Raw genomic sequence first — 569,800 nt, forward strand, 5'->3', positions numbered from 1 at the left:
CCCAGCCCAGACAGCCCGTGGGACACCCAGGCCCGGCCCAGACAGCGCAGGGACCGTGGGACACCCAGGCCCGGCCCAGACAGCCCGCGGGACACCCAGGCGCGGCCCCAGAGCACCAGGTGCAGAATGCCGCAGGTTCCCTCCAAACTGCACAGAGAGCAGCCGGTCCCAGCCCTGCTGGCACAGGGACCCACGAAAGGGGCAGGGAGTTCAGCCAGCTGCCAAGCTGAGCTGGGACAATCGGGTTTGCAAGCCCAGAGCCCTTGAGCAGAGCAGGCTATTGCTGCTCTCGCAGGGCCGGTGCCTGCCCTCGGGGCCTCTGCCCTGGGGAACCTGGGCAGGCAGGGTGGGCCATAGGGTGAGCTCAGAAGGATGGTCCGACCCTATAAACTGGAGTAAGGCTCCAAGCTTTCCTACCTGACTGCCGAGGCGCAGGGCCAGCCAGCCTCCAGCACTTCCGCAGGGCCGGGGAAATGGAGCAAACACTCACAGCTCAGCCTGACCTTTACCCCAGTGATTAATATCCCAGCTGCTGCAAACCCAGCAGGGATGGTGCTGCCTGGCTGGGGCTGCAGCGTCGCGCCTCCGCCAACCTGTCACCCTCACTGCAGTGAATGGTGGGGAGGCCAGGCCCGCTGCTGCATCGGCCCCCGCAGCTGCTCCCTCTGGCCTGTCCCTGGCAGGGCCCGCAGCCCCTAGTCCCTCCCTTTGGGAGCTCACCACTTGCTTTCTCCTGGCAGCATTGCCCTCCTCCCCATGTGGTTATATCGTCAGCATTTGGTGTTCTCTCAAGCCCCAGCTGCTGGAGTCAGGTGATCACGAGAGACACTTTCCTTGCAAAGAAAGAAAGTTTCTAGCTCTCCTGGTTGTGGAGCAAACCTGAACACATGCCCCCACCTCCGGTGCTCCTATACCACAAGCCAAATCTACCCTTCCCCCCACAAAACCTTTGTTTTGTTTTTTTTTAACTCATAATTTTTGGCCCCTTGTGAGTCCAAGTCAGTCAGCTCCTCCTCGCCAGCAGTCCCAGGCAGACCAATGCCCCGTTGCAGAAGCTGGTATCACCAGTAGCTTTCAGGCTGCACAGCTGGTTTTCACGCTCACCTGCTGTTTTCACTGATTTGGGTGAGAAATTCAGAACCCCCCAACAAATGAATCCAGAGCCTGTTTAGCAAAGCGCTCTGCATGGTCCCATGTTCAGGGACGTGTGCGGGGTGGCAAGTAGGGGCCTGCGCCACCCAATCCGCGGAGGCACAGAACCCCTCCAGGGTCGGGGTGGGGAAAACGAGCTCCTCCAGCCCTGGGCCGGGGCAGAAGATGACATTCCTCCTGCTGCCGGGGGAGAGCAAGCTCCACCAGCCCTGGGGCCACAGGGCAGGGTGGGAGAACCAGCTCCTCTGACCATGGGGGGCACAGAAAGTGCCCCTCCAAAAGCAGCCAAATTTGTATTCCTGTGCACACCCCTGCCCATGTTGGCAGCCAGGGCAGTAGTGGCAACGTGAAACCATTCAGGCCATCCTGAAATAGACAATGGAGAAAACTTTCTGCAGATTCTGAACTGAACCCCGGGCTCCTGCTGTGCTCACAAGCACCATGGGAAGATGCCGGGTTCCTTGTTTTTTTAAAGCTAGCTCAGTGTTAAAGGCATGAGAGTCAATAGGGCTATTCAGGACGGAAAGTTAAGACAGTGAGTTCACAGTACAAGGCTGCACTGTAATGTCTGCACATAAAGGCGCTGACCTACGCTTGAGGCAGTGCGGTCCAGTGGCTTTCCGAAATCCGAGTTTAATCTGGGCTCCTCAGGTCAGTCACTTCACCCTTCTATGCCTCAGTTTCCCCCTCCCATGCTTTGTCTATTTAGCTTGTAATATTGTCCTGTACTGTCTCTTGCTATGTGTTTGTTCAGCACCTAGCGCAGTGGGGCTCTGGGCCCAGCTGAGATTTCTGGGTGTAACATTTGGTGTCCCCCCTGCTTAAATATGTGACGGTCACTTTTGACTGTGTCATTTTCTGCTCGGAATTACATTGTGCTATTTGCCATATTCTGCTTGCCAGCACTGGGCCCTCATCTCATTTGCCATACAACAGTGTGGTAAAAGGGAGTCCAGTTAGGGTCCCCTGCCTGGGGCTGGACCTCGCCCCACCTCCCAGCTTTGGGGTGAATGAATCTCCCACTTACTGGTGCAAGTTTTTTGTGGTCTAGTTTCACTTTTGTAATATTCCCATTTAGATGGTGGAACCATGTTTCCTGTCTGGCAGCCCGGATAAATCGCTGCAGACAGTAATTCAGGCACATTTCGCACCATCCTGCAAACACAATGGGGCTACGCAGAATTCCAACAGAATTCTACCTCCAGACTGCAGATAAACCCCAGAGATCAGCCATCATGTTAGTGTTTTACTGTAGCCGATCTCCAAGCTCTAAATATGCTGGACCAGATCCTCAGCTGGTGGAAACTAATGCACATGCACAAGGCAACTGTGCTGATTTACACTGAGATCCACAAAACCTCTCTCTCAGTGTATTGAGAAAGGGATGTCTCACATATTAACTCCATCCTCTGCCTTCGGCTCATTTTAAGTTTATTTTAGAGCGCACCCTCCTCCCCCCAACAAAAATTGATTGTCACTATCATCAGCAAAAGCCTTCCTATAAAGTTGTGCTAGAAACCCAACAAGAAGGAAAGAACAGCCTGGCCTTTCGAGTGGATTTATAACTTATTGCAAAGGAATTTTGATTTCATGGCGGCTTCTCTAACAACTCCCAGGAAGGGAAAAGAGCAATCGACAAAGTGTAACCTCCCCCAGGAATGTTTGAATTCTTTAATAGGATTAATGCTACCGTTTGAATGTCTTTTCTGCTACCAAACTGCTCACAGAGTGAAAACAAAGCAGTGCTCAGGGTTAGCCATTTACTTGCTGAATAGTTTGTTTTAAAGGACTAAAGCCAAGTTGCATTAAAGTTCCTTAAAATGTGTTCTCATTAGCAAGCCCAGCTCAAACACAGCCCTGGAAAGAACAATGCAGATCACATACCAAACTGATCCTTCCCCTTTGGAAGCAAGGCTGCCGGCTGCCCTCAGTCCTGGATCACTGTGCAGTTACCTGGAAATATTCTGTGTCAGACAAAAGGGTCCAACTTGCCAGCGTTGGTTAAACAATTCGCTTTCCCTTCAACCAAGATGGACTCTCTCCCAGCTACTTAAATGTGGAGAAGTGCCCACTCCGTTATCCGCACCGTGTGCTCTGGCTTGGGTGCATTCCTGACTGGTGTGCTTATGTGCGCTAGGAGTAAAACTGAACAGACTCAGACCTGACAGGGGAGTGACTCGACTGGGGGCTGGGAGCTCTCTGCTGGTCAGCTGCTCGCACACTGCACAGGCATTCCGGGATCCCTCTCAGGAGACACAAAGAGCCACAATACTGAGCAGATGCTTCATGGTTAGCGTAGCAGGAAACTCCTAATCCAAACACTAAAAGTCACCTTCGAATCTCTGTATTGAATGACCGCCCTGTTTGCTCCATACACATCTGTCTGCCTGGCTGGCCCCCATTACCATGGGAGCTGAGAACCCCCTCCATGTTTTTCTCATCACACCCCGGTGAGGTAGGCAGGGCTGTGATCCCTATTGTCCGGTTGGGGAACGGAGACAGAGAGACCAAGGGCCCGCAGGCAGGCTGTAAGCTATGCATTGCACTCACCGGAACGTCAGACACTGCACGGGCACCAATTAACACCGATAGTGACAGTCACTCGATTACAGCAAGAGGCTCAGTGACAATTGAAATTAGGAGGGATATGAACCAGGATCCTTGGCGCTTGGCATCTTCAAGACACAGTCTCAAGGCTGCAAACCCAGCATTTGACCTGAGCCTCACCCTCTGCATCAGGTGACACAGATCGCGTGAAGGGCTGCAGCAGGGTCCCAGCTAAGAGGGCCAAGGTGCCAAGGAATCCAGGGCACTCTAGAGGCAGAGCTCTGAAAAGCAGAGAATGGTCGTAATTAACTGTAGACCCACAAGCCAGTTTGCAGGGAAAGGAGCTTATCCCATGCCTGGTTTTGGTGCTTGAAAAGATATGAAACCTGTGAAACTTGGCTAAAATAAGGGCATTTTTATGTCACTTTCCAGACAGCCATTGGTGACTCCCTGGGCCCGAGTCTCTTCTCCCTCCTCGCAGCATAAACCAGGAGTAAATACAACGGTGTCAGAGTTCTAGTGACGTAAAACCCCGTAAGCCAGAGAAGAATCTGACCTGCTGCTCCCAAACATCCCAGAACCACTGTGAGCTCGTTTTGGTGTCATCCCATCATCCTGCCTAAAGACTGTTCAGCAGCAAAGACTCCAGGCCTGAGTCTCCATTGCCTCGTAGGTCACCTACATGTAGAGAGAAGAGAACACAGAATCGCCATATGGTGATGCTACCCTCTTTCCATTCCACTAGTATCCCTGAAGCAGTGGTTCTCAATCCACAGCCCATGAGCTGGCTGCGGCCCAGTCAACACAGCTGCAGCCCATGTGACAGCCTCAGGGCCATACAGGTAGTATATATATATTGTGGATAGGGCCCTGTAACTGAGTGATGACTCACCCCTACGGCGCCTCCTGCTGGTTGTCCAGGGAATTAGCTTTTCCAGCTCCAGAGCACCCTCTGCTGGCTGATGTCCCGCTTGCCGCTGGCCCCCATGTCCCTCCCAGACCCCAGTGTCCCTTTACATTGGGTGCTGCCCCCTGGCAGTACCCCCACAGATCTGGATCTCCCCTCCCCAGGGAACCCCTAACCCCCTATCCCCACCTCACCTCAGTATATGGCTACTGCCAGTCACCATCTAGCCCCCGCTCACTGGCGCGGACTGCAGTGTACACACCATTCATCACTGCCAAAACGGGGGGTTGGACCTGCTGCCTTTGCCTACCCCAGGCTACCCCTCTGTAGCCCCAGTACCTGTCCTGGCCTTCACCAAGGCCACAGCCTGGGGGTTCTCCAGGCTGGAGCTCCCCAGCCCCTCTGGCCGCTCCCCAGCCCTGCTCCACTCTGGATACCTTTGTCAACTCCCAGGCCCTTCTCCCTCAAGAGCTAGAGGGAGAGTCCCCCCAGCTCCTGGCTCCCCTGGCCTTTGTAAGGCCTGACTGGGGCATGGCCCCAGCTGTGGCTGTTTCCCCAATCAGCCCAGGCTGGCTGCTCTCCCTAGCAGCCTCAGCCCTGTCCCAGGGCTCATTTCAAGCCCTTCAAGGCAGGAACGGGTGACCACCCCGCTACAGGCCCACATAACACATAGAGAGCTGCACGCACATTTCAGTAGGGTGGGCACCCAGGGGATTTTATTTATTTATTTTTTTAAAGACGAACATCATAAAGGTTGGGTTGCGGGAGGGAGTGTGGGGTGTGGGAGGGGGTGCAGTGTGCAGGAAGGGGCTCAGGGCAAGGGACTGGGGCAGAGGAGGGGTGTGGGGTGTATGAGGGGGCTCAGGGCAGGGGGTTGGGGTGCAAGGTGCAGGCAGGGGCCTTAGGGCAGGGGTTGGGGTACAGGAGGGGTGTGGGGTGCAGGCAGGAGGTTCAGGACAGGGAGTTGGGGTACAGGAGGGATGCGAGGTGCAGGCAGGAGGCTCAGGACAGGGAGTTGGGGTGCAGCAGGAGGTTCAGGACAGGGATTGGGGTATGGGGTGCAGGCAGAGAGCTCAAGGCAGGGAGTTGGGGTGCTGGAGGAGTGCAGCAGGAGGTTCAGGACAGGGAGTTGGGGTGCAGGAGGGGTGCGGGGTGCAGGCAGGGAGCTCAGGACAGGGAGTTGGGGTGCAGGAGGGGTGCAGGCAGGGAGCTCAGGACAGGGAGTTGGGGGGCTGGAGGAGTGCCGCTGGAGGTTCAGGACAGGGAGCTGGGATGCAGGAGGGATGCGGGGTGCAGGCAGGGGGCTCAGGACAGGGAGCTGGGATGCAGGAGGGGTGCGGGGTGCAGGCAGGGAGCTCAGGACAGGGAGTTGGGGTACAGGAGGGGTGCAGCAGGAGGTTCAGGACAGGGAGTTGGGGTGCAGGAGGGGTGCGGGGTGCAGGCAGGGAGCTCAGGACAGGGAGTTGGGGTGCAGGAGGGGTACGGGGTGCAGGCAGAGGGCTCAGGACAGGGAGTTGGGGTGCAGGAGGGGTGCAGGGTGTGGCAGGGAGCTCAGGACAGGGAGTTGGGGTGCAGGAGGGGTGCAGCAGGAGGTTCAGGACAGGGAGTTGGGATACAGGAGGGGTGCAGGCAGGGAGCTCAGGACAGGGAGTTGGGGTGCAGGAGGGGTGCGGGGTGCAGGCAGGGGGCTCAGGACAGGGAGTTGGGGTGCAGGAGGGGTGCAGCAGGAGGTTCAGGACAGGGAGCTGGGATGCAAGAGGGGTGCGGGGTGCAGGCAGGAGGCTCAGGACAGGGAGTTGGGGTGCAGGAGGGGTGCAGGGTGCAGGCAGGAGGCTCAGGACAGGGGGTTGGGGTGCAGGAGGGGTGCGGGGTGCAGGCAGGAGGCTCAGGGCAGGGAGCTGGGGTGCAGGAGGGGTGCAGGCAGGGGGCTCAGGGCAGGGAGTTGAGGTACAGGTGGGGTGCAGGAGGGGTGTGGGGTGCAGGAGAGGGCTCAGGGTAGGGGGTTGGGGTGCAGGAAGGTGGCTCAGGACAGGGGGTTGGGGTGCAGGAAGGGTGCGGGGAGCAGGCAGGGAGCTCAGGACAGGGAGTTGGGGTACAGGTGGGGTGCAGGCAGGAGGCTCAGGGCAGGGAGTTGGGGTACAGGTGGGGTGCAGGCAGGAGGCTCAGGGCAGGGAGTTGGGGTGCAGGAGGGGTGCGGGGTGCAGGCAGGAGGCTCAGGACAGGGAGTTGGGGTGCAGGTGGGGTGCAGCAGGAGGTTCAGGACAGGGAGCTGGGATGCAGGAGGGGTGCGGGGTGCAGGCAGGAGGCTCAGGGCAGGCAGTTGGGGGGCGGGATGCAGGAGGGGTTCGGGGTCTGGCCCGGCACCACTTACCTGCAGTGGCGCGCTGCCTGCCTGCCTGCCTGCCCTGGCCCCACCGCTCACCACGTCCCTGCGTGGCCCCTGGGAGTGGGCACAGGGCTCCATGCGCTGCCCTTGCCACACCTCCAGGTACCTCCCCCGAAGCTCCCATTGGCCGCGGTTCCCTGTTCCCAGCCAATGGGAGCTGCGGGGGGAGGTGCCTGGAGCAACGCACAAAGCCCTCTGCCCTCCCCAGGGACGTGGTGCTGTGCCGGACGCTTCTGAGAGCCGCATGGGGCCTGCGGCACCACCGGGGGCAAATCCCACAACCGGATCCAAAGCCCCGAGGAGCCGGATCTGGCCCGCGGGCATTAGGGTGTGCCTGGGCACACCCGGCACACCCCATGCGCACGCCTATGGAGCGCATATGTGGCCCATAACGGTAAATAGGTTAAGAACCACTGCTGTGGAGCATGTTAAACAGATGCTACTAAAATCAGACATTTTTAAGTCAGCAGGTCCAGGTACCTTACATCCAAGAGTTTTAAAAGAGCTGGCTGAGGAGCTCGCTGATGTTGATTTTCAATAAGTCTTGGAGCACCAGAGACGTTCCAGAAGACTGGAAGACAGCTAATGGTGTCCCAATTTTTAAAAAGGTAAACGGGATGACCTGGGTAATTATAGGCCTGTCAGCCTGACTTCAATCCTGGTCAAGATAATAGAATGGCTGATATTAATTAATAAAGAGCTTCAGAAGGGTAATGTAATTAATGCAAATCACCATGGGTTCATGACAAATACATCCTGTCAAACTAACTCAATATCTGTTTTTGATGAGATTACAAGTTTGGTTGATAAAGGTAATAGTGTTGATGTAATATACTTAGACTTGGTGCTGCATGATAGTTTGATTAAAAAACTAGAATGATATAAAATTAACATGGCACACATTAAATGGCTTAAAAACTGGCTAACTGATAGGTCCCAAAATGTAACTGTAAATAGGGAATGGTTATTGAGTGGGCGTGTTCTGCAGGGAGTAGGTATTGGCCCTACGCTATTTAATGTTTTTATCAATGACCTGGAAGAAAACAAAATCACTGATAAAGTTTGCAGATGACATTGAAATTGGGGGTGTGGTAATAATGACAAGGACGGGTCACTGATTCAGAGCGATGCTTGGGTAAAGTAGGTGCAAACAAACAGTATGTGTTTTAATATGGCTTTCTACTACAATGGTGACCAGATGCTGCCAATCTACCACTTCTGCACTCATAGGTGCCAACTTTTCCTGGCACCGGTGGGTGCTTGTCCCCCCCCACCCCTGGCCCCACCTTGACTCCGCTCCTGCCCCACCCAGTGGCGAAGCCAGGTTTTAGCAGCAGGGGGAGCGAACAAATAAAAACAGGTGCCACCCGCCTCAAAGAAAAAAGAAAAAGAAACCCCCCGATTGACTCGGAGCAGCTGAAGGACCCGCCGCCAAAGCGCCGCCAAAGACCCGGAGTGGACCCGGAGCGCCGCCGGGTGAGTAAAAGCGCCGCCGAGGACCCGGAGCGCCGCCGGGTGAGTAAAAGCGCCGCCGAGGACCCGGAGCGCCGCCGGGTGAGTAAAAGCGCCGCCGAGGACCCGGAGCGCCGCCGGGTGAGTAAAAGCGCCGCCGAGGACCCGGAGCGCCGCCGGGTGAGTAAAAGCGCCGCGCGCCGCCGAGACCCGGGCGCCGCGGGTGAGTAAAAGCGCCGCCGAGGACCCGGAGCGCCGCGGGTGAGTAAAAGCGCGCCGAGACCCGGGCGCCGCCGCGGGTGAGTAAAGCGCCGCCGAGGACCCGGAGCGCCGCGGGTGAGTAAAGCGCCGCCGAGACCCGGAGCGCCGGGTGAGTAAAAGCGCCGCCACAGACCCGGAGCGCCGCCGGGTGAGTAAAAGCGCCACCAAAGACACGGAGCGCCGCCGGGTGAGTAAAAGCGCCGCCGAGGACCCGGAGCGCCGCCGGGTGAGTAAAGATTAAAAAGGTGCCACTTTTCTGCTCAGTGGGAGCGGCCCCTCCCCCTGCTCCCCCCCAGCTGCGCTACTGGCCTTGCCCCCATTCTAGCCCCTTCCCCAAAGTCCCTGCCCCAACTCTGCCCCTTCCCTGCCCCTATTGGACTCCTTCCCCAAAAATCCCCACCCCGGCCCCACCTCTTCCGCGCCCCCTTCCCTGAGCGCGCTGCATTCCCGTTCCTCCCCCATCCCTCCCACAGCTTGTTTCGCAGCGGCAAGCGCTGGGAGGAGAAGCAGGGACAGCACGCTCAGGGGAGCAGGCGGAGGCGGAGGTGAGCTGGGACGGAGAGCTTGGCTGCCAGTGGGTGCACGCACCAATTTTTTTCCGTGGGTGCTCCAGCCCCGGAGCACCCACAGAGTTGGCACCTATGTCTGTACTGACATGTTACTAATTAGTTTGGATACTAATCTGAAAACCTCCACTCAATGGGCAGCAGCAGTCAAAAAAGTGAACAGAATGTTTGGAATCATTAAGAAAGGGATAGATAAGACAGAAAATATCATATTGCCTTTATATAAATCCATGGTATGGTCACATCTTGAATACTGCGTGTCACCCCATCTCAAAAAAGGTATATTGGTATTGGAAAAGATACAGAAAAGGGCAACAAAAATGATTAGAGGTATGGAACAGCTGCCATAGGAAGAGAGATTAAAAAGACTGGGACTTTTCAGCTAGGAAAAGAGATGACTAAGGAGGGATATGATAGAGGTCTATAAAATCATGACTGGTGTGGAGAAAGTAAATAAGGAAGTGTTATTTACTCCTTCTCATAACACAAGAACTAGGGGTCACCAAATGAAATGAATAGGCAGCAGGTTTAAAACAAACAAAAGGAAGTATTTCTTCACACAATGCACAGTTAACCTGTGGAACTTCTTGCCAGAGGATGTTGTGAAGGCCAAGACTATAACAGGGTTAAAAAAAGAACTAGATACATTCATGGAGGATGGGTCCATCAATGGGTATTAGCTAGGATGGGTAGGGACGGTGTCCGTAGCCTGTTTACCAGAAGCTGGGAATACAGGCAAGGGATGGATCACTTGTTCTGTTCATTCTCTCTGGGGTACCTGGCATTGGCCACTGTCGGCAGACAGGACAATGGGCTAGATGGACCTTTGGTCTGACCCAGTATGGCCATTCCTATGTTCCCATAAGGTGTGATTAGAGCTGCACACAGTATCCCTGGGTGGGAATCTTGTTGATTTACGTAATGGCATTATGAGACTGCCTGTAGTGACTAACCAAAATAATGATGCCTCATCTGCAAATTTTGCCACCCACAATCCACATCCTGTTCCAGCTCATTTGTTACACAGGTGCCTTTATATATATAGGTGGAGTAATGTTGAGGCCTGTTTTTCACTCCAAGCAGAGCTTACTCATAGACTCATAGACTTTAAGGTCAGAAGGGACCATTATGATCATCTAGTCTGACCTCCTGCACAACGCAGGCCACAGAATCTCACCCACCCACTCCTGTAACAAACCCCTAACCTATGTCTGAGTTATTGAAGTCCTCAAATTGTGGTTTGAAGACCTCAAGCTGCAGAGAATCCTCCAGCAAGTGACCCATGCCCCACGCTGCAGAGGAAGGCGAAAAACCTCCAGGACCTCTGCCAATCTGCCCCGGAGGAAAATTCCTTCCCGACCCCAAATATGGCGATCAGTTAAACCCTGAGCATGTGGGCAAGACTCACCAGCCAGAACCCAGGAAATAATTCTCTGTAGTAACTCAGATCCCATCCCATCTAACATCCCATCCCAGACCACTGGGCATACTTACCTGCTGATAATTAAAGATCAACTGCCAAATTAATTGCCAAAATTAGGCTATCCCATCATACCATCCCCTCCATAAACTTACCAAGCTTAGTCTTAAAGCCAGATATGTCTTTTGCCCCCACTACTCCCCTTGGAAGGCTGTTCCAGAACTTCACTCCTCTAATGGTTAGAAACCTTCATCTAATTTCAAGTCTAAACTTCCTAGTGTCCAGTTTATATCCATTTGTTCTTGTGTCCACATTGGTACTAAGCTTAAATAATTCCTCTCCCTCCCTAATATTAATCCCTCTGATATATTTATAAAGAGCAATCATATCCCCTCTCAACCTTCTTTTGGTTAGGCTAAACAAGCCAAGCTCTTTGAGTCTCCTTTCATAAGGCAGGTTTTCCATTCCTCAGATCATCCTAGTAGCCCTTCTCTGTACCTGTTCCAGTTTGAATTCATCCTTCTTAAACATGGGAGACCCGAACTGCACACAGTATTCCAGATGAGGTCTCACCAGTGCCTTGTATAACGGTGCTAACACCTCCTTATCTTTGCTGGAAATACCTCGCCTGATGCATCCTAAAACTGCATTAGCTTTTTTAACGGCCATATTACATTGGTGGCTCATAGTCATCCTGTGATCAACCAATACTCCAAGGTCCTTCTCCTCCTCCGTTACTTCCAACTGATGTGTCCCCAGTTTATAACTAAAATGCTTCTTGTTAATCCCTAAATGCATGACCTTGCACTTTTCACTATTCAATTTCATCCTATTACTATTACTCCAGTTTACAAGGTCATCCAGATCTTCCTGTATGATATCCCGGTCCTTCTCTGTGTTAGCAATAACTCCCAGCTTTGTGTCACCCGCAAACTTTATTAGCACATTCCCGCTTTTTGTGCCAAGGTCAGTAATAAAAAGATTAAATAAGATTGGTCCCAAAACTGATCCCTGAGGAACTCCACTAGTAACCTCCTTCCAGCCTGACAGTTCACCTTTCAGTATGACCCGTTGTAGTCTCCCCTTTAACCAGTTCCTTATCCACCTTTCAATTTTCATATTGATCCCCCTCTTTTCCAATTTAACTAATAATTCCCCATGTGGAACTGTATCAAATGCCTTACTGAAATCGAGGTAAATTAGATTTGTCTAAAAAATCTGTTACCTTCTCAAAGAAGGAGATCAGGTTGGTTTGGCACGATCTACCTTTTGTAAAACCATGTTGTATTTTGTCCCAATTAACATTGACCTCAATGTCCTTAACTACTTTCTCCTTCAAAATTTTTTCCAAGACCTTACATACTACAGATGTCAAACTAACAGGCCTATAGTTACTCGGATCACCTTTTTTCCCTTTCTTAAAAATAGGAACTATGTTAGCAATTCTCCAGTCGTACGGTACAACCCCTGAGTTTACTGATTCATTAAAAATTCTTGCTAACTGGCTTGCAATTTCATGTGCCAGTTCCTTTAATATTCTTGGATGAAGATTATCTGGGCCCTCCGATTTTGTCCCATTAAGCTGTTCGAGTTTGGCTTCTACCTCGGATGTGGTAATATCTACCTCCATATCCTCATTCCCATTTGTCATCCGTCCATTATTCCTAAACTCCTCATTAGCCTCATTAAAGACTGAGGCAAAGCATTTGTTTAGCTATTGGGCCATGCCTCGATTATCCTTAACCTCCACTCCATCCTCAGTGTTGAGCCGTCCCACTTCTTCTTTCTTTGTTTTCTTCTTATTTATATGGCTATAGAACCTTTTACTATTGGTTTTAATTCCCTTTGCAAGGTCCAACTCTACATGGCTTTTGGCCTTTCTCACATGATCTGTCCTCAATAAGGTAGCTTTCCTTGCTAATCCTTCCTGTCTTCCACTCCTTGTAAGCTTTTTGCTTTTTCTTAATCACCTCTCTGAGATGCTTGCTCATCCAGCTTGGTCTACAACTCCTGCCTATGATTGTTTCCCCCTTTCTGGGGATGCAGGCTTCTGATAGTTTCTGCAACTTTGACTTGAAGTAATTCCAGGCCTCCTCTGCCTTTAGATCCACAAGTTCTTCAATCCAATCCACTTCCCTAACTAATTTCCTTAATTCTTTAAGTTTAGCCCTTTTGAAATCAAAAACCCTAGTCCCAGATCTATTTTTGTTTATCCTTCCATCTAGTTTGAACTGAATTAGCTCATGATCACTCGAACCAAGGTTGTCCCCTACAACCATTTCTTCTATGAGGTCCTCACTACTCACCAAAACCAAATCTAAAATGGCATCCCCTCTTGTTGGTTCTTCAACTACTTGGTGAAGGAATCCATCAGCTATCACATCCAGAAAAATCTGAGCCCTATTATTATTACTAGCACTTGTCCTCCAGTCAATATCTGGGAAGTTAAAGTCTCCCATGATCACACAACCCCCATTAGTGTTTACTTCATTAAAAACATTAAAGAGGTCTGTATCCATATCCAAATCAGATCCCAGTGGTCTGTAGCACACCCCAAGCACTATCTCAGGGGAGGCTCTAGTAGCTTTCTTTCCCAATGTGATTTTTGCCCAGACAGACTCTGTCTTATCCATTCCATCACTTCTTATTTCTTTACAGTTAACCTCATCATTGATATACAATGCTACGCCACCACCTTTGCCTTTATTTCTATCTTTCCTAAACAGCACATAGCCTTCAATACCTGTACTCCAGTCATGGCTACTATTCCACCATGTTTCTGTTATCCCTATAATATCCGGTTTCACTTCCTGCACCAGTAGCTCTAGTTCCTCCATTTTGTTACCTAGGCTCCTCGCATTAGTGTACAGACATCTTAAGTTTTGCCGTTTGGTTTCACTGACATTCTTTACCTGGTTAGGCACAGACATTCTAGCACCAGTATCACCTATTAGACTGGTATCTACACTACCCTTCCTCCTTATGTCCATTCTCCTACCCATGGCTGTATCCTCTCTTACTTTGTTTTCTTCCCTCTCAATGTTAAATTCTAGCATGAAGATTACCTGGACATCTCCCAACCATCTCCCCCAAATTCCTAGTTTAAAGCTCTCTTAATCAGTTGTGCCAGCCTCCATTCTAGACGTCTATTTCCCTCCTTACTCAGGTGAAGTCCATCCTGAGAGAACAGTCCTCTGTCCACGAATGCTTCCCAGTGGCTGTACATCCCAAAGCCCTCCTTAGAGCACCACTGCCTGAGCCATCTGTTGATCGCCATAATCTTGTCACACCTTTATTACCCTTTGTGTGTAAGCAGAATACAATGTGCCCTCACATGGCCAGCGCACAATCTGTTTGATTTCTGGCCATTTTAAAACAAATGTTAGTTAGTTTACGAGTTAGAATGAATGAAAAACAGTTATTAAACACTGTCCCCACCCCATCTTTGCTATTCTATTCCCTAGTTCCCTTGACTGGAAATGGCTGCCGCATCCCACAACTTGCACTGGGCTTGATGCTGCCCATCAGTCACAAATTAGTACCATGGTTAAGCTGCTTTAAGGGAGGCTTTCTCACTGGGGCAATTACATCGTCCAGGTTTTTTAAAAAGAAAACTGCAAAACCAGAACTGCCACTAGATCCAGCCATAAGGACGGGCTCAGTGGCAGGCCTTGAACCTTGGCCACGCGGTACCACAGGACAGAGCACTCCCGTGTGAACACTGTAGTGTGGCCGGTAGAGGGAGACTGACACTCATTCACACAAGTCTTTGCTGTAAAGCTGTAGGACTCCTGGCTTCCATTCCTGGGGGGGACTAGTGTCTAGTGGTTAGAACAGTGGCTACAAATTACATACACATGCACATAGAGGTGGCCCTGTCTGTGGGACTGAGTGGCTGCGGGTATTAGCTCTCTTCATTAGCGGGCAGGGTTCTGGGCCCAGCTCTGCTGCAGAGATGCTACCCAACCGCTCTGGTTTAGTGTTTATAAAACAGGGCTGGGTTGACACTGTACTTGCCTGCATCTCAGTGAGGGACATGAGATGTCGCTCCGTAATCCAGGCCACGCAGCACTTCATGGACAAGCTGAAATTTGCCTGCCAGTGCTCCAAGCCCAACATCCCTTCCTCTGCACTCAGGGCAGCGGGCGGAAGAGGGCTTGCTCCACGCCAGCCTGCCGAGCTCCTGAGCCAGCCACCCGCCAGCACACCTGAGCATACCACGTGCGAGTGACGCTGCCCCTAGTAAAGATGGCTACTGCCATTGCCCATTGTCTTCAGGCTACAGTTCAATTCCTTTATTTAGTCTTTTTTTTTTTTAGCTGTTGCCAACATTTTTACAAGCTCCCCGCTCAGCCTGCACACTCCATTTCCACACTGGTGTCACCCTGCTGGTTTTTGGTACCTTGCTGCTCCCCAGGATGTTGATGTCTGGTCGTTATTACCATGTCTTGCGCTCACGTGACTGGTCCTGGGTCAGGCCAGCTGTGCTTTAGAGACCCTGGCTCTGACTTTGCACAGCGGCGAATGACACACATGCTGCAAGGCAGCGGACAATCAGTGCTCAGGCAGCTCATGTGTCAGGGGAAGTAACAGCAACGCTAGCAAAGCTAAGGAGCTTTGGGCTGTCACTGCATTTCTGCCACCAGCTGGCACGGTGTGACGCTGCGCACCCAGCCATGCTCCCAGCACAGCCCAGCCAGGGTTCAGCCTCCGGCACCGGGATGGCTGGTCACTTCAGCCCAGCCATGTGAGGTGCAGCCTAACCCCTAATTCCCACAGCCACTCGCTGCAGCTTGCCTTTTCCCTCTGCTGTAACTGAGCAACATTCACAGCGTCACGGCCCCGTGGTGAGCTGATTCCAGCATCCCGGATCACTCTCCAGGCGCCGGACGTGGTGCTGCACGACGCTACCAGCGCCTCACCGAGCTGCCTTGTAACCATGGCAACTGTGATAACTAAAGGGGGGGGGTAGCGCCCTTTGGTGGACACCCAGCCAGCCAGTTAGCGATAAAATCCCTCTTGGTCAGTTCTCGGCTTGCTTTACCTGTAAAGGGTTAAGAACCTTGTCTCCGTCTCAGGGCTCACACCACTTCACCAGTGCAGGGACCCGGGCCTGCCACTGCGCCGGGCTCCAGCCAGGGACCCTGCCCACAGCAGCCAAGCACTCACTGCAATCCTGGGCCTCTGCCCACCCAGCCCCTTTCTCATCATCCCATAGCTCAGGGCTAACGTTCTCAGCCTCTCCCCCAGCCTCAGCAAATACAGCCGGAGCCCCGCTCTGCTTAGCCCTCGAGCTGCGGCAGAGGGAGCAGAGAGGGGAGGCCCCGCCAGGACCTGACCTCCTAAGGCCCTGCAACGCCTTGTAGCTGAGCCTTCCCTGGAGCAAATTGCCCCACTTGCCCCCCGCTCTGGGCAGCCCTGATTTCCAGAGCCCTCAGAGGAGGCTGATGGAAAATGCTCTCTAGCACAACCTGACCATCTGGGCTTGCTGCAGCACGGCCTGGGAGAGGCTCTCCAGCCCCTGCTATGCCGGGGATCAGACTGACCAGCACAGTGAGCTCTTCTGGCCTTTAAATCTATGGATGACCCCACGTAATTTGGATCAGCATTCGCTGGCAGATCCCGTCCCTCAGCCCCATTCTCCCCGTGCACCAGCCCTTACGCCTGGGGGCAGTCAGCGAGCCGGCCTCGCTGTATCCGGATGTGTCAGAGCCATGCTTGAATTCAGCTAGTTAGCATTTAACACTGATGTTAAGGATGCAGCCCAGGCCACGTGCTTGCTTCATGTGGCTGTGCTCTGCCTGGGCGAATGCTCCCAGAGCACCACACTGAGGAAGAGTGGCTTAGCCGTGCTCATGCTAATAACATAGGATGAAGAGAGGCAGCTTTTGCAAAGTGTTCTGTACAGATTTCCCGCTCGGGTTGCTAATACTGGCAGATCCTGTGATGTGCACGGCCCCTCCGCCCGCCCAGACACAGCTTCGGAAAGTCTTACTTCCCCTTGGCAAATTGTATTTTGAAAACACCCACCTCACGGCGTTTGCTGGGCGCGGCTGGCAAAGGTGCTCCCATCACCAGCCTCTTTGTGCTACAGGGATGTTTTTCGTGAACATTTTTACTTTTTTAATCAACAATTTTCCTTTGCTTGTTTTCTGGTTTTGAAAGGAAAAATTTTCCAAAACGAATTTTTGCCAAACGCCGAAGTTTCCCTTTGTTTTGGGTGGTGAGGCCGAGGGGAGGGAAAGCCCACCCTGGGGCTGAACCGACCAAACGCTTCCTTATTTCAAAACTGGTCACCAGGCAATGAACCATTTCAATACAAATTGCCAATAAAAAAAAAAAATTTCACAAAACACATCAAATGCCCAAACTGAAAGTAAACGGATTTGACCTTTTCTCCAGGATTTTTTTCCCCTTTGCTTTTTGACCAGCTGCTGCAAGCCTCCCGCTCAGCCGGGCACTGAGAGCATTGCGCTCTCTCCCTTCTGCTGGGCTGCAGCTTTCAAAGCGCTTTGGACCAGGCTTTTAAAGGTATGTGGGGGCCTAAATGCCTTTAAAAATCTTGCCCTTTATTATTAGCCCAATTTGATAGATGGAGAAACGGAGGCACAAAGCAGTGCTGTGATTTGCCCAAGATGAGACAGCAGCCAATGGCAAAGCTGGGCTGGAACTACACCACCCTGTCCGCTGAGCCACACTGCCCCCCCCACAGAGAGCCCCCCCTGCCGTGGCTCCATCTACAGAAACAGAGGGCTGTGGGCCCATCCATGTGCATCACAGAAACTCCTTCTGTGTGTGTGTTGGTGGGGAGGCGGGTTGGGGGCATGCTGGTGTCATTTGGCAGTGCCATATTGCTTGACTGGGTCTTGGGGGTCACCCTGCCCTTGGCTGGTAGTCTCATGCTCTCTTCCTGCTCTCCAAAGAAACTCTCCTCCACGTCACACCGTGTACTTGGCCAGGTTTCAACCCCCGCTGGCTAATCAGTAAAACCAGGAGCCACGCTAAACACAGGAACAGCCAGACAAACTAATGGGCGATCCAGATTTCACTCCTATGCGAAACCAGACATTTGGAAGAGAACCAGCAGCTCCACGGTCAAAGAAAGGCCTTTGCCCTTGAGCCAGGGGGCAATTCCTGCAGAGAGAGTCAGGCATTGTCCAGCCCGAAGGGATCAATATCATCACCTAGTCTGACCTTGGGCAGAAGGTGGACAAGTGACTTTGCTATTGGCTGGGCATAGCACCCGTGGCTACTGACACTCACCTCAATGCCATTTTACTAGATCCTGTTTCATGTCCCTCATGCTGGGTAATAACAGGAGAGGACTCCCGGTTTCTAAAATCAAACGGGCTCTTTCTTAAGAGAACTAGTTGCTGAGTTGCTGCAACTGCAGCTGACATTCCAGCCATGTGCATGCAGACTGACTCTCGGGACCCTCGTCCAAACTCTTCCCTCCTGCACCCTGGGCTCCTCTCTCCGCCTTCCATGCAGGCTGCTACTCCGGAGACCTGGCTTCTCGTCCTGACCCTGCCAACGAACTTGGGCAAATCCCCTTTGTTTCTCTTCCTGGTCACACTGTGAGCGCTTTGGGGCAGGGCCCGGCTCAGAGAATTGCAGCTGGGTGGGAGATTATTGTGACAGTGTTTTCTCAATGAAAAGCAGCTTGTTGAACAATCCACACGTTTACAATCAAAAAACTGGTATCCTCTGATGCTGGCCAATGAAAACTCTTTAGTTCAAATAAAAAAAAATCTTTCATTCAGTTTAATTCAAACCAAAACACCACCTCGTCAGTGTTTGTTGGGTCGTCCCCCCCCCCTTTGTGTTTTTGGGGGGCAGAAGTGCAAAAAAGCCCCCAAGCATACAAATTATGTTTTGATTCCAATGGAAACAAAATTTTGACAAAAAAAATCCATCACATTGTGAACTTGTTTCACAGAAAATAACGGCCATTTCCCCACTAGCCCTGCCTGCACTGTGTTTGTGTAGGGCCTAGTAGAACAGGGCGCGACTGTAACTCAAATAATAGACACGGCATTGACGGGACTTGTGACTTGAGGACCTGCAGGGAGACCAGGGCAGGTCCAGGCAATGCCCTAAAACAGCCAGTGAGCCATTTAAATGCACGGCCCAGGGCCTCTGCAGACGCCCAGAGGCCTTTGGACTAAGCCCCTCACCCAGGCATGGGCAGGAGCCTGCAGAACTGGAGCGGTTTCCCGGGAGGAGAGTGAGCTGCGAGGGGAGGGGGGAGGGCTCCTTTTAATTACAAAAGGGGAGTTTTCAAGGGGGGGTGGTTGGTTGACTTCAGCCCCCTCCTTGGCATGCGCTGGCTCCAAGCTGTCTTAGCACCAGAGCCCACTCCCATCTCAGTAACACAGCCTAGGCTGGGGGTGACACGGCCCTGGAGTGGGACTGGGCTCAATGGGGGGGTCTACGCTGCTGCTCACTGTGCTGGGGAGGGGAGAGCAAGGCACTTAGGGGAGTGCTCGGCCACTCCCATGGGGCGGGGGGGGGAAGGCTGCTCCTGCTCTCCCTGGAAGCTGAGCTCCTTTGAAAACCTGTGTCTCGGCTTCTCAGCACTATAACAACCTCGGGGGCGTGAAGGGGTCACCCCCCACTGGCTGCAGGTGCTCAGGCATGCAGGGAGGCAGGCGGCGTGACACCTGGGCTGCAGCCCAGCGGAGGCGCGGCAGCGCGGTGAGCATAACATGCTGTGCTGCTCGGGGGTCCCTGGGGCTGCTTTGGCTGAGGGGCAGACGGGCACACAGGGCCCAGAGGGTGGTGGGAGCTGTGTGGGAGGGGGGCCCTGGCGCAGCTCTTTTGCTGGCAGTTCCAGTGGTGCAGGCATGGGGCAGGCAGCTCGTGCTGTCCCCACTTCACTATCTGGTAGGTTGTCCAGCCCCTCTCCAGTATCTGCCTGGGCTGCTTTCACTTGTAGCGAAGTGAAAGTGCACAGCCCCAGGGAGGACCCTCCCCTCTCAGCAGCTGGACAGCCGAAAGCCCAGGGGCCCTGGGGCCGTTCGTTCTCCTGGGGAACAGCCTGGTACCAACCCCGGCGAGCAGGAGTGTTTTGCAGGATGACCGATCTGGTGCCTGTTTTCTCGGACTCTGTTTTCCCATCTCTAAAGGAGGCGCACTGGTCACATGGCTCCAGTGGCCAATGGCACAAAGTCATCCCAGGCAGCTGCAGTCCAGCGTCAGCATTGCCAATTTATTAAGGACTGTCGCCACCATTGTCTGTAGTCCAGGCTGGGACAATTCAGCGTCACACACTAGCAGCCGCCACGGTCCAGCCCAGGGACTCTGCTCCTTGCTTTCACTGTTGGCTCTGGCTCGCCGCCAGGCTTAGCTGTCTGGGAAGATGTAGCTGTACTGATTTAAGATGTGCTCCACTATCTGGTTTTGGAAGACCATGTGCATTGCCATGTTTACTTCCTCGGTCTCTGGTCTCAGGAGAGTGGGCCCAAATACAATCGCCACGCTTTGCACTGACATCCGGTTCTGCTCCTTGTAGTCGATCACGCTGCAGGGAGAAGGACAGCCAGTCATTGGGAACTGCCAGGGGCATCTCACTCTGATGAATGCTGCACCTGACAGGAATGGGCTGAGACCAGAACCACGCCTGGCGTGAATCCAGCACAGCATGGCAGTGCCAGGGGATCAGGGCTCAACAAGCAAAGGAAGGAACCCAGTGATCCCAGGGCTCATCCACTGTTTTCTGATGGGAAGTTGGGTTTTTGACTAAATGAATTTTTTCACAGGACATGTCTGCTTTCCACAGAAAAGTGAATGCCCGAAAACCAAAATATTTCAATTAAAAAATTCTGCTGCAATGTCTATAGGAGTTGTAATTTGGTTGCCTCAAGATCCCATTCTCCTCCAGCGACAAGGCTCCTCAACCAGACTACAACTCCCATGATGCATCATAGCCAGGGACTCCCATGATGTACTGCCTCTTCTGTTCAAGAGGGCAGACCATAATGCATTGTGGGAGATGTAGTCCAACCAGGGAGCTGGGCCTATAGACAGGAGTCTACCAAATTTGCGGCCATGAAAATCGCATCACGGACTGTGAAATCTGGTCTTCCCTGTGAAATCTGGTCTTCTGTGTGCTTTTTACCCTACACTATAGGCAGTGCCACTGCCAGCAACAGGCAGAAGTAAGGGTGGCATGGTAGGCTATTGTCACCCTTAATTGTGTGCTGCCTTAAGAGCTGGGTGGCCAGAGAGCATCAGCTGCTGGCTGGGCTCCCATCTCTGAAGGCAGCGTCACCGCCAGCAGCAGCACAGAAGCAAGGGTGGAAATACCACAACCCCCCTAAAATGGGCTTGCAACCCCCTTTTGGTTTGGAACTCCCAGTTTGAGAAATGCTGCAGAGAAAATCACGTTTTTTGAGTTGGTCATGGCATAAGTAGCAAATTTTGCAGACGTGTAACACATCCGTAAAATTAGCTATTTATGCCATGACAAACGTGCGAAAAATGTGTGATTTCTCCATGATTTAAGTAGACCCCTACCTACAGAAGAGAAAGGGAACAGAAATTATAACTCAATGAGGCACAAAATATTTTGGGTTTTGAACATAATTTTTTGCCATTCAAATTTACACTGAAAAAGAAAAATATCAACATTTTCCACAGAACATTTCACTACAACAATTGTTTTTTTGTTTTCGCTTTAAGTAAAATCCCTCCCCCCCCCCTTTCCACCCAACTCCGGCTGAGCATCCTGCAGCGGGAGAGGCTGTTAAAACCCAGAAGGGTGGGAGCGGTTTGCAGAGTCCCACAGGATGCTCCAAGCACAACAATTGAGCTGAGGAAGAACCCTATAAGGGGCATGGCCAGGGGAGTTCTGAAGGGTCTTCCAGGAGCCAATGCTAAGACCAGGGGTGAAAATTCCCCCCCGAGGAGACTAGGAGGGAAAGGCACGTGGGTACAAAGGAAACCAGCAGTAGCTTAATTTCCTTCTCCCCTTCCAAGGCCCTGCCACTAGATTTGGCTTCCTCAGACTGCACCGTACCCTGGAAGATCTGCCCCAATATACCTGCCAAGGGTAGCACCAGGCCCCTACAGCCATCAGCACCATGCTGCCTTCTCTCCCCTACTCCAGTCCAGCACCATGGTACAGGGTGGCACGGGCTGGGACGAGCGCTTCATAACACTGCTAATGAGAGTCAAGGGAAAGGAAGCGGCACAGACCTGCAGGATTAGTGCTCAGGCAGGAGCAGTGATCTCTGGCCTCCCTTGCTCCTGATGGCCGTGTTCAGACGTGGAGGAGAATTACATGAATGGCTGGGGACTGTGCAGATCAAAGCACGAAGATCCGTGCACACAAAGAGACCTGGGTACCAGGGCAAGAACTCACCGGCAGAGGTGTTGGAAGAGAACCTTCATGGTGTCACGGTTGACCTCAGGTAGGAAACACACCAGGTCACGGATGCACCTGCTGCGCTTCGCCTGGTCATGTATTTCTAAAACCAGATGGAAAACCAGGTCATTCCACCTCATCAGGACTGGGCGTCAGAGTGCAGGGGCGGGAGACCCTGGACTGGGACTCAGGAGATCTTGGCTGTCGCCTGGCTCTGCCACCAACTGGCCATGTGACCTCCAGGAGAGATGTGGGGCTGGTGCAAGTTGTCACAGCTCCATTGACATCGCTGGAGCTATAGCGATTCCCACCGGGTGAGGATCTGCCCCTACGTGATTTGCCCAGGGACCCCACCACCTCTCAGAGTTCCAAGGATAAATCCACTCATGCCCTTGCTGTGCTCAGACATTACGGGGCGTGGGACCGTCTGACAAGTAGCTAGATACAGAAATCACATCTTCCCCCAGGGAACCCAGTTGGCTGGTGCTACATCCTGGTCCAGGACAGCCTGTGGGCCAGAAATCATTTCTCTCTGGTGTGGCTCTGGGTTTGCCATGCAGCCAATGAAAGGCTGTGACTGTACCAAGCTACTCCTATGATCAGCAGTTCAAACCTTGCCTGGACTCTCAGCCCACTGCTCTGGCACCAGGCCCGGAACCCAGGCTGGGTCTGTTGGCCCATGTCCTACCTCTCTGGCCTTGTACCTCAAACAGAGACTGCAGAGGGCTTTAACCTTCATGTGCTTCTCATGCATCTCCTCAACAAATCACAGCTCAGCTGTGAAAGCAGAGCTGGTTGGATGGCTCCACAATACGGAGCCATTTTCAGAATGGCAAGTGTCCAGAACGGCGGTCTGTGCTGAGTGGGCACCAGCATTCTCGGTCAAAACCCATGATGTCTTAGCATGCGTCTACACGGGGCAGGTGTAATTCCCCACCCAGCTCAGGTACACACACACGCACTAAAAAGAGCTGGTTCGCTGTGCTGGCACGGGCGGTGGCTCGGGCTAGCTGCCCATGTATGTACCTGGGGAGATCACAGAATCATAGACCTCAGGGTTGGAAGGGACCTCAGGAGGTTCTAGTCCAACCCCCTGCTCAAAGCAGGACCAAACCCAACTAAATCATCCCAGCCAGGGCTTTGTCAAGCCTGACCTTAAAAACCTCTAAGGAAGGAGATTCCACCACCTCCCTAGGTAACCCATTCCAGTGCTTCACCACCCTCCTCGTGAAAAAGCTTTTCCTAATAGCCAATCTATACCTCCCCCACTGCAACTTGAGACCATTGCTTCTTGTTCTGTCATCTGGTACCACTGAGAACAGTCTAGATCCGTCCTCTTTGGAACCCCCTTTCAGGTAGTTGAAAGCAGCTATCAAATCCCCCCTCATTCTTCTCTTCTGCAGACTAAACAATCTCAGTTCCCTCAGCCTCTCCTCATAAGTCATGTGCTCCAGCCCCCTAATCATTTTTGTTGCCCTCCGCTGGACTCTCTCCAATTTATCCACATCCTTCTTGTAGTGTGGGGCCCAAATCTGGACACTGTACTCCAGATGCTGAATAGAGGGAAATGATAATTTCCCTTCATCTGCTGGAAATGCCCCTACTTATACAGCCCAAAATGCCATTAGCCTTCTTGGCAACAAGGGCACACTGTTGACTCATATCCAGCTTTTCGTCCACTGTAACCCCTAGGTGATTTTCTGCAGAACTGCTGCCCAGCCATTCGGTCCCTAGGCTGTAGCAGTGCATGGGATTCTTCCGTCCTAAGTGCAGGACTCTGCACTTGTCGAACCTCATCAGATTTATTTTGACCCAATCCTCTATTTTGTCTGGGTCCCTCTGTATCCTATCCCTACCCTCCAGCGTATCTACCACTCCTCCCAGTTTAGTGTCATCTGCAAACTTGCTGAGGGTGCAGTCCACACCATCCTCCAGATCGTTAATGAAGATATTGAACAAAACTGGCCCAGGACTGACCCTTGGGGCACTCTGCTTGATACCGGCTGCCAACTAGACATGGAGCCATCGGGAGTGCTAGCCCGAGCTGCCACTCATGCCTCTGTGTCCATGCTGCTATTTTTAGGTGCTAGCTCGCAGAGAGCTAGTGTGTGTCTACCTACTCGCTCATGCTGCAAAACGTCTGTTAGTCTATAAGGTGCCACAGGATTCTTTGTTGCTTTTACAGATCCAGACTAACACGGCTACCCCTCTGATACTACTCACACTGGACATCACACCTCCCAGCCACAGCATAACTGTACCCTTAATGATAATAGGAGAGATCCCTTCAGAGTCTGCTCTTGTGTCTTGGCTGGGGAGATGGGGCCCGGCTTTGGGGCTCAGGAAATCCAAATGAGCACGGCCCTGCTGGGTAGAGGATTGGCCGCCACCCACACTGCAGGTGTCAGACAGGCCGTGGCTTCTCTTGTCCCTTACTTATCGCAGTGATGAATTTGTCAAAGTAGCTGAATGGGAAGAGCGGCTCTGGCAGCTCCCGAAAGAAGAGCTTCAAAGCCCCCGTGATGACGTGGACATCCTCCCACCGGCCATCATCCAGGTCCATCTGTTCATCTGCGGGAAGGAGGCAGGTAGGTTAGCCAATGTCTGATACTGGGGTGGGAGGGGCTTGCTCCATGCCATGTATGGACCTATGTCAAGTCAGGCAGTCCTGGGCCCTGATGTGCACACACGTGTGCAAGCTCAGGGCACAGAGGTGAGTGTGCTCTTCGGTAGCCCAAAGGGGGAAGGAAGTGTCAGATACACATTTCTACCAGCGAGGGGCTTAACCACTGGATCAAGCTACTGAAGGAAGGGGGAGAGTCGAAGTCCGCAGCTTCAGACTGGAAGATGCTTTAGCCACACACAAGTTACTGGGCTCAACATGGGGTGATGGGGCGAGGGTGTCTGGCCTGTGCTAGCAGGGGGTCAGCCTGGATGAATGGCCCCTTTTGGCCTTAATCTCTGTGAATCCAAACAGGAGTAGAATGCTGGCCCTCCCTGGTGGAGCCCATTTCCTGGAAGTTGTCTCTGCATCACTGGAGACCTCACAGAGTTTAACAACAGAGGAGGATTAAATGTACAATTTACTGCCTGCAACCTCGTCAGCTCTCAAACGAAGCCAGGCTGGGTACGCTCAGCACTCGGACAGGAGATCTCTAGAGAAACTCCAGGGATGTTGGTGATCCATTAGCAGGCTGACTTCCCTCGGAGGGTGCATCTACACTGCATCTGAGGTGCTATTGCTGCACGTGTAAACATACACACTCCAGCTTTACCTGCACTAGCATGGCTAAAAACATCAGTGTGTCCACGATGGCACAGGCTTCAGCAGAGACTAGCAATGCGAGTCCGTACGTAGGGTCCCCGGTCTGCTTAGACAGCCTGTGCCACCATATCTACATGGCTGTACTTAGCTGTGCGAGCACAGTTATGTCTACCAGTGTTGCACTCACACCTTGGATTGCAGTGTAGACACACACCCTGAGCCGGGACTGTCCTAGTGTGTGTTAAGGGTGCTGTGCTACGGAAGTGCTCCATTTTTCAAGTGAGATATAAAACCAATCTTCCCACCGTGTGTTAGCCCCACAGCTCTTTCGATAGGAGGAATAGGGTTACAGGGATTGCTAACTCCTGTAATCACACTAAAAAAAACAGGAGTACTTGTGGCACCTTAAAGACTAACAAATTAGTTAGACTAACTAACTAACTAACTAACTACAGCTCACAAGCTCAAATTAAAAAAAATTCACGTCTGCTACTCTGAAACCTGTAAACACTTTTTCAGTAGTAGCAGTTAGTGAGTCTATCATAAAAAAAAAACAGAAGTAAAATGCTCTGAGCTCTCAAAGCTCATGCAAAAAAAATTTGTTAGTCTGTAAACTTAAGGTAGTTTGTAATCACACTGTCTCTTTAAATTCCTCATGGAGTTTCAGTTGGATAATTTCTTCTCCACTTCCTGCCCCATAACTGTTGGGCAGTTGTACAACTAAGCAAGTGACCAAATTCTACCCCAGAGGTGGCTGCAATTCAATGATGGCTTAAGTGATCCCAGTAAGTGTTGTGGGCAAAGTATCTAAAAAGTGCCTCATTCTGTGTTTGTGCAGCACCTAGTGCAGTCGGGCCCTGATCTTCTCGGCGCTGTTGCAATCCACGGCTCACCTCTGGCTGAACAGAGCCAGGGAGATGCTACTGCTACCATCACTGCTGCAATACCTGACACTGATTTCTCCCCCAGTTCTTACAAACCCAACTGAAGGAGGGTCCCGCTGGTTCCACAGTGCTCATGAGGTGCGTCTGCGCTGCTAAGAGACAGCTAGGGGCCACCTCCCTCCCCCTCCAATGCCAACCCTTGGGCCGCTAAGAGGGAGGGAAGAGAAAAGGGGACAGAGCAGGAACAAGCTGCTTCTCCCGTATTAGTCTGGCAAAACCCTTTAGTATCCAGCTGGCAGGAGATCACCAAGAGCCCCCTGTGGAGACTGGCTCACTTTGTGTGTTCAGACAGAACACAGGCTCTGAGGTGTGGGGCCCAGATTCTATCCCACATTCTACTTGGCAGTTCTTACAACCAACAGAGACTCATAGGGCAAAATCCTGCCCTCACTGAAGTCAATGACAAAACTCCCATTGGCTTCAATGGGCACAGGATCTCAGCCACAGATGTTTAAGACTAGAAGAGACCATGAAGATCTAGTCTGATCTCCTGTGTAACACGATCAGAAAGCCTCAGAGATTCCTGCATTGAGCCTGTTAACCTCTCGTTGAGCAAGAGAGAGAGAGAAACGCCAGCCCTTAGCACTCCAAGCGAGGAGGAACCCATCGCATCCTTAGGGCAGTTGTTCCAATGCTTATTTACCTTTGCCGTTACCAATGGGCACCCAATTTCCAGTTGGGGTTTTCTATCTTCAGCTTCCACCCACTGAACCTTGCTGTACTTTTGTCTGCAGGATTAAAGAGCCTTTGGCTCTCAGAAACTTTCACTCCTTTTGGGAGAAGCTCAATGTGCAGAGCTCTTCTAAAATGGGACCATGTCTTGTGGTGTCTAACTGGGAGCCGGCCCTTGGAGGCTGGGAGTAAAAAATCCTCTCTTAGCCTTCTCTTTCATAAGCTAGTTAGAGAGGCTAAAGAAGCTCTCTCCATGAGGCAGGTTTCCAGATTTTGAATCTAGAGCTGTTAAAACTTCGAATCTCTGTTCGGTGGGAAATTCTGACACTTTTTTTTTTTTTAAAGTTAATTCCAACCTGGAATGAAAACTCGAATTTTCAATTTCCATGAAAGGGAAATGAATGTTTTCATTTTGGAAAAAGTGAACTGGAAGAGAGATCTCCAGGGACTCTCCCGTTTCATTGGAAAACTTCCAACCAGCTGTTCTCGAATGATCCTTGTAACTCTTCTCTGAACTCTCTCCAATTTTTCAACATCCTTTTTACCTTGGGGACACGCTATTCTGGTGACAAATGACCAACAGGCTCTCAAAGCATTACCAGTTTACCTGATTCTGTATCTTCTCACCTTTCTAAATTAGAAAAAGATTTTAAAAAGTCAAAGGCTTGTTTTATTTAAAGATATTAGATGGTAAAAAAGCTACAGCTAACCCGCTGAAAGCAGGCCTACCGTGGTCCACTTTGTAGCGCAGTTTCTGTATAGTTGCCAGATTTCCACTTACTCGATAAAGTCCATCAATGTCCAAACCTATTAGACCAGGGACCAAAACTACCAGTTAGTCACCCCGCAGCTGGACAACGGGAATATGCCAACAAGGAGCTGGAGAGACGCTGCGACAGAGATTCACACATACAGCAAGCCCAGTGTGAAGAGCGCGTCATGCCCATAGGCGCTAGGAGGGCCGCATTCTCAAAAGGATGTGACAGATTTGCACAAGTGCTCAGCGGCCTGGGTGCTGATGCCTACTGCTGCATTTCCAGGGGTGCTTAGCACCCAACCTGGCCCAGGCTGCAGGTGCTAAACACTGGGAAGTGTGACCCCAAGCTCTGTTGGGCCTGTTCCGTACAAAGCAGAATGCAGTGGGGTACTCGAGAAGCAGGGGCCCTCCGTGCCCCAGACACGGCTCCCACTTGCAGCCTGCCTTGGGGGAGGGAGCAATGCATTGGGATGCAGCAGGGCAGGTCCAGGTCTGCAGCGGCTGCGGCAGAAACCGAGAGGGGAGCAGGGCCACGCAGATTCGAAAGAGAGAGTCAAGAAAAGCAGTTTAGAAACTGCTGTGCTGCTTTCTGTTCTGCTTCTCCTAGGGCTACATGCAGACACACCCAGCAGCTTGCTTTACAAACCCAGACTGAACCAAGCCTCAGCAGCCAGATGCTAACAGCAATTAGCTGCTCCATTAGTCAGTTTGTGGGATGCTTCTTGGGAAACTAACCCCCCCCCCGAGCCTGCAGCCCCTTCTTGTAGCCTATCTAGGCCCGAGGCACCAGCTAACGCTGGGAGGGGCCGCAGTGCCAGAGATGGGGCAGGCAGGGCGGGTTACTCAGTGCAGAAGGGGCTGTGCTTCCCCGAGGGCTGGGAGCCTGGAAGGGGCTGGCTAGGGGCTCTCTCGGCCCCCTGTCTTTACTGGAGGATTTGGAGAGGATACCTCTGTGTTCCACCGTCTGGATGCACTGCTGCACAAACCACGGCACCGTGCGGTGCTCCCGCTCGCACAGCGCTTGCAAGGCGCAGCCAAACACTTGGTCTGAAAAACAAACCGACAAACCCAGACATTTAGGCAGGTGACTCGGGGCTCTGCCAGGGGATCAGGATGATTTGCCCCCCTGGATCGCCAGTTTGGGGACCCCAAACAGCTGTGCTGGGGGATGAGCTTTGCTTGTGGCTGCAAGGTTTGGGTTTGTTCTTCTCGTAAGCACCCGCCCCCGAAAGCGCCCGCCCAGCCTGTACCTTTAATGTACCCTCGCTCCCGCAGGAACTGCAGAGGGGGCCGTTTCTGGAGGAGCTTTCGCAGCCTGTTCCGAACTTTGCTGGTGTCGCTCTCAGAGCCCAGGCTACAGGCCGCCGGCCCGGAGGCTGCGGGAGACAAGGGAGAGCGTTTCACCGCGAGACCAGGAGAGGCCCCAGCAGGGAGGAGACAGGCATCGTTCTGGGCACAGACAAGGAATCTCCCCCCGCAGCCCCCAAATGGGATGTAGCACAGCTGACGGCAGGAGCACTTCCCCTCCACTCCCAGCCACCCCGGCAGGGAGAGCTGGGGATTGGCGGAGAGTTTCTGGGCAGCGGGTGCAGCAGCAGGGGAAGAAGAGGGTGTCCCCTATCTCCTGCTCTCCTCTGGGGGAAGCTGGATCCCTCGCCCCAAGGGCCGAGGAGCAGGGGATTTCACGCCCGCACAGTCCAGCTCTGTGGCGTCTGCACAGCATCTGCTGAAGTGCCCCCGGTTTCGAACGCAGGAGATTGCAGCGGGGATCTCAGAGCCCTTCAGGATGAACACCCAGGCCCTGCTACATGGGCTTGTTCCTGCCCTTGTCACTTGGGGATCTGAGACCCATGAACAGGGGTGGTGCCCCAAGGGCATGTCCCTGCCAGCTGCAGGTGCCACACGTGGGCTTCTCTCTCTCTGCCCACCTGCCTGCTGGGAGACACAAACTCCTGGCAAATGGACTTGTCCATCACCCCCCATTCACTGCCTCTTGCGGCCTCCCCCCACCCCTAACTAGCGCCATCCTACTGCATCGCCACCCCACGGCCATCACAGCTGACCAGCTCCCAGAGGCAGTGCTGGGGGGACTACAGCCACCCCAAAATGTGGCTTAGCCTTCCCCGTAGGTCCCCTCCCAGTGCGAAGGGTGGCACGGCATGGCATTGTCACCCTTACGTCTGCAGTGCTGCACAGCCTCCCTAATCTTCTGTCTAGTCCACCTCACCCCCCCCCCCCACTGGAACGAGGCTGGCGCTGTCCCTGCCAGCTCCCCACTCTGCTCTCAGTCTGCCTGGGTGACCAGCTGCACTGCCCCTCTTTGCTTCATACCAGAAAGAAAACTCCATGTTAGAGAGAGTCCTGCTGCGGGGACGTGACCACCCCAAGGCTGGTGCTGCCAGGTGCCAGCACCATCCCTGCCTACTGAACCCATCCTCGTCCCGCTCCCATGCCAGGACGTGCCCTTGAGCACACCAGCCAGAGGAGGTGGGGGACCCAGCTCGCATTCGTGTTGCCATCTGTGCCCTTCAGCCAGCTGGCCCTGCAATGCAGCACGGGGCCGATGCTGCAGCCTGCTCTGCCAGTACATATGGGCTGTATGCAAGTCTCCAAGGCAGGGGGAGAATTTTCCAAGTTACACCCACCCTACACTGCCCCACTGCAAGGCCTGGGCAAGCGGGGGTTGGGAACAGCCATAGAACGTGGGGTTCCAGAGATCAGGGGCTGCAGAGTCACCCCATGAAGGCTGCTCTATGTAGAGGCTGCTCTAACTTGCCCGAGGAGCCATTTGGCCCAGGCTCCAGGTGGTGAGCACTCCCACACCTGGGCTGTGTCCCAGCACAGAACCTGGCCCTCCGCCTTCGCTGCATGCTGCTAGCGCATCTACACTGCTGCTCAGCTGCACCCTACCAGGGACACTGGGTAGTTAATGCAGCACTGCCTGCACTGAGCTGAGCAGACAACGAGCTCAGCAGCAGCACAACCAGCAGCTCCCAGGCAGACTCGGCCTGGAGGCTGCGCCAGAGCAGGCCCCTGGGCTGTTCCCAAGCAGGCTGCCCTGCTCAGATCCAGGGCCGGCTCTGGCTTTTTTGCTGCCCCAAGCAAAAAAAAAAAACAACCTGCCGGCCAGCCGGAGCAGCAAAGGCGGGGGGGGGGGAGGAGAGAAACAACCTGCCGGCCGGCTGGAGCAGCAAAGGGGGGGGGGAGGGGGAGCGGGAAACCAACCTGCCCGGCCGGCTGGAGCAGCAAAGGGGGTGGGGGGCGGGAATTCCAGGAAACCTGCTGGTCAGCCGGAGCAGTGAAGGGGGTGGGGGGGCATGAAACAAACCTGCCTGCTGGCCAGCCGGAACAGCGAAGGGAAGAAAAAACAAAAAAACAAAAAGAAAAAATATACCCGCGGGGCGGCGGGAGCGCGGGTGCAGGGGGACTCCCAGCCCTGCAGACCCCGGGCAGCGGTGTGCACACCCCAGCTAGCGGGGGCGGAGGGGGGAGGGAGAGAGAAGGGGGCGGCCAGGGCTTCCTTAAGCGGGGCGCTCGCCATGCAGCCCCTCCCCGCACCGCCTGATGGGAGGGCTCCGGTGGGCGGGCAGGGAAGGATGCGGGCTGCTGTGCCGGGCTTGCTGCAGCCCTGGCACCGCTCCCAGCAGCTCCCCTCCTCCGCGCCGCCGCCCCCTACAGGGCGCAGGAGCAGCAAACCAAAAAGAAAAAAACCTGCAGGGGCAGCGGAAGCAGCGAAGCACAAAAGAAAAAAAAGGTTTGGGCGGAAGCCGCCCCTTGGAATCTGCCGCCCCAAGCACCAGCTTGCTCGGCTGGTGCCTGGAGCCGGCCCTGCTCAGATCTCACCCACTCACCTGGATTCTTTTTGTCTTCATCTTTGTTGTTTCCCAGTCTCTCCTTGGTTCCAAAGTCCCCAACATTTCCGTTCTCGTCGGGAGTAGGAAGGTCTGTGGACTGAGGGAGACATGGCATCAGATCGCTTCTGTCCCATCAAGGCCCCGAAGGAGCTCAGAGGCGTGGGAGGCGCGGTGCTTTCCCGGAGCCTGCTAGACACGGCTGAGGAGGTTGGGAGGGAGACAGCGGATAATGGAAAAATCCCCCCCCACCCCCACACACAAGTGATGGGCCACAAATCAGTCTGGACAGAACAGATCCTCGGACTGTCAGCTCTTTGGGGCAGGGACGGGCTTTTGTTCTGTGTTTGTGCAGCACCTGGCGCGCTGGGGTCCGGGGCCTAGGGGCTACTGCCGTGCAGAGGATGCAACCGCAACAGGAGCCAACCTGAAACTTTGCTCAAAATTCAAATTTCTTTGAGGTTGGGGTAAGAAAGAAACCAATCCCGCCGTGCTGCGTTCCCAGGGGGACAGCAGCTGGCAGGGTGTTTACAGCAGCCAAAGTGCTGGAAACCTCGTGAGAAAGCTGGTCCCAGGATGCCGACGCCAGACCCTAAAGACGAAACCTCCCGGAGGGGACAGAGCTGAGCAGAAGATGGGCATAGAAGGGAAAGTGGGCTGGAGAAGGTGGTCAGGGTAGGGCCAGCGGCAGTGCTGAGGATGGGGGCGTGGTGTGTAACCCACCTATCTGGGTCTCTGTCCCCATCTGGGGGCTGGACTGTGTAAAAGGTCTTCTGAACAAAGGGGCCTGATCCTGGAACTTTAGCCCAGAGCTCCTGCTGGTTGGCCCAGAGGTTCTGGGTTCAGGCTCCCGCCAGGGCCAGGGCCTGGGGAAAGCGCTACCAAAACGCCCAGGGAAGCCCCTCTCACCAGCCTGCTGATGTTGTCGGCGATTGTCTTCTGCCACGTGGCCACAATGGGCTCAGAGTCGTGCTGGATCAAGAACTCGGAACCGTCGCGGGTCTTCAGCTGAAAGCAGCAGGGCGGGAGTTATTGGGGTAAAGCAGGCGCCATGCAGCCCCCGATGGGACAGGCCTCCAGAGGGGCCAGAGGGGAGAAGGGCAGTTTCTTCCCATGGCACAACAGCGATCAGGCACCAGTGGGCTGGGCTGAGACATGCACATGTGTTGGCCTTGACTTCTGTGCAATTTTACAGCTCAGGTCTCTGCTCCTTGGGCCAGGGGCGGCTCCAGACCCCAGCAGGCCAAGCGCCGCCGGGAGGGCGGCAGGCAGGAGGGTCCGCTGGTACCGCAGCTTCGGTGGGCCTCCCACAGGCGCCACCGAATCCGCAGGACCGGGGGCCTCCCACAGGCGCCACCGAATCCGCGGGACCGGGGGCCTCCCGCAGGCGCCACCGAATCCGCGGGACCGGGGGCCTCCCACAGGCGCCACCGAATCCACGGGACCGGGGGCCTCCCGCAGGCGCCACCGAATCCGCGGGACCGGGGGCCTCCCGCAGGCTGCTGCCGAATCCGCGGGACCGGGGGCCTCCCTCAGGCGTGCCGCCGAATCCACGGGACCGGGGGCCTCCCTCAGGCGTGCCGCCGAATCCGCGGGACCGGGGGCCTCCCGCAGGCGCGCCGCCGAATCCGCGGGACCAGGGGCCTCCCGCAGGCGCCGCCGAATCCGCGGGACCAGGGGCCTCCCACAGGCGCCGCCGAATCCGCGGGACCGGGGGCCTCCCGCAGGCGCGTCGCCAAATCCGCGGGACCGGGGGCCTCCCGCAGGCGCGCCGCCAAAGGCAGCCTGCCTGCCGTGCTTGGGGCGGCAAAATACCTAGAGCTGCCCCTGCCTTGGGCACCCCAAATTCCCATTGACTCAGACCACATAGAATCATAGAATCTCAGGGCTGGAAGGGACCTTAGGCGGTATCTAGTCCAACCCCCTGCTCAGACAGATTTTTACCCCAGATCCCTAAGTGGCCCCTGCAAGGATTGAGCTCACTACCCTGGGTTTAGCAGGCCAATGCTCAAACCGCTGAGCGATCCCTCCCCCCAGGCTCAGCCCTTGTCTTCGGTGCTCACAGGTCCTGAGGGAAAGATGCCTGGCTTCTAGGGGCGGATCCTTTGCTCTGGACTCCCTCCGACTAAGCCCTGGCTCTGCACTGAGGTCTCCCCCTGTATTTAGTTGCATCTCTAAGCCGTCTCTGCAGCAGGAGTCTTCCAGCTCTGCCCGCAACCTGGCCAGGCAGGCGGGGTGTTGTGATCGCTGCTCCTGACTGGCTAGAATAGTGATCCCAGTGTGTGTCACCTCGCCCCGGTCTGTCTCATCCACCTGTTGTGAGCTCCTTGGGTGGGGACAGCCACGTGCTCCGGATACGCAGCCCCCAGTATGGTGGGATTTAGCTGGCCAACCCCTCTGTGCTACTGCAGTAGAAGTGTTCCCTAACAACCAACCCCCGGCTTGGTTTGCTCAAAGCTGCAGCCCAAACAAACATCCAGTCCCATCCACTGTCCCGTGCAGGCGTGAAGAGTTACTGGCTGGCAGTTTCCTTTCCAATGCAAAGCCCGAAAGAGCCGGGGTTCGGCTGACCTGGCCGTCCCAAAGTAGCCTGCTGTCTGCACTGGCAAAGGGGGCCGGCCCGTCCTGCCCTGCTGTGTGCAGAGGGGCCCTGCTGACGGAGCTCAGCAGGGGAAGCAGACACCACTTTTTAATTCTCCCTTTCCCCTGAAGTCTGGCTGCCCCTCGGCAATAGCACACGGCCCCTGGCCACTCACGTCTTATTTAACAGATACACTGGGCTTGCTGAAAAGCAGCCAGCGGAGGGTCATGCAATGGCCAGGGAGGCCTGGTGTGCTCGTACTGGTGTAACTGTGTCCGTTGTGGATATGATCCCCATGCGCCTTATAGTTATACTGGTACAACCCCTAGCGCGGCCGCAGTTCCGCTGGAATAACGGTGCCCAGCATCTGCATAGCTCATTCCCCATCCTGCCGGTCTGGCTATCCCAGGAGAAGTGCCTTTATCTCAGGATAACTGCGTCCTCACTGGGGTGGGAGGGGGCCTGTACATTTTAGTTCCACCAGGCCAACTTGGGTGCGTAGTCAAGGCCTGGAGTCACGATTCCCCACTGCCCCACCCCTCCCACCGCTACCTCGCTGCACAGGAAGGGGTCGCTTGCTTAAGGAGTGGGTGGATTGGCTTATGTGGCCTGCATCTTGCAGGAGGTCAGACTAGATGATCATAATGGTCCCTTCTGATCTCGAATTCTATGATTCTATGATAAACCCAAGTAAGCATCTACACATGGTCTGCGTGGGTTTAACTAACCCAGTTTGCACACGGACCAGGCCTTGGTGTTTCCAGTGGTTTTAGCCTCTTTACCAAGGCAACACATCTCTCCCCGAACCTGGCCCTGCAGCTCTGGGGACACCACCATTGAGCGGACTCACCTCCAGAACGTTCTTCTTGCTGGATTTCTCTTTGGGAGCCCAGGACACAGCAGCCCCCCGCAGATTCACAGTATGCTCGGGCGTGGTCAGCATGGAAGGGTGTTTCTGGGGGAAGGAAAGAGGATGGTCACGCCCAGGGAGACGCTGGGCTCTGTTCAGAGGAGCAGAGCAGCAAGGCTGTCGCAGGGTGGAGAACGTTTGCTCTATGTGAGCTATAAAACCAGCCATGTGGGCAGGGGTCCCATGTCTGTCCATGGCATTTCCATCAGGCTCAGAGCTGGGAGTGGGCGGACCGAGGCAGGTACAGCCAGCGCTGTCCTGCCCTCCTGCCATCAGCCTTCTGGTGTGGTTCCTGCCAGGGACACAGGTCTCTCTCTATAGGCAACGTGGCTGCAGGTACGAAGGGGAACCCAGCCCGGTGTCAGACCCAGCACAAGGTGGCTAGAACCCTGGATGAGGGGACCCGATCAGCTCCTCCTTCCATCTGAGCTGGCAGAGGGCAGCCCCTCCACACTCCAACGGCCACGGGCCATCAGGAGTGCTGGCCAATGGAGACAGGCCCAGCAGGAGTCAGGCCATGCCATGGGAACACAGAGTAGGGATTAGAATCTAGGCCTTTCGGCTCCCAGCCACCGAGTGCCTCACCCAGAGTCAGTTGTACCAAAACAAGCCGATCAGAGGTTAATACGGTTTCATTCCATTGGCATAGATCAAAGGATTCAAACCCTGGGGGCTCAGAGTGTTGATTGGGCCTGCAGCATATCTGCTGCATCACTGAGCCCAAGCAGGCAAAGATCATGAGTCAGGCTCCAAAAAATCATCCGAATTGGCTTAAAAACCATGAGTTTAAAATACTACTACTACTGTGGGGGGGTTTTCTTTGCCTCTGGGTGCTGGAGCCATTTGGGGTTGTGTTCCCAGCTTTTTCTCCACAACCACAAGAGTAGAAACTTCTTTTTTTAAAACTGAAAGCTGAAATTCTCACCTAATTAGGGTGACCAGACAACAACTGTGAAAAAACAGGACAGGGGGTGGGGGAATAGGTGCCTATATAAGAAAAAGTCCCAAAAAACTGGACTGTCCCTTTAAAAACAGGACATGTGATCACCCTACACCTAATCATGTTTGCAGGAGTTGGGGCTTTAAGAAAAACATCGAAGATCACAAGACCTGGGATGAAGCCACAAGAGGTGCCAGAACTCTCTCCCATTCTGCAGCATCTCAGCTTTTATTAAAAACAAAACAATCATATTTCTACTGCTCATGGTTGCAGAGTGAACCACCCCAGCATAAGCAGGGTGTGACTTTGCAGTGAGTCTGCAGAATGCTCAGAGAAGAATGAACTCTGCCGGCCCCTAGTAATCACATCAGGGAGAGGGGTTGGGGTAAAGCTCAGTGATGACAGCTGACTTGTCATTGGTAACTATTTCATTTGTGCCTTCTACTGAGGTCACCGGGAGATCTGTGTGCACTGAGGGGAGGTTGAAATTCTAAACTGATGCTCATGGGTCATAATTAAAAATGTAATTCAACCCTCCCCTGGACTGGACACCGAGATTGCCACGAGTATTTCTAAGACTAGGGCAATACTAGAAACTTTTGCCTGGATAGCAATAGCAGGTAGGGATGCAATATTTTGATGACATTTTAATCCTGGCAAGAGCCCTAGCGTGGACACAGTTATACTGGCCAAAAAGTCCTTTTGCTGGGAGAGCTTATTTTGAACTGGTATAAACTTGTGTTGATGGAAGGTGCATCTCCACTATAACTGTGCCCAGGGGCGGCTCCAGGCCCCAGCATGCCAAGTGCGTGCCTGGGGCGGCAAAATACCTAGAGCCGCCCCGACTGTGCCTGAAGGAGCCTAGACCTAAATACCAGAGGGAGCAGAACTCCCATCTGAAGCAATCTGGGTGAGGAGGGAGTGATGGGCTGGGGGCCAGCATGGAATGCTCCCATGAAGGCGAGGAACGTCCCTTCCTGGCTTCTCTCTCTGGGACGTCCGTAGTGCTGGCACTGGGCACGTGGTTATCGGTTTTGCGTCGGGGGCTCAGGGCTCTGGTGTGCATGTGGCTTGCTGGGTTTTTCTAATAGAACGCAGCTTTCCACTGGGAAATGTCAGTGAAATACCCAGGCTCTTTGCTATTCCACAGGGGATTAACGAGTCTGTCTGCTCCAACCTCGTGGGCTGGGATTTTCCACTGAGCGAGTATACGGCGGGAACTAAGCCGGAATAAGGGAGGGTTTGAATTGCAAGAGCAATATTTATTTCTGATTAGCTCCCTGTACGGACTCTCTTCTTCTGGAAGAAAAGTGCCTTTTTCTGGGTTAGCCATTTCTGTTCCACAATTGCTCTTCTGCTCAGTTTCCCCTAAGGCAGTTAGGGACCCAGATCAGTGGGGATTTGGCACCTTATTCCCTGAGGTTCCTTTGAAATCCCAGCCCCCATCGCCCACCAGTCAGGAAATTGCATCAGGCATTTCAGCGAGCTGAAGGGCTCCCGGATGCACCATTTTTATTAATCCCCCCACCCCCCATGAGCACAGCTCTCCCCCCTGGCTGAGCCTCAGCGACGGAGTTTGCAGGAATAGGAGTGTGGCCCTACAGAGCTCCCCGCACTGTGCGTGGATGTCACATTGCTGCATCTGGCTGGGGGTCTGCTTGGGGCATGGAGCTCCTTGCAGATACATTTCTTCTCTGGCCCCAGTCTCTTCCCCTTGCTGCAAAATGCCGCCAAAAGTGTTGCAAGCCCACAGCAGCCCTGAGCTGTGTGACAATGCGCACCAGTGCTGTGAGCAGCCTTCCCTATTTCGAGCGGCTCTGACCACAGCTCGAAGGCTGAGCGAGGGAGTTCTGGGTTTCCTTTGTCACTGGTGGTAACTTACTCGCGTCTCTTATTATAAACACTAATCCGGGAGGGGGAAAACAGCCTTGCACAGCAGCTCTGTCTCTTCCCCTGCTGAGTCACTCCACTCGCATCCAGCGCCTAGAAGGGGTCCAGACCACATGAACAGGGGGCTTTTCAATGCAAGCCACACACTCTAGGGAGCATCACCCAATTTCAGATTCCAGAGCGAGATTTGACTGGTTAATCGACTTTCAAAGCCCTGGCTGGGATGATTTAGTTGGGGTTGGTCCTGCTCTGAGCAGGGGGTTGGACTAGAACCTCCTGAGGTCCCTTCCAACCCTGAGATTCTAGGATTCTATGGTCCCACTATTTTCAGGGTCAATTAGGAGACAAGTCAGCCAGACCCAGAGTCACTTTGCTCCTTGCAGAAAGCTTGCTCGGCACCTGGGAAGCATCTCCTGCAGGGTGATGAAGGAGGGAGGGTACAAGCCAGAGGCTGCATAGGGAAGGGCCGGGAAATTGTTGTGCTGCCTGCAGCCTGTCAGCAGCTCCCAATCTGGGCCTAGCAAGGACAGTAGCCAAAGGCTGGCAACTCACCAAGCTGCTGGAGGACAAATGCTTTGACTCCTTAAAAAAGGTCAAGATGCCCCCCTCCAGGACAGTCCAGGATGAGCTCCAGTTCTTCCTGGGGGAGGAATGAGGAGGAAAGCATTAAACCCAGATGCCGGTTACGCGGGCAGGACCCTGTTCCCATGCTGCCAGCTGAGGAAGGGAAAGTGGGGGGAAGCCCTACGCACGGCACAGCCCCTTCCCTCAACGGCCTCCTCCCTTCCTAAGGAGACGCTGGTTCCTTCACTGCCGGTTGGTCCGGGAGTCCTACATAAAAATCCTCCTCCCCGTGCTCGGAGCTGTACACAGGGAGAAGTGCCAAGTCTGCGGCCAGATGCTGGCACAGCCCTTTGCCGTCCAGGAGGCTGGGCGGCCTGGAACACTTACCAACCGAGGAGGGGAGGTTAGACCCAAATGAACATTGTCTACCTAACCCTGCATCCCACCGCAGGCTGCTCAGGCTAGGGGCAGGGAGCGCCTGGCAAGTTCTGCTCAAAATGTGAATGTTTGCAACAGCAGGTGCATAGATTTCAAAGCCCGAAGGGACCATTATAATCTCGTTTGATCTCCTGCATAATAGCTGGGAACTGCTCTAGGTTCTGGCACCCCCAGGACTGCCCATGGGTCCCTCTTCAGCCAGCATTGAGTCCCCAGAGCAGTGAGCTGGGATACTGAAGCCCTCAGGGTGTCCCGGGTGTCTACACTGCAGAGCTAGTCTGGGGGATCGGCTCCAGGTGTGAGCAGCCAGGCTGCAAAGCCCTGCTGGCATCACTGGGACCTCAGTGGTGCTGCATTCCCCCGTGCGTGTCACTAGGATTTCAGGGGGGCAGCCCCTGGTTCTTTGTGCCACACTACGCTGAGACGCTCTGTGACCCTCTGCCCTTGTGGGCACACGGGAGGGAATTGTAGGAAGGTGCTGGAGGGCTGCCTCTGTCCTCGCTTCTGTGTGGGCAGATTACCAGCCCCAGGGATGGCAGACCCAGGGCTTTAACCAAGACCCCCAATGGGCCAGCTAGGCCGAGCTGAAAGCTGCACCCCACTTGGGTATGGGAGATGAGACGGGGGTAAGCGCCCAGGATAGCTCTGCACTGAAGACAAACCCCTGCACAGAGCTTGTACTGGGGGAATTGTCCTCTAGTCAGCTCCATGACTGGCCTGGCCCCTGGAGGATGGTGCAGTGATGTATAAGGGCCATAGCAGGAGAGCAAATCCCTCTTCAGTCTCGTCTTGGAATGGAGGCTGGATCTTGCCAAATTTGGAGAAATTTGCAGAATGTATCAAAAATTGTGGCACCACCCTCAAAGAGCGGGACTGGCTGAGACTTTCCTAGTTTATTCTCCCTAGCTCAGGTGCAGGGGCGGCTCTAGCCATTTTGCCGCCCCAAGCACGGCGGCATGCCGCGGGGGGCGCTCTGCCGGTCGCTGGTCCCACGGCTCTGGTGGACCTCCTGCAGGCGTGCCTGCGGATGCTCCACCGAAGCTGCGGGACCAGCGGACCCTCCGCAGGCACGCCTGCGGGAGGTCCACCGGAGCCGCCTGCCGCCCTCCCGGCGACCGGCAGAGTGCCCCCTGTGGCATGCCGCCCCAAGGACACGCTTGGTGTGCTGGGGCCTGGAGCCGCTCCTGCTCAGGTGCTTCCAGGACCCACCTCACTCTAGTATCTGAACAGGCCTGTGGGGTGTGGCTACCACCACATTGCACACATGGAGAACTGCGGAACTGAGAGACGCATGGAGCACGTCTATGCTGCAGGCGGGGGGTGACTGCAGCACGCATAGACAGACCCAAGCTACCTCTAATCTAGCTAGCACAGGCGCCCAGAGGCTTTTACTCCCATCTCCAACCATACCCCACAGCAGCACGTGCCCTGGATCCATTCAACTCTCCACTTTAACAGCCACCTCAGAAGCTCCTGTATCAACAGATCGGCACATCTGCCCGTCACGCAGCCCATGCGTTTGCAAAGCTGTTTTGCCTTAACACAGCTGAGGCTGCACTGGAGCAAGGCAATGAAGTCAGCTTCCCGTGGAGTTCAATTCAATCTCTCCTACCCTCGGATTGTCCAGGGAGCCGCCCTGCCCTGCCCTGCCCTGCAGAGCCCCGGGGAAGCTGTGCAGGGGAAAGCGAGCGCTGTTCCCTCAGCCCCACTGCAATGTCACCTGCTTGGCGAGAACGGGAGCAGACTGCCCCCTGAGTATGCTCAGCATCAGTCACTTACAGCTGAACCTTCCCTCCCTAACCCTTGGCTGCAAATGCAGCCTGGACTCAGGTGGGAGCAGCCAGGAACCAGCCGCACCTTCCCAGAACAGCTTTGGTCAGTTGCTCATGAGATACTTGGAGCCCAACGGCCTCCTGGTTAGTAAGACACCAGTGTGCACTTGGCCCCACAGCTCACCCCCTGGGTCACAGTGGAACTGCAGTGGGGTGAGCACCCGCTCCAGCCCCGCAGAGAGCTGGGGCTGGGGAAGGGGGAAGTGGCTGCAGCTGGGGCCACGCCCCAAACAGATTAACTGGGCCTTGTAAGAAGGCCAGGGCAGCCAGGAGCTCAGGAGTCTCTCTCTGCTTCTAGAGAGGAGGGCCTGGCTGCAGTACTGGGAGTGCAGCGGGGCTGGGGGAAGGCTAGAGGAGCTGGGGAGCTCCGGCCTGGAAACCCCCCAGGCTGCGGCCTAGCTGAGGGCCTAAGACCAGTACCGGGGCAGCCCAGCTATAGGGAGAGGCAGCCTTGCCTGTGATGAGCAGCTGCTACGCTGCAGTCTGCCCCAGGGCGTGGGGGCTAAGTGATGACTGGCAGTAGCCAAGACTGAGGCGAGGTGGGGATATGGGTGGGGGTTCCCTGGGGAGAGGAGACCCTAAGACTGAGAGGTTACTGCCAGGGGGCAGCACCCCAGATAACAGGGTCCAGGAGGGACATGGGGGGCCAATCTGTGGCAGATCACCGACCTGCAGAGGGTGCTGTGGGCTGGAAATCGAGCTAATTCCCTGAGAGACCAGCAGGAGGCGCCGCAGGGGTGAGCCTGCACACTCTTACAGGGATTGGATGGGGGGTCTGCAGTTGTACCATTCATGGGCAGCCGTGTCACGAGAGGGGGAGCTGCCCATCTGAGTCGCTGGGTGAAATCTCTGGCCTGAGTTATGCAAGAAGTCAGACTAGGTGATCACAATGGTTTCTTCTGGCTTTAGAAATCTCTGAATGAACAACATGACTCCCGGGAAAACGAGAGGTGGGGGCTTACTATCTGCCTGCAGCACTGGGGCTGTGTGCTGGGGATGCCCCAGCACCGGGGGACGAGAGCTCGGCGTTTAGCCTAGTTATAGACTCAAGGTGCTCGATCTATGTAGCTTAACAAGGGGAAGGTTCAGGGGTGACTTGATTAGTCTGTACGTACCTACCTGGGGAACAGATATAATTAATAATGGGCTTTCAGTCTAGCAGAGTAAGGTCCAGCCCAAGCCAGTGGCTGGAAGTTGAAGCTAGACCGGTTCAGACTGGAAATAAGGTGAAAATGTTTAACAGGGAAGGTCATTAGCCACCGAGGACTGTCGGTGATGAAGAATCACTGACACCATTTTTAAATCCAGGTCGGATGTTTCTCTAAAAGCTCTGGGAATTACTGTCTGCTGTGTGGAAAGCCAGCGAGTGGGAAGGTTGCCCTGGTGCTTCGTGCCCCGCTGAGACTCTCTTACCGTAATCGCTTTCCTTTATCAGCTGTTTTTGTCCGGTAAAGAACTCCGGCCTTGTCCAGGCTTTTGAACTGAAATCAAAGATAAGTCAGGGTGCACGTCTGCCCCGGGAGCCTTTCCCAAGGGAAACCGGCTTTCAAAGAGCCACTCATCAGTACCGCTGCTGGAGTGGCCACAACGCGCCGGTCTAGTGGGGACGGGGCCTGCCCTGCTGCCATCTCCCTCCCCGCCCGTAAGCACCCGGGAAATGCCCGCGGGTTTTCAGCCGGGCGTCTGGAGCACAAGCTATAACTCGCCCCAGGGCCCTATTTCAGGAAGTGTTAGGAGCAGACGCTTAGCTGGAAGCCCCCCAAGCACGTCCACTGAAATCCAGGTGGTGCCCCAGGTGCTTCAAGTCAGGCACGTGCTACAGCACCTCCCCGACCCGAGGCCCAGCGGCTGCCCGCAGACAGGGTGGGGTCAGGAGCTGGGGATCTCTGCAGCTGTCCTTTATGGTCACAATCGCCCCACAGCTACAGTACCCCTTGAGTTAGCCAGCTGGCCACTACACCAGCTGCCCAGCCCTGGCCATATGGGTGCCCCGCCCCTCCCCCGGGACCCAGGCAGGTGAACAGAACTTGTTGGGAAATGGCAAATGGCACCAAAGGACAAAGTTAAAGTCAGATTTGCTGACAGATCCAAAGAAGCCAGCATGACCCCATTAGCAAAATGGGCCCAGCCATCTCCCTCACCTTCTCCTCTTTCTGGATGAGGATCGCTGGCATGTAGTTGTGCCAGCTGGCAAAAGGGCTGCTGTCCTGGCTGGACCCACTGCTTGTTCTCCGGTGACCCCCTGGCACAGAGACCTGAAAGCAGATACCAGTTAGTCACAAACCATATTTATCACTAAGGCTGAGAGCCCCAGCCAGCAAACCCCATTGTGCTGGGAGCTGTACACGCATAGTAGAGAACTTCCTCTGAACACAGCAAGGTTGGGAGGTGAGGGGACAGAAGGAGCAAGGACTTACCCAAGGTCACCCAGCAGGGCAGAGCTGGGAACAGAACCCAGGTCTGCCACATGCCAGACCAGTGCCCTGCCCACAGGGCCATGCTGTCCTCCACTTTCCTGGCACCTCCTCTGTGCCCTCTGGCTGGCTGGAGTGAATCACCCCCTGACCAAAGGTGGCAGCGGGCAAAGCAAACCCACCATGCCTGGCCTTTGTCTTCATACCGTGGCCAGTACCTGATGGCTCAGTCAGAGGTCAGCGTAAGAATTTCTGCAAGGCTCAGGGCACAGCCTGTGGCGTGAGCTATGACTGCCCTGAGCTTAGCAGGCAGAAACCCTGATATCACTGGCCAGCCCGTTCTCCAGCCCAGCCCCATGCAGTGTCCCAGCCGCATGGCCCCACAAGCCGGGCTCCTGGCAGGGGAAGGAGGGTTTGCTTTAAAAGTATCTGCCACTAGCTCCGCTGAGCAGGCCCTGTGCAGACACGACGGAACAGTGCTGGGGTGGGCAGGCTCCCCTTAGCACAGCCCCTTCCTAGCCTGGAGAACGCGAGCGTTTGCAGGGAGCCCTGTATCCCCCCAGGAGCAGGGGCCGGCTCCACCTCAAAGCTTCCATGGAGCACAGCTGCTTTTTCTGCCTGGCCAGCCTATGTAAAGCCACCCTACCCTGGTGGGGCTCGGAGTTACTTTGCCTGCTAGCTCCGTCATAGGCCCTGTCCCTGCAGGGTGGCACAGCTGCACTCCCACAGCACGGACTGGCTGCCCTGGGGCAATATGGGGCTCGTGCTGGGGCAGTGGCCGCAGCTCAGAACTCCAGGCTAGGCAGAGCCCCAGACTAGGTGGCCTAAGGCCTCGGGGCACCACCACGGCTCTGGCTCCGTCAGGAGTTCTGGCCTTGCTGCAGGAAGGTGGGGGAGGGTCTCTGGGCTGGGCCATGCAGGATGGATGGGAGGGTCAACATGGCCCCTTCTGGCCTGGAAACCCATGAACACACGTGTGGCAGCAACAACACGCTCAGCGCTGGACAGCTGTGGGATCCTGCCCCCTCGAGCGCCAGCCTGTGCTATGGCTGCTTCCTTGGGATCGCGGCTTACGCCCTCCACCCCAGGATGTGTGGGGAATGTCTACCCTCCCACCTCCTCCACCCCCAACCCAGACAGTGCCCCCCAGCTGCCTGTAAGCCTGACCGTCCCCCTTCCCCTCTCACGCTGCTGCCTCCAGCTTGGCCCCACACCCTGGGGCTGGCGCTTTCATCACGTCACTTGTGGGTTTTCCAGTTGTGCCTAGAGGCCCCTCCTGAGATCAGGAGCCCAAGGCGCCAGCCCCTCCCCCCCACACCGAGCCCTCAGCCAGCCCTGCTGCCCCAGAGCTCCTGAGCATCAGCCCTTTAATGCTGGGAACTCCCCAGCCCCCACCCCCGCCGCTCTGCACGGACACCCCTTCACTCCACCAAGCCCGCTGAACTCTCTCACTCCCCGCCCTGCACTGGTGTCCCCCCAGCACCCGCTTCCTTCACTGCTGAGCACCTCTGGGGAAATCCAGCGCTTGGACAGACTGTGCCCGTTTCCCCATCTTCTGTGGGGAACAGCTCTGTGCCCCGCAGGGACGCTGGGCCTCTCCCCTCGGGTGCCCCTCCGCAGCCCAGGGGCTTGCCACATCATTAGAAGGGCACACGTCATCCTCCCCTTCCCTGTGCTGTCCCCACTCCCCTTCACCCTGCCCTCCGCTCCACTTCCACCCTGACTTCTTCCCCAAGAGCCACCAGGCTCCATTTCCTCCTCCTTTCAACCCCCATACCCCTGCCTGGCCCTCGTCCCCCCACCAGCTCCTCGCCAGGGCCGCGCTCCGTACCGTGTCCGAGGAGAAATGGTCAGGGTAGAAGGCTTGCCCCTCGGGGTTGTTCTGGCTGCACCAGCCCGGAGAGGGGCTCAGCTCTGCCGAGTGCCTGGGGGATCTCCCTGGCAGAAGGTAAGGCTCATAGGATCCCACCGGGGAATAGTCCTCCTCCGGGTAACCATCCAGCTCCTCGGGGGACAGGTCCGGATAGTCTGTTTCCGGAGTCGGTGGCTGAGAACATAAGAGAGGTCACCTTTGCGCACCCCTCCACTTCCCCCATGCTCCCTGTGCCCCACCAGGGTGCGCTCCCCAGACCCCCTTGCAGACAGGAGAGTACCCAGCAGGATTCTCCTGAGGTTTCCTGGATCCTGGAGATCCCCAACACCTCCCTGGGTTATTCCCCAGACCACCACCAAGAATCTACCCGCCCAGTCGGCCCTGTTCTATTCTGCACTTCATCAAACCCAGCCATCACTCCACGCTCCCCAGAGCTACTGGCTTGGGCTTCCCGTTGGACCAGCCAGCTTTTCTCTCACTCCTGCTCCTCCTGGTGGCTCACCCTCTGGTCCATGGGTCTGTACGGTGCAATTGCAGGCTGCATCTCCTGGGCGCTGGTCTCGTCCGCAGCCGGGGGCGGCTCCCACGATGTCTCACCCGTTACCGAATTATAGAAAAACACCTGGCCACTGGCGTCATCCACATACTGGCCCCATTCGGCCGCCGCGGGACTGGGGGCAAGAGATGGCAAGGGAGAGGGAGCAGGACTCACTCCATCTTCTGGGCACCCGAACGGGGAATCCCAGGTAGTCTCGCCCGTCACTGAGTTGTAGTAGAACAAGTGCCCACTGCCCGTGTCCGTATGGGTCTCCCAGTCCGCAAGGACACTGCTAGGGCAGTGCTGGGGTTGGGAGGGGTCAGTGGCTGCTGATTGCTGCCGGAGCTCCTGTATGTTCACATACACCGGGGTGGGGTTCTCCTCCTCCTGGCAGGCCTGGGGAGAGATCAGGACCACAGTCTGTCAGGCTGGATTTGGGATGGCAGCACTGGGCGGGAGATGATGTGGGTGGGGTCTGGGCAGGGATGGCGAGAGCATTCGGGTTGGACTGTCAGAAATGTGCTGGCCATGGTGGGGAGAACAGCTGATGGAGCCAGGGTTTCTGGGAACTCAAGGCGGAGCTCTGGCCGCCAGAGGGACATTGCTGCACTGTCAGGCCAGGCTCCCTCCCAGGGCTGCTAGGCCCATGTGTCCCAAACCCATGAGCCAGGCCCCAAAAGTCATGAGTTTAAAAGATAATAAATACTGTGGCCCAAAGATCTTCTGGGTTTCGAGCCCCTGGGGGTCACATTTTCCAGCTTTTCTCCGCCTAGGAACTCACTCTGATGTCAATGAGAACTCAGATCTCTCATGACTCCAGGAGCTGAGGCTTTAAAAACCAAACACATACCGTCCCGAGACTCCTGATGGAATTGTAACCACTGGCAACTCAGCCTCCCCAATCCTGAACTCCACCCGCGGGAAAGAGCCCTGTCCTCACCTCTGTAACACGTCCTCATGAGGGCGCACTAGGTTTCACTTCCCTCCCCCACTGCTGCACCAGGCTCTTCCCAGGCCCTATCAGGAAAGCCCCAACACCGCAGTTTTGGAGCCTTCGCTCACAGCGCCCCCACTGCCAAGCCATTCAGTCAGTCTCCCACGCCACAGCCACGCAGCCAGCCGGCCACCTGCCTGCCCCCCCAGGGCGCATCACAAGCTCTATGTCACTGTCTCCTGGCCCCCCAGGGTGGAGAGGGCATTGCCAGAGAGTGCTGCAGTCTGGCTATCCCTGCTCAGCACAACTGCCCTCAGGGGGGCATTGCAGCCAGTGGAGGGGCTCAGACTACCCCCTTCACGCTGAGCTGTTTTTGCTGGCAACATACTTTGTACATATCTGGGGAGAAAATAACGACACTACAAAACCCCTTCTACACAAGGAACGTCGATAAAGTCACTAGAGATCCATTATTGTGAGGACACAGGGCAAAAACTACACCGTGCTACGCTTGCACTTGAGGTCTAAAAATAGTGGCATGGTAGGCTGTGTAAAAGCAGCGTATTGCACCCAATAAAAACCCCGCACTGGCTCCTGTAATTGGGCTGTGTGCCTCTGCATGAAAGGGACGGCCCAGGGGTTAGAGCCCAGTTCTCTTCCCTGATCTTGGACAAGTCACGTCATTTCTCTCCGCTCCCACCTGCAGCAAGGGGAGAACAGCCTTGCCCTGCCTCGCCTCGTGGGGGGAGGGGAGCATTGGGAGGTGCTCAGAGAATCCAGCAATGGGTCCCAGGCAGCAGACTGAGGCGGGGCCAGCATCCTTTTCGTTTGTACAGGTTTCACCAAATTGATTTAAAAAAACCCAACCAACCAATCCGCACAATTGTAGTTAAAGCAGGGTCACTTTTTTGGTGCCAATAAGCCTAAAAACCAGACTGCTTCTTTAGATATCTAGATTTAATCATCCACATTTGAACATTTTGGCCCAATTTAATGGAACATGAAAAATGTCCAGTTCGCTCTGGAAAGTCAGGGAATGCACAACCTCAGAACAGGTATAAGTAGGGGCATTTCCAGCAGATCGAGGGATGTGATCATTCCCCTCTACTCAGCACTAGTGAGGCCTCATCTGGAGTACTGTGTCCAGTTTTGGGCCCCACACTACAAGAAGGATGTGGATAAATTGGAGAGAGTCCAGCGGAGGGCAACAAAAATGATTAGGGGGCTGGAGCACATGACTTATGAGGAGAGGCTGAGGGAACTGGGATTGTTTAGTCTGCAGAAGAGAAGAATGAGGGGGGATTTGATAGCTGCTTTCAACTACCTGAAAGGGGGTTCCAAAGAGGATGGATCTAGACTGTTCTCAGTGGTAGAAGATGACAGAACAAGGAGTAATGGTCTCAAGTTGCAGAGGGGGAGGTTTAGGTTGGACATTAGGAAAAACTTTTTCCCTAGTAGGGTGGTGAAGAACTGGAATGGGTTACCTAGGGAGGTGGTGGAATCTCCTTCCTTAGAGGTTTTTAAGGTCGGGCTTGACAAAGCCCTGGCTGGGATGATTTAGTTGGGTTTGGTCCTGCTTTGAGCAGGGGGTTGGACTAGATGACCTCCTGAGGTCCCTTCCAACCCTGAGATTCTATGATTCTATGAACAGTGTCAACTTTCTGATAAATCCCATTGCAGGAAATTTTAAATGTTCCTACTACAAACATATAAAGCATACAAACACACCACACCCCTGTGGCGTTTCTAAATGTCATCTGAGCAAGAGGGAGGACTGGCTTATTGACTGTACCGGGAAACTAACTGGCTTCAGGTAACCTTTTGTCACATGCCCAAAGGAAGTGAGCTGATAAGACGCAGAGAGTTGTTTTCTCCTTGTGATCTCTGCAGCTCTCTGATTGTATGTGTTACTGGAGCTATAATGGGTACAAAGTTTTCACACAGAAACACCGAGAGCTGATTGCCCCACAGCGTCTCACGCCCAGCTCCCATGGTACACACACAGAGCCAGCAGTCTCAGTTGAGAACCCAGCCAAAGGGCAGGCGCGGAAACTGAGGCACTGAGCAGGGAGGTGACTTGCCTGCACTTGCACAGGCAGAGCCAGGAACAGAAACCACCTCTCCCACCTGGCACCCTGTCCCCATCCGCTGGCTAGACCAAACTCGGAGGCTGCTCAAGCCAACCTGCCTCCCTAGGCAGATCTTCAGTGTGACGCCCCCTCCTTGGTGCCGGAATCTTTGCTCCCCACATACGAGAACCTGAACTCAGCAGAGGTGTGACGGGGGCGGGGGAGGCAGGGGGCTCAGGTGCCCCCCGTGACACCTGACTGAAGCTGGGAAGTATAACTTATCCACATGATGGAAGGGCAGCTGGGCCAGCTGGAGTGGTGCTGTGACCCCATGTACCACGTCACAACACCAGTCACTCAGAGTTGGCCTGGTCGCCCCCCCCTCCTCCCCACACTGTTGCAGTCCTTCAGGTGCCATTGCAAATTTCACCAGCCAAGCACTCAAAATAACCACCCCACCCCACCCCACCCACTCCTCCCAGAAATCTGCCACCTGCGGCAGCTGCCTAGAGACACAGCAGCCCCTGACCACAAGGTCCCCACCAAAGGTTCCCATAGCAATCACCGCTTTCCCAGCCTCTCCCCTCTCTGTATCTTGGGTTGATTCTGCCCACTTGGAACTCATTGCATTATTTTAGGCCCAGGCCCCATTTGCCACAGTCCCCGCATCGGTGTTGCTGGCTATATTTACCAACCTGCTACCTACTTCCTCTTCCTTTCCAAACCGGTGATGGAGACAAACTATGTACAGACGCAACATCAGTCTCTGGGTCGATTCACTGAACCTTCCACAACGTAACACAATTCCCATCTCCGTCACCCTTTGTCACAGACCTACAGCACAGCTCCCAGCCACGTCAAGACACGTTTACAATCTGAGTGCGATTCCCTGAGCCCCTGCCGACTGAAGCCAACTCCAGGGTATTGCGAGTGCTCCAGTCGCCTTGTCTGGCTAAGCGGTAGGATGCTTAGCCCATAAGCGACAGTTACTCTTCCCTGCTGGCTAAGATCTACCCTTCCGCACCTGGGATGAGCTGAACAAACGCAAGAGCCTGCTCCGAGATCTGGGCAGCGCTTTAGGGGCATGGGTGTCCATCTTCCAGCCCCCGGGACCACGAAGAGGAGCGAGCGCGGGCGCTTTGGCAGGCAGGAGCGTCACAGCAGCAAAGCAAAGGGAACTGGCCCCTAGCGAGAGGCCAATCGAGAGAGGAGAAAGACTTCCCCAAACCTGCCCTGATAAGGGCCTGAGCCTTTCACACGTTTCCTGTTGGGGTTTGTGGGGCGGAAGGGTTGCCGTGGTTACACAAGTTTCAAGTTATGCATAATTAGTTATTTGTTGACATTTTTCATATTCTTGCAACCTGGCGCCTGCGTTCACGCTTCTAAAAGTGGCTCGCTAGTGGCGAAAATCTGAGCAGTAACTTCTGAGACTAGGTTGGATCGAGGGGAAAGAGCCGTTAAATACCCACTTTCAAAGGTTTGCTGTTCTAAAGATTCCCTCCAGAGCCAGAAAAGTCTCTCATCTACATAGAGGACGGTTAAATTCCCACCTCCCGGGAGGAAAGTGAGACAAACACCATCCAGGGACTGGCAAAGAATATAGCACATATTAAGGACTGAAAAATACTGTAATGCACTTGGCTCAGCTGCAGGGAAAGGATGCAGCCAGTTGAGGGCGCCTTTATCCAGCTCAGCATCCAGCCTGCGAGGGCTCCATAACCCCTATAGGAAAAGGAGCTCCCATGGGGCGGTCAGGGGCACCAGCCGTGGCAGGGAGCTGGTGGCAGGCAAGGAAGCAGCCTGTGGCCGGCCAGGGGGCAGCTGCAGCAGGACAGCGTGGATGGATGGGCCGCAGCGAGAGCACAGACCAAAGAGCTGGCCATGGGTTAGATCTGCAGGCCAGGGTGTGTGCATTGGCATTGCTTCCGGAGGAGGTGTGAACCTAGACTAGTCTGGGGAGCTGCACGGAACGAGTTACCCTTGACCCCTTCAGGGGGCTGCCCTTAGGGGCTGGGTTAGGAACAGGGGTGGCATTCGTTGACTGTTGCAGTCCTGGTGGCCACGGAGTTGGCAGCTTATTCCTGGCAGCTCTCCTGAAGGAATCCTCCATCACCTGGAACATGCAAGTGGTCACGGGAATCCACCAACAAGCTCAGTACCCGGAGCACCTCTGTTCCCAGTGCGCCACCCAACCTCTCCAGGGGACTGGACCTGCCGCACTCCCTGCCGCGCCTGGCAGGAGGCTGGGTTACAACAGTCCAGCCGTGTGACAGAGTTAAGTTCCCATCGGAAACTCAGCGTGTGCGTTAGTCGATCTTGTGTCGCACTAATGTGGAGATTTGGTTAAAAAAAGAACAACAATTGTGCCTCTTTGAGAGGAGCTGCATGTGCAAGGGTCTGAGTTCACACCAGCGCTCTGATTTACCGGTCAGCAACAACGGGCTATAGACGCTGAACGTTCTCAAAAGCCACTGAAGAGCTCTCCCTTCGATTTTCAGAAACAGCCTCTCCTGGGGCATGGGGGTGGCTCAATACACCCGGAGACCTACTCCAGAGTAAAACATGGGCAGAGCAACAAACCATCCAGCAACATCTGCCTGAGTCTGCAGACAGAGCAAACAAATTCCCATTAGAATTTAGGCACAAATCTGTAGCTTCTCCACTCAGCAACCTGGAGGGTGCACCCAGGGAAATGAAGTGGGGGGAGGAAAAGTACCACGTGGCTGGAGGTTTTCACTTTTGCAGAACTTTCCTCAGCCCTGACTCAGCAAGGCACCTAAGCACACGCGTAATCTTAAGCATGGGAATAGCCCCACTAAATTCAATGACTCACATGTTTCAGGTTAAGCATGTGCTCCAGGGCCAGACTGAATCAGGACCACAATCTTCTTTGGATTAGTCCGTTCATCAAACCACTTGGCCTAGAACCACCAAGCAGCTTTTATCCTTTTGCCCTCAAAGAGGCTGACAGCCAAGATCTCTTTTTTTAAACGGTCTGGTGCAGTCTTGCAGTTGTTTTATAGAACAGAACTAATACAGCACGCAAGGTCCTTGGGGCCAGACCAGCTAACTACATAGGCCACTCCAGAGCTTCATACTGAACGTGCAGTGTTCATTTTGTCAGTAATGGTGAAAGCAGATTTCATAGCTGCTGTGTTGTTCGCTGACACACAGAATCACAGCACTGACAGCCAGGATGAGCGTAAAAGGCATCATCTAAGCAGCAAAGACAGGGAAACCAGATTTAATCCAAACAGAGGCCTCACTGCAGGAGAACCTTTGAACACAATATTCTGAGGAGAAATGCAGGCTGACTCCTGGACTAAACTCTCAAGACATTAACATGCTAAAGCTGATCTATGCTTGCAAACAAGCCAGCTTCAGACTCTGCAGTTTCTCCAGACTCCCTAAAAAGAGGCATCTAAAATCATTCCATTCCTGCATGACACATGGCATTGAAATGGCAAAGAAGTTAAATAAAGCATGGTTATAATGTATAATCAATAAGGCTAAGTTTTTGTCACGGATATTTTTAGTAAAAGTCATGAACAATAAACGTCATAATAAAAGTCATGGGCAATAAACAAAAATTCACAGAAGCCTGTGACTTGTCCCTGACTTTCACTAAAAATATCCCTGATAAGATGGAGAGGTGGGTTCAGCACCGCTGTGGTGAGTAGGAGCTCTGGGGTTCTCCTGCCTGCAGGGGCTGGGCTGCTGTGGGCTGCCCTTGCCCTCCTAGGCAGGTGGACACTCGGGGGGGGGGTCCTCCGCAACAGCTGGGCTGCTGTGGGGGGTTCCCCCGCCGCCGGGCAGATGCAGGGGCTTCCCACCAGGGCAGGGGCTGGAATCTGTTGGGGAGCTGACTGGGAGTTCCAGTCCCGGGGCAGAAAATGTCACAGAGGTCAATGGAAGTTACAGATTCTGTGACCTCCGTGACCACCATGACATAATCATAGCCTTAACTGTAAGCAAAAATCTACATTAACAAGAATATCAAAGTTGCACAGTCAGTTGCTCAAAAGACAGGAAATGCCAGAGTAAAGGTTGCCCATGCAACCTTAATTTGGGCCCACATGCATCAGGATGCAGTTTTTAATCACAGACTGTTGTTTTCGCCACAGGACCCTGGGCTCATTTGGTGCCCAGTGGATTAGATAGCAGTTCATTATTTCTTTTTAGGCTCCTCATTCAATATGCAGGTCTTGTTTACTGCACACCCTCCAAATGCTGCACTGAATTCAGAATTATTCATTTCCTCCTAGGCTTTTGTGTAGTGCTCATGGCCGCAGGAATGGAGTACTGCAAACCAGTCCTGAACTCACCGTAGCAACACAAGGTGAGATAGCATTACCCCCATTGTACAGATGGGTACACTGAGACACAAGGAGAGTAAGGCCAATGTTTGCAAAAGTATCCATGAATTGCAGGGGCCTCTGTTCCTGGCTGCTCAGCTATAGCCACCAAGGGCCTGTTTTTCCAGAGGCACTGAGCGCTCACAGCTCCCACTGCTTTCAGCTGCACATGAGGCCCCAGGTGTCTCCAGCGGGGCAGGAGGCACGTGCAACCAGGGCGGGTTCCCCAAGCAGCCAGGCAGACTGGGCACTGAGCACATAGGGCAACCCAGTACTGCCTAGTTCAGTGATTTGGGTCTGAGGGAAGCAGGAAAAGTGACCCAGGATAACCTCTGTTGTCTCCATGCCACCCCCTCAGTGACATGGCCCAGCTTTTCATTCCAGAGGGGCATGGCAGCCTGACCAATTAGTTGGTCCCCTTTGCTCTCCCCCCCCCAATGCCCCTCCTTTGCCCCCTAGCCCCCGGCTAACCCCCACCCTGCTCCCATATGTCCTGTGTTTGCTCCTATAAAACACAGCCACCACGAAGGGAGAGAGAACAAACCCCCCAAATAGCCCCTCACCTGTGGTAGGCCAACTGCCAGCTGGAGCCTAGCGCTGGCCATCAGGGGACATTTATCCCCAGCCTGCGCGGGCCTGGCGCAGCACTCTCACCAGGCTGGCTGGGAAAGGCAGGGCCAGGCCAGGCGGACATTTTAGAAGGCTGATCCTACTGGCTGCAGCAGGGTGGCTCCCGGGGCCCTTTATAAACAGGGCTCTCCCCACAGATGGAGAAGCAGAGCTAGGGAAGCCAGGGAGATAAGCGGCTCCCAGCAGGGTACAGGGGAGGTCGGGAGCTGGCATGTGCCCTTAGGGTATGCGAATGTTAGGCTGCCATGTGTGATAACTCGGCTCCCTGGTGCTGCTGTTTGCTCTGAGCGGCCCCGGGCTGCCCGGGAGAACAGCTGAGCCACTCAGGGTTTTAACCACAAGCCCTGCTCCTCTGGTCCAGGCTCAGGGACCCCCAAGGAATGAGCCCCCTGGGGTTTGTACCAAATGCCCAGCCAGCCGAGCTCTCCAGCCCACTCCTGCTGCCCTCCCTCCTGTGCATGCTGGCCCCACTGAGCCCAGCGGGGAGGCAGGAGGCAGGCTGGGAATAGGGGGAAGGAGGTCGGCAGGGGAGCAGAGAAGGGGCTGAGGAGAAGCGGTGGCAGGAGGCACTTGGGCAGGGGGCTGGCAGGGGATAGCGGTGGGTGGAATAGTGCTCTGATGGCGGCTGGGGCGGAGCCTGAGGGGCTGGCCCCAAAGTGAAGGCACTTGCAGCCTGATGGAGAGGTTCTTGGAGGTAGCAAGGAAACCTGTAGCTCCAGGGAAAGAGGGGAGCAAGAGCCCCATGTTGGGGAGCCAGGCAGCGGCTCCCCGAGCTGACGGGCAGAGCTCAGGGTATGCTCCGCTACAGGCGGAAGAGGTCGGTGGTGATGGCTGTTGCTGCTGCTCCCCCTGACAGAGAGCCAGCAGCTGCTCCTGGCTGCCCTTGTTGAGGAGTGAAGGCTGTGGAGAGCAGAGGTCTGAAAGGAGCAGCCGAGGAAAGGGCTGGAGGGTGAGCTGGCTAGGCCCCTGGGAGATGGGTGAGGAGAGACAGGGGAGCAATGGAGGAGGAAGGATGGCCTAGTGGTTGGGGCTTTGGCCTAGGACAGGGGAGACCAGGATTCAATGCCCTGCTCTGCCACATACTCCTTGGGCGAGTCACTTAGCGTGTCGGCGCCTCAGTGGGGCTACCAGCCCTGCCGCTGGGGGGGCGTGAGGAGACCGAGAGCTGCTCTGATCTTACAGTAATAGGGGCCAGGTAACGAGCCTGGAGGGAAAGGAACAAACTGGGTTGGGCGTGAGCAGCTGCAGTGAGAACTGTGCCCGACGGAGGGGTAGAGGCACCAGCCCTAGACATGCTGGACTGAGCACTAGCAGAGGGGGGCTTTGGCCCAGGGCTTCCCCTCAGCCCAGCAAAGTCCCTGGCCCCGGCCCACTTTGCAGGAGGGAGCCTGAGCGGTCTCGGGGTGAGACCACAGGCCTTAGGCAGCACCCCTGTGCCCCAGTTAGCATGAACCCTGCTCTGGAGCCACCGGCCCTTTCACAGCTGCCACTGCTGAGCGGGACCAAGGAGAAGGGGCCCCACTGTCACTGCTCCTCCAGACCAAAGGAGTCTGGGGATCTCTTCCCACCCAGGCTGTTGCTCCTCTGCCTGGCCCAGGAGAAATGGGGGTTCCAGGGTCCCCCTTCCCTGCAGTCCATGCTGCTTCTCCTGGCAGGGTGACTCCGGGGTTACCCCTCCATCTCAAGTGCCACATGCCCCTCCCCCGACCAGTTCCTGGGGCTGCTGCCAAGTCCCCGCTTTCCTCCTGGGGTTATGGGAGTGGGTCTTTCTCCAACCCCCCTTTTCGGGAAGCTGTGGGATGGGGGATTGTAATTACTGGGTCATTCAGTCCTGGCCTCACAGTAACGCTGGTGCCAGCTGCAGGGGGCAGGGTGCCATTTTGAAATCCCACGGCTATATTCCAAACAAGTGTGGTGTTCCCCTAGAGTTCAGGCTAGTGCAAAACCCATAAGGGGGCACCCATAATAAATAGGAGGGGGCCAATCCCACTGCTTGAACTTACTTGACACAAACAATGTACTCCAAAGTATCCATCTGCCTGGTGAGGGTCCCTGACATGCCCTTAACTCTGACCCACAGCAGCAGCCTGAGCTCCATTAGACACCCGAGATCCTTCTCCAGCCACCACACAGGATCCTCTTTTTAGTGAGCACAAAACCACATCTGGATACTTCTCCTCTTAACGCTACTGAGCCAGCACGAAGGCGGGAGAAGCCCATTTCCATGCCTAGGTACGGCTGGTGAAGTGACCCTCACCTTGGTATTTCGAATGTCTTTGGGTTTGGTTTTCTTTTTTTAAGGAAACAACAACATTCTCCCGAGGGTGTTTTGCTGCAACTGCATCCAAGTGTGGGGTGTGAGTGGAGAGAATCAGACTGATGCACACGTTAAAATCTGTGCAACGCATGGGAACTGGGGCACGTACAATGACAAGCGCAAGAGGGACATTCTTACACCTCAAACTATGTATTTAAGTGAATAGATTCCTGTGTCCCTGTATTCTTGAGAAGACCCCTTTGAATGCTGAATTCCTGCACGGGTCCTGCGAAGGGCCTGCTTCTTAGCTAGGGACTTTTCCAGAGGTTGTTCAGGCACTCAGCAGCAGAGTTACTATTCTGGCAATAAAAGCAGTCTCAAAATCACACCCTAGGTGAGTGAAGGGGATGTTTTGACCCTTGCTGTTCTGCAGCTGGCTCAAGCTTTCTGGGATTCCACCTTGGGATGAGCCGTGGTATGTGACATTCCCAGGTGATAGGTTTGATTTTGCAAGATCACAGGGACTGGATTATAAAATCAGGTTTAACTGGGGACTCTGGGACCACAATGAAGCACGCATGGATGTTAGGAATGCACCTCTCCTTTTCACATGCATGTTCCTGTGCGTGCTGTACTTAGGGTGACCAGATGTCCCGATTTTTGGGTCTTTTTCTTATATAAGCTCCTATTACACACACACCCCTGGTCCCAATTTTTCACACTTGCTGTCTGGTCACCCTAACTGTACTGTGCATGTCTGCATCTGCCCCTTCAGTGCAGGTGGGTGTAAATGTGCTTCCCAGCTCCTGTCTGTGTCAGCGGGGTAGGGATGGAGGAGATAGTCCCACAAAGAGACATTGACAGTCAGGGAAGACTGGGAACGGACTTGACGGTTGCCTTCCCAACCAATTCACCTCTAAGCATGCTGCATGACCTCTGAGCTGGGGGGGCCAGAGCCCATCCCTAGGCAAGGGGCTGGTACCTGGACACGTCTTGCTGACAGGAGAGGGCTGGGCAGGCATTTCATGTGGCCACACTTCCTCCTTCAGACTGCAGAAAAACTGTTAAAGGAGAACACTCTGCCCCAACAGCCCTGGCCTGTGACAAGCCAGCGGAACCGCCCTGCCTTGCCCATACAGCTGGGTGCCACCCCACTCACCTCTTGAGAGGCCCAGCTCAGAGCCAGCCATCCTGCACCCGTGCCCCACTCCTGTAAATCTCTGAACACCCCCATAGGGCAGCAGTAAGAAAAGGCTGGTTGCTACATACTCACAGTGAGGTGAGTGGGGCTGGCTGAGACTCCTGGCTGCTCGGGGCTCTGATCCCCACCTGCATGGCACTATGGTGAATGCGTTCAACAGCCTCCCCTCCGCCCTGCTCACAGTGTCTTCCCTTTGCTCACACATCCTGGTCTGGATCAGGTAAGACACAAACCCTGATTTGCATAGGGAGGGGCTAGTCCTCCTGGGGTTTAACCCCATCCCAGCTGGTGGGGAGTGCTCTGACTAATCACAAAGGACTGGCTCAAACAAACTCAACCTGTGCAGAGACCAAGCCCCTGGAGGGAGCCGGAGGGACCCTGCTCTGGAGTCTGTGGCCATCTGCTTGTAGGCCAGGGTGGGAGGCTGTTCTAGCCAGGGCAGTTCAGTAAAATCCAGAGAGGTGGGGCAATCGGCTCTGTCTCATGCCCTTGGTGTGCAGAGCCTGCTGCATTTCTGTGCCTGCAGGCAGGGGGTCTCTCAGCACGGCCCCACCTGCTAGTGGAGTTTGGGTCCAAAGCATTAGCAAGCAGAACCTCTCTCCTCAATTCAATTCCCCCATTCCCCACCCCCTTGAGGACACAGCCTGGCCTGCAGGGGCTCAGCAGGACGTTTGCAGAAGTGACTAGTGAATTGGGGCTCCCAATGTGAGACTTTCAAAGGCTGGGCCTGGCCCCTGTCTGTAAACAGGGCCCCTCTCGGGGGTGTCAGGTTGGAAACCCCAAACCTGAGGCCATGAGGATCTTGGCCCTGGGACTTTGAATCCTGTTTTCACATTTCCTAACACGATGCCTAATCACAGCTTGGAGCAGGCTTGTCTGCCCTGGAGAAAAAGGTGTTTCTGCCAGGCCCGTGCTAACACAAGTGATGTGATACCCCTACTGCACACACGGCAGTTGCAGTGGGGAACCCAAGTGGTCGGGGAGGGTTACCTGAACCGGCTAATGCGGGTTAAAGCTGCAGCTGGAGCTGCAGCAGGATGGGAACATGGGTCAGTGTGGTGTGAAAAGATATTTTTTGCTAGTGACGCCAAGACGTGCTGGTTGTTAACGTGTTAAGCCACGACTGGACCTCCTCTAGAGCACAGGGAGACCCCAGCGCCAGGGGGAGGGTTATGGTTGGTGGGTCCTGAAATCCCTTTAGCTGCCTGCAATGAGTGGCTACTTCCTGCCGCTCCCACGCCCCTTGTCAGCTATGAAAGTTCAAAACGCTGCTGCCTCCGATGGGTCACGCGGCCAGCGACACCCTCAGCGTCTGTGTCACATGCAGCACACGGCTCACCTGGGTGATAGGGCTGTTAAACGGGCCCAGCCTAAAGGGAGTTCATTCAGTAGGTGCTAAAATCTTTCCCAGTTGTTCACCTTTTGGGAAAAAGTCTCCAGTTCCGGCTTCTCCTGGGGGTGATTTTTTTTAAAGGAATGAGCCCATGTCACCTATACTGAAGCTGGGGGGAGGAGGGGGCAAGCAGGGCAGGGTTGGGGCAGGAATACGCTTCTTGCCACTGTGTAAGTGTGTGAGCTTCTGTGAGCAGTGTGAGCACACCAGGGCTTTGGGCTTAAATCAAGATCCAGCAGCAGGATGGTTCCTAAATCACAGATGTGCCCCACAGAGCGTCTATTTTAACTTGGCTGAATTACAGGGGCTTCTTGACTAATCATCTGCTGACACTGCGGGGAGGGGTGCAGGGGAGAGCGCTGACACTGGGGGGAGTGGTGCAAGGGGGAGCGCTGACACTTGGGGAGCAGCACACCGAGGAGTGCTGACACTGTGGGGAGCAGTGCAGGGGAGAGCACTGACACTGGGGGGAGTGGTGCAAGGGGGAGCGCTGACACTAGGGGAGCAGTGCGGGGCGCTGACACTGGGGGAGCAGTGCGGGAGCGCTGACACTGGGGGAGTGGTGACACTGGGGGAGTGCGGGGCGCTGACACTGGGGGAGCAGTGCGGGGGTGTGCTGACACTGGAGGGAGGGGTGACACTGGGGGAGCAGCACACCGGGAGTGCTGACACTGGGGGGAGCAGTGCAGGGGAGAGGGCTGACACTGGGGGGAGTGGTGCAAGGGGGAGCGCTGACACTGGGGGAGCAGTGCGGGGGGAGCGCTGACACTGGGGGAGCAGCACACCGGGGAGTGCTGCCACTGCGGGGGGCAGTGCAGGGGAGAGGGCTGACACTGGGGGGAGGGGTGACACTGGGGGGAGCGCTGACACGGGGACCGGTGCTGGTGGGGGAGCACTGACACTGGGGAAAGCAATGCGGATTCTAGTTCTGCTTTACACGGTTCCCAAAATTAAAACGAGTGTGGTGGGGTTTTGCCAGGCTCTTTTCCCCAGCTGTCCCAGAAAAGCAGTGCGCTCCCCGGCATGCTGGTGGGGACTGTCCCGGCTCTAGGGGCGCGCGGACTGGCTGAACGGGTCTCTGCCTAGCGCAGTGGGGGCCGAGGAGCACTTGGCTCCTGCAGATGCTGCTTTGTGCCGCGCGCTCAGTGTTGGAAGGAAGCCGGCGCGCTGGCTCTGGGTGGCAGGCAGGGCTGTGGCGGGGCGAGGCTCTGACAAGCCATCTCTGGCATGCGGCACACACCGCCTCCCGGTGCTATTTATAGCACTGCGCACAGAATGCCTGCAGCCTTGGCACCGGAGTGCAGTGAGGGGGGTGAGTTAATGGGATAACCAGCTGTGCCAGCTGTGGTCTAGGGGGTAGGGCACCAGCCGCAGGGGAGTCAAGAGATCTGGCTCCTGGTGCCAGCTCTGCCACTGCCCTTCTGGGTGACCTTGGGAAAATCACCCCCTCCCCACCTCCAATCCTCTTTCCCCTCCTGCTTTTTGTCTTGTCTGCTCTCAGGGTATGTCTACACTAGGAAGTTAGGTCGATTTTATAGACGTTGATTTTTAGAAATGGATTTTATACAGTTGATTGCGTACGCCCACAGTAAGCGCATTAAGCTGGAGGAGTGTGTCCTCACTACTGTGGCTAGCATCAACGTACAGAGCGGTGCATTGTGGGTAGCTATCCCACAGTTCCCGCAGTCTCTGCCGCCCATTGGAATTCTGGGTTAAGCGTCCAATGCCTGATGGGGCAAAAACATTGTCGCGGGTGGTTTTGGGTACGTCGTCAGTCGCCCCTCCCCCCGTGAAAGCAACGGCAGAGAATTGTTTCGTGCCAGACACCAGGGCGATTAGAAGAGCACAGCAAGGAGCGCTGCGCATCAGAGAGGCTTTGCAAACCAGTGTCATGACTGGCCAGGCTTCAGTGTGACAGTTGTGTGTGTTTCTCCTTGATGCAAACCCACCCCCTTTGTTGATTTTAATTCCCTATAAGCCAACCACCCTCCCCCCTTCGAAATAAGGTAACTATTGTTTTGAAACCAGGCATTCTTTCTTTATTAATTAAAAAAATGAGAGAATGGACAAGGTAGCCTGGATGGGGTGGGGTGGGGGAGGAGGGAAGGCCACATTGCTTATTGTAGCCATGCTAAAAATCAAACTGTTTGAATGACAGCCTCTGTTGCTTGGGCCATCCTCTGCAGTGGAGTGGCTGGGGGCCCAGAGCCGCTCCCCCACCCCCCCGTGTTCTTGGGCATCTGGATGAGGAGGCTATGGAACATGGGGAGGAGGGTAGGCAGTTATACAGTGGATGCACCGGGGGTCTGTGCTCTTGTTGGCTTTCCTGCAGCTCCACCAGATGCTTCACCATATCCATTTGCTCCCCCATTAGCCTCAGCATCGCGTCCTGCCTCCGCTCTTCACACTCACTTAATTCTTTCCTGGCCTCTGCCACTGAATGCCCCCATGCAGGGCCGGCTTTAAGCCGATTCACCCGATTCCCCGGAATAGGGCCCCGCGCCTGCGCCTAAGGGGGTCCCGCTCCGGGGGCCTTCGGCGGCATTTCGGCGGCAGGGTGTGGGTGTGTGTCCTTTGGTGCTGCAGAAAACCCGGAGTGGACACACCGCTGCCGAGTATTCTAATCTGGCCCCGCGGGTCATAAAGCCGGCCCTGCCTCCATGCATTAAGCTGTGCCCTATCAGTGCGGGAGGCCTGCATGAGCTTGGAAAACATGTCATCGCAAGTGCGTTTTTTTAGCCTTCTAATCTGCGATAACCTTAGGGATGGAGATGATAGGGGGAGCATAGAAACATTCTACGCTCTGTGATTCTGGGGGCACTGCATGGTCACCTGTGCTGCCGAGTTTGCCACGCTGACCAAACAGGAAATGGAGCACAATGGAGCACTCTGGGATAGCTCCCGGAGGCCAATACTGTCAATTTGCATCCGCATTACCCCAAATTCGACCTAGCAAAGTCAATTTTAGTGCTATTCCCCTCGCCGGGGAGGAGTACAGAAGTTGATTTTAAGAGCCCTTTAGGTCAACGGAACAGGGTTGGTTGTGTGGACAGAGTCATTTTTAAATTGACCTAGCGCAGCTAAATTCGACCTAACCCCATAGTGTAGACCAGGCCTCTTGAAGGCAGGGACAGTTGGTGTGTAGGTGTTTGTACATCACCCAGTGCCATGGAACACAGGACCGGCCAGACTGGATCAGAGCCAAGGGTCAGCTGGGCCAGTGTCCTGTCACTGACAGTGGCCAGCACCAGCTGGTGTAAGATCCCTTCAGTAGCAGCTGTGGGATAATCTGCCCACCTGACAGGTCTCATCTTGTTCTCTGCTAGGCAGAGATTGATGGAAGCCCTGCAGCTGGCAGTTTAATATCCCTCCCAGAACTTGTGGTTGTTAATTATGATAATGCTGGAAGGCTGGATAGCCTTATCTACAGAAATGTCCAAACACTTTCTGAATCTCGTTAAGTTCGTGGAGTCAGCAATCTCATGTGGCAGGGAGTTCCACAGTCTAATCACACTATGTATGGAAAAAGCATTTTCTTGTATCAGTTTTGAATTTCCCACTGTCTAATTTCATTGACCAGTCCTTTGTCCTTGTGCTGAGAGAGAGGAGAACAGCAGCTCCCGGGCTCCCTTCTCGAGCCCAGTCATTATTTTATCGTGTCCCCTCTCATTTCTCCTTTCTGAACAGTGGGGCCCTGATTTGGGGAGCCTGTGGTGCACTTAGCTGAAGCACTGGTGGGCTGACTGCTGCCACACATGTGCTAGCACTTGCTGGTATTTTCCAGGACCACTACTCTCAGCATGCTGGGGCCCAGGGGACCATGGCAGCATTGGCTGTGCACCCTGGGGACATTTTCAGTGTGATGAACTAAGTTCAGGACTGAGGCATTAGATACCCCTCCTGCAGGTAGGACAAATCTAGGGGACCCCATTCCGCTTGGAATCAGAGAAGTGTGGGGCTGGAAGGGACCTCGAGAGCTCACCAAGTCCAGCCTCCTATGCTGAGGCAGGACCAAGTAAACCTCGACCATCCCTGACAGGGGTTTGTCCAACCTGTTCTTAAAAACCACCAGTGACAGGGACTCCACAACTTCTAGAGCCTGTTCCAGAGCTTAACCACCCTGAGAGTCACAAAGATTTTCCTAATATCTTGCCTGAATCTCCCTTGCTGCAGATCAAGCCCATCACTCCTTGTCCTACCTTCAGTGAGATGGAAACAATTGGTCACTGTAGTAAGGGCCTGGCAGGGCTTGAGAGCTGCTCTCTCAAAAAAGAGGCTGTGAGCCAGGCACCCAAACAGTCTCCCTCTCTGTGTGGAGAGAGAGCCCTGGCTGCATGGAGGGGGCTAGACAAGGTACCTAGGGGCAGGCTGGGGCCCCCCGGCAGCAGGTCCAACCCCTTTGCTATGATGAGTGGTGGGATACACAGCCCCCCCCCAGAAACAGGGGGTGAGATGGAGGGGGCAGGCCAATATACTGAGACAAAGTGGGGGGTGGGGGGGGGGTTCCCTGGAGGGGGAGAGAGCCCAGGGGGGGGGGGTCTGGGGGGGGGGAGGAGGACACAGGCAGTAGCAGACAGACAGGTGGATCACCGGCCTGCATGGATACTGGACTGAGCTAATTCCCAGGGAGGAGGGCGACAGGGGGAGCGCGGGGGGGGTGTGAGCCAGCTCTAGTCACCATCCTCTTTATAACAGCCCGGAACATACTGGCAGACTGTCACCACATCCCCCCTCAGGTGTCTTTTGTCAGGACAAAACAAGCCCAGTTGTTTTAACCTTTCCTCAAAGGTTTTCTGAGCCTTCAGTCATTTTTGTCCACATCTTTCCTAGTGTGGCACCCAGAACTGAACACTGCTCCAGCTGAGGCCTCGCCAGTGCCAAGCAGAGCAGGACCATTCCCTCCCGTGTCTTACACACGACATTCCTGTTAATACAACCCAGCATATTTGTCTTTTTTGCAGCTGCATCACATTGCTGGCTCATGTTCAGTTTGTGAGCCACTGTCACCCCCAGATCGTTTTCAGCAGCACAAGCATCTAGCCAGATATTCAGGATTTTGAAATTGTGCCTGTGCTTTTTCCTTCCTAAGTGCAGTATTTTGCACTTGTCTTTACTGAATTTCATTTTGTTGATTTCAGACCAATTCTCCAATTTGTCAAGGTCATTTTGAATTCTAATCCTGCTCTCCAAAGTGCTTACGACCCCTGCCAGCTTGGTGTTATCTGCAGATTGTATAAGCACACACTCCAAGTCATTACTGAAAATACTGAATAGTCCTGGATCCAGGACTGAGCCCCACAGGGACCCCACTAGATGTATCCTCCCAGTTTGACAGCAAACCATTGATAACTGTTCTGAGTACAGTCTTTCAACCAGTTGTGCACCCACCTTATAGTGATTCCATCTAGACCACATCTCCCTGGTTTGTTTATGAAAGTCATGTGGGATGGTGTCAAAAGCCCTATCTCACATCCGCTGCTTCCCCCCATCCACTAGGCCAGTTACCCTGTTGGTCTGGCATGATGTGTCCTTGACAAATCCATGCTGGCTGTTCCTTAGCACCCTACTAGCCGTGAGGTGCTCACAATCTGATTGCTTAGTCGTTTGTTGCAGTATCTTTCCAGGCAGCAAAGTTAGGCTGACTGGTCTGTAATTCCTCTTTGTTCCCCCATGTAAAGCCAGGCATTATGTTTGCCCTTCTCCAGTCCTTGGGGACCCTTCCCCCTCCCGGGGCCCAGAGCCCCAGTTCCAGCCTGAGCCCAAACGTCGACACCGCTGTTAATTGACTAGCCAGTGTTCAACTGCAGTGTAGACCCCTCCTGTCTGTCCCAGGTGCCTCCAATCCTCTGTCATCACAGATGGCAGCCTCCCTGCGCTGCCTCCTCAGGAGCTGGTCTGGGACAGAGACCCACTGGTCTCCTTCCCCCAGTGAGAGAACATAAGAACATATAAGAACATAAGAAAGGCCGTACCGGGTCAGACCAAAGGTCCATCTAGCCCCCAGTTGTCCGACAGTGGCCAGCCAATGCCAGGTGCCCCTGAGAGGGAACAACAGGCAATGATCGAACAGAGGCTAGGGGACACATTTCCCCCTGTGCGCTGCGTGAAGAAGAACTTCCTTTTTTTTTTTTTAACCTGCTGCCTTTTTTTTTTTTTGGTGACCCCTAGTTCTTATTATATGAATATAAGTAAATAACTTTTATTTATTCACTTTCTCATCATCACTGATTTTTTTATATACCTCTGTCCCCCCCCTTTCTCTTCTTTTTTTTTCAAACTGTCCTAGTCTAGCCTCTTTTCTCTTTCAGGACCCTCTCCCTCTCCCTAACCCTAATTTTTCTTTCTTTTTTTCTTTTTCTTTTCTAGTTTTTTTTTTTTTTAGGAGAGACCCACATCAGTGTATTATTTATATAAGGGCAATAATATATTCTCAGTCTTATTCTCTATCCTTTTTTTATTTTTCCTAACATCCTTGCTTTTTTTTTGACCCTCTGCACACCTGCGTGGGCATCTTCAGAGAACTATATAACGATAACTTTTTTTTTTTTTTTTGTAGCTAAATTAGCCCCCATCATGTTGTGTGTGTATAGTTGGTTTTATTTTTTTATTTTTTGCATTACACTATACATACACTTACATTTATTAAATTTCATTTTTTGTTGCCCAATGTTTTAGTTTTGTTTTTTTTTTCTTCTTTTCAGTCTCTTTCTTTTAGTCTTTTTGGTCTTATTAGTAGTATCTATCATCACAAACTGCTGTGTTAACCTCACCCTTTCTCCAGATCATTTATGAATAAATTGAATAGGATTGTCTGAAAATCTAGTACACTATGTCCCGGATCCCCCCCTTGTCCATGTTTGTGTTGCCCTTCAAAGAACTCTAATAGATTAGTAAGACCCATTTCTCCTTTACAAACCATGTTGCTGACTATCTGAGTTGTTTTTTTTTTTGTCTGACAATTTTATTCTTTACTATTGTTCAACTAATTTGCCCCGCCCGGGCGTTAGACTTACGGGTCTGTAATTCTGGGGATCACCCCCCCCCCTTTTTTTTTTTAATTATTGTTACATTAGCTAACTATCCGATTTAAAGGACAGGTTACAAACCTTTAGTTAATAGTTCACAAACTTCACATTTGAGTTCTTTCACTCTTCTTGGGTGAAATACCATCTGGTCGGTGACTAATGTGTTGAGTTTATCAATTAATTCCAAAACCTCCTCTAGTGACACTTCACTAGATTCATTTCCCCAGCACCTCAGGGGGACGTTCCTCCTTCTCCCATCAGGGAGCGGCGTGATAGGGCACAGCCCTTCCGGTGTCCCACTGCCCCCCCTAGTCTGTGCTTTCTCACCCACTGCCAGCTTCACTCCATGCCTGGGAGCTCACAGCCAGCCAGAGGCTCTTCCCCGCCCCTGCAGTCCCTCCAGGCCCACCAGTGCTACTTGCTAACCCCACCCCCATGGTATGGGCTCAGATGGAACCGCACACGGGACCTGGATGGAGCCCACCATCAAAAGAACAGCCCGGCCCACAGGGAGAAACCGGAGCTGGTTGAGAAATGGAATCTTCGGCTGCAGTAAATTGTAACATTCCCACATTTTTTGTCCTGATACCAGATGAAAAGTTGAACTATCAAAACTTTTCAGCACTATTGGCTTGACTTCAGTTGGGAAAGGTCAGAAGAAAATGTCCTGCTAACCTGTATTTTGTTTGGAGTTTTGGAAACAAAACAAAACAAATCCATCCGTTTTCTGACTGGGTTTTGGGGACTTTCCAGGCTCTTCCCCCTTTTCCACTGGGAGCCCCCACCCCCCTACACCTTGGCTCTTTCTAGTTGGAAACAATAAAAAATGTGTGAAATGCGTTTGCCCATTTTATCACATCTATTTACCTCCCCTTACCCCTCCCCTGTTCTCATTCCAGTGGGAAAAGTAGGGCAAAAAGCCTTGAAAATCCCCAAACCAAACAAACACTGAAAATGTTCAATGTACTAAAAAATGAAACCCCAACACAAACTTGCCAAAGCGTTTCAGAAAGACGCCGTCCAAGCTGATGGGCTGCCATGGAGCCCCATTTCCAGGGACCATGTTTGGTTAAATGTTGACCTGCACTAGGCAAAACCTTGTCCTCTGCCAATGAGAACAGTGGGCTTGGCAGGGTGGGCAGGTCCGAGAGTAAATACAGAGCAATGCAAAGCCACCAGTGCCAGAGGGTGAGTGGAGAGCACTGCATGGCGCTGCCAGCTGGAGGGATGATGCCAACCAGGACATTTTACAACACTGGGTTTAGGCCAGATGTGGAGCCAGTATAACCACGGCTGCTACACCAGACCAGTAAAACCCGTCGTGCGGACAGTTATACTGGGAAAAGATGCCTTATCCCAGTACAGTTTATTGCCTTTCACATAACACAGGGATTAACATGACAATACAAATCATTATAATACGAAAACAATCCAACAGGAATTACAACCATTCCAGCTCAGTGGCGACATGCATGTATCTATTAGGGCCTAGCAGGTCTTTTAGAAAGAGGGACATGGCCCGAATAACAAGCCTGAACATGAATGGTGTGAGGCAAGAGGTAAAACTGGCATGAGCGGGTAACCTGCAGCACAAACAGGTGAACCACAGGCTGGCATGCCTTTGGCAGCCTCAGTACTTCAGTACCGGTGACATCCAGTAGTGAAAACTGAGACATGCGGAGGCAAAAAGTTCACAATGTTGCTGTCAATGTGTTTTGTGTGTGGTGTCAGTCCTCACCGTGTTGCTTCCTGCCAAGTTTTGGCCGCCAGCCATGTTTGCTGAATGCCTTGCAGACACCTTCCAGCCTGAAATGTCTCAGAAATAAAAAGTGCCCCATCTACTGCTGGCAATTCTGGCCTAAGAAGAGCAGTGCATGACAGTCCCATGCGTGTTATGCATCTTCCCCTGGGTTCAGGGAACGTCCAGGCTGCCCGAAGAAGGTCGCTAAAATCAAGAGGAATGGCGAAGAGAAGTCTAGTCGTGCCACATTAACTCTGGCCCGGTGCATATACAGAGACAGTCTAGTTACACAATCACCAACTATTTCCCAGTGCAATTCCACACCACACTTTCTTCTGCAGGCAGATAGACAAGTGCAGCCTCTTGTGCTCTATTTTTTACTTCTTTAGGTTTGTACACACAACTGACGACTCCTAGGGCACATCCACAATGTCTAGCTTTGGTAGACGTACGTGCATTAGCTCTGACTTAGCTAATGTGCTAAAAAGAGCCTCATGGCTGCCGCAGCATGGGCTGGCCAACTGAGTACGTCCCTGGGCTCTCAGATGATGCTGTCGTCGGGTGGCTAGCCCGAGGTGCCGCCCATGCATGCTGTCACGCCACGCTGCTGTTTTAAGTTCTGATTGAGCTAGTGCACGCACAACTACCTCCAGCTGCTGTGTGGACATAGCCTGTAATCCACACCTATGAAATAACAGTGCTCTCGAAACCTCGCTCGGCCATGAATCAACACATCTGCCACAAGCACCTATTTATATCCCAGAAGAAGCCAAGGCCCTCTTTCAGGTCCCCCCGGCCTTGCAGCATGGCAGCTATTTCTAACCAAGGGCTCTGCAAGTGAGTTCCAAAGCCCCCTGCTCTGATTGGAGCTGCGGAGAGAGGGGTCTTTCAGATGAGTCGGCGCCAGGCCACTTAGGGCTTTCTGGGTCAAACCTGGGCTGACCAGATGCCTGATCTTGTAGGGACAGTCCTGATTTTTGGGCTGCTATTACCCCCCCCACCCCCGTCCCAATTTTTCACATTTGCTGTCTGGTCACCCTAGTCAAACCCAACTTCTAAACTCTTGCAGGGCTTACGAGGGAGCCACAGCTCTGGTGTAACTGACTTCCTAAGCCTTTAGGGTGAGGTAGGGTCTCTGCCACACAATGGGCCTTCCACTGACTGCGCCCTTCTGGGGGCTCAGAGCCCCCCGACCCAAACGCTGGGGAACCAGGAAGAGCGCGGTGCTGAGGCAGCCTTGTGCAACGCACCCCTTAATTCCTAGGCCTGGGGAATATTTGTGCAGATGCTGCAGCCAACTGATTGCAGGAGATCCCTGGCATGGGGCTGGACTCTGTTACCGTGGGGGGGCTGGACAAGAGGCAGCAGGGCCCAGCAGTTGTGCTCTGGAGCGGTGGTGCCCATGGAGAAGCCGATGGGTTTTACTCTGACGTTTCTATTGACTGTAGCAGAAAAGCCCCAATCGCCGCCCTCAGCCACCTGCTCCCCTGGCCTCAGTTCAGACCCAGGCTGCTTCTCCCTGCTCCCAGCCCTTTCTGCTAAGGTAACCCTGGCCCTGGGCACAGGCCCCGTTGTCCCAGTGGCTAATCCGCCACTGCCCTGGCGGCCCACCAGTGAGAGCCTGTCCCCTGCCCTCGGCCTGGCAGCTGAGCCCTGGGGTAGTGGCAGCAGGGCTCCGGTGGTGATTTAAAGGGCCCGGGGCTCCGGCTGCTGCAGAGCACCCACTAATTTTTCCTCGTGGGTGCTCCAGCCCCAGAGCACCCACCTACGGTATGTCGCTGGTAGCCATTCCCTTCGTGGAGGTGGTTTTACCCAAGCCACGGCAGCGCTGTCACGTTGCCAGTGAAGATGTGCCCAAAGACGCTAAGAATCCAGCCATACCCCAGGCAAGCTCCTCCCATCGCTCTGGGGCTGCCCTCTAGCAGGAGCAGAGAAGCAGGGGCACAAGTGCCACCAGAGGCTGATGTGCTGTAGCTGGCAGCCCAGAGGGCCAGCATGCCCAGGGGGTGGAGTCCAACAACCCACCCACCCTGGCCCAGCCACTGCAGGGTGCCCCTTGGGAGCCTGGCTGGCTCCGTCAGGAGGCGATGGCTGGGAATTGGGCGTTTGGGCAGCAGATGGGACAGGCGAGCGCCAGACCGGGGGGCACTGTTATGCTGACAGTAGATAGGCCAGTCTATCCCCAGCAGACTCTGCAGCCTAAGCCACGCCTGGCTGAGTCCTTACCCTGTACAACCCACTGGAAATCAATCTGGATCCATCCGCGGGCTGGTGCTGGGACAAAGGGGAGTCCGCTGGCTGCTGCAAGGACTCTGAGGGTGCAGCTCCTTCCCTGCCCCTGGCATCCCTGAAATGCCCATTGCACCTGGGCCAGTTGTGGAAGGAGCCCAGCCCTGGTTCCATGCCTGGGCCTAGGGGGTGTCTGTGCTGGGAGGGGTACCCCCACCCCACAGCCCCTTCACGCCAGGCGAGCTGATGCAAAAGGGCTGCAGAGCAGCTCTGCACAGGGTTATAATGGGGGTCTATATAGGGTGACCATCTGTCCCTGAGTGGGTGGGACAGTCCCGAAATGCAGAGGTCAAGTTCTGGTCTCAGGCTGAATGATTCCAGGACAGCATTTGTCCCGGATTCCCTGGGGCGAGGCCCAGGGGTGGGACCAGCCTCTTCCAGGTTGGGGGCTGAAGTGGGCCTTAGCTCCCCTCGTCACGAGGTCCCACTGAGGCCCCTGCCCAGGCCTGCGCTGGAAGCTGCTGCCCATGGTGAGAGCCAGGGAGTCAGGGGGGGCTTGGTGGGGAGCCCGGACTCCGCACCCAGGTGCCGACTTCCATTTTTCTGGGGTGGTGCCCCCCCCCCTCCCTCTCCCCTCCCCCCCCCCCCACCATCACCCACCCCCCACCCCCAGTGCTCTGCCCCTGCCCCCCCCTCCCCAGTGCCCCCACCCGCCACCCACCACTTCACCCACCCACCACCAACCAACTGGTGGGTGGGGCTGGGGGGCTGAAGTGGGCCTTAGCTGGTGGTGCGCCCCAGGGGACAGGGAGACAGGCTGGGGCCTGCTTTCAGCACTCTGCTCAGGGCAGGTGGAGCGTCTAGGGTTCCCCCACTGGCTGGGGGCCTGGGCTCTACCAAGGCCGGCCCGCTCGGGTTTTTGCCTGGCCAGGGGGGGGGGGGCAGGGAGGAGGGAGGAGGGTGGGGCCACTGGGTGGGGGCCTGGCCTTTGCCTTTGAAAAGGTGTCAGCCAGTGTCCCCCCCCCAATTGTGATTTTTTTATCAGTTCCTACAATATTATTTTTTTTTTAAATCATCAGCTCGCAAATGGCCTGATGATCTGAGCAGATCTCAGCATTAGGCGGACAGTGGCTGGCTGGGCCTTCCCTCAGGGAGAAAAGTGGGACACAGCTGCCCAGGAGACAAAGGAACTGAACCCAACGTTCAGTCTTATTAAAAATCGGGCAGTTTTCACGGCTTGGGGCCTGGCTGTTGCGCTGAACGCGTCGCATGGGAGATGCCACAGAGGTAGTTTCTAAAGCTGACCTGGGAGCTGCTACTAGCCACTTCCTCAAGAACTAAGAGGAGAGGAAGAGTGTGCAGAAGAAAATACGGCAGCTTCAAACTGCCCCGCTGGCTGCAGCACTTTCTGGAATTGAACGTTTGCTGAATTGCTGAGCCACAAGCTGCAGCTGAGAAGGCAGCCAGGCTCCCGGGGCAGGACGGGGAGCCGTAGCCCAAGGGACCCCGCTGCAGGATGCTTAGAGTCACAGCGGCCTCTGCTGGTCCCTTGACGTTACGTGAGCACAGAGGGGAGGAGAGAATTTGATAACTACACAAGGCAGCATGAGGATTCTGGCTCTGATACGAGGCTTCCACCCAGAGATTGCCAAGCGCTTTGCAAAGGCGCCAGAGAGTATCATTAACCTCCCTCTACAGATGGGGAAACTGAGCCCCAGGGCAAGGAAGTGACGTGTCCAGAGGTCACACCCCATCAGGGCCGTCTCTAACCTCCCAAACAATAATCATGAGATGCAACATCCAGAGTATTAATGTCACAGCACAGCTGCGAATTCCAGCGCTGGAGAGGCAGGCAGGGCCTGAAATTCAGGTTTCCCCACAACGTTCACTCAGCGTTAGTGCCTGTGAGGCGCTGGCCGTAGAAATGCTGCTGTGAAAGGGGTAGGAAGACTCACAACTCAAGTTATTTTCTATCCAACTTTGCTTGGTTTTGGGACTGTGAGATCGGAGCAACCTCTGGGAATGTCCCAGGCTGTGGAATAAGGACCAGTCAGGGGGGCATGACTGGGGCCTGGGCCAGCCCCCTTGGGGGGCGGGGAGGGAGCACTACCTAGCTCCACTCCTGGCCCCACAGCTGGGGTCCCAGCTGCCAGCCCCATGCCCAGGGCTCTGTTGCTGGCGACACGCATGGGGCTTTGCTCCCAGCCCTGGCTGCTGCGGCACCAGCCTCGGACCCCTTACCCGTCTGTGTCCCCTCCTCCTGGAGCCGCAGCCCTGTCTCTGGGGGCGAGGGGGCGCAGACAGGTGTAGGGGGGGCACGATGGAGCTCTGCACCCGCCCTTCAGAAAGCTGTGCACCAGCCGCTCTGCCTTGCCATTTTCCGAGCCCAGCTCAGCAGGTGAAGCCCTGTGCCTGGGGGCGCCAGGGCTGGGAAGAGGGCGTGGGGGGAGAAGCTGAGCTAGCCCAGTCTGCCATTGCCCGTCCACCCGGCAGTCGGGGCCCACCCCAATTTCCACTCCTAGCTACACCGCTGTTGGGAGCTATCACTTGAAAAGGAAGAACTTGCTGGTCGGTAACACCAGGTGCAATGTGAGCAGCAACATTACATGCAAAGTTAGGACCACGCGATGAAATCAGGACTGAGGTGTGTTTAGCAGACGAGTCTGGGGAGGGGTGAACCTGTTTCTCAAAGACAAAGCACAAGCTGACGCCTCTGGCCAGGTGCCATCAGAGCTGATGGGCCATCACCTGCCAAGTGGCCGTTCTTTGGCAAGGAAGGGGGGCAGGGACAACAGCTCTGCCTGCCCCCCAGCTCCATGCTCTCAGCTGGAAAGAACTTTATCCGGGGTCACTCTGGAGAAAAGCCATATCCAAGGGAGACTGTAAAAGTGAGGGGCAGCTGCAGCCCGCCCCCCAGGCTCTCTCCCTCCCCATCTCTCTCTTTTCACATCAAGCAGCCGTGGCCTGTGGGAGCAGATCTCGGCCTGAGAGCTGGGTGACACGTGCGGCCAGGGACTGCACCTCGAACCAGGCCGAGTTTCTCTTTGTTTTTCTTGTGACCATTTCTGACCTGCACTCAATTCAAGTCTCTCCCTGGGTGAGACAAGCAACTTGTGTTAGTCTTTAATGAAAGCGAAGCCAGTGATGGGAATTGAGCGGGTAACTCCGGTGAAGGTGGCAGACCAGTACACTGATCTCCTTAGAGGAGCAACAGACCTAGTATATCTGGACTAGGGTTGGACTAGATGACCTCCTGAGGTCCCTTCCAACCCTGAGATTCTATGACTATCCAGGAGAGGTCTGGCCAGTGCAGAACATGTCTTTTTGTTGGGGGGGGGGGGGGAATTCAGGACAGGGAGTGTTGGGGTCACCCTGCGAGTAGTAACCAAGGCTGCTGGAAGCCAGACTGTGGCTGGTGTTTGCAGACAGCTGCTGAGGCCGGAGTGGCTGGGCCAGGCTGTGGCTACAGACAGACACTCGGGGTGTGACCTGCACACTGTTTGGCTGTTTGTGAGCGGCCCAGGTGGGAGCTACAGCAGCGAAGCACTGTGAGGTGCCCCAGGTTGCAGGGCAGGGCTGACACAGCCCCTCGCTGGCCTGGGTCGCACCCCGCAATGGCAGAGCACTCCCTGGAGATTTTGAAGGGAAATACTAGGATATTCTGTGCCCCCAGGTACCAGCTCTGCAGGCAGAACACGAGCTTGTGTCCTTCCACCTCAGCTATTCAGCCTCGCCAGCTGGGGCGCTGATTGCATAGACCGAGCTACAGGACTGGGCCTTAAACAGACCAGACCAGACAGACACAGGGCTAAAAAAAATAAATGCCAGAAAAGCCCCTTAGCGTCCCTAGCCCAGCCCTTCCAAGGGTTGATGGCCCTGCCGAAGCACACTCAGCAGGTGTGATCACGGCAGCACTTTGATCGTCAGCAGGGCCTTGTCTCTGAGGCGCTCCAGGTGCTTACGAGTCATGAGATGTAGGGGACACGGGGGGGGAGACTTGCCCAAGGTGGCTGAGTTAGCCTAGGAACCCACGAGTGCTGACTCCCAGTCTGCTCCGCTTAGGGTGTCCAGACAGCAAATGTGAAAAATCAGGACAGGGGGTGGGGGATAATAGGAGCCTATATAAGAAAAAGACCCCAAAATCAGGACTGTCCCTATAAAATTGGGGCATCTGGTCACCCCAGCTCCGCTAACTGCCCACCTGTGTTCCCTTTTGCGGCCCAGAAGGAAGCTGTGCTACTCACCTGAGCTGGCCGGCTGGACCCTGCCCGCGTACCTGCCTTCTCCTGTCTCTCCAGGTCCTTGATGGATTCATAAATGTTCTCAGATTGGCTCTTGCTGAGAGGCTGCGGGGAAAGCAAAGCGCCCGCTGCGGGCCCCGCCCTGCGTGACCCCGTGTGACTGACTCTAAGGCGGGGGTTGGGGGTGACCCTGGCCAGGTCATCCAGGGACTGCGTCGGGCGCATGTGCTCGATGCGGGGGATGTGCAGCGCCGGAGAGTGGCTGCTGCTCTTGGCGCAGTGAGGGTTGTGAAACGAGCTCAGCACTGGAGGGGAGTCTCTCCCCTCTCCTACGGCTCGAGTCAGGGTCTCGCCTTCGAAGCTGGCGTCTCTGCAAGTGGGCCTCAAAGTTCCAGATCCTGACCACACGGACCCAGCCCCCAAGTCAGCGTCGGGTTCATCGCTATCCATTTTGTGCTGCTCTTTCTGCTGAGCAGCGCTCAGGAATTTGTACTCATATGCCAAAGGCTGGTCCCTGGCTGGCTGTGGGACAATTGTCTCCGAGGCGTCCCTGGAGACCAGCTGTCCAGGGGTTTCTGGAGGAAGCTCGAACACACGGGTGGGCCGGGTGACTGGGGGCAGTTCCTTCACGTACTTTGCCGGGATGTAGAATGGACGCGCGTCCTTGCTTTTTTTAACATGCCACCAGTGATCGTTTGTTCTTCTCAACAGGACGTACCGCTCGTTGGGCTTTATGGAAATGAGCGTCCCATCCTTAGCCACATACTCAAATTCGTACTCCACTAGGACGTACACATCCTCCAGAGCGCCGCCCGGCTCCATGTCTGGCTGAGAAATCCCTGCACGGTGGAGCCGCTTCCTGTGAACAATTCCTGTTTCCTCCGCCTGAAAGACACGAAGCAGGGGAACAAGTTTACAACCCGCTAGCCCTGCCAGAGTCTGCTTCCCCCTGCTCATTGATGCAGTCTCTTTCCAGTCACCCTCTTTACTCCAAAAGACCTGATTTCAGTGGAACCCAACCATCACCTTTTAACAGGGAGGGAATTAACCAGCATAGGTGTAGTTTGACTTCTATATTTGGGGGGCTGGCTCCAGTCAGGCCAACGGGGCCGCACATAGGGAGGGCTCTGTAGTAACTCAGAGCCCTCTCCATCTAGTGTCCCATCTCGAGTCAGTGGGGATCTTTGCTACTGGCAGCCACCGATGGGCCCATGCCATTGTAGGCAGTCCTGGCACACCATCCCCTCCATAAACCTATCAAGCTCAGTCTTGAAGCCAGTAGGGTTTTTTGCCCCCACTGCTCCCCTTGGGAGGCTGCTCCAGAACTTCACTCCTCTGATGGGTAGAAACCTTCGCCTAGTTTCAAAGCTAAACTTGTTGATGGCCAGTTTATAGCCATTTGTTCTTGTGGCCACATTGGCACTTAACTTAAATAACTTCTCTCTCTCCCTGGTATTTATCCCTCTGATGTATTTAAAGAGAGCGATCAGATCTCCCCATAGCCTTCATTTGGCTAGGCTAACCAAGCCAAGCTCTTTGAGTCTCCTCTCAAAAGGCAGGTTTTCCATTCCTCGGATCATCCTAGTAGACCTTCTCTGCACCTGTTCCAGTGTGAATCCATCTTTCTTAAACATGGGAGACCAGAACTGCACACAGTATTCCAGATGAGGACTCATCAGTGCCTTGTATAATGGTACTAACACTTCCCTGTCTCTACTGGAAATACCTCGCCTGATGCACCCCAGAACTGCATTTGCCTCTTCATGGCCGCGTCACATTGATGACTCATAGTCATCCTGGGATCAACCAATACACCCAGGTCTTTCTCCTCCTTTGTCATTTCCAACTAATGAGTCCCCAGTTTATAGCAAAAATTCTTATTGTTAGTCCCTAAATGCATGACTTTGCACTGTTAAATATCATCCCATTTCTATTACTCCAGTTTACAAGATCATCCAGATTTTCTTGTATGATATTCCGGTCCTCCTCCATATTGGCAATACCTCCCAACGTTGTGTCGTCTGCAAATTTTATTAGAACACTCCCACTTTTTGTGCAAAGGTCAGTAATAAAAATGTTAAATAAGGTTGGTCCCAAGACTGACCCCGAGGAACTCCACTAGTAACCTCCCTTTAGCCTGACAGTTCACCTTTCAGTATGACCCATTGTAGTCTCCCCTTTAACCACTTCCTTATCCACCTTTCAGTTCTCATATTAATCCACATCTTCTCCAATTTAACTAATAATTTCTCATGTAAAATTTGTATCAAATACCTTACTGACATCCAGGTAGATTAGATCTACTGCATTTCCTTCATCTAAAAAATCAATTCTCTTCTCAAAGAAAGATAGTAACTTAGGGTATGTCTTCATTAGCAACATTAAAGCGCTGCCTCATGGCTGTGTAGTGCTGGGAGAGAGCTCTCCCCAAAAGAACCCACCCTCCACCAGGGGCACAGCTACCAGTGGTGGGAGCGCAGCGGTGGGAGCCTGAGCCTGAGCCCCAGCCTGGAAGATTTCAGCCAGAATTGTTGAACTTTGGCAAAGTTATAAGCAACCCAAACCAGGGTCTTAGAATGAGAAGTATCAGGCAACCTTAAGTAAAGGTGCTGTTACTAGCACCACCCAGGAGTGGTGGACCAGGAAGAGAGGGGGCAGAGGGCTAGCAGAAATATTGTGGGGACTGATCTATGTTTCTGCCTCTGTGTTTTGTTCCCTGTAAACTGTGTGTGTGGCTGCTGTGTCTCCCCCAGCTCCAGGTGCTTGGCAAGCTGTCCCCGCAGGCCCCTCCTCGTGATGCTCTGTATGTGCCAGATCTGGGCCCTCCCCTTGGCAACTGCCCCCCTCTGTACCCAGAGATGGTGTGAGACAGGGCAGCCAATGTAGTGAGCGAGCCCCGTCACAGTGTATTAGAAATGCTAGTTAATAAACACAACTACGATATAGTTGGTATTACAGACCTGGTGGGATAATCCGCATGACTGGAATATTAGTATAGAACGGCACAACTTGCTCAGGAAGGACATTCAGGGAAAAAGGGAGGAGGTGTTGCCTTATTTATCAAAGCTGTGTACACTTGGAAATAGGAGACACTTGTTGAAAGTCTCTGGGTAAGGATAAAAGCGGATAAAAAACAAGGGTGATGGCATGCTAGGGGGTCTACAACAGACCACCTGACCAGCGAGAAGAGGTGAATGAGGCTTTTTTTAAACAACTAACAAAATCACCCAAAGCACAGGACTTGGTGGTGATGAGGGATTTCAACTACCCAGACATCTGTTGGGAAAATAACACAGCAGGGCACAGATTGTACAAGTTATTGGAATGTTTTAGAGACAATTTTTTATTTCAGAAGGTGGAGACAGCTACTAGGGGAGAGGCTGGTCTAGATTTTATTTTTGATAAATAGGGAGGAACTGGTTGAGAATTTGAAAGTGGAAGGAAGCTTGGGTGACAGTGATCATGAAAGGACAGAGTTCATGATTCTAAGGAATGGTAGGAGGAAAACAGCACAATAAAGAAAATGGATTTCAAGAAGGCAAACTCAGGGAGTTGGTAGGTAGGATCCTATGGGAAGCAAGTCTACGGGAGAATACAGTTTAAGAGGTTTGGCAGTTTTTCAAAGGGACTTTTATGAAAGGTACAAGAGCAAACTATCCCACTGCATAGGAAAGATAGGAAGTATGGCCAGAACCCACCCTGGCTTCACCAGGAGATCTTCAATAATCTGAAACTCAAAAACAAACAAACAAAAGAGAGTTACAAAAAGTGGAAACTAGGTCAAATTACAAAGGATGAATATAAAAAACCAGCATAAGTCTGTAGGGACAAAACTAGAACGGCCAAGGCACAAAATGAGATTAAACGAGCTAGAGACATAAAGGGTAACAAGAAAACATTCTACAAATAGAGTATCTGGGTTGGAAGGGACCTCAGGGGGTCAATCTAGTCCAATCCCCAGACAGATTTTTGCTGAGATCCCTAAATGGCCCCTCAAGGACTGAACTCACAACCCTGGGTTCAGCAGGCCAATGCTCAAACCCACCTCCCTTTAGATGACATTAGAAGCAAGAGGAGGATGAAGGACAGGGTAGGTCCATTACTCAATGAGGGGGAAAAATAACAACAGAATATGTGGAAATGGCAGAAGTGCTAAATGTCTTTTTTGTTCTGGTTTTCAACAAAAAGATTAGTAGTGATTGGACGTCTAACACAGTGAATGCCAGTGAAAAGGAGGTAGGATCAGAGGCTAAAATAGGGAAAGAACAAGTTAAAAATTACTTAGATAAGTTAAATGTCTTCAAGTCACCAGGGCCTGATGAAATGCATCCCAGAATACTCAAGGAGCTGACTGAGGAGATCTCTGAGCCATTAGCAGTTATCTTTGCAAAATCATGGAAGATGGGGGAGATTCCAGAGGACTGGAAAAGGGCAATTCTAGTGACAAGCTATAAAAAGGGAAATAAGGACAATCCAGGGAATTACAGACCAGTCGGCTGAACTTCTGTACCTGGAAACATAATGGAGCAAATAACTAAGCAATCAGTTTGCAAACACCTAGAAGAAAATAAGGTGATAAATAAGAGCATGGATTTCTCAAGAACAAATTGTGTCAAACCAACCTAGCAGGTTTCTTTGACAGGGTAACAAACCTTGTGGATAAGGGGGAAGTGGTAGATGTGGTATATCTCGACTTTAGTAACGCTTTTGATACAGTCTCACGTGACCTTCTCATAAACAAACCAGGGAAATAAAACTTAGATGGAGCTACTATAAGGTGGGTGCAAAACTGGTTGTAAAACCGTTACCAGAGAATAGTTATCAGTGGTTCACAGTCATGCTGGAAGGGCATAACAATGGGGTCCTGCAGGGATCAGTTCTGGATCTGGTTCTGTTCAACATCTTCATTAATGATAATTAATGATAATGGCATGCAGAGTACAAAGTTTGCGGACGATACCAAGCTGGGAGGGTAGGATTAAAATTCAAAATGATCTGGACAAACTGGAGAAATGGTCTGAAGTAAATAGGATGAAATCCAATTCGGACAAATACAAAGTACTCCACTTCGGAAGGAACAATGTTACACACATACAAAATGGGAAATGACTGCCTAGGAAGGAGCACTGCAGAAAGGGATCTGGGGGTGATAGTGGATCACAAACTAAACATGAGTCCAGCTAGTGACCATTGGATCATCCTTCCTCTCTTAGAGCACCGAACTTCTCAACAAGCTGCCCAAACCCCCTTAACTCTACCCATAGGCACTGACTTCTAATAGCGCCGGTGGGTGTTCAACTTCCCTCTACCCCCAGCCCCGCCCCAACTCCACCCTGCCCGCCCCCCTCACCCCAACCCCTTTCCCGAAGTCTCCAGCCCCGCCCCATTCGACTCCTTCCCCAAATCCCTGCCCCAGCCCCGCGTCTTCCCCTGAGTGTGCCAAGTTCCCGCTCCTCCCCCATCCCTCCTGTAGCTTGTTACAGCTGCTTGGTGGCGATAAGTGCTGGGAGGGAGGAGCGGGGTTGCCGCTCGCTTAGGGAAGGAGACAGAGGAGGAGGTGAAGCAGGGGGGTGGGGCGGGGAGCGTGGCTGCCGGTGGGTGCAGAGCACCCACTAATTTTTCCCAGTCAGTGCCTATGACTCTACCCCTCACCAGTAACTACCTCCCCTCAAAAGCCAGAGGTTGCCAGCTCGGGTGACTTTTACCTTGAGTATCATGGTGATTGGTGTTAAAGCCCCAACTCCTGGGATTATGGGGGAAATCTCCGTTTTTAAAAAAAAAGGACTTTTTAGCCCTCATGATTGTGGAGAAAAGCTTGAAAACATGGCCCATGCAGGGCTGCCCGGGGGAGGGGCGGAAAGTGGGGCAATTTGCCCCAGGCCCTGAGCCCCGCAGGGGCCCCGACGAGAGTTTTCAGGGGCCCCTATGAGAGTTTTCGGCAGCAGGTCCTTCAGTGCTGCCAAACACACCCGGATCGAGTGAAGGACCCACTGCCGAAGACCCGGAGCTTCTTCCAGCGGCAATTCAGCGGCGAGGGCTCCTTCCGCTCCGGGTCTTGGGCGGCAATTCAGCGGCGAGGGCTCCTTCCGCTCCGAGTCTTCGGCGGCAATTCAGCGGCGAGGGCTCCTTCCGCTCCGGGTCTTCGGCGGCAATTCAGCGGCGAGGGCTCCTTCCGCTCCGGGTCTTGGGCGGCAATTCAGCGGTGAGGGCTCCTTCCGCTCCGGGTCTTCGGCGGCAATTCAGCGGCGAGGGCTCCTTCCGCTCCGGGTCTTCGGCGGCAATTCAGCGGCGAGGGCTCCTTCCGCTCCGAGTCTTGGGCGGCAATTCAGCGGCGAGGGCTCCTTCCGCTTACCTGGGCCCATGAGCTTTGGCTATGAAGGCCCCGTGTTAGGCCGTGTCTATGCTACAAACTTTGGTCAACACAAGTTACGTCGGCGTCCAGCTGCCAAAGTTTGTATATTGCTCGTGCACATGCCTACCTGGCTGCTTGCGTCGACACTCATGTACTGACCAGAAGTGCTTGTGTCAAGGCAAAGTGTGGTGCACCACAGGTAGGTATCCCAGTGTGCCAGGCACCACTATTCAGTGCAATGTCTTTGGGGAATTTTTTGCACTGTGGTGTAGGGTAGAAATGACTCACCCTGTATTTGCAGACCTGTGGGACTTACTGCAACAATGGGGAACATGACAGTTTCTTGGAGGACAGTTTGCTGAGGGACGCAGCGAAAAACAATTCCAGATTATGGGTGGCGTTCACAGAGCAGCTGCTGGCAGCAGAGTATCACTTCTGGGCTTGAGAAACGAGCACCAGCTAGTCCTGGACTGGTACGTTATGTTCTCCTGAGAACTCTCGATGAAACTTCCATGGAGGTTTCTAGGGATGACACTGGCAGCCGTATTTCTTCCAACACAGGAGGACTGGACTGGCTGCGTGGTTGAAGGAGGCTTTAGAAGAGCACTTCAATGGTCGGTCCCAGTAGCGTTCTGTGCTGGCATGTGCTCTGGGCTGGAAGCTATGGGTGCTGCTGGGAACTGCGTAGAACTTGCACTACATTGGTAAATAGACTGAGTTTTCTTGAAGCTATTAATTATGCAGTGCTTGCTGTCCAAGGGCTGAGTGCACTCAGTGCCACCCTGCACTCTGGAATGTGGGCTGTGAAGTTATACACAGCAGTTTATTCTCCACAAATATACATGTACTGAGTGGCAAACCCCAGGCAGAAGAGCAACAGGTGATGCAATACAAAGTTTTTACATAAATGAACAGAACGTGACTTTAAAATTGGAAAGGCAACAAACAGTTCTGTGTGGTTCAGCACGTGAATGTAGTCCATTGTGGCTACACACACACACACACACACACACACACACACACACACACACACGGTTCTCACAGGTCAGGTATATGAGGCTGTGGTTTTCTTTGCTGTCCCTCAGCGGGGTGTGGTAGGGTACTGCTGCAGCCTGTGACACCACATAACATGGTGGGGGATGTAGGGAGCTGCTACCATGAAGTTCTCCAAGGATGGCAAGGACCTGTAGGTCAACCAGGGTCTGCAGCACTTGGTTTGCTCCCTGAGAAGCCCCATTGTGTCATAGAATATTAGGGATGGAAGAGATCTCAGGAGGTCACCTAGTCCAATCCCCTGCTCAAAGCAGGACCAAACCCAACTAAATCATCCCAGCCAGGGCTTTGTCAAGCCAGGCCTTAAAAACCTCTAAGGAAGGAGATTCCACCACCTCCCTAGGGAACCCATTTCAGTGCTTCACCACCCTCCTAATGAAATAGTGTTTCCTAACATCCAACCTAGACCTCCCGCACTGCAACTTGAGACCATTGCTCCTTGTTCTGTCATCTGCCATCACTTGAGAACAGCTGAGCTCCATCCTCTTTGGAAGGATTTATTATTTTATTATTTATTACTCCCCTCCAGGTAGTTGAAGGTTGCTATCAAATCCCCCCTCACTCTTCTCTTCTGCAGACTAAATAACTCCAGTTCCTTCAGCCTCCCCTCATAAGTCATGTGCTCCAGCCCCCTAATAATTTTTGTTGCCCTCTGCTGGACTCTCTCCAATTTATCCACATCCCTGCTGTAGTGGGGGGACCAAAACTGGACACAGTACTCCAGGTGTGGCCTCACAAATAGAGGGGAATGCTGGCAATGCTCCTACTAATGCATCCCAATATGCTGGTGGCCTTCTTGGCAACAAGGGCACACTGCTGACTCATATCCAGCTTCTTGTCCACTGTAATCCCCAGGTCCTTTTCTGCAGAACTGCTGCTTAGCCAGTCGGTCCCCAGCCTGTACATGGGATTCTTCCTTCCTAAGTGCATTCATCCAATCCATACTTTTTTAACTTGCTTGCAAGGATACTGTGGGAGACCGTATCAAAAGCTTTGCTAAAATCAAGATATATCACATCCACCTTCCAGAAAACACCATCCTAGCCACCATGGATGTAGAAGCTCTCTACACAAACATCCCACACACTGATGGAATACAAGCTGCCAGGAACAGTATCCCTGATGATGCCACAGCACAACTAGTTGCTGAGCTCTGTGCCTTTATCCTCACACACAACTAATTCCAGATCAGTGGCACCACTATGGGCATCCACATGGCCCCACAATATGCCAACATTTTTATAGCTGACCTGGAACAACGCTTCCTCAGCTCTCGTCCACTCATGCCCCTTCTCTACCTACGCTACATTGATGACATCTTCATCATCTGGACCCATGGGAAGGAGACTCTGGAAAAATTCCACCACAATTTCAACAGCTTCCACCCCACCATCAACCTCAGCCTGGACCAATCTACCCAGCAGGTCCACTTCCTAGACACCACAGTGCAAATAAGTGATGGTCACATTAACACCACCCTATACTGAAAACCCACCGACTGCTATGCATACCTTCATGCCTCCAGCTTCCATCCCAGGCACACCACAAGATCCATTGTCTACAGCCAAGCGCTGAGGTACAACCGCATCTGCTCCAACCCCTCAGACAGAGACCAACACCTACAAAATCTTCACCAAGCATTCTCAAAACTACAATACCCACACAAGGAAATAAGGAAACAGATCAACAGAGCCAGATGTGTACCCAGAAGCCTCCTACTGCAAGACAAGCCCAAGAAAGAAACCAACAGGACTCCACTGGCCATCACATACAGTCCCCAGCTCAAACCCCTCCAACGCATCATCAGGGATCTACAACCCATCCTGGACAATGATCCCACACTTTCACAGGCCTTGGGTGGCAGGCCAGTCCTCGCCCACAGACAACCTGCCAACCTGAAGCATATTCTCACCAGTAACTGCACACTGCACCATAGTAACTCTAGCTCAGGAACCAATCCATGCAACAAACCTCGATGCCAACTCTGCCCACATATCTACACCAGCAACACCATCACAGGACCTAACCAGATCAGCCACACCATCACCGGTTCATTCACCTGCACGTCCACCAATGTAATATATGCCATCATATGCCAGCAATGCCCCTCTGCTATGTACATTGGCCAAACTGGACAGTCCCTACGTAAAAGGATAAATGAACACAAATCAGATATTAGGAATAGCAATATACAAAAACCTGTAGGAGAATATTTCAATCTCCCTGGACACACAATAGCAGATTTAAAGGTAGTCATCCTGCAGCAAAAAAACTTCAGGACCAGACTTCAAAGAGAAACTGCTGAGCTCCAGTTCATCTGCAAATTTGATACCATCAGCTCAGGATTAAACAAAGACTGTGAATGGCTTGCCAACTACAAAACCAGTTTCTCCTCCCTTGGTGTTCACACCTCAACTTCTAGAACAGGGCCTCATCCTCCCTGATTGAACTAACCTCGTTATCTTCAGCCTGATTCTTGCTTGCTTATATATACCTGCCTCTGGAAATTTCCACTACTTGCATCCGACGAAGTGGGTATTCACTCACGAAAGCTCATGCTCCCAAACGTCTGTTAGTCTATAAGGTGCCAGAGGATTCTTTGTTGCTTTTACAGATCCAGACTAACACGGCTCCCCTCTGATACCTGACACATCCACTGCTTTCCCCATATTCACAGAGCCAGTTATCTCATCATAGAAGGCAATCAGGTTGGTCAGGCATGACTTGCCCTTAGTGAATCCATGTTGAATGTTCCTGATCACCTTCCTCTCCTCCAAGTGCTTCAAAATGGATTCCTTGAGGACCTGCTCCATGATTTTGCTGGGGACTGAAGTGAAGCTGACCGGTCTGTAGTTTCCTGGGTTCTCTTTCTTCCCTTTTTAAAAGATAGGCAGTATATTTGCCTTTTCCCAAACATCCGGGACCTCCCCCAGTCGCCACGAATTTTCAAGGATAATGGCCAACGGCTCTGTAACCCACATCATGTCCTGCTGCATCTCCCTCCCCTTGTCCTGCTGGGCCTTCCTCCTCTCTGCTCCTCCCTTCTCCAGGCTGATGGACATATGGCCCTCTAGGCCCCGTGTCCTCCCCAGTCTTCTTCCTCCTCCTCCTCAGGGTCAGGCTTCTGCGGGCCTGGAGGGGGACCGCTCAAGCCACAATGGCAGCAGCCACAGAGAAAACACACAGACGCCTCACTGGATTTACAGGCACAACGGAAAGGGGCAGACGCATTTCAGAACTCCCTGCCTCTATTGCTTATTGACACTTCAGCTTTGGGGCGCATCTGCCCAGAACCACTCTCCAGCCCCAGCCCACTAAGAGAAGGGGGGGGGGAGGATTTTTGGTTGCATGAAACAATAAAGTGTCATTGGCTGTAGCACGGGCCTGAGTGCAGGGCAATGGCACTGAACGTTGGCGCTATTTTCCACAGGCGCTGGTGGCTTTAGCTGATCTCACTCCTGAGGGGAACAAAGGCACAGAGCCCAGAGTGTCCCGGGCACATGTGCCATTAGCCTGTGCACTGCAATGGTGCCAGCCGACTGGCTGCAGAGTGGCGTGGGAAAGTGTCCTGCTGTGGAGGAAGAAATAAGGCTGCCACCCCTAGAACCTCCGTGGAAATTTCACTGAGATCTCTCAGGAGAACATAACGTAAGAACAGCCACACTGGGTCAGACAAAGATCCATCTAGCCCAGTGTCCTGTCTGCCGACAGTGGCCAGTGCCAGGTGCCCCAGAGGAAATGAACAGAGCAGAGCGATTATCAAGTGAGGATACAAGGGACACCCCCGTGTCCCTAACCCTCCTGCTCCGCATCCCCCCCCCCCACCTGGCCATACAGGGGAAAAGCAGATGCCTCCGCTACCTCTGTTTGTTGTGCCTCCAGCTCGTCTCCTCCGAGTGAACAAGGACAAGTTGATACTGGTGTCTTGTTAGCGTGAGGATGGGCCAGGCACTCTCTTTACATGTACACATCACCAGGAGAAATGCACACACAATCTTACCCAAGTTCCCTTCCTTGGCATCAGGCTCCTTCGCGCTTGTCTGGAGGCACTGGCAAGACGGTGGCGGAGTCTCAGAGGGGTCCCTGGCTTGCGGCGGCTGGAGTGCGCTGCTGCATCTCCCCCTTCCTTCTCCTCGCTGTTCATGGTGGGGTCTCTGCCCGTATGGCATGGAGCTCGGTGTAAACGCGGAACTGGGGGAGCTCTGTCGTTGGTCTCCCTGCTGCTGGTCCCTGCTGTACCCTTTCTCCTGCACCCCCAGGCAAGCTGTTTCTACAGCTGTTCAGAGCTGGGCTCCCGACAGGCCCTGGAGATCCATTACCTCCTGCCTACTAGTGCCAGAGCGCATCTAGTGCCCAGGGCCGGCACGGTCGGCTGGGCAGTTGCACACAACAAGGGGGAGCTGCTAGGTGTGCACGCCCCAGCGGCCAGTCGGGACGAGGCGGCAGGGGTTTAGAGCAGGGGGCAGGTGCTCTCCAGGCTCTGTGACCCTGAGCAGTGGAGTTTACAGCTGTGCCTGAGGTGCTCATCGTCACAGGGAAAGGGGCGCTGTGGGAAGCGGATCACTGCAGCTCCCTGCCGCAGGACGAGGCTTGGTGCAGCCCAGATGGCACAGAGCTGCCAGACCCAGCCTTGCACCAACCTTTCCTGCTCCCCCGCGCCGGCAAAGGGAGGGTCTAGGGCATGCCTGGGGGGAGACAGCCACAATGGGGCAGTCCGTGGCTGGTGGCCCCAGGAATCGGAGGAGCACAGAGATCGTGACCTTTTCCCCAGAGCCTGGGCCAGGCCTGGGGACTGGCCTCAACTGCTACAGTGACTCAGCTGGGCATGTGGGCCCAATCCTGGCACAGGACCTGGGGAAGTGGCCAGAAGCTCCTCAGTTCCTGGGAGACCCCCCCCCCCATCATCCTGGAAGTGTCTGATGCTGGGTCCCCCAAAACTGAGGCATCTACAACTAGATGTCAGTGGTTAAAAGGTGGCATCCCTAAGTGCCCTTGCTTTAAGCCAGCACTCCCCCTGCACCTCGGAGGCAGGGACAGCTAACCCTGGGTTGTGAGTTCAATCCTTGAGGGCGTGTCGTAAACATACAGGATCAGAGGGGGAGCCGTGTTAGTCTGGATCTGTGAAAGCAGCAGAGTCCTGTGGCAGCTTATAGACTAACAGACGTTTTGGAGCATGAGCTTTCGTGGGTGAATACCCACTTCGTCGGGTGCATGTAGCCTAGGCATTGTCTACATGCATCCGACGAAGTGGGTATTCACCCACGAAAGCTCATGCTCCAAAACGTCTGTTAGTCTATAAGGTGCCACAAGACTCTTTGCTGCTTATACAGCTAAGGGTGGCATAAAATCCCTCTTTACCCTGTAAAGGGTTAATCCCTCCTTTACCTGTAAAGGGTTAAGAAGCTCAGATAACCTGGTTGGCACCTGACCAAAAGGACCAATAAGGGAACAAGATACTTTCAAATCTGTGGGGGAAGGTTTTTGTTTTGGGTTCCTTTGTTCTCTCTGGGTCAGCAAGGAACCAGGGCAGGGAAAATACATCTCCCTAAGCCATAGCTGAACTAAGCATCTAATATTACAAAAAGAGTAAGTAATAGCAAGAAAATGCGTTAGATTATCTTTTGTTGTAGCTTGTGAATTTTCCCTGTGCTAAGAGGGAAGTTTATTCCTGTTTTTGTAACTTTAAAGTTTGCCTAGAGGGGAAATCCTCTGTGTTTTAAATCTTTTTGTTACCCTGTAAAATTATCTTCCATCCTAATTTTACAGAGGTGATTCTTTTATCTTTTTTTTGTAAATAAACTTCTTTTAAGAACCTGATTGTTTTTCAGTGTCCTAAAGACCCAGGTTTAATCTGTGCTCACTTTGTAACCAATTGGTTAGAATATTATTCTCAAGCCTCCCCAGGAAAGGGGGTGTAGGGGTTTGGGGGGATATTTTGGGGGAGGTGGGGCTCCAAGTGGCCCTCCCTAAACATTTGTTTAAATCACTTGATGGTGGCAGCAATACCAAGGGCAAGGAAGGAATTTGTGCCTTGGGAAAGTTTTAAACCTAAGCTGGTAAAAAATAAGCTTAGGGGGTTTTTCATGCGGGTCCTGACATCTGTACCCCAAAGTTCAGAGTGAGGAGGGAACCCTGACATGGTGGGATAATTTTGAACCAGAAGCATAGACCTGAGGAGTTTAAAAACATTTTTTCTTTTGGCTGCTTAAAAGCCAGAGAGGTGGGTTTTTTTGGTAGCTGAAAGCAGCTGGAGTTTTTTTCTCTGCCTCACGGCAGAGTAGTTAAGTCCTGCAAGGGAATTCACAAGCTGTTTTTTTTTCTTTTCTTTCTAGATCTCAGGTTAAGCGAGGCTAAGTGTAGAAAGGCTAGGATGACAGAAAGTGAAGTCCAGAAAAAACCAGAATTAGCCAGATTGGAAGCTGAAGAGAGACAGAAAGAACATGAAAGACAGATGGCCTTAAAGTGTTTGGAGTTGGACGCAGAGGAGAGGAAACAGGCAAAACACTTGGAGGCAGAGGCGAAACACTTGGATATGGAGTTAGAGCTGAAGTGCTTCGATCTGGAAAGGGCTAAGCTGGGTCTACCAGATAACGCTAACAATCCTTCTCCCGGTGCCGCTCCCCATTCCAAAACATTCCCCACCTACAAGGCAGGCGATGATACAAAGGCCTTCTTACAAAAATTTCGAAAGAGCCTGCCTTGTGCACAGCATCTGTACAGACCAGTATATGGTGGAGCTGAGGCCGCAGCTCAGTGGACCCTTCACAGAGGTGGCAGCTGAAATGCCTAAGGAACACATGAACAGTTATGTATCAGAGGGGAGCCGTGTTAGTCTGGTTCTGTAGAAGCAGCAAAGAATCCTGTGGCACCTTATAGACTAACAGACGTTTTGCAGCATGAGCTTTCGTGGGTGAATACCCACTTCTTCGGATGCAAGTATTCACCCACGAAAGCTCATGCTGCAAAACGTCTGTTAGTCTATAAGGTGCCACAGGATTCTTTGCTGCATGAACAGTTATGAACTTTATAAAAACAAGGCCAGAATTAGAATGGGGCTAACACCTGAGCACGCCCGTCGGCGGTTCAGAGCCCTGAAGTGGAAACCAGACGTGGCATTTTCCCGACACGCCTACCACATTGTAAAAAATTGTGATGTCTGGATATCAGGAGCAAGTGCTGAATCTCTGGAAAATCTGTCCTTCCTAATGCAAATGGAGCAGTTCTTAAAGAGTGTTCCTGAGGAAACAGAAAGGTACATCCTAGATGGGAAGCCCAAAACTGTAATCAAGGCAGGGGAGATTGAAACCAAATGGATGAAGGTGGCAGAAAAGAAAAAAACACTAGTAGCAGTTGGAGGGAATATCAGAAGGGGAAACCCGAAACAAAACCCTACCACCAGGGGCAGCCCAAGGCCCCACCTACGTCCCAAGGAAAACCCCAAACCCTTTACCAGGGACCAGTCAGCTGGACGATGTTTTAAATGTAATGAGCTGGGGCATGGAAAGGCCAACTGCCCTAGAACCCCCACAGATTGCAGTTCATTAGACCAGAATCACACCAAAGGTCCCCGGGCCCAGATGCCTCTCAGATACCCTCAGAGCAAAGGGAAAACGTAAGTGTGGCCGGGAAGAAGGTTATCGCATGCAGAAACACTGGAGCACAGGTGTCAGCTATCCACCAATCCTTAGTGGACCCCAAATTCATCAACCCAGATGCCCAGGTCACGATTCAACCCTCCATGTAAAACTCTCTAAACTTGCCTACAACCAAGTTGCCTGTCCAGTACAAGGGCTGGTCAGGAATGTGGACTTTTGCGGTCTCTGATGATTATCTGATTCCCATGCTTCTGGGGAAGACTTGGCCAACCATGTGAGCTAGCCAAGAGGGTGGGAATGGTCACCCACAGCCAGGCTAAGCAAACCTTCACACCTAGCTCCGTTCCTGTGCTTTCTACAAGGGCCCAGTCTGTGTTACCCGAGACCCAGACTGAGGTGGTGGAACCAGACCCCATGCCAGTGTCTGTGACAGCAGTAGTGGATCCAGTCGCACAGAGTCAGTCTCAAAACCAGAACTGGCGGAGCAACCAGCACCAGAACTATTGCCAGCACTGAATCCAGCACTTGCAACCCCGTCTACAACTCCAATGCCAGAGGGCATCACGAGCCTGCACTGGCAGCAGCAGATAAACCTACGCAAGAGGCTCAGCCGGAGCTGAAACACAACCTAGTGCACCAGCGGAGAGCGGTTCACAGTCAACGGAAACAGCCCCATCACCTACATCACTTCCAGAGGGACCAAACCCAAGTCCACAATCCAATGAGGAGCTGATGTCTCCAGCACTAAGGGAACAGTTCCAGGCCGAGCAGGAAGCAGATGACAGCCTCCAGGGAGCTTGGACAGCGGCACAGAGCACCCCACCACCTCTCAGCTCTTCTAACCGATCCCGGTTTGTTGTAGAAAGAGGACTTTTATACAAGGAAACTCTTTCTGGTGGACACCAGGAGGACTGGCCTCCTCAGAGACAGTTGGTAGTTCCAACTAAGTACCGGGTAAAGCTCTTGAGCTTCGCCCACTATCGTCCTAGTGGCCAGGCTGGGGTGAAAAGGACCAAAAACCATTTGGGGAAGTCATTCCACTCAGAGGGGATGGGCAAGGATATTTCTACCTATGTCCAGTCTTGTGAGTGTGCCAAAGAGTGGGAAAACCCCAAGACCAGGTCAAAGCCCCTCTCCAGCCACTCCCCATAATTGAGGCTCCATTTCAGCGAGTAGCTGTGGATATTCTGTGTCCTTTTCCAAAGAAGACCCCCAGAGGAAAGCAGTACCTACTGACTTTCGTGGATTTTGCCACCCGATGGCCGGAAGCAGTAGCTCTAAGCAACACCAGGGCTAAAAGTGTGTGCCAGGAATTAACAGACATTTTTGCCAGGGTAGGTTGGTCGTCCGACATCCTTACAGATTCGGGAACTAATTTCCTGGGAGGGACCATGAAAAGCCTGTGGGAAGCTCATGGGGTGAATCACTTGGTGGCCACTCCTTACCACCATCAAACCAATGGCCTGGTGGAGAAGTTTAATGGAACTTTGGGGGCCATGATACGTAAATTCGTGAATGAACACTCCAGTGATTGGGACCTAGTGTTGCAGCAGTTGCTCTTTGCCTACAGGGCTGTACCACATCCCAGTTTAGGGTTTTCACCATTTGAACTTGTGAATGGCCACGAGGCTAAGGGGCCATTACAGTTGGTGAAGCAGCAATGGGAGGGGTTTACGCCTTCTCCAGGAACTAACATTCTGGACTTTGTAAGCAACCTACAAAGCACCCTCCGACACCCTTTAGCCCTTGCTAGAAAAAACTTAAAAGATGCTCAGGAAGAGCAAAAGGCCTGGTATGAGAAACATGTCAGAGAGCGTTCCTTCACAGTAGGGGACCAAGTCATGATCTTGAAGGTGCTCCAGGCCCATAAGATGGAAGCATTGTGAAAAGGGCCATTCATGGTCCAAGAGTGCCTGGAAGCTGTTAACTATCTCATAGCATCCCCCACCTCAAACCTAAAGCCTAAGGTGTACTATGTTAATTCTCTAAAGCCCTTTTATTCCAGAGAGTTAAAGGTTTGTCCGTTTACAGCACAGGGAGGAGATGACGCTGAGTGGCCTGAAGGTGTCTACTACAAAGGAAAAATGGTGGTGTGGAAGAGGTGAATCTCTCCATGACCCTTGGACATATGCAGCAACAGCAGATCAAAAAGCTGTGCACAAGCTTCGCGCCAATGTTCTCAGCCACCCCAGGATGGACTGAATGGGCATAGCACTCCATTGACACACGTAATGCTTGCCCAATTAGAGCCCGACCTTACCAGGTGTCTCCTCAAGCCAAAACTGCTATAAAACGGGAAATCCAGGACATGCTACAAATGGGTGTAATCTGCCCCTCTAACAGTGCATGGGCATCTCCAGTGGTTCTAGTTCCCAAGCCAGACGGGGAGATACACTTTTGCGTGGACTACCATAAGCTAAATGCTGTAACTCACCCAAAACAACTATCCAATGCCACGCACCGATGAGCTATTGGAGAAACTGGGATGTGCCCCGTTCATCTCCACCTTAGACTTAACCAAGGGGTACTGGCAATACCGCTGGATGAATCTGCCAAGGAAAGGTCAGCCTTCATCATCCATGTAGGTCTGTATACATTTAATGTGCTCCCTTTCAGGCTGCAAAATGCACCTGCCACTTTCCAAAAACTTGTAGATAGTCTCCTAGCAGAATTGGGAAAATCTGCAGTGGCCTACCTTGATGATGTGGCCATCTTTTCTAATTCATGGGCAAAACACCTGAAGCATCTGCAAAAAGTCTTCGAGCGCATAAGAAAGGCAGAACTAACTGTTAAGGCTAAAAAGTGTCAAATAGGCCTAAACAAAGTGATTTACCTTGGACACCAGGTGGGTCAAGGAACTATCAACCCCCTACAGGCCAAAGTGGAGGCTATCCAAAAGTGGCCTGTCCCAAGGTCAAAAAAAAAGGTCCAGTCCTTCTTAGGCTTGGCTGGATATTACAGGCGATTTAAACCACACCACAGCCAAATCGCTGCCCCACTAATAGACCTAACCAAAAAGAAACAGCCAAATGCAGTTCAGTAAACTGAAGAGTGTCAAAAGGCCTTTAACCAGCTCAAAGCAATCACTCATGTCTGACTCCGTGCTAAGGGCCCCAGACTTTGACAAACCGTTCCTAGTAACCACAAATGCATCCAAGCGTGGTGTGGGAGCAGTTTTAATGTAGGAAGGACCAGATCAAAAATTCCATCCTGTCGTGTTTCTCAGCAAAAAACTGTCTGAGAGAAAATGCCACTGGTCAATCAGCGAAAAAAAAAAAAAGTTACGCCATTGTATACTCTTTGAAGAAGCTACGCCCATACGTTTGGGGACAGCGTTTCCACCTGCAAACTGACCATGCTGCGCTAAAGTGGCTACACACCATCAAAAACAATAACAAAAAACTTCTTCGTGGAGTTTAGCTCTCCAAAGTTTTAATTTTGAAATACAACACATTTCAGAAGCTTCTAACAAAGTGGCTGATGCACTCTCCCATAAAAGTTTCCCAAAATCAACTGGTTAAAATCATCCTTAAAATGTAAAAAATATTGTTAGGTTTTATATAATCAGTAGTGTATCTAGAGGTGCATGTGTCTTATTAATTCTGTTTATTCCTAGAGCTCCAGGAAGAAATCACAGCCAGTGTGCAGCAGGCTGTCCAGCACTGTCTGTGATTTGGGAGGCGTGTCATAAACATACAGCTAAGGGTAGCATAAAATCCCTCTTTACCCTGTAAAGGGTTAATCCCTCCTTTACCTGTAAAGGGTTAATCCCTCCGTTACCTGTAAAGGGTTAAGAAACTCAGATAACCTGGTTGGCACCTGACCAAAAGGACCAATAAGGGGACAAGATACTTTCAAATCTGTGGGGGAAGGTTTTTGTTTTGGGTTCCTTTGTTCTCTCCAGGTCAGCAAGGAACCAGGGCAGGGAAAATACATCTCCCTAAGCCATAGCTGAACTAAGCATCTAATATTACAGAAATAGTAAGTAATAGCAAGAAAATGCGTTAGATTATCTTTTGTTGTAGCTTGTGAATTTTTCCCGTGCTAAGAGGGAGGTTTATTCCTGTTTTTGTAATTTTAAAGTTTTGCCTAGAGGGAAAATCCTCTGTGTTTTAAATCTTTTTGTTACCTTGTAAAAGTTATCTTCCATCCTAATTTTACAAAGGTTATTATTATTATTTTTTTTTAAATAAACTTCTTTTAAGAACCTAATTGTTTTTCAGTGTCCTAAAGACCCAGGGGGTTTAATCTGTGCTCATTTTGTAACCAATTGGTTAGGATATTATTCTCAAGCCTCCCCAGGAAAGGGGGTGTAGGGGCTTGGGGGGATATTCTGGGGGAGGTGGGGCTCCAAGTGGCCCTCCCTAAATGTTTGTTTAAATCACTTGATGGTGGCAGCGATACCAAGGGCAAGGAAGGAATTTGTGCCTTGGGGAAGTTTTAAACCTAAACTGGTAAAAATAACCTTAGGGTTTTTTTCATGCAGGTCCCCACATCTGTACCCCAAAGTTCAGAGTGGGGAGGAAACCCTGACAGGGGGCCATTTAAGGATCTGGGGCAAAAATCTGTCTGGGGATTGGTCCTGCTTTGAGCAGGGGGTTGGACTAGATACCTCCTGAGGTCCCTTCCAACCCTGAGATTCTGTGATTCTATAGCTACGTGTGGTGGGTACTCAGAGCCTACAGGTTCGGTCCCTGCTGAGCCCAGCTGTTTGGTGCAGCTGGAGCTGGGCATGGGGGAATGTGGCTTGATGACCTTTTCCTGCCCCCCTCCTGGGCTGGGTTGGTGCCAGAAGGTCCTGGTGTGCTCCAGAACTGTCGGCATGTGCCTTTGGCATCGCTAGGGAGGAGAGGGAGAAGCAGCAGCAGTGTAATTCAGGCAATGAATCAAACTGGGTACGAGAGCTGCAGAGCTGACACAACGATTAGTTCTTTGAATGTGGGTCAGAAAAGAGCCCAGCCTCCCGCCGCATTCGTCCAGCCCCGAGCACAGTGGGGCCCGGGCCCTGAGCGAGGTCTCCGAGTGCTGCGGCAATAATAGAACGACAGGAAAGCAGCATTTCATCCTCCCACAGGAGCCAAGTCACAATAATACGACGTGTTCTTCTCGACTGCTGCCAGGAAAGCCAGCGAGATGTGCAGCCGAATCAGCCGTGGAACAGCCGAATGGCTCGGTATGGCTCACTGGGGAGCCTGGGAGCTGGGAGCTGCACAGGTCAGCCCATCTCACAAGGGGAACTGCAGAACTGGAGCGGTCAGAGAATGATCAAGTACCTGGGAAAACTCCCTGTGCAGAGAGACTGAGACAGTTAGGGCTGCTAGAAAGGAGACAAATAAGAGGGGACATGATAAAAGTCTGTACATAATGACTGGTAGAGAAGGGAGATTGGAGCATCTGTTCTCCCTGTCTCATAAAAACGAGAGCAAGAGGACAATAAATGCCATTAAAATTCAAACCCTCTCAAAGGAAATATCTTTTATACTCAACATGTGATTAGACTGTGGAACTCTCTGCCACAGGAAGATGTTCAGGCCAAAGGATTAACAAGATTAAAAAAGAGATTGCATACAAGAATATGCAGAGTTAGAATAGTTAATGCTAACTAACATTTGGGGAGGTGTATTAAATCTCTTGGCTTAAATTCAGACGCAATCTCTGACTATCAGAGCCCAGGAGAACTCATGGATGATTTAGTTGGGGATGGGTCCTGATTGGACTAGATGACCGCCTGAGGTCTCTTCCAACCCTGATATTCTATGAGAGGGAAGATTATCCCCCCATCTGCTACTACAGGGTTTTTGCACCTTTCTCTGCAGTGTTTGGTGACACTGAGCGGGAGGCACCTCAGGTCTGACCCAGCCTGGCAGTGTTTGTGCTAGACACACACTGTCCGTGGGATGGTTTTCCAAGGTAATCTAGTTTCTAGTTGTCTCTCTGCCTTGGGGAGCTCGGGAATGGCAGACAGGCAAGCAGGGCCTAGGCTAGCATCTTCTTCCAACAAAGAGAACAATAAGACATGCACAAAAGACGTGATGCTTCAGGATGGGCTGCCTTTACTCCACTCCCCCCTGCATTCTCCCTTTCACCAGATACCGCAGGAGATGGTACCATGGCGTGCTCCAGGCATGGGGCTGCTTGGATCAAACAGAGCCCCGCTGAATGTGGATCCAGGAGTGGGACAGGAGGGAATCATAGAATCTCAGGGTTGGAAGGGACCTCAGGAGGTCATCTAGTCCAACCCCCTGCTCAAAGCAGGATCAAACCCAACTAAATCATCCCAGCCAGGGCTTTGTCAAGCCTGACCTTAAAAACCTCTAAGGAAGGAGATTCCACCACCTCCCTAGGTAACCCATTCCAGTGCTTCACCACCCTACTAGTGAAAAAGTTTTTCCTATTAGAAAAAGGGACCATTTTATGCTCAACATGTGATTAGACTGTGGAACTCTCTGCCACAAGAAGATGTTCAGGCCAAAGGATTAACAAGATTAAAAAAGAGATTGCATACAAGAATATGCAGAGTTAGAATAGTTAATGCTAACTAACATTTGGGGAGGTGTATTGGTGAAAAATGGTCCTATTAGGGACCATTAGATCATCTCATTGGAGCTCCACCACAAGCTAGGCTGGAGAACATCCCCCTGCTCCCCAGGCAGCGAGCCTATTTGTCCATCCACAGAAGCTCAGCTCCAGTGCACCTGCTGCTCAGAGGCACAATCCTGTACTGCTGCCGTCACTGGGAGGGAGTTTCTGTCTGCAGCTCAGCAGAAGCAGGTCTGGCTCCAAATTCGCGCCCCCCCAACCCCCGTGCCTTCCCCGCAGCCTGCTGGCTGCCCTGACACTGCACAGGACACCTGTGCAGTGAGCCCAGGGGGCTGGGGGAGAAAATCCTTCAAAAAGCCCTTCCCCAAAGCAGGGAACGTCTCCTGATGGGTCTGGGATTTTCAGAAATGGCTCAAGGGGGAGCCATGTCGGCCCCACAATTGGAGCCTTGGAAACCCCACTCCTGGTGCCTGACATGAAGCTCCCAGGCCAGCCCAACAGGGAGGCCTCTCATCAATTGCCTTGATGGTTGGGGAGCTGAGCACAAGCATCAACCCTTTAAAAATCCTAGGATCCAATCCAGAGCCCCCAGCAGCACAGCCTCCAAAGCAGTTTGCTCCAGCACTTGCCATTCACTCATGTCTCAGCTCCAGGCACAGCCCAAGATTAAATACGCCCGAACATGGTAACACTGAATAGACTCAAGCGCAGGCCCCATTGTAACGTCAGATGATTATCCGTGAAGCCATCTGAATTGCTAACCGCGGTGAAATGTTCAGCATTTGCTGCTCTGCAAGTCTGTAATTATGCAGCGGCTTATGACCACTGACCTGGAAAACCATCAGACTTCATTTGGCTCCTGTGTGTCAAACTCTTTCATGGGAGCTGCAGGGCGAAAGGAACTCCAGCTCAATTCCACCAACAGCTGTTGATGCCGGCCAGCTGCCTTGGAGATTGCACTCCCTTCCTGACTTTGCATTCTCTTTCAACAGCGTGAGGGAAATCAAGGCTCTGGCAAAGAGCTTCCCACCCCGAGAACTTTCTGAGAGTCATCCAGAAACCCCGCTGTTCATCACTCAGCCCCGCTCAGAAATGCCCGGTGCATTTACCTGCAGGCTCACATCTTGCTAGCTCCTCTCCCGCGTGGTCACTACGGTGGTGTTGCACCAGTTTCCATTTTCTGCATTTCCGTGGCACTCTGGTGCCAGCTTTGCCGACTGCTAGAGAGCAGCTTGCAACGGCCCCTACGCCTGCCGTGGCAGGAGCGGCGCAGGAAACCTGTTTCTGGCTGTGCGTGTTGGTGACTAAAGCTGGTCTCAACTTGCCTTCTGCTCGCTCCCTCGTTTCCTGTTGAACAATAAAGAGAGCGAATTCACAGAACCGAGATTCTCACCAACTTCCTCACATCAAGAGGATGTGCAGGTTAGAACGGGGGAGATGACAGCAGTGCAGAAAATTCTTCCTGTAACCACACTGCGTGCCTGTCCCGTCCCAGCGCTGGATCTTCCTTAGGAGACTGAAACCGGCCAGCCCCAAGAGAGCTGGTTTCCTTTGCATCCCATCAGACCCTTGTCTGCTAAGGAGCACGAGTTTTCTCCAGCTCCCGACACAACTGGAACTGATCACACCACATTAGAAATGAGGTCTGAGGACAGCACCAGACTACAGGGAAAATGGCTCTGATCCTCCTCTGCTGCGTGCAATACATTTACCGCTGGTAACTCGGAGAAAACAAAAGCCCTTTGCAGCAATGGACAGCCACTCCCAGAATTTCCCTTCCTGCTTCCCCTCCTGGCACGTGGTGGGCATCTTGCAGCTTCTCCCTTCTCCTGGGGCAGGGGCCGGGGTGAGAAGGTCGGGAAGGGAAGGAGTTCGCCCAGGGGAGCAAGTTGTGTCCCATATCTCCGGGATTTGTGCAGGGCTGAACTGTGAGGGGGGGAGTTGGTGCCATTTTCTCTCTTCCCACCTCCAGGAGCAGGGGCTGTAATGTGCAGGAAGCCCCACCCCACGGGATGGGGGCAGGGCCAGGGAAGGACAGCAGAATGCCTCATTGGCTTGTTTTGTGTCGTTTGATTTAGACAGCGAGGCTCAGCCCCCAACTTCCCAGGAAGGTGCTTGCCTGAATTCAGCAGGGCCGCCCGGGGGGGGGGGGGGGAGGTGGAAGTGGGGCAATTTGCCTCCCCCCACGAGAATATAGTAGTCTATGGTATTGCAACTTTTTCTTATGGAAGGGGCCCCCAAAATTGCTTTGCCCCAGGCCCCCTGAATCCTCTGGGTGGCCCTGGAATTCCGCCCAGCACCCCCTGGTTCCCACAGACACAAGCACTGGCTGACCTCAGATCCACCTGAAAGTCCAGTTCGCTCTGCGCCGTTCATGCTGTTTCTCCGCCTTTGCCCTCCGCTCCATGGAACCGGCCAGCTCTCACTCCAGGCAGGATGGATGCTGCAGGGTCTGGGCTGCACACACTGCACAGGGACGCTGGGCTGCTTCCAGTGGTGTTTGAAAACAAGGGGTTACGTTTGCTTTGCCTGAGCTGAGCCCCTTTACGGCCCAGTAGAGGAACCAAGAAACAGCCCTGGGGAGGAGCAGAGGAAGCACCTTCATTCCAGTGGGAAGAGAGGTTCCGGCTGCAGGAAGCCGTGGTGGGGAGGTGGGGGCTCGCTCCGGAGCAGCAGGCTCCAAGCAGGCCTATCTCTCCAGCCTCAGCATTCCCTTCCATTGCCCCGTCCCTGTCTTGGTGCCCAGCACTTAACATGGGACCCAGGGGCAGCGTCCCCAAAGCCACGTGCAGGTAGAGAAGAGCCAGGAACCATCCCTTCCCTGTTCCACGAGGCCTCTACGGCCACCCCCAACCCACGGCTGCTGCCCTGTTGCACTGAGGACCCAACCCCTGGGCACTCCCCGCCACCCACTCCAAAGCCACGGCAGTGGCTAAGCCGCTGCGAGCCACCAACCCAGCCAGATCGGCCTCAGCATGGGGATCTCAGACCCGGAACTCGGGGGAACATGAAGCCATTCGAACAAGGGGGGCCTGAGCCGGCAGGGATGGGGGTGCATGTGCAGAATCACCCAGCCAGGCACCAGTCCCACACCACCTCTGCTGTCCCACTCACCGACAGGATCGTTAGTAGGGGCTGGTTCCCCAAGCTCCCCCCTCCAGCCTATGGCTCTTAGGACTTCTAAGCTGACAGCCAACCCCCCGCCCCTCCCCCACACTCCCTGGCAGCTGGCTCCTGGGCCCCCACGTGCCCCACAGGGCAGCAGAGTGCAGAGTTCTAGCAGGGCCGCCCCAGGGGCAGCTGGGGAGACAGGACCAGAGCAATGATGAATTAATTCAGGGGGAGAAAGGGCTGAGGACAGGACATTCCTTCCCACAAGAAAGTTGTCCCGACTCAAGATTTTTTTCCCAAAACCAAATTTAAAAAAAAAAATGGTGGGACGTTATTTCCATTGTCCAGCCAACTCTAATCAGCCTTTATTTTCTCACCTGGATTTGTGAAGTTTCTCATTCCATCCCTGTGCGCTGATCCCTGAGTGAGTACGACCAGCGCGGCGCTCAGAGATATGCAGGAGCACAGAGAGCAGGAGACTTTTCCTGTGGTGATTTTTAAAGCTGACTGAACAGGTTCCCGGTCACCTCAGACTCTGCAGAAGAAAATAGCCCTCCGGCAGGAGACCAGCACAGGCAGGAGGGATCTGTTGTTATAGGGGAGGACGTGATGCTCTGTACCTCAAATAGCACCTTGGACACCCCAAGTCACCACTGTGATAGGATTATGATGTGTTTTGTACAAGTATGCCTTGTGAGGTACCATTTGAGAAGTCATGATCTGTTGAGTGTTACGATTCTGTTGGATTACATGTGTTACTGTCGTATCTGAAGTTAGGAAGTTTTCCTAGATGTGTATTACTAAGGTTGGGAGACACCCACAACTGGCCTTTCAGTGGCAACAAAGGAGCAACTAATATTGGCCAGACAGGTGTTGATGGCCCATCAAGAACAATCCACTCTCCCAGAGACTCCTCAGAGAGCACGTGGACGGCCTAACATGTCACAGCAAGGATCTTTCTAGCTGGAGAGAAAGTATTCGTGAGCATGGACACGATGGACATCACCACTTGGCCTCTCTCCTCCCCCTTCTCAACACCTGGAAGATTGACTGGAAGACAAAGAATGAACTGGGGAGATTGATCTCAGGCTGAACGGGAATCCAGCCTGTGCAGTAAGAACTGTGAGCTCCCTGTAACATCTATTAGGGTGAGAAATTTCTCGATTCAAACCTTAAGCCAGGTCTATATTGGCACATTTTGTTGTTAAAACTTTTGTTGCTCAGGGGTGTGAAAAAAGTTTTAATGACAAAAAGTGCTGGTATGGACAGCGCTTCGTTGGCGGGAGACCCTCATTGGGATGGTTTTATTTTGTCACCGGAAGAGCTCTCTCTCAGCAATAAAGAACACAGGATAGACCCAGCCTTCCTTCGTCTGTAGAATTTAGATTGCATTTTTTCTTATTAGATTAGATTGCATTATTTCTTATGAGACCAACTTTGGTCTCTGTGCCTGCTCCTTAGAATCATTTGACATCCATCTTTCTGCAGTTAACATTATATTTTATCTAAAACAGTGCGGTTTTGGTGGAAGTGCTTGAAGAATCTCAGCTGAGGTGAACAAGGGCTGCTGCACATCCACTACCCTTTAATGTAGTGGTGAACTAATTGATGAGCTTGCGCTAGCCAAGGGAGTCTTGGGCCGTGAAAGATGGTATAGTTCTGGGGTGCAAGGCTGGTTCCTCCCTGTACAATTTGTGAGTGGCTTGCAGCACCTTCATGCAATTTAGCTGGGTGTGGGTCTTCCCATGCTGATGGCTGAGTGATCACAGCGCCTGGAGGGGGCTACTGTTGTCCCCGGCAAAGCTTTGTGAAGACAGCTCAGGCTGGAGAGCTAAGGGGGACACGGTGGTCCCATAGTTCCAGGTTGTACCCTGGGGGTCCCATCACAGAGGGTCAAAAACAGCCTGGTAAGGGAAAGTGCAAACATGGAGTCACTCTACAATCTGGTCAGAGCCAGGAGCAGTTCTTGCTCCTCGCACCCACAGGACGGTCATGCTGGTCTCTTCTGTTCTGTGCATCTTGGGTCAGAAGAGAATTTGAATCTCATCACAGGTACAGGGAAGTGGTGGCAGGAGAGCAGAACCTGTCCGCTGCAGCTGGAAGCCGTCCTGCTATTTACAGATGGGAAGCAGCAGGATCACACTTGAAAAATGAAAGAGGAAGCTCTAGTTTGCTGAGCTACAGCTGGTGGGGGCTTGGGGCTCTGAAGAGACTTCCCATGCGGCAGAATGTTGAGAAGCCCAGAGGTTACAACAGCTCCTATAAGAACTCGGGCCACAGCTCATGACCCAGAAAACTCCAGTGTGTTGTGACTAAGCATCTAACCATCCTGGAAGGCATCTGCTCCCTCTGGCGTCCGGGCTTCCCACCGGCTCTGGGGAATGCCCAAGTGGCTGCAGCAGTTCGAGATGGAAGAGAGCCTGTAATGGAACCCCCACAAGCCAATGCAGCATGGTTCCAGACAACACCACATTCTAGAGCCGTGGGTTTACTGGTGACCCCTTTCACACAGCAAGCCTCTGAGTGTGACCACCCCCCCCAATAAATTAAACACACTTTTAAATATATTTCACACCATTCTAAATGGTGGCGGCAAGCGGGGTTTGGGGTGGAGGTTGACAGCGTGTGACCCCCCATGTAATAACCTCATGATCCCTGAGGGGTCCTGACTCCCCGTTTGAGAAACCCTGTTCTAGAGCGTCTGCTTGTGACCATTTCACAGGACAGGGCTCTGCTGCAGTCATGCAGATGTTTAGCACTTCGTGTCTCAGCAGGTGAGTGGGGAAATCACCCACATTAGCTGAAAACCCTAAAAGGTCCTGGGGGTAGGGCAGGCTCCCCCAAGGGAGGGGTCAGGGCTAGCTCACCAGGGAACAGTCATGGCTCAGCCCCCTAGGCCAGTGGATCCCCTTCCTCAATAGTTCTGCACAGCATCTGTCTGCATGGAGCCTACTGCTTGCACCACCTGCCCCATGTCTCAAGGGCTTCCCTTGAGGGCACTGACTAGCAGCCCCAGCACAGCAGGGGCTGTGCAAACCAGCTAAGCCAGATCTTGACACGTTGAAGGACGCTCTGCAGAGCATCATGACAAGGACCAGGGGGCTGCGTGACTGCAACAGCTCCACACACACAACTTGGGTGAGCAAGGAACATGCTGCAATCTCCAGTACCGAAGGTATAAACGCCCAGGAGACCTGCGCTGGAACAAGGGCTCGTAAGAGGAACAGCGCGATGCAGTTAGGCTGAATATCTGGAAATGCCCTGACAGTGAAAGCTCTCAGGGTGACGAATAACCTCCACTGGGGAGTGGCTCCAGCACCTGTGACACTGAACTGGATGCATTGAGGTAATAAGGAGGAGCTCTGTCTTGCCTCTACCCCCTGCCTGGCTCCCCTTCAGGTCTGGTTTATTATTTAGATTCACAGGAGTTTTAATAACATGCCCAGTCAACAAACAGCCCTGTGCATTCCTCTGAGTAACTCAAATACACAGTGATGACCACACCCGAACTGAGACCATTCGAACCCGCCCACCTGATCGGCAAGCCCCACGCCGCCACCACCCACCTCCAGTGAGACGTTACGGAGAGAGCCTCCTTACTGCTGGGCAGTGCCGCATGCCCCATGCCCATCTCTGCTGGCTGCCTGGCCTGTCTGCACACAGGTGCCTGGCTCCTTGCTAGAAACGCTGCTGCTGGGCACCCGTCCCTTGCTGCTTTGTAGCCCAGGAATGGAGAGGGTGAGGTCTGGCACCTGGTGGAAAGGGGGCATCGCCAACCCATCTGCCAGGCCTCCTCCCAGCCATCCAGCTCTGCCATTCTCATGGCACAGGTCCCCATACTGGCTTCCCCCCAACCCAGGAAATAAGCCAGGCCCCAGCTCCCTCCCCTTGGGACTTCACTAGTTTTTAAATGGTAACAATCACACTGGATGAGCCCCCAGTTAAGGTACCGTAGCGAACAATCCTGTCTGCCTAACAGAGGGACACCATTACCCAGCAGGGCTCAGGACAGGCAGTGCCAGAGAACGCTCTATCTAACCCAAAGCACCCAGACACCTTGCTAGGCAGAATACAAAGCACCCAGATGCTCTATCTAACCCAAAGCACCCAGACACCTTGCTAGGCAGAATACAAAGCACCCAGATGCTCTATCTAACCCAAAGCACCCAGACACCTTGCTAGGCAGAATACAAAGACCTTTGCTGGCATTTTGCCCAGGTACGATGGTTAACGAGTCAATTCTTACAGACAGTGTCATGGGATCCTTAATGAACGCAGGTAGCTGAGTGCTCCATTTCCCGTCTGCCCACATGCCATGCTGCACCACGGAGCAGAAGGAAAAGTTCTGCCTGCTGAATAACCAGAGCCCTTCCTGCCACACTCAGCCCCTCCAACCTGCTCAGCTGGCTCACAGCCCACGTGGCATGGCTGCAGCCCCTGAAAATGCTGCTGTCCCAGCAAGGACTGGGCAGAAAGGGCTGGCATTCAGGACAACTTATTTTACCAGCATGTATGAAACCTCACTACCACCAGAGGAATGTGCTGGGTGCCGCTCCTAGGGACATGACATTACCATGGGACAGGCGTAGATGTCTGCACAGCAGATGCTAGTTTGGGATTCTACAGCTCCAGTTTTCAGTGGGAACCCCGCACTGAATCCTAGTGAGTGACAAGCCAAATGGAAGACTACTGGCAGCAATGAAATCCCTGGGAGAACAACAGGAAGCCAGGGCTCTGCACATGTACCAGGCTGGTGTGCAATGGGGTTTTCACAAGCACTTCACAGATCTCTCAGTTGGATGGAGATTCTTGTCGGTTCAAACGGACACGACTTCCTCCATCAACCATGAATTTTGTGTCACTTAGTGTCACCCGCTGCGCTGGGGTGGGGGTGAGGTATAGGATTAAGGCTAGTTTGAGGCACTGACATTGCTGTGGAGTTCAGGGTGTGCTGCTGGGCAGCCTGGTCCCACTGGGGACTCTGCCCATTAGAGCGCAAGACGCACAGACTGGAAGGTACAGCAGGCATGAGAGCTATTATAAAACACTTGTGTGCACAGCGCAGTCAATTCACACACAGATAAGCCCAGGCCCCTGCCCCAGGGGGTCACAGTCTGACTTAGAAGAGACAGACAAGCCCCTGGCAAGGCATGGAAACGGAGGGCTGTGGGAGTTACCAATTCCAAGGGACTCAAGGAGGAGATCAAGGATGCTTCAGGGACGAGGCAGAGAGCAATGGGACACAGGGCCCAGCGCTACAGGGGAAGGAGACGAAGGGAGCTGTACGATGAGAGTGGGGGAGGACGGGGGTTTGACGAGGCCAAAGGCAGCTCTTGGAGAAGCAATTCCACGATTTAGCAAGAGGCCAGAGCAGGAGGGAGCTGGGGCAGCTGGAGAGCGGAGTGCCCGTGGAGAGGAGGAAAGCCCAGTGAGAGCGAACCGGAGTGGGGGCTGCTCTCTGAGTAACAGCGATGTCACATCTGCTCCCTCCCCACGTCTCCCAGGCCTGGGGGGGCTGCAGCAGTTCCCATCCCCCATCCCCAGGCCTGGTGTTCCAGAGGGTGGGGCTAGGAGCCATCCTGCTGCTCACTGGATGGGAGGGGGGAGCGGAGCTGACCCGAGCTGCTGGGCTCCTCGCTCCCCCCTCCCTTCACGTGAGAACGGCTTCAGTTCTTGAGAGAAGAGGGGGAGGGAACGCTGGCTGCTTCCTGCGGCAGTTCTGATTGGCTGCTCTACCACAGGAGGCGGGACAGCGGGAAAAGCAGCCAATCAGTCAGATCCTCCCCTCTCCCTCTCCCAGCAGGGCTATAAGAAACCCAGTGAGAGCTGTAAAACATGTGCTTCCAGGTCTGCACCCCCTTTGACCAGCCGCACTTAAAGTATTTTCTTAAGGGGGGAGGGATAGCTCAGTGGTTTGAGCATTGGCCTGCTAAACCCAGGGGTGTGAGTTCAGTCCTTGAGGGGCCACTTAGGGATCTGGGGCAAAAAATCTGTCTGGGGATTGGTCCTGCTTTGAGCAGGGGTTGGACTAGAACCTCCCGAGGTCCCTTCCAACCCTGAGATTCTGTGATTCCACAGGGGTGGGGGTGGGAAAGAGAGAAGCTGGATCCAGGATCACTGCTCAGTCATTAAGGGAAAAACGGGTGACAAATGCAAAGCTCGTCTGGAGCAAAATCCAACACACAATTTCATTTCCACTTGCCTGTCCCGACAAAGTCAGTTAAACACCAAGGAAGCCCTTAATAAAAGTGTGGCCTCTTTTGTAATTAAGACAAAGGTAAGGATCTACCCTGGTTAACAGAATGCCATGCTGTAGGCCAATTTATTTCTTCACTGTGCGGGTGTTTCCACTGAGAATGTAGAAACTGGATTCCAGACCAGTCTAAAGCTTTTTCCATAATCCACCAGCAAGAGGAGCAAAGGAAATATTCCCTGTTCGATAAACTTTAATAATCTCCATATCAGAGTGAAAGGAAAATAAAATCTAGTAGCAGCCTCATTATTGGCCAAGAAATAAAAAATAGCTGTCCAGGAGGATCTGGGTTTTCTGTTTTGCTATTTAAAAGGCCTCTTTCCTTGGTGGATGCTAGATGTGGAAGAGCCCACAGTTTCTCTGCAGAAGAGAAGATTGGTCTTTCCTCTCACAGGGGGACGTCTGGACATCTCATCTTACACAGTATACCCCAGCCATTTGGCACACGGCACGAAAACAGCAGGACCAAGCAGCTGCTGTGGACAAAGTGCTAAAGGCACAAGAGCTTCATGTCAGCTTCAGGTTTTGTTTTTGTTTTTCTTGAAAAGTTCCCCTGCAGTTTGGCGGCAGGTAGCTGCTATGCTTATTTCCCAAGCAGGTGAGATGCAGTTCCTGTGCAAAGTCATGTATGAAAAATTCTGGCTTTCAGTATTGCGAATATCCTAAAAAACTAGACCTTTAACATACTTCCGTTACAGGCACGCCACTGCAAACCTTGTGGTTTACACACAGGAGATCTATCCGATTTCCATCCCAAGTAGTAACTCCTCTAAGATGGGAACCCGTGGAGCTCAGTAAATGGAACACACTTCTTTCACAGGGAGGGACATTCAGCAAAAAATAAGCAGCACCAGATTAGTGTGAATAGAAGCACCATTCTTTGCGAGTCACTGATCTTTTCCACCAGGCTTTTACTTCACTGGCTCTCTTTTCAGCACTCACAGGAACAGTAGCCTCTGCTTGTACATGAGGAGCTGCACCTGTCCTAGGCATCCTCACAGCACTGTATGGTTTAGGCTACTCCTACCCTGGTGAACATCTGCACACAGGAGCTGCTCAACCAGTGGTAGGAATGTATTTTCTAGGACTGAATGGCACTTGGTGTATGCTCCCTTTTCCCTTCCTCTGCAGTGTCCAGGTCACAAGTTTGCAGATGAGCAAAGCCCTGTGTACAGTCCATCTGTGAGAAGCTGCTCACTACATATTTGGTTCCACGAGGATGTCTGCTTGCAATTGTTGCTGGTATTTCTGCCGGCGTTCGCAGCGGGGGCAAGATTTCATGCTGTCTTGGCAGCACTTGTGGAAGACAGTTTTGCAATCTCTGCATCTAGAAGAAAAGCAAAAGCAAAATCATCTCTTCAGCAACACATGGATCACTGGGCCTAGGGCGGAGAATACAGATTCCCCACATCGCGAGAATGTAACTCGAGAGTTTATTTCTATTTCTTCAGATTCAACATAACTCCCACCCCATACAAACGCTCTGACAATGATTAGACTTATCAAGCACCAGCCAGCAGCATAAATATTAACATACAAATAAACTAGCCAGCAGCAAAAATCAGTCAAAGAAATGGAGATAATTTACCTCCATCAACCACCAGTTAGAAAAGCCGGAGGAGAGCCTCGCGCCTCCATGTCAGTTCGGTGTCAGCTGACTGCAGTCAGCCATTGGAATGTTATTTACTGTGTCCACATAAAAGAACATTAGGGGAAACACTACGAAAGAAGAGGATTTTGCATGCACATAAATGTCAGAGCAGAAAAAAGCTCTTAAGAAGTGGAAAATAAAATGAAAATATTGAAGGTTGAATTGCTAAAATCTTGGGGGGGGGGTGCTGGGCGATTTTAACTAGCTAATGATGCTGCTGTGCGATGAGGAAAGGTTCATTTTTAAATGCAAGTAAGCACAGGCAAAGGGCACCCAGCAATTTCAGAATGACTGTAAGAACGAAGACTCTGCATCTATTCCCTGCATCAAGGGCCCAGCCATGACCTCCCCCAACATCCTCCCCGCTCCATCTTGGGGCCAGACTGTGCTCATATCTGACAGAACAGGAAGTGCTGCCAGACAGCTAGAGGCTTGGGAGGAGACACTAGAAGTGATTGCAGGCACCCTCGAGATGGGCAGAAGGGGACGCCTTGGGAAGGAAAAGCCTTCGGATTTCTGTGACTGAGCAGAAAACATGAACTAGGTTTTGATTTTGCTAAGCTGCGGGATGGCGGAAGCCAGATTAGCTAGCCGGTGATCATGGAAGACTCACTGCATAGGCATGAATATTCCTGGGAGGCATCCCCATTCTGAGGCAGAGCCTGCAATGAACATGGAAATTACACATTGCATCAAGCTATTCAAAACAGGCTCTGTAGTAAAGTCTGGTTAACTGGTTCTTTTGGGCAGAGTGAGGGAAAGTTCAGGGCCTGCCAGTGATACAGGAAGTGCTTTAGTTCTTGTTTTAGCTTTGCTCCCCCTATCTAATCCACTTACATGTCCACATCACGCTGGCTGAAAGGGCAAATTCAGGCACCCAAGCTAGATTTAAATGACACCAGTTATGGTGAAATGCAAATGTCTCACACACAACAGATATCACACTTGAGACAAGCACTTTGATGCTGTAAATCTGGGGCTGCTCTATATACAATAGACACATGACGCAAGTTCCACACACCAAAGAAACAACAGGCGGCCCAGGTGCTGAGAGCAGAGGGAAAATCCAAAGGAAGTGGAGAAAAACAGCGTTAGCATTGATCTCAAAGTGGGGAAGCCACAAAAACACAGCACTGTTCTTGTGTGAAAGAGCTAGGGCGAAACTCTGCTCTGCGTCGTGCTGGTGTACGTCCAGAGGAATTCCACTGGCTTCTCGGCATTCACACCTGTGCAACTCACAACAACTGCACCTTTAAGTATAATCCAGTGGATTGTGGAGGACGAAACCCCCCCGATACAGCAGGCACCTGCTGAGAAGCTGCAGGATGCAGTGCAGTTTTGTAGCCCCACAGCCCATTGCCCGCAGCACAGACTGAGACTGTTGGCGTGGCCAATGTGCCACTTTTCAACCCTCCCCTGCTCATGGGGTCCCAGAGCCTGGGCTCCAGACCGAGCCCGAACATCCACCCAGCCCTACAGCCCGAGCCCCACGAGCCCAAGTCATGGGCCAGCCGTGGGTGTTTCATTGCAGTGTAGAAATAACCAGTGGGGCTGGACTGTTTGTGAATGAGCTGTTGCCAAAAGGAAATGACTGCACCCTCCACCTGCCAGGAGAGCGGCTTCAGGAAATGGCTGCCGCTCATGTGAAAATGACAGTGTTGTTCACACATTGTTAGGAGGCATTTCAGACATATCCTGCGGTGAGTCATATACAACACGACCCCGGCAGCCAGCTGTTCCACATGGCAAAGAGCAACGGCAGCCTGCTTCAATGGGATGAGGTTAACAGCCCTAGATCAGTCAACAGGATGTGCCACTCTGACCCCAGGGCTGGCTGGGTGGCGCACCTCCTCTTGGACGCCGGGGACCAACATGTTCTGGTTGTGGGTCTGCCTTAGTCAGAAGATATGGGGGAAAAAGTCAGCTGGGGCTCTCATGTTAGATACTGAACGTGGAGCAGTCCCTGCCCCAGGCTGAGGGGGCAGAAATCACAAGCCATTCTGCTAGGCACATCCAGACTGGAAACGCTCCTTAGTCCTGATGTGTTAGGCCCACATGGTCCCACAAATCTCTTGCAGAACTTCCGGACTGGCTACTAGGCTGTTTAGCAATACAGGAACTGCCAGAGCGTATCAATGGCCGGGCTAGTGTCCCATCTCCAAATGCTGCCCCAGGTGCTTAGGAGGAAGGCACAAGAAATCTTGCATTGGACAATTACAGAATAACCTGCCAGTGGGGGAAGGCCTCTCCCCCTGGTCCTGGGCAGTTAGTGGTTGGACCAGGCCTCGAAGGAGGGTAGGTTTACTTTAAAAAGCATGAAATGCGAGCTACCAGAGCCGCAGCCATGCACTGTTCATGTAAGTGCATCCTTTTCCGAAACCTGCGCAGGCGTTGGGCCTTGATTATATCCAGTGGCACTGAGTCCCACAGGTTAATTACGCATAGTGTAAACAAATGCTTCCTTTTAACCATTTTACCTTTCGTTTTCACTGACAGTCCCTTATTCCTGGGCTGTAGGAAAGGGTAAACAGGAGTGTGCTGTCTCCCGTCTTGGCTCCAGTCAGGATTTTGTCCCCTTAGTCATCTCTGCTCTCAACAGCTTCGCTCTCTCTTCACAGGGAAGCATTTCAGACCACTCCATTTACTAGAGCACCCGTCTTTTCACGCTCACCATCTGGAAATCTCTCTGGGCCTCGAATCCCCTGCCTCTGAGCTCCTATTCCTGCTATAGCTGGTTCTAACAGGGTGATCGGAACAGAACACGGTGGCCCTGGCGAGGGCGGCCCACCATAAAGACATTCCAATCTTTGCAGTATTATTTTCGAGCCCATTTGTAACCTTCAGAAGTGCATCAATAGAATAACTCATGCTTAAAATTAAGCATGTGCTTAAGTGGGCACATTGCAGGACTGAACCCCCTGTCTGGGAAGTCAGGGCACTGACCCTTTATAGCTCCCTGTGCACCCTGGAGCCAATAGGAGCTGCTGGGTTGCTCAGCACTTTTGAGAGCCAGGCCACTTGTTTAGGAGCCTCGGTGTGGCCTCAGGAGCCCAATACTAGGCCTGTGTTCTCAGCACAGGAGAGGACAGGATGGCCCAGTACTTTGGGCACTAGCCTACGACTGAGGCGACCTGCGTTCATGTCCCTGCTCCGCCCAGCCTCCCAGTGTGACCTTGGGTGAGTCCCTTTGGGCTTGTCTACATCTGAAAGGGTCCAGGGGCAGCGCTGCAGTGTGAACGTGACCTGTGCTGACAGGAAGGGTTCTCCCATCGCCGTGGTTACTCCACGACCCCGAGAGGCAGTAGTAGGTCAATGAAAGAATTCTTCCGTTGGCCTAACGCTGTCTACACCTGGGGTTAGGTTGGCATAACTATGCTGCTGGGGGGTGGATTTTTCACACCCCTGAGTGAGGTAGCTCTGTTGACTTAATTTTTTAGCATAGCCCAGGGCTCAGACTCAGTTCTCCACCTGTAAAATACAGATAATAGCCCTGCCCTGCCTCCCAGGGGCACATACATTAAAGATTCTGAAGCACTCGAATACTACAGTTCTGGGGATCAGAAAAGTACCTAAGATAGACAGACAGGCTACATCAAAACCTGCTTCCCATCAAATCTCTGAACAGCTCGATTCTGCAGCCTTCCCTTGCACGAGGAAGAGTTGACAAAGCCAGTCAGGAGTTTCCTGAGCCTTCCACGCTAAACGTCCCATGACAGGAAGTTACAATGGAAAAGCATCACTCACCGGGTGGTTGTGTCGAACTCAAAGGGGAAAATGATGCTGCTGTGGTTACAAATCTGACAGATAAAGCCCCGCTGGGTACAGAGGTCACAGTTATAGACATGGTGGGAAGCAAACTGGATCAGAGATTGCAGGTACACTTCAAATACGCCATCGGCTATCTGCAGAACAGAGAAAACTTAAAATAACATTGGGGAAGTTTGTCTGTGTGGGTTCTTGCTGTGCAGCTTCTTTGTGCAACCTCGAGCTACTGTGTCGCACACACTGGTGGACAGTGCTGGTTCAAAATATGGCCGCACTCAGAAAGTGACTAATACTGTGACTGCGTCCAGCCATACCAGGTCTGGGGGACTCCAGAGCACTTCTGCTCAATTTGCAAGTGAAAAGGTGTTTTACTGACTGCTAGGCCTGCAAATTCTGCTAGGAGCAGAGTCAAGCTAAGGCTTTATCTACACTAGCACTTTTGTCCACAAAACTGGTGTTGGCCAGGGGTGTGAAAACAACCCCCTACCTGTAATAAGTTTCACTGACAAAAGTGCTGGTGTGGACAGCACTGTGTCGGCAGGAGATACAGCTAATGTTGCTTGTTTAATTATGCCGGCAGGAGAGTTCTCTCCTGCTGGCAAAGCAGCTACACGGGAGATCTTACAGTGGCACAACTGTAGCAATACAGGTATGCTGCTGTCAGGTCCATAGTGCAGACATAGCCTGAGTTTTCTCTGGTGTGCGACTCTCCTTTTCCCAAGACTGCTCTGGTCTGCGGATGTGCAGAGATCTGTTCTATCACCTCTCCTGTTCCATGCATATGTGAGGCTGCTGGGGAAGATTGTGATGCGGGCTGCATACAACTGATATGTGGGTTCCAAACCACCTTTTCATTGTACTCCGATGGTGCAGTGTCTTTACTCTCCCGTGGGAAATGCCAGCTATGTCCCACTTCAGCTGTGAGTCAAGGCAGAAGTGGGATTGAACTGCTGCAGAGCTGTGTGCTGGCTGAACTGTACCCCTAGCACCTTGCTGGGATAAGGATTTGGATGTGGGCAACCTCAGTGGAGAAAAGACAGAGGTGGCGCTGGTGGGCAGAGAGCCATCTGGAGGGTATGGGCAGTGATGGCATTTGGCCTAGTGAACACGGCACTTTCCCTCTGCCCAAGAAGTTACAGTTAAGGGTAGTTTTGGATCCCTGATTTCTTCTCTGGCATCCGGTGATGTCAGCAGCCAAGAATATTTGTGCCTGGGAAGGTGACTATCCATTTCCCTGATGATAGGCAGGTCACCAGAGGAGAGTCCGGCTGTGCTCTCCGAGGAGCTAGTCTTTTAGTACATGTAGCTGTGAGAGTCACAGGCATCACTATCCCAAAGGCTGTACTGGCTCTTTTTTGGCTCTGGATGCAATTCCAGCTGCTGATGCAGAACAATACAGATTTATCTAGTTTGGTTCCTGACTACCAAGCAGACCCCCTCGCTCGCAGTCGGTTCCATCACCTGGGTGCTTTTGCTACAGTCCCAAGATTTGACCATAGGAATAACGAAGGTTGAATCCCAGCATCTGTTGGGATTCAGTGCACAGCAAAGGGCCAGTTTTGAAATGAGAAAATCCGGCTGGTGACTTTGCCCCAGAGGCTGTAGCAGGGCCTCTCCATTCACACAGACACCCACCATCACTGAGTGCAGTTTTGGTGGAAGAAACGTGTTATGGTTTGAGTCCTGTGCACCTTAGAGACACCTCATCCCTCCTTCCGTTTTGCCCATGAACTCCCCAGATATGGTCAAGCTGGGGCTGCAGCCAGGGCATTCCAAATGAAGGGTCCCAAACTCTGGAACTTTCTCCTCATGCTTTGGGCGACAGACCCAGTGTCCGTTGCCCGTCAGGGCAGGCCCTGAAGCCTATCCAGCCTTTATTTGTACGGGAGGGGTGGGAGAAGTGCCGGGTTTGGACTGAAGTTGGGTGTATGTGGTGGGGTGTCTGCCCACACTGGCTTGGAAGGGGTTAAGGTGGCTAGGCAGGGTGCCCTGGGTGCACCTGGAGGAGGAGCCAGGGAGTTGGCCACTAATTAGGAGTAGGCTCAGCTGTGCGGAACAGGCAGCGCCAGCATATAGTCATGAAGCTGGCTGCAGGCAGGAGGCTGCAGGAAGGCAGGCCGCAGTCACTCTCTGAGTGGAGGGAGCCAAGAACCTGGTAAATCTAGAGAGGGGGAAGTCAGTAGAGTAGGAAGAAGCCCAGGGAAACAGCAGTGAGGACTAAGGAAATATAGGCCATGGCTCCTTGTTCTAGGGTCCCTTGGCTGGAACCTAGTGCAGAGGGCGGGCCTGGGTTGCCCTACCAGCCACTGGATAGTGGCCCAGGCGTTGGAGACGCCCCCCTGACAGCAGGGTCTGGAAGGCCTCTGGATTCCTTGGGGGGTTGTGACCAGGCTGGAGGGCCAAGCCATGACGAGGAAGCTGCAGGTCCAGCAGCGAGTGGGGCAGCAGGATGAGGGAAGACACCAGCGGAGGGAGCGCGCATGCTGGTGCCACTAATCCCCAGGATGGCCAGCAGGAGGCACCGCAAGCAGTGAGTGAACCCTGTGACTGTGTAATTTATATGTTAACCCTGGATCAATATTACATGCAACTAGAGCTCAGGTTAGCTGCATATTAATAAGGCTGGGGGCCTGTCACAGAAGTCACCGATTCTGTGACTTTCCGGGATCTCCCTGACTTCTGCAGCGGCCAGTGCGGCTGACCCCAGGGCTGTCTGAGCAGCTGAGGTGGACAGCCGCATTGGCCACTGCTTGGGCGGCCGGCCCCGGAGCAGCAGTAGCGAGGCCCCGAGCTGCACCCCCACCCCCCAGCAGCAGCAGCACCCCACAGAGCACCTAAGTTTTAGTCAGGGATATTTATATAGTACAAAATTGCCTGTGACTTGTCCATGACTTTTACTAAAAATTGGCATGACAAAATCGTAGCCTTACATATTATACACAGAACTGAACACCATATGCCTGTACCCTATATACAGGCACAGATTCACACAGTGAGAGAGATGCTCTGAGCAAAGGAATTAAAGGTACAAAGTGAGTTGTTTGATCCTTTATAAGTAGCAAAATGTGTCAGTTTCAGCTTCCTTTCCATGCAGAGAAACCAAAACATTTTCATCGGTGACACAGTAAAAGCTCTTACCTGTCTCAGATCAGTTACACTGTATTTATGGGGCGATTCCAATAGATAGTCCCGATGATCAAGTCTTCAAACAAACACAAAACAAAAAACGTCAGACACATTTCACCAGGGCTGTAACAGACTTCGAAGTGGACACGAAACAGATGACGTAGACTCTGAAGAAAACTACTGCAAATCTGACTTTGCGATTATTGATCACAGATTTTGTTCCCATTACCTCTACATTAAAAATGGTCTGAGAGATGGTCAGAGAGTATATTTATTATATCATTTTACCCAGCTGTTTCCTCTCAAGCTAGGAGACTGCCTTGGTTCATGATGGTATTTTCTTATCATGATTTCTTTCCCCACATTTCTTAACATGGGGGCCCAGAACTGATGTAGAACAACTCCTAACAGCAGATGGAAACAGGGAAAACCACAAAGCCCTTCCAGCACCACTCTACCACAGAGCAAGCTGGCTGAGAGAGCGCTGCTCAAAACTTGCTGAGTCACAAGAACAAAAGCTACAAGAACTTCCCATTAAATTCCAAAGGGGAAGTCAGAGGAAAACAGTCCCAAGCACCTCACTAGGTTAGTGGGAGTTGGAGAAAGCAAGTTAACCAGTGAGAAATGACCATTCTCTGCTATCGAACGGCCTGGGACCCCCCGACCTGCCATAGCTGTGATCAGGAGAGGCCTTGCTCTTGATGCCCCTTGGTAGAACTGGGAGGAGGGCTATTGGCAGAGTACTCAGTGAGGGTCCCTTTCCTCTGGAGTGGTCTGCTCCCCGTGGGTTAGCATGGCTCCTGTTTATTGTCCTTTGAGATAACTGGAAAGCCCATCTCTTTGGGCAGGCACTGGCAAAGGCTTGAGGATGCTGAGAGAGTGTTGCCAGTTACAAGCATCCAAAAGTCATGGTTCAAGCTGCTTAAAATCAGCAGCTTGGTTTAAAAATCAGAAGATTTAAAAAAAATAATTTGGGATCTTTTTAATTTGTCTCCTAGCTCGAGTGTTTCAGGGTCATGTTTTCCAGCTTTTTTCCTCTGCCAGGTGGGCTAGAAACTTTAAACAATAAAGCTGAGATACTCATGTAATCACAGGATTCCAAGAGCCAGAGCTTTAAGGACAATGCCAACTCTGAGGAGATGTGATCAGGTTACCAGAGGTGACAAACACCCAGGGTGGGCCTGCTGTCTAGTGTGGAAGTGCAGAGAGGGCTGCTAAATGCACTGGTCACAGGACTGGGGAACAGACGGGGTGTGTGGAGGGGAGGAGAGAGAAGGTGCCGCTCTGTTTCATTTTTACTTTGCATCTCCTGCCAAGTAGTTTCAGCTGTTCTCTGATTCTACAGATTCGACTCATCCTCGCCATGTAAGCATACGGGCGTTTGTTCACTGTAATGAGGCAGATGGGCCTCCCTCCCCCGAGGTGAGTGAGGGAGCCTTGCATGCCCCTGGGAGGGCGGAGCCTAAACCTCCCCGCCCCCGTAGCTGGAAGGAGAGGGGCGGGGCCGGAAGTATAAAAGACCAGACCCGCAGCCCATTCGGGGGGAAACCTGCAGAGGGGAAGGACGTCCCGCTGGTTCTGCAGCAGCTCGAGGCCAATCCCCCGCCTAGCCCGGTCCACACCCCAGACGCGGACGACGACTAGCCTGGAGTGCCCGCTGCTGTTTACCCAGGGGAGTTGGACGATGCCTGGACGCCGGAGGTACCCACCCCAGGGGAGGCAGGAAGTGACCAGGGGCAGCCGCCGTAGGGCTGGCTGCAAAGCCCGTAACCTCAGCATCGGCATGTTGTGGCTGGATCCCCGCCAACCCCGGGGCAGCTGACTCTGCCCCTGCCAGGGCCCTGGGCTGCGACACGGTGGCTGGCCCCCCGTTCCTCTGCAAGGGGCTCTCTGAACAAAAGTGGCCCCAGCCCTCTCTAAGACTGTTCGTTTGCTGGCTGCCGGAGCCCCGGCCAGCCCGGCACTCAGGGAACCAGAGACAGGCTATCACGGCCCTGCAGGGTGAGTGAGGGAGCCTTACATTCACCCATTTCAGACTGAGTAACGGTTGATTCAGGAATGTTTTTAATGTATGCACAAGGGTGCCATGAGCTTGGATGGGGGCTGAGTTTGCATATCACACATGCCCTATATGGCAAGCCCCAGTAGCACCTGCGCCAGCAGGGCCCATCTCCAGGACAGCCAGAGGGTGGGTACTAAGAAAGCAAAAGCTGGCAGAGAACAATGCACAGGACCCTATCTAATGAAGGCAGGAGCACAGGGTAAGCCAAGGTGTTAAAGGTATGTATGGACCTGCAGCTTTCTGTCTTATTCAGTTGGAGAAGGGAGGTGATTTCTGACCCATTGTTTTGATGAATTGGGCCTGGCAGGAAGGCAGAGTGTGGCCAGCAGGACAATGGCTAGCACTTATCCGGCACGTCATGCTTTCCAAGGACTATAAAGGCATTAGCAAATCCTCCCGAACTCCCATGATGTGGGTCAATACCATCTCCGTTTTATAAGGGAGTAAGGGAGAGGACGAGTTACTTGCTCAAATCACACAGTCAGGCAGGTGGTAGAGTCAGGATTAAAACCCAGCAGTTTCTAGCTCCCATGAGTTCATTTAATTCAGTCTCCTCCAGAACTAGACAGACTCTCTCCTTGGAGCCAGGGCTGGATCACTTGGTGCTATGGGCTAGCTAGTCCTTTGCAGATCCACCTGCAGAGCTGCACTGAAGGTGCTGCCGCTCTCAGTTTGGGGAAAAAGACAGAAGAGAGGGAGGCGAGAGAGCTGAATCAAGCAGAGGTTGGGAGGAAGGCAAACGGGGTCAGGATTGATCACTGCCTTGCTGTAAAGTTAGGATGCCTGGGAATTCTTAGAGAAGGGCCTCACCGTTTGCTAAGCTCCTTCAGGGCCCCACTGCGACACATTATAAGGTAATCGCCAAGTAGTTTCAGCTGTTCTCTGCTTCTACAGATTCGACTCATCCTCTCCACGTGAGCATACAGGCTTTCGTTCACCAATTGCAGATCGATTAAAGGTTGATTGCGGATTTGATTCAGAAATTTTAAAGCTTGTCGACAAACCTAAAATACAGAAAAAACAAGCACTGATAGGGCCCCAAGTCAAAGCACTCGGAAATCTAAGAAAGGGGTCCCAGTTACTCCAATGGGTGTTGGATCACTGCCTAGCTGCAAAGGAAGTTTAAAAGGAAAACACAGAGGAGGAAGAAACAGTCACTGACTGGGCACCAAAAGTGCTGATTCATAGATCTGAAGGCCAGAAGGGACCATAAGATGGTTGCACCTTCCACATAACACAGGCCAGAGAATTTCATCATGACTCAAGTACATCTTCCGGAAAGTCATCCAGTCTTGATCTGAAGACTCCAAAAGATGGAGAATCCACCACTCCTGTAGCAGCTTGTTCCAAAGGTTAATCACCCTCCCTGTTAAAAAATGTCTCTTATTTCTAATTTGAATTGGTCTGGCTTGATTTTCCTGCCACTGGTTCCTGTGCTGCCTTTCCCTACTACATTGAAGAGCCTTTCAGTGCTTGGCATTTTCTCCCTGTGAAGATACTTTACACAGTGTAATAAATTCACCTCCTGATCTTTTTGAAAATTAAAGTGACGGAACTCCCCCAGTGTTGTAGTGTCAGGCATTTTGTCCAGCCCTCAAATTATTTTTGCGGTTCTTTTCTGCCCCCTCTTCAATTTTTCAACATCCTTTTTCAAGCGTGGATGCCAGAACTGCACACAATATTTGAGTACTGGTGTCACCAATGCCACACACCAGGGTAAAAATCACCTTTTGCTTCTACTCACTGCTGCCCCATTTTTACCCCCCAGGATTATATCAGCCTTTCCGCTGAGCAGGGGGGAACGTTAAAGAATTAGGTATCCCCTGCCTGGACCATCCATAGACTTACTACTCTTCTAGTCAAGTCCCAGTTGTGGATAAGGCGCGATGGAATCACAGACTCGTCATCCTGATGGCAGCTGTCACAGTAATAGAGGCCAGAGAATGCACAAAGTTTGGGTTTCACAAAACTGAGTCCGATCTGTCTGGAGCAACCTTAAAAGAAGAGAGATTGAACAGTGAGAGAGTAACAAACACTCCAACTCCCCCCCTTCACTTCTGAAGATGGGTTCAAACAACACAGCCCTTGGGAAGTTTGGCTGTGAATGGAACCACATTGCAGAGCACATCTCTAATTATTACAGGGCAGCACAGTGGTTCAGGGCTAAAGAAAGGTCCGGAGAAAATGAGATGATGAAACCAGAAAAAGTAACAAAGGAAAATACCTCGGAGGGAGATTTAAAGAGGGAGCATCCAGAAATAGTGACAATTGATCTGCTAAAGGAAGAGGAGTGTACTTCCCAGTGGATTCGATTTTTTTTGGCTCGATAGTGGGGCAGTGCGAACAGTAGGTAATGTATATCCTCTCCAGATGATGGAGATAGGAAATCAAAGTTCTATGATGTTTTCCCCAAAGTTTTCCTGCTGACCAAAGCAGTTACAGAAAAAAAATGTGGAAAACTAAAATAAATAAAATCAAATAGTGAGCAGCAAGACAATAAGGAAAATGACTGACTGCAACTACTGAGGCATGCATACTATTGTAGTGAGACTACTTCTTGGAAAGAGAAAGATGGGGCAGAGTCTCAGGCTATGTCTACAGAGACCTCTCCTGCTGACAAAATAACACCACCCCCAACGCTTTGTCAGCGGGAGAGCATCTCCTGCCAGCAAAGCACTGTCCACAGCACTTTTTGTCGGTAAAACTTTTGTCGGTCAGGGGTGTGTTTTTTCACACCCTTGGCCAACAAAAGTTTTACTGATGAAAGTGCAGTGTACACATAGCCTTAGTCTGGCATGACCAGCTAGGGACAAAGAAAAATCTGCTTAGCAAGAAAGCTGTTCTCTGGGAATCCGTGGGGGAAAGCAGACAGGCCATGGGCTCCCAGGGACCTGTCTACTTGAGGTGTGGGCCCCCAATTCTTACTGGTTGCCTTTGCAGCCAGCTCCTCAGCAAGCAGGGGATGGTGTGGGAGAGAGCGGCCCAGCAGTCAGGTATCTCCAGTGTCATCTCTTCTCCCTCCTGCACCTTCTTGACACAGGCCTAAGAAGCAATCTAACAGGAGTGCCCAGGCATTGTCATCACTAGAATCAAAGGAGGCTGACATCTTAAACGGAATCCATTCAATTTGTAGCCAACCATGAAGCTGCCTGTCTTGGGCTTGAACATTCTGACGGAGAATGAACTAGATCAGGTGAGAGTGAAATAGTATTAAACTAAAAGTGGCAACATTTGTATTTGGTGTTTTACTGCCTCCCTGAACTGTGGTTCTACTCTGAAAAGTGACTATGCTGCTAACTCAGCAGATCTGTTCCTTGGCTGTATCCGAATACGATCTGACTATGTCTTACTCCTCTTAGCCCTGCAGAGCCAACGCAGCAACAGGGACCAGAATCTTTCCTTGCTGATGCAACGGCTGCGATGGCGAATCCACCATGACCTTTGATAAGTTGTTCCAATAGATAATTACTCTCACTGTTAAAAATGTAAAAGAATGAGCAGTACTTGTGGCACCTTAGAGACTAAGGAATGTATTTGAGCATAAGCTTTCGTGGGCTAAAACCCACTTCATCGGATGCATGCGGTGGAAAATACAGTAGGAAGATAGATATACACAGAGAACATGAAAAAATGATTATCATGATTATCACTACAAAAGTTTTTTTCTCCTGCTGATAATAGCCCACCTTAATTGATTACTCTCATTATAGTTAGCACGGCAACACCCACTTTTCATGTTCGCTGTGTATATCTATCTTCCTACTCTATTTTCCATGGCATGCATCTGATGAAGTGGGTTTTAGCCCACGAAAGCTTATGCTCAAATACATTTGTTAGTCGCTAAGGTGCCACAAGGACTCCTTGTTCTTTTTGCTGATACAGACTAACACGGCCACCACTCTGAAAGCTGTTAAAAATGTGTGACTTATTTCCATAGATGTGACCAGCTAGTAAAGCTGACACACAGTCTCCTCTGTGGCTAGATTAAAAAAAAAAAGTCCAGGCTCAGCCAGGGATGTAGAAACATTTAGAAGGAGCTGATGGAAACCAAATAAACTGGATTCTTAGACCTAGCTTTCCCCTGTGGGTTCATTTTGGTGAGACCTTGGGTAATGATTTCTTCTTGCTAGTCACATCCCACGTAAGTGGCTGTGTGTGTCCAAGGGGAACAACTCACCCTTGCTAGGGTCAGTGAACATGGGAGCAGAACCTGACTGAGCAGGCTGCTGTGTGCCGCTCTCAGCAGGTGGAGAGAAGAGCAAGCCTTGGAGTGTATGCGCAGAGTCTAATGCTACAGATGGCTGGGAGCCAGGGCGCCTCTCTAGACTCCCATCCTTCTCTTCCAACCTGTGGTAGTACAGATGGGCTACAAGCTGCTCCTGAGAGAGCACAAGTGGCGGACAGCAAAGTGAAGCCCGGATGGAAAAATCTAGATTCCCAATCAGGCCAGTTTCAAGGGTTGTAAAGACAGAGGAAAGCAAAGCTCAGACAGAGGCTGTTCCACCTGGCAGAAACAGGAAGTTGGGCTGGCACTGCAAAACACTCAGTCTGCGGCTTCCATCTAGCAAGAGCAGAATATCTGTTATTAGGACAGAAGGAACTGAAGTTTCAGAAATGAACAGACACACCTAAGACAGTAAGAGACTGAGTGGGAAAGATAAAAGGAGAAAAAAAAGTGTGAAAAACAAAAGGCACAGGAAACGACGTAGGATAGGAGAGAAGAAGAAAGGAAGATTTTTTTTCAAGTTTAATCAACTTACCATATTAAAGAAAGAGCAAATTAAGCTTTATGTAGAAATCAATTATTGTTATCCTATTAAATCAAAATGACCTTGTATATTAGGAGGTATTTGTTTGTGGTTAAATGAATGTTTTACATAAGACGATTGTCACACCTGTAATATAAAGCTGTTAAAGTTAAATTATTTGTCACTGGAACATTGATCCTTTAGAACATGCACTTATTCCTCATGATTTGCCCAAGTTTATCCCACAGGTCATAGCCATGACTTTCAGCTGTGATGCCCCATTAACACAGTCCTGGCCTCTCCAGCAGAGGCTGAAGTAAGTGAGCAAATCAAAGCCAACATGTACCTACCTGCACATATGAAGCTCTGGGAGTCCAGTCCTTTCTCCATGGGGATGGCCACCAGATATTGTAAGAAAAAGCCATTTTCCTTGACAGTGTTTTTCAAGATTGCCTGAGAATTCCCATCCAAATTGCCACCAAGTGTCAGCGCTTCCTCTGCAGTTTCGAGATATGAGGTTAATACTCTACGAACAAGCCCCCTCCATGCTGCGGCGGCATCAGCACTCTCAGCTTGCAGCTTCAGGATGGCTTTAGAGGTTATCACCTTGAAAAACGCAGGCCCACCAAGACTTGTGTCAGGAAGAATGTCTTGGATTGTCTCTATTCCATAGCTGTTGCTTAATATTTTTTCATGTTTTTTTACTTTAAAGCATTTTAAAGCTTCTAACGACAAGGAAAAAATAAAAGGAGCCCAAGCTTTATCTACATCCATATAAAGAACCGATTCTTTAATGGCATCTAATTCTGGTGCAAGAGAAGACGTCCAATCATAGGCATTTCCAGCTGTGTTGTTGTACTGGAGCAAAGCAGCTGAGTCACTGAGCAACACTCCAACTGTGTGTCCTTCAAGGTCCTCTTCTGGACAGTCAAGTGTCTCCCATTCCTCCTCTTGCTGAGGCCGACACTTGTGTAGAGCCTCATGTATCCTGTCTAGCCAGTCCTCAGCTTCATCTCGGGAAGGAGCTCGTAAGCACAGTTTCTTACCAGAAAACACCAGCTCAAACCGGCCATCACTGTGAACCAGCCCCAGCGACTCGCATCGCAGCAGAGAGTAATTCTCACTGTAAATCCGCTCTTCGTGGTCCAGGAAGAGGCGCAACTCCAGTGGGGATAACTCACAGAAGAACTCTTTCCAGAGGCCCATTGCTCCCCTCCTCTCCAGACTGCCCAGCTTCAGGAGGCCTCGGAACGGATTGGAAAGACCTTTGGGAAGACAAGGCATTTCCACGAAACCGGGAAGAATATGATAGACAAAGCAGAGAAAAGCCAATAAACAATTCACACTAGCATGCAAATAAACAGTATTAAAAATAGTCAATAGACACAGCTGAATCTGTTAGCTAATGGCCTGATTTTCCATTGCTGTGCACCTTGCATTGACACCAGTGCAAAATGAGTGTGTAAAAACTCCCCATTGAGAATTGTAACTGCCTGCACTTTGCACTGGTGTCAGTGATTACACATGAGAGCCATGGGGGAGTAAGGCATCCTTAGGGCTTGTCTACACTAGAGAAATTTTCTAAGTATTTCCAGTCACTGTTAATGTGGGCTCAGCAACACTGGGAGCCAAACATGGCTGCCACTACTGGCCCTGTTGTTATTAACAGTGTCATCTAAACCTGCTCCGAACTGGCCTGATCAGAATAATGTGGTATAAACCACTTCTTTCACAATGAGGGTTTGCCAGGTAGTTTCTCGGAAGAACAAACTGACTTCCAGCTCTCCCCAGTAGATAGGCACCATTTCCCAAGTGGCCCATTCTTGGCTGGAATGCACATACCGATCTGCCTGCGATGAACAACGTGGAAGCCCTTTTGTTCCTGGTCAGGGGAGGGCTTGGGCTTCTCAGTCGTTGAAGAGGATAAGAAGGGTGCCTCCAAATGAAGTGCACTGATCAGTTCTGTGGCCTGGCCTCCTCTGGCCCCCTCAAGAGAGGACCCATAAGAGTCAGTTAGGCCTTTACTGCTCCCTTCTGGAGACGGCCTGTAGAAATCGTCTTCCGATATCCAGCTCCTTCTTTTCTATTTAAAAAAAGAACTGAAATATTACTGACCTTAGGCCAGACTCCTGTAAACAATCCACGCTTAAACTGACACACGAGTGGAACCATTAACTGCAGTGGGACTGCTCACATGTATAAAACGAAGCAGGTACATAAATACATCAAGGGTCAGGGTTTAACTGCCTACAAAACCAAGACTATTTCCCTTTTAATGAGTTACAAATGTTTGTAAGCTGCACTAGCAGCTCTCTGTAGCTAATGACTGGTCAGTTAGTCAGTCCTACCCTAGTGCATGGCCATGAGAAGTTCTCTCCCCTTGGTCAATGCAGGTAACTGAACAAGATTCTTCACCAGGAGGTCAGGGTGGGAAGTTTTCAGCATCCTCCTAAACACCCCAAGGGATCCATCATTTACCTCCCCATGATCAAAGAGACCTAATTTTGTAGCTGCCATTAATGAGACACCACCTACATCTGGCCATTGCTGCTTCTAAATGTGCAACACTAGGCAACCTTTTCCCCTCACCCCATTCCCTTAGTGCTGCGCTGCAGAACTCTTAGAACAGGTGCTTGCATTAAGTTTGCATCCAAGCTGAGCTGCCTCTACATACTTGCTCCTCAGTTGAGCTACGTTTCTGCTCTTGTACTTTACCTTAATCATGTAAAACACTTCTAGTTAACTACAACTGCAAGATCAAAAACTGCCCTCAGTTAAACCCATGCAGCCCAAGTGGCTTTTTGAAGTCCAAAAAAATTACATAGATCCCTAGATTCCAACGCCAAAAGGGACCACTTGATCCTCTAATCTGACCTCCTGTATAACACAGGCTGTAGAATTCCCCAACATAATTCCTGCTCTTTTAAAAAAGAAATAAGAACATAATAAGAACAGAAGAATGGCCACACTGAGTCAGACCAATAGTCCATCTAGCCCAGTGTCCTGTCTTCCGACAGCGGCCAATGCCAGGTGCCCCAGAGGGAATGAACAGAACAGGTAAGCATCAAGTGATCCATCCCCTGTCGCCCATGTCCAGCTCCTGGCAAACAGAGGCTAGGGACACCATCCCTGCCCATCCTGGCTAATAGCCATTGATTGACCTATCCTCCATAAACTTATCTAGTTCTTTTTTGAGCTCTGTTATAGTCTTGGCCTTCACAATATCCTCTGACAAGGAGTTCCACAGGTTGACTGTGTGTTGTGTGAAAAAATAATTCCTACATGCAATCTTGATGTAAAAATTCCCAGTGAGGGAGAATCCACCATAACCTTTGGTAAATTCTTCCAATGATTAACCCACCCTTTTCAACATTTACAGCTTATTTCCAGTCTGAATTTGCCCAGTTCTCCTTTATCTTCTATTTTGTGGATGCCCTCAAACTGTAGTGGATTAGAGAAGAACCATTGCCATTAACAGACGCCATGTTTGTTTGTCCCTATCCTCTCATGTTAATCTAGGCATTTGAAAATTCTATTTTTAATCACTGTAATGCCCAGGATCACCGTTAGCATGTTTTTTTAAAGAGGAAGGTAGCATATTTGCTACCTTCCAGTATCATAGGTAAATTTGAGATGCACATTTTGGTCAGCAGCTCTGCTCTCAAGTTCCTTCAGAACTCAGGGCTCTACTATCTGGTCCTAGTAATGTGTTGCTCTTTAATTGACCAATTTGTTCCAGCACCTCCTATTTTAATGCATCTGGCAAAGAGGACTTTTGCTACTGTTAAAAGTGCATGAGAAGGAAAAGGACTCAGCCAAAAAGGGAACGAAAGAGCATGCACTGCTAGTCTGATGTCTGGTCTTCTGAATCTTTATATGAACTAAGACGACTATATTTGGGTGTGGGGGGGAAGATATATATGTTGTTTTCTCATTAACTCTGAACCCATCCTGAAGCAAATTTCCATCAGTATTGTGGAGTGGCGCCTACCTCTCTGGGAGTTCTGCAAGCAGGTATAGGCACCCTAGAACAATAATCCCAGACATCTGCTCCAGACTAGTTTAAGCCTATTCCCTTAGATTAGACACTTCTCCATTTCATACACAGACTCTTCAATTCATGATAAGAAACACTGATTAGCTCTGAGTTGTTCAGCTGGGTGATATCTTCCACCAATTCCTTAGTCACAATTTAACAGCTGCTCTAATATAATGATCACTGTTAATTTGTTCCATCTAATTTTCAAGCACTCTTATGATTTGACCATGAGCTAAATCTTATTCACTTATTTTTTGGGAAAAACCACCGTCCCTTCTGTTTGGTAAAGGGACAGTCCCCAAACACAAGGCCCTAAGATACACAATGAACAGGAAGATTATGTTTATTCTAGAATCAGGAATGACTCATGCAAGACAATAAAAGGTATTTAAGCAGGATGGAATTTCCTGTTGATATCCAGAGGTTACAAATAGAATAACCAAACTACAACCAAGTGGCAAAATAGGTAATATGGTCATTGAGCATTTTAAAGGAGTGGATATCCTCAAGAAAAATTGTTTAGGATGGTTTAAGGATATATGGTAATAGCATTAGGATATAATGATGAGTCATGAGATGGAATTAAGCAAAGCACAATTTGCCTGAATATCAGGAAACATAGCTAAGCAGTGAAATCTAGCTCATTATTCCAGTCAGCCAATAGAAGTAGTGGGACCACTTCACTCGAGACATTTAAACTAGACTGAGCCTTGGAGAGAATGATCTGTGACCAGATGTCTGACGTTGCATGTAGCAACACCTAGCAGAACTTTTCCATTGGCAAGCAGAGCTTTATTTCTGTGGCCAGTCGTTGCTTGGCTTTCCCCCTTAGGACCACAAATCAAGAGAAACTCTCTTGTCACTTACCATTGTGGAATGCTAGTTCTCAGACTGTTCTTTCAAATTGCAAAGAATCTAGGGCCAGATTTTCAGCAGGGCTCAGCAGCTTCCATTGAGAACAATAAGGAAGTCCATCCCCCTTCACCAAGAAGAATGGAAGCTACTGTGTGAGGAGCCCTTTGGAAAATCCAGCCACCCTTTCATGTAGGTGTTTAATGCGTGCAGGGCTCTTACCTGACTGCCTAGCTCTTACAGCTTTTGGTGATGCATTTGCCAGGTAATTTAATTAGCACTGATTTCTCCAAAGCCTAGTGCAGCAGTGTGACTTTCAGCTACAGCAAAGTACATATGGAGCAAGGAACATTTTTCAGTACAACTCTGTAGTGAACCTGTGCATATGTCCCACATATAGCAGTATTCTTGATTACTATCAGAGTGACAAGGAGACCAAAACCCACTGTATATGGGGCTTAACTTAAAATGAACAGCAACCTGGAAGCCCCCATTGCCTTCTACATAACATTCTTTTTACGCTTCCTAACCACTTCCCCCACTTGATTAGCTGCGAAGAACATGGAAAAATAATTGTAACACCTACTGGACAAGCTGTTGCTGGTGAAAGAAAGAATTCTGTCACTGGGCTGAGATCCTCTTGGCTTTCCTTATGACCATTTATCTTACTGGTTCCATCTTTATCTTCTGGGTTAATAATGTAAAGCTGTTGGGGTGAATCTTTGTCTGCCGCACCACTGTGTGTTATGATTGGCTGAGACAACAACTGGATTCCTGTAACATGTGAAGGAGGATCTGATATCTTGCTGGCTTTAGCTAGATCATCCACACAGATGGACTGTGGGTTATCTGTGTCAGGAAGTGGTGCAGAACAAAGAGTGCTCTCCGCTGTTACATGTAAATGCAGGTGAGAGGCTCTGGAGGCAGCAGGAGGAAGTGCGGGCTGCACTGGGGCAGGCACCAATAGATTAGGAAGGAGCGGTTCTTCTGTAGGTTCAGAGACTTGCTGTACTTTGCTGAATTCAGACAATACCCTTAAAACAAAGTTTAGGCAAATAAAAAAAAGTGAATAGACCGAACAAAATCTGCTACAAGACATCATTGGTTCCCAGAGGTCATGTGATTATAAAAATAAGTCCCCTCAGGGTTTCAGCCTCTGAAGTACTGTACAGCTTGAAATGATCTACCCCAGGCCATCTGTCTAGGTTCTAATAAACCCACTGTACTTGATTCATAGACTCTAAGGCCAGAAGGGACCATCGTGATCCTCAGCTCGGATCTCCTGCTCAGCACAGGCCCCAGGACTCCCTTTACTCTGTTTGAACTAGAGCATTGATTTCAGACGAGCACCCTACCCTGACTGAAACGTTGCCAGGGATGGACGGCCAGAGCTCCTGGAAGGGTGAAGCGGAGCTACCAAAGCACAAAGCTGGGGATAGACACCAGCTACCAAACCGCTGGGGTGGATGAAATGGTGGAGCCAGGACATCAATTCTTCAAGCTGTTCACCCTCCATGGCCTCAGAAACCTGGAGTCCCAAGCAGCAGCAGCAGCAGAAATGCTGCCATTGCACCAGTCACACTACATTTCCCCTAACAGTACGTGATCTTCCTCTTTAGAAGGTACTGTGTATCCAAACCCTGTGACATCACAGCATCCTGGTTGTCTATGGCTGCCAATTATGATAAACTGCTGTGTGTTAGCCCTGCACATACATGTTAGAATTTACTGGAGATGAGGCATGATGTACAGCTTCTGTGTCAAGCCTGAAGACTGGAAAAAGGGGTTTTCTGCACACATGGAATGGCCTCTCCAAGTCAAAATGCGAGAGCTCCTCATTCACTCATGGGAGTCACCACATTTATAAGAAAAATAAATGTTCGGGTAAAAATAATTTGCTTTCTATACCATAGTGTTCAAAGCCAGCTTAGCTAGAGAGTTGAGATGCTTCCTTCAAACTATTCATAGCCTGAATATACTTGGGAGTTTGCTTTTAAACCACTCCTGAGTCATTACTTTTAACTGCTATTTATTGTCAGTCCCCCAGATAGCAACTGTGAAAAAACGGGATGGGAGTGGGGAGTAATAGGCACCTATATAAGAAAAAGTCCCAAAGAACGGGACTGTCCCTATAAAAATGGGACATCTGGTCACCCTACCCAGACGAGAGCTTTGCACGTGTATTAGGATTACATACTGCAATTTTGCATGACTGCTTTGATCATGAAGCATGTGCCTAGCTATGGTTTGTGTGTCAAATTTCCAATAAAAATAAGTATTCAGAGCTGTAAAAAGCAATTAGCAGCAATGCTCTGGTCAGTCAAGAGACTGTTTCATGCTCCTTTGCTCTCAATTCTGATCTCAGCATAACCTCAAACCAAAAATCTTTCCATCATTAACCTAATCAAATCAAAATGGGTTCTCATAATCTCAAGAAATGAAAGGTTTTTTTGGAATCTAAAACCAGCTGACAATGTTGTTAATCAGGGCAATCACATGAGGTAGAATCGAATCAAACGCTGGTCTGCTGTAGTCATGCTGGCTCTGCAGGGCTGTTGCCTTTCGTCAGTAATCTAAACATAGCTGACAAGACAATAGTCACAGAGTGACTTTTCTGACCACAGCCCCACTTTAAAACCAAACTCAACAAGAGCGTGTTTGCCAAGACAAAAACAGCCTGTTTAGTTCTAGGTGAGACAACGCCCTTTTAATTTGTATGGTGATAGTGAAAACATTTGCGGTCCAGCTGTTTCTGGTTTCGTCTCTGTCCTGACATGCAAGGGGTTCTACACAGCTAAATCAAAAGAAGGATTCAAACAACAAACTGTTTACAGGCTGCAAACACTGCAGCTCCTCTAAGTTATTGGAGAAATTAGAAATCTGTTTTCCTCATAAAGCCTCAAAATAGCTGCATGAACGTTTGGGAGACGTTACATCTCTGGGCTCCTACAGGAGGAGACAAGGGTACCAGCCAGGAGTCAATCACCAGGCAGGCCTACATCCTCAAAGGTATTTAGGCACCTACCTTCCATAGATTTCAGTTGCTCTGGGCTGCAGTAACTTTACTTGGCAGGAAGACTCCAGCCAAGCCTTGTAACATGCTTTCCTTTTGCCTTTCCACACCCCATGAGGGAAATGATAGCGGTTTGGGGAGAGGCATGTGAAGGGGAGAATGGTAGGTTTTCTGCTTTTGAGAGAGAGGATGAAACGCAGGGTAAAGAGGAGGGTTAAGAAACCCTCAGCAAAATGCATTCTCAGATACTTACTCTTGCAGAGATCTGTCTAAATCCTCTGCGTTTGCTGCCCCTAAATCAGCGTCACACAACAGGGGTTCCTCACACCTATCAGGACTTCTAGTGCAGTTGGCCTGTAGGATGCCATCAGAGCCCAGGCTGGAGGACAGCTGGGATGAACTCGTAGTGTTAAGGCTTAGCGTGGAGCACGTAAGTTTACTTTGGTCCTCATTTTTACTGAGGGGCAATATGCTGCGCTGAACTTCAATATCATCAGATCCCGAAGAACGTGAGACCAAACCGAGGGACTCCTTTCTCTGGGATTCAGAACTAGAGGATGTTAGATGCTCCAGAAGCTCCGAAACAGGACACAGACCAGACAGGGACAAGGGAGTTACAGTCCATTCATTTAAAACTGCTGATTTATAGGACAGTTCGAAGGTCAGGGAAGTTAACCCCTGCAAGAAGCTAAGCAGAAATTCACATTCCTCTGCATCTAGCAGCAGGGCTGATGTCTGATAATACTCAGGCAGCCTGGACTTCTCTTGTAGCAGTAACTTCAAATAACACTCCATGAGGCCATCGTTCAAGGCAAGCCTTAACCAGGCACGGCAGCGCCCCACATCAGTGCTGATAAAACTTAACTGTTCCAGCTCTAAAATGATGTTTCTAGGGAAGGAAAGAACAGAACATGTTAACAACTGCCTTGTGAGAGCATTGCAATGTACAGACTGTGGAGATGCACTTCACGAAAGCACAGACTGCCAGAGGGAGGGTCAGGAGATGCAGCACACCAGGGAGGAGGGAGGCAGCCCCAGGATGGGCCAGAAGCTGAGATCGGCATGCACAGAAGGGAACCTTAACTCTTGCATTTCCCAGTATTCTGTCATTTGACCTGCGCAGTGAGACATCGCATTCCTAGCCACCGACTGCATCTCATGTCTCTTTCTAAAATGAAAAAAATAGGGCTTCTTGGAAGTTTTCAGTCAAAACTGTTTTTCTACGGAAAACGGGTTGGATGATTTCCGGTTTTGCGCAAAAAGCATCTGTTTTCTGTGGGAAATACTGATTTGCATCAAAAGCCCAAACTCTTGAAAACCAAACTATTTTGATTTGGAAATGCTGCCACAGTACCTCTATGGCAGTGGTTCTAAACCAGGGTCTGGGTAGGGCCGTCCTTAGGATTTATGGGGGCCTGTATAGTAATATTAAACTGGTGCCCCATGCTTGACGGCAGCCCAGGCTCACATGTGTATTTTAGATCGGGGGGGGGGGGTCTTTTGAAGGATTTATTTAAAAAACGGTATGTCTGAAGATCCAAGCATTTAAGGCTAAAGATGAATACTCAGATTGTGCTTCCAAAAATCTATGCAAGGATTTTTTAGAGATGTGATTTTATAATCTTCAGCAACATACTAATAACACTGGTCTACAATTTTTGAGAAGTCGTCTGCTTCAGAGATAAAATGTGCTATTTATTATGTTTGATGTGCTGAATTCAAATATGACAATTAAAACAACTGATTGGCTACTGTTTCTAAGATATTTAAGTGTTTACATTTTATGTCTATGTATATTGTGTAGATAGTAGAGTTTTAATCATAAATTGTAAACCTAGGTCTTTTCATGTGTTTATGGTTGCTTTACATGATAATATTTCACCTGTCCTGTTTATGTAACACTTTAAAAATCAGCAAAAGGGTTATCTAACTAAAATTTATTATGAAACAAAAGGCAAAAAACTATTATGTACATAGTTTAGTCCTATTCAGTGTCTACTCGGCGATTCTTGGCTTGTCTCTTGTATTCATTAAATGGAGCATCTCTTGTCACTGTCCAGCAATAGTCTGCAAGCATTGATGGGCTCCATTTGTCCTGATAGTGTTTCTCCATTGTTGCAATGTCCTGGTGAAATTGCTCGCCATGCTCGTCGCTCACTGCTCCGCAGTTCGGTGGAAAAAAATCTAGATGAGAGTGCAAAAAAGGTATCTTTAGTGACATGTTGCAACCAAGGCTTTTGTATGCTTTGAGGAGGTTTTCCACCAACAACCTGTAGTTGTCTGCCTTGTTGTTTCTGAGAAAATTTATTGCCACTAACTGGAAGGCTTTCCATGCCGTCTTTTCCTTGCCACGCAGTGCATGGTCAAATGCATCATCTCGAAGAAGTTCACGAATCTGAGGACCAACAAAGACACCTTCCTTTATCTTAGCTTCACTTAACCTTGGAAATTTTCCATGGAGGTACTTGAAAGCTGCTTGTGTTTTGTCAATGGCCTTGACAAAGTTCTTCATCAGACCCAGCTTGATGTGTAAGGGTGGTAACAAAATCTTCCTTGATTCAACAAGTGGTGGATGCTGAATACTTTTCCTCCCAGGCTCCAATGACTGTCGGAGTGGCCAATCTTTCTTGATGTAGTGGGAATCTGTTGCACGACTATCCCATTCGCAGAGAAAACAGCAGTACTTTGTGTATCCAGTCTGCAGACCAAGCAAGAGAGCAAGAACCTTCAAATCGCCACAAAGCTGCCACTGATGTTGGTCATAGTTTATGCACCTCAAAAGTTGTTTCATGTTGTCATAGGTTTCCTTCATATGGACTGCATGACCAACTGGAATTGATGGCAAATCATTGCCATTATGCAGTAAAACAGCTTTAAGGCTCGTCTTCGATGAATCAATGAACAGTCTCCACTCATCTGGATCGTGAACGATGTTGAGGGCTGCCATCACACCATCAATGTTGTTGCAGGCTACAAGATCACCTTCCATGAAGAAGAATGGGACAAGATCCTTTTGACGGTCACGGAACATGGAAACCCGAACATCACCTGCCAGGAGATTGCACTGCTGTAGTCTGGAGCCCAACAGCTCTGCCTTACTCTTGGGTAGTTCCAAATCCCTGACAAGGTCATTCAGTTCACCTTGTCTTATGAGGTGTGGTTCAGAGGAGGAGGATGGGAGAAAATGTGGGTCCTGTGATATTGATGGTTCAGGACCAGAAGTTTCATCCTCTTCCTCTTCCTCGTCTGACTCAAGTGAGAATGATTCTGGTGCATCAGGAACCGGCAGTCCTTCTCCGTGGGGTACTGGGCGTATAGCTGATGGAATGTTTGGATAATGCACAGTCCACTTTTTCTTCTTTGACACACCTTTCCCAACTGGAGGCACCCTGCAGAAGTAACAATTGCTGGGTATGATCTGTTGGCTCTCTCCAAATCATTGGCACTGCAAAAGGCAAAGATTTCCTTTTCCTGTTCAACCACTGGCGAAGATTTGTTGCACAAGTGTTGCAGCATATGTGTGGGGCACACCTCTTGTCCTGATCTCCAATTTTGCAGCCAAAATAAAGGTGATAGGCTTTCTTAACCATAGTGGTTATACTGCACTTTTGTGATGCAAAAGTCACTTCACCACAAACATAGCAGAAGTTATCTGCACTGTTCACACAAGTACGAGGCATCTCTGCTCACTTTGGCTAATCAGAAATGTGTCCCTTTGCAAAATCAAACACTGACAAATAAGAGAGCACGACACTGTATGATTTCTAGAGCTGATATAGGGCAATTTGTTCAGCAGAGTGATGTAAGCTTCGTTATGATTGCATCATCCATGACTTCTAGGAATAACATGATGCAAATCATATCATGTATGACGCAATACCAGCTTCAGATTGCATCATTCATTGTTTTGCCTAAAAAGCAAGTACTGTCCAAACCCAGTCATAGATTTATTCATAGATCCAGTCAAAGATGTATTTTAGTCATTTCTGGTTTAAATTGAGATCCCTTCCCTTTATAACTCACTTATCCTCCGCTATTCCCAAGTCAAGGGTCGTATATACTGACGCAATAGCATATCTTGAAAACTAGAGCCAATCAACAATTTTAAGCATCATTTTCATTCTCAGTGACCCAGAATTAGTAAAGTTTGACTACATTTATTTCAGAAGCATTTGGGCTGTAGAGCAATGTAACACACTTTTAAAGCACATTTTAAACTAAGGTCCCGTAGATTAACATGTTCTGAGTAAACTTTAGATAATGCTTTCACTACAGTAATTCACAACTGTTTTTGTCCGTAAATTCAGAAACTGACAGTATATACCTAGGGGTTAAATGCCAGTTAAATGGCTTCATTACCACTTGAATGGCTCTTTAGCAGTTTCAGTGTTGTGCTAATATGTCTGGCAGGCTGGAAGGCTATTTCACTTTTAAGTACTAGATCCCCTTCTGAGGAGATTCACCAGGCTGCAGCAGCCAGCCGTGGTGAGTGCTTGCAGGAAGGGTCAGAACATGGATAGGAAGAGGCGGATGGGTGGACACTAAGACCCAGGGATGCCTCAAATTTTCGGGTTCCCTATGGAGCCGTGTATGCTGCGTATGCCTAAGGATGGGTCCGGAGGCCCCCGGGGGCCACAAGCAGATTTCAGGGGGTCCACCAAGCATGGCTGGCATTAGACTCGCTTCGGCCCAGGCAGATAGCCAAAGTCCTGCCACGTGGGACTGCAGCCCGGGTCCCCAAGTCCTACCACCCTCCTGATCAACTTAGCTTTGCGGGGCCCCCTATGGTGTGGGACCCCAGGCAATTGCCCTCCTTGCTTCCCCCAACACCGGCCCTGGCTTTTATATGCAGAAAAACAGCTGTTGTGGGACAGCTGGGCCATGGAGTTTTTATGGCGCGTTGAGGGGGACGGCCTCATAAAGAAAAAGCTTGAGAACTCCTGCTCTATGGGACGGGCTCCCTGGCTGGGCCACATCTCCCATGAAGCACTGCCTCTCCTCTCCAAGAATGGGGGAGGAGCTCCCATCTTTGCTGCTCTGTTCTCTGGAGACCATTTTCTGCTGTCCCAACTGGATAGTCACAATGGCAACGCAAACTTAATTATCTGAAAACAATTAAAAAGTAAAATGCGCAGAATACTGTGAAATGCAGCAAAACTTGCTGAGACACAAAACCAGCTGGTTCTTTTCCAAAGGTGAAGGCATTTCTTGAACTAGGTACAAGGAGGGAGGTGGTATTTCAATGACAAGTTCCTTCATGCACATTGTTCCACCAGCAGCTCCTAGGCATGCCCAGCACCTTCTCTAGGCAGGGAAAGATGCAGGGGAGCCACAAAGTGGCAGAGCTTCTTTCTTCCCCTCACTGGTTAATCAAAACCAACAGATTTCAAATATTTTCCCCCAAAATCTAATGATGACACTAGTCCTTGGTCTCAGCTCACATTTCAGTTGGCGGTAAAAGTCATGGCAAAAGAGTGCGGGTCTTTTTGTTCATTTTTAAAAACAAAGGTGGAAATGTTCAAAGGCACAAAAATGTCTCCCAGAGTGTGTGAAAAGTGGATGTGTTTGACTCTTTCATAACTCAAACAGCTACGGGAATCTGGATGAAACTTTCCAGAAACATATGCTTTTGGGCTAAGACACAGGATTGAAAGATTCTATCCAGAAGGTAAATGTTTCAAAAACTCGTTAGCATACAAAAATAGCAAATAAGAACAGCTAGCTCTCATCTAGTGCTTTTCATCAGGAGCTCTCAAAGCGCTTTAATGGGGGGGGGAAATCAGTACCATTATACCCATTTTACAGATGGGAAAACTGAGGCACAGAAAGGGGGATGCAACCTGACCAAGGTCACCAAGCAGGGAATGGAATCCAGGCCTCCTGAGTCCCTGCCCAGGCCACAACAATTTTACAACCTTAACTACAGGGTTCACTACATTGCAATAAACTCCCTAGAAATACAATGGCCAACTTTCTCAGTGGGCTGTCTTATATGCTTCCCACATATGCTCGGAAACTGCAGGGAGCACACCATGGCGCTCTCCTTCTTTAGCCGTGCTTCTTGAATAGAGCAACAGAGGACAGTGGATCCTCATTTGGGTGCCATTTGAGATACTGATTCTGATCTATAAAGTCCCAATAAATGTGCTGGTTTCTGGTTATCTGCTGGCGCATCTACTCTGCAACAACAATGGAGTCAAGGAGCCTGCTTACCATAGGATGTCCCTTGACCTGGTTACAACACAGTTCCTGCTTGTAGTACCGTAGACAAAACCTTAACCAGGGCTGGCCTGAGGGAAAATGGCATCTTAGGCAAACTTGTATCTTGGTGCCCTGGCCCACATGGGTGTGGTGCCTCCCCATTGCCCCTGGCCCCCATGGGTGCCCCCTTTGCCCCTGCACCCCTATCCTGTGCCCATGTGGGGAAACTGACCTGGATGCACAGAGCAGCTGGCATTGCTGCTCATTCCCCCACCCCAAACACTGCTCCTCCGTGCACCCCTAAGGGGCTGTGAGCGGGGGAGTGAGGAGCGGTGTCAGGGCTCACTTTCCTCACCTGGACTGCGTAAGGGGAGGACAGGAGAGCAGAGCCCGGCTGGGGAAAGTGACCTGGATGCAGGGAGCGCTTGGCAGGGAGTGCCTGGATGCACCGCTCGCTGCCACAACCCCCGCCCCAAGTTCCTCTGCTTGTAGGCAGCAGGGAGAAATCTGGAACACCCTCACCCCCATGCAGTGCTCCCCTGCCAGCCGGGAGCAGTTTCTGACTCTACACCAGCAGCACACTCCTCTGTGCTGCTGCATGGCACCCCCTTGACCATGGCACTGTGAGTGAGGCCAGCCCTGACCTTAACCATGAGCAAAGTGGGCTAAAGCCGTGGGCATTTCCCCTGACTCAGAACTGCTTTTATTGCAGACTGAGCCTGAGAGGATGTCTACACTGAGAGATAAGACTCTCACGCACATACACAGCTGGCCCAAGCCAGCTGACTTGGCTTCGCTGGGCTCAGATTTTCAGGGCTATTCAATTGCAGTGTAGAAGTTTGGGCTCAGGCTGCAGCCAGGGCTTTGAGACCCCGCGTGGGTGAGTTTCTCAGAAACCAGGGCTCCTGCCCAAATGTCTACACTGCAGTTTTTAGCCCTGCAGCCCGAGTCAACTGACCTGGGTTTTGAGTCTCATGGTTTTTATCGCAGTGTAGACGTACCCTTAGGGGCCCCTTCCTTTCCTATGACCCATCCCAACAACTCAGTGATTAAGAGCTGAGAGCTGAGGAAAGGGTATGGTCCCAAGGGGTCCCTTTACTCTGGCACTTGCTTCCCCCACTGGTCCCACACAGCACAAATCTGCTGATCTTCCAGGCCCCTTCCATGGTCCGTGTTCCCTCAAGCTTCTGGCAGAGGGGGCGAAGTATTCTGAGAGAGGGTGGGATGAGGGACAGTGAGTCCTTCTGAGTTGGCCATGTGACTATTGACTGCTCCGTGAACTGAGTGGCTTTTAACATACGTAAATGTACCAAGGAATGCAACAGGCTGTAAGTGACAACAAGATGGAAGCTCCTTACCTGTGTGTGATGGTTTTCAGCAAGCCCCAGAAGACGGGCTGGGGAAGAGGTGCTCGGCCACATGGTTTTTTCCCTTTTCCTCCAGCCTCTGTTTTTATGTACTTTGCCTTCAGTCCATGCACAAACACAGCCTCTAGTGCGCAGCACAGGGCATTAGCATCTTCAGTGTCACTGGTTACAACAGCATCGGAGGTTACATACTGTTTCTGCAATCCCTTGATGGAACTCACCAACTGCTTCTTGATCAACTACAGGATAAAGCATGTGGATTTGTGTTATAAGAACAGCTCGCTTCAAGCAACCTAACTTTTTAGTGCAGACACTTGTTTGGATAAACAGAGGACAACAGGAGTGAGTATGAGAAACACTGCACAAACAGGCCAATGCTTAAAAACAGGATGTGAAATAACTACTGGACTTACACAGAAGAATCAACCACAACAGTTGATCAATTAGAACTTGTTCCGCTATCAGAAATCAAGCCTAGTTCATCATGTTGTGTGTGGTATTAACAAGGTTTGGCTGGTTAAACAGTTAAAGGGACACATCAGATAGTCACCCAAGAATGTGACCTAGCAGCTGTTTTTTGGAAGGTGGGTTGTGGTGCGTGCTATTCCCCTCAGAGCTTTTAAGCAGGCGTTACAGTGATTCCATAAGAATTCTGCAAACCAAATGTTCAATTTTCTTCTTACTTACACTGTGTAAATAAGGAGCAACTTCAGTGAGGCTAACGGATTTACATTGGGGTAAATCATCATCACATAGACCACAACTGAGCCCAGAGGCCTTAATCAGTTTTATATTTAAAGCTTAACTTCCCCACGGGAGCTTCAGCTAACTTTGATAAGGCCCCAACAGAGCTTGCAAACATTTCTAGCCTCAAAATTGATCACCTAACCGAAGATAAAAGGCTGAGAAACTGAAGACGAGGTGTGTTTTTAAGATGGATGTTAAAAAACAATTCTTACATAGAAAAAAGGGAATGTGCCCCTTCTCTCTCCTTATCCTATATTTCGGCACTGTCTTCCAAAAGAAATTCTTATCATAGAATCATAGAAGATTAGGTTGGAAGAGACCTCAGGAGGTCATCTAGTCCAACACTCTGCTCGAAGCAGGACCAACCCCAACTAAATCATCAGCCAGGGCTTTGTCAAGCCGGGTCTTAAAAACCTCTAAGGAAGGAGATTCCACCACCCCCCTTGGTAACCCATTCCAGTTCTTCACCACCCTACTAGTGAAAAAGATTTTCCTAATATCCACCTGAGACCTCCCCCACTGCAACTTGAGACAATTGCTCCTTGTTCTGTCATCTGCCACCACTGAGAACAGCTGAGCTCCATCCTGTTTGGAACCCCCTTTCAGGTAGTTGAAGGCTGCTATCAAATCCCCCCTCACTCTTCTCTTCTGCAGACTAAATAAGCCCAGTTCCCTCAGCCTCGCCTCATAAGTCATGTGCTCCAGCCCCCTAATCATTTTTGACACTCTCCGCTGGACTCTTTCCAATTTGTCCATATCCTCTCTGTAGTGGGGGGCCCAAAACTGGACGCAGTACTCCAGATCCACCGTGGCCTCACCAGTGCCAAATAGAGGAGAATAATCACCTCCCTCGATCTGCTGGCAATGCTCCTACTAATGCAGCACAATATGCCGTTAGCCTTCTTGGCAACAAGGGCACACTGCTGATTCATATCCAGCTTCTCGTCCACTATAACCCCTCGGTCCTTTTCTGCAGAACTGCTGCTTAGCTAGTCGGTCCCCAGCCTGTACCAGTGCATGGGATTCTTCCACCCTAAATGCAGGACTCTGCACTTGTCCTTGTTGATTCTCATCAGATTTATTTTAGCCTAATCCTCCGATTTGTCTAGGTCCCTCTGTCCACGATGGAGGAGGGATAGCTCAGTGGTTTGAGCATTGGGCTGCTAAACCCAGGGTTGTGAATTCAACCTTTGACGGGGCCACTTAGGGATATGGGGCAAAAATTGGTTGGATGATTTAATTGGGGATTGGCCCTGCTTTGAGCAGGGGGTTGGACTAGATGACCTCCTGAGGTCCCTTCCAACCATGATATTCTATTATGATTTCAGACCAAATTCAGGTGGAAGGTTTATTTTAGGAAGATACATGGAGTCCAAATAAGGCTTAAAATTGCTGTTTTAGGACTAATTCTGTTTTAGGACTAAATTAAGCACAAAACTGTAATCCTTATGATTGTAGCTAATTTGCTAAAATGTTGTCTCTAAACATGTACAGATTCCAAAGGTTGTGTAAAGAAAAATACACCAGCTACTAACATTTCCGTAATAATGTTCCTTGGCACCAATCTAACACTTTATATCTTCTCCGCACTGTATAGTGCCTTTCAATCTGAGAGCCTGACTACACTAGAGGTTTTGGTTGTGATATAGCTCAAGTTAACAGACTGCCAATTCACTGGTGTTAACTAGCATCCTTGGGCGTGCTAGTTTAGACACTCCACAGATACCTTTTTTCCATGACACAAATCTCTGCCATTGGGAACAATGTAGACTGAGAGCCTAGACTAGGGCAACTATACATAGCAATGCCAGCAACCCCTCCTAGTGGAGACCGTTCATATTGGCAAAACAAAAACAAAACCAAAAACGTTGCCAGTACAGTTGAACAACATAAGCTATCCCAGTAAAAGTACTTTTTTGTCTGTGTCTAGAGGGCTTTTGCCTGTACTGAAATGTCATTTTAAATAAATAAATAAAAAAAAGGCTCTCACCCTTAATCTGCATTTTTGTACTGGCAAAAATTTCTAGCGTAGAGCAGGCCTAGCACTTACAGTCATGTTAGTAATCTCCAGTTACCTGTCAGTCAGTGAACTTGAGTTACATCATGATCAAAAACTCATCAGACAGGCCCTGAGAAAATCAACTGGACTCACTCACCTGTATTACTACCTTGGGGTCAGGTCCATTTTCAGTGGTGTGACTGGAATGCATTTCAACTCCTGCTGCCACCTAACTCTGATTACATGACACCTGTAGGAAAACAAAGGGGGAAGATTTTAACTTATAAGTGAACAAGCTAAAGTATTACATTCACCTGCCATGCAACACGGATTCAACAGGATGTGCAGATCCCATTCATAGTCTGTTTGAAAGTCTTCACAGACAGATCACTGCTCCCAATCAGGTCAGGAATGATCTTGACATTGTTAGATTTACCAAATGCACTCTGCACACATTCACGCAATTTCAAACAAAATTCAGAACACGCTGACTGATGCCAGTCCCAATACGCTCCCCTGGGACGATGTAAATATTCTCCACGCATTTACCACCCAAGCACAAGCCTGAAGTAGTAGATGGGCTGACGGTCAGGCTCAGGTTCTATCAGAGCAGGGAAGCAGGCTGTAGAGATGAGGACCTGCCATGTCTCGAAGGGGCAAATTTAGGAATTTACTTTACAGTCTCCTGCTCCTTGAAGTAGGACTGCCTTTGTGTTCTCTTCTTGTAGTGCCTTGCACGAGAGCCCCAGCCATGGACAAGGACCCTAGGGATTAACACAACACAAATAATTAATAGCAATGTTAACAAAAGAGCCCCAACTAATCTATTCTGCTCTGTGGGTGAAGGCAGGAGAAGCTTTACATTCTGTGCAAAAGGAGCCCCAAGCACAGAAAGAGACCCTCGGGGAGACAGCCTTCTGCTCTGAGATCATCGGCCCTGCTGAGTCCAAAGCCTGAGCAGACCCTTGAATCCTGGTCAAAGCAGCTCCAGGGAGAAGCAGGCTCTCCAAGAGTGTGGAGTAGTCTGGGTTCACATCGAAGAACACTTCACACCCAGGTCTGCTACTGAAATTTCAACTTGCTGCACCCGAGTGCCACATGAACCAGGAGACTGGCCGTCCAACTTAGGCCCAACTTGTTGGAGAGTGCACAAGGCCTTGGGTACAAACAGAGCAATAGCTGGTGATCCTGCCAACATATAAAGATGACAATCTCAGCCACTGTGGAGGTGAGGACGCGACCGTGCCAACGTCAGTGCAGACTGCACAAGCACCCCTGTCCCCCTGCAGAAGTACTCGCTTGTGCAGCCCACACTGAAGATCATTGCCTCATTTCTATTTTCTAGGTTACAGCTAGCATGTGTCTGTCTGTACAAGCTGCAAATCACACTGCAGCTGCAAACTGACCAAAATTCAAACAGAGAATACAGACGCCTGCACCATGACAACCTGCCACTACAGTCTGGATGTGAACAAGCAAACAGAAAACTCTGCAGCAGGAAACTCTAGCCTGATTCCCAGCTGGTCGGAACTTCAGAGAGATTCTAGTAGAAAAGAAAACTCGTGGTCTCCATGGCAGCTTTGTCACAAGGTTTCTTAAACTCTTTGCCTTGCAATATAAAATGCTGAGTGTGGTGACCACAAGTGGTGCTTTAACCTCTGCCCCGTATGTTCAATCTGTTGATTATTTCTGACCTGTGAGGAGAAGCACATGGAGACAATGCCTAGAGGACATTTACAATAGTAGAGGCCTGGAGATACCTGTCACCGTTATACGCACTGCACTAGTGCTCAGAAGATTCAATCAGGATCTGCTCCCCACTGTGCTAGGCCCTGCACAAACTGACACTTTCCCTGTCCCAACACGTGAACGTGCTGCTGGGCCACCAGTCTCCTCCCTTGCAGGTACTAGTGCCACCAGCCACAAATTCAAAGTGAGACAGGTGATGTAACCCTACCCTACAATTGTCATCCCCAAAATCCAGTGTATGGCCACTTATGTGAGTGCAGATTGAAGGTAATCTGGAGTAATCCTATGGCTTTCATGGCAGCCATAAAATCCTAGGTTAACCTAGAAGACCCAACTGCATGGACCTTGAAAGCAGCAAAGAGTCCTGTGGCACCTTATAGACTAACAGACGTTTTGGAGCATGAGCTTTCGTGGGTGAATACCCACTTCTTCGGACGCATGTAGTCTAAGCATTGTCTACATGCAGCTGACGAAGTGGGTATTTACCCATGAAAGCTCATGCTCCAATATGTCTGTTAGTCTATAAGGTGCCACAGGACTCTTTGCTGCTTTTACAGATCCAGACTAACACGGCTACCCCTCTGATAATGGACCTTGAAGTCACTCATTACAATAAGCCTGGGCTACTTCCATACAAGCCAGATGGCACTTCCATCAACACTGAAGGAAATCAGAGATGCAGCCAAGTGGCTTATATAGCACAATTATTTCCAGTTTAACCCCATCTCAGGGTTGCTACTTCTCATGACAGTATCATTATTCACACTTAAGGTCTGGCTCCTGGAATCACATGAGAACCAACTTAAAAAACAAACAAACCTTTTTTCGTTTTTACAGTAGCAGAGAAAAGTTGGAGACATGTACGCTAAAGGCACAAAAACAGAAGGCAAGTAAAAAGAACTCAAAATGTATTATTTTTGAATCTCATTGATTGGAAGGGCCAGACTCACGATTTCTGAATGCTTGTGGTTGGCAATGCTTCTCCTGTCAAACAGAACCAACTTCTGGAATAGAGCACCTCCCCCTACATGCAAACAGCCTGACTCCCTCAGGTCATGCTAAACCTGGTATCCATCTTGAGAAAGCTATGCTAATACAGACCAAGCCAGCCAGGTCTGCATTACACAGGCAAATACCCATGATTAAACCACGGAGAGTGTATGGAAGTGAAGGCAGCTATAAAAAATGAAAAACAAACCAACCAACATTGATAACAAATGGAAGTTAGGGGAAGTTGATATTAATGAATGTGTTTCTGAAGAACGATTAGCAGGGTCCATCCCATGCAGGTCAGTGTCATCCAAGCAGGGAGGGAGAAAATTCACATAGTCCCATTTTTGAGGCTTTAAAAAAGCTTTAGAGCAACTCTACCCCGTGTGAAACACCAGAGGCCAGATTCTCAACCGAGCTTAGCACTGAGCAGCTCCCATTGCTCTCAGTGGGAGCTGCTGGATGCTGAGTACTGGGAAAATCTGGTCACAAAGGCCTTACAGCCTTCCAGAGCAGCCCCTGCTCCATTCCCCAGTATGGGACACTGATACCCATATCCTCAGAAGTATTCAGACACCTAATGCCCATTGACATCAATTCAGAGTTAGGTACCTACAGTAAATGTCTTTTATGGAGCTGAGCCTCAGGGCTTATCTCTCCCCTCCTCCCAACAGAGGAGCTTCTCCATCCCATTCAGATGAGAGTCACCTGGGGCCTCCCACCCAGTTTTAATAACTGTCATTTGAATGGACTTTTCGAAACACTCAGATTTGCAAAGGGCTGAAATATTTGACAGAGAGCAGCTCCGTCAGTCTCACGAGTGCCAGGCTAATGCTGTATGTCAGCTCTGGGTGAGAAACAGCAGGGCCCCCCTGCCCATTCAGAGGGCATCTGGTTACAAAACTGAGGAGTTCTTCAAAAATACAAACCCTCCCCTCACCATCTTCCCACACGGCGACACACTGAATAAGGGACACATCTCTGGAAATGCTGCCAGGTTCATTTGCTGTTCAAGATCAGTAGTTCAGAGGGATTCTACATTCTCATCATTAATTCAGGGAAATCCTATGGTCTGTGTTACTCAGACAGGCGGACAAGATGATCACTGTGGTCCCTTTTGGCCTTATCTATGAATAATGCTGGGCTCTGTAGACAAACCGGATCACCTCAACACTCCAAACCAAACTATGCTTCTGCTGCAGCTTTTTCCTCCCTACACAAACAACGGGACATGTGCCAGATCAGCGACTCAGACGCACAGGTTCATTTGTAGAACTCTTCAAACAAACACAGAGAAAACATTTAAAAAAACCTGTTGCCAACACAGGCAACAGCACTTTGCAAGGCAGTTTGGAAAACAATTAAAACCATACAGAAGTGATTCAGTTCGTTCCCTGGAAATCCACAACTATGACTTTGGAACTGATTTAAAAGAATAAGATTCAGAATGGACGAACTACAGGGGCACCCAAACTTAACAAATCTGTACAGGAAATTGGCACGTGGTTTCCTTGTTAACAATCAACACTCAAACACTGCTCAGGCAGAGCACAACTAGGAACACATAAGGAAAGTAGAATTAAGATCAACACTATGGAGTCCTCTTACCTTAGGATGTGGAGATTGCTATTAAGAGAGACAGACAAGCCACATATATATTGATTAATCAAGCCAAATGGGTTCCAAATTCTAAAGTATGGGCATATCTGACCACGTATATCCTTCAGAAATTAATTACATGTTAAAAACAATAGTATCAAAAAAGAGGCCAGACTCTTCCCAACAGATTTCCTTCCTGGAGACGGGATCTTGGATGAACTTACACAGACTGGCTTCTCTGTTTTAAACCTCATTGATGACAAGTAGCTGCTCACGTGGTTTGGATGGAAAACAATAACCGACGATGACAGCGTTACCCAGTGACTCAAAGCCTGGAAACAGAGCCAGTCATTTTCCAAGTATGAGCACCTTGGAAGTTATCCTCCACCCAGAGAAAATTAAGGAGCTTGCACACCAGCCAGACCAAACAGCTCTTTCCTGCTGTCAATGCAGCCCTCTTCTCCGCCCACAGTATGACAAGGAATAAGCAGTTGTCAGCATCATCACCAGGAAAAGCTTTCCCATCAAAACCAGAATGACATCCACCTCCAAATCCTACCTCCAGCAGAGATTTCTGTACCCCGAAAAGGTCAGAGATTCATGAAGCCCACTAGGTACTTGCTGTTGCCAACCTATTTTAGTGCTCAGGTACTGTATTACAAGGATGGGTGGCAGCACACAACAATCTGCTAAACAGCAGCACAGTGTTGGGAATCAACATTCTGGGCGAGGGAGCACTGACTAATGGTTACAGCAGTGATTACAGAGAGGACAGGCAAGCATGTAGATACAAGAGAGTGAATATCCTGGCCTACGCAGATGATCTGGTCCTGATTGCAGAAAACCCTGAGAGTCTCCAACAAATGCTTGGCATCACCAGCCAGACTGCCAACTGGATGGGACTCCGCTTCAATGCCAGGAAGTGTGCATCCCTGCATATCGATGGCAGTAGAAGGGATTCGGTCCAGGCTACGTCTTTTCATTCGAGAGCTTGGCAGCTGTGATACAACGCCATCCAAGATCGCCTGGCCAGAGCCATCCCACCACCTGTGGGGAAGGTTGCCATGAACGCCACCATTCCTGGAACCGACAGCCAACTGCGACCGAACATCATCATCACCAACAAAGACTGGAAGAAGATCGTCATGGTGGACATCACAGTGCCATTAGAGAACAGGACCGCAGCTTTCCATGATGCCCAAGCTTGAAAGGTAGAGAAATATGCCCCTCTGGCCGAAACCTTGAGAGCTAAGGGTTCCAGGTCCAGACACATGCACTGATCGCCGGAGCCTTAGGCACATGGGACCCCAGTAATGAGTGAGTGCTGAGAGAATGTGGAATCGGTCAGCGCTACGTTCAGCTGATGTGGCAACTCATGGTGTCAGACACAATCAGGTGGTCAAGGGACATCTACATAGAACACATCACCGGACATGGGCAATATCAGGAGGCCGATGAGAAGTGCAGTCAGGAAAGTAACTGAAATACTTTCCTCATGGATTGTATTTTCTAAATGGACGACCTACCTAATTCTCAATTACTGAGGGACAATCTCCACTCATTGATATATTTTGCTTTCCACAACCAAATCTCTGTACAACTTTTCATGAGGGATGTACCCGAGTACTCGGATTCTAATATCTAAACTGTATTGTTAAACCTATTTACCTAAATTTGGGTTATTGCTGATTATGTACTCTATGTATCATATGACTTTTAAAAACAAACTATACCCAGATGTGCAGACACTCTTTTCCCAACCTATGAATTATATAATATTTTTAACGTTAGCTTTAATAAAATGTTTAAAACTGTTCTTATCAGCATCCGTGGCTAAGCAGTTGAAACTTCTATTCCAAGCTCTGCCAGAAGTGCAAACCCACTTCTAACCAAGGCCCGGTCTACACGGGGGGTGGGGGGGTTTCGATGTAAGATATGCAACTTCAGCTACGAGAATAGTGTAGCTGAAGTCAACGTATCTTATTTCGACTTACCTCCCGTCCTCACGGCGTAGGATCGACGGCCGCGGCTCCCCCGTCGACTCCGCTACTGCCTCTCGCCCTGGTGGAGTTCTGGAGTCAATGGGGATCGATTTATCACGTTTAGATGAGACACAATAAATCGATCCCTGGTAGATCAATCGCTACCCGCCGATCCGGCGGGTAGTATGGACATACCCTTATTTATAGCATTTGCAAGTGACACTTGCCTGCCTCCTACAGCTGGGAGTACAAGACTTTCCTCAATAGCAAAGGTTGTGAAGTGCACAGAAATATCAACAGTGGTCAGTGGAAGAAGCAAAACTCTAACTCATGGCCCCCTGGATCCCAGCACAGCCGTGGCTAAAAGGTATTGTGAGGGAAGTCTCTCTCTCCCCGCCACCCCATCTCCCTGAGCAATCCTGAGGCACAACACTGAGGGCTACAGGACAGTCCTTTCGATTCATAGGCTGTCCCACCAAAAATGGAAGAGGGGGAAAAGCCATAGCATGAGAAAGCCCATCCTGGAACAGCTCCAAAGCTAGTGACTGAACATGAGCTGAGTGACTGATGCTTGCACCATACCTCTGAGGTCAATTTGGCCACCATAGGCCAGAAAACACAGACTGCACTTGACGGACAAGCATGGTGGTGAACAAAGAATCACGTCCAGCTGCTAACAAAACCAGCATTTTCAGCTTAAAATGCTGCAGCCACAGCTGCACCCCAAGTCAGGGAGCCCACCCACTTGCACAAATGCTCAATGCACTCCATACACTCCACATTCAGGACTGCACAGTGAAGCACACAAAAGACAGGACATGCAGAGTTGAGGATGAAGGCTCAACAGTGCCTTTAATTATGTGATCACATAACAATATCTCTCAAATGCAGCAAAAGGAGAGTTTTCACCTGCATACACGTGTAACATGTAATTCGCGAGTGCTGCAGATAAGGGGAAGTTCTGTGGCCTGTGTTATACAGGAGCTCAGACTAGACAATGACACTGGTTCCTTCTTACCTTGGAACCTATGAATCTATTGTGGCAGAGCTCTGACCTTGCCCCCAAGGGTCCTCCGCTTCTAGGCGGTTTATGTTAGCCTCAGTGGCTCACTGTGACCCTCCACGTAGCCCTTCTCTCTCTAGGGCCAGGGTTACAGTCTACTGAGCCCTTTTCATCACAGGCCTGCAAGGAGGTTGGGGAGAGAACTCCCACAGTCTCTGTTGTCCCTGGGGGTTTATTTCAGAACAGTTTAGCCTCCTGTCCTGACACGGGCCTGACTTCCCCTCCCAGAAGCTGTTCCTGTAGTGGTGGGTTGGGGGGAACCCGGGCCCACCCTCTACTCCAGGTTCCGGCCCAGGGACCCTAATGGCAGCAGCTGTTGGCAGCCAACCTTTCACTGCCAGAGTTGCTACATTTCCCTGGGCCACTTCCCCACAGTTCGCCTGCTTCTCCCTTCTTCACCCTTACCTTAGGGCTCCCTTAACGATGGTTTGAGGGTGTCTTCAGTAACCAGACCTTCAGCCGCACTTCCTCTCCTCTGGCTCCCTGGCTCTCCCCTGCCTGATTGGAGTGAGCCCTTTTATAGCATCAGAGGGGCCTTAACTAGAGTCAGGTGGTCACATTAGCTTACTGGCCTCACCTGACTCTTTGCAGGTTAATTAGAGTCAGGTGTTCTCATTAGCCTGGAGCAGCCCGTGCTCTGGTCAGTCAGGGAACAGAAAACTGTTAATCCAGTGGCCAGTATATCTGCCTTCTGCTATTCTGCTGTACCCAACTGGCCTGGGTCTATCACATATCCCTCCCCGCTGCTCAACACCAAGGGGTTGGGCAGCTTGGAACGCCAGACAGCGTACGCATGATAAGCCATTGGCATTGCCATTGCGACTCCCTGCTCCGTGCTCTATGCGGAACTGGAAAGGTTGGAGGGATAAGAACAACCTGGTTACCCTTGTGTTCTTTCGTTGTTCCGTTGCATCCATGCATGGTCAGTCACAAGGATAAATCTGCGCCCCAGCAGGTAATAACGCAACGTTTCCATGGCCCATTTTACAGCGAGGCACTCTCTCTCTACTACTGCATATTTTTGTTCCCTCGGAAGGAGTTTCCTACTGAGGTAGAGAATTGAGTGTTCCTCCTCCCCAACCATCTGCGACAGAACAGCCCCTAACCCTACCTCGGATGCATCTGTCTGTAGGATGAAGTCCTTGCTGAAATCTGGGGCTATCAATACAGGGTTACTGCAGAGGGCAGTCCATAGGTCCACGAATGCCCTCTCTGCTGCATCGGACCATCTGACTGGATCAGGACCACGGGCCTTCACTAAGTCTGTTAGGGGACTCGCCCTTGTAGCAAAATGGGGGATGAAACGCCGGTAATACCCCACCACCCCTAGGAATGCTCAGACCTGCTTCTTATGACTTGGCCGAGGCCAATTTTGGATGGCCTCTGACTTATTCAGTTGGGGTTATACCAGACCTTTTCCTACCACGTAGCCAAGATATTTGGCCTCCGTGAACCCTACAGCGCACTTAACAGGGTTCGCTGTAAGGCCAGCTCACCGGAAGGTATCAAGGATCGCCCCCACTTTTTCCAAGTGGGTCTCCCAGTCTGGGATATGAATCACCACGTCATCCAAGTAGGCCGCAGCATAACTGGTATGGGGGCATAACAACTTGTCCATGAGACGCTGAAAGGTAGCTGGAGCCCCATGTAGTCCAAAGGGAAGGACCGTATATTGGAAGAGACCCTCTGGTGTAGAAAACGCTGTCTTTTCCTTTGCCTTTTCGGCTAGGGGAATCTGCCAGAACCCCTTTGTCAAGTCTAAGGTTGTCAAGTACCGAGCATTCCTCAGACGGTCCACTAGTTCATCTATGCAGGGTATAGGGTAGGCATCAAACTGGGATATCTCGTTTAGTCGACGGAAGTCGTTGCAGAACCTTGTGGTGCCATCAGGTTTGGGCACCAACACTATTGGGCTGGACCACTGACTGTGGGATTCTTCTATGACCCCCATCTCCAGCATTTTCCTGACTTCTGCTTTTATTTCCTCCCTTTTGGCTGCTGGCACCCGGTAGGGCCTCATAGTTACTCTGGCCCCAGGGTTTGTGATGATGTGGTGATATGTCCCGGTTGTGCGACCCGGCTTTGTCGAGAATACATCTTGATATTGGGCAATCATCTCAGTTACCTCTTTCTTCTGGACTGTTGTTAGATCAGGAGACACCCTCACCTGTTCAGGATTTTTGTTCCCTGGGTGCAGCTCTTCTCGAATCACTGCTCTCACGCATGCCATGGTTTCAGAAGGTTGACGTGGCATATCTGCTCTACTTTTCGACATCCTGGTTGTTGCACCTTGTAATTTACTTTCCCTGTGGGTTCAACTATTTCGTAGGGCCCTTGCCACTGGGCCAACAGCTTACTTTCAGCCGTGGGTACCATTACTCGGTCACTGGGCTGAAACTGAAGAAGCTTGGCTTGACGGTCGTAGTAGGTTCTCTGGGCCTCTTGGGCCTTCTCTAGGTGCTCCCTCACTATGGGAGTGACCCAGGCTATCCGGTCCCTCATCCGTAGTACATGTTCTATTACGTTCTTCCCCTCACGGGGTTCCTCCTCCCAAATTTCCTTGGCTATGTCCAGGATGCCTCAGGGGTTGCGTCCATACAACAGCTCAAAGGCGGAGAATCCAGTGGAAGCTTGGGGGACCTCACGGATGGCGAACATGAGGTACGGTAGTAGGTTGTTCCAATCTTTCCCATCCTTGCTTACCACCTTTCTTATCATGGACTTGAGGGTTCGGTCAAATCTTTCCACGAGACCATCGGTTTGTGGATGGTAAACCAAGGTCCACAGGGTCTGGACATGGAGCAGGGAACACAAGTCCTTAATCAACTTGGACATGAATGGTGTTCCCTGGTCTGTGAGGATTTCTTTTGGTAGCCCTACCCGGGCAAAGATTGCCACTAATTCTTTGGCAATGCTCTTGGAAGCTGTGTTTCGTAAGGGGACAGCTTCTGGGTACCTGGTTGCATAGTCTAGGATGACAAGCACATACTGGTGGCCCCACAAGATCCATGGCGATCCTCTCGAACGGAACTTTGACGATCGGCAGGGGTACCAGAGGAGCTCTTAGATGTGGACGAGGGCTGTGCAGTTGACATTCGGGGCAAGAGGCACAGTACCGCCGGACGTCTTCATGTACCCCCAGCCAGAAGAACCTGCGTAAGATTCGCGCCTGGGTTTTCTCCATTCCCAAGTGTCCTCCAAAAAGGTGACTGTGAGCGAGGCTTAATATTGCCTTCTGGTGTTTCCGGGGGACTAGGAGCTGGTGTACCTCTTGCTCCTGCATTTGCACGACCTGGTATAGGAGATTCTTCTTGATCACAAAATAAGGCCCTGGCCCCCGGGCCTTTCCCTCTATGGGTACCCCATCTATCTCAGCCACCTCCTTCCTGGCGTTCTCATACGTTGGGTCTTCCACCTGGTCCCGTCCAAAAGTGTCTCTCTCTGGGCTTAACAGCCCAAACTCTGAGGGATCTGTCTCTGCCCTCTCAGCTGGCTCCGTGAGGTTGGGGTTGGAAGTGGTCTCTGACCCCTCCTCTGTCTCAGGGCCCTTCCCTTCAGTTGCCCGTGTACATCTGCCTACACAGGCGACCCTCTGTCCTTGTATCAAGATTCGGGTACCCAAGGCCTTGGCCGCCCTTCTTTCTCTTTTGGTCTTCCTGCCTTTCCCAAAGGACAGGGAATAGCTCCTGGGACATTTCTGCGAAAAATGGGAGGTGACATTCTGCCGCGGAAGCCTCCTGAAGTTCGGGGAGCTCCTCTCCCTCCAATTCCTCCGGTGGGAGCAAGTTTCCAAACCCAGGGAAATCTATGAGCATGGGGTATGGGAGGTTTGGAACTACCCCAGCTTTCACACTGGTGACATTTCCCTGAATTTCAATTTGTACTGGTATGATGGGGTAGTAGCTAACAGTCCCATGGACACAGGTTACCCCCGTACGCTTGGCCTGCATTAACTGGCTGCGCTTCACTAATTTACCCAAAATCAGGGTGATAGCACTCCCCGAGTCTACGAGTGCCATGGTTTCTACCCCATTCAACTTTACCTGCCTTGTATATTTATGTGGGGTGACTGCGACCCCTACAATATTGAGTAGGCTGCATGTGTCTGCCCCGTTCCCCAGGTTACACTGCATTGGCTCTATGACATTGGGGCACTGGGCAGCTATGTGCCCTCAACTCCCCGCACCCATAACACCTATAATTGCTTCTAGTCACTCCCCTATCACGTGGGTTAGGGGGTTTAGTCCCAGGGTTCCCCCGACTCAGGCCTTCCCCTTCCTTCTGGGTTCCCGACTGGTTTTCGATCTCCCACTTCTTCCACCTAGGACTTCCTGGGGGTTTAGCTGCCCGACCCTCCACAGTTGGGGTCGAGTGTTTGATTCATGAGGGGCCTTCCTTGGGTAGTTGGGTTAATTCCCTGGCTGTCATCCGTCTTTCCACCAATGTGATCATTTCGTCGTAGGTGGACAGATCGTTCTGGCAGACCCATTTGTGGAGATCTGGCAGCAGTCCCCGCATGTAATGGTCCATGACCAAAGTCTCTAATATCTCCTCCAGGCTGCATGCCTCAGGCCGTAACCACTTCCGAGCGAGGTGTATGAGGTCGAATAGTTGGGACCTTGGAGGTTTGTTCTCCCTGTATTTCCACTCCTGGGACCTCTGGGCCCGTACCGCTGCCATCACCCTGTATCGTGCTAGGATCTCTGCCCTCAGCCGGGAATAGTCAGCGGCATCCTGAGTGGGCAGATCAAAGTAGGCCTTCTGGGCCTCTCCGCACAAGAAAGGGGCGAGAATGCTGGTCCACTGCTCCAGGGGCCATGCCTCACGCTGTGCAGTCCTTTCAAAAGAGAGGAGATATGCCTCTATGTCATCGTCTGCCGTCATCTTTGGCAGACAACTGGTGGCCCTCAGGGTTCGTGTCCCATTGGACCCCCGGGCCTGGGTGGTGAGGCTCTTCAGCTGGTCCACAACCTCGTGCAGGAGGGCTCGATCTTGGGTCGCCTGGCTCATTAATAATTGGTTGGTTTCCTGCTGTAACCTCATGGACTCCTGTTGCGCCATCGCCTGTGCCCGGGTTGCCTCCTGCTGGGCCGCTGTGGCTTGCACCAGTGCTCTTACCACCTCCTCCATGGTGGTACAAACAAAAAACCCACAACCAAAAACCCTAGTGCACTTTTTTTTTTGTTGTTTAGTAAAACCTCTTTGTTCCACCACGCTGTGAACAATCATGATCCCACTTCTCACACCAGTTGTGGCAGAGCTCTGACCTTGCCCTGTGGGTCCTGTGCTTCTAGGCGGTTTATGTTAGCCTCAGTGGCTCACTGTGACCCTCCACATAGCCCTTCTCTCTCTAGGGCCAGGCTTACAGTCTACTGAGCCCTTTTCATCACAGGCCTGCAAGGAGGTTGGGGAGAGAACTCCCACGGTCTCTGTTGTCCCTGGGGGTTTATTTCAGAACAGTTTAGCCTCCTGTCCTGACACGGGCCTGACTTCCCCTCCCAGGAGCTGTTCCTGTAGTGGTGGGTTGGGGGGAACCCGGGCCCGCCCTCTACTCCGGGTTCCGGACCAGGGACCCTAATGGTAGCAGCTGTTGGCAGCCAACCTTTCACTGCCAGAGTTGCTACATTTCCCTGGGCCACTTCCCCACAGTTCGCCTGCTTCTCCCTTCTTCACCCTTACCTTAGGGCTCCCTTAACGATGGTTTGAGGGTGTCTTCAGTAACCAGACCTTCAGCCGCACTTCCTCTCCTCTGGCTCCCTGGCTCTCCCCTGCCTGATTGGAGTGAGCCCTTTTATAGCATCAGAGGGGCCTTAATTAGAGTCAGGTGGTCACATTAGCTTACTGGCCTCACCTGACTCTTTGCAGGTTAATTAGAGTCAGGTGTTCTCATTAGCCTGGAGCAGCCCATGCTCTGGTCAGTCAGGGAACAGAAAACTGTTAATCCAGTGGCCAGTATATCTGCCTTCTGCTATTCTGCTGTACCCAACTGGCCTGGGTCTATCACACTATGAACTCAGAGTTCCTGTGTTCTTAGGCCTTGTCTACACTGGCAAGTTTCTGCACAGTAAAGCAGCTTTCTGTGGTGTAACTCCCGAGGTGTACACACTGCCAAGCCACTTCGTGTGCAGAAACTCCTCAGTTGCAGCGTTGCAAAAAAACCCACCTGCGCTGCATTGCCAGTGTAAACACATCAATTGCTTTCAGCGCTGTAATTGGCCTCCGGAAGTGTCCCATAATCCCTCAAGTGGCCTGGAGACATGCACCTCTCTCCTTTCAAAGCTCCCTTTCTGACAGCCCTTGCGTGCTGTGCTGATCTGCTCTGGGACACAAAGCAAACCATTATTGTGGAATGCTCCTGCTGTTGAACACAGAGGCAGGCGTGTGTGGTACAAGACAGCATGCTGACACACTGTCTCCCCCCCATACACACACACACACTCCCTGTCACACACTCTTGCCCATCCACTTCAGTTGAAAAGCAGTTGGCAATGTAGTAGGATGCCCATGGAACAATGGGACTAAGAAACCTGCATAATGTGATGCTGTGCCTGCCCCTTGAGGCATTGCAAACCCTTCCCAAAGCACCCTGTGGCCAGTTGCTACCACAGTGCACTGCTCTCTTTGCCGTTGCAAGAGCTGCTAACGTGGATGCGCTCCACCGTCACAAGGAGGACAGCGTGCACACGCAACAGCAGTTTAATTCCAGCGCTTTAATAAAAATAAAACTTTGTAGTGTAGACATACCCTTACTGTGACATTGTGGAGCCAATAAAAGAATTTAATATGGAGAAATCAGATAAAATGGGGAAATTCCATAGCATTTCAATTCAGTTTTCCTCTATCTGGAGAGTGAGGTGGAGTTGTAGACAAAAATACATTGTGAACTCAGAGCTATTGGGAAAGGTTCCCCTCCAAGACTGTCCCCTGCTACTCCTCTATTTTTAGCGCACTAGCTCGATAAGAGCTAGCATGAGAGCTGGGAATCACACCCCTAGCTCCAAGTACTGACTCAGCCTTAGAGTGAACTCCACCTGTGCAGAAATGGAATGACTCGTCCAATCTGCTGGGATCCATTTCAGTGGTGCTGCATCCTGCTCCCGTCACCTCCAGGTACTAATCCCCCTGGAATGCAGGGTCACCTGCCCGGCAGGTGAGCATTCCTGCATTCCAAGGGGATGATCTCCTTCTCCTCTTCCTCTGTCCAGCCACAACAAAAGAATGGGAGCAAGGGCAGTGACTGAAATCTTCTTAGCCAGAGAGTGAAGAGTGCAGTCTGCTCCACCAGACCAGGGGCACTCATCTTCACTCCCTGGGGACTTTCAGAACAGCAGCAATCCCATCGTGATTCTCCTGCTGACCCAAGTTCCCTGGAGAATGAAGAGGCAGCCTCAGAGTCTCCCTGCAGCACTCGGTGGGTTGGGAGGGGGCAGGATTAAAGACCAGGACCACCAAAAAGGTAGGAGGCTCCAGTTACTGGCACACTCCGCTTAAAGGGCCCTCACATTCACGAGCACATATGCAGGCAACTATCCGCACTGAAGCGCTTATCCAGGTGAGCAGGGGTCTCAGTGAGGCCCACAATTCACTATAATCCAATTCTTCGGTAGGAAGAGAATTCCATGAACCCCACCTCTGTGCCCATTCAGGTCTGCCCTAGAAAGGTTCCCCTCCAAGACTGGCCCCTGCAAGTGGCAGCATCTCTGAGCTAGTGGGCTCCATGATCTGCAGTCAGAACAGAGCTGTGTAGGGGCCACGGAGAACTACAGGCTACTCAATCATGTGCTATGTGCTTTGGGGAGTATGCATCCTGCACCTTAAATTGTGACGCTGAAGCTCCAGCTGCAAGACAGGTGAAGCAGAAAACAGAGCACAAGGCGTGGTCACTTTTGAAACAATCTGTGATATCATGCCAAAGGAGCAGCAGGAAACCCCGTAAGGAGGTGGCAGGCCACGCTCCACTGAACGCACCAATAGCAAAGAAAAAGTCCAATTAGCTGTGCCAGACTCCTGCTCTTGGAAGGGGTGGGGAGGGGAGCTGCTGGGAGAGCACAGAGACAAACCTAATGCAGCTGCCAAGTGGGGTAGGAAGCAACTCCTGGCAGAGAACCTGACTCTTCCCCTGCTCCACCCACTCAGCACTGCAGGGTGCTGCATGGCCTATGGACATCCCCTAGCCAGCTCAGCTCCAACTGGCAACAGCACCCCACACAAAACACTACTGTGTAGATTTGCAGAATGGTGCTGCACCACTGACGCCCTAGGGAAATCTACCACCTCCCTGCAAAGGAAATTTACTCCTCTCTTGAGATACTGCCTGACCTGCTCAGCACTTCTCTTAGCATCACCTTTCAAACCCAAAGGGACAGCTGCAGCTGGGGATGGAAGACCCCCATTACTACTAGACAAATTAGAGGATTGGGCCAAAAGAAATCTGATGAGGTTCAACAAGGACAAGTGCAGAGTCCTGCACTTAGGATGGAAGAATCCCATTCACTGTTACAGACTAGGGACCGAATGGCTGGGCAGCAGTTCTGCAGAAAAAGACCTAGGGGTTACAGTGGATGAGACGCTTGATATGAGTTGACAGTGTGCTCTTGTTGCCAAGAAGGCTAATGGCATTTTGGGCTGTATAAGTAAGGGCATTGCCAGCAGATCAAGGGACATGATCATTCCCCTCTATTTAACATTGGTGAGGCCTCATAGAATCATAGATTATTAGGGTTAGAAGGGACCTCAGGAGATCACTTAGTCCAACCCCCTGCTCAAAGCAGGACCAATCCCCAAATGGCCCCCCTCCAGGATTGAACTCACAACCCTGGGTTTAGCAGGCCAATGCTCAAACCACTGAGCTATCCTCATCTCATCTGGAGAACTGTGTCTAGTTTTGGGCCCCACACTACAAGAAGGATGTGGAAAAATTGGAGAGTCCAGTGGAGGGCAACAAAAATGATTAGGGGGCTGGAGCACATGACTTATGAGGAGAGGCTGAGGGAACTGGGATTGTTTAGTCTGCAGAAGAAAAGAATGAGGAGGGATTTGAGAGCTGCTTTCAACTACCTGAAAGGGGGTTCCAACAGGGGAGGCTCTAGACATTTTGCTGCCCCAAGCACGGCATCATGCCACGGGGGGCGCTCTGCCGCTCGCCGGTCCCGCGGCTCCGGTGGACCTCCCGCAGGCATGCTGCCGAAGGCACCCTGCCTGCCGCCCTCCCGGCGACCGGCAGAGTGCCCCCCGCGGCATGCCGCCCCAAGCACGCGCTTGGCGTGCTGGGGCCTGGAGCCACCCCTGGGTTCCAAAGAGGATGGATCTAGACTGTTCTCAGTGGTACCAGATGGCAGAACAAGGAGCAATGGTCTCAAGTTGCAGTAGGGGAGGTTTAGGTTGGATATTAGGAAAAACTGTTTCACTAGGAGGGTGGTGAAGCACTGGAACGGGTTCCCTAGGGAGTTGGTGGAATCTCCTTCCTTAGAGGTTTTTAAGGTCAGGCTTGACAAAGCCCTGGCTGGGATGATTTAGTTGGGTGGGAGCCTGCCTTAGCCCTGCTGTGCACCACTGTCACCCCGGAGCTGCTCAAGGTAAGTGACACCGGGCCAGAGGCCAAACCCCTCCTGTACCCCAACCCCCTGCCCTGAGTCCCTTCCTGTACTCTGCACCCCAACCCCCTGCCCTTAGCCCCCTCCTACACTCTGCACCCCCTCCCGCACCCCAACCCTCTGCCTGAGCCCTACATTCATGGCCCTGCATGCAATTTCCCCACTCAGATGTGGCCCTGGGGCAAAAAAGTTTGCCCACCCCGTCATAGACTCTTGGTACTGGAATCGCATCTCCACCTCTTTTATGGAGTACTTTGCAGCATCTCCCAATGGCTGAATGAGAATGCAGTGTTTTCTTTTTACAAGTAGCATCTTATTAACAAACTGGAGTTATAAAGTTACAAACCCTGTGCTAACTGTGAATTTTTCCCTCAGGACAAAGCCATGAGATGAAAGTCTGAGTGACAGGGTCAATTTGTCTTGGTGTTGACTTCTCCTTAAGGTTGCTGATTCCTCTCTCCTTCCCCTGCTCCCTCTGCACCTCCCCAAGCCATAGTAAGTCCTCTCTTGTAGCTATAACAGGGCTTTGAAATGCCGTTTGACTGAAGATCATAGAATCATAGAATCTCAGGGTTGGAAGGGACCTCAGGAGGTCATCTAGTCCAACCCCCTGCTCAAAGCAGGACCAACCCCAACTAAATCATCCCAGCCAGGGCTTTGTCAAGCCTGACCTTAAAAACCTCTAAGGAAGGAGATTCCACCACCTCCTAGGGAACCCATTCCAGTGCTTCACCACTCTCATTTGGAGTACTGTGTCCAGTTTTGGGCCCCACACTACAAGAAGGATGTGGAAAAATTGGAAAAAGAGTCCAGTGGAGGGCAACAAAAATGATTAGGGGGCTGGAGCACATGACTTATGAGGAGCGGCTGAGGGAACTGGGATTGTTTAGTCTGCAGAAGAGAATAATGACGGGAAATTTGATAGCTGCTTTCAACTACCTGAAAGGAAGTTCCAAAGAGGATGGATCTAGACTGTTCTCAATGGTAGCAGATGACAGAACAAGGAGTAGTGGTCTCAAGTTGCAGTGGGAGAGGTTTAGGTTGGATATTAGGAAAAACTTTTTCACTAGGAGGGTGGTGAAACATTGGAATGGGTTACCTAGGGAGGTGGTTTTTAAGGTCAGGCTTGACAAAGCCCTGGCTGGGATGATTTAGTTGGCGTTGGTCCTGCTTTGAGCAGGGGGTTGGACTAGATACCTCCTGAGGTCCCTTCCAACCCTAATCTTCTATGATTCTAAGGCAGCTTACGTTGATCTAACACTGTAAGCATTTACACTAAAATGAGGCTCCCACCGATGTAACTTGCCCACGACATCAATTTAACTCCACCTCCGCGAGAGGCGTAGTGCTCAAGTCGATGTAGTTAGGTCACCGCACTGCATGGCTTACACTGACTGCCTTTCAGAAGTGCCCCCACACCGACAGTTAAAGCGGTGCAAGCGCTCCTGGTGAGGACATGTACCGCCACCACAGGGAGCATAGTGTGAGCATGCAAAAGCAGTTTGATTACTTAGGTCAACTACATTTTGTAGTGTAGCCTTGCCTTACAGTGCTGCAGCTTAGCACAAGGGACGGTAGCTCTGTCTGTGGGAGAGCGTCTTCCTGCCAACAAAGCGCTGTCCACACCGGTGCTTTTCATCAGCAAAACTTTTGATGGTCGGGGTATGTTTTTTCAAAAGTTTTACCAACGAAAGTGCAGTGCAGACAAAGCCTGAGTGAAGATGCTGCCTGCGCCGACAGGAGAGCTTCTCCTGTCAGTGTAGGTACGCCCCCTGAGGTGGTAGCTATGTCGACACAGCGCTGTCTATGCCAGGGTTAAATGGGTATAACTTGGTCACTCCTGAGTGCAGCTATGCCGACATAAGTTTGTAGTGTAGACAAGGGCTAAGTCTATTTAGCTTATTGAAGAGAAGATGAAGAGGGGACTCGATCGCAGTCTATAAGTACCACACAGGGAGCTTTCTGATGCTAGTAGGTTCTTTAACAAAGTCACAAGCTCTAGTGGTCAGTAGTTAAGAATTAGAAAAACAATTTTTAACAGTGAGGGTAACTAACTATTTGAACAGACTATTGAGATATGTGGTAGATTCTCCATCACTTGGAGTCATTAAATCAAGGCTGGATGCTTTTCTAAAAGATATGCTCTAGTTATCAGGTTTGATGCAGTGGATGAATTTCTAAGACCCGAATTATGCATCTGCAAACCATACAGGGAGAGAAGAGACATGGAGCTGAATTCAGTGACAACAGAGGAGAGGAGCTAGGAGAGACCGGAGAGCCAACAGTGGTTGGAGGAGAGGAGCTAGGGGAGGTTTGGAAGCTGTCAGTGGCACCCAGAGGACAAACCTGGGTATCAGTGGCATTCAGGACAGTTAGTCTAATCAAGACGGTCAACAAAATTAACTTGCTAATTTTAAGCTCTTTAGAGCAGGGACCACGTCTGTCTCTGTGTTCGTGCAGCACCTATCTCAATGGGACCCTGATCCTGAACTGGACCGTGAGGCATTACTGCAATATAAGTAATGAACAACAACAGATGGACCCAACTGACTAAAAGTTTACACAAGGGAGATACCAGCTCCACGCAAACCAAACACAACAGACATGGGCGCCAACTTATATGGGCTTGTGGGGCTAAAGCCCCAGGAATATTGACAATCAGGGGCTCTGCTCCACCAATATTTGGAGCTAGGTTTCTCCCCTGCTTGGAGCGCAGGGGAGTCAGAGGGCTCTGGGCTGCCTGCAACCGCGGGGAGCCCAGAGCCCTTTAAATCCCAGCCGCGGCCGGGAGTCAGAGGGCTCTGCGCTGCCGGCAGCCGGGGAGCCCAGAGCCCTTTGAATCCCTGCCGCGGCCGGGAATCAGAGGGCTCTGGGCTGCCTGCAACCGCGGGGAGCCCAGAGCCCTTTAAATGCCAGCCGCGGCCGGGAGTCAGAGGGCTCTGGGCTGCTGGGATTTAAAGGGCTCAGGGCTCCCCGTGGCTGCCAGTAGCCCAGAGCTCTTTGAATCCCAGCCCCTGGCCGCTGATTGCCCCCTCCCCAGACCCCTGTCCCAACTGCCCCCCAGGACCCCCACCCCCTATCTAAGCACCATTGGTCCTTGTCCCCCGATTACCCTCTCCCGAGACCCCTGCCCCTAACTGCCCCTTGGGACCCCAGCCCCTATCTTAGCCTCCCTTCTCCTTGTCCCCAACTGCCCCCTCCTGAGACCCCACCCCACTTCCCCCCAGGACCCCACCCCTACCTGTCCCCTGATAAACCTCCTGGACTCCCATGCCTATCCAATTGCTGCCTATCCCTGACTGCCCCTCCGAACCTCTGCCCCATCCAACCCCTGCTCCTTGTCCCTTGACTGCCCCCCGGAACCCCCTACCCCTTCTCCAACCCCCAAACCACTTACTGTGCCACTCAGACCAGCGTGTCTGGCTCCCTGCAGCTCCAGACAGTTGCTGCCATGCTCCCCCATGGAGCCCACAGCCCTCTCCCACCCCCAGCACCTGCCTTCCAGATTTGAACACCTCAAAATTCAGGACTGCTCAAGCTCGGTTTGGGCAGCTTTTACTTCATTTCTCCCAAATCAGTTTCCCCTGCAAGGTGCCAACTGAAGGTGTTGGAGAACAGAGAGATAGGGTGGCCTCCTAATGCCTGGAAAAGAGACACAGGCCAGAGGAGGGAGTGTCAGTGCCTGTGCGGACTTCTGGGAAGTGCATGGTGTGGAAGGGGATGCTGTGATGCTTTGGAACAACTCCATACAAAGCCAGTCAGGACTCTGGGGGAGCCTCCTCTCTCTGAGCAGACTGTTTCCAGGGCAAGAAGCTTACACCTTCCTGGGTCTGACCTCGGAGCATTCAGCATGCCCTTCCACACCCTGCGCTTTCTGCAGCGAGTCTGCCCAGGCAGATCCTGGGGCAACCAGAGGTCCCTGCACCCCAACTCTGCAGTCAGATGTGACTCTCAGCCAGACAGTAAAACAGAAGGTTTATTAGATGACGGGAACACAGTTTAAACAGAGCTTGTTGGTACAGAAAACAGAACCTCTCTCTCAGGTCCATCTTGGGGGGTGGGGAGCCCAGAACCAAGTTCTGGGTCTCTCCCCATTTCCCCAGCCAGCTCCAAACTGACACTTCCTCCTCTGGCCTCTGTGTCTCTTCCGGACAAGGAGGCCACCTGATCTCTTTGTCCCCAACACCTTCAGTTGGCATCTTGCAGGGGAAACTGAGGCACCCACACAGTATTCAGAGAAAATATTAAGAACATTCCCACTTCATCACAACAGGTGCAACAAAATATAATACTGTATATTGAAGTAGGCAAGTGCTGCTTCTGACTTTCCACTTTTAATTGACCCTTGTAATCTTGTGGCGCTGACGCGTTGTAGCTTCATTTTATATCGGCTTACAGGGCGGGAGCGGGGGGGGCCCACCATTTTGGGCCCCACCAAAAATTATACAAACCTGCCGCCTATGACAACAGAAGAATCTGCCCGGGGCTCTTTGCCAGCTGTACCAGGAAAGCCCTGAGACTGGATTCAAGTCCGCAAGGTGGTTGGTGGGGTAAGAAGGAGTGGCTTGGATTCAGAGTGATTAGCAGGTGCACTCTTCAGCAGTGATTCTCCTTTTCCACAGCTGGATCCCCACAACAGCCAACACCTAACTGAGAGCCAGGCAGCACCACCTCTCCTTGGACAAGCTGGGAAAGGCGGGAGGGCCACGAGTTCTTAAGGTTTGTTGACAGGGCCAATGACCTGCAGAAATGCCACTCGGGCAACTCAAAGTGTGGTTCCAAAACTAAACAGCTGAGACTTAATGAGGAAGCAAAGGCGGCCCTGGGGTGCCCAGGCAGCCCCGAGCCCAGCTCCCTGCAGCATGGGGGGGTGGGGTGTCCAGGGCACCCCCGAGCCCAGCTCCTTGCAGCATGGGGGGGGGGTCCGGGGCAGCCCCGAGCCCAGCTCCCCGCAGCACGGGGGGTCCGGGGCAACCCCGAGCCCAGCTCCCTGCAGCATGGGGGGGTGGGGTGGGGGCAGGGCACCCGAGCCCAGCTCCCGCAGCACGGGGCAGGGCACCCCGAGCCCAGCTCCCGCAGCATGGGGTGGGGTCCGGGCACCCGAGCCCAGCTCCCCGCAGCACGGGGTCCGGGCACCCCGAGCCCAGCTCCCGCAGCACGGGGTCCGGGCACCCGAGCCCAGCTCCCGCAGCACGGGGGTCCGGGCACCCGAGCCCAGCTCCCGCAGCACGGGGGTCCGGGGCACCCCCGAGCCCAGCTCCCCGCAGCACGGGGGGGGGGTCCGGGGCAGCCCAGCGCCCCGCAGCGCCGGGGCGGGGGGGGGGTCCGGGGCCGCCCCGAGCCCAGCTCCCCGCGGCACGGGGGGGAGGGGGGATCTGGGGCAGCCCCAGCCCAGCTCCCGCAGCAAGGGGTCCGGGCAGCCCGAGCCCAGCTCCCGCAGCACGGGGTGTCCGGGCAGCCCCGAGCCCAGCTCCCGCAGCACGGGGTGTCCGGGCAGCCCGAGCCCAGCTCCCCGCAGCACGGGGGTGTCCGGGCAGCCCGAGCCCAGCTCCCGCAGCACGGGGTGTCCGGGGCAGCCCGAGCCCAGCTCCCGCAGCACGGGGTCCGGGGCAGCCCTGAGCCCAGCTCCCGCAGCACGGGGTCCGGGCAGCCCGAGCCCAGCTCCCGCAGCACGGGGTGTCCGGGCAGCCCCGAGCCCAGCTCCCGCAGCACGGGTGGGAGGGGATCCAGGGCAGCCCCGAGCCCAGCTCCCGCAGCACGGGGTCCGGGCAGCCCCGAGCCCAGCTCCCCGCAGCACGGGGTGTCCGGGGCAGCCCTGAGCCCAGCTCCCGCAGCACGGGGTGTCCGGGCAGCCCTGAGCCCAGCTCCCGCAGCACGGGGTCCGGGCAGCCCTGAGCCCAGCTCCCGCAGCACGGGGTCCGGGGCAGCCCTGAGCCCAGCTCCCGCAGCACGGGGGTCCGGGGCAGCCCCGCGCCCAGCTCCCCGCAGCACGGGGGGGGGGGTGTCCGGGGCAGCCCCGAGCCCAGCGCCCCGCAGCACGGGGGGGGGTCCGGGGCAGCCCCGAGCCCAGCTCCCCGCAGCCCGGGGGTGTCAGGGCAGCCCTGAGCCCAGCTCCCGCAGCACGGGGTGTCAGGGCAGCCCTGAGCCCAGCTCCCGCAGCACGGGGTCAGGGCAGCCCTGAGCCCAGCTCCCTGCAGCACGGGGGTCCAGGGCAGCCCTGAGCCCAGCTCCCCGCAGCACGGGGGTCCAGGGCACCCCCGAGCCCAGCTCCCCGCAGCACGGGGGGGGGGTCCGGGGCAGCCCAGCGCCCCGCAGCGCCGGGGCGGGGGTCCGGCTCTGCCTCCCATGGGGCCCAGGAGACCCAGCGGGGCAGCCCCGGTGCCCGCTGCCAGGGGACCGGCCCCAGCTCCTCACACAGACCCCGGGCCACCTCCTGAGCGGGGGGGGGGTCTATGGGGCGGGGGACTGCGAGGGGCGGGGCGGGCGCGCGCTCACCTGCTCCGCGGCCCCAAGGCTCCGGCCGGGAACCCGGAAGCGCAGGCGCTGCCGAGCGCGCGCCCGCCCGCCCGCGTGACCCGAGTGGGCCGAGGGGCGGGGCGGTGGCTCCGGCTGGGGCTGCGCTGGGTTGCGCAGGGGACGGCGCGGGGCGGGAGCTCGGTCCGGGCGGCCATGGAGACTCTGCCCAGCGGGCTGGTACGTCAACACCTCCCTTCTGCAACCCGGACATGGGCGGGGCGAGTGTCGCTAGACAGGGCGGGGAGCTGGCTGGGGGGCGGGCCGGGCCGGCTTTAGGCCAGTTCAGCCAATTCCCCTGGATCGGGCCCCGCGCCCAAGCCCCACGATGGCGTATGGGCAAGGGCTGGTGCACGGTACCGGCGTGGCCTGACTTCCCCAGGGGGCCATTTAAAGGGTCTGGGGCTCCCAGCCGGGGCTGGAGCCCCAGGCCCTTTAAATTGCCACCAGAGCCCCCCTGCGGGAGCCCTGGGGTAGCAGGGGGCTCTGGGGACTATTTAAAAAGTCCGGGGCTCCCGTTGCCTCTACCGCCCCGGCCCTTTAAATAGCCGCTGGAGCCCTGCCGCTTCCCTAGGGCTCTGGGGTGCTTCTACCACCCCAGCCCTTTAAATAGCCACAGGAGCCTTGGGGAAGCAGCTATTTACAGGGCCCTGCTGCACGCTCTGCCCTGACTCCAGCCCTGCTCCCCCGCCCCTCCCTCACCAGCCCTGCACCCCCTACCCTGCCTGCACCAGCCCTGCACCCTGCCCTGTCTCCAGCCAACCCCTGCCGCACTCCCTGCCTGAAGCCAGCCAGCCCCGCACCCCTTGCCCCGCCTGCAGCCAGCCCCTGCCTCCAGCCAGCCCCATGTCCACTGGTGCCCTGCAGTTCCCAGGGCAGTGACCCTCCACATCTGCTTCAATGAGGGGGGGAGGGAGTAGCTGGGACCCACACATGTGCACACCCTAGGGTGACCAGATTGCAAGTGTGAAAAATTGGGATGGGGGTGGGGGGTAATAGGATCCTATATAAGAAAAAGACCCAAAAATCAGGACTGTCCCTATAAAATTGAGACATCTGGTCACCCTAGCACACCCCCAGGGAGTGGCGGACCCACACGTGTGAAACGGAGCTAATTAATAACCGATCAACAGCATATGTGATACAATGTACATAATATATAATTTTATTATTTATATAGTTATGGAAAGTAAATAATACATGGAAGAAAGGAAAGGCTTTTTTTTACGTTTTTTTTTTTTGTCAGTCATCCCTGCCAGGGCCCCGCTGAAAATGTTTGAAATGGGCCCCGCACTTCCTAAAGCCAGCCCTGGGGGCAGGTTTGTATAATTTTTGGTGTTGCCCAGAACGGGTCCAAGTCCTGCAACCCCCCCCCCCCCGCCTGCAGGGTTTGGGAGGGAGTTTGGGTGCAGGAGGGGGCTTGGCTGGGGCAGAGTGTTGGGGTGTAGGAGGGGTGCGGGGTGGGCTCTGGGCTGAGGCAGGGGGTATAGGAGGAGATGTGGGCTCTGGGAGGGAGTTTGGGTGTGGGGTGCAGGCTCTGGGCTTGGGCCAGGGGTTGGGGTGCAGGAGGGGCTGAGGGGTGTGGCCTGCACACCCCTCTGACAGTGTCTCCTAGGCGGGAGTTGCAGAGGGTCTCCGTGCGCCGCTGCCTGCAGGCACTGCCCCCACTGCTCCCATTGGCCACAGTTCCAATGGCAGAGTTGGCGCTTGGGGCGGGGGCAGCACGTAGAGACACCGCAGGGTGTGCCAGCTGCTTCCGGGAGTGGCATGCCACGTAGAGCGAGGGCGGGGAGGAAGCTGCTTTAGCCCTGCTGCGCTGCCGGTGGTGGTGGCAGGGTTGGGGACGCTCCGGAGGAGGCGCGTGGGGGCAGAAGTTGAGGCTGGGGGAGAGACTCAGCCCTGAACATTGTGCTTTGCCATAGAAAATGTTAAATTCCTTTGAAAAATCAGAGGAGGTGACTTAAGTTGGAAATCCAGTCCTGGAGGCACCCAAAAGTAGCGGCACTAACAATGGTGTGGTGATCAAATGGGGCTTTTCCATCCAAATTTTTATTTAGTAAATTGCCATTTCGCATTCTCCTTTGTTGTGGTTGTTCAGCCAGTTGTCAGACCCAATGTCACTGCTTGTCCCTGAAGCTATAGGTATGTGTGACGCAGACGTGCCCAGGCAGGTATGGTCCTGTGTGTGACCAACCATCTGCTCAGTATTTCACCAAAGGAGGCCATGGTAGCTCGGTCAAAAACAAAGAACGAGCTGATTGTCGTGGTTATTGGGAGAGGTTTTGATGGGAAATAATTTAAGAAATATGTAAAATATAGAATATTAGGTTTCAAAACTATTAAAGTGAGACTTGTCACCAAAGGCAAGGTGCGGTCTCAGGACTAATTCAATCAACGCTGAGAAGAATGGACGTCCATGGAGCCAGCCACGTTTGCTATCTGAACCAGGTGTAGGCTTGGGGATTTACAAAGACAAAAGAACCCCAAGGAAAGTCTCTGAAATAGGGGCCTCTGGCTGGGTAAGAGACAGTGGTCTGTAATTGTATAAGAGATGAAGAAAGAACACAGATTATTATCCGTTACTGAGGAGAAACTCTGCCAGTGGCAGTGTCTCATGAAAGGTAGATGCCAGCATTCTAGACTGAACTGGGACTGACCATTGGGTGAGGACGAGACCTTATTAGACCGGAAAGTAACTTTTTAATAAGCATAGGCTATAGATTGCATGTTATGTTTTGCTTTCACCTGTAACTACACCTTCCAAACCCTTACATTTGCTTTTATTTGAATCTCAGCCCCACACTGTAAAATAAACTTCAGTTTGTTTTTCTCTGTAGATGTGTCTACGGGCCTTGTGCTAAAGAGTGTTAAAGTGAAGTGAAACCAGTGAGCTGGGGTGGACTGCTTCCATGGAGCCAGCGGATCGGTGTACATTGCAGGTGTCCAGTAGCTAAGGGACCAGGCACTCAACTGTAGCAAAGTGGTATGTGTGGCCGGCATTGGGAGAGGGTGGGGCTTGTGTTTCCAGCAAGCAGTGGTTGGGGAGGGTCTCCCTTGGGGGATAGAGGCCAGGCTCATTCCTGCTGTGAGCAGGTGGTGGTGACACACCCTAGACACCTAGGGTAATCCCCAAAAGTGTCACCAGATGGTTGCAGTAAAACCTAGAGATGGCACCTATCAGTCACTCACCTTATTTAACCCTCCCCAGCTGCTTGCTCCATTAGCCTTGAATGTTACAGGGTTGGGACTCCATTCAGCCCTGGTCACGGTGCTTCCCAGAACATCTGCCTGGAACATCTCCATGCAGTGACACATGGTGGCATAACCGCTGCTTCATGGGCAGGCCTCGGAGTTAGCCAACGTGGTGCTCAAAGGGCATGAGCCTGGCCAGGGAGCAGGCGTGACCAGGATGTGGTGATTTAGCATATCCCCTGCGAGGGCTCCTACTTTAAAGCTGAGCCCTTGCAAACTGCCTGCTTGTCCCAGGGGCTGAGTGGGTTCACTCCCTCCGCTCTCAAATGGAGGCGCTATTTGCAAGCCCTGTGCTAGGAGAGAATCGAGCCCTGTTCTCTCATGGCTAGTAAGCCCCTGTGTATAGGGGGTGGGCCTGTAAGAAGGGGCAGCGCAGCGGCAGGTCCTCCAGAGGAATGCCATGGGCTGGGGGGATCGCATGCTGGGGTAGGAGCTCTGCTTCCCTTTCACAGAGCACAGCATGTGCTCAGGTTAGTGGCCTAGTACAGAGGTGGGGAGTGCAGAGGCATTTCTCTGCCCCCATCAGGAGAGGCTAGAGCTCCTGGCAGCATAGTTTAACAGAGCTCCTGTGCCCCCAACCACAAGCACACTGAGCTCCCTTCCCCGTTCACTGGGGCAGGGCTGGGCACTGTACAGTTCCTCTGTCTCATTCCTAGGGATTGAATTCTCCATGGCTTTTCCAAAGCAATCAGGATTGGGTCGGTCAGGTTCATTAGCTAACTCCCCCCTTAACAGCAGGGAGGAAAGTGTCGCCTTGTGGTGACGGACACAGGAGATCTGGGTCCAGTTCCCAGCTTTATCACAGGCTCCTTGATTGGGGAAATCATTTCGTGTCTCGAGCCCTAGCTCCCCCTCTGTACCAAGGATGAGAACGTTACCTTCCCGCCCTTGAGAGGAGCAATCCACTAATGCTTGTGAGGCACTCTGGCACTACAGTGCTACTATGCAGCCAGGCGCAGGGAGTTTTATAGGATCATAGTTTCTAAATTGCCCTTTGTGTTTCCTCAAAACACCTATTTTGACCGGGCCTCCAAGAATCTCAGCTTAGCCAGACCTCTCTTCTTCTTGGCCAGACCTTTCTTCTTGTGAATGACCAATTTCAAGCCAGTGCAGCCTCCCAGACATTTCAGTCGTCACTCATGGATTAATGAACCTGCTGTCTCTCTAGCTGGCTGACGTAGAGCAAGGCTGTGCTCAACTTGATGGCATTTCTCTGTCTGTTTGGACGTAATACAATCACGTTTGAACGCAGCATAGGCTCAACTCCAATATTTCAGGGTATCTATGGGCAGAACTCTATTCATTTTGGTGACAATTAGAAAACAGCGGAGTGAAAGGGGGGACCCTGGGGGCCCCTGGCAGCGGATTAGCAGACCCATTGCCTTTAGCCAGGGCTGTAATTCAGTACAGATCAAAGAACTGGATGATGGCAGCCATTAACACCTTCCAGCATACCCGAGCGCCCCCATCTCAGCTCTGCCCATTGTCCCAGTATGGTTAAAAGTGATGACATCTTAAATAATTTATCTCCCAGGCAGGAAGAAAAGAAATAATAATGGTGAGGGAGAACTGGGGAATGGAAAGGCCTGGCAGGGAAGGGGGATACAGAGAGCCTCTGGCATGGGGGGGAAGAAAGACCCTGGGAGGGAGGGAGGGAGAATGGGGGAGCACACAGAGTCTTTGGCATGGGGGGAGAGAAGGGGTGACCCTGGTAGGGGGGCACACAGAGCCACTGGCATGGGGGAATGGGGCAGTACACAAGAGTTCTGGCATGGAGGAAGAGAATGCAGGACCCTGGTATGAGGGGAATGGGGCACACATAGGGTATGTCTACACAGGGAAGAAGAATCCGCGGCTGACCCACATCAGCTGACTCGGGCTCACGGGGCTGTTTCATTGCTGTGTCGACTTTGTTCAGGCTGGAGCCCAAGCTCTGGGACCCTCCCAGCTCGCAGGGTTAGCACTAAGCCCACACTAGTTCTGGGAACAAGGATGCATTTTAATCATCAGTTCTGAAGGTGACAGAAGGGATGGCTTCCCGTTTTATCTATGTAACATAGAGCAACATTATAACTTTATACAGTACTCTTGATAGACAGTAGTATTCACAAAAATACAAGTTAGTAGCTTTCTTTGCTGGACGACCACTCATATTGTCTTCTAAATAGAAAAAACATGGAAAGATTTAAAAAGTTTCTGTCTAGCTACAAGAAAAGCTGGATTTTAATTTAATGCACAGCAATATTTTCTTCCTTCTATTACCTAAATATCAGAGTATGACATGGTGCTGCCACTACGGGAGACTAGAAACTGTTCAGCTCCCTTCTTCAAGTGTTGCCACTTCATCTGTACATGTATTTTATAATGATACTGATGTAAAATACAGCACTGCTCCTGGAGCTGAGTTCAGCTTTAGGAGCTCTCTCTACACAGGATCAAAGCTATGGAAGGGTCTGATTCAAAGACCAATGAGCTTTGGACCAGGACCTAAGGCCTTGATCCAGCAAAGTTGTGAGCTAAGGCCCAGATCCTCAAGGTATTTAGGACCTGGCTCTCCTGGGAGTTAGGCTCCTAAATATCTTTGAGGGCTTGGGCCTTCTAGTCTCACTGACTTCAGCAGTGCTACATAAGGGCTTTGCTGGTTGTATACACCACTGAGAGTAAAAAAGATCTCACAGGCCTCCGCCCTAGCCAGCCGAAAGCTCATATACATCTAGCAGCTCAGTGGCTTGTTCTCATCCTTGTAGAAGAGAAAGTCCCATGAAAACCCTTATTTGTTTACTGAGAAGCGGAGATGGAAGCTGAGCGCCATGGCAACAAGCCAGTTGTAATGACAATGGGTTATCCTCTGAAAAGGCCTAAAGCCCCTGTGCTCTGTCCCCACTCACAGGAGCAGCGGGGAGGAGCAGCAGCAGCAGCTCGGCATTATGCTCTTCCCTTCTCTCTAATCTCAGGGATGCCCCTGGTCCCACCACATGGGGCTGATGAGGAGCATGAGGGGTCGGCCTGAAGAGATGGCAGTTCTGTGTCGTGTTCTCTTGTCAAGCCCATGGGGACTCTGGATCACATGTGGAGAGAAGCACTGCGATATGGCTTTGAGGATGGGCAAAAGCAACTGCCCTTGCCCTATGGAGCTGTCCCAAAATGGGCATTCTCCCAGTGCATCATGGGACATCTCCAGGGATGATCTGATAGCAAGATAGCAAAGGGGAAGTCCCAGAGCCTCCTAGTCCCTGCATGGGTGGGGGGTGATGTGGCCCCAAAGCAGGAGCTCAAGAGGAAACGCAGTGATAACTCTAGGCAGTGCTAATATTCCCTGATTTACCTTACATCAGCCCTGTTGAAAATTTCTTCCTCATCCGAGGACTCTCTGTCATATAACTTCTGGGCCATGGATTTTTTACGTATAGAATCCAGTGGGAGATACATGTCTCTAAGCCAAAGCGGTTTCTCCATACTTGAAGACTCTGATACACCAGGGAGCTGGAAGACAGCACAGAGACGTTTATACGCTGCTGTAGTGTCAGCTACTGGCACAGTTGGTAAGTACAGTTATCTGGGCGCATTGAAGCTTCTGTGTGTGCTTACCGGATGAATCGCTTCAGAAGAGATTTTGCTATTTCTCTCTTGGGAGAGTTTCTGAAAGGCCCTTTTTAAAAAAGAAAATCAAGTAAAGCAAGTTAGTGATTCCTCCGAAATCTCGCTCCCCAGGCACTGTACTACGCTGCTCCAGCTGACACAGCACAGTGAGCCGTGGGTTTGGAAGGCAGCCAATTGTCGCTTAAACTGTTGTGACACTTTTGGACTTAATGGATCGGAAATAAAGGGGCTGCAAGGGAGATGGAAAGCTTCCGAGCATTTTTGTCCCTGAATAATTCCCTCTTTTTAGTGCTTTTACAAACAAGGTTCACCGTGGTGCAGCTTCACGTGGCCCTGTCCTGCCAATACGAAAACATCCACTCTTACTGGTAATCTTTCATCCTGAATCGAAAAGACGAACAGCCAAAGCACAGTACAAAGACAGGGCACAACAGCAACACACCTCCTGTGCCCACGCAGGGGAGCACCGTAGTGCAGGAGGAGATACAGCCTTGTCAGGCAGTGCTTTCCCCCTGTGTAAGTGGGACTAATGTCACTGGCACTACACTGGGGGAATGCAGCAGAGAAGCAAGGCCCAGTTGGTGCGAGAACGCCCTTGCGCAGTGACCTGCCAACATGGGGCTCCCAGGCCATCAGCTTTGGATGTGACCCAGAGTGTCTGTTCCCATGGCAGTGTGTAGCTGCCTCGTTTGTTATCAATAATTGTGAGTATTACCGCAGTGCCTGGGACCCCAGCTGCGATCAGGGCCTGTGATAAATAAAGGGGGTGAGTAGCTCCCTTTTATGGACACCCAGCCTGCCAGTTAGCTATAAAATCCCTGTTAGTAGCTGTTCTCTACTTGCTTTATCTGTAAAGGGTTAAAAAAGCCCATAGGTAAAAGGAAGGGAGGGAGCACCTGACCAAAAGAGCCAATGGGAAGGCTAGAACTTTTTAAAATTGGGAAAAACCTTCCCCTTTGTCTGTCTGTTGCTCTCCCGAGAGAGGAGATACAGCAGCAATACTGTAAGAAGCTGTAAACCAGGTATGAAAAATCATCAAATCAGACCTAGGATTTACTTATCTGAACCTCAGATATGTAAGTAAATCAGGGAATGTCTGGGAAGACACAAATAGGTTTATCTCTTTTATTTCTTTATGGTTTGTGGACTCCTCTGTGCTAACCCCAGGTGCTTTTGTTTTGCTTGTAACCATTAAGCTGGACCTCAAGAAAACCATTCTTGATGCTTCATTATTATATTTGCTCTTTTAAAATCTAGCAATAGCCAAAGTTCCAAATGTATTTTCTTTCTTTTTGTTTTTAATAAAATTTACCTTTTTTAAGAACAGGATTGGGTTTTTGTGTCCTAAGAGGGTTGTGCATATGTTGTTTAATTAATCAGAGAATATCAGGGTTGGAAGGGACCTCAGGAGGTATCTAGTCCAACCCCCTGCTCAAAGCAGGGCCAATCCCCAACTAAATCATCCCAGCCAAGGCTTTATCAAGCCTGACCTTAAAAACCTCGAAGGAAGGAGATTCCACCACCTCCCTAGGGAACCCATTCCAGTGCTTTACCACTCTCCTAGTGAAAAAGTTTTTCCTAATATCCAACCTAAACCTTCCCTACTGCAACTTGAGACCATTATTCCTTGTTCTGAGAACAGTCTAGATCCATCCTCTTTGGAACCCCCTTTCAGGTAGTTGAAAGCAGCTATCAAATCCCTCCTCATTCTTCTCTTCTGCAGACTAAACAATCCCAGTTCCCTCAGCCTCTTCTCATATATTGTGTTCCAGCCCCCTAATCATTTTTGTTGCCCTCCACTGGACTCTTTCCAATTTTTCCACATCCTTCTTGTAGTGTGGGGCCCAAATCTGGACACAGTACTCCAGATGCTGAATAGAGGGGAATGATAATTTCCCTTGATCTGCTGGCAATGCTCCTATTTATACAGCCCAAAATGCCGTTAGCCTTCTTGGCAACAAGGGCACACTGTTGACTCATATCCAGCTTCTGTAACCCCTAGGTCTTTTTCTGCAGAACTGCTGCCCAGCCATTCGGTCCCTAGTCTGTAGCAGTGCATGGGATTCTTCTGTCCTAAGTGCAGGACTCTGCACTTGTCCTTGTTGAACCTCATCAGATTTCTTTTGGCTCAACCGTCTATTTTGTCTAGGTCCCTCTATATCCTATCCCTACCCTCCAGCGTATCTACCACTCCTCCCAGTTTAGTGTCATCTGCAAACTTGCTGAGGGTGCAGTCCACGCCATCCTCCAGATCCTTAATGAAGATATTGAACAAAACCCAGCCCCAGGATCGACCATTGGGGCACTCTGCTTGATACCGGCTGCCAACTAGACATGGAGCCATTGGTCACAAGCTGGTGGCAACAGCTGATTTCCTTTGTTTTCTTTCTCAGCTCTTCCTTGGGGGCGTGGGGGGGGGTGTATGAAAGGGCTTGATGGTACCCCACAGGGAGGAATTCCCAGGTGCACCTTCCTGGGTTCCAAAGGTGGTTGGTTTTGTTTTGGTTTTTTTTTTTGCACTTGGGTGGTGGCAGCATCCACCCTCTAAGGTCAGAGAGAAACTGTAACCTTGGCAGTTTAATACACGCCTGGAGTGGCCAGTATTAATTTTTAGAATCCTTGCAAGCCCCACTTCTGCACTCGACGTGCCAGAGTGGGGAATCAGCCCTGATAGGCCCCACTGCACTGGGCTCTGCACACACACACAGCATAAGGGACTGCCCAGCACCGAAAGTGCTAGCCATCGGAACAGGCACATGCCATGAGCTGGGGAGAAGGCCAGATGCCAAGCAGTGCGACCAGTGGCATGACTGGCAAATGGCAAGGTAGGGCCACCAATAACTTTAAATAAAGGTTTGGGTGGGTTGTGCTGGAAGGGGATGAGCTCACAGAGAGACAAAGGACAGGGAGAAGGCAGTGAGGATGAAGGTGATGTGAGGGAGGGGGGTAGCAGGAGGACTTCTTGCACTTCCCCGCAGAGAGCAATTTGCCATGGGGAAGATCAGCAGCCCTGAGCCCCTTCTCCCGCCTTATAGAGAAATGGTTACCCCCTTGTTGGGGCTGGGAGGCAGGTGAAAAGAAGGGCAGAGAAATGGAGGGAAACTGAGGTGGGGCAAAAAGTGGGAGTAAGAAGGTGGGGGCAGATAGAAAGGGGAAGTAGAAATGGCAGGGCCAAGAATGGGTGGTGGAGGGCGGAAATGGGAAGAACAGAGTTGGAGGGGCAGATGGGGAAACTTGAAGATGGTTCAGCTCTTGGGCTGAGAGACAGAGGTTGGTGCCTTGGTGTCGGGAGTTGGGCATGTAGGAGGAAGAGAGCAAGAGGATGGGTCGGGGAAACAGGCCTGCCATCTAGCCCGCAGTCCAGGGAATGGAAGATGCAATGGTCCCGCCCCCTGGGCAGAGCAAAGCAGCAGATGAGTCCACACCCGTGTGCTTTCCGAAGGGCTCGGGTAGGCAGCTCTGTCTTGTGAACATGGAACACGAGGCTCAGAGTCCCGTGCTTGCCAGCAGTGCCCCAGGCAGAAGCATTGCTAGGATTAAGTGGATGCAATGGCAAGACTAGGATCCTCCACAGATGCCTGAGGAAGAGAGTCATAGGTGCTATAGGCCTGCTGTGCCCATGTGACCCCAGTTATGTCCAACAGGGCACAAGCAGACAGGCTCAGAGAATCCCTTCTTCCAAGCCCCCTAGATTTCAGTGCTGCACAGCAGAGAGGAGCAACATCTCCTACAGCCCCTGCAATGAATGATGCTAAAACAATCAAGTCAACGAACCTGACCTTCCTTTCATGCTGCTCTGGAGGAGGAGTGCAAGTGGATGACTTCAGCTGTGTCCTCTCATGCACTTAAAGCAGAGAGGGACACTGCGGCAGGGGAAGCCTGGGTCTCTGAGCACTGATGAGCTGATAAGGGACACCCACAAAAATCCTGTCCTCTACCCGGTGGCAAACCCTGGGCCCTAGGAGAGTGTGTGCAATGGGAGGGGCACGGGAATCTGCTCATTCATTTAAATTAAAATGCTTCCATGACCTGATATGGAGGTGGTACCACTGAGCATCATGTCATGAGGGCATTTGCAGGAAAGACTTATTTTTTCCTGAATAAATATGGTAAATAACTGCACAGAGCTAATGAATCACAATAGGCATGTGAGCTACACTGGAGCCCCGGACAAACTGCTGCATTAGTATTGGCTAGCGGGGCCTGGGAAGAGACAGAGGCGATAAATTGTTACAGCAAATGGCATAGCTGTCACATGTGATTAATTAATCAATTACTGTGGAGAAGAGCAGCTTGCAAGCTGCTGCTGAGAGGTTTGCAGAGGTCTAAGCTTATTAGTCAGCAGTTGGGATCGCTCACTCTTTGGAGTGTCTTCTCTGTGTTTGCTAAAAGTGAAGCATTTTTTTTTAAATATCCGAGTGGGTGCCTTGTGATTCTCCAACATGCAATATTTGAAAGGTTTGGAACAGTCTAAGATTAGGCATTGTCTAAATGAGAGAAAACAGCTGTCTGTGTTACACAACACTGGCAGGGGAAAAGAGAACAATTACCATTTTGACTGTGGTTTGTTATCATGTGTTGATTGAGAAGATGCTGCAGATCTTTGGGAACAAATCTGCTTAAGAAGAAAAAAATGACATAAACAACAGCTGCCAGGCATTTTCTTTCTGTATGCTGTACAAAAGAGACACCAAAATACTGGTTAGTAAATAGGAGCTAAACAAAAATTTTCTGTCCAAACAATTTTTCACTGGAAAAATTGTTCTTTGACTAAACAAAATGTTTCACAAAAAGTGTTTGCTGCAGAAAAGTTAGATTTTTCTTTGAAAAACCTAAAAGTGAAATATTTTGATTTGAAAATGCTGCCACACTGCCAGGGGCGGCTCCAGGCCCCAGCACACCAAGTGCGTGCTTGTGGCGGCAAGCCGCGGGGGGTGCTCTGCTGGCGCCGCGAGGGCAGCAGGCAGGCTGCCCTCGGCGGCTTGCCTGTGGAGGGTCCGCTGGTCCCGCGGCTTCGGAGGACCTCCCGCGGGACCAGCAGACCCTCCACAGGCAAGCCGCAGAAGGCAGCCTGCCTGCCGTGCCTGGGGCGGCAAAATTCCTAGAGCCGCCCCTTCACACTGCCTTGTGATAGTTTTAGTTAGGTTGCCTCATGTCGCTAGTCTTCTCAATGGGCTGGTCTCACTAGCTGAACTACATGTCCCATGATGCACTGTGGCCAGAAACTCACATGATGCATCACTTCCTCATTCCAAGAGGAGAGATCAGAGTGCATCATGGGAAATATAGTCCAACCAGGAGTCGAGTCTATAGAAGAGAATGAAAACAAGAGGGAGGAGCCACTACCATCTAGAGCTGGCCACTTTGGTGAAATATCCTTTCATTAAAGCTGAATCCTATCATTTTCATGAAATGTCTGCCTGAAAAGTTTTTGGGTTGAGCAAGACAGACAAGTCCTTGCTCAACCTGATTTGAAGAAAGAACAGAATTGAACCCCTGCCTAGACCAGTAATCTAGCCACCAGGAATGAGAGAGAGAGACAGACACTCTTGGTTTTGTTCTAGCACAGGACACTTTACTGATATAACTAAGCAACAATGTGATGACATCAGAACACTGCTTGTGACGCAGCCCTGATCCTGCAGTCTTCACTCAGGCAAAACTGCCATTGACTTCAATGGACAGTTATTCCTGTCATTTTCTTGGAGGTACCCATCTGTCCCAATGATGGGTGCAATGTTACTATTGCTGTTATTTGCACTGCGGTAGTGCCTAGTGGCTCCACGGTCCTGTTGTGCTGGGTGCTGTCCAAACATCTACCGACAAGACAGTCTCTGCCCCAAATCAAAGTGTCCGAGAGGCACTGGCTGGACACAACACATGGAAGGGCGGATGTGAGATAATGAATGGTAACTGAGTGGGAGTTCTGCCTGAGTAAGGACTGCAGGGTTGAGTCCCCTTTGCACTGTGGTAATGTGCCTTCTTTCAGCTCCTCCCTTAGCACTTCTGAACTCAGGACCCCCGTGTGGGTGAAGTGGAAGAAGTGGGTGGGGTTATTAAATATTTCCTTCCCAAGGGAGGATTAGGCTATAGATGTGCTCTTTATGCGACAACACACTGGGGTGGCAGTCTAGTCCCAAATAACCACATTTGCCAACGACACAAAGGGCATGTCTACGCTGCAGCTGGGAGGTGTGTTTGCAGCACATGTAGATATACCTGAGCTAGCAATGGTTTAGCTGGATCAAAGCTAATTTGAGTAACAAAAGCAGTGCAGCCATGGCAGCATGGCCCCCCAATACATCCTAGCTAGAGCTAAGCTAGCTTGGGCATGTCTGTCAGTGCTGCAGCCATAGGCGCCAACTCCATGAGTGCTTCGCGGCTCAAGCACCCCTGGAAAAAAAATAGGGGGTGCTCAGCACCCATCAGCCACAGCTGTTCAGCGGGGCTGTGGATCAGCTGTTCGGTGGGATCATCGATCAGCTGTTCAGCCCCACCAATCAGCTGTTAGGCAGCGGGTGGGAGGTGTTTGGGGGAGGGTGGGCAGGGGGCAGAAAGGGACGGAGTGAGGGTAGGGCCTTGGGGAGGGGTCAGAGCAGGGGCAGGAAGAGGCAGAGTGAGGGCAGGGCCTCAGGGGAAGGGGTGGAGTGGGGGTGGAACACTGGAAAAATAAGTCAGTGCCTGAGGCTGCAGCCACATCCCCTGAGTGCTGCACAGACAGACCCCAGCAGGCAAGGCATAACTACTGACATATGGCTGCTCTGGCTGGTTTCTGGCAGTTTCTAAAACACTGTTCGAAGGGATCCTCCTACACAGTGCTGCGAGGATGACTGGAACAGTGGCCATGCAACAAATGGATTTTTTTGGCTTACCTCGATGAGACAAATCACTGCAATAATAATCATTATTACCACCGTCACCGATATCGCCAGCAGCAGCTTGTTGCCGTAGCTGTATTGGGGAGGCTCTGGGGATAACTACGAAACAAAAGACATTCAAACAATGGGAATGATAGTTGCTTCTGAGTTTTCTATTGTTCATTTCCAATGTATCATGTGGTGTTTACCTCCTCTGAATCTTTCTTGCTGGCTTTCCTCTGGTGGGTGCTCTCGTTGGGCGCGTTCCCGTTTTCCCAGAGGTACGTTCGCCACAAAGAGGAGGTTTCTTTGATATCTTCTCTCTCGCTGAACAGTTTCATGAGCAGGCCTGTCTTGGAGATGAGCTTTGCACAGGCCAGCTGCACCCTGGGCTCAGTGCAGTCCATTTTCAGGGTTCGGATCACATGGGAGATAAGGTTTCTCACAGCTTGGTTTGGGATGAGGGAGCGCAATCGATTATTCAGCTCAGCTTCAAACAGGTCTCCTTGAACAGAGTAATTATCCGGGGATGATGAACCACTAAGTGCATATGGAAAACCAGAGCTCTCTTTTTGATGCTTCCAGTGTGTTTCATTGGCTTGGTGTATGCTGGGTAAGATATCATCCAGCGAAGAGTCATTGTTTTCAGATGGGTTCTCCAAGACAGCATCAGTCAAAGCAGAACTCTTTCTATGTGATAACCTATTGATTACACCTTCTTTACTATTCATCCTGTGCTTTTGTTTTCTTTCCACTAGCATGTGGCTTACATCTGAATTCACTCGATGAAATGCCTTCTGGAAAAGATGATTATTTCTACTGAAATGTGGGCTCCCTTTCTGGCCATGTTTTCTGAAAATAAGAACTTTTTTAGGTTCTCTAAGGGGTGCATGCTTTGCCTTTAGAGTGTCCAGATCTTTCTTCCTACCAGTTTTATTGGCATGTTCCAAGAAAATAATGATTTTACCTGTTAAGTCATCAGAATTGTTTTCAACCTTAAATGAGACAGTCAAGTGAGAGGCCTGTGTGGGCAAGTGTGGAAGGGAACGTCTCCGGGAGGAGGGAATGGATATTTTGTGATGTCTGAAGACAGAAACTGTGCTAGAGGGATTTAAACTCCTAGCCACTTTCTTCCTGCTTTGTGCCACATGGTGCAAATTTAAGTCACTTTGCTTTTGCATCTGACTCTTAAATGCCTTCTTAGTTTCTCTTCTTTTTCTGCCAGAACAGCAAATTGTTCCTTTGCTTCTCTCTTCTTTAGCTTGCAGGGTCTCTCTTTTCATCTTTTTTGATTGTTTTTCCTTCCCTTCCCTTGTACATTTCATCATATAATCCACACATTCCTTTGTTCTCTCTGGAGTTTTCTTCCTTCCATGCGTGTTTCTGGATAAAACCTTGTCGCACTGCTCTGCAAGTTCCCTACAAATCCCTCCAGCTTTCAAATGTTCTCTCAGATGTCCAGGCATTGCTGGAATTTGCCACTCAGTTCTGTGTGCTTGGCTTTTGTGCGTGGCAGGAGTTGTCAGGAATGACTTGAGCACAGATTTGATCTTGTTTGAACCATTGCCATTTTCAGCATTGTATAATTTTTCTTGGAGCTCTGTTGCTAGCAAGTTTGCCAAAATATAGAGTTTCCTCAATTCACTTTCATTGGCCCAGTCCACATGCTGAAAGTCAGTCAATGTCAGCATATTGGACTGAGCAGCAGGAAGTTTGAAAAGGCCTGGGATAACTTTTCCTTTGTGTAAATTAAAATTAAACAGTTTAAAAAATGGCAAGACTGTCAGTCCTACATTGTTTATTTCTCCCTTCTTGGTCAGGTGTTTGAAGAAAAGGTAATTTACTCCAGGAAGAAGATCTACTGACTTATTAAGATCCATATCACTCTTAGGGTGATACTGGCTATCTGCAAGCATCATGATTTCAGTATCACTGTTGGTGAGTAAAGGTTCCTCAGGCTCAAGATTTAACACGATGCTGGCATTCAGTTTCCGGGACTGTAACACTTTCATTAATTCCTCTTGCATCTTTTCTAAAGGTTCTTCAGGAACTGTTCAAAAAACAAGAGCGCAAATTTGTATCTCTCTATGTCAAGAAGAGATTGCTTCAAAAATATGGGGTCACAGGGTTACCTTAACCCACAGACACAGTGTAACAACCCAGTGGAAATGTGTGCTAAAGAGAAACCCCTTTTGAAATGTATAGTAGAGAAGATAGAGAGGGAAAAAGACTTGTTAGAACAACCAGTCCCGCCTTTGGAGCCATTAGTTTTGGCTCTGCCCCCATTAGTTTTAAATGTCCAATTGTCCAAGCTTTCCTTGGGAGAGTTTTCCACAGCCTAAGACATCTCACTCTCTGGTTGGTTCTCTTCCATGGCTACATCTCATTGCCCTTTGTGACACCCTTAGCTAAGTGTAAATATATTTTTTCACTCTTGCCAAACTCAGAATCAGCTGAATAAAATGAACTCAAATTAAAAACCAGCCAAAAAAACGCAAATCCTGTAAAGCAAGACGAAGCATGGAATCAGACCAGCCGAATGAGGATGAAATATTGGTCACCACTCTATTATCCTAACTTGAGCAGTCACTACTAATAGAACAGTCCATATGGAAAACGACAGACTAGATTATCACACTGCTGAGAACTCCCCAATGCAGGCTGGCTCTCTGATGGTGTGCAGCTAGCAGAGGCAGGTCTGTGGCCCCCACTCCCAGCAGATGTGGAAGGAGTGGGCATTCGGGGTGCAAGGAGGGGAGAGGGTGTGGCAGAGGAGACTTCACCATGACCAGTCCTCCCCAGGCATTACTTAGAGCTGCGCCTGTGCAGTTCTCACTTGTGATGGGCTCAGGGACCCCTGAGTCAGGGCATTGCAACCAGCATCCGGCAGCTCACCACACTTGAAGGCCAATGTGAAGAAAATGCTGAGACTGTAGAGTTAAGGGAAGCACTCGGGAGTCAAGAGATTCTTAAATCAGCGCTGCCCACACAGCCATAGCTCTCCCCTCCGTTGCATATACAGTCTAATTACAGATACAAGGTAACAGCTTCAAAAGTGCCTAAGTGACTTAGGAGCCTAAGAGTTCCATTGACTTTCAATGAGATTTACACCCCTCAGTGTCTGTCACTTAGGAAAATGGGATTTAGACTCCTAATGACTTGGAAATGTTACCCCACCTCTTAATCCATGATAATGGGCTCCTGCCTGTGCTCCTTTTCCCAGTGCTCCTGCCTCGTGTAGGATGCAGGGAGTCATCGGGGGGCTATGGACCTTGTAAGCTCTCAGAACAGAGTTTATTAATAAGGCTATAAATCTGTCACGGAGGTCACAGAAAGTCATGGATTCCATGGATTAAACACAAAAAAACAGCTTACAAGAAGTGGAAGATTGGACAAATGACCAGGGAGGAGTATAAAAGTATTGCTCAGGCATGCAGGTGTGAAATCAGGAAGGCCAAATCACACTTGGAGTTGCAGCTAGCCGGAGATGTTAGGAGTAACAAGAAGGGTTTCTTTAGGTATGTTAGCAACAGGAAGAAAGTCAAGGAAAGTGTGGGCCCCTTGCTGAATGAGGGAGGGAACCTAGTGACGGAGGATGTGGAGAAAGCTAGTGTACTCAATGCTTTTTTTGCCTCTGTCTTCACAGACAAGGTCAGCTCCCAGACAGCTGCACTCTGCAGCACGGTATGGGGAGGAGGTGACCAGCTCTCTGTGGAGAAAGAAGTAGTTCGGGACTATTTAGAAAAGCTGGACGAGCACAAGCCCATGGGGCCGGATGCGCTGCATCCAAGGGTGCTAAAGGAGTTGGCCGATGAGATTGCAGAGCCATTGGCCATTATCTTTGAAAAATCATGGCGATCGGGGGAGGTCCCGGATGACTGGAAAAAAGCTAATGTAGTGCCCATCTTTAAAAAAGGGAAGAAGGAAGATCCAGGGAACTACAGGCCAGTCAGTCTCACCTCAGTCCCTGGAAAAATCATGGAACAGGTGCTCAAGGAATCAATTCTGAATCACTTAAAGGAGGGGAAAGTGATCAGGAACAGTCAGCATGGATTCACCAAGGGCAAGTCATGCCTGACTAACCTAATTGCCTTCTATGATGAGATAACCAGCTCTGTGGATGAGGGGAAAGCAGTGGATGTGCTATTTCTGGACTTTAGCAAAGCTTTTGATACAGTCTCCCACAGTATTCTTGCCAGCAAGTTAAAGAAGTCTGGGCTGGATGAATGGACGGTAAGGTGGATAGAAAACTGGATAGATGGTTGGGCTCAACGGGTAGTGATCAATGGCTCCATGTCTAGTTGGCAGCCGGTATCAAGAGAGGTGCCCCAAGGGTTGGTGCTGGGTCCAGTTTTATTCAATATCTTCATTAATGATCTGGAGGATGGTGTGGACTGCACCCTTAGCAAGTTTGCAGATGACACTAATCTGGGAGGAGTGGTTGATACGCTGGAGGGTAGGGATAGGATACAGAGGGACCTAGACAAATTAGAGGATTGGGCCAAAAGAAATATGATGAGGTTCAACAAGGACAAGTGCAGAGTCCTGCATTTAGGACGGAAGAATCCCATGCACTGCTACAGCCTAGGGACCGAATGGCTGGGCAGCAGTTCTGCAGAAAGGGACCTAGGGGTTACGGTGGACGAAAAGCTGAATATGAGTCAACAGTGTGCCCTTGTTGCCAAGAAGGCTAATGGCATTTTGGGTTGTATAAGTAGGGGCATTTGCAGCAGATTGAGGGATGTGATCATTCCCCTCTATTCAGCACTGGTGAGGCCTCATTTGGAGTACTAAAGAATCCTGTGGCACCTTGTAGACTAACAGACGTTTTGCAGCATGAGCTTTCGTGGCAAGCTAGAGTAGCTTGCTTCTTGCTTGCATATATAAACCTGCCCCTGGAAATTTCCACCACTTGCATCCGAAGAAGTGGGTATTCACCCACGCTCATGCTGCGCTGCGCTGTTAGTCTATAAGGTGCCACAGGATTCTTTGTTGCTTTTACAGATCCAGACTAACACGGCTACCCCTCTGATATTTGGAGTACTGTGTCCAGTTTTGGGCCCCACACTACAAGAAGGATGTGGATAAATTGGAGAGAGTCCAGCGGAGGGCAACAAAAATGATTAGGGGGCTGGAGCACATGACTTACGAGGAGAGGTTGAGGGAACTGAGATTGCTTAGCCTGCAGAAGAGAAGAATGAGGGGGGATTTGATAGCTGCTTTCCTGAAAGGGGGTTCCAAAGAGGATGGATCTAGACTGTTCTCAGTGGTAGAAGATGACAGAACAAGGAGTAATGGTCTCAAGTTGCAGAAGGGGAGGTTTAGAGGTTGGACATTAGGAAAAACTTTTTCACTAGGAGGGTGGTGAAGAACTGGAATGGGTTACCTAGGGAGGTGATGGAATCTCCTTCCTTAGAGGTTTTTAAGGTCAGGCTTGACAAAGCCCTGGCTGGGATGATTTAGTTGGGTTTGATCCTGCTTTGAGCAGGGGGTTGGACTAGATGACCTCCTGAGGTCCCTTCCAACCCTGAGATTCTATGATTCTATGACTTTCTGTGACCTCCGTGACTTCTGCAGTGGCTGGTGCGGCTGGCTCCAGTGCTGCCTGAGCAGATCAGGCAGCCCCTAGGCCAGCTGCACCAGCTGCTGCTGGGGCAGTTTGGGTGTGAAAGGGGGCTCAGGGCCAGGGCAGTGGGTTGAGGTGTGGGGTGGTGCTTACCCTGGGGAGGGGGGCGGCTCCCTGGAAGTGGCTGGCGTGTCCCTTCAGCTCCTAGGTGGCAGGGCCAAGGAGCTCTGTGCACTGCCCCCACCCACAGGCACCACCCCTGCAGCTCTCATTGGCTGCAGTTCCCAGCCAATGGGAGCATGCGGAGCCCCCTGGCCTTCCCTCCCCCTAGGAGCTACAGGGACACGCGGAGCAGGATAGGGAGCCTGCCAGCCCCACCAATCCTCCCCCACAGCAGCAGTGGGGGTCCCAGGCCACCCCCCCAGAGCACCCGTGGCCCCCCTGGACCAAGTTTTTGTTAGGGGTATAGTACAAGTCATGTACAGGTCATGGGCCGTGATTTTTTGTTTACTGCCCGTGACCTGTCCATGACTTTTACTAAAAATACCCGAAACTAAAACATAGCCTTACTTATTAATAATCCTTAGCTCTTTGTAGCACTTTTCATCAGCAGATTTCAATGTACTTTACAAAGGTCAACATCTTTATCCCCATTTTACAGGTAGGGAAACTGAGGCACACAGCAGGGAAGTGACTTTTCCAAGGTCATCCACCAGGTCAGTGGCAGAGCTGAGAATATGACCCAGGTTGCCTAAGTCCCATTCCAGTGCTCTAGCTAGTGGGCAACACTGTTCATGCCATACATCAAACCAAAGTGGTGCATGCAGTGGGCCTGGTGCTGCATTTCACCCTGTGCGAGACAGGGGCACGCTGAGAACAGCCTGTGATCAGAGACCAGTCAGGCTATGGCTTCCTCTATTTGTTCAGGACATTTAAAACTGTAGACTAGATGCAACTGTAGAACTAGTACAATATAGAGCGGTAGAGAAAAGGCCTCGATGGCACAACTGATATTTCCTTGTTCACCTCTGAGATTTCTGGCCCTAGGTAATGGTGGGAGGGTGAACAGCCTGACTAAGAGTACAAGAATTCATGGAATCTCTTGTCAGTTCTGAGGCTCATATTTTACAAGGGAGGTGCATGACTGAGGCTGTGATATGCAACTCAGCACATGCAATTGCATTGCATCAGCATGCAGATACTAGTGCTAAAGGAAACACCATGCTGGATGGAACCAGCCATAGATAATTAACCAAACAAGCCAGTTTCCCCAAGATGATATTTGACACCAACTAAAGTTTTAATTCCAAAACACTTCTCAGCCTTCATTTCCTCAAACCCACTCTCCAGCAGGAAAAGCTCCACATTTCTCCATGCTTGGGGGGGTGGGGTGTTAGTTCAAAATCTTCTTGGGTGCCAGCTGCTGGTGTCTGTTGGGGCTGTTTGCTCAGCTGACTTTCAGGGAGTTTAAATGGCTCACACTGATAGGGCACTAAACCAGCCAATCCTGAGGCTGCCTTGGTCTCACCCCAGCAGGGATGCCCCTGGAATTGGCACAGAGGTAGAACAGTGTCTATGTGTGGAGTTAATCGGGAATAGCTCTTGAATAATTCCATGTGTAGACAAGCCCCTAACCCAGGAGTCGGCAACCTTTCGGAAGTGGTGTGCTGAGTCTTCATTTATTCACTCTAATTTAAGGTTTCGCTTGCCAGTAATACATTTTAACATTTTTAGAAGGTCTCTTTCTATGTCTATAATATATAACTAAACTATTATTGTATGTAAAGTAAATAAGGTTTTTAAAATGTTTAAGATGCTTCATTTAAAACTAAATTAAAATGCAGAGCCCCCCAGACCAGTGGCCAGGCCCCGGGCAGTGTGAGTGCCACTGAAAATCAGCTCCCGTGCCACCTTCGGCACCCATGCCATAGGTTGCCTACCCCTGCCCTAACCTAATAGAGAGTGGCTTAAGCTCCTGTCATGAGGTTTAATATCCCTTCCCAAATGTTTATCAGTAAGTATTCTAACTCTGAATATTCTGGTATCCATAGAAATGTCCAGTTCCTTTTTTAATCTTGCTACGCTCTTGGCCTCAACTTCATGAGGCAGTGAGTTCCATAGCCTAACCATGTATTGTGTGAAAAAGTATTTCCTTTTTCCCATTTTGTATTTGCCAATTTTTACCTCATTGAATGCCCCTTGTTCTTGTGTTATGACACAGGGAAAACAGAAGCTCCTGATCTCTGGGGGGGACATGATAGAGGTATAAAAAATCATGAGTGATGTGGAGAAAGTGGATAAGGAAAAGTTATTTACTTATTCCCATAATACAAGAACTAGGGGTCACCAAATGAAATTAATAGGCAGCAGGTTTAAAAGAAAAAAAAAGAAGTTCTTCTTCTTCACGCAGTCAACTTGTCAACTTCCTAACTGAGAGGAGAGGAGGTTGTGGGAGATAACAATGTTTAAAAAAAAGGGACTGGATAAATTGGGGGTGGGGCTAAATATGGTGGCTATTAAGCCAGGATGGTGTGGGTCTAGTGGTGTCCCTAGCCTGGATGGATGGATGGATGGAGAGAGAGAGAGAGAGAGATGATCATTGTCTGTGTAGGGTTCACTCCTCCCTGGCAGCTGGCGGCATTGGGGACAGATACTGGATGATGGGGGGCTGGGATGGACCTTTGGTCTGACCAGTCTTTTCCCTTCTCTAGACCAGTTATTATGTTATACAGTCTTATCATGTCCCCTCTTATCATCTCCTTTCTAAGATAAGAAATCGTCATCTTTTCAGTCTTCATGCAAGAGTTTTCACAGGCCATTGATCATTCTCATCACACTTTTCTGACCCCCCTCGAATTCTGCAATATCATTTGTGAGATGGAGTGACCAGCGCTGTGCACAGTCCTATGAGCTCAGTCCTGTGAAGTGCTGAGTGCTGGGGAGGATGACCAGATAGCGAGTGTGAAAAATCGGGACAGTGGGGGGGGGGGGAATAGGAGCCCATATAAAAAACCCCCCCAAATATCGGGACTGTACCTATAAAGTCGGGACATCTGGTCACCCTAGTGCTGGGAGTGGAGGACCAACTGAACCTGTCCTATACAGAATCTTTCACAGCTAATGGAAAAATGGTCAGATTTAAGGTGGCTATGTTCAAACTGATATATGTTAAACTGCAAACCTACCGCACAGGGAGGAGTTGGTGGCACACAAATGTTCACAGTGTAACTTGATTGTCTTACACAGAATTTCAATATTCTCTTTCATCTGGCAGAGGCAGCAAGCCATGCTGCTGGGCAGTATTCTACAAACAAAAACAAGATTGAACAAAATCCCAGTATTCCTTCCTTCCATTGTATTACATATTGTGCAATGCACAACTGTCCTCGGCAACACATTTTTGTGTGTGTGTTTATTCTAGAGTTGCATGGGAAGCTATATTTTCCCCCAACTAAAATTTCAGTTGAAATTTTTTTGTTCAAAATTTTCCATTTGAAATTTTTTTTTAAATTGTGTGAAATTCTGAAGTGAAGCATTAATTTTCAGTTCAAATCAAAGCTTTAATTTTGATTTTTCAGAAACTGAACTGAAAAATGCAATTGGAAACAAAACAAATGTTTTTATTTCCTTTAGAAATTTCTCATTGAAAAATGTCATTGGAAACAACCTTTTTGACAAAACTCCACACATTCAGCAGGTAGCTTTTCTTACTATTATTTGATTACAATATTTCTATTATTTATTAGTTGCATTGCAGCAGTACAGAGAAGCCATAGTGATGAACAAACAGAACAAAAAGAAGAACCTAACTGATCTAACTGTATGTTGTCTTTAACAAGGACTTGCAAAAGGGAAATATTGGGCTGGTTGGTGTATAATGAAGGTCCAAAAGAATGTTGTAAACACAGTACAGGAAAGTTACTAACTGAAGTAACTTTTCTTCTCTGAATGCATTGCCATGAGCCCATAGAGCTCTCAATTACTGCTGAGTTTAGATACAAAGCTAATGGTCTCAAGCACAGATTATGAAATTGGAGCATTTACAGAAAAACAGCTGAAGTTAGTGCAGGGCCACCCAGAGGATTCAGGGGGCCTGGGGCAAAGTATTTTTGGAGGCCCCTTCCATAAAAAAAAGTTGCAGTACTATAGAATGCTCTATTCTCATGGGGGCCCCTGCGGAGCCTGGGGCAAACTGCTCCACTTGTCCCCCGCCCCTCTGGGCGGCCCTGAGTTAGTGTAAGGGCAAACCAGCATGTTTAGCATCAGAGGACTAGGGTACAGGAAACAAACTGAAAAATCAGAATTCTGTGGAGTACATTTCTGTGCACATCCCCGGGCTTCGACTTTCCTAGCTTAGCTGAACAAGTGAGCATGTGCTTTTCACTTGTTTTCTCAGACTAAATACCTGCTTACTGTGCTTGGTACCATGCCAGTGGGAAAGGACCTGTGAAAAAGCTGACACATACCAGCAGCTCTGATGTAGTATAGCCGGGTCTTTGGAAGGGGCAGGCCAGACGGGGCGTAGCCGGGTCTTTGGGAAGGGGCACGCCCGCAGGCCAGACGGGGCGTAGCCGGGTCTTTGGGAAGGGGCACGCCCGCAGGCCAGACGGGGCGTAGCCGGGTCTTTGGGAAGGGGCACGCCCGCAGGCCAGACGGGGCGTAGCCGGGTCTTTGGGAAGGGGCACGCCCGCAGGCCAGATGGGGCGTAGCCGGGTCTTTGGAAGGGGCACGCCCGCAGGCCAGATGGGGCGTAGCCGGGTCTTTGGAAGGGGCACGCCCGCAGGCCAGACGGGGCGTAGCCAGGTCTTTGGGAAGGGGCACGCCCGCAGGCCAGACGGGGCGTAGCCGGGTCTTTGGGAAGGGGCACGCCCGCAGGGCAGACGGGGCGTAGCCGGGTCTTGGGGAAGGGGCACGCCCGCAGGCCAGACCGGGCGTAGCCAGGTCTTTGGGAAGGGGCACGCCCGCAGGCCAGGCGGGGCGTAGCCGGGTCTTTGGGAAGGGGCACGCCCGCAGGCCAGGACGGGGCGTAGCCGGGTCTTTGGGAAGGGGCACGCCCGCAGGCCAGACGGGGCGTAGCCGGGTCTTTGGAAGGGGCACGCCCGCAGGCCAGACGGGGCGTAGCCGGGTCTTTGGGAAGGGGCACGCCCGCAGGCCAGACGGGGCGTAGCCGGGTCTTTGGGAAGGGGCACGCCCGCAGGCCAGACGGGGCGTAGCCGGGTCTTTGGGAAGGGGCACGCCCGCAGGCCAGACGGGGCATAGCCGGGTCTTTGGAAGGGGCACGCCCACAGGCCAGACGGGGCGTAGCTGGGTCTTTGGGAAGGGGCACGCCCGCAGGCCAGACGGGGCGTAGCCGGGTCTTTGGAAGGGGCACGCCCGCAGGCCAGACGGGGTGTAGCCGGGTCTTTGGGAAGGGGCACGCCCGCAGGCCAGCTCTGATGTAGTATACATGTGACATGTATCCGATGAAGTGGGGATTCACCCACGAAAGCTCATGCTCCAAAACATCTGTTAGTCTATAAGGTGCCACAGGACTCTTTGCTGCTTGTTTACGTCTGTTTCTGAAGTTTTTTTATTGAAGAATTGCCACTTTTAAGTCTGTTATTGAGTGTCTAGGGAGACTGAAGTGCTCTCCTACTGGTTTTTGAATGTTACAATTCTTGATGTCTGCTTTGTGTCCATTTATTCTTTTGCGCAGAGACTGTCTGATTTGGCCAATGGCAGAGGGTCATTGCTGGCACATGATGGCATATATCACATTGGTAGATGTGCAGGTGAAGGAGTCCCTGATGGTGTTTTAGTTGGGGGCTGAAGGTGACGGCTAGTGGCATTCTGTTACTTTCTTTGTTGGGCCTGTCCTGTAGTAGGTGACTACGGGGTACCCTTCTGGCTCCGTCAATCTGTTTCTTCACTTCCCCAGGTGGGTATTGTAGTTTTAAGAATGCTTGATAGAGATCCTGTAGGTGTTTGCCTCTGTCTGAGGGATTGGAGCAAATACAGTTGTATCTTAGGGGTTGGCTGTAGACAACGGATCATGTAACGTGGTCTGGATGAAAGTTGAAGATATGTAGGTAAGTATAGTGGTTAGTAGGTTTCTGGTATAGGGTGGTGTTTATGTGACCATCACTTATTAGCACTGTAGTGTCCAGGAAGTAGATCTCTTGTGTGGACTGGTCCAGGCTGAGGTTGATGGTGGGGAGGAAATTGTTGAAATCCTGGTGGAATTCCTCAAGGGCCTCCTTCCCATGGGTCCAGATGATGAAGATGTCATCAATGTAGCGCACTACAGCCCCCAACTAAAACCTCTCCAGCGCATCATCAAGGATCTACAACCTATCCTGGAGCAGGATCCCTCACTGTCACAGACCTTGGGAGATAGGCCAGTCCTCGATTACAGACAGCCCCCCAAACTGAAGCAAATACCAGCAGCTACACACCGCACAACAGAAACACTAACCCAGGAACCAATCCCTGCAACAAACCCCATTGCCAACTCTGTCTGCATATTTATTCAAGGGACACCATCGTAGGACCTAACCACATCAGCCACACAATCAGGGGCTTGTTTACCAGCGCAACTACCAATGTGATATATGCCATCATGCGCCAGCAATGCCCCTCTGCCATGAACATTGGCCAAATCAGACAGCCTCTATGCAAAAGAATAAATGGACATAAATCAGACATCAAGAATTGTAACATTCAAAAACTGGTAGGAGCACTTCAATCTCCCTGGACACAGGCTTAAAATAACAGACAACAAAAATCTTCAAAAACAGACTTAAATGAGAAACTGCAAAACTGGAATTAATTTGCAAATTTGACACAATCAACTTAGGCCTGAATAAAGACTGGGAGTGGCTGGGTCACTACAAAAAGTAATTTTCCCTCTACTAATTCTTCCTCTGTTGATATTCACACCTTCTTGTCAACTGTTGGGAATGGGCCACATCCACCCTGATTGAATTGGCCTCGTTAGGACTGACCCCCGCCCCACACTGCTTTTACTTGCATCTTTTCATGTGCTGTATATTTATACCTGCCTGCTGTATTTTTCACTCTATGCATCTGATGCATCTGAAATCTTATGCCCAAATAAATTTGTTAGTCTCTAAGGCACCACAAGGACTCCTCATTGTTTTTCCTGATACAGACTAACACAGCCACTCCTCTGAAAATAACAACAATGGAATCCTTACAGTTTTTCCAGGCTCCAGATGAATGGCATCTGAGTCTGACATTGGCTTTTTAATAGAATAATATCATCAGGCATTCTAATGATTCCTAGCTCTCAGAGTGCTTTTCCCCAGTAGATCTCAAAGCACTTCTCAGCGTTTATTTATCTTCATAGCACCCCTGTGAGGCAGAGCACAGCCGTTATCCCCACTGTGCAGATGGGGAGCTGAGGCTGCACGAAGTGGCCAAGTGACTTATCTAAGGCATATAGGTTTCAGAGTGGTGGCCGTGTTAGTCTGTATCAGTAAAAACAACGAGGAGTCCTTGTGGCACCTTAGAGACTAACAAATTTATTTGGGCATAAGCTTTCGTGGGCTAAAACCCACTTCATCAGATGCATGGAGTGGAAAATACAGTAGGCAGGTAGAAATATACAGCACATGAAAAGATGGGCTGTATTTTCCACTCAATGCATTTGTTAGTCTCTAAGGTGCCACAAAGACTCCTCGTTGTTTTTGCCAAGGCACATAGGTAGTCTGTGGCAGATCACAGCCTTGCACCCAGGCCTAGGGTAGTGCCCTGCTCACTTTCTTAACCTACAAATGGCTTTTTAAAATAGTTAAACAAATTCTCCTGCAGAGACAATGCATTACTTCTGATGGCAGCTTGGTTTTCAGTTTGCCTCTGTAATTAAAAGGTGACCAACCAAAAAGTAATGTTCGCACATGGCTGTTCTTTAAGACACCTGTTTAATTGTACTCTTAGGAGACGGCTTTGGTTGAGGTTATGTCCACACTACAGGTGCTACAGGGGCACAGCTGAAGGGGTGCACCCACACCACTGTAGCATAGATGCATCTACCTTGAGAGAAGGGATTTTTCCATCAGTGTAGTTAATTCACCTCTCAGAGGGGTTAGCAAGTTCGACAGAAGAATTCTGATGACTTAGCTGCATTTACACTGGGGGTTAGGTCCTCTTAACTATGGCACTCATGGCGCAACATTTTTCACAGCCCTGAGTGATGTAGCTAGGTTGATCTAACTTTTAAGTGCAAACCAGGCCCTAGTTTACGAGCAGGCAATAGTGGTGAAAGCACACTTCATATGTGCAGATGCAGTATGTTGGAACAAACTCTCCCCAAGGCCCTGCGGGAATGTTTTAGTTATGATATACTGGAGCTAGTGTCAATATTTCTCCAGGGGAACTGACATCTGTAAGCCTCTGATTACGGCAGAAAAATCAGCAACTCTAACACTTAGAAGTTGGGGTTTAAAGGCACTGTTTTTACTTTGCACTTTTGTTTGTTTTTGTTTTTTTTGCTTTTCAGGCAAGTAATTTTTCTAGCAACTGTAATCTGCATTGAATAGAAACAAAATCCACAGAGTACTTACAGTGTTTCTAACCGGAGTGATGTCATGAGAAGAGTCTGAAATGTCTTTTGAGTCACTTGTGTGGCACCTAGGTCCCTGAAAAAGATTTATAAAAAACAAACTAAAAGTGCAGGCCTGGTTATTTGAATTCTGGCCCGAGGACAATTACAAACATCTTAACATCATTTACATTTAGACCTCCCTCTGTATAGTCAACTGCACCAATATATTTCAAAACCTTTAGGATCCAGCCTATTAGATCTGTTTAAAATCATCAGGTCTGGAAGAGGAGGAGAGAATCCTGCTGATTTAGGGGAGGTAGGTGAGACAGGGATAGACTCATGGGCTCCACACGCTTTTTCATCTTCATCCCTGAATCCAAGAGGTCATCATCCAAGTGGACTGAAGGAGGACACTTCTCGTGGAGGAGATGAAGCTACTCTCTCCTTGGGGCAGCCAGAAGAAGGGGAATAGGACTAAGAGTGAAACCTTTGTCTCATTGAAGTCAATGGAAGTTTCGCCAGGATTTCATCCTCCATGTTTAAATACTCTTCCTGAAGGACCACACCCCAGCTGAGGTCTTGTCCACACACAGACATACGCTGATTTAACCAGAGCTGTATTCTTAACTGAAGTGGTTAAAGCAGCACTGGGTCAGGAGCAGATGCTCTTAGTTTGGTTTGAGTGCCTTATTGTGGTTTAGTATAATCCATTTTTAGAGGCATAATCTCTACTTAACTGCTCTTAAACCACAATCAGAGCAACAAATTTGCTCTGGTTTAATGGGTTTAGAAACACACCTTCAGTTAAACCAGTGCCCCTATGTGTATAGACAAGGCATGATTCAAGGAAACAGTTTGTTTCCTCATAGACCACTCCAGCCAAGGAGCAAAAGACCCACAAGGTGTCTGAGAAGGCCTCAAATTCAATCCCCAGAAGGAGGGGAAGTCTGAGGAGGAGGAGGAAGAGTAGCTATTTTATCTACGTGGAGGCTAACAGCCACCATAGCACCTGAGTGCTTCCTCTATGCCACTGAATAAACCCACCCAACTCCCTGGAGAGGTATCAGATCTATTAGCAGGTGGGGAACTGAGGCACAGAGAGAGGAAGTGACTTGTGTAGCCTTCCACAGGAAGTCTGTGGCAGAGCTGAGAACAGAAGCGATGTCTCCTACATCTCCTACATCCCACCCAGTGCAGGGCCTTACTGCCAGGATCCCCCTTCCTCTCTCAGAGGGCTCTCTCACAGCTAAGCAAAGGAGAAGGAAATGATTTTCCCAAATCCACTCTCACAAGATGAATGGCCAACCCCAACTGCTAAAATCCATAAGAAATGTAAAGAACAGCCTGTATTTTATCCAAGAAAGAGTTGAAAAGATCACTAAGAATTGTCTCCTAATTCAGACTCTGGTCAAAAGAATGTTCATGGAAGTAAAAGAAACAGTCACAGGGTTGGAGAGAAAATGGTGCCAGAGATGCTGAAGATAGTGTGTGGCAAGCATGACTCTGTTACTGTTACTAGAAGCAACAGGACAGATCCACGGCTGGAGTAACAGGCATAGTTCCATAGATATCACAGACTCCAAGGCCAGAAGGGACCATTGTGATCATCAAGTCTGACCTCCTGCACAACCCAGGCCATTGAACTTCCCCAAAATAATCCCTAGACCTGGTCTGTTAGAAAAGCATCCAATCTGGATTTAAAAATTGCCAGGTTGTAGAATCCCCCACCACCCTTGGTAAATTGTTCCAACCGTTAACTGTTCTCACTGTCAAAAATGTACACCTTATTTCCAATCTGAATTTGTCTATCTTCAAGTTCCAGCCATTGGCACGTGTTATGCCTTTCTTTGCTTCATTGGAGCTAGAGCAGCTGAGAATCTGTCACACTAATGTTACTAGACCAGTGGTTTCCAAACTTTAACAGCCCACAAACCCCTTTCACTAAATTATGAAATCTCATGAACCCTCTCCTAAAAATGAATATTTCCCCGGATTTAAGTTTAAATTTCCTCAGTGTGATGGATGCACTTGCTTTGCTCTGCATAGCTCTTGGAAGTCCAGAACCACTGGAGAAAGATAAAGTCTCAGGTCTGGTTCTGTATTTGGTTTTCAGATGTGCATACGAGGAAGACGCTTTCTCGCATAAGTATGTTGTTGAAAATGGTAACAAAACTGCAGCAGCTTTTTCTGCCAGAAGGGGGTACTCGTTTCTTAAACTCAGCCAAAAGTTGATCAATGACAGATTTCTGAAACTCCTTTTCAGTTCGTAATCACAGGAGATCTCAATCAATTTATCTTTTTCCTCAGTGTTCAATATCTGTGTTGAGAAAGTATTATCAAAAGGGTTGCAAATCCAGTCATTATCGCCTGGCATAGCTAGAGAGTATTCCCTGAAAGTTGTGCAAAGTCCTTTTAGGTGTGCAATTATATTGGTTTTAGTGCACTGATTCAACTGAAGTTTATGTTCTGCCAGGAAGTCATGAAGATTACTGAAACACTCAGTTTGATTGTTTTCCAAACAACTTTCCCAGAACGGCAACTTCTTTATCATGGATTCAACTTGTCTTGCACATTGAAAACTGTTATATTGAGACCTTGAAGAGATAAATTTAGGTAATTAATTCTTGAGAAAATATCTGCTAAATGAGCTAGGCTCTGGAGCCAGACATTATTTTCCATACAGCTGGCAAGGTGGAAAGGGTGGCTGTTGAAAAAAACTAGGATTTCCATTTTAAGCTCAAACAAGCGCACAAGGATTTTGCCCTGTGAGAGCCATCTAACATCATTATGGGTCAACAGAAAATTGTGTTAACTACCCATTTCTTCACAAAGTATGTGAAATATTCTGGAATTTGTTGGCCGTTATTTTATTAAATTCACCATTTTCACTGCATTGTCCAGCACTTCTCTCAGTCCCTCAGGCATGCGTTTTGTTGCGAGGGCTTGTCTATGGATGCTGCAATGAGTCCAAGAGACTTTAGATGCAACCTTTTTTGTTTGAGCTACAAATCCAGTATACTTCCCCGTCATTGATGTGGCCCCATCAGTGCAAATGCCTAGGCAACGAGACCAATCTATTTCCTTTTCTTGAAAATATGCATTAGTCAGATTGAAGATATCTTCTCCAGTTGTACGTTCTTCCAATGGTTGGCAAAACAACAAGTCTTCAACCAGACCTTTGTTCACATAACGTACAAACAGTAGCAAAATAGCTAGATTAGCTACATCAGTTGATTCATCCAACTGTATAGCATAATATGGACTCAAGTATCAGAGGGGAGCCGTGTTAGTTTGGATCTGTAAAAGCAGCAAAGAGTCCTGTGGCACCTTATAGACTAACAGATGTATTGGAGCATGAGCTTTCGTGGGTGAATACCCACTTCATCGGATGCATGACGAAAGCTCATGCTCCAATACGTCTGTTAGTCTATAAGGTGCCACAGGACTCTTTGCTGATAATCTGGACTATTTTTCACTCTCCGAACAATTGTGGTCTCTACATTATTTGACATGTCATTAATTCTTTGTGACTATGTATTATTGGACAAAGGTACCATGTCAATCCTTTCTGCAGCCTTTTCTCCAAGCATGCAATGAACGACTTCTTTTATACATGGACCAATCGAGCTCCCTGCTACGGTATGGGCTTCTGATGCTTTTGCTGCTTGGTAGCTCACGCGGTATGACGCTTCAAGTGCATTTTCACTATCAGTACTTGCTTTGGATATAAAACGGGTAATGTCACTTTTCCTCTCAGCTAATTTTTGCTTGAAAAAATCAACAGGCTTGTTGAGGTGTGCAGGATGCCTAGTTTCTAAATGGCGCCGAAGAAGAGAAGGTTTGAGGCTGCTGTTTGCTAGAAAGTCATCACAAATCACACACACTGGTTTTGGACATTCTTGATCACCAATGCATGTAAGCCATATTTTATATAATCATCATCATATTTTCTTTTCTTTGTAAGTGACTTTCCAGGACCATCATGCTCATTATTGGGGGGGAGAAGGATAGCTCAGTGATTTCAGTACTGACCTGCTAAACCCAGGGTTGTGTGTTCAATCCTTGAGGGGACCATTTAGGGATCTGGGGCAAAAATCTGTCTGGGGATGGGTCCTGCTCTGAGCAGGGGGTTAGACTAGATGACCTCCTGAGGTCCCTTCCAACCCTGATATTTTGTGGAGGAGGTTTAGGTTGGATATTAGGAAAAACTTTTTCACTCAGAGAGTGGTGAAGCACTGGAATGGGTTACCTAGGGAGGTGGTGGAATCTCCTTCCTTAGAGGTTTTTAAGGTCAGGCTTGACAAAGCCCTGGCTGGGATGATTTAGTTGGGTTTGGTCCTGCTTTGAGCAGGGGGTTGGACTAGACACCTCCTGAGGGTCCTTCCAGCCCTGAGATTCTGATTCATTAGACTTAGATTTTCCACAGTGTGGACTTGAGGAAACACTAGCTGATTCTTGCATCTTTACACTTTCCTTTTTCAGCCACTTGTCCATTGAACTTGTGTACAAAAGTTCTAATAAAAACAACACCGAGAGAGACTGCTAACAACCAACACACTAGAAAATGAGAAGATTCACTCAAGTCTCACTGAAGCAAAACAGCCCTCCAGAGAGAATGACAATTACTGAGGCACCTTAACACTGCTACACAGGCTACAACATGCTTCCTGCTGGTTTGGCTCGCAAACAGCTTTCCTTCCGCCACGAGCTCTGTCCCTAGGAGGGTGTCCTGCGAAGGACAAATTAGCTTGGACCCCTCCCATGTACAGCATGGCCCCTGCTCACTCTGCCCTCCATAGCAACGTCCCCTGTCTGACAAGGACAGGGGTCCAAGCTGCCACATGCGTGCCTGGGGTCTCAGCTGCCGCCCTGACCATCACAGGGCTCAGGCTGCTGGCCCCGCGCCGGGGTCTGGGCTGCTGGCTCCGCACTCCGTGGGGATCCTGCTGCTGGACACTGTTGACCGCCCAGGTCAACTGAGCTCCACTGATCTCGTGCTGCAGGTCCCGCTGACCGCCGGGGCTCAGGCTGCCAGCCCTGTGCAGAGCGCCAGGGTTCAGGCTACCGGCTCCCCCGCTGACGGGGGCAGGGCTCGGGCTGCCAGCCCCAACTGCCCGGCCCCGCTCTCCCTGGGGCTCGGGCTGCCAGCCCCGTGCGGAGCGCCGGGGTTCAGGCTACCGGCTCCCCCGCTGATGGGGGCAGGGCTCAGGCTGCCAGCCCCAACTGCCCGGCCCCGCTCTCCCTGGGGCTCGGGCTGCCAGCCCTGTGCGGAGCGCTGGGGTTCAGGCTACCAGCTCCCCCGCTGACGGGGGCAGGGCTCGGGCTGCCAGCCCCAACTGCCCGGCCCCGCTCTCCCTGGGGCTCGGGCTGCCAGCCCCGTGCGGAGCGCCGGGGTTCAGGCTACCGGCTCCCCCGCTGACGGGGGCAGGGCTCAGGCTGCCAGCCCCAACTGGCCGGCCCCGCTCTCCCTGGGGCTCGGGCTGCCAGCCCCGTGCGGAGCGCCGGGGTTCAGGCTACCGGCTCCCCCGCTGACGGGGGCAGGGCTCAGGCTGCCAGCCCCAACTGCCCGGCCCCGCTCTCCCTGGGGCTCGGGCTGCCAGCCCTGTGCGGAGTGCCAGGGTTCAGGCTACCGGCTCCCCCGCCGATGGGGGCAGGGCTCAGGCTGCCAGCCCTGTGCGGAGCGCTGGGGTTCAGGCTACCAGCTCCCCCGCTGACGGGGGCAGGGCTCGGGCTGCCAGCCCCAGCTGCCCAGCTCCGATCTCCCTGGGGCTCAGGCTGCCAGCCCTGCGAGGAATGCTGGGGTTCAGGCTGCCGGCTCCCCCGCTGATGGGGGCAGGGCTCGGGCTGCCAGCCCCAACTGCCCAGCTCTGATCTCCCTGGGGCTCGGGCTGCCAGCCCTGCGAGGAATGCCGGGGTTCAGGCTACCGGCTCCCCCGCTGATGGGGGCAGGGCTCAGGCTGCCAGCCCCGTGCGGAGTGCCGGGGTTCAGGCTACCAGCTCCCCCACTGGTGGGGGCAGGGCTCAGGCTGCCAGCCCCAACTGCCCGGCCCCGCTCTCCCTGGGGCTCGGGCTGTCTGCCCTGCAACTGGGCCTCCAATGCCCGGGGTTCTCTGGCCGCCATCAGAGAAATTTTTCTGGCAATCGCCCTGTAACGTTGTGCGAATGCCCAGGGGTTTGTGAACCCCAGTTTGGGAACCACTGTACTAGACCTATGATGCACAGCCTGTATTTACACCTCTCTACTGTATTTTCTACTGCATGCATCTGATGAAGTGGGTTTTAGCCCACGAAAGCTTATGCTCAAATAAATGTTTTAGTCTCTAAGGTCAAGGACTCCTCGTTGTTTTTGCTGATACAGACGAACACGGCCACCACTCTGAAACCAGCCAAAAGACTGACTTTGACTCAGCAGAATGGAGTGAGAAATGAAGGCCATGTGACTTGTATTGCATGTGACACTGTGTTCCGTCTGAACGCAGAAACTCCCCCCAAACACAAAGTACAAATCTTTTCCACTCAACCCTCGTGGATATGAAGATCCCTCTCCCCTGGCTGTAAGTGTGGAGTCCATAGGTAAGGGGCTGGGTGCATTACACATGGGAATGAAAAAAGAAATATGCAATAAAATGACACTGACTCACATGCATGGAGCAATACAAAAAAATATGGGCCAAAGTGAAGGAAAACCCATTGCTTCAAGTTTCCTACACATCCTAGATGAATGAACAAAGTTCTGAAAATAGGAAAGGAAGATGATGAATCTGTTTCTATTCCAGGATACTGTGTGCTGCCGAGTGAGAAAGGAATAAGAAATGCCACTGTGACAGAGCCTTGCCTATGGGAAAAAGGATGGTTCATTGATTAGACTGCCAGCAGAGGAGACCTCGATTCAGTTCCTTGCTTTGCCACTGACTCTCTACATGACCGTGGCAGTCATTTATTCTCTCTCTGCCTCCTCTGTACAATGAGGAGAACAGTGCTGTTCACTGAGGGATAGCTCAGTGGTTTGAACATTAGCTTGCTAAACTCAGGGTTATGAGCTCAATCCTTAAGAGGGGCCATTTGGGGATTTAGCTGGGATTTGGTCCTGCTTTGAGCAGGGGGTTGGACTTGATGACTTCCTGAGGTCCCTTCCAACCCTACTAATCTATGAGTCTATCTCAGGGTGTGCAGATAAATGTGTGAGGGGAGCAGACATCATAGTAGTGGGAGCCATTTAAGTATCTTAGATAGACAGAGGCTGCCAAGAAATTCAGAGCTGTACATGTGAGTTTTTACTAACCCGTGTATAAATTATAAACAATAACCTTTTCCCAATAGCTCCCTGTACTGTCTGAATCAAGTTCCATGCAGTGAGAGCAAACAATTGGTATGATGCCATCTCTCAACAGCCACAGCAAAATGATATCAGTTAACAGGAGAAATGCACGGAATGGAAACCCATGATCTGTTTGTGCAGTGGAAGTAGATAACCCAGAGATAAAAGAACCGCTGCAAATAGGATGCCTGAATCCCTGGCCTGTGGGATTGTGGGAGCTGAAAATAGGGTGACTAGACAGCAAATGTGGAAAAATCGGGACGAGGGTGGCGGGTAATAGGAGCCTATATAAGAAAAAGACCCAAAAATCGGGACTGTCCCTATAAAATTGGGACATCTGGTCACCCTAGCTGAAAATGTTCAGGGTAATCATCAGCCAAGGACAACAGAAAGGTAGTTGTCGTCTTATACCCCCTCAGTGCTTTGGGACTGCGATGTGGGGAGACTATGGTCACCAGAGCTCCTAGCATAAAATGCACTGACACAAGGAGGCGTCAATACAAAAACAGTAGCCAGCCAAGAGCCCTGGTATGAAAACAAAACTAAAGGCAAAACTAATCAGCCACCCACCACACAGAGCAGCTTGTACTTCCCCTCATATTAACCCTCTGGAATCGTCAATAGCACCCAGACACCTATCTTTCAATCAGCCCAAGTAGAAAAAGCAGCATTCCCTTCTGCAGAGCCCTCCTGTCAGTACAGAACTGACCTAGTCTCCAAGACCTGCTATGAAGTACCATCTTCAGCTGCAAGATCTCTGATCTCTTTGGGCCAGCCTGTTCATTTATAGCATGGCCTGTGTAGGGATGGAGTGGAATGACTCTGCCTCTACCTTTCTCTGCTCCCTTCAGTGTTATTTGTGCCAGTCCCTGTGCTCTGAGGACTGTAGGGGCTACTAGGGGGCCCATCCCATGCATGGGAGTAGAGAAACAGAGCCAAAGATCTGCTTTATAAATGAGGGTAACATTGAGTCAAGTCAATACTTACAGATATTTCAGTGAGGGCAATTCAAATAATGACGTGTCAGCAATGATTGACAATGGATTATGGCTTAGGACCCTGAAAAATCAATGAAACAGCACCAGAGCCGAGTGAGCTAAGAAAGTAAGTGTGTTGGCTAACAATGTTCATACACTTCACTTAGGCTTTTTCCTCTTTTACTTATTTGTTTCTTCTGTACATTTGCCTGAAAATGAAAATATCACTGGGTTCAGGGGCAGCAGGGGGCACTCAGCACTTGGGGAAATCAGCCCACTTGTTTAGGTGCCTAATTATGGACCCTGGAACTTAACGCTAGCCACCTACTTCTAAACCTCTTGGCCTTTTTTGGCTGCCTGTGGGGGTGGGGGTGGGGTCAGGACGCTTTGACTTTTGCTGCGATTGCTTTTATGGCTGAGTTCCTTGAGGGGTAGTAAGAAACAACCTTGAATCCAGCCAGAGCAAAGATCGGTGTCTTTGCTGGACTTCTTCTGTGCTCAGGGGTGGAGAGGCAATACCCTGATCCAGGAGAAGGCAGGATAGCCTTGGTCTCCTTTGTCTTGTGCAGCTGGCTTCTCCCTGCTCCCCAAACAAGTTTTGTCTAGAATAAAAGCAGGGGTGAGGCAAGAGCTTCTTCCAAACCTTAGAGCAAAGGTCAGCGGCCTGTGCCCATGTGCACCTGCAGCATTCTACTCAGAGGCAGCAGCTCTCTGCACCAAAGCCCCTACAGCCAAGGCCAGATGGATGCCCTCCTGTGTGATGTTCTGTATCACCTGCAAGCACCTTGGGGAGAACATTCTGCCAGAGTCTCAGCCTTCCTCCATAGTACCACCTGCCTGAGAGCTCAGCGCCCTCAGCATGTCCACTCTGCACAGATAAACCCCAGGGCTGAAGCTGAGACCGTGGGGGAGCCTGGTGCGCATGGTTAGTGTGTGTGGTGCATGTGTACACGTGCTTTGTGCTTGCCTAGCTTATATATGGGTGCCTACAAATGGCATGTGTTTGTCAAAGGGAGTCGCCTGCATGGGGGCGGGGTGTGTGTGTGTGTGAGAAGACTGCATATATGGGCACTTCTTCTCCCCCGGATACACAAATCCACGTACCTGGCAACCAAAAATCCATTCAGGTCCCATGAGATGTGCAGTGACCACTGTAGCAGTAGGAGTTGGCTAAAGCTCAACGTAGGACAAAGGCAATGATGCTTTTCAAACCCCATAACTCACCCAAATCACAGTGAATTTCTACTGGACCCCCTGAGAGGCACATCTGGGACCTGGGACTTCCTTCCTGCTAGAGGGCAAGTTTCTAACCATTGAACATTAGAACTGTCCAAAAATCGTTGTACACGTTGGACCTGATTCTGATGTAGATTAAGGAGGCCCTATGTAAATGCTACTTTATGCTGCCAGTGCAATGTAAAGGAGTCGATGAGAACAAGGCCCATATGTATGAATGGCAGAAGTGGGGTTTTTTCATGGTTTTTATATTAAAAAATGGCTGCATGGTTTTTGCTCAGATTTCCCCAAAGAATTCACTGTCAAGCTGAGAACCAGTCTGGAACATTTCAGCCTGAAAGATAAAAGCTTGTCTAAGTTCTAAGCATACGAGGAAGGCTTTTGGATGAACATTTAAAAGCTGGAACCCAGTTCTGCAGTAAGGCATGACTTTGGGAGGGAATTCACAGATGCAGAATCAGGAAAGACACAGGGCCCTGGGCTAAGTTCCCGCTTGCGCAGCCATGCAGGAGCCCACCAAGGGCCGTGACACGCCTCTCCCTCCCAGCCCTGGGGCTGTGGCAGGGAGGGAGGAGGACTCCCCCCAGCTCCAGAGCTGCTCTAGCGGGGAGAGTCGCCTCTCCCCCGGCCCCAGCCCCAGAGCTGCTATGGTGGGGAGCAATGTTCCCTCTAATGTGTGGAATTAATTTTGTTATGTGCACCGATATGGAGGTGATGTGGGGAGGGTGGGGCCAAGGGGTTTGGAGTGTGGGAGGGGGCTCAGCGCTGGGGCAGAAGGTTGGAGTGCGGGGGGGGGAAAATGCTCTGGGATGGGGCTGGGGATGAGGGTTTCAGGGTCTGGGAGAGGGCTCAAGGGTTTGGGCAGAGCATTGGGATGTGTGTAGGGGGTGAGGGCTCCAGCTGGGGGTGCAGACTCTGGCGTGGGATCGGGGATGAGGAGTTTGGGATGCAGGCTGCCCTGTGGCTGGGGCCAGAGGACTCCCCCGGCCCTCTCCCTGCCAGCAGCAGTGAGCTCTGGGGGAGGCCCCCCCCTCCCCATCTGCAGCACGGAGCTCCAGGGCTGGGGGAGAGGCCCACGGCAGCCCTGCGTGCCCCAAAATTTCTCCCCTCCCCAGTCCCTGCCCACCCCAATCTCTCGCCTTTCCAGGCTCCTGTGGCTGTGCAGCCCTTTATAGCCTGCTGCGCAGCTGCACAGCTTAGAGTGAACTTAGGCGGGGAGAGGCACCTCTCCCCCGGCCCCAGATCAGGTGCTACTGTGGGGAGAGAGGGCTGGGTGTAGTCCTCTCTCCCTGGCCCCATCCCAGAGCCCACACCCCAAACCCCTCATCCCCAGCCACACCCCAGAGGAGGCGCCCCCTGCTGGAGCCCTCACCCCCCACACCTCAACCCTCTGCTCCAGCCCTGAGCCCCCTCCCACAGTCCAAACTCCTCAGCCCCATCCTTGCCACACATCCCTCCATATTGGTGCACATAGCAAAATTCATTCCGCACATGGATGGGAAAAATTAGAGGGAACATTGGCCCTGGGTATATTCAGCTAAAGATCTAAAAAACAGAACGCTTCTCCTGGAAAATACACATTCTTCTATTTTCCTCCTCAGCTCATTTCCTTCCATTGTCCATGACTCTGATGTCACCTCTGACTCTGAACTCTCTGTCTTCCCCCATTTCCCCAGTTTGTAAACCTGCCTGTCCCCCAAGTATGCCATACATTTCCTGGGATTGTCCTCCACACAGGGGCGGCTCTAGGCACCAGCAAAACAAGCTGGTGCCTAGGGTGGCAAAATCTAGGGGGCGGCAAAAGGCTGGGGCCCCAGCTCATCCTGCCGCCGGGGGTGGGGGCGGCAGGCTGGGCCGGCAGACCTGCCGCAGTCATGCCTGCGGGAGGTCCACCGGAGCCCCGGGACGACTGGACCTGCCGCAGGCATGACTGCGGAGGGGGCGCTCGTCCCGCGGCTCGGCTGGACCTCCCGCAGGCATGACTGCGGAGGGGGCGCTCGTCCCGCGGCTCGGCTGGACCTGCCGCAGGCATGACTGCGGAGGGGGCACTCGTCCCGCGGCTCGGCTGGACCTCCCGCAGGCATGACTGCGGCAGCTCAAGCGGAGCCGCCGGACCCGCGAACCGTCTGCAGCCGCGGGAGGTCCAGCCGAGCCACGCGGGACCAGCGGTCCCTCTGCAGTCATGCCCGCGGGAGGTCCGCTGCTCCCGCGGCTCCGGGGCGCCTCCCGCGCATGACTGCTTGGGGCGGCCAAAAAGGTAGAGCCGCCCCTGCCTCCACACCTCCATCTGATTTATTGCAACACTTCACATTCTGGCTTTGCAGTCTCCGATGAAAGCAGAAAGCTGTAGCCTACCCCCTTGTATATATCAACCTAGGCCTCATCATGCTCAGTCTTCAAAGTCCAGTGGCTTTCTGCTTATTTCAGGATACAGTTCAAAACTGCCCTCTTTGTTTTTAAAAATGCTGCTTTGTAGAGCTGCTTGGAAAACTGGAGACGGGTTTTCCACAAAAAATGTCAGTGAAAACATAAATATTTGTTTTCATTGACGTTTTCTGTGGAAAAAATGGACTTTTTGTTGAAAATCTGAAGACCACAAAAATGAAAAGTTTTAGCCCAAAGCTGTTGAAAATAGATTTTTTTTTGTTTTGGTTACATATTTTTGGTTTTCTGATGAAATACTGGAATTTTGAGGAAAGCAGGCACCTTTCTTGAAAATTTCTTTCAGTCAAAAACACAATTTCCCATTGAAAAAACATTTTGATGGAACATTTCCAAGCAGCCCTACACCTTCAGCTTCCCTCAGCCTCTGGCCTGTCTCCATCCCATCCTTGCTCCCCCCACTTAGCCACTTGGGCCCTCTATCGCTTCCCAGGGCTGTTGGGGTGGCCAGCTGCCATGCAGCTTTTGACATCTGGGTCACATCCTCCATCTCTCCTCACTGACTCTCCTCATTCTTCCTTGGCCACCTCCAAGCTTCTCTCACCCTCTGCTGTTGTGTGGAGGTTGGGGCTACAGTCAGCCCTTCACCCTTGTTACAGGGGAGCTGTGGCAGCCTGTGGCAGCCACTGCAGAATATAAAGTCACTCTGCACTGCACTGATGCTCTTTCTGAGAATGAGCTGAGCTCAACACGTTCTTGGAATTCAGCCATCCAGACTGAGGCCTTAAACATTGACCTGCCCCCAGGTGCTGAGGGCTATGAAATAAATGCTCCTGCTGTAGGCAAGGGCTGAAGGCCCTGAGACTGGCAGTCCTTCTGCAACTCGTCTCCTAGGGAGTGGCTATTGCTCTCTTGTAGTTTTTGAGAGGGAGGGGATTTTTTCTCTATCCCTCCATCCTCCCTATCTTCTCGTGAGCACCCTTTTCCTTCTTCTGCGCTCCCACCTGGCACTGGCACAACCCTAGGCAGTGCCCATCCCCCCAGCAGGTTTGCTAGGAGCTCCCTGTGGTGTCTCACATGAGTCTGGCAGCATGCAGAGCCATGTTGTGAGGAACCCCACTGGAGAACCAAAGATCCTGTAAAAAGAACCCACCCTCAAATAATCTCAATCTTATGCCCTGATATATTTTTCAACATTGTTACACTTACAACTTCTGCAAAAACTGCATCCCATGCCAGGCCTGGAATGTCCCATAACGAAGCTCTGTAATGAGATTACCGCCAAGGTTTCTGGGAAAAGAAACAATTGTAGAAATAAATCCAGCCTGTTGGATAGGAATTCTGATTGGTAGGGAATATGTAAATCCCAGGTGGATTAGTGAGGAAATTCTGTTACTTTCTGCATTTGTTCAGCTCGTCAAATAGAGGAAGTGAAATGCACATGCGGTTGATCTCTTTCTATTCCAGGATATAGTAAACCTTTAAGAAACAACCTCAGCTAAATCTGTATATGGACAGCCACCTATAGGTGTCTCTCTAGCTATATATCAGTCTGTCTTCTAGTAGTATAACTTCAGTCACACTTATAAAGCTAATTGGGACAAAGGACAAAGAGGTAGAATTGATTCTACCACTAGACAGGTTACATAGATGTAGACAGACTTCAGTAAACATTGCTTACTCTACAGTACACTATAAAGTCATTTTTATAACTTACATATACTGCAAAAAAGGTAGAGGCTCAAATGCATGTTTCTCAATAAACAGGATTTTGTTGCAGGATAAATCCCTGCAATTAAAATAACAAATTGAGATTATGGAAATATTAATTGCACTTGAACAATAACATTTACTTTCATTCACCTTGACACAAATGGCAAAGATTACATGTAGTTATGATTTCATTGGGTATTTCTATTCAATATCAGCTTGCATGAATGCATAACTGCTGATAACCCATGTGACTTAAAGCAACCAGGTCTTCAAGGACTAGGCCTGAGTGAAAGTTTTTATCTAAAACTTTTTTTGGCTGAAAAATGCAAATTTGGGTTGACTGAAACATTTTTTCTGGTTCAAAATGACTTTTTTGTTTGAATTGTACCTCAATTTTATTTTTAAAAAGGCTAATCTCAAAAATGAAACAATGTTTTGTTTTAGTGTGAACAAAATTTGTTCAGTTTGCTGAAAATTTAGAAAAAAATTATTTTCAGGCCAACTTGAAGTGATTCTCCCAGCCCCACCCCATTTTTCAGTTTGGCCAGAAAACAGAAAAGGTATTTGCACAGCTCTATTAAGGCCCTTATTCATCACTATTTCAGTTCAATTATTTCTATTTTGCTTTAATCTCAGTGACCTCGCTGGCTTCCAATACACAAATGATTTAAAGTCTGACCTTCCTCCATGGGAACTGACTGTGCCTTTAAAGGGGCATAGGCTGGCCTTCTTAATCACCATACCAATGAGTAGCAAGTGACTCTTGGCAATTATGTAGACAGGAGTTACATGAAGGGACTCCAATCACACAACGTCCCCACTTCTTTCTTTCCCTGCTTGTTGAAGCCAGGCATAATATGATGAACAGTGCCTCCTCTCTTAGGCATAATGGACTCACCTTGGGAGTTGCTATTGTTGCAAGTGATAAAGATTATATTTTCTCTTTTAAAAACGTCAGATACTATATACAATAAATTATGTTAAAATAATGCTACTGAGGTTTCAAACTCGAAAGTTTGAAAATACCAGAATTAAGGTTGCCTGTGAACCTTAATTCTGCGTCCTGGTGCATATGCATTATGTTTGTCTTTAATTACATGATCTGTTTTTTTTCTATAGGATCATGTCATTCAGTGCACAGGATGGATAGTACTCAGTGAACAATCAGCGTTGTGTAGTGAATGAGGCTGTTGCCTGTAGGACCCATACCTCATTCGCTGCAGACACAGGTGCTGACTTTTGTTTTGCTGGTGTTTTTGCTGGTGGGTGCTCCTCTCCCCCCACGCAAGAGTCGGGCAGGGCCTCAGGATGGAGGGGGCAGAAGAGGTCAAGCAGGGGTGGAGCAGGGGGGCCCCCCACAAAAGATTAATCCCACCCTGCAAGTGCTGAGCACCCCCTATTTTTTTTGGTGGGTGCTTGATCCCTGGAGCACCCATGGAATCGGCGCCTATGGCTGCAGATGTTGGAAGATGTGTAGTGAGCAAGCAGGCAACTGCAGTAAAAGAAAGGGTGGCTTGTGGTTAATGTAGTTGAATGTCAAATTTAGAACAAGCCTATTTACATGCATAGCTTTTGCATGTTCAATCTTATATGTGGCATCTGCTGACTTTGGAGTGCTTCAGTTTTCAAGCTTGTGACGGGGTGGTCTGTCTCTTTAAGAGACTGTTTCCCATCCATGCCCAAATTTGGCATCTAAACCACATCCCACAGTGGACACATATGTCCTAGAGACCAAGCATGTGTGTCACTTATTAAAAAAAAAAAAAGTACTCTAGACCAATCAAAGTAAAATAAAATAGACTCCCCTCAATGAGAAAAGAAACAAAAATACCAAGTCCACACTCAGTAAAGATGACTATAAATAACAACATAAGGATCTGAACACAAAGTAATATTAGAGTCCTGAGCCTACTCCAAGTTAGTAAGCCGCCGCCTTCTTCAGAGGTTTTTGCTTTTTCTCCCCTAAGGGCTCAGGTACCTATTTGCTAAACTGGTGAACCTGTTAATCTGGCTGTGCTTGGCTAACATAGCTCTTCTGGTCATTAGCAGCCTGGCAACCACCAAGAGTAGCTTTTAGAGAGAAATATGTATTTGCCTATTTGTCCTTTTCCTAGTATTCTGGGAAGGGTCCAAGGAAGAGGGAGTGCTGCAGTAATTAACCAAAAGAAAAAAGTAAACAAAAGCAAAATTTGCTACCTTTATACTTTGCTGGTATCATGTCCACTCATTCATACTACACGACATGGGAAGACCCAGCATGGGAAAAAAATTGAATCTAAAAGGAAAAAACCCTCCCACCTCAAAAAAGTTTTTAAAGAGACAGACCACTCTGTTACAAATCCTCACGTGTTTTTAACAAGAATTTGTGTGTGAAATATCCTAGGTGTTTTTTTTTAAAGAAAAATGGGGGAAAAATTAATATAGTATCTTCATTATTTGCCAAGACAGCATAAGAATCCCCCAAATGAATCAAGGATCATGCATGCCTTGAAATAATTGATCAAATAAGACAGACCTCCTGCAGAGCCCTGATCTCACACATTTCCCTTGGGAATGCCATTTTTGGGAGGAACAAACCCACTCCCTCCAATAGGACAATGTGGGTGAATCTCCATGAAGAAATCCTCATGGAGATTTCCTCACAAAAACATCTCTCCTGCAGCCTTTCACATGGGAAGGGGCACTGTAGGTCCCTCTCTTTGACTTTGCATCTGCTTGCTGTTGAAACCATTCAGGATTCCAGGAACAGAGTAAACAGCTAGAGCAGATGAGCTGGAAAGCAGATAAGATCCTAATCTCAGGCTTTATCTTCACTGCAAAATAGCTCTCCCGTGTAAAACCCTAGTGAAGACAAGGCCCGGGCAGTTTTACCTTGATGTAGCTGTTTTTACCTTAACTGTAGCTAGTTGAGATTAACCCTATACGCCTCACCTGGGGTTGTCCTCAGCTACAGTGAGTTAAAAGCTACTGTATCTTGGCTCCACTAAGAATTTACATCAGGATAGCTATTGCGATTTAGTTATCTTGACATAAAAACACCTGTTTTTGCAATGAAGATATAGCCTCAGGCAAATGGACTGAAATAGAAAAGAGAAATAAAATTCTGTAAAACAAGGCAGATGCTGCTGAAACCCAGCATTGTCTCTGTTATGAGGGCATATCTACACTACAGCCTACTGACATATATTAGGTCGACTTACAGCCACTGCAGTAATTACTGATGTGGCTGATGTCCACACTACCCTCCTTCTGTCATCCTCACCAGGAGAGCCTCCCCTGACTGAGGAGGGGCAGTGTGGGGGGCTGAGAGCCAGGGCTCTCCGCTCTGTGCAGCTCCCTGCCTGGCTCTCAGCTCCCTGCTCCCACCTGGGCTTCTCGCCTCCAGGATGGCAGTCTAGGATCAGGGGTGGGGGAGGCAGCCAGGCTGGAGCCCATCTGGGAGTGGGAGTCTCTAGCTGCCAGGTTTTCTTGTCAATTTCACAGCTCCAGCATGGAGTTGTGAAATTGACAAGACAGCCAACAGCCCATGTAAGTAGACACTGCCTCACCCTAACCACACCAACATAAGCCTTATGCCTCTCATGGAGGTGGAGTTATGATGTCAGTGTAGTATGGCACTTGTGGTAACAAGGCTGTAGCGTGTACAATGACATACTTAGGTTGACGTACGCTGCCTTACATTGATCTAACTGTGTAGTGTAGACCAGACCTGAGTTGTCCCCAAGGTCCCAGCTTTAAAACCATTAATTGCTTTAAAATAACCCAAAGGAGCACTGCCAACAGCAGCAAGGGATTCAAGAACAAATAGCAGTTTGTCTATTAGAGTGTAAATGAAATACTACTAGAAATAAACACGTACAGGTGCTTTAGTGACAGCAAGCCCTCGAGTGAATCTTCCTGCAGTTTGCTTAAGTCATTGTCCTTGAGAATTCTGAAAACACAGACAAAATGGTAGTTTATTTGCTATACCAACAATAATCAAGAGAGAAACAAATTACTTCAGCAGAAAACTATGTTAAAATAGCAGCTCTCAAAAGCCTGGTCTACGCTACGGAGTCAGGTCGAATTTAGCCGCGTTAGGTCGATTTAAAAATGACTGCGTCCACACAACCAACCCCATTCCATCAACCTAAAGGACTCTTAAAATCGACTTCTGTACTCCTCCCCGGCGAGGGGAGTAGTGCTAAAATCCACCTTGCTGGGTTGAATTCGGGGTAGCGCGGATGCAAATCGATGGTATTGGCCTCCAGGTGCTTTCCCAGAGTGCTCCATTGTGACTGCTCTGGACAGCACTTTGAATTCCAATGCACTAGCCAGGTACACAGAAAAAGCCCCGGGAACTTTTGAATTTCATTTCCTGTTTGGTCAACGTGGCGAGCTCAGCAGCACAGGTGACCATGCAGTCCCCCCAGAATGGCAAATGAGCTCCAGCATGGAGTGAACAGGAGACACTGGCTCTGATTGCTGTATGGGGAGAAGCATCTGTGCAGGCGAACTCTGACCGAAAAGAAGAAATGCAAATATATTTGCCAAAATCTCACAGGGCATGTTGGACAGCGGCTACAACAGGGACACACAGCAGTGCCATGTGAAAGTTAAGGAGCTCAGGCAAGCCTACTAAAAGACAAAGGAGGCAAACGGTCGCTCTGGGTCAGAGCCCCATACATGCCACTTCTATGACCAGGTACATGGCATTCTAGGGGGGGACCCTACCACTATCTCACCACTGTCCGTGGACACATGCAAGGGGGGAGTCTCACACAACAGAGAGGAGGATTTTGTGGATGAGGAAGAGGAGGAGGAGAATGTGCAGCAGGCAAGCGGTGAATCCGTTCTCCCCAGCAGCCAGGAACTTTTCATCACTCTGGAGCCAATACCCTCCCAAGGCGGGATCCCTGACCCTGAAGCCAAAGAAGGCACCTCCAGTGAGTGCACATTTGTAACTACAGTACAGGATTTAAAAGCAATAGTATTTAATGTTTGATTTGCCCTGAAGAACTGGGATGCATTCGCAGCCAGTACAGCTACTGGAAAGGTCTGTTAATGTGTCTGGGGATGGAGCAGGAATCCTCCAGGGACATCTCCATGAAGCTCTCCTGGAAGTACTCTGAAAGCCTTTGCAGAAGGTTTCTGGGGAGGGCTGCCTTATTTTGTCCTCCATGGTAGGACACTTTACCACGCCAAGCCAGTAGCAAGTAGTCTGGAATCATTGCAGCACAAAGCATGGCAGCGAATGGTCCTGGGTTTTGGTCGCATTCAAGCAACATTCAGTCTATATCTTTCTGTGTTAGCCTCAGTAGAGTGATATCGTTCATGGTCACCTGGTTGAAATAGGGGAATTTTTGTAAGGGAACAGAGAAGGACCCTGTTCATGCTGGTCTGTTTGTGCCTGGCTAAAAGGGATCATCCCAGAGAATAGCGACGCGGCCGGGGAGGGGTGGAGCTAGTTGTGTGCTGCACATCCACTCGAAAACCACAGCCCCTCTTTTTAAATGTAAAACCCAACTCACTGCTTGCTCTGGGAAAGGAGGGCGCTGCAGTTTGAAAACGTTCCCACATGTTATGAAGGCGTTGGAAGCCAGACCCGCGTACCCTTTGGCTTACCATGGCTGCCTGGAAACCAAATTCTGTTGCCCAGCCGTGTGTAATGTGTCACCATACAGGCAGTGGGTGCTCAATATAAAAGGCAAAATGCAACCTTGTACCTAAAGCACATGTGCTGTCTGCTGTGAATTGCTTGATTCACTGTGAAAGAGTCTCCCTTTTGTTCTCAGAAATGTATCATCTTAAATTTTACTGTCCCTTTTTATCTCCCCCCAGGTGCAAATGTTTCTACGCTCTCCCTATCATCTCCGTCCCTGAGATTATCGCAGGTTAAAAGGTGAAAAAAAAACACTCACGATGACATGTTTTCCGAGCTCATGCAGGCCTCCTGCACTGATAGGGCACAGCTTAAAGCATGGAGGCATTCAGTGGCAGAGTCTAGGAAAGAATTAGGTGAGTGTGAAGAGCGGAGGCAGGACACGATGCTGAGGCTAATGGAGGAGTAAACGGACATGATGAAGCATCTGTTGGAGCACCCTTTAATTAATAAAGAAAGAATGCATGGTTTCAAAATAATAGTTACTTTATTTCGAAGGGGGGAGGGTGGTTGGCTTACAGGAAATTAAAATCAACAAAGGGGATGGGTTTGCATCCACGAGAAACACACACAACTGTCACACTGAAGCCTGGCCAGTCATGAAACTGGTTTTCAAAGCCTCTCTGATGCGCAGCGCACCTTGCTGTGCTCTTCTAATCACCCTGGTGTCTGGCTGCTCAAAATCGGACACCAGGCAATTTGCCTTAACCTTCCACCTTGCCATAAACGTCTCCCCCTCGCTCTCACAGATATTGTGGAGCACACAGCAAGCAGCAATAACAATTGGAATGTTGTTTGCGCTGAGGTCTGACCTACTCAGCAAACAGCGCCAGCGAGCTTTTAAGCGGCCAAAGGCACATTCTACCACCAGTCTGCACTTGCTCAGCCTATAGCTGAACTGCTCCTTACTACTGTCCAGGCTGCCTGTGTACGGCTTCATGAGCCATGGGAGCAAGGGGTAGGCTGGGTCCCCCAGGATAACTATTGGCATTTCAACATCCCCAACGGTCATTTTCTGGTCTGGGAAGTAAGTCCCTTCTTGCAGCTGCTCGAATAGCCCCGAGTTCCTAAAGATGAGAGCGTCATGCACCTTTCCCAGCCATCCCATGTTGATGTAGGTGAAACATTCCTTGTGATCCACCAGTGCTTGCAGCACCATTGAGAAGTACCCTTTGCAGTTTATGTACTGGTTGGCAAGGTGGTCCGGTGCCAAGATGGGGATATGCATTCCGTCTATTGCCCCACAACAGTTAGGGAACCCCATTGCAGCAAAGCCATCCAGTATGACCTGCACATTTTCCAGAGTCACTACCCTTGATAACAGAATGTCAATGATTGCACTGGCTACTTGGATGACAGCAGCTTCCACAGGGCTATCGCCACTCGCTTCTCAACTGTCAGGGCAGTTCTCATCTTGGTGTTCCTGTGTGGTATTCCTGTGCTTCAGGGTGGGGGAAAGCAACTCACAGAGTTCCGGGAAAGTGGCCTTATGCATGTGAAAGTTTCGCAGCCACTGTGAAACATCCCATACCTGCAACATTATGCGGTCCCACCAGTCTGTACTTGTTTGCCTGGCCCAGAATTGGCATTCCACTGTATCAACCAGCCCCAGTGCCACCATGATGTCCCAATTGCCACAGCCTGTGCTTTCAGGAACTTCTGTGTCCATGTCCTCATCAAAATCCTCCCTGTGCTGACATCTCTTAGCCTGGTTCTGCATATACGCCAGGATAACGTGCAAGGTGTTTACAATGTTCACAACAGTAGCAGTGATGGTGAGCTGAGCGGGCTCCATGCTTGCTGTGGTAGGGCGTTTGCACAAGTAACTCAGGAAAAAAGGCGTGAAACGATTGTCTGTGTTGCTTTCATGGAGGGAGGGGCGACTGACGACATGTACCCAAAACCACCCGCAACAATGTTTTTGCCTCATCAGGCATTGGGAGCTTAACCCAGAATTCCAATGGGTGGCGGAGACTGCGGGAAATGTGGGATAGCTACCCACAGTGCACCGCTCCGTAAGTCGATGCTAGCCACAGTAGTGAGGACGCACTCCGCCGACTTAATGTGCTTAGTGTAAAACATACACAATCAACTGTATAAAATCGATTTCTAAAAATCAACTTCTATAAAATCAACCTAATTTTGTAGTGTAGACTTACCCAAAGGCTCTCTTTGTTTGCCTGGTGGTTGCCCTGAGTTGGTGCACAAGCAATCTTGTTCCAATCGTTAATTACTCAGTCTACCTTCAACTTACAGCCATTGGATTGTGTTATACCTTTGTCTGTGAATAAACTGAATAGCCCGTGTGATAAATAAAGGGGGTGGGTAGCTCCTTTTTATGGACACCCAGCCAGCCAGTTAGCTATAAAATCCCTGTTAGTAGCTGTTCTCTACTTGCTTTACCTGTAAAGGATTAAAAGAGTCCATAGGTAAAAGGAAAGGAGGGGGCACCTGACCAAAAGAGCCAGTGGGAAGGCTAGAACTTTTTTAAATTGGGAAATTTGTCTATCTGTTGTTGTTCTCCGGAGAGCGGGGCAGAGCAGAGACAGGGCTGGAACTATGCTGTAAAAAGCTTTGGGCCAGGTATGGAAAATCATCAGATCATACCTAGAAACTACTCATTTGAAACCCCAGATATGTAAGTAGATCACATAATATCTAGGAAGACGTGATTAGGTTTCTCTCTTTTATTTCTTTATGGCTTGTGGATTCCTTTGTGCTAACCCCAGGTGCTTTTGTTTTACTTGTAACCTTTAAGATGGACCTCAAGAAGCTATCTTGATGCTTAATCCTTGTAATTGTTTTTTTTTTTAAACTTAGCAAAAAGCCTAAATTCCAGATGTATTTTCTTTCTTTTTAAATAAAATTTACCTTTTTTAAGAACAGGATTGAATTTTTGTGTCCCTAAGAGGCTTGGGCATATATTGTTTAATTAGCTGGTGGCAACAGCTGATTTCCTTTGTTTTCTTTCTGAGCTCTTCCCCGGAGTGGGAATGAAAGGGCTTGAGGGTACCCCACAGGAAGGAATTCCCAAGTGTACCTTCCTGAGTTCCAAAAGGGGTTTTTGCACTTGGGTGGTGGCTGCATCTACCCATCCAAGTTCAGAGAAAAACTGTAACCTTGGGAGTTTAATACACATCTGGAGTGGCCAGTATTAATTTTTAAAATCCTTGCGGGCCCCACCTTCTGCACTCAAAGTGCCAGAGTGGGGAATCAGCCTTGACAGCCCGTTATCAAATATTTGTTCTCCATGTCAGTACTTATAGACTTATAGACTCTGATCAAGTCACCCCTTAATCTTTTCTCTGTTAAACTAAATAGATTGAGCTCTCTGAGTCTATCACTCTGGGTATGAGGTATATAAAATCATGAGTGATGTTGAGAAAGTGGATAAGGAAAAGTTATTTACTTATTCCCATAATACAAGAACTAGGGGTCACCAAATGAAATTAATAGGCAGCAGGTTTAAAACAAATAAAAGGAAGTTCTTCTTCACGCAGCGCACAGTCAACGTGTGGAACTCCTTACCTGAGGAGGTTGTGAAGGCTAGGACTATAACAATGTTTAAAAGGGGACTGGATAAATTCATGGTGGCTAAGTCCATAAATGGCTATTAGCCAGGATGGGTAAGAATAGTGTCCCTAGCCTCTGTTTGTCAGAGGATGGAGATGGACGGCAGGAGAGAGATCACTTGATCATTGCCTGTTAGGTTCACTCCCTCAGGGGCACCTGGCATTGGCCACTGTCGGTAGACAGATACTGGGCTAGATGGACCTTTGGTCTGACCCGGTACGGCCTTTCTTATGTTCTTATGTTCTTATGTCTGACTTGGGCTCACGGGGTTTGGGCTCTGGGCCTGTTTTATTGCTGTGTAGACTTTTGGGCTCATCCTGGAGCCCAGGTTCTAGGACCTTGTGAGGTGGGAGGGTCCCAGAGCCCAGGCTCCAGCCCAAGCCTGGACATCTACTGTGACATTGCACCCCTTACCTTTATGGAAATACGCTTATAAATGTATATATGACATAACTGGAATATGTTTTATGCTACATATGACATGTAACATATCTCTGTACAGGTTATGATCTACTGAATACATTCCTCCTATTTGTATGCATGTATCATTTTTGTACTTGAAGTTATGAATATTGGCTGTATAGTTGCTTGATTTCTAAGTAGCCTTAGTAAAGCATCTGGTCAGCTTCTTGAGAAAGAAATGTGTAAGTTAAGTGCCCAATCAAGAAGCACTTAACTGACAATGGATCTTGGAAGGCTCCAATTCACATAAAAAGCCTACTTGAGGACATTCAAGGCAGCATGTGAACCATGGCTGCTACTTGTAAGTTTTGAGTCATGCCTGGACATGTGGCTTGCCCATGTGACTCCAAAACTCCATCTTGGAGCTGGACTTTGCATAGGAGAGAGGAGGGGGCCTTCACCCACAAGAGAAAGTCTATTTAAACCCCTGGGAGACCCCTCCACTTTGTCTTCAGCTGGCTCAAGAGATAGCCCCTCCGCCCCTAAGGATACCTGCGAGAAACTGGAAAAAAGGACAGTAACTACGGGGTGTGTGAGTGATTACTGGACCCAGACTAGAAGGAGACTAGTCTGTAAAAGAAAACTTATTGAAACATCTCGGAGGGTGAGGTTTTATCTGTATTCAGTTTTCGTACTGTACTAGGCATAGACTTGCGGGTTTTATTTTATTTTACTTGGCAATTCACTTTGTTCTGTCTGTTACTACTTGGAACCACTTAAATCCTACTTTCTGTATTTAATAAAATCAAATTTTACTTATTATTTAACCCAGAGTATGTCTTAATACCTGGGGGGTGGGAGTGGGAAACAGCTGTGCATATCTGTCTAGCAGTGTTATAGAGGGTGAACAATTTATGAGTTTACCCTGTATAAGCTTTAGACAGGGTAAAATGGATTTATTTGGGGGTTGGACCCCATTGGGAGTTGGGTATCTGAGTGTTAAAGACAGGAACACTTCAGTTAGCTGCTTTCAGTTTAAGCCTACAGCTGTTAGGGGACGTGGTTCAGTTCTGGGTCTGGGTTTGTAGCCGGTTAGCAGGTCTGGCTCTTACCAGGCAGGGTACTGAAGTCCCAAGCTGGGAGGGCAAGAAAGCAGGGGCAGAAGTAGTCTTGGCACATCATTTGGCAGCCCCAAGGGGGTTTCTGTGATCCAACCCGTCACATTGTGAGCCCGAGTCAGCTGGCATGGGCCAGCCCCGGGTGTCCAACTGCAGTGTAGACATACCCTATAAGGCATGTTTTCCCATCCTTTAATCAGTCTCACGGCTCTTTTCTGAATCTTCTGAAATTTATCAACATCCTTCTTGAATTGTGGAGAACTGGCAGGATCTGAGCCTCTGCTTGTATTTTTTCCCTTTTCATCTTTTGATCTATCACATCACTACATTTAATGAGTTCTGAATTAATACCTTGATAGTCTGGGTACCTCACTCCTTTCCAGGACTGCGTGTCTAAAAAGCTCAGGGGTGATTTTATATTTTCTCTCTTAGTCCATAAAAGAGATCAGCTCCATAATTGCTGACTATTATTAGTTCACAAAATAGACAGGACTTTCTGCTCCTCGGACTGAAGCAATAGAAAGAAGAGCTAGGAGGGAGAAAGTTTCTAGTCTGTCCCTGTACCTGGCAGTCCTGGTTGTGACTCCATAGTTAAGATGGTAAGACCCATTCTAAACTCTTGTGTGTTGGAGGATGGTGTGGACTGCACTCTTAGCAAGTTTGCAGATGACACTAAACTGGGAGGAGTGGTTGATACGCTGGAGGGTAGGGATAGGATACAGAGGGACCTAGACAAATTAGAGGATTGGGCCAAAAGAAATCTGATGAGGTTCAACAAGGACAAGTGCAGAGTCCTGCACTTAGGACGGAAGAATCCCATGCACTGCTACAGACTAGGGACCGAATGGCTGGGCAGCAGTTCTGCAGGAAAGGACCTAGGGGTTACGGTGGACGAAAAGCTGAATATGAGTCAACAGTGTGCCCTTGTTGCCAAGAAGGCTAATGGCATTTTGGGTTGTATAAGTAGGGGCATTTCCAGCAGATCGAGGGATGTGATCATTCTCCTCTATTCAGCACTGGTGAGGCCTCATTTAGAGTACTGTGTCCAGTTTTGGGCCCCACACTACAAGAAGGATGTGGATAAATTGGAGAGAGTCCAGCGGAGGGCAACAAAAATGATTAGGGGGCTGGAACACATGACTTATGAGGAGAGGCTGAGGGAACTGGGATTGTTTAGCCTGCAGAAGAGAAGAATGAGGGGGGATTTGATAGCTGCTTTCAACTACCTGAAAGGGGGTTCCAAAGAGGATGGATCTAGACTGTTCTCAGTGGTAGAAGATGACAGAACAAGGAATAATGGTCTCAAGTTGCAGAGGGGGAGGTTTAGGTTGGATATTAGGAAAACCTTTTTCACTAGTAGGGTGGTGAAGAACTGGAATGGGTTACCTAGGGAGGTGGTGGAATCTCCTTCCTTAGAGGTTTTTAAGGTCAGGCTTGACAAAGCCCTGGCTGGGATGATTTAGTTGGGTTTGGTCCTGCTTTGAGCAGGGGGTTGGACTAGATGACCTCCTGAGGTCCCTTCCAACCCTGAGATTCTATGATTCTATGACCTGGTGCTAAATTCCTCCCCATATTCCTTTCAGCCTGTAATTTCAAGGCAGAAGTTATTTTTTTAAGTTTGAAGGAAATCAGACACATAGGGCAGAGTGGAAGAAATGAGATGTGTGTGTCACATTTGGAGGGAGACTGATACTTCAAATAGGATTTTCTTTTACAGTATCAAACTTCTCCTGTCCCCTGTGAGAATGGGAGAATGGACGTTAGCATCCACCATGGAGACCAGTTTTCAGCCCTAACTGAGGAGTAATTGAACCCGAAGGAATTCAGAAAGTAATAAAGGAAAATGACTTACTTGTAACTGGAGTGCTCTGGTTGCCTCTGCAGAGTCACACTAGTCCTTGAGCTATTTACAAGCAGTGACTGTTGGGGCTGTGTGCATGGACCTGAACATGCAAGGTGAATCTACCATTCTAAACCTCCCCCTTCCTTGTAGCCCCATGAAAGCTCCCCAAAGAACTACAAGAATGGCTGCGGAGAGAGTATACTCTGAAAAATCCAGATATGATCCACCAAGCATACTGTTCCCAGGTAAGAACATAAGAACATAACATAAGAACATAAGAAAGGCCGTACCGGGTCAGACCAAAGGTCCATCTAGCCCAGTATCTGTCTACCGACAGTGGCCAATGCCACCAGCCCCCAGGAGTGAACCTAACAGGCAATGATCATGCCATCCATCTCCATCCTCTGACGAACAGAGGCTAAAACATTGTTATAGTCCTAGCCTTCACAACCTCCTCAGGTAAGAGTTTCCACAGTTGACTGTGTGCGCTGCGTGAAGAAGAACTTCCTTTTATTTGTTTTAAACCTGCTGCCTATTAATTTCATTTGGTGACCCCTAGTTCTTGTATTATGGGAATAAGTAAATAACTTTTCCTTATCCACTTTCTCAACATCACTCATGATTTTATATACCTCTATCATGTCCCCCCTTAGTCTTCTCTTTTCCAAACTGAAGAGTCCTAGCCTCTTTAATCTTTTCCTAATCATTTTAGTTGCTCTTTTCTGAACCTTCTCTAGTGCTAGAATATCTTTTTGAGTGAGAGAGACACATCTGTACACAGTATTCGATGTGAGATGCCATGTATGGATTTATATAAGGGCAATAATATATTCTCAGTCTTATTCTCTATCCCCTTTAATGATTCCTAACATCCTGTTTGCTTTTTTGACCGCTCTGCACACTGCGTGGACATCTTTCAGAACTATCCACGATAACTCCTCCAATTTTTTTTTCTGTGCTGTAGCTAAATTAGCCCCCCATGTGTTGTATATATAGTTGTTTTTTTTTTTTTTTTCCATACATTACTACTTTTATTTACATTAAATTTCATTTGCCATTTTGTTGCCCAATCACTTAGTTTTGTGAGATCTTTTTGAAGTTCTTCACAATCTGGTAGACATCTTATCCTGGGAAGAAGCACACTGTTTGCAGCTTGAGATGTCTAACTGGGCCAGTCATTTCTGTCAAATTAACTGCATAATAGTGAGAACACAACTGCAAAATCATGTTCAATCTCTTTATAAAAGAACTGTAACAATTAACAACTTCTATAAAACAGTAAACTGAGCTCATGAGCACAAACAAATTGAGAAAATATATTAAAAGTCAATGTACGGTGGTTTGGGAGAGAAGAAAAAACCCAAAGGCCTTCTGTAACCTCTACTCTAACATTCAGTTCCACAAGGGGGATGTGTGCATGGGCCCAGTAACTGATGCCAGCATGCTTCCAAGACTCACAGCATGTTTAAGTACGTCTGTTCAGACATGTCTGTGCCCCAGTGCTCATTTGAGAAGGTGCTTTTTTAGTTAGTAAGAGACCAAATCTAACTATGCTACAATAATGTATATGAAAGTGCTTTTCTTTTCATAAACTTATGTCTATTAAATGACACCCCCACAAATATATATAACAAGCATATGGCTTATTCACAAGGGACAATCACTTGGGTAAGTTTTTAAAAAAACACCACTAAGAAATAAAATGTAAGCAAACCCTGCCCTCCCCACCCATGCGTACTTCCCTTGTTAGTACTAGATTTTCTTCACCATTAAGGTGAACACCTCGTTAATTGGCACAACTGAGCCAATTTCAGCTTTGGATACTAACTACCTAACCCTCCAGATGCCTCTGTCTTCATGAACAAAGGCATCAGAGTCATGGGCCAATAAAGCTAGCAGGGCTTTCAGATTTCACTGTGTGAAAAGATGAACGCTAGATCAGAGAACTGATTATCACCCAGTCTAACATCCGACCTCACCCATTTCTTTACCACCCCTTGCCCTGAACTGGAATGGAAACGTGTGTGTGGGTTCTTTATTTCCTTACAATTTCTGGCTCAAAGACTGAACTAAATACCTGGAAAATACCTTTAGCCCTCAATATATAAAATGCTAGAAAATACTCACAAATACTCAGCCCAAGGGTATCCCTTCCATACTCTTTTTTCAATGGAAGAAATAGAGTTCCCACTGAAGTCTCTGTGAAGAAATAAATGCCATTTCACTATTATCTTTAGCGAATTAATTTAGAAGATGATAATTCCATGGAGAAATGTTCCCAAACCGAATACTTTGCAAACAGTTCCCCTCAATGCCGGTATTTAGTCATAAAAGGGTGTGATCATGCTCCTCCAAGGCAATATGCCCATTGACTTTGATGGAGCACATTCATGCCCTGAAATCGTTGCATGTAGACTGAGTCTGCTGCCCCCTTCTGAAAGTCACAATCCTCCATTGGGGTGGCACCACTGATTTCTGTGGAGAAGCAGGTGTCACAGAGGGCTATGGCTGGAATGAGCTGCAGGGGCAAAACAACTTGTAAGGAACAAAGGAACCTGTTTTCCTGAAAATCCTGCTACTAATAAGGGAAGAAGAAAACAAACCCCTTTGGTATTGTGAGTGTGGTACCTTTATTCCCATCCCAAGGGATGGATTCTTTGTGGCTGTGTTCTCCAAGCTGGGTTTTCCTGGACCAGCCCCTCTTCTGATAGGGCACTAGGTTCTTTCTGCCCATTAGAGCTGGGTGAAAGTTTTCTGACTAATAATTTCTCTCTCCTACTGAAGATGTTCCATGATGTATGAAATACTTGAATAGACATTGGTCCAGAGAATGTGTGCGAGACTACTTCTGTCGCCTGCTGGTCAGGACATGCTCTTTTTCTAATGTCAGTGATCCCAGTTCAAGGCCCTGCTCCAATAATTATCCAAAGTGGAAAAGCTTCAACAGGTAAGACTGAAAAAGTCCTGTTTCAGGCAACCCCATAGCCAGTGCTTAGGGCACTGTCCTGAGAGACTGGAGACCTGTGTGCAAATCACCCTGGGAGAGGGCACTAGCCACTGCACTAAGCTTTATAAGGAAACAGCTCCTCCTATGGCTAGTTTGTGAACCTGGCCATTCATTTCCTTTTTAAAATGCCTGGAAATGAAACTTTCATTCAAACAAAACATAGTTTGTGTAGACTTTGTCAAATCCTTACATTTTTTTGGAAGTTTCAGTTTCAGTTTGACTTGCCCAGAACTGGGTTTTTTGGGCCTGCCAGCAAACCAAAAAAATCAGTTATTGATCCAGCTCTGCTGCTCACCCCACCTTGGCATTGTGTTCATTTAAATTCCCAGCCTTTCCCAGGTGGTCCTGTCCCTTCTCAAGCTGCTGGACACGGCACTTGGCAGGCGGGAGCGATGTGCTAATACCAGACCCCATTGACGCAGCACACACCTTTGCAATGCTTGTCCATTCAGCTCGCTCATACAAATAGGGGTTTGGCCCCACACTCTTTGGCTGCCATTTCCCCTCCCCCTCACGGTGGGGAACATGCTGCTGCCCTCCCACCATAGAGATAATAGAGCTATACTGCAGTGGAACTGTGGGGTTTAAGAAGGAATTCGTCCCTGTACTGGTGCAGCTTATACCACCCCTATACTGGGGGCTGATTTGATCTGGTACCAGTTTGAGCAGGCTTGTGGGCTGACCTCACTTACACCCTGGCTGCACTAGCTGGGGTATGGGAACACTGCAGCCATGCTCCCTCCCATCCTCCGCGTACTCCGGCATGACCCTGTGCTGGGGTGCCTGTCAGGGACAGTGTAGCACTGGCTATGTTAGCTCTGCACCTGCTGTGGAGGCCTCCTAATCAAGGATGCAATGAACCCATGGAATCCCCCCTTGATGCTTGCTAATGCTCCCATGGAAGTCAGTGGAAAAACTCCTATTGACATCAACGGGAGCACAATCTGGCTTATAGTTTATTATCATTGACAAGCTGAAAGCCCGTGCGGTCGTACGTGTGTAATTCATAAAGTGTAAAAAAGCCAAAAGTGTCTGAGAACTTAAAAACTGTATGGTAACAGACCATGAATTCCACTGAGGATTAGACCTGGTCATATTCCAAACAAAGAGAGCTCTCAACCATCGCTTCACACTGACTCAGCAGACATTCTAGGCTGCACAGTGACAAACAGAAAGGGGACAATCCTGGAGTTTTATGATGTAGATTATTTGTGCTGTGTAGTGGCCAGGGGGCCCAGGATTGGGGCCAGTATCCCCAGGGTGCTAGGTGCTGTACAAACAAACAATAAAAAGATCCCTATGTCAAGGATCTTACAATCTAAGGGAAAAGGCTCCAGGTGGAACAGACAGATAGGGGAGCACAAGGAAAACAAAAATGCTGGTCAGCTTGGCAGGCAGTGGTCTCAGCACACCAGTTTATAATACTCCATGTGGGATCAGCCCCAAAATGTTCTGCAAGCCTTTCGAGAGCCAAGGCAAAAGAGTCATCAGCCCCTGCTGTAGAAATCACCTCTGATTCCCTTAGGGACAAGCCCCAAAACCTCCTCCTAGATGCCAGCCATCCCAGATCTTCCCCCCACATCAGTGACCAGCTCATAACTTCATCTCCCAGCTTCAGAAATCCTCTTGGGGTCCCCCCGTTAACAATCCATCAGCACCCTCTTTCTTCCCCCTGCTAAATGAGACCACAGTACCATGCCTTTCTTGACATCTTCTCTAGCAACAATGCCTAGATGGAATCCTTCCCAGCTCCTGGAAGCTGAGGAAAATTCCATGTGAGGCCCTGGAAATCATAGGGGAAAACTCCACCCAAGTCTCATCTGGGAGTTTGAAAATCTCCACTGGATTTCACTGAGGGTGGAGCGCATTTTCTCTGTTTGTTAGGTTAGTTTGTTTCTGCCCCTTGAGTCCATTCCTCCTTCTGACTGAAGGCTGTCAGGCCATATGTCACCTTTCAACCTCCAGCCACTGTGGCTGTAGAGCTGTTCAGACAATGGGGAAATCCGGGAAAGATTTTGTCTTTTTTTAATGGAGAAAGTGTATTCTTTTTTTCAATAGCCTCATTCTTAAAACTGACTGCACTGTTTCTGATCAGAATTGAAAATAAAAATCACTTGTGGGCAGAGAGCAGACCTGGAAACGTTCAGCTCAAGAAGTGAAAGTTTCAGAAAGTTTTGAGTGACTGAAAACAGGCAGTTAAGATGGCAAGTGATCGTCACAGCCACTCTCACAAGCATGGCTAACCACTGACTAATGGGGAGGAAATAATGAGACTACAAACTTTGCCAGGGTGTTAATGCCAAGAATGGAGACGCATCATTCAGAGTGTTCCATGGGGGTATAACAAGGGGGAATGGCAACTTATTTCTAGCCTGAATTTGTCTAGCTTCAGCTTCCAGCTGTTTGTTGCAGCCATCTGTTGTCTCTCTCATTTTATATTCGATATAAACTCTTTGGGCCAGGGGCTATCTCTTTGTAATGGTCCCACAGTGCCCAGCACAAGGTGGCTGGTGCCTGGGCGCTACCACGGTACAAATAAATTATAATAATAGTTATAATAATGACAGGACAGATGTTTTCAGCTATGAACAGGAGACTGCCAGGAAAAGAGGGTGGGTCTGCACAAAGGCTACAGCTGTACCAGGTGGTGTGGTAGATTGGATAATGTGAGTTCTGTAACTTCAGTTTCTGATTTGCTTTGGGTACATCTGTGGATGACTGGTTGTCTGCTTTGGGGAAGCAGATTGTCATGTGACCATGGTAAAGCATCACACAATGAGTCAATTTGTACTAACATTGAACAAACAACTTTACTAGAACAGGGGAAACAGTATTATCCCGAATACTGCCCTGCTCGCTCTCTGTTTGGTGCAGAGCTTCTGCCTCAAACTTTCCCAGGCCCTCTCCTGCCTGGTTTTCTGCCACAGCTTTGGAGACAGTTTTCACATCCTCACAAGAAAGGCAGGAGCTTCCTCGGCCTCACTATTTGCTACTGTGTACTTTGCTTAATTGCATTTACCTTAAGGGTGGTAACTGTCCCACTTTCTACAGTGCATGTGCAGAGATGGGGGATAGAGAGCAAAGGGAGCCCCTTGGGCTGGGACCATAGTTTCGTTCTCTATTTGTCTAGCACAGTAGGGTCTTACTCCATGACTGTGGCTCCTAGGTGCTGCAGTAATACACATAAATAATAACAATAATAATAGCTCTAAGCCATCATTGTGCTCCCCCATTTCCCAGAGCTGCTAAGGGGCCGGTGTGGCCCACGTGTGAGGTACAGCAGCAATGACAACTCCCAAGAGAATCTTGGTGTCCTCGGGGACCACAGCCACTACTGGCAGGCTCAGCCAAATCTCTTTTGGGGTTGGGATGCTGAGGAGTAAGGGCTTATCTACACAGGGAGACGGTAAAGGAAAGGTGTGGATATACACTGCTATAGTTATACCCTATCTAATTCCCCGTGTGGACACTCTTAATCCAGAAGAGCCTTTTTCCAGTTTAGCTCATCCCCCGTTCAAACGCACAGCTACGCTGGTGAATGTCCTCATGCCCCCTAAGGCAGGGGCAGATTCTCTCCTTCCCCTGAGCCTGTACTCAGCCCGTGACCCTGACCCTGGTAATAACAAGCAAAAGAAGAGTAGATGGTTGGGGGAAGGGGAGCTTGGGCACATCAGCTAGGTCAACATTTTCAAACCTGAGTGTCTGAAGTTAGGCACTGAAAGGCACATTTAGGGAACTAAATCAGACAGGGTCTGCCTTCCATTGACCTCAACAAGAGCTGCAGGCCCTTCAACAAGCAGCCCCAAATGTAGATTTAGGGACCCAGGGGATTTAGGAACACAATCCTCATTGAAAGCCAGTGAGATTTATGCTCCCAATTCCCTCAGCTGCCTCACTTTAGACTCCCAAATTTGGCAATTTTGCCCTGACGCGCTCTGAAAATGAAGATAGTAGCAATATTCCTCTACCTCCCACAGGGCTTGGGAGGGGGAACCCATGGGTGTGAGATGTTCAGGTACTGCAACGAGCCTATTCAGTCTGTGCTGAAAGGATCCCTGCCTGGGCAGGAGAGAGCTGGGTGCTGGAGTTTCTATCCCCACAGAGAGGTCAGGGAGGGGGGTGTCTGTGTCTGGGGGGTCTCCCTTTGGGGGCAGGGGCTGCCTGGGGGGGGGTCTCTGTCTTGACGCACTGTCCCAGTACTCACAGGAAGAAGAAGGTCTGGTTGCGGGCGGCGGGCCCAGGCGGTAGTAGCCGGTGGAGCCCGGCGGGCAGGGCGGCCCTGCTGCAGTTGAGCAGCCCCCGGTGGCACTGGCATGGGGCCGGGCAGGCGTTGCCGTGCCGCCCAGCGAGGGAGGCGGTGGCAGCCACCAGTGGCAGGAGGAGCAGCAGAGGGGGCCGGAGACCCGCCTCACTCATCGGGGCTCAGCGGATGTTGGGAGAACGGTAGCTGCTCCCTGTGGTTACCAAGCAACCACACCCGCACGCTTGTCACGCATGAGGCACAGCATGGCCCCGTGGGCTGCCCCTACTGCCGATGTGACCGCTGGACCCACTAGCCTCTGACCCCATCAACAGCCATGGCCTGCCGGTGACCCCCCACAGCAGTGAGGTCACCACTATTCTAGAGCAGCCCCTGAGCTCAGCAAGACCTCAGCAGAGCCCCCCGGGTCTTCCCACTGCAGGGACCAGGAGACCTTCACAAGCTCCCCCCAGTGGAGAAGGGCCACAGGGCAAGCAAGGGGAGGGGACCCAGCCCCATACCCCCGCCCCAGGGGCACCAAGGAAATAGATCCCTCCAGGCAGCCGCCTCCTGGGCCGTGGTGGGTGGGGCTGGGGTGGGATTCCTCTGCCCCACTGCGAGGATGGAGACACGCACACAAAAGGGGGAAGGAAGCCTCAGGTACTCGTGGACAAGGGCCATGTGTGGAGCATCCACAGGGAAGGTTCCTGTTCCTCCCCCTTTCCAGTCAGGATAAGAAATGGTAGAGACCCACTGGACAGAGTGGGCTATTGGCAGCCATGCGAGGGGTTTGTGTAGCCCCCAGAAAAGCGGGAGCTGGGCAGCAAGGGGGGTGGGGCTTGGTGGCCCTCAGAGCCTTTGCAATATTTCACATTTTGTGTTTTCTCTTTGTTGATGGGCTGGTGCTCCCTGCCTCTGGTGGGCATTGGGAAAGTGGAGTGCATGGCTGGGGCAGATTAATGAGGGGAAATGGACAGATTGCAGAATGGAGGGAGGCAGAATGGATACCAAACATAACCAAAAGAAATGGCATTAACAAAATGTTTGCCTAGCAGCACCTTGATTATTTTTCTGACCAGGCCTCACTTCCCTCAACCTTCTCAGCGAGTTGTCTCGTTACATTGTCTGCTCCTCCAGGAAAGGGCTGTATCATTCCTAGGTTCACATGCAGTGCTTTGCACACTTTGGGGCACTACATGAACAAACAGGAATGCATAATATGCAAAAGCATCCAGCTGTGTAACTGCCCTCTCACCTGAGCTCATCAAAGCAGGGAGGGCAACCCATCTATCCCCCATTTTTCCTGAGGGTACCAAATAGGGGAAGCCCCATCCTGCAGATATTGTTCTCATCTGAGCTTGCCAAATCAGGGACAGCCCTGGGAATGGTGGAAGTATGAGCACCAACAGTGAGACATCTAAGAGCAGGGCATCAAGGTTTCTTAGCAATGGCCCACCACTGTGGATCTGTCCTAGAGGAACCATGGATCTCACCACATGCAAAGAAAGAAGTAAGACTTGTCTCTTTTCAGTTGCTTTCTCACAATAACAGTCCAAGGAGAGCTCAGACTCCGATCAATGGGAGTTAGGTGCCTAAATACGGGGGCCTCAGTTTCTAAACCCTGAAGACAAACGAGGAAAAGAGAAGGGAGTAGAAGTTAAAGTATCCAAGCATCCCCAATGTTAAGCACAAGGAGAGGGAGAATACAGTCATTGTGACTACATCTCTGCTCAGGTAACGCTGATGGATCGATCCCAAAACCACCCTCACCCACAGGCACTCAGAAGGGAAGAATGCCATGTGACAATCTGATAATCCCTGGCCTCCTCAAACCAGGAGGGTCTGCAAGATGAACAGAGGGTTGAGGGCTGTAGCATGAGGCACAGCATTGCCAACTCCCAGGGTTAAAAAATTGAGTCAGTTCCCCCAAATAATGAGATTTTAAAACATAATAAATGGGGGAGGGGGGTGCTCTTGATTTGCCTTCCAGTTTCTGAGTCTTTAGGGGTCACTCAGGTAATGTTATCAAGCTTTTCTCTGCAACTGTGATGCCAAAAATGTCCTTAAGCGGAGTTCCTCACATGAAAAAACAGTTACTCACCTTCTTGTAACTGTTGTTCTTTAAGATGTGTTGTTCATGTCCATTCCAATCCAGAGTTTTTATTCTCTCACCCACACCCCTGCTCCCTGGTGGTCTCGGTGGTGAATGAAAAAGAGCGCCGGGGCAACAGGCACCGGCTCCCAAGGCTAAGGAGGCTAAACGTATGGTCCTCTTTGGCAGGAAAGTGTATGCTGCTGGAGGCCTATAGCTGAGGATAGCCACCAGAAGATATAACTTTAACTCTTGGGAACGCTACAACCAAATACAAATAGATGTTCCTTGCGTCATGGATCACAATTGCATCCGTACTTGCTACGACCTCACCAAGGTTCCAGCTCCACCTATTACGGCGCACTTGACGCGGGCTCAAGCCTCATCCACTGCTTTCCTGGCCTGGTGCTCATCCAGATCTGCAGAGTGGTGACCTGGCCATCCATGCACACGTTTACTTCCCACTATGCCATCACACAGCATGCCAGAGAGGACGTAGCTTTTGGCAGGGCAGTTCTCCAATCAGTGGTTCCTTAACTCTGACACCACCTCCAGGAGAGAGCTTGGGAGTCCCCTGATTGGATTCGATGTAAACGAGCACCCGAAGAAGAAAAAACGGTTACTCACCTTCTTGTAACTGTTCTTCAAGATGTGTTGTTCACGTCCATTCCAATACCCATCCTCCTTCCCCTCTCTCGGAGTAGCCCCAAGAAGGAACTGGGTCATATATTGAGTGCCATGAAGGCACCACTCCGGGGGCTCCCTAGCCAACCCAAGGGAAGCTGCTAAGGGAAAAGTTTTCGATGACCATGCACGCATCATGCACACACCTGATTGGAATCAAAGTAAAAAAGCACTCAAAGAAGAATCTGGCTTTAATAAAACCACCAAATATAAGTGCTGGCAACAGTGGAGGTAGTTGATAAAAGCTCAAGTCCTAAAGAGGCTGAAGAACGTCCAGCTGCTCTGAAAATGATTTAATTCAATTTAAACTTAGATTAGTTTCACTGATCAAACTGTGACTGCACAGTTAACAGGCCATGAGAGACCCTCACGGGTGTAAATGCCAGTAAAGAAAGTGATGCTGACTACCAGACGCCCAGTGCAGTAGACTACAATCTGTCATGAGAGACCGAAGTTGGGAGATCCCCAGTTGCTTCAGCGGAGGCTACCAGCTTCTTGTGCTATAGGCCATGGTTATTTAAGCAGGCCATAAACTACATAGGAAATGAGGAGAAGAGGAGCTTTAGTTTAACTCCAATAATCCAGCACATATTTCAACATGGGAATAGGAAAGCAAAAGTTCAGTAACTTGACGTTTAACTATAGCTTCTCTTTCCGAAAAATTCCCCGTCACAGAGAATTTACCAGAGCTGTGGGGAGTCTGTTCCAGTAGTTAATTATCCCATTTAAAAAAGCTGCATCTTATTTCCAATTTGAATTTTTCTAACTTCAGCTTCCATCCACGGGATCTTCTAATGCCTTTGCCTTCTAAAAAGACTCCTAATTGTTAGGGGCTTTCCCTTCACCCCTCCCCTGGTTCTTGTCACGCAGACAGAAAGCAGAACACTGCAAGTCTGAAGTGCAGGCAATGCAATGTTTATTGGGGTTAGTTTCAAGCAAACGTATCCATAGCTCTGAAGCCACAGAGCCTTTACCTGTGTCCCGTTCCCACCTCCTCTTTCTCAGCAGGCCCAAATATACTTGCAGTGCACACTCCTGGTCCCACCCCTTATAACTTATGGCCATGTTCTGTTCTGGAGGGTCGTGAGTCTGTGGACTTGGTACCACTTCTTTTGTATCCCATGGGAGGGGTAAGGAGTGAGGAGGTGCTTCAGTCGGGGATAGGCTTTTCTTTGGCTTTTAGTTTTTCTTATGCCTCCCCCCTTGCCCCTCCCAACTGGTTGCTTGACTTTGGCTTGAGAGAGGAGCCAGGCTGCCTTCCAGTGTGTGCTCGCCTATTAAACTCCCACTGTACCCAGCAACTAAGTTCCCTCTACGCTGTATAGCCTGCTGTGCGGCCACAAAGGGCCGTGCAGCCACAGGGGCCTGGAGAGGAGAGAGGTAGGTGGTGGGCAGTGAGTGGGGAGGGGAGCAAGTTGGGGCATGCAGGGTTGCTGTGGGCCTCTCCCCACCCCCCTGAGCTCACGCTGCCAGCAGGGAGAGGGCTGGGGGAGTCCTCTGGCCCCAACCCTGGGGCAGCCTGAACCTCAAACTCCTCATCCCCGGCCCCACCCCAGAGCCTGCACCCTCAGCTGGAGCCTTCACCCCTCCCACTCCAACACTCTGCCCCAGCCCTGGAGCCCCCTCCCACACCCTGAACCTCTCATCCCCAGCTCCACCCTGGAGCCCTCAACCCTACAGCCCAACTCTCTGCCCGAGCCCTGAGCCCCCTCCCACACCCCAAACCCCTCCTCCTGGCCCACCTCAGAGACCACACCCCCAGCCAGAGCCCTCACCCCCCAGCACACCAACCCTCTGCCCCACCCCTAAGCGCCCTCCCACACCCCAACCCCCTCCTCCTGGCCCACCTCAGAGACCACACCCCCAGCCAGAGCCCTCACCCCCCACCCCCCAACCCTCTGCCCCACCCCTAAGCGCCCACCCACACCCCAAACCTGCAGAAAAGGACCTAGGGGTTACGGTGGACGAAAAGCTGAATATGAGTCAACAGTGTGCCCTTGTTGCCAAGAAGGCTAATGGCATTTTGGGTTGTATAAGTAGGGGCATTTCCAGCAGATCGAGGGATGTGATCATTCCCCTCTACTCAGCACTGGTGAGGCCTCATCTGGAGTACTGTGTCCAGTTTTGGGCCCCACACTACAAGAAGGATGTGGGTAAATTGGAGAGAGTCCAGCGGAGGGCAACAAAAATGATTAGGGGGCTGGAGCACATGACTTATAAGGAGAGGCTGAGGGAACTGGGATTGTTTAGTCTGCAGAAGAGAAGAATGAGGGGGGATTTGATAGCTGCTTTCAACTACCTGAAAGGGGGTTCCAAAGAGGATGGATCTAGACTGTTCTCAGTGGTAGAAGATGACAGAACAAGGAGTAATGGTCTCAAGTTGCAGAGGGGGAGGTTTAGGTTGGACATTAGGAAAAACTTTTTCACTAGTAGGGTGGTGAAGAACTGGAATGGGTTACCTAGGGAGGTAGTGGAATCTCCTTCCTTAGAGGTTTTTAAGGTCAGGCTTGACAAAGCCCTGGCTGGGATGATTTAGTTGGGTTTGGTCCTGCTTTGAGCAGGGGGTTGGACTAGATGACCTCCTGAGGTCCCTTCCAACCCTGAGATTCTATGATTCTATGAAACCCCTCCTCCTGGCCCACCTCAGAGACCACACCAGCCAGAGCCCTCACCCCCCAGCACCCCAACCCTCTGCCCAAGCCCCCTCCCACACCCCAAACCCCTCCTCCTGGCCCACCTCAGAGACCACACCCCCAGCCAGAGCCCCCACCCCCCACCCCTCAGTGTCCTCCCACACCCCAAACCCCTCCTCCTGGCCCACCTCAGAGACCACACCCCGAGCCAGAGCCCTCACCCACCAGCACCCCAACCCTCTGCCCCAGCCCTGAGCCCCCTCCCACACCCTGAACCCTTTGGTCCCACCCCCGCCACACATCACCTCCATATTAGTGCACATATTAAAATTCATTCTGTACATGGATATAAAAAATTAGAGGGAACATTGCCCAGTAATACTTTTCTGCTGGGCTGAAGCAACAAACAGTGTCTTTCTTTTTTGTTCACACATATTAGTAAGGATATAAAAATATCAAAAATCAAACCCAAAATTCTATCCTAGGCTAACAAACAGGCATATATACCAATACTAGAATATTTTCTCCTTGTGCAGGTAGTGTAGACTGTGATCAAGTCACCTTGTAACCATCTCTTTGACAAACTAAATAGACCAAGCTCCTTCAGCCCTTCACGGGAAGGTACGTGTTCCAGATTTTGAATCAACGCTGTACCTCTTCTCCGAATCTTCTCCAATTTTTCAACAGCTTTTTTCAAGTGTGGATGCCAAAAGATGTCAGACAAAGGAGTTAATTGTAAAAGTGAAAGGTAAATCACTGTTTTCCAGAAAATTTACATGACATAGCTGGCACCACAGAGACTTGGTGGGATAATATACGTGACTGGAATACTGACATAGAATCATAGAATCTCAGGGTTGGAAGGGACCTCAGGAGGTCATCTAGTCCAACCCCCTGCTCAAAGCAGGACCAAACCCAACTAAATCATCCCAGCCAGGGCTTTGTCAAGCCTGACCTTAAAAACCTCTAAGGAAGGAGATTCCACCACCTCCCTAGGGAACCCATTCCAGTGCTTCACCACCCTACTAGTGAAAAAGTTTTTCCGAATGTCCAACCTAACATAGTGACATAGCTCGCTCAAGAAGGACAGGCAGAGAAAAAAGGTTTTTCCATGAGGTTTTGCCATGTACATCAAACATGTATACACTTGTACTGAGGTTGAGATAGAAATAGGAAACAGATTTGCTGAAAATCTCTGGGTAAGGATAAAAGGGGTACAAAACAAGGGTGATGTTATGATAGGGGGTCTAGCAGAGACTACTTAACCAGGGAGAAGAGGTGGAAGAGGCTTTTTAAAAACAAAATCACCCAAAGCACAGGACTTGGTGGTGACGGGGGACTTCAACTACCCAGACATCTGTTGGGAAAATAACACAGCAGAGCACAGAATATCCAAAAAGGTATTGGAATGCATAAGAGACTTTTTTTTATTTCAGAAGGTGGAGAAAGCTACTCTGTTCTAGATTTGATTTTGACAAATAGGGAGTAACTGGTTGAGAATTTGAAAGTGGAAGGCAGCTTGGGTGAAAGTGATCATGAACGGATAGAGTTCATGATTCTAAGGAATGGTAGAAGGGAAAACAGCAGATTAAAGACAATGGATTTCAAGAAGGCAGACTTTCGCAAACTCAGGGAGTTAGTAGGTAAGATCCCATGGGAAGCAAGTCTAAGGGAGAAAACAGTTCAATAGAGTTGGCAGTTTTTCAAAGAGACATTATTAAGGGCACAAGAGCAAACTATCCCACTGTGTAGGAAAGACAGGAAGTCTGGCAAGAGACCACCCTGTCGTAATACGGAGATGTTCAATGATCTGAAAAAAAACAAACAAACAAGAGTCCCACAAAAAGTGGAAACGAGATCAAATTACAAAGGATGAATATAAAAAATCAACACAGGGAGGTAGGGAGGAAGGGATAGCTCAGTGGTTTGAGCATTGGCCTGCTAAACCCAGGGTTGTGAGCTCAATCCTTGAGGGGGCCACTTAAGGGATCTGGGGCAAAAATTAGTCCTGCTAGTGAAGGCAGGGGGCTGGACTCAATGACCTTTCAAGGTCCCTTCCAGTTCTAGGAGATTGGTATATCTCCAATTATTATCTTTACCAAGCACACATGGAGATTAAGCTAGCTAGGGACATAAAGGGTAACAAGAAAACATTCAAATACATTAGAAGCAAGAGGAAGACCAAGGACAGGGCAGGCCCATTACTCAGCGAGGGAGGAAAGACAGTAAGAGAAAATGTGGAAACGGCAAAAAGTGCTAAATGCCTTTTTTGTTTCAGATTTCACCAAAAAGGTTAGTAGTGATTGGATGTCTAACATAGTGACCGCCAGTGAAAATGAGGTAGGACATGAGGCTAAAATAGGGGAAGACCAACTTAAAAATTAATTAGGGCACATCAACACGTAAAATGCTGCATCGATGGACCTGTGCCTCTTAGAGCTTTAATGAAGTTGCTCTAAGCCAATGGAAGAGAGCTTTCCCATTGGCGTAGTTAATCCACCTCCCTGAGAGGTGGTAACTATGTCAGCCGGACAAGCTCTCCTGTCATCATAGCGCTATCTACGTGGGGGGTTAGGTCAGTATAACTACGTCGCTCACGGATGGGGATTTTTAACACCCCTCAGTGGTGTAGTTATATCAATACAGTTCTGTCAGGTAGACAAGACCTTAGACAAGCTAGATGTCTTCAAGTTGGCAGGGCCTGATGAAACACATACTAGAACAATCAAGGAGCTGACTGAGGAGATATATGAGCCATTACCAATTATCTTTGAAAACTCATGGAAGATGGGTGAGATTCCTGTGGACTGGAAGAGGGCAAATACAGTGCCAAGCTATAAAAAGGGGAATAAGGACAACCCGGGGAACTACAGACCAGTCAGCTTAACTTGAGTATCCAGAAAAACAACAGAGCAAATAATCAAGCAATCCACTTGCAAACACCTAGAAGATGATAAATAACAGTCAACATGGATTTCTTTGACAGGTAACAAGTCTTATGGATGGGAGGGAGGCGGTAAAAGTGGTATATCTTGACTTTAGTAAGACTTTGATACTGTCTTGCATGATCTTCCATAAACAAACTAGGGAAATACAACCTAGATGGAGCTGCTATAAGGTGGGTGCAGAACTGGTTGGAAAACTATTCCTAGAGAGTAGTTATCAATGGTTCACAATCAAGCTGGAAGAGCATACTGAGTGGGGTCCTGCAGGGATTGGTCCTGGGTGTGGTTCTAGTCAATATCTTCATCAATGATTTGGATAATTGCATAGAGAGTACATTTATAAAGTTTGTGGACGATATCAAACTGGGAGGGGTTGCAAGTGCTTTGGAGGGTAGGATTAAAATTCAAAACAAACTGGAGAAATGGTCTGAAGTAAATAGGATGTAATTCAATACAGACAAATGCAAAGTACTCCACTTAGGAAGGAACAATCAGCTGCACACATACAAAATGGGAAATGAGTGCCTAGGAAGCAGTGCTGTGCAGAAAGGGATCTGGAAGTCAGAGTGGATCACAAGCTAACTGAGTCAACAGTGTACCACTGTTGCATAAAAAGCAAACATCACTCTAGGACGTATCAGCAGCAATGTTGTAAGCAAGACATGAGAAGTAATTCTTCTGCGCTACTCTGCACTGGTAAGGCCTCAACAATTTCAGGAACTATGTGGACACACTGGAGAAAATCTGGCAGAGAGCAACACGAATGATTAAAGGTCTAGAAAACATGACCTATGACGAAAGATTGAAAAAAATATGTTTGTTTAGTCCGGAGAAGAGAAGACTGAGGGGAGCGGACATGATAAGTTTTCAAGTACCTAAAAAGCTGTAACAAGGAGGAGGGTGAAAAATTGTCCTCCTTAACTTCTGAGGACAGGACAAGAAGCAATGGGCTTAAATTGCAGCAAGGGAGGTTTAGGTTGGACATTAGAAAAAACTTCCTGTCAGGGTGGTTAAGCACTGGAATAAATTGCCTAGGGAGGTTGTGGAATCTCCATCATTGGAGATTTTTAAGAGCAGGTTAGACAAACACCTGTCAGGGATGGTCTAGATAATACTTAGTCCTGCCATGAGTGCAGGGGACTGGACTAGATGACCTCCTGAGGTCCCTTCCAGTCTTACACTTCTATGATTTGGGGAATCTGTTATAACACCGAATAACCTGCACCTCTGAAGCTCACTTGTTTAATACAGGAAGCCTCATGCTGCAGTTTAATGCCAATGTAATGCAAAACTTGCACTTTCTAAGTGAAAAAGGGCCTTTGTTTGGCACTATGGCAGGTTAATCCAAAGAAGGAAAGGGCCCATAGGAAAATCGCTTTTATCTCGGAACTGACTGGCTTGGTAGATTACATGAGAGTTAAAGAAATGCTTCTTAGGTGAGCAAACAGGTGTGTGTAAATTCTGCAGTTACTTAAGGTTTCCTGTGGCAGGGCATCCACCTGCTCTCTGCTCTCTCAGAGACTATACCTGGCCAATTGTGCATTGAGGGAAAAAATATCTTCCTGACCCCCGCAGGTTGACCTGCTGAAACCCTGCAGCATGAAATTTGATTATAATCTATCTTAATGCAGAGCTGCAGCTGTTATGCCCATGATGAAGGCAATGCAGGCAATCCTGGTGTTCTCAGGGCCCATGAAGGAAGGGATGAACCAGGGGATCCTTAACTATGTTTGTCTGTCTTTATTTTAGTAACAGTAGATGATCCATTTATTTCCACCACTGTATAATCAGAAAGAAATAAGGCATCTAAAATATTTAGCATGGGCAATGTCACAGCCTTATGCTTTCATTCCTGAGTAACGATTTGAAATACTGTAAAACTCCCAGAATACTTTAAGCCACACTAATTAGATTGTCTCCCCTCCAGCAGGTGCTCTTCATCAAAACAGAAATCAGACAAAAATTCTTCTTCTTCTTCAAGGTTCAGCTGCTCCAAGGACAAGTCATTGATCTGGAAAGAGAAATTAAGAGTATATCTGCTAACCAGCACCACATTTTAACCTTTGCCATCTCCTGGAAATGCAGAATGAACCATCATATTTTAATCACATTTCAGGAAAAAACTGCCTGCCTGGAATCGTGTCAGTGCAAGAACATTGGATGGGGAGCCTGTCAATAATCAGCTCTCCATTCTGGGGAGCCGGCATCTCTGCTAATTTCTGTGACCGACCAGCGCCACAAGCCAATGAAGCAAAAGGAATCTCTCTCCTCCCAAGCTGCCCCTTTCAAGTTTATCATGAGTAGCTGGCTCACTAGTTTGTGTGTTGAGAGTGATGACTTGTCTTCTCTACGGGGGAAATTGATGCAGCTGGTGTCGATTTAGCGGGTCTAGTGAAGACCCACTAAATTGACTGCAGAGCACTCTCCAGTGGACCCTGGTACTCCACCTCTCTGAGAAGGGTAAGGGAAGTCGACCGGAGAGCGGCTCCCATTGACGCAGTGCGGTGAAGACACCGGGGTAAGTCAACTTAAGTTACGTCGACTCCAGCTACGTTATTCATGTAGCTGGAGTAGCATAACTTAGGTTGACTTACCCCGGCAGTGAAGACAAGCCCTGAGAGATGTTAGTAGTTCAAATCCCACAAGCCAGCAAGGGAGGAAGACAATTTTGTGGTTAAAGATCAGGACAGATCAGATTTAGGTTTTGTTTCTTGGCTTTACCACAAACTTCCCATTGACCGTGAGTAAACCAATTGCTCTGGGGGCTTTAAAGCCCTTTGATGTACTCAGATGGAAGGGGCAATGGAAAGGAAGATTTAAATGGAGAACAAAATAGCTCTACACAGCAAGAGATCCATATCTTTCTTTAACAAAAAGGATACAAAATAATCTAAGGCAATTCCACGGCACTTCGCATGTAAATATATTAGATACAGAACTAAAAGAAACCCTGTTTGAATGTTGTAATTACGAAACCACTGCTTTGCCTACGTGCACTTTAAGAGAACTAATGCATCAGGAGGTTCACTGAGACATTTCCTCCATCCAAACTGCTGGGGGTGCTGCGCAATGCCCACACGTGCTGTGGGCTGACTGGGTTGTGACATGTCTGATGCATTCCTTTAGACAACTGAACAGCCACAGCAAGTCCCACTGCTTTCAGACGAAGCAAGGTGACTATTTCTTATTCAAGCCTACATGTAAGGGTTGAATTTAAAAGTTCAGCTGTTTTGAAGTCCAGCATAGGAATTATGATTTTTTTTTTACATTGAAAAGATTTCATTTTTATGCTAACATAATGCAAAATTAACAGATTTCAGTCAACCCTTTACAAGTAATCACGTTTGGGCTTAAGGAACATAAGAACAGCCATACTGGCTCAGATCAATGGTCCATCTAGCCTAGAATACTGTCTTCTGACAGTGGCTTGTGCCAGATGCTTCAAAGGGAATGAACAGAACAGGATAATTTTCAAGTGATCCATCCGCAGTGGTTCAGTCCCAGCTTTCGCAGTTGGTGGTTTAGGGACCCTTGGTGGGGTCGCACCCTTAACCATCTTGGCCAATAGCCATTGAGAGACCTGAACTTATCTAATTCTTTTTTCAACCTAGTTATGCTTTTGGCCTTCATACATTCCCTGGCAATAAATTCTGCAGGCTGACGGTGCGTTGTGTGAAGGAGTACTTCCTTATGTTTGTTTTAAACTGGCCGTCTACTAATTTCATAAGGTGACCACTAGTTCTTGCATTATGTGAAGGGGTAAATAACACTTCCCTATTCATTTTCTTCACACCCCCATTCATGAATTTATACACCTCTATCCTCTCCATCCCCTAGTCATTTCTTTTCTCAACTGAACAGTCCCAGCCTTTTTAACTTCTTCAGGTACAGAAGCTGTTCCATACCCCTCATCATTTTTGTTGCCCTTTTGTGCACCTTTCCCAATATCTTTTTTGAGATGGGGTGACCAGAACTGCATGCAGTACTCAAGTTTTATGTGGACCATGGATTTATATAGTTGCATTATGATATTTTCTATTATCTGTCCCTTTCCTAGTGGTTCCTAACATTGTTAGTTTTTCTGACTGCTGCTGCACGTTGAGCAGATATTTCAGAGAACCACCCACAGTGACTCCAAGATCTATCTTGAGCTAACAGACCCCATCATTTGTATGTGTAGTTAGAATTATTTTTTCTAATGTGCATCATTTTGCACTTATCAACAATCATTTTCATGTTGTCACCCATTCACCCAGTTTACTGAGATCCCTTTGTTAACTCTTTGCTGTCAGCCTCAGAGCAAGCAGATGAAGTTCAACCCAAAGGAGAGTTATTTATTTTAAAACTGCTCTAAAGACTCATTTGGAAGTGAAGTGCCTTTTCAACCTTAATGAGAGTGTCACTCCCACACAATGCTACAGGAAGCGGGGGCCTAGGCTTTGCCATGAGTTATACTTCTGGGGCTGTTACAATGTGGCTGAGAACATGGTCTCTACACAGCATCCCTAGTGTCTCCTATGCTATTTAAAAAATACATAATTTTGCGTAATGATCAGGGGCGGCTCTGGCCGCAAGCAGTCATGCGCGGCAGTGGACTCCGCGGGCATGACTGGACCGCTGGTCGGTCCGCGGCTCGGAGGTCCAGCCGAGCCGCTCCGCAGTCATGCCTGTGGACCTCCGCATGACGCCGCAGGGGACGGATTTTGCCGCCCTAGGCACCAGCTTGTTTTGCTGGTGCCTAGAGCCGCCCCTGGTAATGATATCAAGAAAATAATAAAGTTTTAAAATCTCAGTATACTGAATAATTGCAACCATACTCTAGGACGTGGTAAGAAGAAATGCATTTTTAGGATCTACTAGATACATGATAAAGGGACTCGTAATGATTGGAGCTTGTATTCAAGCATGACAAACTGGAAATCAGTTCCCACATGCCGGGCTCAGGAGATGTGCCTGAGCAAGTTGGTGTCTACGTTCTCTCCTATTGTTGGCCGAGGTGGCACAACGATATTCTGTTGCTCATTCTGCTTCCTTTGTAGTGGAGTGCCGAGTTCGCCTGTCGTGGGCCAGTGCAAGACAAAACCGACGCTATTTACCTGAATAAGTCCCCTCAGCTCCTCGTCTGTTAAGGAATCAATAGGTTCCTCTTGGGCAGAGTTGTACTCCACAGCCACCTTACCATTCTCTGAAACAAGCATGCAACATGAGAACTAAGGAGGAGTTTTCTTACCACTCGATTTAGTGACCACAAAATGATTCCATACTCTCTCAAGACTGGACTGAGCTTTATTATTCTGCTTTATAAATGCATGGAGGGCCAGGAGCATCAATCCCATGGGGACAGGCGATTTAGAAAGCTCAGAGATGGAGTAGGTACTAATTGTATCTTCCCATTGTTGGCATAGGGCAGGTGTGGGGCAGGGTCGGCTCCAGGGCTTTTGCCGCCCCAAGCGGCGGAAAAAAGAAAAAGAAAAAGCCACGATCGTGATCGGCGGCACTTTGGCGTCAGCTCCACCACGCCGCTTTCTTTGGCGGCACGTCCTTCCCTCCGAGATGAACCAAGGGACCTGCCGCTGCATTGCTGTCGAAGAGCCGGATGTGCTGCCCCAAGCCCCTGCTTGCTGCGCTGGTGCCTGGAGCCAGCCCTGGCATAGGGGTTATAGCTCGTTTGTTCCTTTAAGGAATGCAAATACCTTTACTGTGTAAGATAAAACTGACCACAGTGACGCAAGTAACACGTAGTCATTGCCACATTGCATGCAGGGTAAGAAGAGCCTGTGGGGGCTGCTCTCACATATGAATTGAGGATTAAAGACCCAATCTTGCTTCCATTAACATCAATGGAAAGACTCCAGCTGACTTCAGTGGGAGCAAGATTAGGTTTTAAGGGATTAGATTTTTGTGTGGAGTCGGAGATATGGGAGATCTGAGAGCACCTGCTAAGAAGGGAATCCAATGATTTATGAAGCTACTCCTCATGACCCTCATTTGAGAGCCCACTGTGCACAAACTAGTCTGACTATGTCAGGCTGTGAAATTACTTTGTACACTCTGTACCCCATTCCTTCCTCTGGCCTAGAGCATCTGCTTTCCAGAGCAGGCAGAAAAACAAAAGGCACTTAACTAGACCGAGCAGAGACTGGAAAAGCAGAGGAGCTAGAATCTGTGGAAAGCAGGGTAAACAAACAAGAGGATGCTATTTACCTGCCGCTGCAAGAGTGTCAGGTCTGACACTAGGAAACCCACCAGATATTTTACTCCAGAAATCTACTTCAGACCTGGTCTATAAGTACATTGGCTAGAAGTGTGAAAAAAGTCACTCCCCCAAACCAATCATAACTATGTTGACAAAACCCTCAGTGTAGATGCAGTTATGTCAACAGAAGAGAGCTTCTGTCAGCTTAGCTAACATTGCTCGGGGAAGTGGTGTCACTGTGGCAGCAGAACTCCTTGTGTCAGCATAGACTGTGTCTACACTAGGGGGCTATGCTAGCACAGGCTTTGTAGGCTAGACATGGCCTAAGTGACATTTTAAAAGTCTAAGCCAGTGGTGGGAATTTAGGCCCTGATTCAGCACAGCATTTAAGCACATATTCAGATCCCATTGATTTCATGAAATTTAAGCCCACGTTTAAGTGCTTTCCCCTGAGAGTGGGAATCAGTGTTTGCTGGAAAGATTGCTGCATATTCCTCTACTCATGAAAAATATTAAACACCAAATCTGCTCCATCAAAATCATCAGACTGGAAACCGACTGTGTTTCTTAAATGCAAACAAATAAATAATTGATGTTTGATGTAATTTTAGGAGTTATTCATTTAAACAAAGTATAGACAGATCAGCACCCATGAGCCACCTATGTTCAGATGGTGGGTGTGTCCCCAATTCAATAGTTAATCAAAAGTCAGGTCCAAATGCTCTTCCACAAACCCTCTTCCCTTCCATGCAACTTGTGACAGCGATAAGTTAAATGCTCATGGACTAAAGGATTCATCTTCAGGAATGTCCATGGAGGCGTTCCCAAAACAGAGAGGGCCTTTCTCCGGCCCTAATGACAAAGCTGGGAAAGGAGGAGAGCACAGGCCACCTGAGTAATCTCAGTTGCCTTGCCTCAGGCCACGCCAGGCTTTCTGTACCAGCACACGGCCCCGGGGTGTCTCTCTGGGCTCCCTGGAGACAGTGCAGTTAGTGTATGTGTTACTTTAAGAATAGCTCAGGGTTACGGAGCCTGGGACTCAGGAGACCTGGGTTGGATTCCCCGCTCTGCCAGAGTTCCTGCAACCTTGGGCAAAGCGCTTGGGGTAAAATTCCAAAGAGTGCACAAGTGACTCAGCAGCCCAAGTCTGTCTGAAAATTTCACCCTTAGGCTATGTTTACACTGTGCGCTGGGGTGTGATTCCCAGCTCATGTAGACATACTGCTGCTAGCTCCCATCAAGCTGGCACAAGCATAAATAGCAGCGCAGCTCTGATAGCACGTGCAGCAGCAGCACAGCTAGCACAAATCCACCCGAAACTGCTGGGTCTATGCATTCACCGCGGATAACACATGCTGCCGCAACCACTACCATGGCTACACTGCTAGTTATACTTGATGAGAGCTAGCATATTTTCCCCTGAGCTTGGAATACTAGCTCTGAGTGCAGACTCAGGTACTATGATAATGGTAGCCATACAAGTACAATAGATAGATAAGATAAAACATATAGAATCATAGAATCTCAGGGTTGGAAGGGACCTCAGGAGGTCATCTAGTCCAACCCCCTGCTCAAAGCAGGACCAACACCAACCAAATCATCCCAGCCAGGGCTTTGTCAAGCCTGACCTTAAAAACCTCTAAGGAAGGAAATTCCACCACCTCCCTAGGGAACCCATTCCAGTTCTTCACCACCCTCCTAGGGAAAAAGTTTTTCCTAATATCCAACCTAAACCTCCCGCACTGCAACTTGAGACCATTACTCCTTGTTCTGTCATCTGCCACTACTGAGAACAGTCTAGATCAGGGGCCGGCAACCTTTCAGAAGTGCTGTGCCGAGTCTTCATTTATTCACTCTAATTTAAGGTTTTGCGTGCCGGTAATACATTTTAATGTTTTTTAGAAGGTCTCTCTGTACAAGTCAATATATTATATAACTATACTAGTGTTGTATTGTAAAATAAACAAGGTTTTCAAAATGTTTAAGAAGCTTCATTTAAAATTAAATTAAAATGTTGATCTTACACCGCCGGCCGGCTCAGCCCGCTGCTGGTCTGGGGTTCTGTTCACCTAGGCTGGCAGTGGGCTGAGCGGGGCCTGCGGCCGGGACCCCAGCTGGGAAGGGTCTGGCAGCCAGAACCCCAGACCAGCAGCAGGCTGTGCAGGGCCAGCAGCCAGGACCCCAGACCAGCAGTGGGCTGAGCGGCTCAGCCCACTGCCGCTCAGGGGTTCCATCCGCCGGCTCCTGCCAGCCGGGATCCTGGACCAGCTCACCCCGCTGCCGGTCTGGGGTCCCGGCCCTGCCCACATACAGTTCTGGCCCATTCTCTTCCTCTCTCTGCAGTGAGCTGAGGGTGGGAACACACTGAGCACAAGGTCGGGGGTGAAGGGTCTGGCCAGGAGCTAGAATGAGGGAGGGGGCTCAGGGTTGGGGCAGGAGGTTTGGGTGTGGGGCACTTGCCTGGGCAGCTCCCATTTGGTGTGAGGGGTGCAGGTGGGAATGTGACTCCGGTTTGGTGCTCTGGGTGGGGGGGGGGATGTGCGGGGTGCATGGGATGTGGAGGGGCTGGGGATGTGGGGGGTGCAAGAGTCAGGGCAGAGGGCTGGGTGCATGTGAGGGGGGTGCAGATGTCAGGGCAGGGGGGGCTGGGTATGTGTGGGGGTGCCAGAGTCGGCTGGGGTCGTGGGTGGTGGTGGTGAAGGAGTCAGAGGGCTGGGTGGTACAGGGCTCAGGGCAGGGGCCTGAGGTGTGTGTGTGGGAGTTCAGGGCTCAGGGCAGAGGGCTGGGTGAGTAGGGGGGGGTCAGGGCAGAAGGCTGGGTGACTGCCCCCCTCAGGACCCCCAACCCCCCCGCTCCTTGTCCCCTGACTACCCTCTCCTGGGACCCCTGCCCCTAACTTCCTCCCAAGACCATATCCTCTATCTAAGCCTCCCTGCTCCTTCTCCCCTGACTGCCCCCCTAGGACCCTACCTGTCCCCTGACTGCCCCAACCCTTATCCACACCCCCACACCCAGACAGAACCCCCCGGTCTCCCATGCCTATCGAACCGCTCCCCGTCCCCTGACAGGACCCCCAGAACTCTGGACCCATACAAATCCGTCCCGCCCCCCACTCCCTGCCTGCCCCAACCCCTCTCTCCCGACAGAACTCCCAGAACTCCCGACTCATCCAACCCCCGAGCTCCTTGTCCCCTGACCACTCCCTCCAGAGACCCCTCACCCTAACTGCCCCCGCAGGACCCTCCTTGCTCCTGACCCCTATCCACCCCCACCCCAGACAGACCCCAGGACTCCCATGCCCCATCCACCCCCCAGCTCCCTGACTGCCCCCTCCAGAGACCCCCCGCCCCTAACCACCACCCCCAGGATCCCACCCCACCATCCAATCCACCCTGCTCCCTGTCCCGACTGCCCCCACCCCTTATCCAACTCCCCCCCCCCGCCCCACACCCCATACCATGAGGCTCCCCGCTCATCCAGAGCCCTGCCGCTGCCGCGCACAGCCCCACCCCGCAGAATGCTGTGCACGCGGTGGCAGGGCTCCGGATGAGCAGGGAGCGTCTTTCCCTCCCCACGGAGCCAACACTGCCCTGCGGGAGCGCGCAGCCCTGGGCCCCAGAGTGCTGCGCATGCAGCAGCAGGGCTCCAGGGGAAGGGGGGGAAGGCAGGGGAGGGGCCGGCGGCTTGCTGAGCTCGGCCGGACGCTCTGGCCCGGGAGCATGAACCCTGCGGCTTGCTGCGCCGGCAGGACTTTTAATGGCACACTGAGTCCCGGCAGGCCCCAGCGTGCCATTAAAAATTGGCTCACGTGCCGTCTTTGGCACGCGTGCCATAGGTTGCCGACCTCTGGTCTAGATCTATCCTCTTTGGAACCCCCTTTCAGGTAGTTGAAAGCAGCTAACAAATCCCCCCTCATTCTTCTCTTCTGCAGACTAAACAATCCCAGTTCCCTCAGCCTCTCCTCAGAAGTCATGTGCTCCAGCCCCCCAATCATTTTTGTTGCCCTCCGCTGGACTCTCTCCAATTTATCCACATCCTTCTTGTAGTGTGGGGCCCAAAACTGGACACAGTACTCCAAATGAGGCCTCACCAGTGCTGAGTAGAGGGGAATGATCATGTCCCTTGATCTGCTGGCAATGCTCCTATTTATACAGCCCTAAATGTCATTAGCCTTCTTGGCAACAAGGGCACACTGTCAACTCATATCCAGCTTCTTGTCCACCGTAACCCCTAGGTCCTTTTCTGCAGAACTGCTGCCCAGCCATTCGGTCCCTAGTCTGTAGCAGTGAATGGGATTCTTCCTTCCTAAGTGCAGGACTCTGCACTTGTCCTTGTTGAACCTCATCAAATTTCTTTTGGCCCAATCCTCCAATTTGTCTAGGTCCCTCTGTCAGGGGCAGCTCCAGGCCCCAGCACGCCAAGCGCGTGTTTGGGGCGGCATGCCATGGGGGGCGCTCTGCCGGTCGTCGGGAGGGCGGCAGGCAGAGTGCCTTTGGCGGCGTGCCTGCGGAGGGTCCGCTGGTCCCGCGGCTCCACCAAAGCCGTGGGACCAGCGAACCCTCCGCAGGCACACCTGCAGGAGGTCCACTGGAGCCGCGGGACCGGTGAACGGCAGAGCGCCCCCCGCGGCATGACGCCGTGCTTGGGGCGGCGAAATGTCTAGAGCCGCCCCTGCCCTCTGTATCCTATCCCTACCCTCCAGCGTATCTACCACTCCTCCCAGTTTAGTGTCATCTGCAAACTTGCTGAGGGTACAGTCCATGCAATCCTCCAGATTATTAATGAAGATATTGAACAAAACCGGCCCCAGGATCAACCCTTGGGGCACTCCACTTGATACCGGCTGCCAACTAGACATGGAGCCGTTGATCACTACCCGTTGAGCCTGACGATCTAGCCAGCTTTCTATCCACCTTATAGTCCATTCATCCAGCCCAGACTTCTTTAACTTGCTGGCAAGAATACTGTGGGAGACTGTACCAAAAGCTTTGCTACAGTCAAGGAATAACACATCTGCTGCTTTCCCTTCATCCACAGAGCCGGTTATCTCATCATAGAAGGCAATTAGGTTAGTCAGGCATGACTTGCCCTTGGTGAATCCATGCTGACTGTTCCTGATCACCTTCCTCTCCTCAAGTGTTTCAAAATTGATTCCTTGAGGACCTGCTCCATGATTTTTCCAGGGACTGAAGTGAGGCTGACTGGCCTGTAGTTCCCCGGATTCTCCTCCTTCCCTTTTTTAAAGATAAGCACTACATTAGCTTTTTTTTTCCAGTCTTCCGGGACCTCCCCCGATCGCTATGATTACACCCCTGCATGCTCGAGCAATATTTTTTTATACTCCTCCTTAGTCATCTGTCCAAGTTTCCACTTCTTGAAAGCTTCTTTTTTGTGTTTAAGCTCACCCAAGATTTCTCTCTTAAGCCAAGCTGGTTGCCTGCCATATTTGCTATTCTCTCTGCACATCGGGATGCTTTGTTCCTGCGCCCTCAATAAGGCTTCTTTAAAATACAGCCAGTTCTCCTGGACTCCTTCCCCCCTCATATTAGCCTCCCAGGAGATCCTGCCCATCAGTTCCCTGAGGGAGTCAAAGGCCAGAGTCCATATTCTGCTGCTCTCTTTTCTTCCTTTTGTCAGGCTACTGAACTCGACCATCTCATGGTCACTGCTGCCCAGGTTGCCACCCACTTCTACGTCCCCTACCAATTCTTCCCTGTTCGTGAGCAGCAGGTCAAGAGGAGAGAAGGTATCCAGAATTCCTGTGTAGGCTAGGAGCCAGGTTCTGTAACAACAACTCTAAAGCTCAAGGAGGAGAGAGCCCCAGGTAACAGATACAACACTGAGCAAAACAGTTACAAAGTACACAACTCACCACACTGCAGGCCAGAGACGGCAGAAAGCTAGCCAGTAGTCAAAAATCATGTGTATTGGTGTGGCTGGGTTAATGTTGCTATTGGAGCCTTAACCTCTTCAAATCTTGGATTTGTGTTCAAATTTACAACCTTAATATAGTATTAATGCAGGGTTTGCACTTGAAAGTTTCCAGGTTTTTAGACATTTGGCTGTTTCAGTTATCTATATACCAAAAATACCTAATTTTTCCTTTACAATATGCCAAGTTTATTTTCCTTCCACTTAGCTGATTCAAATGGCTGACTTAGTTGTTGCAAACTTTGCATACACATACAAATTTAAACTTTCAGCTGAGACCAAACAAGGAAGCTTTCAACCCTCAGCAACACTTTTGAGAAAATATATTTATAATAGTTATTATTCACTATCATGAAACCTACAACACAACTATTCTCAGACAAAACTCTCCAGATATTTATAATCAATGTATAAAAATGCCTTACCTAAAACTATGAGAAGTATCTTCTGAAATGCACCCGACAGAGCTTTCTCAGCTGCAAGTTTCTGAACATTTCCTGTTTTCATGACAAACTCAAGGGGATCTAAACCCAACAAGGCAGCACTGTGTTATTTTCAAAGATTACATTTAAAAGCATGATGGTCATACAGTACTACCAAGAGCTTATTGCACAGTTAAATCCCTTCTGATAAGCAAACACTCACCCAGTAACTGCACTTTTAAAATTATTTGTAACATGGAAGTGCCATGAAACCTCAACCCTGACCAGGGCCCTATGGTATTAGACACTGTACAGACATATAGTGACACACCATTCCTTCCCCAAAGAGTTTACATCCAACACCCATAGCAGCCAACCTGACAGCGCGGAGCCCTGCTGCCAGCTAGTGTGTGAGATGCAGACACTCTGTCCACTAAGAACTGAACGAGTATCAAACCCATTTCACATCATTAAGACTATAATTATGTCACGGAGTTCACAGAATCCGTGACTTCCACTGATCTTTGTGACATTTTCTGCCTCGGGGCCAGAGCTCCCAGCCAGCCCTGCCTCCACAACTGCCAGCCCCCACGCTGATCGGGGGGACCCACCCACAGCTGCCCGCCATGGCAGGCGGACCCCACAGCAGCCCAGCTAGGGTAACCAGACAGCAAATGTGAAAAACTGGGATGGGGGTGGGGGGTAATAGGAGTCTATATAAGAAAAAGACCCAAAAATCAGGACTGTCCCTATAAAATCGGGACATCTGGTCACCCTAAGCCCAGCCCCGCAAGCTGAGGGACCCCAGTGTTCCCTGCACCACAGTGAGTGCTGAACCTGTCTACCCCTTTTGTGAGGGATATTTTTAGTGAAAGTCAGGGACAGGTCACAGGCTTCTGTGAATTTTTGTCTATTGCCCATGATCTGTCCCTGACTTTTTAGTAAAAGTATCCGTGACAAAAACTTAGCCTTACACATAATGCATTCAAGAAAAGTGCCTGTGATGGAGTGCAAATGAGCACTAAAGAAAGACGTGAAAGGAAAGGAGAGGAGAGGAAGGCAGAGAAGAGTGCTGGTCCCGTAGCTTTGGTACCCCACAGCGTTTATTACAAACACCTAGCTGGACAAGCTGGTAGTGCACTGGCCCACCCTGCAGTGCAATAGTCTAGTGCCTTTGAACATCTAGCAGAGTGGAAGCGATCAACATGAACAATCACAAAGTTACCGAATCGCACTGGACACGTACCTCGGCCATTTTCTACATATGCCTCAGCAATGGCAAGTCCTCTGGTGCAGATCCCATGATGGGGCAGTGTTACTTCCACAACGCATAGGTATTTCAGGCACTGCCTCTCTGGCAACCCTCCGAGCTCCTCATTCTCCAAGTCAAACCCAGAAATATTCTGCAGCTGTTGGGATTTACATTTTCAAACCATCACAGAAGGATTTTTATGCAGCTTTTACTTTGCATTTGTCAATACTCAGACAATCATCAACGTCGGCACTGACTAGGAGATCGGCAATAGGAACCTCTGTGGGGGCTGAGAAAAGATATTGCAGATACATGGAAGGGAGCTATTGCACAGGGCTCAAGAGAGGTTTCCTTGGGAAGTGGCGCTAAGACCGGTGTTTTAGTACCCCAGGAACAGTGCAACTGGTTGAAGAGTTGGGGATAGCAGTGAGGGGGGGAGGCAGAGAGATGGCATAGGGTCCATCCAGGGAGCTAGTTTTATCTGCATAAGAGAGGATGCCCGTTAGCTGAAACCCGGTGAGGGCAGGGATGGTAGGAAAAAGAGATTAATAGATTTTTATGACCAGAAGGGATGGCTGTGATATAAACACTGAGCCCAGTAACTATGGTGAAGCCAGAGCAGGCGTGTCCAAACTTTCTACCCTGAGGGCCAAGCATTTTATTTCAAGAAGCTCCAGCAGCCACCACCCTCTCTGCCAATCAGACTTGCAATCTCCAAGATGTCTTTGACTGCTTGTGTCACACGCAGAGTATTGCCAAATCTTGGCTCTTCTCTCTTCCCCACAGTATGAAGATCTGGTACCTTCATGTCTGGCTCTAGTGCTAGGCTAAGCTTCTGTACTCATTACCTCCCCCAGTACAGCAACTCCTTCCGGCTGGTCTACCCAATAACCAGGTAATTCTCTGACATTTGTCCAAACTGCAGCTGCTAAGTCTCTCTTCACTGCCTGTCGATCAGACCAAGTCACTCCCCCATTTCAAATCCCTCCATCAGCTCCCCAGATCAAGAATAAGGGACCGGGAAGGGATGATGGAGGGAAGAAAAGAACATGAGAAGGGCTTCTTACCGTAATGATCCGGTTCGACCAGCCATTGAAGCCAAGGTAGTAATTGGCTAATTCCTTACACCTGTAACTCCTCAGAGCAAGGACTTGCTGCTGAAAGGCCTTCTGTCTGGTGCAAATGCAAACCTGCCCAGAGGAGAAAAGCCCTAGATGGATTAGATGAAACTGGCTTTGTAAGCAGGGAGCTGTACGTATTCACTAGCACTGCTTTTCCTGGTCCATAGTGCCCCAGGGTCCCACTGTTGATAGCTCTGGGAGGACAAGGGTGATGGTACCCCACTCCCTGTCCTCCTCAGAGGCAGCAGTGCTCCTGGGAGGTGACAAATGCAGCCTTGCCATCCGTGGCTGTGAGACATGATGCCCCACCCCACGGAAGCAGTGGTCCCAGGAGAGAGTGGTAGCGATGTTAGTGTAACAGAGCATTCCAGCAGCTACCCCTCGAGAGAGCGGAAATGATTTACTGCTGGATCTGTGTGGGGGTCCAGCAAGACCCTAACGTGCCACCGAGATACAGGGCTTCAAGGACCGTGAGCCCCACTCTCAAAGGGAGAAGACTCTACAGCCACTTGTGTTTCCCTGCGTCAGCACCACGCTGAGCCCCGAGGCAGACATCTCAGGGCCCCAGCCTATGTCCCTTCCCTGTTCTTCCAGACAGAGACCTTGCTAACCATGTGAAGGAGTCCTGACCTGGAATTAGGTAACAGTCTGTTGTGTGTTTTGATTTTTATACATATGTAGGAACCACATGGCCATAGCGGGCGCCAAATAACCATGTTTACTCACTATGCACAACCCCTAGTTACATATACACACTCCTGCTCTGCGTGGTTTCTAAACTACGGAACACGCTGAGCGCACCAGAGGGATCAACACTATTTAAAGGGATACCCTGGGGTTGCCAGTTTAGGTTGGACATATGCCTGGAGGTTCCATTACTTGACATAATCTCTAAAGATTAATCTTTAATTCCTGGAGACTCCAGGATAGCACCCTATTCCTAGACACCTCTCAGCCAATAACTGGAAGTTACACCTTGTTTTAATTCACTTACCTTTAAGGGAGATTTCTGAAATAATCTTTGCCTGTTGCACGCACGTTGGGCTCTGCTGGCATCTCTAGCTGAATAGAACTTGACCAGAGCATAATACCCAGGCCCCGCGACTGCAGCATTTCTGTGAACTCGAACTGAATACAGCAACCCAAACTCAGAAAACACTGAAAACAGAGAATGCTGAGGGAAAAAGAGAAAAACAAAGATCAGTGCTAAGGAGATAGAGCAGCAGCCAAGAGGCACTGTGAACAGGGACTCCGCACGAGCCTTGATTATTAATTAGGGAGTATTTTTCCTACAATCAGTGTCTTCCTCTAACCCCCTTGTGTAATTAACATGGGTAAAATATAACTTGAGTGTTTGGTTTGGACAGATACTGTCTCTGACTCTTTACACAGGAGCTGCCAGGCTGGATCAGACCCAACATCCATCTAGTGCAGCAGTTCTCACAACAAATTTTTGGTGGCTTCAGAGTGCAGGCACCAACTCTTGCTGGTGGCTGCTCTGACAATTTTTCATAGACCACTTAATTAACGTTAGGAAAAACAACTTTAGGAGGGCAATGAAAATAATTAGGGGGCTGGGGCACATGACTTATGAGGGGAGGCTGAGGGAACTGGGGTTATTTAGTCTGCAGAAGAGAAGAATGAGGGGGGATTTGATAGCAGCCTTCAACTACCTGAGGGGAGGGGGGTCCAAAGAGGATGGAGCTGGGCTGTTCTCAGTGGTGGTAGATGATAGAACACGAAGCAATGGTCTCAAGTTGCAGTGGGGGAGGTCTAGGTTGCATATTAGAAAACACTATTTCACTAGGAGGGTGGTGAAGCACTGGAATGGGTTCCCTAGGGAGGTGGTGGAATCTCCATCTTTAGAGCTTTTTAAGGCCCGGCTTGACAAAGCCCTGGCTGGGATGATTTAGTTGGTGTTGGTCCTGCTTTGAGCAGGGGGTTGGACTAGATCAGGGATCTCAAACTCAAATCCCCACGGGGGCCACATAAGGACTAGTATATTGGCCTGAGGGCCGCATCGCTGAAACCTTTTCATACAACGATATAAAAGTATAGTCAAAAATGAAAAAAATGAAGAGTAATATAGTATGCTATTAAAAATCAATGTATTAACTTTAAAAACTGTAATGCGAAGAGGGGTTTTAATAAAATATAAACACCTGTAACTATTCCTTATGTGGTCAGTAATAATGATGATCTACACTAACAGTCTATCAACATGGCTGTAATGGCAGGAACCTTTTAAAGTAATTGTTCATACAAAATACTTTGCCACTTTTAACAAACATTCTTCCCAACTACTCACAGCAAAGAATCATACATGCTGAACTTCATACCTCAGACTGCTCGTCTAGTCCATAAGGCCCCGCCCATGCCCCGCCCCTTCTCACCCCTTCCCCGCCCCCATTCCAACCCCTTCCCCAAAGTCTCCAACCCAACTCCGCTCCCTCCCTGCCCCTATTTCAACTCGTTCACTGCCCTGGCCCCGCCTCCTCCCCTGAGCGTGCCGCATTCCTGCTCCTCCCCCTCACTCCTGGAAAGTCCTAAGCGCTGGGAGGTAGGCAGAGGAGCGGGACACGGCGCGCTGGGCGGGGGAGGAGGGGAGCTTGGCTGCTGGTGGAGTTGGTGCCTATGGCAGACTGCAAAAAATAACTCTGCGGGCCGCCATGTGTTTGAGACCCCTGGACTAGGTGACCTCCTGAGGTCTCTTCCAACCCTAATATTCTACAATTCTATGATTCTAAATAAATATGCACAGATACATGTCCAAATCATTGTAACTTATTTATTTTGCAGACTCAATAATAAAAATTATGTGCAGTTGTTTCTATTCTTTACTTGACCTAAACAGAGTAGAAACAAATAAGGTGCTTTGCATGTTCTTGTCCTTTTGGTTATTTTCTCCCTCCCCCCCCTCTGCCCCCCTTTAGACTTGGTAGCTAGTAAGTTGCTGCTGTGAAAAGTGATACTTGTATGTTAATATCACTTTTCACAGCCTCCCAGCTAGCTACTAAGGCTTTGTCTACATTACAGACCTTATAGCAGCAGAGTTGTACTGCTGCAGCCACGCCGCTGTAAGGTCTCCCGTGTAGCTGCTCTATGCCGGTGGGAGAATGACCCACTGTAGTCTCCCCTTTAATCAGTTCCTTATCCACCTTTCAATTTTCATATTGATCCCCATCTTTTCCAATTTAGCTAATAATTTCTCATGTGGAACTGTATCAAATGCCTTACTGAAATCGAGATAAATTAGATTCACTGCGTTTCCTTTGTCTAAAAATTCTGTTACCTTCTCAAAGAAGGAGATCAGGTTGGTTTGGCACAATCTACCTTTTTTTACAAAACCATGTTGTATTTTATCTCAATTACCATTGACCTCAATGTCCTTAACTACTTTCTCCTTCAAATTTTTTTCCAAGACCTTGCATACTTGCAGATGTCAAACTAACAGGCCTATAGTTACACGGGTCACTTTTTTTTCCCTTTCTTAAAAACAGGAACTACGTTAGAAATTCTCCAGTCGTACGGTACAACCCAAGTTTACTGATTCATTAAAAATTCTTGCTAATGGGCTTGCAATTTCATGTGCCAGTTCCTTATGTTTCGAGAATACATTTTTTGAAAGCTGGATTTTCTACTTTGGTACAATAATGTTTACAAAACTTTGGGGAAGAGTGTCGGGAGGAAAATTGCTGGTGCCCATCTTTTACCCACCTCCCTAACTAATTTCCTTAATTCTTTAAAGTTAGCCCTTTTGAAATAAAAAACCCTAGTCCCAGATCTATTTTTGTTTATCCTTCCATCTAGTTTGAACTGAATTAGCTCATGATCACTCGAACCAAGGTTGTCCTCTACAACCATTTCTTCTATGAGGTCCTCACTACTCACCAAAACCAAATCTAAAATGGCATCTCCTTTTGTTGGTTCTTCAACTACTTGGTGAAGGAATCCATCAGCTATCACATCCAGAAAAATCTGAGCCCTATTATTATTCCTAGCACTTGTCCTCCAGTCTATATCTGGGAAGTTAAAAAAGTCTCCCATGATCACACAATCCCCATTAGTGTTTACTTCATTAAAAACATTAAAGAGGTCTCTATTCATATCCAAATCAGATCCCAGTGGTCTGTAGCACACCCCAAGCACTATCTCAGGGGAGGCTCTAGTAGCTTTCTTTCCCAATGTGATTTTTGCCCAGACAGACTCTGTCTTATCCATTCCATCACTTCTTATTTCTTTACAGTTAACCTCATCATTGATATACAATTCTATGCCACCAACTTTGCCTTTATTTCTGTCTTTCCTAAACAGCACATGGCCTTCAATACCTGTACTCCAGTCATGGCTACTATTCCACCATGTTTCTGTTATCCCTATAAGATCCGGTTTCACTTGCTGCACCAGTAGCTCTAGTTCCTCCATTTTGTTACCTAGGCTCCTTGCATTTGTGTACAAACATCTTAATTTTTGCCATTTGGCTTCACAGACATTCTACCGCCAGTATCACTTATTAGACTAGTATCTACACTACCCTTCCTCCTTATGTTTCTAATTTATCAACATCATTTTTGAATTGTGGACACAGTATTCCAGCAGTGGTCACACCTGTGCCAAAGACAGAGGCAAAATAACCTCTCTACTCCTACTTGAGATCCCCATTTATTCATCCAAGGATCACATTAGCACTGGGAGCTGGTGTTCAGTTGTTACCCACCATGGCCCTCAAATCTGTATCACAGTCACTATTTCCCAGGATAGAGTCTCCCATACTGTAAGTATGGCCTACAGGCTTTGTTTCTATTTACCTCTCCCCCATTTTTTGTCATCTGCAAACTTTCATCAGTGATGATTTTGTTTCTTCCAGGTCATTGATAATAATGTTAAATAGCTAAGACCCAAGAACCATTCCCCACAGGACCTCACTAGAAACATTCCCCATTTATAATTACATTGAGACTTATCAGTTAGCCAGTTTTTAATCTATTTGGAGTGTTGTGACATTCTATACCTTGCGGGAGCATCCTGTAACCCCCACATTCCTCATTTTTATATAATCGTTATCTTACATATAAAGCAGGCCTTGTAAGGTATCAGGGGAAAGGTTATGACCTGCTGAAAGTCACTTCTCTATTCATATATGTATATCATTAGTGCATATAAAGTTATGAGAATTCTGTTGTATGCTTGTCACTAAAACATTCTGTAAGTTGGGGAATCAGCCAGATATCTCCCCAGAGCCAACAGCAAAGAAAATCACTAACGGCCAGGCAGGGTTTCAAACAACCCATCAACAACCACTATCCAGCAAAAGAGCTACAATTCAATGACTCACCTGCATGAGGCCACAAAAGGGGAATTGCTCAACATTGCCTAGAGACTTGTCTACATTGGCAACGCTAAAGGTATTGCATGCGTCTGACGAAGTGGGTATTTACCCACGAAAGCTTATGCTCCAACACATCTGTTAGTCTATAAGGTGCCACAAGACTCTTTGTTGGTTTTTACAGATCCACACTAACATGGCTACCCCTCTGATGCTAAAGATATTGCAGTCCTTAATATACAGGTTTTCTCCTTAAACCTGGGCCAATCTCCTCTGTTGGAGTCTTGTCTTCTTCTCACTGTCTTAGGGCACATCTTGACTAGCAACGTTAAAGCGCTGCTGCGGCAGCACTTTTAACATGCCTTGTGTGGTTGTGGCGCAGCACTCGCCCAGCACTCTAAAAAACCCACCTCCACGAGGGGCGTAGCTACCAGTGCTGGTGCACTGTCTACACTGGTGCTTTATAGTGCTCAAACTTGCTGCGCTCAGGGGGGTGTTTTTTCACACCTCTGAGCGAGAAAGTTGCAGCGCTGTAAATTGCCAGTGCAGACAAGCCCTGAGCAATGCCCCAGACATGCCTGGACTTGTTTTTTCCAAGCACATGGACTGAGGGTATAAAACAGACAGAGTGGACACATACTGGGCCCTTCTCCTGCCCCCATCTACGCTGCAAGCAACCAAGCTTAAAGCAGAGCTTCAACGTTGCTAGTGAAGATGTGCCCTAAGACAGAGAGAAGAAGACAAGACTCCAACAGAGGAGATTGGCCCAGCTTTAAGGAACAAACCTGTATATTAAGGACTGCAATATCCAGTGGGGTGAGAAAAATTGCTTAGTCTAGTTGTTGCCCGGGGCTGAAAGTTTAGACTGCGTGATAATATTTTATTTTGGTAACTAACTGACTTTTTGCCTAGCACTTAATATCACTTAAAATCTCTTTTGTAGTCATTAAATTTGTTTAACTGTTTATCTTTACCAGTAAGTTTGTATGAAGTGCGTAGCAAAACTGCTCAGGGTACAAAGGCTAGTGTATATCCATTTCCATTAATGCAGTGGTGAACCAATGAATAAATCTGCATTGCTCATCTTGAGCAGTGCAAGAAAGTATATTCCTGAGGTACAGTGCTGGGAGCTGGGGGGATCTGGCTCTGGAGCCTCTCTCAGTGTGATTCATGAGTGGCTCTGGGAGCAGTCATGCAATCTAGCTGGGAGTGGAGCTCCACATGCGGTTGTGCTGAGTGATCACAGTGCCTGGAGGGGTCTGCTGCTGGTCACTAGCAAGGCCTTGTGAGAGACAGCCCAGGCTGGAGGGAGTTAAGAGGGCACAGCGGTCCCACGGTTCCAGGCTGCACCCTGGGGATCCCGTCACAAGTGTTTTATGTTAAAAAACAGAATGATATAAAATTATCAAAATGCACTATACCTCCGAGTCAAACCACCTTCAGCCAAACTTGTAATCTCATTTTACAAAAAGAGAGTGATCAAGTTAGTATGACAGTATCTATTTTCCAGAAACCCATGTTGATTGGCATTAATCCTATTACCGTCTATTAATTCTTTATTAATTAAATCCCATATCAGCCTCTCCATTATCTTGCCCAGGATCAGTTTCAGACTGATAAGCCTATAATTATCCAGGTCTTTCCATTTAACCTTTACAAATATTAGCACAACATTAGTTTTCTTCCAGTCTTCCCCAGTGTCGCAAGACTATTGAAAATCAACATTAAATGCCCATCAAGTCATCAATCAGCTACAAAAACAACACACTCTTGGAACAAGTTATATGGACTTAGCTAAAAATGTCTAACATTAGTAGCTGCTGTTTAACACCCTCCTGAGATACTAGTAGAATGGGAAAAGTATTATCATGAGACATAACGCCATCATCTACTTTTCTTCCCTGAAACCTTTTTCTGTATTACTATTGAGAATTCTACCATTGCCATCTAGTCATGGCCTAAAACCATTATTAAGAGTCTTTTTGTTCCTAATATACTTTAAAAATTCCTCCTTACTGTCCTGAACTCTGCTGGCTGTAGATTTCTTGTTCTGTCCCCTTTGCTCCCTTACTAATTTTCTACAACTCCTAGCTTGTGATTCATATTCATTATTATCAACTTCCCCTTTCGTCCATTTATTTTTTATATATAATAGCTGCCTTTACTCCCCCTCTAAACCAGCTTGGTTTTTTTTAAACCAATGATCGCCTACTTCCTTGATTGTGGCTTTCAGGGCAGGTAGTAAAGCATTCTTAAAGAATTCAATTCCCAATTATCACTCACATTTTTCTGATTAAATTCTTCCCTCCCAGACAATCTGGCTCATAACTGTTTTCAGCTTTGTGAAATTGGCCCATTTAAAGCCCCACATCCAGCATTCATTCTGTTTGCACAATACAAATGTAGTCAAGTCATGATCACTTGTACCTAAGTTACTATTAATTTTTAGTTCTGTGATTAATTCCTGTTTGTCATGACCAGGGCTGGATTAACCTTTGGGGGCACAGCACCAAACATATTTGTGGGCCGCCCTGTGGTTGTGATAGGCCCCTTCCAAGTGTGCCACACTTGACTGAGAACTCTACTCCACCCATAGAGAACAAACTGGGCTAACAGCAATGTACCCAGACTACTACTGAATTTGGTTTGTGTGAAAGGGAGTTGTTAACTTTGTCTTTTTTGTTTAAACACTCAGGGCCTGCTCGGGGCCCTGAACATAAGTGCTTAATTGCCACTCTTATGAGCCATATTAATCCTGGATGTAGCAGTCAGTGGTGTCACACCTGCATCTCCCCACTCCCCCAGTTATGTTTCGAGAAAGAGCCACTGAGAGAGACACATGCACACACTTTACTCCAAAGGCTACCACTATCCAGCCTCAAGCTCCTACCCCAACCTTCACACCTGGGCTCTCCCCCCACCCCACACAACTAACCCCCAAAGAAAGGCTCTCCTCAATCTCCCTGCTCCTGCCCACACCCCCACTTTCACCCCAGGGCTGTCACCTTCCTCCCTTCTACTATCCCCCCGCACTGAGCCAACCCACTCTCCCCTCCCTCCCTCCGCCCCCACCACACCAACTCCCACCTTAACCCCCTAGTTCTCCTACACCCCCATGGAGTCACCACCAGCTCCTATATCACACCCAGACTTGCCCCACAACTGCCCCTTTCCCCCCCAAACCACACTGCACCCCCACCCCAGATTGCGAGGGGGCAGTTTATGGGCATTCCCACTGGCAGGGGGTGCAGCAGCCAGCACTGACAAGCCCTGCTGTCACCACCCCCGCTGCTCCCAGAGACCACAGACAACCACCCCCCATCCTGAAGTTGCAGGGTCAAGACAGTACCCAGGAGCCTCTGGGCATTATGGTCGCTGGGGGGGCTGCACACCACCCGGGAGTCACAGCACCATGGCTGCCCCCAGCTCCCCACCGCCCCAGAAGAATGGGGGAGACAGGAGCTCCCACCCTGTGCCCCAAGGAATCATCAGACCAGACCATTTCCTTGCTTGGGATTCCTTTTAGTCTGCTCCACCCACTTCAGCTGGGGTGGCTGGTAGCATGACACAGAGAATTCTGGGACTAGTAGTGCAGCTGCCAGCACAGGTCCCAGGGCCCCAGCGGAACACAGCAGCGTGCAAACTACAACTCCCAGCATACCCTGCAACACCTAGTCCCTGTTGCACCTGCACACTGCGCTCCCCAGGCTGCTGAGTGTTTCAGCTGGCACTAGGAAGTTGCTGACTCTTCACATTGTTGGGCTGTGGCCCAGGCTGGATTAACCCTTTGTGGGCCCCTTCCAAGTGCGGAACTTGCACCACCGGAGCCATTGTAAACGCGGTACTGGCATGATGAGGGCTAATGTATTCTCTCGCATCACGTACACCACCATTTTTTGATTTAGGAAATTGTCACCTATAACACTGAGAGACCGGTGTAAAAATAGGGTTGCCAGGTGTCTGGTCTTCAACCAGAATGCCTGATCGAAAAGGGACCTTGGTGGCTCTGGTCAGCACTGCTGACCGGGCCATTAAAAGTCTGGTCGGTGGTGCAGCGGGGTTAAGGTAGGCTCCCTGCCTGCCATGGCTCCGATAAGCAGCAGCATGTGCCCCTTCCAACTCTTAAACGTAGGGGCAGCCAAGGCACTCCACACGCTGCCCACACCCCAGCTCCACTGATCCCATTGGCTGGGAACTGCAGCCAATGGGAGCTGTGGGGGTGGTGCCTGAGGACAGAGCAGCAAGCAGAGTCATCTGGCCATGCCTCCACCTAGGAGCTGGAGAGGGGACATGCCACTGCTTCCAGGAGTTGCCTGGGATAAGCATCTCCCATAGCCCACACCCCCTCCCATGCCCCAACCCCCTGCTGCAGCCCTGATTCCTCTCCCACCCTCCAAATCCTTCAGTCCCACAACATCCTCCTATGCCCCAAGCCCGTAATCCCCAGCCCTACCTCCCCCAGTTTGAGCCTTTAACCCCCCCACCCTAAACCCCCAATTTCTGGCCCCACCCCAGAACCTGCACTCCGAGAGCCCACCTTCCTCCCCATATCCCAGCCTCCTGCCCAAGCCCAGAGCTCCCCTGACATGCTGAACCCATTTCTGCACCCACCCCAGAACCACACCCCTAGTCCAGAGCCCTTACCTCCTCCTACACCCCTGCCCCAGTCCTCATCCCCCTCAGTCCCACCCAGAGCCCCCTCCTACACCCCAAACCCCTCATCCCCACCCAGAGCTCACAACAGCCCCCCTGCACCTCACCCCCCCGCCTCAGCCCAGAGCCCCCTCCTGCAGCCCAAACCCGCATCCCTGGCGCACTCCAGCCCGGTGAAAACGAGTGAGGGTGGGGGAGAGCGAGAGACGGGGGGGGCGGGGAGCTCGGAGAAGGGGCGGGGTGTCCGGGTTTCCGCCAGGAGAAAGTTGGCACCTGCCGTAAAACCTGAACCCGGAGGTTTTATCCCCCCACTTCCCCCTTGGCACCAGCGATTCCAGCAGTGACCCGGGGGAGGGGCCCCGCCCTGGCTCTGCCGCCGGGGGGGGGACACGGTAGGTCAGTCGCGCGGAACGGGAGTCTCCTGGGTCCAGCGGTGCCGGAGGAGGCGTCGCGCCGCCGCCCCGGGTCTCACCTCCGCCCCCTCCTCCAGCCCCCAGACCAGCAGGGCCTTGCCGCTCTCCGTAGGGACCCGGAACCCCAGCACCTCGGGGCGGGCCGCCAGCGCCATGCGGGACCCAGTACCAGCGGCGCGGCCCCGCCTCCAGCCAACCACCGACCGGCTCGGCCAGGCCCCGTCTCCGCCTCCAGCCAAGCACCGCCCATCCCGGCCAGGCCCCGCCTCCGCCTCCAGCCAACCACCGCCCGGCGCGGCCAGGCCCCGCCTCCGCCTCCAGCCAACCACCGCCCGGCCCCGCCCCGCCTCCAGCCAACCACCGCCCATCCCGGCCAGGCCCCGCCTCCGCCTCCAGCCAACCACCGCCCGGCTCGGCCAGGCCCCGCCTCCAGCCAATCACCGCCCGGCCCGTCCTCGCCTCCAGCCAACCACCGCCCGGACCGGACCGGCCCCGCCTCGCCTGACCCGGCCTAAGCCCCGCCTCCTGCTCCGCCGGCCCCGCCCGGTCCCGGCCCTGGCCCTGGCCCCACCCCCATCCCGGCCCCGCCCAGCCTCTCGTTGCCGTGGCTGCCCCTCGCGCCCAGGCCCTGCCGCTCTGCGGGCCCGGGGCCGGGCTGACCGGGGCCCCGGAGCAGGCGCTGTCAGTGGCGGGAAGGGGGGATGCGAGGGGCCGCTCAGCTGCCTGGGCTGCGCCCCGCGTGCCCGGGCTCTAGCCCTGCTCCAGCCGCGTGGGCCTCGCTGCCCGCGGCCCGGCCCGGCTTGGTGGCGAGCCCGGCTGAGCTGCCGGGCCCCGTGGGGGAACCCGCCCGCGGGAGCGGGGTTCTGGCGGCTGCCCGCGGGCGATGGTCCGTCTCGGGACAGGCGCACCTAGCAGTGAGGTGCCGGCACAGTGCTGGGCTTCTAGCGCCTTTATTCTCTGTAGGCAACAGGGGGGTTTTCTTTACAAAGAGGGAGGAGCCTCATTCCGCAGCCCCTCCAGGGCAGCACAGCTAGCGGGGGACGATGTGAACTCACAGGCCCATCAGCCTCGGAGGGCTCTTCGCAAAGCGGGTCACACAGGCGGGAGCACGCTCACCCCGTCGGGCACAGGGATAAAAGAACAGTGTTTCGGCCATCAAATGGTGCAGTTGCTCTCTCCGAAGCGCCGGCACTTCATCAGTTTCAGGTAGGTCTCCACCTTGTGCAGGTCTTTCTTGAAGCAGGACAACAGGCCGTAGTTTTTTAACAAGGCGTCTTCGTTCCGGAGATTGATGTCAAATTTGTCATAAGTGGGTCTGAGGACTTGAAATCCCCGGAGGCTTCCATCTTCCAGCTCCTGTGGGGACACGGCAGCTTAAATGGGAGGGAACAGCTCTTGGGCCGGCATATCAGAGCCCACAGGGCTGGGACCATGGAAACAGGTGCTAAGGTGTCAGCACAGCTCAGTGCCTCCCAGTCTCAGCACTCCTGAAGAAGGTGCTTTCACAGGCATAGAAAGCCGGAGACAGCATTTAGGCAGGTGGTGTGGAGTGGGCTTAGCACACTTGCATGGGTGCTTTTGGGAGTTAGCACTGGCCTGTGAGAGGGAGTGTACTGGGGAGAGGAGCTGCTGTCAAACCCAGCACGCCCCATCTCATGGATGAGCTCATCAGCTACCCAGGACAGGCAGCTGGGAGGCAGGGAGGGGTGGGGTGGAAAGGAGGGGCAGAAGGGAGTAGGTGATGTGGATCGCCCTCTATGAATTTTACTAAAGAGTGCGCAGGATTCCTGTAGACCTTGGGATGGTCCCTTACCTGCTGCTTCCCTCCCCCCTTCCATTTTCTTCTTGTGGACTACAAGCACATACAGTATGTTTAAAATCCATGGTTCTCAACCCAGCCCCCTATGTTACAACAGAAGATAGTTTCCCATCTAGCCATAAAGGAGGTGGCTACTGTGTTGCTGTTCAGAGCTCATGTTCCACTTGTGCACATTCTTTCACCTACACATTTTCACAAGTAGAGCCATTATACGTGTGCGGTTGTGGACGTATTAAACTATAGTCTTCAGGAAGAAAGCTGGACAGGGCGCCAGACAAGAATCATAGAATCATAGAATTCAAGATCAGAAGGGACCATTATGATCATCTAGTCTGACCTCCTGCAAGATGCAGGCCACATAAGCCGATCCACCCACTCCTGAACTAATTCTCTCCCTTGACTCTGCTGTTGAATGCTCCAAATCATGATTTAAAGACTTCAAGTAGCAGATAATCCACCAGCAAGCGGAGGAAGGCGAAAAACCTCCAGGGCCACTGCCAATCTACCCTGGAGGAAAATTCCTTCCCGACCCCAAATATGGCGATCAGCTGAACCCCGAGCATGTGGGCAAGACTCTCCAGCCAGACCCTCTGGAAAAGGCTAACAATATCCCAACATTGACTCTTTGTACTAATTACCAGTGTGGCACGTTATTGACCTATTGACTAAGACACAGTAGTGAGGGGATTGGATGTATGAAATGGGCTGGAGAGACTGCCTAGGTGTCTCAGTAACACAGCTGACATGCATCCGACGAAGTGGGTATTCACCTACGAAAGCTCATGCTCCAAAACATCTGTTAGTCTATAAGGTGCCACAAGACTCTTTGCTGCTTTTACAGCTGACCAAAGCGCTCACTTTGGTGAGCTGGTGAAATAAACCTCTTTTCTATTTAACATTTTGCAGTCCCAGTGGAGAAATCTTTAGCTGATGTTACCAGGCTCCTGCTGCTTCTGACTGAAAAGCTTTGTGCACCAGCTGGAGCATTTTTTTTAGCTTTTTTGGCCTGGTAAGCACTGCTTGAAATGGAAACCTGATTATTTGATTGGCTTCTCAGCATCACTCTGCCCAGGAATTGAGTACAAGTGTAAGTGAAACCAGTGGGGTTGCACAGGTGTACATGGAGTGCTGTTGATGTGTGAGAAGGAAAGAACCCAGCTTTACTCTCAGGGCCAGACTTTTTTAGTTGCCTAAAGATGCAGCTGGATATGTAGGTGCCTAACTCTCATAGGACTCCCAAGACACTTCTGAAAATCCCACTCAGCTGCTGTCTGCATCTTTAGGCACCTAAATATTCTTACAGACCTGGGTTTCAGAGCCCAGGCTGAGTTTGCGGTGCTGGCAGTGTGGGAAAAATCCCCTACCTTTTACTTATAAACTGAGCACACTCGAAATCCCTGAGAGACCATAAACACTTCCACTTTTTAAAAAGCCGCTTTTCAGAGTAGAACCACTATAAAGCAGCTGGGCTGAGAAGCATTGATTTTCCAGGGAAGGGGTGGGATAGATTTTCCCTCTTCTTATAAAACTCCATACTCCCAGTGATGGAACACAAATATTTCAGGGCAGAAGCCTGCACTCCTTACAGCTTTTTTATATTGTTGTAACGATCAGCTTCAGCAGAGTGTAACACAAGTCTAAGGGCATGGAGAATCACGTCCCCCAGTGTGAAGTTTAGACCGTTTGTGTTCTCCACTGATTGTATTATAGAAAGGCTTTCTTCTTGTATCAGTGCGTCTCGCATGTGGCCACTTGAGCATGGAAATGGCAAAGAACAGGCAGGTGCAAGCTCATGTCAGTGATTATTTAGGTTATACATAGGAATATCAGCAGAATACTGAAAAAAACTAGGCGCCTACCATTGCTGTGGTGGAGTTAAGATTGCTTGGGGACACACAAATCTGCCTTTTTTTTTTTTTTTTTTACTGCAAATGACAATTTTCTCAACTTCTGTTTTTTCAAAATATTACAGGGCATATTTACATTAACACTGACAAAGTATTTTGTCAAGGGATATAGCAAGCTTTCTTACAGTGCCACTTACAAGACAGAGAGAGCCTCTTAAAATATTGTTTAATGATAGGCTTGGAAAGGACTTTCCATTCTATCCTATCCTATTCTATTCTTTATTGGTTTTTATACCGCACTCGTCACCATAGTCTCTGAAAGCCTTCCAGTACTACAGTAAGCAGTGTGACTAGCATATGTCACGTGTTTGTTCATTCATCCTCTCTCAGGGGGAGAAGTGTGTGCAGGGGAGCATTTTGTTTTGATTTTTTTCATTTCTGTATCTGTACACAGTGCACACTCCCTCCCTATCCCCCCCCCATACCCCCTACTCCAATGGCCAACTTGGTAACAGTGTTGCCAATTTAGTCGTTTTCCAACCCCCTGTAAATTCAAACACCACCTCTATCATTTTATTTCTTCGGGAAAACACTGGTCTACACATACGTGTTGCCATATGTTTATGTTAGAGAAGGAAGGTCAAAGAAATGCACCTTGCATTTGGAGCAGGAAGTGGAGAGGTTTGGGATGGTCCCTAGTCCCTGGGTGAGTTCATTCCACAGTCTTGAGCCAGCCCCCAAGAAAGCTCTGTCTGCTGGAGTCCAGGAGAGCAATGTGATTCTGTAATCATGTCATATGCTGCTGCTTACCCTCATCAGAGCCTGGATACCTTCTTCTAAGTCCCTCAGTTTTTCATAGACTCTGTCTGAGGTGCCAAACACAAGGCTGTTGGTGAACACCCTGCTTAGGAACTGCACAGGGTTTAACCAGGACTGAATGAGAATCAGTGAAAACCGAAGCAGCTCCATGTCCTGAAATGAAAATAAATTGGTCAGAGCTCTGCAGGAAAGGTGTCGTCTAAGTAACAGGCATGTGCTTTCCATTCTGAAACAGAATGTGACTGAAAGGAACTCTGGAGCACTGATTTGCTTAAACTGAGATAAAGCCATAAGTGATCTGGGGAGCCTCACCCAGAAATTCTCTTCTGTGTGGACAGTATACTGTCCAAGCCTTCCTGGTGTGCGATTTGTTACAGTTTATACCACAGCTGAAAACAAAGCCTGTCCTCTCCCTATGCAATACCCTTCAAGGTCATGCATGGTGAAAAGGACGATGCAAAGAGCAGTGTCTCTTATAAAGCACCTTTCATCCCAGAGCATTTTGCACACCTTACATAGGCCAGAATTGCTCCACCCCCAAAGGAGGTGGAATGTGGCATCTATCTAAGAGCTACACTACATGACAGCTTGGGACAGGAAGTGAGGAATCCTGATGATTCTACAAGGGAAGTTTAAAGAGACAGACTGGAATTCTCCAAACTAGAATTTGGCCAGGACACCCGGAACAACTCCTGCTCAGAAAAATGCCACAGGATGGTTAATGAGCACAAGTGGCTAAGTGCCTCTTGCTTTTATCTCCCGTTGGGAAGTTAGCAACCTCCCCTGAGTACCGTGCTGGGGCACTGCATTTAGTGTTGTGTTTGATAGAATGCGCAGTTGACTACTTCATGGGTAGCCTGAACTTTGATCCTCAGGGGTCTCCTCTTCAGGTGCTGTCCAGGCCCCACCCAGTTTAGCTTAGCACATCATGCTTAGCTGTAGTTTTACTGTGCAGACACTCAGGCGCTACCTCAGACAATGTGGAGTCCCACTGGAAACCCTCTTTTCAGAAGCAGCTCTGCTGCCAGTTGAAGAGAACTTACTGATTTCTGCTGGGCATCATCTTTTCCTGTGGGAGCAGGAATGGTTTCTGAATAACAAAATGCTGATTGGGAAATTTTGTTGGAATGCCTCTGCTCCTCTGGAATATAGGTCCGTTCCTGTGAAAACATCCCAAACACACTGAGAACTGCCCTTTCTAGTACCCTGGGAAGGGGCCTGGGACCCTTCTCCCCAGGCTGAACCGAAGAGTTACTGTTAACAAGACAGGAAAATGAAACAAAAAGTGACAGATGCTGTGAAGGGCTGGCAGATGGGAAATGGCATGCGATTCCCGTGATGAGCCAGCATGTTGGCCAGGTTACTAAGGCTAAAGATCAGCCTCTGACTAGGTCTGTGCTATGAAATAACACATGCAATATTCAGTTTAGCTTCTCAGAGGAAGGACGTAATCTGTTCATAGGCGCTGACTCCATGGGTGCTCTGGGGCTGGAGCACCCACGGGGAAAAATTGGTGGGTGCTTAGCACCCACCAGCAGCTCTCTGGCCCATTCCAGCTCGCCTCCGCTCTGCCTCCTCCCTGGGGTGCGTCGCTGCATCCAGCTTCTCTCCACTCCCTTCAAGCACTTGTGCTGCAAAACAGCTGATTCGTGGCAAGCCTGGGAGGGAGGGGGGAGGAGGGGGAATGCAGTGCACTTGGGGAAGAGGCGGGGCCAGGGCAGGGATTTGGGGAAGGGGTTGGAATGGGGGTGGGGTAGGGGTGGGGACAGGGTGGAGTTGGGCGGGGCCAGGGAAAGTTGGCCCCTATGAGCCTGTTCGTATTGCTGCAAGCTAAGGTAGCAGAAAACCAGATGATTTTGGAAAGCCGAAGGTCTGCCAGCTCCATATGTAAATTATACCCTCTTTGGACACAGTAAGTCTTGTAAAGATGTGTCATCCCCCATGGCTTGCAGGGGCGCTGATGCCAGGTTCCCCTCAGTGAAGGTGGCTGAGCCACTGGGCTTTGGAAAGTGAACTGTAATGCCGGTCACCATGAGGGGACAAGGAAATGTGGAGGGTGGGGAGGAGAGTGGGGGGGGGGGGGGGAGGGAGGAGACTGGGGTGCAGGGAGGAGACTAAAGGTGGTTGCTGGGAAAGGTGGGGAGACGGTGGAAGACATGAGGGTTGTACGGGAATATGGAGATTGGGATAGAAATGAGTTTGGAACCCCTGCCCGGCATTGGGGAGAACTCCACAAACTGAACATGTCTGTGTTCGTGGGGGAAGATTATCCCATTTTCAAATAACATGGGAGTCCAATGGCACGACCCCGTGATACTTACAAACTCTTTGTATGTGTCAGCAGCCAGCAGGTGGAGGTGCTGGGCCCTCAGCACGGCATTGGCAAACAGACTGGAGAGGGGCATGGCAGGGAAGGCTGCTGCCCCCCGTGGCCACTGCAGCCCCAGGATGATTGCAACAAAGAGCAGAGGAGAAAAATATGACCCTGCAAAAGAAAGGGGCGGTGTCAGTAATCCTGGGGGCAGTGGCCTAATTACTGTTGGGGGTGGGTGGGGGGGAGGCTACAATGAAGCCCCTTCCATCCCCTTTGCTCTTTCCAGGGCTGGCACACAGGGAAAGCTGATGGGGGGTGGGGGTTCAAAGGAGCAGCTGGTGACTGCTTCATACATTATAGACCATCCTGATTATCTTTTTTCACCTCCTGTGTAGCACAGGCCAGACAATCTCAACCTGCATCACACCCAGAACTTCCAGTTGAGCTCGAGAGTATCTCTCCAAAAGACATCTAGTCCTGACTGACAGCAAGTGCCGGAGAATCCCCCATGTCCCTGAATAAGCTGTTCCCATGATTAATTACCCTTGCCGTTACAAATGTGCTCCTTATTCCAGCTTCAGCTTCCATCCATTGGCTCTTGTTCTGCCTTGTCTGCTGGATTAAAGAGCCCTCTATGATCAGAAATCTTCACCTCCGGGAGGTCCTTACAGATCAGGATCAAGTCACCTTTTTAGCTTTCTCTTGGACAATTAACAGGCCGAGTCTTTCACTGAGAGGCCGGTCAATTTTGCCCTCACAGTTTGTGTTACTTAGACACCTGAGTCATTGATTATTCCACGTATTATGGCCATAGACGTCTGGGTGATCTAAATCGTGTGCAAATAACTGCAGGAGCAACATAGCAGGCAGTTATTTGTAGCCTTCGTTTCCATCCCCAAAACCTGTCCATGCTGCTTTGTACCCTGGGATTCCAGTCTGCCAGGTTGCATGAGGCATTGTTTTTAGCCCTGAGGTCTTGAGAGAGGAGCCTCGAAAAGCAGCTCAGAACTGAAGTGGAGTGATAAAGGCAGAGTCAGAATAACGGGATGCCTGAGTTCTGATATCTTGTGAACCACCATAGAGCACCTTCTCTGCCACTACTGCTGAGCTTTCCCAAGGGGGGATCACATTAGTGTCTGTCAGTCATACCTTTGAAACTGACACAGGCTCTTCAAACCAGACAAAACCACAGACCGTCACAAACCATTTCCCAGAGAGGCATCTCAGCATCCCAACAGGCTGAGCTACTCTGCTGATCAGAGCAATGCAGTGCCATGGAAAGCCGGCAACTCTCCCTGTATCTGAGATCAGCCGGCATCTGAACGCAGAGGTCCCCAGCCCAGACAAAGTGTATATGGCTTGAGAAAGGAGCTAAAACTTGAAAAGCCGGGGTGAGGCAGGGCACAGCTAAGGGCCGAGCCAGACCAGCAGATTATATCCTGAACCTTAATGAACACAAGGTGTCACTGAGCTCAGAACAAAGAACACTTGGAATCGGAGTAAATACGTGTTGCTAATGAAAAGGGGAAAACACCCACTCGAGTGTCTCTTCCAAGACTGCCAGGTTTGCTCTCTTGGCACATGTGAAGCAGGGTTTAACCCTTAGGAGCCTGAAGATGAGTTTAAGGTGAGAGAGAGGAGTGGAGCAAATGAGTCTCAGTCTTCTGCAGTCTCCCTCCCCCTTCCCCTTTCACTCCCCTTCCTTGAATGAGAGCACCCCCGCCCCCAGGAGCTGAGGAAGGGAAGAGAGCCTCCTCACCCCACCTGCCAGACTACCATGGAGCCAGGCAGTATTTATCCCAGGTGATGCTGACCTCCTGCAGCTGCAGGGCTGGGGATCAGTGAGGGGTGGAGCAAGGCTCCTTTGCAGCAGGGGTGTGGATGTGCTAGATGGGGCAGCTATGCCCTATTGCTCCAGCACCACTGAACATACCCACATGCCCCAGCAAACCAGCTGTTTTATTATCTGTCATGGTCCAGGACCTCCTTGTGCTAGGCACTGTACAAACACAGCAGAGATCCCTGCCCCAACAAGCTTACAACCCCCTCTACATTGGCCACCCTTAGGATTAGTGCAATGGAGCTGAGCTTTAAAAACCATAACTTAGAACTTCCCAACTTTTGTGTGATTAAAATGATAACCTCCCTGTTGCTTAGGAACACAGAAATCACCAGGCTGGATCAGACCTGAGGCCCCTCTAGTCCAGTATCCTGGCTCTAACACTGCCCAGCACCAGCTGCTTCAGAGGAAGGTGCAAGGACCCTGCATTAGCAGGCATGAAATAATCTGCCCTCACATATAGGTCCTGGCCTCTAATAGTTAGAGAGTGGCTTAAGCCCTGGAGCAGCAGATTTAATATGCCTTCATAATAGAGGTTATAACTCTGGATATTCCTGTGTCCATAGAAATGTCCAATCCCCTTTTAAAATTGCTAAATTCTTGGCCTCCACATCTTCCTGTGGCAGTGAGTTCCACAAGCTAATTACGCATTGTGTGAAAACATATTTCCTTTATCGGGTTTGAATGTCCCATCTTTTACCACAGACATTGAGTTTACACTGCACACGGCAATACTGTCCTTTCTCTGCACTGCGTCCCACTATCCTGAGCCTGCACTGATGTTCACAGTACTTTACAATTCAGATATAAAAAGGTACCTGAAGCCATTTCTCTTTGGTAAGTTGCAGTTGCTCAGGTGCTGTTTGAAGCTGGATGTTTCTAGGCTGGTAGTGGGAACCTTTGAACCATTCTTATATACTGGGGTATCGTTGTAATATTTATGCATGTTTCCATGAACGTGAGACACCATTCCCCCCTGCCATATTGGTCTATGCATAAATGCACAGGTGTTCACAATGGTGTTACCTACTCAGAGTTGTATTATACATAAATGTAAAATGTATCACGGATGTTTGCCTAGTGCTAAATTTAGCACTGAATGATCCCCCTATGTTCTGTTTATTGTAAATAGAGGTCATCTAGCTGAGATGTTCATCCCCAATTTCAGCAACCACTGAGTAACTCATCCTCCACATTGTTCACTGTGCCATGTAGAAAATGCACCTCCTCCTAGCTGGATGGGGCAAAGCTTGCTCTGCCCTGACAGGGACAGCTGATCGCTCAGGGAGGCCTTGAGAAGAAGCAAATGGGATACTTTGCAGTATTTGTTGCTTAGGACAACAATGTCAGCCGCTCTTCAGAGCAGAATGACTGTGCATTAAAACATGGGCAGTGATGGATGGAGGGACAGATCCAGCAAAAGGGCCCCCACTCCCCCCCCATATGCTTGTCTATTGTCCGCCCTTTACATTGCAAAACCAGATCCAAACCCTATTCGTTAGGCCCCTGGTATTCTAAAGCACTTTAGAGTTCTGTTACAAAGCCCTGGATTTATGTAGCGGAGCTGCACTGAGTTTCACTGCAAATGGGGAATTCTGTTTTATTCTCTATCAGTTCTAATACTGTGCTCATCACCATTGTATCTGAGGATCTTCCAGTAGTGCATGAAATGACATGGCTAACATCTGTCATGTGCTGTTTGTTCATTAATGATCTGGAGGATGGCGTGAATTGCACCCTCAGCAAGTTTGCAGGTGACACTAAACTGGGCAGAGTGGTAGATACGCTGGAGGGTAGGGATAGGATACAGAGGGACCTAGACAAATTAGAGGATTGGGCCAAAATAAATATGATGAGGTTCAACAAGGACAAGTGCAGAGACCTGCACTTAGGACGGAAGAATCCCATGCACTGCTACAGACTAGGGACCGAATGGCTAGGCAGCAGTTCTGCAGAAAAGGACCTAGGGGTTACAGTGGATGAGAAGCTGGATATGAGTCAACAGTGTGCCCTTGTTGCCAAGAAGGCTAACAGCATTTAGGGCTGTATAAGTAGGGGCATTGCCAGCAGATCAAGGGACATGATCATTCCCTTCTATTCGATATTGGTGAGGCCTCACCTGAAGTACAGTGTCCAGTTTCGAGCTCCACACTACAAGAAGGATGTGGAAAAATTGGAAAGAGTCCAGCGGAGGGCAACAAAAATAATTAGGGGGCTGGAGCACATGACTTATGAGGAGAGGCTAAGGGAACTGAGATTGTTTAGTCTGCAGAAGAGAAGAATGAGGGGGGATTTGATAGCTGCTTTCAACTACCTGAAAGGGGGTTCCAAAGAGGATGGATCTAGACCAGGGTCCACGCGTCTCAATGCACCCATGTCCTGGCCAGGTTGAGCATCCACTAAACTGGGCAGAGTGGTAGCCACGTGCTGGCCATGAGGGTAGGGATGAAAGGACCACTGATCTAGACTCTTCTCAGTGGCAGCAGATGACAGAACAAGGAGTAATAGTTTCAAGTTGCAGTGGGGGAGGTTTAGGTTGGATATTAGGAAATCCCATGCACTGCTACAGACTAGGGACCGAATGGCTGGGCAGCAGTTCTGCAGAAAAGGACCTAGGGGTTACAGTGGACAAGAAGCTGGATATGAGTCAACAGTGTGCCCTTGTTGCCAAGAAGGCTAACGGCATTTAGGGCTGTATAAGTAGGGGCATTGCCAGCAGATCAACGGACATGATAATTCCCCTCTATTTGGCATTGGTGAGGCCTCATCTGGAGTACTGTGTCTAGTTTTGGGCCCGCACTGCAAGAAGGACGTGGAAAAATTGGAAAGAATCTAGTGGAGGGCAACAAAAATGATTAGGGGGCTGGAGCACATGACTTATGAGGAGAGGCTGAGGGAACTGGGGTTGTTTAGCCGGCAGAAGAGAAGATTGAGGGGGGATTTGATAGCTGCTTTCAACTACCTGAAAGGGGTTCCAAAGAGGATGGATCTGGAGAGGTGGGGGGTGTTAGAAGGTCTGCATGGCAGTCACCGCCTCTTGCCACCCTTTTCTTGGTCTCTGGTGCAGGCCTCCTGCCCCTATCTTCCCTGCTTCTGGCCATTGAACTGGGGCCCTTCTCATGGCACTCCTATGCAATGTTGTGGGCCCATCAGACACTGCTGATGAAAGCACCGAGGGCCATCTAGCTTGGTCTGCACCTCTACATGTGATCCAACTCTCCTTTGGGCTCATCGTCCAGGGCAAGCAGCCCCCCCCCCCCAGGTGCTGGATCCAGGGATGCAAGGTTTGATGTAGGCTCGTTAATAAACACACTGTTGGGAGGACGAGCGTGGTGTGTTCCTGGAAGCCACTCGGTGTTTGTATCCTGTAGGCGCGACAACGTCAGAGAGTAAATGTCAGGCTCCTGGGCAGGGAGAGCACTGGATCCTGCTGCTACCACGTATCTGGTAACTGAGGAGCCAGCAGCATCTGGGGGTGTTTTTCTCCTGCCACTCCAGAATGTGTTTGAAGATGTCAGGCTGTGTCAGGTGCACACAGGAGGTGCCCTGCCCAGCAGTCAGGGACTGGGGGAGAGGGAATCCTCTGGGCATAGCGGTGTGTGGATGGCACTTCACGCAGTGGGGGTCACTCGGCGGCAGTGTACCGAAAACACACCACCAAGGCAGCCACCTGCGTTACAAGGACATTCTGTAGGCTGCTCAGTCAAGCACTTTGGAAGTGCCAGATTGACGCAACCTTCATTCTTCCCCCTTGTGCGTGCGACCTGGCTATTGAACGAGGCAGGGGTGCGATGGGAAACCCGTGTGGGGACATGAAATCAGAGACTGTACCTGATGTGTGTCCCCAAAGGGCTGCACAAGCAACCAGAAGGTGTACAGCTGGCATTTCCAAACGTGAGCACCCGAAATAACTGGCTTGTAACGGCAATTTACTGCAGGCAATATCCTAGGGTCTTTATGAAGAAAAACCAGATTCTGTTATGCACAGTGGTGATGAGCCCCTCACTGTGCATCAGCAGTAGAGTTTTAACCCTGAGCCATCAGCATTTCAGCACAGATTGCTCACCCTGGGGCTACAGGATTCTGTTATCTGGGGCCAGGCAAGGCGTTGGTCCAGGTGCCGGTTGATTGGTTGGGAGTGCGGGGGAGCTGGCTCACTGTGCTCTCTGTCTCCCTCGACTTCCGGAACTCCATACCCTCGTGTTATCCCAAGAGGGTGGGAATGGGCCACTGGGGCCAAGGGCTCGGTCCTGGGGAGGTTTCCAGTCCTGCTCTCTCTCCATCCTCAGCACAGCAGCTAGTCTGGCAGCTCTCAGCTGTGCCCAGCCCAGCACATGCTGCTGCTGCTGCTTTGGATGCATGTGGATTTAGTTCTTATTTTGGCAGGGTGCCAAAAATGTCCTGAGAAATGGCTGTTTTCCCATTTATATCTCAGCAATAGCGGAACAGGATTTTATGAAACAAAGAAGAGGCACTTCACTAGCCCAAGGCTGTCCCCCTGACTGAGTATCAAGGACCTGCTGCGAACAACAAAGGTGGGAGAGCCTCTCAAAGAAGAGGCGACAAGAATCCTTTCTGATGGAAAGTAATCGGCAACCCAAATATAGGGACTGCTGCCAGATCCCCCTGGCAGTGCTGCCAGCCCTTGCTGTTTGCATGAGTCTCATGTTGTTTGGTGTTTTTCTTAAAGCCTCAGGTCCAGGAATGATGTAAGCACATGAGAATCTCATTGAAACCCCCTTCCAGAACCGGAGAAAAGGTTGAAAACATGGCCCCTAAGGGCTCCGCAATCAAGGTGAAGACGGGGAACGCCACATTCGTTGCTTATGAAAAATCTCATGATTTGTAAGCCATCCTCGGGTGCTTTGAGTGCCTGGAGTTAGTGACCCTGAGGCAGGTTCTGTGCCACCTGCTCCCTCGCTTCAGGTAGAGTGTGTCTGGGCCGGGGATGGGCGAGATGCCCTAACTGGTCCTGGGCTGTTTTGGCCCCTGCTGGCCCAGGTTGGGGGGAAGCAGGCAGGTGGCTGCTCTTCGTCTCTTCCCCCAGCTATGCCGTGCTGCACACACAGGATGTGCTGCACACACAGGATGTGCTGCAGTTTCTCTCTGTTTCCTGCCTGTGGAAGGGACAGCGTTAGCCCTGCTCTGTGAAACAACAGGAAAGAAACGGTTTGGGTTCAGTGAATCGCAGGAAACAAGCCCAGCCCATGAAGCAACTGTCAGCGCGAAGTCCCTCTCGCATCCTTCCAACCTGCCCTCAACAGTAGAGCACACTGGTGGGTGGGGGTGCAGTGTGTTTGTGTGACAGTAGCGACTAGAGCCCCCCCGGCCCCCCGGGATCAGGGCCCACTGGGCTGGGGGCCGTGCACACACGGGAAGAGTCATCCCTTGCCCCAGGTTGCTTACAGTCAGCAGGTGGGGAGCGGGCAGCGAGGGTGAATGGCAAAGGCCATGCCGGGTCCATGTACACTCACTGCCAGGGCAGGTCTGCGCTGCAAAGAGAGCTGCTGAGTATTTAACTTGGGTTAGCTGGCCCAGGTCAAAATAGAAGTGAAGACTTGGCAACTTGGCTTTTAACCCAGGTTAGCAGCTCAAGCCATAGCCTGTGGGGCAGCCTGGTGCTGAACTTGAGCCAGAAGTGAGTGGCTGCAGCCTCACTGCTGTCCTACCCTGCGTTAGCTAATCCCAGGTAACACACCCTTTGAGCCTGGGAGTGGTGCGAAGGGGCCTGCTCATTAATGAGTGTCTGGCCCCACCAGTCTGAAGGAAAGACTGAGGGAAGCCTGCGGAGGTGAGGAAGGGTTGGGCTGGGTGAGTACTGTCACATCCGCACCGGGAAGCTCCCATCTCAGGTGAAGAGCACCCCAGTTCAGTGTAGCTTTCCCAGGGAAACCAATGGCTCCAGAATGCCCTCAATGCAAAGTGAGCAAAGGGTTCACACCAGCCTTGCTGAGTCTGATTCTAAAATGACAGTTGGGGGCACAGACAAGGCCTGAGGGAGTCAGGTACCCAATCCTGTTGCCCTGCCCTGTGTGCCTAACTCCCTTGGGGTCCTTGTAAATCCCAGGCTGGACTCCGGGAGAAAGAATTTGCCCATCCGTAAGTGACTTGTGGTATTTACATGCTACATTACAGAATCAGTCAGTGCTCAATTACTGGGTTTGTGAACCAGTGACTGTTTAATTACAACAAATTACTGACTAATTCAGCTATAGCGTTAAAACAATGCTGAGAAGTTCTGATACTGCCTTTCCCCAATCCTTGGGCATCACACAGATAGGGTGACCAGACAGCAAATACAAAAAATCGGGACGGGGGTGGGGGGTACTAGGAGCCTATATAAGAAAAAGACCCAAAAATCGGGACTGTCTCTGTAAAATCAGGACATCTGATCACCCTACACACAGAGCAGGGACCCTCCTCTCCCCCCACCCGCCCGCATTGCACAGAGCACTCCTCCCCCATCCTTGGGCATCGCACACAGCACTCTGTACCCAAAACACCCTGACACCCTCATATTTATCATGGTGCTATGATTATGATATATTTGGTACAGAGTCTGCCTTTTGAGGTATCATTCTAAAAGTCTTGATCTGTTGAACATTAATAATATCCTGTTGGATTGTATGCACTATCAGTGTATGTGAAGTTATGAAGTTTTGCTACGTGTGTGTTACTGAAATATGGTGTAAGGTTGGGAACAGCCACAACCAATCTTTCAGGTACAATAATGGAACAACCAGATACTGCTGATGGCCCATTAAGGGGACTCCACACTACCAAGGACTATCACAGGATCTGCGTACAATGAAAACCTCTCAGCGATAGCACATCAACAATGGACACCGCTTGACTCACATCCTAGCAAAAGATCTATAGCTCCTCCTATAAAGGAGGGAAAACAACATAAGCACGTGGCCTCCCACTCCTCCCCCACAACTCAACACCTGGAAACACCTCTGGAGGACAAAGACTGAATGAGGGAGGTGGTCCCAGGCTGGAAAGGAGAATCCCAGCCTGTGTATTCAGGAACTATACCATCTACCAGGGTGAGACACTGCTTGATTCAAATCCTGTCTAGTTTATAGAACTCAGATTGTGGTTTTAATTTCATTTCTTAGGTAACTGACGATAGCTCATCTCAATTGATTAGACTCTGCCTGTTGGTATGCATACTTCCACCTTTTCATGTTCTCTGTATGTATAAATATCCCCTGTCTGTGTGTTCCATTCTATGCATCCGAAGAAGTGAGCTGCAGCTCACGAAAGCTCATGCTAAAATAAATTTGTTAGTCTTTAAGGTGCCACAAGTACTCCTTAACTTTGATCTGTACATTTATTACTTACAATCACTTAAAATCTATCTTCCTGTAGCTAATAAACCTGGCTTTATATCTTACTTAAAACAATGTGTTTCAGTTGAGGTGCCTGAGGAATCTCCTCCGTGTACAAAAGCTGGTGCACATCCGCTTGCTTTGTTAGAAGTGGCAGACTGGGAAATAAACGTGCACTGGCCGGGCTTGTGACCAGGTGTGGGGTCCTATGCGGGGAGCTTGGAGCATTGGCTGGAGCCTCTCTAGTGTTGGTTCATGAGTGGCTAGGAGATGATTCATGTAACTCAGCTGGTTGTGTCCCTGCCTGTGGATGGCTGTGCAAGTGCAGGACCTGGAGAGGATTGTCACAGCACCACAGTGTGAGAGGGGGCTCAGCAGTACCCCAGTTCTAGATTGCACCCCGAGGAACCCGTCACACCTGTCCCCTCCCGCACCCCAGGCACACAGCAGGGACCCTCTCCTCCCCCAACCCGGGCACTGCATAGCACAGGAACCCACCCCTCCCCCACCACTGGGTCTCATACATGCCAGGGTGCTGTTTGATCCACTTTGGCACAGTGTAGCCATGGTGTGAGGAGGGGTCACACTAGGGCTGGGTCAAGCCTGTTACTCTCATGTCTCAGTATCCCAGATCTGTGGGCATGTGTGAATGTGGGGCCATTGCAGCCCCGAGGTTTCCACTCTGCCATTACACCTTGTCTGGGGAGAGTGCCCCTTTCTCTGGCTGCTGCTGCCGTCCCTGCAGCTGGCTCAGCGATCCCAGCTGGGTAATGGGGCGGGGGTAGGCCCTGAATGACAAACTCTCCACCCCCTGATCTCCAAGCAGACATTGTGCTGGGAAAGTCCCGAGGCAAATGCTGTGGGCACGGCTGGGGCCTGACTCTCGGGGGTGCTGGCACTGAAGGTGTGAGCTGGCCTCAGTCAGGGCCGGCTCCAGGCACTAGTGAAGGAAGCAGGTGATTGGGGTGGCCAATACAAAGAGGGGGCACTCCGTTCGGTATCGGGGCCGCACCTCCGGCTCTTCGGCGGTAATTCGGCAGCGGGTCCCCTAGTCCCTCTCTCCCTCTTTGAGCTGCCGCCTCAGTGCTGCCAGAGAGGAAGAGAGAGAGTGAAGAACCCACCACCGAAGTGCTGCCGACGAATGAAGCGGTGCAATTGAGCTGCCGCCAAAGTGCTGCCGATCACCGTGGGTTTTTTGTTTGTTTTGCTGCTTGGGGCAGCAGAAAAGCTGGAGCCGGTCCTGGGCTCAGTGGCTACATCTGCACTGCAGCTGGGCATGTGCCTCTCACACCAGGCAGACAGACACATGCTAGCTCCACTCAAGCTAGCATGTTAACAATAGCAGCGTGGCCATCACAGCTGGGAGCCGGATGGGCTAGTCACCAGAGCTCAGAGCTGGGGGATCAGGAGGGCTTGTACTTGGATGACTGGTCATGTCACTGCCTGGGACACAACAGCCACACTTCTGTTTTTAATTCTAACGCCAACAGAGCTAGCACACATCTGTCTGTCCAGGCTGGGAGCTCGGAGCGCTCAGCACTCTGCGAAGCAGGTCCTGGCTGGCCGACTCTGTTTGCTAATGGCTTTATACTTGCTTCTCTGGCAGATGTTCTCGGTCCGGTAGATCTTAGGGCCCTGCAGGTAGAAGCAAAGGCAGAATGTGGCCCCTGTGTCTGAGGGGGGAGAGTTACACACTGTTGTTGTGGGCAGCTGCTGACGTATTGGGTACAGGCGCAATTACGCTTGTTTGCATGTTATTGTTCCGGTAATATAAAATCTGTGCTCCAGAAATAAGACATCGTCCACCCATCTGCCAGAAGCCCCGTTCCGTGGAAACCGGATACTGTGTCAGCAGCTTTGCCTGCGCTGAATTTGGAAAGTGCTGGGTAAATCCAAGAGAGGAGTGTGTGCATGGGACCATCCGGCCAGGACCCTTTCAGCGGTGAGCGGTAATGACACACTGTGGCTGCGTAAAGGGCCTGATGCTTTAGCCAAAGCTGCCTAATGTCACACTCGGTCTCTCATGCCTTGTGAGCCGGACTTTCCATCGCGTGACCTCCCCAGGCTGAAAATAAACTCACCGACGCGGAGGCCAGTTTTTGGTCAGTTCTGCAGGCAAGGGTTGTGGAAATTGCCATGGGGCGGGCTGCATCTCCTGGACACTGCCTCCTCACATGTTCACGATCACATAGCATCTCTGGGACAGCCACGTAGCAATGGCTCCCATGGAAAAGGCTCTTAGGAGAGCACAGAAGGGTGCTTAGCTCCCTTCAGTGAAACCAGGCACAAGCTTCTTAATCCGCAGCTCTTTGGATTCCTTAGAGCCACAGTGAGGTATTGGCTGTGGGTGGACGTGCGCCGCTGGTGAGAAAACACAGCTGAGAATTTCCAGGCTGCCTCCAAATCCTACAGCTTCTTCCTGCCGATCCTCCCGAAGAGCAACCCTTTCCTGTGCCGTGGCTAGAATGCTTGGCAGCTTCCTCTCCACCACCCTGGCACCTGCCTGGTCCTCATACGGCCCATTCTGCTGCAATCACCTTCCTGCCCCATTGCCCTGGCTGTGTCACACCCCTTCGTGCAACCCCCACTAGCTCCCCCTCGATCCATGCGTCTCACACACAAGCTTCTGGCCCTTACTTGTAAGGCCCTGCACAGCTTTGCCCTTCCCTCTGCTTGTGTAAAATGTCATCTCTTGCCACCTTCCACCTCATCTACTTCCTTTGCTCTTCCACCAACACCAGCTGCTTCCTTGATGTGCCCATTGGCACTTCTGCAGCCTCTTCTGCACTGCCCCTTGTGCAGGAAGCAACATAAGAACATAAGAAAGGCCGTACCGGGTCAGACCAAAGGTCCATCTAGCCCAGTATCTGTCTACCGACAGTGGCCAATGCCAGGTGCCCCTGAGGGAGTGAACCTAACAGGCAATGATCAAGTGATCTCTCTCCTGCCATCCATCTCCATCCTCTGACGAACAGAGCCTAGGGACACCATTCTTACCCATCCTGGCTAATAGCCATTTATGGACTTAGCCACCATGAATTTATCCAGTCCCCTTTTAAACATTGTTATAGTCCTAGCCTTCACAACCTCCTCAGGTAAGGAGTTCCACAAGTTGACTGTGCGCTGCGTGAAGAAGAACTTCCTTTTATTTGTTTTAAACCTGCTGCCTATTAATTTCATTTGGTGACCCCTAGTTCTTGTATTATGGGAATAAATAAATAACTTTTCCTTATCCACTTTCTCAACATCACTCATGATTTTATATACCTCTATCATGTCCCCCCTTAGTCTTCTCTTTTCCAAACTGAAGAGTCCTAGCCTCTTTAATCTTTCCTCATATGGGACCCTCTCTAAACCCCTAATCATTTTAGTTGCTCTTTTCTGAACCTTTTCTAGTGCTAGAATATCTTTTTTGAGGTGAGGAGACCACATCTGTACACAGTATTCGAGATGTGGGCATACCATGGATTTATATAAGGGCAATAATATATTCTCAGTCTTATTCTCTATCCCTTTTAATGATTCCTAACATCCTGTTTGCTTTTTGACCGCCTCTGCACACTGCGTGGACATCTTCAGAGAACTATCCACAATAACTCCAAGATCTTTTTCCTGACTCGTTGTAGCTAAATTAGCCCCCATCATGTTGTATGTATAGTTGGGGTTATTTTTTCCAATGTGCATTACTTTACATTTATCCACATTAAATTTCATTTGCCATTTTGTTGCCCAATCACTTAGATTTGTGAGATCTTTTTGAAGTTCTTCACAATCTGCTTTGGTCTTAACTATCTTGAGAAGTTTAGTATCATCTGCAAACTTTGCCACCTCACTGTTTACCCCTTTCTCCAGATCATTTATGAATAAATTGAATAGGATTGGTCCTAGGACTGACCCTTGGGGAACACCACTAGTTACCCCTCTCCATTCTGAGAATTTACCATTAATTCCTACCCTTTGTTCTCTGTCCTTTAACCAGTTCTCAATCCATGAAAGGACCTTTCCTTTTATCCCATGACAGCTTAATTTACGTAAGAGCCTTTGGTGAGGGACCTTGTCAAAGGCTTTCTGGAAATCTAAGTACACTATGTCCACCGGATCCCCCTTGTCCACATGTTCAAAGAACTCTAATAGATTAGTAAGACACAATTTCCCTTTACAGAAACCATGTTGACTATTGCTCAAGAGTTTATGTTTTTCTATATGTCTGACAATTTTATTCTTTACTATTGTTTCAACTAATTTGCCCGGTACCGACGTTAGACTTACCGGTCTGTAATTGCTGGGATCACCCCTAGAGCCCTTTTTAAATATTGGCGTTACATTAGCTAACTTCCAGTCATTGGGTACCGAAGCCGATTTAAAGGACAGGTTACAAACCTTAGTTAATAGTTCCGCATCCCTGAACAGATCTCACAAGCCCCTGCCATATCTCCCTTCAGATCCCTCCTCACTGCTGCTGGCAGCTGATGGTAAATGGGCCACCAGGGTTGGCAGGCGACCAGCAAAGGATTGTATATTCTGATGACTGACCCCCCGCCCTGTCCCAGGTCAGTGGTTTGGTCCATTTATTTCTTGTGTCTCGTCATTCTTTGGGGCAGGCACTATCCTTTCCAAGTGTCAGTACAGCGCCTAGTTCAACGAGGCCTTGATCCTGGCCATGGCTGCTGGGCGCTGCATGAATACAAGGCCGTGCTACAGACATCCCGGCTCACCCTGGCAGCAAAAGCCTACAGAAGCAGCTGCAAACAGGCCCAGCACCCCCTTCCCAGCCAGCCCCTCCGAAATCACTGGCATGGGCATGTGCATCCTTCCTGGTGCAGTGTGGGGAACGTCTGCTCTAATGTGTCTCATGAGAGCTCAGTGCCCATGACTGTATTTCAGTTCCTGCCTATACAGCCCCACCAGCCTGCATGGCACTTAACAGACACGCCCCTGCTGCAAAGAGCCGTACAGATCATACAGGCAAACCTAAAGGGCCTGGGGAGGTGAGCGAGATGCAAAATTTTGCTGGCATCATTCCACCCAGTCAGATTTCTCCTCTTGCAAAGGAAGGTCCGTGCAGCAGAAACTGTGGCCTAAAGTGCTGCTTGGAGCAGGAAATTAGTGAATTTTAATTGACATTAAGCAGGCTTATTATTAGCACTGAAGGAACGTTCCATGCTCTGGTCCATGGAAAACCCCTTCTGGTGAGTGTGCTGATGTGACATGATCTTTGGTGTTTCTTAGGACAGAACCTGCCTGAGATCCCAGCATCATGATAACGGCCCACACATCTAGACAAGCTGCTCAATGAGAGAGCCCCTGGACTATGCATCTCAGCCACGCGTTGTGCAGTAAGGAGCCAGTCTGACTCCGGGCGGTGGTAACAGGAGGAGCAGGACACTGATTTATTGTGTTTATTAAAACTTTAAAAAGCAGTTGGACATTTTGATCCCACAATTTCCACACTTTGCTGGGACGCCCTAATTCACACTTGGTAGAACTTCATTCCCGTTGTGTAGCATCTTGCTACAAGGAGTCATAATAACTTCACGCACAGTGGAAGGTTCGGTTCAACATGAGTAAAGTGATCACATTCCAGCCCTCTGTGAATGTGTCGTCTCTGCAAACCTGTCTCTCCTTCCTAGGCCCAGGGCCTCAGAGATTAAAGTGATCTGCTGCTACCAGGTTCTTTTAGCTGCCTAGCTCAGGCTGAGGTTAACTCACTGTTTGCTGCCAGTTGGTGGCAGCTTGCTACTCATTTCTGTACATGCACCTAGGGGCTTGTGTGTTGACATAATAACAGCAACTTCCAGGCTAAAATGGTCTTGGCCAGCTCCCATCCAGATCTGGATACAGACTCAGAAAAGCAAGCGCTGAATATACAACACCAAAAACTCAAGCAAGCTCTACTAACGGTTACAGGAGGCAGCTGTGTGTGGCAGGGAGGTGGGAGCTACTGGCAGCGTCCCATCGTCTTGTTGCAGTTTGTGGTGTTGCCCTGCCACACGAGTCTGTAACAGCCACAGCCCATGGCAGGAAGCCAGGAATCCCAATTTCTCCAGCATCAGTGGGTAGCTCGCAGGCACAGCGGGTGCAAGAAGCTGTTCCACTAACGTAGGCAAGTCGCCTGGGTGCAGAGCCCCTCACTCCTGACCCGGATGCTCCCCAATTGTCCACTTGGCTTTTATATCCCGCAGAGGTGCAATGTCTTCGTAGGTGGCAGTTTGTTCGATCTCTAAGCCCTGTGCAAAGAAGAGGGAGACTGAGGAGGAAACATTCCCAGGGACCCGGGTCGGCCCTGAGATATGCCCAGGTGCCTGCTGCGCAAGCCGAGCTTCGGGCGGAACTGGGAACTCAGTGTGATGTTAGCTGGCAGAAGAGCTTTACCAAAGCTGACTCCTCGCCTCCAGCCCCAGCCCTCCCTCCCGCCCATCTCCAAGGCTGGCCTGGCCGTGCCATCTTCAGGCTCATTCCCAGGGATATAATGGATTGGTGCCTTTTTTGCTTCTTCATGATTTACAGAGAACCTGACAGGGCTTATTTGTTTCCCTCTGTTTATTTTAGACAGAAATTCAGGCCTTGTCTACCCTGGCAGACTGTGGATGACCGGAGAACTCGTGGCTCTATGACGGCTCCGAAGTCTGAGAGGGGAAAGGATTTCGAGGCAGGCTGTTTGAAACGCTCAGGTTTGCATGGTTTGTTAGTATTTATTGAACTCCAGTACGTAGGCGCGGGAAGTAGGGCTGCGTGGGATGATGCAGCACGCCCGGGTTTTGTGCCAGCCCCAGGGTCCCGCCCGGGGATAGGACCGGCTGCTGGCCCTGGGTCCTCGCTGCCAGCCCGGGGTCCCGCTCAGCCACTGGCCCCATGCCCGGGGCTCAACACCCACCCCTCGCTGTGGCCCCAGCCTCCGCCGCTTTACCCCTGTCTGTGTCCCTCCCCTCCCGGAGCCACAGCCTTGCTCTCGGCCCCAGCTCTACGGGATGCTGGGGGGTGCAGACAGGGTGGGGTAAGCAGGGATGCAGCTCAGCATCCTCACTCCAAAAACGATTCCAGCGTCACTTCTCCAATACACAACACACACTTGGGAGAAAGGACGTCAGTCTTAAAGATCCACTTCTCCTCCCCTTCAGCTCGCAATGTACATCTGAAACCCCCAACGAATGCTGCCCTGCCCAGCTCACTGCTTCAAAAATATTCCTATTAACTATTATTAACCTAATTAACATGATATTGTTAACTTACCTCATAGGTATGGTCCTCATCAGAGCTGGCCTTGCCGTCGCCCTAGTGGGAAGGGAGAAGTACAGGGAAATGTAGTGATCTTCCTTACCACAGTGTTCTGCTATTTCTGGGCTCTTCCATGGGTTGCTACCAGAATGTCTGTGTCATTAAATGTTTCTCCCCAAAGTATCCCAAGTGGGTGTAAAACTAGGGTGTTGCCAAGCACTGCATGACGGGCAGCTGTGCCCTCGGGGGAGTGGGGCCATCCAAGAACAGACCCACTCAGCATGGTGTGTGTGAATGGCCTGGGCATGTCTCCTATTGCGATGTCCTGGGTTTACGCTGAGTCCTTGGTGTAAACCAACCCAGGTTAAGCCATGCGATGCACTCAGCACAAGGATGCCAGGTGCCAGGGATAACAGTGAGCTGTCTAGGGGCCAGGGGCCTGCTTCCGCCCGAGCCATGCCAGCCCCACCCCAGATCTAAGCCTGAGGTGTGCACCCTCAGTGCCCAAACTCCTGATGACAGTTTCCCTTGGAGGAGCCAGGAGACATAACTGAACCGCTATCAGAGGCGACATATGGGGGGGCATGCAGGGTCATGTGTCCCCCAGATTTGCTCACATGGGCTGAGCATGCTCAGTAACACTGCTGAAGCTGGCTGCCCTCACTCTGCCCCCCCCCCCCATTACGAAGATGACCAGGAGAATGGACTGGATCATGATGATGACGTCTTTCACACTGTTCCGTCTCTGGACCTGCCCTATCCCCACTAACCTACTAGACCCAGAGCTTCCATGGGGAATTCCAGATGCTTCCAGGGCTCCCCGGGGCTAAATGCTTTATTCCTCCAAGCAAAGGAAGACAGATGTTCCTCCCTGAGGCCTGGTCTACACTTAAAACTCAGGTCAACATAGCTGCGGTACTCAGGGGTGTGAAAAATCCACAGCCCCTGAGTGCTGCAGTGGTGCCAAACTAACCCCCAGTGTAGCCGCAGCGAGGCTAATGGCAGACTGCTTCCATCACGCTATCAACCGTCGCCCAGGGAGGTAGAGTTCCTACCATGACGGAAAAACCACTTCTGTCGCCGTGGTGTGCGTCTACACTACAGGCTTCCCGGCGGCATAGCTGGGAGCTGTAGCTCCTGTAGTGTAGACGTCCCTGGCGTACACCCTTCGACAGCCGTGAGGGGACACCAGGCTGAGGCAGTGCAACCCCTTGCTGTTCCTCCAGGCCTCTGCCAGCTGTTGGTGGGGGCCCAGATGGCAAAATCCCATATAACTCCCCCCTAACCGCGAAGCAGTGGGTGGAAGGGACTAGCTATCCTCCTCCATCTTTTGCATTGCCTCTGGGACCTAGCCCAGGTACCTCAGTTCTCAGAGGAGGCTGTCAGGAAGAGCCCATTGGCTGAATAGACACAATGGAAATGGAGCCTCTTGTGACACAGCTCTATATCCCCCCAGTGAAGGCGATACGCCTGCCCTGGTTCCAGGGCCATTAGCCCTCTGCCCCCTAGAAAATACAGGAGACTTCTCCCCATCCTCAGCACAGCTCAGAGCGATGACTGGGAGCCTGGGATGATGGTGCCCAGACAGGCCTAGAAACATGGTCCCCCAGCACGTCATGCTGAGACATTCCAAGATGCCTCACAATATGGATGGTCAATGCACATCCTTGAACGGTATTTCAGTAGGAGGCGCCCAATACTCACTTTCTCCAGGAGCAGGAGCATGGGGACGCTCACGAAGATGACCAGGAGAATGGACTGGATCATGATGATGACGTCTTTCACACTGTTCCGTCTCTGGACCTGCTCAATGGTGCTGAAACCTACAAATGAGGCAACGGCAGGAAGGGCGCCTTGAACCCTTTGCAGTGTCTCTCCCAGACGGGAGGAGCAGGAGCTGGCTGGAGTTTTGTTACAGAACAGCTGTAAGGGCCTAGGAGGAGGAACTTAGCGTGACAGGGACGCCTCGCCCTTGACTCCGGCTCCAGCGCGCACCCCAGGGTTCTGCATGGAGTAGTGAGTGAATGGGTGAAAACAAAAATTGATAAAGGGGATTCTTTTAAGAAAGAAAGAAAGATGCCTGCTTTGCTTTCACAACAGCCCCCTTTGCACCCCGTGAGCATCACAGACCTGCTTTTCTGATGGAGAAAAACCTCTCAGTTGATTCAAGAGCTTCCCTGACCTGCTGTTTGCTGTGACCTCCCATCGGCACCTCTTCTCTCCACCTCTCTGAACTTCTGATACCCTCTCCTACCTTAGGAGTAGTGATTCATCCCCTTTTCCATACTTGCCCCCATCCATCTAGCCTGGGCCACTAGCCTGCAATGTCACCTGCTGTTGTGATTTTCTCACTAGTCTCATGTTTTTAAAAGTAAGTACATGCCCTCCCGGGCATGGATAAAAGCTTGAAGACACGAACCCTAAAGGATCCAGACCCACAAGGGAACTAAAGAGAACCTCAGTTTAAAATCTCATGATTTTAAGTCCACCTTGTGATCTGTGGGCATGGCAGATGATCTGTGAGTGCTGAGGGATGGCCAGCTCCATGGGCCCTGCTCTGGGGATGGGGAACGTCTCCCTGAAATGCTGCCCAGACAGCAAAGCAAGTAGCCTCCCCATGCCACATAGAGCTGGGCTTGCAAGTGGAAGGACCTTGTCAGCACCACCTCATGGGCACCCAGGTCACAGGTCATTCAGGGCAGCAAACAGCCCGTTCTGAACACGACATGCTCAGAAGGTGACAAGTGCAAGGTGTCCAAATGACTTTTCCTGGCCTTCCAGGTGAGCCTGGTGGTATCTGCACCAGAGACTTGGCACCGACCCAAAGCAGGCGCTGTCCCCTCGACACAGTGCCTTGGGCATGCTACTCCCATGTGTGTGTGACGGAGCCCAGAGCAGCACCACAAAGATATACAACCCAGTGTGAGGGACTGGAGGCAGCCCAGAGCCATTGGCCAGGAGAGCTGGGGTTTCCACTCCATGCAGCCGATGAAGTGGGCCTGTAGCCCACGAAAGCTTATGTTCAAATACATTTGCTAGTCTCTAAGGTGCCACAAATACTCCTGTTCTTTCTGTTATCAGGGTAACAGACAGGTCTCAAAATGTAACTGCGAACAGGGAATCAGCATTGAGCAGGTGTGTTTCCATCAGAGGTCTGCAGGACTTGGTTCTTGGCCCTACACTAATTACCACGACATTATTCATGGCCTGGAAGAAAACACAATATCATCGCTGATCATGTTTGAGATGACACGGGAAGTGGTAAGTAATGAAGGGCTCAGGGCACTGATTCAGCGCAGTCTGGATCACTTGGTAAGCTGGGCACATGCAAACCATGTGCGTTTTAATACAGCTAAATGTAAATGGGCACAGCTAAGAACAAAGAATGCCAGCCACACTTACAGGATGGGGGAGGGGGCCAGAGCCGTAACTAGGTATTTTTGCGCCCAAGGCACGAATATAAAATTGCACCCCCCCAGGGCTGGCTCTTCGGTGGCAAGTCCCTCAGTCCCTCTCGGAGGGAAGGGCCTGCCGCCGAATTGCCGCTGAAGAATGAATGAAGCGGCGGCAGTAGAGCCTGTGATTTTGGGGGGTCTAACTCATGATTTTTGACTGCTTGGGCTGGTAATGTTGCTTCCAAGATGGTCTTTGGTTCCAGTCCAGTTCCAATCCAGAGAGGAGGGAGGTGCTGGATATCAGCAGTGGCCACTAGGGATCAGCAGTGTCCTGAGAATGCTGGGAGTTCAGGTCTGCAGGGCAGGATCAGGGGTGGCAGGCTTGTAGAAATGGTGGTGGTCTCCAGAACCCGCCCCTGCCCAGACTCCACCCCAGGCTCTGGGAGGGAGTTTGGGGATGGGAGGGCTGCAGGGGTGAGGGCTGTGGGTTATGGCTGCAGACGAGGGTTTGGAGTGTGGGAGGGGTTCAGGGTGAGAGTGGGGGTGAGGGCTCTGTCTGGGGCTGGGAGGTTTGGGGTGTGGTAGGGGCTCAGGGCGAGGGTAGGGGTGTAGGGGGATTGGGGATAAGGTGTTTGGGGTGGTGGAGGGGCTCAGGGCTTGGGCAGACATTTGATGGTGCAGTGGGGGGGTGAAAGCTCTGACTGGGGGTGTGGGCTTTGGGGTGGGGCAGGGCTGGGGATGAGTTTGGGGTGCAGGGAGGCTGCTCCGGGACAGGGGCCAGAGAGGAGGACTCCCCCCAGCCCTTTCCCTGCCAGCAGCAGCAAGCTCGGGGGGGGGAGCCTCCCTTTCCTGCCCCCCCCCAGCAGCACACTCACCCCCACCACTGTCACTGCATGTGCTCCTAGGGCCCATCTCAGGTCCAGGAATCTCCCCTGCCTCCCCCGTGGTGGGTGCTGGGGGGTGCTGCGAGCGCCTCCTCCCCTGCTGTTGCCCCTGACTGTAGCCTCACTGGGGGTGGGGGATGGGGCTGCCTCCTTGCCCAGCATGGGGCAGGAGTGGTGACTGTGGGCGGGGGGCCCCCTGTGCTGGTGGAGGGTCCCACTGGAAAATGAAAGGGTCTGAGGGGGAGGGGCAGGCTCAGAGTCAGTCTGCCCTGGCTGGAGTGGGTGGGGGGCACTAGGACCCAGTGGCAGCAGTTGCTGCAGGGAGGCAGCATGGAGCTGCAGGGGAGAGACAGGGACGGGGAAGGCGGAGGAGGGAGGAGCAAGTCGGGGCTGGGGGACATTCGGGGGGGGCGGGGAGATCACCCGGGTTATAAATATCTCCGTGCCAGCGGCTTTTTTTTTCTCCGCCGCTTTGTGCACCCCTCGGCTTCAGGGGCGGCTCTAGGAACTGCGCCGCCCCAAGCACGGCGGCACGCTGCGGGGGGCGCTCTGGCTGTCGCCGGTCCCGCGGCTCCGGTGGACCTCCTGCAGACGTGCCTGCGGATGCTCCACCAGAGCCGCGGGACCAGCGGACCCTCCGCAGGCACGTCTGCGGGAGGTCCACCGGAGCCGCCTGCCGCCCTCCCGCGGGACGCCGCCCCAAGCGCGCGCTTGGCGCACTGGGGTCTGGAGCCGGCCCTGCTCGGCTTTGTGCACCCAAGGCAAGTGTCTCACTCGCCTCGCCCTTGTTATGGCACTGGAGGGGCTACCCAGGGAAGCAGGGACTCTGGAAAAGGTTTGAGGGTCGTCGTGGTTAATCAGCTAAACGTGAACTCCCAGTGTGACACTGTGGCCAAAAGAGCTAATGTGATCCTGGGATGCATAAACCAGGTAATTTTGAGTAGCAGAAGAGAGGTTATTTTACCTCCGTATTTGGCACTGGTGCAACCACTCCTGGAATACCGTGTCCAGTTCTGGTGTTCACAATTCCAGAAGGATGGTGATACATTGGAGAGGGTTCAGAGAGGAGCCATGAGAATGATTAAAGGTTTTGAAAACCTGCCTTGTAGCGATAGACTCAAGAAGCCCAATCTATGTAGCTTAACAAAGAGAAGGTTCAGGGGTGACGTGATCACAGTCTGTAAGTACCTACATGGGGAACAAGCGCTTGGTAATAGTCAATCTAGCAAAGAAAAGTCTAACATGATCCAATGAGTGGAAGTTGAAGCTAGACAGATTCAGCCTGGAAATAAGGTACACATGTTTAACATTAACCATTGGAATAACCTACCAAGGGTCATGGTCATCACTGGCAGCTTTTAAATCAGGATTGGATGTTTTTCTTCAAGATCTGCTCTAGGAGTTATTTTGGGGCAGTGCTCTGACCTGTGTTATGTGGGAGGTCAGACTGGATGATCACAGTGGTTCCTTTTGGCCTGGGGACTCTATTCATTTATTTATTACCTGTATTGTGGGAGTGCCTAGCTGGTTGGTGTGAATGGCAGGAGCTGACCCCAGTTCTCTGTGATAAAAATATGGCAATCAAGTTAAAAGGTAGGGTGTATAAACATTGTAATTCAACCCATCTTAATGTACAGGACAGAGACTTGGCCAACTACGGGGAAGGCGATCAGTATGTTCTCTACCATGGGAATGAAGATGTTGAGATGGTTAAATGGATGGACATGCTATAATAGGAAATGGAATGAGGTTGTGAGGGGCCTAATGCGGATTGCCCCAATTGAGGACAAGTTGATGGAGACTAGGGTATGTTGGTGTGGTTGTGTCCAGTGGAGACCTGGGAGTGCTATTGGTAGGATGACCCTTTCAGTGATTGTGGGTGGAAGACAAGCAAGGAGGAGGCCAAAGAATAGGTATGTGGAGCAGATATTGTAGAACTGATAAATGAAATTGTTTTTAATTGTTCACTTTATTAATATAACTTCTGTTCACCATTCACTACACTCGCCTACATTGTAACTTCTGTTCACTGTTTGCCATATTGTAATTCAAACCCCATTTTAAAACGCTCGCTCCATTTTGTAAAAGCTTCCTCCAACCTTCAGTTTTGCAAACCCTGCTGTAACCTTATTAGCTTAGTTTAGATGTGTGACTGAGGTATGGATGGATGATGGAATCAACCTCCAGCCCCAGCCTGTCCTGATGAAATAGAGTTCAAACCCCACCGGCTGAAGATGCAGACAAGAGCCCTAACAAAGTAAGGGCTGGTCTACACTAGGGAGGGGGATCAATCTAAGATACGCAACTTCAGCTACGTGAATAGCGTAGCTGAAGTCGAAGTATCTTAGATCGATTTACCTCTCGTCCTCACGGTGTGGGATCAACGTCCGTGGCTCCCCCTGTCAACTCCGCTACCGCCATTCGTGCTGGTGGAATTCCGGAGTCGACGGGAGCGCGTTCGGGGATCGATATATCGCGTCTAGATGAGACATGATATATTGATCCCCGAGAAATTGATCGCTACCCGCCGATACGGCGGGTAGTCCAGAGGTACCCTAAGAAGAGTCCACCCTAAAAAGAAAAGGTGTAATAGAAGGAAGATCAAAGCCAGGTCCCAGGCTGAAATCATGCCTGCAATTGACGGGTGATCAATCACCAAACCCAGAGGCAGCGTGACACAGCAAGACCTATAGACTCTGGATTCAAACTAAAGCCTACAAAAAGGATGGGTGAGATGGGAGACTTTGGAGGGTAACATTCTGCTGCCAACATGGAAGGGCATCGGTGCCTGCCCAACAGAGACCCAGCTCGTCCTTGTGCCCGGCTTTCCTGGCCAGTTAGCCACCAGAAGCCACGAACCCAAGCTGCAAAATCAAGCCACGAACTCAAGCTATGTCCAGGACTGGTAACTATGCAGCAGCTGCAGAACATCTGATGGATGTGTGTGTGTGTGTGTGTGTGTGTGTGTATAGGTATTAGGTATAATGTGTGTGTATAAGGATTAAAATATTAGTTATTGGTCATAAATCAAATTGTGTTATCATAGTAAATGTGGCATCTTTGTCTTGCCCCCTGAAAAGATCCTGTGTAGTTTTGTCTGTACAACAATCTCAACAGATGTTAGAGACACCGATTTGCACAACAGCCAGCCGTACAGGCCCGAGTTTTGGAAGAAGGCGATACAAGTCCCCAGCCCCAAATAAGGAAGTGGCAAGAAAGAGGAAGAAGATTGTGGTAGCACCTGGGAGCTCCCGTCATGGACCAGGACCCCATGGTGCCAGGCACTGAACAAATGCAGAACAGAGGGATGGTCCCTGCCCTAAAGAGCTTACAGGATAGGGGATGTGCCCCATTGAACTGCAGGGATGACTGACACCTTCATTCTCCAGAGTAAGTAGCCTGTTCTCAGCTAGACACCTGGTTCTCCAGGCTGAATGTCCCCAGGTTGGTAGGTGTAAGTTAGACACGTAGTGTGAGTATTCACACCCGTAATGCGAGTTCTCTGAGCTTCTTGTATTTTACAGTGTGAAAAGGGGCTTTTTTACACAACCTTTCTGGAATGATAATATTCTTATCATTTCCTGGGTACTCTGGGACTGCGCTCACGGGCTCATTGTGCAGGGTGCTGTACAGAAATAGAGGCAGACACAGTCCTTGCCCCGAACAGCTGAGAGTCTCAGCAATGGTTTGCTCATTTGTTCCTGTGTTTCATAGCTTCCAGCACACAGATTCAGAGAGTCACATGCATCCATAGATTTTAAGGCCAGGAAAGGCCATTAGATCCTCTAGTCTGCCCTCCTGCGTAATACAAGCCAGACAAACTCACCCATGGATTCCTGCATCTAGCCCAATGACTTGTGGTTGAACTAGAGCGTATTCTGAAGGGGAGAGAAATGGGAGCTGAAATAAATCAGAAACCATGCGAAGAACCTTGGGGCTCAGTTGCCACAATGGGAACGACTGGAGAGCCGAATGTCTTACTGAAATTCAAACCCACCCTGACATACCCGGCGTCAGAAGACAGGGCTCCTTTGCTCTTGGGATCTGTGCCACAGCTCCTTCTTGCTGCGTGGCTGCTAATGCGTTCAGGGGGTTCTGTACTGCCGTGTCAATGGGTCAGACTGGGATTTTCAAAGCATCGTCATTAAGGCTAAGATTTTGTCACGGCTATTTTTAGTAAAAAAGCTTGTGACCTGTCCATGACTTTTACTAAAAACAGCCATGACAAAATGGAGAGCTCAGCTGTGGGGTCTCCACACTGCGTGAAGCAGCTAGGCAGCTGTGGGGACAATGGCGCTGGAACCCTTTTTATAGTAGGGGTGCTGAAAGCCAACAAAACTATCCCCAAACTTTTTATCTGCTAGAGCTGAGGCCAGGGGCAGGGCTGTGTCTCCAGGAGGGGAGGGGGACATGGAGAGGGATAAGGGGGCTGAGGCTGGGGGCAGGTGCGGGGCCAGTAGCAGAGCCCTGTGTGTGGGACCGGCAGCCGGGACCCTGCATGTGTGGCTGGGAGCAGGGCCAGTAGCTGGGACACCATGTGCACAGCTGGCAGCTGGGACCCTGCATAAAATCTGGGGGTGCTGCAGCACCCCCTACACCCCTACTTCCCGCACCTATGTGCGGGGGCCACTTGGAGCTCCAGGGTCCCCTCTGCCACCTGCAGCGGTCAGGAGCTGCGGGAGTACCCCACAGCTCCCAGCCACCATGGGCTGAAGTCATGGAAGTCGCAGATTCCCTGTGACTTCGTCGACCTCTATGAAAAAATCATAGCCTTAATCATAAGAGATCCCATTGGAGTGGGAGCTAGATGCCAACATCCCTTCGGCGCCTTTGAAAATCCCACTCAAAGGTTTTAAGTAGAAAACTTGAAAAAATCCATATGAGATAGACAGATAGATGTGTATGGGGACAGAGGGACAGATAGATAGATGGGTGTGTATGGGGACAGATAGATTAGATGGGTGTGTGTGGGGACAGGTGGACAGATAGATAGGCAGGTATGTATGGGGATAGATAGATAGATGGGTGTGTGGGGGGACAGATGGACAGATGGGTGTGTATGGGGACAGATGGGTGTGTGGGGGGACAGATGGACAGATGGGTGTGTATGGGGACAGATGGGTGTGTATGGGGACAGATGGACAGATGGGAGTGTATGGGGACAGATGGGTGTGGGGGGGACAGATGAACAGATGGGTGTGTGTGGGGACAGATGGACAGATGGGAGTGTATGGGGACAGATGGGTGTGGGAGGAACAGATGGACAGATGGGTGTGTATGGGGACAGATGGGTGTTGGGGAGGGACAGATGGACAGATGGGTGTGTATGGGGACAGATTGGTGTGGGGACAGATGAACAGATGGGTGTGTGTGGGACAGATGGACAGATGGGAGTGTATGGGGACAGATGGGTGTGGGAACAGATGGACAGATGGGTGTGGCTGGGCACAGATGGACAGATGGGCGAGTCTGGGGACAGATGGATGTGGGGGGGACAGATGGGTGTGTATGTGGACAGATGGGAGTGTATAGGGACAGATGGGTGTGGGAGGGACAGATGGACAGATGGGAGTGTATGGGGACAGATGGGTGTTGGGGGGGGGACAGATGGACAGATGGGAGTGTATGGGGACAGATGGGTGTGGGGGGGACAGATGGACAGATGGGAGTGTGTGGGGACAGATGGGTGTGGGGACAGATGGACAGATGGGTGTGGGGGGGACAGATGGACAGATGGGAGTGTATGGGGACAGATGGGTGTGGGGGGGACAGAAGGACAGATGGGAGTGTATGGGGACAGATGGGTGTTGGGGGGGGGACAGATGGACAGAGGGGAGTGTATGGGGACAGGTGGGTGTGGGGGGGACAGATGGACAGATGGGAGTGTATGGGGACAGATGGGTGTGGGGGGGACAGATGAACAGATGGGAGTGTATGGGGACAGATGGGTGTGGGGGGGACAGATGGACAGATGGGTGTGTATGGGGACAGATGGGTGTGTATGGGGACAGATGGACCGATGGGAGTGTATGGGGACAGAGGGGGCTGGGGGGCACAGATGAACAGATGGGTGTGTGTGGGGACAGATGGACAGATGGGAGTGTATGGGGACAGATGGATAGGTGGGAGTGTATGGGGACAGATGGGTGTGGGGGGAACAGATGGACAGATGGGTGTGTATGGGGACAGATGGATAGGTGGGAGTGTATGGGGACAGATGGACAGATGGGTGTGGGGACAGATGGATGTGGGGACAGATGGGAGTGTGGGGGGACAGATGGACAGATGGGAGTGTATGGGGACAGATGGGTGTGGGGGGGACAGATGGACAGATGAGTGTGTGTGGAGACAGATGGGTGTGTATGGGGACAGATGGACAGATGGGTGTGTGTGGGGACAGATGGGTGTGGGGGGGACAGATGGACAGACGGGTGTGTGTGGGGACAGACGGGTGTGTGTGGGGACAGATGGACAGATGGGTGTGGGGGGGACAGATGGACAGATGGGAGTGTATGGGGACAGATGGGTGTGGGGGGGACAGATGGACAGATGGGAGTGTATGGGGACAGATGGGTGTGGGGGGGACAGATGGACAGATGGGAGTGTATGGGGACAGATGGGTGGGGGGGGGACAGATGGACAGATGGGAATGTATGGGGACAGATGGGTGTGGGGGGGACAGATGGACAGATGGGAGTGTATGGGGACAGATGGGTGTGTGAGGGGTGTGTACAGGGATAGATGGACAGATAGATAGATGGGTGTGTCTGGGGTTAGACAGAGACAGCGATAGCGCATCTCACCTATTACTCTCAGTTCACTCCCACATGTGCGTATCCGTCCCAGATCACGAGCCAGACTCTTATTTTCACACAAGTAAATGCCGTTGTCTTCAGGCTGAATTTTGCTGAAGATGATCATTACAAACGACACATTCCTCTCCTCATACACCCTCGGGCCATTCACATCTATCACCCGGGGGGTTTTGTCCTGTCCAGTCATTTTGTACCACTGCACGTCATCTGAGTTGCGGGAATGGCAGATGAAGTGAACTCGGGTGTTCTTCTTGGCAGCTATGTAACGAGGGTGCTGCCGGAAGTTTGAACAGAACATATCTGAGGAGGAGACAAAACCAGGCCAGGAAGGTAAATTGACAACACTGCATCTTATTAGCTCCTCCAGTTCTTCCCTGTGATGCCTGTGGGCTAACAGGGATCATGCCAGGGCTACTAATGCAGCATGCTTCCTGGCAGATGACTGGCAAACGCTCACCGAATGCAGAAATGTAGGTTGACATAAATTGCAATCAGAAGGATTACAATGCTGTGCGTGTGCAAACTGCAGCTTTGCTTCTGTGTGCACCAAGCGCAAACCCAGCTCCTGGGCAAGCATCAGGCACGGGGCATGTGCCAAAGCTCATCGGCGCTCGTGGAAGTTAGGGCCTTAAACACTACACAAGTCAAGATGTGCACAAGGTTCTCACAAGACCATGAGGTGACTGCCCCACACCACACATACTGCTGCTATTACACTGCACAGAACCATTACAAAGTTTCAATGGAAACATTTTTGACCAGTTTTACTTTTAATTATTTAAAGTTTGCACAGCCATTACATTTCTATGAAGTGACGAAGAAATATATCCATTCTGTGCTTATTCTGAAGTCATTCATAGGAATTTTTAGCAGTTAAATACTAAATTGCTGAGTTACATATACACAGTATTGCATTTGTATTCAATTATTCCTTATAAGTAGCATTTAATTCAGCTGCTTCAGAAAATCATGAATAACCACTACTCATTTGTAACACTCAAGGAGGCTTTTCCTCTCTAATACAAGCTGCTCACAGTTGCTAATTTAGTTATTTGATTTTATCGCTTCCCAAGTTATTTCTGCCTTTCATAATTATAAAACAACAAATAATTTGGAAAAGACAGAAAATCAAGCAGCTAAATTAGTAACTGCGAGCAGCTTACATTAGAGAGGAAAAACCTCTATTCCTAGCACCCGTGGTATCTCACAGCACACTAGCAACAGAGCAAAGCTTCAGCCTTAAACAGTATCAAACAAAAAGCACCATAGTGTTACGTTGATCGTCAGTAGTCTTAGCTCAGTTCTCCAGCATGCAGGGGCGGCTCCAGGCACCAAGTGCATGCCTGGGGCGGAAAGCCGTGAGGGCGGCAGTCAGGCTGCCTTCAGCGCCATGCCTACGGGAGGTCTGCCGGTCCCATGGCTTCAGCGGCAATTCGGTGGCCGGTACGCCGAAGGCGCGGTACCAGTGGACCTCCCACAGGTGTGCTGCCGAAAGCCACCTGACTAGACTCAGGGCACAGACGTGACTTTGTGGGTCATGATTGAAAGTCGGAGAGTTAGAATAAAACCTCTTCCTGCTGTAGCCACTTGGGATGAGGAGAAGCAGCTCCCATCATGAGGGGGAGACTGGGCACTGAGCGTGAGCGGAAAGGCCACTAGCCCGTCAGAGATGGGTTTGCTGATTTGAGCGTATCAGAGAGAGCTTCTCCCGGAGACCCAGCAGTCGGCTTCTCAGAGCTCACTTACAGTTAGGGCACCAAAATCGGTGGCCAGATTTGCCAGAGCTCAGCACACTGGGGCACAGAACTCTTGAAAATCTGGCCCATGGTGATGGTAACGTTTGCTGCCATTTGAGTGCCAAACTCAGTCACAGGAGCGGCTCCAGGCACCAGCATGCCAAGCGCATGCCTGGGGCGGCAAGCCACGGGGGGCGCTCTGCCGGTCGCCGCGAGGGCGGCAGACAGGTTGCCTTCGGTGCCATGCCTGCGGAGGGTCCGCTGGTCCTGCGGCTTTGGCAGACCTCCTACAGGCTGCTGCCGAATCCGCGGGACCGGGACCTCCTGCAGGCTGCCGCCGAATCCGCGGGACCGGGACCTCCTGCAGGCAAGCCGCCGAATCCGCGGGACCGGGACTTCGTGCAGGCTGCCGCCGAATCCGCGGGACCGGGCTCAGGGGTGCTGGGAGGTTAGTGATTTGCTCTGGGTTTGTGCAGTGCCCAGCAGGGCCATGACTGGGCCTTCTAGGTGCTACAATAAAACACCGTGAGAGGAGCTGGATAGCAAATCACTAACCTCCCAGCACCCCTGAGCCGGGGACTCTGATCCCCATTTTACAGAGGGGCAGCTCAGGTGCCAGGCAAGTCAAGTGAGGAGGCCATTGGCTGCTATGGGACCTGAAGGGAGATTTTCTGTACCCCAGTCTGCTAGACCATTTCCCCCTCCCAACGCCGCATGCAGCGAGCCAGACAGCCCAGGGTGTGTTGTCCTCCATGCTGCTCTGTATGCGTGTGCCCCGGGCACTCTGGGAGAGCTGCCCTGACTTCCCCAGCATGCACTGGTACAAACACTGTTCAGCAGCATGGTAGATGTAGACACATGAATGTGGCCGTGTTATCACTTGTCTGCATGGGAAGGTTGCACTGATTTAAGATAAAGAGTGAATTTAAACCAATTAAGTAAAACCAATGCAACCCCCTGTGTAGACATCCTTATTTTGGTACAGCAGCTTTTTTCAGCTTAGCTTAAGTCTATGAAGAACGGGTTTAAGCTAAAGCAAAATAAGCCATTCCCTTAAATTGAAATAAGAGCATCCTCACAGGGGGTGCATTGATTTAATTAAATCGGATTAAGAACAGATTTAAATTAAATAGTTGCAACTTTCCTATGTAAACAAGGTCTCCGAGCAAAACCAGTTCAGATACAAATGTCTTCTGTGGTTCCCCTCCTCTGGGGAAATGGCAAATTCTGTAGCCAAAGTCCACATGTGACCAACAAGTGGAGCTGAAGGGACTGAAATGTGAGGGGAAATATGCAAATTTTACAGAGGCTGGGAATTGCTTTCACATTACTAGGGCTATTTGAAAAGGAACATATTGATTATAAATTGTTAATAGAGAAATGAGTAGTGGTTTGGGTTATAAGTTTTTGCAACAGTTTAAGCATTAAATATATTTAAGAATGAAATAGGTAATTTACCATAATGGGAAAGAGTCAGGCAGTAGCTAGGAACCTCAGCTAACTCATCCTCTTAAAATATTTCTAGGAGTGGTTTCCATGTAGTGTTATAGGAGTCATTTGGGGTATTTTAAAATCACTTTCTATCATTACTAATTCTATTTGATTAGCTGCTTTTCTGTCTTGTGCTTTGCAGCATCGCATTTCATCTTTTCCCTAGACTGCATCTATGTAATCACTCTGTTGCAGAACAGAGTAAAAGAGATCCAGGCAATGACAAATCACTCCAGCCCCTAAGCTCTGAGGGTCAGACCCGCAGCTGGCTCCAATGGAAGATCTGGCCCTCAGCGTCTACCAGGTGGCTGCAGCTGGGGACTACAGGTTGGAGCCACCAGCTGAGTTTCAGCTTTAGAGGATTTTCATTTTCTCTTAACCTTGCTGTATTTTCAGTGGGGGAGGAGGCACCTGAGAGGTGCACTAGGCAAAACACAAGCATCACAAAGGAGGGGATTCTCTGTATTCTGCAGCTGTACTGACCTGACTTCTGCAGGGTGGTGTTTCTTGAGGCTGAGATCTCACCTGAAAGACAGGAGAAGAACAGAAAAAGCAGCTCAGGGTTAGGGTTAGGGCCCATACAAGTCCCTGGCATTTGGAGGCTCAGGGTGCTATGGGAGCCAGGGGCCTGACTCTCCCAGACATTCTGGCTCTAACCTTCCTCCGCGGCAGCAGGCAGCGTGGGTTGGAGGACGGGTCGGGGGCTGAGGGTCAGGTGGGCTCCAGTACTGACTCACTGAGTGGCTTTGGGGTGGGGGAAGGGGACAGTCATTGCTCACCTCCCTTTGGTGGGTGCCCTGAGCATTAACTATCTAACGCCTGTGAGCACACACCACACTGAGCAGCCATGGCCCCGGGGCGGGGCTGCTCCAGTCCTCTGTCACAGGAGGCAGGCTGGGCCAGTGGTTAGAGTGCTAGCCAGGCCTGGGGCTTGAGTGAACTCAGGACTGCACCGTGCTGGGGTTGATACAGGCCGACTAGCGTGGTGGGTTAGCCGCTAGCCTGGGCCTTTGGAGCCTGGGGGCCGTCTCCTGCTCTGCTACAGACTGTGTGAACTTGGGCCTTGGTTCCCCAGCGGTAATCCAGGGCCGAGGGGTGGGGCTGAGGATAAAGCCATTAGCATGTGAGCCCAGCTAAGCACCCACCTCATGAGCTGCTCTAGAGTCCGGCCCCAGCCTTATTTCAACAGCGCCAGCATTACAAAAACCAACTGTAACAGACTTGTCAAGAGAAGTGGAGCCATAGGCCAGGAATTGCCTGGTCTCCCTGCTGTGACCCTCACCCCCAGGGCTGCCTGGTGAGGGGGACAAGTGGGGCAATTTGCCCCAGGCCCCGGGCCCCACAGGGGCCCCCATGAGAATATAGTATTCTATAGTATTGCAAGTTTTTTTTATGGAAGGGGCTCCCAAAATTGCTTTGCCCCAGGCCCCCTCAATCCTCTGGGCAGCCCTGCTCACCCCACACCCCTCGTATGTCTTAGGGCCTGCTACATGGGGCCACTCACAGAGTTAATCCAAATTAACTTCTACAGTGAATTAGTTAAACCGGATTTAAACCCTGTGTGAACACTCTGATGAGGAATTAGAGTGGCCTGAATTCGGTTTAGCTTAATTGACTTGGAAGTACAGACTCGTTTCTTTGGGGCCCAGCCCAAGTCTCTCTATTGGGTGTGCAAAGTGCTAATGCATTGTGTAAATAAACCATGACCATGGCTGTGTCCCCCAAGAGGGGCGGGTGTGGGACTGGGACGCAGGGTATGGCTACACTGCGATAAAAGACCCACAGCACGGCTGCGGCTGGCCCAGGTCAGCTGACTCGGGCTCATGGGGCTCTGGCTGCGGGGCTAGAAAATGCAGTGTAGGAGTCTGGGCTCCAGCCCGAGCTGGAATGTCTGCACCGTTATTTTTAGCCCCACAGCCCTAGCCTGAATCAGCTGCCCTGGACTCGGAGCCACGGCTTTTTATCACTGTGTAGACAAACCCTTAGACTGTAAGCAGCAATTGTGCCCCTACATCAGCAACTCCCAAAGTAGCCCGCACCTCTCCTCCCTAGCCGGGCACCTCCGCCCTGCAAGCTGAGCTAGCCAGCCCCAACCCAGCATCTCCCCGACATCCTGCAGCGGCTGCACCACTTCCCCAGCAGGGCAGATGGGCAGGAAGCGCTGTTCTGTTTACTGAGTCGCTCCAGTGCACAGCTCGCTCCTTTGCTATTTCTATGAAAATTGATCTGGCTGGTCAGGTGCAATCTGCCATGTAGCTTTACGCCGTGGTTGTCTGCCAGCTCCTCGCCCATTCGGGCTGTGGTAATAACAACTCAGAGTAATGGTTTAATCATAGAAAGTGAATGTTGACACTCTATAGCTGTGCCCCTGCTGTCCACCTTGTTTGTGAAAGTTTGTACGAGCGGACGCCTCTGTGTATTAATGTTCCCGAAGCACCTGTCATCTCCTCCTTCCATGGGAAGAGAGGGGCTTCCAGTTAATCTAAGCAACAGCTGCCCAGGGCTCATGCACTGCTACTCCAGTCACATTGGACAGCAAGTTGTAGCTGCCCAGCATTTCTCTTTAACCGGCACAGCCCTGGAGGGGCTCTGGCTACATGAACAAGGCAGATGTTACACAACCTACTTAGCAACGTTCCCAAGAAACACTTGGCAGGGTCTCACTTCTCTTACCTGGTTCCCCATCACCGCAGCATCTGAATATCCCCCAAGCTTCGGTGGCTCTAGCCTCCACCCTGGGAAGCAGGCCAGGGCGCCAGAGCCCTTGTTCAGAACACATAGAGACAGGGCATGCAGGATGCCTGTAGCACAGCAGGGAATTGAAGCAGGGTCTCACACATCCTAAGCCAGGGACCTAAACCCAGCACCAGTCGTCTCTCTGTTGGGTGGCTGTTTCGTGGGTTAGAACTGCAGAGCCCACAGTGAAAACGCCACTGTCGCCTTAGTGAGCAAAGGGCTGAAACCAAGCAGAGCCTGGACATGCCAAGGGCATCACCTAGGCTAGTGACTGCTCTCCCTGGGGTCCCACCATGCTGGGCAGCCCTGAGGCCAGAGTTCCTGCCTTGCTGCGTATGCTGTGAAATCCAGGTCCTGCCTTCCTGGGAAAAGTTTGCTGTGTGCAAACGGACGCTGAAATGATTTGAAAGATGGAAGGCGTTTGGGTTGAAAAGCTTAGAAACAAGTGAGTGACAGCTGAGATCCTTCCAGGTGAAGTTCTTTAGTGTTCCAACCCAGGACTGGGTGCAATGGGAGAGATTTCAATACTCTGTTGGCAGAATCTGCATTTAGGAATAATTCCCATAAAGAGTTAATGCTGACTACACCAGCCAATAGCCCCAGTAAGATTAAAGAACTGTGAAAACCCTACCTGAGATCAGGACTAACAGGCAGAGCTGCATGTGGAAAGCTGCCAGACTCTTGCAGAGGGAAGCCATTTCTGAGATCAAATGGTAGGAAAACATCAACACTCCGGCCTTGTGCCGCGGCTGCAGAAACGCTGCTAACTCTCCAACTGGCTTCTTCTTTAGTGCTAAAAATTACAGTGCTTTAGCGAAGCAAGACAGGACTTTCCTGTCGATGTAAATCAGGCCCTGTCGGGACAGTCCCAGGGGCTTGGTTTAGCACAGACTCAGATATGGGCCGTGGCTATGCACTTGAGTGCATCTTCCCCACCCCTGGGCCAGATGCAGAGATGTGTCAGCAGGAGCAGGGGAATGTAAATTAGTCTCCCTTCGGGTCACGCTACACCCGAGTTGGAGGTGTGATTTCCAGCTCAAGGAGCCCGGCCCACACTAGCTTTGATCGTGCTAACGCACTAACAACTGCAGTGTATCCATGGCAGTGGGAGCAACAGGAGGGCCCATCTGGGACTCAGGGCGGCCAGCCCCTCCTGCCGCTATGCTACACATCTGTGTTTAGACGCCACCTTGATCAGAACTAGCGTGGGTATGTCTCCTCCAGCTGGGACGGACACCTTCCCGCTTCAGTGCGGACAGACCCTTGCACACCAACAAAGGTGTAAGTGACACAAATGAAGCCTCCTTAGCCCAGATCCTCCTGCAGGCAACAGCATGAGTCTGGATTCATTGAGTCACCTCCCACAGCACTGGGCAGGCACTTCCCTCGCAGCTTCGCATGTTTCAGACAGACCCGTGGCACTTCTGCCTGGCCTTTGCCGGGGTGTGCGGAAAGCCCCGACCAAACCCACCAGCGCTGGCTGGGATGGAAGCCGGCATTTGGCTGCTGTTATTGCTGCACCCCCAGTTCTGGTGCCCCTGCCTTTGCCCTGTGGTGTGCAGTGATTGCTCAATGCTTGCCTGAGGTCTGCTTTGTTCTGGGGCTGGTTCCAATTGGCTGTGCATAACAACAGCGTATCAGCACCCCGGCCAGACCTTCTGTCTGGGAAGCTCAGCCCTTGAAGACACAGCTCCACTCCCCATCCCAATGCCACAAGCTTTCCCTGCACTGATGCGATGCTGATGGAATGCAGGGGGCAGGGCAATCTCAGACTCTACGGCTCTCTTCTCCACTGCCGCCAAAGGTGCCGGCGGTCAGATCCCACCCAGTGTGCACGGTGACGTGTTGTTTTCTGCAGCAGCTGGAGGGGGTCATTTGGTGTTTGTGCTAGTTGCTGCTGGGTCGTCTGGTTAGGCCAGCGCAGTGTATGACCCGTGCCCACTCCATGTGGGGCTCTGGCCCCTTAGTGGTAACTGGGGCAGACAGGTCTTGAGGAGGCTGCTAACAGAGTGGGACTTTTAGCTTTTAGCTCAAGGCCCCATGTTCTCTGCCTGCTGCCGACAGCCCCCCAGGAGTGTGGTGTTACACGTGGTGGCTGAAGGATTGAAGCCTCTCAACCTCTCTACACAAGCCTCGGGCAGAGTGCCCCGGTGGGGTGGGTTACGGCAGCACCACCATTCAGTTGCAGTGCATGGGCAATATTTAAACACGGCTCATATAAAAATGTGATGCCCCAATGGCCAAGGGGGGCCGATGCTGGAGTTGAAAAATGTCCAGTCCCACCTGGCCTTGCAGCATCCCGCCTGGTAAACCACAGATCAGCTGGGAGCTGGGGCTGCACGGGGAGCCAGCTGCCCTGGGAACTGGGGAGACTGGAAGCCCTGAGAGCCTGTAGCAGGTGCTGGTGCAAAGGCACCTAATTAGCCCCGGCTCAGCCAGCCCCAATCAGGGGCATAGATTGGGGCTGGGGAGAAGCCTGGTGCCTGGCCTTTAGAACGGGCTGGGCCTGAGGGTTCAGGGCTATAAAGGCTGCCTGGCAGCCAGAAGAAGGGGAAATGGCCAGGGGAAGGTCAGTCTCCAGGCTGAAGGCAGACTCTGGGTAGGAGAGGAGATTGTAAGGCCTGCAAGCTGTATAGAGTATATCACTGGTGGTGGGAGACCCTGGTGTAAATAAAGCCACGGGTGCTGAAGAACTAGAGGCCTCTCTGAGCTTTACTGGGGCAGCCAGTGGGCCCCAGGAAGGGGGGGGGGGGCAGAGGACCTTGTTATAGAGCCCCAGATTGGGCCGGCTGCTGGGGGCCTGGAAGCCCACCAGGCAGGCTGCCAAGGAGTCAGGGAGACGGCTGAGCTGGCAGGAAAGCTGCCTGCTTTCCACTGACATTTCATGGGAATCCACACGTTCCCACAGAATGCTTGGAGGCTGGTGAATTGATATTTTCCAAGGGAAGAATGTTCCACGGGAAAACCTCCACCCAGCTGTAGCCATGCGCCATCTCTGACGGGTGTCCGCTGTGCCGTGCCGCTGTATGTGGGTGTGAAATACATGCAGGAATCTCTGATATCCTGCAGAGTCCACCTGTCTCTAATCCACCAGCACCTTCTGGGAAAGGCCTGGAGCGCTTCAGAGGTGAGCCGAATATGGCCCAATAGACATGAAAGAGGGTCTCTGGAAATAACCCTGAAATGCTTCTTTCTTTTTATCAGGTAACACTCCTGCCTTGGGAGGATGGCAGCACTCAGCCGGGATCAACAGAGCTCTGGTCTCTCTGGACAAATAACTAAACCAGCCCCACTCAGAAACATGGGGCAATTAAGCAGACTCTCTTTGGGTAGTCTTGATAGGCAGAATTTCCTCATTTGCAAGTTCTCTGGGACTGTGAGCAGACAAGGAAATCTGGACAAGGGGAAAGGGAATAGTCATGAACTTGGGAAAACACAGCACCAGAACATGCATGCAAAAAAAGAGTGAAATAGAATCCTAGAATGATAGAATCTCAGGGTTGGAAGGGACCTCAGGAGGTCATCTAGTCCCACCCCCTGCTCAAAGCAGGACCAGCACCAACTAAATCATCCCAGCCAGGGCTTTGTCAAGCCTGACCTTGAAAATCTCAAAGGAAGGAGATTCCACCACCTCCCTAGGTAACCCATTCCAGTGCTTCACCACCCTCCTAGGGAAATTTTTTTTCCTAATATCCAACCTAAACCTCCCCCACTGCAACTTGAAACTATTACTCCTTGTTCTGTCATCTGCTGCCACTGAGAACAGTCTAGATCAGTGGTCCCCAACCTTTTCATCTGGCGGGCACCAGACGAAGGACCGTGGCGGCGGCCGAGCATCCGCTGAAATGCCGTTGGCGGCAAGTGGCGTCATCGAGAGGTGGCATCGAGAGGTGGATGCTCAACCGCTGGCCAGGACGTGGGTGCATTTAGACCGCGTTGGGGACCCCTGGTCTAGATCCATCCTCTTTGGAACCCCCTTTCAGGTAGTTGAAAGCAGCTATCAAATCCCCCCTCATTCTTCTCTTCTGCAGGCTAAACAATCTCAGTTCCCTCAGCCTCGCCTCATAAGTCATGTGCTCCAGCCCCCTAATCATTTTTGTTGCCCTCCGCTGGACTCTTTCCAATTTTTCCACATCCTTCTTGTAGCGTGGAGCCCGAAACTGGACACTGTACTTCAGGTGAGGCCTCACCAATATCGAATAGAGGGGAATGATCATGTCCCTTGATCTGCTGGCAATGCCCCTACTTATACAGCCCTAAATGCCGTTAGCCTTCTTGGCAACAAGGGCACACTGTTGACTCATATCCAGCTTCTCATCCACTGTAACCCCTAGGTCCTTTTCTGCAGAACTGCTGCCTAGCCATTCGGTCCCTAGTCTGTAGCAGTGCATGGGATTCTTCCGTCCTAAGTGCAGGTCTCTGCACTTGTCCTTGTTGAACCTCATCAGATTTATTTTGGCCCAATCCTCTAATTTGTCTAGGTCCCTCTGTATCCTATCCAGCGTATCTACCACTCCTCCCAGTTTAGTGTCATCTGCAAACTTGCTGAGGGTGCAATCCACGCCATCCTCCAGATCATTAATGAAGATATTGAACAAAATCGGCCCCAGGACCGACCCTTGGGGCACTCTGCTTGATACTGGCTGCCAGCTAGACGTGGAGCCATTGATCACTTCCTGTTGAGCCCAATGATCTAGCCAGCTTTCTAGCCACCTTATAGTCCATTCACCCAGCCTATACTTCTTTAACTTGCCAGCAAGAATACTGTGGGAGACCATATCAAAAGCTTTGCTAAAGTCAAGAAATAATATGTCCACTGCTTTCCCGTAATCCACAGAGCCAGTTATCTCGTCATAGAAGGCAATTAGGTTGGTCAGGCATGACTTGCCCTTGGTGAATCCATGCTGACTGTTTCTGATCACTTTCCTCTCCTCTAAGTGCTTCAGAATTGATTCCTTGAGGACCTGCTCCATGACTTTTCCAGGGACTGAGGTGAGGCTGACTGGCCTGTAGTTCTCCAGATTCTTCTTCTTCCCTTCTTCCAATCTCCATGAGTTTTCAAAGATAATGGCCAATGGCTCTGTAATCACATCTGCCAACTCCTTTAGCCCCCTCAGATGCAGCACATCTGGCCCCATGGACCTGTGCATGTCCAGCTTTTCTAAATAGTCCCGAACCACCACTTTCTCCACAAAGGGCTGGTCACCTCCTCCCCATGCTGCCCAGTGCAGCAGTCTGGGAGATGACCTCGTTTGTGAAGACAGAGGCAAAAAAAGCATTGAGTACATTAGCTTTTTCCACATCTCTGTCACTAGGTTGCCTCCTTCATTCAGTAAATACCCTCCCTCTTTCCAGTAACTTGAGCAGTAGTCTGTCTAACTGCCTTCCCACCTGCTGACAAGAATATCCCCCAACTGACTGTCCTTTAACTGCACCACTCACACCACTCACACCTGGGATCAGGAAATAGCAGTATCCATATCTATCTTCACTTCTGAGGGGACTTCTTGTCTGGAGACATCATCACCTAATCCATCTTTGTAGCTCAGAGTTATTAAGGTGCTAGCTGCAGGTAATTCTACAGCTGTCGGTTGTATCATCTCTCATAAGAAAGTTTTCAGCCTGCCTTTTCTCTCACAGTGAAGTCCCCACAGAAGACTCAAAAAGCACTTATGATTCTTGAGGCGAATTCTCCATTCTTGGTAAAAAGCTTTTCATTATAATACAAAAACTCTTTTGGGGAAGGTCTTTGTTTGGAGCCCACTACCCCCAACATCCAAGTTCAAGTATATTTATGGTGACTCCTTGAGTGTCACTAGAGGAATTGTGGGTAGGTAGTTTATGCAAATCAAGTTCTGTATGGCAGCACTTTTCCTTCTTCACCAATAGAGGGAGTAGTGAGCTCTTTCCTGTCCAAGCAGCAAAGAGTCTTGTGGCACCTTATAGACTAACAAGACGTTTTGGAGCATGAGCTTTCGTGGGTGAATACCCACTTCGTCGGATGCATGTAGCCTAGGCATTGTCTACATGCATCCGACGAAGTGGGTATTCACCCACGAAAGCTCATGCTCCCAAACGTCTGTTAGTCTATAAGGTGCCACAAGACTCTTTGCTGCTTTTACAGATCCAGACTAACACGGCCACCCCTCTGATCCTTTCCTGTCCAGAGTTTCTGGCCACAGGGCTTACATTATTTAACATTCATATAATGCTAGTTCCTAGAGACCAACTGGTTTTGGGCTCCATTGCGCTGGGCAAACATAGAACCAGTGACAGTCCCTGCTCCAAAGAGTGTCCAATCCAAGAGATAAGATTGAACAAGTGCATGAGATGCACAAGTGGTCTGGGGTGGAAGAAACAGCATGACAAAAATAAAGGACGGTCCACATTGCCTCGCCGACCGGCGCAGTGCTCCCAGGTGTCTCTGAACTATTGTAATTAGTCTGTGCAACTAAACAGAGAATGCTGGCAGCTTGCCTACAGAGGTCACAGATTCTGTAGAAAAGCTCTTATTCTTAGAGCAGTTCTTCAGGGTTTTCCCTGGTTGGTTGGATCTTCCTAGCCCATTTAAATGGCACCCAGGTAATAAGCAAGCCTGGGGTTCTCCCAGCTGTTTACTACAAAAGCCAAGAAAGTGTGTTTGTGTCTTCAGTGGACAGGAACACAGTGTTACCTGCCCTTTAGGTCTCTGACTCCAGGCAGTGTATGCAGATGTGTTCTTTGCTGGGCTATTCCTATTCATCATGGAGTTGGGTTTCATGTGTGTCATTTTGGCAGCTCCAATGTGACACAGAGAGAAGGCGAAGGCTGTATCCCAACTCCACCGCATGGTTTGCTCCAGAGCCTGCTGTTCTGAACCTGGATGCCACGGGGGACATGCTGTGCCACTGAAAGAAGAAAACAATTCACTGGGATCTGTTTATCACGAGGTTCCCTGGTCAGCCCTGCCAGTGGCATTACCCACCCCATGTATAGCCCACTCCTGCTCCCATCACACTGGGAGGGATAGCTCAGTGGTTTGAGCATTGGCCTCCTAAACCTAACATTATGAGTTCAATCCTTGAGGAGGCCACTTTGGGATCTGGGGCAAAAATTGGTCCTGCTAGTGAAGGCAGGGGGCTGGACTTGATGACCTTTCAAGGTCCCTTCCAGTTCTAGGAGGTTGGTATATCTCCACTTATTATTATTTTTGGGGGTTGGACTAGATGACCTCCTGAGGTCCCTTCCAACCCTGAGATTCTATGATTCTATGACCCTTTCCCGGCCCAACATGGCTGAACTGGACCAGTAGAGACACTTGTTCTGCCTAGGGTGGTCAGGGGCCTGGTTTTTGACCGGACAATCCAGTCAAAAAGGGGACCTGACAGCGTCCAGTCAGATCTACTGACTGGACACCCAAAGTCCGATTATTTCAAGCGGGGGAGGCGCTGGGTCATCACCTGCTTCAGCCCCTACTCACCCGGGGCTGCCGTCTACCTGCGTCGGGTGACTGCAGCTCCGCCCCGGCTCTGCAGGTGAGTCCCTCCTGACCCAGGGGGGTGGGTGGCAGGGGAAAGCAGCGAGCGGCAGCGGGAGAGGAGAAGTGGGTCGGGCTGGGGCCTTAGGGGAAGAGGCAGGGCAGGGCAGGGGGCTTGGGGGAGTAAACGGGACAGGAGGGGGAATCACAGACTCTCAGGGCTGGTAGGGACCTCAGGAGATTCTAGTCCCACCCCCTGCTCAAAGCAGGACCAACCCCAACTAAATCATCCAGGCCAGGGCTGTGTCAAGCCTGACCTTAAAACCCTCGAAGGAAGGACCTCGGGGGAAGGGGCAAGGCAGGGGAGGTTCCAGCACTCTTACTGTAGTGTCCAGTTACCACGTTGGCAGCCCCAGCCCTGCCCTGGCCCAGCTGCAGGACTCCCCGCGGAACTGCCCAAACGAGCGGCTGATGAGGATTCAGTGGGTGGGAGACGTCTTGGCTGCTCGCTGCAGGAGATGCGGGGGGCTGCGAGGAGCTGGATGGGGCTGAGAGGGCCTTGGCTGCTGGGCTCTAGGAGATGGAGGCTCAGGAGTGAATTCCCGGGGGAGTCCCAGGGTCTGGACGGCTGTGGGGGGAGGGATTAGGGTCTTTGTTACTTGGTACATGTAGGGGACCTAGGAGGATTTTGGCACCCGAGGTGGGGGTCAGCAGTTACCATGGGGATCTGTACAGCCATTGAGTCTAAGGCCAGAAGGGTCCATCGGATCGGCACGTCGCCTTCCTGCACAGCAGAGGCCAAGAACCTCCCTTGTGACCCCTGTACTGAGCGCTCCAATGTACAGATCTGGGAGGGCCTGGCTTAGGCGTAGCCCGTACCATCCTTGCCTTTGCTGCGTGCCCAATGCCTGAAACACCCCCCGCCCCCACCCCCAGCTGTGTGCACTTCCCTCAGCTCCCTCCCACAGCCTCGCTGGTGCCCTGGGCTAACCCCTGGGCATGGGCATGGCACACGGCTCTTAAACCAGCAGCACGTCCTTCCCTTAGAAGGGCAGAGCTTAGCCAAGAACGAAAATTGAAATGAGATAAGCCCATGCAGTGTGTGTGTGTGTGTGCACATGGTATGCACTTTCTGGGGCCAGTGTCCAGTGCTATAAATACACCCATGCAGTGTGTGTGTGTGTGCACACATGCATGTGCACCCTCTGGGGCCTGCGTGCATTGCTGTAAATACACCAGTGCAGCGTGTGTGTGCACACATGCATGTGAACCCTCTGGGGCCTGCGTTCATTGCTGTAAATACACCCAGGCAGCGTGTGTGTGTGTGTGTGTGTGTGTGTGTGTGCGCGCGCGCGGGTGCACCCTCTGGGGCCTCTGTGCATTGCTATAAATACACCCGTGCAGCATGTGTGTGTGTGTGTGTGTGTGTGTGTGTGTGTGTGTGTGTGTGTGTGTGTGTGTGTGTGTGTGTGTGTGTGCATACACGTGCATGTGCACCCTCTGGGGCCTGTGTGCATTGCTGTAAATACACCCAGGCAGTGTGTGTGTGTGTGTGTGAGAGAGAGAGAGAGAGAGTGTGTGTGTGTGTGTGCATACACGTGCATGTGCACCCCCTGGGGCCTGCGTGCATTGCTGTAAATAGACCTGTGCAGTGTGTGTGCACCTGCAGCATTGCTGTTTTGTTTGCTTCGTCTAGTTTGCAATTCCTCTCCAGGAAGCTGCTCAGTAAAAGAGTCATGAATCTTGTTTCTTTCACCCCGGTCACCCAAGGAGGCAGTGGGGAAGCCAAGGGTTACACCTCAGGGTCTGGAGTCCTCTGTTAGCAGCTTAAAGTTCTCACTATTTATTGTAAAGGAAACAAGGGTGGGAGGGAGGCAGCGAGCAAGAGAGGGTGAAGAGGCAGGGGGGAGGGGGCAGATTTTCAGAAGCTCCCAGCACCCACAATTGGGGCCAGGCTCCTTAGCACGTTCAGTCCCCCCCCCCACCCCCCATGGTGGCACCCAATATGACCCTGTTGGCCTTTGAGCTGTAGTCACTGGGTGCAAGGTAGTCCCGGAACACACCCTACAGGGCCTTGCTGGGTCTGTCTCCACTGCAGTTCGATCCCTGTGGCTGGCCCGTGCTGGCTGACAGGGGCTTGTGTGGGTCAGCTAAGGGGCTGTTTAATTGCTGTGTGGATGTTCAGGCTCGACCTGGAGCCTGGGCTCTAGGACCCTGTGAGGGGCCCAGCCTGAGCCCAAACGTCTACACTGCAAACAGCCCCTTAGCCTGAGCCCTGTGAGCCTGTTGGGGGGCATGGGCCAGCCCCAGGTGTCTAACTGTAGTGTGGACAGAGCCACAGAGACCTGATTGTGGAGAGCCCCAAATCTGCCAAGATTTGAACCCTCCTTTGCAACAGGGAAGCTAAATGGCTTGTAGGGCTGCTATGCTGCAGTGGAACAGAGCGACTCCACCAGACAGTTGGGGTTTAGTTGGCCAGGCACCCTCTCCCCTGCTCTTTCCAGGTGCTTTGCTGCTGCCTCCCCCTAGAACCACAGGATATGGGAGCCCAGGGCTGCGGGACCTGGGCTTGCGCGTCCACACTGCATTGCAAACCTGGGTTTACAATTGCAGGTCTCCTAGTTGTGCTGATGCGTTCACATTGCACTGTGTACCGCTGCATCCACACTACACAATGACAGGGCTTGGACCTGAGTCACAGCAGGACTTGGGCTCTGACCTCCCCTACCCCAGCAGGGGCCCAGGAGCTGGCTGACCCAAATCAGACTGATTTCTGTGTGGACAGAAGTGGGGACTTGGGCTCAAACCTGAGTCAGTCCTGGGCTTAGTGTGCCATGTAGACACACACAGCCTGTGCTCTGGCCTGCGTTAGGGACTTGGCAGGGTGGGCTGAGCCAGGCCTCCTGGCTGTGTGGAGTGGGGCAGGCAGGCTGGCTGAGGGGTGGCGAGGAGCTACCGCAACTGGAGCTCAAGCATTAGCCATGCAGGGGCTGAGCTGACCTGCTAGTTCGAAGCCCTAAAGAATGAAGCTACTTCCCTAGTCCCCTCCCGCCCCCCTCCCCAAACCCTTTCTCTTTTAAACGGACCTGACAAATTAAAACACTCTGCTGGGTGGCTCCAAGCACCCAAGCTACGGAGCTCAGGGGGATGGGTGAACCTCGCGTTAGCGGCCAGCAAGTGCTGGGTGGTGGACTGGACCCCAAGGGGTTAATGGGAATGTTGGCAGCTGATGTAACACAAATCAGAAACGTTTCTAAACAGGATTGAGCATTTCCAGTTTTTATTTTAAGAAATATACAAAGAGAAATTGCTCGAGCTCATTGACTGAACTCCCTGGTATTCTTCCACCCCTGCCCAACAAGTCTGGACAAGCAACAGCGGCTGTAGAACATCTTGGTTGCCAGGACCGCACCCCCCTTTCTCCTCGGATGTTCACAAGTAAACACACTTGAAACCATCCTCTCAAGCAGTGACTAGCCCCATCGCCCTGGGCACGCTGACATCACCCAGTGCTGTGATGAGCGGAGAACTTTGTTGCCTGCAGCAAAGATGCTCCCCTGCCACCCCAGCCTCCAAGAGGATTTGAACCCTGACCGTCTGCTGCTGGTTTGAGGCAAGTACACTCAGAGGACGAGCCCACAGGGCCGGGCAGCAAGTTATATGGGTCCGTGGTGCCCGTGCTCCAAGAATATTCAGAGCCCGGGGCCCAGCTCTACCAATGTTTGGGGCTGGGTCTCTCCTCCATCCCCAGCTGCCTTCCCCTGGAGCATCTCCCGGCCCCACCTGCTGCCCCCAGGCGATTTAAAAGGGTCCTGGGGCCCCTGCCACCACCACCGGCAGTGCAGCAGGGCTCCGCATGGCACGTCCCTGCAGCCCCTGGGGGTGGGGTGTCTCCGCGCGCTGCCCCCGCCCCAATTCTGCCATTGGAACTGCAGCCAATGGGAGCTGTGGGGGGCGGTGCCTGCGGGCAGTGACTCATGCAGACCCCTGGCCCCCTGTCTAGGAGCCGCTGCCAGAGCGGTGTGTGGGTCCCTTTCGGGAGCTGCACCCCTCATCCCCTGCTGCACCCCAACCCCCTGCCCCAGCCCAGAGCCCGCACCCAAACTCCCTTCCAGAGCCTTAGGCATGGGGGGGAGGGGGCACTTGGAGCGTTCTGGCACCACCAAAAATGACACAAACCTGCCACTCCTGCGCAGGACCCTGCCTTAGGAGAAATCACCCTTTTTCTCCTGGAAGAGCCCTTGGGGAAGTCACTGGGGACAATAACCCAGACAAGGCTGGTCAGGAAGAACAACGACTGTTCATTAACAGCAGGTCTCTCTGTGGGCAGCTGCCTCCCAGCCTAGTTGCTGCTGACTGGGGGTGGAATTGCAGCCCTGGTTAACACTGATTGGCTCCAGCAGGCCGGGATTTCCCCCTGCTTGGTTCCTGAATTGCAGTCAGGACATCCAGCAGGAAGGAGACTCGAGGGGAAGGAAGAACAGTTCTATCAGCACAGAAATCATGCAGGGCCAAATCCCTGCCAGCCTCCAGAGGGGCTTTCTGCTTCTGCCTGGGGGGACCGTGGGACGCAGGTCTGCCTCGTTCCATGCCACGATGCCCTGGCAGAGTCACTCGACAGCTGCTACACCAGCAGCCACACAGCTCTGTGCAGGGGACCTGTGTGCAGGGCCCTTGTGCTCAGTGAATCTTCAGCCTATGTCCCTTGCTCTCCCTGACCTCCCCCAATCCACCCACCCTGGTGCTCCGGAGGGGCCGGCTCTCCACCACCTTCCACCCTCGGCAGCAGCACCATTCCCTTTGCTCTCAGGCTGTGCGCGCCCACGCTGGCGGGGAGGGGAGGGCAGGAGTCACGGCTTGAGCCTGCACCAATGGAAGCTTTTGCCATTGGCTTCAGTAAGGGCAAGTTCAAGTGAAACAGCTCCAGCCCAACGCGTGCGTAACCTTGAGCCTGCGAGCAGTCCCATTGGAACCCACTGAGCGACTCCCAGGCTTAAAGCTAAGCACGGGCTGGGGCGTGTTTTGTGGGAGCAGGGGAATGCACCGAGACCCATGCTGAGTGTGCCATGCTGCCCCCATGCTCACTGCCTGCCAGGGAGTTGCTAGGAGCTTGGCCTGAGCTGGGGCTGCAAGATCAGGCCCCCACTTCCACAGGAGTCTGGAAAACAAATCTCTAGAGAGGGGCCCAGCTGCCCAGGGCTGGCTAGACCCAAGGCCCTTCGTGATGGCCACTGGTGATGCTCAGTGACCCTTTGGCACCTCTGACACTTCATCTGAAAAAGAAACTGAACAGAAGAGCGTGACTCCATTAGCCAAAGCTGAGCAGGTTACAGCTTACGTTACGCAGCGCGACTATTGCTCTAGTTCACAGCTCGACACTGGACGGTGCGGCTCTGAGCAAATCCACAGACTGATCAAGACAAAGGATTCAGAGTCAAAACTAATCAGTTAGGAAGGCCTGTTTTGAAACTCTGCCCCATCTGTTTCCACAGCAGAAAGTCCAACTCCACACTAAAGAGACGTGATAGAAAAGTCTCCCCGCCCAGTCAGAGGACACTGTCTATGGGAGGAGGAGTTGGCAATAAGATTTGGAAACGGGAAACAGTATTTCTAAAGTGACTTTTTGCTTTCCTGTTTTAGGCTTTGCACATATGTTTTGCCCTGATATGTACTATCCTCCCAGAGGACTGTTAATTCATAAGGTGGGAGGAAGGTATTAATCACCAAGAAAGCACAAGGTTTTCCACGAGTAGATATCAATTCTGTAAATGTACCTGATCAAGCAATTCATTATAAATATTCCAGTGCAACCAAACGGTTTTATCACCTGATCTGGCTCCACATGGCAGCCCGTGACCTGATGGGAACAAAGATTTCCTGCTCCAGGAGATGGGCAGTAGTTAAGATTTGGTGAAGCTGGACTAGAGGTATTTCTGTAGAGAGAAGTGGGACTATTTGGGAACTAGTCCCCAGACGCCATATTTTGGTAGCTATTTTCCTTTCACATAATCTAGTACCTAGACTAAATGGGAACCCAGAAAAGCAGCGTGGAAATAACTAGTTGACGTTCCTACTGTTCCGAGCTGAATGCTTTCTGCTGTAGATGAGTGTTCTGAAAAACTTTACAAGCTGGCATTTAACCCTGAGAATAGAGCTGCAGATTTTTTTACTATGCAAACAAATCTTTAAGACATAATTGCACATTTACTGTATATAACAAAAATCCATAACGCCTATTCAAATATTCAAAAGAAAGGTGCTACTTTTAAGACATTGGAGATTTTTGTTCACAAAACCTTATCTTTTCTGCAATTATTTTTAATATTATTTCACTTGGCTCATCTCTCTCCTCTAATTCATTGCACGTCAGGAACAATAACTGGGCAAACACCTCAAGTGTGAAATAATATTAAGAAATAATTTTGAAAATAAAAGGAGAGCCATACCCAGTCGTTAACTTCTGAAACACATCGCTACCATGGTTATATCATTTTAAAACCTACAATGTTTCTCTTTCACCAGCAATAGAGAGATTTCACATTTACCTCAGAAGAAAAATACTCAGTGCTGTAATGAATATGAGGTTCTGTTTAAAAAGTTAAGATGGGTCTGAAATACAGTAATATGGCGTTAGCTGTCTATAGAGAGGGATATGGGTGCGTTCTTGCAGAAGAGATACAAATGGAGTCTTTGCAGGATAGGAAGATGAAACGTGCTTTGTGTTATACTAATGACTCTTTCACCTCTCGCTCCCCATCCTGTTTTTTCGCCTCACTAGGAGCAGCTCGAGTCTCTGGGCTTGCAACTGGTGCTGCAAGAGCCAGGGCTGGGGCCGTTTCCAGGTGTGTATCACTGTTCCCATAAATCTCGTTCATTTTGTCTGCAATTAGTCCTTCTTTTTCCGGTGCTCCCTCCTCCTGACTATGCCTGTACAGATAAGACGCCTGTTTCATCGACCGCTTTAGTAAATACCTTCGGAAGGCTCTTTGGATTTTTATGGCACAGACTTCTTCGTGCTTCCTTTTCAAAGTCGTAGTGATGGGTTCATAGGAAACCTTGGATGGGTTGGCAGCCATGAATTTCTCCTCCATTGTGGCTTTCAAGCCATCCATTTCTCCTGAGTCACCCAGCACTTCTTTAGTCAGCGCAAAGAGAATATCCAGACAGTGGATTTTATCTCCGACAACCATCGGTAAATCCATGGTGATTAATTTAATCTTGTTTGGTTTGGCAATCTTGAGTGGCTCTTGCAAGGTGTCTACAAAATCCGACATCACGCTGTACGTGATAAACTGGGTGGCATCTGGATCAAACTTCTCCCACGTTTCATAGAACATTTCAAAGTCATCTTCGCAGAGTGGTTCGCTGCTCTCCTCTGTAGCCACGTTGAAGTTCTCCAAGATGATGGCGATGTACATGTTCACAACGATCAGAAAGGAGATGATGATGTAGGTGCAGAAAAAGCAGATGCCAATAGACGGGTTGCCACAGTCTCCTTTTACTGAACTTCCGGGATTCTCCAAGTCAGGGTCGCAATCCGGTGGGCCACTGTTCAGGATAGGGTTGAGGAGACCATCCCACCCGGCAGACGTCGTGATCTGAAACAAACAGATGATGCTGTTCCCAAACGTCTCGAAATTGAAGATGTCGTCGATCCCAGACTCCTTCTTGACATAGGCAAAGTTGGACATCCCGAAGATGGAGTAGATGAACATCACCAAGAACAGCAGGAGGCCAATGTTGAACAAAGCAGGGAGAGACATCATTAAAGCAAACAAGAGAGTCCGGATTCCTTTTGCTCCTCGGATCAGCCGCAGAACACGCCCAATTCTTGCCAACCTGATCACCCTGAAGAGGGTGGGGGACACAAAGTACTGCTCTATGATGTCGGCAAGGACGATACCTGAAAAGGGGTGCAAAGAAAGTATGCATGGCTCACTCCATGAACTGAAATAGTGAAGCAATGGGTAACCTGCTCTGGGTCTACGTGCACCCTCTGTGCTGGAGAGCTGAGGAGGTGAATGCATGATTAGCAGAGGACCATAACCTCACATGGGCTGGAAAAGGCCTCAGGAAAGTTCCCTAGCCAGTGCTGCTGCACAATCCTGTGTTCCCTGTGATTTGCCATCCAGCCACCATCTAAGAATCCACCATGTCCCACTGCTACTTGCCCCATTGCCTGATGTGTTTCATGGTTGAAAGGTTTTGCTCACTGCTCAGTCTAACCCTTGCTCTTTGCTGTTGCCCTCTGGCACGTCTCTCTTGCTAAATGTGACAATCATGCTTTAGGCCCTATTCTTCCACACAGGGAGAACAGGGAGAGGCTGGTGAGCAAAGACGGTGCAGCAGTTAGCGCAGTAGCAGTGGATTTGAGGCATTCTGGCTTCGAATCCCAGCTGTGCCACAGACGTCCTGTGTGATCTTAGCCTCATCTGCCTCTCTGTAACAGGGGGAATTGCCCTGTGCCCCAGGGGTGTTCTGAGGATACAGTGGGAACAGGTGGCCCTTATTATTTTGAATATACGAGTTTATCTAAACCAGCCTTGTAGTGCACATGCAAAGCTTAAAATGTACCAACTCGTCACTAATGAGACACGCCCTCCCAGAAACAACGAGCCCCCCTGAGCCCTTGCTGCACCCCAGTCCATGCTAGAGGGGTGTGCTGTACACTTCCTCCTGCAGGCTGAAAGCGGGGAGCAAGGGAGCCCTCTGCGAGGTGCCTGGGGTTGCAGACAGACCTGAGCCCCTTGGAGAAGGGGAGGTCTGCCCATGGAGGATCCCTTTATGCGTGGAACCTGGGGAGTTGCTTTCGGTGAGAACGTGGGGTAGGATTTGTGGGAAGCACTTTAGGGTGCACGCTCAGGGAAGGTTTTAGTGCGCACACAGGAAGGAGTTTTTTAGGGTGAGCATCTGGGGAGCAGGACCAGGTTAAGGCATAAGCACAATGGGCCCCTGCACTTGGAGTCATGTGACTCTCAGCTTTAATATATATAAATAATCATGTTTCTAGCTCTCCTGGTTGTGAAGAAAGTCTTGAAAACAGGCGCTGAGCATGACAATGCAGAGACAGCTGTCTGAGTCTGCAGACAGCCTGAGACAGTTGCTCTAAAAGGGGTGAAATGTCCTATGCATCCCTATGGGCTGTTAACTCTGAAACCCACTGCTTTGGGGGCCCTGCCACCCTCCCACCTCTTCTGGGGTGACTGATGTTGGTAGGGTCCCCCCACACCGAGTCTTGTATCTGAGGAGGGAGGCAGGGTGGAGATGTGTCCTCCCTCCTATGGGGTGGACTTCTGCCCATCTGAACAGTGCTCAGGAGAGGCCCAGTCTGTCCAAAGAGGAATGGTGGTGGGTTTCTCAAAGTGGCTCATAGAGGGTGTCCACTCCTACCACCACTCCAGCAGGCACAGGAACAGTGGCAGAGCTCGGGCTCCAAGGCAGGGCCATGGGTCTCCCAGGAAGGGAGGTGCCACCATACCCATATTTCCCATCTAGACATTTCTTCTCTATCTTGGTTGCTACAGAACCCACTTGGCGGCTTGCCTGAGTCAATGGAAATGCAGCTGGCGGCCAGTGCTTACCTCCGATGGAGAGGATGACCACCACAAAGTCGAAGATATTCCAGCCAATGGTGAAGTAGTAATAGCGCAAGGCGAACATTTTGAGCAAGCACTCGCCCGTGAAGATGACGATGAAAATCATGTTGATATTGTAGAGGATGTTGATTTTGGTTGGACTTTGGTCATCTGTTTCAGCCATCATGGTCACCATGTTAAGACAAATCAGGACCATGATGATGATGTCAAAAGCTTGCTTTGTCACACAGTCAAACACCAGCCCCTGACATTTGTTCTTTAATACATGGAACGAGGGTGAAGATGAAGGCAGAAGGACAAGCCAGGAGGTGGAATGGACAGACAGGGCACAGCAGAGAATGAAGACAAAAACGGAAAGAGAGAGAGAGAGAGAAACAGTGTTTAGAAGAGGACAGAGACCCAGCTGTCTTATCCCTTGTGCAGTGTGATCATGCAACAAGGATGTGGGCCCAGAGCCTCCCATGAGAGTTAGGCACCTAAATATCTTTGAGGATCTGGGCCGTGCTGCCTGGAGTGCTGTGGGCCCCTCACCTGCTGCTGAGGTCAGTTGGTGTTGCAAGATGGAGCCTAGCTGGCACATGTCTCATATGTTACGATGTAATAATGACATGTCTCCCAAGCGCTAGGCTCAATGACTGGGCCTCCCCACGAGGGATCGTTATTGAACCCTAATTAATGCCAGTTGCTTATCATGGCAAAAATGGGAAAGGTTATGGGGAGGGAATGTCTTTTACTGGACCAAGTTGTGTGGTGAAAGAGAGAAGCTTTCAAGCTACGGAGCTGGGACACTCGCACGACCTTTCCCAGGCTCTGTGTGGCTCCGAAAGCTTGTCACAAGCTGGTCCACTAAAAGACAATCCCTCCCCTACCTTGTCTCTCTAATGTCCTGGGACTGACATGGCTACAGCAGCACTGCAAACAGCATTTGAGTTGTACCTGTTCAAAAAAGTCAAAGTCACAATCGTCTAATTATTAACCACCCCCATTTTCTATTCTAGGACCGTTAACAGCTGCCAGGAATAGGGAAAAGCTGAGGATTTTCAAAAGAGCTGGGTCAGACCTACGGTCCATCTAGTCCAGTATCCTGTCTCCAAGAGCAACCACTAAAGAGCTTCAGGGGGAGTGCACAGAACAGGCCAATTTTGGAGAGATCCACTCCTTGTCTTCCCCTCCTAGCTTCTGCCACTCAGAGGTTTAGGGAGACCCAGGGCATGGTAATAAAAAAAAGGTAATAATTGGAGATATACCAATTTCCTAGAACTAGAACGGACCTTGAAGGGTCATTGAGTCCAGCCCCCTGCCTTCACTAGCAGGACCAAGTTTTTTGCCCCAGATCCCTAAGTGGCCCCCTCAAGGATTGAACTCACAACTCTGGGTTTAGCAAGCCAATGCTCAAACCACTGAGCTATCCCTCCCCCTAGGTGTGCATCCCTGGCCATCTTGGCTAATAGCCATTGATGGCCCTATCCTCCATGAACTAATTAATTCTTGTTTGAAACTAGTTATACTTTTGGCCTTCACAACATCGCCTGGCAATGAGTTCCACAGGTTAATTGTACAATGTGGTGAAAAAGTACTTCCTCTTGTTTGTATTAAACCTGCTGCTTATTAATTTTATCGGGAGACCCCTGGTGTTTGTATTGTGGGAAAAGTAATTAACACTTCTCTCTTCCTTTTTGCTACACCAGTCATCATTTTATAGACCTCTGTCATATCCCCCCTTAATTGTCTCTTTTCTAAGCTGAATAGCCCAAATCTTTTTAATCTCTCCTCGTATGGTAGCTAGGCCAGACCCTTGATTACCTTTGTTGCCTTTCTCTGAACTTTTTCCAGTTCCACTATATCCTTTTTGAAATGGGGCGACCAGCACCGCACGCAGTATTCAAGGGCTGGATTTAGATAGTGGCACTGTGATATTTTTGTCTTGGTTTCTATTCCTTTCCTAACGGTTCCTAACATTCTGGTAGCTTTTTTAACTGCTGCTGCACACTGAGCAGATCTTTTCAGAGAACTCTGCAGTGACTCCAAGATCTCTTTCTTGAGTGGTAACAGCTAATTTAGACCAGTGGTTCTCAATGAGGGGCCCGGGGCCCCCAGGGGGGCCACAAGCAGGTTTCAGGGGGTCCACCAAGCAGGGCTGGCATTAGACTTGCTGGGGCCCAGGGCAGAAAGCTGAAGCCCCACCTCCTGGGGCTGAAGCCAAAGCCTGAGCAATTAAGCTCTGCAGGGCCCTCTATGGCACGGGGCCCCAGGCAATTGCCCTGCTTGCTCCCCCGTAACGCCAGCCCTGGCTTTTATATGCAGAAAAAACAGTTGTTGTGGCCCAGGTGGGCTGTGGAGTTCTTACAGCACGTTGGGGGCGCCTCAACAAGAACAAGCTTGAGAACCCCTGATTTACACCCCATCATTAGAAGCACTTGACTATCCTCGGCACCTTTGAAAACCTGAACCCGAATGCTTGGCAGAGCCAAATGTGCAGCAATTGCTGGGGAGGTAAAAGACCAGAGGTGAAATGCTGCTCCCAGGGAAATCAATGGGAGTTTTGCCTTTGGCTTCAATGTGGCCAGGATTTCACCCCAGGCCCATGCCTGAGCAAACCCTGAGCGTCATGGAGTTTGCCACAAAACTCATTGGCCATTATGAACATCAAGCTGTAACACTGACACATTTCTGGGAGTGTGACATGAGGCTCAGCAGAGAGGAAAATACATGCACTACGAGAAACAGCAGTTCGAAGATGGAGCAGTGACAGAATTGTGTTTGCTAGAAGGAGAACAGCTGCGCGCCATTGGGAAGTTTTAAGGAAAGGAAAACTTAAAGAAATCCAAATGAGCAAGTGATTATAAAGCTGAAGTAGAAACAGCTAACAGGAAAAGGGGATTTGGGAGGTGGTGTCACAGGAATAACAATCGCTCACACTGCCCTTTTCATCAAGAGATCTCAGCGAGCTTTCTAAAGCACATCAGTATTATTATCCCTATTTTACCACTGGGGAAACTGAGGCACAAGGAGGTGACGTGACTTGTCCAAGATCGCCCAGCAGGTCAGGGTCAGAAATGGGATGAGAACTGGGTCTCCTGAGCCCCGGTGACTGCTCTAGCCACTAGGCCACGCTGCCTCTTCCCCTCACAGAGCTGATGGGCTCAGCCAGATTCAAAATTCAAAGGTGGTGGCATTTTTAAAACCACTGCCACTCTCACCATTCCAACAACCAAGGGGCTGTGCTCGTGGTCCCAGCAGGGTCCTTCTGTCCTAGCAGCATTTGAAATGGCTGGGAACATCTAACACGCTCAGCACGCGCTCTCAGCACGTCCTGCCAGATGACCACCCGTCCTGGCTCGGCCTCCAGAACAGCATGGGCTAAACTGGCTTTATCAGCTTTGCGGGTTTTGAGCCTTCTGGGGGGAAGCTGCCTGCTCCCCTTGACTGCCCAGAGAGGTCACCACATGCCTTCCCCTGTCTCCTGGGCTGGGGGAGCTGCCTCTCCCCGGCTAGCCATTGCCCTCCATTATCACTGTCCTGCCTCCCTCCATACCTTTCTTCCTCCCTTTTGCCTAGGAACCGCGGGCAGGGGGATGGAATCACCTGGGCTGGACGGTAACCAGGACACGGGGCGAACACTCGGTGCTTGTGAAAAGGGCGATGGGACAAGAGGTGGGCAGGACGTTGGGGCATGTCTCAGCCAAGAGACAGCAGCAGGACTCTAGCACCATGGGGGGCCGTGGAGGAATCCCCCACCTAGTTTCCTGGGAGGTTTCCTCTCCACAGGGCTGATTCTGGGAGATGCTAAGTGCCCCCCCCCCACACACACACAATGCACTGAGCACGCTCAGCTCCCAGCGAGGAAGTCAGTCCTCGGCGCTTCTCAGGGTCAGGCGCTCGGCAAGTGCTCAAGCAAGTACTCAGGGGTACCTGGGCAAGTACTCAGGGTCAGGTCCTGGCCCCTTGGGGGTGAGCCCTCAGTTAGAGGCAGTTCTTCTGAAGTCGGAGCAGGAGTCCATAACAAAAAGAAACCAGTCTATGGAGCATTAAATCCTCCACTAGTACTGTATGGCTGGAGGGCTTGGTTTCTCAGGGCTGCCTCTCTGAAACTCCATCCTGGCTGCTTGTTGCCAGATGTAAAAGCATAGGAGCTCTTTGTGGAGCGGGAACAGTGATCCGAGGCGCATCACAAACCCTGATTCCCCCACTGGACACCTGGCCCTGGCTCATGCTTGTCGGCACCCTTTGTGTTTCTAAACACCCCTCCCACTAGCCCTCAAATGCTTTTAACATGCCATACGTGGGGCCTGGGGATTGGCTTCTGGGGCTTCTTTGATCCAAGCTTTTTCATGGCGTTGTAGTATTTCTTCTGCTCCTCCGTCATGAAGATGTCCTTCCCTCCAAAGTATAAAAGGAATCGCCATTATTAGACTTGGATACATTTTGGTTTTTAACAAGCATCTGCACCAGCTTCCAGTAACACTGGGAGGAATTTGCTGCTCCTGGCAAGTCTTGGGGCTTGGCTACACTACAAAATTACATCGACTTAAGTTGAAGTACAGCCACCGCAGTAATTAAAGCAGCGGTTTATGTCCACACTATGCTCCTTCTGTCAGCGGTGCATGTCCTCCCCAGAAGTGCTTCTACTGACTGAAGGGAGGCATTGCGGGGCACTGACAGCTGGAGTCTCCCTGCCTCAGCTGTCAGCCGGGCACATGACTCACAGTTGCCCCCACCCTGGTGCTGACAGCCAACAGGCGATGTAAGTAACGCAGTCTCTACACGGACACTGCATTGCCCTGACCACATTAATCTAAGCACTACACCTCTCACAGGGGTGGAGTTATTAGGCTGGGGTAATGGGTGACTTATATCTCTGGAAGTACCGTTGTAGTGTAGACATTGACACAGTGAGGTCCATGTTAGCTGCCTTATGCCAACCTAACTCTGTAGTGTAGACCAGGCCTTGCTCTGCTGGGGGCAGCTTCTCCTCGGGCTCAGACTCCCTGTCCTCTGGCTTTTAGAGTCTTTTCTGCCCTGCTTTTCTTTACTCCACCCAGGAATGGAGCCTGATTTAACTGCAGCCATGCTTTAGCCAGAGCTACCCACAGTGGCTCCTGAATCCCAGCTGCCCTGGTGCTTCCCAGCCCGTCTGGAGTTCCCCGTAATCCTCCAGGTCTTTTCCTAATGGAAGCAGCTCAGTGTCATCACCCGACCCCTCCCTCCCCACCCCACATTTCCCCAAGGGGGGCAGGGGTTGCCCATGGGTCCCATCCCTGGAATCTGGGGTTCACTCTGAGACCAACTGGAGTGCAGGGGATCCCTGGGTGCTATGGCACTGTCCTCCTAGGGGCTCTGTGCCTCCACAACACCCCTGAGTGCCCAGTCCCAGGCCCCTGGCCCCCCAGCGACCCCAGAAGAGCATGGAGGGCCAGGCCTGGCAATGCTGATGCTTCTGGGGTCCAAATCGCATAGAAAAGACCCTGCCTCCCTGCACCTTCTTTGGTTTTTCTGAATACTTTCCAGGCCCCCTTTACACAAGCCCAAGATGTGACTTCTCAGGTTCCCATAGGGAGCTCATTTAGCATCCCCAGGGATCGGGAAGAGTGGGCGCTGGCACGACAGGGAACTGCCCAGGGGATTCTCCGCTCATGCATAGCAGCGCCTCTGCTCCTAGGCTGGGTCTGCTCCTGTGTCTGACCTCTCACTGTGACCCACGCCCCCAGTCTGCGCCCTCGCCCAGGAGCTGCAATTCACCACCCGCACAGAGCGCTCCTTCCTGGCCTGCTCCTGAAGCTCTCTGCTAGGGATGACTGCGGGGCAGTGCTCTGGGTTGTGCAGGAGGCCAGACTAACTGATCCCAATGGCCCCGTCCGGATCTCCAGGGTTACGGGAATGCCAGGAGCCCAGCCGGGCCAGGAGAAACTTATCTTTTTCTTTTGCTGGTTGAAGTTGTCGATAATGACGCCAATGAAGAGGTTGAGGGTGAAGAAGGCGCCGAAGATGATGAAGATGACGAAGTAGATGTACATGTAGAGGTTGGTCTCATACAGCGGCTGTTCTTCGATCTGAGTGAGGAGAAGGGGACGCGTGAGTGGCAGGGCACAGCCCACTCCCTCCCCCCAGGCATGGGGTCACTGCTGCACTGCAGGGGACTGGGAATGCTGACAACCCAGCCTCCCCCCCGCCGACATTGGGGCCCTGGCACAAAGAACAAAGAACGCACCCTGCTCTCCTCTTCCCCCAAGGCCCTGCCCCCTGGCCAAGCTGGAAGCTGGAGCCGGCCTGTGGTAAGAGCTACCCAGGAGCCTGGGCCGCTCTGGGGAGCTCCGGACCCTCCACCTGCCCTGGAGACGCTCTGAAAAGCTCTGTGCCGCAGAACGTCAGTCTGCCCCGGCTGCAGATGTCATGAGGGAAGGTCAAGAGCAGCTCCCGGGACGGAGGGACTGGAGGGCTTGGCTATGGGAAAGAAGTGGGGGCATAGGGTGGGGGGACAAAGCTTCTGTCGTAAACATATGGCTAAGGGTAGCATAAAATCCCTCCGTTACCTGTAAAGGGTTAAGAAGCTCAAATAACCTGGTTGGCACCTGACCAGAAGGACCAATGAGGGGAGAAGATACTTTCAAATTGGTGGGGGAAGGATTTGTTTTGTCTCTCTGTGTGTTCTCTCCGTGTCAACGAGGAACCAGGGCAGGGAAAATACATCTCCTAAAGCCACACCTGGACTAAGCATCTAAGGCTATGTCTACACTACCTGCCGATCCGGATCGGCGGGTAGCGATCAATCTATCGGGGACTGATTTATCACATGTAGTGTAGACACGATAAATCGATCCCCGATCGCGCTCCCGTCGACTGCTGAACTCCAGCTCAGCGAGAGGCGGAAGCTGACGGGGGAGCCAACGGGGGAACCGCGGCAATCGACCCCGTGCCGTGAGGACGCAAAGTAAGTTGAACTAAGATACGTCGACCCCAGTGTAGACTAGGCCTAAGATTACAAATTGTAAGTAATAGGAAGGAAATGCCTTAGATTATCTTTTGTTTTAGCTTGTGAATTTTCCCTAGGCTAAGAGGGAAGTTTATTCCTGTTTTTTTTTTGTAACTTTAAAGTTTTGCCTAGAGGGGAATCCTCTGTGTTTTGAATCTGATTACCCTGTAAAATTACCTTCCATCCTGATTTTACAGAAGTGCTTCTTTTACTTTTTCTTTATAATAAAGTTCTGCTTTTAAGAACCTGATTGGTTTTTAGTGTCCTAAAAGCCCAAGGGCTGGTCTGTGCCCACTTTTTTAACCTATTTGGTTGGTATATTATTCTCAAGCCTCCCCAGGAAAGGGGGTGAAGGGGTTTGGGGGGCTATATTGGGGAAACAGAAACTCCAAGTGGTTCTTTTCCTAAATCTTTGTCTAACTCACTTGGTGGTGGCAGCGATACTGTTCCAAGGACAAAGACGAATTTGTGCCTTGGGGAAGTTTTTAACCTAAGCTGGTAGAGATAAGCTTAGGGGGTCTTTCATGGGGGTCCCCACATCTGTACCCTAGAGTTCAGAGTGGGGAGGGAACCCTGACAGCTTCTGTCTCAGAAAAGATGGGGAGATCTGATAGTTTGGGGTCAGCTTGGAGCACTTTGGAGGGGGCTGGTTTCTGGGGGGCACTGGCAAGACAAAGGGGGAGGGTGGCGCCTGCAGAATGTGTGATCAATGAAACATCAGGCTGTGTCCTGTTCCCACGGTTCACTGCTCAGCTATGGGACAGGGTGAGAGCTCCACCCCTCCCTTCCCAGCTCCTCTGCCCCTCACCAGCCTGCCAGTGCCAGGGGGCAGAGCACAGAGAAAGTGCCCCTCAAAGCCCTAAGACAGCCCCAGGGCCGTGCTGAAGCATGCAGGGCAGGGCTCTTTGTCCCCGCATGCCCTGTGAAACCTGGCGTGTCGCTTCTCGCTCTGTGTCACCTCACCTCGCGGGAGTCCACAGCCGCATACATGATGTCCATCCAGCCTTTGAAGGTGGCCTGCCGGGACAGCACAGAGCAGTGGAGTCAGTCCCCAGGGGAGCTCAGCACGTTGGCTGCTGAACATCTGGCCCCTGGGCTGTGGAATAACCAGGCTTAAATTCCTGCCCTAACTCAGGCAGAGCAAAGGGCTCCCGCATCCCTCAGAAGTGTGCTAGGGTCTATCACAGCCTCTACCGCTTGGACCCGAGATTCCAGCCGAGATGCGAGGAGCCTCCCCAATGAATGGGTCGCTGAAACCGAGCCATGTCCAGGGGAAGTTCCCCCTTCGACAAATCGGCATTTGGACAAAAAAACCTCATGTCAAAAAATTCCCAAGCAGCCTGCAGTGGAACAACCAACCCCCCCACCCACACTCCATTCGGGGGGAGAAGCTACACTGATCCCTGGAGATGGCGCTTTACGTGTGTCTGGGGAGCCGGGAAAACTGCAGTGTCAGGCAATGAGGCAGGCTGGTGTCAACCACTGAGCTGGGCCGGGAGCTGCCTCAAGCTCCAGCTTTGCTAACCAGAAGTCTAGCTGACTCCTCGGCTTCCCAGTTAGCTTCCGGGCTGCATTTGTACAACACACAGGCACAGCTAAGTGATCCCTGCCTAGCTGTTAACCTGTAGCACCTGATCCTGAGTCTCTGGCAATCGGGGGGTTGGAGCTGGAGCAGGCTTGGTGTTTGTGACTGAACAAAAGAGGGTGCATGTCTCATTTCCTGCATTAGGTGGCACGACACCGCTGCAGGGGAAGCTGAGCACCAGACTGGTGATCAGCTAGGGCTGCACTGACCTGCACTGATCAGCTAGGTGCCAATCTGACCTGGAGAGGGTGACCTTGGGCAAGTCCCTTCCCCTTTCTGTGCCTCAGTTTCCCCCACCCCCTTCTGTAAAATGGGGCTAATCGTTGGGTCCTGTCTATTTTTCCTGTAAGCTCTTTGGGACCGGGACGGTCACTCACTCTGCACTAGCACAGCAGAGCCTGGTCTTGGTCAAGACTCTAGATGCTCCTGTCAGGTACATCATGATAAAATAGATCCCAGCGACCTGATGCCTAGGGACTGCAGGGGAGCCTCTCACTCGGCATCTGACAGCTGCTCTGGCTGGGGGCGGTGCTAGCCTGGGGTTACCCCAGGCCAAGAGCTGCCGCGCGGCGGAGTACTTACCACCTGCAGCAGGGACAGGTAGCCCAAGCCCACGTTGTCGAAGTTGACCTTGACGTTTACCCAGCGCACCTGGTTGGTGTGGAGCAGCGCCAGGCAGTCGCTTTTGTTGTTCACCTCGCTGATGTCAAAGAGCTCGTCCGTAGTGGTGTTGATGCACCGGTAGTATTTCCCCGCAAACAGGTTCACCCCCATGATGCTGAATATCAGCCAGAAGATCAAGCAGACCAGCAGGACGTTCATAATGGAGGGGATGGCACCCAGCAGGGCGTTGACCACCACCTGCAACGGGAGGGGAGAGAGGGGCTGGGCTGGCCTGCGGGAAACAGCTCGGGACCTGGCGAGTGGCAGTTCTGTGGCTGGGTGCTAGCTCTGCTGTTCGGATGGAATTACAGGTACCCCACACCTGGGAGCAGATGCGTCTCCTCAAAGCCACCTGGACAGGTTATTGTGCTGCAGGTGCAGTTACCTGGAGTTCCGGTGTGAGGCACACCCCCCCCCCCACGGCCAGATTTGAGTCTCCCCACTCCACATAACCGAGGAGCACACGGGATGCGCCGCCCGGGAGAGATGGGACCTCGTCTAGCTAGAATGGGATTGTCAGGGACTGTCTACACTGCAGTCAGATGTGTGATTGCAGCATGTGTACACATACCCACGCTGGCTCTGATGTAGCTAGATCACTGAGTGCCAATACCAGGAAAGTCAAAGTAGCACGGGCGGTGGCACAGGTTAGTACCATGGCCTCCTGGGCCTGCCCCTCCTCTTCCATTTCGAAGCTCTAGGCCGGCACTGTGGAGGAGAGAGGAGTGGGCAGCGGGCCAGGCACGGGCCAGATGTGGTGCAATCAAGGGCTGCACTTTGAGGGCATTAAAGTCCCTCATTGGAGCAACTGGGCTTCAAAGAGTGAGGCCCAGAGGAGAACATCTACCCAGCGGGCTGCGTTACCTCCAGGCACCACCAACGCCAGCTGAAGAGCGAGTCCGAGTCTACTGAATACAATTTGGGGGCCTGGCCTCTCTGTGCCCACCCCGTCCTTCCCTCAGCTCTGTGCAGGCAGCCACAAGCCAGGCAGGAAGTCCTGTTCCCTGCCCTCTGTGAGCACTTCGCACTCCCCATTGCTGGGTCTGTAAGGGAGCCAGTGTTGCCCACTCATTGCGAGTCTCAGGATAGTTGAGGATCTTGTTAAAGTCCCAGCTCCTGGAATCTGGTGATTTCATGAGCATTCTCGGCGTTCAGTAAAGATCAATGAGTCTGGCCCTTGTGATTGCAGAGAAAAGCTTCAACATGTGACCCCAAAAGACCAGCAAAGGAACTTGCCAAAGTTACTAGTTTTAGAATCTCATGATTTTAGGCTGGTCTCCAATTTCCGAAGGCTGCGCTTTGGCAATGCGGGGCAGCCATTTCCTCTGCAAAGCCCTTTCTAGAAGCACCAGGGCACAGCTGGCTCTGTGTCCAACACATTGGTTCCCTCGGCCCTCACACCAAGAAGTACCTAGCGGTTCTGGGTCTACCAGGTGCCAACGACTCAGGCAGTCACACCTAGCCAGGAGACCTGGCGAAGGACCTACCCTCATGCCTTCGAATCTTGACAGAGCCCGCAGTGGTCGCAAAGCCCTCAGAGTCCTCAGCGATTTGATGGCGCCCAGTTCGGAATAGCCCAGCCAGTTTGCTGTCAAGCTGATAATGGAAACCTTGGGAGAGACCCAGAGCCGTTAGCAGCGGCGCTGATAGACCACAGGCAGCTCCAGAGGGGATGGCAACCTGCATAGGCGCTGACGTCCTCTGTTCCCAGGGGGGTGCTCGACCCCTGCTCTGCCCCAGGCCCCGCCCCCACTCCACCCTTCTCCCAAGTCCCCACCCCGCCTCTTCCCACCCCTGCTTTTCCCCAGACCCCGCCCCCACTCCACTCCTCCCCCCAAGCTCCCACCCCACGTCTTCTGCTCCCTCCCCCGCCTCTTCCTGCCCCTGCTCCTTCCCTACCCCCCCAGCACCTCCTGCATGCCACTGAACAGCTGATTGGGGGGGCGGAGGTGCTGGCAGGGAGGGGGAGGAGCTGATCGGCGGGGCCGCTGGCAGGTGGGAGGTGCTGGGGCGGGGAGGAAGGGCTTTTTATCCATGGGTGTTCCTGTGCCTGCTGGGCCTGTGCCTCATTCCCCATCCCTGATGGACATTTCCCAGCAGGAGGGTTGGCGCTCAGAGGCTCAGCTCACTGATTACGGTGTGAACTGGGGTTCAGGGGACCCTGCTTCTTTTCACATGTCCTGGGTGACCGTGGGCCAGTCCCTTGGGGGCGAGCTACACAGCCTGGGCCCCATAGGTGGTGCATGACTCCTGTGTTGGGGGAGGCTGGGTGTGAGCGCTGGAAGCTCCCAAGAAGTGGGGGAGGCCACTGGCACCTGGACCATGGCCCCAGCTCCTGCTCCACCCTGAGCCCCTCCCACCCAGCCTCTTCCCCCAAGCCCCGTCCCCACTCCGCCTCTTCCCCTAGGCCCTGCCCCCACTCCGCCTCTTCCCCTGAGGCCCTGCCCCTACTCCGCCTCTTCCCCCAGGCCCCGTCCCCACTCCGCCTCTTCCCCCAGGCCCTGCCCCCACTCCGCCTCTTCCCCCAGGCCCTGCCCCCACTCCGCCTCTTCCCCGGGGCCCCGTCCCCTCTCAGCCTCTTCCCCTAGGCCCTGCCCCCACTCCGCCTCTTCCCCCAGGCCCCGTCCCCTCTCCGCCTCTTCCCCCAGGCCCCGTCCCCACTCCGCCTCTTCCCCGGGGCCCCGTCCCCACTCCGCCTCTTCCCCGGGGCCCCGTCCCCACTCCGTCTCTTACCCCGAGGCCCTGCCCCCACTCCGCCTCTTCCACGTGGCCGCGTCCCTACTCCGCCTCTTCCCCGGGGCCCCGTCCCCACCCCGCCACTTCCCCTGAGGCCCTGCCCCCACTCAGCCTCTTCCCCCAGGCCCCGTCCCCACTCAGCCTTTTCCCCTGCGGCTCCCCCACCTGCCGCTTGCTCCTCTCCTCCCCGAAGGACCCCCTGCCTGCTGCTTGCTCCTCTCCTTTCCTGAGCTGCCCCCTCCCCCACTGCTCGCTCTCTCCTCTCTGCCCCCACCCGCTGCTCATGTCTCACTGCCCCCTCCCCCAAGGCCCTGCCCCTCGTGTCTCTCTGCCCCCCCAGAGAGGCATAAGCGGTGGGCAGGGGGTGTAGGGGGGAGAGGCAGAGCAGGGGCAGGAAGAGGGGCAAGGCCTCGGGCAGAGTGCAGGCAGGGCCAGGGTCCGGGCACCAGTGGTGCCCCCACGTCTCAGGAGCTTCACAGGCGGTGGGCCCACAGCCGCCATTTCTTGCCCCATTTGGGGAGACCGAGCCTCTCCTACCCACTGCCCATGCCAGGCAACGAGCCTCTGAGCTGGGGCCGACAGACCCAGGCTTGCTCTGCCGTGCTACAAGCTCTGTAGACGCTGCGGCCCAGGGTCTGGCACCTCGGGAGGGCTTCACACTCCAACCCTGGCCTCAGCTGCAGCTTCAGTGCTGGGCTTTGTGGGCAGAAGGGGGCCAGTGCTAGGTTTGGGGGGAGAAGGGGGGCCAGTGCTGGGGAGGGGAGAAGGGGGCCAGTGCTGGCGATGCAAGCGGGGTCAGTTCTGGGTTTGGGGAAAGAGGGACAGTGCTGGAGTCGGGAGGAGAAGGGGGGACAGTGCTGGATTTGGGGAAAAGGGTGTCAGTGCTGGGGTTTGGGGATGAAGGGGGTCAGTGCTGGGGTTTGGGGGTAGAAGGGGGTCAGTTCTGGGTTTGGTGGAGAAGGGGGGTCAGTGCTGGGGAAGGGAGGAGAAGGGGGTAAATGCGTGGGTTTGGGAGGAGAAGGGGTCAGTGCTGGATTTGGGGAGAAGGGGTCAGTGCTGGGTTTGGGGCGCAAGGGGCAGTCAGTGCTGGGGTTTGGGTGGAGAAGGGGATCAGTGCTGGGGTTTGTGGGTAGAAGGGGATCAGTGCTTGGGTTTGGGTGGAGAAGGGGATCAGTGCTGGGTTTGGGGAGAAGGGGGTCAGTGCTTGGGTTTGGGGAGAAGGGGTCAGTGCTGGGTTTGGGGAGAAGGGGGTCAGTTCTGGGTTTGGTGGAGAAGGGGGGTCAGTGCTGGGGTAGGGAGAAGGGGGGTCAGTGCTGGGGTTTGTGGGTAGAAGGGGGTCAGTGCTGGGTTTGGGGGAGAAGGGGGGTCAGTGCTGAGTTAGGGAGGAGAAGGGGGTCAGTGCTGGGTTTGGGGGGAGAAAGGGGTCAGTGCTGGGTTTGGGGATGAAGGAGGGTCAGTGCTGGGGTAGGGAGGAGAAGGGGGGTCAGTTCTGGGTTTGGGGGAGAAGGGGGTCAGTGCTGAGGTAGGGAGGAGAAGGGGGTCAGTGCTGGGGTTAGTGGGGAGAAGAAGGGTCAGTGCTGTTTTTGGGGCACAAGGGGCAGTCAGTGCTGGGGTTTGGGGGGAGAAGGGGGGGTCAGTGCTGGGGTTAGTGGGGGGTCAGTGCTGGGTTTGGGGCGCAAGGGGCAGTCAGTGCTGGGGTTTGGGGGGAGAAGAGGGGGTCAGTGCTGGGGTTTGGGGGTTCAAGAGGATCAGTGTTGAGGTAAAAGGGTTCAGTGTTGTGAGTGTCACTCTTAGAGTGGAAAGGCCTTTTCGAATGGGATGGTTTTCAGTGCTCACTCTGCATTTGCCTGCTCTCTGGACGCCTGTCCCACAGCCAGGTCCCCAAACACGGATCTGGGCCATGTCAGAGCATTATGTGCTGGAGCCACATTGGAACACTGCACCCTGGAACGCTGCTGGGAGCACCCCATCAAGCCCAGTCCCCCATCCCACTCAGCGTGGGAGCAGCCTGGGCTGTGGCCTCTTTTAGAGCCTGCATGGAGCAGAGATTCTGCATTCTCAGACTCAAATGGCCCTTGACCCAGAGATGCTACATTTCCCGTGCCCCAGAGCTACCCCTTTGCCCTTTGCTGCAGAAATATCTGCTGATTGCTAATGTAAAGCTCCAAAGCATGGAGATGCTCTTTCCTGCTCCATTGCTCGAGCAGCAACTTACATCCACGATGAGAAAATCGAGCCAGCACCAGGCGTTGGTGAAATACACCTTGAAACCATAGGCCACCCACTTGAGTAGCATCTCGAGGACAAACACGTAGGAGAAGATCTTGTCAGCGTGCTCCAGGATCGTGCGGATCACCTTCCGCTGCTCAATGTAGATGTCTTCAAAAGCCTAGAAGAGGCGCAGAGCTAGATGAGTTGGGCTTCCGTGAGATGGGCAGCAGAGGAATTCACGGCTACAGTGGGACAGGAGAGCAGCAGCCGGACTGAGGCCTTTCTCCTTTTGCTACATTTAAAGGGCTCTGATGGTTTTAAAGGGCAAAAATTTCTAAAGCACTTCAGTGACTTAGGAGCCAAAAGCCCATTTTAAAAAGTACAGACACTTAGTGCCGGATTTTGAAAGGTAGTTGGGCACCCAAAGGTGCCAATGAAATCAATGAGAGATAGGCACAGAGGGCATTTGAAAATCCCACTGTGTGCCTATTTGCATCTTTAGGCACCTAAATACCTCTGAAATTCTGAGCCCTTGGAGCCATTGACAGTGGCACTCCTAAGTGCCTAAATCACTTCTGAAAATTGGACATGGGCCCCTAAGTCACTTAGACACATATGAAAATGTTACCCCCAGAGTTGCAGGGAGGAAAGTCTCAGGAATGCAAACAAGGACTGATTTTTGTAGCCCAGATGTATTCACTCCAAATATTTAAAGGGAACGAAAAACAAGCTGATCCATGACTTATTGTCTGACCAACTTCAAAACCAGCACTCAAGCACTAGGATAGAAAAGCAACCAGCTGCTAATGCTAAACCAATCAATACAATAATCTTGTCTAATGGGTGTCCCCTGACAGCCAGGGCCACAGAGCGTATGAAAAGTGATAAAACCATCCCCGTAAAATCAAGCCACCATTATGAAAAAGTTCTTCGGCAATGTTGAAGAATGGGTGGTATTTGCCAGGGGAGAATGGACTATATGCCCTGCAGCCCAGCCACCCGAGCAGACCCACAGTCATCTAAGACATGCTAGGGGGACGGAGCTGCAAAAGCTGTGATTTGTCTCTGACACCATCTTTCAAAGAGCAGGGCCCTGGGGCAGTGGAGAGGAAGGGTGTCTCCTGGAGCTTTGGGAGTCCCTAGGAATGGCCAATTTTGGGGCCATTCCAAATAGGAACAAATTAAATGAAGTCTCCTGGAGTGTGCGGGAGTTGTGAACAATCTCATTTATTCATCTAAGTGAATCATTAATACTGAACATAAGAACATAAGAATGGCCACACTGGGTCAGACCAAAGGTCCATCTAGCCCAGTGTCCTGTCTTCCAACAGCGGCCAATGCCAGGTGCCCCAGAGGGAATGAACAGAACAGGTCATCATCAAGTGATCCATCCCCTGTCGCCCATTCCCAGCTTCTGGCAAACAGAGGCTAGGGACACTCTCCCTGCCCATCCTGGCTAATAGCCATTGATGGACCTGTCCTCCATTAACCTCTCTAGTTCTTTTTTGAACCCTGTTATAGTCTTTGCCTTCACAACATCCTCTGGCAAGGAGTTCCACAGGTTGACTGTGCATTGTGTGAAGAAATACTTCCTTTTGTTTGTTTTAAACCTGCTGCCTATTCATTTCATTTGGTGACCCCTAGTTCTTGTGTTATGAGAAGGAGTAAATTACACTTTCTTATTTACTTTCTCCACATCAGTCATGATTTTATAGACCTCAATCATATCTCCCCTTAGTCTCCTCTTTCCGAAGCTGAAAAGTCCCAGTCTTATTAATCTCTCCTCATACAGCAGCCGTTCCATACCCCTAATCATTTTTGTTGCCCTTTTCTGAACCTTTTCCAAGTCCAATATATCTTTTTTTGAGATGGGGCGACCACATCTGCACGCAGTATTCAAGATGTGGACATACCATGGATTTATATAAAGGCAATATGATATTTTCTGTCTTATTATCTATCCCTTTCTTAATGATTCCCAACATTCTGTTCACTTTTTTGACTGCCGCTGTGCATTGAGTGGAGGTTTTCAGAGAACTATCCACAATGACTCTAAGATCTCTCTCTTGAGTGGTAACAATTAATTTAGACCCCATCATTGTATATGTATAGTTGGAATTATGTTTTCCAATGTGCATCACTTTGCATTTATCAACATTGAATTTCATCTGCCATTTTGTTGCCCAGTCACCCAGTTCTGTGAGATCCTTTTGTAGCTATTCACAGTCTGCTTGGGACTTAACTATCTTGAATAATTTTTTATCATCTGCAAATTTTGCCACCTCACTGTTTACCCCTTTTTCCAGATCATTTATGAATATGTTGAATAGGACTGGGCCCAGTACAGACCCCTGGGGGACACCACTATTTACCTCTCTCCATTCTAAAAACTGACCTACCCTTTGTTCCCTACCTTTTAACCAGTTACCGATCTATGGGAGAACCTTCCCTCTTATCCTGTGACAGCTTACTTTGCTTGGGAGCCTTTGGTGAGGGACCTTGTCAAAGGCTTTCTGAAAATCTAACTACACTATATCCACTGGATCCTCTTTGTCCACATGCTTGTTGACTCCCTCAAATAATTCTAGTAGATTGGTGAGGCATGATTTCCCTTTACAAAAACCATGTTGACTCTTCCCCAACAGGTTGTGTTCATCTGTGTGTCTGATAATTTTGTTCTTTACTATAGTTTCAACCAGTTTGCCCGTTACTGAAGTCAGTCTTACTGGCCTGAAACCTACTGATGGCATTTTACTGTTCAACATTAAGTATTTTGCCACTGATCAAAGCAAAACATCTCCAGTTGTGGTGCTTAGCCCACAGCCCCAAACTGCCTCCCCGACCTGGCCAGGTGCCCAAAGCACTGGATGCTGATCCTTTACCTTCATATCCAATTCACCTCCTTTTAGGGAGTATCTGGTGCTGCCACAAAGCCTGCATGCAGCCTGCCATTCCGGGGTCCCACAATCCAGGGGGCTCTGTGCAGGGCACATGGGGGCTTTGGCGCGGGACCGAAACCTGTGACTCACCAGCGCTCCACTACTGAGGAGGATCATGAAGATGATAAAGGTCTCGAACCAGTTGTGCTCAACGATCTTGAAACAGGTTTTCCGAAGGTTCCACCAGATCTTCCCCTTGTTGGTTGTGATGTCAACGTAGAGGAAAGGAAAGCGCCGCACGCAGGCTGGGACGGGGGGGAGCAGAGAGGCACCTGTTAGCTCCTGAGCCACGGCATGGCACACGCAGACGCAGGGCCAGTACCTCTCTGGGGATCTGCAGGTGGCAGAGTCGTCTTCCGGTGCAGCGAGCCAGCCAGGTGCTGCTCTGCCAGACTGCCAGGCCTGGGTGGCCACACACCAGGGCAAGCTGGGCCTGGCAGGGCAGAGCCGGTCCAGCCTGGAGACAGGTGAATTCGACACATCTGCCAGGAACCTGCCCAGCGGGACGGACTAGGCCAAGGTGTAAAGCTGCTCACCTGGGTCAGGATGCTGTGGCATTGCCGCCTGCCCTCGCCAGGGGGCGCACCTCCTCTGGGGCATACGGCCCCAAAACCACACATCCCATCACCCCCTGCTGCTCCCCTACCCCGGCCCTCTTGGCTGCTGCTCTGACCTCTGCCCAACACCGGCCCCCACCCTCACCCCTCATCTGAACCAGCCCCTCTGACCCCTCCCCTGCACTAGCGCCCGCCTCCCTACACCGGCCCCCACCCCACCCCTCCCTGCATCAGCCCCTCTGACCCCTCCCCTGCACTAGCCCCCGCCCCTCCCCTACACCGGCCCCCACCCCACCCCTCCCTGCACTAGCCCCCGCCCCTCCCTACACCGGCCCCCACCCCACCCCTCCCCTGCATCAGCCCCTCTGACCCCTCCTCTACCTGCCCCCGCCCCTCCCTAGCACCAGTTCTTTCCTCACTCCACTCCCTCTCATGCCTCCCCTTTCTGCTCCTTAACACCAGCCCCTCCTTTTCTTCCCTCTTTCTTTCTCTGTCCCCAACAACAGCCCCTCTCCCCCACCACCCCCGCGTACCCATTTCCGTTCCCCCACCAGGCCATGCCAGCCCAAACCAGGTCCAAGTACAAATCCAGACCAGCTGCAGGGCCCCAGCCACCCACCCCCCGGCCGGGCTAGCGCTGGCCATGCTGCACCCTCCACCCCTGGGAAAACTCTCAATGGAGGGGGCTGGCACCCTTTGCGCCGGGGCCTGTCTCAGCCTGGGACGCATTGTGCTTGTGAGTTCTGGGGTGGGATCTGGTGTGGTCGCTGCCATGAGTTTGGGGTGGGATTCCTTGAGGGGGGTGGGATCTCAGGGGGGTTGGGATCCCTGGGGGGCTGTGTGAATTTGGGATGGGATCCCATGGGTGTTGGGACCCCAGGGCATTGAGATCCCATGGAGCTTTGTGAGTTTGGGGTGGGAGCTGACCATGCTGGACCTTTCTCTGCTACACTGGAGAGCCCATGATGAACGATTTGTTCCCCAGGTAGGTGCTTATCGACAGGGATCGAGTGACCCCTGACCTGTCCCTTTGTTAAGCTAACTAGACTGAGCTCCTGGAGTCTGTCACTGCCGAGCTAGTTCTCTACCCATGGCCCATTCTCTGCTGGTTTCAGGGCAGCTGTGCTGTGTTTTGCAGGCACACCTGGTGCTCTGGGATCCTACCAGGGCGGGGTAACCCTCCACCCTCCTGCCCCCAGTGCCTCTCTCCACAGGGTCACTGCGTGGCTCCCTTACCCTCAGTGAAGCACTCCTCAGGCCCCTGGCCCTCAGCAGCCTCGTCTGCAGCCTCCTCCGCCTCCACCTCTGGCGCCTTGTAATCCACAGTGCTGCACATGGATGATGTGCTGCCGCTGGACAGTGGCTTCTGTGGAGAGCAGGGACGGAGACAGACTCAGCCCAGGGCTCCAGCAGGCACCAGGGACAGAGTCACAAATAGGAGACACCCCAAATGCTGGGAGTGGCTAATGCACCAGCAATAAACAGCTTCACACGTTGGAGACCAAATGCTTCCAGGGAGCAATGGAGGCCTCATCTTGGGCAGGGACGGGCGTGGTTACAGCACAGGCTGGGCAGGGCTGGGTTAGTGCAATTCTGAGAGACGTAGTTAAAGCCAACCTAAGCCCTTAGGCTGACAATGGAAGAGCTCCTCCCTTGACCTTGCTACTGTCTCTCAAGGAGGTGGATAACTACAGCGATGGCCAAACCCCGTCTGTCTCCATAGCAAGTGGCTACACTATAGTAGCGAAGCTGCCGCAGCGCTGCTGTAGCACTTGTAGTCTAGACATACCACAATTCTATGCCCAGGCATGGCAGGTGGGCAGTGAGAAGCCCTGGCGGGGTGCGCCGTGGGGTCTTGCCTCCCCAAGGCAGGGCTTGGGGAGTGGGTCTGGGTGAGTGGGCTGCACCAGTGGCTCTCCATCTTTCCAGACTACTGCACCCCTTTCAGGAGTCTGATCTGTATGGTGTACCCCCAAGTTTCACCTCACTTCAAAACTATCTGCTTACAAAATGAGACATAAAAATACAAGTGTCGCAGCACACTATTACTGAAATATTGCTGACTTTCTCCTTTTTACCATGCAGTTTGTGGAAGCCAGTAAATAATTAACAAGGTTTTGAAGAGATCTTAATGAATGTTAGTTAGCATGAGTTAGGTTAACTGTGACCCTGGTGACGTGAGGAAGCAAGATAATGTAAGACAGAGTGAATTGTGTGAAAGTTATTACGACCTTGCAATGTGCAGTCTTGCAGTCTTGTTTTTCTAGTGAGATAGGAGGAAAGCTTATGTATAAACAATATGTATTTGTTGTTTTTTACTGTCTGTATTATTGCTAGAAATTGTCTGTAAAAGGTATAAAGGCTTGCTGTGATTGTTTGAGAGTTGAGAGACCTGTCCAGGACCCTGTGTCCTATGGCACTCTCTCCCTCCATGGTAATTACTGGAGAAATAATAAAGTATTTGATTTTGCTGCATCCAAACAAAAAGTGAGAACTGAGTTTTTCTTCGACAATTTGGGGGCTCGTCCGGGATGGCAACGCCCACGGACCCACAGACAACTACTACGGATCATTCCCTTTCGAACCCCATGGCGCCACATGAGAGGTATGAGACCTTTTGAAATCTCTATTGGGGTATCGGAGGAGGACTTTCCGTGAGGACGGCTGTCTCTCTGTTGGGCTCACGCCATCTGAACTTATTGACTGTGCAGCAGGATCAGATGCAAAGTGGTATTGGGGAGAGGCCCCAATAAGGTTAGTTTATTGCAGTACTGGGAACTGCTGAGTTGGCCAAGGAAATGCATAAGGTAATGCATAAGGTAATGCATAGGTAAATGCATTAGAATGCACCGGTGCTGAGGGGTTTTTACCGCCTCAAGAGGGGTTGTCATACCGCCTCATGGTATTGGTCCGGACCAGGTAAAGATGCATCATGGTTTAAAAAAAAAAAAAAAAAAAAAAAAAAAAGATAAAAAGGTTGAAAAAGGGTTAAAAAAAAAGACAGAAAAAGAAAAAGGAAGAAAAAGAGGCCTTGGTGTGTGTGTGTGTACACCAGTGTGAGTGGCTGTTACCGGGCTAGCCCAGTAACTAGTGGATCTTTAGGAGATCCGACCCACGGTGGGCTGACTCAGCCTGGCATAGTCCGGCGAGGAAGCTGCCTGGGTCTAGGAGTGTGTGAACCCATCTTCCCTCCCCTTTCCTTGTGAGTCTCTCCTGTGTGAGTGGAAAATGGGTAAGGGACTGTCTAAATATTCCACCTTACCCCCTAAGGGTACCCCAGCATATTACATGTACGTACATTATGGTCCTAAAACCTGCAGGTATTTAAATGATTGGAATCTGTATACGCGTGAAAATTCATTTAAACAATGCCCATTAGAAGGTACCTTCAATCTAGATAAGATCATATATCTCAGTGGAGCTTTATTCACAAAGAAAAACCTCTGTTACAGTGTGAGCAATTTGTCTAGGAACGGGTTAATTTGAAATTCGGCTTAGCCCTGAGATAAGGGAGAAGTTGTTTTGTCTTCAAGGTCATGAATTAGTGTGGACTATGCTAAGTGCTAAGTAAAAATGCTTCAGCTCCAACTGGTTGAGGAAAATAAAAAAAAAAAAGGCAAACCAAAAAAGCAGTATAAGTTACAAAACTGAGATTGCATTTGCAAAGCTTAACGGTTCAGTGAGATCCAACAGTTTTTGCAACCCTGAAGCCGGACAGGCAGCTGACCTGAACTGGAATCTCTGAAAGAGACGCCGCAGGAGATTCCAGGGTGTAAAAGAACAGCCATCCCAAGAGTGGCAGCATGTTGGAAATGCTGGACAAGCTGTATACAGGATAATCTCCCGTCCACCTATTTCCCTTCTCTGAACATTATACACAGACATACCAGTCTGGATATGTGTAAGTATTAAAGTGGCTTAAGGCTTGGGGCATTCATATTTTTCCCGAGTGATGTGGGAGCATTCCCAACACTCTCCATTGTTGTTTTATTATTTTTAATGAAGCTTTAAAATTTGATTGTATGCTCTGTCAGTTTGATCACCTGACATGAGGGATTAATTAGTAACAGAAATTTGTCACAGTTTGGTGAGCAATTAAGAATGGGGGGCATTGCAGAATTTATACCATCTATCTGTTTTACCCTTGTTAGTTTATGTTTGCTTTGTTTGGTACTGTTGGTGTTAGGTGTTAAGAATAGCATGATTATAGGTGAGCTTTAATAGAATAAGGAAACACTATTTGGTTTTGGTGCACTATTTAGCTTTGGCTCTGTTTTGTTTAACCGGTTACTGATGTTTTTCTGCTCTGTTCATTTGGGCGTTAGGTGTGTGAGCGGAACTGAACTTCTCGTTCGTAATTCCTCAGGGTGGAAGCCATGTGTGCGATGAAGCTCTGGGGTTGTCCTGAAATTTTACAGTCCCGCCCCCCCCATAGCGGACAATATAATAGAAGTAGAAAAATTTGGCTTAGACTGTAATTTTCTTTGTTTTTTTTGTAATTTTCTTTTCTGTTTAAGTGTCAGCACACAAATGGGTGGGTCTCTGGGTATGCCCCCAAAGGGGTTTGGATTATGTGTTAAGTGAATGGCCATGTATTTTTGCCCAGGTGGCAAGCCTTACTAGGAAGGACTCAGGTAGTCTTGTGAGTAGAAATGTTTTGGGGACAAGACCAGAAGGGTGGGGGCTAGTTGCGTAGCCCACCCTCCTAGCTAAGAACTGGTTGTGGAACAAGCTAGTGTCCATGGACGGGACGATTCAGCGAGGAAAAAAGGATCGGGCCCAAGCGGGAGGGCAACAGACAGAGAGATTTGGAAACTTTTGAGGGTGTAGTGGAAAGAAGGAGTAAGTGAATATAAGCATGAGGATTTCACATACTCAGGAGGATATTTGGAATGGTGATTTGCATTGGTAAAGTGGCTGTTGGAAGGAGAAAGCAATTGATTTTTAAGGGAAAATGAAAAATTGACTCTGTGTTTGCTGGGGGGAACAGCACTTGAACTTTGTGAAAAAGCTGAAGAGAACAGTTTTTTGGTGTCTTTGACATGTTTGTGAATGAATTCAGGCAAAGAAATTATTAGATTGCACTCATTTGGCTATGAACAATTTTGTTAAATCAGTTGAAGAATGTATACAGTGCTATGTAATGACATTGTATTAGGCCCTACAGGCACTATAGGTGGTGATGTTTTCTTTCAGTGTTTAAAAGCAGGAGTTAAAAGAAATAAAAACCAAGCCGGAGAGCATCTGTGTTAATGCAAATTAACTAACTGATAAGGTAGAGGCCGCTGAACCAGGGCTGTCTAAGAAGCACATACGAGAAAATATGGGGTAATTCCTCTGTTTTGCCTAGAATCAACAAGAGTATTTGTATATTTTAAGTATTTAACTGCCCCGAAGGGGTGGACCTCTGTTTTTGTCTTTCAGATAATCAAAGAACATTAATGCCAGCTACACAGCATTCAACATACTATGATTTACTGGCAGTCACAATTATGTTCTGTGTTCTGTGTTGTGGTGTTTTGCCAAAAAATTGTTGTGTTTAATATTTTCATGAGATGGTCTGATTTGACATCAAGCGAAAATGTTGCATTGCAATGCAGATACTTGTTTTGTTCAACTTAGAGTACAAAGTGTTTAGTTATATCAGAAAAATGTGATATACTACAGTCTAATACATTTTCTTAAGTAAGAGAAAGAAACTACATTGGCCAAATCTTTTAATTGAGAATTGTTGTTAAAATTTGCATACTGACAGTCTTTGGAAGCAAGGACATGAAAAGTTAACCCACTCCCCATATTGTACAAGGGATCCTTCTGGCTACCTCAGACTTTTAGCCAGAGGGCTGGGGATGGTGGATAGCTATTGGACTAGAAGTTATATTAAGTGAACTTCTCAAAGTGGGTGTGCTTGTCCTGGCTTGTTCTTCCAAAGTTCTGTAATAAGATTATTTTAGTGAAAGGGTATATGTGGCATACATTGAATGATAATACTTCTGTACTGTATAACAGTACTGTTTATGTGTTCATGGTATGAAAAAGGTGTATAATTGAAGAGTAAAAGTTTCCTTTGTAGGTTAAATGAGGAGAAAAAAAAAAAAGCCAAGTAGAGAATGGCTAACATGCGCTGGCCCCAGTCAAGGACACCGCTTGGCTGCCTACCAAGGGAAGGGGGGGGGGAAACTGGTTGTTGCAGTTACACGAGATTGGTGTGCAGCGGCCAGCCCACTCTCCTCCTTGGGGAATTTTTGTGAATATTCAGATTGATTTTATTTCGATGTCTACATGTTGTGGTTCTGGATATGTATTTGTTTTAGTTGATGTATTTACCAATTGGGTTAAAGCTTTTCCTGCAGGAAAGCAGGTGTCAGGACTGTTGTGACATTTTGCTTAAAGATTTTGTGCCACGTTTTGGCATCCCTGTGACTATCAACAGTGATCGTGGAATTCATTTTTACTGGACAGATTGTACAGGAGTTATGTGCAACTCACTGCCCTCACCACCCAGAATCTGCTGGGACAGTGGAACGCCAGACCGGGATTTTAAAGAATAAACTGGCCCAGATTTGTGCTGAAACGAACTTAAGGTGGCCAGATGCCCTTCTTTTGGCACTGAGGTGTATGAGAACCATTCCCAATCGAACGACTGGACTCAGCCCTCATGAAATTTGACAGGACACCCCATGTTGACTACTAACTGCACCCCCGCTGACCCCAGCTCAGATGGACATTCATTTGCTGGATAACATAATGCTTAAATATTGTCAGGCACTAATGAAATGTGTTCAGTCATTTTATACACAGGTGATGGAAGCACTACCAAAGGATCCTGTGCAACCTTGCCACTCGTTGGAACCAGGAGCCTGGGTCTACATAAAGATCCATCAGCGAAAGACTGCCTTGGCTCCATGCTGGAAAGGCCCTTTCCCAGTCCTGCTGACTACCGACACCGCTGTGAAGTGCCACAAACTGACTGCTTGGACCCAGGATTCTCACTGCAAAAAGACCCCTCCACATCAGAAGAATTTTCCTATTGATGATTAGCCTATTCTTTCTTCTAGTTCTACTGTGCTTCTGGACAGCAGGGAAAGAGCTCCCTTGACCACTGACAGACCAACTGTGCCTTTAGACTTTTCTAGAAAAGAGCACAGCTATTACAGGGTGATATGTGCTGGAAACCTCTCCCCTGTAGGATGCTAAACCTCGATTGTTTTGGGAAAGAAGAAGACACACTCACTCCACTGACATTGCCAAAGTCCAGGAATTCCTGACTGAAAAGGACACTGAGAACTGACCCTGGTGAAGAAACAAAGAATTACATACTGGCAGGAAGAAATTTGTGGGACCCATGCTTGGGACTGTGGTATTATTTGGATTTTGGGGTTTATTCTACAGGCTGTGCCCTGTGTTTTGGATAAATCCTTCAGTATGTATTTCCCTCCCTAATTGGATTTTACCTGACATTGCCCTTATCCAGTTTTCTACATACCCAGATTGCTCACAAGGGGCTACCATTAGATTAGCACAACAAAAAGGCCTGGGTTATTTCCTCTGGACAAAAAGGGAATTGACCAGATCCCTGTGGGCTGGGTTATTTCATCTGGCCAATAGTGTAGTAGCCATTTGGACTGTTCTTCCAGGCCAAGAACGTGATAAGAAATTGGGGCAACTACAAAAGGCCACTAGTCTTATTTTTGAAGCTCAGCTATCTTCAGTACAGGCTGGAGTTGCTGAGTTACATGTAATTTCCACCCTTAGTTCTATGACCCAGAAGTTACTGACAGAGATGTTATTGAATATCACTGAGGCTGGGAAGGCATTGCAGTGGGATCTGGACTAGACTTGGCCCACTGCCCTTACAGACGTCAGGAGTACCCTCTGATCTGTGGTCATGAAGACATACTTGGACACTTTCTGGATGGAAGTGTGGACATTCACAGTGCTCCTTCCAAGCATATGGACCGGTTAGGGTGGGTGTGGGCTCCCACATACCGAATCCTGCTGGGTCCATGGGGAGGATGCCTGTGGGACTGTAATTGTTTACCGAGACATCTGGGGAAATTAGACCACCTGGTATCTCCAACTGATTTCTAGACAGTACCCCTAGAATGACACCTGACATTTTGGATGAGAATAGAGAGTCAATGGACATTTTGGCCGTTAGAACCACCACAGCTCAGTGTATCTATAAACTGAAGCTAGGGGAAGTTGTCACTGTTTATGACAATATTTGTTGAGAGGGTGGAGGTCAAGGAACTACCCTGACGGGACACCCATTTTTTCAACCTAATGATAGCTGTGTATGCGTTAATGCCACCACTTTACAAGATATACATATTGATCTTACCACTGCTGCAGGCAATTATATCATTTACTGGCCTGCAGATAGAATGCAGATAGAATATTGTAAGTAGCTCTTGGATTTTAGGTATATTTTGATTGGACTAGAATAATGCCTGATCAGTTTCAAAATTTGCTTTCATTGTTACCAAAGGTTCAAAGAATCTCTGAATTGCAAGGGCAAATTCCCATGCTTTAGAATATATATCAAGATGGAAGGAATGCCTATCATACAGCTTATAGAGTGTTTATTTTATGTACTAGGTATGATGTTTTGTGCTTTGTGTTCGCAATTGTACAACAGCCCCATTATATTATTCCTATGGGATTGTTATTGTTTGTAATGTTGTTAGTTAATTTAGGATTATATTATTGTTGTTGTTGTTGTAAATATTGTAAGAATAGCAATACCTTTCATGTTCATGCTAATTATGCATTGTCATTACGTCCCATGATGGTTGACATGTTTGCTGTGGAATCTGAAGTCCATGGTTTCATGCGAATTGAGATTTGAAATTGTTTGTTGTACTAGAAGTACAAAAGGGGGGAGTGTGGAAGCCAGTAAATAATTAACAAGGTTTTGAAGAGATCTTAATGAATGTTAGTTAGCATGAGTTAGGTTAACTGTGACCCTGGTGACGTGAGGAAGCAAGATAATGTAAGACAGAGTGAATTGTGTGAAAGTTATTACGACCTTGCAATGTGCAGTCTTGCAGTCTTGTTTTTCTAGTGAGATAGGAGGAAAGCTTATGTATAAACAATATGTATTTGTTGTTTTTTACTGTCTGTATTATTGCTAGAAATTGTCTGTAAAAGGTATAAAGGCTTGCTGTGATTGTTTGAGAGTTGAGAGACCTGTCCAGGACCCTGTGTCCTATGGCACTCTCTCCCTCCATGGTAATTACTGGAGAAATAATAAAGTATTTGATTTTGCTGCATCCAAACAAAAAGTGAGAACTGAGTTTTTCTTCGACAAGTTATAAAAGCGATTGGAATATAAATATTGCACTTACATGTCAGTGTATAGTATATAGAGCGGTATAAACACATCATTGTCTGTATGAATTTTAGTTTGTACTGACTTTGCTAGTGCTGTTCATGTTGTAAAACCAGGCAAATCTTTAGATAAGTTAATGTACCCTCTGGAAGACCTCTGTGTACCCCCAGGGATAAATGTACCCCTGGTTTAAGAACCACTGAGCTGCACAACGCCCAGGGGGATCAGGGAATGGGGGTGATTGAAACTTTTGGAAACAGGAGTTTGTTAGTCCCAAAATGGCAATTTTTAAAATGAATATTTTCACCAAAAATTGTCATCTTAAATAAAAAGTTCTTGGTGAATTTTCTCAGGATGTTTTTATTCACTTTTGTTTTTAATCAACAACATGATGGAAGTGGATACTGATGTCTGCAAATGATTTTTATGTTTTGGATAAAAATTGCAATACAAATTTGTTGCAAAAAATGTGGAAACCCACAAAACTGCTGGGAACTCTACAAAACGAAAACCACCATAGGTAATAATTGGAGATATACCAATCTCCTAGAACTGGAAGGGACCTTGAAAGGTCATCGAGTCCAGCCCCCTGCCTTCACTAGCAGGACCAGTTTTTTGCCCCAGATCCTGAAGTGGCCTCCTCTCTGTTGCCCCCGCAGGCAGCTACAGGATCAGACTTTTTCCGTTTAAATCAAAGTGGTCACCCACTTCTGCTTCAGGTGAGATGTTACAGGTAAGAATCAGGAAGCCAGAAGCTGCAGAATCAAAGGAAGGAAGCAGCACAATTCCTGGGGTGGCTTGCATCAGAGAGCTTTTCCCAGCAATGGTGGTGCAGGGGGAGAGCCGTGTCACAGCCCATGGGTGTGCTGATCATATGGAGAGAGCTCACCCCTGCAAAGGAGTTGCCACTTTTGATGAGCTGTGTTTCTCGAGCATTTCCCAAGTCCCCAAACACCAGCTGGTTGGGAATTTTCTAAAGAAACATTATTTTCATTGGAAAAATGCTGATTTGACTAAAGCTAAACTGTTGGTGAGAAAGGGCCAGTTTGGCTGAATCTCCCACTTAGAATTTTTTTTTGAAAAAGCAAACAAACGTTTGGAAGTGTCAAAATGTCACGTTTTGATAATTTCGAGTAAAAAACCTTGGTTTCCCAGTTTAAAAAAGTTGTCTGCTTGCAATTTTAGTTAATTTACACTAAAAAAAAGGTGAAAAAAGTAAAACAAATGGAAACATTCGAAATGAGCGAAATGACACATTTCATTTGACCTTGTCCGGATTCTTTTTGGGATGATACATGTGCAAAATTTGTCAAGATTCTGCTTTTTGTTCCAATTCAGAACAGAAACACTTCCAAAAGCTCACAAGATCTTGCAGGATGGAAAAGCCATTTCCCACCCAGCTCTATCCAAAATCTCTGAATGCTTCTCATTGCCCTGGTCCTGTCCCTGGGCTACCAACTCCACTGAAATCCCCGACAAATGCCCTTTGTTATAATTAGACCAGCAGAAACCTGGGCTCCCGGAATTCTGTTTATCTCAAATATTTCTGGCTCCACTTACTCTGAAGAGCTTTTAGGACAAAGTTCACTCCAGTGCAAAACCTGGATTCCAAATAGTTTTCACCCAGTAGAACTGACTCTGAATCTTGCCTTGGCTGGGCTCCCAGAAAGCACTCTGCAACCTCCAGTGGGTTAGCTAAGAAGAGAAAAATCTTAGCAAATCTCCAGGGATCCTCCTATTTTTATCTGTCTTTCCAGCTTCAATAGCCAGTTTTATCCAATGTGCTGAGCAGCCATGTGGTAGGTAGAGACACATCTACAGACCTGTACATTCTACACAGCAACAAGAGACCCCACGATAAGGACCTGATATGAAGGGGTATCTTGTGTGCAATTGGCAAGTGCACGGTAGGGCTCATCTCCCCCAAGGTCACTAGCAAGTGTCAGGGCATTCAATCAATCACAGATGAGACAGAGATTCTGGAGCCAAGGGGCGCAGGTGGCGACTTATGGCCCCATCGCTCATACTGGGCATTGTATCCACCAGGGGGTGAGATACGCCAGTTGCTCTGCGTTGATTCACTGGACACTGCAGCCGACAAGGTAGCCAGTAGCCAGCCGATTTGGCCATGTTGCCCTGTGGAGCTAACATGCCCCAGTTTCTCACTGGAGTTCAGAAAGTGTGGGAAAGGAAGGAAGCAGAGGAGGATCAGAAGCGCTAGGACAGAGCTAAGCTCACCCATGCTCCCACATATGAGGGCCACACATGAGCCATTTGCCACAGGAGCTAGCCCGGCCAAGGTACACGGTAAGGTAAACAAATTGTTTCAAGTGCCTGTGAAGGGATCCAGAAAGGCAAAGGAGACGCATGAGCCAGGCTGGTGAGACTGACAACAGATGCCTCCATCCCAGCCATTGCTCCGGCCAATGCTTGGAACAGCTTCTGAATGTGGGTCACTGGAATACCCCAGCTGCTCCAAACACAAGTAGAAAAAATTCCCTTCCAGCAGCCCCCAGCGCTTCCCGCTCTCCGCACTTTGCCGCCAGTAGGCAGAACCCCACATGGAGAGCTGTGGTTGGCATCACATACACGGCTTCAGAGAACGCTCGGTATTGTTCTGTTCTTCCCTTCCCTATCCCCGTCGCTGGAATTCATTTTGGCTATGACCATGTCCTCTGAACTCCCCCAGTGCCTCATGGGAGGTGTAGTACCTATGCAGACTAGCACAGAACGGAATGCTTCTTGCCCCTGTTCACTTAGGTGAGCCAGGCTCCCTGGCTCGACTTTATCTCCCTTGATGCACTACAGTCATGTGACTCCCAAGAGGCACTGCGACCATTCAAACAAATGGAAGGCTGTAGTGCATCATGGGTGGTGTAGCCTTCCCCATAGAGGAGAATGGGAGCATGAGGTATCTGAACTATACCTCCCATGAGTCACCTGCATATTTTGTTACCTTGTTGTTTATTTCCTCTCTAGACTGCTAATGAAAATGCTACAAAGACCCCATGGGAGAGCTGCCCCAGCACACTGACCCTTTCTTTAGGACCTTCTGGTCAGCTTTCAGTCCCCTGTTTGAATGGATTTTTCAAGGCAGATCCTGTGGACACAGTATCCAATGCTTCTCCTATACTAATGTATACTTACATCACAGTTACCAGGGGCGGCTCTAGGAATTTGGCCGCCCCAAGCACGCCGGTCTCGCGGCTCCAGGGGACCTCTTGCAGACGTGCCTGCGGATGGTCCGCTGCTCCCGCCTGCCGCCCTCCCGGCAAAATGCCGCCCCAAGCGCACGCTTGGCGCGCTGGGGTCTAGAGCCGGCCCTGACAGTTACTATCGAACGTGTAATCAATGTATAATGCAGAGTGTATTATAAAAGAGGCAACAGCCGCTCCATAACTAAGGCTCCTGCAAAGTTCCCCTGTTTAGTCCCTATGATGACTTTGCCTTGGAATATTGGAAAGTACCATATTTACTGTGACGGCAAAGAAGAATGTTTCTGCAAAGTTTGAGAAGAATCTGTCAAGCATTTTTGAGTAACAGCCCATGAACAAATTCCCTTGGATGTGAAATAGCCATGGTAGCCTAATGTTCCCTCTGGCTCAAAAGCAGCTTATCCTGCTTGACTGAATCTGGAACTAACAGATTGTAAGTGAGAAAAGTTATTAATGATTTTCTTTGAGGTTCAATCCTGTTCCAAATGATATCAGTGGGAGTTACGGGGCTGATCCTGCTCTCGTTGTTATCAACAGGAATTTTTTTATTCCTGAGAGCTGGAGCGAGCTGTGTGATCAGAATTTTCAAAAGTGGATGCTGAGGATTTTTGAAAACTTGGCCCTAGTTTAAATATTTCTAACCTTTATTTTCTTTTATTCTTCAACTCCTGTCTCTAGTTTTTAAAGTGGAACCAATCACTGTTATGCTAAAAGCAGCTTAACCAAATAATGATAACAACATTTTAGGTTGAGGAGTAGGGTATGAGTTGGAGACACAAGGGGTCAAATTTTCAAACATGCCTAAGTGACTTAAGAACCTAAGAGCTATTTTCAAATCAATGGGAGTCAGGTGCCTAAATGGGACTCATTAAAAATCAGTGGGACTCAGGTTCTTAAGTGCCTAAATCACTTTTGAAAATGGATCTCATGCTCCGAATCATGCAGATACTTTTGAAAATTTGCCCCTTTAACTGATCATGAATTGCTTGCGATTCAATGGGATTCCGACAGATCTGTTCACAGTTTGAGATGATTTGCCAAGTATTTTCTGTGATCGTCCATCAGGTGGTTGGTTGCTCACAAGCCATCCTGATATTCACAATACAAAGGCCAGACTGTCATATCCTGATTTCCAATAGCTTAGACCTTGCTGGAGGAAAGCGATTGAAATCAATGGGGCACAAGTGGCCACAGATGCTGTTCGATGTGAGAAAAGAGCACAGTCCATCCCCCAGTACCCAGCTCTTTCGACTGGACACCTGCATGCAATGCTATGTGTAGAAGAGCTGAGTTAGGCATTTCTTGAGTCATTCCTTGTTTCTGTTCCCTGATTGGATGGCTTATTTTTAAACCAAGGCCCCTGGTGCGTTAGCAATACAATTCCAAAATATGCTGCTTACATGTCTGCCACTAGGTGTCATCCTAACACAGTGGGAGAGTCCTGGACTTCGAATTAGGGCTTGTCTACACTGGAAACACATAGCTGCGTCTCCGGCGTGTGAAATCCGCACCGCCCAGGGATGCAGATATGCTGACCTCACCCCCAGTTCTTCTGATGACCTGGCGACCGCCTCTCGGGAGGTGGCTGAATGACAGTGATGGGAGAACCTTACCCATTGCAGTAGTGACTGTCTATACAACCATGATGCAGCTGTGGCACTGTAGTGTTTCAGGAGCAGCCTTTTAGAGTCACAGGGGTGAAAAAGGCCAGATCACCTAGTCCCTGCATAGCACAGGCCACCGACACTACCCAGCACCCGCACACTGACCCCCAACAACCAAAATGAGCCCAAAGCATCCAGGGCCGGCTCCAGGCACCAGACGAGAAAGCATGTGCCTGGGGCAGCACATTGTAAGGGGCAGCATTCCGGCCAATCTTGGGGCAGCACATTCCCGCTGCCCTGCCGGGGGGCAGGAACTAGCAATCCCCATTGCTCCCCGGGCTCCCCGGGACGCGCCACTCCCCACCGCCTGCACCGGCCTCTGCCTCTCGCGCTGCTCTGAGCCTGGCCCGGCCGAGCCGCCTTTAAAGGAGAGCCTGAGCCAGCACCTCCTGCAGCCCCTGGGGGCTCTGCCCGGCTGGAAGAAGCACCCCAAGGCTGGAGGAGGGAGCCCCTCTTGCCTGGCTGTGAGTGGGTTGCAGCGCCCTGCGAGCCGCCTTCACCGCCCTCCACGCGCTCCCTGCAGCTGCCTTTCTTTTTTTTCCTTCGGCAGTCCGGCAGGCAGTAGGAGGTTGGTTTTTTCCCTTCGGCAGTCCGGCAGGCAGTAGGAGGTTGGTTTTTTCCCTTCGGCAGTCCGGCAGGCAGTAGGAGGTTGGTTTTTTCCCTTCGGCAGTCCGGCAGGCAGTAGGAGGTTGGTTTTTTCCCTTCGGCAGTCCGGCAGGCAGTAGGAGGTGTTGTTTGTTTTTTGTTTTTTGCTTGGGGTGGCAAAAAAGCTAGAGCCGGCCCTGAAAGCAGCACAGCCCTCAGGACTATGACGTGGCACAGGCAGAGACCAGGAGGCACTGAGGTGCACCAGTGCCCGAGGGCAGGGGAATGACCCAGTGACCCGCCCCTCACACTGCAGGCGAAGGCAACACCCCCTGCCCCAAGCTCACTGCCAACCTACCTGGGGGGGAAATTCCTGCCCCACCTCACATACAGCACTCGGTTAGACCCTGAGCTTGTGAGCTAGACTCACTGAGAGAGAGAGAATGGCTCTGGCCCGCCCCCAGAACTGGGTTTGCAATGGCGCCAGTGGTGCCAGGCCCACATCTGCTTGGCCTTCTCCCCCTGAGGCCCTGCCCAACGCTCACTCCCCTCTGCCCCCTCCTTCCCTTGACCCCCCTCACTCCTCTCCCCAGGCCAGGCCCACAAAATGTTAATCTGGCTCTGCCCTCCCGCTCCAATGCCCTGTCTCCAGCCATGCTTTAGGAGATCACCCCCTGCCCCCAGGGTATGCTGCGGGGAGGGAGCGAAATCTCTTCCTGACCCCTGCAGATGGCCAGCTGAAGCCATGAAGCATGAGGGTTCTTTAGTTTATTGTTGGTGCCACCACCAGAATCCATCCAGAGAACTGGAGATGCAGCAAGTAGCATGGAGGGAGAGAAACATGGGCACTGACCATGTTAGTGACCATTGAAGGCCACCTCCTTCAATCCTACAGCCAGGCTACGGCAGTGAGAATAGTGCCAGCCATGATTTCAAGCAGGGCCGCCCAGGGTGGGGGGCAAGTGGGGCAATTTGCCCCAGGCCCTGGCCCCACAGGGGCCCCCATGAGAGTTTTTTGGGGCCCCTGGAGTGGGGTCCTTTACTCGATCCGGGGGCCCCAGAAAACTTGCGGGGCCCGGGCCCCCGGAGCTTCTTCCGCTCCCGGTCTTCACCAGCAGGGGGTCCTTCTGCTCTGGGGCGGAAGGACCCCCCGCCGCCGAATTACCACTGAAGCGGGACCCGCCGCCGAAGTGCAGCTGGGTCTTTGGTGGTAATTCGGCAGCAGGGGGCCCTTCCTCTCCGGGACCCGCTGCCAAAGTGCCCTGAAGACCCGCTGCGGGGGCCCCCTGCCGCCGAATTACCACCGAAGACCCAGCTGCACTTCGGCGGCGGGTCCCGCTTCGGCGGTAATTCGGCGGTGGGGGGCCCCCGCCGCGGTCTTCGGGGGACTTTGGCAGTGGGTCCCGGAGCAGAAGGACCCCCCACTGCCGAATTACCGCTGAAGCGGGGGCCCCCTGCCGCCGAAGAACCCAGGCCCCCGGAATCCTCTGGGCAGCCCTGATTTCAAGGGTGAATAACCTCCAGCTTTGGGAGGGAAGTAGCCATCCAGGGCACAGCCAGAGAAATAATGACTCAAACTGGGCGACTGAGTTTCTTAGAAGCAGTAGGAGAATCTGTTCCTTGTGTGGAGAATCAGGGAGAAAAGCTTAGTAGCGGATCACACCCATTCCTCGTAATTCCGCCACAGGGAGTTCCCAGCAGCTACCCAAGGCTGGGGCAGGGTGAGCAGCCCAGAGAGCATGCAGGCCTGGTGCACAAGTCAAAGCTAGGTCAGTGTAACTAGGGAAAAATCCACACTCCTGAGCGCAGTAGCTATGGTGACCGAACCCCAGTGGAGACGCAGCTATGGAAGAACACTTCCGGCTCCCTTCCTACCATCACTCGGGGAGGTGGAGGGAAACCAGTGATGGAAAAACCCCTTCTAGGCTACTGAGCCTTTAGGTCACATGTGGGTCATGTGAAGTCCAGCTTTTCTGTGCAGTCACAAGGGCTAGAAACATACTTCTTTAAAAACGTGAAAGCAGAGACTCTCACCTAACCACCTGACTCCAGGAGCTGGCGCTTTAAGTCATAAAATATTATGGGACTCCTGATAAAAATTGTGACGGTTGGCAACACTGAGTGCTGGAGGCAGAATGCCTCTTGGCGTTCCCATGTGCACACTGCTACGTCCCTTGTAGAGGCGCCGTATACCCCTCTCCTGCTTGGCTGCTCAGCTCCGCTGCTCTGTCCCGCCTCTGGGGCTCCGTGTCCGCCTAAGGCAACCTCAGTGCGGGGTCTGCAGTTCTCCCCAGCCCTTACACAAGCCACAGAAGGTGGGACAGATGTTCCCTTGCTCCTGCCCTCTTCTGCTCTCCAGACCCTGCTCCCACAGATGCACTCGGCAGACTCTAGTGGCAGTGATGAAATCCATGATGCGTCTGCCCCTGAGGACGCCTGCAGCAGAAGCAGGTGTGCACCATGGGTGTGGGCACCATGGGTGTTGTGAACTGTCTCCAATCAATTTCTCCTGCTGTCACAAGTACTATTTGAAACAGGTCATGAAGAGCCGGCTGGGGGCAGGAACCTGGCACTGGGGTTGGGGTGGGGAGGCAGGAGCAGAGAAGCAGCCCAAGGCACCTGCTAGGTGTCCCAGGCACAGGGCCTGGCAGTGAGCACTGGGCTGACAAGAGAGAAAGGAGGAGCCAGCGGTTAAGGTGTCTGCCTGGGGCTAAATCCCTGCTCCACAACAGAGCCTGGGGCAGATCACTGAGACTCTGTGCACAATAACGGCCTGCCCCACCTGGCAGGGGGTGGGGAGGGTAAAGACATTAGAAGACTGTGGGGTGCTAAGACCCCCTTGGCAAAGATGGGGCTGTAGACGTACTGGGCACAGGGCCTGGGGAGAGCTTTCTGGAGGGTCCTGTGCAGTGGGTGTGAAGTGCTGTTCACTTCTGTGGTGGAGGCAGATTGAGTGCAGGTGGGAATTTATTTCTGTGCATGACATTCCTCCCTTCCCCAACCAGCCACACCCGCAGCCGATTAAAGTCCACGTGCGCTAGGCAGGGGCCGTGGGCCTGGTGTCCCAGGATGGGGTCAGAATCTCAGTTTTCATTTCAAAGGAAAACTTGAACCTCAGCCCCAAGTGGAACTGCTCTGGGGACGGCTTCCTGAGTCTGCAGACAGCCTGAAGCAGTAGCTCTGAGAGGGGGGAACAGCCCTATGCATCTCCCTGGTGTGTTACACTCAGGCCCCCTGCTTATACCAGCCCAGTGTGTGTGTGTTTGGGGGGGAGGGAACCCGCTGCCTCCCCACAATGGCCCTGCTGGGATAGTATCAGCAGGGCCTCAGCCGCTTGGATGGGTGAGGGCTGAGTCCTCCCTCCTCTGGGACAGCGCCCAGTCCGCCTGAGATCCGGGGACACTGGGAATGGTGGGAGGTCTTGGCTGGCCCAAAGAGGAGTAGCGGTGAGACCCATGCTGGCCTATGGCTCTTCTCTGTGTGTGTTTGGGGTGAGACCGTCACTTTCCACCCCCGCCCCAAGCAAGGAAGAGACCATGAAGTGTGGGTGAGGGGCACAGAGCTTCTATCGGAGCTGCTGCCTCGTTCAGTGCCCCAGACTCTGCTCCACTCCCCCCCACGCATTTGCCCATCCATCCTGCACATAGCGGGGGTGGGGGGGCCTGTGTCTGTCAGGAAGCAGAGCTTGGGCTGGGATTTGCGGTGGCCCAGGGAGCAGCAGAGGAGACACTCTGGGGTGGTGTGTCTGGGGAGGGGCTAGGAGAAGCCACAGGGGGCATGGACCCTCCAGCACTGGTTGCAGAGTCCCTCGTAGGGACAGGCTCAGAGCGGCTCTGACAGAGCCAGGCCAGTGGGAAGGGATGGGGGGGGCAATATGGGAAGTAGTGGGGATGGGAGGGCAGAGGCAGCACCAGGGGCATGGGCTGCAGGGACTCAGACTTCCCCAGCCCCAGAGTCACTCCCAAACCTACTGACTCCCACTGCACCTCCAGCCCCCCAGCCCCAGAGAGCCCCCCAAATCACAGAGACCCTAAGCCCCAGAGAGCCCCCAAACCTCACTGCTATTTCACCCCCAAAGAGACCTCCAAACCCACTGAATCTCACTGTACCCCCATCCCCAGAAAGACCCCCCAAATCACAGAGACCCTAAGCCCCAGAGAGCTCCCAAACCTACCTCACTGCTATTTCACCCCCAGAGAGACCTCCAAACCCACTGAATCTCACTGCACCCCCATCCCCGATCCCCAGAGAGACCCCCCAAATCACAGAGACCGTAAATGCCAGAGACCACAAGCCCACTGAATGCCACTGCACCCCCAGCCCCACTGAATCTCACTGCACCTGTATCCCCAGAGACCCCCCAGCCCCACTGAATCTCACTGCACCTGTATCCCCAGAGACCCCTCAGCCCCACTGAATCTCACTGCACCTTTATCCCCAGAGACCCCCCAGCCCCACTGAATCTCACTGCACCTGTATCCCCAGAGACCCCCCAGCCCCACTGAATCTCACTGCACCTGTATCCCCAGAGACCCCCCAGCCCCACTGAATCTCACTGCACCTGTATCCCCAGAGACCCCCCAGCCCCACTGAATCTCACTGCACCCCCATTTCCACATCCCACTCAACTCACAGGATGTATTTTATTGCAATGATTGGAATGAGGCCTGCAGCCTCTATTAAAACACACATGTGCCAATGGCTTCCTGAGTGGAAGGTTGAAGGTGCTGATGTGATGTGATGTGATGTGTTTATCAAAGAACTTGTGAATTGTCTGTATCAAGTGTGTGAAAATGTAAATTGGCCGGGTTATGACAGACTCCGCCCCCCTTTTCTCCAGGCCACATTAAGAACTAGAGCCGGAGCAAGGGGGATATTGATCCCCTGAAGAGGATTCCTTACAGAAATGGCCAGTGTCTGCCACTGCCCAGCTCCTGTGGGCGGAACTTAGCCCCATCCTTTACCCTACTCCTGCCCCAGCTTGACATGTTCAAGGGGGGAGCAGCTCTGTGTGGCCCTTCCTGCCTCCATCCCCCCCAGGTTCATTCGCTTGACATCAGACGCTGGAAGAAAACAAGCCTCAGCGTCCAGCCAGTTACAAGAGATTCCAATTCTCCAGGTGAAATCCTGGCCTCAGTGAAGTCAATGGCAAAGTTACCAGTGACTTCAGGGGGGACTTCATCTCTGGGCCGGTGTCTGTAGGACTCTTGGCACGGCCCAAGCGTCTCAGAAAGGCTAGCAGGAATATGGGGATCTCCCTGCTGGGTATGGCGTGTGGCTGCCAATGACAGAATCACCCAGTGGAGCATCCCTCTTTCATGGGTCTCACACGTGCCAGGGACACTCGGCAACAGCTGCACACCTGGAGCTTGTCATTGCCCAGAGACTCGCCTCCCAACTCTGCAGCAGCGAACAGTCGAGGAGCAGGCTGCAAGTGAGAGACTCAGAGGAAGCGTCTCTGATATCTGCTCCTGGGGCGCTCTTTGCACCCAGCTCCTGGCTGTGCCTACAGGATCAGCACCATGTGTAGTGCTGGCTGCAGAAACTTCACCGGAACTACAGTCCATGCAGGGCCTGTGCAAGGATATTTTGCCCCCTAGGCAAAACTTCCAGCCACTGGACCAGTAAGTGCCAAGACTGATCCAAGGGCTTGTCTACACAGCATGTTACAGGCCAGGGTGTGAATCTACAGCACACCAGTTTGCTATGCAGTGATGTCCCACGTGGATATTGCTACATGGCAGTGAATGTCCCAGAAGCCGGAGCGGCTGCAGCAGTTGCCAGGGGACGTTACTGAGCAGCAAGCTGGTGTGCTGTCGATTCCGACCCTGGCTTGCTGCACTGGACCTTCCCGAGGAGCCAAGCCCCATGTGGGATGTGGCTAATGCTACAGAGAAGCAACAACTGCACACAAACAAATGAGCACAGCCAAGGAACTGGACAGTGATTTCGAATGTGAGCTGAAATCAAACAAAACATTTTGCTCAACCTGAAGCAATTTTTTTCAGACATTTCAGAATTGCCAGTGAACTGGAAAATCCATGATTCACCCACCTGCACATCTCACAGCTCCGGCATAGCCAACGGAAGCCCTTCAGAGGCCTGATACAGGTGTGAAAATTCGATTGACCTAGCTATATTGCTCAGGGCTATGAAATGTGGTTAGGCTGACATTGGCGTCTGATGAAGTGAGTTTTAGCCCACGAAAGCTTATGCTCAAATACATTTGTTAGTCTCTAAGGTGCCACAAGTGCTCCTCGTTCTTTATAACCACCACTGTAGATGCAGCTAGATGGGCAGAAGAATTCTTCTGTCGACCTAGCTACTGCTTCTCGGAGGTGGATTACCAACCCCTCCTGTCAACGTAGGAAGCAGCTGCACTGTGGCATGGCAGCACTGCAGCAGTGTCTCTGTAGTGTAGCCATACCCTGAGTCCTGGGCCGGCTCCAGACCCCAGCGCCAAGCAGGCGCGTGGGGCGGCATTCGTGGCAGGCGGCATTTGGCTCCGGCGGACCTTCGCAGTCATGCCTGCGGGAGGTCCACGAGCCCAGGACCAGCGGACCTGCCGCAGACATGACTGCGGAGGGTCCCCTCTACCCACGGCTCCGCTTGAGCTCCCGCAGGCATGACTGCGGCGGGTGCGCTGGTCCCGTGGTTTGGACGGAGCTCCCGCAGGCATGCCTGCGGATGCTCCACCGGAGCCGCGGGACCACGGGACCGTCCGCAGGCACTTCTGCCCCGGCCACGGGACCGGGGAAGGGCGGAGCGGCGCGCCGCCCTGCTTGGGGTGGCGTAATTTCTAGAGCCGCCCCTGCCTGAGGCTGTGGCTACACTTAGCACTTCAAAGCGCTGCCGCGGTAGCGCTGCCGCGGCAGCGCTGTGAAGCGCTAAGTGTAGTCAAAGCGCCAGCGCTGGGAGAGAGCTCTCCCAGCGCTGTCCGTACTCCACCTCCCTGTGGGGAATAACGGACAGCGCTGGGAGCCGCGCTCCCAGCGCTGGGGCTTTGACCACACTGGCGCTTTGCAGCGCCGCAATTTGCAGCGCTGGAGAGGGTGTGTTTTCACACCGTGCTGCAGCGCTGCAAATTTGTAAGTGTAGCCAAGCCCTGAGTCTCCAGACTGCATATGTTGTAGCTGTTCACTCTCTTGACAGGCAAACCCCTCCATAACACTGATCAGTCCAGTAGCTTTTCTCCCTGCACTACAGATATGGTGGCCCAAATTCAGTGCTCCATGAAAGCAGTCCTCGTTATGATCTGACAGACTGGTATTTCTTGTTCAGCCAGTCAAGTTTGTTTACATTTCCAGGAGATAATGCTGCCCACTTCTTGTTTACCATGTCACCTGAAAGTGAGAACAGGCATTCACATGGCACTTTTGTAGACGATGTCACAAGATATTCACGTGCCAGATGCGCTAAAGATTCACATGTACCTTCATATTTCAACCACCATTCCAGAGGACATGCATCCATGCTGATGATGGGTTCTGCTCGATAACAATCCAAAGCAGAGCGGACCGATGCATGTTCATTTTCATCATCTGAGTCAGATGGCACCAGCAGAGGGTTGATTTTCTTATTTGGTGGTTTGGGTTCTGTAGTTTTTGCATCAGAGTGTTGCTCATTTAAGACTTCTGAAAGCATGCTCCACATCTCGTCCCTCTCAGTGTTTGGAAGGCACTTCAGATTCTTAAACCTTGGTTCAAGTGCTGTAGCTATCTATAGAAATCTCACATTGGTACCTTCCTTGTGTTTTGTCAAATCTGCCATGGAAGTGTTCTTACAACGAACAACATGTCTTGGGTCATCATCCGAGACTGCTATAAAATGAAATATATGGCAGAATACAGGTAAAACAGCAGGAGACATACAATTCTCCCCCAAGGACTTGAGTCACAAATTTAATTAATGCATTATTTTTTAACGAGCATCGTCAGCATGGAAGCATATCCTCTGGAATGGTGGTTGAAGCATAAAGGGGCATACGAATGTTTAGCATATTTGGTATGTAAATACCTTGCAATGCTGGCTATAAAAGTGCCATGCAAACGCCTGTTCTCACTTTCAAGTGACATTGTGAATAAGAAGCAGGCAGCATTATCTCCCATAAATGTAAACAAATTCATTTGTTTTAGTGATTGGCAGAACAAGAAGAAGAACTGAGTGGACTTTTAGGCTCTAAAGTTTTACATTGTTTTGGTTTTGAGTGCAATTATGTAACAAAATAATCTACATTTGTAAGTTGCACTTTCACGATAAAGAGATTGCACTACAGTACTTGTATGAGGTGAATTGAAAAATATAATTTCTTTTATTTATCATGTTTACAGTGAAAATATTTGTAATCAGTAATAATAATATAAAGTGAGCACTGTACACTTTGTATTCTGTGTTTTAACTGAAATCAATATTTTTGAAAATGTAGAAAAACATCCAACAATATTTAATAAATTTCAGTTGGTAGTCTATTGTTTAACAGTGTGATTAAAACTGCGATGAATTGTGATTAATTTTTTTAATCACAATTAATTTTTTGAGTGAATTGCATGAGTTAATTGTGATTAATCAACAGCCCTAATAATTTCCCCTGGGCTTGTTTATTAGACTCATTTTCATGCAGGCTCAAATCTTATAGGGTTTTTTCCTTTCGTGTCTCTCCATTGTTATGTTACTGCAGCCCACGTGATTCCCAACGTCTTACTCGCTGTCAGTGCCTTCTAGGGCATTAGCCAGCAACACAGACATCAGAAACCTTGTGAGTTTTAGCTCTAAGATGCATCGTTTAACGATTACCCATATTAAACTCCCTCTGCTTCGTCTCAGGCCCCCGCTGCCCCCATGCCATGGGAGCCTGGCTGCAGCTGATCCTTTCTAAGGTATTAACAGTGGATCCAATTTTAGTGGCGTCAGCAAATTTCATCACCTTCCCCCAAGTCATTTATAATCGAATTGGAAAGCTACAGCCCTGGCACTGACTCTGTGGCCGCCCACTGGTATCTGCTGATATCAACAACGACCTGATGTCCTTTCAACCAGGTAGTTTTCGGGTTTATATCCCTGTACTCCACAGCAGCAGGGGTTCTCTGTGTATTAGTTAAATCACACTGTTTACAGGGTGCCATAAGTATTAACATGAGGAACAAATATTTAATAACAGGCTCTTCAGTCTAGCAGAGGAAGGTCTAACATGACCGCATGGCTGAAAGTTGAGGCTAGACAGATTCAGACTGGAGATAAGGTGTATGTTTTTAACAGGGAGGGTAATTAACCATTGGAGCTATTTACCAAGGGTCATGGTGGATTCTCCATCACTGACAATATTTAAATCAAGATGGGATGTTTTTACTAAAAGACCTTCTCTAGTTCAAAGAACAGTTATTTCAGGGAAGTTCTCCAGCTGTGTCATACAGGAGGCCAGACTGTGTAATCACCATGGCCCCTTCTATGAATTTCCATTTGTAACTCATCTTCTTAGCAAGTTCCACTGGGCTGCAGTTCATAAGAGATCCAGAGTCTGACTTGGGCGATGGGGGTTCCTGGGTTTGTGTGAGCCAGGAGCTCACATAGGAAAAAGGTTTGAAGTCTAAGAGGGTGTAAGTGTCAAGGAGTCCAGGAGGAATTACCCAGCATGTGAAAGGGGCCCAGAAGGGATTAGGATGAGAAGTGATGGGGAAAGGAAAGAAGGGAACATGTGGATCATCCCCAAGGGGTGGAAGCCCCCCGTACTGCAACATTAAAAAGAAGCCGGCACCAAGCCAGGGAGAACTGACCGTGCCCTTGGTTCTCACAGCTCCTGTAGGAGCCATGTTGCCAGGGGGTCCATGCAGCCCCACATCGCAGAGGGGTGAGTAGCACAAAGGGCTGGGGAGGGCAGGGCAAGAAATTGTTGGAGGCTGGATGAGCACTGAATGAGGCAGGGTCTAGTGGAAAAACCAGTCTGTGATCATGTAATTAACGAGTGTCTCATGGTGTCTTCACACAAGAGGGATGAATGAAAGTAGCACAAGCAGCCTTAATTCTGTCATTTACTAATTTCTGAGAGCTTGACACTGCAACCTGAATTGCATTGTTAACATAGGGTGTTTGTGTTTTAATGTCATTTCCTACGTTTTTAAAAAAGTCAATGGAATAAACAGAAATTCCACCATGCAGAACCAGGCTGTCGCCAGTACAAGTAGCCATCCAGCACTCAAGCTAATGGGCTGACCAGTAGCAGCAGGCGGCTTGCAGGGGGATGAGACACATGCTTTGTCAGTGGGTTTCACAACTACTGGCTGACACCAGAGGACTGTTGGGACTCAGGAATGTTGGGTTTGAGTCCAGGTTCTGGAGAGGAGTGCGCTCTAGTGGTTACAGACCTTTCCACCCTTGCTCCCTGCCCTTGCCTCCTCATCTGCTCCTAGTCCTGCTCCTAGCCCCCATTCCTTATCCCTCTGCCTTAAAGAAAAGCAACTTCTTCCTTCACCTCCATGATGCCAAGGCACCAGCTGGAGCAGTAACTTGAAGAGCACTGAGAGATGGTCTGCCTTCCTTCTCTCAGTTTCAGTGGATCAGCAGCTTCCAGCAGCCTGGAGGATCAATTGCACATAAAGTCCTGCTAAGCCCCTGCAGCTCTAGAATGGAGCATGGTCAGTCACTTGGGGGTGGGGGGTGGCACATGTGCAGTTAGGGTGACCAGATGTCCCGATTTTAGGGCAGTCCCATTCATACCAAGGAGGCGTGGGGGCTGGAGCATGCTCAATGTGGACGGAATATTTAGAAAATGTAGCTGCCAAACTCTAAGAAACCATTAGTGAACATGTGCTTACTGTATTTGCCAGGGGCTTATCATTTGGCTGATTTTCATCGGGATGGCAAAAGGCACCTCACTGACCTTAGGGCAACTCCCCTGACCAAATTTCAAGTCCTTGCTTCAAAGCACAGGGGCCCTGGACCTTCTCAATGAAACAGTTGTAAGAATTTTTTAACATGGACAAACCAATGTATTAGTCCCTAATCTTATTCTTGGAAATGGCTGAACAGTTTTTTGCTGAACTGTTCCAGAATAACTCCTCCTGAGGCATATGCCCAGCATGGAAAACTTTAGCAAGAAAGGACACATTTTGGAGCAGTTAGAAGCAACTGAAAATAGGGTCTTACGGAGAGTGTCAAGCAACTTCAACTGTAGGTGGCACTACCAACTTCTCTTATAATGAGAGTCATGTGGCCAAATCGCAGTTCATTGCCTATCACATGGACAACTTCTCCCTTGGTGTTTTAGGGCTGAGAAAAGAGGAAATTATCCCTATGAACAGCAATTGGGGGAAAAAATAAGGCCAAAAGTTTTGAGTCTGGTGCTTAAAGTTAAGCACCTAAAGAAGTGGCCAGGTTCTCAGAGGAGGAGCCCCAGCAGTGGCCACTGACTCCAACGAGGCCAAGAGTGGAAGGTGGTGAGTAAAAGCCACAGTCAGTGAGCTCGCTTCCTTGTCACATCCCACGGAGCCATCCAGAGGCAGCATTGCCTTTGTGGTGAATGGAGTTAAGAGGTAGATGGGTACGGCGGAGTGTGCCCCTAGAGAGGACAATAGCTGAGAGCTGTCATATCCCAGCAGTTCTCTGCTGCTGTACAGTGTGCAACTTCTACAGAACATTTTTTTCCACCTGATTGTACCTAAAAAGGGGAATGACCTGCTAAACTGGCCCCATCCCAAAACAGGATGTCGGGATAAACCTTCCTTCCACTCACCACAGTCTCTCATCCTTCCGACTTCTACTGACGTGGGTTTGACCCAAGTACCAGTGGACTCCCAGTTGCAGACACACTGGCATAAATAAACCATCTAATCAGACATGCAGAATACTGTTCAATTGTATTGCGATGTTCCTATGCTGCACTCATCCCTGCGGGATCTGGGATCATGCAACACTAGAGCTGTGGCTTTCATAGCTCAGCTCATTTTCCCACAGGGAGATGGAACAAATGAAAGAAGAAGGAGACAACAAGGGAGCCGATGTTTCCATGTGGTTTTAGTCCAGGACTTTAACCACTGCAGAGACATATACTCTCTGCTCCCATCCCCACCCCAGACAGTAGAACTGGAGACAGCCAGCTGTTGCCATCACAAAGAATGTTCCTTTGGCCAGAAATGGCTCATACTCAGGGCTGCACAGCTCTGTCAGTTAGGGGTGAGATTTTTTGCTGATATCATTATGCTGGTAAAAGCTCTCTTGTAGATGCAGTTATCCGGGGATAATGGTGCTTATACCAGGATAGCTTAGGACAGATCAATACTACACAGTTTTGGTGTCATAGCTATGTTGGTTAGGAGTGTGAAAAAATCACCCCCAACAGACAGGGCAAACCCCCACATTTAGATGCAACTTACCCCTACAAAGCAGAGTTGTTTGCCAGTGCAGTGCCTGGCATTCAGGGGAGAGGTTTAACTAGATCCACGGTTAGAGCTCAACTGACAACGCCACTGTCGAGCAGACTAGCCCCCACTCCAGTTCCTCAGCTTCCATCGATACCCCGGCCTGAGCACTTCTACACCAGTATCACGGCATCTACACGAGAGGTGGGGCTTTGCTGCTTTCTCTAGGCTGGTATAGTTAAAGCAGCAACGTTTGTAAGTGTAGCCGAGGCCACAGTTTCACATACCAAGTGACTGCGATAGAGAGAGTTTCAGCCAAATGGTGACTAGCCATTGTTGAGTATACCAGTGGGACAAAGGTCCTGGCCAAATGCTCCTCTTCCATCTGCTTATCTGAGTGGAGGAGGGGGCCCAGTTGGGGGCTGGCGAGTGGGGGGGGAGGCAGGGCGGGTGCACGGATGTTTCGCGCCCTAGGCAAAACTCCCTCCTTGCACCCCCCCCCCCGAGCCCTGTGGCAGCTCTCGGCCCCCCCTCAGCCCTAAGGCACCCCACCTGCGGCAGAGCACTCCCCCCTCCACCCTGAGGCATACCCCCCATGGCAGCTCCCCCCCTCCGCCCTGAGGAGCCCCCCTGCGGCAGCTCCCCGCAGCCCGGGGAGCCGTGTGGCAGCTCCCCACCCCAGCTCACCTCTGCTCCACCTCCTCCCCGAGCACGCCGTCGCTGCTCCACTTCTCCCGCCTCCCAGGCTTGTGGCGCCAATCAGCCGTTTGGCTCCGCAAGCCTGGGAGGGAGAGAAGCAGAGCGGGGCGGCGTGCTCAGGGGAGGAGGCGGAGCAGAGGTGAGCTGGAGCGGGGAGCGGTTCCCCTGCGTGCCGCACTCCCCCTTGCTTGCTACAGGCAGCCCTCCCCGCGCCCCCCTGCCCCAGGTCCCTCCGCCTAAATGCCAACGATGACCGGGGCGGCCGAAGATCCGGCCACCGCGGTCGCCACCGAAGGACCCGAAATGCCGCCCCCCAGATGCTAGTGCCAGTCGCCTAATGGGTTGCACCAGCCTTGGGGGAGGTTTGGTTTGAAGTCTGCAGCATGATTCCTCCCTCCCCCACCTCCCCATGGTTGCCACTTTATGCTCAAAATGCAGGAAGAGTGAAGAGTTGCCTGGGGCAACTGCAATGATCTAGCAAACCTGGTGCATCTGCCCCATTGTCTGCAGCACAGACCAGCCGATTCCACTGACATCCCAGGTTGGGCAGCTAAATGTGCCTGCAATTCCCACCGGGCTTGTCGCTGCAGCCCCAGAAACCAGTCCTGTGACATGCAATGCAAATCCCACCCCAGTCCCCTCTCTGCCTTGAATGGGAGTGCTGGCCCATTACCATTCATGAGGCTGGCTGGCTACAGCAAAGACTGATATGCCTACCTTGGTGTCTTCTGTGTCTGACTGAGTGCTCGTTTCTTCATCGTAGAGGTCGGACTCCTCAGAGGCAATTGGCACTTGGACAGTCAGGCTGGGGTTGTTAATGAAATTCATGTGGTCCAGCTCATCCACAAACAACTGCTCTTTCCCAGCCACTCCATCCATATACTCCAACTTGGAATCCTGGCCTGAATCCATGTGGTTCAGCACATAGTTGTCTTTCTTATTGTCCTCTTCTTCCTCGGCTGGCTCTCTCTTCTCCTTCCACCGCAAGTGAAGTAGCATGAGGACAGTTCTCTTTACAAAGTCAATCGCCCTGGTGATCCTGCCAATAGCAATCTGCAAATTGTTCATCTCGCCATCATCCTCAGAAGCCGCAAGGCTATCGGCGCTGAAGGAGCTCAGCAGCAAAGCTAAGAAAAGGTTCAGGACCTGGAGGGAGCAAAAGCAAACACCAGGTTGAGTGTCAGACATGAGCACAGTCCTAGGATCTAGGACAGGCGGGGATCTCAAAAAGGGAAGAAGGAAGATCCAGGGAACTACAGGCCAGTCAGTCTCACCTCAGTCCCTGGAAAAATCATGGAACAGGTCCTCAAGGAATCAATCCTGAACCACTTAAAGGAGGGGAAAGTGATCAGGAACAGTCAGCATGGATTCACCAAGGGCAAGTCATGCCTGACTAACCTAATTGCCTTCTATGATGAGATAACTGGCTCTGTGGATGAGGGGAAAGCAGTGGATGTGCTATTTCTGGACTTTAGCAAAGCTTTTGATACAGTCTCCCACAGTATTCTTGCCAGCAAGTTAAAGAAGTCTGGGCTGGATGAATGGACGGTAAGGTGGATAGAAAACTGGCTAGATGGTCGGGCTCAACGGGTAGTGATCAATGGGTCCATGTCTAGTTGGCAGCCGGTATCAAGTGGAGTGCCCCAAGGGTTGGTGCTGGGGCAGGTTTTATTGAATATCTTCATTAACAATCTGGAAGATGGTGTGGACTGCACCCTTAGCAAGTTTGCAGAAGACACTAAACTAGGAGGAGTGGTTGATACGCTGGAGGGTAGGGATAGGATACAGAGGGACCTAGACAAATTAGAGGATTGGGCCAAAAGAAATCAGATGAGGTTCAACAAGGACAAGTGCAGAGTCCTGCACTTAGGACGGAAGAATCCCATACACTGCTGCAGACTAGGGACCGAATGGCTGGGCAGCAGTTCTGCAGAAAAGGACCTAGGGGTTACGGTGGATGAAAAGCTGAATATGAGTCAACAGTGTGCCCTTGTTGCCAAGAAGGCTAATGGCATTTTGGGTTGTATAAGTAGGGGCATTTCCAGCAGATCAAGGGATGTGATCATTCCCCTCTACTCAGCACTGGTGAGGCCTCATTTGGAGTACTGTGTCCAGTTTTGGGCCTCACACTACAAGAAAGATGTGGATAAATTGGAGAGAGTCCAGCGGAGGGCAACAAAAATGATTAGGGGGCTGGAGCACATGACTTATGAGGAGAGGCTGAGGGAACTGGGATTGTTTAGTCTGCAGAAGAGAAGAATGAGGGGGGATTTGATAGCTGCTTTCAACTACCTGAAAGGGGGTTCCAAAGAGGACGGATCTAGACTGTTCTCAGTGGTAGAAGATGACAGAACAAGGAGTAATGGTCTCAAGTTGCAGAGGGGGAGGTTTAGGTTGGATATTAGGAAAAACTTTTTCACTAGGAGGGTGGTGAAGCACTGGAATGGGTTACCTAGGGAGGTGGTGGAATCTCCTTCCTTAGAGGTTTTTAAGGTCAGGCTTGACAAAACCCTGGCTGGGATGATTTAGTTGGGTTTGGTCCTGCTTTGAGCAGGGGGTTGGACTAGATGACCTCCTGAGGTCCCTTCCAACCCTGAGATTCTATGATTCTATGATTTGCTATGGGGTGGACCACGCCTTACTAAGACAAAATCTCATCTGGACACCACCCTCCTATTTGTGACTGTGTGTACCTGACCCTCCCATCCCTCTGACAGCAATTGCTTCCCTCTGGAGGAGTCGCAGGAGGAAAGTGCGGATCCATTTGTAAGGGAAGGTCTTCACTGCTTGGTTGACCCAGGTGATCAACACCCAGGTCTGAGCACCCGGTGAGCCTTGCCCAGGAGTGAGCGTCTCTGCTGCAAAGTGAGGTGCCTTTCCTTGGCTGAGGCACCCTGGAGTCTTTCCCATGCAGGTGTGCTCATTGTGGGAGAACTTGTCCATCCTGGGGGAGGGGGGAATTGTGAGAAGATAGCGCACTGGTTTCCCCTGTGTCCTCACTGCAAAGCGGGTGGGTTCCAGCTTGAGTTAAAGCAGAGCCCAGGTTAACTGCGCTGTGCAGATATAGCTTCAGTGTCTTTAATGCAACACAGTGTGGTGTTGCTTCTGTAAAAAGATCTGTCACCCCATCAGCTCCTGGTGTTCTGTGCTGCTATTTCGTCTCCATCCCCGTCTTTTCTGCCCCCAATATCCTCTGCCTGGTCTGTTCCCAGAGCTGGCCCACTAGGCTTGGTGCCCTTCTTCCCATATTCCCCTGGACTTGCTGCCCATCTGCCTCGTCCCTTCCTCCCCTGCTGGTGGCCCCCATTTCTCCGTCTCAGTTCCATCTGCCCTTCCAGCCCCACAGGCTCTTCTCTGCAGTGAAGAGCCGGGAGAGCTGTAGAAGCAACTGGAGATGAAGGGAGAAGAACCAGCCCCATGTGACCAGACAGCTCTCCACAGACCACTGGCTCCATGTGTAACACCAACAGACCCCGGTCATCATTGGGCAGGATTGAACCTGGGACCATGAGCCTCTACAGCATGAGCTAAAAGGCAACTGCCTCTTAGCTAAGGCTGCAGAGCAAACTCATTAATCTCTCTAAGTCAGGGGTCCCCAACGCGGTGCCCGCGGGCGCCATGGTGCCCACGGGGGCATCTTAATGCACCCACGTCCTGGCCCCCGGGAGAGCACCCGCCAAAATGCCGCAGCGGCATTTCGGCGGGGATGCTTCTCGATGATGATGCTTGTCGCCGACAAGTGACATCATCGAGAGGCGTCGCTCCCGAATTTCGGCAGGGACGCCTCTCGATGCCAGCCAAAAAGTTTAGGGACCACTGCTCTAAGTGATCTTGGTGCCACCAGATGGGATAGAACACCACACCCAGGAGATGTGTGGGTTACACTGGCACCACACTTTGGCTCCCTCCTTAGCCAGCAGAAGTAACATAGGCCCTGAGTCAACCAGGCACCTAAGCATGTGTCTGACATTCAGTATGTGAATGGTTCACTACTTTACTAGAACTATTCACAGAGTTGTAGCAGGGTCACCAACTCTCAAGATTTTATTGTGATTCTTACGGTATTTGGTGGTTTTTTGTAAATCCGCAGCTCCTGGATTACGTGATTACATGGGAATCTTCGCTTTTATTTCAATGAAAGTGAGCTTCTAGCCCTCGTAGCTACAGAGAAAAGCTTCAAAATGTGGCCCGGGTGCCTCCACTGAGCATTTTTCACCCCATCAATGAGGACTAACAACTTACTTTTCATTTTTTGTTTGCAACGTTGTTGTAGCTGTGTTGGCCCCAGGATATGAGAGAGACAAGTTGGGCGAGGCAATACCTCTTATTGGACCAGCTTCTGTTGGTGAAAGAGACAAGCTTTTGAGCTGCACAGAGCTCTTTGCTGTCTCTTTCATCAACAGAAGTTGATCCATGTGACGAAGTGGGACTGTTCGCACTGGGGGCTGGGTACAGTTCCTAAGTATCTAGCAGCAAATGCCTGACACTCTGTCTCCTAGCAACTGATGGCCCGGCCCCTCCCTGCAAAGGTGCATCTAAAGCTGTTGGAGACAAGGGGGTCAGGTGACCTCCTGGCCCGGGAAAGAGGCAGAGGAGAGAGGAGGGGCCGGAGGGGGGCTGGGCAGATTGGGGTGGGCTGGAGAACAGAGGGGAGGCAGGGAGACCAGGCTCTGATCCCCGGGGGGGGGGCTGGGAAGCCCCCAAAATGGACCTAACCGGGGAGATCCGGTTATCTGTGCCTGCAAGACCTGTGTTGGACTGTATTCCTGTCGTCTAAATAAACCTTCTGCTTTACTGGCTGGCTGAGAGTCCTGGTGAATCGGCAGGGAGCCTGGGGGTGCAGGGCCTGGCGCCCCCACACTCCGTGACAACTGGTGGCAGCGGTGGGATCGACTGCACCCCATGGACGGCGCTTCCTGCAGTAAGTGACTGGGGAGCAGTAAAACGAAGGGGCGATTAACCCCTGGGCGAGTGTGGCCAGAGAGCAGGACTTTGCAGTAACAGGGTCCCCCGGGGGATCACCGCGAGCGATCCCAGGGGCGGAGGACTCTGCAGCTCGACCCTGGCAGAGAGGTGGTGACTTCAAGGACTGGCACACTAGGGGTCCCCCTGGAACCCGTGGGGAGCGGCGAGCACCCCGGCCTGCGAGCGGCCAGCAGGAAGATGTATTCCCAGAAGCACAAGTGTGAGCTGGTGGAGCTGTGCAAGCAGAGGGGGCTGTGCCATGGGAAGCTCACCAAGGCCCAGCTGATTGCCCGGCTGGAGGAGAGAGATCGCAGGGATGAACCGGTCCCTGTCTCTGAGGGAAGCAGCCGGGCAGATGCAGCGCAGGCACCAGTGTCTGGACCCGCTGGGAGTGGTCAGTTGGCCGATGAGGGCTCCCCGAGACCTTCCACCCCTAGGCGTAGGGGGAGGGGGAGGAGGAGCCAAGCTACGGAGGGCACCGTGAGCCCCCCGGCCAGCCGGGAATCGTCCCGGCGACGCTCGGCCTCCGTGGAACTCAGGTGGCTGGACTTGGAGAGAGAGATCAAACTGATGGAGATGGAGGACCAGCAGTAGCAATGCGAATTCGAGGAAAGGGAGAAGGAGAAACAACGCAAACATGAGCTGGACCTGGCCCAGCTGAAAAGCAGGGAGGCCCCGGCTGTGGTGAGTGAGGGGGGGCCCAAGCCTACAAAGAGCTTCGATAAGAACTTCCTGGCCCGGCGTAAGGAGGGGGAGGACATAGACACCTTCCTGACGGCCTTTGAGAATGCCTGCGAGCTGCACCGGGTTGACCCTGCAGACAGGATCCGGTGCCTCACTCCCTTACTGGACTCCACCGCCGTGGAGGTGTACAGCCGAATGAGAGGGGAGGAGGCACGGGACTACGAACTGTTCAAACAGGCCCTGCTCCGCGAGTTTGGGCTGACCCCGGAGATGTACCGGAAGAGGTTCCGGAGTCAACATAAAACCCAGGAGGTCACATACCTACAACTGGTCAACCGGGCGCAGGGATATGCCCGCAAGTGGACGGCTGGGGCCCAAACTAAAGAGGACCTGCTTGACCTATTCGTACTGGAGCACCTGTATGAGCAGTGCCCGTCGGACCTGAAGCTGTGGTTAATGGACCAGAAGCCAGAGAATCCGCAGCATGCAGGCCGGCTGGCCGACGAGTTTGTGGACAGTCGGGCAGGGGATGGCAGGGAGGCGTCTCGAAGGAGCAGGTCTGCCTCAATGCAGAGAGAGAGTCACCATGGGACTCCGAGGAGCCGAGGGAGGGCCCCCACCAAAGGGAAACATCTGGCGTCAGGTCCAGTCGTCCCCCTCGAGGGGACCCATGAGACATGGGCTGCTATCAATGTGGCCAACCGGGCCACGTATGGGCCCAGTGCCCCAAGCTCCGGGACAAACTGAGCAGACCAACCCCACACCGGGTCAACTTGGTAGAGACCCAGCCGGATGAGGGGCAGCGTTCGCAGGAAAAGGGGGCGGGCCGCATACCCCCTGCGAAGGAGGGAGGGGGGCCCCGGGTTGACCCCTCCGAGGGGCTGGATGCTCCCAGCCCTGAGTTTGGGGTTTACAGGGTGGGCACAGGACTACCCCTCCGGAGCGAGTGCCTTGTTCCCCTGGAGGTAGACGGGAGGGAGGTCACTGGGTACTGGGACACGGGCGCAGAGGTGACGCTGGCCCGGCCGGAGGTGGTGGGCTCAGATCGGATGGTGCCCAACACCTACCTGACCCTGAGGGGTGTGATCGGGACCCCATTCAGGGTGCCTGTGGCGAGGGTACACCTAAAGTGGGGGGACAAGGAGGGCCCCAAGGACGTGGGGGTGCACCCACATTTGCCCACGGAGGTGTTAATGGGGGGGGACCTCGAGGACTGGCCAAGTAACACCCAGGGTACCCTGGCCGTGAACCGTAGTCAGAGTCAACGCAGGGCTCTGCACCCTGACCCCGGGGAAAGTACTCTGGCCGAGACACCAGATCCTGACCCGGTGGGGAGGGAACGCCCAGGGACACGGCCCAGAGAGGCTGTGGGCCCAGACCCAGCCGGTGAGAGAGAGCAGATCCCCGCCCCTGCCCCAGCGGCTGAGTACCAGGCCGCGGTGCGGGAAGACCCCTCCTTGCGGAGGATAAGGGACCTGGCCAACCTCGGGGTGGGGACAGACCATGGGACGAGGTGGCCGGAAAAGGTTCCTGTGGGAGAAGGGGCTCCTGTATCGAGAATGGGCTCCCCCAGGGAAGATGGAGTCAGGGGGGATCAGGAGGCAGCTGGTGGTACCCCAGGAGTATCGCCGCCAGCTGCTGTGCCAGGCCCATGACAGTCCCCCCTCAGGGCACCCGGGAGCCTGGCGTACCCAGCAGAGGCTGCTACAGAACTATTACTGGCCTGGGGTCTTTGCCCATGTCCGGCAGCACTGCCGCTCCTGTGACCCCTGCCAGAGGGGGAGGAAGGCCCGGGACAGGGGGGAGATGGCTGTAAGACCCTTGCCCCGCCCTGAGGAGCCTGTCCGGAGGGGGGCCAGGGTCAGAAGGGGGGCTCTGAACCGAGAGAGCCCGAATCACAGCCCCCCAGACTGGAACGTGGGGAGAAGGCCCCAGCCCCGCATGCACCCCAGGGATATTGGGGTGGGGAAAGGGCGCGGGCGGCATAAGGCTTCCCCCCTGCAAACTGCGAGTGCCCTCGAGTCCCCCCGACCTACAGGGGGGCAGGAAACTGGAATGACCTGGGGTAACTCCTCCCCCAGAACGGGGGGGACCCTGGGGCCTCTGTGGGAATGTAGGTGGGTTCGAACTTCCCCAGGTCACTGGCTGGAGTGACCCCGCTCAGTTCGGTCTCGAAGGGGGGAGAGGTGTGACGAAGTGGGACTGTTCGCACTGGGGGCTGGGTACAGTTCCTAAGTATCTAGCAGCAAATGCCTGACACTCTGTCTCCTAGCAACTGATGGCCCGGCCCCTCCCTGCAAAGGTGCATCTAAAGCTGTTGGAGACAAGGGGGTCAGGTGACCTCCTGGCCCGGGAAAGAGGCAGAGGAGAGAGGAGGGGCCGGAGGGGGGCTGGGCAGATTGGGGTGGGCTGGAGAACAGAGGGGAGGCAGGGAGACCGGGCTCTGATCCCCGGGGGGGGGGGCTGGGAAGCCCCCAAAATGGACCTAACCGGGGAGATCCGGTTATCTGTGCCTGCAAGACCTGTGTTGGACTGTGTTCCTGTCGTCTAAATAAACCTTCTGCTTTACTGGCTGGCTGAGAGTCCTGGTGAATCGGCAGGGAGCCCGGGGGTGCAGGGCCTGGCGCCCCCACACTCCGTGACAATCCAATTAAAGATATTATAGCACTCACCTTGTATCTCTTTTAATTTTTTGTAATACAAGCTGAGATTCTTGTGGACTCACGTGACTCCAGAAGCTGGAGCTTACAAAACCAAACCAATAGCGTGAGACTCGTGATAACTCAACTCGGGAGAGTTGGTAATGCTGCAGTTCTCAAGGACCGTCCTTAGTCATCCATGGGAGACTGAAAGTGTGAGAGTTTTCAAAACAGGTGAGTGTTGCATGAACCTTTTGGTGCAAAGAGGCTTTTCTTTGCACTGGGCACAGAACCATCCAATTCATGCATTCATCTGTTTCTTTATGGATCTGCACTACTATCAACCCCTAGCATCCAAAAGTCCTGAGTTAACCTAATGGGAGCACACTCCCTGACTTCCCAGCATCCCTGTCTTGACTCATCCCCTTGGGTGGAGCTTTGGGGGCAGAGGAGCTGTGCCTCAGGCCCTAATCTACTGGTGAGTGCTCCCCTTCGCACTGTGCAGCAGTGAAGAGTGCACGGACCCTCTCAAGGGATGCCCTGCCTCAGTCCCACAGTGCACTGGCTGCATTCCCACCATTATCTTTGCTGCAGAGGAGGCCCCATTGCACAAAGGGCTAATTGGTCCAGCCACAGCTTTTGCACCAGTATCGTGCATGGGGCCGAATCCAGTGACTCTGCCCCTCCCCAGCCTCGCTGCGCAATGGGAGCCGCTGGTACTTTACAGGGGACAGCAGCATCGCCCAGAACGTGAAATGCATTTGCTGTGAAAAACTGACCCCTCCAGCCCAGCCCCCACAGCTGTTGATATTTGTGCCTCCCGGTGCCAGGAGCACATTTGAGAAGGGAATTAGCTGCTATTCAAGGTCACTGCTGTTTTCACATGGCTCATGCCATATGACTCAAACAGAGTCTTTAAATAAATCCCTGGGACCACACCAGTTTAATACTCACGTTAAGTACCAATTACAGCTAATCATTTCTGTTGCCGTTGTCTCCGGAGTGTTCCGGCAGGAGTTGATTACCTTGTCACCCGAGTGACTTCCTCCCTTCCCCCCTTTATTAATGCCAAAGGAAATGCCCAAAGGGTCATTACTAGTAAAGGGCAACCGGCCATGGCATTATCTGGGGGCAGGGCTCCATAAATACACATTACTGTAGCCAGAATGCTTAGGCCATCACCTGGTTTATGCTCCAGGAAACTGAAACACAGCACTGGTCTGGTTTCCCTGCGCACAGAGGAGGCAAAGCAGCTGGACCCAGTCGGGGTCATGGAAGCGGGCCCAGGCTGCTCCCCTTTACCTGGGACTCTGCAGAAGTGTCTGCTAGAGCTCTGTGGGCTGGCGTTGTCCTTAAGGCGGAGCAGCCACCCTCTGAGGTTTGGTCTCCCACAGGAAATCGGGTGGGTTGCTAGTGGGGCTTAGGGTAATCAGATGTCCCAATTTTATAGGGACAGTCCCAATTTGGGGGCTTTTTCTTATATAGCCCCTATCACCCCCTCATCCTCATCCCACTTTTTTACACTTGCTATTTGGTCACCTTATGGGGCTTCAGTGTGAGCACTCTGCAACCCTGGGGCAGGGGCACCATGCCCCTCTCCATGCAGTAATAAGTCACAAACTCAGTGAATCGAAATTCAGGATTCAGGAAAATTCAGGAAAAGCCATGACATTGCAGCCCCTCCCCTGCCTCCAGCACTGCCCTCTGCAGTGTCAGCACCCAGGCCTGATGGCGCTCGTTATGCATCTCACACCCTGTCTCGCACTGATCCGCCAGCCAGCTCTGGGGCTGTGCCTGGCATGGAACCTGAGCTGTGACTTTCCATCCTGGAGGTGAGCTCAGCCACACTGAGAGATCCGAGAGCTGCCCAACCCCACTGGCCTCCAGGGCCTTCTGCCCTCTTGTACCAGGGCTGAATTTGGCCCCCGAGGAGCCGTGGAGGCCCCAGGATGGCAGGAACATGCCCACAAGGTGTCGTGATGCAGAAGGAGATGCAGTCAGCTCTCCCCTAGAGAGTTTTCAAAGTGAATTCCAACAGGCTTACACAACACTGAGAAGTAAAAGAAGCAATTAGACAAGCCACTAGGATGCCTGCTGCTGCCGCCTTGCTCCTTTGGAGGAGAGAACAGCACCCATGCAGCCAGGAAAATAACTTTCAAAGCCAGCGGGTAGAAGGGGACCAAGGTTAGAAAGGATTTCACACTTCCCTGGAGCTTAGGGGTTACATGTGCAATTCAGGAGTGGTATCAGGGCAGCGAGCAGCTCGGTCATCGAGGGAGGTAAACAGGGGGGCGGAGGAGATGCAACCTCTGGCTGCACGGCTCCCGTGTGGAAATCCAACAGAAGGGGGTGCTGCGGAGAGGAGGAGAATGAGGGGAAATACAGGGCGTATTGGGGAGGTGTCAGGATTTGTCATGTGGCTGAGGGTAGGGAGGAGAGCAGGTGACATTTCTGTTCTAATCGATTTTTACCAAAAAATGCAATTTTAGGTCGAATTCAGTGACTAGTTTCAGCCAAAACAAAATGGAAAAACCTGTAAATGTCCAAACGAAACATTTCAACATGTCACTTTGGAAAGCCGTTTCGTTTCAGTGCTGACCTACATTTCGTTTAAAAGATATCGCAAAGATTTCAAATCCTTTGAAAATTAAATGAAATGGTTCATTTGACCCCAGAGTAAATCATTTGGGGGTTTTGTTTCAGCCTGAAAAAACAAAAATGTATCATTTTGGTTTGATCCAGAATAAAAAGAACCATTTCAGTTCACCCAGTGAGCGAGAAAAGCTGGAGCTCGCCCAGCTCAAGAGCGGAGGTTTCATTGCAGAACTGGCACAGAAGGACCTGCTCATTGCAAAGGTATCTAGTGCCTTAGGGGGGATGGTGATGCTGTATGGAATATGGGCGACCATTTATAATATTATCAATACCAAAATTCAATGACTCTTATATCAGATATACCACATAAGGTAACTGTGGAAAAGGTATGATTTCCTAAACATGATAAGCTTGTTTATATGTAAGAGAGCAGTATGATTGCTCAGAGCTCCAGTATGAAACTGGAGAAAAGCCGGTTGAGAGTCTTTGGGTTAAGTTTAGAAGTGAGAGCAACAAGGGTGATGTTGTGGTGGGCATCTGCTATAGACCACCGGACCAGGAGGATGAGGTGGACGAGGCTTTCTTCGAACAACTAACTGAAGTTTCCAGATCACAGGCCCTGGTTCTCATGGGGGACTTCAATCACCCTGACATCTGCTGGGAGAGCAATACAGCAGTGCACAGATAATCCAGGGAGCTTTTGGAGAGTGTTGGGGACAACTTCCTGGTGCAAATGCTGGAGGAACCAACTAGGGCCGTGCTCCTCTTGACCTGCTGCTCACAAACAGGGAAGAATTGGTAGGTGAAGTAGAAGTGGGTGGCAACCTGGGCAGCAGTGACCATGAGATGGTCGAGTTCAGGATCCTGACACAAGGAAGGAAGGAGAGCAGCAGAATACGGACTTCAGAAAAGCAGACTTTGGCTCCCTCAGGGATAGGGTGACCAAACAACACTGAAAAACCGGGATAGGGATGGGGGGTAATAGAAGCCTATATAAGAAAAAGACCCAAAAATCGAAATTGTCCCTATAAAATCGGGACATCTGGTCACCCTACTCAGGGAACTGATGGGCAGGAACCCACGGGAAGCTAATATGAGGGGGAAAGGAGTCCAGGAGAACTGGCTGTATTTTAAAGAAGCCTTATTGAGGGAACAGGAACAAAGCATCCCGATGTGCAGGAAGAATAGCAACTATGGCAGGCGACCAGCTTGGCTTAACAGTGAAATCTTCGGTGAGCCTAAACACAAAAAGGAAGCTTCCAAGAAGTGGAAACTTGGACACATGACTAGGGAGGAGGATAAAAATATTGCTCGAGCATGCAGGGGTGTAGTCAGGAAGGCCAAAGCACAACTGGAGTTGCAGCTAGCAAGGAATGTGAAGGGTAATGAGAAGGGTTTCTACAGGTATGTTAGCAACAAGAAGGTGGTCAAGGAAAGTGTGGGCCCCTTACTGAATGGGTGACAGGTGATTTGGAAAAGCTGACGTACTCAATGCTTTTTTTTGCCTCGGTCTTCACAGACAAGGTCAGCTCCCAGACTGCTGCACTGGGCAGCACAGTATGGGGAGGAGGTGAGCAGCCCTCTGTGGTGAAAGAACAGGTTAAGGACTATTTAGAAAAGCTGGACATGCTCAAGTCCATGGGTCCAAATCTAATGCATCCAAGGGTGCTGAGGGAGTTGGCTGATGTGATTGCAGAGTCCTTTACCATTATCTCTGAAAACTCGTGGCAATTGGGGGAGGTCCTGGATGCCTGAAAAAAGCAAATATAGTGCCCATCCTTAAAAAAAGGAAGGCGAAGAACCCAGGGAAATACAGACTGGTCAGCCTCACCTCAGTCCCTGGAAATATCATGGAGCAGGTCCTCAAGGAATCCATTTTGAAGCACTTGGAGAAGAGGAAGGTGATCAGGAACAGTCACCATGGATTCACCAAGGGCAGGTCATGCCTGACCAACCTGACAGCCTTCTTTGATGAGATAACTGGCTCTGTGGATGAGGGGAAAGCAGTGGACGTGTTATTTCTTGGCTTTAGCAAAGCTTTTGATACGGTCTCCCACAGTATTCTTGCCAGCAAGTTAAAGAAGTATAGGCTGGATGAATGGACTATAAGGTGGATAGAAAGCTGGCTAGATCATCGGGCTCAACGGGTAGTGATCAATGGCTCCATGTCTAGTTGGCGGCCGGTATCAAGCGGAGTGCCCCAGGGGTCGGTGCTGGGGCCGGTTTTGCTCAATATCTTCAATAATGATCTGGAGGATGGCGTGGACTGCACCCTCAGCAAGTTTGCAGATGACGCTAAACTGGGAGGAGTGGTAGATACGCTGGAGGGTAGGGATAGGATACAGAGGGACCTAGACAAATTGGAGGATTGGGCCAAAAGAAATCTGATGAGGTTCAGCAAGGACAAGTGCAGAGTCCTGCACTTAGGACAGAGGAATCCCATGCACTGCTACAGGCTGGGGACCAAATGGCTGGGCAGCAGTTCTGCAGAAAAGGACCTGGGGATTACAGTGGACAAGAAGCTGGATATGAGTCAACAGCAGGGCCGGCTCCAGGTTTTCTGCCACCCCAAGCGGTGCAAAAAAAAAAAAAAAAAAAAAAGCTGCGGTCATGCTGCTCCACTCTTCAGAGGCAGTTCGGCAGCTGGTCCTTTGCTCTGAGAGGGACTGAGGGACCCGCCGCCAAATTGCCGCCGAAGACCCGGACCTGCCGCCCCAATAGTGGCCGGAATGCCGCCCCTTGGTATTGGCCGCCCCAAGCACCTTCTTCTTTAGCTGGTGCCTGGAGTCGGCCCTGGTCAACAGTGCGCCTTTGTTGCCAAGAAGGCTAATGGCATATTGGGCTGCATTAGTATGAGCATTGCCAGCAGATCGAGGGAAGTGATAATTCCCCTCTATTTGGCACTGGTAAGGAAACATTTGGAGTATTGAGTCCAGTTTTGGACTCCCCACTATAGAAAAGATGTGGACAAATTGGAGAGAGTCCAGGGGAGGGCAACAAAAATGATTAGGGAGCTGGGGCACATGACTTACGATGTGAGGCTGAGGGAACTGGGCTTATTTAGTCTGCAGAAGAGAAGAGTGAGGGAGGATTTGATAGCAGCTTTCAACTACCTGAAGGAGGGTTCCAAAGAGGATGGATCTAGACTGTTCTCAGTGGTTAGCAGATGACAGAACAAGGAGTAATGGTCTCAAGTTGCAGTGGGGGAGGTCTAGGTTGGATATTAAGAAAAAATATTTCACTAGGAGGATGGTGAAGCACTGGAATGGGTTACCTAGGGAGGTGGTGGAATCTCCATCTTTAGAGCTTTTTAAGGCCCGGCTTGACAGAGCCCTGGCTGGGATGATTTAGTTGGGCTTAGTCCTGCTTTGAGCAGGGAATTGGACTAGATGACCTTCTGAGGTCTCTTTCAACCCTAATCTTCTATGATTCTATGATCCTATATGCATGTATCATCTTTGTATCATGAGTTATGAATATGTGTGGTATATTGATATCTCAAACTTGTGCTGTGCAGCTGGGTGACACCCGCAGATGGATTGGCATCAGCACTATCCAGCCTGTTCGATAGCCCATCATGGGAAATCAGCGATACAATGAACCCATTGAGAGAAGCCAGGGGCTATGCCTATGAGTCAGCAGGACATGCCCATGAACATGGGACTCCATGTGCTCTTCCATGCCATGTGCGGTGAGCTTGTGTTTGGGACAAAGGATGCACAAGCCGCATGACAATTGGCAAAGGATATAAAAAGGCAGCGGCATCACCTCCTTTTCATCTTCAATCCTGCTTCTCAGCTCTGGAGTAACTTCTCTACAAACTGAAGCTTTGAACGAAGGACTGACAGACGTATCCAAGCTGTGGATGTGTTCCAGGGGGACTTTACAAGCCAGCGAACTCACCAATGCTGCTAAGAACCTGATATATGGACTCTGAGGTCATATGCATGTATCTGATTGCTTGACTATTTAACAACTCTCTTCTCATTCTTTTCTTTTATAATAAAACCAAGGCCAGCTCCAGGTTTTCTGCCACCCCAAGTGGGAAAAAAAAAAGCCGATTGGCGGCACTTCGGCGGTAGCTCAATCGTGCCGCTCCATTCTTCGGCGGCAGTTTGGCGGCGGGTCCTTCACTCCCTCTCTTCCTCTTTGGTGGCACTTTGGCGGCAGCTCAGAAAGGAAGAGAGGGACCGTGCCCCCCCATAGCAGATGGAGGGCCACCCCTTTATATTGGCTGCCCCAAGCACCTGCTTCCTTCGTTGGTGCCTGGAGCCGGCCCTGAATAAATCTGTTAGTTTTAGCTACTAAAGGATTGGCTGGCAGCGTGGTAGTTTGGGTAAGATCCAAACCAATTTGCTGATTGCGAGCCAGAGACTGGGATGTAATCAAGGGGCTGTGTGATTTCTTGGTAACCAGTGTGGGGGATCAGGGGCACAGTCTGCGACTGGTTGGTGAATTTAACTATAGTGTTAACCACCAGTTTTGGGGGAATCAGCTCTCCTTTTTGAAGCCTGCCTTGGCGTTTCCAGTGTGGGCTACCCTAAGCACCTCAGGTCACAGGGATATCACAGCGTTTAAGGCCACAAGGGACCACCAGATTATCCAGTCTGACCTCCTATACATCACAGGCCACCGACACTGCCCGGCACCCGCATGCTGAATACAGCAACCGAAATTAAACCAAAATATCACAGCCCACGGGAGAGTAAGCTATTGTGTGCCCCAGGCAGAGAATAGAAGGGACTGAGGTGCGCCAATGCTGAAGGCCTCTGCAGTGGCAGGGAACTGATGAAGTGAGCTACACCCAGAGGATACAATCCAGGCCTAGCTTTAAATCACAGCACCCGCCTGCCACGTGATGTGCCCAGCAGCTTGAGAGAGCGTTTAGAGCAGATGGATCCTCTGTTGCTTTTGCTAGAGGAGAGGCTGGGGAATGGCCCAAATGAAACACCCAGGCTGGATGAAAACAGGAACCTCAGTATCCTACCAGAAGAGGGATGGTCCGGGAAGACGCAGCTGGGTGAAGATGGGCACAAAGAGACCACGCAGAGCAACAGGACGTGGTAGAAATAGACACAGGGACACGCACACATCTGCCTCACCACAAGGGGTCACAAAAAGGGGCAGGTGGGCCTGAAAATTCACCTGGGGGGTGGAGAGGGGAGGGAACAGCTGCTCATGGGATGTTCTTTTCTGCCCCAGAGTCCACTTCCAGCCACCCTTGCCCCAAAGTCCACCCCCCTCCCTAGCCCTAGCAATCGTGCACACACCCAGCTGTTGGATGGGGGCTGCCCACAAGCTGCCAGGCCCCTTACAGCGCTTTTGTCTATCCGTACGTGGACTGAAGCCAGGCACCCTGAGACACAGCCTCTCCCCATGTGCCGCCCCTGAAGCTCTGTTCAACAGGGACATGGAGATTAACAGAGCCCAGGGGCAAACCTGAGGAGGCGGGAGGCAGGGCATTCCCTGGGCTGTGGAATCCGCTGCTGCTCCTGAGCAGCTGAGCCAGAGTCCAGTCCCCAAGGGGTGATGCCCCAAACTCCTGCCCTTAGATTCCAAAGCCAGAAGGGACTCTTGCGATCACCCTGTATAGCCCACACCAGGGGACTGCTCCAGAATACATTCCTGGAGCAGATCTTCTCGAAAAGCATCCAGTCTTGTGATTGCCATGCCCTTTCGCCCACAAGCAAATGCTGCAACATGGCCCCAGTTAAGTGCTGCTGGAATTAAACAGTCTGGAGCACAGGGCAGGAGTTAGGTGGTGTGGTCCAGTGGGGTGAGCGTGGGATGGAGGCCTAAGCTCTAGTCCTGGTTCTTTCTTTGGGACGTTGGCAAGTCCTGTCTCCCTGCACCTTAGCTTTCCGTATCTTAGCTCTTCAAAGTAGGGACTGCGTTTGTACAGCAGCTAGCGCAATGGGCCTAAACCTCAGCTGGCGCCTGTATGGGCTTGTCATAGGTTTGTTCCCCACTTTGAACTTTAGCGTCCAAAAGGTGGGGACCAAACCTATGACATGGTTGACAGCAGTTGGGATTTTTTAAGAACCAAAAGCCAGTGAGATATTTTTCTCTAGCTGTTTGGAAAAGCAGTCTGAGGGCAGAGGGGTTAAGTTTTCTAACAAGGCTTTGTTAGAAGGGGATTCCAGCTGGGTTTAGCTGAAGGGTAATTACCGTTTGCAAAAGACAAGTCACAAACCAGTTTTTCTGGTCTCTTCTCAGTCAGAGAAGTCCAGTTAGAAGCTGTGAGTCAGCAAACACCAGCAAAGGACATTTGCAAGTGAAGTGTTTTTTCTAATTCATTCGGGCATAGAAAGGTTAGGAAATCTCTGTAACATACAGCCCTGAGCTGAAGCATCCCAGTTCAGTGAACTGCAGAGGGGTGTGGCCAGCACCAGAAAGCAGAAAAAATGAGTGCCAAGGAAACATCTAAACAGGAGCTGATAAGGCTGGAGGCAAAACAAAAAGAAATGGAGTTAAAAGAAAAGGAGCTGGAAATAAAACTAAAGGAGATGGAGATAAACCAAAAGGAGATGGAGATGAAAGAAAAAGAGAGAGAGGCTGACCACAGGAGAATGATGGAGAAGCAGGAGGCTGACCACAGGAGAGAGATGGAGAGGCAACAAAAACAGCTAGAAATGAAAGAAAAAGAGCTGGAGCTCCAGAGGGAGGCCAACCAGGAGGCCCTGGAATTAGAAAAGGCTAAACCAGATGTTCCAGCTAACCCTAACAACCCTTCTCCAGGTACTGTTTCCCATCCCAGGAAATTTCCCACCTACAAGGCAGGTGATGACACCGAGGCCTTCTTAGAAAATTTTGAAAGGACCTGCCATGGGTACAACATCGCTACAGAGCAGTACATGATAGAGCTGAGGCCACAGCTCAGTGGACCCTTAGCAGAGGTGGCGGCTGAAATGCCTAAGGAAAACATGAATGATTATAAACTGTTTCAAACAAAGGCCAGAATCAGAATGGGGCTAATACCTGAGCATGCCCGTCGGCAGTTCAGAGCCCTAAGGTGGAAACCAGATGTGTCATTCCCCAGACACGCCTACTACATTGGAAAGAATTGGGATGCCTGGATATCAGGAACAAAGGTTCAAACTCTAGAAGAGCTGTCCCTCCTGATGCAAATGGAGCAGTTCTTAGAGGGTGTTCCTGAGGAAATAGAAAGGCACATCCTAGATGGGAAGCCCAAAACTGTAACTGAGGTGGGGGAGATCAGAGCCAAATGGGTGGAAGTAGCAGAAAAGAAAAAAGCTACTAACAAGGGGAGCGAATATAACAAGGGGCAAACCGAAAATAAACCCTACCACCGGGGGCCACCCAAGACCCCACCTACAACCCAAGGAAAGCCCTAGACTACCCATGGTCCCACCTCACCAGTCTCCAGCAACCCACCTCGGCCCAGTGACCCGTCAGCTGGGCGATGTTTTAAATGTAATGAACTGGGACATATAAAGGCCAACTGCCCCAAGAACCCCAATTGAGTGCAGTTCATTACACCATCATCACGCCAAGGATCCCCAGGCCCAGATACCTCTCAAATACCCCCGGAGCAAAGGGAAACCTTGAGAGTGGGCGGGAAGAAGTTTATCGCATGGAGAGACACCGGGGCACAAGTGTCAGTTATCCACCAGTCCTTAGTGGACCCCAGATTCATCAACCCAGAGGCCCAAGTAACAATTTATCCATTCATGTCAAAATCTGTAACCTTGCCTACAGCTGAACTGCCTGTCCAGTACAAGGGCTGGTCAGGAATGTGGACTTTTGCCGTCTATGACAATTATTCCATCCCCATGCTAGTGGGGGAAGACTTGGCCAACCATGTGAAGCTGGCCAAGAGGGTGGGAGTGGTCACCCGCAGCCAGGCCAAGCAAGCTTCCACTCCCATCCCTGTTCCTGAGCCATCCACCAGGGCCCCGTCTGTGTTACCAGAGACCCAGACAGAGGTGGTGGAACCGGATCCCATGCCAACAACTGAAACAGCCATAGTGCATCCAGTCCCAAAACCGGAACTGAAAAAGCAACCAGCACCAGAACCGTTGCCAGCACTGACGCCAGCGCTTGCAAACCCGTCTCCAACCCCAACGCCAGAGGGTGCCAGCGGGCCTGAACTGGCAGAAGCAGCAGACAAGCCTACCCAAGAGGCTCAGCCAGAGCCTGAAATATCACCTAGTACACCAGCGGAGAGCGGTTCACCAGCAACGAAAACAACCCCATCACCTACATCGCTTCCAGAGGGACCAAGCCGAAGTCCCCAGTCTAAGGAGGAACTGGTGTCTCCAGCCTCACGGGAACAGTTCCAGACTGAACAGGAAGCAGATAGCCTTCAGAAAGCTTGGGCGGCGGCACGGAGCACCCCACCGCCTCTCAGCTCTTCTAACCGATCCTGGTTTGTTGTAGAACAAGGACTTCTATACCAGGAGACTCTTTCTGGTGGACACCAGGAAGACTGGCATCCTCAAAAGTAGTTGGTAGTTCCAGCTAAGTACCAGGGAAAGCTCTTAAGCTTGGCCTATGATCATCCCAGTGGCCATTCTGGGGTGAATAGAACCAAAGACAGGTTGGGGAAGTCCTTCCACTCGGAGGGGATGGGCAAGGACATTGCTAATTATATCCGATCTTGTGAAGTGTGCCAAAGAGTGGGAAAGCCCCAAGACCAGGTCAAGGCCCCTCTTCAGCCACTCCCCATAATTGAGGTCCCATTTCAGCGAGTAGCTGTGGATATTATGGGTCCTTTCCCAAAAAAGACCCCCAGAGGAAAGCAGTACCTACTGACTTTCGTGGACTTTGCTACCAGATGGCCGGAAGCAGTAGCTCTAAGCAACACCAGGGCTAACACTGTGTGGCGGGCCTTAACAGACATTTTTGCCAGGGTAGGTTGGCCCTCCGACATCCTTACCGATTCGGGAACTAATTTCCTGTCAGGGACCATGAAAAACTTGTGGGAAGCTCATGGGGTGAATCACTTGGTTGCCACCCCTTACCACCACCAAACCAATGGCCTGGTGGAGAGGTTTAATGGAACTTTGGGGGCCATGATACATAAATTCATGAATGAACACTCCAATGATTGGGATCTAGTGTTGCAGCAGTTGCTTTTTGCCTACAGGGCTGTACCACATCCCAGTTTAGGGTTCTCACCATTCCAGCTTGTGTATGGCCACGAGGCTAAGGGGCCATTACAGTTGGTGAAGCAGCAATGGGAGGGGTTTACGCCTTCTCCAGGAACTAACATTCTGGACTTGGTAAGCAACCTACAAAGCACCCTCCGACACCCTTTAGCCCTTGCTAAAGAAAACCTAAAGGATGCTCAAAAAGAGCAAAAGGCCTGGTATGATAGTCATACCAGAGAGCGTTCCTTCAAGGTAGGAGAGCAGGTCATGGTCTTGAAGGCGCAACAGGCCCATAAGATGGAAGTGTTATGGGAAGGGCCATTCACGGTCCAAGAGCGCCTGGGAGCTGTTAACTACCTCATAGCATTTCCTAATTCCTCCCTAAAGCCTAAGGTGTACCATGTTAACTCTCTAAAGCCCTTTTATTCCAGAGAATTACAGGTTTGTCAGTTTACATCCCAGGGAGGAGATGACGCCGAGTGGCCTGAAGGTGTCTGCTATGAAGGAAAAAGTGATGGTGGCGTGGAAGAGGTGAACTTCTCCACAACCCTGGAACGTCTGCAGCAGCAACAGATCAAGGAGCTGTGCACTCACTTCACCCCCTTGTTCTCAGCCACCCCAGGATGGACTGAACGAGCATACCACTCCATTGACACAGGTAATGCTCACCCAATTAGAACCCCACCCTACCGGGTGTCTCCTCATGCCCAAGTTGCTATAGAACAGGAGATCCAAAACATGCTACAGATGGGTATAATCCACCCCTCTGCCGGTGCATGGGCATCTCCAGTGGTTCTAGTTCCCAAACCAGATGGGGAAATACGCTTTTGCGTGGACTACCGTAAGCTAAATGCTGTAACTCATCCTGACAACTACCCAACGCCACGCACTGATGAGTTATTGGAGAAATTGGGATGTGACCAGTTCATCTCTACATTAGATTTAACCAAGGGGTACTGGCAAGTACCACTCGATGAATCCGCCAAAGAAAAGTCAGCCTTCATCACCCATGCAGGGGTGTATGAATTTAATGTGCTTCCTTTCGGACTGCGAAATGCACCCGCCACCTTCCAAAGGCTGGTAGATGGTCTACTAGCAGGATTGGGAGAATATGCAGTTGCCTACCTCGATGATGTGGCCATTTTTTCTGATTCATGGGCAGAACACCTGGAACACCTGGAAACGGTCTTTGAGCGCATCAAGCAGGCAGGACTAACTGTTAAGGCTAAAAAGTGTCAAGTAGGCCAAAACAGAGTGACTTACCTAGGGCACCAGGTGGGTCAAGAAACAATAAACCCCCTATAGGCCAAGGTGGAGGCTATCCAAAAGTGGCCTGTCCAAGGTCAAAGAAACAGGTCCAATCCTTCTTAGGCTTGGCCGGGTATTACAGGCAATTTGTACCACACTACAGTCAAATCGCTGCCCCACTAACAGACCTGACCAAAAAACCACAGCCGAATGCAGTTAAGTGGACTGATGAGTGTCAGAAGGCCTTTAACCAGCTTAAGGCAACACTCATGTCTGACCCTGTGCTAAGGGCCCCAGACTTTGATAAACCCTTCCTAGTAACCACAGATGCATCTGAGCGTGGTGTAGGAGCAGTTCTAATGCGGGAAGGACCGGATCACAACTTCCATCCTGTCATGTTTCTCAGCAAGAAACTGTCTGAGAGGGAAAGTCACTGCTCAATCAGTGAAAAGGAATGCTACGCCATTGTGTATGCCCTAGAAAAGCTACGCCCATACGTTTGGGGACAGCGGTTCCAGCTACAAACCAACCATGCTGCACTAAAGTGGCTTCATACTGCCAAGGGAAACAACAAAAATCTTCTCCGATGGAGTTTAGCTCTCCAAGATTTTGATTTCGAAATTCAACACATTTCAGGAGCTTCTAACAAAGTAGCTGATGCACTCTCCCGTGAAAGTTTCCCAGAATCAAATGGTTAAGAAGTGTTCTTGAAATGTGGAAAATCTTGTAGTTTTACATTATTAGTAGTATATGTAACGGTGCATGTGTTTTATTAATCTGTTTATTTTAAAGTTCTAGAAAGAAATCATCACCAGTGTGGTTCCCCACTGTCTGCAATTTGGGGGGGGGGGGTGTCATAAACAGATAGTTAAGGGTTAATGTCTCTTTTACCTGTAAAGGGTTAACAAGCTCAGTAAACCTGGCTGACACCTGACCAGAGGACCAATAAGGGGACAAGATACTTTCAAATCTCGGTGGAGGGAAGTCTTTGTTTGTGTTTTTTGTTTTGTTGTTGTTCTCTCTTGGATCTAAGAGGGGCCAGACGTACATCCAGGCTCTCCAAGCTTCCTAAAATAGTCTCCTCTATTCAATATAGTGAGTATTAATTAAAAAGGCGGATTAGTCTTTTGTTTGTTTTCTGTATTTGCAAATGTGTATTTTGCTGGAAGGATATTTTTCCTCTGGTTGCTATACTTGTACTAATGCTAGAGGGGAGGGAGTCCCTCTAGTTCTATAAGCTGTACACCCTGTAAGCATTTCCAGCCTGATTTTACAGAGAGCGTTTTTATTTTTTTCTTTCTTTAATTAAAAGCTTTTCTTTTTAAGAACCTGAGTGATTTTTTCCCTTGTTTGAGACCCCAGGAGGTTAGTCTGACTCACCAGGGACAGGTGGGGGGAAAAGAGGAGGGGGAAGGTGAATCCCTCTTTGTTTTAGATTCAAGGAGTTTGAATCAGGGTCGTCTCTCCAGACAACCATGGGAGGGGGAAGGTGGGGGAGGGTTTATTTCCCTTTGTGTTAAGACTCAAGGGGTTTGGGTCTTGGGTTCCCCAGGGAAGGTTTGGGGGGAATGGAAAGTGACCAAACCACTATATTTGTGGTTGGTGGCAGCGCTATCAGATCTAAACTAGGATTTAAGCTTAGAAGGGTACATGCAGGTCCCCACCTTTTGGACACTAAAGTTCAAAGCGGGGAACAAACCTATGACAGGGCTACTGTAAGATAAGTAATGCAGGACTGATGTTCTTCTGTACGTTTGCAATGGGGCACAGATCCTGTGGGGATGGTGCCTTGGATATGTTTATCCCAATAACAATACTGACTGGTGGCTGGGCAGCTAGAGGGTGAGGAGCTGAGAGCGAGTATTTGATGGCTCAGGTGTCTTCCTTACATGGATTTCAGATAAGAACATAGGAACATAAGAATGGCCATACTGGGTCAGACCAAAGGTCCATCTAACCCAGTATTCATTGCTCTCCCTTTGGGCCCATTTTATCAACCGACGCTACTGTGAGCCAGCAACTCACCACAAGGTTTCCGATGACCATGACCATCAAGAAGACAATGAGGCACATGGGCTGGCCAGCCACCTGCATACAGTCCCACATGGTCTCGATCCACTCCCCGCACAGGATGCGGAAGATAATGAGGAAGGCGTGGAAGAAGTCGTGCATGTGCCAGCGGGGCAGCGTGCAGTCCAGAGAGATCTTGCACACGCACTCCTTATAGCTCTTCCCAAACAGCTGCATGCCCACCACGGCAAAGATGAAGACGATGATGGCCAGTACCAGGGTGAGATTTCCTAGAGCCCCAATGGAGTTGCCGATGATCTTTATGAGCATGTTGAGGGTCGGCCAGGACTTGGCAAGCTTGAAAACTCTCAGCTGCAAGGAGGTGGAAACAGAAACGTTGATTGGCCCGTGGAACTCATTGTCACAAGATATCACTGACACCAAGAGGATGCAGGATTCTGAGTGACAGCATTCAGATAGTATCCAGAGTGATAGTGGCAAATACTAAAAACACAAGTGTTTTGGAAGGGGTACGAAGCCTCCAGCTTCCATGCCTAACCCAACCTCTAACCACTGTGGTTAGGAGGAAATTGTCATGGGGCAGATAGCTAACTACCTCCTGCATGGCTTCCTGCATCTTTCTCTGTAGCATCTGGTGCTGGCCTCTGACAGAGACTGGACACTGGTTTGGACGGACCTCGGGTCTGATCCAGCCTGGCTGTTCCTATATTAGCTCAGAGGGAATGCAGATGCCCCTGTGAGTTTAGCTACTGGCCCAGTAAGACTAGGGGAGCTGCTGTTGCCATTTCATCTAAAATGGACCATACAGACATGCCTTCCTCGCACCCACCATGCTAACAGCTCCGCCAGGGCACGCGGAACGTTCAACCCGGGCTGCATCAGCCTGATCTTTGAACCCAACGTGAGTCAGTGACCGTCCCCACCCAGGAGTTAGAAATGACCCTTCTCTGGGTATGGCACTTGCCATGAAGCCCCTCAGCACAGCAAAGCCACAGGGCAACCTACCAGGCGGAAGGATCGGAGCACAGAGAGCCCCTGCACATTGGCCAGGCCCAGCTCCACCAAGCTCAGGGTGACAATGATGCTGTCAAATATGTTCCACCCCTGCTGGAAGTAGTCATAGGGATCCAGGGCTATGAGCTTTAGCACCATCTCCGCGGTGAAGATCCCAGTGAAGACCTTTGAAAACAGACCCTGTTAGTGCTCACCACACAATCAGCACATCACAGTGCCCCGAGGGAGGGGAGGGGCCCCAGGGGGATCTCGCGCCAGAGCCCACCCAGGCGTAGGAAGCAGTAGTGGGCAGCCGACTGAGATCATGCCACAGCACCAGAGGGCCTGATCCAAACCCGATTGAGCCTGTGCTGCTGCCAATGGACCCTGGCTTGGGACCATAATGCAGTGCGCCCTGGGCCCCGGTGCTGACCACTGGACATTCAGTGCCTTTCCTGTCAGGGCATGTGATCGAAGCTACAGGTGCTGCTGCAGCTCCCCCTGACTTGGTTTGTGTCAAAGGACGGGTTCAGGACCATCTCCTGCATCGCCTCCAGGCTGGTTTCGGGGTGTGCTGGACAACCCAGCCCTCGCCCACCCCGTCCCCAGTTACGATAGGGATCACAGGGCTCGCCATAGAGCTCGGCCTCACACATAGGTGGGAAAGCAGGTTTACTTTTTAGCACGTCTGAGGGCATAGAAACAGCACAGATCCAGAGGACGGAAGCTCCGTCCTGAGACAGTCCCTCGGCCCTTACCCGACCTGGGAAGAATTCCCCCCCTACGGACACTGTGTAAGACTGCCATTGGTCCCTGGCAGTGGGCGGGGGAGGCAGTGGCCAGCCCAGAGCACGCAGCACTGCGGGGATTCTGAGCAATGGCAGAGCTCTTCAGAGGCAGCCCAGGCAGGGCAGAGGTAACTTACAGCAGACCTCCGGGGGAGCTGGTCACTCCCAGAGCAGCCCAGGGGTAAAGAGCTGCAAGTTTGATGCTGTGCCTCGGAGAGTCTGTTTGCCCTGCCGCTGGGAGGTGCGATGGCAGCAGGCGTCGACATACCCGAGCCAGCTCCGATCTAGCTTTGCCAGGGGCTCTTGTGAAGGCGCAAAGTGTAACTGAGTTTAAAAAAGAACTAGGCAAGTTCCTGGAGGATAGGCCCAACAATGGCTATTAGCCAGGCTGGGCAGGGATGCAAAGCCACGCTCTGGGGTCCCTAACCGCTGACTGCCAGGCGCTGGGAGTGCACGACAGCAGATGGATCACTTATAATTGCCCTGTTCTGTTCACTCCCTGTGAAGCATCTGCCTCTGCCCTCTGTCGGCAGAGAGGATCCTGAGCTAGATGGACTATAGGCCTCAGCCAGTGTGGCCATTTGTCTCTTCTCTAGCGAGATGAAAGCTACCTCAGGTAATGAGAGCAGTGAAGCTGTGGCAGCATGGAGGGTGGCGTGGGCTACCCCTGCTCACCCAGCACCCTGGGTACAGAGTGGAGCAGCCACTGCCCATGCTGCTGCAGCTGCACTGCTATTGGCACTCAGCCAAAGCTAGCTCGGCTATGTCTCCACACTGTGCATCACACCCCGAGGGCAGTGTAGACGTGCCCTAACGGCAGAGCATAAAATGTCATGCACCAGGCATGTCAGACAAAACGGCACAGGAAAAGGAAAACTAAAGCAGATAGTCCAAGAGCCTGAGAAGACGCAGAGCCCTGGAATTCTCTTCCTGGAAGCCCAGAGAGACCGAGTGCACTGGAGTTCTTTCGCTGGAAGCCATGTGGGAGTGTGACGGGCTCCAGGAGACCCCAAGCGAAGGTAGTGTTGCTGCTATGCGGCAGCTCTGGGCTGACTGGGAGTGGGAGAAAGAGCACTATTGTGTGTGAGCCCTGGGTAAACACTTTCGCCACCAATTGCCTTCAGAAATACTTGGCATGGGGGGATGTTGTCACAACAAAATAAAATCCAGTTGACTAAGTAGCACCCTCAAGTTACTTTCAACTCAGGAGGAAACCCAGGGGGCCCATCTAGCTCTCTGCCTCTGTCACTCCCCCTGAGGTCGGCTGCTGGGTAAAGCGATCTGGCTTTTACACATTACTGTCTTATTGGGACTATAACGATGCTCTGCATTATCGCATTACCTCAGTACAGTAGCAATTATGTGACAATTAGCCACCTACTACAAGTGTTTGCATTTCAAGGCCCCGAGTTCTGGGTGTGCAGAGCTGGGCTGACGGTAGGTTGCACAGCTCAGCAATGCTCATTTTGCTGACTTTAGTTTCCATTTGTATTTGACTCATGCTGGGCTTCATCTCCTCACCGGCCAGACTGATTATAATCATATTGTCTCGTCCAGCCACAGGGTGCTGAGCCAGATGCAGGAATTCCTGGGTGAAATCCTCTGGTCTGTGCTAGGCAGAGGTCAGACAAGATGATCAAGCGAGCCCAAGGAGAAGGTCTCTTCACTCTAACTCCCTTACCTCTCTCCCCCACAAGGTTTTCTTCAGAGATTCTGCCTGGGCTCAGTCCAAACGGGAGTTCGCTGGGAAGGGGAGGGAGAGTGGGTTTGTGGAATCCATTCGGCTGCTTTCTGAGCAGGAGACGAACACTTTCCCTTACAGTTCTGACTGAGCAAGGGCGGCTCTAGGTATTTTGCCGCCCCAAGCACGGCAGGCAGGCTGCCTTTGGCGGCTTGCCTGCAGGAGGTCCCGGTCCCGCGGATTCGGCGGCAGCCTGCAGGAGGTCCCGGTCCCGCGGATTTGGCGGCAGCCTGCAGGAGGTCCCGGTCCCGCGGATTCGGCGGCAGCCTGCAGGAGGTCCCGGTCCCGCGGATTCGGCGGCAGCCTGCAGGAGGTCCCGGTCCCGCGGATTCGGCGGCAGCCTGCAGGAGGTCCCGGTCCCGCGGATTCGGCGGCAGCCTGCAGGAGGTCCCGGTCCCGCGGATTCGGCGGCAGCCTGCGGGAGGCCCCCGGTCCCGTGGATTCGGCGGCAGCCTGCAGGAGGTCCCGGTCCCGCGGATTCGGCGGCAGCCTGCAGGAGGTCCCGGTCCCGCGGATTCGGCGGCAGCCTGCAGGAGGTCCCGGTCCCGCGGATTCGGCGGCAGCCTGCAGGAGGTCCCGGTCCCGCGGATTCGGCGGCTTGCCTGCAGGAGGTCCCGGTCCCGCGGATTCTGCGGCAGCCTGCAGGAGGTCCCGGTCCCGCGGATTCGGCGACAGCCTGCAGGAGGTCTGCCAAAGCCGCAGGACCAGCGGACCCTCCGCAGGCATGGCGCCGAAGGCAACCTGCCTGCCGCCCTCGCGGCAACCGGCAGAGCGCCCCCCTTGGCTTGCCGCCCCAGGCATGCGCTTGGCATGCTGGTGCCTGGAGCCGCTCCTGTGACTGAGTTTGGCACTCAAATGGCAGCAAACGTTACCATCACCATGGGCCAGATTTTCAAGAGTTCTGTGCCCCAGTGTGCTGAGCTCTGGCAAATCTGGCCACCGATTTTGGTGCCCTAACTGTAAGTGAGCTCTGAGAACCCGACTGCTGGGTCTCCGGGAGAAGCTCTCTCTGATACGCTCAAATCGGCAAACCCATCTCTGACGGGCTAGTGGCCTTTCCGCTCACGCTCAGTGCCCAGTCTCCCCCTCATGATGGGAGCTGCTCCTCCTCATCCCAAGTGGCTACAGCAGGAAGAGGTTTTATTCTAACTCTCCGACTTTCAGTCATGCCCCACAAAGTCACGTCTGTGCCCTGAGTCTAGGCGCACGGTGTATGTAACTCCCGAGGGCAATCCACCAGCAGGCGGCAGCGCTGGCTTCAGGCCATGCTCCCCACCTCGGAATCCATGGACCCTCCTTCACTGGAGTTCCATAAGGTCTGGGGGAGCAGGATGGGAGGGGAGAGTGTGAGGAGCAGCTGGGGTCCCTGGCAGCCTTCTTGTCTGACCCTGCTTCGGTCTGTAGCAGGGTCACATCCTGCTCTGCTGCCACAGGCAAGCGGTTTGCAAATGAGCTGAGGTCTTATCCTTGGGAGAATGGTTTGACTCGCTGGGCTCCCACGGCACGAAAGACACGCACTAGGCGGCTGGCAGGGGGCAAGGCTGAGTGGGTGCTTGGCAGCAGCAATATGGATGCTTAGGCCATTGGGAAGCATGCTCACTCTCTCTGCATGCACAGCCCTGCCTGGGGAAGGCATTGGCAGGGCTCTCTGCCTCCCCCACCCTCCACTGTCCTCCTGGATTTAAACTCTGCGGGAGGATTGTAAATAGACTAAAGGAAAAGCCAGAGCTGGTTTTGTGGATAGACTGTGCTAAACCCAATAGTCTATTAATCCCCTTGTATTTCCTGAATGAAATCAGATACAAAGCTGGTATGTGCCTAGCGTCATTCTGCCTAGGGCCGCTGGCCCCCGCTCCGTGTCCGTTCAGCAGCTATGCACAGCGGCTCTGGGAGTGGGACTAGCCGAGCCATGTGAGGGAAGGCAGAGACGGGTGGGGCAGGCTTTATGTTCAAATGCAAAGGGAACTGGAGTGAAGTCATGAAATACTGGGTCCCCTGCATGGAGGTAGAGCCAGGGACATGCACAGTCTGCTCTGCGGGGGAGATGGCAGGGGTTGTGCACACAAAGGGAAACAGGTAGATATTGACCCCAGTTCCCTTCGGCTTCCCCCCGTCTTACGGCAAGGTGACAAGAAGAATTGCTGGGTGCTTGCCTCTTTGCCATGTAGCACCTAACGCAGGCCTGCTCTGCTCACGCTGAAAGCAACGGGGCAGGGAGGGGGAGCTAATGCCGGCTTTGCAGTGACACATGTACAGGATATGGCAAAGGGGGTGGGGGGGTGGCTGCAGCATGCATAGCCCAATAGTAGTGACGCCGCGGCAGCACAGGCCTCAGTGCGGGTAAGCTGCCCAGGGTCCGGGCTGGGCTCGTACAGCCAGAGCTGCTGCAGCTTCACCTGATATAGCTCAGGCCTGTCTGCTGTCCTACCCTCCTGCCCCAAATGCCGTGTAGCCAGACCCAGCGTTGCACTCACACAGCGCTGGCTTCTCATTTCTTTGCCGTGTTGGGAGGGTCTCTTCCTCACTCTCGACACCCAGATGATGTTTCCTTTGGCCCAGGGATCAGAGCCCCCTGGCTGTGCCACTCCGCTGTGCCCCATTCTCTCAGGCGCCTGGCCCTCTCTCGCCTTCGGCATCAAGCTCACAACCTTCTTGGCCAGCACAGCTCGGTCTTCTTCCATCTCTGCTACACCCGCTTCTGCTCCCCTCTCTCCAACGCCAGCCTCCTGTCTCACCACTCCTTCCTCCTCCTGCCTGGTGCTCCCTTCCCCGCCTGTGGCCTGGACCTGGCAGTTCCCAGGGAGTCTGCCCTTACAGTCACACTTGGACGCTGTTCTCGCCGCCCTGCCCCTCAGTTCTGAATCGATTTCTGGGGCTGCTGACTTGAGCCCTGCATGAGCTGGGAGCTGCGCTCTGCTGCGCCCTGCCCAGAGAGCCAGGGGTCCAGCTTCCAGGCTGCAGCGTTTCCAAAAGTGACCTCCAATCTGGCTGCCTAGAACCTGATTCTCCGAAGAACGGCCCACACGCAGACCCCAGGGCATTTGTGGGGCTGCAGGCACTCAGCGCCTCCGAGCATCACACCAGCTGGTCTCAAGGCGAGCTCCCAGAAACAGTGGTGTGTGCCTGACAGCTCCCCTCTGTGCCTGATCCACAGGGGAAATGAGCCTTTACACCCCAGCTCTCTAGCGCCAGCTGGGACAGTTTGTCTGGGTTTGCAAAGACGAACAAAGGCTGTAACAGACTGACCTGCTCTGTAGATCGGGTGCAGAGGGGCACCGGTACCACACCCACAGGAGTGGGCTGCAGGTCCACCAGGGTCAGTAACCCCCTTTAAAATGACGGGCCTTCACTGGCCTCTTGAGGAGTTTGTGAGAACATGGGTGGGTGAAACATGCATCCTCCACTGTACAGAAACATTTTAGCCTGGGGTGGTCAGGAGAGCCAAGGGGAGTTAGCAGTTTGATGGGGCTGGGGCCATGCCCCAGTGAAATTCCCAGGCAGGATGGTAATTGTGTGGCACATTCCCATGGTCTGTGAAGAGCTACGTTTGCCCCTCAGCAGGGCCCCCCCATACCCAGCAAAGTGCCCTTGGAGTCTCCTGCTTCTGCTGACAGCTAAGAGGGTCCCATGTCCAGATACAAGAGTTCAAATGGCCTTGTGCAGCCCAGCGAGGAGAAAAGATCCGATTCAGAAGACACAAAGGAATGAAATCATCATTTTGCCGCCCTGGGCCACGGGGACACCTCGCAACATGGAAACAGAAGCTGCTTGGGCTGAGACTCTGGCTTTGCTGGGGAGGAGATCACAGCTAGGAGACAAATACGGAGTCTTCCCAGTCTAGGGTTTTCCAGGGAGCCAACAGGAGTTAGGTGCTTACTTCACAGATTCCAGTGGGATTTGGGTGCCTATCTCCTTTCGACTCCTTGGAAAATCCCACCTGCACAGCCACGTGAACACTCAGCCGGTGTCTGACATCCCAGGATTTGCCAGGGCAGAGAACAGGCTGGTAGGACCAGTCTTCAGGGCTGTGCCTTGATGGACAGCCTGGCTGGCTGGAGCTCATCTTCACTTGGAATTGCCCATGCTGGCAGTGGTCTTTTTGACCAGGATCCCCACAGAGGGCTGGGATCCATGCACAGGGCTGTGATGCACAGTTGCATCAGGGCTGACAAGGAGGTGTCAGGCCTGTGAGCTTCTCCAGGGAAGCTCCAGCAGAAGAAACAGGGGCGGCCCCTGGTCCCCTTCTGCCTCTCATGGTAGCTTTCCTTGAGTTGGTGCAGTCACGCTGCGATCCAACCCTGCAGTACGGCAGGGAGTTGTCCACATGCCCGCAATTACTGCTCATAGGTTCCTTGCCGAGCTCTGGAGCAGAGCTGTAAAGGGTGATCAATGGAAAAATCAAAGCCAGGCAATTTCCTACCAGGTTCCCCACAGTTAGCACGTTCTCAAACTCTTCGGTCATTGGGTAGTGCTCCATGGCCATGAACATCGTGTTGAGAACAATGCAGATTGTGATCCCTAGGTCAACAAACGGGTCCATCACGATCAGCCGTACAAATGCCTTCAGCTTAAGCCAGAGAGGGCAGCAGTCCCAGACCAGGAACATATGGGCAAATTTATACCACCAGGGCGGACATTTCTGGTGAGCTTCCTCTAGCTCTGAAAACAAGAGACAAAGACCCCGTGTCATTGCCCAGGCACCTCCAGAGAAGAGTCACATGCTTAGTCAACAGATGGGAGCTTGGCTGAGGATTCTAGATCCAGCCTAGCGCTGGCAACAAGACTAGTGCACTGGGACACTGGGCATAGAGTGGGTGCAAAAGGGTGCCAAAATCTTTGTTATGGCTGTGCAAAGGGCTGTTTGGGGCACACAGATGTGGTAGGCATCATGAAGGTATAACAGGAACACAGGCGTCTGTGGGACACAGGCATTATCTTCGTCCTTGAGAATGTGTTCATTAGGCTTGTATGCAAACCCACTGGCAGACATCTGTCTGCTCCTGTCCAGGATGTGACGTTTGCCTCCTCAGCACAGGAAAACAACTTGGTGGAGAAAAGTGTCTGAACCTAGCTTGCAGCGGATCTAAGCTAGGGCTTTCAAATGAGCCAGGAGGTCAGTACCCGAATCCCACTGAAATGGTTATTTATATATTTATTCGTATTACCATAGCAACCAGGAGCTCCACTCCTAGCCCTGAACCCTATTGTGCTATGTGCTGAACAAACAGATGGTCCCTGCCCTAAGTGGCTTACAATCTGAGACAGCCACTGCAATTGAGTGCCTAACTCCCTTGGGCCTCTGAATATCCCAGCCCCAATTATTGTAGAACAGCTGCATCTCTGATGGAACAGATCCAGGGGAAATGCAGCTGATCCACTAAATCAAAGAGGACTGGAAAGGGCAAGGAGTCAATGAATAAACTATTCCTGGTCTATCAAACCTTTTCTGAGCTTTGGATCTTGGCTATCTTAATGGGGGCCTGTCCCCCAGTGCAGCTGGGGTCAGCTGGAATGCCCGAATTGACAGTCCCTATGCTGGATCAGCTTGCAGCTTTTGTATTTGTGTTCACAGATGGGATTGGCTAAGGGCTGGCGTCGAAGAGACATGTTATAGCCAGGAGGATAAATCAGTGAATGACTAGAGTGTGCTTTTATTTAGGAAGTCACAGAATCACTCCTGGCTGCACTTGCTATAAAGACTGAATAGCAGCTCTGGCTGGGTCCATAACACAAACCGTTGCCAAGGAGTCTATGGGACATCTTACTCGAGTTAAGAAAAGCATCCCATGTGGACCCGGCCGTGGAACCAGGCAGCCAGGAGCTAAGAGATGAATCTGGGGTTTGAAGTGATATTATGACTGTTTGCCGTCTCGCTCTGCTCATTTTATCCTCTCTTTGGAATCCTGCAGTGTGCCCACAACCTGATGAGCTCTGACATACACAGCCTCTGCCTCAAAGGGCTTGGGCAATAAGCACTGTTCCCAGGTTATCAGCAGGGACTGAAAGCACTTTTCATGTGCAGAGCATGCACTACTGTCACCTAGCAACTCCTTGAGCAGCTACTTTGGGAGACCAGGCACTAGAGGAGACTGGACCTACACTAAGCAGTCTTACAATCTAAGACAAGCAGCAGACAAAGGATGGGGAAGAGGGGAACAGCATAGCATAGCTAGACTGGAGCTGGGATAGCACTGAATTGTGTTGATAGCAAACCTTGGGGGGAGGGGTAAACCCCAGAGAGGGAGAATGTTGGCACAAGAACTAAAGGGGAGAAAACTGTCTGGGAATAAATTTAGGCTAGAAATTAGAAGAAGGTTTCTCATCATCCAAGGTGGGAGGGTCTGGCACAGCCCCCCCAGTGGGCACAGTGGGGGAAGCCATCCTCACTAGTTTTAAGATGGAGTTTGCTAAGTTTATGAACAGAACAATATGACGGGTTGCGTGCAATAGCGAGGGCCCACACTCACTGACCCGACAGGTCCCTTCCAATCCTATGTTCCTATTCTCTGGTTTATATTAAGCAACATTTGTCCTGAAAATCCTTTTTGCTTCTCAGAGCCTTTATGGATTTGACACTGATTGTCAGCGTTACAGTCAATCCATACAGAGCTCTCTGTGGCACATGGAAGCGTGTCCTCGGCTTGGCATTTTCCAGCTGAACAGTACCCAGCACAGCCCCTGCTTTATCAGGGCAGGAATCTACCTTCCATGGTGTTAGAGATCATGCTGACTGCGCTCTCTGCTCTCTGCTGGAGACCAGGCCCGTCTTGGCTGCCTGCTAGCAGGTGATCAGGATCGGCCTTGCCTTGCTCGTCCACAGGACTTGGCTATAAAAAGGAGAGCAGGTCATAGTATGAGGACATGGGTCACAGCAGTCCGTTAAACACACTTAGAGGGAGGGCAGCATAACAATCACATGGGTCCTCATGGCACAGCCTGGGCTGGACTAAAAGGAAGAGCTAGGCAGGTAATAACCAGATGGGTCTGGAGCTACTGTGGGAAGCTCCTTAAACCATCAGATGACTCTATGGCTGCAGTAAAGGCAGGTCGTTAGTCCCCTGAGGGATGTCCTAGGCTGAAAGCTGTATAAAAGGGAAGTGATTGGAGCTGGGGACAGGACAGGGTCTTGGCTGGAGTGTTAGCCCCAGATGTTCTGCTGGGCTGTAACAGTCCATCACAGCCATTGCAGCAAGCAGAACAAGTTGGGGCAGCCCTCAGACTGTGGCTCCCATCAGCCCCAGGACAGACAAGTTCAACCTCTCCCCACTTGGTCCCTCTGCTGGGCTCTGCAGCAATGCAGAGACGAATCCAGCCTGCCATGCACAGACAGCCCCAGAGAGAGGAAACATAACCAGTATATACTTCCTCAACCATCGCCGAGCGCTCCAGTATGACCCTGGGTATGACTCGCCCGTTGCAGTCTTTGGATTTGCCTTCGTTGTTAGCCGCAGCTGGGGCAGAGTCCCCTGTCTTCTTCTCCACTGCGCTGCTGCTCTGGGAGCTGCCGCTTGATTTACGGTCTCGTAACTGCAAAGACACCAGAGACTTTTGCGGTGGGAGCTTCCTCAGTGGGATGCAGTGCGTGTGTTGGGGGGAGGGGAGCAGGGCCAGCTCCAGACCCCAGCGCGCCAAGCGCGCGCTTGGGGCGGCATCCCACGGGGAGGGCAGCAGGCGGCTCCGGTGGACCTCCCGCAGACGTGCCTGTGGAGGGGCCGCTGGTCCCGCGGCTCAGGTGGAGCATCCGCAGTCATGCCTGCGGGAGGTCCACCGGAGCCGCGGGACCAGCGGACCCTCCGCAGGCACGTCTGCAGGAGGTCCACCGGAGCCGCAGGACCGGCGACTGGCAGCGCGCCCCCAGCTGCGCGCTGCCCTGCTTGGGGCGGCGAAATTACTAGAGCCGCCCCTGGAGGGGAGGGAATCTTTCTGCGGAGACTAAGGCAATGGTTTGATGACACATTTCCCTTTGCTTAATGCTTAGTCTTTCCTCATGAAAATGGTCAGGATGCACCTTGGAAATGACACAGCTCGTGCTGCCTCCCTGTCAGCTCCACACAGGAAGGGACATGGGTAACAGCTGCCAGAGTTATCTCCTTGAGGAATGGAAATGGTGCAGCCTCTCCCACTGCTGACGTGTCTTTTCTCCTCGGGTCCCCAGAGCTACTGCTGTGTGCAAACAGTTCTCCCTTCTCAGCTAGGGTGACCAGATAGGAAGTGTGAAAAATCGTGAGGGGGGTGGGGGGTAATAGGCACCTATAAAAGACAAAGCCCTGAATATCAGAATATAAAATCGGGACATCTGGTCACCCTACTCTCAGCACATTCTCAGTTCAAAGCAAACCAAACTCAAAGCCGAGTGACTTAGACAAATTGGAGGATTGGGCCAAAATAAATCTGATGAGGTTCAACAAGGACAAGTGCAGAGTCCTGCACTTAGGACGGAAGAATCCCATACACTGCTACAGACTAGGGACCGAATGGCTGGGCAGCAGTTCTGCAGAAAAGGACCTAGGGGTTACAGTGGATGAGAAGCTGGATATGAGTCAGCAGTGTGCCCTTGTTGCCAAGAAGGCTAATCATAGAATCATAGAATCTCAGGGTTGGAAGGGACCTCAGGAGGTCATCTAGTCCCACCCCCTGCTCAAAGCAGGACCAAACCCAACTAAATCATCCCAACCAGGGCTTTGTCAAGCCTGACCTTAAAAACCTCTAAGGAAGGAGATTCCACCACCTCCCTAGGTAACCCATTCCAGTGCTTCACCACCCTCCTAGTGAAAAAGTTTTTCCTAATGTCCAACCTAAACCTCCCCCTCTTCAACTTGAGACCATTACTCCTTGTTCTGTCATCTTCTGCCACTGAGAACAGTCTAGAGCCATCCTCTTTGGAACCCCCTTTCAGGTAGCTGAAAGCAGCTATCAAATCCCCCCCTCATTCTTCTCTTCTGCAGACTAAACAATCCCAGTTCCCTCAGCCTCTCCTCATAAGTCATGTGCTCCAGCTCCCTAATAATTTTTGTTGCCCTCCGCTGGACTCTCTCCAATTTATCCACATCCTTCTTGTAGTGTGGGGCCCAAAACTGGACACAGTACTCCAAATGAGGCCTCACCAGTGCTGAGTAGAGGAGAATGATCACATCCCTAGATCTGCTGGAAATGCCCCTACTTATACAACCCAAAATGCCATTAGCCTTCTTGGCAACAAGGGCACACTGTTGACTCATATTCAGCTTTTCGTCCACCGTAACCCCTAGGTCCTTTTCTGCAGAACTGCTGCCCAGCCATTCGGTCCCTAGTCTGTAGCAGTGCATGGGATTCTTCCGTCCTAAGTGCAGGACTCTGCACTTGTCCTTGTTGAACCTCATCATATTTCTTTTGGCCAATCCTCTAATTTGCCTAGGTCTCTCTGTATCCTATCCCTACCCTCCAGCGTATCAACCACTCCTCCCAGTTTAGTGTCATCTGCAAACTTGCTAAGGGTGCAGTCCACACCATCCTCCAGATCGTTAATGAAGATATTGAATAAAACCGGCCCCAGTACCGACCCTTGGGGCACTCCACTTGATACCGGCTGCCAACTAGACATGGAACCATTGATCACTACCCGTTGAGCCCAATCATCTAACCAGTTTTCTATCCACCTTACCGTCCATTCATCCAGCCCAGACTTCTTTAACTTGCTGGCAAGAATACAGTGGGAGACTGTATCAAAAGCTTTGCTAAAGTCCAGAAATAGCACATCCACTGCTTTCCCCTCATCCACAGAGCAGGTTATGTCATCATAGAAGGCAATTAGGTTAGTCAGGCATGACTTGCCCTTGGTGAATCCATGCTGACTGTTCCTGATCACTTTCCCCTCCTTTAAGTGGTTCAGAATTGATTCCTTGAGGACCTGTTCCATGATTTTTCCAGGGACTGAGGTGAGACTGACTGGCCTGTAGTTCCCTGGATGTATTAGTATGAGCATTGCCAGCAGATCAAGGGAAGTGATTATTCCCCTCTATTCAGCAGTGGTGAGGCCACATCTGGAGTATTACATCCAGTTTTGGGCCCCACACTACAGAAAGGATGTGGACAAATTGGAGAGAGTCCAGAAGAGGGAAACGAAAATGATCAGGGGGCTGGGGCACATGACTTACGAGGAGAGGTTGAGGGAACTGGGCTTGTTTAGGCTTCAGAAGAGAAGAGTGAGGGGGGATTTGATAGCAGCCTTCAACTACCTGAAGAGGGGTTCAAAGAGGATGGAGCTCAGCTGTTCTCAGTGGTAGCACATGACAGAACAAGGAGCGATGGTCTCAAGTTGCAATGGGGGAGGTCTAGGTTGGATATTAGGAAACACTATTTCACTAGGAGGGTGGTGAAGCACATCTCCTCTGGTAGGAAGAGAAGCTGGATATGATCCTTTGGCAGGGCATGGATTAGCCACTTCTTTATCTGAATGAATGTGGAGGGGAAGCAAGTTGGGGGTGTATTTAATGACAGCACACTCGGTTTGTATGAAGTTCTCTTGCCAAAGGTGGGTGGGCATTAGCATTGGACACCATTTTTTCATCAAAGTGGTTTTTTGATGAAACATACCATTTTTGTTCAAATGGACACATTTAGAGAAACTTACTGATTCTGATGAAATTTTAATTCCCCCCTCCCATGCCACCACCACGACACAAAGCACTTTGATCATGTTGAAATGGCCCGTTTTGACATTTTTTGGAGCAGCATGTTTCCATTTTTATTTCAATATGACTCTTTGGCAGAAAATTCATGGTGTTTAAATCATTTTTTTAAAGAGTTTTAAAATCCTAACAAAACGTTTTTATTTTATCAAAACAAAACGTTTCAATCAACCTCAAACCATTTTTTTCTGAATTTAGTTCATAGGAAATGTCAGTGTTTTGGTATTCATTCCATTTCGGAATGGAACAAAATCACAGCATTTCAGGTTCACACTCAGCTGCGCTGAGCGTCATTATCCCAATTTTATAGTCTCCCCCCATCTACAGGCTGGGTTAATAATAAATAAAACCGCACTGAGGTGTCTGGAGGGTTCATTAATTAATGTAGGGCTTTGAAAATGAAAAGCAGGAAATGGGATTAGTATTATCATTGCAAAGATCTAGGCATGGCCCCATCCTAACCCTGCACACTCCCTGCACCCTTGACCCTTTGGCAGGGCATGGGTTAGCCACTTCCTTAGCTGGTGGGGGTGGGGGAAAGCAAGTTGGGGGTGTATTTAATGACAGCACATTGGGCCCTTATGAAGGTCTCTTGCTAAAGGTGGGGGAGCATTAGAGTTCAGCTATGAACTTTGCACCTTAGGTCGTCCCTGCAGAGAACAGTGATGGGCAGACACCAAGGTCTCCATGGGAAAGCGAACCATCTCCATGTAGGACACGGTAGCGAAACATGGGCTGGAAACAGACATCCTGGTTCAACTGCTGGGGGATCAGAGGCAGATGACTGAGACAGCAAATCACAATTTTGCATTTTTCTTGATCAGTGAGGAAGCTGGTCATTTGCCCAACCAAAAATTAGATTTGCAGGGATGGGTCATGGGGAAAAATCGGGAAGAAGCCAGCAAGGGCCAAAATGGTGATTAGAGGATATTAAAAATGACAAGTACCTGGAGCAGACACCGGCAAGGCAGCTGTGTCAGATGCTGGAGAAGCTTTTGCCCATATTTTACAGGCTTGCTATGTGTAGGGAGTGCACGTAGTGATGGGCTCGCTGAGGGGAAGGGAAGATGAGGAAGAGGGGAGGGAGAGAGGCCCACTGGGCAGAAGAGTGAACCGAGCCAGTGGTAGGGGGAGGTGGGAACTAACAGCCAACAGCAACACAGCAAATGAGACAAGAGATTCTAGGCTGCAGCTAAGGAGCCCTTGTCACAACAGATGACAGGGGGTTCAAACGTGGCCTTAAGCCACCTCCCGCCCCCAGGTCCTGGGCCATTCCTTCAGTGTAAGATAGACCTGCCTGAGGGTCACTCTAACGTGCACCTGCTGCAATGCCTGACAGCACCAGGATGCGGGGATGCCTAGGCCACACCCCTATTGCTCTGGCCACACCCCCTAGGCAAGCTTCACGGAGCAGGGGCTGAGAAGCTGCTCAGGGCAGAGCAGCTACAGTGCAACCAGTAAGGTTACCAACCCTCCAGGTTTGTCCTGGAGTCTCCAGGAATTAAAGCTGAATCTTTAATGAACGATTATGTCATGTGATGAAACCTCCAGGAACACATCCAACCAAAACTGGCAACCTTACAGCCCAGGATCGGAGCCCCAGAGGCTGCATTTCAGAGCGGAGTGAAGGATGGTGCCAGAAGGCTGTGAAGGCCCTTCCCATCTGCTGCTCACAATGTGGGCAGGACCCCTGAGGCTGCTGGGTGTGGTGCCTAGGGGTGAGTCCAATGGGGAGGTGGGAGAGTTGGGACTGGACATCCCTAATTTACCTCCTTCAGGTCTGCCTGGCACAGGCTGCTTTGAGAAAGGAGCCAAGAGGATTTGGGGACTTCAGCCCAGCCCTGCAAGCTCCTCCCAGCTCTGGCAGGGAATGGCCACACAGAACTGCCAGGCTTCTGAGCCACATTTGCACCCCGTCCTCTGTCGGGCTGGGGGCTCCTTAGCTTCGGTGGAGGACCCCGTAGCCTGGATCTCTCATCCCATCTTTGGGGATGACATTGGCTGTTAGTTCTCTGTAATCCCACCCCTCCCTACCACTGCCACTGGCTGAGCTCACTCTTCCCTTCCCCTCGGTGTCCCCTTCCTTTGATCCTTCCCACCCAGCCCCCTACACTTGGCAGCCCGAGCTGCAGAGTCCACTCTGGCACTAGTTCCAGCTCTGCCCTGTCAACTGGTCCGGGCGGCTTGCTCCCAGCTGCAGTACAGACCTAGACTCTGGCCCCACATTCTTAGTGCGCCCAATCCCCATGGCAGCCAGGCCCCCGTAGCACTGACCAGTTTCTCTTGTTCCTCCTGATGCTTCTTCAGCTGCTCCAGGAGCTGCTGAAACTCCTTCTCTCTCTGCTGCTCCTCCAGCATGGTAGCATCGTTTTGCTCAGCATAGGCCATCGCTACAACAGCCAGGATCAGGTTGATGAGGTAGAAGGAACCAAGGAATATGACCACCACAAAGAAGATCATGTACGTTTTCCCAGCGGCGCGGAGGGTCTGTGGGAAGAAGAGGCATGTTCCATCGCAGAAGGTCAGACCACTAGCCTCTTAACTCTCTAATTGCTAGGCTACCTTAGTGCCTCCTCCCAGTGATGGGTGTGGCTTTGATTCACCTTCTCCTCACATGACTGAGAGGCCCTTACTTCCAGCTAACCCTCACCTCATCACTTATGCTGCAGTGAGTGTCAGTGGGTTGTGAGTTATGCTACAGTCCCCAGAAACCTCAGCACAACTGGGCTCTCCTCTGGCATGCGCTCTGGGATGGCATGCCTGGTGCTTCCACCACAATTACAGCAGTGGAGTCTGAAGGATGACCGTGAATGAAAACAACAGATCCTCACACTCCTGAGGGGCTGAGAAGCCGAACCTGGATATGGAGGGCAGACTCTGATCATCACAACAGGCTCATCCAAACACCCCTGGCCCCGGGAGGTCTCAGAATCTGGGTACAGACACAAACTGGCGGGCTCAGTAGAACATGAGTATACCTGTGTGATCTTGCCCTCTACTGATGCTCCAACAGAGAAGATAGAGGCAGGGCTGGCTCCAGACCCCAGCGCGCCAAGCGCGCGCTTGGGGCGGTGTCCCGCGGGAGGGCGGCGGGCGGCTCCGGTGAACCTCCCACGGATGTGCCTGCGGAGGGTCTGCTGGTCCCGCGGCTCCGGTAGAGCAGCCGCAGGCGTGCCGCCCTGCTTGGGGCGGCGCAAATCCTAGAGACGCCCCTGGATAGAGGACCTGCTATTCCCACCAGCTGTGAGTTCTCCTTCAGCGCCACCCCCTGTCCTTGCAACTAAGGGCAAAGGTTGCAATCCCAGCTCCCAGTGTGCCTGGGTGAGACTTATTTAGTGGATTGTGATTATGTCTGTTGTCAACTGTAGCATGTGGACTGGTTACATCAGGCCCAGCTCCATGGAAACTATGCCCCATTGCACTTAGCCAGGTGCTCCCTTCCAGCCCAGATGCTTTTGGATGAATATCTATAAGCAACAAGCTCCCACGTGCTTTACACTGTGTGACCAGAGGCATGTTTTAGATCTCCCAGCCCACAGATGGGCTGGACCCTCCGTCACCACACACAAAACAAGCGTCAGAGGGGTAGCCATGTTAGTCTGGATCAGTAAAAGCAGCAAAGAGTCCTGTGGCACCTTATAGACTAACAGACGTATTGGAGCATGAGCTTTCGTGGGCGAATACATGCATCCGACGAAGTGGGTATTCACCCACAAAAGCTCATGCTCCGGTACGTCTGTTAGTCTATAAGGTGCCACAGGACTCTTTGCTGCTTTTACAAAACAAGAGGAAATTTAAAAAAAAAACCCACAATGACCTTTAATTCAAAGGACCCCTGCCATGTGTGTGGGGACATGCAATCGAATGCAAGCTATTGCCTCTGCCAGTGGGAAAACCCGAATGAAAGGAAAGAAAGGGCTCACCAGCTGGAAGAGATTCTCCCAGTAGTCCTGAGTCATGAGGCGGAAGAGAGAAAGGAAAGCCCAGCTAAAAGTGTCATAGCTGGTATAGCCATAGTTCGGATTCCTTCCTGCTTTCATACACATGTATCCTTCAGGGCACTTCCTGCCAGAGGGAGCAGAGAGGAGGGGGTATGTTAGTGCTGGGTCCAGCCCCTGCCTGGCCAGGGCAAAAGTGAATCTAGTTTTATGTTCAGAAACTTGAGGAGGGTGCAAGGTGCAAAGGGCCCAGTTTTACCTGCACAACCCCAGTGAAGCAAGTGGGCTTGCATAGGGGTGACTCAAGGCCAGATGGAGAAGCATTCAGTTCAGAGTCAGATTCCCTCTCACACACATACACACACACACACAGCTTGCACCAATCCAGCATGCACCAACAGCCATACACATTTGCAGACAATTAAGCCAAGGCTTTCAAAACTGTGTGCTAGGGAAATGGGGTCAGGGTGCGGGGGCTTGCCCCACTCCCCCAACTGGCACGCCTGGGGTTGAGGTGCGGGGGCAGCAGGAGTGTTGGGCAGGTGGATCAAATGCAGGGGAGCCCATTTTTCTTGGCCCCCCCCCAATTGGCCGTGGCCCCTGGGCACGGACCCTGTTAGCCCAGTGGCTAATTGACCACTGACCCACACTCCCGAAAGGTGGCTGCTCTAGCTCTGTCTTCGTGGTGCTGTGTGGAAAAACTTGACTGTCCACCCCGGCTGTCACAGGAAGTTTGAACAGCCACTGACATATCCTACTGACTCGGCATTTCGATCTGCACAGTCCCAGCAACCGGAGCCAGCAACATGAGGAGGTGCCATTTGAAGAACTTGTCTTGCTTGCACTGTCACTCCTGTTTCAGGAAACGGGGAAGAACTTCCATGAGACTCCAGTGGATGTCCCGGCAGCATTTTCCGGCCCACCAAAGAGCTAATGATGGAGCAGGAGGAGGACACAGACATGGCTGATGCTGCTCATGACTCTTGGCATAGCTGCTGCTGAAGCAGGGCCACAAACATGGACTGGTGGGATCACATCACCATGCAGCTTGCGCCACCCCTCCAGCATAAAGACATGCATGAGGCAGGCCACTCCGGCCCAGAGGCAGGTTGTTCTACCTGTCTGGAAGCTGGCTACACCAGACTGCGATAGGGCCATTACTACCCAGCTTGGTGTTGGAAGTCTGGCTGGGGGTAAAGTGGTGGCAGAGGTTTCTGAGGCAGTCAGGCATGTGAGTTACTCCCAATGTGGAGCTATTGCTGACTTTGAGAGAATGGGGTTTCCAGACTGCACTGGGGCCATTGATGGGACTCATGGGCCCATAGTTTGTCTTCCTCAAGAAGCACATGAGGACATGAACCGCAAAGGGCACTGCTCCATTGGTATGCAGGCCCAGGTGGGCCACAGACTCCAATGGATGGATGCCAGCGTGGGCTGCACTGGACAGATCGTGATGCCGGGGTTTTCTGCCTATTGGGGGGCTACATTCAAGGACAGGCCGGGACACTATTCCCACCAGATGACATTGTCGTAAGTGGAGCTACTGTCTCCCCTGTTTACTTGAGGACCTTATGTGCACCCTTTTGCCTTGGCTTATCAAACTGTCCCCTGATCTCGGAGACCTTGGCAAGAGGAGGTTGAATGCCATGCTCAGCCGGCGTCAAATGTGCTTTTGGCAGATTGACGTGTTTACAGACCAGCCAGAAAGTGCTGGTGCTTGATGTACCTGGGCACCAGAAGTCAGGGATGCTGCGTGCTCCAGCAGGATGGGCTTGCCTGGCCCAAAGGGAAGAGGGAGAACAGCACTGGTATGAATGTGCTTGTGGTGAGCTTGGGGTGGATTGCCTTGGGGGGAGGGGTTCGTTGCCATGCATTGTACTTAGGATGTGATCGCTTGTGAACAGGGCTACTAACAGGGAGTTTCGCAAGGGAGTTCAGAAAGCGAGTGGGAAGGGAGCGGGGGTCCCTTGTCGGTCCTATCTGTGCCCCTTTAGTCCCCTTAAAACCTATAAACCAAACTACATTCAAAGCTTCTTGCTTTAAACAACCCTTTAAACAACCCTTCCATTAACTAGGAGACAATGCAAGCAGAAGCCAGCTGCAGAGTGGGGGCTATCCAGTTTATTGCACTGACTGTCGCATGTATGATTACCTGCCCTGTGGGTGGGTGGCGTATGTGTGCAGTCGGTGCAAGGAACTCCTGGCCCTCAGAGACCACGTACGGACTTTGGAGGCCCGGGTGGCGGAACTGGAGGAGCTAATAAAGGCAGAGAGGTATGTTGATGAGGCTTTCCGGGACACTGTAGAATTGTCCCACCTCCGCTCAGACAGCCCCTGCGCTGTTGAGGAGGATGAAAGGCCCAGGGAAGCAGAGCAGTCAATGGGAGCAGAGGGAAACCTTCCCGTAGTTGGGACCCTCCTTCCAGATGGTGCTGGGGTTGCCTCTCGCACTGAGGTTACCTCTCCGGGGGAGGGAACTCCAGTTGCTAGGAAAAGGCAGGTGTTAGTAATGGGAGATTCGATCATTAGAAACGTAGATAGCTGGGTTTGTGATGACCGGGAGAACCGTATGGTGACTTGCCTGCCTGGTGCGAAGGTTGTGGATCTCTCGAGGCATCTAGACAGACTTATGTGTAGTGCTGGGGAGGAGCCGGTGGTCGTGGTACATGTAGGTACCAATGACATAGGGAAGGGTAGGAGAGATGTCCCGGAAGCCAAATTTAGGCTGCTAGGGAAGAGACTGAAATCCAGGACCTCTATGGTGGCATTCTCAGAAATGCTCCCAGTTCCACGCACAGGGCCAGGTAGGCAGGCAGAGCTTCAATGTCTCAATGCATGGATGAGACGATGGTGTAGAGAGGAGGGGTTCACGTTCATTAGGAACTGGGGAAACTTCTGGGATGGGGGGAGCCTATACAGGAGAGATGGGCTCCACCTAAACCAAAGTGGATCCAGACTGCTGGCATTAAACATTAAAAAGGTTGCAGAGCAGTTTTTAAACTAGGAGATGGGGGAAAGCCAATTGCTGCAGAGGAGCATGTGGATCGGACACAGACTTCTCTAGGGAAGAGTCTAATGATAGAGAATCTCCAGGTTATGGTCAGGAGCAGAGGATGGAAGAGGATAATGTAAGGGCCAGATCAGTTAACAGTCACATAAAAAAGAATCTGACACATCAGAAAATGGCAGACAAATAAACAGGGACAAGTTTTTAAAGTGCTTGTACACAAATGCTAGAAGTCTAAATAATAAGCTGGGTGAACTAGAGTGCCTTGTGGTAAAGGAGGATATTGATATAATAGGCATCACAGAAACCTGGTGGACTGAGAGCAATCAATGGGACACAATCATTCCGGGGTACAAAATATATCGGAAGGACAGAACAGGTCGTGAAGGGGAGCGGGCGGAGTGGCACTATATAATAATAGGAGATATACCAATCTCCTAGAACTGGAAGGGACCCTGAAAGGTCATTGAGTCCAGCCCCCTGCCTTCACTAGCAGGACCAATTTTTGCCCCAGATCCCTAAGTAGCCTCCTCAAAGATTGAACTCACAACCTTGGGTTTAGGAGGCCAATGCTCAAACCACTGAGCTATCCCTCCCCTGTATATATGTGAAAGAAAATGTAGATTCAAATGAAGTAAAAATCTTAAGCGAATCCACATGTTCCATAGTGTCTCTATGGATAGAAATTTCATGCTCTAATAAAAATATAACATTAGGGATCTACTATCGACCACCTGACCAGGACAGTAATAGTGATGATGAAATTCTAAGAGAAATTAAAGAGGCTATGAAAATTAAGAACCCAATAATAGTGGGGGATTTCAATTATCCCCATATTGACTGGGAACATTTCACTTCAGGACGAAATGCACAGATAAAATTTCTCGATACATTAAATGACTGCTTCATGGAGCAGCTGGTACGGGAACCCACAAGGGGAGAGGCAACTCTAGATTTAATCCTGAGTGGAGCGCAGGAGCTGGTCCAAGAGGTAACTATAGCAGGACTGCTTGGAAATAGTGACCATAATACAATAGCATTCAACATCCCTGTGGTGGGAAGAACATCTCAACAGCCCAGCACTGTGGCATTTAATTTCAAAAGGGAGAACTATGCAAAAATGAGGGGGTTAGTTAAACAGAAGTTAAAAGGTACAGTGACTAAAGTGAAATCCCTGCAAGCTGCATGGGTGCTTTTTAAAGACACCATAATAGTATACCCCAAATTAAGAAACACAGTAAAAGAACTAAAAAAGAGCCATCATGGCTTAACAAGCATGTAAAAGAAGCAGTGAGTGATAAAAGACTTCCTTTAAAAAGTGGAAGTCAAATCCTAGTGAAGCAAATAGAAAGGAGCATAAACACTGCCAAATTAAGTGCAAGAGTATAATAAGAAAAGCCAAAGAGGAGTTTGAAGAACGGCTAGCCAAAAACTCCAAAGGTAATAACAAAATATTTTTAAGTACATCAGAAGCAGGAAGCCTGCTAAACAACCAGTGGGGCCCCTTGATGATCGAGATACAAAAGGAGCGCTTAAAGACGATAAAGTCACTGCAGAGAAACTAAATGGATTCTTTGCTTCAGTCTTCATGGCTGAGGATGTTAGGGAAATTCCCAAACCTGAGCTGGCTTTTGTAGGTGACAAATCTGAGGAACTGTCACAGATTAAAATGTCACTAGAGGAGGTTTTGGAATTAATTGATAAACTCAACATTAACAAGTCACCGGGACCAGATGGCATTCACCCAAGAGTTCTGAAAGAACTCAAATGTGAAGTTGTGGAACTATTAACTAAGATTTGTAACCTGTCCTTTAAATCGGCTTCGGTACCCAATGACTGGAAGTTAGCTAATGTAACACCAATATTTAAAAAGGGCTCTAGAGGTGATCCCGGCAATTACAGACCGGTAAGTCTAACATCAGTACCGGGCAAATTAGTCGAAACAATAGTTAAGAATAAAATTGTCAGACACATAGAAAAACATAAACTGTTGAGCGGTAGTCAACATGGTTTCTGTAAAGGGAAATCGTGTTTTAGTAATCTATTAGAGTTCTTTGAAGGGGTCAACAAACATGTGGAAAAGGGGGATCCAGTGGACATAGTGTACTTAGATTTCCAGAAAGCCTTTGACAAGGTCCCTCACCAAAGGCTGTTACGTAAATTAAGTTGTCTTGGGATAAAAGAGAAGATCCTTTCATGGATTGAGAACTGGTTAAAGGACAGGGAACAAAGGGTAGGAATTAATGGTAAATTCTCAGAATGGAGAGGGGTAACTAGTGGTGTTCCCCAAGGGTCAGTCCTAGGACCAATCCTATTCAATTTATTCATAAATGATCTGGAGAAAGGGGTAAACAGTGAGGTGGCAAAGTTTGCAGATGATACTAAACTGCTCAAGATAGTTAAGACCAAAGCAGACTGTGAAGAACTTCAAAAAGATCTCACAAAACTAAGTGATTGGACAACAAAATGGCAAATGAAATTTAATGTGGATAAATGTAAAGTAATGCACATTGGAAAAAATAACCCCAACTATACATACAATATGATGGGGGCTAATTTAGCTACAACGAGTCAGGAAAAAGATCTTGGAGTCATCATGGATCATTCTCTGAAGATGTCCACGCAGTGTGCAGAGGCGGTCAAAAAAGCAAACAGGATGTTAGGAATCATTAAAAAGGGGATAGAGAATAAGACTGAGAATATATTATTGCCCTTATATAAATCCATGGTACGCCCACATCTCAAATACTGTGTACAGATGTGGTCTCCTCACCTCAAAAAAGATATTCTAGCACTAGAAAAGGTTCAGAGAAGGGCAACTAAAATGATCAGAGGTTTGGAGAGGGTCCCATATGAGGAAAGATTAAAGAGGCTAGGACTCTTCAGCTTGGAAAAAAGGAGACTAAGGGGGGATATGATAGAGGTATATAAAATCTTGAGTGATGTGGAGAAAGTGGATAAGGAAAAGTTATTTACTTATTCCCATAACACAAGAACTAGGGGTCACCAAATGAAATTAATAGGCAGCAGGTTTAAAACAAATAAAAGGAAGTTCTTCTTCACACAGCGCACAGTCAACTTGTGGAACTCCTTACCTGAGGAGGTTGTGAAGGCTAGGACTATAACAGTGTTTAAAAGAGAACTGGATAAGTTCATGGTGGTTAAGTCCATAAATGGCTATTAGCCAGGATGGGTGAGGAATGGTGTCCCTAGCCTCTGTTCGTCAGAGGATGGAGATGGATGGCAGGAGAGAGATCACTTGATCATTACCTGTTAGGTTCACTCCCTCTGGGGCACCTGGCATTGGCCACTGTTGGTAGACAGATACTGGGCTAGATGGACCTTTGGTCTGACCTGGTACGGCCGTTCTTATGTTCTTATGACAGAGGAAGGTGGGGGGTGGATTCCCAGTCTGGATTGATGTACATAGCTGATCGATGTACAGATTGAAGTAGATAGCTGTGTTGGGAAATAGCCTTTGCATACAAGTGTCCAACTGTCCCCTGATCATGTGCTTACCTTCATTATTTGAAATACACATTATGGGATGGGATGCAGGGATGGTCAGAACATTTCTTAACAAAATAAAACCCTTTATTGTTAAACATTTATTAGAAAAGAACAGCTGCCATGAGGACTCCAAAACACCAGTAACACCAAAACCTTTGAAAAAACCAGGAACAAAGTGCAGACAGTGAAACCACCCTTCAGACAGAAAGCCCCAACCTGGGGTCCCGCTCTCCTTTCCCTTCCTTCCTCATTTGCTGCAAACTTGGTGCTGGGGCAGCATCTGCAGGGAGGAGTTCAGCCTGGATGGCTGCATGGGGCACACCTGCCCTGTTCAGCAGTGATAGCGTCCGATTGCATGGGCCACCCAGCCGTGGAGCTGTCCCAGCAGTTTCTGGATTGCAGCACGGGGTACCAAGGTTGGGTGCAGATCGTGGGGTGGGCAATGCAAGGGAAGCTGGGACTCTTGTGTCCATTAGTGATAGCAGCTGCTCAGACAGCTCTTTCTGCTGAGCTCGGTCCTTCTCCCTTAGCCACCGGGCCTGTTCCAGGAACCGCAACGCAAATGCTCCCATGCTGCGACCCTGTCCTCAAGCTGTGCCAGCCCGAACCTTTCCTCTTGCCTCATGCTGCCTTCCTCTAGCTGCAGGTCCCTGTCTTTGGTCCTGGGCCTGCATGTTGGCCCTGTCCAGAATGTGAACTTGGCTTCTGCTGCAGTGCGGGCGAGCTCGGGAGTCCTGCAGCCAGTAGAGGTCGAGGGGCCTGGAACAGGACAGGTCACAGCGGATTGTTGTCTCAAACAGCTCAGCGCAGGAGCACAGAAAAAATCCTCTTGGAATGTCAAAGACATTAAATGTTACTGAACTTCAGCTCATTGGGAGATGGATGCTTCGGGAAGCTGGCACTGCCCTGGACACAGCCGGGTGAATCGCAGCAAAAGATGTGCACTGAGAATGGGGAGTTAAAACACAGCCGGGTTTTTTCTAAAAACTGCAGCCCAGCTGGGGCTCTGGGGGAGCTGAGTGGCCACATCATCGCTATCATTTCCGGCATGCCTCATTTTGGAGAGCACAGTAGTGCCTGTGGTGGCCAAGAGATTTTGTTCCAAGCTGCCAGTGGGAAAGCAGCCACATATGCTACCAAAGTATTCAAATGGACGGCGACTGAACAGCACACCTATGAGCGGAGTGGGCTGCTCAGCTAGCAAGGTGGCCCTGGGAAATACGCCTTTCCCAAAATGGGACTGTCTATCTGGAGTTCCTGCTATGGGAAAAGTTAGCAGCTATCAGCACCCGGGATTGGGTCAAAAGTAATGAGGGAATGAACAGGATGCTGCATTAGCATACGCATGGTTCAGTGCTTCCTCCAGGCTTCCAACATAGCCTGTTATGACTGGATGCAAACACACAGACCTGCACTGCCATCCGCCTTACGTCCCCCCTGGCACATTTCTGGACTGAATTCAACCCTCCCCAGTCGTATTTGGGAGAAATGATTTAATCATCCATGGATGGCATGGACTGCATTTAACAGAAATGGGTGAGATTTGAAAATGGATTACATTTCAACCGCCCCTGAGCCCCAGTTCACTCTTTGGGTACCTTGTCACGCTGGTGGGGTTGGGTGGAGCAGTGTGCATACATGCAAGGCAATTTCATAGAATCATAGAATATCAGTGCATGGGATTCTTCCATCCTAGGTGGAAGGGCCCTCAGGAGGTCATCTAATCCAACCCCCTGCTCAAAGACAAATTAGAGGATTGGGCCAAAAGAAACCTGATGAGGTTCAACAAGGACAAGTGCAGAGTCCTGCACTTAGGACGGAAGAATCCCATGCACTGCTACAGCCTAGGGACCGAATGGCTGGGCATTCGTAACCTAGGGGTTACGGTGGACGAAAAGCTGAATATGAGTCAACAGTGTGCCCTCGTTGCCAAGAAGGCTAATGGCATGTTGGGTTGTATAAGTAGGGGCATTTCCAGCAGATCGAGGGACGTGATAATTCCCCTCTATTCAGCACTGGTGAGGCCTCATCTGGAGTACTGTGTCCAGCTTTGGGCCCCACACTACAAGAAGGATGTGGAAAAATTGGAAAGAGTCCAGCAGAGGGCAACAAAAATGATTAGGGTGCTGGAGCACATGACTTATGAGGAGAGGCTGAGGGAACTGGGATTGTTTAGTCTGCAGAAGAGAAAAATGAGGAGGGATTTGATAGCTGCTTTCAACTACTTGAAAGGGGTTCCAAAGAGGATGGATCTAGACTGTTCCCAGTGGTAGCAGATGACAGAACAAGCACCAGTGGTCTCAAGTTGCAGTGGGGGAGGTTTAGGTTGGATATTAGGAAAAACTTTTTCACTAGGAGGATGGTGAAGCACTGGAATGGGTTCCCTAGGGAGGTGGTGGAAACTCCTTCCTTAGAGGTTTTTAAGGTCAGGCTTAGAATCATAGAATCATAGAATCTCAGGGTTGGAAGGGACCTCAGGAGGTCATCTAGTCCAACCCCCTGCTCAAAGCAGGACCAAACCCAACTAAATCATCCCAGCCAGGGCTTTGTCAAGCCTTACCTTAAAAACCTCTAAGGAAGGAGATTCCACTACCTCCCTAGGTAACCCATTCCAGTGCTTCACCACCCTACTAGTGAAAAAGTTTTTCCTAATATCCAACCTAACCCCCCCCCTCTGCAACTTGAGACCATTACTCCTTGTTCTGTCATCTTCTACCACTGAGAACAGTCTAGATCCATCCTCTTTGGAACCCCCTTTCAGGTAGTTGAAAGCAGCTATCAAATCCCCCCTCATTCTTCTCTTCTGCAGGCTAAACAATCCCAGTTCCCTCAGCCTCTCCTCATAAGTCATGTGCTCCAGCCCCCTAATCATTTTTGTTGCCCTCCGCTGGTCTCTCTCCAATTTATCCACATCCTTCTTGTAGTGTGGGGCCCAAAACTGGACACAGTACTCCAAATGAGGCCTCACCAGTGCTGAGTAGAGGGGAATGATCACATCCCTTGATCTGCTGGAAATGCCCCTACTTATACAACCCAAAATGCCATTAGCCTTCTTGGCAACAAAGGCACACTGTTGACTCATATTCAGCTTTTCGTCCACCGTAACCCCTAGGTCCTTTTCTGCAGAACTGCTCCCCAGCCATTCGGTCCCTAGTCTGTAGCAGTGCATGGGATTATTCCGTCCTAAGTGCAGGACTCTGCACTTGTCCTTGTTGAACCTCATCCTATTTCTGTTGGCCCAATCCTCTAATTTGTCTAGGTCCCTCTGTATCCTATCCCTACCCTCCAGCGTATCAACCACTCCTCCCAGTTTAGTGTCATCTGCAAACTTGCTAAGGGTGCAGTCCACACCATCCTCCAGATCGTTAATGAAGATATTGAACAAAACCGGCCCCAGCACCGACCCTTGGGGCACTCCACTTGATACCGGCTGCCAACTAGACATGGAACCATTGATCACTACCCGTTGAGCCCGACCATCTAGCCAGTTTTCTATCCACCTTACCGTCCATTCATCCAGCCCAGACTTCTTTAACTTGCTGGCAAGAATACTGTGGGAGACTGTATCAAAAGCTTTGCTAAAATCCAGAAATAGCACATCCACTGCTTTCCCCTCATCCACAGAGCTGGTTATCTTGACAAAGCCCTGGCTGGGATGATTTAGTTGGGCATTGAATCATAGAATATTAGGGTTGGAAGAGACCTCAGGAGGTCACCTACGCTAAGCTGCTGCTCAAAGCAGGACCAATCTCCAGATTTTTACCCCAGTTCCTCAAATGGCCCCCTCAAGGATTGAATTCACAACCCTCGGTTTTGCAGGCCAATGCTCAAGCCACTGAGCTATCCCTCCACCTGCTTTGAGCAGGGGGCTGGACTAGATGACCTCCTGAGGGCCCTTCCAACCCTGATATTCTATGATTCTATGGCCAACCCCAACTAAATCGTTATCTCCAGACTGATTCTGGCCTGCATATTTATACCTGTCTCTGGAAATTTCCATAACATGCGTCTGACAAGGTGGGTAATCACTCACGAAAGCTTATGCTCCAATACGTCTATTAGTCTGTAAGGTGCCACAGGACTCTTTCTTGCTTTTTACAGATTCAGACTAACACATCTACCCCTCTGATACTTCTTTTTTGTGTTTAAGATCAGCAAGGATTTCACTGTTCAGCCAAGCTGGTCGCCTGCCATATTTACTATTCTTTCTACTCACCGGGATGGTTTGTTCCTGCAACCTCAATAAGGCAGGGCCGCCCAGAGGATTCAGGGGGCCTGGGGTCTTCGGCGGCGGGGGGCCCCACTTCAGCGGTAATTCAGCGGCAGGAGGTTCTTCCACTCTGGGACCCGCCGCCAAAGTGCCCTGAAGACCCGCGGCGGGGGCCCCCCACCGCTGAATTACCGCCGAAGACCCGGAGCGGAAGAAGCTCCGGGGGCCCGGGCCCCGTGAGAGTTTTTCAGGGCCTCCAGAGCAAGTGAAGGACCCTGCTCCAGAGCCCCTGAAAAACTCTCGTGGGGGCCCCTGCGGGGCCCAGGGCCTGGGGCAAATTGCCCCACTTGCCCCCCCTCTGGGCGGCCCTGCAATAAGGATTCTTTAAAATACAGCCAGCTCTCCTGGACTCCTTTGCCCCTCATGTTATTCTTCCAGGGTATCCTGCCCATCAGTTCCCTGAGGGAGTCACAGTCTGCTTTCCTGAAGTCCAGGGTCCGTATTCCTCTGCTCTCCTTTCTTCCTTGTGTCAGGATCCTGAACTCGACCATCTCCTGGTCACTGCCTCCCAGGTTCCCATCCACTTTTGCTTCCCCTACTAATTCTTCCTGGTTTGTGAGCAGCAGGTCAAGAAGAGCTCTGCCCCTAGTTGGTTCCTCCAGCACTTGCGCCAGGAAATTGTCCCCTACGCTTTCCAAAAACTTCCTGGATTGTCTCTGCACCGCTGTATTGCTCTCCCAGCAGATATCGGGGTGATTGAAGTCCCCCATGAGAACCAGGGCCTGCGATCTAGTAACTTCTGCTAGTTGCCGGAAGAAAGCCTCGTCCACCTCATCCCCCTGGTCTGGTGGTCTATAGCAGACTCCCACCACGACATCACCCTTGTTGCTCACACTTCTAAACTTAATCCAGAGACTCTCAGGTTTTTCTTCAGTTTCATACCGGAGCTCTGAGCAGTCATACTGCTCTCTCACATACGATGCAATTCCCCCACCTTTTCTGCTCTGCCTGTCCGTCCTGAACAGTTTATATCCATCTATGACAGTGCTCCAGCCATGTGAGTTATCCCACCAAATCTCTGTTATTCCAATCACATCATAGTTCCTTGACTGTGCCAGGACTTCCAGTTCTCTCTGCTTGTTTCCCAGGCTTCTTGCATTTGTGTATAGGCACCTAAGATAACTCGCTGATTGTCCTGCTTTCTCAGTATGAGACAGGAGTCCTCCCCTCTTGCACTCTCCTGCTCATGCTTCCTCCCGGTATCCCATTTCCCCACTTACCTCAGGGCTTTGGTCTCCTTCCCCCGGTGAATCTCGTTTAAAGCCCTCCTCACTAGGTTAGCCAGCCTGCTTGCAAAGATGCTCTTCCCTCTCTTCATTAGGTGGAGTCTGTCTCTGCCTAGCACTCCTCCTTCTTCGAATATCATCCCATGGTCAAAGAATCCAAAGCCTTCTCTCCGACACCACCTGGACACCACCTGCATAGCCATTCGTTGACTTCCATGATTCGAGGGTCTCTAACCAGGCCTTTTCCTTGCACAGGGAGGGTGGACGAGGTTTAAGGTTGTTATTTTTAACAAACCAGAATGTCCTAAGAAAATGTGTGCCTTTCTAGTAAAACTTCACTTTTCATTGCTTGCTTTCCTGTTTGTGTTTCCTGAGCTCCATGTTGAATTCCATGTGGTGGGAGGGAGGTGTGGGGTGCCAGTGTGCTGGCATGCCATCTGCCATTAGCGGATACAGGATGCTACCCAGGGCTTGCATTGGTTCATGGACTGGAAATCCCCCCCATTTCCAATTCCTATTTTAATAAACACAAAAATGGAGCCAGAAACTTACCAGCGGCTTCTGCCTCTTCACTTTCTGTGGCCAGTTCTACAGCGGCCATTTCTCCGGGGTGGAAGGGGGCATCAAAAAACTCCTCTGGGGCCGGTTTTGTCAGCAGAGTCACTTTGTTTTCCTTCTTTGGTAACTGCTGCTGGCTCCCCTCAGTTCCCATGTTGGATTCTGGGGCAGCAGGTTGCCATGCTGGCTGACCAGGGGCTCCGTGCTGGGTGCAGTACCTCCCAGAGCCCGGGCTCCAGTCAACACCCAATGTACCCCACAGTCTCCTAGCCTGCATCCCGAGCCAGACTCAGCTGGCCCGGCCAGCCGCGGGTGGTTTACTGAAGTGTAGACATACTCTGAGTGGCCAGATGTTCAAGTGTTGAGCACTTAGCAATTCCCCCTGACTGCTGGGTGGACAGGATGTTTGAAAATGTGGCCACATACTTAGGTATCTAGTCGAGATTTATGATCAAGATTTTCGCAAGTGACTAGTGATTTGGTGTGCATCAGTCAGCACTTCTACCGGCACAAAAATTCTTCATTCCTGTGAGGAGTGCTGGGATTCAGCAACCAAGCCCGCACTGGTTATTGTCTAGCCAATGATGCTCTCAAGGAGGGCCTCATTAAGGAGAGGAGCTCCTGATTACCAGATCAGATTGGGGCTGCGTAGCTAATGAGCTAATTAGCTTGTTAACTAGGAGACTGGAAGCGCAAGGGGGTGGGGAAGCAGAAGAGGGAGAGATGAAAGGGCAACTTCTCCAAACTCACACACAGGGCCGGCTCCAGACCCCAGCGCGCCAAGCGCGTGCTTGGGGCGGCGTCCTGCGGGGAGGGTGGCAGGCGGCTCCGGTGGACCTCCTGCAGGCATGCCTGCGGAAGGTCCGCTGGTCCCGCGGTTCCGGTGAACCTCCCGCAGACGTGCCTGCGGAGGGGTTGCTGGTCCCGCGGCTCCGGTGGAGCATCCGCAGGCACGCCTGCGGGAGGTCCACCGGAGCCTCAGGACCGGCGACCGGCAGAGCGCCCCCCGCAGCATGCCGCCGTGCTTGGGGCGGCCAGATTCCTAGAGCTGCCCCTGCTCACACCAGTCACTTCTCATTGGCTGGTCCGGCTGGGTGCTATCCCCAGACTAAGCCACATCTGGCCTCTTTGTTTCCCTCCCCAGGGGCCGCCCAGCTCTGTTTGTGCCGGTCAGAACAGACCCCACTTACCCGGCATCGCTGCTGTTCCCGCAGAGCAGAGCATCCAGCGAGCCCTCCAGAAAGTAGAAATTCCCTTTGCAATTCAGGAAAAAAGCAAGAAGTGAGAATTGCAGACATTGATTTGCACATGTTTGTTTATCATTTGCAATTCTTCAACAAATGGCTAATTGGATTGTGTCCCAGCATAAAGCATTCACCACAGCTATTGCTTCCTAGATTTGCTATTTATATTGTGCTAATTTGCACAGGTGACCTTAGTCACATGGTTTTGTTTCACTTGCCTGACTGGCTGATGCCCAAACCCAGCGACAGCTCTAGAGACAGCCAGCAAGAGTGGTCAGCGCGAATGCTTGTGTGAATACACGTTAACATTCTCTCTCATGCAAACCAAGGCTCGCTGGTGTGAACGTTCACAGAAGGGGACTAAAAAGACTGGAGAAAGGCCAGTGCCATGGCTCTGCAGGTTTCCAGCTGAGTGAATTTTTGCACATGCCCTGCTGGGAAACTGTGGAAAATAACAAGCACTCTCAGGCCAGCACCAAACTGAGCCCACTACGAGACTGGGAATGCATCAAGCTCATTCCTCTTTGATGTTGCCAGTGATCCACCCAGCCGAGAACCACAGCAGCTGCTGAGACACAGCAAAGAGGGAATTTAATTTCATTTACTGACATGGAGAACATGCCCCTGGGGTCAGGCCCTTCTGGCGGGTGCGGATCAGCAGCCTGAGCCACCTGCATGGAGAAGCAATGAGTCCCCCGCCTTGGGTATTACCTGATTTGGACTTTGCCCTCTGAATAGCCTGGAGGGACCTATCTGGAGCCTGTGCTGTGCATCCCAATCAATGATTCCTTCCCAGCCCCCATGCCTCTATTTAACTAACCAGTGGAGTGTTGAAAAGCCGCCCCACATATGGCATTTCAGGCCAGGATGTGTTGCTGTGGTGTGAGCAGCTGTTAACCTGAATGCATGGCCAGAATGTGTCACTGCTGTTTGCATAGGTTTCAGTCATTCGTGGATATTGACTTTAACTCCCCTGCTAAGGAGCCTTCTTGTGGAATAAAGCACCTCAGTCAGCATGTAATGTGACCTGCTGCTGAGTTCTGCTGAGTGCTCTAAACAAGATGTGAAAGACTCCAGCCAATAGTTATCACACTGCAGCTGTTACTTGGCAGCAACAGGCTGACTAGCGGCTGGTTCTGCCTCTTGTATAAATGTGCCTGCACTGTGGAAGGACCCTGGATGTGAAAGCAGTTTCAGAATTCTCTCTCCACCCTTGGTGTGTGGCTCCGTATTCAATGAAGGGTTCCGCCCTTTTGTTTTAAACACTTTCTTTTTTGCCAAAACATTTTGATTTTCTCAACATTTTCTGGTTTTGGACAAAAATATTCATTTATCGTTTCTGGAGTCCACCTCCAGCTTTTGATGTTTGTGGCTAATTTTGATTTGTCATTGGCTTAATCACATGGTGCAAAATTTTCCAAGGATGGTGGATAGTCCTGGATGTTGATTGGCTTAGGAGTGGGGCTGTGAATGGCAGCCAATCCTGGACGTTGATTGGCTGAGGAGAGGGGCTCTGAATGGTGGCGAGGAGTCAATCAGATTGTTTACACATTTTGACAGCAGAGAGAAGGCGCACAAGTATTTACCTTCATCGTTGATGTAAGAATCCCAGTCAAAAGTCCCATTACTCAACCCAGTTGTGTTGCCATAGAGAGTTGAGTTAGCGATCGTGTCATTGTCCAGTCCAAAGAAGTCCTCTTGCAAAGTGTCATTTATAGGGGGTGGCCACCTAACGCATTTTTGCCGAAGGTTCCCCATGAACAACTGAAGTCCAACCAGTGCAAAAACACTCAGACAGAAGACGGTGAGAATCATGACATCAGAGAGCTTCTTCACGGACTGTACCAAAGCTCCAACAATTGTCTTCAGCCCTGAGGAGGGAGACATTATTATTGGTGTAGTTATTAATTTGTTAATCATCGATAATGTTCTAATGTTGCTATGGAGCTCATGCATCCCATAAGAGTTGCCCACTGCCCTAACTCCAGACCAGCCTGGATTTCAGTGTAAGGCAAGACCCCTCCCCATAAAAATTCACCTGCCCGTGGTACAATGCTATTATCCAAAGGGTTGGAAATAAAGCGGGGTGAAATTTTTCTGCCAACACGTTTTTTTTTCTGGCACAAAATGCAGATTTGGCAACACCAAAGTGTTTTGCAAATTGTTTCAGATAAAACCTGCCCCCAAAATAAAAAAAATGGAAAAATTTTGTTTCAACGTTTTTAAAATGAAACATTTCAATTTTTCAGTTCAAAACTTTTTGTTTACAAATTTCCGTAGGTTTATATAACAAACATTTAAAACATTTTAAAATGGTCAAAATCAAAACATTTAAATTTTGCTAAAACAAAAAATCAGAAATGATTTTTTTGACTATTCAGTTCACCAAAAATTTCAAAAAATGTCATTTTCTATTAGTCCTAAAATGTTTTTTTCCTGAGTTTTTGGAATTGCCAGTGAACTGAAAAATCTCTTATTCACAGAGCTCTGTCAGTTCTTTCCTGACCCCACCAGACACCAGCACATGCCCTGACACATTAATTATGCCGTGTAATGAGGCCTGCTGCCCCTGAGGTTTTGAATCACTCTGTGCCCGCAAATGGTCCTTTTGATGTGCTAGATCACACAAAAGAACAGGTTTCAGAGTGGTGGCCATGTTAGTCTGTATCAGCAATAACAACGAGGAGTACTTGTGCCACCTTAGAGACTAACACATTTATTTGGGCATAAGCTTTTGTGGGCTAGAACCCACTTCATCAGATGCATGGAGAGGAAAATACAGTAGGAAGATCTATATACACAGTACATGAAAAATGGGAGTTTCCTTACCAAGTGGGGGGTCAGTTCTAACGAGACAATTCAATTAAAGTGGCCATACCAGACGGTCGCTACGCAAAAGAATAAATGGACACAAATCAGACGTCAAGAACTATAACATTCCAAAGCCAGTCGGAGAACACTTCAGCCTCCCTGGACACTCAATAACAGAACTCAAAGTCACAATACTCCAACAAAAAAACTTCAAAAACAGACTCCAATGAGAAACTGCAGAACTGGAATTAATTTGCAAACTGGACACCATCAAATTAGGCCTGAATAAAGACTGAGAGTGGATGGGTCACTACAAAAACTAAAACTAATTTCCCCCTATTGTTACTCACACCTTCTCATCAACTGTTTGATATGGGCCACTTTGATACCACTACTAAAGTTATTTTCCTCCTGTTGATAAGAGCCCACTTTAATTGAATTGTCTCATTAGAACTGACCCCCCACTTGGTAAGGCAACTCCCATCTTTTCATGTACTGTGTATATATATCTTCTTACTGTATTTTCCACTCCATGCATCTGATGAAGTGGGTTCTAGCCCACGAAAGCTTATGCCCTAATAAATTTGTTAGTCTCTAAGGTACCACAAGTCCTCCTTGTTGTTTTTACAAAAGAACAGGTTTCACAAACACATTTAAATGGATACTATGGAAACATCCCTAGACTGGCCCTAAAATCTTTCCATCACAGAAGCCGTTACTATTTTCCCCTGATGGTTTCTAACTCCCTTTCATTGTGTGTTTTTCCTCTCATTTGAAACTTGCCAAATAAAATCACAGTTAGGTTAAAATGAACAGGAGGAGGTTCTGTGCTGTTGCACCTGGGATGAATTATTTGCTAATCCTGATCTCAGGGCAGAGAATTCTGCTGCGTCCAAAGGAGAGTCTCTCTTCCTGTAACCACCGGGAGAACTTTGAGCTCTGCCAAGCTCTTCCACTCTGCTCTGAACCCTTTGAGCCGGAGAAGTCTTTGTGCTTCTGAGTGACAGTTCGCATTGGGGCTAGGTTACCTCATCTTTTGCTCTGAAAGCACAATGGTAGCTTCTTGTCCCAAGCGGGAGCAGGCTATTGAACAGACCCTGAGAGGCCCTTGGGATGTGAAGATATTTATTCCCCTCGTGTGACGCCCAAATTAGTGATGGGACCAAGCCTCAGAATTCATCTCTGGAGCCCAAAACAGTCCCCAAGCACAGGAGTGCTCAGATCTGCCACTTGCTTTGGACCCATTTCATGTCCAAATATATATTGGAGATCAGTTTGTCCCAGTCGCTGTGCCAATATTTCCACCTGTTGAGGTAAAACTCCGATTCGCTAAGGACCCATGTACATGGGGAAACTGACTGGAATAACGAGAGGAGAATAAACCGCTCCAGAATAACTGCCAGTGTGGTGCAGACTCTAGACCAGATAAAGAGATGACATTCCAGATTAATTACTCCGCTTGGGAAGTACATTGATTATCCTGGAATAAAAGTGACTTTCATTGCCTCCGCAGATCCCTCACCAGCAAGCCAGCTGGCCCTGCCGTTGGCCTTGGCACCCATTCAAAGCTGTTAGCTATTGAGGGAGTGGGCACAGGCCCATTTGACTCCTACATTGTGCAACCGAGGGAAGATGCAAACCCCAATAATCCTATCCCTGTGCCAGGGGCTTAGGGGAGTCATTGTTTGGTTTTGCTTTTAACCCTTTGACTGGTAGGGAGTTCATAGGGGGATCCCCCATATTATTGTATTTTGGCTGAGGAAGGACTAATCCTGTGGGTAAAACAAGCAGGCTATAGCTGGCATTGGGTCCCCTCTGCCTTGGCAGGCGGTGAAAGAAGCCAGGGCACAAGACTTCTTGTCCTGATGAAATATCTCCAGAGCGTCTTCGACTTGGCCACTCCTGTGATGCCAGGACACTTTCCTGGGTCTTTGCCTGAGGAATGTTAGGATCCATTGGACAAGGTTGGCAGCCACCCTTGCCAGACACCCTGCTTGCCCAAAGGGTTCTGCACTGTGCCAGCAAGGTAGCCTCCCCCATTGACCCTGAGCTATTGGTGTGCTTCTACCTTATCAAAGCATAGAGCTATGTGTGCTCAGGGTGAGGGCCCAACATCTGGCTCATATTTGGGCACATAGCCAGGTAGTTTGAATTTACACATAACCCAGCGCCATCTAGAGGCTGGGATAAGGTGACCATCAGGAGTCACAGACTGCATATATTTGCAAAAGTGGCCTCTAAGGGTACATTTACACTGCAATTAGACACCCACGGCAGGCCCGTGCCAGCTGACTCCGGCTCGCGGGGCTCAGGCTAGGGGGCTGTTTAATTATGATGTTGATGTTTGGGCTCAGGCTGGAGCCTGGGCTCTAAGACACTACGAGATAGTAGGGTCCCAGAGCTTGGGCTGCAGCCTGAGCCCGAATGTCTACACTGCAGTTAAACAGCCCCTGAGCCCTGTGAGCCCGAGTCAGCTGGCACAGGCCAGCCGGGGTGTCTAATTCCACTGCAGACATACCCAACACTGCCAGCCAAATGGTGGGCCTAGAATTACAGGCTCACCTCTTTGTGCTCACGGCTGCACACTTTCCCTTCCCTAGCTTTCTGCCTGCACCTAGTTTTGGAGGCCAGGTTGAGACCTAGCTAAAATCAAGGCCAAGACAGCTAAGCACAACTCTGCGGTCAATTAGGGTCATGATTATGCATGTCACAAACCTGTCCCCCTACCCCCCAAACATGGAGATTAGCCTGAGGTCTTTTCCATAATTAAGTCCTTATAGTTCAGTCATTTTGGACATATCTGAGTGCAGTAAAAATGCTAAATCCTGCTTCTCTTGTTCAAATGAGTTGACCATACTCAGCTGGGTAAGAACAGAAGAACATCATCACATAAGAAGGGCCATGCTGGGTCAGACCAATGGCTCAGCTAGGCCATCCTGTCTCTGACAGAGGCCAATGCCAGATGCTTCAGAGGGAATGAACAGAACAGGGCAATTTATCAAGTGATCCATCCCCTGTCACCTACTCCCAGCTTCTGGCAGTCAGAAGTTTAGGGACAACCAGAGTATGGGGTTCTGCTCATGACCATTTTGGCTAAGAGCCATGGATGGACATATCCTCCATGAACTGACATTTTTTAAACTCAGTTATACTTTGGGCCTTCACAACATCTCCTGGCAAGGAGTTACACAGGTTGGCTTTGTATTAGTAGGATTTTATGTTTGTATTTTGTATAATCTAGAATGAAGGATAAAGAATAAGATAATAATGTAGCATGTATTAAATCTATTGATGTATGATTTTACATATCCAGCCAGCCACCCTTTTTGAGTAGCAGAAAGGAATGGCCTAATGTGTCATTGGTAGAGATGCATCAGCCAGAATTTTTTTGTGTTTGGACTTCAAGGCAGAAACAGATCTTTGAGTATCAGAGGGGTAGCCGTGTTAGTCTGGATCTGTAAAAGCAGCAAAGAATCTTGTGGCACCTTATAGACTAACAGACGTTTGGGAGCATGAGCTTTCGTGGGTGAATACCCACTTCGTCGGATGCATGTAGTGGAAATTTCCAGGGGCAGGTATATATAAGCAAGCAAGAAGCAGGCTAGAGATAACGGGGTTAGTTCAATCAGGGAGGATGAGGCCCTGTTCTAGCAGTTGAGGTGTGAAAACCAAGGGAGGAGAAACTGGTTCTGTAGTTGGCAAGCCATTCACAGTCTTTGTTTAATCCTGAGCTGATGGTGTCAAATTTGCAGATGAACTGAAGCTCAGCAGTTTCTCTTTGAAGTCTGGTCCTGAAGTTTTTTTGCTGCAGGATGGCCACCTTAAGATCTGCTATCGTGTGGCCAGGGAGGTTGAAGTGTTCTGCTACAGGTTTTTGTATATTGCCATTCCTAATATCTGATTTGTGTCCATTTATCCTTTTCCTTAGAGACTGTCCAGTTTGGCCGATGTACATAGCAGAGGGGCATTGCTGGCATATGATGGCGTATATTACATTGCTGGATGTGCAGGTGAATGAGCCGGTGATGGTGTGGCTGATCTGGTTAGGTCCTGTGATGGTGTCTCTGGTGTAGATATGTGGGCAGAGTTGGCATCAAGGTTTGTTGCATGGATTGGTTCCTGAGCTAGAGTTACTATGGTGCGGTGTGCAGTTGCTGGTGAGAATATGCTTCAGGTTGGCAGGTTGTCTGTGGGCGAGGACTGGCCTGCTCCCAAGGCAAAGTGTGGGAAAGTGAGGGATCATTGTCCAGGATGGGTTGTAGATCCCTGATGATGCGTTGGAGGGGTTTTAGCTGGGGACTGTATGTGATGGCCAATGGAGTCCTGTTGGTTTCTTTCTTGGGTTTGTCTTGCAGTAGGAGGCTTCTGGGTACACGTCTGGCTCTGTTGATCTGTTTCCTTATTTCCTCATGCGGGTATTGTAGTTTTGAGAATGCTTGATGGAGATTTTGTAGGTGTTGGTCTCTGTCTGAGGGGTTAGAGCAGATATGGTTGTACCTCAAGTATCAGAGGGGTAGCCGTGTTAGTCTGGATCTGTAAAAGCAGCAAAGAATCCTGTGGCACCTTATAGGCTAACAGACGTTTTACAGCATGAGTTTTCGTGGGTGAATACATCCGACGAAGTGGATATTCACCCACGAAAGCTCATGCTGTAAAACGTCTGTTAGTCTATAAGGTGCCACAGGATTCTTTGCTGGTTGTACCTCAGTGCTTGGCTGTAGACAATGGATCGTGTGGTGTGCCCAGGATGGAAGCTGGAAGCATGAAGGCAGGCATAGCGGTCGGTAGGTTTTCGGTATAAGGTGGTGTTAATGTGACCATCACTTATTTGCACCGTGGTGTCTAGGAAGTGGACCTCCCGTGTAGATTGGTCCAGGCTGAGGTTGATGGTGGGGTGGAAGCTGTTGAAATTGTGGTGGAATTTTTCCAGAGTCTCCTTCCCATGGGTCCAGATGATGAAGATGTCATCAATGTAGCGTAGGTAGAGAAGGGGCATGAGTGGACGAGAGCTGAGGAAGCGTTCCAGGTCAGCTATAAAAATGTTGGCATATTGTGGGGCCATGTGGGTGCCCATAGTGGTGCCACTGATCTGGAATTAGTTGTGTGTGAGGATAAAGGCACAGAGCTCAGCAACCAGTTGTGCTGTGGCATCATCAGGGATACTGTTCCTGACAGCTTGTATTCCATCAGTGTGTGGGATGTTTGTGTAGAGAGCCTCTACATCCATGGTGGCTAGGCTGGTGTTTTCTGGAAGGTCACCAATGCATTGTACTTCCCTCAGAAAATCAGTGGTGTCACGGAGATAGCTGGGAGTGCTGGTGGCATAGTGTCTGAGTAGAGAGTCCACATATCCAGACAGTCCTTCAGTGAGAGTGCCAATGCCCGAGATGATGGGGCGCCCAGGATTTCCGGGTTTGTGGATCTTGGGTAGTATATAGAACAACCCTGGTCGGGGCTCTAAGGGTATGTTGATTTGTTCCGGTGTTAGTGTAGGGAGTGTCCTGAGTAGATGGTACAGTTTCTTAGTGTATTCGTCAGTGGGATCTGAGGGAAGTGGCCTGTAGAATTTGGTATTGGAGAGTTGTCTGGTGGCCTCCTTTTGATAGTCAGACCGGTTCATGACTTCAAAGAGAAACTGCTGACTTGCATCCGACGAAGTGAGTATTCACCCACGAAAGCTCATGCTCTAAAACGTCTGTTAGTCTCTAAGGTGCCACAGGATTCTTTGCTGCTTTTGCTGAGCTTCAGTTCATCTGCAAATTTGACACCATCAGCTCAGGATTAAACAAAGACTGTGAATGGCTTGCCAACTACAAAACCAGTTTCTCCTCTCTTGGTTTTCACACCTCAGCTGCTAGAAGAGGGCCTCATCCTCCCTGATTGAACTAACCTCGTTATCTCTAGCCTGCTTCTTGCTTGCTTATATATACCTGCCCCTGGAAATTTCCACTACATGCATCCAACGAAGTGGGTATTCATCCACGAAAGCTCATGCTCCCAAACGTCTGTTAGTTTATAAGGTGCCACAGGACTCTTTGCTGCTTTTACAGATCTTTGAGGGCCACCATTTTGTTGTAGGTTTAGCATTTTAAAATAAGTAAAAGAATGTGGTGATTGTTTTTCTTTTGCATTGCAATTTGATGTTCCTGTTCAAAATGTTCTGTGTAAATTAATTCTGTTTTGTGTGTGAATGAGGAATGGGTGTTAAGAGATAAGTGTGAAGGCCATCACTGAACCAGATGTTCTAGGGAGGAACCGGAGACAGACGCAAGGGCCCCAGGAGGCTGGAACACGCCCCTATTGAAATGCCAGAGGAGGGCAGATTGACGACTCTAAAGATGAGACAGGCACCTATCAGTGGGGACAAGATAGCGCTGATCAAAACCAGCCTGGGGTAACTCCCTGAGAGACTTAATAAAAGAACAAGATAAAGAATGAAAAGGACAATTTAAGAAAACAAGCACTCATCAAACAACAATTGATTACAGCATGACAGTGCAAAACTCATTGGTTCCAATGAAGGAAAATCACTATATAAACAGGGTGCCTTGCCATGAAATTTTGGGTTCATCCTGCCAAGACTTCCCTGGAGCATCATATCGCGACCGTCAGAACCAGGCTCTTACCTACACGTGATCAGCCTAGCTGGCCACTAGATTGATCCGGACTCTGGACTGGTAACTATAACATTGACTGGCGGGGCAGTGTGTGGTGTGATTGAATGCATATGCTAATTGTTGTATCTTCAATGAACGTGGCATATTGCCTTCTCCCCTGAAAAAGATCGTGTGCTTCTTATAAGCAGAACATTTTTGGCAGAGAATGTGTTGTGTGGAGTAGTACTTCCTTTTGGTTTTTTTTAAAACCTGCTGCCTGTTAATTTCATTGGGTGACCCTTGGTCCTTGTGCTATGTGAGACGGTAAATAACAGTCCCCTATTCACTTTCTCCACACCAGTCATGATTTTATAGACCTCTATCATATCCCCCCTTAGTCAGTTCTTTTCCAAGCGGAACAGTCCCAGTCTGATTAATCTCTGCTCATGAATAGCCCCACTGAATGAATGGGACTCACCCACATATGTAAAAATCAGCAGGATTTGACCCTAAAGGCTACATCTACACTTGGAGCTAGGTGTGTGATTCCCAGCTCATGCAGACACTCCTGTACTAGATCTTATCAAGCTAGTGTGCTAAAAATAGTAGTGTAGCCACACTAGCACAGTCAACGGCAAGTGGTGGCCTAGCTTAGCTCCCGCCAATACACGCCTACAGGGTCCAGACAGGTTTGTGCACTGGGTAGCTAGCCTCACCACTGCCTGTGCTACTGCAGCTACTCTACTGTTTTTAGCCCAATGAGAGTGAATGCGAGTATGTCTACATGAGCCGGGAACACACCTGAGCTCCAAGCACATACTCTCAAAGTCTGAAACGTATTCCTTTCTTTTAAAGACACAAAATAATGCAAAACAATTAAATGCATTTTTCTCAAAGTTTTCAAAGACAAAAAAACTACTTTGGGACATGGAAATTGTCAGCTCAAAAGGACTTTTTTGCAAAGTTATGCAGAAGCAAAAGCAGGGTCTTATAACTGGGCTGGCAATGCTGCTGGAGCTTTTAGCACTACCAATGACATAATGCCCCAAACTCAGGGTATGGCTACACTTACAGTTTGCAGCGCTGGTAGTTTGCAGCGCTGGTCGTCCAGCTGTGCAGGGCCAGCGCTGGTGTGTGGCCACACTCACAGCTACCAGCGCTGGTGTGTGGCCACATTTGCAGTATTTGCAGCGCTGTTGGGAGTGATGCATTATGGGCAGCTATCCCAGCATTCAAGTGGCCGCAACGTGCTTTTCAAAAGAGGGGGGTGGAGTGGGGTCTAGTGTGACAGGGAGCGGGGGGAAAGAGAGAGGGGATTTTTGGAGCCACCACTGTGTGTTTAGCTTCCTGCATTGAAAAATCAGAACATGTTTCCGACCGCTTAGTCTTAACTCTGCAAACAGCCTGCAGCCAACACGACTCCCCGCTGTTTCACTCCCTCCCTGCCTCTCATTTGATTGTTTACAGCCAGGTACAGATGATCACAGCAAACAGGAGCTCTGTTTGTTTTTTAGATAAGCAACGGAGCTCCGATCGGAGCTCGTTCATAACAAAACAAAGAGAGGCTGCATAACAAAACAAAGAGAGTAATTTATAAAAGCATTCTGGGATACATCCTTATACCCTGGAGGCCAATCACAGCGCTGGTGTGTGGCCACACTTGATGACCAGCACTGCAGCACCAGCGCTGGAATCCTTATTCCCCATGCTGAGTGAGGTGTACGGCCAGTGCTGCAGCCAGGGAGATGCAGCGCTGGAAGTGCCCTGCAGGTGTGGCCACTTACTAATTGCAGCGCTGGTGGAGGCTTTCCAGCGCTGCAAATCGCCAGTGTAGCCATACCCTCAAAGAAAAATGCCTTCGCCTCTCAACAGGCAAGGGGCCATTTTCTCCACTATCCTCCAACCTGTATAGTCAGTTATGCCAGTGACAGTGAGTGCAAAGTGGGTATAAAACAGTGTCACATAGGAACAGGAGTGTTCCACACTCACTTTGCACTGGTGGGACAATCCAAGGTGCAGGGCAAAGATCTGCAAGCCGGCTGGTTTTTCAAGGTAAAGCTTAAACTATGGAAAGGAAAGGAGATGGTTTGGAAGGCAAATGCTCCTTGACCTACCTGGAATCACGGTGATTGTTTTCAGTGCACGGAGGACACGGAACGTTCGTAGAGCTGAGACATTTCCCAAATCCACAAACTCTGTGGTGTAACTGGGGGAGGTGAGGAGAAAGGAGGATTCAGAAGGATTCAGACTTTGCTCTGCTGCGGTGGCTGAAGGTGAGGAGTGTTTTCACAGCACTCTAGGTCATGGTCACTTTCAGAGACAAAAGCAGTAGATCTGCCAACCTGCAGCGTTACCGCCGAGGGAGCCTACAGGCTGTGTGCTGCTGTGAGTGCCTGAAGAGAACTCATTAGCACTTCACAGCTACTTGCAAAGACTAAGGGGGGAAGGTCTGGAGCTGTGTTGCCTTGAGAAGGCTGGAGAAAGCTCCCAGGAGCAAGGTGCCTGTGGTTTTGTCTACACTGGGAAGTTTTACAGCAGGTGAGCTATACTGATTGATTCCTGATGATGATGATGATGATAGCATCCTTGAGATCCAGTCTTGGACATGGCCCCACTGCGCTAGGTGGTGTACAAACACAACACAGAGATGCCCCCTGCATTCACTGGAGGTTTTTAAGAGCAGGTTAGACAAACACCTGTCAGGCATGGTCTAGATAATCTTTAGTTCTGCCTTGAGTGCAGGGGGCTGGACTAGATGACCTCTCAAGGTCCCTTCCAATCCTATGATTCAATGAAATTCCTCATGTCCACATGCTGCACTGGTGCAGCTTACTCTGGTTTCAAGCCAAGGAAGATCAAGTCCCTTATTATATTGGTGCATAAGGTGGCCGCTCCACCTTCCCACAACACCAGACATTCTGGTACTTCTGGGAATGGTGTGACCCTGCCCCCGCCGGTGATAACTCTGCCCTCGCTGGCATGGTGGTGGGTGTGAGGTCATGCCACATGCGGAGGGGGCACCATCTTTCAGAGTGCGCCACCTCACCCCCACCAGTGTGACTTTGCACACACGGTGCATTCGAGGTCACCCTGCATTCCAGAGGTGCCATTTTTAAGAGTGGGCTGGGGCAGAGCAGTGTCCCCCATCTGACACAGGACAAAACCATGTCCAGTTGTGTCCAAATACCGGGCATGGCAAACCTCTCAAAAAGAGGGCCATCCAGTTTAATCCTGGACTAGTGGCCTCCCTACTGTGCACTAGCCGGTGCGGACAAATCTTAGGATGTGGTAGTCACACTGTCATGAGGCCACTGTGGATGATGCCTTTGGGATCTGGGGTAGGGTTGCCAGGTGTCCGGTTTTCCACCGGAATGCCCGTTCGAAAAGGGACCCTGGCGACTCCAGTCAGCACTGCTGACTGGGCTGTTAAAAGTCTGGTCAGCAGTGCTGCAGGTCTAAGGCAGGCTCCCTACCTGCCCTGGCACCGCACTATGCCCTGGAAGTGGCCAGCAGGTCCGGCTCCTAGGCGGGGGGCCACGGGGCTCTACGTGCTGCCCCCGCCCCGAGCACCGGCTCTGTGGCCAGTGGGAGCTGGTGGGAGGGCAGTGCCTGCGGACGAGAGCAGCGCACGGAGCCTCCTGGCCCCCCCTTCAAACTTGTTAAATTTAACATCTTCACTGCCCTTCTGGAAGAGGAAGTAGCCAGCACATTAACCGGGCCCAGTGGATATTGAAGGGGTGTGGTGTGAACACTAATGAGGACAGAGAAATAATAGGAAGAGAGTCACTGCAGAAAGACTAGAAATATGGGTAGGAAGTAGCACAGTTTGATTCTTTCTGGGCAAAGCGAGGTAACAAGCCAGACCTGACTGAGAGGGACAGGCAAGGTGACCTAGGTGCAGGGGCGGCTCTAGGCACCAGCAAAACAAGCTGCTGCCTAGGGTGGCAAAATCTAGGGGGCGGCAAAAGGCTGGGGCCCCAGCCCATCCTGCCGCTGCGAGCCGAGGAGTGGCCCGTCCCCTGCAGCCGGGGGGGTGGGGGCGGCAGGCTGGGCCGGCGGACCTGCCGCAGGCATGACTGCGGAGGGGGCGCTCGTCCCGCGGCTCGGCTGGACCTCCCGCAGGCATGACTGCGGCAGCTCAAGCGGAGCCGCCGGACCCGCGAACCGTCCGCAGCTGTGGGAGGTCCAGCCGAGCCACGCGGGACCAGCGGTCCCTCTGCAGTCATGCCCGCGGGAGGTCCGCTGCTCCTGCGGCTCCGGGGCGCCTCCCGCGCATGACTGCTTGGGGCGGCCAAAAAGGTAGAGCCTCCCCTGCCTAGGTGGGCTTTGTCTGCTTTGGAGATGTGCCCCAATCCTGGCCATGGGGGGCCAACAACCAGAGCAAAGCCCCAAGTATAGACAAGGAAAGTCACAATATACCCCAGTGAAGTTTAACCCTGCTTGGCACTGGGGTTAGCTCCACTGATGCAATCACAGCTCTCCTTGTCTACATTTGGGGTGTGGCTACTGCAGTGACTGGCCATCAAGTGCAGGAATTGGGGCATAACCCCAGTGTAGACAATACCAGCTCTAACATCTCTGGCAATTTTCCAGACATTTGTTTCCAATTCATCCTATACCAACAATGTTACAACTTGGTTAGCTAGGCTTCCTGCTTGTGCCATGTCCCTTACTGAGTATACTTACGCCATAATGATAACACTGAAATCCAGCCAGTTCCATGGGTCACGTAGGAATGTAAATTGGTCAATGCAAAATCCTCTGGCTGCTATCTTTATCATGGACTCAAAGGTGTATATCCCAGTGAAGGTGTATCTGAAAGCAGAAACAGTGACTTATGATAAGTAGACAAGACAAGCAGCTCAAAGGGAAAACTATCCAAGACACTTGCAAAAATGTTGTGTGTATGTGGGAAAAATGGGTCCTGAGACCTTCATGGGAAAAGGGTTGGAAAATATGTCTTATCAATCATTTCCCATGGCTGCTGACAGCAGTTGAGCTCTGCTAGCATTAGAAAAATTGGGAGCCTTAATACAGATGGCCACTCCCTACCAACACTGCTTTCAGCACCATGAGCTGCATTTCCAAATGAGCTCAGCATGGTGAGGGCACGCGGGCTCCAGGCCATTAGTGTCACCACTGGGGCTGCTGGGTGTTTTGAAAACTTCAGCCCTGTTTAGGCACCTCAATGGGCGGCTCTTTGGAAAATCTGGCACTGATAGTGGGTGCTGAGCCATGGTAATCTGGCCCCAAATTGTGGGTGCTGAGCCCTCAAAAACCTGCTGCCTTCTCGGAGCCCTGTCTGTCCTGTAGCTGAGCCGCGGTGAGTAGTGGGGGGAGGCTGTTCAGAAATGTGCCTGTGGTTGCAAAGTCTAGAGCTGGACACAAACTTGGGTTCTGAGATCGCAACCATGGCGACAGCTCAGTCCGGTGGTCTCCAAACTACACATGCCCATTTCCCAAGGCCCCTCCACACCTTCCCCTCAGGCCCCTGTCTGATAAGCAGGACAGATTTCTGTAAGGAGCAGCCACGCAGGGAAGGGGGCCACCCTCTCCAGTGCCATCAGGTGGCCAAGCAGCGATGGGAGGAAAGGAACTTACTCCACGTTCTTGGCCCACGGTGGCGGGTCGCTCATTGCCATGAACACACAGTTGGTCAAAATGGTGATCATGATAAACATGCTGAATAATTTACAACCAGGTCAAGGAAAATCTCTCTGGCGTGTCACAGGCTCCCCTACTCCCCCGAGTGCTTGCCAAGGCCGGGCGCAGCACATGCAGCATTTCCCTCCACCCCAGCCCTGGAGTGCGGCTCCCAGAAAAGATGCCTGGCGCTTGTTATTCCTTTCAGAACGACGCAGAGATGGAGAAAGCTTAAACTATTCCACCAATGTCCCCTTTCACTATGGTCACTTCTCTGCCTCCAGCCACAGCCTGGAAACTGAGCACAGCACAGCCGGCGCTGGGCTTCCCTGCATCCCTCAGTCCTCCTCTCCCCCAACCTCTAGCCACTTTGCAAACAGGATCTTCCCTTTCGCCTCCCACCTCTCTCCTTAGCAACCTGCCCCCACCTATGTCTCCACTGGCCCAGAGCCCTGCATGAATCATAGAATCATAGAATCTCAGGGTTGGAAGGGACCTCAGGAGGTTCTAGTCCCACCCCCTGCTCAAAGCAGGACCAAACCCAACTAAATCATCCCAGCCAGGGCTTTGTCAAGCCTGACCTTAAAAACCTCGAAGGAAGGAGATTCCACCACCTCCCTAGGTAACCCATTCCAGTGCTTCACCACCCTACTAGTGAAAAAGTTTTTCTTAATGTCCAACCTAAACCTCCCCCTCTGCAACTTGAGACCATTACTCCTTGTTCTGTCATCTTCTACCACTGAGAACAGTCTAGATCCATCCTCTTTGGAACCCCGTTTCAGGTAGTTGAAAGCAGCTATCAAATCCCCCCTCATTCTTCTCTTCTGCAGACTAAACAATCTCAGTTCCCTCAGCCTCTCCTCATAAGTCATGTGCTCCAGGCCCCTAATCATGCCTCTGATTCTCCTCACTTCTGGGTACTGGGAACTCACCACAGGCACTAATGGGCCCCTTAAAGAGATGCTCAGGTTCAGCTACAGCTATTTGACTCGAAGCAGGAATGAATTCCTACTGCGGGGTTGCCTGGGAGGTCAGACTGGGTGATCATGGTGGTCCTTGCTGGCCTTAAAACTCTCTGACTCTCCTGGCCAGAGCAGGTGAACACTTCTCTGTTCATATTCTCCTTGCGCTCCCTGCTGCCCTCTCTGCTCTAACCTCCCTCGTCCTAGCTCCTCCTTCCCGTGACCCCTCAGCTCTTAGTACACGCTGCACCCCCGGCAGCTGGGCTCCCTCCTAGGCTAGGCCGGATTTATACCTTGTGTGCCCCTAGACAGGGTCCCCAAGCCACTCCTGGGGGCTGGGCAGCTGCAGGGCCCCTGGCTCCAAGTTCCCCTGCTCCACTTGCAGGGGCTCAGAGCTCCAGCGTCCCCTGCCGCCTGCGTCTCGCCGTTCCAAGCCCCCTGTCCCGTGCCGACCCTGGTGGCCGGGAGCTGTGGGGTGGCCCCCAGCGCTCGCACCGGCTTGGAGCTCCAAACCGCCACTTTTAACTTTTAGGCACCCCACTGCCCAGCGCCCCTCTGCCCACAGACCCCCCCCCACTGCCAAACACCCTGAAACACACAAACCTCCTCCACTGCCCACCGCCCAGCGCCCCTCTGCCCACAGACCCCCCACTGCCAAACACCCTGAAACACACAAACCTCCTCCACTGCCCACTGCCCAGCGCCCCTCTGCCCACAGACCCCTCACTGCCAAACACCCTGAAACACACAAACCTCCTCCACTGCCCACCACCCAGCGCCCCTCTGCCCACAGACCCCCCACTGCCAAACACCCTGAAACACACAAACCTCCTCCACTGCCCACTGCCCAGCGCCCCTCTGCCCACAGACCCCCCACTGCCGAACACCCTGAAACACACAAACCTCCTCCACTGCCCACCGCCCAGCGCCCCTCTGCCCACAGACCCCCCACTGCCAAACACCCTGAAACACACAAACCTCCTCCACTGCCCACTGCCCAGCACCCCTCTGCCCACAGACCCCCCACTGCCAAACACCCTGAAACACACAAACCTCCTCCACTGCCCACTGCCCAGCGCCCCTCTGCCCACAGACCCCCCACTGCCAAACACCCTGAAACACACAAACCTCCTCCACTGCCCACAGCCCAGCGCCCCTCTGCCCACAGACCCACCACTGCCAAACACCCTGAAACACACAAACCTCCTCCACTGCCCACCGCCCAGCCTCTGCCCACAGACCCCCACTGCCTAACACCCTGAAACACACAAACCTCCTCCACTGCCCACTGCCCAGCCCCTCTGCCCACAGACCCCCCCCCACTGCCAAACACCCTGAAACACACAAACCTCCTCCACTGCCCACTGCCCAGCGCCCCTCTGCCCACAGACCCCCACTGCCAAACACCCTGAAACACACAAACCTCCTCCACTGCCCACCGCCCAGCACCCCTCTGCCCACAGACCCCCCACTGCCAAACACCCTGAAACACACAAACCTCCTCCACTGCCCACTGCCCAGCGCCCCTCTGCCCACAGACCTCCCACTGCCAAACACCCTGAAACACACAAACCTCCTCCACTGCCCACCGCCCAGCACCCCTCTGCCCACAGACCCTCCACTGCCAAACACCCTGAAACACACAAACCTCCTCCACTGCCCACTGCCCAGCGCCCCTCTGCATACAGACCCCCCACTGCCGAACACCCTGAAACACACAAACCTCCTCCACTGCCCACTGCCCAGCGCCCCTCTGCCCACAGACCCCCCACTGCCAAACACCCTGAAACACACAAACCTCCTCCACTGCCCACTGCCCAGCGCCCCTCTGCCCACAGACCCCCCACTGCCGAACATCCTGAAACACACAAACCTCCTCCACTGCCCACTGCCCAGCGCCCCTCTGCCCACAGACCCCCCACTGCCAAACACCCTGAAACACACAAACCTCCTCCACTGCCCACTGCCCAGCGCCCCTCTGCCCACAGACCCCCCACTGCCGAACACCCTGAAACACACAAACCTCCTCCACTGCCCACTGCCCAGCGCCCCACTGCCCACAGACCCCCCACTGCCGAACAACCTGAAACACACAAACCTCCTCCACTGCCCACTGCCCAGCGCCCCTCTGCCCACAGACCCCCCACTGCTGAACACCCTGAAACACACAAACCTCCTCCACTGCCCACCGCCCAGCGCCCCTCTGCCCACAGACCCCCCACTGCGGAACACCCTGAAACACACAAACCTCCTCCACTGCCCACTGCCCAGCGCCCCTCTGCCCACAGACCCCCCCACTGCCAAACACCCTGAAACACACAAACCTCCTCCACTGCCCACTGCCCAGTGCCCCTCTGCCCACAGACCCCCCACTGCCGAACACCCTGAAACACACAAACCTCCTCCACTGCCCACAGCCCAGCGACCCTCTGCCCACAGACCCCCACTGCCAAACACCCTGAAATACACAAACCTCCGCCACAGCCCACTGCCCAGCGCCTCTGCCCACAGACCCCCCCACTGCCGAACACCCTGAAACACACAAACCTCCTCCACTGCCCACCGCCCAGCGCCCCTCGGCCCACAGACCCCCCACTGCCGAACACCCTGAAACACACAAACCTCCTCCACTGCCCACCGCCCAGCGCCTCTGCTCACAGACCCCCACTGCCAAACACACTGAAACACACAAACCTCCTCCACTGCCCACTGCCCAGCCCCTCTGCCCACAGACCCCCCCACTGCCAAACACCCTGAAACACACAAACCTCCTCCACTGCCCACTGCCCAGCGTCCCTCTGCCCACAGACCCCCACTGCCAAACACCCTGAAACACACAAACCTCCTCCACTGCCCACTGCCCAGCGCCCCTCTGCCCACAGACCCCCCACTGCTGAACACCCGGAAACACACAAACCTCCTCCACTGCCCACCGCCCAGCGCCCCTCTGCCCACAGACCCACCCCCACTGCCCAACACCCTGAAATACACAAACCTCCTCCACTGCCCACCGCCCAGCGCCCCTCAGCCCAGAGACCCCACTGCCAAACACCCTGAACCACACAAACCTCCTCCACTGCCCACTGCCCAGCGCCCCTCTGCCCACAGACCCCCCACTGCCGAACATCCTGAAACACACAAACCTCCTCCACTGCCCACTGCCCAGCGCCCCTCTGCCCACAGACCCCCCACTGCCAAACACCCTGAAACACACAAACCTCCTCCACTGCCCACTGCCCAGCACCCCTCTGCCCACAGACCCCCCACTGCCAAACACCCTGAAACACACAAACCTCCTCTACTGCCCACTGCCCAGCACCCCTCTGCCCACAGACCCCACTGCCGAACACTCTGAAACACACAAACCTCCTCCACTCCCCACTGCCCAGCGCCCCTCTGCCCACAGACCCCCCCACTGCCAAACACCCTGAAACACACAAACCTCCTCCACTGCCCACTGCCCAGCACCCCTCTGCCCACAGACCCCCCCACTGCCGAACACCCTGAAACACACAAACCTCCTCCACCGCCCACTGCCCAGCGCCCCTCTGCCCACAGACCCCCCACTGCCAAACACCCTGAAACACACAAACCTCCTCCACTCCCCACTGCCCAGCACCCCTCTGCCCACAGACCCCTCCACTGCCGAACACCCTGAAACACACAAACCTCCTCCACTGCCCACTGCCCAGCGCCCCTCTTCCCACAGACCCCCCACTGCCAAACACCCTGAAACACACAAACCTCCTCCACTCCCCACTGCTCAGCGCCCCACTGCCCACAGACCTCCCACTGCCAAACACCCTGAAACACACAAACCTCCTCCACTCCCCACTGCCCAGCACCCCTCTGCCCACAGACCCCCCCACTGCCGAACACCCTGAAACACACAAACCTCCTCCACTGCCCACCTCCCAGTGCCCCTCTGCCCACAGACCCCCCATTGCCGAACACCCTGAAACACACAAACCTTCTCCACTGCCCACTGCCCAGCGCCCCTCTGCCCACAGACCCCCCACTGCCAAACACCCTGAAACACACAAACCTCCTCCACTGCCCACCTCCCAGTGCCCCTCTGCCCACAGACCCCATTGCCGAACACCCTGAAACACACAAACCTTCTCCACTGCCCACTGCCCAGCGCCCTCTGCCCACAGACCCCACTGCCAAACACCCTGAAACACACAAACCTCCTCCACTGCCCACCTCCCAGTGCCCCTCTGCCCACAGACCCCCCATTGCCGAACACCCTGAAACACACAAACCTTCTCCACTGCCCACTGCCCAGCGCCCCTCTGCCCACAGACCCCCCCACTGCCAAACACCCTGAAACACACAAACCTCCTCCACTCCCCACTGCTCAGCGCCCCACTGCCCACAGACCCCCCACTGCCAAACACCCTGAAACACACAAACCTCCTCCACTGCCCACTGCCCAGCGCCCCTCTGCCCACAGACCCCCCCACTGCCAAACACCCTGAAACACACAAACCTCCTCCACTGCCCACTGCCCAGCGCCTCTCTGCCCACAGACCCCCCCACTGCCAAACACCCTGAAACACACAAACCTCCTCCACTGCCCACCGCCCAGCGTCCCTCTGCCCACAGACCCCCCCCACTGCCAAACACCCTGAAACACACAAACCTCCTCCACTGCCCACTGCCCAGCGCCCCTCTGCCCACTGTCAAACTCCCCACTGCCAAACACCCTGAAACACACAAACCTCCTCCACTCCCCACTGTTCAGCGCCCCACTGCCGACCGTCCTCCATCCCCTCACTGCCCAGAGCCCCCCCACTAGCCCCTCCAGAGACCCACTCTCCTGTGTCCAGCCCAGGCTGAGGAAGCTGGTGCTTGGGGCGGCAGAGTCTATGGGGCGGCTTCCGCCCAAACCTAGGGCAGAACGGCCGCTTTTTTTTTGTTGTTGGCTGCTCCGGCTGCCCTGTAGGGTTTTTTGTTTTGTTTTCCCCTGCTTTGCCGGCCACGCCGTTGTTTCTCCCCCCGCCCCTCCCCCCGCTTTGCCGCTCCAGCCGCGCCGTGTTCCCCCCCACCGTGCCGTGTTCCGCCCCTTTGCCGTTCCAGCCACAACGTGTTCCCCCCCGAGCTTTGCCGCTCCAGCTGCGCCGTGTTCCCCCCGAGCTTTGCTGCCCCAGCCGCTCCGTGTTCCCCCCCGAGCTTTGCCGCTCCAGCCACGCCATTTCTTCCCCCCTCCCCACTTTGCTGCTCCAGTGGCCCTGTCCCTTTTTTTTTTTTGCTTGGGGCAGCAAAAAAGCCAGAGCCGGCCCTGGTCCTGCCCCCTGTCCGCATTCACTGGCCCTGCTGGGAGGTGACCGGATCCACGGGGTTAAGCGAGGAGCGCTCCAGCAGGGCTGTGTGGCACTGTCTCCCCCTCAGCCGGCCCAGCCCCCTGCCAGGACCCAGGAGCGGCAAAAATTGAATTTTTAGGCACCCTTAGAATGCCAGCGGCCCTAGGCACTGTGCCTCATGGGAAATCTGGCCTTGCTCCTAGCTGCCCTGCAGTCTGAGTTTTGTCTCCCCCACCACCACCTGCACCATCTCTGCTCCCCTTCCTGGCTGGGCCTCGTGGCCTGTTCCCCATCTCTCAGTGTCTCTGTGGCTTCTGATGCTCTGTCCTTCCTTGGCCTCTCCTGGTTCTCTTCCAATGCTCCTTTCACATCCCAGGCCTGGGCTCCCCCTAAAGCTTAGGTCTCTCCAGCTGTGTCGCTCAGGGGTATGAAATGTAGTTAAGCCATCCTAGATCCAAGTGTGGACAACACTTGGCCGATGGAAGAATTCTTCCGTTGCCCTAGCTACCACTTCTCAGGGAGGTGGATGAACTACAGTGACAGGCGAACGCCTCCCGTCGGCATAGTGTCTATGCTACAGCGCTATCACTGTATAAGGCAGCATTTCTAGTATAGACATGCCCTTGGTATCTCCTTCCATTGTTCCTTGTCCTTTCCTCTCTGCCTGTCTGCTGGCGACCCTCTCCCTGTTCCTTCTCCTTGCTTGGGTGACCTAATTCCCCCAGCTATCCCTCTGTAGCAGGGATTCCAAATCCACCACTCCACCCAGCTCCTCCTCTTCTGTCCAATCCTGCATCTGGAACCGACACCTCCTTTTAGATGTCCCACCATCTGCTCACACTCACTCTTTGCAAACCTGAGCTCTGTATCTTCTCTCCTCGCTCCCTCCCACCACCTCCCTTCTCCATCCTCTACATCTCCTGGACCTAAGAGATGGTGTTATCTCTGACTCTGACCCAAGTGACTCCTGCCACTTCCTCCTCTCTCACATCGCCTCCCCTCACCCTCCACACTGCTAACATCCCTCTCTGGCAGCTCATCATCTCTTGCCCCAATCAGTATAATTCTCCTACCCACATCCTGCCCTTACTGCCCTGGACAATCTAAATCATTGCTTGTGGCTCTGGCCTAATTACTCCCCACTCCCCAGCCCTACCTCACACTCCAGGGACTCTGGCTTCCTGTCTCTTACTCCTCCATCTTCAAAGGTGCAACCCCAACAACAGCTGTATTCTCAGTTTCTCCTGCTCCCCAGCCCCCTCCATCCCTTGAGCACCCCTCGGTCTCTCCTCCTCTTGCTTCTCCAGTGGTTTCTGTCTCTCTCTCAGTTTAGTTCCCTGGTTCACACCGTCCCAAGTTTGGAGCAGTGCCTCTTGTCCCCCAAGCAACCTCTCTCTCTTTAAAAACCCACCCTAAAGCACTCCCTGGAAAGGCTTCCTGCCCAGGGCTTCATTCCAAGAATCTCTCCCCACTCCACTTTAGCTGGACTATAGTGACCATGGACAGTGGGGGCCTCACCACTGGATGCCCCCCAGGAGTTGACTAGGTGCCTGAAGCTGGGCTACCAAGAACAGAGACAGCCAATGTCAATGGGTGCCTCAACTTGTGAAAACTGGGTGGCCTGTGCTTAGCCACAAGTAAAGGAACATCAACCTCAGGCTGGCTGTGCTGTGGGTCCTTGCCACTCCTTGAACTCAGGAAATGTAGCATTAGCAACGGTATCAAAGGCCACACTAGGATAAGCCTGGGCTGATGAGATGTGACCAGTGACCCAACCCCTCCCAGTGCAATTCTCTCTTGAGACTCCAAATTCTTGACCTTGTAAAGAAGAAACACTTTCTGCCAGGCTGGGAGTTGTTCTAGGGAACATAAGAAGGGCCATACTGGGTCAGACCAGCGTTCCATCTAGCCCAGTATTCTGTCTTCCGACAGTGGCCAATGCTAGGTGCTTCGGAGGGAATGAACAGAACAGGCAATCACCAAGTGATACATCCCCTCTCGCCCATTCCCATTTCTGACAGTCAGAGGCTAGGGACACCCCGAGCATGGGGTTGTCTCCCTGGCCATCTTAAGAACATAAGAACGGCCATACTGAGTCAGACCAAAGGTTCATCTAGCCCAGTATCCTGTCTTCCAACAGTGGCCAGTTCCAGATGAACAGAACAGGTAATCATAGAATCATAGAATATTAGGGTTGGAAGAGAGCTCAGGAGGTCATCTAGTCCAACCCCTGCTCAAAGCAGGACCAACACCAACTAAATCATCCCAGCCAGGGCTTTGTCAAGCTGGGCCATAAAAACCTCTAAGGAAGGAGATTCCACCACCTCCCCAGGTAACCCATTCCAGTGCTTCACCACCCTCCTAGAGAAATAGTGTTTCCTAATATCCAACCTAGACCTCCCTATAGCGAGGTGGTGTGGTGCCCCACCAGCCCGCTGGGGGAAGAACCCCCCCAGACAGCAAAGTGGGCAGAGCCAGTGGATCCTGTGCCCGCCCCCCAGAGGTCAAGGCGCAGGACAGGATGTATAAAAGCCCAAACGCAGAGCTCAGTTAGTCGGCAGCCACCGGAGAGGCCAGATGCCTGTGGCCTGGCTCCAGCTTGGGAGACCCCAGCGATCTGCGGCCAACCCGAGGACTGGCCAGACCGGCCAATGCCTAAGGCTGACCGGTGCCTGGAGGAGCCTCCAAGCTTACCTGTTGCCAGCTACCCAGAGGAGCTGCCAAGCCTACCCCTCACTAGCTACCCGGAGGAACCCATAGTGCTGGAGCCCTCTGAGGACACCACCCAGACCCAGGTACCATACGAGGGGGAGTCTGGAAGTAGCCAAGGGGGCAGCCAAACCTAGTCTGGCTGCAGCACTGCCAGAGCCCATGACAGTGTGTTGCGGCCAGGATCCCCAGTGACACAGGAGCGGGTCTTGTGCTGCTGCTAGGGCCCTGGGCTGGGACGCAGGGGAGTGGGTGGGCCTGCCTCACGGGTGGCAGTCTCCTCCTTCCCCAGGTCGCTCTAAGCCAGGGCCTGGGTTTATATGGAACTATTTGCTCAGTCCCTGCCTGAGGGCCTGAGCTCCTGACTGTTTGTTTGCTGCCTGCCCTGGCCCAGGGCCTGGACTTATCTTGTACTGCTTGCCAGGCCCTGCCTGAAGGTCTGGGCGATAGACTGGGTATTCCCCAACCCAGCAAAGAGGACGTAGCGAGGCGGTGTGGTGCCCCACCACCCCGCAGGAGGTCGAGTCCCCTACACTCCCCCACTGCAATTTGAGACCATTGTTCCTTGTTCTGTCATTTGCCACCACTGGGAACAGCCGAGCTCCATCCTCTCTGGAACCCCCCTTCACGTAGTTGAAGGCTGCTATCAAATCCCCCCTCATTCTTCTCTTCTGCAGGCTAAACAATCCCAGTTCCCTCAGCCTCTCCTCATAAGTCATGTGCTCCAGCCCCCTAATCATCAAGTGATCCATCCCCTGTCGTTCATTCGCAGCTTCTGGCAAACGGAGGCTAAGGACACCATCCCTGCCCATCCTGGCTAATAGCCATTGATGGACCTACCATCCAGGAACTTCTCTAGTTCTTTTTTGAACCTTGTCATAGGCCTGGTCTACACTGGGGTCGAACTAAGGTACGCGACTTCAGCTACGCAAATAGCGCAGCTGAAGTCGAACTACCTTAGTTCGAACTTCTTACCTGTCCAGACGCCGCGGGTTCGAAGTCTGCGGCTCCCCCGTTGACTCCGCCACCGCCGTTCGCAGTGGTGGAGTTCTGGAGTCGACGGGAGCGCGTTCGGAGTTCGAACTATCGCGTCTAGATTATACGCGATAGTTCAAACTCTGAGAAGTCGAACGCTACCCGTCGACCCGGCCGGTAAGTATAGACATACCCATAGTCTTGGCCTTCACAATATTCTCTGGCAAGGAGTTCCACAGGCTGACTGTGCGTTGTGTGAAGAAATACTTCCTTTTGTTTGTGTTAAACCTGCTGCCTGTTCATTTCCTTTGGTGACCCCAGATCTTGTGTTATGAGAAGGAGTAAATAACACTTCCTTATTTACTTTCTCCACACCAGTCATGATTTTATAGACCTCTATCATATCCCTCCTTAGTCGTCTCTTTTCCTAGCTGAAAAGTCCCAGTCTTTTTAATCTCTCTTCATATGGAAGCTGTTCTATAGTTGAGTAGTTTTGTATCATCTGCAAATTTTGCCACCTCACTGTTTACCCCTTTTTCCAGATCATTTATGAATTACTGAATAGGACTGTGTAGTGGGCCGGCTGCCCCACTCCAAAGTACAAGGATTAAGAGCAGCTGAGGGAGGCTGGCGAGGTAGTTGGCCCAAGTGTGGCTGGCTTAATCAGGCCACAGCTGGCCTGGATAAAAGGGCTGTGGGGCCAGTAGACAGGAGTCCCATTCTAGCCCTGGGGTGGGAAGGGCCTGGCTGCCTGGGAGCAAGGTACCTGAAGTGGAGCAGCGCTAGGGAAGGGCAAAGGGAGCTGGGAGATCCAGCCTGGTAACCCCCCCGGCTGCAGACCTTGTTAAAGGCCCAAGGCAGGTACTGGGGCTAAAGAGGTGTAGCCTGGGATTAGGCAGAGGCAACCCCCTTGCCAATGATGAGTGGCCATTACAGACTGCAGTCTGTCCCAGTGAACGGAGGCTAGATGATGACTGGCAGTAGCCACTGAGGCAAGGTGGGCTTAGAGGGTCGGGGGTTCCCCTGGGAGGGGAGACCCAGAGCGTGGGGGTACTGCTGGGGCAGAACCCAGAGGTAAAGGGGCACTGGGGTCCGGGAGGGACACGGGGCCTGAGACAGGCGAGTCACCAGCCAGCAGAGAGAGCTCTGGAGCTGGAGTTGAGCTAATTCCCAAGACGACCAGCAGGAGGCGCCTCACCAGTGAGTCTCGCTGTGCTACAGACTAGTCCCAGTACAGACCTCTGGGGGACAGCACTATTTACCTCTCTCCATTCTGAAAACTGACCATGTATTTGTTTCCTATCTTTTAACCAGTTACTAATGCATGAGAGGACCTTCCCTCTTATCCCATGACAGCTTCCTTTGCTTAAGAGCCTTTGGTGAGGGACCTTGTCAAAGGCTTTCTGAAAATCTAAGTACACTATATCTACTGGATCCTCCTTTCCCACATGATTGTTGACCCCCCTGAAGGGTTAAAATCCATGTGCATTTTATATAACAACCTGGTCTATGGATTGTGCCAGCTCTTTCTCAGACCCAAAGTCCAGAGTTTGGTCAAGAGACCAGAGGCCTACCAAATAGTGATTAGCTAAGAGAAAGCTGGGTAAACAGATAATCTTGTTTTGCTAAAATAGGCCTGATCAGCAAATTGCCAGGTGTTGGAACTAAGAACTAAATAATTGTGTCTTATTCAGAGTTGCAAATTGAACAAAGGATCCCTGTTCCTATTGTGTCAGTCTCTTCTGTAGGGAACGTTCTTCCCACAGATCCAATCTTGAGTTTATGAAAAGTTGGCACATGTCAGTATAAGAAATGGCAGCCTTCCACCTCCCTTCCCAGGGACCAATGCCTGCCTTAAGACATAAAGGGGACAATCTTTATTGCCATATATTTTCACAGCTTCTTTGCTTTAACCCCTAGGAATGTACCCGTTGGACAACCAGAGGAGTTGCTCCATTCCTATGAACCCCAAATCAGAATTCAACATATATATTTTGTACTAATAACATTTTATCAAAGTATTAATTAAAATGTTAACTTGAGACCATGGGCGAAGACATTATGTAACCTTTTAATCATTGGCTAATGTGCTATCTTGTCTTGCTGCAAAACCTATCCCGGGGTGTGGAACTGCCTACCCCGTCACTTTCCCTCAACCATGGAAAATCTATATATTCTATTGTAATCAATTGATTGACAGTGTCTCTGAGCCTAATAAGCCAGGTGACACTCCACCAGCACTGTGTGTAATAAACTCCTGTGTTTGACCTCTACAGGGTGTGGATTTATGTCCTTCACCCCTCAAAGTAGATTGGTGAAGCATGATTTCCCTTTACAAAAACCATGTTGACTTTTCTCAACAAATTACGTTAATCTATGTGTCTGACAATTTTGTTCTTTACTATAGTTTCAACCAGTTTGCCTGGTACTGAAGTCTAGGCTTACCGGCCTGTAATTGCCAGGATCAAGGCAATCCTGGATGGTGTCACATTAGCTACTCTCCAGTCATCTGGTACAGGAGCTGATTTAAGTGATAGTTTACATACCACAGTTAGTAGTTCTGCCATTTCATATTTGAGTTCCTTCAGAACTCTTGGGTGAATCCCATCTGGGCCTAGTGACTTACTACTGTTTAATTTATGAAAGGATATGAATGTATAAGCACTTTGATGGCACCTCTCCTGAGGGGATTGAAGGGTCCCAGCATGTATAGGGCCGGGGTTGTGCTGAACCGGAAGATTGCTTTTCCTTTGTTTAGGACGATGAATGTCTGAAAAACAAAGAGAGAAGGAAGATTCATTATTTCCTTCTCACAACACACACACAAGCCAATCAAACAAAAACATAAGGCTACCCCAAGCAGAGCTTTTATGTCTAAAATTAAATCAACAGCTCCATGAATCTCACTACGGACTATGCTATTGCTAATACATTTCACTGGATGGTGCTCAGATCCTAGGTGATAGGCAGAAGGATAAAACCTTAAGATAGAATGCTAGATGTTGGTGGATATCTGAATGGTCGGCGTATAGCTTTAGCTTCAACTGATTATTAACATGGATGCTAGTGGTGTCATCTATAGGTCATGTAAAAATCAAGTTTCCACAATAGCTTCATGTTTTAGGGCAGGGATAGGCAACCTATGGCACGGGTGCCGAATGCGGCACGCGAGCTGATTTTTAGTGGCACTCACACTGCCTGGGTCCTGGCCACCGGTCTGGGGGGCTCTGCATTTCAATTTAATTTTAAAGTAAGCTTCTTAAACATTTTAAAAGCCTTATTTACTTTACAAACAACAGTAGTTTAGTTATATATTATAGACTTATAGAAAGAGACCTTCTAAAAATGTTAACATGTATTACCGGCACACGAAACCTTAAATTAGAGTGAATAAATGAAGATTTGGCACACCACTTCTGAAAGGTTGCCAACCCCTGTTTTAGGATGTTCATAATTTTTGAGATCTCCAGAGATGAAATTTTCCATACTTGGTCTCTTTTCAAACAAGAATATTGGCTCATGCTAATGAGAATCAGTGGCAATGCCTGTTGCTTAAGCAGGGCTATATTAGCATAATTTAGCTGGTACTGAGTAGTTCAAATGTTAAACTGCTTCTACTGTGAAAAATGTCTTTATATAAAAAATATTGAGGCAGTTTCCACGTTTATTATGTCTCAATGATGCCAGTTCAAATGTGCTGTTTACATATTAAAAGTTGTTGTTTTTTCTAGCTGCCGGCCTTGCAAACTCAACCTGGGATCTGAGAGTCAAGCTGGGTTCTTCAGGGGCCACTCTAGCTTTAGGCAAACTAAGCAGTTGCCCAGGGTGGCAGATTTTTGGAAGAAGTGATTTTTTTGAGCAGCGTTCGAGCTGTGTGCTCCTGGCCACAACACTCTCTCAAATTTGGCCCAGATGCTCCTCTGTAATGGTGGCAGGGAAGGTTTAGGGGCCAAGGGCAGCACCTATTTCCCCCCTTCCCACCTTCTTCAGGTTCTCAAAAGGGGGGGGCAGTGGCCCTTGGTGCCCCCTGATTCCAGTGCCTACGAAGAGGGGGGTGGCACACCGAAGTTTTGCCTAGGGTGGCAGATTGTCTTGAGTGATCTCTGGGGTTCCTTCCATCTTGCTCATCACCCCCAGTAATAAAGAATGTGTGCATCTAATTCCACTGTCAGTGACATCTGTGCACCTTGTTAGCCTCCCGGGCATCTATTTCCCACGAAGGACAATATAATAGCATGTCAGTTTTCCTACAACCTCAGATGCAGGGGGGTAGCGCCTTACTGTGCTGGAGGCTACTCAGTGTGTGCCAGGCAAGGAGAGCCCATGAAAATCATTCACAGAGCTGGTCAAATATCAGAAAAAACTAGTCATAGATTTTAAGGCCGGACGGGATCATTATGACCCTCTAGTCTGACCTCCTGCTGGACACAGGCCAGAGAACCCCGCCCAGTAATTTTTTCAGCAAGCTCATAACTTCTGTCTGAGCTATTCATGGAAGTCTGGCATGTAAATAGGGAAGTTTATGGAAGATGACACCAGCAGTGGTAGAATCTGGAGTGGCAGCAGCAGAATAAGGGGTAAAGTCATAGCCTCAGGAGCCTGCTCCAGGTCTCAGATCTTCACTGTTAATTTTTGGTGGAGCAGAACATTGTGTGGAGGTGAAGGGCAGGAGCTGGTTACTGGGAGAGCCATTAGGATCCTGCTGGGTGTTAGGAGCAGAGGTGGATTAAGGTCTCCTGGGGCCCTGTGCCAGAGCAAGTGGGTGGGCCCCGGTGCTGAAACCTTTCCCCTGCCCCACCCCTTCCACCTGCGGCCCCACCCCTGTTCCTCCCCTTCCACTGGTGGCCCTGCCCACAGCCCCACCCCTTTCTGCCCCTTCCCCCGTGGCCTGGCCCTGTTCCACCCATGGCCCCATCCCATTCTGCCCCTTCTCCCACAGCCCTGTCCCCACTCTACCCCCTTCCTCTGTGGCCCCACCCCCGTTTTGCCCATAGTCCCTCCTCATTCTGCCCCCATCGCAGCCCCACCCCCCATTCACTCCTTTCTGCCCCCCTGCACTGCGGGTCCTGAGACTGGAGAAGCTCTGTCCCCCCACCAGGGCCCCGAGGCTACAGCAGGGAGTGAGAGCTCCTCCAATCCTGGGGCCGCAGCTGGGGTCCAGGTGCTGGGGCTTCCCCTGTCCACCCCATGGCTTCTGCGAGGGCTCCAGGCTTCTGCCGTCCCATGGGGTATTTCTGCTGGGGTGCCCATTTTTTCAAGGCCCCTGGGCACGGACCCCGTGGACCCATTGGATAATCCACCACTGGACTGGAGGGCCTGTGATGCTGGCAGGCCAGGCGCCAGCTCTTGCCAAAGCTTTAGGCCTCAGCTGAGCACTGACAAATTCGTTGGTGGAAACCAGTCTGTTTCCCCTGTGTGTTAGGGCTTGTCTACACTGGCACTTTCCAGCGCTGCAACTTTCTCGCTCGGGGCTGTGAAAAAACACACCCTGAGCGCAGCAAGTTTTAGTGCTGGAAAGTGCCAGTGTAAACAGTGCCCCAGTGCTGGTAGCTACACCCCCATGGACATGGTTCTTTTAGAGTGCTGGGAGAGCTCTGCCGCAACTGCACAAGCCACGTTAAATTGCCGTGTAGACGATCCCTTTCTGTGGTTGAGATGGGTATTGTTGGACTTATAACCATGTGTTCAGTGTTTAGACTTTCTGAAATGCTTGTAAGCTGCTGCATGCATTAGTCGCACTTATAATTTCTTCACCACATGCTCAGGGATGGCTCTAGGCACCAGCAAACCAAGGCAGTTGCGCTCCCGGAGGTTGTTTTTTTTGTTGCTTGGGGTGGCAAAAAACCTAGAGCTGGCCCTGCACATGCTATGCAGTAAGATTGAACATTTTGCTTTGCCACTGTAAAGAATGTTTGCTCTGAAACTGTGACCTCAGCGATGAGAGATCATCTCCTCCTCATCAAGAAGGCTGATCAAAACTAGATGGGCCATTATGGGACATCACATTACAAAGACTTTGTGTATTGCCCCCTTACATCCAGGAAGAGGCTGTGTAAAAAAGGGCTCATCTCATCAGCTTGAATTTTGGAAGAGGTGAAATAAAAATAGCTGACCAAGAAAATGTGTCATTTCTTTTGCTCCTTGGAGTCTCCCAGGGCTGGAGCTACACACCAGAAGCAGAGATCCCCAGGGTCAGTCTGGGTTAGCCCCAAAAGACATTCCCTGCTGACAGGTTTTGGAGTGGTGGCCGGGTTAGTCTGTATCCGCAAAAAGAATGAGCAGAACTTGTGGCACCTTAGAGACTAACACATTTATTTGAGCCAGGGCCGCGCGCGGGGGGGGGGGGCAAGTGGGGCAACTTGCTCCAGGGCCCGGGCCCCGCGAGCCGCTCCGGGTTTTTGGTGGCACTTCAGCAGCGGGCCCATCACTCACTCCAGGTCTTCGGCGGCGGGTCCTTCAGTGCAGCCAAAGACTCAGAGCGAGTGAGGGACCCAACGCTGAAGTGCTGCCGAAGCCCCAAAGCGCAGCCCGGTGAGTACAAGGGCCACAAGCGGCAGGAAAAAAAGAAGGAAGAAAAAGGGGGGAAAAGCCGCTATCGGCAGCACTTAGGCTGCTCTACTGCCGCTGCTTCATTCGTCGGCGGGTCCTTCCCTCCGAGAGGGACCCGCCGCTGAATTGCTGCTGAAGACCCAGCCCTGCCCCAAGCCCCCTGAATCCCCTTGGTGGCCCTGATTTGAGCATAAGCTTTCGTGGGCTAAAACCCACTTCATCAGATGCATGCAGTGGAAAATACAGTAGGAAGATATATATATACACAGAGGACATGAAACAATGGGTGTTGCCATACTAACTATAATGAGAGTAATCAGTTAAGGTGGGCTATTATCAGCAGGAGAAAAAAAAACTTTTGTAGTGTTGATTAGGATGGCCCATTTCCAACAGTTGACAAGAAGGTGTGAGTAACAGTAGGTGGAAAACTTAACATGGGGAAATAGGTTTTACTTTGTGTAATGACCCATCCACTCCCAGTCTTTATTCAAGCCTAATTTAATGGTGCAAATTAATTCCAATTCTGCAGTTTCTTGTTGGAGTCTGTTTTTGAAGTTTTTTTGTTGGAGTATTGTGACTTTGAGTTCTGTAATCGAGTGACCAGGGAGACTGAAGTGTTCTCTGACTGGCTTTTGAATGTTATAATTCTTGACGTCTGATTTGTGTCCATTTATTCTTTTGCATAGAGATGGCATGATGGCATATATCACATTGGTAGCTGTGTAGGTGAATGAGCCCCTAATGGTGCGGCTGATGTGATTAGGTCCTATGATGGTGTCCCCTGAATAGATATGTGGACAGAGTTGACAATGGGCTTTGTTGCAAGGATAGGTTCCTGGGTTAGTGTTTTTGTTGTGAGTATTTGCTTCAGGTTGCGGGGCTGTCTGTAACCGAGGACTGGCCTGTTTCCCAAGATCTGTGAGAGTGAGGGACCATCCTTCAGGATAGGTTGTAGATCCATGATGATGCGCTGCAGAGTTTTTAGTTGGGGTCTGAAGGTGACGGCTAGTGGCGTTCTGTTACTTTCTTTCAGGACCAGCTCTACAGTTTTCGCCACGCCAAGCAGCGTACCGAATTGCCGCTGCGGAGGGCAGGGGCAGTCCCTGTGCCCTTAGGACGGCAGGCACGTTTCCGCAGCTGCGGCAATTCGGCGGCAGCCTCTATGTTTAGCTGAAGCCGCCGCGGACAGCTAAACATAGAAGATGCTGCCGAATTGCCGCCACCGCGGAAAGGTGCCTGCCGCCCTAAGGGCACACAGACTGCCCCCGCTGTCCGTGGCGGCAATTCGGCGCACTGCTTGGGGGCAAAACAACAGGGACTGCTGCCCCTTGCAGGTTGCCGGCCCAAGCACCAGCTTGGAATGCTGGTGCCTGGAGCCGGCCCTGCTTTGTAGTAGATGACTTTGGGGTACTCTTCTGGCTCTGTCAATCTGTTTCTTCACTTCAGCAGGTGGGTACTGTAGTTGTAAGAATTCTTGATAGAGATCTCGTAAGCGTTTGTCTCTGTCTGAGGGGTTGGAGCAAATGCGGTTGTATCTTAGAGCTTGGCTGTAGACAATGGATCATGCGGTGTGGTCTGGATGAAAGCTGGAGGCATGTAGGTAAGTATAGCGGTCAGTAGGTTTCTGGTATAGAGTGGTGTTTATGTGACCATTGCTATTTAGCACTGTAGTGTTCAGGAAGTGGATCTCTTGTGTGGACTGGTCCAGGCTGAGGTTGATGGTGGGATGGAAATTGTTGAAATCATGGTGGAATTCCTCAAGGGCTTCTTTTCCATGGGTCCAGATGATGAAGATGTTATCAATGTAGCACAAGTAGAGTAGGGATGTTAGGGGACTAGAGCTGAGGAAACGTTGTTCTAAGTCAGCCATAAAACTGTTGGCATATTGAGGGGCCATGCGGGTACCCATAGCCGTGCTGCTGACTTGAAGGTATAAATTGTCCCCAAATGTGAAATAGTCACAAAGTTCAGTCACCAGGTTTGCTGTGACTTTATCAGGGATACTGTTCCTGATGGCTTGTAGTCCATCTTTGTGTGGAATGTTGGTGTAGAGGGCTTCTACCTCCATAGTGGCCAGGATGGTGGTTTCTGGAAGATCACCATAGGATTGTAGTTTCCTCAGGAAGTCAGTGGTGTCTTGAGGATAGCTAGGAGTGCTGGTAGCATAGGGCCTGAGGAGAGAGTCTACATAGCCAGACAATCCTGCTATCAGGGTGCCAGTGCCTCAGATGATGGGGCGTCCAGGATTTCCAGGTTTATGGATTTTGGGTAGCAGATAGAATACCCTTGGTCGGGGTGTGTTTGTGCAGATTTGTTCTTATGCTTTTTCAGGGAGTTTCTTGAGCAGCTGGTGTAGTTTCTTTTGCAGCTCTGTCACCTTTTGGGACCACAGAGTGTAACTCATCAGTGTACATATGTTTGCTTGCTTTAACCATGTAATAACTCTCTCATTTCTTTTCTTTGTTAGTAAGGCCTTTGATAGCTTATGATAGGATTGGCTACAAGCGTTGTCTTTGGTATGAAATGGGAGGTACAAATTGACCTGGAGTAAGTGACTGAGTATTTTGTGAGCTTTGGTGTATAGCACCCAACTATCACTAAGCCCAACTTGCCTGAGTGGCAAGATAGACTGGATCACCCAAGGGGACAGGTAAGACTGTAATAGTACTTTGGGAGGTCACACTTGTTATTGGGTTGGTGAACTCTAATTATAGAACAGAAAACCAGTTTGGGCTGTCTGCCCTGCTTCTTGACAGGTTGGCACTCCCAACAGCGTGACAGGGTCATAGCATGGAGGGGCTGAGTGGACCATTAAGAGGGTTGGGAGAAAATTATACAAAATGGAAGGGGCAAAAATACCTTGTGCCCGGTTGTCTTCCCACCGGTATCTTTTGTCTGTGTGGTGCGATGTTGTTACACTTGTGAGCTCCCTGGGAACAGGGGCCCTGACATACTATAGATCTGTAAAGTGCCTAGCACACTGAGAGCTCTAAATTAAAACTAGGGCTGGTCAGACATTTTCCATCTAAACTGCTTCTAGATGGAAAATTGGGTCTTCAACAAAATGATTTTTTTTTCATAAAAAGTGTCCACTTCAGTGGAAAATTTTGACGTTTTTCTAAAAAAACAGACATACAGAAACTGAAAAGTTAATGTCCGAAATTCGCCACGATGCTTCATGAGAGTTGTCGTCCAGGTGCTTCATACCCCCATTCTGCCCTATAAGCCAGGCTCCCTAGTCGGATTTCATCTCCCATGATGCATTGCACCCATGGGACTCCCATGATGCACTCCAGTCACTCAGCAAGACGGGAGTCAATCGCTGACAAAATCTATATATAAGAACAATTCTGCCTTATTTTCAGGAGATGGTGTAAATATTGCACCATTCACTGTTAGCTGCTATTTCCTGTCACAGTTTAGAGGACCCATTTGGAGATGCGGCTAAAAGTGTGGTTGCTTCTTCAAAACAGATCTAAATTCCTTTGCTGTGGAGATCCAGTCGGATATTTCAGGAGGTCTCCCATAAACTTTTCCAGGGTTTCCTGATTTTATCCTGGGTCAGACACATAACAAATCAGCCTCATTCCTGCTGTTTCTTCCCTTCTGGTCATAAAACCAAGAAATGCAAAGAAACTAGCCACACCATATGCCACACTAATCAGCTAAGGGGACTTATTAAAACAAGATGCCATGGCTTAAGAGATGGCTCAGAGAACATGCTGTGATGGGTGCTGGAGAATGTGCCACAGAACATAGAGAACGTACCAAGCCATGCCAAACTAAGGGTACGTCTACACTACCCACCGGTTCGGTGGGTAGCAATCGACTTCTCGGAATTCGATATATCGCGTCTCATCTAGATGCGATATATCAAACTCCGAACGTGCTCCCGTCGACTCCGGAACTCCACCACCGCTAACGGCGGTGGTGGAGTCGACGGGGGAGCCACGGACTTCGATCCCGCGGCGTGAGGACGGGTAAGTTCTTCGAACTAAGGTATTCGACTTCAGCTACGCTATTCGCGTAGCTGAAGTTGCGTACCTTAGTTCGAACCACCCCCCCTAGTGTAGACCAGGCCTAAGGGAATTCTCCTCTCGCTCGAATTAATTAAAAATTCCTTAGACTCTTCAGAAGATATTCTGAATGCAAGTAACCGTGTCCAGAAAGTCCAGTTCACTCAGCATCACTAAGAACGCCCACAAGCAAATAGCAGAACTATCCTACAGCTCTATGAGAAACTCAGAAACTACACCAGCCTATGGATTCGATCGCATGTGGAACAGACCTTTATGCAAGATGTAGTATTGAGCAAGTGATGGACAAATGGGCAGTTTCCTTTAGGTGGGGAAAAGCTGAAGATATTCACCATGATTTTATCGTGACTCTCACAATATTTGATGTTTTACTTCAAGCCTCAGCTCCTGAAGACAGTCATGGGAGAATCTAGCCCTCATGGCTGCAGAGAAAAGCTTGAAAATGTGACACAAATGCACCCCAAAATGCTCAAAAACCAGAAGGCAAAGAAAAAGACCCCAGATGTATTATATATATTTTTAATCTCATGATTTTTTCAGTCCTGAATCACATATTTTGAAAGTCTAGCAACTTAGGACTTCAAATATTTTCAGGCTGTCTAGGGGCCTGCCTGGACTTTGGCATAAGTTAGAGCCTCAAAACATCTCTATCTCATGTTCTGGCTAAAATGGCTGAGAAAAATTGGGAGTGCGGCACACAGCACACACCCCATGCCAGGAGTGGGACTTGGGAGGGAGTCGGGGGAACGGTTTGGGGGTTTTGTTGCATTCTGCAGTGTTCTGCAAAAGAGTCTTGATGATATAAATAACCACGGCTCTGCCTTGTATGCCAGAATACTCTGCAGCCAAACAATGGAGAAAATTGATAACATTATTTATTTCCAGTTGTGCCCACGATGTGCTTTCTAATCCACAAAGAAGGTAGATCCCTGCCCAAGTTTGCTATCTAAAGACAGACACAGTCAAGGGAAGGAGGCCAACGTTAAGATAGGCCCAAGACAAGGTCAAGAGAAGCATTAGATACAGTGTTTCAGTGGCGTGAAGTCTGTGGGAACCATTTTGTGGGAGAGACGCTCAAGACAACAGCTGGCCTGTCTATTGAGTTTAAAGCTGAAGAGAATTACAGAGATGGGGCAGTAGTCGAAGAGTTCAAGCTGACAGCAGAGCAGAGACTCTTTGAGAATAGGGAATCTGGAGAAGGCTTGCATTGCAAAGGAAAGGAGCCGGAGGTCAGCATAAAAGATCTGGAACCAGCAGAAATGGGAGAGGAGGAGTCCAATGTCTCCCTGCTCCCTTGGGAATGATTGGAGGTGTGAGATGTGTAATAATGAAAAACACCATGATTGTGCACAGCTGACAGGGCTGTGTCAGCCAGGGGGGTGCCATGTTTCTGTGAGTGTGAGGACATGGGGAAAGAGTTGAAAGTGCTGTGAGGGTGGTGGCTCTTTTCAAGATAGCATGGGCAGAGCAGGGGTAGCAGGAAAAGCAGAATGGCCCTGACTCATGATCTTTGAAAGTCTTTGCCTGGCAATACTGGAGAATGGAGGAGTTACCCAGCCTGCATCTTCTCCATGGTGGGATGAGATGTTATGTGGGGGGCAAAAGTTCCATTCTAGAGGTGCCATATGATAATCTAGAGCTGATGAAAAGTATTATGTGCTGGCACAGATGGATGTTTATAGTTAAATTAGCTCGTGCAGTGACCCCATCACTGTTAACGGTGTTACATGGATGGATGGTTGGGGAAGCCTTGGAGAGGCAGCCAGACGTACAAGGGCTCATCCAAACCTAGAGCGAGTTGAAAACATGTTGACGTAACAGTTTTCCACTGAAAAATGCAGTTTTGTCAAAATTCTAATGTGTTGTGGGAATATGTTGGTTTTGACAAAAATTTAGATGTGAAAAAGTCAATATTTTGTTTCAAAGGTGTCCTATTTATTTATTTCATTTAGATTATTTATACAATAGTAAAATAATAATTGTAATATTATATTTATATATATTTAATGTTGTGTCTATATAATATAAATCAAAATGAAATGAAAAGTTTCAGCACCATTGAACTGGAATGTTTTGGTGGTCCTGAATCAAATTGTTTTTGCAATTTTTGATTCATGGAAAACTTTCAAGTTTTGGCTTTTTGTTCTGATCCAGAACAACATTTTTGGTAAATGTCCTGATTTCCTGCAGAAGGGAAATTCCAGTTTGTGACCAGCTCTTTCCAAAGCCTTGTCATTACCCAGACTCTTACCCCATCCATGGCATCAGCTCATGCCCCCGCTCATGTTTTTGAGGCATCTACAATCCAATGGGCAGCTTCAAAACAAACTTGTAGGAGCTCAGTGGTGAGATGGGTGCAGCAGGCTCAGAACATGGGGTGCGGGAGCTCCCAGCAGCTAGATTTCCAATGCCAGGCACTGATTCCATGAGAGCCCCTGAAGATTATGTGGAGTGACCTAGAGCAAATGCCTATCAACTTTGCCTGCTCCAGAAGGTGGAAATGTGGCAGAAAAGGCACAAATCAGATTCTGCCATTTAGAGATGGGGCTACGGTGCAAACTTTGGATTTGGACCCGGGTTTGGATTCTGGATGTCCCAAAGCTCTGTGGTTTTGGGAGCAGGGCCGGCTCTAGGCACCAGGAAACCAAGCACCTGCTTGGGGCAGCACAATTTCAGGGGTGGCATTCTGGCCGCTTTTTTTTCGCTTCGGCAGTAGCACTCCCGGAGAATTTTTTTTTTTTTTGCTTGGGGAGGCCGAAAACCTAGAGCCGGCCCTGTTTGGGAGCTGGGATTTTGGGTTAATCCACAGCAAAGAGCCATTGGCAGGATTTGGCTCCATTCTGGGTTTGGGGGAGAGCTGGGCAAATAATGAAGTTTTTGGGTCACTGGCAATTCACAAAAGTAATTTTTTTTAAAGTTTCATTTCAGGCTGTTCCATCTTTTTACAGATAAATGGTTACCAGGGCTTGGCAGCCCCTGGCCTGAGCAGTTTGGGTAGGACCCATCTCTCTGAGAAGGTGGCTGTCTGTCCCACAGCCCTTTCTCAGCAGGGCCTGGCTCCTACTTTCGTACCTTTTTATCACTGTAGAAGGGGTCTAGGTCTTCCAAGGGCACCCCGATGAGTTCTGGAGGCAGGTCCCCGTAAATGCGCGGGAGGGGTTTCCCAGCTTCCAAATCGCTGCTGGCCTTCAGCTCTTCTTCCTCAAGCACTTCCACATGCTGCTGTTTGATCTTGAGTGCTTCCGCCTCAGCAATCCGCTGCTCTATGGCAGCGAGGGACTCGCGGGTGAATGGGCGGAGACTATCGGGACCGGGTACATGTGGCGGGATTGCCATCTTCTCATTCTGCTCTCAGAAACCCTCTGCCTGGCCTCTTGGGAAGGGGAAAACCTGAAACGACAGAAAGGAATAGGTCTGTTTCACACCACATCAATTTCACGTGCAGCTGAGTTTCCTCCTTCTGGGATGTGATCCAGAATGTGACGTTCTTGTTTCCTTGAGGCGCGTGACTGCCGCTGAGTGCTGATTTCAAATCCTACCAGAGCGCGTAACTGACAGCAGAATCCAGCTGCTAGTTCTGCACTATCATAGAGCTATGGCCAGTAACATGATGTACTATGCACTCTTACATCTGCATAACTGGTTAGTGTACATTCTGTGTCCCTCTCTGTGCCCAATCTGCAGAGGATAAGAGTCTGTTACCACTCCAATTAGTGAGCATGGCTTTTTTGCTCCACCTGTAGCACCTCAGGCTTTAGTTCTAGAGATTCCCAGTTCAATCCCTGGTCTGTCAGCCTAGCTGGCAACCATCATACATGCATTTCCTCAAGGTGCTCTAGGAATTGATCTGCTAATGATGTCTGCATCAGCTGGGACATTTATAAATAAATCTTTAAAACTGAGATCAATATGTTAAATAAACCACTTCCGACATCTGTCCCTGCCTTGTCCCCTCCCCTCACTCAATACACTGCCAGCTGCCATGACCCTTGGACTTAGCTTTCAGTCCTTGTGGCAGTGTTCAGATCCAAGGTATTGTTGTTTAGGGAACTAGACCCCAATCAAGGATCAGCACCCCACAATACCAGGCACTGCACAGACACGTAACAAAGACAGACCCTGCTTCAGGCTCTGGTCCAAGGCCAAACATCTACATCACAATTAAACAGCCCCATAACCTGAGCCCCGTGAGTCCAAGTTAGCCAACCCAGGCCAGACGAGGGTGTTTAATCGATGTGTAGATGTACCCCTTGAGTCTGTTACTACAAGGCAGGTTTTCTAATCCTTCAATCATTCTCGTGGCTCTTCTCTGAACCCCTTCCAATTTATCAACATCCCTCTTGAACTGTGAGTTAACAATATAATCAAGATGATGAACAATGAAATGAACAGGCTTTAGCATGAGAGTAGAAGTCCCAGCTGGTCAATGAACAAACATGGCCGGAAAGATCTTGTTTGAGATCATCAAGCTAAAGATCTATGGTGTTTGTTTTATGACACTCTGCCCATCCTGTGCTTTCTGCACACGCAGTTAGAAATAAATGACAACAATTAGCAGCAATATCCTGCTTTACCAAACACTTCCAAATCTCTGCATGGCTGTATGGTCCAGCCCCACCCAACTAGCCACTTCCCCCGCCCGCTGGGAGGCTGGGATCTGCAACACGCGAATCGAAGGTCAATGCGTTCAGACTCTGATGATCAATGAGAAAAGACCAGTCAAGGGACCCACATAAATCCTCCTTCCAGCCCCTTCACACTATTACCTCATGCGTGTCTGCCACTATAACTGCGTCCCGAATCATTTATTTTGACCTCCTTCCCTTCAGTCACCTGTTCTATAGTATTCACTTAAAAAAGCTGAGCAAGTTCTCCTGACGTGGTGTCTTCTTTACAAGCCATCAGCCTCTTGGTGTTTGCTGCCCCCCACCCCCATCTGCTCCATTATTTTATTAGTGATGTTAGATGACACAGCCCGTATGCTGCTTCGGAGTGCTCTGCTCCAAGGACAGCAGGATATGCAGCCACCTGCTCTGGGGGCTAGGAGACCAGATCCCAGGGATCCTGCAAAAGCCAGAGAATTTCAAAGGTGGCCTTATGGATTCATGTCTTGAAGGCTAAAGCACAAGTGCAAACTGGGAACTAGGAAACACCCACTGCTCCGCTTTGACCTCAGCAGGCAACTGTAAAATGACCTTCTGCGTAGCAAGAGGGTGTTTACCATCCGGTAGCTTCCCCTGGAGGGAGAGGCCCCGCCTGCAGCCCCCTTGTCTGATGAAGCAGAGAGAGGCCAGGTTTCAAGGCATATTTTGAAAGGGGAACAGAGCTGTTTACTCCTTCCCCAGTGCTGCCTCTGATATGTTAAATCAGGTCCCTGAATTCTGCCCTGGGATGGGAGTGCTATGGTCTGCCCATTTCAGCTGAATGGCTTCCACTTTATGCTCTGCAAATTGTGCATAGCAACAACGAAGTACCGTACAGGAGGGGAGTTTTAACAAGGAGGGGAACTGACCATTGGAACAGCTCACCTAGAGATGTGGTGGATCCTCCATCACTTGTACCTAGCCTGATGTGATGATGCAAGACCAGAAGTACTAACTCTTAAACTGCCACCTAGGCTTCAGAGTAGGACAGCGTTAAGCTACTGCTATTTTTGGCGCAGTTCTCAGCACTTTGTTTCAAAGACTGCACTCTTGATAAGGTTTATTGAATTGGTTCTTGACAAATTAATTCAAAGTAAAGGATCTGCAGACCCTTCGCTCTGGCACTGCCTGGATCCACAGTTCTGTTCTTTATGGGCCAGGCCCTCAGCTGGTACAACTTGGCACATCTCACATCTAATTCCATTCTATTGTGGTTGTTTAGATGATGATGAGTAAATTAGATGAGTGACTTAGGCATCTAAGTGCTATTGAAAGTCAATGGAACACAGGCTCCTAAATCATGGAAGTGGCTTTAAAAATTTTGTCCCAAGCCACATACGGATGCACCAGGATAACTGGAGGACACTGGAGGACATAAGGTGTAGTTTTGCAGTAAAGCATCCATGGATCAAGCCTGTATCAATCCTGTAGCCCCTGTACACTAGAATCAGACAAATAATGGATTTTTCAGCTCACTGGCAACTCCAAAATCGAAGAAATTAACTCTGGTGCCAGGTTGAACTGAATTTTTTTTTTTAAATTTTCAGCAAATCAAGAAGTTGAAAAAATATCACAATGGGTCAAAATGAAACATTTTGGTTTGACCCAACTCGAAATAGTTCATTTAGATTTTGGACATTTTGACAAAAGCAATGGCAGTCTAAATTCTCGAGCTGGAAGTGGCAGCCCCCCTTATAACCATTAGCCCAGTGGTTAGGGCAGAGACGAATTACCCCATCTCGGGACTCCAGGCAAGCATTCACTGCTAGGTCCCTACCTTACCCTATGTATAACAACAAACAAAATCCCATGCACTGCTACAGACTAGGAACTGAATGGCTAGGCAGCAGTTCTGCAGAAAAGCACCTAGGGGTTACAGTGGACGAGAAGCTGGATATGAGTCAACAGTGTGCCCTTATTGCCAAGAAGGCTAACGGCATTTTAGGCTGTATAAGTAGGAGTATTGCCAGCAGATCAAGGGACGTGATCATTCCCCTCTATTCAACATTGGTGAGGCCTCATCTGGAGTACTGTGTCCAGTTTTGGGCCCCACACTACAAGAAGGATGTGGAAAATTTGGAAAGAGTCCAGCGGAGGGCAACAAAAATGATTAGGGGGCTGGAGCATATGTATTATGAGGAGAGGCTGAGGGAACTGAGATTGTTTAGTTTGCAGAAGAAAAGAATGAGGAGGGATTTGATAGCTGCTTTCAACTACCTGAAAGGGGGTTCCAAAGAGGATGGATCTAGACTGTTCTCAGTGGTAGCAGATGACAGAACATGGAGTAATAATCTCAAATTGCAGTGGGGGATGCTTAGGTTATAAGAACATAAGAACATAAGAACGGCTGTACCGGGTCAGACCAAAGGTCCATCTAGCCCAGTATCTGTCTACCGACAGTGACCAATGCCAGGTGCCCCAAAGGGAGTGAACCTAACAGACAATGATCAAGTGATCTCTCTCCTGCCATCCATCTGCATCCTCTGACGAACAGAGGCTAGGGACACCATTCCTCACCTATCTTGGCTAATAGCCATTTATGGACTTCACCACCATGAATTTATCCAGTTCTCTTTTAAACACTGTTATAGTCCTAACCTTCATGTAGAATCATCCATTCTGGTAATCCAGACTTCTGGTAGACACCATTATGTAAATACTAGAATTTAAATTCATAATTTGTTTACCAGATAAATTTTTGTTCCCAGCTTCTCATCCTCCTAATCCAAGTTAATGTTTAGTGAATATCAGATGTGGAATCACATTTCACAGTTGAGATATGCAGTGACTCTGAATCCAAACACTTTCAATCTCTCAGCAGGAGATTATAAATCTAGGTGTTCCCGAAAGTCAAGTGTTTTGATTTGGCTAGTTATAGAGCTAGAATTTTGGAGTTCGTGCCTGATAAAAATCAGAGAATGTATTCAAGGCCATCTCTACATAAACAGATTGCTAGTGAGGTATATTTTACTTGAACACATGCAGTTGTCTTTTCCCTTCTAGTACTGCATTTACTCATGGATTTCTCTTTTCCAGGTTTCACTATTACTGCTAGTCTGCATGTCAAAAAGGCATTTCCTGGATTTTTGAGGGTAGCTTTTTTGGGGGGGGGCGGAGGGGGAAGAGGAAGGAAAGAGAAGAGGTGTGACGTGTTGGTTGAATCTTTATTATTTTTAAATAGAGGATCTTTTCTTATTTTTTGAGAAAAACACACACGAAGTTGTACCCAAACCTGATTCCCTTTGAGTCACATGACCTTATTTCCCAGACATTTACAATGAACCTACATCAGTGTCTATTACCTTCCCTTAATTTACTCATGTTTGTTCTAGAGTCCAAAACAGAAGATTTGTATTTAGCAGTGTAAACAGCCAAAATATAGATGTTATCTGACTGTTTAAATAGAAGCCACAGGGAAAGGAAATAAAGTTTGAAAGGCCACAGTTTCTAAATGACAACTGCAATCTCCTGAGGTATTGCTTTGCAGTCTAGCCTTGCGCTTTGCAGTGCTCCCTGGCTTTCATTTCTGTTATCTTGCTCCAAAGGGATAAAATAACTTTGGACTTCCTGGGCACACGGCACTCTGAGAAAGCACTATTAAGTACATCCCAGAGAGAAGCTGCCAGCTTCAGGTGAAGATTCCACCAGCAAGCAGCATGAGTTTAAACTCCAGGGGAAAAAATGTGTCTTAACTGTGTGTGTCTGTTACCATGGGAACTTACATACACAACTGGTTCCCCTCCCCCATGTTAAAAAGCAGGCTACCTGGTATGCTTCTATTATATTTCTGTAGAGCTATGGGTAGAAATTGAAGTGAAATTCCATTAAAAAAAATGAACTGGGGATATTCAATGGGATGAGACGTTTGGAAAGCAGTAATATTCATATGCAACATGGCTGACAAAACATAATAGGCAAGTTTGCAGTGTGTTGTAATTGTAGCCCCACCCACCCACCTCCCCGAAGGCCAGCTTTGAGCTGCATACAAAACTCTCTCATCAGAGTTACACAGGCAGTGTATTTAACACAGCACACGTTTCCAAACTAAAGCAATACTGCTTAGATTAGGATTTTCTTCAGCAGATACTGAAGACATCTCTTCAAAAGTATACAATTAAGAAAGGTTAAAGTCTTGTTTGAACATTACGAATCACTTTCTGCTTGTAATCAAATCTACTAGCCTATGGAAAATGAGTCTCCCAAGGTAAAGAAGGAGGAGTCCGGAGGCACCCCAATGACCAACAGACCCACCTGGGCACAAACCTCCATGGGTAAAAAAATCCACTTCTTCAGATGCATTAGAAGTGGGTCTTTTACCCACAAAAGCCCATGCCCAAGCAAGTCTGCTAGTCCCTAAAGTGCCACCAGACTCCTTGTTTTTGTGGATACAGACTAACATGGCTACCCCTCTGATACTTGACACCAAGGTAAATGGAACATCAATAGTCTGCACTATAGGAAGCAATTTTAAAATCCACCGCATAGGGTAGCATATCCCCTCCTCCTTTTCTGTTAGGGTTCCACCATAGTTTGCTGGCGTTCATTTAAAATTCAAGTTCTAAGAAGGTCAATTACTTTCTGGGAGTATACTTATACAATTATGTGAAGTTAGCAAATGTCTATAGAAGTCACTACCTGGCCTCTTCTCAAAGCCAGGCTTGGGAAAATGTGGCTTAATGGAGCTGCCTGGCAGGTATGGGATGTTAAAACTGGACTTGAAGTCCCGCAGGCCTTGGGTGAGCCTGCTGCCTGAGTGTTTTGTGCCTCAACTACACTGAATATGGCAGGCTGCCAGCTGCTGGCTGCTTCCACTCTGGCTGCTCCCCGGGAGCACTGCCACCCAGCAGCCCCGCCCTGGATTACTGGCACGGCGTCTAGGGGGAGGGTGGGCTCGGGGCGGAGAAAGCCCCTTTCTAAAACATCGGGGAGGCACCCCTTGAAGATCCAATACATTCTCCCACTGGAGCACATCAAATGCGCCCCCCAGAAAGTTTCTCCGGTTTGGCTCCGTTTACATATCAACACGAACTGGGGGCTGACCGTGCTCGCACCCTGTGAGACGGGGGTGGGGCAGAAGCTATTCAGGATCAGGGGATGCAGAAAGGCAAGAGAATCAGGGTCCCGTCTCTCCCCAACGGGAGGGGAGAGGAGTTGGGAGCGGGAACTAAAGGACGCTGCTCGAGAAGGTGACTCCCCTCCACCTCAACTCGGAGACGCCCACGCCCAGGGGGCAGGGCCAAGGTGCGACGCTCCCAACCAGCCACGTTACGGCTGGTGGGGGGTGGGAGAGGCAGGTTTGCCCGAGTGCCCCGGGGGGCGGGTGTCGGGTCGTCCCTCGTGTTGGGAGTAGGGAGCGGAGGCTTCCCAGGGTGCAGCCCGGGGACCACGCCAGCCTCGCCCGGGGGCAGCCTGCAAAGAGCCGCCAGCCGATATTAGGAAAAACTTTTTCACTAGGGGCTGGTGAAGCACTGGAATGGGTTCCCTAGGGAGGTGGTGGAATCTCCTTCCTTAGAGGTTTTTAAGGTCAGGCTTGACAAAGCCCTGGCTGGGATGATTTAGTTGGGAATTGGCCCTGCTCTGAGCAGGAGGTTGGACTAGACACCTCCTGAGGTCCCTTCCAACCCTGAGATTCTACGATTCTATGAACAAACCTGAGCAGTGCTGCCACCCCGCACACCAGGTCACCATGCCACTCACTCACGTTTGGCCCAGTCGCTACCCCATCACGATGGCAGGGCAGCTGGGCCAAACCTGAGCAGCACCGTGACCTGGCGCTTAAAAGGGGCTGGAGCATGGCTTGGGTGCCCCCCGGCCTGTGACTGAAATTGTTGGAATGTCAGTGAGTGATGGTCTTGCATTTTGCATGCAGACCTGCATGGGTTAGAAAAGCCAAACCAGGACACGTGCCATGTTTGTGTCGGTGTTAATCTGGCTTTGAGTGAGGGACCTCAGTTCTCCCCTTGGCGTGATAAGGGGAAGGGGTTTGAACACAGCTCTCCCCCATTGCTGGTGGGTGTCCTGGGCATGGCAGAGGCTGCCCTGGGTTTATCTCAATCTCCCCTTTGAAGCTGTTTCACTTTTTATAAATAATTAATTACTGGCGCAGGGACTTGAACTTGGATCTGCCCCCTGCTAGGTCAGTGTGTGACCCACCAGGCTAAAAGTCACCCCTCCCACCCACCTGGCTCCAGTGACTGTCCATTGTCTTCACAAATGGCTATGAATTGTGGGGTCTAAATTAGCTGTTAACACTCAAGAAAGAGATCTTGGAGTCATTGTGGATAGTTCTCTGAAAACCTCCACTCAATGCGCAGCGGCAGTCAAAAAAGCGAACAGAATGCTGGGAATAATTAAGAAGGGAATAGAAAATAGGACAGAAAATATCATGTTGCCTCTATATAAATCCATGGTACGCCCACATCTTGAATACTGCACGCAGATGTGGTCACCCCATCTCAAAAAATATATATCGGAATCGGAAAAGATTCAGAAAAGGGCAACAAAAATGACTAGGGGTATGGAACGGCTGCTGTATGAGGAGAGATTAATAAAACTTTCAGCTTGGAAAAGAGACAGCTAAGGAGAGATATGATTGAGGGCTATAAAATCATGACTGGTGTAAAGAAAGTAGCTAAGGAAGTGTTGTTTACTACTTCTCATAACACAAGAACTAGGGGTCACTAAATGAAATTAATAGGCAGCAGGTTTAAAACAAAGAAAAGGAAGTATTTCTTGATACAACACACAGTCAACTTGTGGAACTCCTTGCCAGAGGATGTTGTGAAGGCCAAGACCATAACTGGGTTAAAAAAAGAACTAGATAAAACCATGGAGGATAGGTCCATCAATGGCTATTAGCCAGGATGGGCAGGAATGGTGTCCCTAGCCTCTGTTTGCCAGAAACTGGGAAAGAGCGACAGGAGATGGATCACTTGATGATTACCTGTTCTGTTCATTCCCTCTGGGGCACCTGGCACTGGCCACTGCTGGAAGACAGAATACTGAGCTAGATGGACCTTTGGTCTGACCCAGTATGTTCTTATGAATTGCTACCACATTTCCATTTTAGCTTTGGTTTCATAGAATCAGAGAAATGTGGGGCTGGAAGGGACCTTGAGAGGGCAGCTAGTCCAGCCCCCTGAGCTGAGGCAGGACCAACTAAACCTAGCCCATCCCTGACAGCCTGTTCTTAAAAACCACCAGTGATGGGGACACCACAACCTCCAGAGCCTGTTCCAGAGCTTAGCTACCCTGAGAGTCACAAAGTTGTTTCTAATATCTCACCTGAATCTCCCTTCCTGCAGATTAAACCAATTGCTGCTTGTGCTGCCTTCAGTGGAGATGGAGAACAATTGATCACCCTCCTCTTTATAACAGCCCTTAACACACTTGAAGACTGTTCTCAGGTCCCTTTCCCAAACTTGCCAAATTTTTCCCTCCTAGGTCAGACTAGGTCAGATCTAAAACTTTGATCATTTTTGTTGCTCTCTGGACTCTCTCCAGTTTATCCACATTTTTTGTTAAGTGTGGCACCCAGAACTGGACACAATACTCCAGCTGCAGCAACACCAGTGCTGAGCAGAGCAGGAAAATTACCTCCCGGGTCTTACATATAACACTTCTGTTAAGACACCACAGAATGATATTAGCTTTTTTTGCAAGTGCATCACACTGTTGACTTGTATTCAATTTGTGATCCACTGTAACCCCCAGATCCTTTCCAGCACTACAGCCATGGAGCCAGTTGTAGTTGTGCATTTGATTTTTCCATCCTAAGTGTAGTATTTTGCACTTGTCTTTATTGACTTCAGACCAGTTCTCCAGTTTGGCAAGGTCATTTTGAATTCTAATCCTGTCTCCAAAGGGCTCACCATCCCTGCCAGCTACAAATCTAAAAAATAAATACAGTGGGGTAGATCCACTGGGCTACAACAATTTACACCAGCCTGGGGATCTGCCCCAGCATGAACAATACAAAAGCACTGCTTCTTGCTTGCTTATATATACCTGCCCATGGAAATTTCCACTACATGCATCCGACGAAGTGGGTATTCACCCACGAAAGCTCATGCTCCCAAACGTCTGTTAGTCTATAAGGTGCTACAAGACTCTTTGCTGCTTTTACAGATCCAGAATAACACGGCTACCCCTCTGATACAATACAAAAGCAGTTTCTCCTCCCTTGGTGTTCACACCTCAACTGATAGAAGAGGGCCTCATCCTCCCTGATTGAACTAACCTTTTTATCTCTAGACTGAGTCTTGCCTGCATGTTTATAGCTGCCTCTGGAAACTTCCACCACATGCATCTGATGAAGTGGGTATTCACCCACGAAAGCTTATGCTCATGGACTATCAGGATTGGAAGGGACCTCAGGAGGTATCTAGTCCAACCCCCTGCTCAGAGCAGGACCAACACCAACTAAATCATCCCAGCCAGGGCTTTTCAGCTGAGATGTGGATACCGACTGCCCTTTACAGTTAATTAGGTCTGGGCATTCAGATTCCCTAGGTGGATTGAAAATCACCATTTGGATGTATAACTCAGATCCACCCTACATTCCTGAGCTGATTATAAAAACCTGGTGATTAAAAACAATGAGAGGTATCGATTTCAAACATCACCAGAGAATTCCACTGAAAGAAACCAGAATCCTTCAATAACACCATAGAACTGACTCACAACAAGCAAGATGTATTTTCCTTAATCTCTATAATCATGCTACCAGGCATTGTTCTCCCCTGTGCAAATTGTAGCACAAGGATTATACCCACTTAAACCCCGTTGTGAAGATATAAATGGTGCCTAAGCCGTGTGCTTAGATTGTAAGATCTATGGGGCAGGGACTGTCGTTTTGTTCTGTGTTTGTACAGTGCCTAGTGCAATGAGATCCTGGACCAGGAGTGGGGCTCTTAGGTGCCACCACAATACAAATAATGAACAATAACAGTCATATGCTGGCCTTCTGCACGGGGCAAATCTAATCCACGGTACATAAAAATCAAGCTGAGAGATTGCAGAGTTCATCACACAAAGGAGAAGATGTTTCTGAGGAGGGAGAATTCTGCCCTCACTTAACAGCTTTACCTTGTAGGTGACACTGGACCAGTTCAATATGACTGGTGTTTTTTCTTGGTCATTGTGATCTAAGTAAGTCTCTTGTCCTTACAGTTGCAAAGAAAACCTTCAAAATCTAAACCATGTGATGCAGTGATGTCTGCCTGAGTCAATATCTTTGAGAGGTGTGAACTGCCCCATTCATCTCCATGAGGCTGTTGACTCTGAACCCTAATGGCAATCATTTATAGACCAGCTGATCAAAATAGGGATGATGATTGTATGAATTGCTACACAAGTGGGTGGAGCTTGGGAGAGAACCAATACTAGGTTCCCCCCTCCCTCTCAATCTGGCCCTTGCTTAGGAAATCTGAAAGATGAACAGGATCATTAGACATTTGGGGTGTGATTCACAATTGTACTCCTGATTCACATCAGTATAAGTAGGCCCAGAACCAAGCCTATACAGCCTGTGTTCCAGCTATGCTTGACAAGGACTGGAAAACAGAAGTTTAAATTTAGTTTGAGCAAAATTTTCAGCAGTGACAGGTGATTCTAGGGGCTTCCTTTTCTGGGTGTCTGTGGTGGGGCGGCTGCCCCACACCGGGCAGAAGGGTTAAGGCAGCCTTAGAGAGGCTGTGCAGAACCCTGCCAATCAGAAAAGGCTCATTGGGAGAGCCAATCAAGAGAAGGCTTGCTGGAGCAGCCCGTATATAAAGGGCTGCGAGCAGAGCAAAGGGTGTCTCTCCCTGGAGAGCAAAGGGGAAGAACTGTCTGCTGAGGAGCACTGGAGATCCTGCAGTGCTGGGCACGATAGTGGAGCAATAGGGGAGCTCTTGGCTGACCATGGCCAGACTGAGGCCCTGAAGCAAGGGCAGGGAAAGTGCTAGGCCTATGAGGGAAGTGGCCCAGGGAAAGTAGGCAGTGGGAATAGGTGGAGGGGACAGCGGGAATAGGAGTAAGCGGCTGCCAGCTATAGAGTCCCTGGGCCGGGACCTAGATTAGTGGGCAGGCCTGGGTCCCCCGCCCCCTTTAATCCTACTTGCCAATGAGGACAGTGGCCTAAATCCAGACAGCAGTTTGGCCCTTAAGCCAGGGGCTAGGCTAGAGACTGCGGTTGGCTGCTGAGGCAAGCAGAAGCAGCTGAGGACAGATAGGAGGGAGACAGCAGGCTGGGGCACAGCTGGAGGGCCATGTCCCAAAGAGGACGATGCAGTCTGGGAGCAACATGGGTCCAGCTAGTGGAGACAGTGGAGGAAGTGGAAGTAACGGTGAATGGGACGCTGCTAGTAAAAGGCGCCCTGGTGGTCCAAGAGAGCTAATTCCCAGCACAACCAGCAGGAGGCGCTGCAGCGGTGGGTCTGCACCGCTACATTGTGGTGGAGAATGCAGTCACGCCTCATACAAGGGGCAAGGCAAGGACTGTAGGACTATTGCCCAGATCCGAGACTTGAGAACTGGAGGGTGGAGAAAATGGTGGAGTGCTACTGGAGAGCCTGTGTGGTCTGGCTAGCCGAGCCGCAATGGGCCTTGGTTAAGCTGCTGCGGGTGAGGGCCCGTAGACGATACGAGCCAGGCACCAGGGGCGGGAGGCCGGTGTCATGACCTGGACAATGTTTTGCCTGTGGGCGACAGGGACACTTCAGGAGGGAGTGCCCCTACTGGGATGGGGAATGGAGATCCCACCCAGAGAATGGACAAGATGACCCTAAGAACCCACCCCGGTGAAGAGAGCAGGGAGGTGGCGGATTTCTTGGGCCTGTGGGGAACTGGGGCACGAGAAGAAGGAGTGCCCAAACGGGACTTGCAAGGCCCAGGCTAGCTCGGAGGGAAGGACTAAGCCAGAAATAGACTGCGGGAGGGCGGTGGCCAATGGAAGCCACAGGAGGTGCTTCTGGTGCCACAAAGAGGGCCATATAAAGTGGCATTGCCCCCAGAGATGGAGGGGGAAGCCGGATAGTTGGGTCGGTCAGAGACTGCTCAGAGAGAGGGGGGCAGTGAAGATTGAGGCCTTAGCAAAGGGAGTGTCTGGGGCAGAGCAGCCTCAGATCAAGAGAGGAACCCATATGAGAGCGAGACGAGCTATGGTGGGGACCCAAATGGAAAAGGGACCCCACGTGGGAGCCAAGCAGACTATGATGGGTACCCAAACCCTTGAGGAGGGAGACCAGTTGCTCCTCATGCCGGAGAGCCTGCAGCAGGAAAGGGATGTCCTGAGGGTCCAGCTGAGGGAGAAACTGGGGAGATATAACCCCGCCCCTCCCCCAGTGTGTGGTCTTAAGGGGGAGGGTGTGGGGTGAGGCAGCTGCCCCACACTGGGGAGCAGAGTTATAGCAGCCTTAGAGAGGCTGAGCAGAACCCCACCAATCAGGAAAGGGCTTATTGGGAGAGCCAATCAAGAGAAGACTTGCTGGAGCAGCCCATATATAAAGGGCTGTTCAGCAGAGTAAGAGGCAGTCTCTCCCTGGAGGGAAAGGGGGAAGGACCATCTGCCGAGGAGCACTCGAGATCCTCCAGTGCTGGGCAGGGTAACAGAGCAATAGGGCAGTTCTTGGCTGACCATGGCCAGACTGAGGCCATGCAGCAAGGGCAGGGAAGGTGCTAGGACTATGGGGGAAGTGGCCCAGGAAAAGTAGGCAGTGGGAATAGGAGGTGGGGCAGTAAGTGGCTGCCAGCTATAGGGTCTCTGGGCCGGGACCCAGAGTAGCGAGTGGGCCTGGATCTCCCCCCACACCCTACAGCGACTTGCCAATGAGGAAAGTGCCTAAATCCACACTGTAGTTTGCCCCTGAAGCCAGGGGCTAGACTTGAGACTGCAGTTGGCTAGTGGAAGAAGCTGAGGACAGCCTGTCCCCAGAAAGGACGGAGACAGCAGGCTGGGGCAAAGAGGACACCGCGGTCTGGGAGCGACATGGGTCCAGCTGGTGGAGACGGTGGAGGAAGTGGAAGTAACGGCGAGTGAGACATGGTAGTAAAAGGCACCCTGGTGGTCCAAGAGAGCTAATTCCCAGCATGACCAGCAGGATGCGCCGCGGTGGTGAGTCTTGCACTGCTAGTGTCCAACTGATCTTCAGAAGGTGCCAAGTACCCACCCTCTGAAAATCAAGCCCCTTAGAAGTGCCATGGAGTGAGCACCCAAAACCCTCTTGTGAATCCTCAACACAGGCTTTTCTGAAGCTGGCTCCGTATTCACCAAACCAGATACAATACCAGGGCGTGGTCTGGTTGAGCTACTGACTTGGGAGCCATCTGGTTCAATAGCAAGTGGTCTTCTCCCAGAAAACACGTGCCTGAGAAGGTGGAGGACACACAGAGGCCCACTGGCAGAAAGGGGCAGTATCTGGTGGTCACTGAGTCCTGTGTCCAGTCTGGCTCTTTGTAGGAAGAGAGCATGTCATGACTTGAGGACCTTACCTTCTGGCAGCAGGTTGGTTGGGTCTCTCTGGCACCCTGAAAAGAGTTGGATACTCTCCTCCCAGCTGATGCTCTGTGATGCCCTGGGTCCATCTTCTCTCCCTCTCTGGGGCTTTTCCAGTCCCATGAACTAGCCTCAAATGGGGAAGCTCATAGACCCCAATTCAGCACATGTGTAACTGCAATGACTGCACTGAGAATTATGCACATGCTTAGGTGACTTTGGGCCACGGAAATATCCCTGGAAGCAGCACAAGTCCCCATCCTTCCTCCCCTGTGGCACTACCCCTGCTGGGAAGAGCGGTGGATGGCTTTTGAAGGTGGCCTGCAAAGGGAAAAATGGGGGCTGTTCCCTTTCAGGCCTTTATAGTTCTGTAAAAAGGCTAAAGAGAGGGTTCTTTATACCCATGGCTTCCTTACGCAGAGCAGGAGTGTCAAGCATTGTTGTCCCTTTTCTTTGCTGCAGAACTTTTGGGATGGCTCAGAGGTGTGGATTGGGAGCTCTCTCATATCTTCACTGAAGGAGCAGAGCCAACCCCTTACCCAGGAGCTCTCTCCCCATCCACTGGAGTCAACAATAATGTCACATCCCGTCTTGGCTCATCGCGTTCTACATCTCTGATGTCACAAACTCTAGTCCTCCGTAAGTTCCCCCAGGCCAGACCAGACCTATCTCTCCATGGGACTTCTCCACATCCCATCCCTGTAGAACTTGAGCACCTCCCAATCTTTAATGTATTTATCCTCAGAAAAGCCCTGTGAAATGCAGACACATGATTCCATGGTACAAGGGGGGAACTAAAGCATGGAGAGACCACATGACATCCCAAGTCACACAGTCTATGGTGGAGCATGGGACTGAAGCCCAGTCTCTCAAGTCCCTGACTAGCATCACTGGGCCAGCCAGCCAATGTCCAGTGTAACACACCACAAGGAAAGAATCCTCTCAGGCTCCCGTTATCCACTGTAATGGGGCACAAAGGGCATGTGATCCCTTCACTTCCCTTTGCAGGTCCCCCTCCCAGTCAGATGCACGCTGGCAGCCAGCCAGACTCCATCTAGTTGCACTTCCCTGGCACAGTTCTGGGGCAGACAGGTGGGAAGGGGAGGCCGGGGGGAAGTCCTGGGCAGCATGCTCTCCACAACAAGCCCTCAGCCCCTTTTTTGCTTCCTCAGCCTCTCCAGCGGTAGGGATCCATCTCAGCCAGGGCTGGCTCCAGACCCCAGCACGCCAAGCGCGCGCTTGGGGCAGCCTTTTGCTGACAGGGTGGCAGGCGGCTCCGGCGGACCTTCCGCAGTCATGCCTGCGGGAGGTCCACCGGAGCCGCGGGACAGGTGGACCTGCTGCAGGCATGACTGCGGAGGGTCCGCTGGTACCGCGGCTTGGGTGGACCTCCCGCAGGCACTCCTGCGGATGCTCCACCTGAGCCGCGGAACCAGCGGAACCTCCACAGGCACGTCTGCAGGAGGTCCCGTGAGCCGCGGAACCGGTGACCGCCAGAGCGCACCCCATGGCGCGCTGCCCTGCTTGGGGCGGCGGGATTGCTAGAGCCGCCCCTGATCTCAGCTGAGGCCAAGAACTCTGGCAGGAGGCTGGGTGCATGTGAATGGTCTGTGTCCCTCACCCCCCTGTGACAGCAGTCAGCTTGGTGGACACCAGTGCTCCCGAGAGCTTGGCACGTGAGTTTCTGCAGCTAAAGGGCCCAGGTTGCTATGGTGGGGCAGTCACAGACTCACACCTGCGCACTCACCCGTGGGCTACAGAAGAAAACGGGGCCATGTCTCCCTGTTCTAGGCTGGGGAACTCAATAATGAGAGGGGAGCAGCAGTGCAGTGATTCCACCACTCCCCCTGGGGCTTCAGACTGGGCTAGTTCCCATCACAATTCCCTAGAAGACCCCGGATTCATCCCTATACTGCAACTTGCACCTCCCTTCTTCAGGCATTGCTGGGGGGCCGGCTCAACCCCCAGCACCAGGCTAACTTGCTTCCCTGATGCATCATGTAATTAACAGCTGTCCCATGACACACACACACAAAGTTGCATGGGCCACTGTCAAATATACGTTGGTTGTTTCCTAACTTACAAGCACTAGACACAAGAGCCATTTCACCTTGAATAATGAACGTTTAACATAGATTTTTTTTTGTACGTAACTTTTTCCTTTGGGGGGAAAGAATTCAAGATCTATTCTGGGATGTGCAAGTGAAAACTGACCCCTAGTGCTTCGTGAAGAGGGTCTGAACCCTGAACTCACAGCACCACTGCTCAGAATGCTACTACACAGCATCAGCTGGAAGTGGGAGACGGTTGATGCTGGTTCCAGGGCTGTGGCATTTACTGAAGGGAGTCTGGCAAAGTTCCTGCCCCATGTCTGCAGTATGGGCCACTGAAGCAATGTACCAGGCCTCAGGGAGCAGCCTGATTCTCTCCCTCCTGCACAGCACTATGGCTAGGCTGGCAGCTTCCAGCTGCTTCCAGGACAGTGGCTGCTGCTGCCCAGGACATCTGAATGTTGGAGTTTCCTTATCATTTCGTCAGGCTGCCAACATTTTCCAAGTAACCCAAGTGAGATAAGGGAAGTGATGATTGTTTACTGTTTAGATCTCAGCAAAACTCAAATGGAATTTCCTGGGACAAAGAAAAGACACATTCCTAGCCCCAGGGCATTCCCGTTGCCAAATATCAAAGTCCTATTGTTAACAATGGAGGTAGGAAAGCGTCTCAAAGAAAAAGGTGCAAGAATCCTTTATGCTGGGAAGTGTTAAGCAGCCCAGGTAGCAGCTACCCCTGTAATAATAACCACATGGACTGCAGGACCAATGTGAGACAGCCAGAGCAGCAGGCTTCACCAGCTCAACAGCCACGGGAGCAATGCAGCCTCAAGCAGAGCAAGCGGCAGCTTGTTTTTCTCACAGAGGCACGTAGCGCTTGCCCTGTTGCACTGTTGAATAAAGACTTTGTCTTTATTCAAATATACAGCAACAAGAACCTGCTGTGAGCTGCCCCAGCCGGCTCTGCCCCCTGCAGCCCAGAGCCCCGCCCTCCAAACTGGTGGACGACCTTTGGCCAACAACAGCAACTAGCCCCCCGCCCTTGGATAATTCATCACTGGACACCCTGGAAAGAGTTAAACACGGCTCACGATGCGAGGGGGGGGAGCTTACCCCCCCTCCACAAACTCTATTTTACCTCTGTCACTGCTTGAGGCAGGACTTTTCCTTGAACCTTCTCACTGGCACACGCCCTCCCCTCCCCGCGACCTGCCCAGCTCAGGATTCTCTAGCGCTGAGCGCGTCTGTTCTCAGCCATACATTCCGCAGAAGCAGTTAGGAGGGTAGAAGCGCGCCGTGGATCGTGGCTGGCAGGTTGCTGGCCCTGAGGGAAGATTCCCCTGTTAGACCAGCCTACACAAAGCTATCTCTGGGAGGGCTTTGGACAGGAGGTTTAACTGGCCAGCGCGGGGCCCACTCATGTCCTTCTGCTCATCCTTATCAATGCATTCTCCCCCTCCAGAACCAGCCTGAAATGCCTTCTGGGCTCCAGGCTGCCTTCTGGAGCAGCGGCTCATTGACACTTGAAAGTTAATTCGGATTAAGGTTGGGTGTGAAAGTCAAGAGCAGTGGCTATACTGAAATAACTCCAGGTGTAAACAAGCTCTAGCATCACTCCTTCTTTGTTCTGTTCCATCCCCTTATAGAGCTGTGGCACAAGGTGTCTCTGGGTCCCCACCCCTCCTTCTAAATGGAAAAGCCCCAGGTTAAGATGGATTCCAATACCAGGTGACATGGTCACATGTTCTGTGAGACCCCCCCAAGCCTTCATTCTTCCTGGCCTGACGCACAGGAAGGCTTGCAAATAAACAGAGCCCTCTACAGTCAATTATCCTGGTTAATGGGAACCATCAAGATTCCAAACCACCATTAGGACCTCAGAGTTATAGTTCATATGTCTAGCTTCAGATACAAGAATGATACATTTATACAAATAGGATGAGCACACTCAGTAGATTATAAGCTTTGTAATGATACCTTACAAGAGACCTTTTGCATGAAGCATATTCCAGTTACATTATAGTCACACTTATTAGCAGATTTTCATAAAATCATATGGAGAGCAAGGTCACACCCAGAGGCAGCAGCAGCACCGCCCCATCCCAGGCCTGTGCCGAATCCTGCCATATGGAGAATTCACGCCCAGGCATCGGTGTGAATTCCTGAAGGGATAATAAAAGAGCCATTTCAGCCGGCTGCGGCTCTGGAGCCCACCCAGGGCGTAGACCGGTTGTGGGAAGCTGGGATGCTTCCCTCTGTAACGTGATGTTTTCATGCAGTTGAATTCCTGCAATTCCGTCCCCAGGGCATTGAAAGCAGGTGCTAGAAGAAAGATGCCAACAGATTGCAGGGGGTTTCAGAGAAGAGGAACTCCACCAGAGAGGTCCTTTGGGGCCATCTGCCTGTCCCAAGTCAGGGTAAAGGAGGAGGGTTGGGCGTGGGGCTAGCAACTCCACCCTGTAAAAATCAGCTTGCTACAGAAACGCCAAAAATAGAGTTAACAGAGACTTTTAGCCTGGAAAAAGAAGGGTCTTCAACTCGAAGATGCATGACGCTGGGTGGTGAAAGCCGCGAGGAAGCCACTAAGCCGATCACCCTTCTTGCAGCCAGGAGGATTACCATCGGCACATGGAACGTGAGGACCATGTACGAGTCAGGAAAGACGGCGCAGGTTGCAGCAGAGATGAGGAGCAACAACCTGACCCTACTAGGCATTAGCGAGACAAGATGGGCCAAGCTGGACAGAGACGACTGTTGACAGGAGAGCTGTTGCTGTATTCAGGACATGAAGAGCGACGCACACCACACACAGGAGTAGGCTTCATGTTGTCCAAGCAGGCACAGAGAGCACTGATTGGTTGGGAGGCACATGGTCCCAGGATCATCACAGCATCCTTCAGAACTAAAATGAAGAGGATTAAGATGAATGTTGTTCAGTGCTACGCTCCAACCAATGACAGTGAAGAGGAGGACAAAGACTACTTTTACAACAGACTCCAGAAAATATTAGAGACTCTCCCAGACAAAGACATTACCATCCTTATGGGAGACTTTAATGCCAAAATTGGACCTGATAACACAGGATACGAACAAGTCATGGGGACCCATGCTCTGGGAGAGATGAGCGAGAATGGAGAGAGATTTGTGGATCTGTGTGCACTTAACAATCTGGTCATAGGAGGCAGCATCTTTCCTCACAAGCGGATCCACAAGAGTACCTGGGTATCGCCAGCAGGCATGACAGAAAACCAGATCGACCATGTCTGCATTAGCAAGAAGTTCAGAAGATCCTTGCAGGACGTTAGAGTTAGAAGAGGAGCAGTCGTGGCGTCCGACCATCACTTAGTGGTGGCCAGATTGAAGCTGAAGCTGAAGAAGAACTGGATAGACGCGTCAGACAGAAGAGCGAAGTACAACGTCAACCTTCTGAAGGACCATAAGACCAAGGAAGATTTTGGATTGACGCTGAAGAATAAGTTTTCAGTACTACAGGATCAGTCTGAGGAAGAGGAAGACAGTGTACTCAACAGATGGCAGAAAGTGAGAGACACACTTAGGTCAGCATGCCAGGAAGTGCTTGGAATTAAGAAACACCAGCAGAAAGAGTGGATCACAGCAGAGTCCTTGACAAAGATAGAAGACAGAAAGAAGAAGAAGGCAGCAGTCAACAACAGCAGGACTAGAGCAGCAAAGGCCAAAGCTCAAAAAGAGTATGCTGAAGCCCACAGAGCAGTGAAGAGGAATATTAGGAAAGACAAGAGAGATTATGTGGATGGACTGGCAGCAGAAGCAGAGCAGGCAGCATACAGCGGTAACATGAAACAGCTGTATGATACTACCAAGCGACTGTCTGGAAAGTTCAGCAAGCCAGAACGTCCCGTTAAAGACAAGCAGGAAAGTCTATAACAGGAATAGAACTACAGATGAACAGATGGGCGGAGCACTTTGAGGAACTCCTGAACAGACCAGCACCACCAAATCCACCAGACATCGACCCAGCCAACGAGGACCTCCCAATCAATTGCGATAAACCAACCAGAGACGAGATCAGAAAAGCCATCACCATGATGAAGAACAGGAAGGCGGCTGGACCTGACGATATCCCAGCAGAGGCCCTGAAAGCAGACCTGGATGCCTCAGTGGAAATGCTGTACCACCTCTTTGAGAAAATATGGGAAGAAGAAGTGATTCCGGCTGACTGGAAAGAGGGATATCTCATCAAAATCCCCAAGAAAGGAGACCTCAGCAACTGTGCCAACTATAGAGGAATCACACTCCTGTCGGTGCCATGTAAGGTCTTCAACCGAGTCCTCTTAGAGAGAATGAAGGATGCCGTCGATCCACAGCTACGAGATGAACAGGCAGGTTTCCGGCAGAACAGATCATGCACGGACCAGATAGCAACGCTCCGCATCATAGTCGAGCAGTCTATGGAGTGGAACTCCTTGTTGTACATCAACTTTGTTGACTATGAGAAAGCATTCGATAGCGTGGATCGAGAGACCCTCTGGAAGCTCCTTCGGCACTATGGCATCCCAGCAAAGGTGGTCAACCTGATCAAGAATTCATACGACGGCATACACTGTAGAGTGATCCATGGAGGGCAGCTCACAAACAGCTTCCAGGTGCGAACCGGAGTCAGACAAGGATGCTTGTTGTCACCACTTCTCTTTCTTCTCGTCATCGATTGGATTATGAAAACATCCACTTACAAGCGTAGGAATGGAATCCAATGGTCATTGTGGACCCAGCTTGATGACCTGGACTTTGCCGACGACCTTGCACTCCTTTCGCACAGTAAACAGCAGATGCAAGAGAAGACCAACGTAGTGGCAGCCACGTCATCACAGGTTGGCCTCAACATCCACAAGGACAAGACCAAGATCCTTAGGATCAATTCCATCAGCAACGACCCAGTCACACTGAATGGAAGCCCCCTGGAAGAAGTGCAGTCCTTCACCTACCTAGGTAGCATCATCGACCAGCAGGGTGGCACAGACGCAGACATCAAAGTAAGGATTGGTAAGGCAAGAGCAGCCTTCTTACAGCTCAAGAACATCTGGAGCTCCAGAGAGCTGTCTTTGGCAATAAAGATTCGACTGTTCAACTCCAACGTGAAATCAGTCTTACTGTATGGAGCTGAAACCTGGAGGACAACCAAAACAACCACCAGGAAGATCCAGACCTTCATTAATAGCTGCCTCAGAAGGATTCTCCAGATCCGCTGGCCAGACACCATCAGTAACATCCACCTCTTGGAGAGGACCCATCAACTCCCAGCAGTGGAAGAAATTAGAAGGAGAAGGTGGGGCTGGATAGGACATACACTACGCAAGCAGCCAACCAACATCACCAGACAGGCACTGCAGTGGAACCCCCAAGGCAAGCGGAAAAGAGGCCGCCCAAGAAATACCTGGCGACGCGACCTTCAGGTTGATAGCAAAAAAATGGGCTATACCTGGAACCAGCTAGAGCGAATGGCCCAGGATAGAAGACTATGGAGATCTGTTGTTGGCGGCCCATACCCCGGTTGGGGTGACGGGCATGAATGAATGAATGAATCAGAGAAGAGGCTGAGAATAATAATAGCAACGCTCCTGGAGGGACCGCTTCACGGGGAACGATAGAAAGAAGAAAACAGACCTAGCATGGCTCCGTGACAGCTAGCAGCAGGCACCATGGGACTGGCTCAGCTTCTGAGATCGCCCCACCTGCCCTTTCATTTCCCTGATGGTGGGTCTGGAGGTGGCTGGGTGTCTGGAGACACTGTTCCTTTTAACGTACCAGTGACCGTGCTGGGGATTTGCCTTTGTGGCTATGAAGACGCCGGTTTGAAAAGCCCAAACAAGCTGTGGTAATCAGTCAGAGGGAAGAAAGTGCCCTGGTCTAGCAGCTGCAGAGCATGTAAGGATCGCCCCACACTGGCTCGGGCTGCTCCTCTATAAACAAGGGCCTCCGTGAAATCCACAACAGCTGCACCTGGGCACACAATGAGGTGGAGAGGGACTGGCATTTCTCTGCTGGCCCCAGCAGTGCTGGGGGATCTGTGCTGTGGTGGAGCATCACCGAAACTAGAGGGGGACAAGCCGGTTAACTCTGCTAGTCCATCCCTGGAGGCCAGGGCAAGGACCCTTCCCACCAGCGGTGGCCAGTGCCTTGCTCAGCCCAAGTGATATGGATTCCACTCAGGTGGGGCCTGACCACAGACCCCTCCCAAACTGTGGGGAAGTCTGGGTCTGGATCAGTGTGCTGTGATTCAGGCCGATACCCAGGCTGAGAGCTCCTCATGTCCCGCCCATGTCCCTGGGGAGCCACTCCACTGTCCCAGAGCTCTCACCACTGGAGCTCCCCTGGTCTTTCCAACCTCCACGTTCTTAGTTTCATCTCATTTAGCCCTAGAGGAACTAGAGATGGGGAGCCAGTGAAAGGGAAAGAGGCCCCAGGAACCCCCAAGGCAGGGGCATGGGAAGTAGAGGATGAGTACACAGACATCCCTTCCCAGGTGGCATCAGGAACACAGCACCCCAGAGAGCCACTATGCGTCTGCAGCCTGCACAGTGCAGGCCTGTCTCTAGGATTTGCTGCACAATTCTCACCAAGGCCAGACAGTGATGTCCTTCTTACTTCTGACACCTGCTGATACTGTGCTCTCCAGCCTGTGTATATGGCATACGCTATAACCCATGCAGATGCAATCAAACACTTGCATTGAACAGAGTTGTTATTAAACCTCATGTCCTGGCTAAATTCCAACATGAGAGGTCACATCCAGCTACCTGAATTCCCCTTTCACTTTAACTGCTGTTCTATTCTCCTCCACATCCTGTCCTTAAGATATTTTCTGAGGGGTTACTTGTACCATTATGCTGCTGCATCCCTCCCCAGAGGTGGCTGCATTGTAGAGCTGCGTGAGGTGACCCGGATAGGAATGGAGCCCGTAATTTGGTGAGCTTGCAGACAGCCTTTCATAGATACTGTAATAACAATCAATGGCCTTTCTTTCTTGCAAGGAGCCTTTGGAGCCCTGCTCACTGCATCTTGGCCACTCCTATGGCTGATTGCAGACATCCCTACAGTCAGATGTATCCAGCCGCCCTTAATCCTGAGATTGGGGCTAGAATGGAAACTGCTTTCAGCCTCTCTCTGAATGCACCCCTTGTGTCATCACCCAGCCTCCCTCTCCTCAGGGCAGTGCACATCACAGGCTCTTTGTAATCATCAGACAAGCAAAGAGCATTTCACATTTTGAGAACTCGCCTCTTTGTGTCCCATTTTCATTCCCTGCTGCTGTTGGCACCAATCCTGATGCAGCCTGGAGAAACCAACCCTACCCGCCGCTGTACCTGCCTTGCTTTGATCCTGCTACATGCCTCTTGCTCTCTCCCTTTGACCCAGAGGCAGAGTTATCTCCCTCCCTTTGTTCCTGACCTGGTCCATAGCCCCATTCCATTCTCCTTTGTAATCACCTCTCACAGGTTCCCCAGTCATCTCCTCTCTTCTCTACTCCCTGACCTTTGCCTGGTGTGTGTGATGTATGACCTGGAAGATGCTCTGCTTGGAACCTGCCCTGTGTGTAGGTGTGGGGCTGGGACAGGGTAGGGCAGCATGTATTGTGTCCCCTGCTTTTATCAATCAGACAGTGCTAGGGGGCTGCACTGGCAGTGCTGTCCCCTCAGCAGTACATGGCAGCATGGGGATTAACAATCAGAAGGTCTAAGGCTGAAATGTACATTCCTCCCAGGGCAGAACATGCCCTGCCAATGCACAGGCTCAACATGTCCTGCACAGAGCAGACGGAGAGAGCACCCCCAAGAAAGTGCCTGGTCAATGGATGAAGGAAAGCCAGGATAAGCCCCAGGGCAGGTGCAGAGGGGGGAAGGGCTGACTTCTCCAGGCTGCGTTGCAGGTTCCTGCATTAGGACCAGTCCAAACAGCAGCAGGGAATGAAACGGGACCCAAAGAGGTGGCCTCTCAGAATGCTAAATGCTCTTTGCTTGTCTGATGGACGCCTAGAAACTCAGTCACAGAACACACCTGCCTCGGACCCAGCTCACACCTGGCTACACGGGTGTGTGTGGTGTATTTCCCCAGAGAAGCTCAGCCCAGAGAATCATAGAATCATAGAATATCAGGCTTGGAAGGGACCTCAGGAGGTCATCTAGTCCAACCCCCTGCTCAAAGCAGGACCAATCCCCAACTAAATTATCCCAGCCAAGGCTCTGTCAAGCCTGACCTTAAAAACCTCTAAGGAAGGAGATTCCACCACCTCCCTAGGGAACCCATTCCAGTGCTTCACCACCCTCCTAGTGAAAAGGTTTTTCCTAATATCCAATCTAAACCTCCCCCACTGCAACTTGAGACCATTACTCCTTGTTCTGTCATCTGGTACCACTGAGCACAGTCTAGATCCATCCTCTTTGGAACCCCCTTTCAGGTAGTTGAAAGCAGCTATCAAATCCCCCCTCATTCTTCTCTTCTGCAGACTAAATAATCCCAGTTCCCTCAGCCTCTCCTCATAAAACATATGCTCCAGCCCCCTAATAATGTTTGTTGCCCTCCGCTGGACTCTTTCCAATTTTTCCACATTCTTGTAGTGTGGGGCCCAAAACTGGACACAGTACTCCAGATGAGGCCTCACCAATATCCAATAGAGGAGAATGATCACGTCCCTAGATCTGCTGGCAATACCCCTACTTATAAAATGCCGTTAGCCTTCTTGCCAACGAGGGCACACTGTTGACTCATATCCAGCTTCTCGTCCACTGTAACCCCTAGGTGATTTTCTGCAGAACTGCTGCCTAGCCATTCGGTCCCTAGTCTGTAGCAGTGCATGGGATTCTTCCGTCCTAAGTGCAGGACTCTGCACTTGTCCTTGTTGAACCTCAACATATTTCTTTTGGCCAATCCTCTAATTTGCCTAGGTCTCTCTGTATCCTATCCCTACCCTCCAGCGTATCAACCACTCCTCCCAGTTTAGTGTCATCTGCAAACTTGCTAAGGGTACAGTCCACACCATCCTCCAGATCGTTAATGAAGATATTGAACAAAACCGACCCCAGCACCGACCCTTGGGGCACTCCGCTTGATACCGGCTGCCAACTAGACATGGACCCATTGATCACTACCCGTTGAGCCCGACCATCTAGCCAGTTTTCTATCCACCTTATAGTCCATTCATCCAGCCCATACTTCTTTAACTTGCTGGCAAGAATACTGTGGGAGACTGTATCAAAAGCTTTGCTAAAGTCAAGGAATAACACATCCACTGCTTTCCCCTCATCCACAGACCCAGTTATCTCGTCATAGAAGGCAATTAGGTTAGTCAGGCATGATTTGCCCTTGGTGGATCCATGCTGACTGTTCCTGATCACTTTCCTCTCCTCTAAGTGCTTCAGAATTGATTCCTTGAGGACCTGCTCCATGATTTTTCCAGGGACTGAGGTGAGGCTGACTGGCCTGTAGTTCCCTGGATCCTCCTCCTTCCCTTTTTTAAAGATGGGCACTACATTAGCCTTTCTCCAGTCATCCAGGACCTCCCCCAATCACCATGAGTTTTCAAAGATAATGACCAATGGCTCTGCAATCACATCTGCCAACTCCTTTAGCATCCTCGGATGCAGTGCATCCAGCTCCATGGACTTGTGCTTGTCCAGCTTTTCTAAATAGTCCTGAACCACTTCTTTCTCCACAGAGGGCTAGTCACCTCCTCCCCATGCTGTGCTGCCTAGTGCAGCAGTCTGGGAGCTGACCTTGTTCGTGAAAACAGAGGCAAAAAAAGCATTGAGTACATTAGCTTTTTCCACATCCTCTGTCACTAGGTTGCCTCCCCTATTCACTTTCCTTGACTTTCTTCTTGTTACTCTTAACATCCTTGCTAGCTGGAACTCCGAGTGTGATCTGGCCTTCCTGATTTCACTGCTGCCTGAGCAATATTTTTATACACCAGCTTTTCAGGGAGCCACACAGGGACTTCCAGGCTGGTTTACACCAGGGACCATGGAGTCCAGCGCCCCACTTCTGAGAGTGGCCAGCACCAGATGCTGCAGAGGAAGGTGTGGGATAACCTGCCCTTAGGAAAAGTTATTCCTAACCCCAGTAACTAGAGGTTGGCTGATGCCCATTTAGCTCCCTCACTCAGGTTCCTGCATCGTCTCCCTGACTGAGCAGCACGAGGGAACCGTGCAGTCTCACAGGGACTCAGAAGAGAGCCCAGGCTCTCCGTGGCTGCAGTAACCCGTAGGTTGCATGGCCTCCCCAGGAGAGAGGCCCTAGGAGCCAGTCAGAGGGATCATTTTCACTCTTCTTTTGCTTCATTATTGGCTGTGCCATATTTCCTGGCAATCCTGATCCCCCAGCCCCAGAGCTCTGGCCTCCCGCCAGAAATGGGGAGTTCTGCCAGGGAGGAGGCAGCTGCTGTCCTTACACAGATGCCTTGGTGACCAGCCATGGGCTTTGGCCATGACACAGATTCTGCCCTCACACTCAGAGATGGCCTCCATTTTGAACAGCAACAGCAATTGCCCCCTCAGTGAACAGCAGGTGCAGATGGTAGAGGACAGACCTCCAGCTACCTCTTGTGCTCACTGAGCAGAGAGCCAGGCATTTAATGATGGTGCTAGTATCTGTGCCTGCAATGAGTGGCAGGGGCAGAAATTGCAGCTGCAAGAAGAGAGGCTGCTTGAGGCCTGAAGCCCGAAGCCTCTCCAAGTCGGCAGACATGCAGCTGGGGCATTTCCACGAGCTAAGTTAACCCAAGAGTGCCTCCCGCTGACAGCACCAGGCATTTCAGCACCACATCTGCTCCCCAGGGGCAAGTCTGCAGCTGAGGCAGCACAGGGCTGCACATCCCACACCCGGCTGCATCTCCCCATGGCACTGCAGCCCACTGAGGAGAGACACTGAGAACGGTGCCCGACGGGGTGGCTCAGACCAGCGGATTCGAACCCTGGCCCAACCCCTCAGTATTTCCAAGCAGCTCCTATTATTCTGTCCCAAGGATGGGCTGGACTTAGGGCTTTGGCTCAGGTCCTTGTGTCAGAAGGAGCACGTGGCTGCTAGGTTACGTTCCCTCCTGTGTCTGTCCCTCCTGAGAGACTCTGCTTCTCCTCCCCCTCCTTCCTTGGCACCTCTCTGGGCCCTTCCCTTACCAGCCTGCCTGCTCAGAGGGCCTCCTGGCCCTACCTCCTGCTGTGGGACAAGGGGATGGTTTCCCTGGCAATCACACACCACGGAACAGTTCCCAATAGATTCAATGGCTGGCCGAGGCAGCCGCTCTCCTGCCACTGGGCTGGCGGGCACAGAAGGGCTTTCCTGGAGACCAACTGCCTGCTGATCTCACTCAGAAACGTCTGCAGAGCCAGCAGCTCCCTGGGCTGCTACCCCACAGCCAGCCCCATTCCGCTCCATCCTGCAGGCTTGGGATGGCTCTGTTTCTTCCCTGAGAGCCTGCAGGTGGGAGCTGCCCCTGGGCACCATGGCTGTGCCTCCTGGGACGGGCTGTAACTTTAGAGAGGGGCTCTGATCCGCTTCCAGGCAGAGCGGCCCCCTCGCCCTGCTGGAGACTGGCTGCTTCTCCAGCTGCCGCCAGGGATCACTGAAGGAGTCAGGTTTCCACAGTGTGGTGACTCGGCTCATTCCTTCCGAGAAAGGGGCGAGAGCAAGCGGCATGGAGAGAAGACAGAACTCAGGGTGCCTCGCTATGGGGGGCTTCTCCATCCATCCATCCCACTGCCTCCTCCCTCCCCATACTGCTGCTCCATGCAGGCAGAAATCTGCTCACTTCCGCTTTCTAGGCAGAATCCATCGGGCCAGTTAATCTCTCCCCTCTTAGCTGCCAACAGATCACTTCCCACTGACATCGGAAACCGGCTGGTGCTTTTCACACCCTGAGTCCCGGCGCCTCTCACTCGGGTCTAAGCAGGCTCCAGATCCCATCGCTGCCAGAACTGGGGGCTAGACTCAGAGCCCCAGGGGCAGGGCAAAGTCAGCCCAGTAGCACTGCACCCCCCAGAAAGGGGGGTGCTCTGGTGGCTGGCCGTGCCCGCCCTGCACAGCGGCCCAAGAAGGCAGCTGTGGGGGAGGGAGCATTACATCTGCAGCATGGGCCTGGTTCTGCTCTCAGCTCCCCGGCATGGATGGAATTACACCATTGGGAGCGAGAGCAGAATCAGGCCCATAACCCAGCTCTCTGCCCCACGCAGCAGCTTGCTGGCCTCCTGCGCGCCGCAGACCCCCAGAACCAGCAGGATTCCCAGATCAGATGGGAGCGGATGGACACTGGGGAGCCTGCCGCCCACAGGCTGGGGGCTTTGTGGCTGGATCCTGTCTCGCCTTGCCTGGCCAGGCATCCTGCTTGGCCCCAGGAGCAGCTCAGTGCCAAGCCCAGTGTGTCTGACAGCTCTGAGCAAAGTGCTCTCCAGGTGAGGGTAGGAATTGCCACCCTCACCTCGCGGTGCAGCTGCTGTGGTGAGCCGGGACATCACCGGCCTGCAGCCCGTCTCCCCCACGCTGTGCCGTCTCCAAACAGGAAACGAATCCGGCTCTCCGTGAAACGTTACGCCGGGGGCTGCCAGCAGAGACTAACAAACAAACAGCCTCTTGCCCCTAGTACAAGTTCAAAGCAGATGGCCTTCCACCTCTCCCCCTCCACCCCCCGCAGATCCGAGCATGAAACCATCTCCTATAAATAACCCCCGGCGCAAAGGGGTTGATCTGGGATAGGTGAGAGCAGTTAGGCTGCAGCAACAGGTGCAAGTGGAGTCACAAATGTGCCCTCTCCAGCTCTCCCCCAGTGCCACAGGGAAATCAGCAGCAGAGGAGGCCTGCGCTCCTCCAGCATTCGGCCACCAGCTGAGCAGGGTCAAATCTCCCCTCGTGCTCTCCTGCTGGCTGTGCCATGGCTCCCTAGCCAGGCTGTTGCCTCCTGGCCGTCAGTCCCAGAGGCAGGGCCCCATGTGTTCTGACACTGTGATGTTCTCTGCTGGGCGGGTACGTGGACTCCAGCCCAGCAGGGTCGGTGTATTCAGAGTTCCCAGTTGGAGCCAGGGGCCCAAAGTGCCCACCGTGCAGAGCAGCGTGCTTGCAAAATACTGGCCAGCTGATTTTCTTGCCTAGGATAACCGAGCTGGTTTGAAAACGCTGGGCTCCAGGTAGGGTGACCAGATGTCCTGATTTTATAGGGACAGTCCCGATTTTTGGGTCTTTTTCTTATATAGACGCCTATTACCCCCCACCCCCTGTCCCAATTTGTAAATGTTGCTGTCTGGTCACCCTAGCTCCAGGTGTGCAGGACACCAGCCCAGAGCGTCTTTGTTCACAGGAGTATGGCCCCACAGTTCACCTGCCTACCTGCTAACTTAACCCCCAAGTAGTGTAACCAGTGCAGCTGGGCCAACCTCCCCTCACCCCTCCACACCCCATAGGCTGAGGGGGTCAGGAGCCCTGCGCCTTTAGACCAGCAGCAGGGGGCTGGCTGCTCAAAGCATTTGCCTGTGGCTGTAATAGCACCTGTGTGTGCTTGGCCCCGGTCCCGCCTCATTCTGTGTCTGGCTCTGATTCCTGAGCTTTGACCCTTGGCTCGGGCAGCTGGCCAGTGATGCTGCACCTACACCGCCATGAAACCCCCCCAGCAGTCTCAGGGCCCAGCTGACGGGCTCACAGGGCTCAGACTGTGGGGCTAAATCCTGCAGTGTAGACATTTGGGCTCAGGATGGAGTTGGGGCTCTGAGACCCTCCCCCTCGCAGGGTCTCAGAACCCCAGCTCCAGCCCAAGCCCCAACATCTACACTGTAATTTCATAGTCCCGCAGCATCAGCTCTATGAGCCTGAGTCAGCTGACCTGCGCCGGCTGTGGCCGTGCCGTGGGTCTTTTACTGGAGTGTAGATGAACCCTGACTCCAGCGCTGAGCCTGGGCTCTGATTTCTGGCTTTCAACTCCTGCTTTGACCATTAGGCCTGACTCTTGCTCCAGTCGCTAGGCACGACTGCCCTTGGCCTGGACACCGACACAGGCTTGGGAGGATTTCATTTTTCTCTAGACAGTATCGATGATCATTGCCAAATGTTGCTTTTAAAATGGAATTAGTTTTGCACTGTAAGGAAATTAAATAATCTCAGATAGGCACTAATTGCTGTTTAGTCTAAATGTGGTGACTGTAAAAGCAGGGATTCAAAAGAGGGCAAAATCCGAGTGTTTCCCTGTTTTCCTTTCTTACTATTTCATGTTTAAGTTGTATGGGACACTGGATTATTTTGCTGCAGCCACTCACACGCACTGCCAGGAGCAGAGACGACCCATGCCTGCTGATAGTGGGGGGGCACAAGCCCAGAACAGCTTGAGTCACCCCCCCCCCGGGCAGCGTACCCCCCCATCCTAGAAAGCAGTGGCCCCTCCCTGCAGCTTTCAGCTGTTCCTCCTGCCTCTGCCTCTCCCTGCCCAGTGCAGCTCACAGCTCCATGGCTCAGCTGCCAAGCAGGGAGGGGGCCTGGCCACATCATGTGACTGAGCAATCCAGTGGGGCACATTCCCCCGCATTCCCCCCACACATGTCGCCTCTGCCCATGAGTGACCAGACCGGAGTTGGGTCATAGATGGGGCTAGGGTTGGGTCAGAGTTGGGGTGGAGGTTAGGTCCTCAAGGAAACCATTTGAAGCACTTGGAGGTGAGGAAGGTGATCAGGAACAGTCAGCATGGATTCACCAAGGGCAAGTCATGCCTGACTAACCTGATTGCCTTCTATGATGAGATAACTGGCTCTGTGAATATGGTGAAAGAGGTGGACGTGATATATCTTGACTTTACCAAAGCTTTTGATACAGTCTCCCCCAGTATTCTTGCCAGCAAGTTAAAAAAGTATGGGCTGGATGAATGGACTATAACAGACATGGGCAAACTATGGCCCGTGGGCCACATCCGGCCCTCGGGACCGTCCTGCCCAGCCCTTGAGATCCCAGCCAGGGAGGCTAGCCCCCGGCCCCTCCTCTGCTGTCCCCTCCATCCCTGCAGCCTCAGCTCGTCATGCCGCCAGCTCGACATGCCACACTTGCAGTCCTGGTGCTCTGAGCAGCATGGTAAGGTAAGGAAGCGGGGAGCGCGGGGGGGAGGGGAGGGCGGCGGTTGGATGGGGCGGAGGTTCTGTGGGGGGCATGGTCAGGGGATGGGGAACAAGGGGGGTTGGATCAGGGGCGGCTCTACGTTATTGGCCGTCCCAAGCAGTCATGCGCGGGAGGCGCCCCGGAGCCGCGGGAGCAGCGGATCTCCCGTGGGCATGACTGCAGAGGGACCGCTGGTCCCGCGTGGCTCGGCTAGACCTCCCGTGGTTTGCGGGTCCGGCGGCTCCGCTTGAGCTGCCGCAGTCATGCCTGCGGGAGGTCCAGCCGAGCTGCGGGACGAGCGCCCCCTCCGCAGTCATGCCTGCGGCAGGTCCAGTCGTCCCGGGGCTCCGGTGGACCTCCCGCAGGCATGACTGCGGCAGGTCCGCTGGCTGAGCCTGCCGCCTCCCCCGGCCGCAGGGGACGCCCCCTAGATTTTGCCGCCCTAGGCACCAGCTTGTTTTGCTGGTGCCTAGAGCCGCCCCTGGGTTGGATAGGCGTGGGAGTCCTGGTGGGCCTGTCGGGGGTGAGGCATGGGAGTCCTGGTGGGCCTGTCGGGGGTGAGGCGTGGGAGTCCTGGTGGGCCTGTCGGGGGTGTGTGTGGATAGGGGTTGGGGCAGTCAGGGGACAGGGAGCATGGGGGTTGGATAGGGCATGGGGTCCCGGGGGGGGCGGTTAGGGGCAGGGGGTCCCAGGAGGGGGCGGTCAGGGAACAAGGAGTGGGGGGGTTGGGTGGGGGGGTATTCTGAGGGGGGCAGTCAGGGAGTGGGAAGTGGGAGGGGGCGGGGGCCGGCTGTTTGGAGAGGCACAGCCTTCCCTACCCGGCCCCCCATACAGTTTCGGAACCCTGATGTGGCCCTCAGGCCAAAAAGTTTGCCCACCCCTGGAGTATAAGGTGGATAGAAAGCTGGCTAGATCGTCGGGCTCAACGGGTGGTGATCAATGGCTCCATGTCTAGTTGGCAGCCGGTATCAAGCAAAGTGCCCAGGGGTCGGTCCTGGGGCCGGTTTTGTTCAACATCTGGATGATGGGATGGATTGCACCATCAGCATGTTCGCAGCTGACACTAGGCTGGGGGAGAGATACCGTATATACTCGTTCATAAGACGAATTTTTTTAGTAAAAAAGGGAAGCACCAGAGAAGGGGGTCGGCTTATGAACGGGTACAGAGAGGGAGAGGTGGGACACAGCCCCTCCCCACAACAGAGGCAGCACAGCCAGAAGGGAAGGGGTGGGGCCAGAGTCTCTCCGCTTCTGGCCACGCTGCTCTCCCCCAAGCCTCGAAGCAGCTGCAGTTCCGGGGCTGCCAGGCTGCAGCCGTGCCACTCGCCCCCCCCCCACCCCCAGAGCAGGCTGCGGCCGCGCTGCCCGGCTCAGCCCCTGGCCCTCCCCAGATAAGGTGGGAAGGGAGGGGATGGAGAGAGTGGGGGGGTCCCAGGCTAGGGGTGGGGTCATGTGGGGGGTGGTCACAGGGGTTACTCCCCTGACTCCCAGCTTCTCCCCCTCAAAAAATTTCCCCACCAGTTGCTGTCCCGGCCCATCAGGGTAAGCCGCTGGCGCGGGGACACTTTGTTTACTTAACTTTACCTCCGTGCCTGCGGACGCGCAAGGTAAACAAACCATCTTGGCCCACCAGCGGCTTATCCTGATGGCAAGGGAGCCAAAGTTTGCTGACCCGTGAATTATAGGGTCGGCTTATGAATGGGTTATAAAATTTTCCATTGTTACTTATCCATCTTGGGGGGGGGGGGGGTTGGCTTATAAAAGAACCAGCTTATGATTGAGTATATACGGTAAATATGCTGGAGGGTAGGGATGGGATACAGAGGGACCTAGACAAATTGGAGGATTGGGCCAAAAGAAACCTGATGAGGTTCAGCAAGGACAAGTGCAGAGTCCTGCATTTAGGGTGGAAGAATTCCATGCACTGTTACAGGCTCAGGACTGACTGGCTAAGCAGCAGTTCTGCAGAAAAGGACCTGGGGGTTACAGTGGACGAGAAGCTGGATATGAGTCAGCAGTGTGCCCTTGTTGCCAAGAAGGCTAATGGCATATTGGGCTGCATTACAGAAGCATTGCCAGCAGATCGAGGGATGTGATCATTCCCCTCTATTCAGCATTGGTGAGGCCTCATCTGGAGTATTGAGTCCAGTTTTGGGCCCCACACTACAGAAAGGATGTGGACAAATTGGAGAGAGTCCACTGGAGGGCAATGAAAATGATGAGGGGGGAGGAGAGGCTGAAGGAACTGGGATTGTTTAGTCTGCAGAAGAGAAGAGTGTGATGAAGTGGGGGGGTTCTTGGTTTTTCTGTGTTTTCCAGGGGGTTGCATGCAGAGGGAGGGGGACTCAGTGTCCCCGGGTGTTACTGGTTTAACAAGGTGAGGGGAGAGGGAGTTTGTTGTTACAGAGGATTGAAGAGGGAACTTGTGACCCCGGCTGATGGCCTGGAGGATGGAGACCCCAGCGATCGGTGACCTGGTAACCCGGAGACCCAGCTCAGGAGTCAAAGCCGGTTCTGGCCAGTGGGAGGACAATGGGCTGCGGAGAGAGGACCCCAGTGACCTGACCAGCCGGTTCCAGCCAGAGGGGCCAGAGGGGACTGAGAGGAGAGGAGACCCAGGCCTTCCAGTTTACGACCCTGTTTACCTGGAGAGAAGACAATGGACAGAGGGGGCTTGGGGCTGGGGATATCAGAGGCCCAGCTGGGAAGCAGGGGGGCTTTGGGCTGGAGAGGGGGAGCAGGCAGAGCCCACCTGGCTGCAGGGGAGACTGGGATGTGCTGTGTTGAGGGAGGCCAGGCCTGAGGCCCTGAGAGGTTCCTGTGCTGGGTTCAGCTCTCAATAAACCCTCCTGTTTTACGCTGGCTGAAAATCACTCCGGTCTAGAGAACAGGGTTGCACCAACCCCTTTGGGGGTGAGGAGGCCTGGGGGGTCCAGAGCGTGTGGACTCCCTGAGGGGGCCCACGGCGAGAGACAGACGTGCTAAGGCTCAGAGAGGTGCGGCTCCAGGAGGTGGAGGGGCCTGACCCTAAGAGAGAGTGGACCCCCGAGAATGCCATGAGTGGGCACGATCTGTGAGTCTGTGACAAAGAGTGAGGGGAGATCTGATAGCAGCCTTCAACTACCTGAAAGGGGGTTCCAAAGAGGATGGATCTAGACTGTTCTCAGTGGTGGCAGGTGACAGCACAAGGAGTAATGGTCTCAAGTTGCAGTGGGGGAGGTCTAGGTTGGATATTAGGAAACACTATTTCCCTAGGAGGGTGGTGAAGCGCTGGAATGGGTTACCTAGGGAGGTGGTGGAATCTCCTTCCTTAGAGGTTTTTAAGGCCGGCATGACCAACCCCTGGCTGGGATGATTTAGTTGGGGTTGGTCCCACTTTGAGCAGGAGTTAGACTAGATGACCTCTGAGGTCTCTTCCAACCCTATTCTTCTATGATTCTGTCCACAGTGCAGAGCTCTGGGGAACTTCTCTCTTTAGATTCTGGCCCCAAAGGATGGAAATCTGATGAGACTGGCTGGTCCCATGAAATCCTGCCATTGTGAGCCACATCCAGTTTTGGATTCAACTTGGACTCAAAAGTACAGGGATACAGGGATCAATTTGGATGCAAGCCAGCGGAGCAAGGGCTGGATTTGAGTGTCCAGTTCAGCCCCTTTCTACTAACAACATGGACCCTGAATGATGAAAAGCACGTCAGCCGGGAACTATAAACTCAAACTGCCCACACATCAGGGGGCAGAGGGGTAGGTCTGTATAACTCTCCTGGGGTTTTAACACAAGCAAGTCCTGTTTATACAACAAGGTGTAACCACGCTTGTAAACAGCTAGTGCCCCAGTTGTCTCTAAATGTTACTGATTGTTTGCATTGTGGTAGCACCTGGGTTCTCCACTCATGGCCCAGGAACCCTTGTGCTAGGCGCTGCACAAACACAGAACAAAGACACAACCCCTGACCCTAAGAGCTTACAATCGGCTTTATGGCAAATATTGGGTTGGTGGTCATAGCAGCTAACAGTATCTTGCCCTCATCAGGTGCTTAAGCTGGTACCTGATGGTCTGCCTGTAGCTTGTCGCTAGGCCCATGTAACCATAGTGTATTGTATGATTATAACATGGCTTGATCCGTCTTCACCCAGGCTAACCCAAACTGAGCTATAACGCTCAGAGCGCTCTCATATTGTAATATAGACCCTGGGGGGTTTGGCCCATGCCCTGACAAGCATCAAGCCTTCCCCCGCGTTTTGTGCCACACAGTGTCACAGGGAGGGGAACATTCAGTGCCTGAGAAGCACAGGGTTCCTGCGCCTGTGCTACGCAGAGAGTGGGCGCCAACTACTGGCACAACATCGCTAGCATTAAAGTGCGGGTCCACGCGCAAGTGGGACCTCACAGACAGCGACCATCTCTCCAGAGCTCCTGACCAGACCGGCGCTGTTCATGATTCAGATGGGCGGGGGGAGGAAGGGGTGTTGTTGTATCCCACTGTGCTTTACCATCCACAAGGAGCTAACCCCCAACCCCCGAACCCAGATTACTCCTGAGTCCAAGGTTCATCTGGAAACAAGGGCCAGATTGGGAGTGGGGGGAGGAGGTGGGAACTCCAACCCCTACCCACAAAATAAGCTCCACTCACATGCATTTGTTGAACTAAGACGCCGCTCACAGGCATTGCACGGATGTGACGCTGTACGCCACTTGGCTGCATGGGGCTCCTTGCCCTGAACTCTCTCTCGCTGCGGCTTGAACATGCCCATGGCTCTGCCAGCCTCCTGGAGATTGGCTCCCTCCTGACTAGGGAAACAAGTAAGTGGTGCTGTATACCAAATGCCAGCCAGCTGTGGCGCCAGAATGTGACATCACTGACAGTGCATGGTGCAGAGCTGTGCCCTGGCCTGCTCCCTTCTCACATGGGGGTAAAAGAATTAACACCAGTTACATTTACCTCACATCCCCAGGCACCTGACTGAACGGGGCCATTCGCACCCCTCAGAGCTCTCTGGGCCTCCTCTCTGCAGCACAGAACCACACAAATGGAGGGGGCCGCAGGAGGTCAACTAGTACATCCTCCCATGCTGAGAACCATAGAGTTTCAGGCCAAAAGGGACCACCAGATCATAGAGCCTGACCTCCTATACATGACAAACCCTCAACACAACCCAGCACCTGCACACTAAACCGCAACAACGAAAATTAAACCAAAGCATCGCAGTCCCCAGGAGACTAGACTACTGTGTGCCACAGGCAGGCGATTGGAGGGACCGAGGTGTGCCAGTGCCCGAGGCCTCCACAATGGCAGGGAATTGATTAAGTGAGATATACCCAGAGGCAGCATTAACTATACCTATGACAGGGGTTTGGCTAACCTCTTCTTAAAAACCTCCAGTGATGGGGGTTCCACAGCTTCCCTGGATAACCTGATCCTGGGATTAACTATCCGAGCGTTACACAGTGAGGGAGGGAATATCTTTTATTGGACCAACTTCTGTTGGTGAGAGAACCAAGCTCGAGCCCCACTGAGCTCTTCTTCAGGCCTGGGAAAGGTACTCTCAGCGTCACAGCTACATGCAAGGTGGAACAGATTGTTTAGCATAAACAACGAGGAGTCCTTGTGGCACCTTAGAGACTAACACATTTATTTGGGCATAAGCTTTTGTGGGCTAGAACCCACTTCATCAGATGCATGGAGTGGAAAATACAGGAGCAGGTATAAATGCATGAAAGGATGGGAGTTGCCTTACCAAGTGTGAGTTCAGTCTAACGAGAAAATTCAATTTACAGCAGGATACCAAGGGAGGAAAAATAACTTTTGAAGTGGTAATGAGATTGGCCCATTTCAGACAGTTGACAAGAAGGGGGAAATTAGTATTGGGGAAATTAGGTTTAGGTTTTGTAATGACCCAACCACTCCCACTCTTTATTCAGGCCTAATCTGAAGGTGTACAGTTTGCAAATTAATTCCAGTTCTGCAGTTTCACGTTGGAGTCTGTTTTTCAAGTTTTTTTGTTGAAGATTTGCCACTTTTAGGTCTGTTATTGAGTGACCAGAGAGACTGAAGTGTTCTCCTACTGGTTTTTGAATGTTATGATTCCTGATGTCAGATTTGCATCCATTTATTCTTTTGCTTAGAGACTGTCCGGTTTGGCCAATGCCCCATGGCAGAGGGGCACTGCTGGCACATGATGGTATATATCACATTGGTAGATGTGCAGGTGAACGAGCCCCTGATTGTGTGGCTGATGAGATTAGCTCCTATGATGGTGTCCCTTGAATAGATATGTGGACAGAGTTAGCACCGGGATTTGTTGCTGGGTTGGTGTTTTTGTTGTGTAGTTGCTGGTGTGTAGTTGCTGATTAGTATTTGCTTCAGGTTGGGGGGCTGTCTGTAAGCAAAGACTGTCCTGTCTCCCAGAGTCTGTGAGAGTGAGGGATCATCCTTCAGGATAGGTTGCAGATCCTTGATGATGCGCTGAAGAGGTTTTAGTTGGGGGCTGTAGGTGACAGCTGGTGGCTTTCTGTTTACTTTCTTTGTTGGGCCTGCCTTGTAGTAGGTGACTTCTGGGTACCCTTCTGGCTCTGTTAATCTGTTTCTTCACTTCACCAGGTGGGTATGTGTAGTCTTGAGGACCCCCCACCCCTCCCCCGCTGTGATAGTGAATGCTAATGAAATGGGGAGCAAGTGACCGCTTTGCTGGTGTTGCTGTCATTTCAGTTACACAATGGCAGTAAGGGAGATACCTCTGACATGGTAAAGTCGGAGACCCGTGTTTGGACTATTGCAGCAGGACCAGTTAAAGTGGCCTGAAAAGCTAATTGTAAAAATAGCATCTTTGTGTGCCCAGACCTGCCCTGGGGGATCCCTGAGTCTGCCCCACTCACCAAGAAACCTCTCCCCTAACAGTAGAGCTGGGTGGAATTTTTCAGCTGAAACTTTTTTTTTAATGAATTTGTGCTGAATTCACCAAATTGTTTCGGTAGAAAGAAAAGCTCTTTAAAATTATTTTCTGAAAAAAATCAAATTTTTCATTTTGACATGTTTTGATTTTTCAGTTCAAAATGCCTTTTTGTTTTGAAATTTACTTCAGTCTTAGTTTAAAAATATATTAACAAGGTTAAAAGACTTTGAAAATTAAACATTTAGTTCAACTCCAAATGAATGTTTTTCTCCATTTGTTGGTTAGCTGGAAAACATTCATTTCAGGTCTACCCAAAATTAAAGTGTTTTCTCATTTTTTGGAATGATCACCCCTCCCGCCCCCCCCCCCAGTCCTTTGCACAGTTCTGTGTGCAAGACCAAAGAGGAACATTTGCAGTGGCCTAGCACCTGCAGGGACTGACCAGACCGAGGGGAAATGAGATACTAAAGAAGGGGTAACTCAGCAGACCTTGACTGGTATCAATGTGGCTGGGCCAATTTGTGGCAGCTGGGAATACAGCGAAGTATTTGAGCGTAGGTGCGGCAGTGAGTGCACGGTGAGCTCCCGTCAGTGGGAATGAATGCAACCTCTGATCCTCCACATACACACTGGTGTAAAGCAGAAATAACCCTACTGGAGTCAATGGAGTGACCCTGGTGTAAGGGAGCTCAGAATCTGGCCCATACGCTACTTTTTACCCAAGTACTTTTGTACTACCTGCAACAGCACCATGAGTCAATCTAAGCTAACTAAGCCCCACGAGCAGTAGGGCTGCAGCTCCTAGTGAGTGCCGGGTTACAGCTCCTAGGCCAATGTAGGTCCAGGCAGGGAAGCATGGTCCACAGCATCTCAAGGTCTAGGCTGTTTCTTATTCCTCTATGATCCGTGGCGCCTGTAGCTGCAGTGAGAGCCCCGGCTGGGTGGAGGAGACAGCAGCCCACAAACCAGCACAGCCAGGCCTGAAGTTGAATGTGTCACATTCCCTGCACATTGTATTGGCCCCGCTTATTGCTGAGCTACCGCTGGATTACTTACAGCTCCTCCGGGGTGAATTAGCGCCTCTCAGGGATATAATCGGGGGCTAATTTGAAAGGCCAGGCACCCTAGAGAAGCAGACATGGCAGCAGCTGGAGAAAAGGTCAACAAAAGACAACTGTGTGAGAAACAGAAACCCTGTTCTATTGTACGCACATTCTGCGTTCTCCCTGCACATCCTCCCAATTGCCCTATGATACACACATTGCATCCTCTTCACACACCCACTACATGGCCCTACAATACACACACTTACTGCACCTCCTTGCACACCCGCCGGCCTGCTCTACGACACACACACTTACTGCACCTCCTTGCACACCCGCCAGGCTGCTCTACGACACACACACTTACTGCACCTCCTAGCACACCTGCCAGCCTGCTGTATGACACACACACTTACTGCACCTCCTTGCACACCCGCCAGGCTGCTCTACGACACACACACTAACTGCACCTCCTTGCACACCCGCCGGCCTGCTCTACGACACACACACTTACTGCACCTCCTTGCACACCCGCCAGGCTGCTCTACGATACACACACTGCACCTCCTTGCACACCCGCCGGCCTGCTCTATGACACACACACTTACTGCACCTCCTAGCACACCCGCCAGGCTGCTCTACGACACACACACTAACTGCACCTCCTTGCACACCCGCCGGCCTGCTATGACACACACACTTACTGCACCTCCTTGCACACCCGCCAGGCTGCTCTACGATACACACACTGCACCTCCTTGCACACCCGCCGGCCTGCTCTATGACACACACACTTACTGCACCTCCTTGCACACCCGCCAGGCTGCTCTACGATACACACACTTACTGCACCTCCTTGCACACCCGCCGGCCTGCTCTACGACACACACTCTTACTGCACCTCCTTGCACACCCGCCAGGCTGCTCTACGACACACACACTTACTGCACCTCCTTGCACACCCACCAGCCTGCTCTATGACACACACACTTACTGCACCTCCTTGCACACCCGCCAGGCTGCTCTACGATATACACGCTTACTGCACCTCCTTGCACACCCACCAGCCTGCTCTATGACACACACACTTACTGCACCTCCTTGCACAGCCACCGGCCTGCTCTGCAACACACATAGTAACTGCACCTCCTTGCACACCCACCAGGCTGCTCTACGACACACACACTTACTGCACCTCCTTGCACACCCGCCAGGCTGCTCTACGACACACACACTTACTGCACCTCCTTGCACAGCTGCTGGCCTGCTCTACGACACACACACTTACTGCACCTCCTTGCACACCCACCGGCCTGCTCTACGACACACACACTTACTGCACCTCCTTGCACACCCACCGGCCTGCTCTACGACACACACACTTACTGCACCTCCTTGCACAGCTGCCAGGCTGCTCTACGACACACACACTTACTGCACCTCCTTGCACACCCGCCAGGCTGCTCTACGACACACACACTTACTGCACCTCCTTGCACAGCTGCTGGCCTGCTCTACGACACACACACTTACTGCGGCTCCTCTCACACCTGACCAGACACCTATTATGATACACACACTTGCGCTGCCATCCCCACACACCTGCTCCACTGCCTTGCAACACACAGAGAGACACACACACTTATTGGGGCTGGCTCACAGGAGGCAGTTCAGGGGCTCCCGAGTCCCTCCGCCTCGCTCCAGCTCTGTGCTCCTAGGCCATCCAGTCACTTGCTGGCTGCTCTCCACTGGGATGGCCCCAAATTGGGCTGACTGATGCAATGAGGGGCCTGGATGGTGGGGTTTCAGGATGCCGGGTCCATGAGTAATAAATCAGGTGCGTTCAAAGCACAGCTGCTGCTCTCTGGGCAGGTTAGAAATGGCCCCTGCCGGGAGGCAGAGCAGTTGGTGGCCAGTGGGAGCAGGCTTCAAATGGTTTAGGGTCTGTCTCTACCTTGGCCAATATGCCCTGGGCATAACTAAAAGATCACTGGGAAGTGGGAGCAGGGCGGGCTGGGGTGGGCAGGATCTGGCATCTGTGGATGCAGGGGAGGGACCAATCTGAGCACGGAGACGGCTCTTTTCTATCTGCAACGTCTGCTCCACAAGGAAAAATCCTGGATAGTTCGTTTTATTTGAAAAATCCACCCAGACGGAGATCAGCAGACCAAAAAAGAGGAAATGTCTGGGAAACCCCACATGTCTGGTAACCCTAGCTCCAGCAGAGATCAGGGCCCCACTGTGCCAGGTGCAGAGAGCAAGAAATCGCTGCTGCCCCAAAGAACTGTTCAATAGATAACACAAGTAAAGAGTAGGAGGTCAGAGGCAGGATTAGAACCCATGTCTCCTATGCAGTAGTCTAGCACGCTGGTCACTACACCTCACTACTGCTCATGGGGAGGGCTGGCTCCAGGCACCAGCGTAGCAAGCAGGTGCTTGGGGCGGCCAGTTCAAAGGGGCAGCACTTCGTCTGGTCTCAGGGCAGAACGTCTGGGTCTTTGGCGGCAATTCGGTGGCAGGTCCCGCATTTCCTCTCTTCCTCTTTGAGCTGCCACCGAATTGCCGCTGGAGAGGGAGGACCCGCCGCCGAACTGCCGCTGAAGAAGCAGCGCGGTTGAGCTGCCACTGAAGTGCCGCCGCTCGTCTTTTTTTTTTTTTTTTGCCACTTGAGGCGGCAGAAAAGCTGGAGCCGGCCCTGCTCGTGGGGAAGTCAAAGGCAATCCTTGTAGTCTAATGCTAATAGTGTCAAGACAGCCATGGCTGACGGGCGAGCAGGATCCTCATGTGGTCTCCGTGGTTTGTTTGCATTCTGTTTCCTGCACTGACTACAGATTTCGCACATGGATAGAGGGCAATGTTCCTGTCAGGTCGGACCAGGTCCCCTGGGCTCTGTTCTTAGCCGTCGCCATACCTGTTGGGGCCCTGCTGATCACGCTTAGCATCTCTAACCCGATGCTGTGCAATATTGTGATACAATATCCTCTGCACACAAATCCCAGCACATGCAGCAATTTCAGCTCGACAATCCTAACAGACATGGTGTTTGGCCTCTTCCTAGGGCCTTTTCTCTGGAGTAAACATCTCAAGCTGGTGTAAACACTCTGTTTCATGTTGGAGAGTGTGGTCAGATTTTGTTTCAGGAATGGTTAGTACTTGAACCGTGGTTATGTCAAACTCCTTTTCCTGCTGCCCCCGCGCTTCGCTATTTATAGATACTCCTGAAAGCTACCAGAAGCTTCATGCTGGGCCTGCATTTCCCATTTAACAAGTACTTGTGCAATTTATAGATCATTCTCTGATGTCTGAGTGATGCTTTGCACAATGCTTCCTGTGACATGGCTTCAAATGGTTTAGGGTCTGTCTCTACCTTGGCCAATATGTCCTGGGCATAACTAAAACATCACTGGGGTTGCTGTTGCTTGCACCGAGACTAAAATTGGCCCCATAACTCTGGCCACATTCCAGCTGGCTAACGACACTAAATTCCCCCTGCCGTTTCAATTGGGTACAGTATTCTTCACTTCCTGTCCTAAAATCTGTTCTAAGAACCTAAGATTCCTAGGATTACCATAGGATGAGGAAGGAGGTGACCTTATTGCTGGCCACTGGGAATTTTATCCTGGGAGATTAAAGAAAAGATCCTATGTCTAGTGCTCATCCAGAACCCAGGGTGAAAGAGCATACGGGCTAAGACAATCATTGCCCATGTCCCACACTCGTAGTACAAGAGCAGCACACAGTTCTGGGGGCAGCAGGCTGGCAGAAGGAAACACAGCACCAAAGTAATCATCAGCTGTTCTGGATTTCAGACCATTACAGGCTGTGCTCACTCTGGCTCTGCCGCTGTCCTGCTGTGTAACCTGGGGCAAAGCTCTGTGCCCCGGTTTCCCCACCTGCCCTTTGTCTGTGTGGTCTGTTCAGATGGCAAGCTCTTTGAGGACGGGGCTGTGGCCTGGGCTGCAATAGAAAATTAGGTCAGTTTAATTACATCACTGAGGAGTGTGAAAAATCCTCATAGCTGAGTGACGCAGTTAAACCAATCTAATCCCCAGTGTAGACAAGCAGTAGGTCAAGGGAAGAATTCTTCCATCATCCCAGCTACCACCTCTCAGGGAGGGGGATTAACTACAGCGATGGGAGAACCCCTCCCGTCAGCATACCATCTACACTGAAGCAGCAATGCTGCGGCTGTGCCGCTGTAGGATTTCAAGTGTAGACAAGTCCCATGTCCCTTATTGTGCGTTCCTGCTGCGTCTAGTACTGCAGGGCCCTGATCTCGGCTGAGGACTCCAGGAGCTATTGTTAACAGATAGGATGCTAATGATAATAGTTCACCTACAGACAACGTGTATCAGCATCCTGCAAACACTTTGGATGATCGGGGCAAGAGGAGCAGATGCCATGCAGGCGGCACTACCTGCTACATCACATCTGAGACCTCTTCACCCTTCAAAGCAATGTCTCCGGACGCCCTCCCAGCTGTCTGCACTGGTGTAACTCCAGACTCCTGGATCCATCACCAATACATTCTGAAACTCCCACACAAGCTAAAAGAGCCCTGAATGCTTTCAATGTCTAGGCTGCAAATAGAAATAATTCTCATTTCAAAAGCCACAAAATAAAGCTGATTAACATGGGACAAGATCAAAAATCACATGAAACTAAAGTGACAGCAGCGTTGCCAACTCTCATGATTTTATAATTAGTCTTGTGATATTTGGGGTTTTACTTAAAGCCCCTGTTCCTGGAGTCATGTGAATCTCAACTTTCTTTCTTTTTAAAAAAAAGTAAGTTTCTAGCTCTGGTGGCTGTGTAGAAAAGCTTGAAATTGTGACCCCCAAATGACCTAGAGGCTTAGAGACCTGAAGTTAAAGGAAAAGAACTGAGCATTTGTTATTATTATTTACCCTGCAATGACACTTAACGCAGAACTCAGATTCTGCCACCGGGATGATTTTTATCTTGTCGGTCCCATCGGAATATTTCAGTTCTTTATCTGAAGCCTGGCTGAGACCAAGGTGCACAGTGAGGAATGCAGGATGCTTCCAGGCAGCGTCAGTCACATGCACTTTCCTGCTGCCCAACAAAAGACCTAGTCTGCTAACTGCTGCCCTTGAGAGCAGTACTGGACAGAGCCTGTGCTTCTGAGCCAGCAAATACCTTTCCACGGCCAGAACAGATAGATACAGACTCCGCTATGGGTTCACTCTCATCAGGTGTCATTATGGTATGGGGGGAAATCCAGACTATATAAGGTCACTCTCATCAGGCCAAGACCATGACATTGTACATATTACAAGAGGCTTCATGGTCCTGAGGCAGGAAAATATTGATGTGCACACTTAACTTTACATGTAAGTTAAGTGCTCAGTTCAATCGGAGCATCCCAGGTTACAGAAAACGCTGCAGCTCCTTTGCATTACGTTCTGGTGTGTTATTTGCCAAAAGGTCTGTCTCATCATGCAGTGGTGTGTGATCATGTCAAGAAAGCCCCAATCATGGTGCATACACATAAGGGGGCAGAGTTCTGGTTGTTATAAGAACATAAGAACATAAGAAAGGCCGTACCGGGTCAGACCAAAGGTCCATCTAGCCCAGTATCTGTCTACCGACAGTGGCCAATGCCAGGTGCCCCTGAGGGAGTGAACCTAACAGGCAACGATCAAGTGATCTCTCTCCTGCCATCCATCTCCATCCTCTGACGAACAGAGGCTAGGGACACCATTCTTACCCATCCTGGCTAATAGCCATTTATGGACTTAGCCACCATGAATTTATCCAGTCCCCTTTTAAACATTGTTATAGTCCTCGCCTTCACAACCTCCTCAGGTAAGGAGTTCCACAAGTTGACTGTGTGCTGCGTGAAGAAGAACTTCCTTTTATTTGTTTTAAACCTGCTGCCTATTAATTTCATTTGGTGACCCCTAGTTCATGTATTATGGGAATAAGTAAATAACTTTTCCTTATCCACTTTCTCAACATCAATCATGATTTTATATACCTCTATCATGTCCCCCCTTAGTCTTCTCTTTTCCAAACTGAAGAGTCCTAGCCTCTTTAATCTTTCCTCATATGGGACCTTCTCTAAACCCCTAATCATTTTAGTTGCTCTTTTCTGAACCTTTTCTAGTGCTAGAATATCTTTTTTGAGGTGAGGAGACCACATCTGTACACAGTATTCGAGATGTGGGTGTACCATGGATTTATATAAGGGCAATAATATATTCTCAGTCTTATTCTCTATCCCCTTTTTAATGATTCCTAACATCCTGTTTGCTTTTTTGACCGCCTCTGCACACTGCGTGGACATCTTCAGAGAACTATCCACGATGACTCCAAGATCTTTTTCCTGACTCGTTGTAGCTAAATTAGCCCCCATCATGTTGTATGTATAGCTGGGGTTATTTTTTCCAATGTGCATTACTTTACATTTATCCACATTAAATGTGGATATGGGGCATGTAACTCTGAATTTCCTGACTGATGTTTAAAATCTCCAGCTCCCTTTTGCATTTGCTTAGCTCCTGCATTCCTTTTTAGGAAGGTAGCTTAACGCCAGTTAAGCCAATCTCTCTTCTGCTCTGAGGTCACTCATTGCCACCTTGATCTTCTGAGCAAATTCTAACTCTGGTGCCTGCCAGCAAAGGGGACAGTTGTGATGGTGTATTTGGGGTCACCTGTCCGCTAAGGTCTGTGTTGAGGCCGGGGTTAGCTTCTTGAAAAAGACTTGTTATTATTTATTTGTGTTGCCATAGCGCCAGGACCCCATTGTGCCGCATAAACACAGACCAAAAAGATGGTCCCTGCCCCAAGTCCCCTCACAGACGTAGAATTTAGCCCGAGTTTTAACATTCCTGTGGTGGGAAGAACACAGGAACAGCCCAACACTGCGGCATTTACCTTCAGAAAGGGAAACTATGCAAAAATGAGGGGGTTAGTTAAACAGAAATTAAAAGGTACAGTGAGTAGAGTGAAATCCCTGCAAGCTGCATGGGCACTTTTCAAAGACACCAGAATAGAGGCCCAACTTCAATGTATACCCCAAATTAAGAAACACAGTAAAAGAACTAAAAAAGAGCCACCGTGGCTTAACAAGCATGTAAAAAAGCAGTGAGAGATAAAAAGGCCTCTTTTAAAAAGTGGAAATCAAATCCTAGTGAGGTAAATAGAAAGGAGCGTAAACACTTCCAAATTAAGAGTAAAAATGTAATAAGAAAAGCCAAAGAGGAGTTTGAAGAACGGCTAGCCAAAAACTCCAAAGGTAATAACAAAATGTTTTTAAGTACATCAGAAGCAGGAAGTGGGGCCCCTGGACGATCGAGATACAAAAGGAGCGCTTAAAGATGATAAAGTCATTGCGGAGAAATGAAATGGATTCTTTGCTTCAGTCTTCACAGCTGAGGATGTTAGCGAGATTCCCAAACCTGAGCCGTCCTTTGTAGGTGACAAATCTGAGGAATTGTCCCAGATTGAGGTGTCATTAGAGGAGGTTTTGGAATTAATTGATAAACTCAACAGTAACAAGTCACCGGGACCAGATGGCATTCACCCAAGAGTTCTGAAAGAACTCAAATGTGAAGTTGCGGAACTACATACTATGGTTTGTAATTTGTCCTTTAAATCAGCTTCTGTACCCAATGACTGGAAGTTAGCTAATGTAACGCCAATATTTAAAAAGGGCTCTAGAGGTGATCCCGGCAATTACAGACCGGTAAGTCTAACGTCAGTACCGGGCAAATTACTTGAAACGATCATAAAGAATAAAATTGTCAGACACATAGAACATAAACTATTGAGCAATAGTCATCATGGTTTCTTTAAAGGGAAATTATGATTTACTAATCTATTAGAGTTCTTTGAAGGAGTCAACAAACATGTGGACAAGGGGGATCCAGTGAACATAGTGTACTTAGATTTCCAGAAAGCCTTTGACAAGGTCCCTCACCAAAGGCTCTTACATAAATTAAGTTGTCATGGGATAAAAGGGAAGATCCTTTCATGGATTGAGAACTGGTTAAAAGACAGGGAACAAAGGGTAGGAATAAATGGTCAATTTTCAGAATGTAGAGGGGTAACTAGTGGTGTTCCCAAAGGGTCAGTCCTAGGACCAATCCTATTCAATTTATTCATAAATGATCTGGAGAAAGGGGTAAAAATTGAGGTGGCAAAGTTTGCAGATGATACTAAACTGCTCAAGATAGTTAAGACCAAAGCAGACTGTGAAGAACTTCAAAAAGATCTCACAAAACTAAGTGATTGGGCAACAAAATGGCAAATGAAATTTAATGTGGATAAATGTAAAGTAATGCACATTGGGAAAAATAACCCCAACTATACATACAATATGATGGAGGCTAATTTAGCTACAACTAATCAGGAAAAATTGGAGTCATCGTGGATAGTTCTTTGAAGATGTCCACGCAATGTGCAGCAGCAGGCAAAAAAGCAAACAGGATGTTAGAAATCATTAAAAATGGGATAGAGAATAAGAGAGAGAATATCTTATTGCCCTTATATTAATCCATGGTACGCTCACATCGTGAATGCTGCATACAGATGTGGTCTCCTCATCTCAAAAAAGATATACTGGCACTAGAAAAGGTTCAGAGAAGGGCAACTAAAATGATTAGGGGTTTGGAACGGGTCCCATATGAGGAGAGATTAAAGAGGCTAGGACATTTTTTAGCTTGGAAAAGAGGAGACTAAGGGGGAATATGATAGAGGTATATAAAATCATGAATGATGTGGAGAAAGTGAATAAGGAAAAGTTATTTACTTGTTCCCATAATGTAAGAACTAGGGGCCACTAAATGAAATTAATGGGCGGCAGGTTTAAAACAAATAAAAGGAAGTTCTTCTTCACACAGCGCACAGTCAGCTTGTGGAACTCCTTACCTGAGGAGGTTGTGAAGGCTAGGACTATAACAGGATTTAAAAGAGAAATAGATAAATTCATGGAGGTTAAGTCTATCAGTGGCTATTAGCCAGGATGGGTAAGGAATGGTGTTCCTAGCCTCTTGTCAGAGGGTGGAGATGGATGGCAGGAGTGAGGATCACTTGATCATTACCTGTTAGGGTCACTCCCTCTGGGGCACCTGGCATTGGCCACTGTTGGAAGACAGATACTGGGCTAGATGGACCTTTGGTCTGACCCAGTATGGCCGTTCTGATGTTCTTATGAGTTCTCATCAGAATTTCCGATTCTCCAAATGTCATGGCCCCCAGGGCTCTTGACTGTAGCTAAAATAGCTTCTGGGTCCTACAGCAGGGCTGCAGCGGCCCCAGGGTGAGGTCTTTTAATCTGTGGTTCCCTGTCTCCCTATTTAGTCCAGAGTGCCTTCCCAAGTGCCTTCCCTTCACAAGACACTGTGTGCAGACGGGATTCCAGTTGCAGCCAATTGTTACCCACAACATGGCAACACAGTGCTGTTTGCTCCAGACTCAGTAACAGACAACTTGTGTCTTGGACTCAGAAATTCACCATCCCGAATCCGTCTATTGATGGACAGTCAACACAAGGCCTCCGTGGTTGGGCTGGGGGCTCCAGGAACAAGACCATTTGGCTTGTTTATTAGCTCAGACTTTGAAAAGAACTCACTGCGGAGTGTGGGGCAGACCCTCTCTGTTAAAAGGACATCACAGGCCTGATTTGAAGCTGTGCCCATTGTCCACTGCATGCAACTCCCTGGGCTACTCTAAAGCACAGTGGCTAGCTTCAGCCCCTATGTAGGGTTACCATCTTTGAAATGCAAAAAAAAACCGGCAGCCCCCTGCTCCACAAGACAAGCCCGCTGCAACCCTAACCACAAGGCAATTCCGCAACCTCACCACAACAGCCACTTACAGTATCTAGAGAGATAACACATATAGATAAGATTGATGATGTGACATTATTGATATAATCTGGGACCATATAGAACATGGTTGCAACCAAGGTCCTGTAGTGGCACCAAATCTTATGGAAAAGGGGGTCATATAAGGTGTCTAAGACCAGGTTATGGGTTGCTGGTTAGGATTATGCTGTCTATATGTATGTATCATTTTGTAATTGAAGTTATGAGTATTGGCTCTATACTATCTGTATTTCAAACGTATGCTGTGCTTCTGGGAGACATCCCAGACAAGTTGGTGTGAGCTCTGCCTAGCCTGCTTGATGGCCCATTAAGGACCATCAGCTACACAACTGACCCATTGAGAGAGGGCAGATACGCCTTGTAACTCAGCGAAGTATGCAGGAACTTGCCCATGTGACTCCAGAGTCCATTTTGCTGTAATTTTCCACAGTAAGAACAAAGATGTTCTTACACCTGGGAAAAGCCTATAAAAGACTGATGCCTCATCTCCATCTGGTCTTCAATCCTGCTTCTTACCTCTGGAGGAACTTTGCTACAAACTGAAGCTCTGAACAAAGGACTGAATGACTCATCCCAGCAGGGGATGTACTCCAGAGACTTGATTTGAACCTGCAGTTTACTCCATCACTGCTACAAGCCTGAACTAAGAACTTTGCCATTACGGTATGTAATTGATTCAATGTAACCAATTCTAACTCTCATCTATATCTTTTTCCTTTTATTAATAAATCTTTAGATTTTAGATTCTAAAGGATTGGCAATAGCGTGATTTGTGGGTAAGATCTGATCTGTATATTGACCTGAGTCTGGGGCTTGATTCTTTGGGATCGAGATAAGCTTTTTCTTTTATTGGGGTGTTGGTTTTCATAACCATTCATCCCCAGGACAAGTGGCACTGGTGGTGATACTGGGAGACTGGAGTGTCTAAGGGAATTGCTTGTGTGACTTGTGGTTAGCCAGTGGCGTGAGACCACAGTCCTCTTGGGCTGGCTGGTTTGGTTTGCATTAGAGGTAGAAAAACCCCAGCCTTGGGCTGTAACTGCCCTGTTTAAGCAATTGGTCCTGAATTGGCACTCTCAGTTGGGTCCCGCCAGAACGGCATCATCACAGATGATATCCAATGTCTCCTTACTCTTGTGTGACTCAAACCCTCTCTCACACACCTATGCGGTGCGCTTGCATGTTGGTGTGCAGACAGGTGCTGTATTTCAATGGTTTTTCTCTGTTATCATGTAAACTGAGGAAGTGGGAACATTGCAGAATCTCTGTCTGGACACAGACATTTTGAACATTAGCTATCCTAGTGCAGTGTGACAATAATGCAAATCTTTAGACCCACGTAAAAAAAACCTGGTAGATTACATTATTTTTCTGGCAGCTACACAAGTTAGTTAAATCGAAAGCAGACTGAGAAAAGTTACAAAGGGATCTCACAGAACTGGGTAACTGGGCAACAAAATAGCAGATGAAATTCAATGTTGATAAATGCAAAGTGATGCACATTAGAAAACATAATCTCAACTATACATATACAGTGATAGTTGAGGGTCTAAATTAGCTGTTAACACTCAAGAGAGAGATCTTGGAGTCCTCATGGATAGTTCTCTGAAAACATCCACTCAATGCACAGCAGCAGTCAAAAAAGCAAACAGAATGCTGGGAATCATTAAGAAAGGAATAGATAATAAGACAGAAAATATCATGTTGTCTCTATATCCATGGTACACCCACATCTTGAATACTGCGTGCAGATATGGTCACCCCATCTCAAAAAATATATATTGGAATTAGAAAAAGTTCAGAAAAGGGCAACAAAAATGATTAAGGGTATGGACGGCTGCCATAGGAGGAGAGATCAATAAGACTGGGACTTTTCAGCTAGGAAAAGATATGACTAAGGGGGGATATTATAGAGGTCTATAAAATCATGACTGGTGTGGAGAAAGTAAATAAGTATGTGATATTTACTCCTTCTTATAACACAAGAACTTGGGGTCACCAAATGAAATTAATAGGCAGAAATTATAAAACAAACAAAAGGAAGTATTTCTTCACACAATGCACAGTCAACCTGTGGAACTCCTTGCCAGAGGATGTTGTGAAGGCCAAGACTATAACAGGGTTCAAAAAAGAACTAGAGAAGTTCATGGAGGCTAGGTCCATCAGTAGCTATTAGCCAGGATGGGCAGGGATGGTGTCCCTAGCCTCTGTTTGTCAGAAGCTGGGAATGGGCAACAGGGGATAGATCACTTGCTGATTCCCTGTTCTGTTCATTCCCTCTGGGGCACCTGGCACTGGCCACTCTCGGAAGACAGGACACTGGGCTAGATGGACCTTTGTTCTGACCCAGTAGGGCTGTTCTTATGTTCTTAACTGGCAAATCCACAAAACACCTGCCCAAGCCGGTTAAATACCAGCTGGGTGGGACCATCTGCCAGTACAGTCTACCTTTCTCCGCCCCCAACATAGCCCCTATGCTAGCGCTACACCAGCCAGGCTCCTCAGTACAAAGGGAATGAGAGCTGGAGGGTGACAATGTCTAGCTTGACTAAGGGACTACAGGGGTGGGGAGGAAGAGACCTGTGCTGGCACCTCCCAGTACTGGCTGGGTGCTCACCCCCGGGAGGAGAGGAATTACTTAGGATGCTGCAGGGGAAATATCTCGGACAAATGGGATGAGCCTGAAAAGGGTGGATTTAACCGGAAAAGCAGGAAAGGCTTCCTGGGAGCCAGCAGCCTGGGCTGCAGAACTGTGGTGTGGGGCGTGTCGTATGAGTCCCAGGAGGTGGGGCGCTGAATCCGACCAACCAATGCACTAGGAAACATGCTGCAGAGTGATGGCCTACCAGGCCCTCAACGGTGATCTAGAGGCCTAACAGGTCTTTCCCATCTTTCTTTTCCATGGGGCTCCCTCCAGGTCCGAGCTCTGAAGATTTGCCTGAGATAAAACCTCAATTTTCCTGCTGTAGCTCAAGGGCATTCCTCACCCGTGCCAGGCCCCTGCCTGCGTCACTGAACGGTAGGCCAAAGGGACAGGGTGAACTACCCTCCTGTATCCCCAAAACTGCAGGGCTCCCCTCAGGCTGCTCCTCCATGTGCCAGAGGCAGCTTCTTTCTGGGCAGCAATCGGGTGACTCCCCCTGTGCTTCAGGGTCCCCTCTGGGCCGTTCACTACTGAGGCCCCACACAGCTTCCACCACAAGAGGCGGGAAGCTGGGGGATGTGGGTGTGGAGTTCCCCCTATTAAAATGCCTGCCTTCACGTTGGATCGAGAGTAGAGAGATCTAGGGCTGACAGGGAGAACAGCCTCAGGGGGTTAGCCGGGCAAAGGACAGAGGTGTGGGTGGCCATTTTGCTGCTCGTTGGGTTATGCTCTCAGAGTTGCCATTTGTTTGGTTTGGCAGGACAATTTTTGAGCTCTGCTATTAGATACTGGCTCAGGATTATTTCTGGACCGCGCTTGAGCTGGGCTTTTAGGCAGCTTTCAGTTTTCTTGCTTGTTTCTATAGAAACACAGAAGTGTCGGGCTGGAAGGGATCTCAGGAGGTCAGTGAGTCCAACCCTTGTGGTGAGGCAGAACCAAGTAAATCTAGACCAGGGGTCGGCAACCTTTCAGAAGTGCTGTGCCGAGTCTTCATTTATTCACTCGAATTTAAGGTTTTGCCTGCCAGTCACACATTTTAATGTTTTTAGAAGGTCTCTTTCTATAAGTCTATAATATATAACTAAACTATTGTTATATGTAAAGTAAATAAGGATTTAAAAATGTTAAAGAAGTGTCATTTAAAATTAAATTAAAATGCAGAGCCCCCCAGACCGGTGGCCAGGACCCGGGCAGTGTGAGTGCCACTGAAAATCAGCTCATGTGCCACCTTCGGCACCTATGCCCTAGGTTGCCTACCCCGATCTAGACCATCCCTGACAGGTGATTGTCCAACCTGTCCTTAAACACCTCCAGGGATGGGGATTGCACAGCCTCCCTTGGAAGTCTGTTCCAGAGCTTAACTACCCTGAGAGCCACAAAGTTCCTCCTAATATCTAAATCTCCCTTGCAGCAGATTAAGCCCATTACTCCTTGTCCTACCTTCAGTGGCGATGGAGAACAATTGATCAATGTCATCTTTGCAACAACCCTTAACTGAGGACTGTTCTCAGCTCCCCCTTTGTCATCTTTTCTCAAGACTAAACGTGCCCAGTTGTTTTAATCTTTCCTCGTAGGGCAGGTTTTCTAAACCAATGAAGTGGGTTCTAGCCTACAAAAGCTTATGCCCAAATAAATGTGTTAGTCTCTAAGGTGCTACAAGGACTCCTCATTGTTTTGCTGATACAGACTAACACAACTGCCCCTCTGAAACGTTTAACATTTCTGTTGCTCTTCTCTGGACTCTCTCCAATTTGTCCACATCTTTCCTAAAGCGTGGCACCCAGCACTAGATGCAGTATCCAGCTGAGGCCTCACTAGGGCTGACTAGAGCGGATCAATTAGCTCCTGTGTCTTTCATACAACATTCCTGTTAATACATCCCAGAATGATATTAGTCTTTTCACAACTGCATCACACTGTTGACTCATATTCACTCTGGGATCCACTATAACCCCCAGATCCTTTTCAACGGTACGACCACTTAGCCAGTTATTCCCTAGTTTGTAGTTGTGCATCTGATGTTTCCTTCCTAAGTGCAGTACTTTGCACTTGTCTTTACTGAATTTCATCTTTTGATTTCAGACCAATTCTCCACTGTGTCACAGGCGTCCTGAATTCTAATCCTGTCCTCCAAAGTGCTTGCAACCCTTTCCTTTTATAAGCATGCTCTTCACTCCATTGTCCAAGTTATTAATGAAAATATTGAGCAGCACTGGACCCAGAACTGATCCCGGTGGGACCTCACTAGATGTGCCCTCCCAGTTTGACAGCAAACCACTAACTACTCTCTGAGTACAGTCTTTCAACCAGTTGTGCACCCACCTTATAGAAATTTCATCTAGACCACATCTCCCTGGTTTGTTTATGAGAATGTCATGTGGGATGGTGTCAAAAGCCTGACTAAAATCAAGGTATATCACATCTCCACTTTATTCAGGTTTGATGGTTTCGTCCCCACCAGACACCAGCAGATGAAGAGACGCCCTCCACTCCATCCAAATGGCCACCAAGCTGCAATTGACCTAAGACAATTTTTGTCCCCAGATGTTGGGATGAAGAAAGCCACCCCCATGGTTCTCTGCAGGAGCTGGCACCTTTGGGGGAGGTTCCTGAATGTTCTCTAATGATTTTGCCCCAAGCAAGGAAGCTCCAGAGATGAGATTCTGAGGGGCCATGAAAGCATCCACCTCAAGGTGCACAGTTGAGCTCAGCATGTTGAGCCTACCCCCAAGCACCACAACAGCACTGACAGACACCTCTGCACTCGTTCCCTGCCTCAGAACCACAAGGCCTGAATCCTGGGTTACGCTCAGGTTCCTTTTCACTGTTCTGGCCTTGGTGTAATTCCAGACCAAGGCTTGAGGGCATCTCAGCCTCCCTGACCTCATTAGCTCTTGTCACCAGCTCTCCAGAGAGTGACCTCAGTTCTTTGTTTTGCAGAAGTAATGGCTCGTGTCTCTGGTTGGTTTTCATCCCAGCTGGGATTGGATTGGCTCAGACCGAGGTCGTGTCTACACTACACAAGGAAGCCGACCTAACTTACATCGGCATGCCATCGCCGCAGTAATTACATCGGTTGTGCGTGTCTACACTTTGCTTCTCATGTCAGCATGTGAGTCCTCACCAGGAGCCATTTTATCAATTGCACTGACAGTGGCCTAACTACATTGACTGTGACTCTACACCACTCATGGAGGTGGCGTTATTAAGTTGGTGTTGCAGCGCAGTTATGTCAGGGGATCGAAATCTAAGTGCACATTTCCATAGTTAGGATGGCATAAGCGGCCGTACATTGAAGGGAGAAGTCGTAATTCCATCAGCCTTTTGCTTCCCAAGCATCACTTGCCTCTTTGCAGTGCTAATATCGCCCGGGGCTCCAGCCCCTTCCATCCACACAGTCCCTAAGTGCTTTGCAAACTTAATAGGCAGACACCACTCCACCCAGAAATGCAGCCACCTCTGGGTGACCCAATGGCCCAGCAATGCTCTGAGAAAGCACTGAGTGCCACACCCAGCTGTAACCGCAGGAGGGAGGTGGAGGATGTTGTGCCCGCAGCCAGGGGCACTGGAGCAAGGGAGACCAGGGGGCCTGACCTGTCCACTTTTTGCCACAAGACCCCACCTCTTCCCCTCCCTTCCCCCCGAGGTCCACCCCCAGCCGGGCCAGCAGCTGGTGGAGCTGCCTGGGCAGTTGTGAGGAGCTGTGCGGACCCTCCACCTGCCCAGAGTGCAGGGAGGCCTGTGAGCAGCTCCTGGCCCGTGTCCTCACCTCCCAGGCCCCCCGCCCAAGGCAGGTGGAGGGTCTGCACCAGCTCCCCACAGCTGTCTGTGCGGCTCTTACCATGGCCAGGCTGTGGCTCCAAGGTGCTGCCCCCTGGCTGGAGCCGCGTCAGGGTAAGAGCCGCATGGGCAGCTATGGGGAGCCTGGGTCCCTCCACTTGCCCTGGGCAGGGAGTCCAGGAGGCGGGGACACGGTCTGGGGGCTGCTTTTGCCCCCCCACACACACACACTCTGGGTGGGGGGTTCGGGCTCCCTGGCTCTGCTCTGGCTTCCGTCTTCACCGGGGGTGGGGCCTCTGGGGGAAGAGGAGGGGCTTCAGGGGCAGGGGGGCCTGTCCCCCCACTTTTGGGAAGGCTCCGCCGCCCCTGCCTGCAGCACACTCCCAGGATCTCCAGTGCCCGGGTTCAATGCTCATGTCAGGAAGTGCTAATCAGTTAATCTCCCATCACTTATGGGGAGCCTGGATCCCTCCACCTGGCCACTATCCCCACCGAATTTTCAACGAGGTGCCACAGACCCGCCCTGAACATGCTCTGCACACTGCCCTAGAGGCTGGGAAGCCACCTGCCAAGCACCCTCCCCACCCACCCCCCACTGCCCCCATTTGTTTTTCAAATACTGCCCATGCAGCGGGCTGCTCCAGGCCCTGGCTAGACAACACGTTGCTCCATTGCTGACCTGAGCCTAGCATCTGCCTAGCCCCCTAAACCCCCACACCCTCCCCAGTGGGCTCGAGGCCCGCTCTGTATTAGCTAGCTCAGAAGGGTGAGGGCAGGTAGGATCTTCCTACAACAAATCACCCGCTGTTGTGAGCTGCTCCCACTGCGGTGCAGCCCCTGGCATAAGGCCGAGCAGCCCCCTGGGCCGCTCTAACATACTGCAACTGCCACACATGGGCTGCATGATAGCTTAGAACTGCCAGGGCAGGGAGTGCTCCAGCCCCTCTTCCTCACACCCCCAATTCACACCACACAGCCAGGTTTTAAACATCTTGTGCACTGAGGATCTGATCTGTTCCCAAACTTACTCCGTCTCCATCAGGGTCCGGCCCAGGGCACAGACAGAACTGTACTTCGTTCATGCATTTAGTGTATTTATTTGCAGACCTTTTTCTGGTTCTCAGTCCCACCGGGTGGGGGTTAAAACAACTGCCACTGAGGGAATTGACCGAGAGGCCACAACTGAAGTTAAAGGCTGGCTTCCAAAGGAGAGCGGAGAAAAGTCTTATGGAACAGGGCAATGGCCTGAGGGATGCAGCAGTTTCCAGGTACACAGGAGGTTCCTGGCCTCTTGGATACACAGCAGGTGTCTGGCCCATGGTGTATAAATCCGGTGCATCACCCCTTGCATACACAGCAGGTGCATGGCCCATTGTGTATAAAGCCAGTGCATCACCCCTTGCATACACAGCAGGTGCATGGCCCATTGTGTATAAAGCCAGTGCATCACCCCTTGCATACACAGCAGGTGTCTGGCCCGTCGTGTATAAAGCCAGTGCATCACCCCTTGCATACACAGCAGGTGTCTGGCCTGTCGTGTATAAAGCCAGTGCATCACCCCTTGCATACACAGCAGGTGCATGGCCTGTCGTGTATAAAGCCAGTGCATCACCCCTTGCATACACAGCAGGTGCATGGCCCCTGCTGCATAAAACAGGTGTCTAACCCTTTGCAACAGGTGTCCAGCACCTGTTGTGTAGGGCCTCTTGTGTATACAACAGGTGCAGCAACCCTTGCATCTGAGGCGGATTCATAGCCCCGTGCATATACCGTATGTGCATAGTCAGTAGCTGCATGGCCCCTTGTGTATGCAGCAGGCATGTGAAAATTGTTGTTAGGTGTGAGTGAGTCCCATGCAGAATCTATCCAATCTGTGATTTGTTCCCGGTCCCCCTCCCCGCTGGGTTTCCCTCTTTCATCCCCTTCCTTCTTGCCTTTCTCAGTCATCCTCTCTCTTTTTCCCCTTCCCCCTCCTCACTCCAGACCTTTATTTCCCTTCTCCCCCTCTCCTAATTCTGCCTCTCTTTACCCTCCGCCCTCTCTCTGTTATCCCGGCACCAGGACCCATGGCCCTGGGAGGGATCAGCTGCCTGTGTACACACCACACACTGCAGGCTCAGGGAATCTTTGGCTGGGAAATAGGAGAGGATTCGCAATAGCTTCAAATGGCGTCTTCTCCTGGCACGTCACCTCATGCCATTTCACAACAGCGCAGAAATTGTTCTCTCCTCATGACCTTCCCCACGAGGGGCTCTTTGCACTTTCCCACGGGGCCCAACTTCAGCGCAGAAGGGGGCCAAGGGATCTCTTCCACAAAAGGCGATGCAGCAAATGCTCCCTACCCAGGGCAGCCTGAAGACCTTTCATGCAACCTCCGGCTTGGACTGGCCAAAGTTTATATTTAGAACCCGAGGAGGAGAAGCCAGGAGCCAGGGGATTTCTGACTTTAAAGCTGTGTTTTGAGCTGTGTGCTTCAGCAGACGGAAGATGGAATAGAAGTGTAATTTCTGCCCCCACCCCTTAATTGGACCAGCCAGTTTGCAGTCACTAGGGTCTGTGTCCTAGTGGGACAACTGGGATTGGTTAGTCCACATAACTCTGTATTTACTGTATTTACTTTCTGTTTATTGACACTCTCTGCGGGGACTTTCTCCTCTTTTCCTAACATGACTGACCAAGTCTGGAGCGAGGGTCACCTGATGGCAGAAAAAGCACAACCAAGCAGTCTTTCTCCAGACACTGTCGGCTCCTAACAAGACCCCCGGGGCCGTCACAGTGCTAAGTTACCAAGAGCAGGGTAGCGAGAGCCCTCAGGCTGCGCTGTCATTTAGGCAAAGCACAGGGAGAGTGTTAGTTAGTATCTGTGCTACTCTAGGGAGAAAAAGCTCCGAGACACTGACCGGCTGCCTGGCAGCAACCCAGGTCTTAATCAGTTACTTACTTTTTGATGGAAAAAGCAGTGTCCCAAGGAAAGAGCTTTTAGGGTCAGATTTTCACTCTCCTTCGACTCCGAGAGTGTGAGTGGCTTTGGCTCAGCTGGTGCCTGCTGGCAGGACAGCTGCTGCTGTCAGATGGTCACGAGTGAAACCTGAGGACCTGAGGGGTTCTTCAGGTAGCATCGGTCTCTCTCAGCTTCGGCATTCGTCCTCCGGGCAGCCAATCAAGTGGGAGGCAGTTCCTCTGAATGCAGCCCCATCGTAGGGTGCTGGAGAGAGAGGGGACAGGCTCCCTGGAACGTACACACAAGGGGGACCCCTCAGCCCAAGCAGCTCCTAAGTGATCCATGGTGAGCAGAGTTGGGAGCAGCTCACTAACTGCATCACAGCAAAAGGCCGATCCATCCAGGCAGCCCCTTGGCTCAGGTTAGAACGGGGTAGGCAACCTATGGCACGCGTATCGAAGACGGCACACAAGCTGATTTTCAGTGGCACTCACACTGCCTGGGTCCTGGCCACCGGTCCGGGGGGCTCTGCATTCTAATTTAATTTTAAATGAAGCTTCTTAAACATTTTGAAACCTTATTTACTTTACAATAGTTATTTACTAAGCAATAGTTTAGTTATATATTATAGACATAGAAAGAGACCTTCTAAAAACATTAAAATGGATTACTGGCACGTGAGACCTTAAATTTGAGCGAATAAATGAAGACTCGGCGCAGCACTTGTGAAAGGTTGCAGACCGCTGGGTTAGAACAAGGGGCAGGATCTGCTGGCTGGTGAGGCTGCTTCAGACTAGAGCTGGGCAGCACCTGGTTCTTTGGTGCAGGAGCCATGCTAAACCATAGAAAATAAATCCAGTCCTGCTGAGCCACAATGAAATTTTCTTTTCATTTTCCAGTGAAAAGAGACGATAGAATTCACTTCAGCCCAAACCGAAAGGCTCGTTCTGGGTTTGCGTTTGGTACCGTCTTCTTTTTTAAAAATAAAATAAAATGGAAGTCAAATTTCGAAGTGAAAAGTAGTTTCAAATCGAAGACTAGAAATGTTGCATTTTGATTGTTTCTTCTTTCTTTTTTGGGGGGGAGGAACATTAATTTGGCATAAACTATTGCAAACGATTACAGTTGACCTAAATATGTGTTTTTTTGGGGGGGAAACGTTTTCTTCCCCAAAAAGTGAGGCCCAGTTCCCCTCCCGACTGAGTCTGGCACCTCAGGGATCCCACAAATTGCTACCAAACAGGAGTGGGGTAAGCCAAGGCCATCAGACCCCCTCCAGCTGTTCTAACCTGAAGAGAAATGGCGTGCAAACAAGCAGGGCAGTGTGACGAGACAACTGTTAGGTGGGGGTGTTCTGAAGCCACTGCCCTTCATGCCGACAATACTGTCCCATTGCCTCTTTGTCCTGCCCTGTCTGTCCGGGTGTGTCCGCCTGCCTCTCTTGTTGTACACACCGACTGTCAGCGCTTTGGGGCAGGAACCAACTTTTTGGTGTGTGTTTGGACAGCACCTGGCACAATGCGGGGCTGGACCCTGGGTTCCCAGCTGCTACCTGTATAGAAAAAATACATACTAATGGCTGAAGGGTCAGGCTGTAGATTGAGAATGTACCAGCTCTGCTCGGATCCAGGTCAGGCACTGAATGGCCCCCAGGGGCCAGTTCTCCTCTCATTGCTCCTGAAAGAAGCTGTCTGTTCTCAAGGACAGTCATGCTGCAGCACCCAGCCATCTGAGGAAACCAGGAATCCCGGCCCAGAGCAAACTCAGGGCTTATGTTGCAAGCCCCGTAAATGGATGTGCCTCGGTAAGTGCCCCTGGAAGCAATGAAACCCCACAAGGGAAGGGGAAGGCACCGAGAGTGTTCTATAGAATAAAGAGGCTGCTCATAATACCGAGCTCTCCTATAGAACTTGTCATCAGTTGATCTCAAAGCACTTTACTGAGGAGGTGAGACCTCTCTGGCTTTAAGATTAAGCTTGATAAGTTTATGGAGGGAATGGTTTGATAGTCAATAGGTCAATAACGTGCGGCCACTGGTAATTAGTACCGAGGGTCAATGTTGGGATATTGAAAGTCTTTTTCCTGAGTGTCTGGCTGGAGAGTCTTGCCCGCATGCTCGGGGTTCAGCTGATCGCCATATTTGGGGTCGGGAAGGAATTTTCCTCCAGGGTAGATTGGCAGTGGCCCTGGAGGTTTTTCGCCTTCCTCCGCAGCATGGGGCAGGGGTCGCTTGCTGGAGGATTATCTGCTATTTGAAGGCTTTAAATCAGGATTTGGGGACTTCAACAGCTGAGTCAAGGGAGAGAATTATTTCAGGAGTGGGTGGGTCAGCTTTTGTGGCCTGCATCTTGCGGGAGGTCAGACTAGATGATCATAATGGTCCCTTCTGATCTTAAGTTCTATGATTCTATGATTCATTAGCCCCATTTTAGAGAGGGGGAAACTGAGGCATAGATCAGCGACATGACCTGCCCCAGGCCACCCAGCAAGGGCAGGCACAGAACCCAGATCTCCTGAGACCCAGTCCACTGCTCGATTCACTAGGCCACACTGCTCTGAAGAGAAACTACGGTAGACACCTGCTTTATCCAGTCAGACTCCTGCTAAAACTGTTAAGGTGGCAAAATCCAACCTGTCTGACTACACACTAGAGAAACCTGGACCCCAGCTCCGTGTGCCCCCCCGAACAGCCTCATCCCCCCACAGCAGACTGCCCGAGAGTAGCACAAGCTGAACTCTGCACAAAGCCTCCTTGCCTCCCAGCAGCCTCCAGCCACACACAACCCCCCGTGAAAAAGAGTGCAAACAGCCAACCCCTCCCCCACCACAGGACAAAATCCTCTGAAGACAAAGTCACAAACCATGCCAGCCTGGATGGCTACAGGGCCCCAAGCAGAACCGTCACCTGGGCAGCCCCCCCTCCAGGGTTAAGTGTGCAAAGCAAGAGCAGAGCCTCAGAGTGCAAATGGAGAGGGATGTCAGTTCATCCAATCCAGGGAGACAGAAACCCAGAGCAGGGCCGCCCAGGGCGGAAGGACCCCTCGCTGCGGGTCTTCAGGGCACTTCGGTGGCGGGTCCCAGAGCGGAAGGACGTCCCGCCGTCAAATTGCCACCGAAGCCACAGAGCGGAAGAAGCTCCGGGGGCCCGGGCCCCGCAAGAGCTTTCCAGGCCCCCCGGAGCAAGTGAAGGACCCTGCTCCAGGGGCCCCAAAAAGTCTCATGGGGGCCCCTGTGGGACCCGGGGCCTGGGGCAAATTGCCCTACTTGTGCCCCCCCAGTTGTCCCCCCCTTGACTCTCCTGGCCAACAGAGAAAGACACTGCCTCAGAAAATCATCAAAAGCCACGAATTAAAACTGGGCATAAGCCCAGGGGAGGGACAGGGAGATGGCAATGCCAGTGAAATGGCAAATGGGTGAGACAACCCCACACATTGGTAGGAAACTCTCCCCTGGGCACCCATGGGTGGCAAGTTTGTAGAAATTTTGGTGGTGCCCAGAACCCGCCCCCAACCCCGCCCCCCCAAACTCCGCCCCCACCTGCCTAAGGCTCTGGGAGGGGGCTCGGCAGGGGAGGTCTGGGGTGCAGATCCTGGGCTGGGGATTAGGGTGCAGGAGAGGTGCAGGGTGTAGGCTTTGGGATGGAGTTTGGGTGCTGGGTGCAGGCTCTGGGCTGGGGCAGGTGGTGGGTGTGCAGGAGAGGGTGAAGGGTGCAGGCTTTGGGACGGAGTTTGGGGTAGGGAAGGGGTGTGTGGGAAGGGGGGGTGCACCTTCTGGGGAGGGAGTTTGGGGATAGGAGGGAGTACAGGGGTGAGGGCTGTGGGGCTGAGGATGAGGGGTTCATGCTGGGGGGGGGCTCAGGGCTGGGGCTGAGGATAAGGGTGCGGGGGGATGAGGGCTCTGGCTGGGGCTGAGGATAAGGGTGCGGGGGGATGAGGGCTCCGGCTGGGGCTGAGGATGAGGGTGCGGGGGGGATGTGAGCTCTGGCTGGGGATGAGGATTAGGGTGCGGGGGGATGAGGGCTCTGGCTGGGGCTGAGGATTAGGGTGCGGGGCTATGAGGGCTCTGGCTGGGGCTGAGGGGTTGGGGCGTTGGAGAGGCTCAGGGTAAGGGCAGCCTGCCTTGCCAAGAGTGTAAGGCAGGCGCTAGGACCCTGCGGCAGCAGACAGCGGTTCTGCTGAGAGCCTTGCAGCAGCAGAGAGAAGGCAGGGGAGAGGCTCCCGCTGCTTTCTATCAGGCAGGGACACGATGACTCCAAGATCTTTTTCCTGACTCGTTGCAGCTAAATTAGCCCCCATCATGTTGTATGTATAGTTGGGGTTATTTTTACCAATGTGCGTTACTTTACATTTATCCACATTAAATTTCATTTGCCATTTTGTTGCCCAATCACTTAGATTTGTGAGATCTTTTTGAAGTTCTTCACAATCTGCTTTGGTCTTAACTATCTTGAGTAGTTTAGTATCATCTGCAAACTTTGCCACCTCACTGTTTACCCCTTTCTCCAGAAGCAACAAAGAATCCCGTGGCACCTTATAGACTAACAGACGTTTTGCAGCATGAGCTTTCGTGGGTGAATACCCACTTCTTCGGATGCAAGCCTTGCATCCGAAGAAGTGGGTATTCACCCACGAAAGCTCATGCTGCAAAATGTCTGTTAGTCTATAAGGTGCCACAGGATTCTTTGTTGCTTTTACAGATCCAGACTAACACGGCTACCCCTCTGATACTTGACCCCTTTCTCCAGATCATTTATGAATAAATTGAATAGGATTGGTCCTAGGACTGACCCGTGGGGAACACCACTAGTTACCCCTCTCCATTCTGAGAATTTGCCATTAATTCCTACCCTTTGTTCCCTGTCCTTTAACCAGTTCTCAATCCATGAAAGGACCTTCCCTTTTATCCCATGACAGCTTAATTTACGTAAGAGCCTTTGGTGAGGGACCTTGTCAAAGGCTTTCTGGAAATCTAAGTACACTATGTCCACCGGATCCCCCTTGTCCACATGTTTGTTGACCCCTTCAAAGAACTCTAATAGATTAGTAAGACACAATTTCCCTTTACAGAAACCATGTTACAGAAACAGTTTATGTTTTTCTATGTGTCTGACAATTTTATTCTTAACTATTGTTTCAACTAATTTGCCCGGTACCGACGTTAGACTTACCGGTCTGTAATTGCCGGGATCACCCCTAGAGCCCTTTTTAAATATTGGCGTTACATTAGTTAACTTCCAGTCACTGGGTACCGAAGCCGATTTAAAGGACAGGTTACAAATCTTAGTTAATAGTTCCGCAACTTCACATTTGAGTTCTTTCAGAACTCTTGGGTGAATGCCATCTGGTCCCGGTGACTTGTTAATGTTGAGTTTATCAATTAATTCCAAAACCTCCTCTAGTGACACTTCAATCTGTGACAGTTCCTCAGATTTGTCACCTACAAAAGCCAGCTCAGGTTTGGGAATCTCCCTAACATCCTCAGCCGTGAAGACTGAAGCAAAGAATCCATTTAGTTTCTCCGCAATGACTTTATCGTCTTTAAGCGCTCCTTTTGTATTTTGATCGTCAAGGGGCCCCACTGGTTGTTTAGCAGGCTTCCTGCTTCTGATGTACTTAAAAAACATTTTGTTATTACCTTTAGAGTTTTTGGCTAGCCGTTCTTCAAACTCCTCTTTGACTTTTCTTATTACACTCTTGCACTTAAGTCGGCAGTGTTTGTGTTCCTTTCTATTTGCCTCACTAGGATTTGACTTCCACCTTTTAAAGGAAGTCTTTTTATCTCTCACTGCTTCTTTTACATGGTTGTTAAGCCACGGTGGCTCTTTTTTAGTTCTTTTACTGTTTTTCTTAATTTGGGGTATACATTGAAGTTGGGCCTCTATTATGGTGTCTTTAAAAAGGGCCCATGCAACTTGCAGGGATTTCACTTTAGTCACTGTACCTTTTAACTTTTGCCTAACTAACCCCCTCATTTTTGTATAGTTCCCCCTTTTGAAATTAAATGCCACAGTGTTGGGCAGTTGAGGTGTTCTTCCCACCACAGGGATGTTGAATGTTATTGTATTATGATCACTATTTCCAAGCGGTCCTGCTATAGTTACCTCTTGGACCAGCTCCTGCGCTCCACTCAGGATTAAATGTAGAGTTGCCTCTCCCCTTGTGGGTTCCCGTACCAGCTGCTCCATGAAGCAGTCATTTAAAGTATCGAGAAATTTTATCTCTACATTTCATCCTGAAGTGAAATGTTCCCAGTCAATATGGGGATAATTGAAATCCCCCACTATTATTGGGTTCTTAATTTTGATAGCCTTTCTAATTTCCCTTAGCATTTCATCATCACTATTACTGTCCTGGTCAGGTGGTCGATAATAGATCCCTAATGTTATATTTTTACTAGAGCATGAAATTTCTATCCATAGAGATTCTGTGGAACATGTGGATTCGCTTAAGATTTTTACTTCATTTGAATCTACACTTTCTTTCACATATAGTGCCACTCCTCCCCCTGCACGACCTGTTCTGTCCTTCCGATATATTTTGTACCCCGGAATGATTGTGTCCCATTGATTGCTCTCAGTCCACCAGGTTTCTGTGATGCCTATTATATCAATATCCTCCTTTATCACAAGGCACTCTAGTTCACCCATCTTATTATTTAGACTTCTGGCATTTGTGTACAAGCACTTTAAAAACTTGTCCCTGTTTATTAGCCTGCCTTTTTCTGATGTGCCAGATTCTTTTTTATGTGACTGTTTATCATCTGATCCGGCCCTTACATTATACTCTTCAGTCCTCTGCTCCTGACTATAACCTGGAGATTCTCTATCATCAGACTCTCCCCTAAGAAAAGTCTGTGTCCGATCCACACGCTCCTCTGCAGCGGTCGGCTTTCCCCCATCTCCTAGTTTAAAAACTGCTCTACAACCTTTTTAATGTTTAGTGCCAGCAGTCTGGTTCCACTTTGGTTTAGGTGGAGCCCATCTCTCCTGTATAGGCTCCCCCCATCCCAGAAGTTTCCCCAGTTCCTAATGAACGTGAAACCCTCCTCTCTACACCATTGTCTCATCCACGCATTGAGACTCTGAAGCTCTGCCTGCCTACCTGGCCCTGCGCATGGAACTGGGAGCATTTCTGAGAATGCCATCATAGAGGTCCTGGATTTCAGTCTCTTCCCTAGCAGCCTAAATTTGGCTTCCAGGACATCTCTCCTACCCTTCCCTATGTCATTGGTACCTACATGTACCACAACTACCGGCTCCTCCCCAGCACTACACATAAGTTTATCTAGATGCCTCGAGAGATCCGCAACCTTCGCACCAGGCAGGCAAGTCACCATACGGTTCTCCCGGTCATCACAGACCCAGCTATCTACGTTTCTAATGATTGAATCTCCCATTACTAACACCTGCCTTTTCCTAGCAACTGGAGTTCCCTCCCCCGGAGAGGCAACCTCACTGCGAGAGGCAACCCCAGCACCATCTGGAAGGAGGGTCCCAACTATGGGAAGGTTTCCCTCTGCTCCCATTGACTGCTCTGCTTCCCTGGGCCTTTCATCCTCCTCAACAGCGCAGGGGCTGTCTGACTGGAAGTGGGACAATTCTACAGTGTCCCAGAAAGCCTCATCAACATACCTCTCTGCCCGTCTTAGCTCCTCCAGTTCCGCCACTCTGGCCTCCAAAGTCTGTACATGGTCTCTGAGGGCCAGGAGCTCCTTGCACCGACTGCACACATACACCACCCGCCCACAGGGCAGGTAATCATACATGCAACACTCAGTGCAATAAACTCTGCTGCTGGGCTTCTGCCTGCATTGTCTCCTAATTAATGGAAGGGTGGTTTACAGAACGGGGTTTTGAAATGTGGTTCGGTTTAACGGTTTTAGGGGGACCACAGGGAAGGGGTTTAGGGCTGTCGAGGGGCTCCCCCTCCCTTCCCACTCCCCTTCTAAACTCCCTTGCGAAACTCCCTGTTAGCAGCCCCTGGTCGCTTGTGCGCGGCTTTATAAAGCCCTGGCCTGAGTGAATGCCCCGCCCACTGATTAAGGCTCAGCCAATTACCAGAGGCTTCGAGCTTTCAAACCTGCCTCCAACTGCCAGCCAGAGCACACGGTCCCTCAAACAACCAACCAACCAAACAGACTGACAAACACAAGCTCAGCACACAGCAAGTAACCCCCAAACACAAACAAACACACACTACAGACAGTCACTCACCCCACAGATGCTGTATTAGCTCCTCCTTCACCTGGAGAATTCCCTTGCGAAACTCCCTGTTCGCAAAGCTCCCTGGTCGCTTGTGCGCGGCTTTATAAAGCTCTCCTGCTGCCATAGCGCTGTGCACACTACCACATATATCGTTCGGGGGGGGTCACAGTTCTGCCCATGGGCGGCAAGTGTAATAGGCTGCCCCCAAGGGACACCTGGGTAGCAGTGGCCCCGCCCCTTCTCTGAGGCCCCCCCACCCACTGCCTGCTGCTGCTGCCACCTGCCTACCTTCACCTCCCCCCCCCCCGTCCCTGCTGCTCGCCACATCACTTCTCCTCGGGGGCGGGGGTCTGGCGGGGAGTGAGACGGCTCGGACGGGCACTGGGGCTGCTGACTCAGGGGTGGGGGGGGTCCAGCTCGCTCAGGTGAGGGGCAGGGCACAGAGGCTCGGCGCTCCGGGGTGGTCGGCTCGACTTGGCGGCGCTGGCCCAGTGCTGGGGCTGGGGGGGGCTGGCCCAGGGTGGCTGGGGTAGGTGAGCCAGGGCTCCTCTGGTCATCGGAGGGAGGGCTCAAGACTCCTCCTGTTATGGGCGGGAGTTTCGGGGCTCCAGCATGCAGGGGGCAGGGCCTTGAGCGGAATGGGTGGGGCCGGCAGGCTAGCCTCCCCAAAGTGCCGGGGGGGGGGGTTCACTCGCTGCCCATGGTTTTGCCAATATACGTGGTAGTGCAGACATGGCCTAGCTAAATGTTTGTTAACTAGGAGAAAGAAATAGGAGAGTTATTGACAGGTTAAAACTAGCCAACATAGACACGCCGATGCATCCCAGAATGCCAGAGTAGTGTGATCTGTCAATTCAAAGTGTGTTTCAGGGCACCCCCAGGAGCTTACCCCTGGGGATCTCTGGCTTCAGTCTGAGGTCTCTAGCCAGGGCCGGCTCCAGGCCCCAGCACGCCAAGCGCGCGCTTGGGGCGGCATGCCGCAGGGGATGCTCCGCCAGTCGCCGGGAGGGCGGCAGGTGGCTCCGGTGGACCTGCCGCAGGCACATCTGCGGATGCTCCACCGGAGCCGCGGGACCAGCGGACCCTCCGCAGGCACGTCTGCGGATGCTCCACCGGAGCCGCAGGACCAGCGGACCCTCCGCAGGCACGTCTGCAGGAGATCCACTGGAGCCGTGGGACCAGCAACCGCCAGAGCACCCCCGCCGTGGCGTGCCGCCCTGCTTGGGGCGGCGAAATGGCTAGAGCTGCCCCTGCAAGTGGTAGAGCCTCGTGCTGGAGCTCCAGGGCTCCGGCCCTGTTGGGACTTGTGCTTGCATGTGACACACGCAAACAGGCTGGAAATACAGCCTGCCCAGCGAGTCTACATGGCCGCAGCACTGCCCTCGGTCATGTCCACCTCCATGATGGGGTCCATGTTTCAGCCACCTGCCTGTCATCTCGAGACCTGTGGATTTCCACCTCACTCTGGGAATTTGCCAGGTGCCACTCGCTGCAGTCCAGGCATCTCGCTGCCATGAGAGCAATGGCGGGTGCTCTGAAAGCTTCCCTTGGCAGAGTGTGCAGCTCCTTCCCTTCCAAAGCAGTCGTGGCATGGGGACAATGCAGCCACTTCTGGGGTGCAGTGAAGCAGGCAAGCAAACCCTCTGTCTATTGCACAGCCATGGTGGAAGAAGGAAATGCTTTGAGCAAAGATCTCAGGGCAAACCCCCATGTGTCTGTTCACCGCTGTGTCCACTAGGAGGCAGCAGAAATACTCTGTCACCAGCACTGGCTCATTGCCCTAAACTCAGTATATTCCCCTGCACGCTCCAACTTCTGATGCCAGAGATTGTGGGTTCAGGTGGCGAGGGGACTGGAAATTGCTGGCCACGCCTCTGGCTATGAACCTGGCCAGGCCTTTGGGGCTCCCGAGGGCAGTACAGGGCTCTCCGAGCCTTTACAGGTGGAATGGGAAGAGGAAGGGTTGCAAACAGCTGCTGCCCACTGGGAAGTCGCTGGCAGGACCTGGTGGCTGCAGCCCCCACTGCTATTGCTGGGCGGGAGTGGCCTTGCGGTGCTCGGCGCTGCATATACCCAGCAGCCCCTCTGTCACTGCTGCTCAGCGCTCCCCCAGCCTGGCCTCCTTGCTCGCTGTTGGGTTTGTCACAGAGACAACAGGGCACGGGCAGTACAGCGCCAGCCTGCCAGCTAGGCAGGGGTGCTCAGGGTCCTGCTGCGAGCCACCCGAGGGAAGCCCAGGGGTGCCCGCAGCCGGGTGCTCAGAGTGCAGAGTGAACAGCGGCCCGGGGCGGGGGGAACTGTGCTGCCAGAGGGATGTTCCTGCGAAACACAGACTCAGGGGACTTGCAGGGGAAGAGGAGAGGGATGGCGGTGTCATTGCCAGCGCCTGCACCCTGCTTTCCTGAATCTGAGGTGCAGGGCAGGTGTCGTGGGGCTCCCACAGTGTGAGGAGGGCCCCCCCACCCACCCAGAGATGTTGCAGGAGGGGTGATAGATTACAAGGGCGATGACAGTGAATGTACTGATGAGGGAAGGTTCTCTGCCCCCGTTAATTGAGCTGCTCAGGGAGAGCAGGGAAGAGTCCCCCACCCCTCCCCTCTGGAGAGCATTGAGTTTCGGGAAGGTTTCAATCCAACCCCAAAGCAGGAAATGCAGGCCCGGTTAAAGCGCCACAACCAGGTATTTTCCAACCGGCCAGGTTTAACTGACAAGACTGTACACTCCACTGCAACCCCGGGCCCTGCCCTGCTCCTAGCAGAGCATACCGGGCTAAAGGGGAAATGCAGAAACAAATCCAGGAGCAGGTGGAAACCTGCTTGAAATGAAAGTAACTAATAAATCAAACAGCCCCTGGGCATCCCCAGCTGTAAGGGACAAAACCATGAGCTTTTGTGTGGATTACAGGAAGCTAAATGCTTTCGCAGCCTGACCCCTACCCCACGCCCCCAGTAGAGGACTCACTGGGTCTATTGGGGGGTTCAAAATTCATACGCGCACTGGATTTGACTCATGGGTACTGGCAAATTCCCTTAGATGCTGAGGCCCAGGAAAACTCTGCTTTTCTATTGGAATCTGGACTGTATGAGTTAAGGTTCTGCCTTTGGATGAATATATTCGGGGGCTTGTCAGGGAGGTGCTGCAGTGGTTACACACATGTGCCAGAGCCCCTATAGGTGCCTGGGCTATTTTCAGTAGCTCCCGGTATGACCACGTGACCCACATGGGAACTGTGCTACAAAGGCTGAGAGAAGCCAGCCTCACTGGCAAGGTCTCCGAGTGCAAGCCGGGGGCTGCGGAGGTGTCTGGCCTAGGACCCAGGGTGGGCAGCGCGTTGGGTTTATTCAGAACCTGGTTTGGGCAGCTCTGCTGACAGCAAACCCTCTGTGCTTTGCACTGACGCTGCTAACGCTAGTACTGCTGCAGGATGGGGTTGAGGTAAGAGGCGTCCCATTACTACGGAGCTAGGTCATGGGTAATTACCCGAACTAGGCTGTCATGGAGGCAGAGAGCTGGGCCACTGTCTGGGCTGTTACGCAACTTCAACCTTCTTTGTGTAAGAAACAATTCACCCCTTTGACATGGCTGCTGCGAGCCGGGGAACCGAGTCGAGATTTCTTCGTTGGCATGTAGCCCTCCATGGATTTGACATGGAAGTAATTCATATCAAGGGCAAGGAGAATGCAGTGGCTGCTGCCTTAGCGAGAATGGGGGAGAATGACGTTTGTTCAGGAGCGGCCATGACACCCCTTCATACACAGGGCCGGCTCCAGGGTTTTTGCCGTCCCAAGTGGCGAGAAAAAAAAGCCGCGATCAGCGGCAGCTCCACCGCGTCGCTTTCTTCTTCGGCGGCAATTAGACGGCAGGTCCTTCCCTCCGAGAGGGACCGAGCGACCCACCGCTGAATTGCCGCCGAAGAGCCTGACGTGCCGCCCCAAGCACCTGCTTGCTGGGCTGGTGCCTGGAGCCGGCCCTGACCACTTGGTCTAGTTCTCAAAGTGGGGGGTTGAAACCCTCAGCGGATCGTGAGGTTATTACATGGGGGGTCGCGAGCTGTCAGCCTCCACCCCAAACCCCGCTTTGCAGCCAGCATTTATAATGGTGTTAAATACATTAAAGTGTTTTTAATTTATATGGGGGGAGTCGCCCTCAGGGACGTGCTGCGTGAAAGGGGTCACCAGGACAGAAGTTTGAGAACCACTGACCTAGAGGAGCACATGTACCCAGAGGTGAATTAAGATTTATTGGGGCTCTGGGCACAAAGAACATTTGGGCGCCGCACACCTGGGGGGGCCATACCCCTCCCCCATTTTTAACATGGGCGTAGTAGCCTTGGGCAGGTGGCAGGGGCTGCGCTTCGCTGTGGGGGAGCTGATAAGGTGGGCAGGGCCTGGGTCCCTGCGCTTCCTGGCTTCCAGCCCTGGGCTGCTCAGTGCCTCTCACGGCTTCCCTCTGCTGAGTGGAATTCACCAGTGCAGGACAGCGCCCAGTGACTGCTTGCATCTCTCGTCTCTGTGTCTGGCTGTCTGTCTGTATGTCGTGGCTGGCTGTGTCTCTGGGTCTGTCTGTCTGTGTGTCATGGCTGGCTATGTCTCTGGGTCTGTCTGTCTGTGTGTGTGTTGTGGCTAGCTATGTCTCTGGGTCTCTCTGTCTGTGTGTCGTGGCTGGCTGTGTCTCTGGGTCGGTCTGTCTGTCTGTGTGTCATGGCTGGCTATGTCTCTGGGTCTGTCTGTGTGTGTGTTGTGGCTGGCTGTGTCTCTGGGTCGGTCTGTCTGTGTGTCGTGGCTGGCTATGTCTCTGGGTCTGTCTGTCTGTGTGTATGTCGTGGCTAGCTATGTCCCTGGGTCTGTCTGTCTATGTGTGTCGTGACTAGCTATGTCCCTGGGTCTGTCTGTCTCTGTGTGTGTCGTGGCTAGCTCTCTCTGGGTCTCTGTGTCTGTCTGTGTGTCATGGCTGGCTATGTCTCTGGATCTGTCTGCCTGTGTGTCGTGGCTAGCTGTCTCTGGGTCTGTCTTTCTGTCTGTGTGTCGTGGCTGGCTATGTCTCTGGGTCTGTCTGTCTGTGTGTGTGTTGTGGATAGCTATGTCTCTGGTTCGGTCAGTGTGTATGTCGTGGCTGGCTATGTCTCTGGGTCTGTCTGTGTGTGTGTCGTGGCTGCCTATGTCTCTGGGACTGTCTGTCTGTGTGTCGTCGCTAGCTATGTCTCTGGGTCTGTCTGTGTGTCGTGGCTGGCTGTGTCTCTGAGTCTGTCTGTCTATGTGTGTCGTGGCTGGCTATGTCTCTGGGACTGTCTCTCTATGTGTGTGTCGTGGCTGGCTATGTCTCTGGGTCTGTCTGTGTGTGTGTCGTGGCTGGTTATGTCTCTGGGTCTGTCTGTGTGTGTGTCGTGGCTAGCTGTGTCTCTGGGTCTGTCTGTCTGTGTCTGTGTGTCGTGGCTAGCTATGTCTCTGGGTCTGTGTGTCTGACTGTGTGTCATGGCTGGCTGTCTCTGGGTCTGTCTTTCTGTCTGTGTGTCGTGGCTAGCTATGTCTCGGGGTCTGTCTGTCTGTCTGTGTGTCATGGCTAGCTATGTCTCTGGGACTGTCTGTCTATGTGTGTGCCGTGGCTGGCTATGTCTCTGGGTCTGTCTGTGTGTCTGTGTGTCATTGCTGGCTATGTCTCTGGGTCTGTCTGTGTGTGTGTCGTGGCTGGCTATGTCTCTGGGTCTGTCTGTCTGTCTGTGTGTCGTGGCTGGCTATGTCTCTAGGTCTGTCTGTCTGTGTGTCGTGGCTGGCTATGTCTCTGGGTCTGTCTGTCTGTCTGTCTGTGTGTGTCGTGGCTAGCTATGTCTCTGGGACTGTCTGTCTATGTGTGTGCCGTGGCTGGCTATGTCTCTGGGTCTGTCTGTCTGTCTGTGTGTCATCGCTGGCTATGTCTCTGGGTCTGTCTGTGTGTGTGTCGTGGCTAGTTATGTCTCTGGGTCTGTCTGTCTGTCTGTGGCCTGGTCTACACTAGGCGTTTAAATCGGTTTTACGAGTGTAAAACCGATTTAACGCCACAACCGTCCACACTAGGAGGCACCTTATATCGATTTTAATGGCTCTTTAAATCGGTTTCTGTACTCCTGCCCGACGAGAGGAGTAGCGCTAATATCGGTATTAACATATCGGAATAGGGTTAGTGTGGCCGCAATCGACGGTATTGGCCTCCGGGAGCTATCCCACAGTGCACCACTGACCGCTCTGGACAGCATTCTCAACTCGGATGCACTGGCCAGGTAGACAGGAAAAGCCCCGGGAACTTTTGAAATTCATTTCCTGCTTCGACAGCGTGGAGAGCTCATCATCACAGGTGACCACGCACAGCTCATCAGCACAGTTAACAATGCAGTCTCCTGAGAATCGAAAAAGAGCCCCAGCATGGACCGCTCGGGAGGTAATGGATCTGATCGCTATATGGGGAGATGATTCAGTGCTAACAGAACTGCGTTCCAAAAGACGAAATGAAAAAGTATTTGAAAGAATTTCTAAGGCTATGACTGCTAAAGGCCACAGCAGGGACTCCGTGCAGTGCAGAGTGAAAGTTAAGGAGCTCAGACAAGCCTACCAGAAAACCAAAGAAGCAAACAGAAGGTCCGGGCAGGTCGAAAAACATGCCGCTTCTATGCTGAGCTGCATGCAATTTTAGGGGGCTGCGCCACAAGTACCCCACCCCTGACTGTGGATTCCGAGGTGGGGGTTGTAATCTCTGCCATGTCTGAGGATTATGCAGACGGGGAAGATGAAGAGGAAGAAGAAGAGGAAGACCTCGCAGAGAGCACACAGCACTCCGTGACCCCCAGCAGCCAGGAGCTTTTTATCACCCTGACGGAATTACCCTGCTCCCAGCCCTCGCAAGCAACTATTGCAGAGAATGACGCCCTGGAATGGAGCTCTGGTGAGTGTACCTTTGCAAATAGCAAACAGTGTTTTTTAAGCAAGCCTTTTTTAATGATTGATTTGCCCTGAGGACTTGGGATGCATTCGCAGACAGTATAGTTACTTAGAAAAGTTTGTTAACATGTCCGGGATTGAGAGGAAATCCTCCAGGGACATCTCGATGAAGCGCTCCTGTAGGTACTCCAGAAGCCTTTGCAGAAGGTTTCTGGGCAAGGCATCCTTGTTCTGCCCACCGTGGTAGGACACTTTACCATGCCATGCATGTAGCAAGTAATCAGGTATCATTGCGTGGCAAAGCATCGCAGCGTATGGTCCCGGGTCTGCTGGCTTTCAAGAAGGATGCGCTCTTTATCTTGTTCTGTTATCCTCAGCAAAGTGATATCGTTCAGGATAACCTGGTTAAAAATCAGGAATTTAAGTAAGGGGGGTGGCCATTTTTCTACTGGGTTCGTGGAATGCAGCAGCTTAAAAAAAACACTTTCCTGCACGTAGCGAAGGGGGAGGAGGGGTGAAATGCCGATGATCTTTTCTGTTTGGTCACCGGCGAGGCGAGCTTCCCAAGCTACCGGACAAGCAGTGGGTGGGGAGGGGAAGGTTGTTGATTAGCAGGAGCTAGCGTGGTATTAGCCATGCGTTGGGGGAGGGTAAATCACTGAGACAGTGGCTTACCATGGCCGCATGCAAGCTGAATCCTGATGCCTGGACCTGTGTCTGTGAGATCTGTAACCCCAGAGATGCAAGCAGTCACTATTAAGATGAAAATGCGACCTTGTAGGGAAATCACATGTGCTATGTAAGGTGAATAGTGCTTTTCACTGTGAAAGAGTATAACCATTGTTCTGTAAAATGTATCTTTCTAAATATTTATCTCCCTCATGCAGCTGCAATTTTTCAAGCGTCCCTCCTCCATCCCAAAGGCTAGCACAGATAAGGCGGAGGAAAAAGAAGACGCGAGATGAGATGTTCTCAGATATTATGGAAGTTACACGCAATGAAAGAGCTCATCTGAATGAGTGGAAGGACGTGGTTTCAAATTACAGGAAAGAGGCCAGTGAACGTGAGGACAGGAGGGATGAACGTGAGGACAGGAGGGACAACCGAGATGAGAGGTGGCGGCAGGAAGACCGGCAGGAAAATCAGCGGTGGCGGCAGGAAGATCAGCGGTGGCGGGATGCAACTCTGGGGCTGCTGCGTGATCAAACTGACATGATACCGCGTCTTGTGGAGCTTCAGGAACGGCAGCAGGATCACAGAGTGCCGCTGCAGCCCCTGTATAACCACCCTCCCCCCTCACCATGTTCCTTAGCCTCCTCACCCAGACGTGTAAGAACGCGTGGGGGGAGGCTCCGTGCACCCGCCCACTCCACCCCCGTGGACAGCCCAACCAGAAGGATGCCGTTACTCTGAATTTTTTTTTAATGGCCTTCTCCATCCCTCCTTTCCTCCTCCCAAAGCACACCCTTACTTCTCTCCCTCTTTTTATAATGAAAAAATAAAGAATTAATGCTTTTAAATGAGAGTGACTTTATTTGCATAAGTAAGCTGTACTCGAAGGGGAGGGAGTTGCTTACAGGGACTGAGTCAATCAAGGGGGTTGGGTGTTCATCAACAAACACAGCAGTCACACTGTACCCTGGCCATTGATGAAGCTCGTTTTCAAAGCTTCTCTGATGCGCACCGCTTCCTGGTGTGCTCTTCTAATCTCCCTGGTGTCTGGCTGCGCGTAATCAGCGGCCAGGTGATTTGCCTCAGCCTCCCACCCCGCCATAAAGGTCTCCCTTACTCTCACAGAGATTGTGGAGAATACAGCAAGCAGCAATAACATAGGGGACATTGGTTTGGCTGAGGTCTGAGCGAGTCAGTAATGTGCGCCAGCGAGCCTTTAAACGGCCAAATGCACATTCCACCACCATTCTGCACTTGCTCAGCCTGTAATTGAACAGATCCTGACCACTGTCCAGGCTGCCTGTGTATGGCTTCATGAGCCATGGCATCAAGGGGTAGGCTGGGTCCCCAGGATAACGACAGGCATTTCAACATCCCCAACTGTTATTTTCTGGTCTGGGAAGTAAGTCCTTGCTGCAGCCGTTTAAACAGAGTAGTGCTTCTGAATACGCGAGCATCATGAACCCTCCTGGCCATCCCACGTGGATGTTTGTGAAACGTCCCTTGTGATCCACCAGTGCTTGCAGCACCATTGAAAAGTACCCTTCCGGTTTACGTACTGGGTGCCCTGGTGCTGCGGTGCCAAGATAGGGATATGGGTTCCATCTATCGCCCCACAGTTAGGGAATCCCATTGCAGCAAAGCCATCCACTATGGCCTGCACGTTTCCCAGAGTCACAACCTTCTTAGCAGCAGCTTAGGGCTTGCTTCGGCTACTTGCATCACAGCAGCCCCCACAGTAGATTTTCCAACTCCAAATTGATTCCCGACTGACCGGTAGCTGTCTGGTGTTGCAAGCTTCCACAGGGCTATCGCCACTCGCTTCTCTACTGTGAGGGCTGCTCTCATCTTGGTATTATGGCGTTTCAGGGCAGGGGCAAGCAAGTCACAAAGTTCCATGAAAGTGCCCTTACGCATGCGAAAGTTTCGCAGCCACTGGGAATCGTCCCACACCTGCAACACAATGCGGTCCCACCAGTCAGTGCTTGTTTCCCGGGCCCAAAATCGGCGTTCAATGGATAGAATCTGCCCCATTACCATCAGGATCTCCAGCGCCGGGGCCGCGGTTTGAGATAATTCTGTGTCCACGTCCTCATCACTGTCATCGCCCGCTGCCGTATCCGCCTCTTACTCGCCTCGGTTCGAAGGTCCTGGTTCAGCATATACTGCACGAGAGTGCGCGAGGTGTTTAAAACATCCACGATTGCGGTATGGAGCTGAGCAGGGTCCATGCTTGCTGTGCTATGGCGTCTGCACGGTTCACCAAGCAAAAAGGGCGCGAAACGGTTGTCTGCCGCTGTCAGGGAGGGGTGAGGCTGTACCCAGAACCACCCGCGAAAATGATTTTTGCCCCATCAGGCACTGGGATCTCAACCCGGAAATGCCAAGGGGCGGGGGAGGCTGCGGGAACTATGGGATAGCTACGGAGTAGCTACCCACAGTGCAATGCTCCAGAAATCGACGCTAGCCTCGGACCGTGGACGCACACCACCGATTTAATGTGTTTAGTGTGGCCACGCACACTCGATTTTATAAAATCTGTTTTACAAAACCGGTTTATGCAAATTCGGAATAGTCCCGTAGTGTAGACGTACCTTGTGTGTTGTGGATGGCTATGTCTCTGTGTCTGTGTGTCGTGGCTAGCTATGTCTGTGTGTGTCATGTGGCTAGCTATGTCTCTGGGTCTGTCTGTCTGTCTGTGTGTCGTGGCTGGCTATGTCTCTAGGTCTGTCTGTCTGTGTGTCGTGGCTGGCTATGTCTCTGGGTCTGTCTGTCTGTCTGTGTGTTTCGTGGCTAGCTATGTCTCTGGGTCTGTCTGTCTGTCTGTGTGTCGTGGCTAGCTATGTCTCTGGGTATGTCCGTCTGTCTGTGTCGTGGCTAGCTATGTCTCTGGGTCTGTCTGTCTGTCTGTGTGTCATGGCTAGGTATGTCTCTGGGTCTGTCTGTCTGTGTGTCGTGGCTGCCTATGTCTCTGGGTCTGTCTGTCTGTCTGTGTGTCGTGCCTGGCTATGTCTCTGGGACTGTCTCTCTATGTGTGTGTCGTGGCTAGCTGTCTCTGGGTCTGTCTGTCTGTCTGTGTCGTGGCTGGCTATGTCTCTGGGTCTGTCTGTCTGTCTGTTTGTCATGGCTAGCTATGTCTCTGGGTCTGTCTGTGTGTGTGTCGTGGCTGGCTATGTCTCTGGGTCTGTCTTTCTGTCTGTGTGTCGTGGCTGGCTATGTCTCTGGGACTGTCTGTCTGTGTGTGTGTCGTGGCTACTTATGTCTCTGGGACTGTCTCTCTATGTGTGTGTCATGGCTAGCTGTCTCTGGGTCTGTCTGTCTGTCTGTTTGTCATGGCTAGCTATGTCTCTGGGTCTGTCTGTCTGTGTGTCGTGGTTGGCTATGTCTCTGGGTCTGTCTGTCTGTCTGTGTGTGTCGTGGCTGGCTATGTCTCTGGGTCTGTCTGTGTGTATGTCGTGGCTGGCTATGTCTCTGGGACTGTCTGTCTGTGTGTATGTCGTGGCTACTTATGTCTCTGGGTCTGTCTGTCTGTGTGTGTGTTGTGGATAGCTATGTCTCTGGTTCGGTCAGTGTGTATGTCGTGGCTAGCTATGTCTCTGGGTCTGTCTGTGTGTGTGTCGTGGCTGGCTATGTCTCTGGGTCTGTCTTTCTGTCTGTGTGTCATGGCTAGTTATGTCTCTGGGTCTGTCTGTCTGTCTGTGTGTCGTGGCTAGCTATGTCTCTGGGACATGATGAGGTTCAACAAGGACAAGTGCAGAGTCCTGCACTTAGGACGGAAGAATCCCATGCACTGCTACAGACTAGGGACCGAATGGCTGGGCAGCAGTTCTGCAGAAAAGGACCTAGGGGTTACGGTGGACGAAAAGCTGAATATGATTCAACAGTGTGCCCTTGTTGCCAAGAAGGCTAATGGCATTTTGGGTTGTATAAGTAGGGGCATTTCCCGCAGATCGAGGGATGTGATCATTCCCCTCTACTCAGCACTGGTGAGGCCTCATCTGGAGTACTGTGTCCAGTTTTGGGCCCCACACTACAAGAAGGATGTGGATAAATTGGAGAGAGTCCAGCGGAGGGCAACAAAAATGATTAGGGGGCTGGAGCACATGACTTATGAGGAGAGGCTGAGGGAACTGGGATTGTTTAGTCTGCAGAAGAGAAGAATGAGGGGGGATTTGATAGCTGCTTTCAACTACCTGAAAGGGGGTTCCAAAGAGGATGGATCTAGACTGTTCTCAGTGGTAGAAGATGACAGAACAAGGAGTAATGGTCTCAAGTTGCAGAGCGGGAGGTTTAGGTTGGATATTAGGAAAAACTTTTTCACTAGTAGGGTGGTGAAGCATTGGAATGGGTTACCTAGGGAGGTGGTGGAATCTCCTTCCTTAGAGGTTTTTAAGGTCAGGGTTGACAAAGCCCTGGCTGGGATGATTTAGTTGGGTTTGGTCCTGCTTTGAGCAGGGGGTTGGACTAGAACCTCCTGAGGGTCCTTCCAGCCCTGATATTCTATGATTCTATGACTGTCTGTCTGTCTGTGTGTCACGGCTGGCTATGTCTCTGGGTCTGTCTGTCTGTCTGTGTCTTGGCTAGTTATGTCCCAGGTTCTGTCTGTCTGTCTGTGTGTCGTGGCTGGCTATGTCTCTTGGACTGTCTGTCTATGTGTGTGTCGTGGCTGGCTATGTCTCTGGGTCTGTCTGTCTGTCTGTGTGTCGTGGCTGGCTATGTCTCTGGGTCTGTCTGTGTGTATGTCGTGGCTGGCTATGTCTCTGGGACTGTCTGTCTGTGTGTATGTCGTGTCTACTTATGTCTCTGGGTCTGTCTGTCTGTGTGTGTGTTGTGGATAGCTATGTCTCTGTGTCTGTGTGTTGTGGCTGGCTATGTCCGTTTGTGTCGTGTGGCTAGCTATGTCTCTGGGTCTGTCTGTCTGTGTGTCGTGGCTGGCTATGTCTCTAGGTCTGTCTGTCTGTCTGTGTGTCGTGGCTGGTTATGTCTCTGGGTCTGTCTGTCTGTGTGTCGTGGCTGGCTATGTCTCTGGGTCTGTCTGTCTGTCTTGGCTGGCTATGTCTCTGGGTCTTTCTGTGTGTGTCATGGCTGGCTATGTCTCTGGGTCTGTCTGTCTGTCTGTGTGTGTCGTGGCTAGCTACGTCTCTGGGTTTTTCTGTCTGTGTGTGTGTCGTCGCTAGCTATGTCTCTGGGACTGTCTGTCTGTCATTGTGTCGTGGCTAGCTATGTCTCTGGGTCTGTCTGTCTGTGTGTGTCATGGCTAGTTATGTCTCAGGGTCTGTCTGTCTGTCTGTGTGTCGTGGCTGGCTATGTCTCTGGGTCTCTCTGTGTGTGTGTCGTGGCTGGCTATGTTTCTGGGTCTCTCTGTGTGTCATGGCTGGCTATGTCTCTGGGTCTGTCTGTCTGTGTGTATGTTGTGGCTAGCTGTCTCTGGGTCTGTCTGTCTGTCTGTGTGTCATGGCTAGCTGTGTCTCTGGGTCTGTCTGTCTGTCTGTGTGTCGTGGCTGGCTGTGTCTCTGGGACTGTCTGTGTGTCTCTCTCGGCGTCTGTCTGGTTTTGTCTCCACAGACTCAGTGATTTCAATGAGCATTTTCTTGCATTAAATGACAGGACCCTGCTGCCCCTCCCGCTCCGCGCTCACCCAGCTCCCAGAGAAGCCAGCGGGTGAGTTTGTCCCAAGGTGCTTTATCATCAGCCCCAAGGCAACGCTGCCCTGGGCTGATCAGAGGCTCCATGTTCCCCAGAAGGCCAGGGCCGCCCAGAGGATTCCGGGGGCCCGGGGTCTTTGGCGGCGGGGGGCCCTTCCGTTCCGGGACCCGCCGTCGAAGTGCCCCGAAGACCCACGGCGGGGGCCCCCCGCCTCCGAATTACCGCCGAAGCCGGACCCCCCGCCGCGGGTCTTCGGGGCACTTCGGTGGCGGGTCCCGGAACGGAAGGGCCCCCCGCCGCCGAATTACCGCCGAAGACCGAGCTGAACTTCGGCGGCAGGTCCCGCTCAGTCTTCGGCGGTAATTCGCCAGCGGGGGGGAGCGGAAGGACCCCCCGCCGGCGAAGACCGGCAGCGGCAGACGCTCCTGCGCCCGGCCGCACAAGAGTTTGCCGGGCCCCCCGGAGCGAGTGAGGGACCCCGCTCCAGGGGCCCCGAAAAACTCTGGTGGGGGCCCCTGTGGTGCTCGGGGCCTGGGGCAAATTGCCCCTCTTGCCCCCCCCTCTGGGCGGCCCTGCAGAAGGCCAGTCTGTGCCTCTCAGGAGAGGGATGGGTGGGGGTGGGGCAGCATTATGCCACCATTGCTCCTTCAGGACCCTTGGTCTGGCTGGGGCACCCTGTGGTGCCATGGAACAGCCAGACTAGCAGGGGCCCAGCGCATGCCTGCTCCCTCTGTTACCGCACCTCCGTCTGTCCCTGGGGCCTTACGCTGGGGGCTGCTGGAAGAGGTGGTGCAGGGCTATTTTGCCAGCCCCGCCCCTGGGAAACCCGCTGGTACCGGGCAGGGGATCTTCCTTGGACACCCCTTAAATCAGCTTTGCAGCAACTTCCTAGCAGCTGAGGCTCTGCCGAGTGCCCGCAGCAGCCACAGGATGGGGTCCAGCGTTTACTGAGCTTCAGCCTGGGGTGGATTTAGAACCAGGAGCAGCCTCCCGTATCAGCTTAAGAAACCCCTCCCGCCGTCTGACTTCTCATGGGATTTTATTAATCAGAGCCCCACTGTTCCATGCACAGGGCACTTCAACCACACTACAAAGCAGCAGGGGACCGGCAGAAGCGCATTGCCGTAGCTACCCGCTGGTAACAGTTCAGTGTCGATATACTAATAGCTCTGCATGGCTCATGCAAATATTTGACCACCTCAGTGCACCGAGCAGCAGCATGGATGCCCTGGGAACGTGGAGCGTCAGCCCTCACCAGGGCAGGCCGGGCCTCCTCCGTCAGATGGCAGACTGCTCCTGCAGGAAGCTTTCCGCGCCCCCCGCGATGCTTCTCTCGGGCTCGGTGGCCAGAGCCGCTTCGCGCAGCACCGTCATGTGCTCCTCCGCAGCAGACAGCGATTGGTCGATCCAGTCCATGCCCCCGCTTAGGTGGCAGGTGTTCCTGGTCACCAGGACGAGGTGGCTGACAGACAGCAGCAGGGCTGTTGTCCTGCAAGGCAACCAGGATGCTGTTACACGTGCTTGAGGACACCAGGCCTTTGTAGCACGGCGCCTGGGCAGGAGGTCTGGCCGCTGCAGCCTCCCCGCTGATACTGCTCAGGGATGGGGCGGGACATGCCAAAAAGGGGCTTTAACAACTAGCAGCTTTATTCATCTCTCAGCAGGAGGCAGTGGGCAGTGCCAGTGGGCAGCTTAGTGGACTGGGACATGAGACCTAGATGCTAGGCCTGACTCTGCCACTGGCCTGTGGGGCGACCTTGGCCAAGTCATTGCCCCGCTCCGTACCTCAGTTTCCCCCTTTGTACACTAGGGATAATTGCACACATTTCCTTTGTAGGGCACTCTGAGCGTGACACAGGAGCTAGGTGGTGGTGGTATTATATAGGGGTATTGGTAATTCTGCAGCGGAGCCCCAGTCATGGCCCAGGCGCCAGCCACCGCAGGAACCCAGCAGTCCTGAGCCAACTGGCAAAGTGTTCACTGTGGTGTAATAGCAGCTCCTGGCAGGCCTGGCAAACTCACTGCCTCAGCACCCTGCTTGCCTGGTACTTCTCCATTAGTGATGTCCCGGGAGACCTAGGCTAGAGTGGGCATTAATCTCGGTGTGCATTGGCTGCACAGGTGTAGTGTCAGGAATGAGGTGTGGGCACGGACACTGTGCTTTAACATCTGTCACCAACCAATGCAGAAGGCAGGTGTTTTCCAGGCAGGAGGGCAGAGGCATAGCTCCGTCTAATTCAGCATTGTGAGCTCACACAGTGGAAGCCCCAGTCACAGCTGAAGTGGACAGAGGAATGGGACATCAGCAGGGAAGAGCACTCCAGGGAAGAAGCAACGGGGGGGGGGGGGGGTTACAGTCTCTGAGGAAAAACAGTGACCTTTGGGGATACACGCTGAAGGCAAAGAGACGCTCCAGGCAGGAACTGGACAGGCCTATTCCGTTCATGAAAACAGAATGCCGGCCTGCCCTAGCGGGAAATGCCACAATGGACATTTGGGTGCGAGAAATGGCCTTAGCCAGAGCGTAGCCTGGTAAATTTAGGCTTTAGACGTTGCATTCGGATTTGGTTTTCAAGGGAGCCTTTGGTTTCCGGTACCTTTGCTCACTAGCGCTTTAAGCTCTCATCTTTGCTGATAAGCATGTTGTTGGTTCCGCTAGAACGATGCCCCAGTTCTGCGTGTTCTGCAGGGCGCTGAGCCTGACTTGCATCATTCATGCTTTCATGCCCTGTTCCTGGGAGGCAGCAAAGAGCTCATGGGACAAGGGCTGGACACTACAAGGGACACTTCTAAGGGGCTCAGAGGACGGGGTGCACCTCTCGTTAACTGGCAAGGCAAAGTATGGGCTGGCACAGCCCTGGGGAGATGGTTTGGGGGCCAACAGACTGGAGGTGTCAGGGAGTTGACACCCAGTTAAGCTCAAGTAATTTTTCCTCTTGCTGAAGGCAGAGGAGTAACAAGGTGACCCACAGTCCTGGGTACCCCGAGAACCGTCACATTTATGTTTCGATGTTAAGGCTTGTTTATGTTTTCACGTAACACTGGGACTGTTTGGCCAGCCCTGTGCAAACTGAGCCCCAGTCTCAGTCAGCCCCTGGGCATATCTGTCACAATTATTGTTCTTTAACCACTTTGTTCTGGAGGCAGCAGAACCCAGGGTACCCTCCCCAAGTGTGCAGCACAGAATCTGTGTGTACAGATGGAATTAGTGGGGAGAGATTTTCAATAAACTCTAAGAAGATAAATATCTGCAGCATCTCACCTTCTCCCACCTCTTTTGCTAATAAACGGCCCATCTGTGTCCTGCCCACTTTCATACAGTTAAACTTGCTGCAGATGAGTGAAAAATGCACCTTGGAGGACACTAGTTGCAGTTAAGCAAGGCCATCAATGCTGTTCATTTCTCTTTGCCATTAAACCCTCCCTCCCAATGGTTGCCGTTTCCCACAAGTTCCAATGGGCCAGAAGCTGCTCCTGCCCTTAGCAAAGATGGCCGCTATCTCACTAGTGATGGGGCATGCCTCTAGTAAAGATGGCTGCCGCTGCTGCCTCTGTACCCAGCATGCTCGGCCCGGCTCCTGACAGTAGCCCAAAGGACAGCAGTAGTCTCTTGGCTGCAGATGGCCGTGCAGAGATGTACCTATCTGCCAGTGTAACGCACACCCAGGATGAGTGTGGGTTACACCAGGACACTGCTTCCATCCTGGTGGTGCCTGTATGGCCACGACCCTCTGCACACGTCAAGAGTCTGTTTGGATCGTTCCCCTTCTCTACAGCCCAAGCTGATCACCTAGGCAGTCATTAAATCTCGGCCTGCGCCCACGCAGGGGGCTATGGAGGTGAAAGAGAGCCTGGATCACACTGTGCGCACTACCTGCATCACAGTGGGCCAGAGAGCGCCGCCAATACGGGCCTCCCATGTGGGAGAGGAGTGGGCAGGTGCTGGGACTCCATCCCCAAGCCAGGCTCAGCTGTGCTAGGGGAGGGGCTGGCCCAGGAAACATCTCCCTGGAGCAAGGGGGAGGCAAGGGCCAAGTGCGGCTCTCGGCGTGAGGCACTGCCCTGACCGTGGGCTGATGGTGACAATGCCGGAGCCCTGCATGCAGGTGTGGCAGAGCTCACTCATCTCCCGGGGAGCGAGCCCCTTCCCACAGCCCACACACCAATTCACTCTTCGGGGAAGCCCTGGGACAGGCACCGGGGCCAGGATCGGGCCCGCAGGATGGGTGCAAACAGCACGTTCCCCCAGCATGAGCTTCTCCTGGAGCGCTGGGAAGGAATGTGTGCGCCAGAGCGAGGCGCAAGCTCCACCCGGGCAGCAAGGTAGGACAATAGAGAATAATAGGGAGCTTTTCCACAACAGGATTGGGCCCCTAACTGCCACGGTAGGTACCTGAGTCCCAGAATCAGGCCTAATGGGGATTCAGGAGCCCCCCGCTCAGCAGCTGTCAAACACTGCAAGCCCCTAAACCCTCTGGGCACCACCTTTTTGCAGTCAGGGCTGTCTCGCTGCCCATGTTTCCGCCCGCGTGCGTACGCGCTGCAGCCCCGCGCTCGGCGGCCACACGTCCCAGCGCGACCTGTGAACTGGGGGAAGGCAGGCAACCCTCCGAGGGACCCAAGCCAGCAGGCGTGCTCGGAGCTTGCCTTCTTGCTCAGGGCCCTAAAGAACTTCTGTAAAATGGCAGGGGCAGGGGAGCTGGCAGGAAGACCCCCCTCATCACTTCTAGCCAAGGGATTAGGCTGCTCCCCTGGGATGTGGGGGAGACCCCAGTGCAAGTCCTGCTCTGCCTGCTGAGAAGGGATTTGAACAGGAATCAGCCACCCCCCTGGGCAGTACCCTCACCACTGGGCTACAGGGCATTCTCGTGTGGATGGGCCCCTTGATGTGTTCCCCTGTGGCTAAAGAATGACACCCTAGGAGCCAGTGTCCCAGAGCTTACCGAGCATCCAGAAGCTTGGGATCCAGAGGTGGGTACATCGACCTCACAACATCATCCACCCTAGGGGGAACAGAGAGAGTGACCGTTGCTTGTTTCTCACTGTATTTTGCAAGTGCCCTGGTAGCGGTTTGGTTTTTCCCCTCAGCGAGCACATTTCAGAGCCCGGCACCTCTCCCGTTGGCAGCGTAGGAAGGCACCTAGGGCCAGCGTTGCAGGAGTTCCCACAGGGGCGGAGGGGCTGATTTTCATAAAAGCCCAGCTCCCATTTGGCACTCAAGGGAGTAGTGCCCAGATCTGCAAAAGCACCTTTTGCCCAGCGGCCCCCACTGAGATCAAAGGGTGGGAATTTCAAAAGTGTCTAAGTGATTTAGGAGCACAAGGCCCACTGGAGGCCAATGGGAGCTTGGTACTTAGACTCATATGCCAATCCCCAGCCAAGCCAGACACTTATTGAGGTGCGTAACTGGAGCAGAGCTCTTCTGAGACTCTGGCCCCAATTGTGGGTGCTGAGCAGGGGCGGCTCTAGACACCAGCGCGCCAAGCAGGCGCTTGGGGCGGCCGTTTCCCGGGGGGGGCGGCATTTGGCTCCGGTTGAGCTCCCGCCGGCATGACTGCGGCAGGTCCGCTCGTCCCGGGCTCCGGTGGACCTGCCGCAGGCATGCCGGCAGGAGCTCAACCGGAGCCGCGGGAAGAGGGGACCCGCCGCGGGACCGGGGAAGGGCGGCGCAGCGCTCCGCGCTGCTTGGGGCAGCCTACTTTCTAGAGCCGCCCCTGGTGCTGAGCCCTGGGAAATTGGTTCTTGAGCCCTGTCACAGATGGCACTGGCTTCCAGCTTGCTTTCTGGCTGAAACGCAAAGTGTTGGGTTTGATCCTTAAAGTGACAAGCCCTCTGCTGGGCAGGAAGAGTGGGCCACACAGTGTTGCCAGGTCTCATTGATAATTGGTGTTTTTCTTAAAGCCCCAGCTCCTGGATTCCTTTGATCAGGTGAGACTCTCAGCTTACATTTAAAAAAAAAACAAGGAAGGTTCTAGCCCCTGTGGCTGTGGAGAAAGGCTTGGGAATGGGACCCCAATGGCTCAAAGACCAAACAGCAAATAAAAAGCCATTTATTATTGTTAAGATCTCATGAGATTTAGGACCTCACATGAGGTTTGGATGTTTAGAGTCCGCACTACTAAGAATCTGAATTCGTCATTCAGGGGTTATTGCAGATGCCTGAAGTTTCCAGGAGCTGCCTGGCCTTTGGACCTGCAGATCAAGTTGCAGCTGTGCGCCCTCGGCCGAAATGGACTCACCTGGGGCTGATCCTCTTTGCCACCACAATAATGTCACTCAGGCTTGTGGGAGATTTCATTCTGGCCCCAGAGCCCATTGTCATTGCAACGAGCTTCTCTGTCAAAGTGTGACAAATCTGTTGAGAGAGAGAAGTGACCAGCGTGGCTCATTGGAGGCCAGCGAGAGAGAGAAGGACTTGGGAGCCTAGTGGTTAGGGTGCTCCCCTGGGAGACACAGCTCTCAGGCCAATGACTATTTATGGATTTCATACACAGAACAACAGGAAGGCTGGTGGGACTCCCGCCCCCTTGGGGGAGGGGAGATTTGGGTTGGAGTCCCTGCTCCCAACCAGGCAGAGTGGGGACTGCAACCTGGGTTTCCTACATCCCAGCAGGTACTGGGCATAAGGACACAGTGACTCTGCTGGGCTGAGCTGGCCCCAGGAGACAGTTCTCAGCCGAGAATCCCAAGCAGAGAGATGGGTGCCCAAATCCCTTAGGGGGCAGGTCTTAGGCCCCATCTCTCCCCTCAACATTTCCTGCTGGCTAGTGTAGGTGGCTCCCTGCTCATCTTTCTGGCTTCTGAGAAGCCCCTTCTTAGGTGCCCAGCTCTGCCCATGCATCGTACAGGGAGCCTGGGGCCCGGCCTGGGGCTGTGGATTCCCTAAGAGCTGCCACGTGGGAGTGTAAATCTCCTGTGTGGCTCGAGCCTGAAGCCTCTGGGAGAATCCTCCAGACCCTTTGCTTATTTCCTGGCGCTGATTCCCTGCACAGCAGCATGAGTCAATACACAGGGGAGGCAGTGTCTGTGGGGGACTTACCTTGAGAATAGCGATGCAGTGAGAGACCAGGCCCCTGTGAGGAAAGCGAATGCCTTTGGTTAGGGAAGCTCTGTCTTGTCACCGCTCTTCTGTCCGCCAGCCTGTGGCTAAGCATTTCCCATGGGCTCCACAAAGCAGAACTCATCACGGACCTCACTGGTATCATCACAACCAAGCCCTTCGCGATCCGGCTGGAAGCAGAGGGCGCTTGTCTAACAGGGTGGGAAGGCCTGGTCCTCACCTAAAACTGAGGTCAACCTGCCTCCGTGGCTGAGCAATGTGAAAAATTCACCCCCTGAGAGACGCAGTTAAACTGTGTGTCATAGGTTTATTCCCCACTTTGAACCTTAGCGTCCACAAGATGGGGACCTGCATGGACTCCTCTAAACTAAAATCCTAGTTTAGATCTGGTACGCTGCCACCAGCCAGGTTTCAGTGTCTGGCACACTCACTGTTCCCCCAAACCTTTCCCTGGGGACACAGACCCAAACTTCCTTGGATCTTAACACAAAGGGAAATAATCCATTCCCCCCCCACACCTTCTTCCCCCTACCCTAGTCCTTGGGAGAGATCACCTTGATTCAAACCCCTTGAATCAAAACAAAGAGGGATTCCCTATCCCCCTTCCCTTCCCCTGAAAATCCAAACAAGGGAAGAAATCAATCAAGTTCTAAAAAGAAAAGGATTTTATTAAAAGAAAGAAAGAAAGTACACTATCTCTGTAACACCAGGATGGAAAAAATTACAGGGTCTAACTTATAAAACTGGAGAGACTTCCCCGCCCCCCGTCTCAGAATAATCAAAGTAACAGCAAACAGAAATAAAGATATTTCTCCAGCAACACACATTTGCAAATACAGAAATTAATTATAAGACTAATCCGCCTTTCTAATACTCACTATACTGAATAGAAGAAAATACTTCAGGAAACTTGGGGTATGGCTACACTTGCGAGTTGCAGCGCTGGTGGAGGCTTTCCAGCGCTGCAATTAGTAAGTGTCCACACCTGCAGGGCACATCCAGCGCTGCAACTCCCTGGCTGCAGCGCTGGCCATACACCTGGCTCAGCATGGGGAATAAAGATTGCAGCGCTGGTGCTGCAGTGCTGGTCATCAAGTGTGGCCACACACCAGCGCTGTGATTGGCCTCCAGGGTATAAGGATGTATCCCAGAATGCTTTTATAAATTACTCTCTTTGTTTTGTTATGCAGCCTCTCTTTGTTTTGTTGTGAACTCAGAGCTCCGTAGCTCCGTTGATCCCGGAGCTGCTTATCTACAAACACAGCTCCTGTTTGCTGTGATCAATCTGTGAACAATCAAATGAGATAATGAGGCAGGCAGGGAGTGAGTATTTGCTTGACAGAAACGGGGCAGAGGGGAGAAAGGGAGTCCGTTGGCTGCAGGCTGTTTGCAGTTAAGAGTTAAGGGTAAGGGATCGGGAACATGTTCTGATTTTTCAAGGCAGGAAGGTAACACACAGTGTTGGCTCCAAAAATCCACTCTCTCTCTCTCTTGCCCACTCCCTGTCACACTACGCCCCACCCCACCCCCCTCTTTTGAAAAGCACGTTGCTGCCACTTGAATGCTGGGATAGCTGCCCATAATGCATCACTCCCAACAGCGCTGCAGCTGGTAGCTGTGAGTGTAGCCACACACCAGCGCTGGCCCTGCACAGCTGGATGACCAGCGCTGCAACTACCAGCGCTGCAGATTTGTAAGTGTAGCCGTACCCTTGGAGAGCTTGGATAGACGTCTGGCCTCTCTTAGATCCAAAGAGAGAACAAAGACCCCAACAAAGGACACAGATAAAGACTTCCCTCCACAGAGATTTGAAATTATCCTGTCCCTTGATTGGTCCTCTGGTCAGGTGTTCATCAGGTTACTGAGTTTGTTAACCCTTTACAGGTAAAAGAGACTTTAACCCTTAACTATCTGTTTATGACACCGTGCTAAGCCCAGTATGGACACGGCTAAGTCGTCGGTGGAATTCTTCTACCTCCCTGGCCAGTGCCTCTCGAGGGGGTGGAAACCCCACTTCTGTCACTGTAGCAAGTGTCTATGCTACAGCGCAGCTGGTCATGTAACCGCCTGCTGAGGGAGGAGGTGGGTTCTCCCCCACGTGAGTCTTTCACCCAAGGCTGGAGCTCTCTTTCCAGCAGAGGTGTTCTGAGCGTGGGGCTGAGGGCCTTTGGGTGCTGCTCTGCTCAGCACCGGCGCGTCGGCCGGAGGTGCCCTGCCATCCAGTGGAATCCACAGCCCCAAGCGAGGAGCCCACGGGCCCCATACAATGTACAGGGAGGGCTCAGCACCTAAGACTGGGATTCTCAGTGGCCAGCCAGCAGAGCAGGGAGTGGATGCAGAGGACAGGGGCAGGGCTTAGGGACTAGATCCACCAGGGTACTTGGGCACCCCTGATCCCTATAGTTCTGGGCTGTAGGTGTCTGGCTGACAGGCCAGAGGGAGACACCTCCTTTCCCTCGAGATTCACAGCGCGGACCCTGGCTGCCCTGGAGTGGGTGCCTGAGCCAGGCCAGCCCTTTCTTATGCTAAACCAGAGAAAGCGAGAGACCCTGGTGGTCAGTGCATCCCCCTGGGGTGTGCAGACCCGTTTCCAGCCCCTGCACTGCCTGCCTTGCTTTCAGCCCTGCCACGTTTCAGGGGAGTGCTCCAAGGCCGCCCAGAGGATTCCGGGGGCCTGGGGTCTTTGGCGGCGGGGGGCCCTTCCGTTCCGGGACCCGCCGCCGAAGTGCCCCGAAGACCCGTGGCGGCCCCCCCCCCCCACCGCCGAATTGCCGCCGAAGCGGGACTCACCGCCGAAGTGCAGCCCGGTCTTCAGTGGTAATTCGGTGGCGGGGGGGGACCCCACCGCAGGTCTTCGGGGCACTTCGGCGGCGGGTCCCTGAATGGAAGGGCCCCCTGCCGCCGAATTACCACCGAAGACCGAGCTGAACTTTGGCAGCGGGTCCCGCTTCGGCGGAAACTCGCCAGTGGGGGGTCCTTCCACCCCGGAGCGGAAGGACCCCCGCCGGCGAAGACTGGGAGCGTAAGAAGCTCCTGGGTCCGGCCCCGGCCCTGCAAGAGTTTTCCGGGCCCCCCGGAGCGAGTGACGGACCCTGCTCCAGGGGCCCCGAAAAACTCTCGTGGGGGGCCCTGTGGGGCCCGGGGCCTGGGGCAAATTGCCCCTCTTGCCCCCCCCTCTGGGCGGCCCTGGAGTGCTCTGACCACCAGGCTATTGCACATGCTGGGTTCTCTCAGTCTCTCCCGTCGGAGCCCTTCCCTTTCGAACACCTAACGAAATGTATCGAGAGGGAGGGAGCACGCCCTGGACTCTCTAGCACAGGGCGGGCGAGTGCTGGGGTTCAGATCCCTGTTGCATGGCAGGCAGCACCAGAGCACAAACAGGCGTCTCCCACTCCCCCATGAGCGCCCCACCCTTGGGGCTGTGTATTCCCGCCACATGCGTCCTGCTCTCCATTACTTCTTAGCAGTCTGCGTGGGGGTCGGCGTGCTCCGAGCACACCTGCCGCATGGGCACCTCTCGGCTCATCTGAGAATCATGCTGAGGCTTGGGGTGGGGCACGTGTCAGTCGGGGGGACAACGTCAGGACACAGGCAGCTTAGTGCATGCCGACGGGCGGGAACACGGGGCTGGTCTACACGTAACAATTAGATCGATGCACTCAGGGGTGGGACAAATCCAGCCTCTAAGCGCCGGAGCTATGCCGACCTAACCCCTAGCTCCTGTTGCTCGGGGAGGTGGATGGAAAACCCCCTTCCAGAGCTGCAGGCGCGTCTGCACAACAGGGTTATGCCAGCAGAGCTATGGCACCGGATTCTGCTGCTACAGGCCCCATCACGGAAACATCGCCTGAGACTCCTGTGGGGATCAAGGTGCCTCCAGGGTGAAGTAGCAGCTGAGTGTCAGCGGTGCCCAGATGTTGGATGTAGATGCTTAAAGAGACAGATCAGAGCTTAAGTCCCTTAGTGAGTCTAGCACCTGACACAGGAACCACTGAGGCCTGGTCCACACTAGGACTTTAATTCGAATTTAGCAGTGTTAATTCGAATTAACCATGCACCCGTCCACACCACGAAGCTATTTAATTCGACATAGAGGGCTCTTTAGTTCGACTTCTGTACTCCTCCCCGACGAGGGGAGTAGCGCTAAATTCGACATGGCTATGTCGAATTAGGCTAGGTGTGGATGCAAATCGACCTTAGTAGCTCCAGGAGCTATCCCACACTGCACCACTCTGTTGACGCTCTGGACAGCAGTCCGAGCTTGGATGCTCTGACCAGCCATACAGGAAAAGCCCCGGGGAAATTTGAATTCCTTTTCCTGTCTGGCCAGTTTGAATCTCATTTCCTGTGTGGATGTCGTGGCGAGCTCAGCAGCACTGGCAACGATGCAGAGCTCTCCAGCAGAGGAGTCCAGGGAATCTCAGACTAGAAAGAGGGCCCCAGCATGGACTGATCAGGAAGTCTTGGATCTCATTGCTGTGTGGGGCGATGAGTCTGTGCTTTCGGAGCTGTGCTCCAACAAACGGAATGCAAAGACCTATGAGAAGGTCTCCAAAGCCATGACAGACAGAGGATACAGCCGGGATACAACGCAGTGCCGCGTGAAAGTCAAGGAGCTGAGACAAGGCTACCAAAAAATCAGAGCGGCAAACGGACGCTCCGGAGCCCAGCCCCAGACATGCCGGTTCTACGAGGCACTGCATGCCATTCTCAGTGGGTCTGCCACCACTGCCCCACCAGTGTACGTGGACTCTGAGGATGGGATACTGTTGACGGACTGTTCCTCGGAGATGTTCGCGGACGGGGAAGTTGAGGAGGACGAGGCAGTCGACAGCGCTTACAACGCTGATTTCCCCGACAGCCAGGATCTATTCATCACCCTCACTGAGATCCCCTACCAACCCTCCCCAGCCGTTACCCTGGACCCTGAATCAGGGGAAGGATCAGTCTGTAAGTGCTTTAAACATGTTAATATTTATTTTTAATGGAGCAGGAATAGTTACTAGTTGAAAAGAAGGTCAATATATATGGGGATGGAACAGAAATTCTCTTGGGAGATTTCCGAGAAGCTCTCCTGCAGGTAATCGAAAAGCCTCCGCATGAGGTTCCTGGGGAGAGCTGCCTTATTGGGTGCTCCGTGGTAGCACACTTTTCCATGCCAGGCTATCATCAGGTACTCCGGGAGCATTGCCTCCACGAGCATGGCAGCATAGGCCCCTGGTTTGTGCTGGCTTTCACGCAGCATGTGCTCTCTATCTGCCTCAGTGACCCTCCTCAGGGTGATCTCGCTCGGAGACTCCTGCATTTAATGACAGTAATTTGTGTACTATTAGTATTGGGAGTGCTTCACTGTTCCTTTGCATAACAATGAGCGACACTTTACAGCCACGTGGTGGAGGCTGCAGAGTGGCAGCATACAGGGATCTTTCCCAGGGAACAGACGCGAGGGGGTGCAACAGGGGCAGAGTTTATGCTTTCAGGATTGCCTGTAGCAAGAGGACAGTGGTATACTTTGACTTTTAAGCAGCCAAAAGTTTTTGGCTTACCATGCCTGGCTGCTCCACGGATTCTGCTGTCCTGCCCCGCTTGTCTGATCTGCAGTGCAATCCCCCAGGCAATGAAAGCGAATTCCGAAAATTTGAACTTTCCCTGAGTGAGTGCTGTGCATGGTCTTGTTCACAGAGACTGACTAGACTATGTTTCTTCTTTGCAAAACTGTATCTTTATAAGGAAGTCACTCCCTTTTTCCCATCACAGAGCTGCAACTGTATCCCGACCTGCTCCAGCATGCCCCTCACAGAGGCTGGCACAGATTAGGCGGCGCAAGAAAAAGACACGGGACGAGATGTTCGCAGAACTTATGGGCTGCTCCCGAGCCGAGGCGGCCCAGCAGAGCCAGTGGAGGGAGAACCTCTCTCAGCAGCAGCGCTCACACAGTGAACGGGAGGACAGATGGCGTCTGGAGGACCAGCAGGCGACTCAAACGCTGCTTGGGCTAATGAGGGAGCAAACGGACACGCTCAGGTGCCTTGTGGATGTTCTGCAGGACCACAGGCAGGAGGACAGAGCCCCCCTGCACTGTATCTGCAACCGCCCTCCAACGCCACAAAGTCCAATACCCCCCTCACCCAAAATAACAAGAAGGAGGTGCGCCAGGGGCCGTGAAAACTGTCACTCCACCCCAGCAGAGTGCTCAAGTACCAAAAAGCTCTCATTCGCTAAATTTTGAGAAGTCCTTCCCTTCCTGGATGACCCAAGCCCAAATCCCAGTTTTGTCCCCTCACTGTGTAGTTGATTATTAAAAATAGTTTGCTGTTCATTACTGTTTCCGTCATGTTTCTTTACAGAAGACTTTGTGTGAAGGGGGGGGAAGGGTTTGGTAATTGCATAGGACGGTCACCATTACCTGGGTACAGACACGGGGGCAGGATCTACAGCAGGTCACACACACAGTGCAGTCACTAGGCACCCTGGTCAGTCTGGGAGGTGTTTTTCATGTTCTGTGCATAGGCGGCAGGTGCCCTGCTCCAGCTATATTTGGAGCTGGGTCTCTCCCCCGGCCCTGCCTGGATCGGGCCCTGGCCCCCACGGGTCTCCCCCCACCCCGCCGTGCTGCGTCCCTGCCTGACAGTAGAGCGGCTCCCCGGAGAAATGCTGTCTGCTGCCCCAGGGTCCTAGCACCTGCCATCCACAAATGGCAAGGCAGGCTGCCCTTACCCTGCCCTTCCACCATAGCCCTGAGCCTCTCCAATGCCCCAAGCCCTCAGCCCCAGCCAGAGCCCTCATCCCCCTACACCTCCTCCCCCTTCCCACACACCCCTCACCCCTTCCTACGCCCCCACCCCCAGCCCAGAGCCTGCACCCCTCACCCTTTCCTTCACACCCACCTGTAAACGTCCTCCCCCCAGTTCTCCCCCACCACAAGGCCACATAGCCCCCACACACAGAGTCCCGAAAAGGAGGGATGGCAGGCTTCGTTGAAACAACCAGTCCAGCAGTGCAGACCATTCTAGGGGCAGGAGCCTGTCATTCCTCGAGTGTAGAAGCGGTCTGTACATCACTGCACACCCTACCCACCACAGTCTGTGTCCCTGTTTCAACCCTTTAACGCGAATTCATTAGTAAAGAAAACGTTGTTAATTAACAATATTCCATTAACTTTATTTTTAAACGTGTGTTGGAAGGGGGGAAACGTGGTGAACGGGGTATGTAACCGCAAAAGAAAGTCAACAGTAACTGAAAGAGGGGCAGGTTCAGCTTCTCTGTAAAGAACCTGAACAGTCACAGGTTACCCTGCAACCTGAGGAATCTATCTTTCAAAGCCTCCCGGATGCACAGCGCTTCCCGCTGGGCTCTTCTAATTGCACGGGTGTCTGGCTGAGCGTAATCAGCAGCCAGGCGATTTGCCTCAACCTCCCATCCCACCATAAAGGTTTCCCCCTTGCTCTCACAGAGATTGTGGAGCACACAGCAAGCTGCAATAACAATGGGTATATTGGTTTCGCTGAGATCCGAGTGAGTCAGTAAGCTTTGCCATCTCCCCTTGAGACGTCCGAAAGCACACTCCACCACCATTCTGCACTTGCTCAGCCGGTAGTTGAAGAGTTCCTTGTCGCTGTTCAAGGCGCCTGTATAGGGCGCCTGTATAGGGCCAGGGCATTAGCGGGTAGGCTGGGTCCCCGAGGATCACTATAGGCATCTCCACATCCCCAACAGTTATTTTGTGGTCCGGGAAGAAACTACCTTCCTGCAGGCGTCTAAACAGAGCAGAGTTCCTGAACACACGCGCGTCATGAACCTTGCCCGGCCACCCGACGTTGATGTTGGTAAAGCGTCCCCTATGGTCCACCAGTGCTTGCAGCACTATTGAAAAGTAGCCCTTTCGGTTAATATACTGGCTGGCCTGGTGGGCTGGTCCCAGGATAGGGATGTGAGTCCCATCTATAGCCCCACCGCAGTTTGGGAATCCCATCGCGGCGAAGCCATCTATGACGACCTGGACGTTTCCCAGGGTCACTACCTTCGAGAGCAGTAGCTCAACGATTGCGTTGGCTACTTGCATCACAGCAACCCCCACGGTAGATTTGCCCACGCCAAAGTGGTTTACTACTGACCGGTAGCTGTCTGGCGTGGCAAGTTTCCAGAGGGCTATGGCCACTCGCTTCTGCACACTCAGGGCTGCTCGCATGCGGGTGTCCTTGCGCTTCAGGGCAGGGGACAGCAAGTCACACAGTTCAAGGAAAGTGCCCTTACGCATCCTGAAGTTTCGCAGCCACTGTGATTCATCCCAGACCTGCAGCACTATGTGGTCCCACCAGTCCGTGCTTGTTTCCCGGGCCCAGAATCACTGTCCCATAGCATGAACATGACCCATTGCCACCATGATCTTCACGGTGCGGTGTACCGTGCTTTCTGAGAGGCCTGTGCCACTCTGAGACTTCATGTCCTCACCGCGCTGCCGGAGCCTCCTCGCCCGATTTCTCAGCATCTGACTGTTGAAGAGGTGTACAATAAGGTGCGAGGAGTTGACAACGGCCATAAGTGCAGCGATGATCGCAGCGGGCTCCATGATCGCAGTGGAGTGCTGTGGCGTCCGCGCTGTCACTAACAGGAAAAGTGCGCGAACTGATTTCCCGCCGGCGGGAGTGACGGTGGAATGCTGACAGTTACCCAAGACCACCCTCGACACAGTTTTCCCCCCAGCATGCATTGGGGGGAAATCCCAGAATTCCAATGGGCAGCGGGGAGTGCGGGAACTGTGGGATAGCTTCCCACAGTGCACCGCTTCCAATGTCGATGCTTGCCCCGTTAGTGTGGACTCACAAAGTCGAATTAGTGTCCTTACTGTGGACACACAAATTCGACTTTGTAAGGTCGATTCTACAAATTCGACTTAAGTTGATTCGAACTACTCTTGTAGTGTAGACATACCCCGAGTGGGATGGCCTGGGGGCCCCTTCTGGCCTTAACCTCAGATTCTCTGTGCTAGGCAGGACACTGGACTAGAGGAGGGTCCTTTCTGGCCTTCAAATCTGAATCTTTACTAGCTCGTTAACCCTCCACCTCTAGTGTCTGTGTTTTGAGGTAGAATCACGCACACGCCAAGGAAAGTTCCTCACACCAAAGCCCACCAGCCACCCTGGCAAGGAATGGCTCGGAGCACTTGGAACCGAGCCAGAGGGCTGCAGCAGGGCCAGAGATTCCACACCTGGCTTCCATTTTTGCACTGGGCACAAACACTGTGGCCAGGGATTTGTACCACAAGTATTTGGAGTTGCAAATTAGGGCCCTAAACACACCTGGGTTTGCACAACTGTCAGGTGACAAACATGCGGCACCGGCTGCACTCCTGGCTCAGCTAGGCAGGCACTGGAGCTCCGTCTGTACTTTGTATTAGAGCAGCGCCTGGGAAGTGGGCCCCACCCCAAGGAGTTTCCACTCTAATCAGCCAAAGGGGGATGGGGTCACCTGGAGAGCTAGGGCTAGAACCTAGGTCTCCTGATGCCTAGGTCAAGGCTGCTCCGACAGTGAGTGATTTTGCTCTAGATAAAAGCATGCTCTCAACGCAGGCTCTGATCCAGGCGGCGGACGACCGTCCTGGAGCCAAGGAACGTAACCAGGCAGAGCACGGGAGCCCGTTTTAAAGATCACCCAAGAGGCAGCTTTGAAACTCTTACGAAGCATCTTCGATCCAGTCCTCATTCTCCAGAATAGCCTCGATGTGGGGGTTTGTTATCACAACGTCGTCCAGCTCAAGCTCCGAGGGCTCTGACTGTGAATCCTTGGTGAATCCATGCTGACTGTTCCTGATCACTTTCCCCTCCTTTAAGTGGTTCAGGATTGATTCCTTGAGGACCTGTTCCATGATTTTTCCAGGGACTGAGGTGAGACTGACTGGCCTGTAGTTCCCTGGATCTTCCTTCTTCCCTTTTTTAAAGATGGGCACTACATTAGCTTTTTTCCAGTCATCCGGGACCTCCCCTGATCGCCATGATTTTTCATAGATAATGGCCAATGGCTCTGCAATCTCATCGGCCAACTCCTTTAGCACCCTCGGATGCAGCGCATCCAGCCCCATGGACTTGTGCTCGTCCAGCTTTCCTAAATAGCCCCGAACTACTTCTTTCTCCACAGAGAGCTGGTCACCTCCTCCCCATACTGTGCTGCAGAGTGCAGCTGTCTGGGAGCTGACCTTGTCTGTGAAGACAGAGGCAAAAAAAGCATTGAGTACACTAGCTTTCTCCACATCCTCCGTCACTAGGTTCCCTCCCTCATTCAGCAAGGGGCCCACACTTTCCTTGACTTTCTTCCTGTTGCTAACATACCTAAAGAAACCCTTCTTGTTACTCCTAACATCTCCGGCTAGCTGCAACTCCAAGTGTGATTTGGCCTTCCTGATTTCACACCTGCATGCCTGAGCAATACTTTTATACTCCTCCCTGGTTATTTGTCCAATCTTCCACTTCTTGTAAGCTGTTCTTTTGTGTTTAAGACGAGCAAGGATTTCACTGTTAAGCCAAGCTGGTCACCTGCCATATTTACTTTTCTTCCTACACATCGGGATGATTTGTTCCTGCAACCTCAATAAGGTTTCTTTGAAATACAGCCAGCTTTCCTCGACTCCTTTCCCCGTCATGTTATTCTCCCAGGGGACCTTGCCCATCAGTTCCCTGAGGGAGTCGAAGTCTGCTTTTCTGAAGTCCAGGGTCTCTGTTCTACTGCTTTCCCTTTTTCCTTGTGTCAGGATCCTGAACTCGACCATCTCATGGTCACTGCCTCCCAGGTTCCCATCCACTATTGCTTCCTCTACTATTTCTTCCTGGTTTGTGAGCAGCAGGTCAAGAAGAGCTTTTCCCCTAGTTGGTTCCTCCAGCACTTGCACCAGGAAATTGTCCCTTACACTTTCCAGAAACTTCCTAGATTGTCTGTGCACTGCTGTATTGCTCTCCCAGCAGATATCGGGGTGATTAAAGTCACCCATGAGAACCAGGGCCTGTGATCTAGCAACTTCTGTTAGTTGCTGGAAGAAAGCCTCGTCCACCTCATCCCCCTGGTCCGGTGGTCTGTAGCAGACTCCCACCACGACATTACCCTTGTTGTTCATACTTCTAAATTTAATCCAGAGACACTCAGGTTTTTCTGCAGTTTCATACTGGAGCTCTGAGCAGTCATACTGCTCTCTTACGTATAACGCAACTCCCCCACCTTTTCTGCCCTGCCTGTCCTTCCTGAACAGTTTATATCCATCCATGACAGTACTACAATCATGTGAGTTATCCCACCAAGTCTCTGTTATTCCAATTACATCATAATTCCCTGACTGTGCCAGGACTTCTAGTTCTCCCTGCTTGTTCCCCAGGCTTCTTGCATTTGTGTATAGGCACTTAAGATAACTCGCTGATTGTCCCGCTTTCTCGGTCTGAGACAGGAGTCCTCCCCTCTTGCAGTTTCCTGCTTGTGCTTCCTCCCGGTATCCCACTTCCCCACTTACCTCAGGGCTTTGGTCTCCTTCCCCCGGTGAACCTAGTTTAAAGCCCTCCTCACTAGGTTAGCCAGCCTGTTGCAAAGATGCTCTTCCCTCTCTTTGTGAGGTGGAGCCTGTCTCTGCCTAGCAATCCTTCTTCTTGGAAGACCATCCCATTGTCAAAGAATCCTAACCCTTCTCTCACTTATCCCCACCACACCTCAGTATATGGCTACTGCCAGTCACCATCTAGCCCCCGCTCACTGGCGCGGACTGCAGTGTACACGCCATTCATCACTGCCAAAAAGGGTGGGGGGGTTTGGACCTGCTGCCTTTGCCTACCCCAGGCTACCCCTCTGTAGCCCCAGGACCTGTCCTGGCCTTTACCAAGGCCACAGCCTGGGGGTTCTCCAGGCTGGAGCTCCCCAGCTCTTCTGGCCACTCCGCAGCCCTGCTCCACTCTGGATACCTTTGTCAACTCCCAGGCCCTTCTCCCTCAAGAGCTAGAGGGAGAGTCCCCCCAGCTCCTGGCTCCCCTGGCCTTTATAAGGCCTGACTGGGGCATGGCCCCAGCTGTGTCTGTTTCCCCAATCAGCCCAGGCTGGCTGCTCTCCCTCACAGCCTCAGCCATGTCCCAGGGCTCATTTCAAGCCCTTCAAGGCAGGAACGGGTGACCACCCCGCTACAGGCCATCCGGTGGAGCACGGGTCCTCTGCTCTATCTTGGCGTTTACCTTTCTGCCACGCATCCCTCTCCGCCGGAGAACTGGCAGGGTTTGCAGGGCAGGGTGGCGGAGCGGCTCCGGAAATGGACAGGACTCCTCCGGTGCCGTTCCCTCCGAGGGAGGGCACTGGTGCTCAATCAGCTGGTCCTGTCCATGCTCTGGTACCGGCTCACCACCCTGGTCCCGGCCCCGGTGTTCCTCGCCGACCTCCAGAGGGTGATTCTGGAGTTCTTTTGGCCAGGACTGCACTGGGTCCCTGCAGGGGTGCTCCACCTGCCCCTGGAGGAGGGAGGGCAGGGCCTGAAGTGCCTGCACACTCAGGTCCACGTCTTCCGCCCCCAGGCTCTGCAGAGGCTCCTGTATGGTGCGGGTAGTCCGGCGTGGAGAGCCCTGGTGCACGCCTTCCTGCGCCGCTTCCGAGGGCTCCGATACGACCGGCAGCTCCTTTCTCTCGATCCGAGGGGCCTTCCGCGAGACCTCTCTGGGCTGCCGGTCTTCTACCAGGACCTCCTCCGGACCTGGAAGCTGTTCTCTGCGACCAGGTCCGTGGCAGCCACCAAGGGGGCGGATCTCCTCGCGGAGCCCCTGCTACACAACCCCCAGCTCTGTGTGCAGGTGGCGGAGTCCCCCGCGGTGCGCCAGAGGTTGGTCCTGGCAGAAGCTACCAGGGTCGGAGACCTCCTGGACTACGACCGGGGAGACTGGCTGGATCCCCTGACGCTCGCTCGGCGCATGGGGTTCTGCAGACCTTGTACTCCCCGGCGTGTACTACAGGAGGTGAAGGACGCTTTGCCGCCCGCTGCTCGGGCCTACCTCGACCGGGTCCTGCGTGAGGGCACGCCCCGCCCACCCCCCACCCCGAGCCCTCCGGACCTCTTCATCGGGCCCCTGCCCCGTGGACCTGACCGCCCCCCCCGCCCCTTCTCCGCAAGCCGGCTGCACGATCTGCAGCCGGTCCGTTTTCAAACCGCGCCAAGGAAACAACTCTACGCGCTCGTGCTCCACACCCTTCACTTCCTCACCCTCGTGTCCCGCCCCGACACCAAGTGACGGGACCTCCTGCCACCTCTGGAGGGTGAGGAGCCCTGGTGGGCCAGCCTGTACTCCACCCTGGTCCCGAGGCCCGTCGGGGACATCAGCTGGCGGCTCCTCCATGGGGCCGTGAGCACGGGCGTGTACATGGCGCGGTTTACCCCTGTCCCAGACACCTGCCCCTTCTGTGGCATGAGGGAGACCCTGGCACATGTTTACTTAGAGTGCGCCAGGTTGCAGCCCCTATACCGGCTCCTCACCAATATCCGGTTGCGTTTCTGGCTGCACTTTTCCCCTCACCTCCTTCTCCATGCACTCCCTATCCGTGGCCCTACGAAGCCGCGGGACCTCCTGGTCAACCTCCTCCTCGCCCTGGCTAAACTGGCCATCTACGCGACCAGGGAGAGGCGGTTGGCCAATGGAGACTCCTGCGACTGTGGGGCTTGGTTCCGATCCTCTGTCCGTTCACATATCCGGGTGGAGTTCCTCTGGGCAGTGTCAACTGGCTCCCTTGACGCCTTCGAGGCGCAGTGGGCGCTGTCCGGGGTTCTCTGCTCGGTGTCCCCGTCAGGCTCCCTTCTTATGACCCTTTGACCGCACTCCTGTCCCTGTTCTTTTATTAGTTGTCCCCCGAAATTAGTGGGTTTCTGAGGTCCTGTAGATCCTCCCCTTAGGCTGTGGGGGGGATCCTTTAGCATTGGGCAGGCTTCCGCCTTCCCAGTTCCCAGGAACCCAATAGTTACAGGCCCACATAACACATAGAGAGCTGCACGCACATTTCAGTAGGGTGGGCACCCAGGGAATTTTATTGATTTATTTTTTTAAAGGCGAACATCATAAAGGTTGGGTTGCGGGAGGGAGTGTGGGGGTGCAGTGTGCAGGAAGGGGCTCAGGGCAAGGGACTGGGGCAGAGGATGGCTGTGGGGTGTATGAGGGGGCTCAGGGCAGGGGTTTGGGGTGCATGGAGATGCAGGATGTGGCAGGGTGCTCAGGGCAGGGAGCTGGGGTGCAGGAGGGGTGCAGGGTGTGACAGGGAGCTTAGGGCAGGGAGTTGGGGTGCATGGGGGTGCAGGGTTTGGCAGGGGGCTCAGGGCAGGGAGTTGGGGGTGGGGTGCAGGAGAGGTCTCAGGGTAGGGGATTGGGGTGCAGGGTGCAGGCAGGGGGCTCAGGACAGGGCGTTGGGGTGCAGGAGGCATGCAGCAGGAGGTTCAGGACAGGGAGGTGGGGTGGAGGAGGGGTGCGGGGTGCAGGCAGGGAGCTCAGGACAGGGAGTTGGGGTGCAGGAGGGGTGCGGGGTGCAGGCAGGGGGCTCAGGACAGGGAGTTGGGGTGCAGGAGGGGTGCAGCAGGAGGTTCAGGACAGGGAGCTTGGGTGCAGGAGGGGTGCGGGGTGCAGACAGGGGGCTCAGGACAGGGAGCTGGGGTGCAGGAGGGGTGCGGGGTGCAGGCAGGGGGCTCAGGGCAGGGAGTTGGGGTGCAGGAGGGGTGCAGCAGGAGGTTCAGGACAGGGAGCTTGGGTGCAGGAGGGTGCGGGGTGCAGGCACGGGGCTCAGGACAGGGAGCTGGGGTGCAGGATGGGTGCGGGGTGCAGACAGGGGGCTCAGGACAGGGAGCTGGGGTGCAGGAGGGGTGAGGGGTGCAGGCAGGAGGCTCAGGGCAGGGAGTTGGGGTGCAGGAGGGGTGCAGGCAGGGGGCTCAGGGCAGGGAGTTGGGGTGCAGGAGGGGTGCAGGCAGGGGGCTCAGGGCAGGGAGTTGGGGTGCAGGAGGGGTGCGGGGTGCAGGCAAGAGGCTCAGGGCAGGCAGTTGGGGGACGGGGTGCAGGAGGGGTTCGGGGTCTGGCCCGTCACCACTTACCTGCAGCGGCGCGCTCCCTGCCTGCCTGCCTGCCCTGGCCCCACCGCTCACCACGTCCCTGCGTGGCCCCTGGGAGTGGGCACAGGGCTCCATGCGCTGCCCTTGCCACACCTCCAGGTACCTCCCCCGAAGTTCCCATTGGCCGCGGTTCCCTGTTCCCAGCCAATGGGAGCTGCAGGGGGAGGTGCCTGGAGCAACGCACAAAGCCCTCTGCCCTCCCCAGGGACGTGGTGCTGTGCCGGACGCTTCTGAGAACTGCATGGGGCCTGCGGCACCACCGGGGGCAAATCCCACAACCGGATCCAAAGTCCCGAGGAGCCGGATCTGGCCCGCGGGCATTAGGGTGTGCCTGGGCACACCCGGCACACCCCGTGCGCACGCCTATGGAGCGCATATGTGGCCCATAATGGTAAATAGGTTAAGAACCACTGCTGTGGAGCATGTTAAACAGATGCTACTAAAATCAGACATTTTTAAGTCAGCAGGTCCAGGTACCTTACATCCAAGAGTTTTAAAAGAGCTGGCTGAGGAGCTCGCTGGACTGTCAGTGTTGATTTTCAATAAGTCTTGGAGCACCAGAGACGTTCCAGAAGACTGGAAGACAGCTAATGGTGTCCCAATTTTTAAAAAGGTAAACGGGATGACCTGGGTAATTATAGGCCTGTCAGCCTGACTTCAATCCTGGTCAAGATAATAGAATGGCTGATATCAATTAATAAAAAACTTCAGAAGGGTAATGTAATTAATGCAAATCAACATGGATTCATGACAAATACATCCTGTCAAACTAACTCGATATCTGTTTTTGATGAGATTACAAGTTTGGTTGATAAAGGTAATAGTGTTGATGTAATATACTTAGACTTGGTGCTGCATGATAGCTTGATTAAAAAACTAGAATGATATAAAATTAACATGGCACACATTAAATGGCTTAAAAACTGGCTAACTGATAGGTCCCAAAATGTAACTGTAAATAGGGAATGGTTATTGAGTGGGCGTGTTCTGCAAGGAGTAGGTATTGGCCCTACGCTATTTAATGTTTTTATCAATGACCTGGAAGATAACAAAATCACTGATAAAGTTTGCAGATGACACAGAAATTGGGGGTGTGGTAATAATGACGAGGACGGGTCACTGATTCAGAGCGATGCTTGGGTAAAGTAGGTGCAAACAAACAGTATGTGTTTTAATATGGCTTTCTACTACAATGGTGACCAGATGCTCCCAATCTACCACTTCTGCACTCATAGGTGCCAACTTTTCCTGGCACCGGTGGGTGCTTGTCCCCCCCACCCCTGGCCCCACCTCGACTCCGCTCCTGCCCCACCCAGTGGCGAAGTCAGGTTTTAGCAGCAGGGGGAGCGAACAAATAAAAACAGGTGCCACCTGCCACAAAGAAAAAAGAAAAAGAAACCCCCCGATTGACTCGGAGCAGCTGAAGGACCCGCCGCTGAAGCGCCGCCAAAGACCCGGAGTGGACCCGGAGCGCCGCCAGGTGAGTAAAAGCGCCGCCGAAGACCCGGAGCACCGCCGGGTGAGTAAAAGCGCCGCCGAAGACCCGGAGCGCCGCCGGGTGAGTAAAAGCGCCGCCGAAGACCCGGAGCGCCGCCGGGTGAGTAAAAGCGCCGCCGAAGACCCGGAGCGCCGCCGGGTGAGTAAAAGCGCCGCCGAGGACCCGGAGCGCCGCCGGGTGAGTAAAAGCGCCGCCGAGGACCCGGAGCGCCGCCGGGTGAGTAAAAGCGCCGCCGAGGACCCGGAGCGCCGCCGGGTGAGTAAAGATTAAAAAGGTGCCACTTTTCTGCTCAGTGGGAGCGGCCCCTCCCCCTGCTCCCCCCCAGCTGCGCTACTGGCCTTGCCCCCATTCTAGCCCCTTCCCCAAAGTCCCTGCCCCAACTCTGCCCCTTCCCTGCCCCTATTGGACTCCTTCCCCAAATCCCCGCCCCGGCCCCACCTCTTCCGCGCCTCCTTCCCTGAGCGCGCTGCATTCCCGTTCCTCCCCCATCCCTCCCACAGCTTGTTTCGCAGTGGCAAGCGCTGGGAGGAGAAGCAGGGACAGCACGCTCAGGGGAGCAGGCGGAGGCGGAGGTGAGCTGGGACGGGGAGCTTGGCTGCCAGTGGGTGCACGCACCAATTTTTTTCCGTGGGTGCTCCAGCCCCGGAGCACCCACAGAGTTGGCACCTATGTCTGTACTGACATGTTACTAATTAGTTTGGATACTAATCTGAAAACCTCCACTCAATGGGCAGCGGCAGTCAAAAAAGTGAACAGAATGTTTGGAATCATTAAGAAAGGGATAGATAATAAGACAGAAAATATCATATATAAATCTATGGTATGGTCACATCTTGAATACTGTGTGTCACCCCATCTCAAAAAAGATATATTGGTATTGGAAAAGATACAGAAAAGGGCAACAAAAATGATTAGGGGTATGGAACAGCTGCCATAGGAGGAGAGATTAAAAAGACTGGGACTTTTCAGGTAGGAAAAGAGACGACTAAGGAGGGATATGATAGAGGTCTATAAAATCATGACTGGTGTGGAGAAAGTAAATAAGGAAGTGTTATTTACTTCTTCTCATAACACAAGAACTAGTGGTCACCAAATGAAATGAATAGGCAGCAGGTTTAAAACAAACAAAAGGAAGTATTTCTTCACACAATGCACAGTTAACCTGTGGAACTCCTTGCCAGAGGATGTTGTAAAGGCCAAGACTATAACAGGGTTAAAAAAAGAACTAGATACATTCATGATACGTCCATCAACGGGTATTAGCTAGGATGGGTAGGGACGGTGTCCGTAGCCTGTTTACCAGAAGCTGGGAATAGAGGCAAGGGATGGATCACTTGTTCTGTTCATTCTCTCTGGGGTACCTGGCATTGGTCACTCTCAGCAGACAGTACACTGGGCTAGATGGACCTTTGGTCTGACCCAGTATGGCCATTCCTATGTTCCCATAAGGTGTGATTAGAGCTGCACACAGTATCCCTGGGTGGGAATCTTGTTGATTTACGCAATGGCATTATGAGACTGCCTGTAGTGACTAACCAAAATACTAATGATCTGCAAATTTTGCCACCCACAATCCACATCTTGTTCCAGCTCATTTGTTACACAGGTGCCTTTATATATATAGGTGGAGTAATGTTGAGGCCTGTTTTTCACTCCAAGCAGAGCTTACTCATAGACTTTAAGGTCAGAAGGGACCATTATGATCATCTAGTCTGACTTCCTGCACAACGCAGGCCACAGAATCTCACCCACCCACTCCTGTAACAAACCCCTAACCTATGTCTGAGTTATTGAAGTCCTCAAATTGTGGTTTGAAGACCTCAAGCTGGAGAGAATCCTCCAGCAAGTGACCCATGCCCCATGCTGCAGAGGAAGGTGAAAAACCTCCAGGGCCTCTGCCAATCTGCCCTGGAGGAAAATTCCTTCCCGACCCCAAATATGGTGATCAGTTAAACCCTTGGGGGGAGGGATAGCTCAGTGGTTTGAGCATTGGTCTGCTAAACCCAGGGTTGTGAGTTCAATCCTTGAGGAGGCCATTTAGGGATCTGGGGCAAAAATTGGTCCTGCTAGTGAAGGCAGGGGGCTGGACTTAATGACCTTTCAAGGTCCCTTCCAGTTCTAGGAGATTGGTATATCTCCAATTATTACCTATATATATTTTTTTAATTTTTTTGTAGAAGATGATAGAACAAGGAGTAATGGTCTCAAGTTGCAGAGGGGGAGGTTTAGGCTGGATATTAGGAAAAACTTTTTCACTAGTAGGGTGGTGAAGCACTGGAATGGGTTACCTAGGGAGGTAGTGGAATCTCCTTCCTTAGAGGTTTTTAAGGTCAGGCTTGACAAAGCCCTGGCTGGGATGATTTAGTTGGGTTTGGTCCTGCTTTGAGCAGGGGGTTGGACTAGATGACCTCCTGAGGTCCCTTCCAACCCTGAGATTCTATGATTCTATCTGGGCAAGACTCACCAGCCAGAACCCAGGAAAGAATTCTCTGTAGTAACTCAGATCCCAACCCATCTAACATCCCATCCCAAACCACTGGGCATACTTACCTGCTGATAATCAAAGATCAACTGCCAAATTAATTGCCAAAATTAGGCTATCCCATCATACCATCCCCTCCATAAACTTACCAAGCTTAGTCTTAAAGCCAGATATGTCTTTTGCCCCCACTGCTCCCCTTGGAAGGCTGTTCCAGAACTTCACTCCTCTAATGGTTAGAAACCTTCATCTAATTTCAAGTCTGAACTTCCTAGTGTCCAGTTTATATCCATTTGTTCTTGTGTCCACATTGGTACTAAGCTTAAATAATTCCTCTCCCTCCCTGATATTAATCCCTCTGATATATTTATAGAGAGCAATCATATCCCCTCTCAACCTTCTTTTGGTTAGGCTAAACAAGCCAAGCTCTTTGAGTCTCCTTTCATAAGGCAGGTTTTCCATTCCTCGGATCATCCTAGTAGCCCGTCTCTGTACCTGTTCCAGTTTGAATTCATCCTTCTTAAACATGGGAGACCGAACTGCACACAGTATTCCAGATGAGGTCTCACCAGTGCCTTGTATAACGGTTCTAACACCTCCTTATCTTTCCTGGAAATACCTCGCCTGATGCATCCTAAAACCGCATTAGTTTTTTTGACGGCCATATCACATTGGCGGCTCATAGTCATCCTGTGATCAACCAATACTCCGAGGTCCTTCTCCTCCTCTGTTACTTCCAACTGATGTGTCCCCAGTTTATAACTAAAATGCTTGTTGTTAATCCCTAAATGCATGACCTTGCACTTTTCACTATTAAATTTCATCCTATTGCTATTACTCCAGTTTACAAGGTCATCCAGATTTTCCTGTATGATATCCCGGTCCTTCTCTGTGTTAGCAATAACTCCCAGCTTTGTGTCATCCGCAAACTTTATTAGCACATTCCCACTTTTTGTGCCAAGGTCAGTAATAAAAGGATTAAATAAGATTGGTCCCAAAACCGATCCCTGAGGAATTCCACTAGTAACCTCCTTCCAGCCTGACAGTTCACCTTTCAGTATGACCCGTTGTAGTCTCCCCTTTAACCAGTTCCTTATCCACCTTTCAATTTTCATATTGATCCCCATCTTTTCCAATTTAACTAATAATTCCCCATGCGGAACCGTATCAAATGCCTTACTGAAATGGAGGTAAATTAGATCCACTTGTCTAAAAAATCCTTTGTCTAAAAAATCTGTTACCTTCTCAAAGAAGGAGATCAGGTTGGTTTGGCACGATCTACCTTTTGTAAAACCATGTTGTATTTTGTCCCAATTACCATTGACCTCAATGTCCTTAACTACTTTCTCCTTCAATATTTTTCCAAGACCTTACATACTACAGATGTCAAACTACCAGGCCTATAGTTACTCGGATCACCTTTTTTCCCTTTCTTAAAAATAGGAACTATGTTAGCAATTCTCCAGTCGTACGGTACAACCCCTGAGTTTACTGATTCATTAAAAATTCTTGCTAACTGGCTTGCAATTTCATGTGCCAGTTCCTTTAATATTCTTGGATGAAGATTATCTGGGCCCTCCGATTTTGTCCCATTAAGCTGTTCGAGTTTGGCTTCTACCTTGGATGTGGTAATATCTACCTCCATATCCTCATTCCCATTTGTCATCCTACCATTATTCCTAAACTCCTCATTAGCCTCATTAAAGACTGAGGCAAAGTATTTGTTTAGATATTGGGCCATGCCTAGATTATCCTTAACCTCCATTCCATCCTCAGTGTTTAGCAGTCCCACTTCTTCTTTCTTTGTTTTCTTCTTATTTATATGGCTATAGAACCTTTTACTATTGGTTTTAATTCCCTTTGCAAGGTCCAACTCTACATGGCTTTTGGCCTTTCTCACATGATCTGTCCTCAATAAGGTAGCTTTCCTTGCTAATCCTTCCTGTCTTCCACTCCTTGTAGGCTTTCTGCTTTTTCTTAATCACCTCTCTGAGACACGTGCTCATCCAGCTTGGTCTACAACTCCTGCCTATGATTTTTTTTCCCCTTTCTTGGGATGCAGGCTTCTGATAGTTTCTGCAACTTTGACTTGAAGTAATTCCAGGCCTCCTCTGCCTTTAGATCCACAAATTCTTCAATCCAATCCACTTCCCTAATTAATTTCCTTAATTCTTTAGGGTTAGCCCTTTTGAAATAAAAAACCCTAGTCCCAGATCTATTTTTGTTTATCCTTCCATCTAGTTTGAATAGAATTAGCTCATGATCACTTGAACCATGGTTGTCCCCTACAACCATTTCTTCTATGAGGTCCTCACTACTCACCAAAACCAAATCTAAAATGGCATCCCCCCTTGTTGGTTCTTCAACTACTTGGTGAAGGAATCCATCAGCTATCACATCCAGAAAAATCTGAGCCCTATTATTATTACTAGCACTTGTCCTCCAGTCAATCTCTGGGAAGTTAAAGTCTCCCATGATCACACAACCCCCATTAGTGTTTACTTCATTAAAAACATTAAAGAGGTCTGTATCCATATCCAAATCAGATCCTGGCGGTCTGTAGCACACCCCAAGCACTATCTCAGGGGAGGCTCTAGTAGCTTTCTTTCCCAATGTGATTTTTGCCCAGACAGACTCTGTCTTATTCATTCCATCCCTTCTTATTTCTTTATAGTCTACCTTGTCATTGATATACAATGCTACACCACCACCTTTGCCTTTATTTCTGTCTTTCCTAAACAGCACATAGCCTTCAATACCTGTACTCCAGTCATGGCTACTATTCCACCATGTTTCTGTTATCCCTATAAGATCCGGTTTCACTTCCTGCACCAGTAGCTCTAGTTCCTCCATTTTGTTACCTAGGCTCCTCGCATTAGTGTACAGACATCTTAAGTTTTGCCGTTTGGTTTCACTGACATTCTTTACCTGGTTAGGCACAGACATTCTAGCACCAGTATCACCTATTAGACTGGTATCTACACTACCCTTCCTCCTTATGTCCATTCTTCTGCCCACAGCTGTATCCTCTCTTACTTTGTTTTCTTCCCTCTCAATGTTAAATTCCAGCATGAAGATTACCTGGACATCTCCCAACCATCTCCCCCAAATTCCTAGTTTAAAGCTCTCTTAATCAGTTGTGCCAGCCTCCATTCTAGAAGTCTATTTCCCTCCTTACTCAGGTGAAGTCCATTCCGAGAGAACAGTCCTCTGTCCACGAATGCTTCCCAGTGGCCGTACATCCCAAAGCCCTCCTTAGAGCACCACTGCCTGAGCCATCTGTTGATCGTACATCCCAAAGCCCTCCTTAGAGCACCACTGCCTGAGCCATCTGTTGATCGCCATAATCTTGTCACACCTTTATTACCCTTTGTGTGTAAGCAGAATACAATGTGCCCTCACATGGCCAGCGCACAATCTGTTTGATTTCTGGCCATTTTAAAACAAATGTTAGTTAGTTTACGAGTTAGAATGAATGAAAAACAGTTATTAAAGACTGTCCCCACCCCATCTTTGCTTTTCTATTCCCTACTTCCCTCGACTGGAAATGGCTGCCGCATCCCACAACTTGCACTGGGCTTGATGCTGCCCATCAGTCACAAATTAGTACCATGGTTAAGCTGCTTTAAGGGAGGCTCTCTCACTGGGGCAATTACATCGTCCAGGTTTTTTAAAAAGAAAACTGCAAAACCAGAACTGCCACTAGGTCCAGCCATAAGGATGGGCTCAGCAGCAGGCCTTGAACCTTGGCCACGCGGTACCACAGGACAGAGCACTCCCGTGTGAACACTGTAGTGTGGCCGGTAGAGGGAGACTGACACTCATTCGCACAACTCTTTGCTGTAAAGCTGTAGGACTCCTGGCTTCCATTCCTGGGGGGGACTAGTGTCTAGTGGTTAGAACAGTGGCTACAAATTACATAAACATGCACATAGAGGTGGCCCTGTCTGTGGGACTGAGTGGCTGCGGGTATTAGCTCTCTTCATTAGCGGGCAGGGTTCTGGGCCCAGCTCTGCTGCAGAGATGCTACCCAACCGCTCTGGTTTAGTGTTTATAAAACAGGGCTGGGTTGACACTGTACTTGCCTGCATCTCAGTGAGGGATGAGATGTCGCTCCGTAATCCAGGCCATGCAGCACTTCATGGACAAGCTGAAATTTGCCTGCCAGTCCTCTAAGCCCAACATCCCTTCCTCTGCACTCAGGGCAGCGGGCGGAAGAGGGCTTGCTCCACGCCAGCCTGCCGAGCTCCTGAGCCAGCCACCCGCCAGCACACCTGAGCATACCACCTGCGAGTGACGCTGCCCCTAGTAAAGATGGCTACTGCCATTGCCCATTGTCTTCAGGCTACAGTTCAATTCCTTTATTTAGTCTTTTTTTTTTTTAGCTGTTGCCAACATTTTTACAAGCTCCCTGCTCAGCCTGCACACTCCATTTCCACACTGGTGTCACCCTGCTGGTTTTTGGTACCTTGCTGCTCCCCAGGATGTTGATGTCTGGTCGTTATTACCATGTCTTGCGCTCACGTGACTGGTCCTGGGTCCGGCCAGCTGTGCTTTAGAGACCCTGGCTCTGACTTTGCACAGCGGCGAATGACACACATGCTGCAAGGCAGCGGACAATCAGTGCTCAGGCAGCTCATGTGCAGGGTGGGTAGCAGTCAGGGGAAGTAACAGCAACACTAGCAAAGCTAAGTAGCTTTGGGCTGTCACTGCATTTCTGCCACCAGCTGGCACAGTGTGACGCTGCGCACCCAGCCATGCTCCCAGCACAGCCCAGCCAGGGTTCAGCATCCGGCACCGGGATGGCTGGTCACTTCAGCCCAGCCATGTGAGGTGCAGCCTAACCCCTAATTCCCACAGCCACTCGCTGCAGCTTGCCTTTTCCCTCTGCTGTAACTGAGCAATATTCACAGCGTCACGGCCCCGTGGTGAGCTGATTCCAGCATCCCGGATCACTCTCCAGGCGCCGGCCGTGGTGCTGCACGACGCTACCAGCGCCTCACCGAGCTGCCTTGTTACCATGGCAACTGTGATAACTAAAGGGGGGGGGTAGCGCCCTTTGGTGGACACCCAGCCAGCCAGTTAGCGATAAAATCCCTCTTGGTCTGTTCTCGGCTTGCTTTACCTGTAAAGGGTTAGGAACCTTGTCTCCTTCTCAGGGCTCACACCACTTCACCAGTGCAGGGAGCCGGGCCTGCCACTGCGCCGGGCTCCAGCCAGGGACCCTGCCCACAGCAGCCAAGCACTCACTGCAATCCTGGGCCTCTGCCCATCCCGCCCCTTTCTCATCATCCCATAGCTCAGGGCTAACGTTCTCAGCCTCTTCCCCAGCCTCAGCAAATACAGCCGGAGCCCCGCTCTGCTTAGCCCTCGAGCTGCGGCAGAGGGAGCAGAGAGGGGAGGCCCCGCCAGGACCTGACCTCCTAAGGCCCTGCAACGCCTTGTAGCTGAGCCTTCCCTGGAGCAAATTGCCCCACTTGCCCCCCCACTCTGGGCAGCCCTGATTTCCAGAGCCCTCAGAGGAGGCTGATGGAAAATGCTCTCTAGCACAACCTGACCATCTGGGCTTGCTGCAGCACGGCCTGGGAGAGGCTCTCCAGCCCCTGCTATGCCGGGGGTCAGACTGACCAGCACAGTGAGCTCTTCTGGCCTTTAAATCTATGAATGACCCCACGTAATTTGGATCAGCATTCGCTGGCAGATCCCATCCCTCAGCCCCATTCTCCCCATGCACCAGCCCTTACGCCTGGGGGCAGTCAGCGAGCCGGCCTCACTGTATCCGGATGTGTCAGAGCCATGCTTGAATTCAGCTAGTTAGCATTTAACACTGATGTTAAGGATGCAGCCCAGGCCACGTGCTTGCTTCATGTGGCTGTGCTCTGCCTGGGCGAATGCTCCCAGAGCACCACACTGAGGAAGAGTGGCTTAGCCGTGCTCATGCTGTTGAGTCTGAACTTTTTATGAACTGAAACTTAACTCAGACTTCATGTCTCTGTCTGAAACTTTTAATCAAAAAGTTTTGACCTGCGAACTACTCATGACCCCTCCCCTCCCAATAAGTAGCCATAAGTAGCCATCTCCTCCTTTGTCTTCTCCAATTTACATTTTAACCTGTTTTATCCTGTAGAATCTTGATTGATTATGCATGACCATTATGATCTGTTAATCACTTTGTTTACTTCTGTGTATAAACATTGATGCTCACCCCTAATAAACTTGCCACACTTACTCCGAAGCTCTTCTTTTAAGCTAAGGATGGTGTGAGCCCGTTGATCAACGAATTGTTGTCTGGTCTCTGACAGATTTCTGAGTCCCATACCAACTCCGCACAAACTCGGGTGCTGGAGAGGTGAGTAGGACTTGCTTTTTACCTAACAATTTGGGGGCTCGTCCGGGATTCCTTCTGGTGCGGTGCCTCTGTCCAGTGGTCAGACCACTCACATACGAATTGGCAGGCGCCACGGGAGATTTCTCCCAGCCAATTCAATATTGAGGGGTCGTGTACTGGACAGCAGGATAAACGCCAGTTGGAGGGCTCCTGTCAGACACCATGGGTCAAGGGACTAGCGTGCCTCTTGAGAGTCCGCTGGGGATTGTAAATAAGTTATGGAATGAAGGGAAACTCCCAGTACAGACAGGAATGTCTAGGAGGAAGTTGTACACACTGTGTGTAAGGAATTGGACTGGGTATACCGCGGTATTGGCCGACCCGGAGATGAGGTGGCCTTCGTATGGCTCTTTCGAACAGGCTGCCTTAAGAGGAGTAAGGAGCCAGATCGAAAAAGACCATCCGGGACAGTTATGTTACTGGTTTTGTTGGGACACAGCAGCAGAGCTGTGGAAATCTTTAAAAATTATGGCAGTCAGGTATTCTTCCGAGAGTGAACCCCCTCCATGTTATTTCGATGAAGGGTGTAAACCACGGCGTGTTTTAACTCATCAGTTGGTCCCCACTGCACCTGCCCCTATTCCTCCACAAGGGGACTCTCTCCAGAGTGCAGAGGGGAATCTGCAGGACTCCAGATCGGAATCTCTGCAGAGGGATAAGGAGGAAATGGAAGGGCACACCTCGGGAGGAGTAATTACTAGGCAAAAGATCAAGCAGATGCAGCAGGATGCATACTACTCTTATTTCATTTTTTGTGAATCAGTCAGTACCCCCTGTAAGGGATTATTTCTTAAAGTTTCGCCCTGGTTGGGGAGGTGAGTCAGTCACTTCAGTGTTGGACGTAGCTGATTTTGCATGGGAGAAAGAAAGGGAAAGTAGTAAAAAGAAAGAGAAAAAGGAAGAATATAAGTTGATGGCTTTAGCTTTTCGCGGTGGTATTCGAGGCAGAAGCCGTGGCCGTGGCAGGGGATTTCAGGGTGCTCGGGGAAGAGGGTCCTGGCAACCCCAGCCATCAGGAAATTGTTTTCAGTGCGGACAGCCCGGTCACTTTAAACGTGAATGCCCCTGGGGACGCCCAGAGGGTCCGGTCGCATCCGCAGATACTTACACCAGGGACGAATACACCCCTGCACCACCAGCCCAGCCCGTTCCTCAGGCCTGGATCAACTACGGGCAACAGCAGCAGCTGCAGCAAACTCAGCCTTCTCAATGACGGTACCCTGGGGGCGAAGGCAAACAATGTGATGGTCTTATTTCCTTAATGTCTTTAGCCGGCTCTTTCCTCACTTTCTCCCCTCCCAGCAAAGAGCCTCATCTAACCCTTTCAGTCCAGGGACTGCCTGTCTGTTTCCTCATTGATACTGGAGCTACTTTCTCTCTTTTAAATCATGCCCCCTCTCCCTGGCTATCCTCTGAGGTTAAAACTGCAACTGGGATGGAAGGCAACCCACAGTCTCTGGGACTCACTTTACCTCTAAATGTTATTTATGCTGATAAATGTTTTTCTCACCGTTTTCTTTTTCCCCCAGCTTGTCCGATCCCTTTGATGGGCCGGGATTTACTCTGTAAGCTTGAGGCTACTTTAATCTGCACTCCTGAAGGGGTAGGATTATTGATGACAGTGTTAGGAGATTCGGCCCCAACTCAGGTTTATTGGTAACCCCCCCCCATCTGTCTCCCCTGACCTCAGTGACTTGCCTTCAACCCTCTGGGTATTTTCTGACTCTGATGTTTGCCTGCTCCTTTCGGCAGAGCCAGTAAGGATTCAAGTGAAGCCCTCCTTAGCCCCCCCATCAGTCCCCCAATACCCCCTGTCGCTGGAAGCCCGGGAAGGCATCCGCCCCATTGTCGAGGGATTCATTGCACAAAAGCTAGTCCGCCCTCAGCGCACTCCCTGTAATACCCCTATACTGCCTGTCAAAAAGCCTCCTAAAAAGGACGGAGACCCTATTCGTTGGCGCTTTGTACAGGATCTACAGGTTATTAATAACTATGTGGTCCCTCTTCATGCAGTAGTTCCTGATCCAGCTACTATCATCAGCCAAATCCCCTGGGATGCTGAGTGGTTCACTGTTATTGACTTAAAATCAGCCTTTTTCAGCATTCCTGTGCACCCAGACTCTCAATATCTCTTTGGTTTCACCTGGGAGGGACAAAGTTATGTCTGGCAATGACTTCCTCAAGGCTACAGAGACAGCCCCACGATTTTCAGCCAATGCCTCCGCCACGACTTGGAAGGCTTCACCAGTCCGCAGGGATCCACGTTAGTCCTATACATAGATGACATCATACTAGGTAACCGCAAAGAAGCCGCCCTCCGCATCGATGGTAAGGCACTTTTATTATACCTACACACCAGAGGCCACAAGGTAGACCCTAACAAGATTCAGTGGGTCTCACAGAAGGTTCGATATCTGGGCTTCCTGTTAACCCCAGAGGGGAGACAAATGGACCCAGTCCGCATAAAGACTATCCAAAACTGCCCTCTGCCAAACACCAAGAAATAACTTCGAGGTTTCTTAGGATTAATTGGCTTCTGTCGACCTTGGTTGCCGTCCTGCGGGGAGTTGAGCAAACCGCTCCACCGACTCACTGCTAACCTTGCTCCTGACCCTTTGCAGTGGTCCCCAGACACGATCCAAGCCTTTCAGTTACTCAAGGACAGTGTGGCCTCCTCCATGTCTCTCCGCCCCCCCCCCAATTACAGCAAACCCTTTCACCTTTTTGTCCACGAGACGGGTGGAATTGCTAGTGGCGTCCTTACCCAGCTGAGTGGGCCCCACCATTTCCCGCTTGCTTTTTACTCCCAGCAGATCAACCCTGTCGCTCAGGGAACCCCATCCTGCACCCGGACTCTGGCAGCAGCTGCCCTGCTGATCACAAAGGCAAAGAGCCTGACCCTGGGTCATTTTACCACGGTCTGGACCTCTCATGCTTTGTCAGCCCTTCTGCGTAGGGGCACGACCCAAGTCTTTTCGGCCCATCGTCAGCAGCAGCTAGAGGCAGAACTCCTAGAAGACACTAACCTAATTTTTGAAAGGTGTGGGCCCCTTAATCCAGCTACCTTGCTTCCTGATCTGCCAGTCCTCCAGGATCAGCACGACTGTGTGGAAGTAGTTCATAGCATCTTACAGATAAGGAACAACCTGTTTGACGTGCCACTGGACAACCCTGATTGCATCCTCTTCTCGGACGGAAGCTCCTTCTATGTTGATGGCAAGCGTTTCACCGGTTATGCAGTCACCTCTGAATGGGACATTCAAGAGGCCGCCTCACTGCCAGGCAACTGGGGAGCCCAAGCCGCCGAACTCTATGCCCTGGCCCGAGCTTGCCAGTTGGCCGCTGGTAAGACCGTTACCATTTTTACTGATAGCAAGTATGCTTTTGGAGTTGTGCATTATCACATCCACCTCTGGAAGTTTCGAGGTTTCCAGACAGCTGCCGGTAAACCCATTCAGCACCTCCCCCTCATCCACAAGCTTTTGGATGCCCTCCAAGAACCCTCGGTCCTGGCTGTAGTTCACTGCCGGGCCCATACTAAAGATGATAGCCCCGTCACCCGTGGGAATGCCCTGGCTGACGCCTCCGCCAAGGCGGCTGCCGTCTTACCCTTAGCCATGCCCACGTTGGCTATTGTAACCTCCCCCTTTACTCCACCGCACCCCGTACCGGTACCCGCTGCTGAACTACAGTCGTGGGAGAGCCTCGGAGCCACTCTGGTCAAAGGGACCTGGCTTATGCCGGATGGCCGAGCCTGCCTCCCTCGCTCCACATACCCCGTGGCAGTTCGCTGGCACCATGATAAGGGGGGTCACTACGGCATGCACGCCCTTGTGGACACCATCGCTCGCTTTTGGTATGCTCCAGGCATTCAACCCTACTGCCTGTCAATAGTGAAAGCATGCAGCACATGTCAGCGTAATGGACCTGCTCCGCCTCTTAACAAAATTAAGGGTGGACGACCTCCGCCTGCTGCTCCATTTCAACATCTTCAAATTGACTTTGCAGATATGCCAAAGGCTTTTGGGAAAAAGCATCTCCTTGTTTTGGTTTGCCCTCTGACTTCATGGGTCGAAGCTTTTCCTACTGCTAATTGTACTGCTGCCACAGTGGCGAAGATCCTCCTTAGAGACATTGTACCCCGTTTTGGCATCCCTCTCATACTTGATTCAGATCGCGGACCCCACTTTACTGGTAATGTCCTTGGCCGTTTAGAACAAGGACTGGGCATTTCACACTCCTTTCATACACCCTACCACCCCCAGTCTAGCGGGAAAGTTGAGCGTATGAATAGGGAGCTTAAGCTTACATTGGCTAAATACT

The 569,800-nt window shown here is 51.3% G+C and overlaps 9 protein-coding genes and 3 long non-coding RNA genes across 30 annotated transcripts in view; 3 read left to right on the forward strand and 9 right to left on the reverse strand.

Moving 5' to 3' along the window:
* TMEM98 (transmembrane protein 98) overlaps positions 1-5,004 on the reverse strand; it is a 22,760-nt gene extending 17,756 nt beyond the window's left edge. Inside the window, exons 1-3 of one of the 4 annotated variants that reach the window (XM_039504327.1) lie at positions 4,946-5,004; positions 3,703-4,377; positions 3,037-3,105 (exon numbers count right to left, since the gene is read on the reverse strand). The gene's annotated coding sequence lies outside the window, so the exon portion shown is untranslated. Of the gene's footprint in view, positions 1-417; positions 523-3,036; positions 4,378-4,945 lie in introns of those variants that run through there. The other 3 variants (XM_039504326.1, XM_039504325.1, XM_039504329.1) reach the window with 3 other exon arrangements.
* A 12,958-nt stretch (positions 5,005-17,962) lies between these two features.
* Positions 17,963-97,514, reverse strand: ARHGAP27 (Rho GTPase activating protein 27). Of its 7 annotated transcripts, XM_039504195.1 has the most exons (17): positions 97,478-97,514; positions 96,253-96,490; positions 73,607-74,488; positions 45,493-45,924; positions 44,949-45,164; positions 42,845-42,958; positions 42,117-42,184; positions 38,422-38,509; positions 34,980-35,084; positions 32,458-32,556; positions 31,549-31,648; positions 28,948-29,073; positions 28,646-28,744; positions 27,670-27,747; positions 24,496-24,630; positions 22,057-22,162; positions 17,963-20,214 (listed from the first exon to the last, which is right to left on the reverse strand). In XM_039504195.1, the coding sequence occupies exons 3-17, from the start codon at positions 74,423-74,425 to the stop codon at positions 20,037-20,039; spliced, it is 2,763 nt and encodes a 920-aa protein (XP_039360129.1). In that variant the 5' UTR covers positions 74,426-74,488; positions 96,253-96,490; positions 97,478-97,514; the 3' UTR covers positions 17,963-20,036. The 7 variants fall into 7 exon arrangements, with proteins under 7 accessions (XP_039360129.1, XP_039360127.1, XP_039360126.1 ...); XM_039504193.1 differs by lacking the exon at positions 97,478-97,514 and having other exon boundaries at positions 96,253-97,100; XM_039504192.1 differs by lacking the exons at positions 96,253-96,490; positions 97,478-97,514 and adding an exon at positions 95,974-96,205.
* Positions 97,515-104,543: 7,029 nt separating this feature from the next.
* PLEKHM1 (pleckstrin homology and RUN domain containing M1) lies at positions 104,544-161,671 on the reverse strand. 4 transcript variants are annotated; one of them, XM_039504154.1, is made up of 13 exons: positions 161,549-161,671; positions 138,752-138,841; positions 138,235-138,327; positions 135,323-135,570; positions 128,017-128,652; positions 125,337-125,784; positions 121,702-121,942; positions 120,210-121,124; positions 116,960-117,105; positions 115,922-116,115; positions 113,062-113,125; positions 109,903-110,060; positions 104,544-105,834 (listed from the first exon to the last, which is right to left on the reverse strand). In XM_039504154.1, exons 3-13 carry the CDS (start codon positions 138,286-138,288, stop codon positions 105,705-105,707), a joined length of 3,234 nt encoding a protein of 1,077 aa, XP_039360088.1. In that variant the 5' UTR covers positions 138,289-138,327; positions 138,752-138,841; positions 161,549-161,671; the 3' UTR covers positions 104,544-105,704. The 4 variants fall into 4 exon arrangements, with proteins under 4 accessions (XP_039360088.1, XP_039360089.1, XP_039360090.1 ...); XM_039504155.1 differs by lacking the exon at positions 161,549-161,671 and adding an exon at positions 159,505-159,806; XM_039504156.1 differs by lacking the exon at positions 161,549-161,671 and adding an exon at positions 151,624-151,701.
* On the forward strand, positions 161,662-194,027 carry LOC120385061. Of its 2 annotated transcripts, none has more exons than XR_005589242.1 (4): positions 161,662-161,746; positions 164,404-164,549; positions 168,229-168,360; positions 193,869-194,027. It is a non-coding gene; the product is annotated as an uncharacterized LOC120385061 (long non-coding RNA). The 2 variants fall into 2 exon arrangements; XR_005589241.1 differs by lacking the exon at positions 168,229-168,360 and adding an exon at positions 193,171-193,301.
* Positions 166,797-223,206, reverse strand: LRRC37B (leucine rich repeat containing 37B). 4 transcript variants are annotated; one of them, XM_039504160.1, is made up of 14 exons: positions 222,801-223,206; positions 217,717-217,788; positions 206,872-206,943; positions 203,017-203,088; positions 202,509-202,589; positions 197,692-197,763; positions 189,406-189,480; positions 184,027-184,145; positions 175,485-177,325; positions 175,291-175,395; positions 172,969-173,036; positions 168,407-168,467; positions 168,149-168,301; positions 166,797-166,978 (listed from the first exon to the last, which is right to left on the reverse strand). In XM_039504160.1, exons 1-14 carry the CDS (start codon positions 223,010-223,012, stop codon positions 166,967-166,969), a joined length of 3,015 nt encoding a protein of 1,004 aa, XP_039360094.1. In that variant the 5' UTR covers positions 223,013-223,206; the 3' UTR covers positions 166,797-166,966. The 4 variants fall into 4 exon arrangements, with proteins under 4 accessions (XP_039360094.1, XP_039360092.1, XP_039360093.1 ...); XM_039504158.1 differs by having other exon boundaries at positions 168,144-168,301; XM_039504159.1 differs by having other exon boundaries at positions 168,144-168,301; positions 172,969-173,033; positions 222,801-223,205.
* Positions 223,207-232,907: 9,701 nt separating this feature from the next.
* RDM1 (RAD52 motif containing 1) lies at positions 232,908-256,692 on the reverse strand. 2 transcript variants are annotated; one of them, XM_039504029.1, is made up of 7 exons: positions 256,564-256,692; positions 247,107-247,286; positions 246,059-246,181; positions 244,986-245,148; positions 243,743-243,841; positions 236,287-236,375; positions 232,908-233,201 (listed from the first exon to the last, which is right to left on the reverse strand). In XM_039504029.1, the coding sequence occupies exons 1-7, from the start codon at positions 256,657-256,659 to the stop codon at positions 233,094-233,096; spliced, it is 858 nt and encodes a 285-aa protein (XP_039359963.1). In that variant the 5' UTR covers positions 256,660-256,692; the 3' UTR covers positions 232,908-233,093. The 2 variants fall into 2 exon arrangements, with proteins under 2 accessions (XP_039359963.1, XP_039359964.1); XM_039504030.1 differs by lacking the exon at positions 243,743-243,841.
* Positions 256,693-257,486: 794 nt separating this feature from the next.
* GH1 (growth hormone 1) lies at positions 257,487-265,971 on the reverse strand. Its single transcript, XM_039504049.1, has 5 exons — positions 265,962-265,971; positions 263,311-263,525; positions 262,033-262,149; positions 260,981-261,142; positions 257,487-257,860 (listed from the first exon to the last, which is right to left on the reverse strand). Exons 1-5 carry the CDS (start codon positions 265,969-265,971, stop codon positions 257,660-257,662), a joined length of 705 nt encoding a protein of 234 aa, XP_039359983.1. The 3' UTR covers positions 257,487-257,659.
* An 8,278-nt stretch (positions 265,972-274,249) lies between these two features.
* Positions 274,250-277,992, forward strand: LOC120385104. Its single transcript, XR_005589265.1, has 3 exons — positions 274,250-274,419; positions 276,920-277,027; positions 277,707-277,992. It is a non-coding gene; the product is annotated as an uncharacterized LOC120385104 (long non-coding RNA).
* Positions 277,863-297,592, reverse strand: CD79B (CD79b molecule). Of its 2 annotated transcripts, none has more exons than XM_039504219.1 (6): positions 297,381-297,592; positions 294,497-294,538; positions 290,775-291,086; positions 281,397-281,515; positions 279,708-279,749; positions 277,863-278,704 (listed from the first exon to the last, which is right to left on the reverse strand). In XM_039504219.1, exons 1-6 carry the CDS (start codon positions 297,472-297,474, stop codon positions 278,606-278,608), a joined length of 708 nt encoding a protein of 235 aa, XP_039360153.1. In that variant the 5' UTR covers positions 297,475-297,592; the 3' UTR covers positions 277,863-278,605. The 2 variants fall into 2 exon arrangements, with proteins under 2 accessions (XP_039360153.1, XP_039360152.1); XM_039504218.1 differs by lacking the exon at positions 297,381-297,592 and adding an exon at positions 296,687-297,305.
* Positions 282,800-315,112, forward strand: LOC120385103. The gene is made up of 3 exons (XR_005589264.1): positions 282,800-282,953; positions 310,984-311,047; positions 314,800-315,112. It is a non-coding gene; the product is annotated as an uncharacterized LOC120385103 (long non-coding RNA).
* On the reverse strand, positions 310,547-467,781 carry SCN4A (sodium voltage-gated channel alpha subunit 4). Its single transcript, XM_039504220.1, has 26 exons — positions 467,649-467,781; positions 453,187-453,504; positions 442,180-442,298; positions 429,535-429,624; positions 428,620-428,748; positions 426,048-426,139; positions 416,113-416,397; positions 414,473-414,536; positions 400,697-400,838; positions 399,048-399,260; positions 393,469-393,633; positions 392,810-392,933; positions 390,527-390,765; positions 383,590-383,763; positions 382,579-382,935; positions 360,027-360,455; positions 332,699-332,828; positions 330,996-331,150; positions 327,971-328,144; positions 324,507-324,629; positions 322,939-323,217; positions 321,735-321,788; positions 319,714-319,851; positions 318,084-318,188; positions 313,787-314,057; positions 310,547-312,108 (listed from the first exon to the last, which is right to left on the reverse strand). The coding sequence occupies exons 2-26, from the start codon at positions 453,448-453,450 to the stop codon at positions 310,928-310,930; spliced, it is 5,496 nt and encodes a 1,831-aa protein (XP_039360154.1). The 5' UTR covers positions 453,451-453,504; positions 467,649-467,781; the 3' UTR covers positions 310,547-310,927.
* Positions 467,782-533,983: 66,202 nt separating this feature from the next.
* On the reverse strand, positions 533,984-564,111 carry LOC120384949 (transmembrane protein 98-like). The gene is made up of 6 exons (XM_039504050.1): positions 563,968-564,111; positions 549,699-549,802; positions 540,001-540,034; positions 539,201-539,316; positions 537,905-537,964; positions 533,984-534,450 (listed from the first exon to the last, which is right to left on the reverse strand). Exons 1-6 carry the CDS (start codon positions 564,109-564,111, stop codon positions 534,240-534,242), a joined length of 669 nt encoding a protein of 222 aa, XP_039359984.1. The 3' UTR covers positions 533,984-534,239.
* Between the last annotated feature and the right edge of the window lie 5,689 nt (positions 564,112-569,800).

The sequence above is a fragment of the Mauremys reevesii genome, linkage group 17, assembly GCF_016161935.1.
Source record: "Mauremys reevesii isolate NIE-2019 linkage group 17, ASM1616193v1, whole genome shotgun sequence".
Classification (NCBI taxonomy): Eukaryota; Metazoa; Chordata; order Testudines; family Geoemydidae; genus Mauremys; species Mauremys reevesii.

Coding starts and splice junctions, on each gene's coding strand:
- LRRC37B (XM_039504158.1), bottom strand. CDS start 223,012: ATGAGTGAGGCGGGTCTCCGGCCCCCTCTGCTGCTCCTCCTGCCACTG. Junction 189,481..197,691: donor TTGCCCTCACTGAAATATCT/GTAAGTATTGAC, acceptor AATCTTTTTCAG/GGACCTAGGTGCCACACAAG. Junction 177,326..184,026: donor CACCAACTCCTCCCTGTGCG/GTAGGTTTGCAG, acceptor TTTTTTGAACAG/TTCCTGAAGAACCTTTAGAA.
- ARHGAP27 (XM_039504191.1), bottom strand. CDS start 85,152: ATGAACAGCGAGGAGAAGGAAGGGGGAGATGCAGCAGCGCACTCCAGC. Junction 45,925..73,606: donor GGTCCAGCCGGCCAGCTCAG/GTGAGTAGCACA, acceptor ATCTCTCCCCAG/GCCTGCCAGGAGGAGGAGAA. Junction 31,649..32,457: donor CCGACAACATCAGCAGGCTG/GTGAGAGGGGCT, acceptor TGTCTCCCTCAG/TCCACAGACCTTCCTACTCC.
- RDM1 (XM_039504029.1), bottom strand. CDS start 256,659: ATGGCGCTGGCGGCCCGCCCCGAGGTGCTGGGGTTCCGGGTCCCTACG. Junction 247,287..256,563: donor GGCTGGAGGAGGGGGCGGAG/GTGAGACCCGGG, acceptor TTTTTCCCTCAG/CATTCTCTGTTTTCAGTGTT. Junction 236,376..243,742: donor GATACTTCTCATAGTTTTAG/GTAAGGCATTTT, acceptor TGCTTGTTTCAG/AGAATGGTAAGGTGGCTGTG.
- SCN4A (XM_039504220.1), bottom strand. CDS start 453,450: ATGGCAATCCCGCCACATGTACCCGGTCCCGATAGTCTCCGCCCATTC. Junction 414,537..416,112: donor TTCTTACATCAACGATGAAG/GTAAATACTTGT, acceptor TGAATTGCAAAG/GGAATTTCTACTTTCTGGAG. Junction 318,189..319,713: donor TCAACCAGCAAAAGAAAAAG/ATAAGTTTCTCC, acceptor TTCCTTTTATAC/TTTGGAGGGAAGGACATCTT.
- CD79B (XM_039504218.1), bottom strand. CDS start 296,792: ATGTGTTCTGAACAAGGGCTCTGGCGCCCTGGCCTGCTTCCCAGGGTG. Junction 291,087..294,496: donor CACCACCCTGCAGAAGTCAG/GTCAGTACAGCT, acceptor TCTCCTCCTCAG/ATATGTTCTGTTCAAACTTC. Junction 278,705..279,707: donor ATGAGGACCATACCTATGAG/GTAAGTTAACAA, acceptor TTCTTTGCACAG/GGCTTAGAGATCGAACAAAC.
- LOC120384949 (XM_039504050.1), bottom strand. CDS start 564,111: ATGGTAACAAGGCAGCTCGGTGAGGCGCTGGTAGCGTCGTGCAGCACC. Junction 549,803..563,967: donor AGTTACAGCAGAGGGAAAAG/GCAAGCTGCAGC, acceptor GGATTCACCAAG/GATTCACAGTCAGAGCCCTC. Junction 534,451..537,904: donor CCCAAGCTTCTGGATGCTCG/GTAAGCTCTGGG, acceptor GTTGCCTTGCAG/GACAACAGCCCTGCTGCTGT.
- GH1 (XM_039504049.1), bottom strand. Junction 262,150..263,310: donor CTGACACATACAAAGAGTTT/GTAAGTATCACG, acceptor ATGTTTTCACAG/GAACGGACCTATATTCCAGA. Junction 257,861..260,980: donor GTATCCAGGCTCTGATGAGG/GTAAGCAGCAGC, acceptor GTGTCCCCACAG/GAGCTGGAAGATGGAAGCCT.
- PLEKHM1 (XM_039504154.1), bottom strand. CDS start 138,288: ATGCATTCCAGTCACACCACTGAAAATGGACCTGACCCCAAGGTAGTA. Junction 128,653..135,322: donor CTGAAAACCATCACACACAG/GTAAGGAGCTTC, acceptor TTCCTTCCCTAG/AAACATCATTTTAGAGCTGG. Junction 121,943..125,336: donor CACCAGCAACAGCTTGTCCA/GTAGGTGTTACA, acceptor TTTTTTAAATAG/AAAAGAAGGAGCTGGATATC.